General features: G+C 39.5%; 6 protein-coding genes across 13 annotated transcripts; 4 read left to right on the top strand and 2 right to left on the bottom strand.

The window, feature by feature from the left end:
• Nucleotides 1-121,687: 121,687 nt before the first annotated feature.
• neo1a (neogenin 1a) lies at nucleotides 121,688-382,958 on the top strand. 2 transcript variants are annotated; one of them, XM_084739418.1, is made up of 29 exons: nucleotides 121,688-122,331; nucleotides 217,267-217,590; nucleotides 263,865-264,140; nucleotides 266,008-266,158; nucleotides 285,155-285,291; nucleotides 303,743-303,897; nucleotides 305,278-305,398; nucleotides 331,583-331,817; nucleotides 333,688-333,842; nucleotides 338,389-338,537; nucleotides 341,167-341,305; nucleotides 341,946-341,995; nucleotides 346,667-346,811; nucleotides 350,286-350,396; nucleotides 350,938-351,132; nucleotides 352,211-352,306; nucleotides 360,453-360,685; nucleotides 366,297-366,435; nucleotides 368,716-368,823; nucleotides 369,357-369,551; nucleotides 371,768-371,800; nucleotides 372,025-372,093; nucleotides 373,280-373,418; nucleotides 374,232-374,476; nucleotides 375,059-375,151; nucleotides 376,066-376,236; nucleotides 377,687-377,974; nucleotides 379,809-379,945; nucleotides 380,544-382,958. In XM_084739418.1, exons 1-29 carry the CDS (start codon nucleotides 122,241-122,243, stop codon nucleotides 380,694-380,696), a joined length of 4,533 nt encoding a protein of 1,510 aa, XP_084595544.1. In that variant the 5' UTR covers nucleotides 121,688-122,240; the 3' UTR covers nucleotides 380,697-382,958. The 2 variants fall into 2 exon arrangements, with proteins under 2 accessions (XP_084595544.1, XP_084595604.1); XM_084739478.1 differs by having other exon boundaries at nucleotides 121,690-122,331; nucleotides 380,610-382,958.
• Nucleotides 382,959-387,439: 4,481 nt separating this feature from the next.
• On the top strand, nucleotides 387,440-399,230 carry LOC146332629 (sorting nexin-1-like). Its single transcript, XM_084739200.1, has 15 exons — nucleotides 387,440-387,599; nucleotides 389,750-389,897; nucleotides 391,286-391,416; nucleotides 391,565-391,631; nucleotides 391,872-391,915; nucleotides 392,037-392,178; nucleotides 392,273-392,351; nucleotides 393,443-393,518; nucleotides 393,700-393,813; nucleotides 394,342-394,435; nucleotides 394,600-394,805; nucleotides 395,154-395,297; nucleotides 396,006-396,086; nucleotides 397,716-397,787; nucleotides 397,976-399,230. Exons 1-15 carry the CDS (start codon nucleotides 387,480-387,482, stop codon nucleotides 398,024-398,026), a joined length of 1,569 nt encoding a protein of 522 aa, XP_084595326.1. The 5' UTR covers nucleotides 387,440-387,479; the 3' UTR covers nucleotides 398,027-399,230.
• Nucleotides 399,231-402,971: 3,741 nt separating this feature from the next.
• csnk1g1 (casein kinase 1, gamma 1) lies at nucleotides 402,972-447,222 on the top strand. 4 transcript variants are annotated; one of them, XM_084738856.1, is made up of 14 exons: nucleotides 402,972-403,169; nucleotides 412,759-413,189; nucleotides 414,140-414,180; nucleotides 415,635-415,704; nucleotides 426,587-426,738; nucleotides 430,762-430,996; nucleotides 431,106-431,191; nucleotides 431,559-431,643; nucleotides 431,811-431,959; nucleotides 432,065-432,172; nucleotides 434,481-434,591; nucleotides 438,638-438,744; nucleotides 442,956-442,979; nucleotides 444,693-447,222. In XM_084738856.1, exons 2-14 carry the CDS (start codon nucleotides 413,003-413,005, stop codon nucleotides 444,745-444,747), a joined length of 1,410 nt encoding a protein of 469 aa, XP_084594982.1. In that variant the 5' UTR covers nucleotides 402,972-403,169; nucleotides 412,759-413,002; the 3' UTR covers nucleotides 444,748-447,222. The 4 variants fall into 4 exon arrangements, with proteins under 4 accessions (XP_084594982.1, XP_084595138.1, XP_084595061.1 ...); XM_084739012.1 differs by lacking the exon at nucleotides 434,481-434,591; XM_084738935.1 differs by lacking the exon at nucleotides 442,956-442,979 and having other exon boundaries at nucleotides 402,973-403,169.
• Nucleotides 447,223-452,219: 4,997 nt separating this feature from the next.
• Nucleotides 452,220-457,740, top strand: LOC146332627 (small ribosomal subunit protein eS17-like). Its single transcript, XM_084738733.1, has 5 exons — nucleotides 452,220-452,373; nucleotides 453,657-453,808; nucleotides 456,355-456,460; nucleotides 456,660-456,725; nucleotides 457,619-457,740. The coding sequence occupies exons 1-5, from the start codon at nucleotides 452,371-452,373 to the stop codon at nucleotides 457,694-457,696; spliced, it is 405 nt and encodes a 134-aa protein (XP_084594859.1). The 5' UTR covers nucleotides 452,220-452,370; the 3' UTR covers nucleotides 457,697-457,740.
• Nucleotides 457,741-490,363: 32,623 nt separating this feature from the next.
• cpeb1b (cytoplasmic polyadenylation element binding protein 1b) lies at nucleotides 490,364-513,060 on the bottom strand. Its single transcript, XM_084738615.1, has 12 exons — nucleotides 512,927-513,060; nucleotides 512,547-512,718; nucleotides 508,919-509,140; nucleotides 503,613-503,842; nucleotides 499,786-500,041; nucleotides 499,546-499,659; nucleotides 496,821-496,925; nucleotides 496,039-496,175; nucleotides 494,531-494,729; nucleotides 493,845-493,939; nucleotides 493,131-493,211; nucleotides 490,364-491,849 (listed from the first exon to the last, which is right to left on the bottom strand). Exons 1-12 carry the CDS (start codon nucleotides 512,939-512,941, stop codon nucleotides 491,739-491,741), a joined length of 1,737 nt encoding a protein of 578 aa, XP_084594741.1. The 5' UTR covers nucleotides 512,942-513,060; the 3' UTR covers nucleotides 490,364-491,738.
• A 6,009-nt stretch (nucleotides 513,061-519,069) lies between these two features.
• On the bottom strand, nucleotides 519,070-539,927 carry LOC146332625 (RNA-binding protein, mRNA-processing factor 2a). Of its 4 annotated transcripts, none has more exons than XM_084738291.1 (8): nucleotides 539,385-539,927; nucleotides 533,896-533,973; nucleotides 532,506-532,544; nucleotides 530,355-530,417; nucleotides 529,174-529,324; nucleotides 526,892-527,055; nucleotides 522,221-522,293; nucleotides 519,070-520,153 (listed from the first exon to the last, which is right to left on the bottom strand). In XM_084738291.1, exons 1-7 carry the CDS (start codon nucleotides 539,685-539,687, stop codon nucleotides 522,228-522,230), a joined length of 864 nt encoding a protein of 287 aa, XP_084594417.1. In that variant the 5' UTR covers nucleotides 539,688-539,927; the 3' UTR covers nucleotides 519,070-520,153; nucleotides 522,221-522,227. The 4 variants fall into 4 exon arrangements, with proteins under 4 accessions (XP_084594417.1, XP_084594449.1, XP_084594531.1 ...); XM_084738323.1 differs by having other exon boundaries at nucleotides 526,907-527,055; nucleotides 539,385-539,926; XM_084738405.1 differs by lacking the exon at nucleotides 522,221-522,293.
• Nucleotides 539,928-550,101: the final 10,174 nt, after the last annotated feature.

Genomic DNA, 550,101 nt, shown 5'->3' with positions numbered 1-550,101 from the left:
GACGGAGCTGTAACTTCCCAGAGATGTGTAGATAGAGCTGTAAGCGTGAGAGCATTTTCATGTTGTATAACGTGATGGAAATGCTGAGCTGTTGTAAGTGTAAATATTTATTTGACAGCGTGAATGCTGCTGCGGAGCAAGTGTCGGGTCAACAAGGTTACTGCCTGTCAGTCTCTGTTCCTTGTCGCGTGTGTTGTGGTTGTTTGTCATCGTCATGCAGCCCTGGCTGGAGATTGTCGGTGTTAAGAATGACTGTGCTGGAAGCCAGTGCTCTGGTTTTAAGGTGGTACAGTTTGTAAGATTTTTAGTTTAAAACAGTAAAAAAGTAAAGAGCCAGTGTTATTTTACAGGAATCTATTGGCACTAAATCCTACACACTGGTCCTTTAAGTAAAATTAGCAACAGAATGTGAAGAAATAACAGTTTTGACATTATGTTAAAGACATCCATGTGTAAAGCTGCAGAGCTACTGAAGTTAGCATGCTAACCAGCTATCTGCAGCCCATCTTGTCTCGTAATACCACTTTTTTAACAATAGGCTATAGCCCTGGCCTCCTCCCTCTCTGCTGGGAGATTAATAAATAAACTCACAAAATGTTAAGTCAGGAAATAATGTTATGCCTGTTTTCATTTTTAAAGAGAAAAATACAACTGAATTAGCTTAACTGCTTTGTTAACTAATTGCAAAACAAATTAAAAATTAGCTCAAAATGTGGTGTAAACACCAACATTTCCACATTGCTCGGACCTCTCAATCCAGGCTCGAGTCAACTGTTAGCTAGTTAGCTGCACAGCTAGCTAGCTAATGGCAGCTACGGCTAGCAGTTAGCAGTTCCTGGACTCTAGGGATATGCTGCCTCCTATTTGTTTGGAGGAACTGTAAAAATGACAGTCACATTTTAAGTTAGTTAATATTAGCAAAATGCTTGCTAACTAGTTAATGTGCACAGCTATCTAGCTGCACAGCTATCTAACTAATAGCAGCTACAGTTAGCAGCAGTTAGTGGTGATATCTTTGTCTTAATCTGCTCTAATTTAAGATGTAATCTTGTAGTAAATCTTGAAGTAAATTTACAAATTTCAGACCCTTTTACGGGGGTCTTGTTTTAAAACGTGTCAGATTGAAACATTAAAAAGTCACCTGGAGACGAAGTGTTAGCATTAGCTTCTCTGTGGGATTAAAAACCTCATGATGGCTCCCATTTTTTATGTTAAATCTGCCACCGTTATGCTTGTAAACTGCAGTGAAGTGTGAGAATGAAGCGTGACAGGCGTAGCAACAGTAACCAAAGAAGGCCAACTCTGACTTCTTGCACCTTTAAAAAGCCTGGTTAACCTGTATTATTTGATTTCAAATCTTTTTGTCTGATGACGAGTATGATCAGATGTAGAGAGAACGTCTTCCAACTTTCACTCTAAAGAGCTGAAGTCACTTGGGTCATGATCACATACTTCAATGAGGAAAAAAGGTGATTGTATGTTCTGGAGGCGTTCAGTTGACCTCGTGTATTCTGCCTCAGTAACATTCACATCATCAGAAGAGGTGTTCAGTTTAACCTTCAACATAATTTGATTATGTGTCTACTTTTTGTCGGTGTCTTGAGTTTTGCATCAATAATGTTTCAGCATATATTCACTAACAACCTTGGTTAGGCCAGGTAATAAAACGTGAGCGCCGCTTTTTCTCTAAAATGGTTTTATTTGTATGAAAATCACATTTAATCGTTTTACATGCTCTGAACTGACCTTGGATGGTACCTGCTGATAATAACCTGCACTACATTTTTTCCTCACAGCATTCGTTTCTACAAAATATCATATCATGTGTTCCTGGGTCTGGCTAACTTTGCTAAATGAAATCTGTGTCGCAGTCTGTCCTGGTTCCCCAGGTCTTTTCATTGATATTTTCCACCCGTCCACCACATGCCTTCAGACTTTCCCTCCTCTCCACGTCACCTGACAGCCACACCCACTTACACACCTGTTCCCACTTCTCTGATCAGCCCTGCAGTACTTAACCAGCTCATTCTCACTCACCCTCTGTCAGTTTGTTGTTGTGGTGCTGTTTTTAAATGCTGTTTCTTTCACGTCTGTTTCCTGGAACCCTGTCACCTGCTTTGTGTCCTGTAAGCCTTGTACATTTTTTCATCTTAAAGGGAAAATTTAACACTTTTGTCCATCAATTTTTATGCTAAATGTAGTCGACTGAAGCAATAAATTCATCTGTGTGTTATATTGACTGAAAAAAGGGTGGAAGGTTTCAAGAAATGTGTTTGAGCAATTGTGAAAAACTGTGAATGCATAAAATAAGAAAGCTGTATTGCTGTTTAGCAGTTAGGAGCCCAAATTTTATGGCCAGTCAGGTGAACAATTGTGCATTTTTACTTTAACTTTACTGAAATGGCGTCCCCTTCAGTCTGCCTTGATCAGAATAGGTGAGCCTGACAGCTATAGCTACCTTACTGAATCTGACGTTAATGAATTTCAGACATCTGTCAGTGTTTATATATTTAAAACACTTCATCCTGCTGTTTTGGTACTCTTAAACCAAAGTCTGTGCTAAAATGAGGTGTTTTATGGTAGGGTCTTTTTTTTTTCAGAGTAAAAACATCACTAAGGCTCTTTTCTGATCTACTTTGATCTACAGACACAATCAGCACATCTGTCATTTACTCAGTAACATCATTAAAGGGATAGTTCATCTGCAAATGAAAATTCAGTCATTATCTAGTCGCCCTTGTGCTGATTGAAGGTCTGGTTTAGTGTTTTTTTTGTCCACAAAACACTGCTGGAGTTTCACAGGAAAACAGACTTGCACAAACAATTTAACTGAACGATGACCAGTTTTCAAATGGAAAAAACAACTGAAAAAAAAAAAAAAAAAACGAACATAAAATGTCTCCATGCTGCTCGTCTGGTGTAATCTAAGCCTCCTAAAGCCCCAACATGGCAAGTTGACCTGAAAGATGTCATTTACACGCTGCTTTTATCCAAAATCTTCACTGTAGATCGCTTGGGGCCATGTTCACGTGTGTGTGTGCGCCGTCTGAACTGGGTGTGTGTGGCATGAACGGCACGCTCAGGGCTTTACTGGATGACACCAGACAAGCAGTAACAAGGCATTTTATCTCTGTATTTTTTTTCTAGTTTATCAAGATTGTGCATTGCTGGTTTCCCATTGTTTTGTGGACTGAAAAACTAAATCTGAACTTCAGTCGGGTTGAATGACTTTAATTTTTGGGTGGACTGTCCCTTTAACTAACCTGTGATGAGGTGTTTGACACAGATACTGACTGACCACTTTTACAGTGCTCGTTTTGACCAAAAGGGAGTCATGAGACATGTGGCTGCTCTCGTCCATGCACTGCAACATGGACGTGGGAGCTTGCCTGCAGTGCATCCTGGTACATGTAGTCACGGCTGCACACACGTGAGCTGCAAAACTCAGTTCTCTGGGTCACTATAGCAGCACTGAGAAATCCATTACTTCAGCTGACCACCAACACTGACTGGACATCCACACGAAACGTGTCAAATTGTCCTTTAAATAAATCTTTGCTCTGCAGCAGCTCTGCCTCCATTGTCTGCATTAGAGTCCAGTCCCATCCCGTATTACCTGAGCTGGAACACTCTGTCCAGTTCTGTAGCGAAACGGACCTATTCAACCCGTCCTGAACTGAACCTCGCAATTTCAGACTCAGAAATTCTGAGTTTCTCCTCTGTAAAGAGGAGTAATCATTTATGGAGTCAAGTTGAGCTCAGTGGAATATAAACGTAAAAGCTTCATGTTATAAATTTATAAAGAGTGCGGTCTAGACCTGCTCTATATGAAAAGTGCCCTGACATAACTTCTGTGATGATTTAGTGTTATATAAATAAAACTGACTTCACTTGACATGTTCAGGCTCGTGGTTTAGACACGTTTTTAGCTTAATTTGATGCAATGCCCAGATTAAACATACGGCTAGAAGTAAAAATGTCCTAATCTTTTAATCCTTAATGGAGATAACTATCTGGAAACTTCTCGGAGAGAGATGCTGATGAAATCCTCCTGCCCCCGTAGACTGAATCCACGGTTTGATCCTGCAGCAGTGGTCACCGATCAGTCAGCGTTAACATCCTTTGCTTTTTATGCTTTTACGACGGAGAATGGCATCTCCATGTGCTGCTATTATCGCCCAGAGACTGTAGTTTTTTCATTAGGTCCTTGTTAAACTGTGCATGCCTGGGTTGCCTGTGGTCGTAACTTTACAGGCCAGCTGATGGCCTGTAAATTACTGTTCCTGCTGCAGTTATTTTTCAGTGCAGCTGTGGAAGATTGGTTTTCCATTTCTCATCTTTTTACAATTCAAATCGCCTGTGGAAGCGTCTCAGTAGCTCGTGGAAGTTTCATTAAAGTTCTCCAGCTCCGGGGAATGCTAAGCTGCGCTATTTCTTCTTGTGTTTTTTTTTTTTAATTCAGACTTCATATACAGTTGAGGATGTAACTTATATTGACAGGCTTAAATTAATCCAATATAATAATGGTAAGATGTGGTTGTGGAGTAGGAATGTTGATTTTCTATTGTTAAATTCCCTTTGAGAGTTTCTTTTTATAACTTTTGTAATGTTTTGGCTTTTGTTTTCTTTAACAGTTGTTTAGCTGCAGCTGTTGTTGACTGACTTCTTTGCCAACCTCACAGCTGGCAGGGTGTATTTTTGTTTGCTTCAATGCAGCACAGAGCTGACAGAGGCCATACTTGGACCAAACAAAAAAAAGAAATTTTCTTAGTCCACCCAGTCTTACTCATTCAAAGTCCAAGGCTTGAGGTCTGATTCGTGCTGTCTGGATTTTAGAAATGCAGTGCTGTTAACCTTCACCCCCCCCCCCCCCCCCATTTTCCAACTTTGCAGTTTTGTGACCTCGGCTTTTAACTTTTACATTATATAAAACTACTGTTATTCTGTCAGCAGCTCTTCACAGTCTCTGCCTCTTGTCTGGCTCTTTTAAATGGCTCCCCAGATAATAATAAGGTCTCGAGTATCAAGCTCGGTACTTGGTACCTCTGAACGCTTCTCCTCCTCCTGCTGTCTTTCCTTTTTCTCTTCAGTTACCTTAGTTACACATCTTTTGTGTCCAGTTTCTTCTGAACTCAGCCTCAGTCTCTCCTCCAGCTGAATCTTGGTTTAATATTACTGTACATACTGATTGTATTGAGTATATACTGATCTTTGCACTATGTTGGCTTTTACTTAAGTTATTATACAAGATATACACAAAATTAACTGTTTTATGCTACTAGGAAAATATTCAGAAGATGCGCTCGGCAAATAAAATCACATTTCTTGACAATGTCACTGCAAATTAAACTTAACACAGAGACTTATTAATTAAGTTTTTTCCCCAAAAAAATCTAATAGATGTTTTTTGTGTTTCTTGAGGTGTTACCACAACTTTTGCAACAAAACCCATAATTTGATTTCCAGCTGTGAGCAGCTCTTTCATTCCTTTGTGCATTGCATTGTGGGAGAATAGTAACTGTACGAGTGACAGACCCGAGCAATGAAACATCAGTTCATCAGTTAGTCCACAAGTTTAGTCGAGACTGAAATATCTCAACACACTAAATTTGTACAGACATCTGATAGATTTTGTGATCACTTGACTTCCTCTGGCGCCACCATGAAGTTGTTTTTGTTTTTTTTTGTCAAATGTCTAAACAATTGACCCCTCCTTTTGTCAGATGAGGTGCAGTTACTGCCATTTCTAGACTAGTACTCAATTATGATTTTAAAAGTAACAAAGTAGATTGCATAGTGTAGTACGGGTAAAAGCACAGACTTGGAAATCTGTTCATAAGTACCCCAAAAATGACTTAATTACAGTACCTTAAATATTTGGAATTTTATTTATGTTATTTCCAGCCGTGTTTAGAGCCAATGAAGCACTTTAAAACCTTAGTTTGATTAGAATAAGTGCACAGTTTGAGAGCCACACTGTGCAAATTTGGTGAGCAGCTCCTGAAAAACACAAAACCACAACTCTGAAATATTTTTCACATCAAACAGCATCTGAATTAGAGAGATTTCGGATTGATATGGCTGGTTTATCAGAAAAAAAAAAAAACCTTGCCAAATACAAGTACTAATATTGATCCATCATGATTATTTTACCATCCACAGATGATCAGAGTCAGAGTGATGCCGAAAGGAGGTTGCAGACGCTGGAGAAGGTGAAGACTGATCATGCCGGGACACATGACTCTTCTTACTCCATCAACGTAAGCATCTCTGATATCTTTGGGGTCACTCTTAAAGTGATTCTCTCCACCTGTTAGGCTGAACGCAAGATGACTGATCAATTTCCCAACAGGAGAACTCCGCCGTTAATTTTATATACTGAATACATGTTCTGAAAACTGATACGATGTGCAGAAATTACCTGCACCCTCATTAATAAAAAGCTGGACACTCTCTAATGAATATTTAATGGTATCTTAAGATCATTTTTCAGTTTATACATGAGTTTGATTTATGAAATTATCTGAATGAAGCTGAGTCTGCCCATTTAGAAAACATGTTTTGCACCTGTCTGATACCAACCACTTTGGGGATCGCAATAAATCTTCCGTCTCATTCCTTACGGATCAATTTACACATTTCCATGTAGCTCCATTGGCATCTTAATGTGATGTTGTAGAAACTGAGGATTCAATCGCGAGCCCATCACTTTTATTTAAGGATTAAACTTGTTTTGAAGAGCCATTAAAATTGTAGGCCACGTTGTATCAAAATATTTATGCAGCCAGGCTGCCGCTCACCATGGGGGTTCACATGTGGTTCTCAAGCCTGAAGAAACCTCAGCTCAGCGTGAAAGTAATGTGCTCTGTCAGATACACATAAACCTGGTTTAGATTTGATGCATGTCAGCTGATGTTTTACAGAGTGACTCTGACTTTTTTTTCCCTGCACACATGGTAAGATCAAATATGATACTGAGGCCTCATAGACTGAAAGTCATTATTTATTCAGACGACTTGTTCAAGAATGACGGTAGTTTGTACAATGTTGTCTGACCACGAAAACAAATGTGTTTTTAAATTTTTAATGGTACACATTTTCAGACAGGTTGTATTACACACGCTTCCTAACTAGTACGTCCAGTCTTAACAGTTTGGTAACCATGGTAATTAAGGCTAGGACCAGATTTAGGAAAAATGAAAAAAAAAAAAAAAAAAAAAGAAAATTCCCGATGAACAGTTCCTAAGGACTTTTCCACTCGTAGCAGCAGCTAACTTACTAACTAGCTAATGGTAGCAAACTGTAGTGTTTGCTAACATTAGTTTTAGCCAACAGTGGCTAGCAGAAGTGTTAGCTAACAGTAGTGTTAGTCAACAGTAATTAACAGTAGTGTTTGGTAATAGTAGCAAATGATACTGTTAGCTAACAGTAGTTAATTGTGTTTGGTAATAGTAGTTAATGGTACTGTTGGCTAACAGTAGTTAACAGTAGTTTTTGCTAATAGTGGTTAACAGTTGTGTTTGATAATGGTAGTTAGTGGTACTGTTAGTTAACAGTAGCATTAGCCAACAGTAGTTAACAGTGTTTGGTAATAGTAGTTAATGGTACTTAGCTAATAGTAGTGTTAGCTAACAGTAGCTAACAGTAGTGTTAGCTAACAGTAGTGTTATCCAACAGTAACTAACAGTAGTGTTAGCCAACAATAGTTAACAGTAGTGTTAGCCAACAGTAGTTAACAGCTGTGTTTGATAATGGAAGTTAATGGTACTTAGCTAATAGTAGTGTTAGCTAACAGTAGTGTTAGCCAACAGCAGCTAACAGTAGTGTTTGGTAATAGATTTGCCCCTTGCATCATGGGAGCTACCTTCTGTAAAATATGAACTGTAGTTAATGGCGAGACATGTTCATCCTTCTAAGTTAGAAAGTGGTGTTGACTGTCATGAAAAACATTGACATTGTGTTCATGTAGACAGCTTTATAAATTACATTTATGACTATTTAATGAAGTGCAGTGATGCTGGACTACACCTCATATGGCAGGATTTTTCTAAGAAAACTAGAATTGAATGAGAGGAGCTATCGTCTTTATTCTGTCCCTCTTTTTTCCAGCTTCCTGTCCAGTCAAGGTCCAGAAACTTTTGAGTATCTAAGATGCTGTTTGATTAATTCATGACCGCTCACTGTAACCTTCAGTCCAGCTTCACAGTAACGAGGGTTTGAGCCTGGGCGGAGGCTTCAAAGCAGCAGGGGACATAAATCTTCCTTATCAAGCAGACATATAAAGAATTGAAATCAAAACCTATTAGCAGGAGAGCAGATCAAGACTTTATTTGTTACACCTCACTTCAGCTCTGCAAAATCACAATCAATAGATGATTAAACTCATTAAATCAAGCGTGTTTTGGGGAGTTTTGGACTCAATTTTCTTTTTAATTCTTGAAAAGCGTTTCTTCATTGGTGTCCAGATGTGGTGGGCTGTTACTCCTTCCAGTGAGACATCTTTATGGCGCGGGCTGAATTGCTTTGTCTGCTGTGGATGTATGCATCATGTCTGTGATCAGGGACAACAATCGCTGTAAGAGAAAAATTTCCCAGTGGAGTGCTTCTCCTCCTCCCGGTGGTGCTGCTGGTGATTTGGCAGGTTGTAAAGAACAGAGAAGATTCTGAGCCAACGAGTGAAATAAAACCTCAGCGCTCAGACTTGAGACACAATATATTGTTTACAGTCGTCCTGTACAGCAGATGTGGCATAATATTTCTATATCAGTGAAATACTGCGTTGGTGTTGTTGTACTTCAACTTGTGTGAGCGGAGCCTGGAGATCTGACCTCATTTTACTGTTATAACAGCTTCAAAGGAAAGGATCAGCCCAAATGGTAAATAGGTCTAATACTGTATATCACTGTTCGGTTAAAAGCAGCGCAGACGGAGCAAAGCCTCCACATCAACAACATTTGACTGTATGCATGTGTTTACTCTACTTATTTCTCTTTGGGTCCTATTGCAGTTTTCTGAGGGGTGTATTCCTTGTTGCAGGATTTTACTGCTTGTAAAACGTCTACATGCCTGTTTTTGTAAATTAGCTATTTAATATATAATAAAAATGTCCCGCACAGAAGCTGTTTTTCCAGAAAAATTTGAACGCACCTTTAGAGGTGGTGGTTGGAAGATTGTGTTACACAGGTTAATGGTTTCCCCGTTTCCAGTCATTATGCTAAGCTAGGCTAACAAGCTGCTAGCTGTAGGCTTGTCCTTTAACACACTTTCACTCCCAACCACAGATGTATAATAGAAAACTTGCATTGCCACTCAGCCTTGCTTCCATATTTTTTTATTTTGCAGTAAAAAAAAACCTTCCCACTAACTCATAAACCCCCAAGAGTGGAAGCTAAAAAACTCTGAGATATGACCCTGGTTAGCAACTCTCACTGGACTGAATAGGTGCCATCTTTGGGTCTGGTATACAGGTCTCAATAATACATCCAACTTTGCTGAACTAACTTCATCAGCTACACTCGCAACTCAGCAAATACAGCAGGCTGCTCTCTGGCCCTGCTCTTCAAACTACAGTCTGTTGCTGTGGGCAGCCCTCTAGTGCCAGCTGACTCTACTGTCAAATTAGCAATAATAAATATGCAACATCCAGGTAGACTTCCAGAATAAAGGCGCAAAAACTACTTAGTTAGGTTTAGTAAAAGATCATGGTTTGGGTGTAAATTAGTAACTTGGTTACATAACTTCATATATGTGATATAACTAGTAGGGATGCACCGATACCACGCCAATACCGAGTACCAAGTACTTAATAATACCATTAAAGTTATTACAATAACTTTTAAAACACGTTTTATTTTCATTAGATGGTTACTCTCTAAATGTAACAAATCATAGTTGCTGTTTCATACTCCAAGTGTAACCATAGTTACTGTACACATTACACTTTTAGGTTATTTGTTGTAAGTTACTTTACTGACTTTGCCTTCCTTATTAAGCTGTGCAGTTTACTGTGTATGTAATATATATCAGTAAAATAATTTCACAACATTATTATGGTCAGAATTGACGTTACTATTATGTCTAAGAGCTAATTAGTTCCTACCTGTCATTGTTTAAGGGGGGGACAGGTATGAGGGTGGCGCCATGTGTGCAACGGTTTTATTGACCCTGCTGTGAACCTCAAAGAGTGAAGTTGCGTGTCCTGAGCCGTCAGGCCGTTTTGGTGAAGAATAAATACACAAAGAGAAGTTGTAGCAGCTTATTGCGGTGTTTTTTATTTGTCTTTGGATTAATTTGCCGAGACATTCAACTAGTTCACACGCGCCAGGACTTATTGGACAGCGGCTGGCTGCGGTCTGCAGCTGCACTCTGTGCATTTATTTCAGTTTTACATGGACTTACATGGAATTTTACGGACAGTTTCCAGAGTCTCTGCGGTCATTATTGGATGATGTTGAGGACAGCGAGTCTCTGATGATGATGACGACGCGTCCACAAAAAGAGGGTAAGCATCAGCAAACACCTTGAACTCTGCATCATGGCGGTTCTTTAGATGTTTACTTGTATCGAGCGGCTACTTTTCGTGACGTGGTATCAGGTGTTGGGTATCGGAGTAGTTTTATGAGTATGAATACGTGAGGGCAGTATCGGACCGATACCCGATGCTGGTATCGGTATCAGTGTATCCTTAATCACTAGTGTTATGTATGTTACGTTATGTTCTTTATGTCACTTGACTTCAATGGCACATCAGAACATAAGGCTAGAGGAGCGCCGTTACAGTTTTGAAGCGTAGAGGTACAAACCAAGCCACCATATTTAACCCCCTGGTAGCGCTGACGTAACAGTTCCCCTAAAGTGAAACCAGCTAGGTCATAAATCCTGCTTTTCCAGTGTTAACAGATAGCACATGGACCAGACTAAAACCTGAAAGTACACATCAAATGTTTTTTGTTTTGTTGTTTGTTTGTTTGTTTTTTTTTTGTTTTTTTTTTATCATGCTGATGTTTTATCAAGTTGTTGTTTTTGCTGCTATCAGTATGCATGGTTTCCTCGAAAACATCAGGTTTTGAATATTGCCAACAAGATATTAACCCACAATTCATCACGTGGTAATTCAGAAAGGGTGGCCAACAATAGAGATGCCCTATATAAAGCACTTCTGACCATTCTATTATTAGAGATTTGACCATTATTAGGCCCTTATATCATTTGTGTCTGGCCCACGCCAGCCTGATTAATTTCTCATGTGGCCCCCCATGAAAAATAATTGCCTGCCCCTGGCATGGACTGCGGCTTCACATGATGTCAACAGCGCAAGATCGCAGTGCTCGTATCCAGGATATTTTGGGTTTAGTTTTGTCGAGTGGGAGGAAGTGCAGCCGCAGTGTCCATCTTTATTACAGTCAATGGTTGGAAGTGAGAACAGACTGTGTTTACTGTTCAGATATAGGCGTGCCAGTAATCTTCACATCTAGCTCTCGCCACAAAAGGGAATAAGAATGTCAAAATATTCCTTTAATATATGAAAAGTGCAGTGAAGTGTACAGTTTATTTGTTCACCAGTGTTAATTGAAGGTTGGTTGTGTCCCTGACATTGTTAATTAGGGTGTACAGTGTGGGTGCTTTTTAATATTTAGCAATGAATCTCAGAATCATTCAACTTGACATTGTCTCGCTCCTCTCCCTCCGATGTTTGCCCTTTCATAATTCCACTTGGCTTAACACAAAGCAGTGTTTGGGATTTAGGGCGGCAATAGATGGATTAGAACATACAGACGGAAAACTAACAGAGAGGAAGAGAGAGACGAGCCTCAGATCCAGAGCTGTCTGACTGAGGTGCTGTTTCATGTAATTAATCTGCTGAGCTTCACTAGACTCCTGCCATATTTCATGATGACACTAATAATGCCTAATTATATGATGTCGTAAAATCTTAGCTGCTGTTTAAACATGTAATTCAGGTGGAGTAATGGTGCATATAATGTATTTTACTTTTAATCACTCTGGGTTTTTTCGTGAGGAACTGGAGGAGCCGGGCTTTGCATTTCAATAAAGCCACTTGATTAGGGAGTATGGTTGTTGCTGTTGTTGTTTTTCTTCGGCAGATACTGTTTACTCTGAGCTCTGCTTCCCAAAATTCCCTCCTCCCACCCCCCCCCTCCGCCCCTCTCCTGGAGACAACTCAAAGACCCCCTGCCGGCAGCTCAGCAGAGCAGCTTTATCTGGGTTCTCCGCTCTCCCGTCTTTCCGCAAGCCTCGTCTCATTGTGTCACCCCAAATGTGTCAGCCACAAGCTGCAAGTCACAGTCACAAACTGCATCTCAGGGATGAGAGAGCCATTCATTAGAGCATCACCACCAGCTCTCTCAACAAAGGTTCAGTGTTTCATTTCCCATCGCTCCATATGCATGTAAATTAATACGAATAAAGAGGCAGGCAAGTGGATGTTCTGCTGACAACAGTTAAGGGAATTTATGTGCGGAGCAGAGATAATTTTCAAAGTTATCTCTTCAAAGGGATACTTTGAAAAATGTTGTGTACACGCACAGCAAGGAGTAACATTTCCCCCATAGCCATAAAATATGTACAATATGTACACTAACATTAAGAAATGCATGAACTTCAGCCCCGTGAATCACTTCGGATTTATATTCTCAATGTCACCTTAGTTTTACATTTTCAGATTAATGCCTGTTTAGATCTTTGTTTTCCACATGAATACAGAATCCAGCTGCTCTGGAGGGAAGTCTGTCCCCGTTGGTTATTTTGGAGGGAGCACAGAAGTTTGTCTTTGATGAGACTTGAGGGATAACTAAGATTACAATGCTATAACAAAGGCTGCCGAGTCCAGGGAACCTGATCACAAGCATAGCTGGGGGTAAGTTTGAAGCCAAATAAAAGGTAGAGTTTATTTGAACTTTCATGAACTATTAATTAGGCTTCAGGCTTGACTTTGCTGATGTCAAACCTTGTTTTCGAGAAACACTTTGTGCTGTGATAAGTCATGACAGAAAGACAGACAGTGCACTAACTAATCCTCTGACGATCTGCGGGGAAAAAACAACTTTACAAATGCATGCAGGCTGATAAATTTTTTTTTACATTTATTGCAGTTATAAGATTAAAGGGTAAATTCAGAATCTTTCAAACTGGACCTTATGTGCTCATGTTTTGTGTCTAAGTAACTGAAATTGGTCCAGGATTGAGAGAAATTGGTGCAGCCGTCAGAAACTGAATGGGCTTTTTATTAATTTTTAAAAATATTTTTTACATTTTTTTATATTGTGCCATAAAATTAAGGATTTCAAAGAAAACAACATGTTAAATGTGCAGTTCAAACCACACAGCTAAAAACTAAACCATCAACTACACAGCTAGCTAACGCAGCAGAGCCAAATCCTGTCACATCTAGTTATAAATAGCCACAGCTAGCCTTGTTGAAATCCCTGTAACTGTTACATATATCAGTTTAGGAAAACTACACATCTTGGTAAGTTACACATAAATAAAACAGAAGCTAAATCCAGTCATGAAGAATAAAACAGCCATATGCTAATATTTGGCTAGTTACGGTACCTTCTTTAGCAGGACTGAGAGTCCAATCTGATCTGACAGTTACAGCTTCTCTGCTAACTTTAGATTAAAATGTTAACAACTTTAATTTATTTTATTGCATTTCAGGCTTGACTTTGCTGATGTCAAACCCTGATTTTGAGAAACACTTTGTGCAGTTATACATCATGACAGAAAGACAGACGGTGTTTGTGCCAACGAATCCTCTGTTGTTCCTCTGGAAAAACCCACAACTTAAAGGGTTTTACACAGTAATTACGAATGCATGTGTGCTGCTTAATGTTTTACATTTAGCACAAATATGAAATTAAGTAGGGTAACTTTAATAACTGAACTTTAACACAACAGAGCCAAATCCTGTTACAGCTAGCTAGAAATAGTCGCAGCTAACTTTGGCTAAAGCCCCACGACTGTTAAATATATAAATTTAGGTTAGCTGAACAGCTTGGTAATTTACATACAAGTAAAGCAGAAGCTAAATCCCGTCATGTAGAACAAAACAGTTACACTTCCTAAACAAGTCCTGCTAAAAAAGTAGCCTAACTGGCCAACTATTAGAGTCCAATCCAGTCTGGCAGTTACAGCTACTCTGCTAACCTAAAATTAACATGCTATGAACTCTCATGACTTATACACTTTAGGATCGACTTTGCTGATGTCGAACCTTGTTAAGACTTTGTGCTGTTACAAGTCATGACAGAAAGACAGAAAGTGTTTGCACAAACTAATCCGCTGCTGGTCTCCTGGAAAAAGGGTTTTAGCTTCAGGGTTTTACACAGTAATTATGATGCATGCCTATTTCTTAATTGTTTGGTACAAATACAAGGTTAAAGGGAGGTTAGGTGTTTTTCCAACTTGGACCCTATTTTCTCATGTTTTTGTGTCTAATGGGGACAACAGTTCTTGATACTGGTCCAGTAGCTGCAGCTGTGAAAATGGCTGCAGTGTAATCCTTATTGGCAATTGTGCACCGTCAATGTGTGTCCACTAAAAGTGCTTGTGTTCGTCTCTGACTGTTGTTCTAAATGTCGAAAAACATTATGGAAACAGAAGGGAAAGGATCCCTACATAGATGAAGAGGAGGAAGAAGAATCCACTCAGGGCCTGGGCTTCATTGTACAAAAAAACAACTAACATCCAACAAGTGCCTCTAACTGCCTATTTTACACATAAGCAACTCTGCTAGCTGTTTTATGGGATCTCCAAAGACGAAGATCTTTCTTTTTTAACCAGAAACAGCTATTTTAACACTTTTGTCAAAGCCACCAGACTCCATTTACAGAAAAGTAATTTTACCATCATCATCTTCAATCAAAGTAAAACTCAATAAAACTCTCTTGGCTTGTCTTTTCACTGTCCCAACAGTCATCGGCTCTGGTTTGGTTGAAGTAAACATTTTAAATTAGATGTAAAAATACTGGGAGAAGAGTGAGAGGGAGGTTGGAAAGCAGAAGCAGATGGGAAAAATGGCGTCTAGGACCAGAATATTTTAACCTCTAACTCCGTTAATTAAGGGTTTATTTCAACCAAACCAGAGCTGGTGATTGTTCTAGCTATAAAAAACAAACAAACTTTTTATTTTTATTTTTATTTTATTTCTGTCAGTTTTGAGAGAAGTGTGTTTTACGTTAATAAAATTACTGCGTCCATAAATGGAGTCTGGTTGCTTTGAACAGCATGATAAATCATCACAGCTTATGTCAGCCAGCTACACTTGTGAAGTCTGCTTGCTAGTCATTATTTTACCCGGCAAAATCCACTGTCGTCATCTAGAAATGAGAAGCTGTTTTTGTTTATGTCTCTAAGGATTCAAAGTCCTTGTGTGTCAACATTAGGTCTTTGAATTTACCACCCTTGTCACCGTGAACTGTATAAATGCAGCGCAAGAATGAAGAGTGTGGCAGGCTTAGCAACAGTAACTAAGGAAGGCGGCGCTTAGCAAAAGGTTAATGGTTAATTAAGTTTTTAACCAGTTAGAGACACATAGAGGCCAATTAATTTTCTAGCGTGTGGTGCAGCTTATATGACACTGCATCACACTTGTCTTCACTGGAAAGGCACCCAGAGGGAACTTCATCACATTTTCTCCTGGGCATCTGAGAGGGCACCTCATCATGTTCTGTCCACTGACAGGGCACTTTATCACTTTAGCATTCGCCGAATCCCCCAGTGAATCTGAGCCTGTCAGTGGCACATTGCAGCTCAATACTGGACCAGTTTAAAATAAGACAATGTTGTCCCCATTAGTCACTTAGACACAAAACATGGGAAACTGGAGTCCAGGCTGAAAAAATACCAAAGTTATCCTTTAAAACAAAGGCTTACTTTCTGACCAGCAACAACAAACTAAAATTTAAAAAATACCATGCATCTGACTACTAGAGAACATTTGTTGCAGATTTCTAGATCTGAATAATTACCCGTCTTAAAATAAACTGACGCTGCAAAGTGGGATTTCAAAGTATTTCTGATACTTTGGCAGGCAAAAAAAAAAAAAAAAAAATTGCTTCAACAGCCAATTTCCCTTTTTTGCTGAGCGCTGATCCAAAACAAACTAATATGACTATGCAAAATATAGTGAGGAAGCATTTTTTAAAACGGGGAAAGGAATCGCAAGGGGTTTATCACATTTTGGTTTATTTGCTGGGGTGCCAGTTTTTATGGTGTGTGCCTTACGAAATGTGTAAAATGTGAGTAATATTTCTGGTCAGTTTTCTTGAATTCTAATAAGCTCTAATGTGATTTTCCACTCAAATGAGCTAAACCAGACTCCGATCAAGAAGAGAACATTTAAGCTTTGCGTTGTTTACTGCCTAAGAAAGAAACACCGTCCTCTCATAAGCTGGTTTCAGAGTAAAATACTGTCCCCTCGCTGGATGAAGCTGCTTTGCTGAGTCATATAAAAGAAGCTAAACATATATCACATGCTCTCCCCTCCCTCCTCCGCCTAAATCCCATTCCTGTCCGTGTATTTCCACAGATTTTTATGAGTTGTGATATCGCCCTACAAGAGTCCACTCACGCTCTCCTGCTTTATTGTTTTCACATCTCTCTCCCCGGCAGCCTGGGAGAATTAATTTTACTCATGTAAGCAAAATACTGTCACTGCAGTAATCCGGTAAGAAAGACTATTTATTTCACTCCTCTCTGGCAGTATTGATCTGTGGAGCCATCCGAGCCCTGTGGTGAGATTGTCTTCCACGCAGAGTCCACGCAGGCAGGTAGGCAGGACGACTGCAGCGTAAACCAACGTGTCAGCCATCCTGTCATCCTGTGAGCCCCACTCCTCCTCCGTGAGCACATTTAAAATAGATTTGAACACAATACTTCCTGTCATGGATGTTTTACTGCTGTATTTGCTAACTGGGTTAAAGATTTTAAAAACTGAGCTCTTGTTTTCTCGCCATGAACCACATCACAGAGTTGGCTGATTCAGTGTGCTGAACAGGGCCAAGTGACTTCTAAATCAGGAACTAAGTTAAAAGTGGCTGGGACTTGATTAAAAGAAGTGCAATAAATATTAAACAGTATTTCATCACGGCACTGGGACAACACAATATAATTGGATAAGAGTTTGCAGCCATGCTAGCATTTCTGTGAGGCTGTACTTAGTAGGGATGTCGATACCTGATGCCGTGGCGGCCATATACATGTCTATGCAGCCAGCTGCCCGATCCGTTCTGCACGTGCACACACCTAACCCCGAACATTAACTCTACCCTTTTGGGCATGTGCAGAATACAGGCAGTTGTGTCCAGCAGAACTCTTGTGAGATTTGCATGCGTTGTTTCTTCATTGTGCCCGCTCTCTCTCTCTCTGCTCAGGTTTATGGACAAAAAACACTTGTTTAGGGTTGGAGAAAGATCATAGTTTGGATTAAGAAGGCTACTTTTCATGTGTTTGAGGTTCCCATCTTCCAGACACGACCTGCACTGACAGGGGATTCAGACCTGCGTTAAAACAACGTTGCTGGGTGGTTTTGTTAGCTAAATGCTAAAATGCTTAACGTGACAACACAGACAAAAATATAGACAGTGCAGGGAGTGATCATGTGACGGTACGATTAACTGTAGTAGTTTAGATGCAAACTCTGTCAACTTGACTAAATCATTTAACTGTAAAATCGAACGAGCACAGGACCTTCATACAGAAGACAAGGGTTGTAAGGTACCTTGCGTGCATGGAGTGACACGAGTTGACTTTCATGACTTCCGTGTTGTGATTCTCGTTGTCATGGTAACCCCAAACATGGTTTTACCCTAAACCTAACCAAGTAGTTTGAGTGCTGGGACCCTTTCACGGCGCTAAGCACGTGTTAAAAGGCAATTTCATGGTGTTAATCACCCTGTAAAAACTGCTTTCTGACTGCATCAAATACCACAGCCGTAGGGTGTCTTCTGCCTCGGTATCAGACGCTGAGGGGTGGTGATATTTTGGGATGAGGACGCATTGGTGTTGGTGTGTACTAGGATGCCTCATAAATATGCCACTAGCAATGCTAACATGCTGATTTTTAGCATGTAGTTTGGCATCATTTTAGTCAAATGTGCCACGGTGTCAAGAATGTTTGAAACGACTGACTCTGTGTTTTTAAAAACATCAGTAGATGTGATCCTGGCCTTGTTCCATGGATTGACATGGTGTTGCAGCTGTGGATGTGATGGATGACTGTTACTTTTGTCAGTGATGTTGTTTTGCATTTTATGTTGAATATTTTCATATTGTCCTCTCTGTTGTAGCTCAGGCAATTTACTTCCTGACCCACTGTAATTATCTACTTTGACTTCATGCTGATCCCCCCATTACATGGCCTAAAATTGCATATATTGGAGAAAAAAAAAAATTAAAGAATGTTTGTCCATTTATGTCCCCATGAAATCCTGGAAAGCCAGTAAAGTCTGGGAGTTATATAAAGTTAGTTAACTGAAGTTGGAGTGATGGATCAAGGCTGACCGCTTGTCATCTTTACAAAAAAAGAGTCTCTGTGAATCATCGTCAATGGTAAGAGCAGCAGGACTTGAACTTGGAGCGAAAATAAAATCAAAGGCTAAAGTGGCCTCAGTTGAGATTTGAGACTCGTAATTTTCAAAATGAAGACACTGTGAGATCCAAAAGCTCAGCAGTTACGTTCAAATGACCGGCGGTAATAGCTTGCAGTTGCAGCTTAACTCAACAGGAGATAACATCTCAAAGAGCAGAGAGGCGTTCAGTGTGTGGAGGAAGGCAGATAGGGCATCAAAACAGCCGTCTGTGACTTATAGATTGCATAAGTTATGTTCAACCTGAGCACATCAAAGTTTCTGTACACGAGAGCGAGGCCTCCTATGTGGCCAGCAGTCTTGGGAAAGCTGATAAATAGAGCCTGTAATCAGGAGGCTCAGTTGGACGTGTTCGCCGCTCCACAGCCTCGTTTCAGTCGAGAGGGGAAACTCCATGAGAAAACAGGAACGCCGAGTCATAGAGACAGAAACCTTTGAAACGGCAAGATACGAAGCGTCGAGGGGAAACATGTTTTCCTCGGTGATATCATGGGTGCAGCAGAGCGATGCCTGCACACTGAAATGATTACATTACAGTTTGAAAAGCAATTAAACAACTGAATCGTGATGAGTAACAAACTGCTGCAGTTGCTGGTCTGCAGCAGTGATTCTGTTGCATTGATTTCATGCAGCACTAATAATGAACTCAAAGCCAATAGTACACTGTAAAACCAAATATGTGAGCAGTACTCCAAAAACTAAGGCAGCCAATTCAACTCAAAACTTAGTGTTACATGTAGTCTTTGATTATGGTTAAATTAAAGCTACTGATCAAGCCAACTCAAATAATTTCAGTAATTGCAGCAAATTCCAAGGTTGCAATATAAAAAAAACATTATTTCATCATTAATAACGTCAGTATTTATTTGTTTCTTTTTAAATAATCTCTTAACTCAAAACGATTGACTTAATATAACTCAAAAATCATTAACCTCAAAACCTTAAAATATATGTTTAGGGACCTAATTTCCCTCATTGATTCATAGAAAATCACGAGTTAAATTAGTAGAATTTCTAAATAAATTTTAAATTTTCAAATCTCATTACAAATATTTTTTTTTATCTTTTGATTTTACAGTGTATGATGGACATTCAGCCAAATGATGTGTTGTATCCACGGCAACAAGTGTCATCAGGCCCTTTAGTAAGAATTGAAGAAGTAAGGATGTTTATATACTCATTTTTTCATGAGCTATAAGTATTTAAACCCAGGGTAACTGCATGTAAGACACATCATATATGCTATGAAAACTTATTTTTTAAATAATTTGTTTTTCACACAAGTAATACTGTAGTAGTACCGTAGTAATACTGTATACCGTGTACCCCGGCGACATGTCAGGAAGGTATGAAGGTACTGATAAATTGCAGCATGGACTCTGTAACTTTAATTTTGTCCAGACTGCAAACAAGATCAAACACATTAGTCTCCAGAATCAGAGATATTGACATTAATGGTTTGCATATTACAACTCTAGATGGACACAATATTGAGAAGGTATCCGAATACAAAGATCTGTCTGGACCAAAAATTACATTTAAATTTCACATCCACAAACTGTTAGAACAAAAAATTGCATATTTTTACAGAAACAACTTTCCCATCTTCAGCAGGAAACAGATTATTGGAAACGGAAATACAAATTTTTGGAACAACTGCTTTTAGTTTTTGTGCTGGACACACCTGGAACACTGAATGCATTTGTATCCACAGGTCAGTTTAAAACCATAATTATTAACCAGTGGTGGAAACAGTACTGGAAATCTGTACTCAAGTTCAAGTACTGAAAAATATTACTAATTTACAAGTGAAAGTACCAGTGTTAGAAATATACTAGAGTAAAAATACAAAGTATGCATCACAAAAACTACTCAGAGTATTAGTTACTTTTAAGGATTGATCTCACAGTCCTGAACCAGTCGTTGAAAATGCTAACAATCAATTAATCATCAATATTTTGTAAGATAGTAAACAAACCTCATTTTGAATTTTTTTGGGGGGGGTTTTGTACTGTTTTCTTAACAGCAATTAATCGATTGATGTTTAATCATTAACATCCTAACTCCAAATGTTTTCTGCTGCAGTGTTTTGTTTTTCGTCAGTGTCTGTGTTTTCAGAAATTTGGGAATTTGTAATTAGTTACTTCTACTCCTGTTATTAACCTTGAATGTAAATGTTTTTAACTGTATTCTGTTTTGTTTTCTTGTATTTTTCTGTTCAAACTTTGTTCTCAACTTCCTCAATGATTCTTCAAGATTAATTAAGGTTGAATGAGTGAAAAATTAAAAATTACATACCGCCCAAGCCTAGCAGACATCCAGACAGTTTTCCCATTTGTGACTGCTGAACATCTCGTTACAAATAACCTGCTGCTGTAACAGCCTCCACTCCTCTGGTCTGGGGATTTTCGCCTGATTTTTTTGGAACCTGGTTGCAGGATTTTCTCCCATTCAGCTACAGCAGCATTACTGAGGTCAGAACCCGACCCTGAGTGATGAGGTCTCGTTGGCAGTCGAGACTCTCCGGTTCGTCCCAGATGTGCGATGGGGTTGAGGTCAGGGCTGTGTGCAGCAGGCCAGTCAATTTCTTCCACACCAAACTCTGAAAGTCGATATTAAACTTAAACTAAGACCACAGAAAACAGTACCAGACCCAAAGTAGACAAGGGACACATTCACTCTCACAACATTCGGTTTTTGAAATGTTAATGAGAAACTCTACTTTGGACCCAGTTAATAGGAATAAAGCAGATATTTATGTGCAGAGAAGGAATAAACAAACTGTGAAAGTCAATTATTTATTTATTTATTTTAGAAATTGTCATTACATTTTATTTAGCTGTGATGTTCAAAGCAGCCATCATTGGCGCTGTCTGTGTGATAGAATTTAGCCAACAAGTCCTCTGAGGTAAACAACATTAATTAATTAACCGGTTTAGATAAAAACGCAAAGGTGTTTTTCTGATCTGATCGCACGAACACATTTTGCCTGTGCCTTCTGCAAATGACCCTTCCTTTTTCACTTTGTGCTTCAATAACAGTTGAGAAATCTTCGTACCTCAATCAACCTTCTCCCCTCCTGTTTCCTGTACTTACATACGCTATGTGCTCGGCCCGTCTACGTTGAAAAGAGCCAGATTTTGAAGATGTTTAAAAGATGTTGCCGGAGGACCTGTAAAGGCTCATTTATGCTAAACGTTAGGTATGCATATGGATATGGATGGAGCCTTCTGCCTGTACTCTGCTTTTATTTCATCTGTATTTCTGCAGGTTTTCTGAAAGCTCACAGATGCAGATGAAACAGGGCAGTACCACCAGCAGCTGTCGGAAGTGAAGCGGCGCAATCAATAGTTCAAGCGAGACACAACAACAGGACATGATGAAGTTTTGAAAGTCAGGAAGTATCGGAAATGACATTCGCATCAGTTATTTAGTGACATGAATTCTCCGTCTACATGTTGCAATGTGTTTAATTATCACACAGATCATCGCTGTCTCTGCTTTTGCCTCGTTCTTGCTCTACATTATTACCGCTTCTTCCAGCTTCGCCATGCTTGTTGTCGTTGTCAGAAACTTTTGACTCTGAGTGGTGCCCTCTAGTGGATGTGTTGCTAAATACACTGCCAGGCCAAAAAAAAGTCACCACCTGGATTTAACTAAGCAAATAGTTAAGAGGCTTCATTGGATAATTACTGCAGTGTTTAATATGTTTCAGCTGGAAACAAGTTATTTAACCCAAACTGATGCAGTGAGCAGCTTCTCATTTCTTAAACCACCATGTCAGAAGACATATCCTGTGGTCGTGGAAAAGATCTTACTCTGTTTCAGAAGTTTCAAAATATTGTCCTGCATCCAGTAAAGAAAACAACTAAGGAAATTGATGAAACTACTAAAACTGGGTTAAGAACTGTCCAACACATTATTAAAACCTGGAAGGATAGTGGTGAACCATCATCTTCAAGGAAGAAATGTGGTCGGAAAAAAATCTTGAATGACTGTGATCAGAGATCACTTAGACGTTTGTTGAAATCAAATTGTGAAAAATCATCAGTAGAACTCACGGCTGTGTTTGATAGTGAAAGTAAGAACATTTGCACACACACACAATGTGAAGAGAAGTCAAGCGATTGGGACTAAACAGCTGTATAGCCTTAAGAAAACCACTTATCAGTGATGCTAATTGGAAAAAAGGGCTTCAATTTGCTAGAGAGCATAAAGATTGGACTCTTTAGCAATGGAAAAAGGTCATGTGGTCTGATGAGTCCAAGATGAAGGATCCAGCTAACTAGCAAGCTAATCTACATCAATCATTAGCTAGCTTAATTAGCTAACCTAAGATATGACCTGATATGTAACTTTTCCAGATAAAGGAGAAAGTTGACTGAGGAACAAAGTTCACTCAGCTGTTGTAGCGCATGACAAAAAGGGGCTGTCAGGCCACGCCCGGTTTTGGAGGGGAAATCAAACAGGAAATCCCATACACAACAATGCAATTTTGACAAGTTTGTATGAATTCATGTTGAGTTAAACAAACCTTTGTTCAAGAGATCTGTCTAATGATTATTCTGTGTTTCTTCATGTCCATATAAATAAATGTTAATCAGTCAGCCACCCTTGTCTTCCCTCCTCTGAGTGTATCAGTGAGCCAACACAGTGACCAGAGACGGCTAATACTCATTTACCAGGTATCGTTGGGCTTAATCTTGTCCGTAAATAACAAAATCTGTTAATAGACAACTATTGATCTACGCTAGGCTGAGATTTAGTCAGAGATAGTAGTCAGATGCTGCCGTCTGACGGCTCATAAATTCTTGCTGTTCTCTTTTTGGGATCTTTTCCTTTCCAGAATGGATGGGGAACCAGAGATTGTGATTGATTTTATATGTTTATTTGTTTTACAAGCTGCTATGCAGCAGCGCATTTTCCCATCTCTCCCATTATGTGAAACCGTGAGTTTTCCCCCAGAAGGGGGCGTGGCCTTGCTGACTCAGGCTGGATGATGTATGGTTGAGGTTTGATGGTGGGCACAAAAACGATTTGGCTTCGGTTAACATAAGTACTTGGTGAAGGTGAGGGAGACATGATGATCTGGGTTTAAGTTAGGGGAGCTCTGTCGTCATGGTGACAATAATAAACAGGTGGTTAAAGTCAGGAGATGATTCAGTCATGGTTAAAAGATTTTGACACTGACTGTTAGTTTCGAAAATGATGCTATAATTAGAACCTTTCCAATTTTACACATGGTGACTTAAAACCAAACAAACTGATACACAATCATTGTACGCTCTACTCTTTTTTTTCAGGGGAAAACAGACACAAGAAAGATAATCAGATGGTCTGAATAGTACTTACAGCTTATCTTTCTTTTGTGAATCCTTACCATTCTGGTAAATTAGGAGCACAAAAAGTGTTTGCACAAGGTTAGATCAGAAGCAGTAGTTCATAATCTGAACTGATCTACTTTGATCAGGATTCAGAGCCAAAGGCTCCTGACAACTGCACAACAGAGAGAGGCACCGGGAAAGTTTTAGGATCCGTGGAGAGAATCCTGATAAATGTGTAGGTGGATCACATTTTTTTATTCATGAATACAGCAAGTGATGAGGTATATAGAGAGAGCGAGAGCAACAGTAGAAGAGTTGAACAGCCTCGGGCCAAGGGCGAGGGCCGGTGAATAATTGAAAAAGTCCTGCCAGCATGGGTCAGGCTGTTTCCTGTTGCTGGGATCAATCGCCGGCTGACGGGGCGTTCGGGTGACGTGACACAGGGGGTCCCTTTGAATGCATGGCTTGTTAACTTCCTCTATGAAGGTTTGGTTAAAGGACATGTTCATAATTTTCAAATCGTAAAGTCTTAAAACAATATTCACTTGCCTGTCTGTAAATGGAATTGTTTTAGTCACTGTAATAATTTATCTTTTCTGGCTGTAAAGAAACTTGGAAGGAGGGCAAAATCCACAATCTGTTCTTAAATTCAGCTGGAGCTAAAATGAGAGTTCCAACTTTATTTTGTCCCCAGAGGGCAATTGATTTTTTTCCAGCTAGGCGTAGCACAATACATAAAAGATCATAGACATACAGGAGAGAAAGGGGGAGGCGGCTGCTTCCCCGAATACTGTGAGCTGGAAGTCCAACAACAGCAGTCGCTGGTGTCCAACCCTTGATGTGCAGTAGTGCATAAAACGAACAAATAAATCTTTTATACTGACTCTGCATACATACTGCTTCAGGAAATAGCCACAGCCCTACATTCAGTCTGACAAAGGGCATATCACTGACATAAACAGTCTGTGCAGTTGTTTAGGGCCACAATCGTTACGGTGGCCACGAGATCAGTGAGACTTTGTGTTGCTCACTCTGCAGCCACAGTGGCCTTGATGCCCGTTCATACTGCCCCTTTTTTGTTGAGATTCTGCTTGAATAAAATCATGTGAAATGCTGCAAATCAACAGAGGAATTACAGAGAAAAGTGAGAGAAAGTGCTGATGCAGACAAGTGCAAGAAAGGGAGCGTCTGACTATGAACAACATGAGTTTTCTTTTTCTTTTTAACAACATGAAATACAGCCTTTTACATTCAAATTCTGCAATAAAAACAAAACACACAAAAAGAAAGTTGAGCTACAGCCAGTGATTACTTTATTTGTCAATCAGTCCTGTTGATTATCTTCTCAATCAATTCATCAGGATGTCAGAAAATGCCAAAAAATGTCAGTGCCAAAGTCCATGATGACGTCCTCAAATGTTATCGTTACAACCCAAAGTCACCCGGCCCACTGTCAGAGGACCAAAGAAACCATAAACACCCAGGTTCCAGAAGGTGCGATCATTGCAGTTGAATCTCTCTATTTAAAAAAAATATATATATACTGAGACTGATCAGTCAATAATCAAAACAGTTGTTATCAATTCAACAGCTATAAACTTTCTTTGATCATAAAACAACTCTGGAATACCTGCAGTCTGCCTTTGATGTTGTCCAGACACACTCAACTTATGCTGGTGTTAAATCCAGAAAAATCCAAATTCATGCTATTTTCAAATGACAAAGAGTTATCATTTAATCTTCCCAAAATCTCAAGGGGTTGAAATTGAAATCGTTACAACTTACAAGTATTTAAGTATCTTAATTTATCAGAAAAACTGAAAAACCTTGTCTGACGGCTGAAAGTTGAATTGGGTTTCTTGTTTTTTAAGAGCAAATCCAATTTCTCCCTCCAGGCAAGGAAATATTTGATAACAGCAACATTTTTTTTTTTTACCTCTGCTGGATTACAGTGATTTGCTTTTTATGAATGCCCCTGACCAGTGCCTAAAGAAGTTTGACACTGTGTACCAGTGTGCTTTGCGTTTTATTACTGACTGTGGAAATTACAAACACCACTGTACTCTGTATGCCACTGCTAAATGGCCATCTTTGTACGCCTGGAGGCTCTCGCATTGTTTGGATTTTATATATAAATCTATTCTTGGCCTGGTTCCCTCTTATCTGTCTATATACATGTGTAGAAACCAAAATCAATATGGCCTTCGCTCTCATAATATTCCACAAATGCTGGTTGCGAGAGTGAGAACAGAACTGAAGAAAACAGCTTTTAAATATGCTGCTCCTTTGTCCTTAGTACCTGCATCATAATTGTTTTTTGTCCTTGAGCTTGTATTCCATGTTGTCGGATACTGTGGTTTCATTCATTTGTTGTGTGTGACAGTTGTATATCTGTGTTTGTATTGTTGTTGTTGGCTCTTACGTGATTAAATAAAGGGTAGATTTATAAATGGTGATTTTACCATTCTGTGGTTCACACCGCAGACCGGGGTCTCTGTTACCAGCGACAAACAGCTAAATCTGCATTACACACTTTTCTTCTCTGAAACGTTTGACCATGCACAGTCTCTCTCTGTGGATTTTTCATTTCTGCCAAAGTGATGGTGGGAAAAAGAAGATCTGTAAGTGATTATGATGAGAAACTTTTTCAAATTAACGAAAAGTGAGTCAGAGGTGGGAGGTGATAAAATAGGTTTGTTGTACTACCGGTCTTGGTCGGATGGTATTCCTGCAGATTACACACAAATCTGTTCTAATAGTTGTTGATTATCAGCTGGTGGGTCATGTTGGCCGTACACCGAGCATGACGTCTATCTCTCCTCTGCGACGCTTTTCTTCTCCTCCACCTCAGCTGGCGTCTTTCAACATGAGGGAGCAGCGGTTTTACTCGGAGCTCCCTCTCTTTGATTTTAGTCCCACTTCAAAACACAACAAATGATTGCCACACCGGTGAGCTGACCTGTCCTGTTTCATCGGTGCAGATTTTGTGTCTATTTCTGTTTGTCTCCATGCTATTTCTCACATGCTGATGGGGAAACCAAAAACAGAGCGAAGGGGTATTCATTTCATGCTTTCGTGGCAGTTTGCCCTCAGTGCATTTAAGATTTAAAATGATCAAACATTATGTGTAATAATTACTTTCTTACTGCTATTGATGATGTGTCTATCATCAGTTAATATTGCTATAGTTTTGTCTTCCGGGCCTACTTATAATAAGCCATTATTTTGATATAGCATTTAAAATAGATCTTGTCTTCCTGCTCTGGCATTTTGCTTTTGTCCCTTCCCCCAAAACAGACAACACCAAAGTTATATTACTTTCAGTAACTTAGTGTGTAGCTGTGGTCGGGCAGGTTAGCTAGCAAACAAAAAGCAAGAAATCATATAATGACCAATGTTGCAAAAAAAAAAAGCAAGCAAAGTGTGTTTATTCTTTCAGTTATGAAGAGTGTGTGTGATTTGGTGGTTGTATGGGGAGTGTTTCGGGGCCACCAAAATCCTAGGGCCGGCCCTGGTCTGACGCTGACAAAGCCTTTGGCCTTCTCACACCTACACAGCTTTTATATTTTATCAAACTTAAGTGCCAGCTATCAAAACTGAAGCTTAAACTGTCTTAAAAGCTCACTCGAGTACTGTGCTGTGTGACAAAGTTTAGCTTTTAGCAGTTCAGGTGGTGACAGAATGACTCAAGTTTTTGCCCTCTGGGCACAACGTGGCTGTATTCACTCGCTGCTGAAACCGTTCACTACAAATCCATGTACTCAGCTCGGCTGCTGCTGCTGCTGACCTGCTCTCATACATACTCACTACCCTCGACACTTCCTGTACCGTACATGCCGAACTGCTGCCCTTATGCAGAAGAATACCAAAGAGGCAGCTCGGGGGCTGCAGGGCTCACCAGATTCATTCATGTTCCAGAGTCCAGAGTCAGACAGACAGAAGACAGGACAGGCGGTACTCCTGGCTGCCTGTGTGGGATGCATCCAAATATGTTTAGCACAAATAATGCAATAAAAACATATATTTCTATCCATTTTATTATTATTTGGAAAAAGTCAGCTCCATGATTACCTCAGCATATTTAAAAAGGTTGCATTTATCAGTCACTGATTTAATACACCAAGATTATTCCCTTCAACTGAAGAATATTTTTATGTTCTTGTAAGTCTTTACTGTAGAGTTTCTATTCCGTATGCAAAACAGAATCTTTTGATTTTCAAAAACCTTTTTTTTTTTTCAGTTACAGAGTCAGATCATTTTGTTGGTTGAACAGATAAAAATGTCGTACCTCTGTTGGCTGCAGATTGTCTGCAATTTCTAAATCACATCAGGTTCCCTGTTAATATTAATCCCCTGCAGATAGGGCCAAAGGCTAAACAAGTGTTAATAACAGCAGCAGGAACACGCTGTTAGATTATAAGATATTTATAAGCACTTGTAAGAAACTTCCTTACAGTTTCTAAACTGCTTAAGAACATTAATAAAAGCAGAATAGAAAACCATAAAAAATTTAAGCCAATGACGGCAATGGTTAATTTCCTGAATGCTTTTTTTTTTTTTTTTTTTTTAAGACTTAGAAGAGCCGTTAGTTTTAGAGGCAGGTAAAACATAATGACGCCCTGGTGACGACAGCAAGAACATGTTCAGAAGGGGCCAAAATACCTGCTGCTTTTTGAAGAATCTGATGGCGACAAAAAGAATTTAGATCTTTGTTTCACTCCGTCGATCTTTGAACAGGTTTTAACAGTAATGTTCGGACCGTTTCTGTCTTTTGCTGTGAGGCTCTGAAACCAGCAGATAAAAGAAAAAACTCAAGAGGCTCTCAATAAAACATTGATAAAAGACGACTGGACTGCCAGTAATAGAATTTAGTTTACGGAGGAGATGAGTTCTCTGCATGTTCCCCCCTCTTCACAATAGCCTCAGTGTTCACATCAAATTTAAGGTGAATAAAACAGTACCCAAATATTTCTATGATGTAAACTTTTCCACATTTCCATAATATATGATACCCTCCTGTTGCATCTCTGTTACGTCTAAAGTCAACAATCAGTTCTGTCCTAAATACTTGCAGAATACTCAGATTTCCTGGAAAACTCTGGCACAAGGGTCCCACAGTTTACAGGCAAATCAAGTGAGTGTCTCTCAGAGTTATAGTCTTTTTAGTGCCAAAATCTCTCTCTTTTTCTTAGAAAAGCAGCTTAACAGAGAAACACCGTCCAAGGGAACCACCAAGAGAGACTTGAGTACTAAAAAGACTGTAACTGTGGAAGATCCCCACTTGATTAGACTGATTTTTGGCTGCTGAAGCCTCATTTCACCTTATTTTAAGCTATTCAAATTCCTTTAATTCTCGGTCAGTAGCCTGTCTGGTAGTATCAGTATCTGATCAAGCAGGTACTCACCCACTCGGCCCAGTCCTTCCAGTTCTTGCCCGCAAAATATCTACAGCAAATATTTTTTTCTCTCTGCGATCATAATCCTGAACAGATTAAAACAGGCCCTGCACTCTGACCAGTATATCACTCTTCCTGTCAGTTGTAGTTTTAGCAGTTTTAGTCCTGTCTTTTAATCTGTCTGTGAGTGTGCTTTTTCGTTGTGTAAGTGTGCATTATTATATTTATAGATTATATATATAGATTTGGAGAAACATAAACCTCTTTGATTGAATGTTTGCTATTGATAATGCTTTAAACAAACTGCTAAAAAGTAAAATGTTCTTTTCCTTTAAGTATTTTTTAACACTAGTACTTTTACTTGTAATTTAATAATGTAACAGTATTTGTACTTGACTGCAGATTTTCAAGTCTTTCCACTACTAGATATGAATACGGAAAACATAAGTGAAATAATAAATGAAGCAATAAAATAGAAAATAAATTAAAGAGAAGAGAAGAAAGCCAAAGATACTACATGAGTGGCTCCATAAGAAATAAAATATCTACACAGCCATATATCTATCATCTTCTGTAGGGGTTAGAGGCAGCTGAGTTGAGGTTATCACCATATAAACAAGCCTGTCTGTATTGTTGGGGTTATCACTGCATTAAAAGGCTCATTATAGGACTCCATCTCTTATCAGATGTGTTGTTTTGTAACCTCGGAGAGTGGAGAGGTTATCCGCTCCATCACATAAATATCCCACATCCTTTGAGTTGAATTTCTCTTACTTTGTGACGAACAATAACATGATATTTTCCTATCTTTGTGTGGATGGGAGGAACAATTACAGAGAACAAAACCTCTGTCAGTGTTCACATGCAGGCATGTGAGTTTTGAATAAAGACAGAAAATGTGAACCTGCAGGATGCTTTAACAATGGATGCCAGCAGCAGCCAGTGTTTACTTGCAGCTCTCCTATAGGAATAAATGGCCTTGGTAAACACAATGTAGGTGTGAAAATGTCAATGGTAATCTCTCTGTGCTTGTGTGTGCATGTGCATGCAGACATACAAATGTGCACCAACAATTGAGTTTGTCATGTCACTCAAATGGGTCATAAATCAGCCCTGACCTGGGTTTAATTGCCCCCTGAGCTGCCGTTTCATTGTTTTAAATGCCTCTCCACCACAGCATGGCAGCACAATAACTTCTTGCAGGGAGGTTTTTTTTTAAGACAACCCAGTAACAAATGCCGCCGGTGGTGCTGGAATTGCTTTCTGGAGACAAGCTGAACAACCAAGCATAGCATTATGCTTCTTCACGGAATCGATCCCTCGGAAAGGATGTTCCCTGAATTAGGCCTCTTGCTCTGAGACTGTTTCTGAGCACGAAAATGGTCCAATGTTTATTCATCGGTCCGGGCTGTTTATCTGGGGGATAGGAATCAATGGATGGAAGAGAATGGGTCCATTTGAAAGAATACCCTTAATTTTCTTAATTTGCTTATCTAGTCAAGCAAATTCAAAAGGAATCAAAGAATCCTTTAAACTATTATTTCATCCCCACACCTCATTTACTCCTTATTAGACCTCGGTAAATATTGGCTGACAAACCCCCAGCCGGCTCTCTAAACATACATCACCAAAATTAAACTGGACCAGGATGAAATGGGATTTTCTTACTAATTATATCTTACTTAGTTCAGTCTCAGGATCTGATACAGTGCAATACCATTTTCGCATTTTAACATGTCTATTTTTACTTTTCCAGTCTCCAAATACCTATGTATATACTATAAATTCAATTTCAAATGCAGAAAAAATACTTGTATTAAATGACAAATAATGGCGCAAAAACGTGATAGTGATAACATTTTAAAAAGCAAAAATAATACAAATTTTAAAACTAGGAATGATGTTTTACTTGAGCATGCACTTGAGTTTAGGTTGTGCATGCATGAAGTGTGTCACTTCTGAAGAAAATTCACAAAATTCACATAGGTTTAATGCTACAGTTACATTTTTTTAAAATTAAAGTGACACCTCAGATTATTTGAAGTGGAGTCGTGTGGTGTGCTTATCAGTAGTCATATATGAACTACAGAAGATGTTGGTTGACTCGTCTCCAGTTTGGAGAAGCTGAGAGGAGTATGAGCGTGTACTATATTTATGTTATTATTTATATTTTTACCGCTTTACCTTGCTGTCAACTGCTGCAAACTGCTGTTGTATGAGCCAAATATTGCTCTCTTCAAACAGTTAAAATACACAGCAACAAGAAACAAAAAAATACAATGAGGAAAAAATAGGAAAAGGCCAATGAAATAAAGAAATAAAATGAAGCAGCTATTTAGACATGTGAACCAAAAGCTTTATAGCGACTAGCTGGTGCAAAATGTTTATTATGCCAGGCTGTAAACATGTTTATTTCTGCTGCAAAGTTGGTCATTTTAATGTGAGACTCTGTGGGGATTGACCTGCTTTTGGACACAGCCTCTAGTGGCCATTAGAGGAACTGCAGTTATTGGCATTTGTGCGTTGACTTGACTTTTCAGCCTCTGTTTGCTGCCTGGTTTCAACTTAAAGGAGCAATATGTGGCAATTGCACGTCCAAAAATGAGTACAAGGAGTCCAAATAGCAAATTGGAGCCACAGACTATACATTAAATACGTTGAATCTCTATTTAATATGTGATCTCGTCATCCTCAGACTCAAAGAAGCTCAGGCAGGTTGCAGGAACACTGCAGGAGCACAAGAGGAGTTACACAATGTAATCTGACAATAACAGTGTGACGACGAGTCCTCCTCTGTGGGCTGATCAGCTCTTTATAACTCTGTCACTTGACTGTCAGTATAACGTTAACCCTGAAAATAAAAGCCCACTGCTCTTTAAATACAAACTCTGGAGTTCAGTGGCTGCCACTTCCTGCCAGACTCCATTAACAAATCGCTCAATTTAAGCGTTACAAACACCATCTCCCTCTGCAAGATCATTAATGATTTATCACAACTCATAAACAGACACTTACTCATTCTGCAATTATTCTGCATTAATTTCAACTTTAATTAACGTGATGCGGGCAAATAAAACAGTCATTCAGGCACAGAATGGGAAGTTTCAAAGGAGGACCTGCTGCCTGTAGTGTTGTTATCACAGAAGTGAGTTTTTCAGCTGAGCATTTCTGATGACAATTCATTGTGATTTATGACAAATTACACTAAATATGTTACAGATTTCTCCTTTAAAAGCAACCCTGTGTCCTCTAAATTACATGTGAATGCTAATAATTTTTCCTCTAAACTTTTAATAATGCAGAACAAAGTGCATTTTTTATCAACACAATGACACTGCACAACGTGGCACTTTATTAATATTTAAAGAAACAGGAATTACATTTCGCTTCCTAATGTTGCTCAAAACATGATAACATGTCATTGTTCTGTTTCTATCTTCTTCCTGTTGTCACCGGGTGGCCAGAATAATAGTTAATGCAGGTTTAAAATGTTGCTTTCCCTCAGAGGGATGATCTAAATAATGCTTAAACATCATCAAAGTCTAGGATTTAATGGCGAAATGATCACACATTTTCTTAACTTAAGTTCCCGCGGAGAACAAGCGAGTGCGAGGAGCCAGAACTGAACTCAATACTGAGGTCAGATATTTCAGAAGAAGAGCTGCAGCAACTTTCTAAAGCCAGACCCCCCGGTGAGTATTTTCTCTCTGCCAGCCTCCAGCAGCTCGCGGAGATGAGCTGTCTGGGAAGAGAGGCCAATGCAGCGCTTCTCGTCTCATCTCCTTCTAATCCGGCAGCCCCCCCCCCCACAACACACACACACACACCCTCCTCCATCCTCCACCACCACCACCACACCCCGCTCTGTGACACTTAGCACCGGACAGTCCTTCCAATATATTCCACATCCCATTTCACCTCCGACTAATTGGAAACCTGGAGTCTCTGTGTCTTTTTTTTTCCCGTCCTTATTTCTTCTTCTTCTCACTTCCTTTGTTCTCGTTCTTCTTCTCCCGTCAGCTCTCTGCCGTCTTCATCTCAGTGTGAGAGGCAGACAGTAAACTAAGCCCTCAGTTGTCTGTGTAGCAGAGAAATGAGAGCGTAACCTGTGAAACCAAGCGCGCCCTTTATATTGGTTCATCTGCATGCAGGAGGGAGGCTGAGAGACTGGAGGCTTTATTGGAACAGATGACCTCGGGTTTATGTTTCATACATCATTATCACAAAGCCAATCTCACTCTGCCTTTAAATGCACACAAACACACACACACACACACACACACACACACACACACACACACTTTATCTCCATTTCTCTTCTTCCCCTCGTCTTTCTCACGTACACACTCTCATAGAATTAAAAGCCTTTTCTCAAGGTTCCACTTGGAACCCTCCTGAGAACCCAACATACAGGGTTCTACCTAGAACCATCTGTGAAACCAGAAACCCTACAGAGAATCCCTTTACTCTGTGATGGTGCACCCAGAACCCTGTGTGGAGGTTCTGTCCAGAAACTTTCCAACTTCTAAGGCTGCTAATAAGAACACACCTTAGGGGTTCTATTTTTACACTCCAAGGGTTTCGTGTAGAATCCATCCAGAAGGTTCTACAGAGAACCCTTCTATGGTGTAATGGTGCCACCCTCTATCCTGAAATTCCTGAGGGTGCTAACAAGAACCTACCCAGATGGCTTTATCAAGAACCTTTTTGTATTCCAAGCATTTAATCTAGAACCCACCCATGGGGTTCTACCAAGAACCCTTACAAGTTAACTCTAGAACCACAGGGTTGTATCAAGAACCTTCTTAAATTCCAAGGGTTTTATCTAGAACCCATCCAGTTCTATGGAAAACCTCTCTATGGTGTAATGGTGCCACCTTCTGTCCAGAACCTTCCTAACTTCTGAGGGTACTAACAAGAACCCACCAAGGGGGTTCTATCAAGAACCCTTTTGTAGTCCAAGGGTTTTATCTAGAACCTACCCAAGGGGTTCTACTGTGAATCTTTTAACCCATCCAGGGGGTTCTACTGAGAGCCTTTTTATATTCCATGGGTTTAGCTTAGGACACACCCAAGGGCTTCAACTGAGAACTTTTTGCATCCTAAGGGCTTGGTCTAGAACCCACCCAGAAGGTTCTGCTGAGAGCCAACGGATTCTACTGGGTTCTACTGAGAACCTTTATATATTATAAGGGTTTTTCACTAGAAGCCACCCAGGGGGTTCTACTGAGAGTCCTTTTTATATCCCAAGGGTGTCATCAAAACCCATCCACAGGGTTCTACCAAGAACCTTTTCGTATTCCAAGGATTTAATCTATAACCCACCTGGGAGGTTCCACCAAGAACCTTTCTGTATTGCAAGAATTTGATCTAGAACCCACCCAGGGGAATCTACCGAGACCCTTTTATATTATGCTGCAAAGAACCATTGACTGAAGAGTTCTGCAAGGCTTCCAACAATTCCTGAAGAACCCTTTCCTCAAAAAAGCAAATGTTTCTTGGTAGAACCTCAGCCCTTCAGGAAGAACCCTTTTAGAACCATTATTTGTCAGAGTGCACACAGTGGAGGAAGGACAATGTGCCGTGAGGGTTTTAGTCCGGGGACTGCTGCTGGTGCACTTAGACTAACAGCAATTACCTGATGTGCAGTGGAGACGGAGTGCAGAGTCCGGGGGAAATCCATCAAAATGCAGTAAACCCGGTGGGCCTGTAATGAACTGCTGCTTTGCCGGTTCCTGTACTGCACATCACATCAGTGTCTGGAAGCATGTATTAGTCATGACAAATGAAGGCCTCAGCCAGGCTGCTGTGTGTACTTAAGAGCAGGTGGTGCAAAAAGTCCGTTCAGATGGGGTAATGGTTTCTCTTTAGGCATGGCGTTTAGTCTCGATCTGTTGCTTCTTTGAGTTTACGTTAAAGACCTGCCTACGGTTCCTAAAGATCTCGTTCCACTGTCCAGCCGCAGACCTTTGCATGATGGTTTTAGTTCACTAATAATAAGACATAAACGCAGAATAAGTACAAATCCTTAAATGTTTCAAATGAAGACGCTCAATGTTAAAAAGCGTTGTTTTCCCCAAAGCACACCTGTTAATTAGGACAATAACCTTGAAATTATTCAGGTTTCTTACATTGTTTTCACATGGGTCTTTCGTGGAAAATCTGCATTTAAATAATTCCTAAAAAGTTAATGAAAACAGTCGAATAATTGTAGTCTCACCACTGTTTTTATCAAACTGGGGTCTGGGGCCCAAAAGGGGTCCTTGATTGGGTAGTAGTGGGTCTAATTTATAGTGATCCAGTTTAATGATTGACTATGAAGACGTTTTTAAAATCTTCTTCTATTTTTGAGGCCAATACTGATATTAGGGGATAAAAGAATTCCATAGAACAATTATTTATATATTTATATAAAATCCAAAATGACATCAGGGCTATGAAACGGTAAACTTTCACTGCTCTTTTTAAACTAAATTCTGAATAACTATAAATAAAAAACATGCACAAATAAAGCAACTTGAATTGAGAAAAGGGATTCAGTATATGTACAATTGCGCCTATAAAACTAAAAAGTAAAAACAATATGCATTATATTTTGTAAAAATGTCCATGACCCGTCTCTCTCTCTGTGGAAGCCAATTTCTGTCAATGTCATGGAAAAAAAAAAATAAGATTCTGTAAGTCATTATAATGACATACTTTCTCAAAATAATGAGTCTGTATCTCAAAACACTATTGTCCTAAACGCATCAGGAAATCAAATACCAGTATTTTGGGTTGGTGAAATGTCCCAAGTGGAGCGAAGCAAAGAGAAAAAAGTAAAAGTTTCCCAAATGAAAACAATAACAACATCTTACTGTCCTGCTTTTGTTGTTAAATAAAGACATCCAGCTTGAAATCAACAAGGAAACCATCGGCTTTACATCTGTTCCATATCTTTAATTCAAAGTGATTTCTCCAACCCAACATACCTAAACAACAAAATCTGGCATTCGTATCTGCACTCCTGTTGGCTGGAAACCCTGTGATTATGGTTTGGTTAAGGCCCAAAAGTGATAATTTATGCATCAATTCATGCTCCTATGGCTCACAGCAGGCGTCAGATTTTAAATGCCAACACACAGAACCAGCGGTATTTTAGAAAAAAGGTTGTTATTTAGGCAAAACATGCCGTATAGTCCAGACACCCCCATTCATTTTCTATATATTTCTATTTAATAAAGTTATATGGAATGGCAACACCGCAGGATAACTGCTTAACAGGATTATCATTCAAAATAATTTATTTCTTTAATAATATATTGTTCCCTGAGGGAATAAAAAAATCATACCCTCCAAGTAGGTACTGCAGAAAAAAAGACAGCTTTGATTGCTGGGTCTTCATTAAACGCTCCAAAACTGATCTGAGGTCAGAGCAGGGGCGCCAAGGCATTTCAATCAGGAGTAGGGCCTGTATCGTTTAAAAAATTACGACACCAGTACCAGCACCCCTAAAGCAGACACTGAGGACTCCTGCTGTCCACCCTGAAGTTTTCTTCACGCTTTGACAGTGTTTCTTGAAATATTCCCTTCACTTTTTTTTTTTTTTATGTAATACAGCCATACTTATGAACATTTTGTTGGCAAAACCATACAAATAGTCATTGTTTTCTAAGTCTGGGAACAAAAAGTATTGAATGCAGGTGATGTTTGACTGGACAAGTTTTGATCCGAGTTGTTTCAGTTGATACTTTAAAGGTATTGAGTACTGATACGCAGCCATAATCATAAGACACTTAGGTCTGAGTGAACAAATTACGTTTATTTGACATGTGCACAAAAGGCTGAAAAAGGTAAATAGTCTTTGTAGTTAGACCTCACTATGGGTGGTGGTGGGGATGAAGCTATAATAGAATAGAACAGTAGAAACCCCCCTATGGAGTGTAGACACTGGTGGTGAGGAGATGAATCTGATGCTGAAAATCTGGACATGATGAGGAGTGACTTGGCACTGATGAACTGGAGGTGACTCGGGTGGAGGAGGGTGGGGACGATTGTCTAAAATGACAGTTGACAGCAGCAGAGAAAAGAACAGATTCAAAGTTCGACAGCAGCAGTATGATTGGCTGATTGAGATCGTGGCAAAACCTGATTAGTTTAACAGGAAAAAAGTGAACCTCATTATTAGTTAATTAAGCGGGAGGAGAGAAAGAGAAGATTGGGAATGAATGAAGCGTAAAGGTGGTCTTCCTGATTGAACTTATGCTGAGCCTCCGTTTGAAGCACCTCATAATGTTTTCGGTGCACGTTCAGCCATTTAAAACATTAGGCGTGGTGGCCTGGCAGCTCAGATGGTAGAACATTCACCCCAAACGCTCTGAATCGTCTGCAGTGGCTGAGGGTTCGACGCCCGCCTGCAGCCGTTTGCTGCATGTCATTCCACCACTGTCCCTCCCCCTTTCCTGTCATACTTCATACTATAGTGGTGTTAATATCTCTTTTGTTAATTAGATACTGTAGTCTAAATGAGAAACTGTAAATAAACTTTAGAACAGTTTAAAATGCATTTTTCCAGTAAGATGATCTGCATTTCTGTTTCATTTAAAGAGCGTTGTGGGTTTCATTGAATTTAACCGTGTAGGGGAAGTGGGGTGTGGAGGAACGGGGATGCTACGTATGACCTGCTCTCCCAGTGACATGACGTCTCTGTGGGTCGGGAGGGGCTCTGTACTCTGCTGTCTGACACGTTTTGTTTCTCATCTTTCACTGTCTGTTTTGAGGACGTGAAGAGGACAGACAGGAGAGGGAAGGGGGAGCGCTTGTTTTGTGTGAGTGAGGCAGCAGGTGTCCAACAAGAGCGGTGCAGGGGGAAGAAGGGGAGAGAGAAAACAAAGGAAAGTTACTGCGGCAGTTTATTGATGCCAAAAATGAAACTTCTAATGAGATGTATTGATACACTAGTGTTGCGTCTTTTTTACTTTTACTGATACAGGCTGCCTAAATTGATGCACTGGTGTCTTACACATCAAAGGCAGATGCATCAGATGCATGAGTAAATCTGCACACCCCTAGATTCTACCTTTACTTCCTATGAAGAAGAAGAACAGACATCATTCAGGTAATCGCAGTAGGCTGCTAATCAGAAAAATGAAAACACAGGTTGTTTTTGTATAAGCATTTGAACGAACCACAGATTCTGCTTCCTGTTGAGAATACTCTCCACTGACGGAGCCAATTAACTTTCACCTTTTACTTGAGAACAAGAGGATGATGTGCAGCAAAGGTCTGATTCGAACTGGGAATGTTTGATTGCATGATGCACATCTTACACACTCGGGCCCCAGGACCCTGTGCACTTGTTAGTCTTGTTTGTTTTTGTCTTATTTGTCTGATTTTTATGAATGCTGATTTGTATTTGGAAGGATGACATGTGAGTCCTTTTAGCTTCCTTCCTTCCCTGCATAGTTTTACTGGTGTTGTGCATGAATGCACTGAAAGAGCACTGAATATGCTCATGTTCTTGGTGAACAATGAATCCTTTTGAGATTAATGAGAGCGAGCACACTTTGTATTTCAGGGCACATGATTTACTGCACTTCTTCGTCTTCTTTTTACAATGTCTGTTCAATATGACAGATTTAATTCGTGAAACATATTCACATTAGTTTTCCTTGGCTTTTAAAAGTAATTTCTGTCATTCTTTAGTAGTATACAGTAATTAATTTAGTTTGGGAAGCGGAGGCATTGATTGTGGGCTGAAGATGGATGGGTAGGAGGAGGTTCTATTAAAAAAGAATAGCTTGGAGCAGCTCATTTAAAAAAAAAATAAAAAGCCCTGAAGAAATGAACATCAATTTGTTCATTTTTTAAAACTGTGAACTTGGCTCAAAATTCAAAATTGTGACCGTGAACTAGTTCTTTTTAATCTGTGTGACTTGAACTTTAAATTAGCTCTTAAGTGAATTTACACAACTCTGTCTTTTATCATATGATGTTTTAACTGTGTAAACCAGGAGTGTTAAACTCAATTTCACCTCAGGCGTCACCATCATTGTAGTCGCTCTCAGGGCTGGCTGTAAATGTAAGGCTACATAAATGTGTTTGCCTGTTATAGCCTCTACATTTGATGATTATTAGTGTTAGTAATAACTTAATAAAGCTAGCTCTGAAAGCAGAAGTTCAAGAAAAACAATGGCAGGCAGACACTCAAGTGTACAACTGTTGGACAATATTTAAAAAAAACGTAAATATCATAAGTAGTATAAGACAAAGAAGACATTCTGGCTTGTCTACATTGAGTACAAACATGTATTCACTTTGCCATCTCATTAAATTGTCTTCCCTCTGTGTCAGCTTTTCTTTTTTTTTGGAAATTTTATCAGGCTGGTATTATACATTATGAGCTACAACCACTCAGCTGGAGTGCCACTTCTGGAAACTGCTGGCTGTATGGTAAAATTACTAATTACTTTACTTATATTAAAATGATATCACTTGATTACTTTCCGCTACTTTTGGATCACCTCAATACCAAATTTGGTGAAATTGTTTATCTCAGTAGAATGCTCTATGCTCATTGTTTGTTCGTCCAGCTACTTTTAGTAAGCACTTAACACTCAAACGTCTAGTAAACTGACATAAACTTATTCCCACACACCATCCTGGTCACCAGCATCATCACCTACGGTCCCAAAATATTTTTCAGTTGTAATAGATATTGAGAAGTTAGCTAGCTGACTGGATTCCTGTGTAGCTAAAGTTAGTAGCTGGTCTGCAGAGCCAAGGTCAGTGGTCAGTTGGTGTCACTAATGTTAGCGGTTGATCTGTGTAACTAGCATTAGCTATTGGTCTGTGCAGCCAATGTTTGTTGTTGGTGTGTACGTAGCTAATGTTAGCGATTGGTCTGTGTAGCTAAAATTAGAAGTTGGTCTACTGGTTGTTTTGTGTAGCTAGCATTAGTGGTTGGTCGTTATCAGTTGGTCTTTCCTGTAAATGTTTCATTAAATTAGAGCTAGATGTTGAATTCTTGGATGATGACAGTATTTTCACAGCTGAAGGCAGATTTCTCACTGTACTGTGATGTTGTTTCTCTTTTCAGATTTAAAGACAAAATAATGTTGAAATTTCCAAACAGTGAAGCAGTTTTTTTTTTTTTACTAGAGGCCATGATAATGACTTGGAAACTGCAAGATTAGTAACTAGCAGTTGTTAGTAAATGTATTACAGTTACCTGTTTTTTGTATCCTAATTACTAATCCCATTACATTTAAGTAATCCATTACTCTCCAAGCCTGGCTATATGCTATTAGATGGTAACCAGCGTCTACTGACATCGAGCAGACATTAGCAGCTAGATGCCTTCAGTGCGTGGATATCAAAATTGGGATGCATTCTGGGATTTCTGTGTTGTTTATGGACACTGAACTTCTGTAACACAGCATTGGGCTGCGACGTGTAAATTATATTCTTGCAAGCTCTCAAGACCACAGAAAATGATGTGGTGGGCTGAATTCGAACTGCGGGACTTAAGTTTGACACACGTGGTATAAACAAATAAACAAGCAGTAAATCAGCAGACAGTATGTCCTTCGGGATTGGACCTTTCATTTGACTGCTGGCTGTAATTTTTGTGGGTTAAACTGACTAGAAAAGACAAAAACATGATTTGAATACGACCGAGCTCCAGTTCTGTTAGTCCACATGTCGTTCATTGTATTTCAGGTCATCTCTAAATCACACACTCTTTCGACAGTAATGGTTCAGCAGGAAGTTTTGCGGATTCATTTTCTCTTCATGACATTCCATTTTAGGATTACCTGCGGGGGTATTGTGTTGCTGCGGACAAGTAACCTCCTTTACTAATCTGTCAACGCGCTTTAATGGATTTCTATTTGGGATATAATTATCTGGTTAAACTGTCAGTCAAAATCCTGTCAGACACCTGGATGCCCTTAAGGGAAGAAAACACCATATTCTCTTGGCAAAACAGTAAAAGAATAATAAAATTAAGCTCACAGAAAGCTCATTGATGTGATATTTCAGATGCTGCTGAAAGAAAAGCAAGTATGAAGGGAAAAAAAAACTGAGTTGTAGCTCAAATATTTGTATATATTTTCATGTAATTGGTGCCAGATGTTGAAAAACTACATATGCAAAAAGTGTGTTGTCTCTTTTAAAGGCAGAAACTTTGAATTAAAAAGAAAAGATAAGCCTGTCATGAGATGACAACTGAATCAACATCCTGGAAATTTAAAAGAATAGTGTGGGATGTAAGCGAATGATAATAATGTGAGACACTCAGCCATGAAAACATTGCAGTAGTATCGCTGCATATTTCCGTATGTTGCTTTAACATGTTTTTTTTAATGATCCAGGATCATTAAAACATTGTAATGTTTGTTTTGCATATAATCTTTTTTTTTCAACGTTTGATATAGTTTCTTTTATTAGTGATGCCATGATGATAACTGTCTTATTCTTCATTTAATATGACTGAACATGCAGTATTACTCTGACAATAAGCAAGATATTTGACATAAATTTAGGTATTTTTGCTTCACATCTGTCAGTCAGTTTGAAAACCTGTACTTTAACATACAGCCACAGATAAACACGGACTGTATCAAAAAACATTGGCTCATAACCCCATCTTTGCTCTCTCTCTCCTGTGTCACAGATTGGCCTAATTGGCATCTTCTGGGTACATACTGACAGCAGCTGAGTAGGTGCAAAAAGGATATGTATCTTTGCTTTATTAGCATACGGTTTTTGAATTTGCTTTTGTTAGATTTTTTTTTGTTTCTGCCTCTTGCAGGCACCAGAGGTGAAGACAGTCCTCTAGTTTTGCAGCTTGTTATATCCTCTTGCCATATGTTTGGGCTTCTGCAAAACACAAGAATTATGTGTTAGAAAAGATCCTGAATATGTGGCCTGCACACTAACCCAGAAGGAATCTGACTCACAGTGAGGTAGGCTGTGTTTTTTTGTCATTCTACTCCCCTTCTGTTGTCTGCATGTTGCTGTTTGCAAAGTTCCTGTGGCTACGCGGAACAACAACAAACTCTGAGCTAGCAACCTACATGTTGAAAATGGCCCATACCCCTAACCTGGTTGGCTGCGGTACAAACATCAACAAGCTAGCAGTGGTTACTTTTTCTTTTGTGGGGATTTAACCGTTGCATCATGTGCAAATGTTCCACTAAAACAAGTTACTGCCCGACACTGTTGTGCTGAAGCACCATTGCTGCATTCTGGGTGATCATTTTAAAGAAATACAGACGAGCCAGTGTTTTTTCCCTCTATATTAGAAGGATAATGAGTTCAACCTTTGACCTTTCTCAGAATCAGAATTGCTTTGTTTACCAAATAAAATATGCGGCACAATGGGACAAGAAAGATAAAAAGATTAAAGGTTAAAAAGTTAAACTTCAATACAAGAGTTATGTACAAACTGACATGTTTCTTGTTTACAAACATTACAGGGTGCACACGCATTCAGCGGGCAAAACGGCTTTGATAGATGGTCAAAAGACTGTAGACAACAGTTGTAATCAACGTTCAATTTGCATTGTTTGTAGTTCCTTGTTGATGCCAACCATAAAATGTCATTTCAGAGTTGGATGTGTTTGTTTGTCTTTCATATCATATTCATATATTATGTAAAATGTTAGCTAACAATAGCTGATTATCAGTATAGTCACCAGGTCTCCAAATGAATGTTGGCACCAGAGGAAAAGTCGGTCACACTTTAAAATAATAAAACATAACAAGCCGTAATTTGTGTCAAATTAGACAAAAACTATAAATAACCTATTTTTTATTAGACAATACCAAAAAATGTTACTCTAACAAGCTAACAAGCTGAAATTTGTATGAAATTACACACAAAAAAAAGAAAAATAGAAAAAACATATACTTTATTAAACACGTAAAAAAGACGCTACCGTAATAAAGGCTAACAAGCAGTGCTTTATATCAAATCAGACAAAAACTAGAAATAAAATGTTCTTTATTAGACAGTAAAAACACAAATTTACTCTAATAAAAGCAAATAAGACGTATCAAATGAGACAATAACTAGAAATAACATATTCTTAATTAGATGGTAAACACATGCAACTTTATGAGCTAACAAGCTGTAATTTGTATCAAATTAAACAAAAACTGTAAATAATGTTTTTTATTAGACAGTGCAAAACAGACGTTGCCCTAATAAAAGCTGTAATTTGTATGAAATTACACAAAAACTAGAAATAATATATTTTATTAGACAGTAAACAAACACAATGTCACCCTAATAAGACTTAACAAACTGTTTACTTTGTATCAAATCAAACACAAACTAGAAATATTTTTTATTAGTAAACAATCACCCTGCAGGTCGACTCCATCAGGCTACAGAAAGTATTGCATATTTATTAATTACTGTTAAGACCTCATTAGATCATATTAGAGGGTGATTAGGGAAACATTGCTTCCCACTGTTAGACTCTTAATAGACCTTATTAGGGGGTAATTAGTATCTAATAAAATATATTACTGATAGTTTTCGTGTAATTTGATAGAACATATGGCTTGTTAGCACTTACTAGTGTAAAGCTGTGTGTGTTTACTGTGTAATAATATATATTATTTCGAGTTTTTGTCTAATTTGATACGAAGTGCGACTTGTTATGTTTAGTGTGCTATAAAATAAGTGCGATGGAAAAGTCGAGGGGATCACCAAAATCAGTATGATTCATACTCAGTAGAACATAAATGTCTGTATAAAATTTAATGACAATCCAATTGAACAATGGTTGAGATATTTCAGCGCGGACTAAAGGACTGACTGACAGACCAACATTACCTTCCACAGATCCATGATACCAGTATGACTAATAATATACGACCTTCATTCACTGAAAAACCTATTGCCAGTCAAATAATGTTCCAATTACATGAGAATCTGAGATAATAAACTTAATCCCACATTTCTGCGACAGCCAAAGAGAATTAATAAACCATCATGAAAGTCAAGCACATCAAACACATAAAGAGGAGTCAAATGTAACAGCGTGGCTTTAATTTCATCATTTCTCCCTGCGAGTGATTTTAATTCACGCTCTCAAACTAGCGTTCGATTTGAGAAATATGATTTAAATTTCACCCAGACATAATGATCAGCGTGCTGGCCGAAGCGAGGCTCTGAAGCGTGATAATTCATTGTTAAATGGACACATGGCCGAAGCCACATGTGTCCGGGATCCACGGGTACCTGCGGGGTATTAGTGCCGAGCAGGGGGTGGGTGGGGGGGCTGTGGGGTGCTGGATGGAGAGGTGATGACACTTGGCTGCAGTAAGCAGGGATTCAACGGCTGCTGCTGCTGCTGCACACACACGTACATAAATACACACACACACATACACACACACACACACACACACACACTTGAGGCGGGCTTTTAGGGGCGGGGGGTCGGGGGAAGGCAGATGGGTGAGGACGTGACCGGTGTCTGCAGGGACAGCTGCGGACGTCTCCCCTCCTCACCGCCTCACACCTGTTACACATCATGTCCGCTACAACACACACGGCATCTTGGGTGAACCCCAGCATGCTGCCACACGCGCTGAGAATTAACAAACACACGCACACACTTACACAAATAAAACAAACTCGCACCATTAAAGGAGAAACCTGTAATTTATTTACCGTAATAAATCACAAAATGACCACGATCTGTCAGTATGATAAATGGAAATACTCACTTCTCTGACAACAACGCGGCACGCCAATAAATAAAGGTGCTTACTAGAACCATAAAAGGTTCTTCGGCTTGTCCCAATAGGAGAACCTTTTTTAATTCCTGGTAGAACCTTTACAAAGGTTCAACTTGGAATCCTTTTAAGGGGTTCTACCTATAACCCAACACAAAGGGTTATACCATCAGTGAAACATTTCATCCAGAACCCCCTATTAGAGGTTCTGAAGTAGAACCCCTTTATGGTTCCAATCCACCCAAGTGGTTCTACCGAGAACCCTTTAGTATTCCAAGGGTTTTATCTACAACTCACCCTGGCGGTTCTAAAAAAAAAAGAACCCTTCTCTGGTATCATGGGTACACCCAAAACCCTCTCTGGGAGTCCTGTCCAGAATCTGTCCACCTTCTAAGAGCACTAACAAGAACCTACACAGAGGGTTCTATTAGAACCCTTTTATATTCCAAAGGTTTTCCTCAAACTCACCCTGGGGTTTCTAAAGGAGAACACATCTGTGGTGTAATGGTTCCACCCAAAACTCTTTCAAGGGTTCTATCGAGAACCTTTCCACCTTCTACGGGTGCTAACAATAACTCACCCAGAGGGTTCTATCAAGAACTCCTTTATATTCCAAAGGTTTCATCTAGAACCGACCCAAGGGGTTCTAAAGGAGAAACCTTCAGTGGTATAATGGTTACCTCCAAAACCCTCTCTGGGGGTTCTATCCAGAATCTTTCTAATTTCTAAGGGTGCTAATAAGAACTCACCCAGGAGGTTCTACCAAGAACTACTTTATATTCTATGAGTTTTAGCTAGAGCCTATCCAGGGGTGTCCACTGGGAACCCTTTTACATTCCAGTGGGTTTTTATCTAGAACCAACCCAGAGGTTCTAAAGGAGAACAAAAATATTTCTACCTTCTGAGGGTGCTAACAAGAACCCGCCCAGGGGTTCTGCCAAGAGCCCTATTAATTTTCAAGGGCTATATCTAGCACCCAACCGGAGGTTTTACCAAGAACCCTTTTAGATTCCAAGGGTTTTATCTACAACATACACATGCAGTACTCCTGAGAACCCTTTTTTTATAATAGGACACAAAGAACCCTTGATGAAAGAGTTCTTTCAACAATCCTGAAGAACTATTTCATGCTTAATGGAACCTTTAGTCTTATAAAGAACCCTTGACAAACCCTTTCTTCCAAAAATGGTTCCTCAGAAGCAAATAGGTCTGGGTAGAACCTCAACCCTTCAAGAAGAACCCTTTTGGAACTTTTATTTCTGAGATTGGTGTCCTTTAAAATGTCCATTCAGGGCCAGAATAACGGTTACTGTTTTCCTGTTTGTTTTAATTTGGGTTCAAATTCATGTTGAATGTTCACTGAATGAGCGATTGTGTTTTTATGAGTTGTAAGAAATCATTAATAATATTTTAGAAGGCTCAGATGTTTATTTTCAGTTAAACTGAGCGACATCTGGAGTTTATTAAATAGGATTTCAGCCTATTTAATATATCGTCTATGGCTTCAACACTATTGCACCTTTAAATTCACATCCAGAGATTCTTCATTATTCCCATTTGTTGCTGCTAAAAGATGCATTGTTGTAGCTTTAAATACATTTCCTGCATGTAATTTTATTGGCGCTGAGTGTGAATAATGATTACTGGAACATTATCAGGACATTAATTAAAAGCACAGAATGATTATGAATCCTTTGAATTGAGAAATTCGGTTCACTGACGGTGTTACAGTCCTCATCGAGAAAGCCATTATCTCTGTGTGAACTCACCGCTGACTTGTTCCTTTTTCTTTTCTTTTTTTTATGTTCTACTATTTCTCTGTCAGCAGCGTTAAAAAAAAAAAAGAAGCTCCATCCAATATTCCATATCTCCCAGTGCCTTAAAATTAATTCATGAAAGAGAAATGGAAATGACAGTCATGTTTGGTCTTGTTATAGATCCTCCACATTGTTATTGGTAAAGAATGCAACAAAGGAGTTCCAGTGGATTACTCTCTTAAAGTCCGACTGAAATTAAATTGCATATTTATTTTTCTGCCACAGCGGACATATCTGCTCACATATTAAACCATGTGTCCTGTGTTCTCCTCTGAGGAAAAAAAAGGAACAAAAAGGAAGAAATTTATGCATTTTGGTTTGATGATGGAGCCACATAAAAGCTAAATTAATTCACAGGAATATCATTATATAGGATGAGAACGTGTTTCTATACAGCCAATTAAAGTGCTTTGTTTTAAACCTCATCCTGTAAACATATTTATCATACAAGAACCCCAAAAATAAGCCTTAAACAAACAAACATAATTTATTTATCCCCAAAATATCATTAGTTATATAATTAATGTCACCTGAAGGAAGAAAGAATAAAACAGTATTTTAGGAAACTTGCAGCTAAAATCGAGCACAAGACACATCTATAAATATGCTACATGCCCAGATCGTCCACGTTAAAAAGAAAACCAAATTTGGACGATGGTTAAAATATATTCTTGGAGGACCTGTAAAACCAACATATATTATTCCCTATCCAGTCTGAGCCGGGTGTAAGACGGCGCCTTATAAGTGCAGTCGAGAGGAGAGGCAGGTGAAGTTGCATCTCCTCCTTCCCACTGTGGGTGAAGGAAACAGAACCAGACCGTGTTTCTGAAATTTGAAAACCCACGTGTAACTTTGCAGCTATCCAGCAGGTATATCCAACCAGCATCAGGCTGTGACAGAAGCACAGAGGAAGGTTTTATAGATCATAATTATTCAATCCTTGTTTTTCTAGATCCCAAAAAAACACACAGACACAAACACTCCAGCTGCTCCAGCTGTCACGCTGACTGATCTGTTAAAGATGATCTGACAGCTGTGATCCTGACTTGTGCCCACTGTGCAGGTCTGTTGAGATTTATTAGGCTTTATAATTATATGAATAATTCTGCATTTGTTATTGAATTATTTTAGACATGTGCGGCTGTTTAACATAAGTGAAAGGTGTTTTGTGATTGTGGAAATATGTGTGCGTCTCACACACATTAACTTCTTTATTTACACATTATTTCTGATAGAAGATATGTTCAAAGGACATCTTATTAATCCAAACTCTTGTGTGGGGAAAAGACAGACTTACTGCACCACAGACTTTGCACTTCGACCAGGTTTTAGCTGGTCTAAAGTGCAAGTGTTTTTTCTCCAATGCTGCATGCACAAGATAGCAAATGCACCTGGCCACGCCTTTATTTTGCTTTCATTTTCGGACCTCCTGCCCAGGGCGACACAGACCAGGTGCAAGTTCATTTGCAGGGCTGCAGGGGTGACAAATCTCACCACTGCACCAGTGTAAGACAGCAATGCCATCTGTGCCAGGTAAGAAAGGACCCATAGTCAGACTAACTATCAAGCTAAGCTACGTCGGTTGTTAGCTAGCTAGTTACCTACCATATGTTACAAACAGTATGTGAGAATGTTTTTTTATTATGTCCAAAATCTGATTGTGACTTTGTATTGCCTGGGCTTGCCTCTTGACGTACAAATGTTCCACCAGAACAAGTTCCCCGTCGACAATATTTTGCAGCAGCACCATCGCTGCATCCTGGGCTTAGCACCACCCGAGACTGTGATTGGTTTGAAGAAATGCAAACGAGCTAGCAAGCATTTTGCTAAAATTGGCTAACACAGATATGACTTAAGGCTATATTAATGTCATTTGTACAGGTCTTCTTTTAATCATCTTCAAAATTTGGTTTTCTTGTCAACAAAGACGAGCCTAACACTAACATGTAAAATAATCACTGTACAGAACCAGGCTCCATTTGTTTCCACTCTTTATGCTAAGCTAAGCTAACTACCTGCTAACTCCAGCTACATATTTATCCTACTTTGCAGACACGAGTTTCAATATTCTCATCTGAGTCTTGGCAAGAAAGTGAATAAACTTCCTAAAATACCAAACTATTCCTTTAAAATGTCAAATGTCATTTTTGATTATTTTCTTAACATATGCTTCATTTTGCAAATACATTTCAGTTGTTACTCAAGTCAACCAATCCCATTAGTCCGATAAAGGCATTTGTAAACTTGACATTTGACTTGGTATTTTTCCAGGGTGGGGGGTCACGCTGTACCCAGCTCTCAAATGTTCTCACTGTGAATCTCAGTTTGCTCGGTATTGATGGAGGGAAAGCAGTTCTTCCTTGAAAGCTGCCTTTCATTAAGGTCCAGGAGACGGGTGTAAACATTAGTCAGGAAGCTGCACTAAAAGGCAGAGGGCACCGAGAGGTCAGGTCAGAGAGAAGAGAGAGGTCAAGTGAGCGAAGAGCTTCCTCCAGAGGCTTTTGTTCCATCTTAGATATAGTGCACACAATTAATGCAGTCAGGGTTGGGAAGGTTACTTTAAAATGTATTAATGTAGATACAATTATTAATTATCTGTTAAAACATGTAGTCTGTAAGATAATCCAAGTATCAGTATTATTAAAGTATCTTGACTACTTTCCATTTCTTTCAGATTACATCAATACCAAACATGGTGAAATTGTTTAGCCCAATCTAATGTTTTATGTTTGTTGTAGGTTTATTAATTGTTTGCCCAGCTATTCCTGTCCGTGTTAGGTATGAATGCATGTTTAAATTAATAGATATAATTATGCACGTTTAAATGTTTTCTTTAAGTATACTACCTCATACTCAATCTACAATAAACTCCCAGGCTTGTACCAATATAGAATGTACCAATAGTCTGTCTGGCTAAGGTTAGCGAATGGTCTGTTTAGCTGATAGTAGCAGTTGGTCTGTGTAGCTAACATTAGCGGTTGGTCTGTGTAGCTAACATTAGCAGTTGGTCTGTGTAGCTAACATTAGCAGTTGGTCTGTGTAGCTAACATTAGCGGTTGGTCTGTGTAGCTAAGGTTAGCAGCTGGTCTCTTCAGCTGACAGTAGCAGTTGGTCTGTGTAGCTAACATTAGCAGTTGGTCTGTGTACTTAATGTTACACATTAGTGATTGGTCTCTGTAGTTAATGTTAGAGGTTGCTCGGTGTAGCTAACGTTTGTGGATGTGTTTGTTTTGTCACCAAACGTTAGCAGTTGGTCTGTGTAGCTAACATTAGCAGCTGGTCCAACCTGTAAATGTTTCTGTAAGTTAGATGTAAAGTCCATGCAGGATGACACATTTTCACAGCTGAAGACAGAACTGTGATGTTCTTCCTTATTTTTATTTTAAGACAAAAATAATGTAAAATTATCTGCTTTCACTGGTTGAGACCAGATTGTTGTTGTGACTGTGAAGTGTTGTCATCTGTGCGCACTGTGCATGGTATTATATCGTTCTCTATTTTAAAATTACAGGACCTTTATGTATATTAATTACGTAAACCTGTTGCATTTACTTCATTACTCCTCAAGCCTGAATGCATACCTTCATTTGAGGTTGAGAATCCTGCAAAGATAAAAGCAGCTCCGTGTATCATCAAACGGAGCAAAAACAACAAAATCGATAACCTGTCTGACTTTGTAAAGCTCACCTCTCTGTGGCTCTGTTATCGTTTCAGTCTCTAACAAAGGATTTCTCCTCCACAGCCCCCGACTTGGAGCTCCAGGCCCAAACAGATGACCGGTGTGGGCTTGTTTGCTGTAATGATGTCAGTAGTTATAACCGTGTTTCCATTACCTTACATACTGCTTCAGAGGAAGTCCGATGTTTCCACTGCTGTCCGGGGCAAAGCCGGAGCACAGGTAGGTCCAAAGGAGCCCGCAGAGAGCTGTAAATTATAGAGAAGTTTGAGAAGTTATATTCGTAAAACATAACGCCGATGGCGACTAATTTTGAATTTGGTGCTGGGCTCTTGAAATATTTACAGCCTTTGTGAATAGAAGTGGACCTGTGTTTTTTTACATATAAGAAAGAGAGTTTCTCTCTTCAGTTTCATACTCCTGCTCTTGTCAACACATCCTCAGACCTGTACGTGACAGAACAGGTCCATAATGGCTCCTAAAAATACGTATATGACCGTTGGAGAGTAACAGCAGCATGGTTGAACACAAGATTAATGTTGTGAAACTACTGCAGTTTGGTTCAGGAACCAAAAATACTTAGGTTTAGGAAAAGAAGGTGGTTTGGGTTAAAATAAGTTATGTCTTCTGTAATTTGCGTCACATAAGTCACAGTCTTTTCAAATTATGCAGTTTCCATCAATCTACCTCTACTGCGATAATTGAAAATGTGCAGAAAAAATGTTAATTGAAGCTCTGTCCCACTCATCTCTGTTGTTGTACAAGAACTAAACACACATCAGTGTTGCTTTATTACCACCACGCACACTGTTGTTTATTTTGGGTCAATGTAACGGAGAGTCTGACCCTGTAAAGTAAAAAGGCAGTAACTTCTCAGAACGCAGAACTGAGAAAAATGACTTTTCTTGTTTTCTTGTTGTCGAGCCAAAATACTTGCAGGCAGATAATTGGATATGTGACATTTTTAAAGCTTTATATATGAAATTATATAATCCTTTGTACATATCGATCCTGACCTCAGATTTGACCTTTGACCTTATATGTAACTTCCTGTATTTTGCCTTTATTGGGTTATTGGGTCAAAGCAAAGCAAAAGGCACTTTAGCTTTAAAAAGCAATATAATGACAAATATGATCAAATCCTTTAATAATAATAATGTAAAATGAAATTGCACCTTTTTTTCTGCTTGCAGCATTTATTATTATATTAAGGTGCATTTGTGATGCTCCAAGTAACTTATAAAAATCTAATTATTTCAATGGTTTTGGGATGTTTCTGAGCATTTGACGCTGCTAATATTAATATTCAGATAAAATAAAAGTGGAATTTTAATTATAAAAGACTGCAACAGAAAAAAATTAACTACCATTGAACTTTATCTGATAATACATGACACTGATTGCTTAATTTTAATGCAATGCGTTTTCACTCCTGGGATCAGAGTCTGAGGTGAGTCTGAGACTTATGGTGCTGTGGTCTTATTTCTCTATACTGTTATCATATATAGGATATATATAGGATGTCTTTCATGACACAAAAATGATTATAACTAATTTTTCACAGAAAAAAAAGTTGCAGCCTTTTTCCTTTGTAGGGTAGGGAAGCCTATTTGGTGCTATAAATAGTCAACTGTATTATTCCACAACTGAAAATAGTCCCCAACAGAAACACTGTTTACTCCTTTTTTTGAATAATGTTTGCTACAAAACTGCAGTGCTGAGCTGCTGTGTGTTGTGTTTAGCCAGTTTGAATATAAAACTATATATTCATAGAGCTGCAGAGAAGCCCGGGATGTGAGAACATATTGAGAGGCAGATTAACTAATGTTGGCTTTGGGCTTTACATGGATTCGTTGACAGTAAGAAAAGAATATTAGAAATATAGCCAGCCTTATCCCTTTGTAATGAATCCAGAGAGGCAATGGGTACAATTATGTTTTTCATTTAATATCAGGCAGTAATTATGTTGTGATCACAGATGACCTCAACATAACAAGTTCTGTTTTCTTGTGACCGTGAACTAAATATTTTATCTAGTAATCTTGACATTAACCTAAACCTTTTCGTCACTTTTGTTTCTTTATGACATGCAGTACTTGGCTGTTTTCAAGGCTGCAGCCATCAACCTGTAAGAGAAAGCAGATGCAACTTCAATGGCTGAATGTGTGAATTTGTATGAAATCTCACCTTTTCCTGCTCCGTGTGATTAAAAAAAAAAAAAGTATGAGCAAAAACAACTCAAGGTTTATCCTGTTTATATCGTCCAGTATTACCATCAGTTGTATAGGAAATACTCTTAATGTTTCTCTTTTGAAACTGCACTTCTAATCATCACGCGAGAATATTTTGAGACAGTTTTTACTTTTCTACATTTGACATTTATACCTTCGTTACAACTAATGAGGAGCTGCTGCCACCTGTCTGTTTACCTCGATGTGATGATGACGGAGCAAAACCCAGAACAAGACACAGCTTCACATTTGGCCACACTTTTTATACCAAAATCTAAAAAAGACAACAATTATCTAATGAAGTACTGCTGTGCCTCCACGTTTAAAAACTCGTCATCTAACCTCCCTAAGCACACTGACGTAAGTTTCACATGCATAACTAACTGTACTTAGCTAGCTAACATTAGCTATGTTAACTTTTCATGTGTAAAGTTAATCTATGTAGCTAGCTACCTGGTGATCCCTATGTTAAGTTTTCATGTGTAACGATCTTTGTAATTAGCTAGCTTAAGTTAGCTGTGTTATTTTTTTATGTGTAACATTAATCTGTGTAGTTAGCTAACTATCGATAGCGGTTACTTTTTCATGTGTAATTTTAGTCACTGCAGTTAGCTAGCTAACCTTAGCTATGTTAATTTTTAATGTGTGACACTGTGTAGTTAGCTAGCTTGAGTTAGCTATTTCATGTTTCATGTGTAACATCAATCTATGTATTTAGCTAGCTATTGTTAGCTGTTAATTTTTGACGTGTAATGTTAATTTATGTAGTTACCTGGCTATTGCTAGCCATATTATTTAACATATCTTAATATGTTAAATTTTCATGTGTAGTGTTAATCTATATAGTTAACTATCTAAAGTTAGCTATGTCAGTTTTTTTTCATGTGTAACAAAACTGTGATTGGCATTAACTTTTCATGTTGCTAGTTACCTGTTGAGCTTTAAAATTTGTGTGTTTTAGGAAGCAGTTAACCCAAAATAAAGCCAACTTCACAGTTAAAGTTAGTTTCATAAGTGCAGTAAACCCTAAAAAATATTAAAATGTAATTTATTGACCACATTTTTAAACTTTTACTTGAGTAGGTTTCTAGGGTAAGTTTAGGTTGCTTGAATAATTTTAATGAGAGAAATTGTACTTTTACTTTCACTTGAGTGGTGAGTAGATTATTTTCAGTACTCTACCCACCACCACTGGTCAAGATCATTAAATAATTATTACATACTCTCTTGAGAAAACAAAGAGTCGGGGTTCAAAATGAACTTTTCTGTCCACAGGCCAAAAGACTAGTGAATGTTCAGATTTTACCAGCCACTCAACAGACTACCATTGTTCTCTTCTGGATGGTGAATAAAGCAGATCTACCAGCCACTTGCATATTTTATCATCTTTTGGCTGGTGGCTGGTGCTAATTTTGGGACTCTCCAGGCTTGGCTTGTCTGTGAGTGTGAACAACATTATCATGCAATTCAAATTAGCAAAAATGCGTAATAAACAATGCAATTAAGCTAAAATAGATACAGAAATGAAGATATATTTATTTGGCTGAATGCTTACCTGCAAATATAAGAAATTATAGATGAAAAAAACATAATTGTGTCTATTGTCTCTATATCTGAATGTCTGCTGCAGTTTCTTTGCACCTTCATAAAACTGACACCCTTTCCTCCCTTTTCTTTGCCACGGTGTCAAACTGATTCTCCGGCAGACTGCAGCAGGCTGAGGCTCCTCCAGTTAACGTTGCCAGCTGCCCTGAGGCGAGTTTAACCTGAGCAGAGAGATGCACCTGTACAACAGTAAGCTGGGATTGTGGCTCTCAAGCTCACTAAATCTCTGTCCACTCAACAGGTATTAAACCCAAAGCAGTGAAGCGCCACACAGGGGGCTGCACACATCTCCTCCTCCCCGCTGATGAGCTTTTGCTTTCGCCGTCCTGCCTGTCGGTGTTGTCAGGAGCCGTGCAAAGAAAACCGGCGGCGCAGTTAGTCAGCCTGCAAATTATTGCCAGGGCATTCGGCATCAGCATTAAGGGAACAGGTTGTCAACGCTGCAGGTCTCTCAACGCCTCGGTTTCTTCAGCGTACATCAACTGAACATGTTTTTAAATCTCCTTCCTCCTCACTTGTAAACATTACTTTGTTTGTTTGAATGTATTTAGGTGACCCGGGCATGGCGTGATTATGAATGACCGAGCTAAATCTATCCACCAGAGAATATTGTGTGCCCTCGCCTGTGCGGCGAGTGGTTTTGATTATGAAACAATCTGTTACTCACGTTGCATGGTTCATGGCAAAAACCCTGCAAACATCCTGCCATATATCAAACAACGCTCCGAATGTGCTCGGCCCAGTCACAGATGTCCAAATCGCTCTTTCATCCTGTTTATCTGGAAACGTATCTCTGATTTACTCTGGTGGCTAAATTATAGGCACATATGTTTATATCCACAAGCTGTGATTGATTATTGTTAAGCTTTTTTATCCCTGAGGCAGTTTCAGGGAATATGGCAGTGTTTTGCTGCAGCAAACGTCTAAAATACATTTATTTGAGGTCTTTATTCTGAAAAGTTTAAATACACTGATGTCTCAGTCCTTGATTAAATATTCAGCAAAAATATAAAAGCAACACTTCTGTTTTCGCTCCAATTTTTCATGCAGTGAAATAAAAGATCTCAGACTTTTTCTGTGCACACCAAAGGTTTGCTTATCTCAGATTTTTTTTTCCCCACAAGTTTGTTAAATTTGTGTTTGCACTTCTCCTTTGCCAAGGTAATCCATCCACCTGACAGGTGTGGCATTTAGAGATGCTGATTTAACAGCAGCATTATTGCACAAGTGTGCCTCGGACTTGTCACATTAAAAGATAATTTTAAAACGTTTAGTTAGATCTTGAAAAAACACATTTACTGCACTGAACTAAGGCTATTTCACACAGGGCCAAATTTTTCTTCCCAGGAGTTCATGACCTGCCCTACTCCGCCTCGAACAAAATAACAAATAATTTATGATGACAAAAGCCATGACAAAATCCACTGACACATTCATTAACAAATAAAAACAAGACGAAAATGTTAGAGGGACAAAAAGAATCCGATGTGGGTATTTATTCCTCCAGAAGCTCCGGCTCTGCCCCCGGCTGTCGCCTCCTAAATTTACTGTAGATTTACTGGCAGGGATGAACAATATCTTTAAAGTTTTTATGATCACCATTGTTGCACAGTCTAGCATCACCACTTTGTTTTTTTTTTTCCATCTATTTGTATGTTTGTTTGACTTTTTTTTTTGACTGTGAGCACCAACCAGATGATGTGCTGCGTCCGACTGCCTTCAGCTTGTCAGCTCAGGACTGCAGAGATCTGCGTCTGTTCTGCCCACTCGAAGGTGTGTCTTGATACGAACTCGTCTTGAGGAAAGTGGCTGTAAAACCACCATATTCCATTTTCTATGATTTCTTCAAAATAAAGGTCCCACGATATATTTTTTTTTAATCTCAAAACTTTTAATTATGAAGCATCAAAGTTAGGAAATGTTTGGTTTTCATCTGCAGTGACTTGACATGACTCCTATCAGCTGAAAGCGAACATGAGAGTAAAATAAAGCAGATACCTCAGAGTACAAACAGCAACTCAAGAGAGAAACTAAACTTCAAACCACAGAGATTCACTCGCAGGCCGGTGGAAGCTGCTAACATACTGAGAGATGAACACAGTGACTTTTAAAAATGTCTTTCTCTCTGGCTGCTGCTCAGTCTCTGCTCTCTGGTGCACACAGAAAGGTAAACTGTCCTCCATTTTGTTGGTCACCAGGGTGACGATTCCCCGTCTAATGTATGATTGGTTGTGTGGGGAAAAGTGCCAGTGATGACACCAGTGCCTTACTGAAAAGTTTGGAGATTTTCAACTTGAAATGCTCGGAGCAGCCGCACAAAAAAAATGTGGAGTGCTCAGAGAAAAGACTTCTGGGGCAACGCATTTTCTTTCTCGTCGTTAGGAACAATTGAAAAAAGACGCTGGCGGTCAGACAAAAAAAAGCTATGAAGACACAAACCCTTAGTCGATCTTATGATGTATAGTCAACTAAAACTTAAACAATTCAGGTGACTAAAACTAAATCAAAGTTTTCTATCAAAATTAACACTGGTTGGTTGGGTTGGTTGGTTTAGGCATGATGTAAGCCAATCAGAGGCAGAGTAGGACGGGACATGACTTTGCCCTCCTGAGGAAAGAATTTGGTATCTGTAGTTCTATGTGAAACAGAAATAGTTCAGTGCCTAATAAATGTTTCTTTTCAACATCAAATTGAGCTGGAAAAACAAAGGAAAAACTGGAGGCAAACACGGATCACCTCAGAGTAGAGGAACACGACCAAGAGAAAATGTCATTTTGTCGTGTTGTTGGTGCCAGAATCTAAGTAGTAATGGCTCAAAATTTAATTTTAACTGCACACCACTCCACTTCCAGTCAAAAAACAAACAAACAAAAAAAACAAACACAACTGGTTAAACATGGTAAGATGAAAGCTGGGTGATGTCTGCAAGTCATGACAAAACAAACAAAATGAACTCGCAACATGTCAAGAAAGGAAATATTCTCACGCCTATCTTCATTATTAAGCCAAAAAATACAACTGATCGCATTCTGAATTCAAACATTGTCTTGTTTCTTTAAATGAACAAAGACGAGCTTTAATTGTCTTATTTACTCTGTAAAACACTTAATTTAAACTCTTTAGACAAACAGAAACAAAACTAAACTCATCAAAACCACCTTGGTCAAACTTTTCACTGTTCTGACAATCACCAACTCTGATTTGGAAAAGGTGTGGAAATATTCTGGATCTACAACTGTTTTCACCTCGTCCTTCAGCTCAGTAGGTGTGTCCTGTGCAGCTGAGTGCATCATGGAGCAGCAGGCCATTGAATAAGCAAAACAGAATGACAAAAATTCCCCCCCCCCCCCAAAAAAAAAAAAATACAACTGGCATTGGACTCAGCCAGTTTCCAGTAAGCTGATATATTTGTCCAGTCACCCAACCCTGCGCCAATTGTAGAAAGATTGTTAATCCATTGAGTTTGGGTTGGTTAATGTTAACTTTCTCAGGTAATACTTGTGGTGACTGTACGTATTCAGAAAAAAACTTTCTTCAACCATTGTTGATAAATAAACCAACAAAACTTGCTAACTAATGTGCTCATTTTACCTCTGCCCTCAAAAAGTCATAAAGATACGGCACACCTGTCAGAGAGATTATCTTGGCAAAGGAGAGGTGCTCACTAACGTGGATTTTGACAAATTTGTGAACAAAATTTGAGAGAAATAAACTTTTTGTGTGCATAGAAGAAGTCTTAGATCTTCTTTTTGAACAAACATCACAGCAAAAACAAACTATACAGCATAATACCACACATTTCTTCTCAATATTTTTTGTGCCACTGCTGTTTTTCCTCCTCTCTCTTTGCTGTGCACCTTTCATCAGCAGAGGAACAGTGTTTAGTCATCAGGACACTGGTTAGCAGATAGTGATTGATGGTGCGCGGTGATCACGATGAAAGGAGGTCAGAGCAACAAGGGTCACATTTTTCTCCTTCTGTCTGTGGCTCTTTATCTCTAATCACCTCTCCTCCCAAACATACACCCATGTGCACACACACACACACACACACACACACACACACACACACACACACACACACACACACACACACACACACACACACACATATATCCAGTCATTTACTTGTTCTTCTCATCGTCTCTGACAGCTATTCGCGCATTAACAGGCAAGAAATGCAAGTCTGCTCTGATGAAGTCATCTATTGACAGTAAATACAGTTTGTAGACACAACAGTAATAATTTCTTAATGATATGGAGACATTTTTTAGATTAGAAAGCAGCTGCCGTCATTCAAGACGAGGACTTAAAAGATAAAAGGAAGTAAAAAAGGAAAGATAAAACAGAGATTCATTTGAAAACAGAGTGTGCTCAGCGTTGGCGGAGAAAGACATACAAGCCAGAAGCCAGCTTTGTTTTATTTAAGAGTCCAGAAATCTCTACAAACACATCTTTTCCCACATGTTTGAACACACAAAACCTCAGCTAGATGAAATGGGAACAGAGCAAAATGCCCATTCCCATGTGCTTCACATTTTTATTAACTATGGCTGCCCTCACTGCAGCTCATTACAGCCCATATCGTGGAGTGAAAAGCTTTGGAGAGGCAGCCAGCAACACTGCCTCCCATACAGCTTTCCTGAGGGGCATTTCCCTTACTGTGGCAAGGGCTTTGTAATCTGAGCCCAGCAGGTACGTTGATGGAGCTGACATACGTGTGTGTGTGTGTGTGTGTGTGTGTGTGTGTGTGTGTGTGTGTGTGTGTGTGTGTGCGTGTGTCCTGCATAGCAACACAGAGGAAAAAGGATGGAGGGTCAAAACAAAGAAAGGCGGAGAAAAGAGCTGGAAGCTCACGTGGATTTTTTTAAATGCAATAGTGGATATGCAGTCACGCAATAGTCGGTATAAGATTTTCATGATGCTGACACGCTGAGCTGCCGAGAAGATGCTCAAACACAGCAACATATGGCATGTGAAAGATCTCTGAACACACAGCAATTCTCACCTCGGAGTCTAAACTTAGAAAAGATAAAAAAAACAAAAAACACCTGACTTTGACCATCTCAATCTGGCATTTCTAAGCAGGACAAAAACACACTACGGTGTTGCTGTAAGCAGATATAAGAACGTTTTTATGTTCTCGTCATCTTCCCCAGGCATAATGTGATAGGTTGTGTGTGTGTGTGCACGGCCAACAGGGCTGGAGCTGCATAATCTTGCATACTACTGGACCCATCAGCGTAATGTTTTTTCTGCATATTTATGACTGTACGCTCAAGGACCTCTCGTTGTTGCGGCGATGCCCAATTTTTTGAAAAACCTTGAAAAGCCTACTTTATTGACTGCTCTGTTTTATACCAACTCCTGGATCATAACATATCATGCATGGAATTAATCTGCAGATGCTCCAGTTTGATATGAAATGAAACTTCTCTTTGGATGTCAGTTTTTGAGCCATGACAAAGGCCAGTGAAAATGTTTTGGACTCATTGTCTTGTTGATTTGTTTTCTTATTAAGTTTATACAGTTAGGTGAACCCAGGATGCTTAGTTACAGTTAGGGATGTGTGCGATTCGTCGATTACATGATTAAATGTCACCACCTTTGCTAGTCGGCTACAGAAATACAAGTCGGTTAAATTTTCTACCAATGTTTTATTTATGCACAATGTTACGCAGCCGCCCGCCACTAGTTCGGGCTGCAGGCCTGTCAGACGGCAGCTCCTCTCGCCGTACGCTATAAGCGTATTTGCCCCAATGGCTCAGCCAATCCTGGGTGTTTTGATCGGCAAAGTCGGACAGATGACAGCTCGTAAAACCAGCACAATCTGGCAGTGTTTTGATATAGAAAATGAAAATAAGGTATGTTGGCTAATGTCAGCTCTGTGTAAACAATGTTGTTTGCCCACAGTTACTGTGGTCCTTTTCGGTCTGAAAAGGTGAAGCATTTAGTTGTTGTCATGATTTGTAATGTGCAATTTTTGTATTGCACAGTGCAAAGTGGCACACATTTCACCAGTATTTACAAAAAAAGGCATATAACACAGCATAACATAGCTCTATTATATTTAATATGTGATCAGACTTGCATAAAATATGTGGACATATATAAATTACAAATAATTAGTTATCTGTTTATTCGCCAGTTGGCAATGAGTTGTACAGAAGTTGTTGAAAAAACCCTTTAAAATGACTCCTTATATCTGCTTACAACTACATTAGTGTGAACAAGTGTGTTATGACTATGACTTATGTGACTAAAATAAAGTGGTACTGGCAAAACTTTATTGATCCTTAGGAGGGAAATTAGCATTACAGCAGCACAAAAAAAACCTAAGAGGTCAGTAGAAACAAGATAAAGATTAATAGAAAAATATAGGTAACAAATAAATAAAAGTGTATGATATGGTTTTCAATATTTTCTAATAAATCAACTTAAAGATTTAGAATATAGGATAGTAAGATACATAAATGATGTGTGATGTACATGTTCCTATAATGTTATGGTGTCTAATGTTGTGTCAACATTTATTACAAAATAGACTAGTTCCCTAAAGTGGTGCAGAAATGTTCAACATATTTACCTTGGTCTTACATGTGAGGTTCTAACTATTTGCAGAGAGTTTGTGTAATGGACTGGTTGCACAGCAGACGTTTTGACTTGTCACAGCATGAAAAACACAAGCAGACTTAATAGCAGTAACAACAGCTCAGTTCCATTAAGTGTCCCAGAAACAGTGACAGTCAACCAGCAGGCACAACAGCAGGAATAGAAATAGCGGGACGTAGAAATCATTACAGTTTTGGCTCATTTTTTTGAAACGGTCTCAACTTTCTCAAAACTCTAAGTGCGATTGTCACAACTGTTTCATGGAACATCACAATCTTACTGCAGGTTTACAAAAGGTAGTAACTCACCCAAAACATTTCATTCATGTTTCAAAACCTAAATTTTGTGTCATTACATTGATTAACTATCCCCGTTACATATGAACATGTAATATATGTGTAATAAACTAAAGTAGTGTAGCAGAAGAATATTACATAAAATTGAAAATATGGGTTGTTATTATGCAGCCTTATGGATCATACAGACATAAAGACAAACAGACTCTTGGAGATGTAAAGTAATTTCTGACCTGACATCATCAGCAGCAGGTGATGCTTTAATAAATAAAACATGTTGGAGGAAGCAGCAGGAATAAAACCAGTGAGGACGTATAGCTGTTGTAATTATCTGATGAGCGATGACAGAACTAATAGAGTCACAGAGGGGTGTTGATACAGCGCAGCGCTCACTGCTGTTAACATGAGACGGCCAAATGCATCTCACATTAGCGTGTAGTTGTGTAGGAAGACATCCATCCATTAGAAGCAGCCACCTGTTTACCGTCGAGCTCAAAAAGAGAGAGACGCGGCGCTGCTCGAACAGCGGTGGGGAGGGCCTCAGGGCTCCGTTCTCGGACCCCTTTGTTTCTGTCAGCCTCTTGAAATGTTACAAGCCTAAAAAGTGGACATTTTTGGAAAATTTCCTTCACTGCATTTAGACTGCTCATTAATCATGTTCTGCCTATCGCACAGAAACCTCCGCCAGCGCCAGCGAGCAAGTCGTCGGAAGCGTATCTGCAGCTTCCACGGCTCCACAGGTTGCTGTCATTATGGCAGCAGGGAGGCGTAAGGGCAGAAAAAAGCAGAGACAGAGGGAGGGGGAATCCAAAAATAACCTGCCAGAAATTAGGTGATATGAAGCTGTTCACATGAATGATGGATGGAGTTATAATGTGCTGCTAATAGCCACCTTTTATGAGCCTGTTGAAGTTTTCTGCTCTCAAACTCTAATGGTTTGAATAGGATGAACAAAAATCAGAAAAGTGCCATTCAGAACGGAGCGAATCCTCATTTTATCCTTGACTCTTTTACCTGAGAAAGCAAAAGAAAGGTGCTCTTAAATGTGCTTGACTGTGAAACTCTTTTATCAGTTTAAAGCAGCCGCCGCCGCCGCTTATAGGAACTGTATTTCTGATGTGGATGTGTCAATCGTATCATTGATTAAGAGCCAGGTAATCCATCTGACGTGGAGATTATTGGATCAGTGCAGCACCTGCTCCAGGCTGATTCCCCTGAATAAAATGGCTGTGTTAATCCGTATATAGGGGGAGGCAGCCCTTCAGGCTGAAGCAAGGACAGGGAGCGCTGCAGCCAGGAGAAAGGCTGCCTGGCGGTGTTTGAAAGCCTGAGATATTGAGAGACTGTCTGAGCTGGAGCTGCCTCCTCCTTGCTCATATGGGTGTTTTTTTTGAGGAATTGGGGTTTGGATGCAGGCGAAGTAGGGGGTTGTGTGGCTTTCAAACAGTCATAGAAGGTAATTTAAGCCAGATTTAGGAGAGCTGTCTTCAAGGTCATGGCAAATAGTGGTGCATGGAGAAGTACGGGTCAGGGGTGTAGGCTTGGGAAAGGAAGTCAATGGGCCTCCTGCGGCAACATTCTCATAAATTGCTCTTACGTATTTCTCCTTTTAGAGTAAATATGACAATTGCATGTCCAAAAATGAGTACGGCAGTTCAAATATTGAGTTAGACTGTATCTAATATACGGTCTATGGTTGAAGCGAGTTGTTCCCCTCACCCTCTCCTGAAGCTCAGGCGGGCTGTGGGAGCACTGCAGGAGTGCAAGACGAGTGCAACATTGTAATTTGACAATAACGAGCACAACAACAAGAACAATGTAAAGTTAAGCCTGTTATCCTGAAAACAAAAGCCCACTGATCTGAAAGTACAAACTCTGGAGTTGGAGTTCAGTAGAACTGACGATGATTCGAATCATCAGTCAGAAACCCTGTAGTCTTCCAGTCCAGCACTCCTTTTTTTCCCTTTGTCAGTCAGTGTGTGTTACGCTGACAGGATAAAAAAGATAGAAGCTTACAAAAATGCAGAACCTTTCCAAGAGGAATTAAAGGGAATCATAAATATATTTTTACATCAGCTGGTGCACTTATTAAAGATATCCTCGGGACCATATGTGCTGTCGGCTGACTGATGAGAGAGGGTGAAAGGAGTTGGTAAACAAGTTTCAGCCCTTGTTTTTTTATGCACCATTGTCCACAGAGCAATGCAACAGCATGACGGGCTTTAAACTTTACAAACCGAGTCTCTAAATCACCACAAACCACTTTCAGCAGTAGTGAAATCGATGTACCGTTAAATAAATGTAAACAAAGTAAACATGAGATTTTACTGGTATAGCTGCTAAATCAAAAACTCATATTGTGCTCTAAATGCTGTGTCAGCAGACGGATGCACGGTCACTGAAGTGAGTGGAGGAAGGAGTTTAAAAATAAGAATTAAATTAATTCAGTTATTATTGGTTTGATCAAATGGTAGGTGGTAAAGGAAAATAAATTAAATGGTTTTTTGCTATTTTTTTTACCAACTAACTGTAGCTGAAAGTAACAGTTTTCTTTAAATATTAAACATTATTAAATAATGTATTTAGGTAGATTTTTTACTACTCTAACCTTTTATTACATTTTGTTTTGTCCTCCAGCCAACAGTCTTACACCACTGAAATACTGAATTTAAAGAATATAAAATTAGATAAACACCAGAGGCACTGAATATATTTTATATAAATATTAAAATGATAAATGATCCATAAATAATAATACTTAGAAATAATTATTATAAATATTTAAATATTTTTTAACTTATGTTTCCTGGCCTTAGACCAGAGATTTTCACCATGGGGGCCTCCAGGGATACAGTTTATAACATATCAAAATCTAATTTGCTGTCCTCGTCTTTCTAATTGCCTGCCAGTTAAAACATCTTTCATCACATCATCATTGACAGTTAATCAGTCAGTTAATACAGCTGTGGTGCTCCTGAACTTTAGAGCTGCTGTGTCACAAAAACGCACATGTTCTCTAGAAGGAAAAGACCTGACATCATGGATGTGAACAAAAATAAGAGTAAATTTGTTCATATACCAGTTTTTGCGTGAGGCCAGTTGTGACAAATCCACCACAAATCAAGGGTCTGAAACTCAAATTGGCTTGGGGTCACCGATGGTATTGTCCACTTCACCGTTTAAGTACAGCAGGGAAGTGCAATATTTCTGAAAATTTACTTTTTTGTTTCCATTTCTAACATTTTCATCATACTTAACAAAAAAACAAAGAGCAGTTTCTATACTTTCATACATTAGTTAGCCGTGCATTGGACACAAACTTGGCAACTATTTTGTCACTTTGAATCGGTCATTAATATCCCTGATGAAAATGGTGAGCTGAGTATTGTCAGTCTTTTCTGTCTGTCTTTTTGTTTTGTTACTGTGTTTCCCGATGGAGAAATATTGTTGGTTCTTTTCCGGACGTACATCAGTATTAATGAGTTGCAACTTCCAATCCTTCAGAATACATTTTTTGATAGAATTGTGTTTTTATTTCCATTGTATTCAGTTGAAGAGTAGTTTAAATTGGTATTAAACAGCTAGAAAGTATAATTGAGCAGGACAGATTATATTATTTGTGAGACCCCTGCCATGGACGCTGTGCTGACTGTTGAAAAATAACAGCTTTCCCAGCCGTCCGCATGTTGATTTTACCATCCTGTGCAACATAATGAAAATTGCTCAGTGCTCTGACTCGATGTTGAAGATATAAAGTAACCATGAGGGACAGTGGTTAAGTGTTTGTTTTACCACTTTAAACAGCTAAGATAAACACCAGCGTTCATTAGCGCACAGCCATTACTTCCAGCTATGTCATTCACGAGATCCGGAGTCAAATCTCTCAGGTTACTCTGCTACTGTCAAATGTCATGTTTTACAACCGCTGGCTTTTATTACGGGCCCTGTGGCTTCTATACAATGGGCCTCACTGTGGAATGCACCATAACACCCCCCCCCCCCGCTCCGTGTATGCGTGCGCTCGCTCACATACGGCAGAACGTAGTGACACGATGTGTAATGGAGACAGTTATATCAGAAGCAATGCTCTCCGGCAGCGCAGACATGCCACTATGAGTGTATGTTGTTATTGGAAAAAGCAGAGAGCCGAGCGGGGTCACGGCTGCTGCGTAGCACCTCATCAGTCAGCCCAACAGCCCAGCGGAGGGATTGTTTAAATTTGGCTTTGTGCCTCGTCTTGAGTTACGTCCAGATGGTCGATGAGAAGTTGAGAGACGGGTTCATACGTGGTCAAGCGTTCGGCCAGTCGCTGTTTTCGATTTTGAAACCCCAAAATCTTTTCACATGACATCCTACAAGCTTTTTTGCTGAAAGGGATAGTTCAGATTATTTGAAGTGGGGTTGTATGAGACACTTATTGATTAGAGAGCAATTAACTGCTGATGTCACTATCAGCAACAAAATGTATTTTAGCCACTTAAAGCAATATCTTTTTTTTTTTTTTTAATTGGACCTTTTTAAAAGTGTACACTGTATTTAGAATATTTTCATTGCTTTACCTCGCTGTCAGAGAGCCTTTTCTAATGGGAAACCACCATCATGTAAGACTAATATTGCTGTTTCTCAACCAGACACCATTGGCAAAAATGCTAATTTTACATTGCAGAAAACGGGAGTTGCTGGTCTATCGCTGCCTCGATCTGTTAGTGTGTTTGTGTTACTGTGTGAAATTGGTAAATCTGGACTAACTTTTTAAAACACAGAGGTCACACAACGGTACTAATTAACCAAACAATTGAGGCAGCAGCAGATGAGCAACTCGCATGTTCTGAGAGGTAGAATTTCTGATTTTGTAAATGGTGTCTGGTTGGTTTGAGAGCAATTATTTGTTTATACAGCGATGGTTTTTAGTTGGAAAAGGCTTGAAGGGATAGTTTGGATTATTAGAAATGGCACTGTATGACACTCATGGATAGTCAGAGTATTACCTACAGTAGATGGCGACACGTCCCCTGTTTGGTAATGCAGCAGGAGTCCTGATTCAGGAAGCTAAGCACTGAACAGAGTCAGCAGCAAAACTGATTTTAGCCACCAAAAAAATCAATATCACTTTAAGTGTATACTACATTTAGAATATTTTCTCAGCTTTACCTTGGTGTCAGACTGTCTTTTCTGATGGGAAACCACCATTGAACCCAGCAGCGGGTCTACAGCTGCCTTGATCAGTTAGTTTGTTTGGTTTATTGTGTGACTTCAGTGAATCTGAATTAACCTTTTTGATTGCTTGTTTACAAATCTCTCAACGGCAGAGGACTGTCCTACATCGCAGATTCCCTGCTGTAGATCCTCTACTGACAGCTTTCTAGATACCCAAAACTCCACCAAACAGAAAACTGGAGATGCAGCTTTTTTTGAGTTATGCCTCCAAATTATGGATCATCTTACCCAAACATACCAGAGAGGCAGGCTCTGCTGACACGTTTAAACAGCGTTTCAAAACACATCTTTTTCACCTTGCCTTTCTATGACACTGTTCACTACAGTACTACTACCACTACTTTTACGCTGTTTGTGATTGGCTTTTGATGCTTTAAATGACATTTAATACCTTAAATGTCCAATTATGCCTTTAATGTGTTTTTTCCTCTTTTTTTTAAAAAAAACAATGTATCACATTGCCTGATTTTTAATTATGGTATTTCCTGCTTTTTTCTTTAAAAAATGGAAAGAACTTGGAGCTGCATTTTAAAACACAAGTCACATATATGTAACACAACAGGTCACACAACAGATTGAGGCAGCAGTAGACCAGCAACTGCCATGTTATGCAATGTAAAATTACTGATTTTGCCAATGGAGTTTGGTTGGTTTGATTCTAATAGTAAGGTAAAGAGGTGAAAATATTCTAAATATTGCATACGCTTGAACTGATATAGAGTTTTTTAGTTGGGCCTTTTTTAAGTGGCTTAAATATGTTTTTGCTGCTGACACTGTCCACAGTAGTAAATGTGCTGGTACTCCTCTCTGCTTCTGCAAACTGGGGGCGTGTCAGCTAGCATCTGCTGTAGGTAATAAACTGACTATGAATAACCTCACTTCAAATAATCCAAACTATCCCTTTAAGAGCAAGTAAAAGAAAAATAAAATCCCACTCCTGATACTCATAAATTCACTGTATGTTTTTGAGTTCACTGCACAAGGTCAGAGAAATGTGCTCTGGCTTATTTCATCCAAACTGTGGTGTGTTTTGAGCCAGATGGCCTTCTGCGCCACATGGGAAGTGGTTTCACCTGCAAGGCAATCAGACACTGGGTCCATGGGTACACAGACACTGAAAAACAAGCTGACATGTTTCTGGTCATGTGTTATATCACCAAACATCCACTGAATGTTTCCATATGCTTTCTGTTTAGAGTCCCTCTGTTTTTTTCTCTATTTGTTGCTCATGAATGATGCGCTCATCTGTTGAGTTTAACCAAACATGCTGTTTTCATTCAGAGATGAGGGATTTTGTGATATTTGTGTCACATCCTAAAGCATATTGAGCTAAGTGGATGGAATAAAGTCAAGTGTGTAACGTCTGCATTGTATAAATTTAGTGCATATGTATTATTTACCCCTCACAGGGTCGAGAACCTCCTGCTCCTGGGCGTACAGTTTCCTGTTTTATTCACTGTGAGATACCGTTGCCTTATGTTAGGCTGAGAGTTTTTCGAGATATCAGCCGTAGAGATGACTGCCTTTTCTTGAATATAATGAAGCTACATGGCACTGTGGTGCTCAAAGCACCAAAAAACATGGTTTATGTGGTAGAAATAAAGTAGTTGTTATATGAAAACTCAGTAATTTAACAGATGGAACAATGGACTACTAGAACAGCTTGTTTGAATCAGAGAATTTATTGGTGCCAGCCATTCATGGTCTACGACTGCTGAGGATTTAGTCTTCATATTCATTCAGGAATAATTCGATAAGCCCCGCCTCCAAACAGCAACTGTCCAATCATAGCTTAGCAACCGTAACTAGAGCTGTCAAGCATGCAGAAAGCTCTGAGGAAAGCGATACTCAGCGTTTCATGAGTCTTTTTTTGTAGTCTCTCAAAAAATTTGAAACACAAGAGCACACGTGGTGAATGAATAAAACTCTGTCTTCATCTGCTCTGACATAAGCTGCAAGCATTTACAGAAAGTCCCATTATATTCAAGAGAAAGCAGACATCTCTACTGCCAGTACCTCCAAACTCTGCAACTCGCAACAAAGAAATGTATTTAGTGCTGACTTTGGCGTGAACTGTCCCTTTAAGTTAGAATAAAAGAGTGCAAGATCACCTGACCAAGACAAGTGTATCGAGACTGAGACATCATCTTAAGTTCTGTGCAGCATTTACATCAGGGTTAACATGAGCTAACACTGATGCATCATATCTTTAAAAACATTAGCTACATAGCTTCATGTGGGCTGTCTTGTCATAGTTTACTGCAGCAAAAACATAACGTTAGCTAGCTAGCTTTGCTCGCATGACTTACAGTTAGCGTACCTTTCCTTATGCTTCCTTTATAGTGCCAATAAAAATTTGATGTGGTCCCAGCCGTCTCAGTGAGCTTTGCATTGCACAGTGTAGACACTGCTGTGTGTTTTCTTTTAAACGCTGTTTGCACATGGACTCTTTGTGGTTTTGGTACGCAACTTTTATTACAGAAGATTTGGCTGACATCTCCTCCCAGACAGCCACTGCTTCGTCTCCCACGTTCACTTTCTTGGAGTGAGTGGGAGGCGTGACATCTGGTAATAGTAACAAAAATTTCAAATTAGAAAGGAGTCCAGTTTTTGTTTGTATTTGAAGCTGGGAGTTTTACGTCCAGTCACGGTAATAATGCCAACAAATAAATCAGACAGTAATATCCCTGCGGTTGTGGCCTTGAAATAAAATCCTGAGTCCTTTTTAGTTTGAGACCAAGTAAAAATGTGGTTGATTCTAAGACGAGACTGTCTTAAAGTGGTCCTGAGACCAATCGTAAACCAAGACCTCAGGATCTCAGGTTCAACATTAATAAAAAGTATTTTGAATCTTTCAGAATGGCTGTTCTGAATAATTAAGATGCATGTTAACACAAATTATTATAATTATTATTATTATTAGCATTGGAGTAAATTACTTGTAATTTACTTGTACAAAGTAGGCGTATAATCACCAAACTCTGCAGCTCTATGAAGATTTTTAAGCCTTTTTTTTTAAACCTTTTTTTCATTTATGATCCACAAGCAGCAAACAAACTCTGATGAACCACTGTGCACTGCCTGTGCGGCACTAAACAATCAATAATATGTGGAAACGTGGAATGTGTATTTTTCAGGTTGTTGTGGAGCTTTTCTACCTTAGTGGTTTCTACCGGTGTCTTTTCCATGGACTAATTAATTACTTGCATCATTTTAAACTGCTGACATGGTCCAGGAAATGAAAACCTGAATTGTGTATTTATAGTTGTTTTTTTATGATTAGCATGCAAGTCTTTCTATAATTTGATGCAATCACCCATTTATTTTGGTATTTTCTTTTAGTTTTTTGCAGGGGTGTTCTTTTCCTTCTTTTGCTTTTTCATGGTCTGTTGAATTAATAAAGGGTGAGAGGGCGGATTACCTGCAGCTGCTTAATTAGAAGGTTCGTCTCCCCCTGGCAGTGATTGGTCAGTACCTGCATGGGAGGGCAGACTGACCTACACAGAAGGAAAGACTGAGCTGTCGGCCCATGAGACACAGTGCAGAGCTTAGCGCAGAGATATGGGGTCACAGGGAGCCTCCAGGATGCAGCAGGTGGAAGGTGAGTCTGGGGAACCAGAAGGTGATGATGATGATGATGGTGTGTGGTGTTGATATGAGGGAGGTAGGAGTGTGACCTGGAGAAGACAGACAGAATGAGGAGAAAGACAGAGGGGAAAAAAAGGATTCAAAGACCACTTTAAGTAGAACAACAGGGAACTGAGTACAGTAGACAGCGGAGAAAAGAATTTGAGAAGAAAATCACATCAGAACGGCAGTCTTGAGACGAAAAAAACCCCAACTGAATGCAAGGGAAACGGTCTAAAAATTGGAAAGAGACAGATGGAAACATAGCTGATGTCTGAAAAGAAATGGAGCCAGACGAGGAGAGAAGTGCACCAGACCTGGAGACGACTGTGTTCAGAATCAGAATCAGAGTCGGGGTTTGTTGCCAAGCAGGTTTTCACATGCAAGGAATTTGTGGTGAAATATTGATGCATAACAATAAACATAGTAAGAGACAACTACAAATAAAGATAAAGGCAAACACTGCAAGTCAAGAAGAATAGACAATAGAAAATTGACAGTAACACGATAAAAGTATAATGAAAACAGAAGAAAATATGCACCATATGACTGTTATTGACGTGTAATTTGTGCAGGGAGGTGCAAAATGTCAAGGGACTGTGTTCAGGTTGGCTGTGATACTAATACTGATTTATGTCATGTGGGAGTTACTGTCACTTGCAAATACCATGCATCCACGTCATTTATGACCAGGAAACTATGACAAGGATTTTTCTGAAAGCAAATAACTATTAATGCCACACATGATTACGTTAACACAAATTTAACAGGTAATGCTTAATCCTCACATAAAATCATACAATCAGCTGGAGACGTCAGATGATGTGGAAATGTGAAAGACGTAACTTCCGCCATATTGTGGAATAAATGAAACTGAAGTTTGGCCTGTGATGGCCTCCTTCTTCTGCCCTCAAACTAATACACTATACTGTAAAGTAGTAGCATCGTTTACTGGAGCTGTGTCCTCCTCTAATCTCATCATACACCTACCTCAGCACTTTGTTTTAGGGAAAAGGAATGGGGAGTGGCGATGCTTTGGCTTGTTTATATTTCTTTAAACCATTGACATTCATCTTGGGCAACACTCAGCCCAGGAGTGTTGGTATGAACTTTGCACGTGGGGAAACAAGCCGTGGCATTAAAATAGCTAAATCCCTGCAAAAGCAAAGGTAACACTTGCTTGGTTACGTTCCTACATTAGGGTATAGCTCGCCATTTTCAAAGTGTAAGTTGCTAGTGCAGAAGTGTTCTTTGTTGTTTCGCATAGCGACAGGGACGGTAACATGCAGATAGCATAAGGAAAAAGGAGACTGCAGATTTATACCTACAGACTACATCCTGTTAGTCAGACTAAGTAGTTCTCAGCACCGTCATTTAAGTATCGTGTTCACAGTTAAGAAGTGCATAATACAAAAATGAAATGCACAAAATTAAAGGTACAGTGTGTAAGATTTAGGGAGATTTATTGGCAGAAATTGTTCAGAATATTCAGAAGTATGTTTCCATTAGTGTCTAATCACCTGAAATTAAGGATTGTTGTGTTTTTGTTACCTTAGAATGAGCTGTTTATATCTACAGAGGGAGCGGGGTCCTTTTTCATGGAGGCCAGCATGTTTCACTGCCATGTTGCTACAGTGGCCCTGAAGGGTCAAAGCAAACACTAACTATAGATATGGCCTTTCGTGTTTTGGGCGAGTTTTGTATCCACTGTAGGTTCTGCTAAACATTTGTTAGAGGAGGGTCAGGCGAGGTGTTTGCAATCTGCAAGCTCACCACTAGATGCCACTAAATCCTGCACACTCCATCCTTTAATGCCTCACATGATTGCCGTATAATTAAACACTACTTTAATGGATAAACTTCACATGTTGATTTGTTAGATGACATTGCCAGTCATAAACTTTGGAATCTTTGCCATCACTACCTCCCATCCTATTGGAATAAAAGAAAGTGCAGTTTTTAGAAAGTTGAGTGCTGTCAGTCTGTGATGAACTGTGTTGGGTATTTGCATATTAGGCTTTTCTTGCCCTTTAACCATTAGACTTTGTAATAAAATAGTATAGTATACTGTGTCCTGTATTTCCATAAAACATAGCAGGTTTAAGCAGGTTTCTAAGGCATAATCTGCAACATTTTCCTGTAAAAATAATGTATAGACTCATAATCCCTTATGATCCAGTGTGTGTGGTGGTGGTGGTGACTGTATCTGCAGAGACCCTGCCTCCTGTCTGTATTTTTGGCTTTACTCAGGATGTCTCTGGGCTTCAGCCTGCTTGGCAGTGGTGCGTATAGCCCCGAGCTAATACAGCACGCAGGTTTTGAGGTTGGGACTCTGTAAAAATGTAGTGATCGATGGTTGCATCAAATTCTCCGTCTCTGTCCTCTGCTGAGAGCTGCCAAAAGATTTTTACACACCCAGAGACTCGCAGGCAGATCAGACTGAGGATCCTTTTGGCTGTTCAGACAAGACCTGGTGTTGTGCGGAAGTGTGGGCATGTATTTGTGCTGTAGAACGTCACTAACGTTTTATTTCTCTGATTCACTGCTGTGTTCTCGCTGATGGCGCTCGCTCTCCGAATGCACTCTCTAGTCCTTTTTGCACAGAGATCCCACAATATCACTGCAACAAGGGCTCACCTTTAAGCTGGCTTTGTGTATTTTACATCGAACCAAGCTGCCCCAGTGTGTTTGTTTACACAGCATGGCAGCATCACAGACTTCTTGACATTTGAGTGTGCTGTTGATAGATGCTATTTGTCTGACAATCAAGGTATCAAGGTCATTTATTAACACTACACAACACAGGCTTGTACAATGAAATGAGTTATACAAGGGTAGGCTGAAAAGTTCATAGGTTGACCCAGAAGGAGTTATGCCGCAGCAGTGAAACTTGGCATGCATTAAGTTCAACCTTTCCTGATACTAACTGCATCGTTTCCTTCCAGATAAACCCACACTGAAGAAGTAATTCAGGACTTTGAAAAGCAATACTAGAGACATTTCTTGAATATGGATAAAATTGGCACCATGGTGTTATCATATATCTGCAGAAAAAGGGTTTAGCCTCCAAGGACATTCATGCTGACATGGTTGCTACATTAGGGGATGATGCTCCAGCTTTATCAACTGTGCAAAAATGGGCAGCTGAATTCAAGTGAGGTAGGCAGAGCCTTGAAGATGACCCGAGGTCTGGACATCCTGCCACAGCCACTGCCCAAGAAAACATCGACCGCGTTCACCACATGGTGATGGATGACAAATGTTTAACTTTTAACCAGATAGCTAATGCTGTAGGCATCGCCCATGATCGAGTAGTGAACATTCTGCACAACGAACTTGGCATGTCAAAGGTTTCTGCTCGGTGGGAGCCATGGCTTTTGATGCCTGATCAAAAGCACACCAGGCTGGTCATGTAGCAGGCAATCTTGGCACTTTTTGAAGCAGATCCAGCTAGTTTTCTGGAACTTTTCCTCGTCCAAGATGAATATTGGGTCCACCACTTCAAGCCAGAGACCAAATGGCAGTCCATGCAGCGGAAACACCCATCTTCTCCCCCTCCAAAGAAGGCCAAGGTGGTGTTATCGGCTGGGAAGGTGATGGCCTCCGTCTTCTGGGATGCAAAGGGCATTGTGTTCATTGACTACCTTCAGAAAGGCCAAACTGTCAATGGAGAATATTATGCTAACTTGCTGAGACAGCTGCAAAAGGCAGTCAAGTCAAAACGGCCTGGAAAACTGATGAAGGGGGTCTTGTTTCACCAGGACAATGCTCCTGCATATAAGTCTGTGGTTGCAAAGGCTGCTGGGCATGACTGTGGATTTGAACTGGTTGATCACCCTCCATATTCTCCTGATTTGGCACCATCTGACTATTTTCTGTTCCCCAACATGAAAAAACACTTGGCTGGGACCGATGATGAGGTCGCGTCTACTGCTAAGGACTTTTTTGATCATCGGGATGAGAGCTTCTATACCACAGGAATCCAAATGCTGAAACACAGATAGAAGAAATGTGTGGACCGCAGGGGAGACGTTGATGTTGAAAAATAAACAGCATTTACTCAAATTCAACCATTGAATCATGGTCAGCTTATGTCATGCCATGCACAAAGATAAAGGACATTAATGCAGCGTTAATAAAGTTAGTGGGTAAGAGAGGTTTAAGAGGTTAGGTAGTGTAGAAATGCAGGAAATTTGTTTCAAATTACAAACTTTTCTTTCCAATATTCTCCCCCCATTTTCAAACATAACCAGGCGCCCACACTCTGCATGATTGTATGATCACAAAACAGTCCTCCCAGGATTTCACAGGCTGTTGCAGCCTAAAAGGCCCGGTTTCACCGTAGCTTTTCTAAACAATTGTGATGCATTTTGTGATGTTTTTAGGGTTTGGGGGTTTTTTGCAGTGAAATGGGAAGCTGAGAAAGGTTTAGTATTTTTTCTACAATTCATTAAAAATTAAAGGCAACTTGCGGTGAAAATAAAACCATACTTTATTCTAAGTGTTCTAAGTAACCCAAAAGGCTCAAGCTTTTAAAAATTCTACCAAAATGTGCTATATTTATGGATGAAGTGCACCTGGGGGGTATTCCACAAAGAAACAAAATCTTTTTGAAAACTCAGTCAAAACAGCACAATATGATTAAAGTGCAGAGCATCGATAAATGTCAATAACAATAACAAAACAAACCTTGTGGTCTTTTCAGTACCTGTGGCAAGGACAAAAATACTGTAAAAGATAAAACATTGAGTTGGTTTATTGCAACATACGTGTATGACCTTTGCATGGGATTAGTGGCACACAGGGGAAGTTACAATGATTGGTCAAAACTGTGGAAAAGTTGCTGTGATTGGAAAAAAAATGCAAGGTTGTGCAGTATTTACAAGAATTAGTTAAAGGTAGGATTTGTCTAAGCTGTCTATAAATGCATCAGGATGTCAAATACCAATGTTTTGGGTTGGTGAGGCGTCTTGAGCACAGCAAAATAATGAGAACAAAAAGGAAATACAAGCAAAGGCCAGGGTCTCTGCAGCCACAGCCACCACCACACACTTCTAGAGGGTCCTAAGTGATTAATGAGAGTGACTATGTTTCTGTGAGTCTATACATTGTTTTCACAGGAAAATCTTGCAGATTAAACCTTTAAATTTGCGTGAATTGTTACGATTGCAACTTTGCAACTTCCTGGAGGGACTGTATAAAGTTGTCCTTTGTTGTGTGACTTCAGACAACTGGTTCTTCGTGAAGTCAGGGTCGATTTGACGATTTCACAAGCAGGCTCCGACTCTGAGTGGCGTTCAGTTGTACTGTCTCTAGTAGGAGTTTGGGAATTTCTTCTCAAATTTCCAGTTTGTTGGAATGCAGCATAAAACCTTGAAGCATTAAAACAAATTATGGATGGTGGCGAGACGGCTCGAGGATGATCTTAGAAAGCAGACAAACAAAAACCAAAGCGTTAAATCTTTGGAAATCACTTTGCATTCTGCTTGTTAGATTACACTGACAGTTGCACTCCAATTCTGTCTGCACGTATTGCATCATTTCCTGTCAGTGCAAAACATTAAAGAAAATGATTTTCCTGTTTAACAACTGCAAACCCTGTTTGCTATGACAATTTACATTATAGTACATCCTGTGTGCATGGAATTAGGACACAGCGTGCTCCACATGATGTGACTCAGAGGAGATAAAAGTGCCTAAAGTATATAGAAGAGGGTATAGAATCGGATCTTGTTACTAAGAGACATTTTTTTGTACGCAGAAATAAGGTTGACTTCTTCAGATACTGACTGTACAACCTCACTGTAATATTGTAATACCGTATCATTCATAAAGCCTGGCCCATAATCATTAACTCATCTGCAGACTACTATCATATGAAAGTGGCACGCTGGCTGCTGCACAGCCTCTATTCACACAATGACAAGATATTTAACTGGTCTCACAGAGTCCCATTCATCACCGTGGCTGTCTTTAGTGGAGAGGAGCACATTTCCCCTTCCACTTCTGTCTCTAAGATGAACAGCTCCACTGGCTCGGCTCTCATTTTATCTCTCTCTGAACTCTCTGCTGTTAGATGGCTCCACGACTTCAAGCTGTTGGGTTTTAGCTTGAAGTGCATGCATTGTTGCAGTGGGATTAATCCTGATGGCCAGTACGATACATCATACGTAGATTAAAGAAGCATCGCCGCGCTTCTATTTTTAAAAAGTAACCCCTTATAATCCACCAAAGTGAACAACATTCTTTGAAATATGCGCATGCAAATCAGCTTCCCTCCACCCATATCATCGTCATGCCACATATTTCATGCTGGTGGAGACAGCACACAAACATCCAAAAGGCGTTTTTTTTTTTTTGTTGTTGTTGTTGTTGTTCTTGAAGAGCATGCACATAAAAAGCTTTTTGTAGTAATCCATGTGTTAATTGCTTCTCCACAATGTAATCTGGCCACAGTGGAAGAAAACAGTCAGTGTAAACAGAGTAAATGCAGATAAATGTTGTCTTGTTTGACTGGAAACCGCTCCCTTACTTGAGGCTGAGTCGGAGTAAACAGTGTTCAAGGTTAAACTGTTGTCTCTGTGCAGCCTTCAATATAAAATCGGAGAATCTTAATAATTACCCTCCTGCTCTTAGTCCTTGCATTAGTCAGTCATCTGGCCTGCGTGCCTCCAGCTAATAATATCAAGATGCTCATAATCTAGGCATCCTTTCTGACTCTGAGATGTCTGCTGCAGTCTTGTTTCGTTCAGCGGAGACATTTAAGCAAGATTAGGTCTGTCTGTCTCTCATTCATAGATCTAGAGATCCAGACTTTAATCACCATCACATGAATTCTTGGTGCCCTTTGCTGTTTTTGATAAGATTTTACAAATTGTTGGCATTGCATTTGATGAGATATAAGATAGCTTTATTGTCATTTACAAGTACAGTGAAATATTGTTTGGAACAAGCCTATAGATGACTATACAAAATATACAGACATATATATAGACCCTAGACAATATAATATACAAAATATGATGTAAAATATAAAAATAGATAAGAATAAAATGCTACATGCATAGAGTAAGAATGACAAATATTGTACATGTGATAGCAGATATTACACTGATATATTGCATAGAGTATTGCGTGATATTACATTGCACTTTTGAGATGTAATCAGAAAATACAGTATGTTGCACTTGAGTGATCTCTATTCAGTCAAAGTTTTTGAGACACTCCCCTCTGGCAGGAGGCTGCAGTCCATCAGGACCAAAACCTCACACTACGAGAACAGTCCAGAGAAACACACTGACACTGACTTGACATTAACACGTGGTCTACGCCATCTGACAAAATGCATAACCTTAATGCCCATATTTTTATTTGCATTACTATCTAGCACATTTCAAATATTCTTTTACTGTATTAATGACATACTGTATATAAAGGGACGGGATTACAGCTCCCCAAAAGTGAAGCCAAAGCATCTCTGTCGCCCCCTGGTGGCTGGCTGCAGTACAAGTCAAAAATCCTGCCTCCCAGTGTTAACAGAAAGCACATGGAGCAAACTATAACGTCAAGGTACATAGCAACACTATCACGCTGATGTTTGTTTGAGGACGTTGTCACACCTACCTTGTTTGGTCCAGACTTTCAGGCATTTCAGTTTGATCTGGACCAAAACTACAGGTGTGCAAATCTCCCACAGACCACGATCCAGACCAAAAAGCCAGACTTTTGTCCAGCGAAAAGAGGTGGTCTTGGTCTGGATCAAACTGATCCATCGCTGGGTTTGTGTCTAGTGTGAAAACATTTCTGGATGGTTTGGACTTTCCGACCAGTTATAGAAAATGATGACAGGGTATTTTTATGCCTCTTTGTCAGCAACAACAGTGGCTGGAGGCATTATGTTTTTGGGTTGTCCATCCATCCATTCGTCCATCAGTCTGTCCCATTGTTGCAGACACAATATCTTAACAACATCTTAAGGAAATTTATTCAAATTTGGCACAAACGTCTGCTTCCACTCTTAGAAAAATTGATTCGATTTTTGTGCTCAAAGGTCACTCTGACATCACATCCGTCCCACTCTTGCGAATATGTATATGCGAATATATATCTCAGAAAATGCTATGGAGGAATTTCCTCAAATTTGGTCCAAACGTCCTGTTGGACCCCAGTTCAAAGGTCACTGTGACCTCACCAAACATGTTTTTGACCATAACTCAAGAATTCATACACTAATTATGACAAAATTTCACCCAGGATAAAAATGTTGAAATCATTTTACATCCAAAAGGTTCAGTCCTCTGTGCTCTTCTGTAATAACAGTCTCAACGTGAAGACCGCTTGTTACTGGAAATTATACATCAACATAAAGACAGTATCAGAATCAGATTTATTACCAAGTAGGTTTTCACATACAAGGATTTTGCTGTGATATATCGGTGCATAAGAACAAACAAAGTACTAAAAATATAAATAGAGATTAATATTTATAGATGGGCTTCAGTGCAACGGCACAACCAGTGCTGCCAACAGATTTTGTGACTTTTCGGACCCTTTTAATGACTTTACTTCTAAATAGGTCTTTCTCCTCCCCTCCCTCCCTTGGGCCATGCTGGCAGGAGGACAGTTGTCTAGAAGGGAACTCCAGACCCGCTAAGAATCTCATGAGAGTAATCAACTTAGCCTAAACCACGTTCTCCTGAGAGTTTCGTAAATCAAGGGTTCTAGATATGACCCAGGAGGACGCTGTAGGAGATGGAGTTCTTCCTACAGCCTGTAAACTTGTAAATAGTTTGTTTGAGCTTCCTCTCTCACTCTTTTCCTCTGGATCTCTGGTGTAGTGTGTTCCTATACAGACCACAGTAATCTTGTAATTTATCACCATCACTGAGAACTAATTTACTGATGTAATCGTCTTGATCTGATTTACTTCCTAATGTAAGTCTGTGCCACCCATTTCGTCACTGTCCCAGACCTACAAATCTCTCACTCATGTCTCATGTCTTTGTTTACGTTTCTTTCACGTGTGTCAGGCCGCAAAGTCACCTTCTCATGAAGAGTTAATGAGCTTATTGACATGAACAACATTTATTTGAATAGCAAACTTAGTGGGATGACGACGAGAGTCACCTACTGTTAGCTAACATTTCACAAAAGATATTATCATGATACAAACGACAAACAAACAGATCCAACTCTGAAATGGTATTTTATGAGTGTAACAAGGATTTACAAAACTATGATGAATTTACGCTGATAACAACAGTTGACTACAATCTTTTGAAAAGCTACTAAAGCTGTTTTGCCCCCTGAATGTGAACACACCCTATAATGTTTCTAAATAAGAAACCTTTACATAGTATAGTCAGTATTTTGGCAAATAAATTCCTTCAAAGTCTTTCCGTATATTAAATGAGTTTGTACAGACACAGAGGTGAACTTCAGCTTGTGTGCTTGGCAGAGGCACACAACTGCAAGGATTTAATTCTAGCTCTTCTCACTTTGCTTATTGTTACGCACCAAATCACCGAGGCAAATTCCTCAAATGTGAAAAACCCACTTGGCAATAAACCTGATTCTGATCTGTGATCTGATTACTCCCTGCGAGCCTGATCGCTGCTTAAAATCATCCGGCAGGACCAGATGATTACCTCAGACACATGCAGAAAACATCATTGTTGTGGGAAAGAGGTAGTCCATTTAATATTATATAAGACTGGGGTGTCCTGTCAGCTTTTTATTTTATTTTTTGTGTTCCTTGTTTGAAGCATTTTGTAACCCCTTGAAATGTTTTCTAATGTTATTATTATCAGACAAAACGGCATAATTACAGTCTACTAGGAAATTTGTGTCTGTCTCACTTAGCATAATAATTGAAGCACAGTAGAGCAGAGTCAAATATTTCCAATTAAATGAATCACCATGGCAACAAAGCCACTGGTGCAGAGATGTGTCAACAGGGGGCACCATACCACTACCATGCACTGGACTTTTGACAGGCCCCTTAATTAGCATATAATTGCATCAGTGGGTATGAATCCCTCTTAAACAAACCAATTTGCAGTCACACTTAGGAAATGATTGAGGTTGACACGGGGAGACAGATTTGTGATCACTGAGGGTCTCGGGCTCTTGATTGATGGCTGCAGAGATGTCAGAACAGGGCGTGGCCTCTGCGACTTCATTCTGCTCCCAGCTTGACCTTTCTTTTTTCCTCTCAGTACTCATAATGATTCATCGTCCTGGAGCGTGCTGATGACTGCTGAGCCTACAGTAACGCTGACTGATTGATGAATGAGAGTCAGAGCGGGATGCTCGTCTGTGTCATGTATTATTTTGAGCTGCAGAGTGCTCGATGACGCTGCGTCTTTTAAGTTAGGAGATCATTAATTATGATGACTGAGCGCTTATTTAAACCGTGCTGAATCACAAAATGACCGTGATATGACATCAGAGACTAAGGAAACATACTAATACAACCAGCATGTTCTCATTTCAACTTCCCATTCTGTGCTGGGAAGACTGTTTTTGTTTGCCTGTTTTGCGTTTATTAGAGTTAAAATTAATGCCGAATGTTTGTCCAATGAGTAAGTGTCTGTTTATGAGTTGTAAGAAGTCATTAATCATCTTGTAGAAGCAGAAGCTGTTTACAGCAGTTAAATTGAGTAATATGTTAATGGCGTTTGGCAGGCAGTGAGACGGGCACTGAACTCAAACTCCAAAGTGTGTATCTTCAGAACAGTTGGCTTTTGTTTTCAGGACAGGAGGCTTAACTTTACGTTGACAGAACAACTGATCAACTTAAAGGGACAGTTCAACCCAAAATCTAAAATACATATTTTTTTCCTCTGGCCTGTCGAGCTATTTATTTTTCCATCTAAATTGTTTTGGTGTGAGTTGCAGAGTTTTGGAGATACCAGCCGTAGAGATGTCTGCCTTCATCCAAAATACACTGCTTGGCCAAATAAGCAAATAGGTAAGAGATCCTTCCATTGGATAATTACTGCAGGGATTAATATGTTTCAGCTGGTAACAAGTTATTTAACCCAAACTGATGCAGTGAGGAGCTTCTCATTTCTTAAACAACCATGTCAGAAGACATATCCTGTGGTCATGGAAAAGATTTTACTGTTTCCATCAAGCAAAGAAAACAACTAAAGAGATTGAAACTACTAAACTTGGGTTAAGAACTGTCCAAGACATTATTGAACCCTGGTAGGATAGTGATGAACCATCATCTTCAAGGAAGAAATGTGGTCGGAAAAACATCTTGAATGATTGTGATCAGGGATCATGTAAACATTTGATGGAATCAAATTGTAAAAAACCAACAGTAGAACTCACGGCTGTGTTTAATAGTGAAAGTAAGAACATTTCCACACACACTGTGAAGAGAACTCAAGGGACTGGGGCTAAACAGCTGTGAAGCCTTAAGAAAACCACTTATCAGTGAGGCTAATTGGGAAAAAAGGCTTCAGTTTGTAGGGAGCATAAAGACTCTGGAGCGATGGAAAAAGGTCATGTGGTCCAGATTTACCCTGTTCCAGAGCGATGGAGGCATCAGGGTAAGAAGAGAGGCGGATGCAGTGATGCTCCCATCATGCCTAGTGCCTACAGTACAAGCCTGTGGGGGCAGTGTTTTGATCTGGGGTTGCTTCAGTTGCTCAGGTCGAGGTTCAGCAACATTATGTGCCCAAAAAATGAAGTCAGCTCACTACCTAAATACACTGAATGAGCAGGTTTTTAGATCAATGCATTTTTTCTTCAATGATTACGCAGACATATTCCAAGACGATGATGCCAGGATTCATCGGGGCTCAAATAGTGAAAGAGAGGTTCAGGGAGCATGAGACATCGTTTTCACACATGGATTGACCACCACAGAGTCCAGACCTTAACCCCGGAGAAATTATGCAGTGGTCTGACTCTCCCATCATCAATACAAAATTTTGGTGAAAGATTAATGCAACTCTGGACAGAAATAAATGTTGTGACATAGCATAAGCTTATAGAAATGATGCCATGGCAAAAGTGTGCTGTGACTTTTTTTTGGTCAGGCAGTGTATAATGGAAATAGATGGCACTCTGCTTGTGTTGCTCAAAGCACCAAAAAATACATTTGGAAGATTCAACACCAGCGTCTCTTTCCAGAAATCATGACCCAGTTAACCAAGATAATCCAGAGACCTTGTTGTGAGCAGTTTCATGCAGGAACTGCTTTCTTTCTATCACAGAGGTCTACAACCTTTAATCTCACTACTGAACTATTAAATGCTCTATTTTCCTCAGAGATTTTTTCTTCCTTTGTTGGATTTTGCATCCATAACTTGCCTAGGGAGACTCAAGACTAACCACCAACAAAATTCAGAGGAACAGGCGCCGAGCCATAAATAGGCTGTGATGCACATTTTAGTTAATGAAATATTAAAACATTTTCTTTTTAATTTGGTGTATAGGCAGCAAATTTTTACACAAATTACTTTAAGCCTATACAACAATGATAAATGAAAATTAAATGTTAAAAAATATCCATTAATTATTAACAGTTATTCATTTCTGCATAATTTGATGAGACGATGACTCTACAGTCTCTTTCCCTTTAAATAAAACCTTAGATGCCTGTTTTTATAGACCCACCTCTGCGTGTGTATGTGTGTGTGTGTGTGTGTGTGTGTGTGTGTGTGTGTGTATTCATGGGAACCAGCTGTCTGTGCTGTGAGCACCATTTTCACAGAGGCTTCGTTCCAGTGATCACTGCTGGTTTTTGTGCGTTCGAGTTTCCTGTGCGTCTGTTGTGTGATTGTTTCTTATACAATTGTGTCCTGTAATAGAACAGACACACACCGCTGCCTCTCTCTGGGCCCGGGCCCTCTCCCCGGCCCCCTCCTCCCCTCCTCTCCCCTCCCCTCCCCTTCCCACCTGGCAGAGCTGTCAGAGGCATGGCTCTGTGCCTTGGCATGCAGCATACCATCTCCCTGGCACGCCGTCTAGTTGCGGGACTGAGGGATGAGACCGAGCCAACTGGGGCTCCTCCGATCATTGTGGCCGTCCACTCTGCGGACGTCCAGAGGGGGTGCTTTTCCACCTGTTCAATGGGAACCTGAAGTGCACCTCCGGTGGCCTCCATATGTCACCCAGATTCACACCGGCCCCTCGCTGCTCTGTGACGGGTCAGTCTTCATTAGCAGCATCTTAGACAATGTCAAAGCTCCTAAAATCATGGCACTAAAACAAAAAACACAGGTGAAATATCAGGACACATCTTAATACTGAGCCATTTTGTGCAACACACAAGTTAATTTTAGGCATTTTTACACAGTGAGGTGACTACTGCCAGCACTTCTTCACAGCAGACAGTTGTGAAGAAAATATTAATAATAATAACAACACAAATGGTCTTTTTCTATTCAAGTGTCCCAGTAAGCCATGACAGTGTGACATTAAGCCAGCATGCACAATACAAGGAGCCTGAAGCTGAAGCAGCTAAATGGAATTAAGCCATCATTCATGTTAGTGTTTACACCTGTGTTTTTCCTGCTGTGATATTTCAGAATGTCTTCTAGAAAAAAAGAAAAAGGTCTGTAGTGTAATTGTGCCGTTTAAAGCTGCAGTCTTTATCCTCACTATCGTGTGCAATATTGTGTGTAATATAATCTGGTGTAATATAACTTATTATTACCTTTCAATATCACTGCCAATATTACTTCTTAATGTAATTGCCAATACTGTGTTTTCTATTTTAATTTAGTACTTATCTTATCTTACTTCTGTTGTTATTCTATTGGGCTCTGTGTCTTTGCATTTACTCCCATGTTACTGAAATTTTGGAGCAATTTGTGCACAAGAGTTTCCTTTGGGATTAATATAGTTCTATCTTATCTCAGAGCGAAGGCACATGCTGGAGACAGTAGCAATATGTCCCCATTACTTTTTAAAAGCAGAGTTTGTTAAAAATGTTCTGAAAAGAATCTTGCACTGAGAAATGTAAACTGACATGTGAGAATGTGAATGAGAATTGTTTATTTGCAGCGTAAGAAAACATACAGTGAGCCTTCAGATTTTTCTGTTCTGTCATATTTTAAGTCAGTTATACTGGATATTATCGCTGGGCTGGCTGACATGCACTGATGCTTTCTACAGTAGATGTGATATTGGCATTGCTTCATTGATTCACGCGGTGCTGCAGCTGTTAATGATGGATGACTGTTACTTGTGCTGACGATGTTATTTTTGCGTTTTTGCAAGTATTTTCGTGTTGTTGACTCTCTAGTAGCCTAGGCTATTCCCTTACATGCACTATGACATTTTTCCCTGACCCGCCGTAATGATCTACTTTGTCTTCACACCAGTCCCCCCCATTACCTTCCCTAAAATGTTGAGGACTGTTAAAAGTCTCAACACAAAGTGAACCCCTTGCAAAAAGGTTATACATGTAGTCTCACACTTTTAATCTTTGTGTGCAGTAAAATGCCTCAATTTACCACGTACCATGAACTCAGATACTACGACTACTTCTGTACTTATTTTACTAAAATTAAGTGTCATTAACGATGAGTTTTTCTTCATCATACATGTTAGAGGATAGTTGCTGAAAACATGCAAAAACACTGACTATACTATTAAAGTATGTAGTGCTGAATTCTAGAGTTAGACCGGTCGACTGTTGTTCAGGATTTTTATGTTCAGGATTTTTTGAGCGGACTTGAAACATGGCTCAGTGACATGCCAGAGCCGCCATCCCCCGAGCTTTAATTATACAGGTAGATGGATTACTGCTATGGTGAGGCTGCCTGACGCACCTCCACAGGTGTCCTTAGATTGGCTGGCTGCAGGGTCATCAGCCGGGTACCACCGATCTCCAACGTTTCACCCCTTTAAACCCAGAACGTCTCCTGGTGGTGGGGCAGTGTCAGTGACGTCTCCAAGGCTCCCTCGGAGAGGAAGAGGCTGAAGTAACGCTTTATAGCAACACTTTGTAAGCCCCACAAACCGACGCACCAAAGACACCGCCTCCTCCTCCCGTCACCCTCCCTGAAGGTCAGTTATGAACGCACCTCAGTTACTCTCTCAGTCCATATCAGCTCGGCAGTTCACTTTAATCATTCAAATTTGGCTGGGTGGTGAATAACACACATTTCTGTGATGTAACAAACTCAGAACACACATTTATTGTTGCTTTTATGATCTTTAAATCAGTCTTTTTTTTCAGTCTTTCTCTACGATACAGATGTAGAAGGACACAGTTGATTATAAAGCAATTCAAAAGAACACTTCAGCTTTAAATGATCCTGATGACACCTCACCTGTTCTCCTGTTTACATGAAAAATGTTTTAAAACTGGCCTCCATCAAAGAATTTGCAACTAAATGCTATCTTTTTTGTAAAATAACAGATAATTGATGATCATGACCTTTGTTTCTATCCAGTCAGGGAGCGACTGATATTTACTTACAAGCTCTGTCATTAACATATACAACACTAACTACACACAAAACATGAATTATGCACAAAACATGAGTTTAACTTGTAAGTGACTCTTTCACAATTTGCACAGCTTTTGCCTTTTTGTCAGTTTGGTTTGTATTTGGCACAAATGGTAATGATTTTCCTGTTTCCTCTTGGCGTATTAAATATTTAGCATTTTTTACTGTAAGCTGTGCAGCAGGAATTTTGGCACAGACGATTCTGATTCTTTGGAGCTTTGGTGTTGCTTTAAAAGCTCGCGTAGCCAAATCTTGACTGCCGGATCTCCTTTATAGGTGACAAATGCAGAAAACACATGCATATTAACATTTCATTTCGGTTTCTGGGTCACCTTACCACTCTGACTGCAAAATTAAGTTCGAGAAATAATAATCATACATGTAAAATGCCATATAGGTTTTTCAAGTCTTGGTTGCATGCTGTATATTTATAGTAATATCATATTATACACTATATATGAAATGATAAAGGCAGAAATGTAACATCAAATAAAGAACTAAGTTGTCAGTTTCCCTCCGTCCATAAAAGGTTTGAATTATAGCGTATGGTTTTGACTGACGCTGCTTTTACAACATTGACAGATTCAACTCATCATACATTTTGGAGCAGTCGCCCCCGACATTTTAAAAGATCAGACTCGGGTGCTGAAATATTCTCTTTGTGCGTCACATAAATGTCTGAACTGAACTGCCTTCTTCTCTCTCATGGTGACTTGTGTTTATGACTCTCACTGAAAGTCACGTCAATAATTGAACATTTCCAGATCATGAATTAGCAAAGCTGATCTTAAAAATACATATACTTCTGATAACGCCTGTCCTTAAGCTGCTGGAGTGAATTCTGCAGTCAGACGAGAAGGATCTTTTGTTCTCATCACACTAATACGGAACAGAAGGAATAGTAATGTTCCTAAAAGACTTCAATACATCAGAGAAATGCGTTTTTCAACAAGTGACTCCAGCATCCGGCTTTATAAGCCAAGTGCGCTGTCAAAGGGTTATGAATGGCTTAATTGGCAGCAGCGCCGCAAGTGTCACACAAAATGTCAGCAGTGAAAGAGAGGCTACTGGAACAAACTCCCCTGTGCCGTGACGGTGTCGGGAGAGAGTTTCTCTAAGACGCTCTGTGGGTTCACAGAACAGTCCGGGTTGATTTTCTGTCATCGCAGGCACATAATTACCACCAACTCATGTCACTGCGGAGTAAGAACAAAGAGCAGCTCAATGCTGAAAGAAGTACACAGATCTTTTACTTAAGTAAGAGCACAGAAAAACACAATGAAAACTAAACCAATACAAACGATAGGCTTGCAAAAAGTAATTGTCATGCAAACGCTTGAGTTGTTGACAAAATAATATCAACACAAGGTCCATTTATGCTCAGAACAGTTGGTTTGGTGCTCAAATGTAGTCGGAGTTAATAGACAGTGGGCCTCGTGTGACAATTTAAGAACTTTCGTAGCGTTAATCAACACTTTCACACTTCCCATTTGTTCTCCGCTAAGATCAGAATTTAAGATTAATGAATCCTAATATGCCAGAGCCAGGAAATCATTTCATCATGCAGGGCTGGAGCTGCACATTTCATCACCAGTCCTGCTCGACAGGCCTCACGATCGCCTCCGTTCGACTTAAAATGTTCAGGTGTTGCACTGGTTTTAAATCTTAAACAATCAGAACACTTGTCCTTTTTTTTATATAGTCTTTTATAAGTGTCCGTGGTTCATTTAAACCGTCCCTGTAGTGTCCCAGCAGGGCCGAGGCTGCGCGCTCCTTCATTATCACTTCTATAAAGTACTTTAGTCAGTAATTCAAACAAAAACTTTTTGGTTTTATAACTTTCCAGAGTAATCATGCGTTGTGTTACTGCAGATTTCAATCCATCCACTTCATATCTTAGTAAGCACACCTCCGGGCACGGTGATACATCCATACTTAATATGGAACATAAAATATTTTTGATTCCTTCCCAAAGTTATCGTATTTCTGGGCGATGCCACAGCCTCCACAGCCTTGACAGTATATTTATACTATGTCCTGTCTGTTAACTACATCATGGCTTTGTGTTATTTGTGAAGTGTCTGTTTTCCCTTTTGTTTTGTAATTAAAATGTAAATCTAAAAGTTGCCCCAGACCACACAGATAGTAAGTAATTTAGATCTACTTTATGAAAACACAAAAGAAAAATGGCACACAACTATTTATTTATTTATAATTTTAAATATTTACCCTTTATGATGATTAGGTTACGAGACAGTTTCTTCAAAACCTGCATGTCCTCACCGCTGTCAGTTTCCTGGCTTTCCAAAGCCTGCTGACAGGTCTGACATGTCCCAGCCCATTGTTTAACTGGTACTAAAACTGGATTACTCCCAAACAGACGTGAACACGGGCAGCTGCAGGCGCCATCGGCGCATCTCTCCAAAGTTGTACAGTTAACGCCGCAGCTCATTTAGTTTACAGACACCGCAGCTCTGCAGACCAGATAAATCCACTGTATTCATGTGCACATCAAGGCACCGTCTCCGCATCCGTTGACCTTCCTCGAAACGTGAAAATACATTGTATAAATGCCCAAATAATATGCGCACAGAATCTTGAACATAGCGGTCTGCTGATCGGGAGGGCGAGGAGCGCACGACCTGGCTGCATCCTACTCATACATGTACGTAAAAAAAATGTTTGGGTTTTTTTTCTTTGTTGTTGTATGTTTTTTTTTTTTTTTTTTTGCTGTCCTTTGGTGACATTTCCTTTCCCTTTCATTTCTTTTCTTCTTTTTCCTGAGTTTAACATTACCTCTCAAATGTCAGTGGTTTGCACACGGCACCTCAGTCTGCTGCCCTTATACTGCAGATTTCCAGGCACGCACATCCACTTTAAGACCAAACACAATTTATCAACATACTCAGCTGGGTAAGAACAGATCTGGGTGATGTTTCATAAATCCCATGAAGGATTTTGTTATTTTCCTTCTGTTACTTTATTTAGAACAAATATAAGAAAACGTTCCTGCATGAGGCCCATTGTGTGTGCACAACAAAATTATGACTTTCTCTACATTCTTAAAATATATTCTTTTTTCATTCACGTTTCATTGTGCTGTCCTTTGTTGTAAAACGACAAACGGATGACCTTGATTCTTTGAAATGCTGTTTCCAATTTTAAGTTTGAACTTTTAACCCCAAAGTTCGTGGTTTATTATTACTTATGCATTAATCCATCCATTCATTATTTATCCCCATCCAGGGGTTTCTGGGAGGGACTAGAGTCTATTCCAACACATTAGGTGAGGAGCAGTATTTGCCTTTAACAGGTTTTCAGTCTTGACACATTTACACAGACAGCGTTCACACTCACATTTACACCTACATGCAATTTAAGAGCCTTCCGTTACTCATGCAGAAAACACAACTAAAACTTCATAAAGTAGCCGTGTCATGTTTATTTTCAAGCTCATGTTTTATTTTGGGGGTTCTTCTAGAATAGGTTTACATGCTTTCATGTTCAAAAGACATTATTTTTCTCACACTGGGCATTGCTGAAACACCTCTGTCTGCCCTCTGTTTGAGACATTTTAGCTCCTGTCTTCTTACAACACCTCCTGATTATTTCGGTTTTTCCAATGAAGATGTCTTAACCTTCTCTGAGCATCAGCGAACAGTTTGAAAATGCACTCGCTGTCCCCTTTCCCCTCTCCCTCTCTCGAACACAAAGCTTCTCGCCGTCGCTGTTTTGCAGCATAAACTGCAGGCCGGAACCAGACATTGACGCTGGGTACACAAACTAAACAAAACAAGGACACAGCTGGGAGAGTCTCATAATGAACTCCACCTGGATAGCGCCCGTTTTCACGGCTGACTGTGAAGAGAGTCTAATTGCTTGCTCATTTTTTAACTACCACAGTGTGACATTGGGTTGTGTTTCCCCAGAAGTTGACACTATTTCAACTTTGTCCATCATGTGCCAATACGTTTGGGTTTTTTTTGCGGCACCCCCTGCATCCTCCGCCGCTGCAGCCAAAAAGGACAACCCTGCTTGATTGAGAAGACCTGTTACCGATTGTTTTTGCTTACCGCCTGATTAACGAGGTTGAGAAGAAACACATTTTGTATGATCTGCAGGAATGTCCTCAAAAAGGATGAGCTTCATTTGGAAATCTTTTCACCCTTCACTTCGCTCGCTCACTGTCTGTTAAGAAGAGGTGTTGAGGCCCCAAGCCCTTTGCAAAGTCACTTCCTAACTAGCTGTCTGTAATATAAATATCTTACGTAGTGATGTCACCAGGTAACAGCAAAAGCTGGATTACAAATGAGGCATTTCAGGCAGTTCAGAAGGAGTGTTTTCTGTAGGAGTAACTCCCTTTGGCATGGGCTTTGGTGTTTGGGACATAAACAGAAAGTTATATAATACCTTAAAAGACACGAAAAAAATCCAATAAGCGTTATATGGCCACTGTAACATATAATCAACATGTATTTTGTCAGAGCAAAGCTGATTTTAGCTAGTGCAAGGCATGGATGAGTTGGTCTCTAGCTGAGATAAAAGACTTAACCTTGGTTGTATTTCTTAGATGATGAAAGCATGACTGAACAACTTCTTTCTTATGAAGGTTCAAAACACAAAAGGGATTTCTGGCTGATAGCTGAGCATAAGTTGCTCATTCATCAAGGTTTGAAATTGCATTAAATAGAAATACTCAAAGTACTCATAGCTCCATTTGTGACAGTCATGATACCTGTAACACAATCTGGAGAAATCTTCCCACTCGGTTCTGTTCCTTATGACGAAATACAAAATTAGGGATGCAGCAGTCGACCAGCCAGAGACCGGTTAGCATCACATATCCGATTCTGTATCTGCCATATTCACACACATGCTCGGCATGATGGTCACGTCATGCGTGCAGCAACACGGACAGTAATGTCATGGCCACACACATGCACACCCTTGCAGAAAGTTGGCGTTATCAACAGATTCCAAGAACAGGATGAAGAGAATACAGACAGTCTAGAAGGCGACAGAGCAGCTGACGGTGTTGCAGAACAGCGGTAAACTTTCCAGCTCTTTAGGTCAACGTTAGCCAGCTGCAGACTGCTGTTCACAGACTGACAGTTTAAATCTAACCTCCTGTTCTGGGTGAAGAATAAACAGCCCGTGTTCATGCTTCTCCTCAAATATTTTCTCATTAAGACTTAACCACAGCAAACTGTTGCATCGTGTCAGTCTACGAGATTCCACAAGGTCACGTGAAATCATGTTTCCTACAAGATTTCACAAGATCGTGCTCTCCTCTGGTACATAATCTCAATATAATATAAAAAGACCTGGAGCACTTTTGGAGAAAATATTAATCACTATTTAATAGTCAGCATTTTATTATGACCATTCATATTAATTTCACACTAAAGAAAAGTTGCAGAAATGTTTCTTTATCAGTTATAGTTTTTAGATGGCATCAGCCAAAATCTTTAATTGTCAGTCTCTTCAAAATTTGGAAATCAGACTTGGCCAAGAACATTGCAATCGCTGCATCTAGAAAACCAATTGAGACATGTTTTGTCCTCATTTAATCTTCATTTATCCAAGTAAAGTCAAGCAGCCTTGTTTTCCTGTCGCATCCTGTTCTCCTTTGTTCATTCATACCTGCTCACTGCTCACTGCTTAGTTTGTTGTGCACTTATTCACCTTTCTCAAGCACCTCAACAGTATTCGACTGAATCCTGCAGTAATCCTGCGTCTGTGCCTGCGTTTACCAGCCTCGTACACAGTATGTTTTGAGGATTCATTTGTACTTCGAGCCTGATGTGATTCCATTTAGTATTCCTGTGTCGTCCAATTGTGCCAGTGACTTAATATTCTCTTAACACAACTTCAAGTGTGAATATATTTCTGCCATATTTCACCTTCAAAGCCAACCGCTCAATCTCCTGGGAGCGTTTGTCACACCACGCTGCACAAACGCCTCGATTTATACAGCAGCTGGTGCAGTAAATGTGCTGTAATTGCACAGTCACACATGGATTCGGGTGTGTTCATAGTATCACACCAAATCTATTCATCTGCAGTCCATGTGATAATGATGTTCGTCGTTGCGCCACACCACCACCTCCCATTTCCCTCTCGGTCCGTCTGCATGTTATTTAAGGCTATTGTTATTATGCCCGTTCACTGCCCGCGTATAAGTGCCTTTCCCTCTGTGCATTGCCCGTTGATTGGAGGAAATGCTTTTGTGTTGTGATCTGATTGGGCATCAGCAGCGAGCTCGGCAGTAATGACCCGTGCTGCGAGGTGTTACAGGAGCAGATTTGGAGGTGCTATCCTGTTAACAAGAAGCCTGCTGAGACAAGCTGCGAGCAACACCGCGCGGAGATGTGTGATTTCAAGCAAGGCCTGCTCGTGCCAGACAGTTGGTGATCTGCGTATCACTTTCTTTTTTTCATTGTTATTGAATGTGACAGTGAAGGAAAGCTTAGAGCTTTTCAGCTGAGAAAACAGAAAAATGAAGAGAAGATGTTCAGCTTCTTAGTTTCTTAGTCTGCGGCTTGACTCTGTGGATGGATCCGGCCCTTTCTGGCAGATATATATTTTTTTCTTTTGCTTGTCAAACATCAGTTGAAAGTGTGAAAATAAGGGTGAATTTTTAGCTTTTAAAGACAGCTACAGGGAGATTTATTTATCATTTAAAACAAGGTTGCATAACAAGATTTTGACGCAGTTCCCTCTTTGATTGATTGGATTGGCTGAAGAGATAAAATAAAAATATAGAGCAAACTTGGGTGCCGCTGTAGCTCGGTTGGTAGAGCATGCACCCCATGTACTGAAGCTATCAGTCCTCTGTAGCGGCTGCTGGTTTGACTCCCGCCAGCGTCCTTTTGATGCATGCCACCCTCCCTCTCTCTCTCTCTACCCCCTTTCCTGTCACCTGTCAATGTCAATAAAGGCAAAAAGCCCCTCCAAAAATAAAAACATGCAACCTACAGCATATCGACAGTAATGTGCATCTTCTGTCCTTCTTACTTTTGCCCTGGCAGGAGGAAGCGTAACATGCACTGACTCCTTCATTATCCTTATTGATTTCTGTGTTTTCATATGATTTGACCCTTTTATCCTCATCATCCCTAATCATCATCTACAGAAGTACAGTTAGATTAACTGTTCTGTTCCTTATTAAACCCAAATTTAGCCCCTCTGATTTTGTTTACAGACATAATATGACCCCAGGATAACAATGAGGCTCTGTTATTGACTGAATATGAAGACAAAACCTTCTGCAATCCTGGACCGCGAGTGGCTGACAAGAGTAATTTCTGTAATTCAAAAAGGCTGTTGCAGTGTCCAGCGTTCCAGCTCTTAAAAGCTGGAGGAGGCTGTTTATTTTTGGCATCGCTGGGCAAAAGTTCCATAATGATCTTAAAGAATAATGTGATTCAAGTGGTCTGAGAGAAAACTAGACGTCTGTTCTTCCTCTCGGTTCCGTGTTCAGATCCAAGAGGAGGCTGGGGGGCTGGTTGGCTGCTCCGTTAGCGAAAAAGCTGACTCGCTCACGAGCTCAGCACTGTAGTCGCCGTGGCTTCCCGCTGTCGCTCTGACGGCAACGTCCAACTGTCTCACTCAGCTGAGAAAAGTCAGGGTTTAATCATCACATCCCTGCTAGATGAGCATCTGACATACATTCCCGTGGCGGGTTTAAAAGGGTCTTCACCACATGTCCGTTACTCAGTTGTGTTCAAAGTTAGCCAGCTAGCTATACTGAACAAGCTAATCTATTCAAACAACAGCATAAATAAAGCAGCAAAATTGAAAGAAACAAAAAGTTTCACCTTACTGGGCAGGTTTAATAAAAAAATGATAAATGGGACATGAAGATGTAACATTAGTGTGATGAACAGCATCTTTTTATTTTCTCTTCCACGTGTCAAAAACAGAACTTCACCTTACGGAAACTCTCAGTTGCCAGCTACCTCAAATACAGAAGGCTTTCAGAGGGCTCAGATGTCAGTGACTAGCAGGACTGAACCTGTTTGATAAAGGCTAAGCTCCCTTCCCTCCTCGCTTTGTGTTTGGTGATAATTAGCAACTGTTTGTTAGCATGCTAGCACACTAAACTAAGATGGTGAGGATGGTGCTAAATGTCAACATGTTAGCACTTAAACTGTGTGTATCCTGACATGTGAATTTTGCTCAAGACACTTTTGTGGCTAAATACAACCTCACAGATCTTCTAATGTGGCTTTGGAAGTCTTAATAAATGTCTAAAGTCTTATTAAATGAGGAACGATTACAGATCTTCTATAAATCTCTGTGTAGTTCTGACCATTAAAATAACATTTATGCTATGTATTTCTGTTAAGCTACTGGTTTCAAGTACAGTATCAGTTCTACTGCGTACACAAAAACATTTTATCACTTTTGATTTACTTTGTCGCACATTTCAAATATTCTGATACTACATGCTGCAAACGTTCACACATTCACCGGTGAAACATTTGCACATTGCTGCACAACATCTGCACAGCTGTTTCATTTACATATTGTCCATGGTTTTTTTTTTGGATATTTTGCCAATTTTCTGTTTTCTAATTATGCTTTTCGACTTGGCTCTTGACTCTTTATATTTTTCTACTGTCTTTATTGTTTTGCACCAAGGCACCTTCCTCATACGTTTGTATTTATGCAAACCTTTGGTAATAAACCTGATTCTGCTGTGACAGTCATGACATGCTGGTCTCAGCAACAGCCACAAAAGCAAGCTTGTGACTACAGTGAAGAGTACACAGACCACGTCAAAGCACCGGTGTATTTCATGAGAAAGTTGACTTTAATTTGCCTACAGTAAACTACGTCCATTATGTAAACATAACCATTGTCTACTGTCCAGATGCAGGTAATACACTTACAGTGAATGCAAATGGCCGTGCCTTAGTTCCATGACTGATTCCTAAATGTGAAAAAAACGAACATTGTTTCCTTTGGAGAACAAAGGAAGAACTATCCATCATTGCTGAAAACAACCCCGGCTACCCCTGCGCTCCGTAGGCTACATGCAGAGTAATGCTCTGGGGGATGTATTCCAGACATAATGAGAAAGAAACATCGGGGTAAACAAATCAACTTTTTTTTTCGCAGGCAGGCCTAATTACAGGGCAGGAATAAATAACTATTGGAGAGGAGACAGGCGCACTAGTGTAATGCATTGTAATGGGCTATGGGGAGTTAATGCGTCATTTTTCTGGCTGACATGTTGCTGTGGCATGTTTGGTTCACAGTGAGGTTCTCTGATCGTACAGATGTTCAGCTGCTGTAACGTGGGCTGACTGTTTTGCAGCCACTTCTGCAATAATTAAGTTTTTGCATTTTTACAGAGGCTTCTGTATATCTTTAATGGGCCAAAGATACGCTGCCAGAGTCTGACCTCATGTTGCCTCATAGTGAATCAAAGCAGCCAGAAGGAGCGACGGATGTCACAGAGGCAGAAACTTCGTAGCTCATAGCAGGTCCATTAATGATGAGTCATTAATCAATCAATTGCTGTGAAGAATTGAACCAATTAAAAATGTATTAAGCAAGAATTAATCTATAGTATAGAAATGGCAGTAATTGTGCCTCATTTGATCTTTGTTTTGTCTGGCTGAGTGATTTGTTGAATAAGAAAACTTCAACTTAAAATGAGAAAGAAATGAAAAAAATAGAAAAACGGGAAATGAGGAGGGAAAATGTGCGTTTTGTATCTTAGTAATTATTAATGATTAATCCAGTGGATCACCATTCAGAAGCCGAAAAAAGTCCACATCCCCAACCTCACAATAAACAATAATAGCAATAATAATAAATATAATAATAAAAATGGATTCAAAAGTTGAATTTTAGTAAAATAAAGGTCAGGATGACAGCATCAGAGAACTCCTGTCTGTTTATTTCCCCTTACATAAATTAATTCAACTTTATTTCTCTCTGTATTTCATCCTTGGTCACCTGTTCCCACCCGCAGTGGCTCTGTGCCCCTCCAATTAGAAAACCACTGGATTAATCAATTTATTGATTGTTAGCATTTTCAACTTTCAGCGAAGGAAAAAGGCACGCAGTTTGCAACCCTAGTTGATACCAGTACAAGTAAAATTCTGTGATTCTCCACACCCAATTTGATACCAAGGTAAAAACAAAAACAATAAAAAAAACATTGGCCGTTGTTATTTTTCTTTGCCACCTGAAATAAAAACTCTCTGATTGTTTTCACCCGGTCCTGATGAGCCTCCCTGTGCATTTTGTCTTGTGTCTTTACCTCCTTTGTCTTCTGTCAAGCCTCCTTGCCTTTTTGTTTTCCTCGTGTTTTTGGACGCTCTTCGTCCTTCTTCTGATGATATCCGATTGTGGATTTTGGCCACTGATTAACCCTGTGCCTTCATTCTCTTTTTAAGTTTTTGTTTTGGACTTGAGTCTTTTGACCTGCATAGCTCTGCTTTCAGAATCTGCGGTTTGGGTCCGTTCACTTGTTGCTCCTCGTTTCCCTGCTTGACCTTTTTTTTTTTTTTTTATGTGTATCCACAGTATTGTGGAAAATCTTTTAAACTGGGTAACCTACGACTCATGATATCTTTACCTGACAAAATGTAAACATATTCTGGTCTGTATGCTGTAAATTGCTTCATGCGATTTGAAAGGGGAATCCAACCTGGTTGCAGGCAAAACTCTGTAGAAATAGCCAATTTTCTCTCGCTGATGGTCTCGTTTGCTTATGTAGGTCATAAAGAGGCATCAGTATTAAACTAAGACGGTTTCATAACCAGTTAAAAACTCCTTGTAGTACATTTAAGCTCCCTCTTTAAGTGCAGAAAGAAGAGAGGGTAATCAGGTTTAACACTAATCTCGGTGTTTAAATGGAATATATGACTGAATGATGGGAGGGATCATCTTAACTTAAATAAAAATGTGCCCTCGGACCCCCTTAGGTGGGGATCACACAGAGATGCCTCGCTGCAGATGCATCTGCTTTAAAAACACCATGACAGAGCGAAACGCCTGGGTGCGCCCGAGGCTGTCTGGCCCAAGTGTCACATTGATAAGCAGTGGAACCGCTGAAAATATTTTCACTTTTATGCATTTCTGGAAGAAAGCATGTCATAAGAGATGACTGCATGGCGGCACATCATATCAACATTGGTTTTTCAGGTCCAGTGAAGTTTGGGAATTTCTTTTTTTAGTGCATCCACCTAACCTCAAACCACCTCATCTGCTTCTGCTTTATGGTTCCCAGAATGCCTTTCAGCGTGGAGACCTGCACTTGCTGCTGCTCAAAGGTCAACACGTGTACATTTATTCTTGTGGCCACTTGTTAGCTGCCATAAAAGATATTTTTAGAAAAGTCGTGATATTCTTGGTAATGGTTTTGAGGCGCCCCCTAAAAGCACCTTTATTCTCTTGAGGAGAAAAATATTTTAATACTTCATTTTTTACGTAATGTATGAAATTAGAAAGCAAGACAGATGCCAACGTTACAAGGCATCAGTTCAGTAATATTAAATTCTCATTCGTTCTGCATTTCTATTTAATTTCTTCTCATTTGATGAATATTGGAAACAAATTAACACATTTTAAAACAAATTGTATCATTTGTCACTTAAACTAACATATTTTAACAATAAAGTAGTGCTGTAAATAGTTTAAATAAACTCTGCTTAGAGGATAAATCTCTGAAACTGTTGAGATCAGTCAAAACACATGATATGAACATGCTTACATGTCATGAATGCTGCATTAGGAAGCAAACAAACATGTTGCACTTGCAACTTCACAAACATCTTCCTGCTGCATCCTTCTCTCCTGCAAGTGGAAGAATTTGCTGCCTCCACCATTATTCAGTAAATGAAAGGCACCTTACCTTTTCACCTCCTCGTTGGTCTGCACCTCCTCTTCTTTTTGGGAATGTTCTTCATTCCCACAAGTGCTCACCTCCTCCTCACTACTAGACTATTCTTTATCTTGATGATCCGCACCACGCTGTGCCTGGGACAACATTTCCTCAGCCAGCGAGACCTTGAAATCAAAAAACTGCGACCTCTCCTTCGCAGGTCTCCCACAGGCCCGGTGATCTGACCTGTACTGGATCCGGCTGTTTGTGGCAGCCAGATCAAAGAAATGCAGGATAATGCAGACAGTCCACTCCTTCGTGCGGCTTGACATTAGATATAGGCTGATCATGTGGTCACACGGATCAAAATCTGTTCTGCCTCACTCTGTTTCCTGAAATACGAAACATGGCTGAAAATGAGTGCAAGCAAGTCCCACTGTCCCCTGCAAAGGACATGGGTTAAAATGTGTATTTCGAAAGCTTAAAATTAACATAGACTCCTAAAATCCTAATATAATACAGTTAAGACTCTCCTAAATAAAACACAGCATCCTCAAGAAACAAGAAACAATGTATATTTGATTGCTTAACTTCTTTTCTCCATACTACGTGTTTGCTGCTTTTGAAAAGTCAGAAGATGCTTCGTTGGCCACACCGCCATGTTTGTTACATCGTGGGAAGACCAGGATGCTCTTTTCGCAGTACATTAAGAGTCAAATAGACTGCAGACATGATGTTTGAAATAAGTCATCGGCGTCATGTCTCCCACAGAGGACAAATATAAATTGATAGATCTCAGGAGGAATGTCTGTCGAGGATGTCTGTTTATTGTTTGCTTTATAAAGCAGTTCTAAAGTTTGTTTGTTCTTTAATTCATAGCAGATAACAGTAACAGCTCATATGTATGATTACTGCATTAGAAAATTGATGTTCTTCTAAGAAGTTCTGCTGTGGTTCTATTGCATATCGTGTGCCATCTTGAACTTGAAGGTTCCTTCTTCACATGGAAACAGCAGCACAAAGTCCAACTAAGGAGCTTTAAACCACATCTTGTTGCTTTCCTCAGTGGATGGAGCTGCTCCGTTGTCACGGAGATGGTTTATTGTCACGTCTGAAATTCCAGTCTGTATTTTCTTCCATCCTTCACGTGACAGCAGGTGATCTTTGTTAGATGGAAGGGAGGAACAATGGAGGTCACCACACGTGTGCTCGCTTTTCTTAGCTCTGACTCGCAGCTTCTCTACCTGTGCTCAGATTGCATCGTTGTTTTTTTTTATTATCATTATTATCCCTCACTACAAAAAGCAACCAGCTAATTCATGCTGTGTCAGTGATGTCAGCAAAGCCACAGTTCTGATCCGTCCTCTGCACAGCCGCAAAACCCACCAGCAGCGTTTCAGAAGCATTTCAGCAGTGAAGTGTTTAGGTGGTCTGATTGTGTTTACTCGCTCAGATTTCGATGATTAAGGTCCTCTTTCCTCGCTCTTTGTGCGCCTATCAAGGATAAGCAGGTGATGTGGTTAAACAGTGTTTTTCTGCAGACGTGTCTGGTGGAATTTAGCTAAAAGAGGGAACTGCAGTAGCTAATCCTGGTGAGTCTTTGACCCCTTTTACACCAGGTAATAAAATGTGATCTGTGTCTGATACGTTATCCAGATAAGGAAAAACACATGTTAATGCAAGCTGTAAAATGAGTTGTGATTGGAATCCGGTTTGATCTTTCTGACCACATTTGTAGGGATTCTCGCTCGCATTAAGTCAGGTGTAAACGCAATCAGTACAGCGTGCTGCCATTCATACACAACATGACATTGTTTCTAGTTCCATGCATTACATTTATAGAGCAAACGAGCAAGAGGGCTGAAAGAGACACGCCACTACAGTCTCCTGTAAACTCAACAACTCACAAAACTCTGGGTTAATTTGTCGCCATCTTGAATTTCTCTCATGCAGGTTTTGCTCAGGAGGACAGAGATCTGATCTCAATGAAGATAATGCAAAGGTTTAGCAGAAAACCAAATATAAGTGTTTATAAAACCTAACTTTGACGTGGAAATGATCTTATCTCTAAGCAAAGTTTAGACTTGACTAAAGTGATTTTCCTGCTGCTGTGTTGAGGTGCTGCAGCCTGTGGTGAACTTTGCATCGGCGTTATGAACAATGTGATAGGAATGATCAGTTAAAGGTGTGAGAAATTAATTGCAAGTCACTCCCAAGCGACTTGTCTTTGTTTGTCACCCTGTTCACTGAATATTACATGTTGTCTGGCTTCAGTGTTCTCTATCATCGCTGTGATCTTGTCTTTCAAAAAGAGAACTTCACTGACTGTAAGGCAGGTTTGGAGATTTATTGATCACAGGTGCTTAAGTTACAAGTTTTTGTATGAAGGTTGTTTGTGCTCAGTGTCTGAATGAATCAAACTTTACGAATCAAAATCAAGCACAGATCAGAAATGATCTTAAGACTAAGTTCAAGTGTAAATCTAAGAACACTGGGCCTCATGCAAGAACCACTCACATGAACAGATTTGTTCTTTACTGGCGTGTACGAGTCATTCAGGAGAACTTGTCGCATTCACCAGTTTTCTCATACCGTTGTAGAGTCATGTGAACTCAGTCTGCTGTTATCCAAACCAGTTTTTCACTTATGACTGCATCAGTCTAAAGACGTCTGACTAGATTTCAAATTCTAATATAACATGTACATTTACTTAGAAAGCCTGTCATCATAAATGCAATGATGTACAGGTGTATTTTGAGTATATCTTCACGTTCAGGTGTATGAAGTTGCTGTTCAGTGTGTCCTCTGTCCCCATGAAGGAAACTTCCCCTGACCCCCCTCATCCCGCTGCCATCATCGATCGCCTTGCTGTGGCGAGTCATTTTTTTTTCTTCTTTGAAGTCATTTACATACCAAGACGTTTCTTCTTTATTTCAGCGACAGTCCGACCTTCAGTAACACGGCATTAACAGCACTCGCTTTTCCCATTTTTTTAGCTTTAGCATGTGTTTTAATTCCACTGCTGACGCTGTTAAAATGATTTTCCTTCATGGATCTCTGAAAGCAGAACATCAAACTCCAAATGCGATAAAATTCTTTTTACTGCTTGAGGTATTTTCATGAGTGAACACTTCCTGAGATATGGAGCAGGAAGTACAGCCTTATATGGTTTTATTGGGGTGTTACTTATGCTAATTTACAAGTCTCATGCATGTGAACTCAAATATAGGTGAGAGGTGGATCATTTACACAGGTGTCTTAAGTTACATGCTGAATTTGACACGACGTGTTCTCACAGCCCGCCGTATGAACAAAAGAAAAATCTAAGATAAGGAGACAAAAGTGTTCTTGCATGAGGCCCAGTGTTATAAATGAGCTCCCAGGTGTAAGTGCAAAGGTAAGATCAGATAGTTTGTTATGTGGATAACGTATCTGGATACAGATCTCATTTTAAAACCAGGTGTTTGAGCCTGTCAGCATTCAGCGATCTAATGAACTCCACGAGGCCAGAAATCTGTCAGAAGACAGATACAATCAGGAAGATCCTGAGAAACGTAATTGCAACTGTGAGCAGGCAATTCCAGGCTTCTGCCTGTTATCTTTGTTTAATCAGTTTTCTGATGACTTCAGAAAAACTCATTTAAAAAAAACTCATAACAACAATGGGCCTGTTATAAAACTGACACATAAGCAATCTCTAATAAGCTGTTTTCTGTCTCGAGGTGCCTTGAATTATTTTCTAAGTGCAGGGTTTCCACAGGTCCTTAAAAAGTCTAATCTACAATCTGACATCAAATGGTGTTATATTCTTGAAAAGTCCCAGACAGTATTAATCTCAACCCAACAGGGTAAAAATACAGTTTAATATCTTTGTACATTCCACATTGACTGCACAGAATATACTATAATGCCTCACTGTATTGCCAGAGATCTAAAACCTGTAATGGAGATTTACTTCACATACTTCACTTTGCTTTGGAATTGCTCTTATCTGGGGAAAAAAATGGAAATACTATATCATTACAGTGACTTCAAATATTATAAAAACAAAATTCCATCTGATATAGGGTCTGAATCTTGGGAGACACGCAAGAGCTTAATGTGAACTGTGATTAAAATACTTAATATCAGTCGCAGGTGGAGCTGGAAATCTGAACTTCCTCCTTCGCAGAGGCTGTGGTTGGATGAATTAACATCCTGTTGTAACCCTGAAGAGATCTTTTACAGTGTGAGGAGGAAACCAGCAACCTATGAATAAATACGGGTCTCCTTCCTGGCCTCACTACCATCATTACACCCCCATGGCTCGTGAATTAGTGTGCACTCCTGTCCTCTGTTCCTTGTCTTAATATCTAGACAATATTAACATGCATTTGGAATTTTATTTATTTATTAATTTTGAGTCTTCCAATAGAGAACAAGGGAGAAAAATTTTATCATAACCAGGGTTGTAAATGGGAGGAGGGAGGGGGTTCTGTTTTATTTGCCCACGTAAACCTGGCTATTTCACTTCAAAAATCTATGACCCAATAACATGAATATGAGGCATTAAAGGGATAGTTCGCCCCAAAATGAGAATTCAGTCATCATCTACTCACCCTCATGCTGAATAAAGGTTGGGTTTAGTTTTTTAGCCCAAAAAACACTGCTGGAGTTTTGCAGGAAAACGGGCACCATAAAGTCCCTCCATAGTTCTCGTCTGGTGTGATCCAAGTCTCTTAAAGTCCTGACGCACCGTTCACTTGTGCGCACACACCGTCACACCACTCACACTCAGTTCAGACGGCGTGCACGCGCATGTGAATGTGGCTCCAAGCTGAGGATCTACTTTGAAGATTTAAGCTAAAACATGTTGTAAATGATGTCAAGTCAGCTTGGCACGTCCTGACTTTAGGAGACTTAAATTACACCATATGAGCAGTATGGAGGCATTTTATGTTTTTTTCACTTTTGAGAACTGGTCACCATTCATTTAAATTGTTTGGCAGATTCTGCAACACTAACCCTTTTCATGTGAAACTCCCGCAGTGCTTTGTGGACTAAAGAAACTAAACCAGACCTTCAGTCAGTATGAAGGTGAGTAGATAATGACTGAATTTCCATTTTTGGGTGAATTATCCCTTTAAAACATATTAAAATGGCTAAAATCTGATTTTGATAGGTCCTAAATTTGTTTAGATTATGAAGTTAGGTTTAAAGTTGCATTAACTTACAGTAAGTCTAGCTTTTGAGTTCTTTTTTGTTTAAAATTTGTACTGATCACGCTTTAAACCTACAAAATGAAACCAACATGGAACAATAATTACCACTGCTATTACTCTTCTTCTGCACAGCTCTCTGCAGACGTGTTCAGTTAAATGTTGTAATTCTGGGACTCCCAATTTTCCTTCCTATTTTTCTTCTGCCAGTGTGGGTGAAATAGGTCTTAAATTGCATTTAAAACGGTCTTTAAAGGGTCTTAAAAAGTCTCAAATTGAACTCGTTGAAACCTGCAGAAACCCTGCGCGTTATTTCTTCCTGTAGACGTTTAATTCATAAAAACAAGAAAGATCCATGACGCTACAAACATGAAGGCGTGTTTTGGCAGTTGTTGTTGTTGTTGTCCCCACTCTCTCTCTCTGTCTCACTCTGGACAGAGCATTCATGCACTTCATGACAGATGAGGTGGAGTGGAGGAAAAAAAAAAAAATCCCAAAACTGAATATTCCTCTCGCTGTAATCGTTTCAATCTGTTCTGCCAGAACAGATTGCGGTATTTTGCTTCCCTGTTGGAGTGCTGTATATTTCTCCTCCCTCCTTCCCGCTCCCTCTCCCTCCTTTTTCCCATTATTGCAATATGGCACTCTCCATTTCAATGTCAGTCTGGGCAGCGCGGCTGTAGCATAGACTCTCTACATTGTGCCGAACCTGCTGCCCATCTCCCTGGTGAAGGCATATGATCATCCATCATGGATAAAACATTACACTACACCCGTGTGGCCGCAAGTTCCTGCTTAGGCTGGAAATGGGAGGGATAAGCACAGAAAATATGCTGGTAAAATTGGCCACCTACTATCAAAATGAAACACTTAAGGAAACCTCTAGCCTATTTGTCAGGTCAAATTGAATGCATTTTTCTGGACCGAGGGAGCGAGGAGCATGCAAGATTAGGTGCTGCTTCTCGTTTTGTGTTTTCCGGTGATCCCCGAGCCTCATTTAAAGAGTTGCAGTCCCTGTTGATTGAGAGAGCCCCTGTAAGTGGCCGTGGCAATTCCAACAACAACAAGTCGACCTCCTCTGGCAGGAAGAAGGCCCTTAACCACAAGAGCCGGGGGGCTGGAGAAGAGCGGGGGTGTGGGAGGTGAGCCAGGAGGAAGGCAGCTTGCGGTCGTACATCTTGGGAAGGCTGCATGTGTTGCCCAGACAGCCCCTTAAGTGACTTCACCTCATCTCAATGGTGCTCATTACGAGCGATAGAAAGCCATCCATTCAGGGCAGCGGCATAAAACAAACCAACCCCATCTGGAGGGAGGACAAGAGGGTGTCAACACGGGCTTGCAAAATTGATTGGGCTCCGCACAGCGCTGTGAATGGTGGAGGGTCGTACATCTCATCATTTTTACACACTTCACGCCTTCACTCTCACAATTACTGCGGAATATCTTGAATTAAAATGTACCAACGGGGTTCCCGCAAAATCTGTAAATATTTACTCATGAAACAGCTAAAACAGCTCGAGTGCCTCCACAGTTGGCCTCTTTAAACATATTTCAATGGCTATAACTCAAAGTGGGGCACCGCGGCGAAATCCACACAGCATCGAGTATTCGTTTTGAAGCCGATGTTTACGCTGCTCGGTCTGGTAGCCGAGCGTCTCCGAGCTGCAGCCTCCCGCTGGGATGAAGCCTCTGCCTTCACAAGACGGAGACTGACGCACACTCTGAGAAATAAGGGTTCCACAAGAGTTCCTCTTGAAGGGCCACGGTTCTACCCAGAACCCATTTGGTTCTGAAGAACCCCTTTCTTCAAGGGTTCTTTGTAATTGCATTAAGAACCATTTTCAACTAAAGAAGACTTTCTGGAAGAAAGAGTTCCTCAAGGATTGTTGGAATCCTAGAAGAACTCTTTGGTCACGCCACGGGTGGGTTCCTTGGAACCAAAAAGGTTCCTAGTGGAACCGCCTGAGAGTGTTCTTGATAAAACCATTGGACTATAAACATTGGAAGAAGCCCCATTAGTGTGGTCTAGATATAATCCTTAAAATCTAAGAGAGTTTGTGGTAGAACCCCTGCTTAGTGGTTTGGTAAGTTCTAGATTTTAAAAAAAAGCTTGGAGTATAGAAAGGTTCCTGGTAGAACGTGTGTTATAGATAAGTGTGTTATAGATAAACCCCTTGGATTCTAAAAAGGATTCTCAGTAGAACCCTCTTTGTGGGTTCTGGATAAAAAGAACTCTGGTAGAACTCTGGGTGGTTTCTAGATAAACCCATAAACCCATGGGTAGGATCTTGTTAGCCCCCTTAGAAGGTGGAGTAGAACTAGGAGGTTGTAGGTATAACCCTTTAGGTTACGTTCTAGGTAGCACTCTCTGAAAAGATTCCATGTGAAACCTTTTTAAAAAACTCTCCCAGGAACCAAAAGGGGTTCTCCTATGTGGACAAGCCAAAGGTTCTAGTAATGAGCTTTATTCCTCAGAGGGTGAGATGGGCAGTTCAAACTCATTTGAAGTGGCAGTTTTGACAGATTACACCTCCCCTCAGCCTGACGCCCCCCTCTGTAAATACATTTTCTCTTTCATGTATGAACGTACACGTATGTCTGCAGGACGTGTCCACATTCAGCAAATGAAGCAGAGAGGAAGTCGCTCACGCCTGCCTGTGGAAAAAGCTCGACCACAGCCTGCGAACTGTCGCGGGGTGAACAGACTCAGCCAACCGGGCGCTGCGGGGCTTAATGGCTTTGATTTGAATTTCTATTCCTTTCATTAGGAACCATTGACATTTCAAGCACACCTGTACACCGCTGTCACTGACTAACCTTTAAAAAGAAGAGTGATGTGTCTTTCCTGAAGAGACAAAAGCCCAGGAATAAAACCCACACTGTCACACCGGTACTCTTCACTCCGCTTTACAATTAAAACACCAACTAATCAGGAAAACAACTTAGCAAAATAAAACAGGAACAACTTAATGTTTGGCACCATTTCACAGTAATTCTATCAGATATATTAAGTTTGTTTCATGGATTTAATCAAGTGTTTGATGTGCCTGTAAACAAGTATATAAAGTCAGGTGTGTCGGATGCTTCAAAGCAGCATCAGTCGGTCTGTACCTAAACAATCTGTGCGTTCAGTCACACATACTGCATAATAAATGCAGCTCCCAAAAGACCTGCAGGGAGAACAGATAAAAACGTAAGAGAATCATTTATCATGAGAAAGCGCTTATCTTTGATTTATCAAGCAGAGGTGGGTCACATTTGTTTTGATGGCGTTTATTAGTGCAGTTTGTTTGTTTTCAATAATACATTATTGATGCAACAAAGTGTTATTGCTAAGGGAGAAATATCACACAGAAACAAGTGAAAAGGACACATTCCATAATGTTATCAAATACAGAGCATAGAAATTACTGTCAGCTGCCAAAGTACGCATCACTTTTGTCTGAGTTCTTTGTCTTTTCAGTTGAAGACCGCTGAAGGACGTCTGTGCACATAGTCGTGAAAATCTTTATGCAGCTTGGGCAGGATTTCTGGAGAAGCACCAATCATGGCCGCATTATGGCTCATATTAATATTAAAACCAACACCACACACATCTTTAGACCTCTGACATTTTAAAAGTTAACGTGCAGCATTTTAATCTTCATCACAGTTGACAATTTTCACCTTTTACAAACTCAAAAAGTTGGAATGCTCTGTAAACCAGAGTGCAATGATTCGGAAAAACTTTTCAGCCTTGAGTACAGTACAGAGGCAAGACATTTGTCGCAGAACCCCCCGAGGCAACACAGTATTTACTGTTCAAACTGACAAACTTTGTTTTTCATAAATATACACTCAGTCTGAATTTGATACCTGCAGCATGTTTACCACTGTGTTCCATCACCTTTTATCTTAAGTCTCAAGAAGCATTTGGGAACTGAAGACACTAATTGCTGCAGTTTTGAAAGTGAAATTCTTTTCCATTCTTGCTTGATATACGACTTCAGGTCCGCAGTCTCTGTTGTCATATTTTTTGTTTCATGATGCACCACACATTGTCAGTAGGAGACAAGTCTGAACTGCAGGAAGGTCAGTCTACTACCTGAACTCTTTTACTGCAAAGCCACGCTGTTGTAACACCTGCACAATGTGTCTTGACATTGTCTTGCTGAAAAAACCTGCATGTACCTTTCAGCATCGGTGGGGCCTTCACAGACGTGACAGTTACCCATGATGCCATGGGCTCTCACATCCCCCCATACCATCACAGATGCTGCGTTTTGAAGTTGGCGATGGCAACAACCTGGATGGTCCTTTTTCTCTTTAGCCCAGAGGTCACGATTTCTGAAAATAATCTGAAACGTGGACTCGTCAGACCACAGCACAGTTTTCCACTTCGCGTTAGTCCATCTCAGATGAGCTCGGAGCCCAGAGAAGCCTGCAGCGTCTCTGCATGTTGTTGGTATGTGTCTTTGTCTTTGCATGGTAGAGTCTTAACTTGCATTTATAGCTGCAGCCGCAAACTGTGTTTTCTGACAACGACCAAACTATTCCTGTGTGTTTTTAATGCAGTTTTTAATGCAGTGCTGCCTGAAGAGTCAAAGGTCACAAGCATTCAGTGCTGGTTTTCAGCCTCGCCCCTTACATGCAGAGATTTCTCTGGATTCTCTGAATCTTTTGATGATATTATGGATTGTAGGTGGAAAAATCTCTCATGAAATTCCTGAGAGACAAATGTTGCTCTTAAACCGTGTTTACGAATGCCTGAGCCCTCTAAGAGGCAACTTTAATATCCAATAATGATCCTGTCACATGTTCCCAGTGAACCTGTTTATCTTTTGAATATTCCAAACAGGTGTTTCTTGAACTTTATAAAACTTCCTCAGCTGTTTGTTGCTGCTGTCCCAACTTTTTTTGGAACATGTTGCAGGCACCAAATTCAGAATCCATATAGTCCATATTTACAAATCAATAAAGTTTATCACTTTGAATTGAATTGAATAAAAATCAAAGAGGATTTGCAAATAATTGTTTTCTGTTTTTATTGATGTTTATTGATGGGTTCTGTAGTTTTAACAACAGCTTCACTGTTCAGGCCGCTAATCTGACAGCTAATATAAGCCACATGAATATCTTGTTTATTTTCTGACACATTTTTACTTTTTATTAATGTTTAGTCTTTACTGCACACCTGGCAGTCAGATTCATTCACATTTTGCAGAGGAAAACATCACATAGAAGTTATTATAGAAGTTAGTAACTCATCTCGCGACTCCGCTCCTCCGTGTTGATGCAGTTTGACTCTGTTCGGCATATGCTGTCAAGATTTTCCCTTTATCGCCGCAGCATACTTGGAATTTATGGTCTAAGTTTGTGGTACAATAGACCCTCATCAAAGCTGACTGTTCGACTTGACATGTGAAACAATTTAGCGGTTTTACATCGATGCACCTGCTGGTTGGCCACAGAGAATTCGGCCTCTCTGGAGCTCACGTTGCTTTGAAAACTCGTAGATCAAAGTGACGATTGCCAGACGTCTAAAACGTCGCTGCACTTCGCTTAATATGACCCGCCTCTGTTGAACTGTTTCTACTTGTGTTACTTAAGTGTTTATATACTTTTCCTTTATTTAGCTCTCTCCCATATGGTGAACACATTTCAAATTACTATGTTTTAACTGCGTGCCTGTTACATCTGATAAAAAGGTATGCACGCCTGATTCATGATGTTTTATACTTACAGGGTTTTCCTGCCCGTCTAACTGAAAGGTGGGCTTTATTGAAAATTGCAACAAAAATGCAAAGACTTTTTTTTTTTATCCCAATACATTTATGCAGTTTCTTAAATTAGTGAAAGTTCTGCTTTAAAAAATATTCTAAATTACTTTCATGTAGTACACCTATTTTGACTACTATGTATTTTCTATAAATATTTGAATAGAAAGTAATTAGAGTTTTTCAATAGCTTGTTAGGTCTACTACGCTGGACAAATAAGTCACACCCCTTTTTACAGATTTATTATATAACGAGAGACTTTTTTTCAAGGTGTAATTTTTCTTTGTTTTCTAACATAACTTGTTCACAATTCTTTTATTTCATTAATTCTTTTATTTTACATAGACTTGCACATTTCGTTGCTTATATTTTTAATTTACTGACCTTGGAAAGCACTTTCTGTTTATGTCTTGCAAAGTATTCTGTAAATAAAAGCATTGTTATTATTATCTGCCAGCACCTGCAACATATTTGCAGATCTGCATGTGTGTAGACATCCCTGGTTAGAATGATACTAAATCACTTATGATTTAAGCTCTATTTTTCATATTTTATGACTCACAATATCCATATTCACATTTTGGCCCACATTTTCATGTCTCATTTTGATCAATATTTCATGTCCCATGTTCCATATTCCCTTTTTATAACTTACTTAGATCCTGTTACGCACCGCTTTGTACATGTTTCATGTTTCAAGTTTCGAGTTTATTTCAACTATAGCACTTTAAAAAAGCAAACTGGGTTTGCACTGAAGTGCTTCACAAAGACAGACATACATGCAGGAGCCAGACACACACAAGCATAAATACAAATATGCTGTTGAATTAATACGAGTTAAACAGAAACAATTAATTAAAACAATTAAACAATTAAAACAGCTAAGCACTGCAGACATGGTGTATGTGATCAACCTTTAAAGCTTGAAAAGTCACCTTGTACGTTGAAGAAAATAAAGATTTCTGAAGAGGCCTGAGGGGAAATGTGCAGTTTTCACTGGTCCTCAACAAACTCCATGCAACAGAATGGACACTGCTTTAAAAAAACATATATGTTTTTAATAGACCCCACACCAGGAAAAATGATAAGGACACGTTTGATGTTTTGGAGACAAAAAAAAAATTAGACACCTTACCCCCAGGCTAACCCGGGCTTAAGACCAACGTTACCATGGTAACAATCAGTCCCACCGGCTGATCAGTAGCACCCAACGACAAAAATAAATGGCTCATAATTTGTGGTTTGTTATCTTCAGCAGCGTTTCTGTGGAGTCTTTAAGCTTTTCCTGTGGTCGTCCTCCAGTTTTTTGATTTCTTCTACTTAACATTTCCTTCTCGCTCTCTTTTTTTTTTTTGAACATCTCTGCTGCTCCTCTCAATGGTGGGATCAACACTGTCACTGCGATTTTCTTTTTCATACAAGTTTTTTTTTTTTTGTATTGTTAGGCTCTTTGCTAAACTTTCCAAGTAAAATGTCCTTGCAACTGTTGAGTTTCTACAAAAGACACATGTTTTCTGCTGGGGTAATCAGAGCTGAGTGGTTGGATGTGGTCATCGAGTCAGCCATCTATTTTATTTTGAAAAAGGTCTCAATTTACCCAGAATTCATAGTGCCATAATCCTACTTAAGACAGTCAAGAACTAAAGCGGTTTGTGCAACAGATAAAGTGAAATTATCTGTTAAATGAATTCCTTTTAAACACCTCTTCTGTGCATCTATATATATATGATATTTGCAGACTCTCTGATCTTACCTTTTACACATAAATAATAATAATAAAAAGAATCTTGAGAAATCTGTATGAAGGTCAAGAGAGCGAGTTTTCCTGGAAAGCCTCCATGTGACTGCCACACACTTACTGTAGCAGACTTGTTTTGATCACATTAGCTCCGTCTCCTGCCTCACTCAGTTCATAGTCTGTCATTCACAATTATAACTGAACACTTTCCGGGAGGATTCAGCATCAGACTTTGGCTCCTTTAAGAGCAAACCTCCAGACGGTGGTCGGCACTGTGGATTTTTAACTAATCTAACTAAATCCACACCATTACCCGAACCAATAAGAGCTCAGACCGTCATAGAGCCCTGAGTGTGTGGTTAGTGTGAGTGTAAATCTGCCCTCTCCATCCTCGTCCTCTCCTTGACTTCTGACGTCAATCAGGCCGCTGGTTTCAGCGGGCTGCGCGCTGCGCGCTGCGATATTTCAGCCGCACACTGAGAGGTAATTAGAACAATGATTACCTGCACCCAGCAAAAGAGCGAAGACGGGGAAAGAAAATGCTGACATGTGTGAGGCGAGCTGTGCCAGCCTGTGAAAATGTGCCCAGGCAAGCACACGTATGACGGGGGTCCCTGAGTGCACACCGGCTGCTTCCTGCCCAAGCGAGTTATGTGCTGTGCAGTGGCAGGTGAAAATGCTCCATGAGGCCATGTGCTGCTGCCATCCTTAGCCCTGGGTCTGGTCCAGGTACACAGCAGCTGTTTGTCTCCGCGGGCAAATAAACGTCACACACGCAAATACACACCCAGGCATGTCGGTCAAATGCGTCAGATTAGAGGAAAATATCACCGCTGGTTCAGGATTGAAATGTCATCCCTCTACCGCAGGCTAATGTGCTTCAAACTTAGTTTTAAACTTAAAGGGACAGTTCACACCAAAATCAAAAATCCATCCATATAGTTTTGATGTGAGTTGCAGAGTTTTGGAGATATCAGCTGTAGAGATGTTTGCCTTCTCTCCAATATGAAAGAAATACATTTGAACTGAACAGTAATGTCTCCTTCCATCATGACCCGGTTACTTAAAATAATCAACAGACCTTGTTGCGAGCAGTTTCACGTAGGAACTATTTTCTTTGTACTGTATCACTGTGCAGAAGGAAACGTGCATCTAGTTGTTGATGAGAGTCTGACAGGTAAACATTAATGGCATCCTTCTCAATTGAACCAACAAAGACAGCAAAACTACTCGGTTAGGTTTAGGAAAAGATCATAGTTTGGGTCATAAGTCACTTTACATTATGTGCCATTAAACTCTTAATAGTATTGTGATTTCACGTGGTACATGAACCCCAGTCACCTGGGTGAAAGTCCTGTGTTTGTTTGACCCATCCATCTACTGGACCTTCTCACTCTTTATCTCACTCTTTATCCTACATTCAAAGCCTGGTGCATCTCATACACCCACTGGGTACCTGGGTGCATCTGTATGAGTCAGGGGGGGTGTCAGTATTTGATGAGGTGGGAATGAGAGCGAGCTGGCTGTTCGGTAATGTTTGCACCGCTGAGCTAAATGTAATGACTTCAGGTCCACACAGTAGTTAAGAACATTTACTGAATGCTGCTGCAGCAAATACAGACAAAGGCATGACTTGCTCTTTGCAGCTAACACTGTTTATCTCTGTCTACACATTCATCTTAAAGCGGTATTTCACTACACTACAGTAACTAGCACAGTAATCTGCTCGACGGGTGCAGTTCTGTGAAAAGAAAATAGTTCCTGATAGTTCCTGCATGAAACTTCTCACAACAAGGTCCGTGGATTATCTTGAGTAAACGGGTCATGGTTTCAGGAAAAAGACGCCGGTGTTTTTCGGATGTATATTTTTTATCACTTTGAGCACCACAAGCTGAGCACCAGCTGGTTCCATTGTATTAGAGAGAAGGCAGACATCTCTATGGCCAATATCTCCAAAACTCTGCAACTTTCGCCCAAAAAATTCGAAATTAGATATATAAATAACACTACAGGCAGGTGAACTGTCCCTTTAAGTCACCACAGCCACTGCTGCACTGACCATAACTGTGCTATCTGTTCTATAAATGGTCAGTAAACTGAACTTCAAGGTTACAACAATACACTCAATAGTGCAATACTGCAATAAAAATGCCTGCTGTCGAAGGAAGATTCAGCTCAGACAATTAGAGAAATTCCCGCACATTGTCTCGGTTTCTGCTGAAATATTTTGTTGCATATCCTCATTTCGATCTAAACAACCTTCATCAGGTGTCCTGATGCACCTGATGAAGGTCATTTAGAGCAAAACATCAATATTTAATAAATATATCATCAGGAAGCGAGACAGTATGCAGGAATAAATGTCACATGGTTAATCCTTTCATTTAAAGGACTGCTGCATTGTTTTTGCTTTGCCGTTCTGCAAAAACAATTCAAACATAAACTGTACAAGACAATTCATGTCGGTTTTTTTTGCACATGCTTCAGTCATGGCTGCTCCTTATTGTTCATTTCATTAAATAATGAAAGCAGAAGCACCTTAAGTTAAACAGAACAAAAAAAAAAATGCTGCAAACATCTGATTTATTCTTTAATTAAGGACATTTTTTCAAGTCATCGCTTTTCTTTTTAGTATCGCAATAAATATCCTGGACTTTTTATTGTGGCGTTAATGTACGCTGAGTTTTTGGTGTTACATCTCTGCTGGACTTGCACTGTAGTTTCGGGGCTGATCTTAATGTTTACAGTGGATGATGTGATCCGTCATCCAGAGTGTAAATAATCCCCAGGATGAACCAAATGCCACGCTAGAGACAGTTCATCCGTCTCTACTACGAGCTGAGCCTCGTGCCTCTTAATCTGGCTCTAAATAAGATCAGGATCAGGCTGCGATCACATTCAACTCAACGCCAATACTGATAATCCACACCAATCACTGAAACTGAATATCTGATTTGGTGATATGATTGGATATTATTAGAGTGGTAATATTAAAGAGAAGGATGTTTTAATTAAACAATATGGCACGTAATTAGTAATTAAGTAAAAAAAGTGAGCGAGTGTGTGAGTAGATTTCCTTTTAATCTGTTCTGGCTGCTCTTTTTTTTTTTTTTGTCTAAACTAATGGCATCACCAGTCTTTCCTCACAGTCCTCCATCCACGCAACTTAACGACGCCCGAATATGTTATACTGTACATATGGCTGCTGCTTTTAACGGTTCAAAATATTTAGAAACGTTTGAAATATTATGCTCAACAGCTGCTTCAAGTGCGAGTTAATCCACCGTCCTTTCCGTGCAGTAATCTAATGGCCATTTCCTCGACTGCGTGGCTGCCATTACTTGATTCATGATGTGAAATATCTCTTTAATGTTGCAGATTTCAGATTTGGTTTGACCCTGTTCTTTAATCTGGAAGAAATAATGTTCCCAGAACGCAGAGCAACAGGCTGTGGGGTAAAAAAGAAAAAAAAAAAACACTCTGTTGAAAGAATTAGAAGTGGGTTTGACCCCAGCTGTGTGCATGTACATAATATAATTGGCCCGTGGATGTGAGCTGACATTAACAGGCAGGTTCTGCTGTGGGATATATTGCTTCATTATACCGAGCAGAGCGTACTGTAAAAAAAAATCTGTGCTGGGATTTCATGTAGTGGTGGAATAAATGTTTTGGTTTCTTATCAGTGGACTGGGGATATGTCTTGTAGAGGAACAAATGTTGGCAATTACGTTATAATGGCCGGCCATCTAGACCCAGCTACAAGCTAAAACCATGAGACTGTACAGTATGTTCTCTTTACTGTGGGCTTTGAGTGTGCCATATGTAAATAACACACATTCATGCAAGACGTAGAGAGAATCTAGTAGAGTCAGTTGGGAGGAAGTTAATTGCCAGCTATTTTGATAATCATTACTAGTCTTTTTTTCAAGCATCATTTTCTGGTCCAGCTTCTTAAATGTGAGGATTTGCTGCTTTTCTTTGTTATTTCTGATAATAATTGAAGCGTCTTTGGGTTTTGGACTGTTGGTTGGACAAAAGAAGAAATCTGAAGACGTCGCTCTGGGCTCTGGGAAAATGTGACGAGCATTTTTTTTTTTATTTTCCAGACTAAACAACATTTAAGTTTTATGGCGATTAACTACGGGTCCCTGAGGACTTTCTCCACAACGCCATGACCCCATGATCAGGCTGCCCGACCGCAAACGACGTCCCCATGTCACAGCACAGTCGTCCGCAGCTGCACATCCCGGCCTGCCTGTGGTCGGCGGGGTATGTGTTCATCCGCCGTGACGCCCACCGGGGACTTGTTCAAATGCCCTGTGACAGCCTGTTCGGCGTCCTGGAGACCAGGGACAAGGCCGTCATAGCGTATATCGGCATCAAGCCAGAATGCATTTCAGTGGACAGCCTTGAACCTGTCCATCTGGTTTTGGACTGGCCCGGTGGGACCGGCTCAGCCCCCATGATGGGGTCACCCTCCAAATTTGCCCCTGCCCCACTGCAAGGCCCCCTAAGACTCTTCCACCGAAGGCCCAAGCCCCTGCTTTAGTGATACAGAGACATGCTGGTCAGGTGATCCAGACCCTGCCTCATCGATGTGGACTATTACAGATAATTCACCAAATAGTGTTGGGTAGTGGGGGTCTAAGCCTGTTGTTGACAGGGTAATGTAGACTCGCTCCCCTTAAGGCATCTATGGGTAACCATAGCAACAGCTATGTCAGAGAGCATTAAAGCTGATGTTGTGTCATGGTCAGGTTGTTGTTTTACAGGTATGTACATGAATTATTAAGCAGTGCACAGTGGTCGAGCCAAAAGAGAAGCTCCTCATCTTGTTAATCCCAGCTGCTCCTACAAATCAGTTCACTGTGAAAAAATCTGCAGATTAATGAATAATGAAAATAATAGTTAGATGCAGACTCAGTAAATTCTCCTGTGCAATCAATCAATCAATCACATTGTCAAGATTTGTTGGAAAACTGTGTGTGTCTTCATTTTGAGCGTGTAAGAGGTTTGCCAGACCAATACCTATAATTTTCTTTTGATGAATTTTAGGAGGCAAAACTTTTCCAAGAAGGATTAAATCCTTATTTTAGCTTACTGTTACTGGTACCTGATCCTGCATAGTGATCTCACACTAACACACATGGGTTACAGCAGGGGTTCCCAAACTGGGGGGCGTGGATGACCAGGGAAGAAATACTGAGTGAAAAAAAAGTTAAACTAATATAATTTATGTAGGTTAAAATAAACAAACAAGGGTCTGCTGATGCTATCATTCTAACCTAACGTGACACACCAGATGATTTGTTACACAGAACCATCTGGGAAGTCGTTTTTAGAAACTGTTTGGAAAAGGGCAGGCACTTAAAAAAAATACTTGGCAGGTGATTGGATGAGCCATCTGTCTATCCCATCAAGCACGGGCTAACTTCAACCAGTGAGATCAGGAGAGGAAGAAAAGACTGGTGCCGTTCTTTGCTCTTCTGTCAAAGAAGAAACGCTCTCCAGTTCTGATCTAACCGATGCTATCGCAGTATCTACGCTAAACTCTTCAGGAGCTGCCGTTGTTTGTTCGAGACAGGTCGCTTCCATGGACGCTTTTTGCTGTCATCACACCTAAAACCACGCCCATAGTTGCCAGTAGTTACCATGGACCACTACAATAGATGCACATTAGACAACAGATCCCAAGTCTGAGAGGCTTTTGTCTTAATGTATCCCCTCTAAGTAATTTTTTTTAAAGTTTTGATTTGAAGATAATGAAGTTCTGTGACCAAGACCAGGAGGACAGCACACATTACTGACCTGTTTTTAAAATTGCTGCACTGACTACCTGGCTACTCGCTCTTGACTACCTGACTGATTGACTTGATTTTAAGATCCGTGCACACTAGATCCCTCAGGTCCTCTGCTTGTTGTCTCTCGGTTGTCCCCAGGGTTCGGTCTAAGACCCAAAGCAAGATCGCCTTTAGCCGTTATTGCACCGGCATGTGGAACTGCCTGCCAGAGGACCCGAGGGGAGCAGAGAGTGTGGAAGAAAACTCAAAACACACATTTTTAGCCTGGCTTTGGTCTGTTTTAGCTTGCACCTCACTGTTATTTCTATATCCTCTTTTTTATGAGTTTTATTTTATTAATTGAAATAAGATAAAATAAACTTTTTTGATCTCACCGGGGAAATTCACATGTTACAGCAGCTCAAACAGTACAGATAGAAAAGGGAGCTGAATGAGAATAGAGTACTTATAGAATAAAGGCTAAATAGAAAAAATATATGTCAGAATTAAGAAATATGAAATATAAAATATAAAGCACAATACACTCAAGACTATTTACACTTTATACACCTTTCAGTTATGCATATATGGAAGATGTATGTATATATTGACAGCTGTGCGGGATAATTGCACACAGGATGTAATAAAAATAAGTATTTTTCACAGAAAATATATAATATATGTTTTATGCATTAATTTTAAACTCATGCTCTTTTTACGTGAAGCACTTGGAGTTGCATTTGATGTATGACTTTTGTTATATAAATAAGGTTTGACTGGTCTGTTTGATTGTCAGTGATCAAACAAGGATCGCTATAAATTACAACTAATCAAAGCCAACCCTATTTCTTCCCTTGTTGTTCTGACTTCCAAAAAAAAATGTGATAAAAGTCCAAATATATCCTCCTCATTTTTGCAGGGGACCCCCAACAACCCACTCAAGGACCACTGTTGGTCCCCGGACCCTACTGTGAAAACCACTGCAAAAACATACCATATTGATTGATAAATGTTCTTGAAAAGATGCACCCTTCTCTGAACCAGGTGCTTGTTATTTAAAAGTGAATATTCATGTGGATCCAAAATGTTAATCATTTACATTCAGTAAACATTCATTTGTTTATAAGTACTTTGATTTATTTGTGTATTTATTCATTCTTTCACTCATAATCAGCCCGTCTGCCTCCTGCTGCCCACCAGGAAGCACGGCAGCATTTTAAAAAACGACACACTGAATCATCCGTGCGTCCTCCTGCTCAGCTGTGTCGACCTGTGTGTCCTTGTTTACTGGAGCGATGATGTGTTCAAGGCCTGCAATGAAGTACGAACTGAGCAGGAGGAATTTCTCAAACATCGCGTGCTTGACAGGCAGCTTAAAAGATGTAACAATGACAATTCAGTGGAAGAGTTTTGTTTACCCGTGGGGATGCGGCTATATTTGTAACACAGAAGAGCTGAGGAGTAATATGACAAATGTGTAATGAAAAAGCAGCTGGCCCAAGGGATGAGCCTTGAGGTACGCCGCGCTATCAGCGAAGCAGAAAGAAAGTATCATTAATTGAAAGTGAAATTGTTTTGTTTGACAGTTAAAATGAGAACAGGTCGAGGGCGGTCACAGAGATAGCAAACAAAAAGAGGCTCTGTCATGCCCGCAGGGGGGAAAATGGTCATGATTAATATGTCATGGATTACTCAAACCAGTGGGGGGAGCTGTTCCACGGCTCTGAGTGAGAGGTTTTGTTTTCATTGGGTGATGCAGCAGTGTTGGGATATCACTTGCCTCCCTTCTCCCTGAAGCCTTAGTCACAAGCTGACAGAGAATACAGCACTTGTTTTCTCTGCTTTCATAATTCTGCTCCAAATCACATTTTTACACCAATAAGCACAGAGACGTCCTTGAAAAGGGAGAAGTGATGCAAATGTCACTGGATTTTCACCTTGGTTTAACACTCAAAAAAGCAGGGATATTTACTCCATCTCCTCCTCCTCCTCCTCCTCCTCTATCCTCTCTTTTATAACAATACTCACCACCCTCCGGATTATTTTAAGCAACTTGATCTGAAACTTACAGGATTTAATCCTATCTTCTGATTTCCAGCCACCATCTGACATGATCTGCTGGGATCAAGTTACAGATGTTGGCCACTGCGTCTGTTTGGATTTCTGTGAACAGTATTATAAACAGGAAAAGAGTTTTGGACTATGTATAACACTCATTCATGAGAATTGGGACAAAACCGCATTTTGAAGGGGGTTTGATTAGAGCCACAGTGATTAACTGAATAATCCATTATTAATTTATTATTAAATTATTCACCCACTATTTAGATAATCGATTAGTCTGTTTGAGTAATGATTCAAGCTTCTTAAATTTGAATACTTTCTGGTTTCTTTAACCTTTTATGACATTCAACTGAATATTTTTGGGTTGTTGTGTGGGTCATGGCAAACCAAAACACTTTAGGACGTCATCTTGGGCTTTTGGAAACCCTGATTTACATTTTTCACCATTTTCTGACATTTTATAGAACAAATAACTAATTGATTAATCAGAAAAATAAAAACACATTAATTGATGATGATCGTTATGATTTTTACTCTTTAATTAAGCTGGGAAAATATATTCTAAAAGCTTAAACTCTTGGCTATTAAATCTTGTAAAAGGCCAGCCTCCAATTGATTAATTTTTATATACGATTCCATCAGGAAAGTAGCCATCTTAGCCTTAAAAAAAGTTTATTAGCATTTAAGGCTAATCAAAATACACATTTTTAAACCAACACTGAGAAGCAGCACGTACACAGATCGACCACAGGTGGTGCTCAAACATCTGCCCTTCTGCCCTCTGACTTCATAGGTGCCCTTTCTATGGGACATTATTCTCCAACATGATTACAAATACATTAAATTAATCAAAATAATTAAAAGGAATGAGCAGCCAATTTGTGAAGCTTTTAAAACAAATATGATAATAATAGCACATATAATAGCACCATTCACTTACATTGCTTGGGAAATTCTGTTTTCCTGTGAAACTCCAGCAATGTTTCGCGGACTAACAAAATAAACTCGACCCTCAGTCGGCATGATGGCGAGTAGATAATGACTGAATTTTCATTTTAGGGTGAACTATTCCTTTAAAGAATACATTGTGCTGTTAATCATTTTTATTTATTTATTTATTTATTTATTTTTCTAGGATGTTCTGTCCCAGTTCTAAAGAACGGGTGATAAAGTAGTTATGAGGACAGCTGCTTCGGGGCGTGGATGTGTCGCTGCAGCTCACTCTGGGTTTACTGTATGAGAGCTGTTTAATCACAGTATTAGACTATAAAGGCTAAAAATGTCAACTGTGGCTCACTAGATTCACTGCCATTGAATTCACGACAACTGGATATAGGGGACTCTTGTGGCATGAAATAAGATCATGTTTTACTGCGTTTCAGATTAATCCCAGTCTGTGTCCCCTTGAGGGCCATGAAGACTCAAGTGCACTGGAGGGTAAATCCACCTAAATTCAGTTTATCCACATTTTTATTTGCTAAACATAGTCTGACATCAACTTTTATGGCCCGGATTTACGACATAAAATATACAGTACTAAAAAGTTTCAAAGGGATGCCAGTGAGTAAGTGATAACACAACGGTTTATAAAGTTCACTGTTTTTCTGAACACATAAAACTTTTTTTTTTATTGACAGAACATTTTGAGTCAGCCCACCATCTGATTCTTCTTGACATGATTATTATCTTATTATTATAACAGATGAGAGCAAGGTGAGTTGGTTGGTGACATGAAAAACTCATTGTTGCTAGGCAACCATGCAAGAAACTAAAAGCCGCATTAACCAATGTTTGACCAAAGGCAATGAACCTTTAGCGTTGTCAAGTTGTTTTAACTAAACCGTTAGCAAACGTTCTTCTCCAGGAAATAAGAGAAACACTGCAACATTGACAGAGACACCTCGCAGTCCTAATTCTCATCACAACCTGATTTTAGCTAAGACAAATATTTCCTCACAGGTTAACTTTAGCTTTCTTTGCTAGGCAGTTAGTCTATAGTTAGCTCGTAGCCCCATTTGCAACTGTCACTTAAAGCTATAATTTGAAACATTTCCACATTAAAATCTCTAAAAACGCCAGACAGATGTTATATATTTTGTTGAGTTGTGTACTTACATTATCCCAAATGTTTCCAACATTGTTCAAACACAGAGAAATCCATAATTTATTCAAGGCGGTCCTGCTGCTAACTGGTGCTAGCTAGTTGCTAGCTGCCAACTTTTGGGAAAAACAGGCAGTGAGTTAGGGAGTTGAAACCCCAGTTTCTCTCTGTTAAATTATAATTTTTTACATTTGAGAATTGTTTTTGTGTTTGATTAACAACATTTTAGTCAGAAACTCCATCTTCTCTTCAGCATTTTTTCCCCTCAAAGATAAATAAGCTCGCTATGAGACAAACGTTTTGCAGTAGCTTTTTGGCTGATAATGACTCGGCAGTTTGGCGAGTCTGAGACTCTTAAAGTCAAACCAAACAAAGACCTTAACAGTCTACTTTATACTGTTCAAAATGTTTTAAAAAGTCTCATTATCATATATTAATGCTGGCTTATTTATATTAATGTTTTAATGAATCATATACGTCACTTTCGGCTGCCATCTTTGTTTCGTTTAAAGAAGAGGAGCCCTTGGAGTGATTAATCATATTTAATGTGAAAAGACTGAATATTTGTAATTCAAGAATGGTATTTTAGGAATCTGGTAATGTTTTCAGAAGAGGGTTAAGTGTTGCTAAACTACTTTTGAGATTTTTCAGGTCGGGTTGTTTCAGAAAGATACTTGAATGTTAGCTAACGTAAACATTAGCTACACACCGGTGCCAAAATTTCAGATGTCAAAATTCTGATGTGTGGGAGACGTAAACTAATGAGCTGCATACTGTGTAGAAAATATCTTTATCTAGTCTATAATGTATGACCAAATATATTGTGTAATTGAGCTTAAAATGTAAATATAGTCTGTGTGTTTTGGACTTTTATGTTCATAATACCCTGTTATATTGTGTGAAAACTGTGCATACTTGTACCAGTTACACCGGTACACTTCTGTGGTGTAAAGCAGTCAGACTGAGTCACAGGAAATTTTATTTGGTTCCCCAAAATAAATATATAAAAAAACTATGTGCAAGAAATTCAACAAATTTAAGATTTATATCTGAATTACACCTTTTATAAAATGTTTAAAATATATAATATTGTTTTACTAATGAGAGGAAAAAATTAGACTGTTAATGCTGCCTAAATACACTTATTTTGTTTAGTTTATTGAAGTAGGCTTAAATGTCCTGTAGTGTTTTCCTAGTGAGAGGAAATAAAAACAATAAAATGGCCTGTTAACGCAGCCTAAATGCATTTATATCTCATTTATAAACACGTTTTGAATAGGACGTGTCAGGATAATGTAATGTGATGGAGAAACGGCATTAAAAATGGTCAGAAACATTCATTTATGCACAAATCAACTCTTCCCAAGACTTATTGATAAGGCCTATTGTAAACTGGGTCGCAGTGATTTGTCTTTTTTTTTTTTTCTCAAAGAAAACACTTTTAAGCTGCCCGCCAGAAAACACTGGCGTAAAGAGTAGGTGTTGTGTTTGGACTGAAATGCCACACCGTATTTTAGTTTTAGCCTGAGCGCACGCACAGGCAGCAGCCAGGATCCAAACTTCCGTAAGACTCCACACCCTGTTTTCCGGGGAGCCGCAGGAGATCCAGCCCTTCAAACACGCTGCTCTCTTACGTCCCGTCCGTGAGCAGTGAGCTGGCCGCGGCGGAGATTTCTCCTTCTGCTTCGGATCTTTATCTTTTCTCCGACTGAGCTCTTACTAGTCTTTTCCGCGCTTTGACACACATCGGAGTAGTAAAGTCGGCGCGTCGGTGCTCAGTCGCCCGCAAATCTTTGTGTCCTTGCGCTGCGCCTCCGTGGCCATGGATTGATTTCAGTGTTTTTTCTCTGCCGACCTTTCTGCCTCGACCAAGTTGAGAAAACAGTCCGTGTATAACCTGCGGCTCTCTTTTCCAGCTACATGTTTCATCCGGCCAGTTTTAAAAGTACCTGGCTCCGGATGTTTCTGCACATTTTAGGACTTTGAACTTTTTTTTTTTTTTACCCTTGTGCATTTCCAGGAGGTGGCTGGTGGATTGTAAGGATTTCTCTCTTTTTTTTTTTTTTTTTTTTAAACAAATAAAGCTTCTCCGGGGTTCCTGAAGCCTGCAAAGATTTATTTGTGAAAAGTGATGGCCGAGCGGGGAGCTCTGTCGCTCCTCACTCTCCTCTGTCTCACCTTTCTCTACACGGAGACCACCGCCGCAAAGCATGTCGACAAAGGTAAGAAAACCTGCGTTCATACACCGCCGTGTGTCTGCGTCTTTACGCCTCGATTGGGGCAAACTTACCTTCATTGTATCACGAGTTTGGAGAGAAAATAAACGCACGGAATGCAAGCTGCTGCCTCTGGAAATCAGACACGGAGCTGGGAGGCTAATTCTGCGGTGTTTAGGGCAGATACTCTTTGACCGTTTTGGATAACTTTAAAAGTATTCCGCTTTCTCACATTTAGTCCCAGACCAGCCCCGTGTGAAGCAACACGCTTCTCCACTCCGTCCTTTTGTCTGCAGAGAGGCTGGAGAGGCAGAACTGCTCAGAGGTTTTTTTTTTTTCTTTCTGTGTTTGTCTTTCAAATGATTCACATGCGGTTCAGTTGCTGGATTGTGTGTGTTTGGATCTGGAAAAAGCCAAAATATAGCGCGTGTGTTTGCTGGATTGAGATCATCCATCCATCCATCCATCCATGGCTGGCTGGCTCTGTGTGGTCCTGGAAATGCAAAGGACGGCAGGAACTTGAATGTGAAAGAATACACTATGCAAAGAGTCATTAGTGTTGTGTGTCAGGTAAAGCTGGCATCATCAGTCCTGCGGATACCTCATTACCTTGGCGTCAATACATGTTTAGCTGATGGATAAACACAACCCCAATTCATCCTCTCTTCTGTTAATTGTTTTAAAGTGAGGGCTGTGACTGCAGTGCAGTGTGCAGTTCAGTCTGTCTTATTCCAACTGGTGGTGCTGCTCTGTAGGGAGGAATTTCACCGATATTAGAGGCAGGGCGGGCCGATATATTGATATTAATCAATATTGTCTCAGATTTAAGGTCGTTATGTTCAAGTATGGCGCAAGTGTTGTCCTTTCCTGCTTTTAAAGGCTGTCTTTTGTAATTTTATGAAGTTAGACTGGTTGTATCATTTACCTTAACCCACTTGGTCACTATATCCAAATTAATGATGATTATTTATCATAATCTCATTGTGTTGCTGTTTTGTGAAAATATTAATAGTCATTCCTCCAATATTAGAGGTGGACGGAAAATCAATTCTTTCATGGATTGTGATTTTCTCTTGAAAGATTATAGGAAACATCAATAATTTGAATTCAAAACCCGATTCTCAATATAATGATCACCTGTAACGGTTTATAAGACCAGGTGTGTGTTCCTTATGGCTGAACCAGTCAGAGAGAAATCTAAAGCATGTAAACATACGTTGTGTTTACGTTTGAAACTAGGCTACGTCTTGAGTTTTGTTGAGGATGGCTGGTGTGGATGGATTAGGGCCGCAACTAACGATCTATCTGTCAATTAGTCTCTAAAAAATGTCAGAAAATGTTGATTTCGGTTCCCCAAAGCCCAAAGTGACGTCCTCAAATGTCTTGTTTTGTACACAACCCAAATTTATTCAGTTTATTGTCAAACAGGAGTGAAGAAACCAGAAAATATTCACATTTGATGCACTGAAATCACAGACTTTGGACTTTTTTTCCCCTAAAAAAGTCACTCAAAATGTTAAAAATCATTATTAAAAGAGCTGGTGATTAAGTTAACAGTTGACAACTCAGTGATTAATCGGGTAATTATTTCAGCTCTTGTCCATATTGCTCAGCCCTTACTCCTTTACAAATAAAAGTTCTGCAAACTAAACCTTAATAAAAATAAGTATTGTTTTAGCAGGATTTACTTAATGTACTCATTGTGCGGTGAAATGGTTCCTGTCAGTGTTTTACTATTACATATGATGCATTGGAATCACATTACTGCTGCTTTAATGTGTGTTTTGTATTTTTTTGCTGTAGATGTTAAAGTTTGAGCTGATTTTAAAGCTGTAACATTTCCTCATTAAAAAGTCTAAAACCAGTAGACATATGCACATATATTTTGTTGAGTCGTGAACTTGTTTCCAACAATGTTTGCAGAGAAATCTGTAAGTCATTTATAATTATTTATTTATTCTACTGCTAGCAGTTGCTAGTTAGTTGCTGTAACTTTTGGGAAAACACTATCATGTGCTCTTGATTCAGCACAGTAAAACTCAGAGTCACTTTTTTCTTTTTTTTAGTCTTAATGGACTTAATTTTCATTTTTTCGAAAATCAGTTGCAGTTTGGTTTTACCCAAGTCACCAAAATGACTTGGGTAGGTTTAGGTGAGAAAACTCCTTGAGTGGTTTTAGGAAAAGATTGGGGTTTATGATTAAAATAGACGCTTTCTCTCGCTGTTCAGGCAGCAAGTACTAGCCAATCACAGCACAGCAGTAGTAGCCAATCACAGCACTGTAGGAGGAAGTCAGCAAACGTATCTAAATCTAACGTGAATAAAACTTTAATGCTACCGCGTCTTTGAACAGCCACTTTGGATGATTTTCATTAGCGATGACGACTGTTGTTTTAACAGTGAAGAGAAACACCTCCCATGATCCCACGCTACTTCATGACATCATCAGACTAAATCTTTTGCTGCTGGTTTAACGTGAGAGAGACCCCTAGTGGCATAAACTAGTCATTGTGAAGTGATCATTCATTCATCATATTCTACAAGACCATCATATGTCTGCACTTTTTAGAGTTCACAACGTGTAATTTTAGAGAAAATGTGTGATATATGTCGCAGTATAGCCTAAAAGTATGAGATATTATTTATAAGCCATATCGCCGAGCCCTAATTAGAGGTTATGTGTTAATTAAAGTCCGTATGTCTCGGCATAACCACCACAATCTGTTACAAACACTCCAAGCCATGAGTGTCTGAGATAAACTGGAGAGCCATGAGGAAAAAAAAACAAAACACACACAGTGTTTCCAGCAGTCATTGGAGTGCACAGCTCCTTCAGTCCTTATCACATACCCCATCATGACAGAGTCATATCTTTATCATTTAAGCTGTTAGACGCTATCAAACACTGCAGCATGTGGTCCGGAAAATTGTGAATGTAACTGAGTCTTTTGCAACATGGCCCAGTTTTTTTTTTTTTTCCTTCTTTCTCGTGATATGCAAAATAGTTGTGTGTGTGTGTGTGTGTGTCTGTGTGAGAGAGAGAGAGGGAGAGAAAAGGCAGTCTATGCTTCTTTGAAATTGTGTTGTTTATTTACAAAAAAAAAAAAAAAAAAAAAAAAGAATGAATGTGCAAAGAAGACAGGCCTTGGAGTGACAGGCCTGAGCTAGCTGTTTGGCTCTCTTGCGTGTGGAGCCTGATGAAAGACCCTCTCCTGCATGAAAAGCGCTCTGCAGTGGTGGAAGGGGAGATAGAGAGGGAGAGAGAGAGGGAGAGAGAGGGAGAGAAAAAAAGCCCCTCCTTGGCTTCGCTGGAGATCAGTACAAAAGAGAGATGGGGGTAGGGTGAAACAGGCCGACTGTCTGGAAAGTAATAAAACCAGGAGATTAAGGGGACCGGGGAGTTCCTTTGGGAGCTTTGATTGATTCCAGAGAATTGGACTGGGACCCACACGCAGAGAGAGTCTCAAATTACTAATTGTGGGGTCCCCTTCTCTGAAAATATCTGTTTATTCAAAACACATTTCTTTGAGGTCCCGACTGTGGCCAGAACTTATCTTTATCAAAGTTGGCAAGAGTTGCAGCCCGAACTTAAAGAGTTTCAGCCGGATATACGGCTGTAACAGGTCGTCTCACTTTTGTTTTACTTTGGAATGAGGTTGTCAGAAGTATCAAAGTAGCACTACTTTTTTCAAAACATGTTTAAATCAATACAGTAGCTGTTAATTATAGACTCAAAAGTGCAGAAGCTATTAAGAAAATGCTCATTCAAGACTCAGTCCTGCCTGAAATTTATCTTGCAGCGGTGAAATAAAACAATTTTCAGTGACTTTTTCTGTGCCAGCACTGTTTATAGGTTGTCTATTTAAAAAATGGAAGAAAGTTTCCCGTTTTGGACCCTTTTTCCTTTTTGCCGTGCTTTCAAAAGAGGTATAAAGTATCATTTTTTTAATACTAGCACTGTATTAAAGCCCTGCTTTGGACTATCCTGTAAAAGTTCAACCAAACTGCTCCCAGTTTTTACTACTTCCTCCTCCGTGGCTCTTACAAGTTGTTAAGGCTTTGAAAAAAATGGCTCAAAAAGTTCTGCTTTTGTAAACAAGTCCCTGTTTGAGGAGTGTAAAATCCATTTAGGCCCTATCTTATCTCTGTAATCCTGCTGGGAGGGAATTGTGCGCTGATTGTCTCCCAGCGGACAATGCAAATAACTCGCTGAAATGTGTAAACATTTGGCAACCCCTCTCTCCGCTCTGTCAGACCACTCACCGGGATTTTATCCTCGCAGACCACCTCAGCTGACACTCTGCCCAGACTTTATAAACGACTGTCGTTTTCTTTGGCGCATTTAAGGTCTCCTCTGCTGCTAAGAACATAATTTACCACCTTTGTGTTGTTGTGTTTGGAGAGCCCTGGTGGTCCTACATCCCCCGGTTTGTGGGGAAAAGAAGTGGCGAGGCTTAAAGTTGGATCTGAATTTCAAGAATAATTCCATCAACACAGTGGAATCTGTATGCAGGATGTAGTAAAAGGTGTCTGTTTTAGTCATTTACACAAATGAATAAAGTTGCAACAAACTGGGGTCCTTGAGCGGGTTCTCAGAAGTCCACAGCAGAATATTTTACCACATTTTATTTTTTTGTAGTTGGAGCAACAAAGGAAAAAATAGGGTTGGACGTTTTGATCGATTGTGGTTTATAGTGATCCTAGATTGGTCATTGATCGACTGTGAGGACTTTATTATCCTCAAAACTAAAATAAAATAACACTGAGAAGAGATTCCTTAAGATAAAATCCTGTCAAACTGGGGGTCCGTGGTCTAATGTGCATCTATTGAGGGGGTCCTTGACATGAAAAAGTTTGGGAACCCCTGAAATACCGGATTAGATGTCAACTATTAAATTAATTACAAACTATTTGGATAATCAAAAAATCATGTTGAGCATTTTTTTTTTAAAACAGTAAAAGTTCTCTAATTTCTGCTTCTAAACTGTGAATATTTTTTTGATTCTTTTGTCCTTTATCACAGTAAGCTGAATGTCTTTGTGTTGTTGACTGCAACTAACAATCATTGTCATTATAAATGAATCTGTTGATTATTATCTTGATTAATCGATTTGTTGTTTGGTCCATAAAATATCAGAAAATGTTGAAAAATGTTGATCACCATTTCTCAAAGCCCAAGGTGACTTTCTTTTTTTTTTAATTTTCTGACATTTAATAGACCAAACAACTAATTGATTATTGACAAATTAATCAATAGTGAAAATGATGGTTATTTGTAGCACTACGTAACTCAAAGATATTCAGTTTAGTGTCATAGAAGATTAAAAAAAACAGAAAATATTCACATTAATCGATTATCAAAACACTTGGTGATTAAAACAAGTCATTTGAGGATATTATCTTAGGCTTTGGTAAACAGCGATAAACATTTTTCATCATTTTATGATGTTTTATAGATAACTTGGCTAATCAATTAATCAAGAAAATAATCGAGAGCTTCATCTTCAGATCTGAGTGTCTGGATTTTTCCCACACGTCCGCCTCGTCCTGTGTTGAGTTGAGAGGGGGCGTCCTGCAGAGTCACCTGCTGTCTCTGCTGTATAGACTTTGCTGTTTACTGATCATTTATTTATGGGCTCCAATCGCTCATAAAGTCCTAATGACCTCCATCCACCAAGAGACGGATAATTGCACACTTGGCCAAGTGTTTGATTCATCTGCTTCACTAATGAAACCGCCCCCATTAGGAAATGCTACTGATCTGCTCAGGCCACTGATGCTGCTGCTCAGCTCAGCTCGCCGTTGCTCAGTGCCGTTGTCGTGTAAGAGGCGGCGTGGCGAGGTCACCGCTTTGAGATCGCAGTTGAAAATAACACCTTGTTTGTGCCTTGTGTCTATTTGCTTTTTCAGCGGCTCAATCTGTTTGTCCAGCGTTTGTGGGGGTTACAATGGTGGCAATTATTGAAATAATTTGCCCCAACTGTCACAGCAGTTTATCACACGTAATTGGCAGGGGGAGATGTGGATCAATATCCTCTGAATAGATGCCATGACATCTGCTGTTGCATCTTTTTAGTGTTTGAGGGTCAGTGTAATAATCACCCGCTTACAGCTTTTAGCTTTCAGCTGACTATTGTGGAGAATCAGTAGGACTATTGGCTTTTATTTCATCTAACAACAAGGCTTCCCGGTTTTTATGTTGCTGTGGTTCAAAACGGTGCTGAACTGCAGGATTTATGTAGATTAGGGCTGCGACTAGTGATTAATTTCTCAGTCAGTCTATAAAATGAAATGTTGAAAAATGTCAATCGGTGTTCCCAAAAGCACAAGATGACGTCCTTAAATGTCTTGTTTTGTCCACAACCCAAAGATATTCAGTTTACTGTCACAGAGGAATAACGAAACCAGAAATTATTTGTTTACTTAAGAAGCTGGAATCAGAGAATTTTGACTTTTTTTTCTTAAAAATGACTCCAATTTATTAATCGATCGTCAAAATAGTTGGCCATTTAACAGCTGACAAATGCAGTTCTGATGTAGTGCAGTTAAAGTATAGCAAGGTTTCCCCTCATTTGCACGACAGAAATAATAAATGCACGCCTTGAAAACTCTCATGGTGTGTCCTGTTTCGCAGCATATCAAACATTCAAGCATCAGCTGTTAGTCTGGATGTTTAATGATTGTACACCAGATTGTAGCTACACAAATTCTCTCTTCACACTTTAGAAATTCGAATGCGCTTCCCATCTATTGCTGTTCAGCTTGCTGTTTAAAATAATTCTTACTGTTTATCTTGTGCATTTGAGGTATTTTTATGGTGGTGAAGGTGGGGCTGTTTTTCAGTTTGGTGGGTGGGGGAGAAGCCAAAGGGTCATGGTCTAAAATCCAGAGCGGATCAGGGACAAGTCCATGGCTTCTGCTGCCTCCCCCTCCTGCTAAGATGAAATTGCCTCCATCAGAGCTGTTTCTTCTGGTGGTGTGGTGCAGAGAAACATTACTTAAATCTGCTCTTCCTGTCTCGACACTGCAGCCTGTGTATCAGCCTCTCCTGCTGCTCTGACTCTGCCGCACATTCACTGGCCTTGAAATGCTATTTCTGGTTCTGGTCTTCCTGGATGTATTTTTTCAAGTATTTATTACCTTTATTTTGTAAACCGCCTGAAAAACAATCAGCTGTTCACTGAAAATAAAAGCAGTTTATTTTATGTAATTTTTGCCATCACTTTTGATATCTTGATTGTGGTATTCATTTCTTCAACGACGACGCTGTTATGAGATAAAATACGCAGGAAAGATGAAGAACCTGGCCGGGCATCCAGTCTGGTAACTTATCGCTCTCGCCACAGCAGTATTAGCTTCTCTGTTTGATCCATATTGGCCTGAAAAAACGTGAACGCAGGATTAATTCAACTGTGGTTTTCTCTCAGGAGATGCAGTGACTCAAACCAGTGGTGAGTAATGAGGTTGGATACCGAAACCTACGAATACCTACCAGACCGAATCACAAGGCAGATTACGGTGCCACATGCCTGAGCTGTCAATTAAAATAGTTGCCCCACCATTAGCTAGTAGCTACACGCGTAAAATACTGAGCTTAACAGTCTGTAGTGTGGCAGGGCAGGACGTCCAACAAATGTGTGCAAAGAGAGAAGCATCATTTTCCGCATCTTTTGTCCAGAAGTATTATTTCAGGCACCGTTAGGGCACCAGTATTGTTTTAGCGCCACTATTGGAAAAACCCCAAACGATACCCAACCCCGGTGAGTAAGAAAAAAACAGAAGTAATTTCTAAAGTAATTTCTTAAGCTATAAATAGAGGAAAAGTTTGCCCTCAGCTAGGCTAATTTATACAGTGTAAAATGCTATATGCTAAGGCTAATAATGAGTAGCAAAACATAGTTGTTTTGTCTATGAACCTTGAGCCAAAGTTTGTACTTTTGTAAACAATTCTTCTTGTTAAGCCATGCTTTATGAGTGTAAGTGGTGTCAGTTACACTTTTTAATGTATTTTTTTGTTGTTTATGGCTAAAAATGGCAAAGAAAGGAGTGGCAGCTTCTTCTGTAACCGTTCAAGCTTCTACAGGGAACCTTTCTATATAGTTGATTGCTGAGGGTCCTTGTAGACAAAAATCCACCCCAACCACAAAATATAGTGTCAAGTAAAATAAAATGATGGAAATAAAAATCTCCTCCTGCTTCATTTTAAAAGGTTAATGTACTACTCACTGTGACTTTGCCAGGGAAAGTGTAAACACAGGCTCGCTTCATCTGATTTCACAGAGAATCCGACCCTGTGGCACCCATTAAAAAATAACTGTATAGAAACAGTGGATCTTCTCGCAGATGCTCTCGTTTCATTATGTAGGTCACATAGAGGCATCACTATTAAACTGAGACTGTTTGATAAGCAGATAAAAACCGTGTGGTGGGGTTAAATAGGCATGGAGCGATGGCAGGCCCCTAAATAGATTCAAAAATGCAACAGCAAGTATATTGTTGTCCAAAGAATCCATAAAGTGTCTTGAATCTTTTGATGTACGCCTCTAATTTTGCCCAGACTTAGAAGTTTGTTCTCAAAACTTTCCTCCGTGTCTTCATGCTCCCTGGGGTTGTCACTGTGGGTGGCACTGCAGGTGGAGCGTGGTGGATTTGTCTGCACTGCTGCAGTGTTTTTTTTTTTTTTTTCTTTTCACTTAACATTCCCACAATCCGTTTTCACAAATTTTCAGAAACAGCCCATGCGCTCAGTCAGCTCCAGCCCAGAAAACACCCGAGTGATATTCACGTCACATTGCGAGTAGCAGCTGTAAGTAGGCGGGAAAAATTAACTTCTGACTTGTGGAGCAGGCGAGATCTGTTTCCCAAAAGAAATGATGGGGTAAGAATCAGCCTGCCAGCCTGATCTCAGCGGATGATGACAGTAATTTATCAATCAGTTTCACAGATTGTACATTCACTTTGTAATAATTAATTACAGCAGATAATCACGGCAATTAATCAATCGCATTAATGCGTCACAGTGTTGGAATATAAACAGGATATTAAAGGAAGTGTTGGAGGGTTTAAGTTAACCAGCTTGGCTATTTTACTGTTAAAAAGGTCCACCTTTACAGCACCAGTTCAGTCCACCAGTTCCATCAGGACATTTTTGTGTGTGTGTGCTGGCAGAGAATAAAAAGCTTCCACTAATCAATTTCCTGGGGGAGACCCTGCTCCCTGGACGCGGAGAAACCCTTTCATTTACCGTGGTGCAAAAAAGGGGGTATAGGTGTTGTCCTGAACCATCAGTTTTCTCTGTGCTTTGAAAGCCAGGCCTATTCGGTGTGATGATTGGTTGCTTCACAAAAAGCAGCTTACATCAAGGTGTTCCTGCTGCGACTAAAACGATGTCAGACGCAGCACCTTTCCAATCCGGCTGCTGCGAGTCGTCTTTTGTGTCTGCTGGGCCTTTCATGTCAAAACAAAGGGGGAAAAAAATCTAAAAAAAAAACTTGAAATAAAGTTGAATAGTGTCAAGAGGCGATAAAGCTGTCCACACTGCCCTGTGCGATGACTCCTCAGAGAGTTTACCGTCACTCGAGGGACATTACATCAACTATATTCTTATCTTTTCCTGGAGACAAAGCTGGAACTGACTTTTCCTTTTAGCTGTCTTTTTGAAAATAGAACAAAATGCGAAAATGTCTAATTCGCCGTGGTGCTGTTGCGCTCTCCAGGCTTCCCTGTTCTGCCGTGATTGAATGATGCTCAGGCTTAATGACCTCTGGGAGAGCAGAGTCTTTCAGTTTCCATGGAGCTGACGCACATAGCACCGGTTGCAGGCGGAGCATACGGAGGGGAGACCGAAGACACGGGCACATGTCAATAAGTGTCGAGTTTATCATCTCCGTCAGTGTGCTGCTCTGCACATCAGCTGTAAGATGACGTCTGTCGTGCTGCGGAGAACTGAGCTGGTCACGTTCTGCTTCTGAAGCATCGCTAAATGCATGCAGTTGGACAAATTTAAGTTGTGTTGAGGAATGGCTTTGGAGTTAAAGTCGACAGCTTAGTTATAAATTGATCTGAAGGTGTCAACTATAAATTTATCACCAAAGATTTTGATAATAGATTAATCGTTTTGAGCAGCTTTTTTTGGGGGGGGGGAAAACATCCAAATTCTCTGTGTCATCTTCTCAAACTTGAATCCCTTCTGGTTTCTTCAGTCCTCTCTGACAGTAAACTGAATTTCTTTGGGTTGTGGACAAAACAAGACAGTTGAGGGTGTCATCTTGGGCTTTGGGAAATGGGACATTTAATGGACCAAACAACTTACCAGTTAATCAAGGAGATGATTGACAGATTAATCAATAATGACAGGGCTCAACAGTAAGGATTTACCGCGTGTCTGGGGCAAGTAAAACATCATGTCGGGCTAGTAAATCTGGCAACTCACTTGCCTGACCGGTCAAGTGGTAAAAAAGAATTAAACTGTTTTGATGAATGAAAAATCATTTGGGTCATTTTTCACGCAAATGACACTTTTCTTTGTTTGTTATCATATTGGCTGAATATCTGCGGGTTTTAGACCAACATTTAAATACATCCTCTCAGACTCTGAAAAACTGTGATGGACGTTTTACTGTTAATTGAATTCTTGGTTGTATTTCGTAAACCGCTAATAAATGGAACAGTTTGTACAGGGGCAAGTAAAAATTGACTTTGGGCATTTTTATGGACTTAACAACAAAATGATTAATTGAGAAAATGATCAACAGATTACTAGATAATGAAAATAATCGCTAGTTGCAGCCTTAATATAACCTGTCTGCTTATGTTCATCCTTACTTTGGACTTGTAGCAGTAATAACTGTCAAAGGAACCATCAGAAGAACCTTGAAGGCGTCTGGATTAAAGGCATAATACGCTGCACTGCCCTAAAGAAATCATGTATTGGCTCATAAACATAATCCCTGTCAATCACCTGTGACCCATAAAAAGTGTGTGGTGGTGTCTGTGTTTGCAGAGACCCTGATCTCTGCCTGTATCTCCTTATTTTCTCATTATGTTGCTGTGTTCGGGACGCTTTACCAAGAACGTCTGTATTAAATGTCCCGAGAATGAAAAGCTCGGATAAATCCTCCCACCTTCAAGCGAGAAGCTGCACTGATAAAATCTTTTCAATTCGTCGTCTGTAACGAGGCATTATCTTTTGACTAAAACATTTCTGCACGCGTCTTAAACTGTGTCATTTCTTCTTAAACTCTGTCATTTCTTCTTAAACTCTGTCATGCCCACTGCAGTGTTCTACATACCTGCATTCAAAGTTTGACCACAGGTATGTGGCATATTGCAGTACACTGATCACTGTATAGGAGGGTTTTTAATAAACAAATAATCAATCATTCTGACGTGGAAATGCTAGCGTCACTGTTGACTGAAGCTTTTACCAGAGGAGCTAACAAAATGGCAAAAAAGACTTGTAAGTGAAGGTTGTGTCTGTATAGTGAGCAGCAGTGTTGCAGTTTGACACGTTTTCTAATATTTATGTTCTGCTAGACTGCAGTCACAGTTGGTCATGTTCTCCAGGACAGCGGGCCGTTGTCCAGTCTCTCACTGCGTACAGAAAAACTACAGCAACCAGGCTGCCGTGTTCCAGTGCACGTCTTTTATAACTGCAGCATGACAGCAGCAAATGGCAGCGCGTGCACTGACGTTAGTTTTAAGTGGTGTACTGCAAGTGAAGAAGTATTTTCCTCTGGCCTGGCATTCAAGTAAAAACCCTGAAAGAATGGGCTCTGTGGCCATTCCAAAGAATCTTTATACCAGCTCAGCAGGACAGTGAGGACTTTTTTCCCTCAAAATTTTCCTCAAACTTTTGCTATTTTGGTTCTGCCGAGCTCCTGTCGTGGTGTCTCCTGTCGGTAGTGGCAGCTGCATAGGATTATGACACATGCAAGCTGTGCTTGTCAGATGAGCCCGGACTAATGAGAGCAAGGCTCTGTTATACACGGAGCTGTTTTCACAGCCCTGGGGGGCATATTACAGACGTGTCCTATTAAAATAAGATCTCTCAAAGCTTTCTCTAATGGTTGAATTCTCATTTTTTTAATCCTCTCTTTTTTATTTTTTACATTTCAGTGATTACTAAGCAGGTTAAGGATAAGACTGACTTTATTTTGCATTTTTCTTTTCATCAGCAGATCCCATTAAATGTCCAAAACCGACAATGAGAAGATAAAACTGTTGCAATCTTTGAAATCAAATCTTGATATTCTAAGCAGACAGTTTTCTGTTGATGATGTGAAAAATGATGATGGATCTCTTGTGGGATGTTTCAGTATTGACAAAGAGATTTTCTACCATGGTATTATCTTAACAAAGCTTTCTCATAACGGTTACATAAACCTGCAGGATGACAAACCACAGTCGTTTAGAGAAAATTGTTACACTTTAGAGACAGAAGCGAAAAGATGAAAATCATTAAACACATTAAGTGTAATAACTTAAACAGTTAGAAGCACTTTACAATGACAAATCTGCAGCTCCAGACTTATTCAATGAATGCAAACGACACAATAAACAGACTAAAATATTAGTTCATTTAGGTTTAGCCACTCCTCACCTAATCAACCCTAATTTTATACTTAATATAATTGTGAAGCAGCAGCCAGTGTTGTAAATGAAGTGGGTTTGATAATATTCTTCTCTGATATATAAGCTTCATTTGGTTGCTCTGCACCTGCTGGACTTCCAGCATCCTGCAGCTCTCAGACATGAATTTATTCTCTGCCGTCTTTTTGGAGGACGTCCAGGCTGTGATGAATTAACCTGAAAGTCTCCTCAATGGTGTAGATGACGGTGTAGTGCAGTAGCTAAGTAGCTCAGGCTTCAAAGACAATGCAGGCAACAGGAATCAATGCAGCTTCTCCAATATAATGATTTTTCTTCATCGTAATTGTCCAGTATAGATGGTGCAAATTGAATTTTGTATTCCCAACCCAGAATTGTTTTAAAGGATCCTCCGGTGCTTCAGGAATACAAGTTCAGATTAGGGCTGGTGCACACTCGACAAAAATGTATTTGCTCCAGTTTTTCATGAGTTGAAGTAAAAAGTCTAAGACTTCTTCTATGCACACGAGGCATTTAGACACGAGGAGTGATTGGTTAGTGATTGGTTGGCAGGGTTTGTGCAGATGGCTCAGAAATTTAGGGCTGCAATGTCTGTAAAACGTCAGAAAATAGTGAAAAATATCCACCCCAAGGTGATTTTTTTAAAATATCTTGTTTTGCCAGTCCAAAACCAAACATATTCTGTTAAATCAGAATCACTTTAATCGCCAAGCAGAGGAGTACAAGGAACTTGCTTTTGGCAGGTGTCAGAGTTAAGAAGACAGAGAGGATAACATCAAGAACAACAACAACAAAAAGTAAAGGCAAAAGAAACTAGTATAGCAAAAATATACATCACTAAATGCAGCAAAATCTCAGGAAGTCTTGGCAGCATGTGACACAAGTGGAATTACTAAATAAATAAGGCAAATTAATTCTATTGAACCAGATATTACAAGGATATATACAGTAATAATAAACCATGTAAAGCAGGAAATCTGAACTCACATATTTGTGTTGATTGTTTTGTTTATTGAGCTCTTGTTCGGGTCAGAATATCAGGGTAAGTTAATCAGAAGCAGAGTAGGGTGGGTCATGACTTTGCCCTCTTGTATTATCTGTAAACCTGTGTGAGAAAGCCATAATTCAGAGCCTAATAAATGTCTTTTTCATGATAAACTGCACAGTAGGGCTGCAACCACTGATTGTTTTCAATGTCAGTGAATCTGACGATCATTTCCTCAATTAATCAGTTGAAATGTTAGAAAAATAAACCAGAAAATATTCACATTTAAGAAGGTGAAATAAGATAATTTGGGCTTTTTTTTGTTAAAAAATGTACTTAAAGCCATTAATCAATAAGCAGAAGTGCTCACTTCTTGCTGATAAAAAAATTGAGAAATAAAGTCTTGGAAAGAAAAAGTCTTGGATCTTTTACTTCAACTCATGGATAAAAAAGGAAGCATTTATAGTTTTGAGTGTCTTTCGTCCTCTGAATTAACTTTTATCGTTGTTTCGAACCTCAAACATCGTCACCTTCACTGCACTCCTCATGTTACCGGTGCTGGGCTCCCCGGTGTGTGTATGCAGAGGAGATCTTAGATACACACTCATAAAGTATCAATCACCCGTGTACACACAGAGCCTCTCAGCCTTCACTCCGTCAAAGGAACTTTTCATGTGCTGAAAGGGTGTGGGGGCAGTCGGTCACAGAGAGAGGATTGTGAGCGCCGCTCAATCGAGCCGGCTGCCATCATCTTGAGCCTGGCTTGTGTCTCTTGGCAGCTTTCAGACTTGGTGGGATGCGTGTGTGTCTCTGTGTGTGTGTGTGTGTGTGTGTGTATGTTTGGGTGGGTATTTGTATAGGCGTATGCCACCCATCTGGGCTTGAACAGCTGTTTTATCAACAAGGTTCAGAGAGTTTCCCGACTTGAACCCTTCTCTTAAGATGGAAAAAGTGTTTACCTACTTTCACGGAGAGGATGGGGAGAAATTAGACCATTTAGCCTTGAGTTTATTCTGAACAGCAGCTTAGCAACCTCGGTGTTATTGATTCAGGATTATGTGGTGAGCACGTATTTGGAGAAACAAAAAAGGGGGATGGCATGTGTTGATACCATGGGGATAGAAGGACGTGTGTGATCAGTCGACTGCTGCTGCTAGCACTGCTAACGTTAGCCATGCTGTGTGTCAGGCTGTCAGCTAACATCATCTCCTGCTAAACAAAGTCGTTCACCTGCTCACACTGTGATCCTTTTTGGTCTGAAAAGGTGAAGCACTGAGTGAGTTGTTGCCATATTTTGACGGACGTTGCGCGATGTTCAAAGTGGCACACATTTCAGCAGCACTTATGATGCGGTTTGGTCAATGAAGAAGACTGGTTTTGTGCTTCAGCAGTGAAGCAGAATAAAGATGGTAGATTTAGAAAGTTTGCTTCTAACTTAAAACATGCTTTCACTGCGCCGTAAATCCTGTGGTTAAATAAGTTGTTTTTACTTTTGTCAATCATGGTCCATCCTTTATTTCTGAGCTCTCTGGCTGGTCTTTATTCATCAGTTTTAAGGTGCTACATTTTTTGATGAGTTACTTTTATTGGCTTTTTACTTGCAAACCTTTTATTGCTCTTTCACTAACAATGTTTTACTCTGCAAAATGAAAATGTACCTGCATTTAGTTCTCGCTGGGCCTTCATTTTGGACCCTGTCTGTGTGTGATTTTGATCAGGGTCGGAGGCGGCTTTTAAATCAAGATGTTATGATAGTAAAAGGCCGCCAGGCACTGTGATTGATGATTGTGTTTATGTTCTAAACCAGGCTGCATCTTGAGTTTTGGTGAGGACGCAGATGATAGGATCTGATCAGCACGTCACGGCTCAACAACTCAAATTTATCGATAATAGTTTTATAATCACATTGTAGCCCTCTGAATTGGAATAGAATTGAATCGTGAAGTGCCAAGAAGATTCCCTCCCCTTCTACTTATGTTTTTCAAGCCAACTTTTTTTTTTTATTGTGAAGGTCTTTACTCAGTTTAGAACGAAATTACAGCTTTGCACAAGGTTGTGAGTTCCAAAGAGGGTGGTATATGTGTGGTTTGGGTTTGTAAAAGAACTTTGATTTCTAAAAATGTGCTTAGGAAAAGATTTTATAAGGTCTTCATAGATTAAAACCTCATGTTTCCCATTGGAAAATATTGACACGTGCACCGGCACTGGCTGTGATTTTTTTTTTTTTTTTTTTTTTTTTCACAACTCTACTTTTTTAGATAACCCAATTCAATACCAGTGCTCCCACTAAGATTTCTAATTATGGCATCTTTTCAATAGATAATGAGCTGCTGCAACTTTGGCAAGCACTGCCAGAACAATTCTGTTTGAAGTTTCTGTTTTTTTATTTTCTCCATAAATATTCTTGGTTTCTTTTACAAGCCATGAACTGATTTGTCTGGTTTTCTGTAGTGGAAATCCATAGAAACCACTCAACGTTTAAGCACAGTAGGCGTAGTGTGTTTGGGCCTCAGCAAGAATAGAAGAAGGTGTCATTTTTTTTTGTCCCGCACAGTACTTTTCCATGGCACTGTCTCTGCATGCAAAGCACAGCAGCGTTCTGGATTGTTGAGTCTCAGACAAACTATTTAGGGTTTAGAGTTAAGACCAGTGTAGGCTCATGTATACATCAACTGGAGCCTCTCCAGTCAAACCGCCCGGGCTTTATTTTGATTTCACCTGCTGCCATGGTGACCTCTGGAAAAATTCTGCCGGTATTAACTGTTTTTTGCTGCTAAAACCAAGCTGAAACGAATCTTTGAAAAGTTAAGCGTCAGATAGAGGCTCCTTTGTGCCGTCGGGAGCTCCCTTTTGGCATGAGGCTCCTCTGACTGCAGTGACTTCTTACCATGTTATTGGAGCCAGTTCTTCCTCAACTCTGAGCTCATCTGAAGCTGACGGAGGTCAAGAGAGAGGCAGCTGAAATGGTGAAATTACTGCTTTAAGCCTTTTTTTTTAATACACCGCCATGATGTAATGGAATTGGCCGTCTCTTTTGATTCTGCTTTCTTGGCCCTTCACAGTTGAACAAATTCGTCCCTGAGCAGCACTTATTTGAAAGATGATGGCTTTTTCTCCCTTTTTATATAAGTGTTGCACAGCTTTAATTCAAAATAAGTCCAAGATTGGCCATAGAAAATGCTAATTGTGCCTTTAAATATGATTTATAGTTCAGCTGTGGTGAATAAATTTTACTGTTGATGAAAATGTCGAGACCGAAGTGAGAGTACTGGGGCTTCTTTTTTATTTCGACATTAGAAAACAGCAGCTTCTGGTTGGGTTTTCATTGCTTGTGATTTATATACAACACGACCCGCATTAGGGTTGGGCGATGTCCACCAAACTGGCATATGGAGATGTCATGCGCCAATTCAACTGGACGATGTTGCTGTTTGGGATGGGCGGCGGGGGGGAGTTCCATTTTTGACTGCATCAGAAAGTCCCAGCCTTGCTCAAGCAAATCCTCACCATCTCAGCACTGTAGTCACGGTTGCCTCCCACCGTCTCTTTGACGGCAAAATCCAACTCGTCTCGCTCAGCCAAGAAAACTCTGGCTTCCGTCACCAGCGAAGGGAGCAGGCAGATCAGCTCTCGCATCCCTGCTGGGCGAGCGTCCGACATTCCGATATACGGCGCAGTGCCGGGTCTTTGTCTCCGCACCACATGTCCATAACATAGTTGTGTTCAGCCTCTGAAGCTTCAGACGAAGTTAGCCATCTGGCTAAACTGAAGAAGCTACGCTAAGAAAACAAAAGTGCAAATACAACTAGGGATGTACGTGATTAGTCAACTAAACAATTACACATCGCCACCCTCGCTAATCAGCACCAGAAATACTAGCTGGTTAATCTATTGTTTTTTTATTCATGTAGAGTGCAGAGAGGTTATGTAGCACAGTTTGACAGTGTTATGATCCAGAAAATAAAAATAAGTTTGCGTCATAATAAACTGGTGTATAACCACGCGACTGGAGCAATGTGTAACAACATTCAGCACAGACACGTGGACGCTAACCGGCAAGGAGAGCAGGCTGCTAGCGCTGCTAACGTTAGCCAGACTGCGCGGCACCTAACATTAGCAGATGCTGTGATCCTGCTCGGTCCGAAAAGATTTAGCATTTAGTGAGTTGTTGTCGTGTTTTTTAGGATAATGTGCAGTGTTCATAATGCGCAACATGAATTGGCACACATTTCAGCAGAATTTATAATGAGTTGGATACTGAAGAATGTGACTTACTAAATTGTGCTCAACTTGAACTGTTTTCTGGTTGTTTTTTTACTTTTAGACTAGTCGACTAGTTTAAATTAAAGAAGGACAGGCAGGGAAATTAGTCGCTGGGAACATCCTTAGTAAAACTGACGTTTGGTACCCAGCCCTGCTGGTCAGTGACTGTCAATGAATGATTTAAGTTCTTAAAATGACAGAGCTGTTTTAGACTAGACTGTCTTTAAAGTGCTTTTCATTTTTGACATGAGGGCTCCACTTCCAATGTGGCCGTGCACCTGAACAGCTGTGATTACAGTAATAAAAACGAGACCCCACTCCCTCTCCCCAGTTATGAGCGTCTTTTTCCTAATGTGGATTCTGGTCCTTGACCTTTTGGGAAGATGATAATCTCTGGTTGTGTCTGTGTCATGGACTCTGATAAAGACGTGTGATATGAAACTTGAAGATTGTGAGGCAGTCTTACACAAGGCAGAGACACAGGAAGATTGCACAATTATGACTCAGAGCATTTCTGTTAAGGGAACAGTTGTTGACATTCTCGGGATGACTTGCAGCGTTGAGAATAATTTCATTCATCTATTATGGCACCACGCCATGATCACTCCGACCCTGCATACTGTACAGCTGGGCTTCGGTCGCCGTCGGATGAAGCTGTACAGAACCTGAGAGCAGCATCTGGGACGACACAGTCTCCTGAGTCGTGTCTAAATACAGACATGACCTTCCTCTGTCTGGTAATGGAGGAGGAAGAGGAGGATAAGCAGGTGGAGGCAGGGCCGTAAGCTCCTGGAGGTGAGGATTTTCCTCCAGCTTCAAGTGTACACAACGGGCAGTGATGGAGAGCAGCTGCGTCAATTCCCTCTGATTCCTTAACCGTTGTCCCTTGAACCTTGACTCCGTTCGCCCCACGTCTCCGCCTGTGACAGGTCGCTCAGCCGCGGCACCGGCAAGGCTGCGAAATGGATGGCGGCCAGCGGGGAGCACCTGCGGAGGCCTAGCAGGCGAGCGGCATTCCATCACAGGACCTCGAGACACAGATGTCATATGAGACACGAGGGACGTGTTTGAGTGGGGGATGGGGCGGGAGGGCCTGTGGCAGAGGTTTTGGCATGGTGGGGCAGTAATGGGGTGGGATAGTGAGCCAGCTGCTACCAACAGATTCTTAATGAGGTGTCCCATCAAGAACACAGGGAGATGAACATTAATGACTACAGCTCAACTTGTCTGTTCATTTATTCTCCCCTTTTCAATCATACTAGGATGAGGTGCATGACATGTTTGGGCACATGGTAATTGGGTTTTTCTAGCAGGCTAGATTTAGATGTCATTTCTGTAATAGGGCTGCAACTAGGACAACAATTATGTTGATTATTGATTTATTTCTCTATTATTTTTCTTGATTGCTTGATTAATTGTGCGGTCATTTAAGTCAGACCTCCCCAGAGCCCAAGGTGACATCTTTCATTTGCTTGCTTTGTGTGACCAAGAGTGCAAAACCCAAAGACGGGGATAAAAGGTAATATTTTTAAGCACTGGCCCCACAGCAAGCAAGCAAGCAACTTCACAGACACGAGTCACAAAATGCAACAATCAAAGAAAAAAAAAAAAAGTCCCATAAAATCAGATAAATAAAACAAAGATGGCACACCAGACTCAATATACAAGGGGAGCAGATAAAAGCACAAAATTAAAACATAAAAATACCATATGCTACCCAAATAATTGCCTGAACAGGTTTTTAGCTTCTTTTTAAAAGCGTCAGGCTTATTGGGGAGCTATTCCAAAGCTTAGGGTCTGCAAATTGAAAAGAACGATCTGTCCAAGTCTTAAAACGTGTCAGAGAAGCGCTCAGAAAACCCTCGATGGAGGACCTAAGACCTCAGCTTGTAGTGTGAAGGTGCGGGAGGTCAATAATATACTATGGAGCCTGGTCATAAGGCTCTATAAGTAAGCACTTAGAATTTAAAATAAATTGTCCAACATAATACACTTCTGATCACCCAAATGTCAACCTATTTAAAAACAATAGAGAAAAGGTAATTTAATACAACTTTACACGATTTCTTTAACTGTGATACTTGATACTGGTTGAGGAAACTTGTACCGCACACCGCGAGCAGGAGGCTACCAACATGGAATATTTCGTGGCCACAGAGTCATATTTTGGAGCCATCGGCCATGTTGTTCCCTGATATTCAATTTACTGTGTTTACTAGGAGGTCCCCACATTTCAGAAGCTGGAACCAGCGAATGCTTTTTGCGTTTGCTCTTTTTGCTTGATAAATTATTATTGACTGATTATTTAAATGTCTCTGCACTTCTCAGTAAGCAATTCGGCCAAATTGGGGAACGCAAAGACGTTGTTTGGAGAGCCGACAGGTGGGGCAGTGTGGATAGATGGGAGGATGCATGATTGTCATAATCAGGTTGTGTGGATGCATACAATTAATATGTTTGACCTTTATGAATACATAAATACATACATGATGAGAGAGCTAACAGTCGGTGAAATGACCATGTTTATTTGCCAGATTCAGCAGAAGTATGCTTTTTCTCAAATACAATGTAGAGGCATTCCATTTCCTTCCTGATTCTTACACCTGAGCTTTGTATGTTGGCCAATACCGATTATATAAAGCTAAAATCATTGGTAAAGATTCAGTTTTGTTTTCAACACAACCTCAAAACAGTTCAGTCCAATCCAGCTGAGAATCAAGACGATTCAAAGGTTCACTCTGGGACTCGACCGTGCATCCTCACAAAAAGAAACCAAATCAAGAAATTAAGATTAAAATAACAAGAGCTGTATCTGCAGTTTGATAACAGAGATTATGGACAGTATATACATCAGGTACCCGCTGGGCCGTTGGTCAGTCAGTCCGTTAGTCACTTACTCAATTAGACCGGAAACTCCTGGAAAAATTCACTGGATTATTCCTCCCACTGACAACAGACTCCACAGGCCTTCTGCTTAGCGCAAGCTGGCTACAATAACACAGACTTTGCCCAGATAAGGCTGGCGTTTCTCTGGGGCGTCCCTGTAGCTCAGTTGGTAGAGCGTGCGCCCCGTGTACCGAGGCTGGCAGCCCCTCTGCAGCGGACGCTGGTTCGACTCCTGCCTGCAGCCCATTTGCTGCTCGTCGTGTAATCTTTAAAAAAAAAAAAAAAAAAAAAAAGCAGGCGTTTCTCTCCTTAACTGATCATAAAATTTGGCGCACAGGACGCTCTTGGGAAAAGTCCTGTTTTTGGGGCTAATATATTGATCGGTGCAGTCTTGCAGATACTCAATCTCATATTTTAAGCAGTACTGGATACTTCTAACAGTACTGGTATAGCAAGAAAAACCATAAAATGCTGAACTTTGCTTGTCTAATATTACCTTTTCCACAGACATTGTAGGCGTGTAATAACCATTCGGCAGATCTATTATTCTGTGAGAATGTGTGTTTCTCTTGTGAAGGACAGTAAGTTCTTGTGTAACCTTTTCCTCTTCAACCAACAACCCAAGTGCTGGAACTACTCTTTTGGGAGAAAAGCAAAATGCCTTTTCTGCTTTCATACTTCATTTACCTGGAGTGGTCTGAATTAGTCCTGAGTGCATAAGCATGTCATTCAAGCTTTCAGGACACCTGCTGAACAATTTCACTCACAGAGCACACACGCGCGCACGCAAACACACACTCGCACCGAGCAAGATCCTCAAATATGTCCTGCAGTCTGTTTGTGCCATATGCCCGGGTAATATTGTAGTGAAGTGTTGCAAGTCTAAATGAAAATTCACCCAACATTATCTAATTAAGCAGGTGTGAAAGCAGCTTAATTCAAGTCGGTTTTGGCACTAGTCGCCGGTCCGTGTTCAGCGTGAAGCAACAGTTCATTCAGCTGAAAGATGTGAATACTTTCATTAAGTCGGGGTCCAAGTCGAACACTTTCATTTCTCCTCAAAGGAAGATGTCAGAAGTGGTCTTGAGTTATAAAGGGTGGTGGTTTTATTAGCCACTGCTGGTCGGTGGGGTGCTTTTTGTTGCAGAGTGACAGGGGACTTAATAATGAAGCTCTCTAACCCAGCGAGCCCTGAATCAGTGGAGCCCCTCTTCCCCTTCTTTGTCCCTCTCCCGATCCCCCCACAGTGCCACTGCATTCCCAGCCTGGCGGGGCAGTGTCTCTGGGCCAGGGCCATGTCACGCACCCCTTTTGGCCCCAAACGACCGTGGTGGGGGGGTCAGGGGTTCAAGTGCTCCCCGTGGGGGCGATGCATGGGATGCCTAGCGACGCCGCGGCTCGGCCCCCACACTGGCTACGTCGGTAATTAATTTCTAATGAGAAAGAAATTGGCTGACCTTGCTATAGCTAGCCTCTTGGCTCTAGCTGACTATTACTGCCCCTTTCCCATTTTGCCTTTCTCCCACACAGACTTCAAAGGAGAGGCGAGGATAGCCCCTCCTGGCTCGACGCTGATAGTGAAGTGCACAGGGAACATTCCTCGCGTGCTACACAGAGGTTGAGTGTGGATTTTATGGGCTGTGTTTCTGCTAGTCCCACACATACCTGTGGCTCATGTGTATGCTGTAGTAGCTTAACTGTGTTAACCCCTTCTCATGTGTAACAGCAGGAAGACGGCAGCGGTTTTGGAGATTTGTGAAGGCTTTTTGGCCTTTATACTACTAAGATACTCTATCACTTAGGGGTTTTGGACATTTTACCTACAGACAATCACAAATCTTTTACTTCAAGACAATTGTTTATCGCGACAAAATCATGTGCTTGAGGGAAGGTAATAAACATGCAGGCAAAAGAGAGAGCATCCAGGTTCAAATCCACATCCATCATCAAGATGGCCCTTTCTATTATCAGAGGGGATCGTTTACCTTTCTTTTCCTTTGCAGTCTACAAGTCACACTTCAACCAAATGAATCACAAATACAGATGAAAAATGAGTAAATAAATGAATGAAAAATGTTACACTTCTACTTGTTATATTGTTGGGAGGATTAGTGCAGAGGTGATTCTAAAATGCATCATGATTCTCTCTTTAAAGATAATGAATCAATGCAGAAAAGTCAATAATCAGAAATATAAAATGCAGATAACGGACGACAATCACGCGCATCGTGTTCCAATTCCAAACTAGGCAATTTTTTGAGTTTTTGTCAGGATGGCTGAGCCTGAGCAGCTGCAGATGGACACAATCTGACCAGCACCTCCTGATTTAAAACCTTAAAGTTTTGATGCATCAGTAATCATTTTATAATGACTATCGTAGCCCACTGAATCAAGAAAACAAACAAAAGAAAACTGGGAGGAATGGTGGTATGCAAATTGTGCACACACGGGTCTGATAAAGTCAAATACTGGGAGTTTTGTTCCATCATCAACCTGTTCTTGTAGGTCTCCTCTAAACTGGGACTTTCAAATGCTCTTAGAGGAAATTCACTTAAATGATCCTATTAAGAATTTGAGTTTGAAGGTGAATAACTATTTAATCTACGCATTTTAACGTAGCGTAGCATAATCCAAGAGTCTAGAAGCAGGCGGAAACAGCTAGTCTCTCTCAAAAATAAACAGGATTAGCTGCCCAGCAACTCTAAAACTGTCTTGTTTACCAGTGGATTGTGTATTTTTAGCAAGAAAGCTAGTCACCAGTACATCAAAGAAACTGGTGGTTTTGTGCAAAATGTGCCAAAGCTGGCGTCTTCACAGTTCTTCTCAGTTAACACCAAACCTCTCAGACGCTGTGTGCAGCTTGTGGCCTCTGGGCTCAGTTGTTGTTGGTAGAAGCTCATAAACTAACTACTCTTTTAAATAAAACGTCCGAATTCACTTGTTTGCTGTTAGTGTTAAGCTAGGTTTAAAAGAGGGTTCACCCCAAAATAGAATATACATGTTTATCCTCTGAAGTGTAAGTGCTGTTTATCCATCAAGAGAGTTTTGGTGTGAGCTGTTGAAGATTATCGCCTATACAGATGTCTGCCTTCTCTCGAATATAATGGAATCAGATTGCACAGGAACAACTTCATTTTTTTACCACAGAAAGAACTAGCAAGAAAATAGTTCCTACATGAAACTGCTCACAACAAGCTCTGTGGATGATTTTGAGTAACCGGGTCATGTTTGCTGTTGAGTTTTTCAAATGTGTTTTCTGTTGCTTTGAGCACCACAAGCCGAGTGCCATCTAGTTTCATTACGTTCGAGAGAAGACAGACATCTCTGCGGCCCACGTGTCTCCAGAACTTGGCAACTCACGCCAAAACATTTTAAATGGATGAATAGCACTACAGTCCAGAGGATAAATATGTAGTTTTGATCTTGGGGTGAACTCACAGAGCACATTTTGAAATGAAATCACTGTAGATCGTCTAACGTCTTCCAGAATATTTTGGATAAAAGTCATCCTCCCATGCAAAGATTCTTAATTAAAGCATAGTATCCGTGTGTTGTGGGTTTTCTGGTCAACGTGGCGGCAGTCTGTATCGATAAGATTTCCTGAGGGGAAACAATTGTGTGAAATGCAGGAAGCCATTAGGAAGCCAGGGACTCATGTCTCTCCCTGCTGAGTAAATAGTGTCTGGGCCTCCCCCCCGTTTCATCCACTTTTGAATGAGCCCAGCACTTGTAACAATAAAGGCAGGAAATGAACTGTACTCACACAGGAGCGTGCAGGATGCTCATTGTGTTCCTAATTGACCAAACTAGGTTGGGCGATAAAAGCAGACTTTTCTCTTGGTTAGTCGAAAATAGCTCAAAGGTAGCGGCGCACAGTGGGTGTGGTCAAAAAGCAGCTAATGAGGCAGTGTTTCATTGCACAATTTTAGAAGTTTTTTTTGGGATGTTTTGGTCAAGTCATGACTGACCCAGTTTGTGTGAAATTGGAGCTCACAGTTTGAGTCCGCGAGTGTCTGATGCAGGCTTGCATTTCTTACATGCAACACAGAGCACGCTAATGCGAGCACGTGACGGAAGAAATGAGCGCACGAGAGAACAAACATGTCACCAGTTGTTGTGGTACCAAATGTGCTGTGTGACACTAATGGCAGTCCTCAGTGAGGCTGTCAAAAGTATCAGTGCTTTCTCGATACCATGTGTACAACAACAGTAGAGCTCAGTGCGCTGTGTGGTTTTGCTGCAAGTCAAAATTCAGGCAGGACAATTAATAGTGAACTGAACACAGATCTTCAGTGTTTGTTTATTTAAAGAATCCCAGTTAGCTGCTGCTGTGGCGCTCAGATGTTCCCCACCTAACATACAATATATAGCATGAATGGAATAAAGGGAATGAAAATTAATGTTGTTAACTTTCATGTCAACACTGTACACATATTTAGGTAAAAATATGTTTAAAAATCAACATATAAATCAATGCTTCTCAAATAGGGGTCCGGGGGCCCCTGGGGGTCCACGGCACTGTGCCGGGGAGTCTGTGAAAAGTTTTCATATTAATTTATTTAGATTATCATGATAATAAAAGATATTTAATTTTGAATCTAAAATAGTTAATAGTTTACGTTCTAATCTAATGAAGCTTAGACTTTTATTTTAATTTTCCCTCTGTCTGACCAGGCAAGTCATTAAGAATAAATTCTTATTTATAGTTCACAATATATATATATTTTTTTTACTGATATCTCTGTCTGCTGTTTTCTAGTTGTTGTTGCTTTTGTGCTTAATCTGCCTTTATTGTTCCTACGTTTTACTTCTTTATGTCTGCTGTGTTAAGCGTCTTCGAGGACCTTTTTAAAGCGCTATACAAATAAAATGTATTATTAATTGATATTATACACGGCTCTGGTGTCAAAGTGGTCAGTCAAAGATTTTAAGATGGAATGATTTCTAAAACGTCCGGCTGCTACGGCAACAGATGAGGTTGATGAAAAACAAAACTAAGGAAATATAATGAGGAATATCTCCAATATTACTTAATTGAAATGGACAGGAATTCAAAGTGTTGTATGTTTTGAGTAGGCTGAAGTGCCAAAAAATGAGATATGTCAAATTATTCCAAGACACAGGCTACATGTAGGAAACACCTTGAATTGCCTTGTGTATGAATGGTGCTATATAAATAAAATTGCCTTGCCTTGCCTTACATGAGGTTGAGTCCTGGTATATTTTCTATCTTGTAAAGGCTTCTTGGCTGAGGGAAAAAAATGAGAACCTCTGATATAAATAATTAAAATTGTTGAACAGGAATAAAATTATGCAACCCATATGAAACAAAACACAAATATTGGAAATTAGCACAGTTATTCTGCCTCTTAAGTCTGTTATCTCCATGCCAGTAAATACCACTGCATTTTATTTTTAAAGGATTATTAATGTTGTGAATATTAAAGGGTGAAGTGTTTGTTTTGTGTGCAGCTTGTTAATGAGGAAAATAAGTATCCTTGTTTTTGTGCCAATGACTTTTTTCTTTGTGCTGTGGTATTGAGTATCTTTCTGTATACTTCCATCAAAGTTTAAAATTCTGGTATCGTGACAACTCCAGCCTTCAGCGTCAGCCTGTTTACTATTTGCTAAGCTCACCTGGCTGCTATGTGCTCATTTTTCTCTGAGGAATGCAGGCGTGACTCACGACCAGACAGAGTGTTACTTAAGTTTTCACCTGAGAAGCCCTCCAGGGGAAAGTTGTTTTGTCCTTGAGTGTGTCGGCCATAAGCGTATTTGAGCTGACCTGCATTCAGGGAAGATTGGTGATGTAGCTGGGATTTAGGTTACGTGTGCTACCAATCCTTCTGCTCATTAGGCAAAATTCAGCGAGTGTGTGTGCGGTGCAGCAATGCCAACTTTTTCCCCTGAGTCATTAGTTTCTTCCATGAACATCTGCTTTAAGGTGATGTACGCCAATTAAACACTAAGAATCAGATTAATCAGATGAACCGGTTTCCAAATTGCCATCCTGTTTTCATTCATTGTTGAGCGAGGGATCAGTGGTTATCTGGCCCACATTTTTGTGCTTAGTGTAATTGATATTTGGTTTACCCTAGATTAAGTGACAACTAAGCAGGTTAGCATTGAGGATTTTCCCAGATTAATTCCAGGAGTCCAATCGGAGCGTGCTGGCCACTCTCCCTGTATCATCCCAAACGTCTGCCTTACCTGGGATTTACTAGCATATGAAAAGGAAATGAGATCAGAGGCGGGGGAAAATCCTGCCGCAAAGCCTCCCTCAGAGAAAATGAGATGCACACACATGGCGTCGTCGGTCACCAGCCGCTCGTGTCCTCGTTTTCCGATAAATTGATTTTTGGGTGTTCAGGTGATGAGGGAGGTGGGGTGGTCCTTCAGAGGGGAGCTTTGTCGGCTAATGTCACTGTCAGTTTGACCATTTATTTTATATACTGGCCTTCTCGTATCTAATGATATTTGATGCAGCTTTGCGGTGACTCGGACCTTGTTCAGAATGCAAGCCCAGATATTTTTTTGGCTCATCCAGATTGATTTTAGAAAGATCTGGACAGCACAATTTGTAGTGCAGTTTACTCAAGTAGCGTATTCTGAATACTTTGGATTACTTTTGGAAAACTTCAGAATCATCTTGCTGAGCTCATTTGACTGAGTCACTCTGAATGTAGGTAATGCTTGCTTTTGGGAATGACCTCACTGGAGAAAAATCCCTTTACTCAGTGCTGTGGAGTAATAATGGCCACAAACAGTAGAGCAGTTTATGCACAACAGACGTTCAAAGAAAATAATGCGTTGAATAAATGTAGTATTTGTTGCAAATTTGCAATACATATCAGCAATTTGGCTTAGCAAATTAGCCAGCTTGTTAGCCAGTTTTACTTATATACAGCCTTAGGGGGCTTAACACCCTAACAGCGAACAGCACCATCTGTCCTTAATGTTAGATCCTCACAGAGCACACTAGCATTACAAAAAAGAACTTAAAGTTACCTCAAGGTGGTTCTTCAAACTGGACGATGAGTCTTTTTTTTTTTTAGGGGGAAAGCAGCTTGTTTGATGGCAGCAGAGCTTGCACTGCCTGCACAGTAATGCTGTGACCTGCTTGACCATGTGTGCAGGTAAAATGTTCCCTTTATTTCCATGCCCAAAATAAATCCTTGACAGTGTCCTGGCTGCGTTTCTCCTGTGTATGGGAAATGCATGCCTCGTGTGAATTTTTGAGCAAATAAAACAAACAGTAATTGTATTCAGCATACCACCAATTTAAACTGTCACAGAATACAGTTATGCATTTTTTGCATGTTAAATGTGAATTTTAAACATCCTGTTACTCCCCAACCCTGACCAAATTCCTGACCAAACCATCAGATTATAAAGTGTCTTTTGCGTTATTTCTAAAATGACACACAATGGCGATTTAAAGTCCAGAGAGACAGAAGTGCATCAGGGTGCTTGAGCATTGCAGTGTGTACCAGCCTCCTTCATTGCTGATTTTTTTTTCTGGTGCAACAAAGGAGTTCTGGAAAGGAGTGATTGTCTGGTGAGGAGTGATTCTCATGCTTGCACGGTGGACAGTGCGTCACCAGCGTATGTAGTCACTGACGCCAACGTTTTCACCACAGCAACCCATGGAGATAGGACATACAAGTCTGATCTGATTCCTTGTGGATGGTATGTCTTAAGCTGAAATTATACTTTCTGCGTCCACGTGTGTGTCCATATAAATTTCATCCGCGTACCTGCAATCTGTCCTGACGGCACAGTTCATGTGGCCACGACAGCCACCAGTCTACGCTCCATTCAGGACTATAATAAATCCCTTAAAAGATCCGATTTGAGAAAAAAATCGCGTTTTCCTGCAGTCTAAACAAAGCCTTGTTCGCAGGGTTGCATGTGAAGAAATGTGTCATCTTCCTTTTGTTGTAGCCTCGAGTGATAGTAACACCTCACACCACGAGTCTTTGCACCACGCTACCCACTCACATGGTGTCCACAGACTGTTAGGTTCCCCGTGTCCCAGCAGATTTGCAAGCAACTAATTTAGGAGTTGTTAAGTGATTTAGCATCTGTTTTTTATAGGACCCTAGCGAGCCACAACTGCCACCCCCCTTCTGCTCGTCACTGTCTGTGCCTGTGGCGTCAAGGCTGGCTTTTGAATTTCAATCAGCCCAGGATGCATTGTTGTGTTTATTTGAGGGGGATGGGTCGGACGGGGTGTTAGCAGTAGTAACTGGTCGTGTTTTAGCAATCAAAATTCAGCGTGACCAATGGGCAGCTCATGTGAGGCTAGTTGGTGCGTTCTCAGGGGGGCACGAGGCTTTAACTGCTGCCCGCGGGGCGAACCCTGCCCTTCATTCTTCACACATCGCCTTCCCTCCCCTCGTCATCCTCCTCACAACGAGAACACAGGCAGTACAATCAATAACCGCCTCACCCTCCTTCTCTTTCCACCGCCTCCCCCCCGCCGCCGACTCCTCCTCTGGTCAGCCGCTCCCTGCTTTCCATTTATCAACACCGCGTTTGATGTTGGCTTCATCATTCTCTGTCAACCCCCCAACACCTCTGTGCGCGTAATTGTATTAGATTCGTCATGGTGGCGCGGTTATTTGGCCCGCCCCAGCTGGTACCGGGCCAAAGGGCTTCTCTCCACCTACCTGCAACCCCAGACATTAGTTTTAAGCATCTTTAGTCTTTAATTTATTTCCATATGATGTAGCACAGTTGTGGTTCAATGGTTTCCCCAAGTACCCTAAGGTACATTACATCCTTTATTAAAGACTGTTTCCCTTTTCCTGAATCCCATTGTTCCCAGCATCCAGTGAGGCGTAAGTGTTGAGCTTCCATTAAAAACCAAATCCCACAGCAGGTCTGTTGTAGAGGACGAGTGGAAATGATGGAAACAAGACAGACTCGGACTCAGACGGTGAGGATAGTCACACTGTGAAATATTCCTTGAAAAATTTATTGGGCTTTTTTGCCGCTTGTGCTCATTAGCAGCCTATTTCTGGAAGAATGTGCTCAATAACAAGTTTTATTGCCCCCACAAGGAAATCTGGCGTTAGTGACTGAATATCTGTTTTTAGGTGTCTGTTTGTCTGAGAGAGAATCTGAACAACTTTTAATGTTCTAATTCAGTCTGGGGATTTTTGCAAATATCTGATAAGCTGACATTTTTCCACTGAACCCTTTCAGAGAGTTCTACCTGGAATCCAACATAAAGGGTTCTACCTAGAACCATCTGTGAAAGGTTTCAACCAGAACCCCTTGTGAGAGGACCTGCAGAAAACCCTTCTATGGCCTAATAGAAGAACCCTCTCTAGGGGTTCTATCCAGAACCTCTCCTTCTTCTAAGGGCGTCTACAAGAACCCACACAGGTGGTTCTACTGAGAACATTTTTATATTCCAATGGTTTTATTTAGAACTGCCAAAGAGGGTTCCACTGAGAACCCCTCTGTATTCCAAGGCTTTTATCTAGAGCACTCAGGGGGTTCTACAGAGAACATTACAGTACAAAGAACATTTGATGAAGAAGGAAAAAGGTCTTCAAAGACTGCTGAAATCCTTGAACAAATCTTTCTTCCAGAAAGGGCTCTATGGATGAAAAGCGTTCTTAATGGAACCCTTGGTCTCACAAAGAACACTTGACAAACCTTTTCCTTAAAAAAAAAAAAAAAAGAGTTTTTCAGAAGTGTAGAACCTTCAGGAAGAACTCTTTTGGAGTAGAGTATATCTGCATTAATGTTTGATGATGTGCTGATACATAAGATCAATGTAATAAACCGGAGACGTATTCACACACTGGACTCAGAGCTTTATTGGCAACATTACCAGTGAAGCTCCAGTTCCATTTTTTATTGTATTTACCTTCGTCTCATCTAATCCCTTCATCAACTAATGAGCGGTAATTTCCTTTGTGAGGCTCTTGTGTGCAACCTGTTGTGTGAGGATAATCTCCGGCCGATACATTGCTTGTTTGGAGAAACAGTGGGTGGATGTACTGGGAGAGGAGAGAGAGCTGGTGTGTGCAGAGGAGAACGGGGAATGGGAAAGACTTAAGAGGCGCAGTGAGAGAATCTGTCTTTGTCGATTACACACGCACTACAACCTTGACGGCCACATTAGATCTCTTTCTCCATACACCAAACTACCATTAATAATAGATACAGCTCTCTAGCTCTTTTGCTTTCTCTTCCCCTCCCCCCAGCGTTGCCCCCTCAAGGCGTCTACCCTCTCTCCCACTGCCCCCCCCCCACACTTCACAACCGCCATCCTGTCCTACCCTTCCCTTCCCCCTTCTCCTTTTCCCCCCCACCGTTTCAGCTGTGAGACTGCGAGCCAGGAGCCATGGCAGGTGTGCATACATCATCATGGCGCTGGCCACACAGCCCGCAGCGCCCGAGCAGCCATCATCGGACCGACACATCCACCTGCCTGGGAAAAGAACATTGTTGAATAGTTGAGTGTGTTCGGTTTGCCGTTTTGTAGCAGTTGGTGTTGTCTGGGTTGAGATGTGAACACGGGCTTGTTTTGTTTCTCCTGACAGAAAGCTACAGACAATGACAAATGAATGACAAATAAATTCTGAAGAGATATTGAGAATGAAATGGAGTGTGTACAAGCTTTTCATGACACTCCTCTGCATGCACAATGGGAAAAGGCTTGTTTTATTAATATTACTTCCTGTTTGATTGTCACTTCTGCATTGCATCTGTCATTTGATCCGAGATAACGGTCCCTAAACACAAGCTTCTTGAGCTTAGCCCTTTAATGTTCTCTGCTCAGTGTAAAGATGCAATAACATTTGTAGTTTATCAAGAAGATATATCTGCATCTACAAGCCCAGGAATCCGCACAAAAGGGAAAAAAAAAAAAAAATCCAGAGCTGCACACAACAGCAGACACACAATTTAACAGTAGTCACCAGTCTTGACGGACTCGAGATCTGCTGCATAGTCAGTCCATTTAAAATTGTAACGCTGTGTCAGTCAACTGTTTTTGTTGCTGGGCGACAAAGGCCGAGCTGAAAAATGTCCCAGGATAAAATGTTTAATCTCAGCTGATGAAAATAATTATTGATCATTTTGATGACCCATTTTTGATAAAGACTGGATGAAAAAAAGATTTAAGAATTTAACCACTTTGTTTTGAAGTTAACCACTTTCAAGGCACACAGGTAACAGACTTTAAAAACCCAATAAATTATCCTTTTTTATGTACGATGTCCTCTCTGTCCGTACTAGTGATGCACGCATCACAGTTGCGGTTAATCCGCCGGTTCATAAAAATTAATATTCTGATTAACACTGGATGGGTTGCACGTGGGAAATAGGGTGCATTTTACTCAAACTGATTAATCAATCATCAAAATAGTTGGCGATTAATTTAATAATTGGTTAGTCATTGCAGCTCTACAGAAGTGTATCTAAAAATGTAGAAACTCTATCAGTCTTCTCCTCCCAACTATTACATTTTATTTTGAAGTAGACTCTCTAATCGTGTTAATGTTTAACCAGAAATCAGAAGAACAAACAGTATGGAGGACAGGAGATTTACAAACCAAAGAATAACACTGACAGTAATCTGGTTTAACTTTCCATTTTTAGCATGAAATGGAAGACTTGTCATTGTATTTAATGCATTACACAGCCCTATTGTTGCTCTACTGTATAGATGTCTCAAAAGTGTATGTACATGTGACACTGTTAATCACGTGTATGAGCTGATAATGGATAGTATCATGTACATATACATTTGGCATTTGAGAGACACTAATCCTAATCCTCTCACCATGACAAATCAAATGTATACACAAGCAAATGGGACTTAGATGTAGTTCTTTACTATACTGTTAATGTCCCCGGTGTCACTGGCTTCCCAAAATCCTCTTGTCTGGCTGAATATGAGTATTCACGGTAGAAAGATGTAAGCAAACATGTCCGTCATCTAAGACGCATAAATCCTCTTCAGCTTAATGTTACTTTGTCGCGACCCCACAATAGATTGGCGACCTGCTGTGGGTGTTTCCTTATTTTACGCACGCTCCAATGAGCTCCGTCCATCCGATGATTGATGAATTATCTGCCACTTAGGACTGCAGGTTGAGCTGCGGTTCTCCGTATTCGGCGGCCACAGTCAGACGCTGCAGCCGTCTGTGCGTCTTGAGTCACCCGGCCGAGTCGTGTTTTGAGCGTTTGTGTGGCAGGTAGTATATTTCAACCAAACACACCAGGCTCGTAACCTCAGACGCTGGGCCCGGTCATGGATTGTCACAGTCAAACCGGAGCACAATAAAAAAAAAAATCAATGAAAAGGGGTGGGTGGATGGTGGTAAGACTCCCAGTTGACAGATTAAGGACAGGTTTACAACGCTCAGAGAGGAGAATCATATTTCCTGCTCATTTCTGTGGGATTATTCTTATCTGCCATAACTGTAAACGTCCTCCGCTGTATGTGTGATATTGTTAATGTGTGTTTAAAGCACTACATGCCATTACGCTGCCTCTGAAGTGATGACTTGCACAGAGAAAGTGTGGCCTTAATGGTTTTAGGTTCAGTCAGAGGTCTCGCACCATGTTGACTATATCAAACCTCACTGTAGCCGTATGGAAGCGTGCTATTAGCATCGATTGCTGTTGAATAAACGGTGACCTTTTCTTTCCTGACATGCACGGGAATGCAGTGGAAACCAAACATGAGTATCTATCATATTGTGCCTGTTAAAAACGTTTAATTGCATCAACACCGCACACAGGATAACGTAAAGATGGGACGTGGCAGTTTTCAGGCTTTCGTTCGGGAGCGTTTTGCCCATCGGAATTTGTTTTCCTTTCCCCCTCGGGAGCGTCCTCCCCTCTCCACCCGAGGCGATCTGTCTTCCTGTCATCCTATTGATCCCCGACAACGCTCATTGATATGGGGAAAAGGCCATTGAGCCCGCGTTGGGAGGCTGGTGGCTGCAGTTTGACATTGAGAGGGTGTTTAAATGTAATAAGGTGAATGATTCATCCTGCCCAGGATTAGAGTCTACAAAAATATAAACGCTTTTGTTTTTGCTCCCATTTTTCATGAGTTGAAGTTAAAAAATGGAGGACTTTTTCTGTGCACACAAGAAGGTTTATTTCACAAATTTGTAAAAATCCGTGTTTGTGGGCCAAGATAATCCGTTTACCTGTTTGCAATAAAAGGCCAATTTTAAATCAGCAGTTGTTAACTTAACCAACCCCGCTAACAAAAGCAAAGAGTACTTGAGTCCTGCAGCAGGTCAGGAACCTACTGGGTCCCAAAAAACGTTTTGTGACTTGTAAAAAATATATATTTATATAAATTCAGAGGTGTAAAAATTGTCTAATTGCAGACAGGCAGCAGCTGAGAACAATAATACAACACATGCAATAGAATGTGTGTTTTTTTTTTTGTCTGTAGAAATCAGAAATTAAAGTATGTATTTTTAAGTCTTAAACCACACATCTTGACAAACTATTTGATTTGAGAGCAGTGTGCTGGCTAAAAGTGATGATATACGGGCAAAAATAGCCAGTTGAGGATAGAAAATTGTCGATAATACATCGTCGAAGGACAAGTTGGACGTTTTGGAGGACGTCGGTACACCCAGAGACTGTGAGAATAACATTGTCACTGATTTTACTTCTTGTAAAAAGTTTTAAAAAGTATTGGTTTTTGATAGCTGCACACTAGCCTCACCGTCACTATGGAAACACATTGACAGCTGCAGGAGTGCAGATGCTGCGCCAGTTGAAAATGAATGTGTGTGTTTCATCACAGGTGCAGGTTGGGTTGTGGGGCGTTTTTATACACAGTTCCAGCTGGGTGTGGATTTGACTGAGAGATAATCCTTTTTAGCATTTAACGGGTCGTTTCTGGATCTCAGCTTCATGGGTGCGGGCGAACTGGACCTTTGCAGGGCTCAAGAACTAACCAATCAATGCCAGAGTTGGGAAGGATGGATTGTTTTTGCAAAGGAGAGGTTCTCACTAACAGGGGAGATTTGAGAGAAATAAACCTTTTGTATGCCTAGTGTGCCCTTTTTTTAACTTCAGCTCAGGAAAGATGGGTTTTGCTTGTATTTTTGTTGATTATAAAATCGGAGCTTGGATACCTTCCATATCCACTTGAAAACGTCTCTCTGAGGGAAGAGCAGGCTTTTACGAAAAGCCCCACACCCAGGCAAGCATTGCGATATGAGAATGTAAATAAAACTGCAATATCATCCCTGCGCAGCCAGCCACGGAGGTGTGTTGGGAGATGTTTGACCTTGTGCACATGGATGACAAAATCCTTTCAAGAGGAGAGTACATAGAAACAAGGGATTTTAATCTCCCAGCATCAAGTGGCCTTGCTGAGAATGTCAGCTTGCTATCTAGCTGCAGAAACTCTCCTTTTGCAGTTTGCTTACCAAACGGGAGCAGAGAGGGCAGCGGCTTCAGATGCATTTTAAAATTGTTTGTCAGCTGAAAATTAAACATATCCCAAATCCACCCGGAAAACTACACATGCTTTTTCTTTTATCCTTATTTTCCCCCTCCAATGTTGTAGTTTAATTTAAGCTTCATTTACATTCATATTGAATTTGTTATGTGCCATATGCTCCCTGACGTTGTCATGGGATACAGGCCAGGCTCATCATTTCCTGTTTGGAGGCAGCTGAGCACATTCGTTTGTATTTGTTTTAAGTGATGAGATAAGGAGAAGAAAAGTTCCCCATCAGGCAGCGGGTGAATGATATAAAACCAAGACGTTAACATTGTCCACTGTTAGATTAACACATGCAAGCAGCCAACAGGTTCACCGTCGCTGTCAGGTTTCCAATACATATGAGGTTGAATCACATGAATAAGCATGGGTGATTGGCTAGCTAGTCCAGCGCCGGTTGTTTTTTTTTTTGTTTGTTTCTCTGGGATGATTTCTGTCACTTTATTTAGCTAATTTAATAGTCTGCACACCCACTGAGCCTGAGAATGAGTGAGAGGAAAACAGCCTGTCGAGCCAGAATATCTTCACATCTAATGACGCCTACAGACTCTGAGATTTTTAGCAAACTTATAAATTTATTGCAAACCACGTGGATCTAATAAACTCAGGTACGACATTGTGTTTGTATGTAGACTGCACGATGATCACTGCTACTGAATCACAGGCTATGATGCATGTTAATATACAATTGGCGTACATCATCCATCTGTGCAGCTTCAGTTGTAAACAATGAAGCAAGAATCGAGCTCTTGCATTAGTGGTATTTATTTGTGTGTGTGGGAAAATATCCACGAAGTATGGGAATGTGGACCCAGTGGTGGCGAGGGAAATGAGGCCAATTTGAGATGCTAATTTTGCAAAAGGAGCTTAAATGAACATTTAGTGTTTGTACTATGTTAAGTATGCTAAAATAGCATACATAAACATATGTTCATGCATCGCTATTGGTTTGTAGAGGTGTAGGTTGTAGCAGGAGTTGCATTGTGAGACAGTTTTCCAAAATTTCTGACACCATTTGATGTTTGTCGCAATCTATCTTTGGTTGCAGACGTAGGACCACCGTTTTGAAACCATGATCAAAGATGTCGCCACATTTCTCTCACATTAAGTCTGGGACAGCTCAAAATCTCACAATTTATACTCAGCTTAAAGCGGCTTTATTTTGTTTTATTTTGTTTTTCTGTTGAGTCTGATTGAAGTATGTTTTATGATGAGTTAAGGCAGTTAAACTTGTCATAGTTTGGTAAAAGAAACTTGGATTTTTTTTCACATTTAATGAAGAAAATAGGTGTAAGATTTTTTTCAAGTAAATCCCCTGCAGAACGAGCAACTGGAGCGACTGCAGTGTCCTTTCGGCAGGGTCCAATCTTGTCTGCATGTATTCACTGAAAATGAGAGGTGAAAATGACTCGTGATGGACAACAAAATGCTTGTCCGAGGCACTTGCCTGGCAGCGCTGGCACCGTCAAGGGGACTCTTATGCAGTAATTTACAGCAAAGTTTACCCGGCACGCCCCAAAACACTCTGCGGCTTTTCTTTAACCTGGGATGGTCTGGCAGCATCTCTCCATTCAGCCCCTCCTGGACTTGTTAGTAAATCAAGGCCATTGTGAGGTGCCAGAGAAATTGTCCATTAATAAGCACTATGCCTAGTCAAGTGGCACAGGAAGCACAGGGGTCAGGCCCGCCTTCCAATCATTATACCTCATCCACTTCCTAGTAAAAGGCCCCTAGCCACTCAGCCACAGGTCGCCATGGAGACCTAGGACAGGGAGCGGAGTGTGGAGTGGGGGTGGGGGGGTCGGGGGGGTTGGAGAGCGGTGCAGACAACCATTAGCAGCCCATTCCATGGTAATTAATGATCATCCCACTGGCTCAAAATCAGGGCCCAGAGAAAAACAGACACGGAGCTCGCTCACTGAGAGCAAATGTCAGAGTGGCAAGAAATATGTCTGAGGACTGGAGAGGCGAGCGAGAGATGGGTTTTTGTTGTGGTTGGAAAATGGTGACAGGACGCCATGAAAAGCTATAACGCTGCACAAGGGGGGAAAAATGATGGATGTGGGAGTGATTTATGGTCAGGATGGATGGGAGGGATCGTGTGTGAGGAAATAATAGTTTTTCATTTGCATAAGCATCCGTCTACACATGAGTCTGTCTGCTGTTATTCAAGGACAGAATAATTGACAAGCAGAACTTACAAAGCTCGTCTCTGTCACCCGTCCGCCCTTCGGACACCTTTGACTGGTGTCTATCTGGCTGCTCTAAGATAATCACTTGTCTAATCGAGTTATGAGCGCTGTTCACCTTGCAAATATGAAGCTCGCATTATTGGGTTTGTAATCAAATCTGAGGTCTGCTTGCCCTTAGGGGATTTTCAGTCAACCAGCGAGCCAGGCAGCCAATCAGCCAGCCGCAGAGGCTTTGAAGTGCCAGCAGACCAAAACTACCCATCTTCCCCCTCTATCCTCAAGCAGATAGCTCTTTTCCGTGCAGCACAAACGAAATGTGCATACACTCAGACACAAAAGCAATTCTGTGGGCGAATAAAAATGCAAACAAATGCCACACAGATGCCCATTTTTGAGCACGCAGCAAGCATAGACAATAACATGGCACGCGCACACACACACACACACACACATTGGAACAATCAGTGGCACATAGACAAAGATTGTTGCCATACCATTCAGTAAGGGCCAGTGCTGCTCTTCTTGCTCTCTCAGTCTGGGCTCACATACAGAGCTCTGACACGGTGACACAACACCTTTATCACACACACACACACACACACACACACACACACACACACACACACACTGGACAGATTAAGAGGGATCTCGCCAGGTTGACGTGCAGGTGAAGGCAGGGATGTGACTGCAACACTGTTTAATTGCCTGGTGTTTTTGAAGTGCACAGATTTGAATAAACATTTGAATTTCATCTGACAAATTGTATTACTAGAGAGGCCTGAAAGCTCTGTGGTGGATTTATTGAACTTATTTTAGGTATTTCATGCTCTCATTAAAAGCACATTGTGGTTTGGCTGTGGCTATAATTACGACAAGATTGATGACAATTATGTTGACAGGTATGCTGCTTGTTGCCAGATGACACTTTGAACTTTCGGTTCCCTCCTATGCAGGGTGCAAAATTAACTTTTTTGTCCACTGGCCAAATGCGTAGTGAATATTCAAATTTTGCCAGCCACTGAATAGATTACCATTGTTTTTTGGGGGTTTTTTTTGGCTGGTGAGTGCATATTTTACCAGGAGTTGGCTTGTAGCTAATGCTAATTTTGTGCCCTGCCCCTAGATCATTCTTGTTGCCCAGTATTTGCAACTCGGTGGAACTGCATAGTAAGGATACATAGAATTGCTCCATATAACTTCCATTTTATTTTTGGCATTATTACCATAGGAATGTGGAATTTGCAGCATTCATTGTAGCTAAAAACATTCACAACACTAGATGATAACCTGTTCTCACTCTTTAAAATTGATTGACTGGTATTTTTAGGCAGTTGACCCTTCCTAAGTCCCGCCCCTTTCTGCTCCGTGCTCCAATAATGGCTTGTTCAACATTCTCCTTTTTCTGTAAAAGCAACACATAGGGTCACATCTTAACTTAGCCAATGTTAGCAAAATGCTAGCTAACTAGCAGGCTTGGAATTGATGTAGATTAGTTAGGTAGTCAGCTAGCGTTTTATTTAAGATATGAATACTTGTCACTTTTACAGGTCCTCCAGCAACGTCTTTTAACCTTTTTTAATTTGACTGGTATCAACTGTCATTGGAGCACAGAGCAAAAAGGGGTGGGACTTGGGAAGCATCAGTTAACCCTAGACTACAATTGAAATTACATCTAAAGCTTTAAATTCTGCAAAATATTTGTTAACATTAGTAATACTTGATGATATAGGCATGTTTTGCTCTAATTACAACAAGTATGTTAATTAAGATAACGCACAAATGCTTATTTCTAATCGATAATATGCTTGAAAATATTGATCATGTTGTTTAATGTAATATGAATGTGAGGATTACACTGTTCTGTTCAAATCATTATTTCCAGTGTGTCACGATTCACCCTGTCAGAAAGTCCTTTGATTTTGTTTTGTGAAGCTAAAAAACAGCTGATTTAAAGCTGCAGCAAAACAAGACAGACCTTTTGACTTGCAGTTTGGAATGAATAAAATGGGATGAATGAAGATATCAGAGAAGCCGTCTTTTCATTCACACACATCACAACTCTGACATGCATCCCGGGGTCAATTGTTCAGCAAAGCCTCCTAATATTTTAGACTAATAGGCTGCATACAAACATTTTCTCCAAACTAAATGGGATTCACACCTCACTTTTCTGCCATTGAGACCTTTCTTTCAGACTCTTAACCATTCGGTGGGTCCAGTGATACAGGCAGTGGTTGTTGTTATTCTAGACATTCCTGCTGAGGGATGCATTATCCTCTTTGGCATGGCGGCGAATTCTAGCATGTCTGTCACCCACCGACTCATCCCACAGGCACTATCAGTGCTCAGCCTCTCACAGGCATGCATGTACACACTGTGGCCCACTCTCTTAATCCGTCTCTCTCTACTCTACCTTTTCAACCCCCCCCCTCCTTCCTCCTCCTCCTCCTCTCCCTCCCCTCTGCTCTGCCTTCCAAAGGCAGTGGAGAGTATTATCACCTAGGAACCATCCTCTCCTCAGCTAGGCTAATGCAGCCACAACCACACACACACACAAATACACTAAAACACACATACTGTATATATATATATACACACACACACAGACTGAGCAGCCTTATCAGCGCTCGCTGGTGTCAGACCCTCAATTAATTTTGTCATTAACCGAATCCCATTATTCCCACCGACATTGCAATGCCGTGACGTCTCACCCTCGCGGATGGAAGACACCCCCCCCCCAACACACATTTATTATGCTTTCGCAAATACACACACGGCATAACACACACACAGATGCCAATTCTGTCCTTTCTCGCCGACATCCATTTACATCCTAATGATGGAGGTAAATCCCCCGGTGCCATCACATGACCTTTCACCCCTCTGTGCGAGTCACTGAGAGCAGGTCTGTGTGGGGAGGGGGTGAGAGGGGAGGGGGGTGATGGAGAGGGATGCAGACAGGCATGGTGAGGAAGAGCAGGGGCGGAATAAGAAAAGCAAACCAAAGGGGGATATTAAAGGGATAGTTTGGACTATTTGACGTGGGGTTCTGAGTCGATAGTCAGGGTATTACCTACAGTAGATGGTGGTCGACACACCCACAATTTGGAGAAGCAGGGTGGGGCACCGGCATGGAAGCTAAGCACCGTACTGCTAAGGTATATATGGTTTATAAAACAGCAGTTTCCCATACGTTTTTCTAACTGGGAGCATCGACCGCCATCTGTAAATAATACACTGACTACCGATGCGTACCTTAAACAACCCCACCTCACATAATCTACTATCCCTTTAAGTATGAAGGAAATTCCTGCTACGTAGCGATGATGTGAGAGGTTATGAGCCGGAATCCTCACACATCTCTATTAGATTATAATTTTTCATTTCTGACCTCCTCGCCACCTGATGCGTCGCTGAGGCCCCTGGGCTACACGGGAACCGGCGGCGAAGCTGTTTACTCGGCTCACCGGCTCATTTCCTTTGGAGGGAACCGCTTGTGGCCCGTCCCGTCTCATGCCTGATACCGATTTCCCTCCCGCTGCTCACCCCTGTCTGTCTCTGTGGCCGTCTCCCCCCTCTCGCCACAATGATCTCTGCCGCAGCAGGCTGCGGTGCAGGAGTAACCCGACTCCATTTTGAAACCCAAGTGGTCTTGTTATGACTTTCTGACTCGTGGTGAAAGTGATCTTGGCTCGGGGGCAGAAAGGGATGGGCGTCTTTTCTGGGGAATTCAAACTTCCCGAGTTTGAATTCCAAATAGTGCTGATTGTGTTATTGTTTTGGAGTAACTAATTGATGTTCCACCGCTGTTCTGTTTATCTTCTTTTCCTCGGGCCTTGGTGAGTCTGCTCTCCCGTCTTACATAAGACTTCTGTTTTCTTTCCTCCTCTCCGTCCCGTTGCAAATAAAATGTGCTTGCGGTGCATTCTGTGGCTTTGACGGAGCCGTGTGTGTTGGGTTCTGTGTGCTCCTGGCTTATGGGTTTGGTCTGGTTCACAGCTTACAATGCTGTTTAGATTATCCCCGCATCATACTGGAAATAGTACAATGCCGGCGTGTCCTGCTGGTACATTTGGCTCAGGCTTGTACATATTCCCTGAGACCCCTGGTGTTTGAATCCAACCCAGGACGTCTGTCGTCTGTCTCCCCGTCACTTGTCTAAGTGTTGTACTAGATTTTACATTTTAAGACTGTGATTTAGTTGAAATTAGCATCACTACATTGGGATAAAAACAAAATGCAGACCTCAAAACTCCCTCCAAGAAACTGTATAATGTTGTAAAAGAGATGCTGCAGGCAAATACACACTACTGTCAGTGCTGTTTGACTTGTTTAGTCCGGTTCAACCAAAGCCTGTCATCATTTGCATCTGTCATTTCTTTGGTTAAAGTTCATTTTCTCTTCCTGTTTTGTTGACTGGTGAACTAGTAGTGTGTTTGCTGCATTTAACTCACATGTCCACAGGTGCAGGTCAATGTATGGCAGGTGTTTGCGGTTCAAATTGAAACTAGTGAAAGAGAAGTTTGTGCAGGAATCGATAAGCAGAATCAAGATTGCCAACCAAACTGACTGTAACCAATAATATAAAAACATTTCCACCACATGACATGTGTTTCTGGATTTCTGGACCATTTGAGTTTAGTCTTTGTGAACGCAAACTGTCTTAAACTAATTGAAACAGCTATTTTTACATGGACAATATTTCTTCAGTCTGATTAGAAATTCCAACTTAACTGTTTACTTGGATGTTAAATAAAGCGATCTGATTAAACGTGTTTACATTCCCCAAAACATTAATCAGTATAAACCCTTTTTTGGCACCAGCAAAGTGGTTCTGCTTGCTATGAAGCCTCTAATCTGCTGGAAATGCAGCAGAAGAAGAAGAAAAGTGGTTCCAGTTTCCAGTAGGTACCAGTAAACAAAGAAGTAGTGTTTCCACTGGGATGGAACCGCATTGTATACTGGGAACATTATTAAATCTTTAAATCATGTAAGGCGTCTAACAGGAAAGCTGTGACAAATCACCTTAACTCCATGTGTTGGTTTTTCTCAGATTACCAAACGTTTACTCCACTTTTCTCAATAAGATTTCAAATTTTGATCAGGCTGGATCGGATCAGTCTCTTCTGATTGAGGTGTTTGCTAGAGACACTTTTTTTTTCTTAATGTTGTGTTATTCTGATTATTTAGGCTCCATGTAAACGCAGCAAACCAGCAGTTTGGACGCTACAACACATCCCCTAATCCTTGCCACCTAACCCCCCCATCGGTACATCCACCTCCCAGCATGCAATTTGCCCGTGCACTTGACTGCCTTTTTTCCAACTCAGCCACTCTCCTTCACAATCGGCCACCACTCACCTTCTACGCGCTGCATATACAGTGTATATATATGTGTGTACATGTGTGTTTTTGTCCCTTCACCCCTCCTTTCCCCCCCATCCTCACTACCCCTAATTCTGTCTTCTCCCTCTGTCCTCCCCACCCTTGCCCAGGGGGCTCCATAAATATCATTTCATCCCGCGGAGCCACTGACACGCTGCAAAGGGCCTCCGATAAATAATTCACTCCCTCGGTGCAGAGCAGGCAGACTCCCCTGCTTAGGAATTCAGCATGAGTGTGTGTATGTTAGGGTGGAGGGGCTCGTGGTGGTTGTGGGGGGTTGCAAGGTGGTGATAACACACACATACAGAGTCAACATATACTGCATACTAACACATGACTGAATTCATATGAAGAATTGAAATACTCCAGCAGAGGTTGTAGACTCCATCAGTCCTCGGTCAGTCAAACCAGAATGTCGTTTCTCATTCGATCTGATCTCTTCTTCTTCCATACATACAGTACGTCTGTCTTGGCAGGTGATAACACAACATCCCATCACCCTCCTCAGCCTTGAAGACCTGCTCTTTCTCCCTCCATCTTCCTGCTTCGTTCCCAGCATGCCGAATTAGGTTGATCTGAGGGATTGTGCACGGACCATCACCTGCCCCTCTTAAAGCACTGCCTCCCTGATTTATTGATGATGCTCAGGATTATTAATGCCAATCGTCCCCCCCCCCCCCCTCTGCCTACCGGGCTGGCATGAGCGCCCAGCCTCCCTCCCCTCCGGTTATCTGAGGGCCGGGAGAGACGGAAAGAGGCAGACAGTGGAGGAGACAGTAAGTGGGCTTTTGTGGAAGCTTTGACTCAAGAGTGGGAAATCAACACCAGCCGGCGTCAGACAAATTCTGGTGTGAGTTGGCAAACACTGACAGACACTTTTCATTTCGGTAGTTAGATTTTTTTTTTTTTTTTGTACTTCAGGGGGTTGCGAGACACTGTAAGGGGAGATGAGTGGCAGATTGAGGAGGAATGTAGTCACTGAAACTCTGTTTTCTGTCGGGCTGCGAGACATAAAGTATATATACATGTGCGTCCTCATGCCTGCCCGTGTCCTGTGGGGAATTCTTACGTACCTAAAGCAGCATTTGTTCTTGGCATCACTTTAACACCGTCTTGTCAGAAGCTTTTTATCCACATGTTCGCTTGCTTTCTCACCGGGCCTCAGCTTCACAAGAGGAAAGGTTTGATTTTTTTTTTCCAAATGGATTGATGTCCTAACGTTGTCCAAGGACTTTTGTGTCATATCTGTATCCATAAGTATCACTTTGCAAAGGACAAACTGAATTAAGCGCATTTTCTCATGTTGTTACTGTCACTGGCCAGGTAGCTGCTTGGTACTAGTTAGCCAATTTTAGCTAGGTGCTTTCCTGTGTGTGTGGGTGAGCTAAAGCCTACATATTTGATCGATTCTGTGATGTTTTGGTTCATATGTTAAACTCTAAAAGGACATATTGAATTTACTATCGACAGGGAGTGTGCTGTATTTTTTTTTCCAGTTAATGTTATCGTTACATTGTGAGCCAGAAATGTGTTGAAAGCAGGAGTGGAAACAGTTAGCTGTTAGCTGCTGGTGGCCAACAGAATCATGTGATGTGTTTGATGTGCTAAGAGAGCTAAATAAGTGAATAGTGCTAATAGAGCTTACAACTAACAGAGCTAACAGCTAGTGCAGCTAAGAGAGCGTCCAGTTCATAGAGCTTAAACCTAGCAGAGTTACTAGAGCTTATATATTAATATGGCTAATGGAGCTACCAGTGAATGGTGCTAATATAGCTTATAGCCAATTGAGCTAACAGCCAGCACAGCAAATGGAGCTAACAGCTAATAGAGCTAACAGCAAATTGAGCTAATAGAGCTTTCTTCTAATAGAGCTAACAATTAATATGGAGCTAATAGAGAGCCGCCAATAGAGCTAACCGAGCTCACAAATAATAGAGCTAACAGCTAATGGGCCTAAATGAGCTTACAGCTAATAGAGTTAACAGCAAATAGAGATAATAGAGTTTACAACTAACAGAACTAATAGAACTTACAGATAGTAGAGCTAACAGCTAGCACAGCTAACAGAGCGTACAGTTTATTGAGCAAAAATCTAGCAGAGTTAATAGAGCTTAAAGCTAACACAGATAGAACTTACAGCTAAAAGAGCTACCAATGAACAGTGCTAATAGTTTATAGCTAATTGAGCTAACGGCTAGCACAGCTAATAGAGCTAACAGCGAATGGAGCTACTAGAGTTTTCAAGTAATAGAGCTAACAGCTAATCAGGAGCTAATAAAGAGCAGCTAATACAGCTAAAAACAGACAAAGTTAACCGAGCTTACAGCTAATAAAGGTAAATAGTGAACGGAGCAAGAAACACACAGGAAACGGTTTCTGTTCTGAGGAACATGAAGTGTTGAAATGTGAACTGCAGTTTTGTGTGACAACACAATAACTTTACAGTAAATGCAGTAACAAACAGTACAGTTTAGAGGTGAAAGAAATGTTACTTTGAGTTAGGAGTTACACTTTACTTTCCCTTTATTTCCTCAACATTTAAAACTAACAAATATACATAATAAATGTTGACTCTTCTGTCCAAGGTAAATTAAAGCTAGTGACATAAGCTTTGATAAGACCTGACAAGTGATATTTCTTGATGAAACATCATGACAGCTGTACAGCTTCAATTACCTGAGCCATGCAAAGCCTGGTTAGCACTGTGATTTCTGCAGCAGGGCCTTCAACCAGGCTCGCGAGCTTGATTTTTGATTCAGTTACAGCAACTCTTGTTGGCTCAAGCTCCTCACCACTGTATCTGACCCAGCTGTTTGTGCTAACAATAGTGTTTCCTTGTTTGTCTGAAGCTTGAATGAGTACTGCTCCTGTAACACACACACACACACACACACACACAGCAGGCCCACTCACACCACAGAGCTGCTGTAAACAAACGTGGCAATAGGAAGAACTGACTCGCGCTGTGGCTGCACGAAGGCAGAGGCCACTAATGTTTAGCATCTCATCTTCACCCTCCGCCCTCCACCCGTTTCTAATGGATGCCAAGGAAGGAGAGAGAGTCTTGGATTTGATTAGCCTCAAGCTGCAGCGTCTAATTGCCCCTTCCACCAAAGCCATATTGAAATGATTTATTCATCATCAAGCTCCAAACAGTCCCTTGTAATAGGCTGCCAGAAAATAGGATGCTCGATCCTTGCTCCCCTCCCGTGCACCATTGTCTCTGTCATAGGAGAGGATAATGGGCGTGATGTTTCCATTGCTAGCAGGATGTAGGTTGATGTTTACAGCTATAATAATGGTGGACATTACTGTTGTTAAGCATTCATTGTGTGTAAGAGGGAAGGCTATCTTGGCACCGTGGAGGGATACTGCCTTTTGTGCAACTGCTGTGTCTGCCAGATGCTATTGTTGCATCTGCAGAGTGAAAGGCCATATTAGATATCGGGCTGCAAGTAACCATTATTTTCATTAATCTGTCGATTACTCTCATGATTAATTAATTGGCTGTTTGGGCCATAAAATGTCAGAAAATGGTGAAAAATGTTGATGAGATAACATCCTTGAATGTCTTGTTTTGCCCCTAACACAGTGAGATTCAGTTCACTGTGTTAAAGGAGCAAAGAAGCCAGAAAATATTCACATTTAAGAAGCTGAAATCTGAGAATTTTCACCTTTTTTTTCTTAAGATGCGACTACTTATGTTGCTTTTTTGGGGGGCTTCTTTTTCAATGTAGACAAGCCATTTTTTAAGTTGCTTAATGTTAGCAAAACACTAAATAACTAGCTAGCTAATCAGTATCAATTGTTAACAAGCTAGCACATCTGGCAGCGAATGTTAGCAAAACAAAAACTGCTCAAACTGATTAATCAATTGACAAAATATTTGGTGATAATTAGATAACACTAGGAATTAGGGATGGGAATCTTTGGGCACCTGCCGATTCGATTACGATTACGATTCAGGGGCTACGATTCGATTATAAAACGATTATTGATGCATCTTTATGTATATTGATGCACTTTTTCACAAACACATTTCTTTTTGTCTCACTGAATAAGCATTCGGCGCATTTGTAATAAGAATTCATTTCGATTATATTTTATTAAACTATTGGAAATATGTGCAAACTGGAAAGTACCAACAGTAGCCACTAGTAGCCGCAGCAACAGCAGCCTGCCGTCTCCCCGACTCCTCCGTCGGGTGGAATCGAGTTACGGCTTCTCATGTTTATTGTGTTGCCAAAGTATCTTATTTTAGCTCGACACAGCTTACATATAACGTGGCTCTTGTCCAGTTCGCTTCCGCCGTCGACGTTGTAGAAGCCGAAGTGTTTCCACACGGCTGCTTTTAAATTAGAAGGAGCTGTTCGGACCTCATGGCGAGGTGGCTGCCGGTCGGCCATGTTTGTTTTCCGCTGTGCGCGTGTCGCTCCAGGTGCGCGTCCCAAAGTGTCCCGGCGATGACGCGTACCGCGCTTCTTAGTTCCACATTATTTAGAAGCTTCTGTATCACTTTAATTAACAGATTTAAATAATCGAAATTTGGACGTTTGTGAATCGATTCAGATTCGTCCACGTCCGAATCGCGATGCATCTAAGAATCGGAAATTTCCCCCACCCCTACTAGGAATGTAAATATATCAAATATTGTGATAATGCAATAGAAGAAAGTCTCAATAATGTACCAGACTGTGATGATATATACCCTGATATTACATGGTTAATTATTTTATTGTATTATTCTTATTTTATTTTTATAAAGGACCTTTAATGAATGCTGCATTGTTTCTGTTTTCTTGTTCTACACACATAATTCGAACTTTAATTGCCAATTTGATTTTATTAAAGAAGGAAAGCAGAAACACTTTTGAGTTCATGCTGTACACATAAGATTTATTCATCTATTAAAGGACACTTTTTTCAAGTTGGCATTTTTCTTCTTTTCTTTTCTAAAATATCGTGATAAAGATTGTATTGAAGACTTTTTATTGTACCGTGGGTTTTTGGTGTTGTTACATCCCTAGATAATACCGTTCCAGTCCTGATTACTTCATGAACTAATTTCCATGTTAAAGCAGCTAATCCTTGCCAACCCTCAACAGTTGATTTAAGGACAAATTACACACAGACACCATATATCTTAAGCTTTAGAAGACTACTTGAGCCCCTCCGCTTTGATCTCAAAGCTAAGCAAGTTTGTTAAAGGCTTTCGTTTGAAAATATTCTGGAAACTTTTAATCTCTCAGTTCTCGGCATCTCTGCATCGGTCGGCTCTTATCCCTCGTCCAAGAACACATTTCCACACCAGTGGGGCCACAATCGCCGTCTATCCCGAGCAGAAGAGCCTCTTACGTAGTTAAATATGCCTTTTAAAGAAGTCTTTCAGCCTAGCGTTTGATCTTAAAGCATGAGCAGGCAATTGATTTGGGGTTAGAAATGGTGGACAGTGAAAAAGGTTTGACCGGTCAGCACAAGACTGATGCACCTGTTTGGAGCTTCTGATAGAGCAATGCCTGTATCTGAAAACCTTAAAAAAATCTTAGATTAATTTAGTGGAATCAACTCATCTTTTCTTTTTAACTTAAGACGAATACAAGGACTGGTTATGAAATAGTTTCAGTTTAATAGCGATGCCTCTATGACCTACTTAACAAGACCATCAACGAATAGATCAGCTGTTTCTTTTTAGTTATCATTGATGGCTCCCGCCAGGTTAGATAATTTGATTTTCAATGTTTTATTTTGTGGTTTTGATGGTGGAAACACTACCGCCTTTGTCCATAGGGGCCTTTGGAACCAACATAATATGAGAGTTCTTTGAAAAAGCTTTAACATCAAGGTAATTCAAATCAAAATGCTTTAAAACTTGAACTCTTTTGACTTGAAATGAGTTGAATGAAAGAACTGTACTGTACTGAGTTCAGTCGACTCATGAAACACAAATGTATAAATAAACTTTTTATTTTATTGTTAAGGTTTTCATTTAACTGGTGTTATTGTGGCTTTTACTTTTATTGCCACTTTTGTGTATGTTTCATAATGGTGTTTCTTTGTGTCTAGTAGCTTTTTTTTAATGCATCTATATTGTCTCAAGTTTGTTGAAAACATGGACCTATATGATGAAAACTGTTTGTCTCTAATACACAAGAACTGACTTTTCAGTCTGAGAAATAAAAATAGCTTTTTGAATCATTACAAAATTGTCTAAACTAGTCCAGAGCTCAACAATAAAATTTGCCCGAGGCAAGTGAATCTGGTGACCGGGTGAGTGGTAAAAGAGTTAAACCATGAAAGCATTTTGATAAGCGATGAATTGTTAAAGTAAATTTTCATGCAGAATGGCAGAAAATGCTGTTTTCACGCTCTCAAATATGGAGAGTTACAGATTTTCTTCATTTATTATCATATTAAAGTGAATATTTTGGGGTTTTAGACGGATAAAACAAGATATTTTAAGAACTGAAAAACTGGGAAGACTATTTTTCACTGTTTTCTGACATTTTATAGGCATTGCAGCTGTAGACTAAACATGCCAATTAACTTTGGGATTTGTTATTTGATAACCACTAATAAATAAAATCATTTGTACAGGAGCAGTTAAAAGCTGACATTAACGTTGAACCCTGCAGTCTGTTCAAAGTGAGTCAACTTCAACTTGTAAGGCAGCCTCGACGCTAACTTTTTAAAGTTTAAGCAAATGCTTTATTTTTATACAGTGAACTATTTTTTTCTTCTTCACTTATCCTTCGCTAAACTCCCCCTGGATGACAGTAAGTCACCTTGATATTACACAAAAACCAAGCAGCCCCTCAGAGGATCAGTTTAACACCTAAGCAAATCGGCTTTCAACAGAGTTATATTAATATGTTATTGGCCACCGGCTAGCAGCAGGTTAAATATAGGGTGTAGCTGGTAGTGCGGTGCTATCGAGGTGACCCTGTTACTATTCACAGGGAAACAAGAACCCGAGCACGTTGGCTCAGTTGACTTGCTGAGCACCGGCTCGCATGTAGGCCAGTTGTGTGTCCTGTCGTGCACAAAGACTGGCCATATGTAGTGTCACAGGGCTGGCCGGCCCGGCGGCTTTTCTCATCCTGATGGCAACGTAACCTAAGCAGTCTGCCTCGGCCCCGCAGGCCAGCGTGGAATGGAGTTAAGAGAAATGGCACGGGTTAGTCCCGCTCTTATTATCATCTGCTGCTGTTTCTCTCTGACCCCACTCTATCCGGCTGCGGCGTGCGGCTCCGCTCCTGTAGGCCAGATTAATGCTATTCCACAGGCCTTGACTTAATCCTCAAAAAGGATTGTTCTAAGCCTTGACAAGGTAATATGGGCTAAACAGATTGCACTGGTGCACAATCAGAGTTCCTGTAATGTGACGCTACAAATCTGGGTGTTATTGCATTAGCATGTTATCCTGTAACCTTCACAGGTTTACTGATTGTGCTACGATTTAGGTGAAAGTAGTTCTATTTTTCACCCTTGGAAAATCTTTTTATTTGCTTTTTTAACATGTCTAAAGATAATTTTAGCCGTGTCTACTACTATCCCATTCAGTGAGTTCATTGAACGTGCAGAGGAGGAGCTGAGGATAGCAGAGGTGATGAAATTGGAAGTGTCTCCCACCATCACATTACTGCCTGGAGAGGCTCCATCATCACAGTCTCAGCTGCCAAGTTTAAAAATGCATGTGAGGAAGGAGTGAAGGCTAGTGGGTGGTAGTAGGAGATTGTGTCCTTTACCTTGAAATAATGAATTATGTCATTACTGAGCTTCTATCTTAGTAAACCTGTTATGGAGGTTAAGTGAACAAATGTGTGACCGAGCTCCTGGTTAAAGGAGAAATCTGTAATATATTTACTGTACTAATACTGTACTCATAACCATGAGGTTACCGTAATATGTCATGAGAGATTAAGGACAACAGTAGTACAGCCAGAATGTCCTTTGAAATTTCCAGTCTGGTGCTGAACGTCTGCTTTTGTTTCACATTTTTTACAGTTAAAATTAATGCCAAATGTTTGCTGAATGACTAAGTGTCTGTTTATGAGTCATAAGAAATCATTAATAATCTTTAAGAGGGAGCAGATGTTAATAACAGTTAAATTGAACAATATGTTAATGGAGTCTGACAGTCAGTCACTGAACTCCAGGGTGGTGGATTAATAGGCTTAATTTTACATTGAGAGACAATTGACAGTTATAAACAGCTGATTATCTTACAGTGTAGGACTTGTTGACACTTGTTTTTGTCAAAGTATAATGTAATCAATATTTTTTTCTAGATAATGGATGATAATGAGTAGTAAGATTACATGAGGCTAAAACTGAACTTCAGTCTGGAAAGCCTGTGTAGCTTGTGTAGTTTGTGTAATGTAACTTGACGCATGAATACTTCTTACGTGTAGCAGTGAGTGCGTCCTCATGATAAGGGTTACAGAAGTCTTTAAAACATCTAAAATCCAATAATATGAATTTTCAAGGCCTTTAAATGTCTTAAATACGATTTTTTTGCATTAACTTTGGTCTTGCTCTTGATCGCGCTGTAACAACTACAAAACAAAACCAACGCTTCCGCTCTGCACTAACAAAGTTAACCATGTTCCCTGATTCTGACATTGCTAAAACCTTTGTCCGGTCACGGTTCAGTCCAGGCCTGATTTTTAGCCAAAACAATGAAAAACATATAATAAAATTTTCAAACAGCCAGTGCATTTGCTATGTTATGTAGATTGTGTACGTTTGCTGCATCCAGTAAACCAAATAAACTGACAAAGTGTCAAGAAGTTAAACATTTTTACACTTATTTTCCTTATTTAATAGACAGATACAACATACACCTTCTGAATCCAAGTTTCTCCCTTTTACGACTTTAATTGCCGTGTTAAGCCATCGTGATAAACACTTGCATTAACATCAGTCTTGCTTTTATGTGTTTTAGTGAAAAAACTGTATTGATCACGTTGTAACAGCTACAAGACGGAACCAGCACAAACCCATTCTGCATTGTAAGCAATAAAGAAGTAGATGAGCTGTTTCAAACCATGTTCCCCGCTTCTAACACTGCTAAAACCTTTGTGCTTGTTCTTTTTTTTTTTGCCAGAATTGATGTGAAATGGCTCTAAAGTTGCATTCATAATGATCTTAAACTTGTTGAAACCTGCAGAAACCCTGGTAGAACCATTTTTTCACTGCTTTATAGCATCCCTACACGTACTTTTACTTATTCCCTTTGAGTTGGCTCACAGACTGAGCACTAAAATAAAGCAACTGATAGCAGCCCGGCAAATGAGAAAATGAATGGTTTGACATAGACCATGAAACGTCCACCTAATGCATGCCATTTATTTATGTGTGATTAGTGTCAGCCTTTTCTTTTTTTTTTTTTTAACGCGCTGGTTTTATTTGGCTTGAAACAGGCACAGAGAGATGAGGGCCAAATTGATTCTGAACGAGACATATCGGCTGGTTAATGAATCTGGTTAATTGACTGTGTAAGGGGCTGCCATAACAGTCAGACAGTTAAGAGCAGCAGCAGCAGCAGCCGCCTGCAGAATCCAGCACCAGCACATCTGTGCTTACGTCACTCCTGCTCTTACTGATTTTGGTCTTCTCTCGATGCCATCAAAATTATTTTGAGGCAGAAAAGGATTATGACAGCGATCATGGTGGTTGTTATTGCTCTATTAGGGGGCGTTTGGGTGTCTTGACACTCTTGTAAAGTGATTAGTGTCCTCGCTGAGGGTGTAGAAGGGTCCCATTGGGTTTCACAGCCCCCTCCCCCCCCTCAGGGACTTGAACTGACAGCCATGTGTGACAAGTGGAGACAAAGAAACTTCCCCAAAAGTGAGTGCGGACTGCTCTGCCTGCTTAGGAGACTCCTCCGCTCTGCAGTTCCCCTCCTTTCAGGTGAGGATGGAAGAGTATTTGAAGGGATTGTGTTTTCACATCACAGGAAATGAAACGCAGAGCTCCCGACCGCGCGGTGACAAAGAAAATTCATGGTCCCCTGTTCTTAAGCACATATACGCCCACTCGTGCACAGACAGCTTGTAAAAACAGTGTCTGAGGCATCTCCCTGGGTATTGGCAGGCCTCTCCAGGAGCTGCCGCCTCCACGCAGCTCCTCCTCAGATCATCGCCACCTCGCTGTGGAGATTTTATTACCCCCTTGATTCTCTGGATCTCGAACGACCCACTGAGTTACAGAACACCCCTCCTTCCTTTCGCCCTAATCCTCTTTGTTCTTTGCTTGCTTGTTTCTTTTTTCTTTCTTTCTTTTTGTTCTACTAGATTTATTCTTCCCCTTTCTACTCTGTTCTACTGTACTTCCCCATTTCTCTTCCAGCTCCTCTTCTTCAATCCTTTTTCTTCCCTTCCCTCCCACCTCGCTTGCTCCAGCTCAATAAGCAAACAAACCCACTTCCTCTTGACACTCGGCTCCGTCGCGGTGATTTGCTGTGCTTGTCAGGTCGAATATTGAGCGACATTGTGGCCCCTGTCAACAAAAGGAAGGCCCCGGAAGCCGGAGGGGCGGCGTTATTTGTGCATAGGGGTGGATTATCTCCCCCACACGCCATTCTGCCTTTTTCTCATTGTCTGGCGCGGAACTGGCATGCGGCATGCCGATGCCAGGATAGCTCCCTTGTGGCATCCAGAAGGCACAATGCCCGCCATGCTTTACCAACTCAGTTTGGTAAAAACTGAGTATTACACACATGGCGTGCTTACACAGCCAGAATATGTGTGTTTTGCCTGAGGTTTATATGTAAATGGATGAATTCAAAGTTTATATACTGCACACATGGTCTATTACATTGTTGTATTTATTTATTTATTTTCTATTATTGTATTTATTCATTATTTATTATACAATTATATATGTTTTACTTTTTCCTTATTTTATTTGTCTGTATTTCTTTATTTTATATTTTTATTTTATTATTTCTTTAATTTTATTGTTTATTTTTTGTTATTTTTCCTTTTGCCCCCTATATTCTAGTAATAAGTTAATAATAAGTAGTAACAGGTTTGTGAATGCTTTTATTTTGATAGCTCATGATCTTGACTGGGTGAGTTTTTGCACGTGACTATAGCAACACCTTCAATGCAGCTGTGGATGCAATTATGGGCTGTATTCAAGCACTATGTCACTCTGTGATTGCTGTGCCTTGAGAAAGGTCCGAAACGTTGGCACTTTTTCAATAAATCAGAGCAGAAGTGATAAATGTGTGCAGGAATTGACTTTTGAAATGCTCATACTGCCAGCCTTGCTCTACCCGGCTTCCCCTGTATCCTTGTCTCACTGACCCTCTGGACAATGTCCAACACCATTTTCTTGATTGAACATTGGTTGGGGAGGGAGAATGGCAGGAGGGGGTCCCTGCGAATGTTACGTGGAGTGACCTTGTTGGGAGTCAAGGATGTAAAGCCATTGAACATATGTTCATGTGTTCCAGAGCTCTTCCTGCTTTCATTACTGCGTGGTGTGTGCATGCCCATGTCTGTGTCTGCCTGCGTTTCTAAATTCAGCACACGTCGTTTTTATGTCTGATTGCCCACATGTCTGTGTTTGTATGCATAATGCCGCTTCTCAGTCGGACAGACAGTTTTCAAAGAGAGCCTTCAAGCTGCGGAGAGACAAAGAACACACCCAGGTAAAAAAAGATTCTGAAATGGAGATGGGGCTGAAACGAGGAAAGACAACCAGCCCACCCATCCTCCACCACCCTGATTACGCCCCGCTGAGCTGCAGTTGGACATTGTAATCAATGGCGCAGCAGGTGCTTTAACCCTCATTGACACAGATAGTGTCACCCGTGCAAACACCACTATATGCAATTTGCTCTCAGACGCGACGCTTTTGGATTCAGAAATTAGACTTGTACGCCGTACACGCCGCCACCGTGCACTGTGTTTGTTTTACAGCCGGTAATGAGATGCAAATGATCCTGCATGGGTGGATTGGGGACCCCAAGCCACAGGAGAGGATGTAGGGGGAAGGGAAGTGACACATGTGTTTGCACGGTGGGACATTCTTAGCCGGTAAACCCAGCAGACAAACAGATTTCACGGCAGGGAGCACCACGACGTGTCAAAGGTGTTATGCCAAAATGGGATATCACACCAGTCTATTGGAGGAAAAATGGGCAGGCACGGTGGCACTGGGTGCTTTCCACACCTCACTGCATTAAACTGGGAGAGCTGGGTGCCTGCCTCCCTGGTGGTATTGAGGATGTAGCTGGGGGTACAAAGAACCAGGGAGAGCTATGAAAGCCTTGGCAGCCAATGTACTGAGCAAGTGGAAGGCTTGTCACCTTCTTTAGTTGTAACACTGCAGCCGCAGGCTAACAGGTTGTTCTAAGTAGGATATTGGCTTTTTCTGTGCCGGTTTCCCCCTTATGAGGAAGTGGGCGATGGAGGAGAGAGGGAGAAGAGGTGCCAGTAAGGCAGAACACCATGGAATCAGGAAATGTCAAGCATGAACGTATAATGTTGTTTAAGTACTGATTTTCACACAGTTTGAATGCTGGCACCTTGCATTTGCATGGATGGCATGAACATGCAAAACCAGGTAACAGTCCAGTCCAGGCCGGATTTAAACCTCCAGAATGAGGGAAAACCAACCATGTTCATGCAAATTCTTTAAAGTTCAGAATAGAGCTGCGTACGACGGACAAAATCGAGTATCTCAATATTTTTGACATCAGGGATGACTATTGGTGCTTTCACAAAATGTTGAGATTTTTGATTAATAATTATCAGTAATGAGGATATAATGACTATTAGAGATGCTGAGAACTGGTTCCAATCCATGGGAATTGATTATGCCTCCAAACTTATCAATTCCTTTCATCAGTATCAGCATGTTTGTCTGACAGTTGCACGTTGCAAAGCAAGGAAGCCAAACTCATGTGTCTATGCTGCTGGAAACTTGCAACAAGGAGGAGTCTAATGCTTATTTTCATGGTCGATGAATCTGTTGATTATTTTCTTGAATAATTGATTTGTTGTTTGGTCTATAAACTGTCAGCAAACAGTGAAAAATGTCAATCAGTGTCTCCCAAAGCCCAAGATGATGTCATCAAATGTCTTGTTTTGCTTACAACCCAAAGATATTCAGTTTACTGTCGTGAAGATGTGAAGAAACTAGAAAAAAAATCATATTTGAGAAGCTGAAATCAGAGAACTTTGCCATTTTTAATCAAACCGAGTAATCAATTATAAAAAGAGTTGGTGATTAATCTAATAATTGATTCATAATTGATTAATTGTTGCAGGTCTAAATGAGTCATTGTGGAGAAGAATAAACAACAGTCCAAAACAAAAGATTTTCTGTACACATTTAATTTTAAGTAATCATTGAGGAATCTGACTAATAAGCCGAATCAATAATGTTATTGATATCAGTAAAATCTCATCAGTTTCCATTCCTAATGACTTCAGTGGGGTAAAGCAAGAACAGTCCAGTAAGTTCAGAAAATGACACCACATTATCTAGTATTTACTACACTTTGTTACTACGCTTCGTTAAATACTTGATTCTGATTGGTCAGTTACAGCATGCTAAGGTCTGTTATGTTTGTATGTCAAACAGTTGCTATGGACGCCGTTCTGGTCATTCACCGGCACAGAATATTAATTTAAAAATGACTCTATCGCTCCTCCAAATGATTTTTTTAGTAAGTGGCTGTATAATAAGTGGGATAATGCAGAGAGAGCAGGTCATTATAAACTGTGTCAGGATGATGCAGGAGCTCGACGCAGGTCTTCACTGAACGTTATCCCTCACATGTAGATCGATATAATGACGATATAATGCTCAGCCTTAAGTCATATGAGGACTGAGTGGGTTTTGAACCTGTGTAACATACCACAGAGTATCTGAGTAAAGTTTTCTTTTCAGTTTTTCAGTTTATGAAGTCTTCAGCAAAACCTCCTAGTGACAGTTGAAAGAAATATGTATGCACAGACGTATCAGAATTCACACTGAAGAAGCCCCAGTAAAGTGTTGACATGTTGCAAACCCTCTTTGTTTGCCCGAGTTTACACACACGCTGACATTCGAGTGTCGGTTGTGTGGGCTCACGAGTTGACTTCGTCTAATCTCCCAGACAATGGCTGTAATGGTGCGACAGGGCCTTTGGCTTTCAGTGTCACCCGTCATCATGCATGCGTAGAAACAGGCTGGCAGCTTGGTGCTTTGGGACCCACTGTAGTGGCAGACGGTGCGTTCAGGGGATGGACTGTGGCACGCTGTGTCAACCATAATCGTGTGATGGACTCCAAAATGCCCCCTACCAGCTTAGCAGATATGTGCCATAATTTTGCATATAAACCATTTGAACAGTTCGCCTGACATCTTGACAGCAGCCGTCAAAAGTGCTGCTGATTCTGGATTCTGTTTATTCAGTTTATGGTTCCACCTGCAGAAGAAACGGTTCAGATTGCTCTGCAGGATTATTGTATTTTGATAATTAACCAATCATTTTGAGTCATTTTTTAAAGAAGAAAAATACCACCTTCTTTAATTTCAGCTCCTCAAATGTTTCTTCACTCCTCTGTGACAGTAAACTTTGGGTTGTGGACAAAACAAGACTTCTGAGGACGTCATCTTGGGCTTTGAGAAACACTGATTGAGATTTTTCTCCATTTTATGACATTTTATTGATGAACCAACTTACGATTAACCAAGGAAATAATCAACAGATTAATCGTCAATGAAAATAGGAAGTTAGTTGCAGCCTTAAACCTTTTGAATATATATTTTTAAATTTGTTAATTTTATTATATGTCACAGCAGCAGAAGTTTAAAAGTGTTATCATTATGGCAGCACATTTTATGCATTTTACTAACCGATTCTTGAGAAGGCTAATAAACACGATTATAACAGATAAAATACAAAATGCAATTTTTTTTTTTTGCAATTTCTTGCAATTTTTCCAATTTTTTTTCTAATTTTCCTCTTTTTCTCTTTTTTTTTTCTCATCTGAAGTTTCTTATTCAGCAAATGGCTTTTCCAGACAAAACAATGTCAAATGAGGTGCATACTGTCATTTCTAAACAATAAATTCATTACTGATTAATACATTTTGAATCGATTTAATGCTTGATGATTAATCATAAACGCCCCTACAGTAAAATGAATGTATTTCGGTTTTGCATCACCATTTCCTGACATTTTATGGACCAAATAACGAATTGATTAATCAAGAAAATGATCGAGAGATTAATTAGTAATGAAAATAATCATTAGTTCTGAATGTTTTTAATATATGTGTACATTTTAAGTTTAGTATTTCTCAAAACAGCAGCAGTTTGAAAGTCTCATCTTCACCTCACTGGCTTGTTTTTATTCTGTTCTCTGATAAATAATCTGACTATGATTAAATATTACTAACTGATTTGAGGCACAGCTACACCTGAGCCAAATAATACTCCAAATCACGCAGCAGTTCCTCCCCACATTGCTCAGATTTATTCTTTCCAACTCATTGCTTGTCTCAAAAACAGCTTATATTAGATTTATGTCGTCTTTTCCCCATTACAGCTGCCTCCCCATATTGACCCTAATATCAGTCACATTTATGCACAAAAGATGTCGGTGGACACGAGTAATAGAGGAAATTGTTAAACCACACTGGGATGTCTGGGGTAATTGAAAATTGAACAGACACTTCAGTGTCACTCTGTTGTGCAACCATAAATCGTGGACACATAAAATTGCGACATGCGGCTATTTGTTATTCATTTCGCAGCCTTATTTGAGGGAAGAGACGAGCACACGGGGTCCCGTGGGGCAAATGTTGCACAGGAGTCTGGACGTTTGTCTTGATCTGAGCCTTGTCAGACTGAATGTCACGAGTGTTTGTTTGGTTCCACGCAGAGAATCTGAATGAGGTCGATATTGCTATTTTATGCGTATTCACTATAGTGCCTATTATTTATTCATTGTATATAAATGGGTTTGTGTGTGAGTGTGTGTGTGGATACACACACTCACAACTGGTCAGTGTGTTTTGAGCTGCAAAAAGGTATAAAGTGTTTTAATTAATGTTGATAATTAGAACATTTAGTTGTGTGGTTGAATGTTTGAGATGAGCTCAGTCGAAGCTCCAGGGCGGCTTTTGTTATCTGAGATAGCTGCAGAACCAAAATTAAAGGGATAGTTCAAATTATATGATGAAGGGCTGTATGAGGTCTTTATCGATCGCAGAGAGGGACGCGACTATGGAAGCTAAGGAATGTACTGCGGTGGACGGGATCAGCAACAAAATGTATTTTAGTCTCTCCAAAAAAGGTCCACATAGAAAACAAATCAACATCAGTTTGAGTGTATGCTATATTTAGAGCATTTTCACTGCCTTATTTTGCCGTCAGACAGACTTTTCTGACTTTTTCTGCTGCTATATAAGTCAGATATTGCTCTCAACCAAACTCCATTGGCAAAATAAGTAATTTTACCTCACAGAACATGGGAGTTGCTTGTCTACTGCTGCCACGATCTGAAAGTGTGTTGAAGTTATTGTGTTTTAAAAGGATAATTCAGCTTCAATGAAGTCCTACAATAACACAAACAAACTGACATATAAAGGCAGCGGTAGATCAGAAGCTCCTGTGTTCTGCGAGGTAAAATTATTGATTTCACCTATGAGGTTTGGTTAGCTTGGAAAGAGTGATATTTGACTTATGTCACTGTGACTTCCTGTCAGATAAGGCTGTCTGACAGTAAGCTAAAGTGGTGAAATAGTCTAAATATAGTGTGCACTTGAACTGATATTGATTTCCTTTTTTTTTGTTGCTGACCCTGTCCACAGCGGTAGATTGTTTTAGCTCCTGTGCTGGTGTCCCTCTCTCATATAAACCTACAACAAATAATCCGAACTATCCCTTTAACCCTTTGAGTGTGATGCAGTAGCTTCTCAGTTATGTCACTTCTGTTCTCTGCTTGTAAGAAATATTTGAAGTCATTTTTGTTTGTGTAAGGCTTTTCTCTGCGTGTTTTGCCTGTTGCGTGTTTGTGAAGTGAAAAGTGAAAGAGACTTAGCGACTGGGAAAGAGTTGCTCAGTCTTCTCTTCCAACCACCTCCCTCCAATTTATAGCTCTTGGAGAGAGATCTGTCTGACAAGAGGCCTGTAATTAAAGCTGAGAAAAAAACCCTCTCCAAATGCCCTCCAGAGTTCTTTTTTTTTTTTTTTCCCTTCCTCTATTTTTTTGGAAGAGTTGAGGGAAGAAAAAGCTTTTCCATCTCCCCGTCGCGCTCCTACTCCCCCACTTCTCCTCCCACTCCTGCAACTTCAAACTTTACCTCCAGGGACCATTGTCAGCGCTTCATAAACATAATGAACTAAAAAGTTATTTGCTTTTAAGTGGGATGTTGTTTATACAAAGAAAAAGCACAGCTAAATGTCACCGGAGCGACTTTTTTTCTGTCACTGTTTTACTGCGTTACCGACTTCAGCCTGGAGCGTCTTGTTGAACGCTCATGTAGCAGTTTCGTCTCATCACCATGTTGGCCACATCCCGCTGCACATTATAGACTGACATTGAGCCCTGTTGATTGATCTGAAATTATGGTCTGACTGCCTTTTACGTTTAAATTTGACAGCTAATCAATGCCTCCATCAATAACCTCTGCGCACAAAAACCCTGAGGCTCCTGAGCTACAGCTCGCAGGTCTTCGGGTTCACTAATAAATCAGCGGTAAGGTCCTTTGACACCCATTTATATTTCCCTGAATAGTTTGAGCTTATTTGCCAAGATGTGAGTGATGTTTGGAGGCATTTTTACGCTCTCAAACCCCACATTTGCCTTTGTAAACACTATTAAGCTTAATTTATCTAGCAGAAATTATTTAAAAATTGATGCAATTGTCTCTCATTTACAGAATAATATGCAATAGAGAGCTTTTATGCTGGAAATCTTTGCTAACACATTACTTTTATTTCAGAAGTGACTATTAGATGAACATATGCACACTTTCACTCACAGAAACATCACACCAAAAGCTCGGCACACGCATCCTTACAATGATAAGTGAAATGTGCAAGATGTGACAAAACAAGTGTTTAAAATACTTAGCAGGCAGCAGAGCTGTACGTATAGTGGCGAAAATGTCAGTAGGTGCTTTATGTCAAATTCTGAACTGTGATTTATTTAATTAAAGAGTATATTTGTGCTGCAGCAGACAGAAGCCTTTTTATTTAATGGTCTCGTTAGCATAGGAAGCACAGTGACAAGTGTGTGTGTGTGTGTGTGTGTGTGTGTGTGTGTGTGTGTGTGTCTCCTCACTGTGACAGCGACACAGAGCACACGAAGATTTTCACCACTGTTTACCGCACCTCTGACTTTCACTGACTTGTATAGACCTCTTAAGATGTTTGACACCGACACACGATCCTCCCACCTGCGCAGTTTTGACAGTTTTGCTCTTTCAAATAGTTCAGAAATACACTTCTATAGAAAATTAATTATCCAAATATAGTAGACGCCTCTTAACAGTCAAAATGATCACTTTGAGCAGATGATTATTATAATCAAATAGTTTTCTTTCTCTTTATTTCTCATGCAGATTACCATCTAATTGACATTTGTATATTAACTACATGAATATAAAGTAATGAGAGGGACAGCTTCACCATTATATCATCACATTACTGTATAACCTAAATTATAGTGCTGTATGTATTCAAATACAGTATTATACAGTACTTTATATAAAATACAGTCTTACTGCAGTTTCCCTGCTGCATCTCGTTGGCTCGTTTTTGGTGGTTTGTCATGAGCTTCGAGGAGGAAAGCGACTTAATTTTACCATCATAATTTCAGTATAGAGCTGTCACTAATGATTAGTTTCACTGTGGATTATTTTCTGGATTGATCAGTTAGTTGTTGGATCAATAAAATGTCAGAAAATGGTGAAGAATGTCGACCAGGGTTTCCCGAAGCCCACTGAATGTCTTGTTTTGTCCACGACTCAAAAATATTTAGTTTCTTGTAGGTAAGGTAAAATGAATAAAGTACTTGGTGACTATAAGCCAGTGATTTAAACAGAAGTTGCATATGAATGATTCTGACCCATATAACCAGTTTCCACTGTAATTAGATTAGTTAGACTTCAAATTTTGCTGTTTAAACTCGCTTTTTCTTATCGTCTGTGCAGTAACCACCAAGTAGCAAAGCTGAGATCTTCTGACGGTCTAATCAGTGACCTGTTAAGTCTTTCCTCTTCTTGTGTCGCCGTTCGTTCTCCTCGGCCGACTGCTGCTCTCCTTTTCTTTAACTGACCTGACATCACCGCAGGAGAACAAAAGGGCATTGAAGATGCTTTTTTTTCACAGATATATAGTCCTTTCTGCTGTCTGCCGAATCAAAAGATCCTGCAGGACTCCTCGGGGAGCTCCAGGCTCTGCGCAGGTAGCCAGTCTGAGCACCAGTCTGGAAGGAAACGCTTTATAGATCCGCAGTGGTAGAAACTCCACTGTGGGGGCCATTGTCAGGATGTAATTGTGCGTGGAGACGTATGATTATTTTCAGAGCTAACCTGTCTGCTTCTGGCCGTGTTACTGTGTGACTAGATGAGACTAAGCGAATTCCAGGCCAGGGCATTGGGCGTGTCACGTCAGGTGGATTAAAATAGAGTAATTATAATAATGATGATCAGCTGATGATCAGTTGCAGATTCTTAGGATGATATGACGCACAGACTCCTGGCACAGGTGACAGGTGTGGCTTTAAATGTCTTTTCAGCAGCTTAGGTTGTAATTATACTGTTGGAGCTTAGATATCATTCACTAGAGCTGCAGCGATTAACTGATCACTAAATTAATCACCAAGTATTTTGATTATCGATTGATCGGTTTCAGTCATTTTTTGAGAAAATTCCTGCTTCTTAAATGGGAAGACTTTCTGGTTTCTTCACTTCTCTCTGACAGTAAACTGAACATCTTTGGGTTGTGAGTTAAACAAGAGGTTTGAGGACATCATGTAAGGCTTTGGGAAACACTGATTGACATTTTTCACCATTTTCTGCCATTTTAAAACAGTTATCAATTGAAAAGCACGTCATCATGACCTTAGACTCAACTCCCTCTCGTCGTCATTTGGCACCATCAGTTTGAGAGGGAGGTAAAGATATAAAAAAAGGAAAACTAAAATCATCAAGAAAGCTCTGAGGTGGCAAAAAAGGAAGAATAGGTGGCTGAAACAAGGTAAAATTAACAGTATTAATAGGTAAAAGTGCACGAATTAGCAGTGAGACAAAAAATAAGTAATAAAAGCAATATTTTTTTAATATCTGTTACTGTAACAGGTTAGTTTTCATGACAAAAAGGAGGATTCAGGACTCATTATAACTGCTTGTAATTCAGGGCTGTCTGGTCATCATCACGCTTTCTGATTCCGACCTGTGTGCAAATCGTTGAAGTCGATCCTGGAAGTCTTCCCGATCAGGCCGTGATGGATAGGAAACGGTTAAAGTCTGCCGGTGGAGCGAGCGTTTAGTCCACCGCGGTGGACCTGCGCAGCCAGCCGACTGAAGCAGGACTAGCCCGGTGACTGAGCCGAGCTGGCCGGCTGCCAGGAGCGCCCCACGCTGCAGACAATACCCACCTGTGTTAGGCAGAGGAGGGGGTTGGTGTGAGAGTGATTGTGTGTGTATGTGTGTGTGTGTGTGTGTGTGAGTGAATGTGCACACATACACACACACGTAGCTTATTTTGCGCTCAAACAGTCAGAGTGGCTCCTCCCCCCCTTCCTCCTCCTCCCTCCACTCTCCGTCCTCCAGCTCTCCAAATGTCTATCAACAGGCTCCAGCTCTCGTTTTGGCTCATTGTGTTGGACGCTGATGTTTGAAAGCAAACTCGCAGATGAAAATTGAAACTCGTTTTTGAGATGACGAGGGGGCTTTCAAACGGACAGAGGGTCTATTGGTTTGCTTGTGCATGTCTGTTCAAAGGGACCCCCCCCCCCCCCCCCCCCCCCTTCACCAGTGCCAGACACCCCCAGTTGGATCCCCGCGACCCCTCCACAAACGGAGGGGTCGCGGAGGCTAGAGGGATGAGGGGAGGGGAAGTAAGGGGGTCCCTAGGGGTCTTTACTCTCTGGTTACTGCAAAGAGGCTGCCACTGCCAGAGGGTCGCCATGGCAACGCTATTTGATTCCTACAACAATGCCAGAACACCGCTCGCCCGCCCGCCCCCCCCCCCCCTCACCACCATCCTCCTCCATTTCTGAGCTACACACACACACACGCTGACACACACATGCACAAACGAGGCCTGTGTGATTGGAAGATTGCGTCGGGTATCACGACACAGTGGCCGCACTCGTATTTGATTCAAAAGAGACCGACAATGCCCGATGCGAATTACAAGCTAATCTATTTGTAATTAAAATGTTGTCTGTAAATTAATTAAAATCTCATAATTAATAGCATTTATTATAAATCCTGATTATCATAATATATTTAATCTATTTTCATCGAATTAAAAACCAGAGACGCTCCGGTGAGACCCTGCTTGGATTCTTGAGTCTTATCTCAGCCAAACTGGGATTTACTGTGACTGGAAGATGAGACTGTTTTTACAGAGTTTAATGTAAATAAATCTGACATCTGAGAGAAGTTGACAGTATCTGATACACAGCAACCTCTTGTACGACTCGAGATCAACAACTTGAAGAAGATTTATTGTTCAGCAGTGAGGCAGTTACCAACACGCTCTTTGGCTGAATTACAGCCATATTTATAGGGCATCTAACCAGTGGTGGGTAGAGTACTGAAGATCTGCGCTCAAGTAAAAGTACAAGAAGCAAGACGGACCTGGTAAATAAATTACTGAAGGTACCACCAGACAAAATTTAAGCCCAACAGTCCACAAGCTACCAGATAAATACATGTCAGGATCATGCAAGATTAACATTACACATGAAAAATTAACGTAGCTAATGTTAGCTAACTAACTACATAGATTAAGATTACATCTGCAAAATTAATGTAGCTAACATTAGCTAGCTAACTACATAGATAATGTTACATGTGAAAAATTAACATAGCCCATGTTAAGCTAGCTACCTCCATTTTCATCTACGGTGTGTGCATCTTCATTGTGCTTTTTGAGGTTAGAAGAGGAGATTTTGCCTGTTGTCTTTTTTAGATTTTGGTGTAAAAAGTGCAGCCAGATGTGGCCAGGTGTTGTCGCTCACAGCTGCATCCTTTTCTGTGTTTTGCTCCTTGATGTTGCTTATTTTTCTTCCAGGCAGCATCTCATTGCTTAAAAGAAAGAAACTACTTTTTTTTTACTCATGTCCATTACTTGTAACTCATTACTACTCACTCCTTCTTCTAACTCTTTACAGACAGTAAATAATCAGATTCGCCATTAAATTGTTGTAGAGAATTACTCCTCAAAAGTCTCCTTGTGTTTATTTTTAGCCCTTCAGATTGTGCAGAGACGGTACTTTTAGCAGCTCTGTTGTGATGCTGATTGGAGTATGAAGCCAGGTGCTCAATCACACACTAAACCCTTGAACAGTGGAAAAAAAACACACACACTACTAACATGCTAGGCTGCATGGGATCAGAGGCAGAGAAGAGAGTCTGTTACAACAGACTGTAACAGACAGTCATTCCACTGACAGTCTAAATGTTTGTTGGTGGATAGTGCTGCAAGAAGAAAAAGATGTCAAGACATGAAGTCAGTGTTTTATGAAGCCTGTGTGTGTCTGTGTTTGCTTGTGTCTGTTCGCAGAATAAAGAACATAGAGTTGAAGTAGACTTTGCTGCTTGATTGTCCCAGACAGCATTTGTAATGTACTCTGTATGGTTGAGATCATCCATTTCTCACCATTAGAACACAATCTACCACTGCCTGTGTGTGTGTTTGCATAAAGGCTGCACCATGTGGTAAAAAATCACATTGCAATTATTTTGACAAATATTATAAGATTGCAATATGATTTGCATTTAGTTGGAATGATCATTTTTGCATTGCATATTTAATTTTCATTGAAAACCATCATAATTATGTGACTTTTGTTGGGGTCTGTACCAAACGTGTTCTTACATCTGGAGATCAGGGCCAAGGCATCTTCATTATGAGGCTGTTTTGTCACGTTTTTCATTTATCAAAGGATTACACTTGGCCATATTGCAATTTTAATAACATTTTGATGAACTGTGCAGCTCCAGGTTGCATGCTTCACTGTTAAGGGACGTGGCAGGGCTGCTGAGGGATTAACACCACTGTGTCCTGAGCCTTGTGCCATAATATTCCTCGCAGACACGCACACAGATGTGCAGATTTTGGTCATTTAACACTATATATCAAAAGACAAGCTTTTTATAGTTGATATATTGCACTATTTCACTTCTCAAAGAGCTGATGGAGCAGTGTTTGATGTCTAAATCCCTTCCAGGTGTCCAAATTCATTTACATGACATGTCTTCTAACAACTTGTATCAAGCCAGTTAGATGTTTCTCCCCCTTGTGAGCTGATGAAACATAATTGCAAGTGGTAATTTGCTCTCGGAAAATGGGATGAACAACTAATTCGAAGGATTTGCTGCTCTGAAAAGCAATAGGAAAATCCCGAGCATGCTAAACAGAAGATACCATGCTGCCATATGCCCACAACACCGTCCTATGGCGAGCCCGGTGCCGCGCTCCAGGGTGCCGGCAGGAAATGCCATATTGGCCTCCCAGGACAGTGAGATCACTGGCTGGGCCCCCAGGGTGTGGACACATGGTCCCAGACTGCCTCATTCTCCAGTCTCAGCCCTTTGTCCTCCTGCTGACATGACAAGCTGTATGCTTCTAAGATCTCTTTTGAACCTTTTCATTAAGCCTTTCACCTTTAGGGATTGATGTCTGTCCTTTGATTGGCTTTTCTTGCCCGAATACAAAGATAAATGCTGGAAGGTTAACGGCGAGATGATGTATGACATGAGTACAATACACCTGTGGGTGATGTGGACGTTAAAAAGAAACCATGAAGCAAAAATGCAAAAATGAGCGCAGCAGTCCAAATAGTGAGATATAGCAATAGACTGTATAAACTGTCTGTATAGCATGTCTTTCCTTAGTCTTAATGTCTTTATAAAACACTTTATAGCTTGTTTTTGGAAAGTGCAATATAATAATATAATATAATGTATATTTTTACGATGCCAGTGCTAAAGTGTTAATTGCTGAGGCAAATTTGAACTTGAAATTGAACAATATATTACTTAACTTAATGTTATTCCTATTTCTTTATGTATATCCTCATTAGATTTCACAAAGTGGTTGCTAGTCTTCCTGGGGTCCACACAAAAACAACAATTAAAATAAAAAAAATAAAAAAAAATTAACAAAAAGGACCCAGAACTGTAATAACAACACTGACATGCAATATAGATTTTTTTTGTTTTAATGACTTTTTCTTTTTGATTGGTCTAAATAGGCGCATTTGGTGATGCGTCTGTAACGTCTGCACCAGAGAGCAACTATTTCAATCCACAGCTTGGACATGTGGCACCGTAATCTGCGTTGTGATTCGGTACGGCACCTGTGCCATATTGGCACTGTGTTTTGGTACCCAACCTTGGATCTGTGTGGTTGAAGTTGTTTCCCCTCCATGCTCCATCCTCCCCAGACTTTGTGGAAACTCAGACGGGCTGCAGGAGCGCGAGACGCATGCAGCATTGTAACGACAAGCGAGGGCGCGTCCTCCTCTGTGAGCCGATCAGCTGTTTATAACTGTCAGTTGTCTGTCAGTGTAAAGTTCACCCTGTTATCCTGAAAACAAAAGCCCACTGCTCCGAAAATACACACTCTGGACTTCCTGCCAAACTCCATTAACATTTTGCTCAATTTAACAGTCATAAACATCTGCTCCTTCTACGAGATTAGTAATGATTTCTTACAACTCATAAACAGACACTAGCTCATTCGGAAAACATTCAGCATTAATTTGAACTCTAATTAACATCAAACGGGCAAACAAAAACAGTTTTGACCCGAAGTAGATATTTCAACGAGGGACACTGCAGCTGTAGTGCTGTTGTCAGAGAAGCAAACATTTTAACTTAACATGTTTCCTTGATCTCTGATTTAATTACAGTAAATATAACGCGGGTTTCTCCTTTAACAGTGAGATGATGTCAGACAGGAGCACAATACACCTGACGTTAAAAGTATCTCAGAGCCAGAATAGAGGGCAATTTTCTTAATCGTAGCCAATTAGACTGACAGCTTGTTGCTTCTTACTACGTGTTCAGATTGAAGCCAAGCAGTATTACCTATATCTTGGCTATAGCTGGATGGCCTTCGCCGGCCAAGCTGGGTCCCTTTAATATGATTAGGACGGATTATGGCGTTGTCTGCACATCAAAAGAGCCAGGACCAATTATCACCCCTGCCTTTCAACACGACAGCCGCTCCTCCTCCCTCCCCGCAAACGCGGAAAGAAAAGGGAGAAAACAGAGCCCCGGCGTCTTGTAACACTCCAGCAGCCTGATGCTAATGGATGGATTCATCATTCATTCAGGCCTTTCATGTACAGTATTAAGCAGTGATGGTGCACAGTTGCCAGCGCTTTGGCTAGTCCCTAAAATAGATTGAGCGTCAGAGCTAATTATCCCAGTCCCAGAGGCATGTACAGACAGGTTCATATGACAGAAAATGTGGCGTGCTCTAAGGCAGCCGAAAAGAGGAGGAAACCGAAAACAAGCGCTCCGTGCCTGCAGGTGATGTTTGTGAATGTTTGTCTTTTTTATTTTTTTTTTTTGCAGGTTTTCAATTTTTCTGCATGCTGTTAATCGAGTTGTGTGCATGGTAACAGTAGCGACAGTTAGCTTTGCTCCGTTTTGCTTAGGTGCCCATTACCATAATCCCCCGTCAGAGCGGGTCTTCTATTCGCCCTTTGTGCTGTCTGTGCTCATGACAGGAAACCGAATGGATGTGGATAAAAGTAGTCCCCATAACCCCCACCCTCCCCATCTTACAACACTTACACACAACACACACTCACACACACCGCTTTGCCAAATTACTCTCATAGTTTCACTTTTCTCTAAAGTGCCAGAGCCTAAGCGCTTGAACAAAGGTGCCCCCTGGATCCCTACCACCCATCAAAGGCAGAGTTGGAGTCGACCCAGAGTCCTGTCAGGAGTCAAATGAAGCCATTAAAATCCTTTTTTCCACTGCCCTGACATTCACGTTTTTTTTTTTTTTTTCTTTGTGTTTCAGCATGGAGCTCTCGCCTGCAGAGAGAAGGCGACGCATAACTCTTGTCGCAACTCAATGAACTGTTTCCAAATATCGGTGTACACTGTTTTTTTTCCTTTGTAATTGTTGTCTGGCCTTTATCGTAGCCTCGGTACGACACAGATTTCAAGAAACCATTTCTGCTCACTTGAACAAAGAGGAAATGAGACGGTGCTTTGCACAATGAAATAAGTGTTGTCGTCCTTTAATGCTTACATGCACATCAACCATACACACAGATTGACAAACTTACAATTAAACAGGATAAGTGTAAAATAAATGAAAATAAAACAGTATATAGTTATATATATAGGCCCTAGCATTGTCAAAAACACTGAGATATCAATACTAAATATTTAAAATGCTTTTCTGCAGTATCAGTACTCCCAGTACAAGCTGCACTTTCACTTCTGTCCAGTAGGGAGTTGACACACACTGCTGTAGTGTCCACTGACTCTCCTAACTCACTCACAGTGTTGCCTTCTTCTCGTCAGTCATCTCATTTGCAATATCTGTCTTCTCACAGCTTTGTTTTATTAACCTTCTTATCTTATCTTATCCCTGTAGTATCAAACGGTATCGTATGTATTGTATCAAAATGAGAAATTCAGTATCATGACAACTCTGACAGGCCAACACATACACGTGTACACCCAGGAAGTAATTCTGAAGTGCATTTTTTAGTTAATACCAATACGATTTGCAGTATAGGAGGAAATAATAATTTTTACGTCATTATTCTCACAGAAAAACGTGATTATAATGTGAGATCTGTACCAAAGAAAGGTGTTTTCTTGAGTCTGTAGCACAACATTTAATTAAAAATGTATTTTGACACATTTATCCTTTAACAGATATTTCACCTCCTGCATGAGGCCGTATTGTGATTTCAGTAAAACTTTGATTTATTGTTAGCGTCAAGTGGAGCAGGTCTCTATAAGAAGTCAGCCGATTTTCCTGTTGCTTGGTTGCATTTCATCGTTTTCATTTTCCCAGTCAGACATTAGCGAGGAGCGGCCTCAAGTCCAGGTTGGGTTAGCATGGGTCTCTGTTCCTCGGGTGGTCACACAACCCGTGGTGGTGCTTGGTCCAATCTAATCCGGGTGTTGGAAAGATGCCGGGTGCATTGTTGATCATTTCAAAGTCCGCTGCTCTTAAATCCAAACACAACGCTTCCTATGAGTGTATTTGTGCTGTGATTCGTGTTGTGGCAACGCGCCTAAAAAAATAACAGATCAAAACAAAGTTGTAGCGAAGTCTGAAGCCAGCCGCAGCATCTACATGTGCAGTTGTTGCTATGTTGCATGTTTAATAACTGCCCATTTCTGCTCAGATCATCGTTTTGAACCAAGAGGAGATGAGTTGTCAGCAGGAAGAAGAATTCTTCATTTTAATTTTTAAGTAAACGTTCGACCTGGTCTGATCCCGCTGAGACCTAGATGTTAATAAAGGTATGCTGGGATGCATCAGTGCGCAGCTCCTTAGTGTCAGTTATTTCTTTCTCAGCCACCTCCCTCTGCACTAGCTTTCTTCTTTTTGTTTACTTTTGTGCGAGTATCCTAACCCAGCAGCACAGAGTGGAGCTGTTACCTGCCTGTGAAGATAATTATGCTCTGTGTTCTGAGCTAATTCCAATGGGCAGACCGCTCCTCGTATCGCTGCGCCACAGCTGCTCCCAGCATGTGCACTTCCAGCTTTCCTGCAGCGCTCGGTTTAATCACAGAAACCTCTGCAAGCCGCAGCCATGAATTTCCAATCCATTCGGGTGCACGCCACATGTGGATTCCCGCCTGTATTGTGTTTATGTACAGGGACACATATGTATATTGAATGCTTTGGGTGTACGTGTAAATCCATAGCAACCATGTCAGCACAACTGACATCACTGTGGGCGATTAGCAGGTGAACACTCAATCACAATCCCCACAAGCATGTAAACAAGGGCTGGAGTGGCCTCAGCGCACTACATACTACAGTCATGCCTTTTGGCTAACCTGCAGTCTGCGAGGGCAGCATTAATAATTTAACCAAACACTCAGACGTGATGGAGCGGACAAGGGAACCCAGCGAGAGGCACTCTGGTTGAGAGAGGCTATTAAATATGAAAACTATTTGCGATGACTAATAGTATTTTTGTTTTCCTCGAGCTTAAAGTCTCACATACTGTAGCATCGCTTCTCCCAGCCGGAGATGAAGGTAAATTGTTTGATCAGGAAAGATTAGGCTGGAAGTGACTGCAGTCTGGATGTAAATGCACTCTCTGTTTGCTATCGCTGTGTATACTACAAGGGTCAATCAACTGCGGATTAACTTGAACCTAAATTTAACATTGTAATTGCAATTAAAGGGATAGTTCTGATTATTTAATGTGGCCTTGCCAGAGGTTCCTCAATAGTAAGTGCATTTCCAGCACAGAACAGCTAAAAAAAGGTCTACCTTATGAATATTATGCTCCATTTCTGCCATATTCTGCCAGTAAATCCCTTTAAATCTTGCATGTTGAACCTTTAAACTAATACTGGTTCTATAAGTATGTTTTCATTGGTGTATAGTCCTCCACACTTAGAAGGAGAGGGTGAAACAAGATATTTGCAATCTGCAAGCTTCCTACTAGATGCCAATCCTACACACTGGTCCTTGAAGTGTATGATATGTTATGAATGCTTTCACTGACAGACAGGAAACGGCCATTATATAAGCCAGGTATCGCTCTCCTCACACCAACCAAACTCCATAGGCAAAATTGGTGATTTTACTTTGCAGAACACAGAAATTTCTGGACCACTGCTGCCTTGATTTGTAAGTTTGTTTGTGTTATTGTGCGATTTTAGTGTTTTAAACGGATAGTTCAGAGTCACTGAAGTTACACAATGACGCAAACAAATCAGATGATCAAGGCAGCGGTAGACTTGTAACTCCCTGTGCTCTGCAAGGTAAAATTACTGATTTTGTCTGCAGTTTGGTTGGGTTGGAGTGAGTTCACTGCTTAGCTTTCGTGCTTCTTTCCCTCTCTTCTTCTCCAAACTGGGAGCATGTCAGCTAGTATCTACTGTAGCTAAAACACTATCAGTGAGAGCCTCATACAACCCGAGCTATCCCTTTTAACTCTCACGTACTGTACAGCATCACTTTTCCCTGCCGGTGAAGAAGGTCAGGAAAGATAAGACTGGATGTAAATTGATTCTCTTTTTGCTGTCACTGTGCAGCCCGCATGGTTCCATCAGCTGCAGATTAACTTCACTCTAAACTGAATTTAACATTATTATAATAATTGCAATTAATGTCTTTTAGTGTAGTTTACAGTTTATTTTGTGCTGGTTGTTGCTGCTAATGACTCATCTGCATGACTGAACAAATACGTCCCTGCAGATGTGTTCTCTATTTAACCTGTCAGCCCGGCATATATTCATTCATACACACACTCACACACATAGCCGACTGGGGACAGCAGCTACTTGTATATTTATACATTCATGGGGTGCTGCTGCATGCTCTATGAAAAACACACAACCACACACACACAGAGAGCACAGGGGCCTTATTCTTGTGTCGAGGATTAGATGCGTTCAGGGCCAGAGTGCCCCTACGGTTGCAGCTCTCGCCTTAGTGTGGTGTTTGGGTGGGTTTGGTGGGGGTGTGCATGAAACCCTCTTGGGGGCAGGGGGGGGGGCTGCACTGCACACAAATCATTACTGCTCATCAGATGCTGCCACTCAGCCACTTATTTACTCAACAGCTTGGTTTGGCTGAGACCCGCAGACAGACACACACACACTTGGAGAAACACACCTCATTATACGTCAGGATTGTGGGGAAGAAATTATTGAGAAACACTGTTGTTTGGGGAGGGATGTGTTGTTGTTTGTGAGCGCAGAGTGGGTCAATACCTCGAGCCGAATACACACAATTCATCATGACTTCAAAGTGTATTCTCGATAAAGTTTTCACGACTGATATCAGCGTGCAATTTTCATTTAGAAGACTGTCAAGAAGTGAGCCTCAACATGACAGAAAAGTGTTGCTTCAGCGATACACAAGCCCCTATCCAGTACCTCTGTGGTGAATAATTTATGACCACTATACCACGTAAGCTATATGTAGCATATTAAATACATAATCCTCTCATCTTTTATTGATGCTCCTTTGATACAAGCCTCACTGAGATGATTGATAAGAGAGCCCAATAAGGAAGCCAGTAGCAGATTCGACCGCCACAATTGAGCCAATAGTGATGAAACTTCACCCAAGCCTTCGTGGTGATGCTGTTTGGTACGCCAGTGAGGACTGGTGGTGGTTTACCTGGGACCAGATTGCTCTGGAGGAGATTACGTCTACTTATGATCTACTGCAAGCACTCACACACGAGCCGGTCATGGTCAGCGGTTGTCTGTTTACACACCTTGTCTGACACTTAAGAGGGAATTTCAGCTGCGCTTTGATCAAATCTGCCACAGCGCAGGTCTGTGTCAAGTGCTCACGCTCTCTGCTTCCTGTGTTTTTATTGTGAGAGGGACAGATAGATACAGACAGAGAGGTGGGAGGGTGAAGGGGGGGTGTGGGGGGCTTGGCTCCCTTTTGATGGGCTAAATCTCCGGCTTTGTGGTCTGTGCACACGCACGCACACACACGAACGTGATCACATCACACAATAGAGCTAAGATACAATCCGTCAATGTACAGGAAATGGGATTCATCTATCTAACTCGCCGAGACGCACCAGCAATTGCACAGATAGCACTGTCTTGTCAGAAGAGGACTGCCAAATTGATTCCGATAATATGGAATAATCGCTGCAAGCAAATGAGCCACCGCTGCAGAAACAAGTAATGTCTTTCTGTTGCTTTCAGTCAGATGTCTTTGAATGCAAACTCTCACACTCATGACTGCAAGAAGCATCTTAAAGCTATAAATAACAACTAAAGCAATTAGAGCTAGTCGGTGAAACCAGTATGGCTACCCTGTAATAGCTGAATTAACTGTTGCAGAAAAAAAAAGTCTCATTCGGGAGCTGCGTGTACCTGGGGGATTGTTGCAACCCAGACCCTTTCTCTTGTGACTCTGTAATCACCACTCTTGCTGTAGCTGGCATTAGCTAGTTAGCTCGGTTAACGGTGTGGTTGGGCAATATGATAGTTTTCCAACCAGCCACTGTCCATGCAACTGTGCAACTATTGTATTAGCAAAATAAAATGAGAAATATTAATATAACACCCGGCGATGGATACAGCCAGTCACTGAGAGGTGATGTATTCGTCAAATCGCTGAACTCTAGTTAGCGGTCCTATTCGACTGGGACTAAGCCTCAGAGACGGACGGAGGTCAGTTTGACAACCAGAAATACAATAACGAGGTGATTTACAGTGTCTGACTCCAGGGACGATCAAGACGCGGCGGGATCAGAAGGCGACATGAGGCCTGAAGCGGTTGAGTAGCAAGTTTGTAACTCGGTGAATTACGAGTCTTCATCATTCATCTTTGTATTGATAAGTCTGTGAGTATTTGAGTTCAAAACGGTTTTTGTTTTTTTCTGCTGTTAAACTGGGGGTCTACTGGGATCGATTTAACTTTGGAACCAGCCTCAAGTGGCAATTTGAGGAGCTGCAGTTTTTGCCACACTCGCATTGGCTTCATTTTTCTGCCCCAGAGGTTGCTGATTGGGCAAAAACGGCAATTTGCAAATGAATGTTGAGCTCCTGAATAAACATACGAATGAATATTTCCAAAAGTTGCTGCTCCTCTGCCTCAACAACTCCACTAAGACACACTCGGTCTGTGTCTGTTAGCTAAAGAGACTGGATGACATTTTCACCTGAATTCAGTTTCTGGTTTTATCTTTTGATATAAAGCCTTTGCAAACCTTTTGTGTGTACATGTAGGGAGTGCAGGTGTAAGAATGAACACATAGTACATATTGTATACTGTGATATTGTTGTGAAAATGATTTGACAGTAAGAAACGATACTCATTGTGATTGAATCGCTCCGTCCTTTTGTGGTTGCTGGGACACAAGGCTCTTTTTTCATTCAGCCCTTATCTAAGCCAGACTGATTGAGGCCACATCGCCATAATTCTCTTTGTAAACAAATGAGGTGGGGTTTTTTTTTTCTCTCTCTCTCTCTCTCTCTCTCTTGAGATGCACACATAAACACGCAGTGAGTGACGTTCACCTTCCTGTGTCCTGCTGGATTTTTTTCCTGATGTCTTGACTGCACAACAAAAAACCCATTACTCTGTCTTGTTGCCACATCACTGCGCCTCTTCCTCACCTGCAATATGATCCGCATTAGCATCCACAACGGGCCGGGCAGCTCCCGCTGTCCGAGCCGACAGCACTGAGAGCAGAGATAAGCTCTCTCCGTAATGAGTGTTCAGCCTCTGTTGGGCAGGAAAAAGAAAGAGCGGGCCTTTCATGCTGCACTGTAAAATGGGTATCGGCACAGGTCACATGCATGTATTTATGTCAGAATCAGTCTCTGTGACCAAGAATGCAGTGTTTGTGAGGATGTGTGGTGATGCGATGCTTTGTCAACGGGTGATATTTAAGCTGTACTTCACATCCCGTTCACGCTGCCATGCAGCGCCACAACATCCTCCAGGCTCTTTTGTTGGAGTTGCACCCTCAGAGACGGGCACAGGCCGCACACTCGCTGGAGCAAGAAGAAGAGAAAAGACGGTTGCAGTGGAACAAAGGTGCAAACAAAGAGGTGTAATGGTTGAACAGGAGTGGACGAGCTGTATGAAAATGAATGTATGGGAAGCGAGACCTGTTGAGTGAGACAGCAGACGGTCCCTGAGGGACGAGAGCAGAGGCGCAGCAGATAGCATCAGCATAAATAAATCGCTGCATGTCATTCTGCATTTTATTTCCTGGTATTTATCCATCTTGACTTGCTGAAGTTTGGAGATATTGGTTGGTAACCCTCCTGATTTTTATTGGAGAGTCACATTTTTCAGTGCCCTCTCCCAGCTTCCTCCAAGGGTCACAATTCTCCCGTATTTCTTCCAATTTATGACAAATTTTCACACCTTGCTTTCCCTTTTCATTAGCACAATCTGGTCCTGGCACCGTACGGCGTGCGTAAGCCCTACAACTCTAAAAGTCTATTGTTTCCACCTGGACAACGATACAGCTACACCAGTTGTTGTTTCGTTCCACAGAAGAGAACTGGTCGCTGTAGCTGTGTCATGTTCTCTTTAATACTTCCATGCATGCACCTCGTCCTCCTCAGTAAGTGAGAGACGGAGAGAGAAATGGAGAACAATAAAAGAAAGAAATCCTCAAGCAAATTTCAGACAAAGTTCTAAAGGAACAGCAGCTTAACTAACACACCATTAGAAAAACTGTCTACTTTATGTGTTATTGTAATAAAAATTTGGAATCAGACTCGGTAAGGGTAAATGCTGTGGTCCCACTGTGTTTTCCAGCCAGTAAGCTTCAGTTATAGGTCATCTGCAGGCATCTGTTTGCCAAAAAATGTGGACTTTATTGTGCTCATTTATGGGTTTTTATGTTTTCTGGGGGTGAATCTAATAGAATAGGCTTTCCAGGCTTTAATTTTCATGAAACATGTTATTTTTCTTGTACCTGGCCTCTGGAACACTCTATTTTAGCTCCTGTCTCTCCTCCCAAAAAGCCCTTTTCGGTCAGGCTCTGATTGGTCAGCTCTCTATGCAGAGGAGCAGGCACTGCCCATTGTGATTCACTAGGTATTCAGTGGGTGGGAAGGTCACCTATCTAGAGGGAGTTCCTCATATTTCAGTTTTGTTTTTTTTTTAGAGATGCATATTTTTTTATTACCATATTTTAAAACAAACATGAAAAAGTGTATTTTGCATAATACGTGACCTTTAAAAGAATGAATTTCTGTAGAGGAGGACCCACAAACCCCCCCACTTTGGTTTCACAATCCTCCCTGTTTTTAGGTCTCAAGGTTGGCAAGTGTAGCCGTAGAGACGTCTGTAACTAGACGCCGCTCGGCTTGTGTTGTCAAAGCAGCAAAACAAAAGAATTTAGAAATGCGTGCTTCCTTCTGCAAAGTTGTCAGGTGTTGTTTGGTAGAAAGAAAAAGTTCCTGCATAAAACTTTGGATTATCTTGACTGATTTCTAGAAAAAAAAAAGATGGCTGTTGAGTTTTTCAGATTTATTTTCTCGGTGCTCTGAGCACCATAAGTGTTACAGAATGTTATCTAGTTCCATTATCCTGCAGAGAAGGTGGTTCTCTCTTTGGCCGATATTTCCCAAACATGGCATCTCTCTCCAAAACTGTCCCAGATGACGAAGCGTTCCTTTAACACCAGTCACCTCGTCGCTGTCTGCCAAACGGCACAGCATCAGCCCTTCGGTTTTAAGAGGTCGTTTCCGAACAGATTACAGATATTGGTACATCTGTTCAGCTCTGTGTTTGGACAGAGACCAGGTAGGTCTCTCATTCCTGCACTTAATGCACCGAGCAGAGAATATTCTTCCTCCTCCTCTCCCAAATTGACTTTTAATAGCCTGTTCTGCTTTGTTAAGTATCGGAAATTGACAGGAAACATGAACAGAAAAAGAGATTAGGGCAGGATTTAAACTCTAAATTGGAAACAAAGTAAATCCAGGGTATGCCTTTCAGTCTACTTTGCTATTTTGTCAACCCAAGTTTTAGGCTGTAAGTTGTTTGTCGTGGTCTTAAGGTATTTGTGTTGGCAGCTGAAGTATCTGTGGACTGACCGGGGAATTGGCTCATGTCTGCAGGCTGGAATTGGGCACAAATAAAGTGCTTTTTCTCCAGAAAAAAAAAAAGATGCTTTCATGACATCAAAGGGAGCTTGACAGTCTTGTACACTGCAGTAATAATATCTAAGAGACCTCCCTTTATGCTTCACAGAGCCTCTTCATTTTGTAATCTAACTATGCCCCTGGTGCAAACACTTAACCCCTGTAACCACACAACTCCACCCTTATTACTCCACTGTCTTCAGATCGCGTTCCCCTCCGAGCACCCTGTTTCTGCACGTTGCCCTGGATATTTTGTCCAAGAGTTATTTTAAGGTTTGGAGGGGTAACATCCGGTTTCAAGTAAAATAGTAATTGAGTTCCCTCCCAGTGTTGGCTCGGAGGCTTTGATCTCTCCTGTGCTCCAGTGTTAAATGGTTTCTTCAGAATCGCTGTGAACATGCAGCGACTGGCTGCTCTTTTATCAGCAGCCCGCTAACAGCACCTCCTCACCGACCACTTTGAAGCCACAAACAACTCACTCTGAAAAGAACAAAAAAAAAAGAGCAAAGGATGAGGAGCCCTGCATATATACATGCTGCTTATATGAACGTCTGTTTTTAGAGTAGTGTTCAAGGTTAAAGGTAGAAAGAAGTCACCGTGCTGGTGAGTCATTTGTGACTGAGAGGATTCACGTTGGAGAATGAGTCAAGACTTTGGGTTGTTTGGCCGTGACCGGAGATATTATGTTTTTGGGTTGTGCATCCGTCCGTCCATCCCATTCGTGTGAACAAGAAATCTCAAGATCTGGTGCAAATGTCCACTTGGACTTGAGGATAACTGATATAATTTTAATCATCAAAGTTCAAAGGTCACCGTCACTGTGACCTCATGATTGTCTCATTCTCGTGAGCGCAATATCTCAAGAACACCTTGAGCTAACGTCTCCAAACTTGGCGTGTCCAGGGTGAACTGGTTAGATTTTGGTGGTCGAAGGTCACGGTTACACCTTTTCGACCGAGGCTGGTTCGGACTTTGAGTTTTGACTGCCGGTGAACCGGCTCCCGGCCCTGAAAACCGGTTCCTGAGTGGCAACAACTCGGCTGAGCCAAGAGTAAGAACCCCTACGTCTAGTAGGGGCTGGGGACGGGATCACTATGAGCAACCAAAAGGAGCAGGTCACATAATCTAATGGGTTACCAAATAAAGTGTAACACCAGGTGAGATCAGGACGGTCAGTCGTGACACAGTCATGTCTTGCTTGAGTAAACTCTCAGACCTAACAGTTCATTTAGTAAGCAGTAGAACTAGTTGTGCTTCTTTTTTCTCCTCTTTATTGCAAGTGGCGACCAGCGTTACGGCGCATTACCGCCACCTGCTGTGTTGGAGTGTGAAGAGCTTGAAGTTAGTGTTGCTAGGAAACCAGAGGCGTGTGCAGTTCCTACAGTTAATGACTCGGCGGTCTAACCTGTGGAAAAGCAAGCCGGTTCTCAGATGGTTCTCTAGTTAAACCAACAAAGCACCACCAACATCAGCACTTGGTTCCAGTTGGTGGAAAGAGGGTAGGACACGTCACAAAAACATATTTTTGACCATTACTCAAGAATGCATGGGCTCATTCTGACAAAATTTCACAAATATCTAATAGGATAAAACGATGAGGTGATAACATCTTATATTCAAAAGGTCAAAGGTCCTCTGAAGACAGCATGTTTCTCACCGGAAATTTTCCAGACGTGTCAAGTCTTCTGCGAGTCTGGACAAACGTGGATGTAAACTGTAACTTGACTGGTTGGTGGAGGCATAGTACCGTGTGGTGGTCAATTCTCTTTTTCAAAGGAAAATAATTACCATTTGTGTTTATATGACAATAATTGGCCAGTGTAATAGTCTGTAACTGTTCATTGAGACTTTGAAAGGGGTTGACTCAGCTTTCTTGTTGTAATTAGCAGAATTTGCATGCAGATGCTTATCTTAACAAGGGGAGAAATTGAGATGGTTTGAAATGTTTTTTTGTGTGTGTCTGGGGCTGGTAATTGGCAGCGAGCTTATCAGAGGCAGATTGGCCACACTTGACCGCTCAAAGGAGCCCGAGCCAGAGACTGTGATCAACTGAACGGCTTGATGTGACCTCCAGTAGTCTGCGCTTTCATCCCCAGCTCCTCATACCAAATGCTGCTTTAACTGTTACAGCCCCGTGTGGGGAAATTGTACTGTACGCAATCCTATCAACTCTTTTCTCTTGCGATTTGGGAAAAAAAAAAAAAAAAAGAGCCAAAAATGACAAGATGACAGCAGTCAAGGACGAAATAGGCAAAGATCCAGACTTTGAAATCCAATGCTGATAAATTGCCGGGTGTTTGACTTTGCAAGGCATACTGGATTATATTGATTTTCTTTCCTCTGAATGTGTGTGTGTGTTTGTGTGAGTGAGTGTGATAGCGAAAAACCAGGGGCAAGAGAATGCAATATTGTGTTTCATTAAAAAATCTATAGGATATCTCATTACAGCCACATGATTTTCTTTAGTATCAGGGTTAGTGGGGACGGGGTGGAGCTGGTGGGTGGCAAGATGAATGTGCTTTCCTGTCTCAGATGACTATCTCATCTGTTGTTGTTCACGGAGAAAGGAGGAACTCGGCTCAATCTGCCCAGTATGTCGACTACTTCCTGGCCGTGTTTGCCCACTGCTCGCTCGCTGATTTTACGACCAGATCGGATAACGTATCCCCGCATGGCCGAGTCCCTGAAAAACTTCTAAAATCACAAGGTCGAGAGTGGATTTGGGCATTTTCCCCAATATTTTAGTGTTATCGCCTAGGCTCATTTTTATTCAGTGTATACTAGGGATGTAAATCATAAGTTTCATTGTGTTTTTGTGTTTATAAAGTTTCCCAGGCAGGCAAGTGAGTCGATCAATTTTGACTTGCCCCTGTACAAACTGTTTTATTTATTAGCGGTTATCAAATAACAACAAAGACAGAAATTGATTGTTGTATTTAATCAAGAGCTGCATCATCTATAAAATGTCAGAAAATAGTGAAAAATGTCCATCATAGTTTCTCAAAATCCAAAGTGACCTCTTTAAATGTTAAATAATCAGTTTAATATGATAATGAATTAAGAAAAGAAGGAAAACTATTTGAGAGGCTAAAAATTTGGCATAAAAAATACTTAACTTTCAGATTATTAAGATTAATCAGTTATCAAATTAGCTACATGGTTTAATTTTTTTTGCTTTTACCAAAAGAAGAAAAAAAACATAAATAATGTAACCAGTTAAGTGCAGTAAAGTTTATTTTAATCTGATCAAAGTAACATAAAACATATCTTAACAACTGGAACATTTAACAAAAGTATAAAATTCAGCTCAAAAATAAAATTCAGACCCTTTTTCTTATTAGTTTAAAGTTGTGATATGTAATGTTCTGCATTAAAGTATCTAAAAACACTAAATCTGTTTTATATTTTGTTGAGTTGTGAACTTGCATTATTCCAGATGTTTCCAACAATATTCAAACAAATCCAAAAAAATCAAGATAATAGTACATTTTCTTCTAGCCATTAGTTGCTATAACTTTCAGAAAACACAGGATACACCAGATACGTTAGAGTGAGTAAGGAAGTCGGCAAACGTTGACTAAATACAACATGAATAAAACTTAATACATCACCTCGTCCATGAACTTTATTTCTGTCTGGAATCTGGAAGGAAAGCGGCCCATCTCTCAAGCTAAAACAACATACTCGATAACCCATTAGCTACCTTTAGACAGCAGCTAACGTTAGCATTAGCCACCTCCTAGCTAGCGTTACTGTTTGATAGTGTAATAAGACACAATTGGAAAAGTGTAATTGAATTCTTCTGTTGATATGTTAGACTTAATTTAAGCTTTTCCTTTGTTATCATGCACTATCAGATGGTAACATTAGCTAGGAAGTAGATGAATGCTAATGTTAGCTATGGTAGCTAATGGGTTATCAAATATGTTGTTTTAGCTTCAAAAATCGCCCAAGGTCCCTCCAGATTTTCACTTTTTTTCTGCTGTGTTTTCACTCGCTGCTCTATTGAGTCAGTGAAATGATAAATTGGTTTGTATGAACACAGCAGTACGACATTTTAGCTTCCTGTCAGAGAAGAATGGCTGATATGTGATTATGTTTACAAACAAACAAATTACATATATTCTCGATACTTTTTCCTCATAATTTCTAGTTCTTTCTTCATTCAACACACCAAGCAGACCTCTGAGCATGTAAGATGTTGAAAATTATTCTGCTCCCTGTTTTTTTTAGTTTATCTGAATGATGCTGTAATATCTTGTGGGTCAAAAGGAGATGTGTATTTCTCCTCTTCTTTATCAAGTGTCTCATCAAATTTTTTAAAACCCACACGAGTTATAAAACCAAAGGTTTTGAGGGTTGTTTCCTCAAAGTATTTTAAGTGTGTGGTTTGTCTCAGCACCTGAAGGTTCGATTTAAAGAGCACTTTACTCAAAAAGCAGCAGATAATGGCATCTGCGGCCATCGTAGAGATTTTTAGTAGGCTTTCTCAAGCAACCAGTAAAGGTTATCCCAATTCTGAAATACTGACATTAAGTGATGGTTTTAACCTTTAGTCTGACTGCTCGGCGGGTACCCATTTAGCCCGAGAATAATGCTGTTTCTGGCTATTTTATTTTCCAATTATTCACTGTGAGGTGGTGTTTCTGACGTTCCCTCGCACTGTACCCACGCACCGTCTCTAAACCCGCTCTCACAATGTGCTTGCCTGTGTTGCTGTCGTCTCAGCGGGCCAATCCTTCAACGTGGGCCCGTGGGGAGTCTGATAAGAGGGGGAATTTGAGCCTCAATCAGTGCTGGTTAATTATCACAACCAGGGGAGGTGAGAGAGGTTTCCCCGTCCACCCAGTCCCTCCTGGATCTCCGGCTCCCTCTCAGACACGCTCATCTGTTGGAAGAGCCGTCTTCAGTCTGTTCTTTGAGTGCTGTGTTCCCTGTTGTGGTGTGTCCATGTGTTTACACTCAGTCATGCCTAAAATAATGGGACTATCCCAGGCAGTTTCATTTTTACTTCCACAATGAGTCTACAGTGATCATTTCATACGTTTTGGTGCCTTTCTTTTTGTTTAGTTATTAGCCAAATGCATTAATTTACATCAGTGTTTGCAGGGCTCACTTGCCCAGGGCAAATAAGATGCCTTTTTGGGCCTTTTTTTCGATCAGGCAAGCGGTAAAAAATAATTTAACTATTGAACTATTTTGATAATCGATTAATTACTCAAGGAATTTTTCATGCAAAACAGCAGAAAATGCAGTTTATTATTATATTAAACTAAATATTTTTGGGCTTTAGGCACAAAAAGACATTTAAAGACATCACATGTGACTTTGAACAACCGGGAAGGAGATTTTTAGATTATTTTCTGACTTTTTATGACTATAACGTTGTTATTTAATAGCCACTAACAAAACAATTTTTAGAGAGCAGAAGAACCAGAAACACAAAAGGAAAACTATGAACTAAACCATAAAAAAAATGAATAAAGAAGAATATGAAACAACTGAGGACGTAACGTGCTGCGGTGTGTGCCGCCAGTTTCCTCAACTAACCAAGAAGTCCAGCTCATTTTTCATTGGAAAAAATGCGTTTGTGGTTGGTGGCCTGTGGGGGCAGTGCTTAAAAATAGGGATCAAGTTTAATTAAGGGTAATATAACACATGTTGATTGCATGTATATCCTGTTTACATGCACAGCCACAGCAGAGCAGTACAAATATGCATATTTTAGAAACATGGGTTCCAAATGTAATTGTTGTGAACGTTGATGAAAAATTAATGGCGCACTAATGAGTGCAAAGCATGAATCATTCTGCAGTGGAGGCCTGTTTCTCTGCTTTTCAGAGCAGCCATTTGCATCCAAAAAGGAACCCGAGTTTGACTGACTAAGCCGAAGTAAGAAAAGTGGTACAATTTACCAAAAGCCAAACAGTCCTTCTAATTGTAATCTCCTCTCATGGCAAAATTAGTTTTGGCTAGATTTTGTAGGTCACTGGGTTCTTAAGAAGCTCGACTCGGTGACGTGGGAGGCTTGGAGTTTTGGTCTCATTTAGACCATTGATTCAGCTAACATTCATTCGTACAATGCTTTAAGAGATTAGTTTTGTGTTTCATCTTTTAGTCTAGAGGTTCCCAAACTTTTTTTTTAGCTCCCAGACTTACAAATCTTCATCATGAATTACCATAACATCTGTATTTCCAGCACAACGAACCTATGTTCCAAAATGCAAACGTTACTTGTTGTTACTTGTCTGTGCAGAACACAGTGGTTTATGTTGGTAGCCTACTGGGCATTTTTGCACCGATTTGTAGTTTTAACCAACAGTGAGGTGGCTGTTGCATTTTAAAGCTTTTGTCTCTTGGATTTGAACATCATTGAAGGGTTGACATTGCTGTCTCCTTCTCTGCTCTGCCTGTTACCGTCTGAGAAAATCCGCTGTGCGTTTTACACCGGGGGTCATGACCTTAAGTTTGGTTTAGTCCATAAAATCCATTTAACACAGCAAAAATGCCAAGCACAGATTTTAAGAACTGAAAGGCTTTCAGATTTCTTTTTTTTGTCAGAACAACATTCAAAAAAGCAGAGCGTTGAATATTTTTAGCTTATAAAATCACCAGAAAGATAAGATGTACCCTTATTGATCCACGGTAGGGGAAATTTGATTTGACACAGCAGCACAAACAGCTGAAGCACAAGGTGGAAATGTAGTAAAAAAAAATAAGATAAAAATAAAATCCAAGATAAATAAGATAGAAAATAGAATAGAAAAACTGTATATAGAGTTTCACAGTTTTGGTATTGGTTTTGGTTGTAAGTGGAAGTCTGTTAGGGGCTGCAGCAAGAGTCCCGTCTCCGAGGTGGTCTTAGCTTAAACGTCTCACTGCAAACAGGAAACAGGGGTCAGTGTGTGTGGTAATAAGGAAAGAGGGATTAGGTACGCATTAATTACTGCTATACAGTTGCATGTCTCCATTACTGAAGAGTAAGAGTGCAGTGAGGTAACAGAGAATAAAAATCCCTGTAGTTAGCAGTCATGCACATTGGACATGCTTGTTTTTAAGTTTGATATTTCGTCGGACTCCTGCACTGAATGCCTTCGCTAATCCTATTAACCGGCGAGTCATTTGAGTCGGATCTATCTTCATCTGATTTAAAGAGAGACTGACATTTGTATTAGAATGACATTTTCTGGCAGTATTCAGTGAAACCAAAGCTGATGTTGTTGCAGTGACTCAGCCCCGCTTGTGACCCTGTCATGTTTTCTCCGGGCCTCCAGAGTTTTACAATGGCAGCGAGCAGACAGGATGACAGAGAACTGCGAGCTGAAAAAATTGGATCCTCTCCTCTTTTTAATCTGCCAGTTGAGCTGGTGCCAGCGCAGGACAGCCAGTGTGCGCTAGGCGCCCCAATCATTTTGTCCATCCCTTTATGGCTTGGCCTCAACCTCTCATTTCATCAACTGCTGCGGGGAACGCTGAGAATACCAGTATCAGTGGGTTGTGGTATCCCAGATCATAGCCACCTCCCTCAGGCATGTCAGGCATTGTTCCCTGGCAGCAACTCTTGAAAGAATACTTGAGCGGCCACAACAAACTCTGACGAAGTTCTGTCACAGATCAGGAAAAGAGCGACAGATCCAACTTTTTACTTTCAGTTTGTCAAAGAGAAATCTATAATATATTTACTGTAATAAATCATGATCATCAGAGGTGAAGGAAACATGTTAAGTTGAAATACTTCTCTGACATCAGTGCTGCAGCTGCAGTGTCCATCTGACAGCGCAGAGACACCAAATCCAGAACACAAAGCACCACCCCATGCTCCGGCCAGGGGGTGGTGCTTGATTTTGGCTCACATCTTTTCAACATGGCTGCCGGGTCAGAAACTTTATCATTTTTCAGGTAAACAGCAAACTAAAATATGTTTCTGAAAACATTTTAGCTGAGAAATAAGCAAAGCAGTAACAGAATCTTGTTCCATATTTGATCAGAACGGCGCGGTTCGACAGTTTGATCGGACTTTTGTGAGTCTGCTGCGTTTCCTAAAGTAGAGGTGAAGTCGTGATTTCGCAAATTCATATACGGTGAACGGTCCGTCAGCTCGCCAGACTTTACCCATCATGCACTGTGCAGCTAATAGCTGTTTTACTTTGTTTGTTTAGAGTTCAAAATTAATTTTGAATGCTTTGTGTTTAAAATGGGTAACTTGAACAATATGTTAATGGAGTCTGACAGACAGTGACTGAACTCAAAGTCCAGAGTGTGTTTTTTCAGAGCAGCAGGCTTTTGTTTTCAGGATAATAGGCTTAATTTTACATTGACAGACATTTGACAGTTATTAACAGTTCTTCAACTTACAGCGGAGGACTTGTCATTGCTTGTTATTATCACTTTGCGATGTTGTGCGCGTCTGGAGAGGAGTGGGCACGGGGAAATTACTTGTTTCGATCATAGATGTATATTAAATAAGATTCAATATACAGCCTATGGCTCCAAATCATTATCTGGACTGCTGTACTCATTTTTGCTAGCGCAGTTGCTTTTTCCTTTAACCTTGAGCCGACCTTTAACGTTTATCCTTTTTGTGGCGTTTTTAGTCCTTTCTCAGATGTGAGAACACTGGCAACTCTCAAGACTACTTTTAAGAGATGAATGTCTTTTCACTGCATTGAAAACACTGATCTGTCTTAATGAATGAGAGCCCCCTTGTCCTTTGTTTTCTATTACTCAGTAATGAAGTGGGTGTCACCACTCAAATCTGCGCTTCTTTGATTCGTTTCGAGTGAAGTGGCCAAATGTCATTTTTAACAAAATGAAAGGAAGGAAGCTCAACCGCCTCAACTTCTATAATAGAAACCTTGAGGGGACCTCTGTGCTTGTCCTTTGATTGGAAAAGGACACTTTTTCCTTCTTTCCCCAAATAGATACATACCTCAAATAAAGTTAGCTGCCGCTGCAGCTCCTGCTCCATTAAAGACACCTTGTCCCTCTACATTTGGTCTCTGGATCATTGTTATTTCCCTGAGGTGTTTCATGCTGACAGATGGGCTTCAGACGGGGACTTTGGAGGGCTGGGAGGATGAAGGATTCAGCGAGACGGAGTCGAGGTATAAAGATGAAATAGGCGAGCGGGCGGGAGTGTAGGAGAGAAGAACAGACAACTATTTCCATTAGTGTCATTAGAGCGACCCTGACGCTGAGGGTGGAAGGACAAACAGCGGAGGGATGGAAATAACGGAGAGGCGAATGAAGTGCTCAGGTTCATTACAAATTGCTATCCTCCCGCCTCTGTCTTTACCTGCGCAGAAGGCTTCCATTCATCCTTGATGTGCCGTTAATGGGTTTGTACTCTCGGCTTGTTTCCTTATAAAGGTCTTTCAGCTCAGAGATCCAGTGACACATTATACAGCAGCAATACAGAGCAAAGAGGGTGAATATCGTGCTCCTACATGGTAATAAACATTCATACCAGAATGTAGAGCTGCAACAATTAGTCTATTGATTGATTATTTGTCACCTATTATTAATCACCAACTATTTTGATAATCGATTGATTGTTTTGAGTCATATGTTAAAGGAAAAAAAGCTCTTTCAATGTGAATATTTTCTCTAATTGAATATCTTTGGGTTGTGGACAAAACAAGACATTTTAGGACGTCACTCTGGGCTCTGGGAAAAGGTGCTTAATGTTTTTCACCATTTTTTGGTCCAAACAACTAATCAATCATAATGTCAAATGATTGACGAAGTAATTGATAATGAAAAAAGATCATTTGTTGCAGCCCTCAATATAATACTTATGTAAAAAAAGATGCTCAATACCTCTTTCAATACCACAGTGACAACCTTAATATCTATATCACTTTTTAGTCTTTTAAAGTGTTTATTAACTACCATTTTCCAGTGGTTGTAAATGCCTATGAAGTGTATTTAGTTCTGAGTCGAGGATTTCCTTGTCCTTCGAGTTGGAGCCACAGAAAGGCCTCTGTTGTTGACTGGTTTTGAGAGTGGTCTGCTCTGTCTCAAGAGCGGCTCAATAAAGGAGGGCAGTCAATATGGCTGCTCTCAGACGGTGGGTCAATGAGGGAGGAGGCTTCCTGCTGAGCCAAGGGTAGAATAGGAGAGAACAGGGGGTCTTTGTGTGGAGAGCAGACCCTCACCCACTCCTCTTTACTGCCTTTACTGGGGATATTACACCTAACGCTCAGAGCCTGGCTGTGTAAATCTGCAGGAATTGTAAACGGCGTACCGGCTGGTACAGAAAATGCATCGTCGTTATAGAATACATGTTGCGCAAGCAGGTTATCCAGTTTTTACAGGTCAGTGTTACACCTCACCTTGACAGTAAGCCCTGTAACATCTAAAAATATGCTTTCAGCGCCGGCTCAAAATGGGAAATACAGCACTGCAGCTCCATGTCGCCATTGTTTCTGTCTCTCATCTGAGAGCGAAGGAGAAACTGGGATGGAGAGAGCCAGGCAGCGTATCAGGGGCACCACCTTAAGCCGGTCTCCCAAACCTTTTATGACTGCTGAGCAAAGTGGATTTGGGACAGAGGTAACAGCCCATACTTATCAAGCAGACAACCTCATTTTCTAGCCCCCTGCTCTCCTCTGCCTGGTTCTCGCTGGATGCCCGGTGTGTGCTGGTTCCTATTTCTCAAAGACAAACGGGGGCTCCCCACACTGCCGGGCTGGAATAGATTAGACTCCCCACACTGTAATGTGGTTTCTGACACCGCCTTTCCTTCTTTAACTCCGCAGCTGTGTTGTTAAGGGCCTGCAGTGTTTCAGCACTAATAAATTCAGGCTTAAAGAGGCGTGTGTTCGCCGTTGCAACTGTAAGAAACACTTAAGCGAACATTAATTTTATTCTGGTGTACTTTTTGTCATTAAGTAAGAGACATGACAGTCGTGTGGGTGCATAGTATTGATGAAAACATTACAGGACAAGGAAGTTTCTATTTAAAAGACAGAATTCCCCATTGTTGTAAAACTCTTCTCATCTCCCTCTTTTCATTATGTTCTCTTTCAGCGAGGTTTCGGTTAGATTTTTCTCCCTGCACTTTAATGATGTATGGGAACATACGCTCTGAGTTTTTCTGTCAATGAACACTTCAGAATACATCAAGAGAACGCGGCTCGTTCTGGAGGTGTTCATTAGAGATTTTTTTTTTTTTCCAAAGTCTGTAACTCACAACCTTGTTAGCTGCCAAAAGTAAACTTTTTTGTAACTTTGACCTAAAAGTTGAAGGTTACGTTTAATCTATGAAGGCTTTTATTGTGTTTAGTGTGTGTGCATACTACAATGAATGGCAATACAAAGAATGGTCAACAATTTGGAAGATTTTTGGCAGCTTTTTGTCAAAATATTTGTTTAGTCTGCACATAGTGGTTCCAGCATTGATTACACTGTCCTACCTTCCTGTTTGATTGGAGTTTGGACTTTGGTCGCTGCCATTGGCATCATTGTTTTGTTTACTTGTCTGTTGGCACGTTTCTTTGTCCGTCTGCAGGCTGCTGGTATTACTGGTATTACTAGAGTTTTTGAGGAAAATTATTCCTGTTAGAGATTAGACCTGCAATGATTAGACAATTAATCAATTAGTTGTCAACTATTAAATGAACCACCAACTATTTTGATATGTGATTAATCATTTTAAGTTTTTTTTTTTTTTTTTTGCAAAGAAGACGTGTTCTCCTTTTTCTTCACTCCTCTATGTCAGTTAACTGTGGACAAAACTTTAAATCAGTCATTCCCAAACACTGGGTCGGGACCCACAGGTGGGTCACAGGAGATTTTATTTGGGTCACCAAATAAATAAGACTATGGACAGTAGGATAGCCGGGTAACTCAGCCTAAATACATTTATTTCTCTTTTATAAAGTATTTAAAATGTATGCGATTTCAATATCATGTCAAGATGATAGAAGGTGATGCAGAAATGTCAGTGAAAATGGTCGGGAACGTTCATTAATGCAATTGTGAATTGGGTTGTGATGGTTTGTCATTTTTAAAACCTGCATCCCCCGTTAAAAAAAAAAAAAAAGTTTGGGAAACATTGCTTTAAAGGACCTCACCCTCGGCTTTGGGGAACATTAATCAACATTTTTCACAGTTTTCTGACATTCTATAGTCCAAATAACTGATTAATTGAGAAAATAATCAACAGATTAAACAATAATGAAAATTATTGGTAGATGCAGGCAAAGTGAAAAAAACAATTACTGTTTACCCCTGACGATCCTTGCTTAAAAACAAAACTATGTTATGAAAACAAACAACAGTAATGTGCAGTAGGTAGTGTTTGTGGCAAGTTATGTAAGAAATAAACTGAATATGTAGGTGGAAAAGTTGCAACGCAGTCTGTGATCCCAATAGCAACTCTTCATCGCCTGGAAAACAGTTATTGATGACAACTTAAAGTATCTACAACACAAAGCTCAGGACCGTTTGTCTGTTTTCTCACACTGGGAATGATTTTAAAATGACAGATGCTCCTTGGTGCTTCAGTGAAGTATAAAACAGGTCCTCCAGGCCGCTGTGGGGGTCTAGAGAGATAATAATATCATATCATGGTGTTATCTTACCTTGAGTTGTTGGTATCCCAGCACATGTTGTGAAAAAGTTGTTAGAAAGAGGCCTACGTGTAGTTAATCGCAAACCAGCCCCTCAGCCTGCCGTCAACCCCCTTCCACCCCTCCGGCTTATCCCCATCTCCAGTCCCATCTTCCCCTCTTCCCCCTGCCCTGCTCTGCCGACTGTGGATGTTGTCTCTGCAACTGAAAGCAGATGGTTCGCCATTTTGTTCGACAGTGGAGCCGAAGCTAAGCCCTCCCCTACTGCTCCCTACGATAGGGATAAAAAGCTGCTAAAGGCGGCTGTTTTGGCTTGATAGGATGCCGCAGGACCTTCAAGCCCATTCAGTTTTCTCCTCAGATCGAGAGCGGCTGAAGATGGTCTTTTGCCTGGAAAGGAGCCAGACGTGGAAGCTCTGCCCAACCCACACACCCACTGTTCCAGCAGCGTAAAGCAGAGATGATTAAGCATGCCATGGTGCCTCTGGTCTGCAGGACTGACAAATTCCCCCCACTGCTACTCCACTCTGGTCTCACTCCATCTGTCATGTACACCATCAGTAAAATACATTTGCTGGTGTTGTCACATCCTGCCCAATATGTACACTAGGCTGCTCTGAATTTATCGATTTCCCAGAATCAGCGGCTTACTTCAGTCTCATTTAAAGCCGCTCGCTTACAGCTAAGACTTACAGTTTAAAATGTGTTATGCTGACTGTAGACATGGTATATTTTATTACTTATTTCTGTTTATTCACTCGAATCTCACACCCACTCTGCCTGAAGGGATTTTCAAAATAAAATTTGTGGGAGCACTTGTGCTGCCTTTGCATCAGCAGATCTAGTGAAGTTTTGATATCCTGAAATTCTGCTTCACTTGCATCCAGTGCTTGCAACTTGAAACTTGTCAGTTTGACCCGAGTAAAAATAATCATCAGTCCTTAGTCGATATAAGCAGTTTACTCGTTTTTTTTAAAAGGGACTTTCTGTCTAATAGAAAAAGAAAGGAGTTGTGACTTTCTCTCTGGCAGAAAGAAAGTATGAACTATTTTTAGTGCTCATGACGTGGAGCAACATATGCTGCCATTCAGAGATGTCAAACACATGCCTACAAACTGAAGTAGATTCTATTGCAGAAAAAAGTAGTTCTAGTTCTCTAGTAAGATCTGTGGATTATCTCGAGCAACTGTGTCATGATTTCTGGAAAGAGACGCCGGTGTTGAACTCTTCAGATGTAGGTTTTTCGTGCCACAAGCTCAGTGCCACCTAGTTCCATTATACTGGAGAGAAGGCAAACATCTCTGCGTCTGATATCTCCAAAACTCAGGAGCTTACGGCATAACCATCCACATTTATGAATCAAACTAGAGGGAAAATATGTATTGATTGTATTGATTTGAGTTCTTCCTTTAACTGTCTGTCCTCTGTCTCAAATACAAAAAAAAAAACACCCTCAGTTTGCCCTTGTAACAGGTGCAGGCAGCTGTATTTCTTGCAGTGGTTGAAATGTGGTAAAATTGCTTATTTGACAGCGTAACTAAATAACTGAGTAAATGAATTGCAAAAGTATCACATTAAAACAAGAAAGTAATCTGAGTACTCGACACTGGATATAAGTAGGATGGCAGCCGACAACAGAGAGATGCCTCTAATGATCGTGACTTTGGCGAAGCGGCCGCGCTAATCAGTCCGGTCTTGATGCTTCAGGCAGAGCCGTCAAACTCCGACGCCGTCCACTGAGACAGATGAAAGACACTCCCTCCTCCTACTCTCTTATAGTCTGCAGACAATTGCACAGCAGAGTTTGACTGCTGTGTTGTCTTACCTTTATTCCCATAATGTGAAAGTGGAAAATATCTATTCTGTTCTGTCATTTTCTGTAATTGTTTGTGCTTTCAAGAGAACTAAGTGCACCGAGGACAAGCAGCCATATTGCCACCGTAATGGACCGCGCATTACATTGCTTCTCTCTTTGGATCTCACACTAGGGACTTGGCGCCGCAAGGTAGAGAAATTACCTTGGAGTAGTTAAATAGCTGAACCATTGACATAGCATCTCTCTCTCTCCCCCACCTCCCTCTCTCCTTCTCTGTCTCCCTCTCTTTCTGCCTCTTTTCTGCTCGCGCTCTCCCCTGGAGACTTGCCATTTCCTTGGAAGAGAGCAGGCATATTTTAAACTGCATTTAACATTCAGCCACTTATTTCACTCCTTTCGCTGCATTATTAAAATACCTTCATACCCTCTTAATTATTTTTCCAGCTCTCCTCCATCCCTGCAGAACTGATAATTGGTGTTATTTATCTAAACAATACCACTGTGTGACTCTTTCGGTGGGAGCGCGTGAATAATGGATGAGGACAAATGCAAAGCAATTGCACTTACTCCGACTTTGGCACTATCCATGTCAGTGCGACGTTGCCATTTATGCTCAAGGAAAGGAAATGGCAACCGCGTTCCAAAGTGTTTACTCCTCCGCTGCACTCTCTACTTATAATAAAGCAAGACGTGATATTAACTTGCCAGGGAGGCTAGACTGGGTTAAATTTGTCAGTTCCTCTCGTCCAATTCCAGCGGGGCTTGTGGTTTCATAATGAAAAGCCTCTCGGAGTCTCTGGGATGGACTGAGGCGCAGCGGCTGAAAAGATAGAATGAACAAAAAGATGTCTCTGCTTTGGAAACATTTCATTGAGCGTTCGGGGCGCTGGGAGTCCTGTAGCGTCCTTTCATTTTAGCCACCAGCACATTTTGTGTGAGGGACTTTTCAAAACTCGCCATTGACGCCGATGACGTCTGAGGACGTGTGATTTTGCTGTCACTCCTCTTGTGTTCGGACTCGAAAAGCGGCCACAGTAGTTCCATGTTTTGCAGGGTGAATCCTAATAATTACATTACATTATGTACACAGAGTTCTTAGGAAAACCTGGAAAACAGTTGACAAGTTTTCTGGTGGTTTATGGATGAGTGTATTTTGATTGGGCTGCTCTCAAACACTGTGATCACAAGTTAACAGGCTTCAACTCAGGATAATGTGCCATTATCCTTTAAAACGTAAATATTAGTCAGTGTTGGCTGGTATATAGTAGTTTTTATCGTTTTGATGATGGTAGATTAATGTTGCTTTCTTCTCAACTTGTTTTTAAAGGGTGAATAATGTTGAACTGATTAGCATGTTTGGTTTAAGTTGCTGAAGTTGATGTGCTTATCGGCTCGTTTTGGTTTGAGGTTTGTGATTCAGTGGAGAAGTGGTTTCAAATGTGTGTTGGACATCGTTGAGGGATTTGAATAATAAAGAATGGGAAGCCAGGGGCAAAATAATGACTAAATACTGACTAATGGTATTTTTTTTACTTCTCTCTTCAAACAGAGTCCTGCATTGTTACGATAAAATGACCATAACATGACATATAATGTTGTGTTATTAGCTTTGTTAAAGACTCAACCTGATATTACCAGTAAAGCGGCTCAAGTATGTGTGTGTCGGTGGTTAATTCTAGCAAGCTTGACTCTAACTTTAAACATTTAGGTGTGTAAAGCTCAGTATAATTTGTCTGTAGGAAAACTTATAAGCTACTGTTTGTGTTATTGGTGTTCAGGCAAGAATGGTTAAGATAAAAGGGATTCAGATTAGTCCAAAATAATAATAATGATAATAAAAGATATATTTACATAACACTTGCCAAGCCTAGAGCGTAAAGGACTTTCCAAAAGAAACAAAACAAAATATGACTGAATATTATACTGTAAAATAATATAATAACAATATAAAAGCAGAGCATTAAAGCACAAGGGGACATGTTAGCATATGGTGTGGAACCAGCTAGATCATCACTGAAAATGTGTTGGGAAAAGTCCTGGAATATGATCTGAACAGAGCGGGAACCCTGACACACTTTGCTCATGTTTAGTAAAACATCACAGGAGGTCATGATGAAGCTTTGCAGATGACAGCATCTGCAGGAAGCCTCGAATTTAAACCTCTGCTTCTACTGGTGGAAAGTAGACACATGCTGTTATTGCAATAAAATTAATAATATCAAAACTGGCATCAGCTGCAGCGACCATGGGAACAGTTCGGATGTTGGACGGCGGCGAGAGTCAGGAGAGTCGCTGCTCAGGTCTACGTGGTCCTGTTCTAAAACATGGTGTCGTGTCTGTGTAGAGCAGGACGTCTTGCTGTGTCTTTTTTTGGTTTCTCCGTGATGAAATGTGAGCTATAAATGAAGCTGCAGGACCAGGTTCTGCATCCAGACCCAGACCTTACCTTGTGTTGTGAATATCAAACATTATCGAGTGTAACATTTTCGTTTTTGAAGTCAATTTTCAATGGATCAACACATCGTTAGTTATGTTAAATATACAATGTAGCTGTGGCTTATCATGTTTTTCTATGGTGGATGCTGTTGTCATGGTGATGTAATTTCTTGTAATGTGATTAAAGTTGATTTAGATCTTATTTTGATTGTTGGGACCTCTGACCCTGGGTAAAAATCTGATTCAACATCCACGCTCTCCTCTGTTCCCCTCCAGGTTCAGCAGCGCAGCCCTTCAGCCCCTTCTGGTTCACAGTGGAGCCTCAGGACACGCTGGCCACCCGGGGCAACTCCGCACTGCTCAACTGCTCGGCCCACAGCGACGCGGCCACGGCGGCGCGCATAGAGTGGAAGAAAGACGGCACCTTCATGAGCCTGGTCTCAGACGAGAGGCGGCACATACTCCCCGACGGCTCGCTGTTCTTCAACCACGTGGTCCACTCGAAGCACAACAAGCCCGACGAGGGAACCTATCAGTGCGTCGCCACCATCGACAACCTGGGATCCATTTCCAGCCGCACGGCGCGTCTCTCCGTGGCAGGTAAGGGCCGCTGGACTTACTGACCAGGTTAACGGGTAGATTCTTTTAATTTGGCTCCTCTCAGCTTTAATGAACCACAATACCCGCATATACTTGTGTGAATGTGTGTAGAGGATGTCACAATATTGAGTGAGAAATAAAAGCGGTGTGTAAAATGCATATTTCGCAGCATAATTAGCATATAGATCAGACAAATAACATTTAAAGAGCAACTAAACACCTCTCTGACAACCTTTGTTACATCTTCACATCCGTGCATTGTTTTAAGAAACAAAGTACACCAAATAATACAAAAGATTTCTTTCTTTAGCCATTTATTTGACATGTTTGCGACTCCACGGCTGTGCTGCAAATGCACAACCACATAACATCTGTAGGTGTGACGGCGATATGACCTTCGATTTATATCACAGTGTTTTTGTTACAGTGGCGGTATGATCACATTATAAAAAAGAACATGTTTATTTGCTCTAAATAGGCATGAAAATGGGGTATAGCCTGCCCCATAATGTAGGTTAATTAGTAAATGTAATGTGATTCATTCTCAGAGTTAGACAATTGGTAGGATTAAGCATTTCAACAGCTTTTATTTGGCAGAAAACCCAAAGTATATTATGTAAGTAGCAGCGTACCATGGGGGGCATGTCTATCATACATTTACATACAGCAGTGAGACACACACACACACCGGTGCCTGAAGTGCAGGGGGTTTTTGTGTAACAACAAAGCCAGCTGAGCTCGTGTTGCATGATGAAATTCTACAAAAATCAGCTTGAAAACTGTCTCCCACATCCGTCCTAACTATCCTGGTTATTTAACAGGCGTCAAACGAGGCTTCACACCGCGTCTCTCGACCGTCCGTTTATGTTAAACACTCCCAGTATTGCTCCGGCGTGTGGCTAGCCACGTTAGCCACAGAGCTGATAACTCCACGTCTCACAGGCTCACCTTCAAAATAAACCATGAAACGAGATTAGAAAATGGCAAAATTTACAGCTTCCAAGTTTAAAGTCGGTATCGATCCACCCTTGAACTTCAGTTTTGAAGTGAATCCTGCTTTGAACCTGCCCTCGTGGACGAAACCGTCTGTAAAATGGTTTGCACACACGTATAAGTAGGAGTGTCACAGTTTTGCTATTAAATGGAAAATGCTTTCAGCTTGATTAATGAAAATCAAAGGCAGAATCGGTGATTCTCAAAGTATATATTTTTTTCTCTCCGCCCCTGCCTACTTCTGGATGTCAAGCGTGTGTCCGAAGAAAGAAAACAACACGTCAAAGATGAGACACCAGCTGTTACATCACACTCAATTCCATAAAAGACTATTTTTTTTAAAGAAGAATTTAAAATGATCTCTTGTAAAGCTTTTCTCTTGAGCTTCACAAATCAAGGCTGCTTGTTTAAGTCGATCAAATTGAATCAAATCACTTTGATTAAACTTTGAATAAACAATCATTTAGGTTCACTGTAGGACTGTTAACATGCCACATTATTATTATTTATTCATAATTTCTTAGGCGAGACAGTAACCACTTAGATTTCCAATATGTGGTCAGTTTATCCAAATAATGCGCATTTGGAAATTTGCTCTATCGTTTTTGATAAGTTTCTCTACTGCGAAGCAACCCCACTTTCTTGGGACCAAAATAAACAAATAAAGCATTTATCACTGTATTATTACATGGTTTTCTTAAATACTGGATTCTGATTGGTCCATTACATAATTTTAAGGTCTGTTATTTCTTTATAACAGACCGTTGCTATGAAGAACAGATGGTCGCTAAGGACACAATTCTGCTCTCACAGGCTGTGGAGGAAAAATAAAATCATTTTAAATAATAAAAAAAACAGTCTTAGATTAATATTTTGTGTCAAATAATGAATTTTCTCTGGTAAGTAATCATGTAATAAGCCCTTCAGGAGGATTCAAGACCTGCATCAAGTTCTGCATCACCCTGTCAGGGTTTATTGTGCAATAATGACTCGCTCACTGTATATTATCCTTACTTACAAAATACATGTCATGGCAGAACATGACACGGATGGTAAAACCAGCATACCGCCCGCCCCCGGTGTGAGAAGGTTCTTTAGTTGCTTTCCCTTGCAGAATGTTTTTGTCCTTGAGTTTCTGAGTCATTTGTACTTTCTCTTCAATAAATTCCTTCACCTCGCTGGAGCCTGAAAGCATCGCCCTACTGGATAAATGCTTGTAAAAGGGTCTCTCTTTTTTTTTTTTTCATTACTAGCCCTACAATGTGACCTTGTTCAGTTTGGGAACAGCGAGTGACGTGGGATTATTAGGTGTTTTGAGTCAAGCCGTGCCCCGAAATTCAATTTGCAGCTGGAGGAGCCACAGAATGCATTTACTGTGTGTGTGCTCTCTGCTCAGCGGTGCTCTGCCAGGTTTTAAGACGCTCGAGAGAGGCCTCTTGTTGACAATGGGATAGTACAGTGTAAGCCTCTCGGATGCTGAGTGCCTGTGTGAACTTACTGTCTGACTGTTTCTTTTCACAGGCGTTTGAATCACAAGTTAATGAGGCAGGCGGTATATTACCGTTGCAGAGATTGAGGAGATTTTTCCTTCCTCCTGCAAAGAGCTCAGTTGTCTAACTGCCTTTGCAACCTGATCTCTCAGACGCTAGTTGTCTAGACACAACTTAAAGGCACACAGTAGGTACACAGTGCTTCAGTAGTGAATGGCCACATAAAAGGTCTGAGTATTTATCTGTGATATCTTAGACACCAGTGGACCAGCTTTGATGAAATGGTGGTGGATGACACTGTTTAAGACCGCAGTTCTAGTATTTAAAGACCTAATGAGGCACTTTAAACAAAATTTTAACCCCTCATGTCTACCTGCTCAGCTGGGGAGACACTTTGCAGTGCAGTTTGATTTGCAGGATCTGATGTTTTTACATCACAGATGATGAAGAAAGGCATTAAAACGTGAAAAAGAAAGAGATTAGACTCATGTATGCCGAAGCAGCTACGCGCCATCAACATGCCAACTTGTGCGCTCCAGACACTGGACACGTGGCAAACTTTAGACTAGCAAGCTGACAGGATTAAAGGTGGGTTGTGCTGTTCTAATCCAACGCATGTTTTATCAAATTCAGAGAATATCTCCTCACTGTCCTCTGGCTCCCTGTTCTGTGTGTGTGCTGAAAAAAAACCCCATGATGTTTCTACACAACCCTGGCTCTGTAAATGGAAGACAAAAAGTGGCCGATCAGCTGATCAGCAACAGGTCGTGTTTGTGCCTGATCACAGGACGAGGGGAAGGGGAGGGTGAGCGAAAGGAACGGTAAATCTTCTGAAGGAGCACTGAAGGAGGATTTGTTTGGTTGGCGAGTTCAGATATAAACAGTCTGTTTCCAGAGTAGCAGACCCCACCTTTAAGTCCAGGGCAACCGATGCAAACATTTGCATTCACACATGCAGCTCCTCTGGATAGTGGCTGACAGAATGAAGAGATCCAGTATAAAGGGGTTCAAGAAAGCCGAGCTCTCCTGCCCTTTGAGCCGCGCCAGCAGTGCCTACATATACCAGGATGCAATGCACAGAAGCTTCTGATACACATGTTGCTGTGTATCAGCACCGTAGTGTATAGCTATTACTTTCTGCCCAAATGTTGTGTTAGGTGAAAAATGTATTGCTTCAATTCTCTCCATTTACCATCAGCACTGATACTGATGTGATCGTACTGATTGTAGACCCCGTGGTCACCATGGCAATTCTCCTGGCCTGAATCAAAAACAGATGATTAATGTACACAAAAGGAAATAGAGGCGCAGGACAAGAGTGTGCTTTTGTTTGTGTGTGTCCCTCTTCAAGTCTTTTCAACCATGGCTGGTCAGTAGACGATCCATCCCGGCGCTCCATCAATACGAGTCGCTGAAGATGCATCGATGTGAATGCAGAGGGGACGTGTTTAGTTCCTGTGCCAAGAAGAGTTGTGCTCTCACAGCCAGTGGGATCTGCCTGGGTCAACCATGATGGGATGTTAGATTCAATCAATTCCTACTTGAAGAGGGGAGCAGGTGAAACCTGTCAGCTATTATAGGCACAGACACACACACGCAGACTCACACACACACACACTTTTCACATGGAAATTCATAGATGTAAAAGCTTCAACCATTGTGCACATGCACACACGCACAAGTGTTGAACACATTAAGCTACAGCATTTATGGTTCTATTCACACACACACACACACACACACACACACACAGACGACGACTGATGTATCTCCAGCTGGCTGGCAGGTGGCCAATAAAAAGGTTAATTGCGGTATAGAGAGAGCAGGCCATTAGGCCGCCATCAGACCCAGGAACGATGGCGCAGGCGGGGGCGGAGTGGGCGTGACCTCTCAGATGTAATGACGGAATGAGTCACGGGTGACTAGCGTGGTGGGCAGAGAGCATATCTGACAAATACCGGGGGTAATATCTGCGATTGATTGCTGGGAGACGTGCGGCTCATTCCTCTCAAGGTAACGCCTCGACTTCCACACATCAACGCCGTCAACGCCGTGGCGTTTTGATCCTTGGCTTCACCTCTTTGACTCACCGGCCTCCTGCTCTCTTCATGTCGCTTTTCAACGTTTACATGATGCACACGATGTTTCTGTAACTGATAAAAGATTCAGTGAGTAAAAGAAGACACATGGTAAATATTTTGACATTATTGAAGAAAAATGTGATGATTGCTCCTTTTCTTGACTGTACATGATATTAAGTTAAATGTCTTTCAGTTTGGACTGTTGGTCAGACAAAACAAGTCCTTTGAAGACGTCACTTTGGAGTCTGGGAAACTGGGATGGACATTTTTCACTGTTCATTGTAGGACTTCAGCTAATGATTATTTTCATTACTGATAAATCTACTGCTTATTTTCCCAAATAAGTGATTCATCAATTAATCATTTAGTCTATAAAATGTCTAATTGTGAAAAATGCTCATGACAATTTCCCAGAGCCCAAATTCCTTCGTCTTCTTCTTTTGTCCAGCCGACAGTCCAAAACCCAAAGACTCTTCAATTACTTTCATAAATGACAGCGAAAAGCAGCAAATCCTCACATTTAAGAAGCTGGAACCAGCAAAAAATAATCCTTAAATTATCAATGATGGAGCAGTTACTTAAAACAAAATCATTAATGTGGTCTAGGGCTGAATAATTCATCTAAATATGATCAAAAACTCAATATGGCCAACTGTAATTTTCAAATTCCAGGAGGAACAATATTTTTTAAAGGCAAAATTTGTCATAGGAAAAACTTCTTTGCTTGGTACAGATCCCTCCAAAATCACACCGCGAACATTTTTATGTATTTCACTGTAAATGAGAATAATGATGTAAAAGTTCTTATTCCCTTTAATACTGAAAATCAATATCTTAGATATTTTTTCACGAGCCTTTGTGCAGTCCGACTTCAAAACGTCAAATTCCTCAGTATCGAATGATTTTTTTTTTTTAAATAATTGACTTCCCATTACTATGAAGTCTAATGAGATGAATATTTCATTTTCATGCTCTGTGATCGTAATATACGCTCCATAATGTTAACCATTATTAAAATATGGTATTCTGGTCGTTAGGACGTTCATTATATCCCATATTGCCCGGCTTTGAAGTCACGTTGGCGTGCGTGTGGTTTCCGTCTCTCCCTGCCTTGTGCTTCCTCTTTGCTCTTGCTTTGTCATCCATTCTGCCTCTGTGTGTTTTAGCCCGTGTGTGCACAGTCAGATACTGTGGAAACACGAGCAGACTGGGAAGAAAGAGCGGAGGGGGAGGGAGGAGGAGCGTGGCCTAGTGGGGCCCGATCTTATATGTATTCAGTTTGAGTCTGTGTAAGAGAAAAGAAAGGAGGGGGAGAAAAATTATAGGGCAGGGAGCGAGCAAGCGAGCGGTATACAGCGGTGATAGCCGGGACACGGAGCGAGACGCGGGTAATGAGAAATCCCATCTTAACTGTCTGCTGTCCTCCCTCCTCCCACCAGCACGCTTTGAACTCCTAAAGAATTGCTCGAGGTGAGCCCCACCTCTCCACCAACGCCGCCGCCTCCGCCGCCGCTTAACAGGGAAACCCCCAAATGAGAAAACAGAGAATTCATTTTGCGCCTTTCTCCTTTTCTACCACTATCAAGGGCGGAAATTACGAGGGGGGTAGAGGGGTCTGGCCCCCCTTTTTCTGGGAACGACAGACGGTCGTCTCCCTCAAGATATCACTGTAAACATGACTTTATAATTTAAGATAAGATGCCCTGGAAGCACTTGTGCTGATTATAGATGACAACAATGCATTTTAAGTTTGGCGTCATATTTTATAGGCTTCACAGTGGTTTGGTCCACTTCCTGTCATCACCACACACATGAGCCATCGATACGAGACGAGTGTCAGTGGAGCAAACTGTCCAACTGTGTGGCGGCTGACCTCCTGTAAGAAGCTTAAAATCAACTTAAAACAAACAATGTGTCGGACATTTTTCTTTACTTCTACCTTTCAACAGAAAAAGACACATTCACAAATTGCATTTTGTTCACATTGTTACCGTGCAGGTGAATCTTATGCATTGTCGTGCGGCGCCATATTAGTCATTGGCAGCTGCTTCATGATGATGCATGTGTGCCTGTGGAGGCAGGAGGTCTAACTTTAATAGAAATCGTCATAATTCAATGAGTTTTCAACTGATTCTCAAGTGGTTTGCCCTTTGAGCTGCAACATTTAATTGATTATTATTCAATTATTGAATTAATCACCAACTATTTTGATAATCGATTAATCCATTTGAGTCATTTTGAAGGGAAAAAATGTATATATTTCTGATTTCTTTACTACTAACTGAATATCTTTAGGCTGTGGACAAAATGAGATTAGAGGAGGTCATCTCTGACATTTTGTGGACCAAACAACTGATCAATTAATCCAGAAAATAATCAACAGATTAATTGATAATGAAAATAATCCTAGTTTGCTTTGTTACAAATGTCTGACATGTATTTACGAGACAGGATACTTTATTAAACCAAAAAATGCTGTTTTCATACAAAAATATAAGTAAATATTCAATAATTTAAGATTAACACTACATAATTACTTCCTAGTATATTATTTATTCTTACTGCATGTAAAATGTGTAATTTTATGAATAATTTTAGTAATAAACAAAGACTTAATTCATTAAAAATACTTACGCATAGTGTTTATGTGAATTTTCTCGTAGGCTTCATAGCGTTCTGGATTTTTTTCACCTTGACAGCAAAACAGAGATCTGCTTCTTCAGGAAAACTGAATCTAATCAGGCATATATTTGCTGTTTCTCTTCTAATTATTTAAAACATTTGAACATGCCGGTACGACCCTTATGAAGAGTGCTTCGGGCGTGACTCCTGGTGTCCCCTTCAGGGACTGTTCTTGAGAAACTTTTCTGTTTATTGTCCGTCTCAGCAATGAAATGAAATATCCACCCCTGCATCGTCCTCGACTCTCTTCGTCCTGCTTCCTTTCTGACCTCTCATATGTAGACGAGACACTTCTCTATTCAAATAAATCAGCCCTTTGTTTTCTCTCTTTGTTTTTCTGCCTTATCTGCTCCCATCTGTTTTCTCATGTTTTCACCTATAGGCTACTGTGGTATACAAAGATAACCAAAGCCACTTATCACTCCGCTTTGATATCATGTTTCACTGAAATCTAATTTCTCTCTCCTCCTCACAGTTGTAGAAATTATAAAAACTGAACAGCAGCACTCTTCGTGTGTCATGTGTGTCGCCTTATATTTAAGCGTGCTCATCCTTTGATAGAGTCGGACGCCCTTTGAAGGATTTAGGGGTGTCGGCAGATTCTTTAATCCCTTTTTTGATGTATTTTAATCTGTTTTTTTTTTAGGAGGGGGGGACAAGCTGTCATATCCCCCAAGGACATGACAGCTTGAAAATATGAAAAAAGGATGATTGCGTCACTCTTGCACAGATAGCCCATTGTGTTATTGTCTGGAGCACTTTGTTGGACATACAGTTGATTAATTAAGTTGGCTCCTGTGAAGACTGTGAATTGTCAGACGTCAGCTGTGTTGACAAAGTGAAATGGATGTCAGGCAAACATGGATAGAGACGTTCAGTTTGGATAATGGTCCACATGCACCGAGGTTGCCGTCGGTAGCAAGATTTTCTGTACATGTGTCTTTATGCGTGGCTCCTTCAGCATGACTCCACATTCAGAATCACTAATTGGATTCTTGCTTTAGTGACAGATGAAGAAAATGCTGCAAGAGAACCTAAACATGGATGCATATGTAGTTCAATGTACTGTTACCGTTTACAGTTAACATGCACTTAAACAACCCCGTTACTGTCAGCTCTGGGCAATAATCCGATTTCTTACACTCTCATGTAAACAAGAAACCTGTTTGTTCTTATGTGGTTATGCAAATTAGAAGAATATGGCAACACTTGGCGAGAGAATCCCGATTTGTTAGCCTCGTACAGGTTTTTACATGATCCTGAACCTTTAACAAGAGGGAACATTATTTGGAGCTTTGTCTCAAGTGTCTCTAATCCAAGTAAATGAGCAAATAAAAGTCTCCTTCCTCAGATGAATAGTGGGCTTTTGTGTAATTATGTTGTGTTTTTTTTTTTTTTGTTTTTTTTTTACAAATGATTTCACATCCTTTATTAAACTTAATATGAGCCAGTCTGAGTTCCTAAATGTACAGCTGCCAAGAAAACAGGTTACTGTGGTGCATATGAACTTCCTCTCAGATATTCTACCTTCACCTGACCTCACAAGTTTCTTCACCTGGTCCATGAAGCCTGTTCACAGGGGTGGACTGTACAAAAACACAACTTTAAAACTTTATTCACTCATTCTGTTGATAGAGAAAATATTTTCTGGTTTTCTCTCTAATGTGCTTTGGATGTTCTGCCTCAACACTTGGTGATTCACGGCAGTTTCCTGATGGACAGATAGCCGGACGTGTTGCTAAAGTAACCTCTGTCTGCTGCTAACTGTTGCTACCGTAGCTGGTTAGCTCAGTTAGCTGTGCTGCTAGCAGTTCTATTTAATATTAGCTTTAAAGCTTAAATAAATAAAACTGTATTAGCTAACTAAAAAAAATAAACTAGTTGCACAGCTAACTGAGCAAACTAGCTAATGGCAGCTACGGTTAGCAGCAGCCGACACACACACACACACACACACACACACACACACAGACAAAAGAAAAAAAACCCTGTTATCTCAAAGGCTGATCTGTTTCTGACTACATGCAGCGATAAAACCCGATCAGATAATGTCTAACCACTCACTGAGCTGCATTCATTCATCCTGCTTGTATCTTTTCACACAACCAAAAAGAAACTACAGCTCCCACCACCGCTACAGCTTCCTCTCCTTCACTTCTCACTCTTCCTCCTTTGACTTGCTCTCTTTATCCCGTCTCTCACTTAATCAACCTGCTGTCCTTTCTTTTTACCGTCTTTACTACCTCTCTCAGCCCTCCATTTTCTCTTTATTATCCCTCCACCTCTCTGTCTGTACTGCTCCAGCACACCCACTGGCACACACACACACACACACACACACACACACACACACACTCTTACTCTTGCAGCACTTACCCATTTTGCAGTTCCACAGTGGCTGCATCCAAGTCATAAAGCGCCAAAATGGCAAACAAACAGTAATAAATCTCAAAAACAACAAAAAAAACATCTCCCTCATTCTCCAAGGAACACCCAGAAAGAAATACATCAACCATGTCATTGTTTTCCTCTTTGAAATTTAATCTGTTGTTTGTGAGTGTGTGCGTGGGAGTTTTGTCCACAGCAAGCTGCCTAATTTTAAAAGACAAATCTTTTCCAGACTTTTTTTTTCCACTTGTTATCTGGAATAGGTCACCATTTTACACACCCCAAAAAAAAGAAAAAAAAAGCACTCTTCGTTTTTCTGAAAGCTCGTTTGTTGGAGTTTGGACACGATGTAGAGGACATATGTCTGCTTAAACACGGTTAGGTGCTGTGGAGGAATATTTCAAAAAGCCTGTTTACACCAGGCTCATCCAGCAGGTATTAACATGCATCCTGGATGATCCAGTCACAAGTGGGCAGCTCCAAGTACATGAGTTTACATGTGGCCTTAAAATGTCTCCATATGCATCTCAAGTGACCACCTGTGATCAAGTCTTACTTCCCCGCTCTGTATGCAAATAATCGCATAGCTTCATCATTTCCATTTGCAAATAGCAAATATGTTTTTAACCAACAGCCGGCAAACATGCGCAATGTTTTTGTTTGTTTTTTTTCACAAAGAAAGAAACAACTTAATGTACAGCATTTGCCAAATTTACCAGAAGGGCCAAATAATTAAGAATTTGTTGTAGACCAAGTTTCACATAGCTGATAAAGTTTCTCCTAACTCAACAGCTCTCAAAATGTGGAATTTTTAAGGAAGTCTGGGGTCTTTCTCCATAGGCGACAAAGATGTAGCCTGTATTAGTCACTCTTTAAGGTAGTTGAACTTTGACATGTCGACCATCTCGTATTTTGTGTAAATGGGGAAATCAGTTGAAACAGTGTGTTCAAACATGTAGCTGCTCAGTGTTAACTTCACTTACTAACTTTTACAGGGAAAGAAACAACTTAATGTTTTGCGCTTAATGCCGAAATTCACAAGAAGGCACAAATGACTAAGATTTTGCTGTTCCTGTTTTGCAAAGGTCACGAACTTTTCCTCCTCACTCAACAACTCTCAAAATTGCTCAATTTCTTAAGGGAGTCTGGGGATGCTGTGGTTAACAGTTCAGTGGTGAAATCAGTTTAAGCAGACAGTGTGTTCACAAACATCTGCTGTTTATTTTGGCAGGTAAGGGAGCCCAAACACATAATTTGCATTACAGTGAACTAAATGAAAATCGGACAGTGTGTTTCCTGTGTACTTACGGGACATAAGTGGAGTTGGCGGCCGGTCAGTGCGGCCTTTCACACCTCAAACCACCTCCGCATGTGGTCTGAGCGGTCGGATCTCGACCTGTACTAAGATTGTCCACTTCAGATCACCCAAGAAACATGTTAATGACAGGTATAGATGCGACCGAGGAGAGCATTGCTGTCATATACATTTAATGTCTATATATATATAGCCTGTCACACAATACGGGTGTCTCTGATGTTGTCAAGGCATCCTCATGAGCATATAAAAGAGTGATTTGATCAACCTTCTCACTGCAGCAGCGCAGTAATTATTGCTCGACTTGGATAACAGGTCCCACTTATCCGCTGCGAACAAATCGCTGCATTATACAGTTGTCTGCCAACAGAAACAACAAAGAACAAATAAGTTGTGACAAGAATACACAATGTAAGTGGAGCAGGAGATGATTCAGTGGAGGTTAAACTAGCTGAGACCAAAGGAAGTAACTGTGCTGTCTGGCCCATTTTCTACCAAATGATTGCTATAATGCACATTTTTGTTGTTTGCCAGTTAAAACAGGAAAAAGGAAACCATTCAATCATAAGTTTGCCATTTCAGTGTGGATGGAGAACTTCGCGAAAAAGACAGGATAGATTCTCGGGAGCTTTTACAGTATGCACCTATGTGCAGACGTTGCCTGAGCCAAACCCATGTCATCGGTGTGCACATTTCCAGGTGCAGCTGCTTCCCCCTTATGACCAATTATGTGTTGCTTGGCTGCTGAGTGCCGGGGTCGTCGCCATGACGAATGGCTGTGACCTGGAAGCAGGGTCAGGGTCACAGCGGTGTTCCATTACCCTGATTTCCATCCATCTCCTGCACTGTCCTCACATGGTAGAAGGGATGGAAGCGACAAGATGAGAGCGGCTGTCGATGGGAGCCAAGACTCTGGTAAAACCTGAATGTCTACCGAGGTGCATTAATCATACGCACAGCTGAAATATGAAAACATTCAGCTACCCTCGGAGCACAAGTAATGAAAGGAAAAATAAGTAAAATACTGTTTAAAAAAAAAAAAAGGAGAGTCTTGTATCCAGCTGCAGACATGAGGCTGCAAAGGAGAAACAGGACTGAGCTTTGGCGTCTGAGGAAATATGATGTGGGAAATCTCGGTTTGCGGATGGAGCTGTAGAGAAAGATCCATCTTTTTTTTTCCTCTCAGGAGGACGGCGGCAGGAGAAAAGTGTCGGCAGGGAGTCTGTTGGGCTGGAGGTAGATGACAGCCTCCATTTTACGTGTATTCACTGACTGATTAGGTCCTCTGGGTAGGTGTAGAGGCTGATGGAGACAGCCCTATCTCTGCTCTCCAGACACCTCAGCGCCTGGTGTGTGTTTCTGTGTGTGCGTGGGAATGTACACCCATGCAACTAATTGTCTTTGTGTATTTCTGGAAATCCTCTAGTGTGATATGTCATCTTTCAATGTGAGGTTTACTCTGATTGTAAATTAAAAGTTGAGCACCAAAGTAAGGTTGTTTGTAGGGCTGGATTGATTTCATTATTGTTTAATCTGTCGATCATTTTCTTGATTAATTAACTTGTTGTTTTTGTCCATAAAATGTCAGAAAACTGATCACTGACATTCTTAAATGTCTTGTTTTGCCCACAACCCAAAGACGGCCACCACCCTCGCCTATATCTATTTCTTTAATGGTCAAAACATAATGTTAGGTGACAAAAATGCTCATCTAGTGGGCCATCAGCCTAGAAATCCAAGCTGAAATATGCTGTAGTTCTCCCTTAATACCAATGACATCGTTGTGTCATCACTGGACAGATTTTGCAGCAGGAGAATTCAGTTTTCCCGGTCATTATGGAACATACTGAGGACAGACTGCATTTACTGTCAATACTGATTGGACATCCACATGAAGAGTGCGAAACCTTCCCTTTAAGCATACAGCCAGGAAATAGATTAATTCCCCATTAAATGAATTCTCTAACGCTGTTATGTGTAGCACAAACATATCTTCAGAGTGTTTTTGTCACTGTGCCTGCACCAGATTATGTGCTGCTGCTCTGAGAGTGTTTGGAAAACCTCCAAATACCTGGGGACATTTCTTCACTACAATGAAGCTGCATTTACAAATTCAAATTAAAGTGTACTGTCCAATTGAACTCAGACCGTTTTCAGCCTGTTCCTGCACTGTGCTTTGGCTGCTGCAATTACGGTGTTCTAATGAGAGTGATAATTGACTGCTGGAGTCAGCAGATGAAGATAAACTCTTTGTGCATAATGACTTCCCCAACTCGCTTTACTCTTCGGTGTTTTCGGGGCCCCGCTGCTCCCCATCCTGCACCTCCACTCCCCCTTCGCTACACTACAGCTGTACACAGGGCATTTTCCAATATGCGTGAGGCATCTGCGCACATTTTCCCCACCGCTCACGGCGCACACAACCAGAGATTCCCCTTAAATGCTCTCATTTTCACTTTGGACCTGAAGGATAGAATCATGGCGGCGAGAATGAGGCTGCGAGCGTGACATGTTAATCAGCTTGAGTGTTTTGTCTTTTATACATGCCTTCCTACCATCTGCTCCAAAATATCTACTTGTACGTGAGCAGCATAATTTTGGGGTCTGATATAATTTTGATTTGCCCCTTAAACAGCTGCAGTTCTATGTGGGACTTACTTCAAATATATGTCAACGCCTCCTGAGACTAAACTTGACACCAGATTTCATGAAAGCGGTGCAGTAATTAAGCGTTTTTTTCAAACGTGGTGTTTATCATGTGTCAAAAGTTATCCTTTACCACTCATCAAATGGAATAAACAGTCAGGACTTAACATGGAGCCTGCATGGATCTAACAAGTCACAATTAGGACACATGCATCATCCGCAACTTACTTCACAATGAAGTCATTAGCCAGCGACTCACTGCCACACAGCCAAACCTGAATTCTTTCTTCCGCAAGCTTTCCTTTCTCCAGGGCCTGGATTCTTGTTATTCACAGTCCTGAGCACAATTGCATGGTAATGATGCTTGTGTTTTTGTGTTTTGGCAGGGAACTGGAATGTAATGCTCACTACATGAGTAGCTCTGCATTAAACAGAACATAATACTAGAACCAATGATCTGAAGGAGAGCAGTTTCCACTGCAGCCTGCAGATCTCACTAGACAAATTACATCTGCCATTTTGGTTTAATTTGGTTTAAACTTTTAACTTATTAAATTTTCAGTACGGTGAGACCATCAGGTGGTTTTGTCTGTGTGTAAGTAGTGAATCATTCTGGAATGCCTATAATTGCTTAAAAGGAAAGGAAACTACATTACAGTAGCGTTTGCCAATCTAGTTTTGTCACTTCTTCTACTCTTTGCTTATAGTAGCTGAGTCAGATTAAAGTGGATCCAGTTCATATTATGAGACATGCACGCCTCCATCCACAAAGTCAGAGTACAGAGGGGAATTCAACAGATGGAGCACTGAGCGCAGTGCACTAATGTTGCAGCAAACAAGAGGACAAAATACTTGCCAAAATGGTTGTTTTCAGTGAATTCAGCTCCCATACTGCTGCAAGCAGCAAGTACCTCAGGCGAGCAATAAGACAGATGACCCTGCACTTCCTAGAACCACTTGCACAGAAGAGGCTGCGGCCAAATGGCAGAAGATAAATATTCTGCATCGCTGACCTTGTGTCTTGTTTTGTTTTTGCCTTAAAGTTAGTGCAATGAGAAGGAGTACTGTTGAGTGTGATATTGCTTTTATGCAACAGTTACACAACAAACAGATGTGATTTGTTTGTTCATTTAATCGTTTATTTTACTCTGCCAGCAGAAATAGGTCGGCAACAGGGCTGGGAATGGACTGTTGCCAAGCAACACGTAAACATTTACTGTACAGTAACATTAGCTTTAGCATTAGCTACTTGGTTTAGGTTGACACATTACTGCAGTAGAGTGCTCCTTTAGGGCTGCAGCAAATGATTTTTGTCATAGTCGATTAATTGGTCGATTATTTTCATTTTCAGAAAATGGTGAAAAATGTTGATCAGTGTTTCCCAAACCCCAAGGTGACGTCCTTAAATGTCTCGTTTTTCCCACAAGACAAACACATTCAGTTTACTGTTACAGAGAATTAAAGAAACCAGAAAATATTTACATTTAAGAGGCTGGAATCAGAGATTTTTTTACATTTTTCTTTAAAATAATTATTCACATCGATCATTTGCCTATCAAAATAATTAGCATTTATTAAAGTAATAGATTTATAATCAATTAATTGTTGCAGCTCTAGTCTCCATTAGTCGTCTGGATGGATCCATAAAAACTGGGTGATCTTGGACCACCTGCAGGTGGACTCTGATGTGGTTCGTTCGTCATTGGTTCTCAAACGAACCGACACACTGGATTTAATGATAGTAGATATGTGAGTTTAGGATGATTTCCAAAGCTAAACTACTAATAAATCCATCTGATGATCGTGAAATCTGGTGAGGAAGCGATCATGTAATTGATCTGTATAAGCCTTGTAAACCTCATTTCTTAACCTTGGTAACACATATGCACATAAGCGCAGGTATTTTATCTTGATTGAGGTTCAGAGCTGTTAAATCTGCTGTTCTCTGTGTAAAAAGTGTTTGACAACATTTGAATCATTACTGCACAAGATGCATTTCCATGCAGACTTCACTTTTGCAAGTTAATTTAAAAAATTGTACTCTAGATCATCAAGAAATATTAAATGATAACAAAAATGAAAATATACACCATTTTCTGACTTTTGTGTTAAGGTCGGTCAGTTTATTGTGAGAAATCCTGTGGTAGCTGGTGAGATTAAAATATTCCTGGGAAGCATTGCATGGGGGAAAAAGTCTAAAAAAGATGAGTTTTAATTCCACAAGCCGAGGCGTGTTACTCAGTCTTACCCCGAGGAATTGAGGGGTCTGTGCTCCTTATGTAGACCTCTCAGGGTGGATGTGCATGGCAAAGTTCACACTTAAGTCAGAAAATAGGTTGCTTTGTGCGGGGAATTTCACCACCCAGGGTGTGCCTCATTCAAAGCCCTGAAAGGTTTGTGCAGTGGACAATCCATCACTCTTGCAGCTCCTCTCCATCTGCATAAAAAAGAGCTTTCGACTGCACTTGAGAGCATTTTGTTTATCCTCCCCTCCCTCATTGACATTCACTGTCCATGTCTCCTTCCTTGCGGTTCTACAGACAGAGATACCTTCGCAGTTAGGGACCAGTGTGCTCATCCGCGCCGCCCTTTCATCTCCCAATGCCCGTCCGAGTGAGCATGCATGAGGCGGTTTTTTGGGTTTTCATATTAAAACGTCCCCATGTTTCAAAGCTAAATTGGGCTTCATAGAGCTTTTGAACCCTGAAAGAGAGTTGACTCAGTTTTTTCTTTTTTTTTTTTTTTGATGGCTCCCCGTGCCTTGGGGAAATCTTTTTAAAAGCACCTCTGCATTCATCAGACACTCGGGGTGGGCTGGAAAAGTGAGGCTGAAAATTTTTATTCCAGATTGTAGTGGCCCAGAGGGTGCTGATATTCAAGGCCACTTGTGTTGATACCTGTTCACAGAAAAGATTTTACAGAGAAAAGCTTTGGCAAAGATCATTCTGATATCAACGTTCTCATGACCTGCTTTGCCCTTAAAGGTCTAGTGTGCGAGATTTATGGGGATCTATTGGTAGAACATAGCAGGAATGGAATATAATAATCATATGTATATTTTCATTAGTGTATAATCAGCTGTAAATAAGAATCTTGTGTGTTTGTACCTTTAAAATGAGCCATTTATATCTACAGAGGTTGTCGGTCTTCTTTCATGGGGGACGCCACATTGGACTGCCATGTTTTTACCATTGCCCAGAACCAGTGGTGGAAAGTAACTAAGTACATTTACTCAAATACTGTTCTTAAGTATATCCACTTTATGCCATTTTATACTTCTGCTCCACTACACTTCAGAGGGAAGACTGCATCTTTTACATTTATTTGACTGCTATATTTTCTTTGATTTTACTCACAAAACACACTATCAACTTATTAAATATATCTTGTCATAAAAGTATAAGTACCCCAATAAACTACTCAATTAAAGTAATTTTAGTATTTGTAATTAGTTACTTCCACCCCTGACAATTGTAACAGAGTATTTTTTACAATGTGGTATTGTTAAAGATCAGAGTACTCCACTGATGCCCAGAACAGGCAAACACGCTTTAAATACGGACTTTCGCGTTTTCAAGGCTGCTTGGAAGGGGAGGGTGAGGCGAGGTGAATGCAGGCTCCGTCAGCTTCGTCACCTGCCGATGACAAGCGCATCACATTTCTTTATGTGATATCTTTTGAAATACGGTTTCCTTTGTGAGTAAAATGTGTGATTCCAGGGCGACAGAAACAGGATGTGATTTTTGGTACTTTAGTTGTAAATAAAATATGTTTGGAAATGCATATTTTACCGACTTGTGCTGAGGATGCAGAAATATGGTGCAACTGTGAGTGTTTCATTGCATATTCTGCGCTGAAAGAAGGCCGCCTCGCCTTGGGCACAGATGGAGTGTACCGAAGAAACCAAAGTGTGAAGTGCTCAGTTGGTGAGCATCTTGGTTTCTTATGGTTCAGAGACCAACGTTATTTATGGATTGACTTTTTTTTTTTTTTTTTCACACCATCCGAGCAGGTTTCCCTGAGCGTTGATGGTCTTACGATGGCAGCGGAGAGGCGGGGCTTTAACTGAAAGGGGCACGCTCAAGGTGTGAGAGGTGACACCTCGAAAAGCATTTCTCTGTGCTTCCACTCAATTCAAATCCCACGCTGTCTCTTCCAGCTGACTGCATTTCACTTTCTTCTACATGTTTTTTATGCTTGGTGGCAAAATAGGAAGAAGCAGCACGTTTTTTTTTTTTTTTTTTTTGGTCCCATTTCCCCTTAATTATAGTGGATTCATCAACATTCCTTCTTTAAGTGACAAACAAATGGCTTTTTATCCCAGGAACATCCACATTTCGCCTGACAATCCTAAATGGAAAGTTCATTTGCATTTATTTTGTTGCTTTTAACCAAAGACGGACTGCATTCCTCACTCAGTGTCACTCAGAGCTAACGTGAGGGGAAAATAGAGGTCTTGAAGGCGCGGGATGGGTGCCAAGTGTTCCTATGCGTTCTGCAGGGTGACAGGGATGAAAATAAACGCTTGGGAAATGAATGGGGCACCGTACGTGTCCCTCATCTGGAATAAAGACTGTTTGGAGAGCTGTTGGAGCCTGTTGAGGCCTGCCTGCACACAGAGTCTTACTGTGCAGGGGCATGACATGTGTGATGCAGGCGAGACTTGTGTGAGCAAGAGTGAAGTGTGAAGAAGAGTAGAGTGTGATAAACAAGGAGGATGGAAGGCTCAAAAGTGATATGTCATCTCATTTCAATGAGTAATTCAACTGTCCAGAACTGTGCATGTGTGCAATAAGAGCCTGGAGGGGGAGGGAGGGCGTTCAGACTTCTTATGTCCGCACCATACAGCGCCGTCGCACTTTTTGATTGGTGGTTGCAAGCTGTGGAGGTGTCAGATTCAGGGCTGTATGTGTGTGTGTGTGTGTGTGTGTGTGTGTGTGTGTGTGCGTGTGCGCACTCATGGTTTCGGGGCAGCGTGGAGGCGTTTGACTCAGTGAGTTGAGTCTGATGAGGCCTGATTGATGATTAAAAAAAATCAAGGCTCGCAGTGTTCGAGCAGAGGCTCCCTGCTGGTACTGTTGATGTGTGGTATTATGGAATCGCCTTTTGTACAACTGACTGCATCCTGCTGTATCACAGACGAGAGTAAAGCTTTCATGTCCCTGAGGGGCAATTTGGCTCACAGACAGCAGTCAATAATAGCAAATACAAAAACAATACTACAATGAAGACAGACAGATGGACAGATGGACGGATAGATAGATAGATATCACCTTTCTGTGTAAACTCTACATTAGCATGTTGCACAGCTGATGTGGATACTCCCACAGGCTGGGGCAAAGTTGGACTAATGTTGTAATATTAAGGGACAGTCGAGAGAAACTGCCTCATTTGATGCTGTTCATCGTTTTTTTTTCCAAGTTGCATTTTGTGGCTCTTTATACTTGAGCGCTAACATTAGCTCATAGAGGAAATGTCTTTAGTTTTAGTCTGTAGTTAATTTGGATAAATTTGTCAATGCAATAAGCCTAAGGGGGTTTATTGAGACTGACATGTCTACGGGACTGTGAGCCTTTACAAAGTGTTGTGCTTGTGTTGTATTACCTTTTCTGAATTTCTTAAATTCTTAATTCCTAAATTGACAAAGACCCCCTATATTATAATTAAAAAAACTAAAACAACGAAAGCAATTTAAAGAAATAAATTAAACAAAACAGGAAACAAGCAAACCCAGTTTGAAACTAAACTGAACTGATAATAAAAATTAAAATACAAATAAAAACTTCTGTTCAAAAAATAAAAATATCAGAACTCTGTCTAGCATTTGTTTGGTTTATTATACAGAAACCCTCTATGCTTCTATGTGTGTGTTCCTGTTTTGTGTAGCATTAGATTTACTTGACAGACCTGAATGCAACAATGTAACAACTGTACATGTGAAAAAGTCACAATGTTCAAACTGCAACAACGTTGTGTAACTATGACTAGCAGCTAGCTTAATTTATCACCAACGAAGTAATTAGAAAAAACAAACAATAGATCGGTGCTCATGCCACGCTGTTGAGCCATCATCAATAACCACAGGGGAAATTCTGTCACCGCAACGGCCCTGGCATACGACACTTTAAACTAGAGCTGCACAATTAATCGCTATTTTTTGAAAAAGGAAAAATGTGTGAGAAAACAGCATTATAATGAGGTACTGTAGTGCTGCAGAGATGACCTGGCCATAAAATCTTGTTCTCCAGATAAAAGAAAACGTGTTTGTTTGGTACAGGCTTCAATAAATGTCACATGAACATTGTTATGCAGAACTGGTCATTTCCACTGTGTATCACAGTCACAATTTCAATCAAAAAAATCATAATTTGATTTTTTTTTTTTTTTTTTACCAAATTGTGCAGCTCTACTTTCAACATTAAAATTTGAGAATTAAAAAAAAACCTTTTTTTTAATGAATAAAGTAAATGTTCACAAAAGTAGTTAAAATCCAGGATGGTTCACAATTATCTGGACCTTTTAATGACGGTAGGAGCAGCAGAAGGTCTCCTGTGAAAGTTAATGATCGTCTCTTCGGTTTTTGGTCTCTGTTTGCACAAAGCGACAAATTCCTCCACGACCCTGATCATCTGCAAACTGAAGAACACACCGGCCTGCGTAATTAGTCTCACGGTTGTTTGTGTGCGAGACAAATAAAAGCAGGAACAAGCCGCGGCCCTGAAGAGACCCTGTGGAAGTTGAGAGCGAGCCAAACAGAGAACGTACTCATCCTCCACAGGGCCTCCTCACTATCTGTGTGTGTGTGTGTGTGTGTGTGTGTGTGTGTGTGTGTGTGTGTGTGTGTGTGTGCGTGTTCTTCCAAGCTGTAGAATAACTCGTGCTCCAAGGTCAGTGATAAGTATCTCCCGTATTGTTTATTCACACACACACTAAAACAACACTACCACACCATGTCTTCTCTTCCACACGCTGCCAACACCTTTGCTTTCAGCCTCTCCTCCACTGTACCTCAACCTCTCGCCTTCTCTGCGCCTCAGTGCTGCATTTTAACACTCAGGTCTCAATTCCTGTTACGTTTACAGCCGAGGAACATAAAGCCGGCCCGGATACAGATGTTGCATCAAGGCTTTTGTCTTTGATGTTTGGGATAGACGTATTAAATCTGTCTTGAGGCGAGGGAATTGTGCAACCCTGTTCTTTAAGGACAGAAATGTGCCTCCTACCAGTTTGTACCAATGAAACGAGCACAGACACGCATATTATCTTTTTTTAGCGAGAGTATTATGCTTTATTTCAATGTTGGACAACTGGAACGAGAATCTGACAATATGAAGCGTATCATGATACTGAGGTTAGGATTCAGTTTATTACAGTACTGTAAGTATTATCATTATTATTATTTAAACCTAACTGTAAGAAAAATGTCACAATACAAAGAACACAGCACAGCATATTGTATGTATAAACTCTGGACTCTTAAATAAAGGTTCCAAAAGGGTTGTACCTGGAGGGGGGAGGTTCTACCCAGAACCATTTGCTTCTGATGAGGCACATGGGTTTTGTCAAGGGTTCTTTGTAAGACTAACAGTTCCATTAAGAACTCATTTTCATCCAAAGAACCCTTTTTGAAAAGATTGTTGTCAAGGTTTCTTTGTAGCACAATGGACATGAGTTCTTGGTAGAACCCCATTGGTGGGCTCTAGATAAAAGCTGTTGAATATTAAGGGGTTCTCAAGAGAATGTCCTGGGTGGGTTTTAAATGAAACCCTTGGAATATAAAAGGGTTCTTGGTAGAACCCCCTCTATGGGTTGTAGGTGAAACCATTGCAGTATATAGTCTCACTAGAACCACCCCTGAAAGGGTTCTAGGTAAAAGACTTGGAATATAAAAAGGTACTCAGTAGAACCCCCTGGATGGGTTCCTCTTAGCTCGTTTAGAGTGTGGAAAGGTTCTGGAGAGGGTTCTGGGTGTAACCATCATATTTTTGAAGGCTTCTCTGGAGAACCTCTCATAGGAGGTTCTGGGTGAAACATTTCATAGACTGCTCCTAGGTATAACACTTAATGTTGGGTTCTAGGAAGAACTCTCTGAAACCATTCCAAATGGAGCCTGTATAAAAGGTTCTACCAGGAACCAAAAAGGATTCTCCTGTGGGGAAAAGCCAAAGAACCCTTTATGCTTCTAGTTAGGACTTTATTTCTTTGAGTGTAAAATCAGCTCAGAGGAAAGGAAAACCCTTGGAAGATAAAAGGGTTCTCACTAGAACCCTCTGGATGGGTTCTAGATGAAACACTTTGAATATAAAGTTCTTGATGAAATCCCCTTGGAGGGTTCTTGTTGGCACTCCTAGAATGTCGAAAGATCCTGGATAGAACCCCCAAAGAGGGTTTTGGGTGGACCCATTACACCATCTAAGGTTTCTTGATGAAGCCTTTTGCAGATGGTTCAAGGTATAACCCTTTATTTATTTAGTTTTAGGTATAGAAAGCTTTACAAAAGGTTCTACCAGGAACCAAAAGGGGTTCTCCTATGGGTATAAGCCAAAAGACCCTTTGTGATTCTAGTTATTCTTTATTTCTAAGAGTGTGAGTTAAAAAGTTTATTTTGAATTTTTGAAAATCTGGTGGTCAACACAGAGTGGAACACCGCTACGACTCTTTGCAGGTTTCACAACATCACGATAAAGTGTCTTTGAGAATCGATACAGTATCACAGAACGTGATGTTCCTCAAATACTCAAATATTTCCTTACACCCTTATGGACAACACAGTGTACAGACCCACATATAAAATATACAGTTGAGACTCGTCAGAGGTTGATTTTGTTCCGAGACGTTCAACAGAGCATCTGCTCCGTTTGAAGGGACTGCAGATGGACTGGAGTAATTGCTGATGCCACACTGTCACAGCGTCCAGGTGTTCTGAAGATCTGTTGCATCCTTTCCCATTAGGCCTGAGTGATTGATTAGATTGCCTTCGTTGTTGCTTTGTCGTCTTCGCTGCTCCTGATATGATTATTTCAGCACCTCTGTTTGCTGTTTGGAGAAAAGCTGGAGAAAAGCCGCTGTGCGCCAGTAAATACACCCAATTCATATGTGCAAATTTGATTAACCACAATAAATAAGCAGTTTATCTATCAGTATGTGTAAAGAGTCGGCTTCTGAGGTTATAAACGCTGCACACTGACTGTATGATCCTCTCTCAAATACAAATCTCTCCCTCCTACAGCCTCTTCAGTATGTACGGTATGTTTTCGCAGCATTTGATGTCTGAGTTTGCTGTCGTTTGTTTAATCTGCATTATACATGGCATCTGCATCTTACCAGACGCGGCTAATGAACTTTGAAACTGTGTTGTGTTTTATGTCTACATGGAGGGTTCGATCTTCTCATCGTGTCAGATCCCTCGCTGAAATATGAGCGCCTCGGCTCGGCCTGTTATCGGGGCTCAGTGGAGCATCTCAGAGGGATGTTTACATGAATGTGGAAAAGAGAGGGAAAAAATTATTTCTGATATCTGAGCTCTTGACAGGCACAAACCATCAGCATTTTTTTCACTGATTATATCAATTCTAGCCTATAAAGTTGGACTTAAAATCATTTAATTAATGTGAACTGGTTTGCCAGAAAATTTGTTTTTAAATTCTTTCTATTTTTTTCTGCTGTGTTTATGTTTATTTTCAGCTCTTGACTTTGAGCTCCTCAGACTTGATCAGACTCCAGTAATCTGTCAGTCAGGTGTATTTTCAGTTTTCCTCATTTAACTTGAACCTGCATTTTTTTGCTAGCTAGCTAAAAGTTAAAACAGTGCATTGCTTGCTAGCTAGCTAAAAAATTAACACAATATATTGCTGTCAAGCTAGCAAAAACAGAGAGAAAATGTTGCGTCATTTTCTAGCTAGTTAAAAAGTAAAACCCTCAGTACTCTGTTTGTTAGCTAGCTAAAAAGTTAACATAATGTTTCACTGTTTGCTAGCTAGCTAAAATGTTAGTTAGCCTACTTGTGATGACTCAGCAGAAAAGCCCTAATTCCTCCATGTTTGAGAAACTTTTGTTTACCAATTTTATGGAGCAGTATGGCCAAACGGACAACAACATAGCAAGTATGTTGTTTTCTAGCTTGCTAAAAACGTTAACAGTGTTTTATTGCACATAGCTAAAAATTAGCATAGTTAGCCGACTCGTGATTTGTTAAACCAAAACGTTTCATAAATTATATGTGAATCATTAAAGAATAAATTTTCAAGAGAGAGTTAGACTGTTGGTATTAATAATTTTTACTTTTTTTTTCGTGTTTTTGGAAGGACATGGAAGGACATGGATGACTGTAAGTCACCAATTCTTGAGAATTGGTGACTTACAGTCATCCATCCAACATGTGCTGCTTTTCAGTTCTCCACGTTCAACTCCACAGATATGATCAAACTGATCAATCTGTCACTCATGTGTCCAAGTCTGTTTTCCATTTTCCTCATTAAACCTGAACCTGTCACCATTATGTTGATCCTAAATTTACACCTTTATTATTTGCAAACAAACACGATGTAATATTTTGAGCAGGAATTCAAAATTAGTGCTTGAGAAGTCGTGTTTGTATTGGGTGGGTGGTGGTGGTGGTTGGGGAATGGAGGACTGCTAACTGACGTTAATTTGCCACACCATCACACCTCTCGATGAGGTAAACGATGATGAATGCCCCTGCCCGTGTTGAGTGACATCAGCGCCCTGCACTGCATCTGTGTTTTCAGAGACATCTGCTGCTCCCAAGCTGCCAGTCCCACACTCATACACATGTATACATACTCTCACAAATACAGGCGGAGTCCCTGTTTGAGGATAGTGCTTCTTCGAGAACCCCATCCATCTCATCACAGATTGTCAGCAACCGTGCTGCCTGCCTCTGTAACCTACTCTTTGAAAGACAATTCCCTTCAAGCTCAGGAGTCAAGCTGATGCTTTGCATGGCATGGTTGACTGCCTGAGCCGCCTCTTTCTGTCTGTGGTGCATTTCATTATCAACGATTCCCCCTCCACCCCCAAACTCAAACTCATGCTGATATTTCCCAAATAGCAGCTGCAGATACTTTACAATAATATGCATCTACATAATGTTCCCATATGTGCAAATGTGTAGGTTCGCAATCCTCTCCTCTTCTAATCTCACTCATGCAGGAAATGTTTTCTGTTCTACCTTAGCTTCATTGGGGTATAATTTGAAGCACACACCCACGCACAGTTTTAAAGATAAGTGCTAAATTATGCTGAGGAATACGTCTGCTCAGTGCTTACATGTAGTGTTTGACACATTTGCATTTAGCTCCCATAGATCAATACAGAAAAAGAGAGTTCTGTGAAAAACGGTGTGCTCGTTCATCATTGTGCTGTGATGATAAACTGCATGTCAGGCTTCTTCTTTTTTTTTTTTTTAAATATGTAGATATTCATAGTATTTTTGGACTGGGTTACACCAACAAAGATTAATTTAATCAAAGATTAGCTCTAATCAGTTTAGCAAAACAAGGTTAGAAATTACTAAATCCGATTTAAAATTAAGCAGAGCTTTGTTGCACAATTAGAGACTAATCGTCAAGTAAATAAGTTTTTGATGTGAGCCAGAATTAAAGGGTTTAATCAGTACGGAGATGCCTGCTTATCCAAAATACAATAAAAAGTAAAAGTTGAGCGCAGTCTGGGCTGAGTAAATGCAAATACTACTAATGTATTCCTTAACATTACATTGTTTGTTAGCTAGCTAAAATCTTAATAAATGTTTCCTAGCTAGCAAACGATGTAATGTTGTAACAAAATTTTACATTGCCTGTTAGCTAACTGAGATGTTAAGAAAACGTTACTTTATTTGCTACCTAAAAAGTTAACAAAACGTTATATTGCCAGCTAGCTAGCTGAAAAGTTAAGATAACTTTGTATTGTTTGCTGGCTAGCTAAAAATCTAAAAATGTTTCATCGTTTGCTAGCTAGCTATTAATTTAGCTAGCGTAGTTAGCCTACTTGTGATGGCTCAGCAGAGCTTTAATTCTTACACCTTGCAAAAAACTTGTTTTGCAATAATGGGACAATGTTGCCAATAAAGAACAATTAACAAATGGACAAAACAGTTTTTCTTTGGTCTTGGTTTTACTCATCTACAACACCTTCCATAGGCTCTCCTTCCCCCCCGTTCTCCTCTCTCTGCCCCTCTCTCCATCATTTCTGCTGAGGAAGATGCTCCATTTTCCTCCATCCATCTCATTTCCCCGCTAGCAGCTTTTGCAGAGGCCAGAGCATAAACAGAGCAACAGAGCCGCCGATAACATCTACAGATGTGCCGCCAAACATCCTCAGATAAGAACCAGTAGCAGCATGCCCCTCTCTAGCAAACAATAGAGCTCCCACTGAAATGTGTGGTGGGATGACGGAGAGGGGAGAGGGGAGGGGAGACGGGAGCGGGTGGAGACTGAATGAATGCGACTGGGAGAGTAATGCAGAGAATGAGAAAGAGACAGCACAGTGGCAGGGAAGAGGCTGAAAAATTGGAAGGAGAGGTGGATGGTGCTGTAGGGAGGAGGGAGTGGGACAAATGAAGGGGAGAGCGGTAAATATGGAGAGGTTATCCCTTCAGCTCATATCTGTGTGTCCATCAGCTGCAGGACAGGGATCTGTTTGGCTGCTTTATCTGATGTGATTTATTTAGCACATACTAAAAAACAAAAACAATATAAATAATAACAAGAACATGCAAGAAAAAAAAAACCTACAAGGCTTATCATGGGTCTCCTCCAGTTATAAATCAGAGCAGATCAAAATGCAGTTGACCCTTCACTAAACCTCGCCCTCTTTAGTTACTGTTGCTATGCCTGTCAAGCTTTCCATTCTCGCACTGCACATATGCCGTCTGCAGTGATTACAGTAGCAGATTAAACATTGAAATTAATAGTAATTGTGAAACACGAGGTTTTTCACAGAGAAGTAAAGAAAAAGCAACTTCTCATTTGCAACTAACGGCTGAGAATTTTGTCGGCTAATATGACATCATGTGATAATATGAATAAGATTTCATACGTGCAGCTAGCTAATATAAAGTAATGCTAATGCATGAACTCCTTGAGTCTGAGCTGAGCTGAGAAGTCTCAAGCTGGCTTTTTAATGTTTCCTTCTGACACGTTTTAAAGCACAGACCCTATTAAAGTGTGTATGTAAACTTGCCTAAAAGCTGTGAGCATGATATAACATAAATGCTAAAAGACTGAGGCTAAAGATAGCTTACATCCTGGTAAACACTGATTGGAAAAACAACAGGTATATCTACGTGATAGATGACAGAAATACACTAATTAACGTGGGAAAAGTGCAGCGGACACAGGTCACCCAGCCGGTCTGGCATCGCCGCAGGAAGAGAGCCGAGATAAGAGCTAAACTCATCTGGCTTAGACCTCAGAGAGCGAGCCAGAGAGAGATGCATCATCTGCCCTCTTTGATTCTGTACCTGCTCACATCCTCCTCCTCCTCAAACCCCGACATAACAGATGCAGTGGTATCGAACATGTTTGGCTGGAGGTAAAGTTACTACAGCTAGTAAGCTAGCGTTAGTTTGCTGGACATGTGCACATTCTCAGCTTATGTTAGAACAGTTAAAGACAAAGTTAAATCCATTCCCCACATGTCTGCTCTCGTGTTTGATGTTTTTGAGAGACTCCAGACTCATGAAACGCTGACTATCACTCTCCTCAGAGCCCCATGCACACCACTTCATCATGTAGGGAAATACAAAGCTTGACAGGGCTGCGGCTCCCGAGTTATGTTTGCTAACCTGTGATTGGACAGTTGCTGTTTGGAGGCGGGGCTTAGCGAAGGGTCGGTTGATTTCACCAGAATTTCAGCTTTTTAGGAGACACACTGGTATTATCTATGAATACGATAGCAAATACAGCTTTGGAGAAGGCTAAATCATTTATATAAAAAAGAAAAAGAAGTGGGCCGATTATTGATCCTTGTGGGATCCCACACAGATTGTTGGCTTTATGAGAAGAGCTGTGGTCAAAAATATCAGTATACCGATAAATATTTATATTGAATGTTTGAATTTTGATACTCTTTTCTCACAGAATCAGTATTCCTGTACAAGCTGCCCACTTCCATTTTCTCATAGTGCTGTCCTCTTGTCATCACTCATCTCATTTGTTATGTCCATTTTTGTGTTATAGCCTTATTATATTTATCTTTTACTAAAAATCAGAAATTTTACACCCTCAATGACAGTTTTTCCTGGTGGACTAATGAGAAGACCGTTTCTGGATTGAAACGGACCATTTTCTGTTTCTAAGGTACTCGCCTAACCATCGAAATACTGACTTACAGTATCGAAGGCTTTTGAGAAATCCCCTAAAAATCCCACTGTGTGTTCATTGTTCTCTGGATGGCCTGTTGAGGTGGTAGAGGGTGGAGGGGGGCCCTTCATTCCTGTGGAGGGGGGGTGTAGCTCGGCAGCCTTAAGGAAACAAGCACTTGACGAAAGACGTGAGGATGGTGGCCAGTGATAGCTGCTCTTTGCGGCACCTGTGTTGGATTTGATTGACGTCTCCTTCATACGCTCCTCTGACATTGGAGGTCGCTCCGCTGAGCTCCTCTCTGCATCCTCTCACCTCCTCCTCCTCCCCCTCACCCTCTTCTGTCTGATAACGGAGCGAGGGGGAAGAGCGGGGGGGAGGTGAGACGGAAAGAGCAAAGGGATGTACGGTCGTAGTGCCAACACATTTATCTGTGCTCGGGTAATGGGAGCAGCCGTGGTCTCCCGTGGCAACGACCTCTGCAGAAGGTTAGCCTCAAAATGGGCCAAGAATGAGCTAAATTCCCAGTGATAAAATAAGACACCTTAACATGATTAAGGGCCCTAATGCAATCAGTATTGTTTCAGCTACAACTCAATTACCTGTAATGAAAAAGGGCTCTTTTTCTCCCAAGATACCGCGGGGCGTTCGCTTGGCTGGAGGTCTGACTGTGAACAGGTGAAACGCACATGCGAAGCAGACATGTGATACCCGGGAAGGAGAGATTACACGCTAACATGCTGACTCACAAGCTGGGGATCCAACACAGAGACACACAGACACATCCATCAGCTAAGAATCTGTGCACACAACAAACATTCAGCTGGAGCTGATTCCAGTACAGCAACTAGTACGTTAATTTATTAGCTGATAGGCAGAAAATTAATCAGCAATTTGCTATTTTTTTTATAATCAATTAATTATTTAAGTAATTTTGCAAGTTAAAAAAAAGCACAATTTTCTAACATTCCACCAAATGTTTAACTGATGACTTGAAAAAAAGATTTGCTGATTAATTGATAATTAAAATAATCGCTATTTGCAGCCTCACATCCCAGTTACTACTTTGGAAAAAAGCTCCTATTTTATCAGTAAGGCCGTGCACAGTGACATCTCAAAGGCTGATAAATGACCCCTGCTGTGTGGGTGCGGCTGCTGGCTGGATGTCTGTAACGACTATTGACAGTTTTTGTCTGTGTGGAGAAGAAAGGATTGTAAAGAAATCATGTTTTTTTTAATGGTTTTGCTTATTATAGCAGGCGGATTGTGATTGTGATTGTTGTAGTTTTTGGATCAAAGGCTTTTTAGTAAATAATTAGTGTTGGCCGATATGTGTCGTGACATGTCAGCTGTTTTTCTGTCTCATTAATAATGCGGTGATTATCCAAATCGGTGAGCAGGACTGTTCTCATCAAATGTGTTTACACATACAAATGATTTGATTGATTACTTACAATTGGACATTTTAGGCAAATTACGTAGGATTTTTCCCAGAAAAAACAATGTATAGACTCACAAACATAATCCTTCACAATCAACACCCACAATCCAGAGGTGTGTCGTGGCGCCTGCACCCGCAGAGACTCCGCCCTCCGCCTGTACCGTCTTATTTCCTCTTAAGTTTCCTGTGCTCAGGACAGCAACTGATAAATCCTACTCATTGTACCTTTAACTGCCCTGTTTCCATTAAAAAAAGTATCTGGTGTGATATTGACCATTGTTCTTTTATAATTATTAATCAATTACATTAGCATTGATAATCAACAGGACAAACTTTGCCTCTGATTTCCAACTCACTTGATCTCTAAAGATTTGTGGCATGACTTATTTGCCCAATCATAATAATCATTCCTCACACAAATTAAAGGTCCATTGTGTAAGATTTAAGGGGATTTAATGGCAGAATGGGTGTATAATATTCATAAGTGTGTTTTCAATAGAGTATAGTCAACAGTAGGTGCAGGTGCAGGTCTACTTCCACGGAGGCCTCTAGTTTCTACCGTTACCATGGTAATGTTTATCCAGAGCAGTGTTTGAATGCTTTTTGGGGGGACATTGTTGTGATTTTTGTTTTTGAAAAGAAGAATGAGATGTTGCATCGGCTGCAGTGAGAAAGAGGCACACAACTGATAAAGAGCCAGAAATGGAGCGTCTCTATTGCGTTGAATTAGTCTCAAAACCCACTCTCATAAAAAACAGGTACGTGCACATGATACGAGCACAGAGAACGGCATCCACGAGTGAAAAAAGCTTCCTTGTGAGGGAGCATTTCTGCTCCACGTGCAAGGAGCTGTGACGAGCATGAGCTCAACCCTCTCTAAAGGTCGTGTCTGGATGGGAAACCTAAGCTTGCCAAACTTTCACGAGATTTGTTGCTGTGTTGTACAAACAAACTGATGTGTAGCTCTGGTTAAGATCTGCTCAAAAAACACCTGTTTAAAAAGACACCTGGCTTTAGTCAGGGACAGATCATGGTTTGGGTGAAAACCTTGTGAGTAGAGCTGCAACGATTAATCGACTGTAACTGTTATTACACATTATTACACACTATTGGGGGACATCACCTTGGGCTTTATAAACACTGATTGAATTTTTAACCCTTTTCTAACATTTCATACACCAAATAATGATTATTTTAATTATATAATTAGTTGCAGCCCTACTTGCGTGATCTTATATGGGTCTGGGGTTCCTATCTAGAGATAACCCGTCCTACGTGCTTGCAACTGCTCAACCCTCGCTTTCTTTTCAAGTTGACTTTTGATTTCCCCTCTTGTCCTCATCTCTCATTAGACTTATAATTACAACAATAGTAAAGTATATACATCAAACAACATCAAGTTGGTGGAAACAATGATTGAGCTAGTGGAAATATTGATTTCCTTCTCGTTGAGGTTCCCATGGCAAATGACCCGGCCCTGTCATGCATCCGTCTCCATCCATCACCGTCCACAAGCCTCTCCTCGTTGTAGTGTCTCCTCTGTCTGTTACCACAACAGGCAGTCAGGAGCTGTCAGGGTGCCAACTGTGCTTCAGCCTGACGTGTCATTTCCCTTCCAGACACGGTTAATGGTGTGTGATCTGATCTCTCTTTCATTTTTGTAAGTAGAAAACATATTCAGCAATCAAACAAGCGACTTGTCGCCGTAGCAACATGCACGATGGAGAGGCAGATCACTGACATTTGTTCAGAGCAAACCTTTTACAGTGACTGTCCTCTAAAGTACATGTTATATTGGCGATCTTCCCGAGCGTTGTTGTAAAAAACAAAGCGAGAAATCGCTCCTGTAAAGAGAGAGGAACACAGTTATCAGACGGAGGCGACTTCCCCTCGCCTCAGTTTTACTCTAAACAGCAGCTGCGCCCCAGGACCCATCCGCTGATAGTCATAAATGTTTAGAAGGGCGTTCTTTGCACAACATCTGGTCTGAACCCAGAGTGGTTTAGCAGTTAAAAATATCTCTCCCCTGGCTAAGAGCTATCAGAGATGTTAAGCCCTGCAGAGTTAGCTTAACATACTTAAAGATGTCTGCTGGCTGAGGATCAACGCCTTCAACACGCCACTACTGTACGACTGCAAGAGGCTTCTGTGTGCATCTTTGGTTTTAACGATGAAATTATGTATTTTTTCACTAACCTCCTGCCGTCATTTTCTTGAGGTGTTATAACGGGAATTTAAAGGGATAGTTCAGATTATTTGATGGGGCACTACTCGATAGTCCGCCTGCAGTAGATGCTGGAGAAACAGAGAAGGGCACCGGTACAGAAGTTAAACAATGCACTGGTGTGGACAGGGTCAGTAGCAACAGGTATTTTAGCCACTTAAAAAGTCCACCTAAAACAACTCTTTCACTGCTTTGCATTGCCATCAGACAGCCTCTTCTGACAGGATACCAATGTTTCATAAACCAAATATCCCTCTCTCCAAACCCACCAAACTCCATTTTGCGAAATCAGTAATTTTACCACGCAGAGCACAGGAGTCGCTGGTCTACTGCTGCCTCGATCTGTTAGTTTGTTTGTGTTATTATGTGACTTCAGTGAACCTGAACTGTCATTTTAAAACGTAAAAGTCGCACAATAACTGAAACAAACTTAACCGACTGAAGTAGCAACTCCTGTGTTCTGCGAGGTAAAAGGTACTGATTTCGCCTATGAAGTTTGGCTGGTTTGGAGAGAGTGATATTTGGTTTATATAACAGTGGTTTCAGATCAGAAAAGGCTGCCTGTTGATGATTCCTGATTTTTTTTTTTTATTATTATTGCTGAATTGATTTATTTATATATAAATAACTTATTCCGTTAGCTCAATGCTAACACATAATGGGAATTCCCTTTGACACGCTAACAGAAATTGCTATAGCTGTAATATTATCGTAATAAACTGATCTATTTAATTTCTCATGGTTAATGATAAAACAACATGTGTGGTCATACTTTAAGCCACACTGTTAACTTTCCCACACTCCACGACTCAAAGAGACAAAACTAGCTGTGTGCTATTTTTAAAGGGCTCTATTTATTTTGGCCACATCTTGTTTAATCTGTTGTCCTGTTTTGGCACTGTCCTGATGGGCAGGAGCAGCTAAAGTTTACTTCAAAAAGTATTTTATTTACTACATTTATAAGCAGTGTAGTAATGATGCTGCTTAAATAAAACTCAGAGACTGACTGACATGTGATGTGCATTGTTTTCTAGACTCTAGACTCTAGAAGTACATGTTTTGACTTTTTCCTATGGTCATGTGTTTAAAAAGCAAACTGAAATCGCAATAAATCATAATATTGAATGGCAATTGTGCCTCTCTCTGCTTCTCCAACCTGGGCGTGTCAACTGCCAACCTACTGTAGTTAATACGCCGACTGTCTAATACAACCCCACTTCAAATAATCAGATTTATCACTGTAACAACAGGCTGAAGTGTCACCAGTTGTCTTGTAAGGGTGTTACTGTTACCCTCTTGAGTCACTGACTGGTTACAAGGTCAAGATTTGCTCTTTCTGTCATCTCCTGCACCCGAGAGGCATTTTTACAGCCCAGCAGATAAAATAAGAAGCCCTGTCTGGGGTTGACTCCTGTGGAACGCCACCCATCCATCTTCCGTCTGCCCCTCTGATGTGTGGACACAACACAAGCATTTCTCTCTGTGTGTGTGTGTGCGTGCGCTTTGCGGTCGCCGTTCTGCACACACACTGTATCGCTCAGTTGAAAAGTACCGATTGATGTTCGAGCCGCAGTCTGTCCGCTGATTAGCTGATTGTTCATTACATGTTTCGGTCTGCCAGAGCTTTTTGGAGTGAGCCGCTCCGTGTTTAGCTGAGTTGTAAACCGGTGTCGTTGTTATCCGTTTATGTCCGCGGACAGCTGTTTGGATCAGATGAAAACTGAACATATTTGATGAGCGCAGATTTAGACAGCCTTTATGGTCCAACATCATTCGTGTTATGGCAGTCACTCCCAGTCACCTCTCCCCGTTGGTGGAAAAGACAAATATGTTGTGATGACACAGCCAGACTGCGCGTTTCATCATCCGCGCAGTGTGTCGGGCCTGTCAGGCTTCATACATGATGGAGTGCCACTGTGACTTCTTTATTAGATTCACAAGACACGCTCATTAATTAATCCTGTTTTCATTCTTGTCAATCTTTGAAGACCTCCCACCTGTCGCCCCCCCGACAGGATGAAGGTTGCTGTTACATTTTGCAATACGCTGGAGCGAGTAGAAGAAGAACATCAGAAGAACATCTCCTCCAAAACTGACGGAACCTTCAAAGTTTCCGTTTCCTTCATTTCTCTTGACTTTATTTAGCTTTTGAGGTTGTTTCCTTTTCTCCAGGATGACTGTGCGCTCTTAGACACAAAGGAACCAACCAGAACCATAAAGGGTTCTCTGGCTTGTCCCAATAGGAGAGTCTCTGGTTCTTGAACTGGTTCCATTGATTCTATTTAGTGAGGCTTTTCCACCAGTTTAGACTGGAACCATGTCATCAACAGAGGGCGCTGCACCATTACGACCACTAGAAAATGACACGCCCACTTTGGTTCCCAGTGAAAACGTGCTATTCTTTGGTTCCCGACAGGAACCAACTTTTCAGCTTCAGAACTAATTTGTTTTTGATGGAAAAGTTTTTTTGTTCTTGAACTGGAACCAGTTCCATTTTGGTGGAAAAGGCCTAAATAAAATAAATAAATAAATAAAACTGCTATCTAGAACCATAAAGGGTTTATAAAGGTTCTTCTTAGAACTGTTTCAGAGAGTTCTACCTAGAGTCCAGTATAAAAAGATACATCTAGAACCATCTGCGAAAGATTTCACCCATAATCTTCAATGAAAGGTTCTAAAGAGAACCATTCTGTCTTAAAAGTTCTACCCAGAACCATCTCCAGGAGTTCCATCCAGAACCTGTCCACCATCTAAGGAGGCCAACAATAGCCCACCCAGAGGGTTCTATGAGAAGTTTTTCACATTCCAAGGGATTTATCTAGAACCTGCCCCAGCAGGTTCTACTGAGAACCTTTTTTCTAGGATTTTATGTAGAACATACCCAGGAGATTCTACAGAGAATGCTTTTATATTCCAAGGATTTTATCTAGAACTCGCCATGGGGGTTCTCCCGTGAGCCTTTTTTTACTCCAAGAGTCTTATCTAGAACCCACCCAGGGGAATTCACTTCCAGGATTTTAGAACACGCTTAGAGGTTCTGCCGAGACCCATTTTATGTTATGGTACAGAACATTTGATGAACCCTTGATGAAAAAGGTTTTCAAGGATTTCAACTTAAAGAACTCTTTCTTCCGAAAAAGGTTTCTCAGATAGAACGGGGTCTTAATGGAACCATTAGTCTTATAAAGAACACTTGACTTCTTCAAAAAAGGGATCTTCAGAAGCCAACTGTTCTGGGTAGAACTTCAGCCCTTTTGGAACCCTCTTTTCAGAGAGTGTAGATATCTTATATGTATTTTTAGATGAACACCCACAGTCCTCCTCATAAATCTGTGGTTTTATATTTTCATTATATTTCTCCATATCAGGCCGTACAAACTTTGTAATTAAACATTGAGGGTTTCTTTGTAAAATACTTAAATTAGCCCCATTTCTGACCACATCCTATATTCATATTAAACCAAAAGAAGAAAAAGCAAACTCCCTCTTGGCGTACGATATAAAGAATTCATGCTGTGGTTTTCATGTAACATGCACAGCCACTTAAGAACATCACTAAGGCACCACCCCTCAAAGCTAAATTTCACAATGATCTCGGCTGCATTAGAGAGATAGAATAATCTTTTAGTGGCTTTATTAGGACTGATAACGTGGGTGAACAATGTTGTCTTTGTGCTGTTTGGAGTGAGCTTTGCAATGCAATGCAATTAAAGTTTGAAAACCGCAAGAGCAAATGAGAAATATAAGCACTTGTCTCTCAGAGCAGACAGTGTTTTATGCAGCTGTTTTTTTTTTTTTTTTTACCGCCCATCAGCTTCCACGGTGTTGCCTGCGAAAATGCACACAAACTTGCATGCATTAATGTGTTAATAATCACACACAACCAATGGGAGGTTTATTTTCTGGCTCTAAATCCTGTGAACGTTTTGGCCCAACAGTGTTTTCTCAGGAAGCCAGAGGGAATCAGCCCACTGGCTTTTTAATCCAATCCTAAACGTAAAATGTAAACCCTGAAATTGGATGCGTAACACTCAAATAAGTGATACATCTAGTTTTTTAAAAAAGCTTTAATCCGGCATTAGAAACATTCTGAAGAAAAAATATCACAGGAAACACTTACAAGAAGAAATGCTGCTGTTGTGTTTGACTGCATGATAATGCAGAGTGGCTCTGATATTTTAAAGGGATAGTTCAGATTTTTTTTAAATTGGCATTGTACTGTATGAGGTACTTACTGATAGTCGCTGTATTAACTACAGTAGATGGAGGTCGGCACGCCTCCAGTTTGAAGAAGCAGCCAGGAGCACCATTTTAAAACACTGGAATCACACAATAACACAAACAAACTAATTGACTGAGGCATCAGTAGACAGATAACTCTCGTGTTCTTCAATGTAAAATTACTAATTTTTTACCATTGGAGTTTGGTTTGTTTGGAGAGAGTGATAGTTGGCTTTTATAAAGTCAGTTTCTGGTCAGAAAAGACTGTCTGACAACAGAGTAAAGCTGTGAAAATATTGTAAATATAGTGTACACTTAAACTGCTGAAGAACGGGATGATGTTTGCACATAGTTTTACTGATCGAGTAACTTTACACGTCTTTTTGGTGTATTTAACATTTACTTTGCTTTCCTCTGTGATAGTTAATTTGCTCGCTGTCAGATCCTGAGTTGCTGTTAAACTGAACGTCTTTACTTGCAGTCAGGACACAAAATTAGCACCAGCCACCAACACAATGATGGCGAAATGTGCAAATGGCTGGTAGCTGCACTCGCCAGCCAAAACACCAAACATAGCATAACATACTTTATGCATTTCTGACGATGAATGACGGACAGATGACAAATCACCTGGAGCCGGTACGTCAAAACTTTTAATCTAGATCAGAATTATCTGGGTTGGATTAAATCCCGAATTTGGGCATTTCAAAACCAGGAGATGTGATTTTATTTTCCTACAAAATTGGGATACATATTTGGTAAAGGAATCCTACCCAGAATCCAGATGAAAACTCCCAAGGTGGAAATTAGGAAGGTTTTGATGCTAAAGATCAGGATTATCCTGATCCCACTGGGAAGGTGGATTCAGCCTGGATTCAAGATGGTTGTATGGATATTTAGGACTCATGGGACGTATTTAATCAGTCACTCATGCATTTCTTGCATATTAATGTAACACAGATCATGCCAAAACAATATCTATTCTAAATTATCAACCAAAAAATCCAGATAATTCCGATCTAGATTAAAAGTTTTGTATTACTGGATCCAGAGGCCCGTGGTGAATACACATACAGTACTCAGAACCAAAATAATTTAACAACCACAGCGGTACAGCCAGATCATCACAGTGTCCCGGCGGCGGTGTGAGCCAAAAAAAAAAAAAAAGAAAGCCGTCCCATGACCTCGTAAAGTACTCACCGGCGTCACAGAGTCTAGCTAACATTTGTTCATATGATACCATTTCTACCACCTAAAGTCTGGAGGTGATGTACTTTTTCCGAAATCTGAGGATCACTCAAGCAGCTGTGACGACCTCGACTGCAGAATCACTGAAAAAAAATCATATTTTGATGAATGTGGAAATTGTGTCTGGTCCCCCATCAGTCATAGTCTGGGTGATTTAGGTACCGTAGTTCCTAACCACTTCCCTGTGTGTTGTAGAACAGAAAGTTTACACAAATTGCATGTAGAAATATTCCCGTTTCTGCCTGACATTTCCAACATAAATCACAAGCCCGTCCTGTGGAGCTTAGGAGGAGTAAAATAAAACCTATGTATTAACTTATATTGAATAAATTTCCCCCTGGCCAGTATTTGTGCCAAGTGATCCTCAGACGATATATAACTTTCTCCTTTTGTTCGACTGAGTTGAGTTCTGTTTGAATTGCACATTTGAAATCCTCCTTTGAAAAGCACGAAATATCAATAAGGCGTGAATTCTGTCCCGTGAGACTGTAATGTAAGTGTAGGGTTGACTGTGATTTACTGTAATGGAGGAAACCCTTAGAAACATTCTCCCCTGAAGCTCTGAAACCTTCAATTAGGGAATTAATTATCACTTAGGCTACAGCTGGCCTTAAAGGCAACGTGAACAAAAAAGGAGGCGCCGAACTGAATAAAGCAGAGTACATATTGTACAGGGGGATTTTACAGCGGGGAAAATACAGTTAGACCTTACCTAAGCACACACCTCTTAAAGCCAGTACATCTAATAGACTTTATCGTCCTTTTTTTTTTTTTGGACCACTTGATTACCCTGCCACTCCTCCGTTCACCCTGACTCTCAGATTTTCATTGCCATTGATTGGACGACTTCACACACTGTCTAATTTACTCTTCGTCCGGGGGGTTGGATCCATCACATCGCCGACTGAAATTGGTCTCTTTTGGCTCCGGCAACCTCGATTTTGTCTGTCTGGTCTTGTGAAATTCATAAATTCGCCAGCGATGAGACTATGGTTGCTCTGTATTCACATGCACGGGTTGCAAAACTAGTAATAGATGTATCGATAAGAGAAAGGTGGAGCTCGTGAAGGTGTCGTTTCTGTGCTTCAACGGAAAACGCTTCCCCCTTTTGGATGGTCATACACCAGTAAATATCAATTTGTAACAGTCAATGCATTCCAAGAATTATTCTGACATGAAGGGCTTTAATTTACTTTTTTTTTTTTTTTGGTGTACCCACTTTCCTTCAATCAGACTTGTGTACTTCAATTTAAGGTATTGATCTCCTGCATTTCCCAGAATGACTTTCACCAACCCCCGGAGAGTGTGAACTTGTTGAATTCTGAGAGGGAGAAAGAGAGAGAAGTAGTGGAAATAATAGCACGAGAACAATGAGCGTCTCAGTTGTTGCTGTGTTGCATTCTGCTCGGCTGATTCTGGTGCAGATATTGGGATCTTTTGTTGTCCCTTTCTGCGATGTATTTATTCCTCCTGGTTGCTCCTGATAGCAAATTGTTAAATCTGAAAGGACGACCCTGCTCTTTGACTTGAGGGGACTGACACCAAAACCAAACATTTACCTGCGATCTCCCGGTCGTCTGTTGTCAAGCTCCAACGTCTGATGAACTGGAAGGAGCGTGATGTCACATGATCTATATATCTGTCTTTTTTTTTTACATTCAAAGCTTCTATTGATGTTTATAACTGAAGCTGCAAATGTTTCTCTTCATATTTTCTGACATCATTATGCTAACACAAACTGCAAAATTTGTATTAAGGTATTAATCAGATTAATCATCTTTCTTTAATGAATATAACTCGTCAGTTTCGTCAACATAAATGCTATTTTTGGTGCCAGTAGATCGCTTCTAGACGGTGCCATCAGACGGTGCATGCCTCCTTTTGTGTTTGACAAGCAGGAGAGCAAACAGTTTTCACCGCAGGGAAAATGTTGTTTTTGAAAGGCTTAACATCAACAAATATCGACTGAAGTGGAGCATTTCGTTGGATAAAAATATGTTACTGGAAATGCTTGGATCCCACGAGTGGGAAACAATCCTATGCCGACACTACTGGAGTTAAATTCCACAAATACTATAATACTAATAATATTAGTGTAGCCTAACATTTATCTGTGACTGTGGCAGAAACACCAGGATTGCACAGATGCAGCAATGCAAGATAATATGCAATATTTTTATTTATTTATTTATTTATTTTACAGGTCTTCATGCTTTCATTGCTGCATTTAAGTTGAACTTTATTCTGAATCATATACTTGATATTTATCTCCTCCTTCATATGTTGCCGTGACGCCCGCAGATATTAGCCACCGCTGGAAAATAGCCTAACCGACTGTTCAGTCAAAGAAAGCACACTGCTGCAGGGTTGACTAATTCGCAACAAGTGTTGTACTTGCATGGTTTAGCCACGATCCCATAACGCCTGTAGGCACGAGCCGTCCAGTTTTGGCACAATGCGTCGCTTTGTACCCGTTCCTCTGTCCCACAAACGAGTCTTTTGACATTGGCCTGGCATAATGTTTGGAGATTTTTTTTTCTTTCTGCCATTCTTAAGTGTTGACTGCCAAAATTTATAGTTCAAATTAGACTGTTTTTGTTCGGCACAGTTTTCAGTGGTTATGTTGTTAAAGCGTTTGGAGGCGGCGTAAAGATTTGAGCATTTGAAGAATCACCATATTAACCTATCCTTTAGCACCAGGGCTCCAGCATTTAATTTTTTATCCTTTTTTGTGATTACAGATGTTATTTCAGAGTTAAATGTGATACAAGTACAATAAATATTTACATAAATTACATTAATAAGTTAGACTATTGGCACTTATTAGTCAAATAGGGCCATTAGTATGCTAATAGGAGGAAAAGAAAAGCTGAAAATAATAAGCAGCTGTGTCCCAAACAACAGTAAATTTAAGTGCCCTGCTCAGATGATTTACCCAAGTTAGATTTTGTCTGTTAGGTTTCCTTTACAGTTTAAATGACTTGGAAAATATGCTCGATTGCATTCACTTTGCCCTCATTTTTATTCATTTATTTATTTATTTTTTTACGTTCTAAAATATCCGTAGGAAACAGGTTGTTTCATGTTGCCAGTCCAAACATAGCTCTTTGTCAGACCAGAGCCATATAAGGAGGTATAAGCCTTCTGGGCAGCTCCAAAATGTAAGCCCATTTCATTTTTTCCCCTTAATTACTTAAACTGACTCCGCTTGAAAATATGTAACATGGAGCACTGTTGTAAATTTGATCCAAGGTGAAAGGCAGCCATTCTGCAGTCAGTTACTAATTCAGCTGAATCTGGAGGGAGATCCTTAAAGCCCTCTGCATATTTCATTAAGCTGCTCATTGTTATTCTATACCTGATTTTAATTAAGAATAGTAGGAACCCAACTGTGTGATTTAAGTGTATGTCTGTGTATGTGCATGCGAGCATGCTCAGTTTTGCTCCGAGGCGGGGTAGACAGTCGTTACGCCTGTTCGTCGCTCTCTGCAGCACAATTCTTTTCTGCTAATCTCCATCCAATGATGGACACATTCATTCATTAGCATTCATATGATTATAAGCTCTGCTGGCAAAGCCGAACAGATGATGTAAGGTTTGGTGAATCTAACTGCTCCTCGCTGAGGAGGCATTTGGTGCCACCACTTGGTTAACTGCTTTACTCTCAAGGAAAATGTTGTTTGGAGGCACAATAAAATCAGCAATTGAAACCTGGAGACACACACAGAAGAATACAGTCGGTTACTCACTCACTATTTAGATTATATTCTATCTCTGTGCTTTTCTTTTAATATTTTAATGCTCAACATTCTTCAGATTATTTTAAGTCGAGTTGAATTTGGTACTTCTCAGTAGAAGGTGGTCAGCATGCCTCCAGTTTGGGGAAGCAGAGAGGAATACCTGCACAGTTACCTAAAAAAATCAATATCAAACTCCATTCACAAAATCACTACTTTTACCTTGCAAAACACAAGAGTTGCTGATATATTGTTGCCTTGATCAGCTAGTTTGTGTGCATCACCGTGTGTGAATCCAAACTGACCCTTCAAAACACTGAAGTCCCAAGAAATTAACAAAGAAATTAACCAATCAAAGCAGCAGTAGATTAGCAGGTTCCATGTTTCTTGCTCTCTTCTGCCAGTGGAGTTTGGTTAAGTTGGACAGAGTGATAAATTTGCTGATATAACAGCAGTTTCCTGTTCATGGACAGTTGTTACGCCTGTTTGTTGCTCTCTGTAGCACAGTTCCCCTCTGCTAATCTCCAACCAACGATGGATGCCATTCATTCATCGGCATTCACATGATTACAAGCTCTGCTGGCACAGCCGAGCAGATGATGTAAGGTTTGGTGAATCTAACTACTTCACAGAGGAAGCATTTGGTGCCACCACTTGGTTAACCGCTTTATTTTCTAGGAAAATGTTGTTTGCAGGCACAATAAAATCAGCCGAGTCGCATTTCGTCTCATTTATGTTGTATGAAATGAACAAAGGAACTGCTTTCCATTTGCATAAAACTCTTTCCATTCTCGTGTTTTGACCACTGAGACATTATTGCTCTCTTGGAATCATTTGGCCTTATCACGCTCGGGTAATAAGTGTTGAGATTGGCACTGCAGCACTTCAATAGACGGTGCTGAGCAAGGCTGTGGAAAATGAAGCTCCCGTCCAGTCGATTTAAATGGAGAATTGTGATTAATTGGAATCGATAGCGTTAGCATCGACACTCACCACTTTCCATCTACGGCGCCCTGCCTTGACCCACACTTAATGTGCTTGTGTACGCCACCTAACACACATGCATGGACTCTCACATGCATATTCAGGACATCATAACGTGAAGCATCCACTTCATTAACAAAACGGTATGGCTACGATTTAAGAGCGGGTCCCCGCACACACTCAATCACACACACACTAAACAGCTGAACTCAGCCTGCAGAGATGTGATGAGGCTGGAGGAACAAAGGATCAGTCGATTGCAGGCTGAGTCAGAAAGTGCTCACAACAATCTGACCTGACGTTGTGAGGGGATAACGTTTTCTCTTCCCCTCTACGGTTCTTTGTGGAAACGTAATTTCTCGTCGTGTCTGCAGACGACTTTTCAGGACTCTCTCCCGAGTCCTCTCCGGGCCAAATGTCAGGTCTCGAGCTGTTTCACAAACGTGTGGGTATACTGTATCTCAAGCTATTAGACCTGGTGCATTAACTCAGGGCGTCGTCTTCAGCCTCATCTTATGAAATGTCATCGCTCCACGGGCCAGAGGATTCCCCTTCCTGTGTAGAAAGCACTCAGACTGGTAAGAGTCAGGCAGCGAGCCAAGACGGCTATGTTGTTTGATTTTTGGCTTGGAGACACTATAAGTGTTTGTGGATAAATGAAGCTCAGTATCTTAAGTGCTAATGTCATATTCTTCTGTGTCCATGTTTGTAAAATTAGTAAAAATTAGACAAATATATCAGCTTGTGTTTAAGCAGATAATGGGCAGATATACCTCATACTGTCCACTTTGAGTCCCCATTCATTTCTTATGATGGATATCTCAAATGACATAATTTGCTTATATCATGGTCACTTGCCAGAGGGAAAAAAAACATGTAGTCAGCCAGCCACATTAATTTGGAATAGTGAAAAGACAGGAGAGCTGCCAATCATTTTCACACTTGTTTAATCTGTAAAATGTCAAAACACTGTCAAAAATTCTCATCACGATATCTCAGAGACCATCTACAGGTGGCTTTTTTGGTCCAGCCAACGGTCCAAAAACCCAAAGACTCTTCATTTTCTCTCATTAATGACAAAGAAAAGCGGAAACTGGAACAAGCAAAACAAATTTTCTTACAGCCGACCAACAGATTAATCGACTAATAGTTCGAGCTGTAACGGACAGCTGCACTGGAGCTTCTGAGTAGATGTTAATTTTCAGGAATTAATGCCGATCCTGCAGCCAAACAGAATCATGCATGGTATGGTATCGACACATACCATGGTATGAAGGTAATGAATGTATCACGCCTTGGCACAAAAAATAAACATAATGCCAAGAAAAATAAAAAGGATGCAGAGGACCTCTCCATTGAAGCTGAGAGACACAAACACACAAAAATAAAGTTACTAAGTCACTGTAATAACACCCTTAAAACTCTTGAAACTTTGCTTTCTTTTAGTAACAATTTAAAGGTTTTATTCCGCACTGACGGCTGTGGCGTTGTTAGACAAGTCTTGATTTGTAAAGATCAACATTTCATTGGTTTTATGTCCTGAAAACTGTCGTTTACATTATTTTTTAAAAAGGCTGTATGGTGTCAAGTGTGGTATCAAGGTTTTTTTTTTTTTTTGGCACATGCTGGACGCCACAAGTAGGCGAGTGCAGAGAGCAGAAAAAAAAAATAGCAGATTCTGCCTTTGATTTCAATTGTTGAAATGAAATTAAAAGCTCGTTTTGATTGATATCCAATTTGTGACACCTCTAAAAATAACATTTTGTTACTGTCATCAAGATCACCACCATCATTTGAGTTCAGTTTCATTTATGTAGAACCAGTTCACAGCAGAAGTTATTTCTGGGCAGCAGGTCTAGACTGTATTCTTCCTAATATTATTTACAAAGACCAAACAGTTTCCACCATTAGAAAGTATTTGGAGATGGCGGTAAGAAAAAACTCCCTTTCAACAGGCAGAGACCTTGAGCCTCTTGACTACAGCTCCTTAACCTGCAATGGAATTCCTTCTTTTTTCAAACATTTATTCTATTTTCCTTGATAAATTAAACCTTAAGTGATATGTGTATATATATATATATATATATATATATATATATATATCCCAGAATTCCCTCTAACGTTGGTTAGACTGATTACTCATCCTGCACTACAGCTGCTAATCATAAAAAAAGATTTGATTCAGTGAAGAGCTTCAGTGAGTCTAATCTAAATGATTCAGCTGAGGCTTTTTTTTTTTTCCCTGGCGTGATTATGCAGGAGGTGATTGGCAGCTCTGATACAAAAATATCAGTCCTGGAATCAGCTAAGCCCATATTAGCTGAACTATTGTGCTGGGATATACTCAGGGAGGCTGAGCGCGTCGGCCCGGGCCGGAGGAGAGTCTGTAGCTGCCGGGGCCTTATCTTCAAGTGTGATTTACCGCAGAGCAGCACTTGGCAGGGGATTTGAAGAGCTGTCTGTAGGTGAGAGGGGGCAGGGATACCGAATCGTCACTCAGCGAGTCCTCAGCATCATTTCCTGTGCTGGAGCACAGCTACAGCAGGCAGGCTCGCATTCATAAATAGATAAACACCCTGAAACAAGCCTCTTTTTTCATCTTTAGTCACACATATTTTTATCCAGTCATTTCTTCCTCACACAGACATTACCAAGGAGACAAACACAGTCAGCCTAAAAACTCAAGAGGCCCTCCATGGTAATAACACAGCATGATTTTCTTTTTATTGCAGACGAAGTGGCCTTCCTGCTTTTTTAAAAAAACAACTCTGCCTTCTTCCCTAACAACCCCAAGAATACCATTTGCAGTTTAGACATTGTGCGTTCTTTTTAATTGAAGCCATTGTGCGCGATTGTTTCGAACGCGGCCCGCGAGTGTTGGTTTCAGATCAATGGCTTCAAATGCAGGAAATAATTATTTTGCGTGGAGATGAAAGTCGAGGTACAGCAGCACAAACAGCCTGTGGATCCAGCCTTTTTTAATTAGTGCTGTGTGTCTGCAGCTCCGCGTGGCAAATTAACATCCACCATCCAGGATAAGTGATTGTGCTACACAACTGTGTGTGGGTGGTGTGTGTGTGTGTGTGTGTGTGTGTGTGTGTGTGTGTGTGTGTTTGTGCATGAGGGTTTGTGTATGTAAGAGGTCGGGGGTGGGTGGGGGGGTTACGTTTGGCCCTCTTCACTCCTGAAATCTGTTCTGAATATGGATTGCAAGATGTTGCGTCCAATATGCTGTTATGTTTTTCAGCTCTAACGATTTGACTAAAATACATCTTGTCGCAGTTTGAAACAAGTTTTTATGAGTTCTTTCAGTGATGTGCAAAAGGTCCACGATCAGTCTGCTTGTTTATATAATCTGCCTCAGAAAAAATGTTTTGAAAATAAATATAGCTAAAAGTCGAATAAGTTAATTTGTATTTGTAGCTCAGTGAAGCCCTCACTGCAATTAGTGTGAAAAGGATGGGAGTTTTTAAAAAAAAACAATGATTGTTTCGAAATCAGCTACTTTTATAAAAGCTCAAAGCCCTGAAAAGTTTTAGTATTTTACGTTCAACATTTATGACTAATAACAACCAAAGCTAAAAAAAATCATTGTTAAGTATTATATATGAAGAGTTAAACCCTCAAAACTCTAAACTAGAGTTAATCTGTGTTTCTGCGGGTGTGTTTCATCAGATTTTATTGACAGTGGCCAAAGAACTCATTAACATTCATCAGATCGTGATCCAGATGTTGTTTAATCCTGAATGGCGCACGGAAGTCTGTCACCTTTTCCAACAAGCCGCGCCCACTTCAAACCAGTCGGAAAAACTCAGAGGGAGAAAAATACAGAAACCTCCCCCGAGCTCATGTTCATGCGCACGAGCCTTGGAATCCAGTCGAGCCAATAACAAGCATTTATTTAAAGTGGGACGGGTTCTATACTATGACTGACAGATTTGAAAAGTCACGTCACATTTCGCTGGTCTGGTCGGTTTGGGGTCTGTCCAGGTGCGTCCAGTCAGCAGTCCTGTTCAGTCTCCTTAAATCGCGGATCAAACTGTCGAACTGTGCGACACTAACAGTGCTAATACCACTGTGAGAACAGGGTGCATCGATATGCATGGTGAGAAATGTGGAAAAAGTAAAAATTAAGTGTAAAACAGTACAATAGAGTATGCATCAACAAAATGCAAGTGAAATGTGCAAAACCATACAGAAATATATAAAAAGCAGCAATATGTGTATTTTTTTTCTTTTTATCTCCTAGAAATCAGTCTTTACTTTGAAAAGCTACATACCTGAATTAAAAATCATGACAAAATGAATCGGTGTCATATCAAATTTAGCTGCTGAGAAAACATGTTTTCAGGTCCTTTAAACATTTTAATGTGAATGCATTTATGCAACTTTTTCAGTCTGGTTGTTTGTGACCTTTATCTCTTCCCTCTGAAACAGAAATGTTGTTGTGTTGGAGGTCGAGTGCTGGTTTTACATCCCTGTCTTGTCGTTGTCTTTCAGGGATGCCCCGGTTCGCCAGCCAGCCATCGGCAGCCTCCGTGCACCTCGGGAGCAGTCAGGTGATGGCGTGTGAGGTCAATTCAGATCTTGTGCCGTTCACCCGGTGGGAGAAAGACCGGCTGCCGCTGGAGCCGACCGCCAGGCTGGTCCAGCTGCCCGGCGGAGCCCTGGTGATCAGCAACGCCTCGGAGGCCGACGCCGGCCTGTACCGCTGCCTGGTGGAAAACGTGGGGTCGTCCAAGTTCAGCGACGAGGCCCAGCTCCAGGTCGTGCCAGGTAATTTAAGGAAATAAGGATTTTAGAGTTTTAATTTTCATCACAAGCACGTGAAAGGTTTGTTGGGCACTTCACTTCCTTTGTTATGCAACACTGGCAGCTCGTCCTCGATTGTACCTGGTAATCAAACATTTTCACGTCCTTGAGCATGGCGCAATTATGTTTCTATTGTTGCAGCTCTTGTGCAGTAAATTGGAATTAAAATGTAGTTCAGTGCGTCATTTGATTACAGTGGTACATGGTGTCCTCTCTGGGCTGCTCATTACCTTCAGCACGAAGAAATCTGGAGTGTAATGAGAGATGGTTGAATGCCAAAAGGAGTGGTGGAGCTCCCACTGGGGTTATCAGTGATGCTAACAGTAACTCAGCTGTAGCTCGAAAGGGGGCTGAATTCCATTGTGGCAGTGTCTCGCCTCACCCGTCCACAACTTTTATTTACTGAGTTGTTAAGCACCAGGCTCCTGGCAGCGCCGAGAAGATATTAGAGGTCATAAATCAGACTTCAACAAGACCCCAGTGGGGGTCTTTATCTCTGCATGTCTCCTTCATGGATGTGCGGTGCGGTGGCAAAAGCTGGGATGCATGCAGAAGAAAAATTCTCATAAAACCGTGTGAGGAAATTGAAAGAAATTTTGTTTAGATGCTGCCAGATGTTGAAGCGACAGAAATACGTTTACAGTTATTTGGTTTCTTTGAAGTCGCAGCAAATCAGGTTGAGAATATAAAGTAACTTGGGTGTTTCCACAGAGAGTTGAATTTTCATTAAAATCCTGGTTTGAGCTCCATAGAAATATGATCTCAACTAAACTAAACTTATAGAATAATAAAAAAGACCGGGTAGGGTGGCAACTGATGTTTGTTTTCATTATCGATCTGTTGATAATTTTCTTGATAAATCGATTAGTTGTTTGGTTCATAAAATGTCAGAAAATGGTGAAAAATGTTCATCAAATGTTGATAAAGCCCGAGGTAACGTCCTCAAATGTCTTTTTTTTGTCCACAACCCCTACAGTTTGTTCCTTTTGGGAAGATGAGTTTAATATTTTGATACCCTGGAAACAACTTTACAACACAACAATCGATTCCTAGTCCAGATTCTTTCATTTAAAGACATTCTACAAAATGATTGCCACTAAAAAAACATCCTAACTTGTTTAACATCGAACAATCATCACTGTGTAGATTCTGTAATGACGAAGAGGAAAACCAGATGTGTTTGTTTTTCTGTTGTCCGTATGTCCCAACATCAGATTGACTGAGGCTTCCTGACATTCACTTTGAATTTACATCTTTAAACATTATATAAGGAGCTCTGGATAAAAACTCTCCCCAGATAATAAATACAATTATTCTGTTAGGTCAAATATTTCTGTTTAAAGAAAAATACATTGTAAAGCCAGAAAAAAGTAAAATAACATAATATGAAATGTGAAAATATTTGTTCTAGTGAAGATTGGGACTATATAAACCTCTAAATACCCTATACTCTAATTGTCATTATCAAAATAGTTGACAGTTGATTTAATAATTGACAGTTCATTGATTAATCAGTTAATCATTGCAGCTGCAGTCCTGTCTATGTGCCGGGGTCACTCGAGGTTTTTGCAGGATGCCTCTCGGGCAGTAAGTTGCAGCTGGAATCCCGTAGCATCAGTCTGAACTCCTAAAGAGCTGCGACTTCAGCCCTCTCAGACGTCACCGCGAACATCATTCATTTGACGGCTCTCGGTTTGGGTGTCTGGGGACAAATGCCCGTCAGACATGAGCTCTTTTGAAGTTTTTAAGACAGATGACACCTGTTTCGTAGAAGGTCGCTGCTCTGCTTCACCCCGGCCCGAACTCTGACCTTTTTTCTCTCCCGTCTTAGAAACCGGAGAAGACAGGAAGCTGGAGTTCCTGGCGCAGCCTGCGTCTGTCACCAAGGTGGTGGGCGCCAGCGTGCTGCTGCCCTGCGTGGTCACTGGTTACCCTGCGCCGCACGTCCGCTGGATGTTAGGAGACAAGCTGCTAGAAGAAAGGTACGAACATGAGCTCTGGCTGCAAGTTGTGTTTACCTTTTTGATCCCTTTGAAAAATTAAAGGGATCATCAATCAATATCAGTTTAAGAGTTTTCAAGGCTTTTCCTAGCCGTCAGACAGTTTTTCATTTTTTAACTCAAGGTCTTTTTATTGGTATTTAAAGCCATACAAAATGCAATAAATCACAGACATAGCTGGATAAACACAATATACTCCCCACATGTTTCTGCTCCGACAGAACCCCATCCCTATTACAATATAACTGTTACCATACAATAATCAAACAACATCAATTTCATAAACAATTATACATGCATATAAATCAATTCAATTTGACAAAAGTTAAAGATTAAGAGACATAAAAAGATTTGAAAAACAAAACAGTGCAAATACATAATAATAAAGGGGTAATAATACAGAAAAGTATAAATAAATCAGTAAATGAAGTAGCATTTTCTGATGAAACCACCTTTATATGAGTCATATATCGCTCTGTCCAAACAAACCAAACTCCATTAGGAAAATCAGTCATTTTACTTGGCAGGACAAAGGAGCTGCCGGTCTGCCGCTGCCTCAATCTATTAATTTGTTCGTGTTACTGTGTAACTTTGGTGTTCTAAAAGTTAGTTTGGATTCACCACAGTCATAAAATAAAACAAAGAAACTCACCAATCAGGGCAGCAGTAGATCCACACCTCCTCTGATCTGTGTGGTAAAATTATTGATTTTCCTTCAGGAGTTTGGTTGGTTTGGAGAAAGTGATACCTGGCTTGTATAACAACAGTTTCCAGTTGGTAAAGGCTGTCTGATGGCAAGGTGAAAGGGTGAAAATATTCAAAATATAGTGTACAATTAAACAGATATTGATTTCTTTGATAAGTTTCACATAAAGCCCCACATCAAAACTATTCCTTTAAAAGAAGCCTTAAAATGATACACATTTGTTTGTTTGTCTCTAGTCTTACTCTTGCAGAAACTGTCCAAACTCACCTTTACCCATCAAAGTCACCAGTAGTTTCTCTAATGCATCATGCTCCCCTGGCTATCTCACACTCTCAGCTTCTGAAAAGCAACACAGACCATAATGTTCTCCTCCTTTTGTACCTGATGCCGCTGGCCTCCAAAAGCTAACCTGTTAGTCCTGGCGCCTGCTCCCCAAGGTGTTAATGCTATTCCAGAGAAGGGGGGGGGGGGGGGGGGTCGTGCCAGTGGAACCACTTCAGCCGGGAGACGAGGCTGCAGGGTTGCCAGCTGAGGGGGAAGTTCACAAATTAAGAGCCCAGAGAGAGTGTCACAGCGCCTGTGCTCTCACTTCTCTGGCTCTCATTAGCTCAGGCAGAGCAGCTCAAATCCCCTCTGAGAGAATTGCACCGGACATGGGAAGTTTGATTCTCACCAATTAAGAAAGCACTTTGTTTACCTAACCCCTGTGTACCGGGCCTGCAGAAATAATAACTTTGCAACTTGTGGGGTCAACAGAAAATAGCTGAAATAGGACTCATTCATCTAAATCCAGTCCCCGCGATGGGAGTGCTACCTTCAGTGAAATTATATGTAAGGTCATCACACTGGTAACCACAAGAATCCACCGCGGTGTGAGCTAGAATATCATTAGACTTTCCAAACTTCAGTTCCAAGTAGGGGCGTACTCACTGCCGTCTACTGTAGAGACCCTTTTACACTGGAGAAGAAACTCTGGCTTTTGTGTTCAGTGGGAAAAGATTCGATCAGCAGTCGCTCCCGGGTCAAATGACTCTGCAGCAGTCATGGGTATTTATCAGCTCCTGTTTCGGCAGTGATCCAAACATGACACATGATAATTATTCCACCATTTTGGCTGAGACAGTGAAGGCCTGTCGCCTGTCTTTTGCTCCTTTTTCGTAAACGTGCTTCTTAGCTTGACTCGGTTTGACTGAATTTAATGATTCCTTAATAGATATTTTTTATATATAACTATGTAGCGCTTGGTCCTTTAGCTTCATGCTAACACATAATGGAAATTCCTATTGATGGGCTAACAAATATTAGCATCACGGTCATGGTAATATCATTATTATTTTTATTATTATTATTGACAGACCCAGTTTACTTCACGTGGTTAATACAAAACATAAGTGTTCAGACTTTAAGGTATAAGTTGTTCAGTGTTAAGTCTAATCTATTACTCTTTCTTCACACAGTTAAATAAAGCAGATATCTGAAACAGGAGAGAAACTAAACTTCAAACCAGTTTCAGTTAGACACTACAAAAGACCTGAGAACTGAACACACAGACAGTTAAGACAACTTAAAAACTCCTTCCTCTTTGCTCTCCTGCACAGACATGAGCTGAGAAAGACACAGAAAGGCAAACTCGTCTCCCTGCAGTGGGTCCTGCAGAAATGATAACTTTGCAACTTGTGGTATCAACAGAAAATAGCTGAAATTGGTCTCATTCATCTAAATCCAGCCCTGCAATGGGATTCCTGCCTTCAGAGAAATTAAATATAAGGTCATCACATCGGTAACCACGAGGCGCCAGTGTGGTGTGAGCTAGAATATCATTATTTTCCAACCTTTAGTTCCAAGCACGGCACCGCATCTGAAGCTAAACGTCTTAAACACCTCTGGAATTGTCTCCGAGTACCTCTGACCTCCAATGGGAGCTGGCTAAAAAGGTACTTATTAATCTACCTTGTATTAATTACAAAACACTATCCAGTGTGCGCACCCGCCCCCCCCCCAAGGGTGCCTCCGTTGGTAATTAGCAAGCGCACTCTGAACAACCAGGGAAGTCTTTTGCGATATTGAAGTGGACCCCCATGCTCCTGCCTTCGGAGTAGAAGCGGATTGTGTGGCGAATACATTACAGAGACCACTCTTTTGATTTTAATACAACACTGACAATTAAAAAAGAAAAGCAGTGGAACTTTCTTTTTTTTCTCCTTGAGAGTCTCCTGTCCCTCTCAGGCATTACACGAGAGATAGAAGAGCTGCTGTCAATTAAAACTTGGTGTGTAAGGGAGAGTGAAAGGGGAATCTGCACAGAGTGTCTAATTGGTCTTTGGTGCACGGTGCAAACGGGGGTCCTTGAAAGTGGGGATGGCGAAGCTGCAGACACGAGATGAAAGTTTATGAAGATGTGTCAAAGCTACCAATTGAAGGCAGGGTGACTCACTGACAGCGGGGATTATCGCATTAAGCTTCCGCCGCTGATGCTTCGGCTTGGTCATGTGTCTTGTTTTCTTTCTCAGTCGGACAGTTTTATCCTGAGCCACAGATACTAGGTGATTCAAAACCAGCGCACCCTGTATGGTGGTTTGAGACGGCGCTGATTCTTGGATGTCTAATTCTGCTCAGTAATTCTTCGCCAGTCGTTCCTCTCCTCTGAAGTACTTTCGGATACTTTTAAAGACACAGTTGAATCCTTCAAAAGTTTTTTTTTTCAAAAATGTGCCATATAAAGGATTTCCGTCTTAAGTTGGATTTCTTTGAAGGGTCTCATTAGTATGTTATTCATAACCTCTGCGAAGACAGACACGGCTGTTTCTTTGCTATCACCTGTCCATATTACCATGTAGGAGTTAACGGATGCTCTAAAAGTCTTTGATGTCTGTGATGACAGATGGGGACGGAGCAAAGATCTGGAGGTGGAAATTTAGAACAGGTGGTTACCGAACTCTCAGTTGTTGAGAAGGTGATTTCTCTCTGTTCGGTTACTGTATCTGTCTCTTAAAAGTCCAACATGCTGGGACAATGTTTTTCTTAGATGGCGGAGACAGCGTGTTAGATCCCGACCAATCATAGCTAACGGCCTTTTACATACAAGTAGGTGATTTGGAATGGCTTCCATTTTCCACCTGACACCTCAACACGGAGTATTTATGCATCTAAACACAATTTTGTGAGTGAAGGTAAACCTGGAACCATTCACAGGCAGAAATATTAGAGGGGGCAGAGGGGACATGACCCACTCATCCTGGGAAAAATACTATTCATCCCTGCAATATATCACTTTAAACACAAGTGTAATTTCAATACTATTAATAATATATGCACTGAAAGCACTTGTGCTAATTATAAACAATTAATAACACATTTTTAAGTTTCAAAAGATAATGATCCCCCCCATACTTTGACATTCATAGACTTTTCTTCACTTCTGCTACTCAGTACCATAAAACACATTTCTATTCATCACCAGCCTTCATTTTTGCTGCGTCGAACTACAGGTCAGTCTTAATGTTAGCTAGCAGTTAGCTGATATTTGCTCTCAGTTTGAGAGAGTGTTCATTAGCAGAGTTGCAGCTCTACTTTTGGTGTCCCCCTCAGGATTTTTAAGGAAAATCTGATGTGATTGTCCCCTCCAGAGTCGGTATCAGATTTTCACCCCTGTAGAGGTGGACATTGCATCCTCAGGTACAGTTAATCTGGTACAGTGATGCTAAATTGAGGGAAAATAGTCAAGTGGTTACAAGTTTGCTGACGATAAATAAAACAAAATTCATCTTTTGCTTTGCCATAATTACGATTGTGCACAGAAGATTTGTAAAACATAGTTCAGTGTGAGTCAACATCACAGACACCTATTGCAGAAGACAAGACAAAAATCATCTGACATGCTCGTCTTTTTGTCGGGACATTGTGATGCATCTCTGATGGCGTGTCAGTTATCTTCCACTAAGACACTTTATACAGGATAAAACAGACTCATTTATGTTCCACATTGTTCATATTGATGTTTTGTAGTCTCATCCCAGAATTTCATCTGTATATTAATGGACTTTTTGTGGTAGAGAGATACTTTTGTGTAGCCAAGTAGTTTGTTGGACATCTGATACCTGTGTGCAGCAAAGCTAGTTAAGAGTTTTCCGAACGGCTGATGCTTTTTCCAAATGAATTGGTGCAAACTAGCGATGCGCGGACTACAGTTACAACCGTTAATCTGTGGATTGGCTGGACCAGGTCATTAAAATTAACATTGTGATTAGTGAAAATAGGATGCGTCTCCCTGTTAAGTGAGATTCTGTGTGCGCATTTACGCACGAGGCACAGCACTGCAACTTCATTGATTGTCTGTGTTTTCTGGAGAGTTTCCTCTGTCCTGTCAAATTTATAACTACGACAACAGCAGCGACTAGCAAACATAGTTGGTGCTTAAATGTCCCACACAATAATGAAATTACCTGGAAAGCTTAGGTACACTGTATCGTGTACAAACATAAACAAATCAGTGCAGATGGTCTGCCTCCTGTGTACATCATAAATGCCATTTCAGATTAAAAGCCGTTGTTTCAAATTAAAAATCCAGCAATATACGAGGTTTTGACCTAGTTTTGTTCATATGTTAATATAGTTTTTCATAGAAAAGTTGGGGTGTTGCTCAGACTATCTATTATTCTCTCTTGTTTGAAATTATTGAGCTGAAATATCCCCACACCGTATCTTGAATGAAAGATTGATGTTGCGGTATCAATCACATCGTATTATTCTACTGTAACATGCTGTTTATGTATTCACCAGTGTCCCGATCGTAGCCTCAAATTCATTTAGGCTCAGAGAAAGTCTATTGCCAAGGACGCCAAGCTCACCATTTATTCTGATTAAGCTCAGCAGCGCCACGACAGAACATGTGACACTGGAAGCCGCTCAGTCAACATGCTGAAAAACACGTTCTGAGCAAACGCCCTGTGTGTCATCGATAGCGTCCCCGGGCGCCAGAGTGGACAGAGAGACAGGCCTTTGGATTTCTCTCTCACACACACACACACACTGGTCCTGATGATGACACTCAAAAGGACAGTCATCTTTTGTTCTTGGGAGTATCACTCTATCACCTAATAGAATTCCCCAGCAGTCAATAAAACGGATGAATTATGCATGTCGGCCAGCAACGGGGAATTGACAGCGCATGTAAATCAACCCCCTCTTCCAAAGCCTCCAAACCGTCCGTCTCCTCTCCTCCTTGTCTTCTCGCTTTCATTTAAATATGATTGTGTATATATTGCATTTACGTGTGTACGAAGAGAGAAGCGTGGTGCGGGAAAATTTTGTTTGCAATTGGACCGCAGTGTAACCCTCAGACACAACACGCGCACGTCACCTGGTTCACTTGGCTGTTTTTTTCTGGGCGAGAGAAGAAAAGGAACACCTTTAAATTCATAAGCGCACTGTCTGTGGAAAGTCTTTATTTTAGTGAGCTGCCATGGGAGCCAGAACAACATGAAGGTAATTAAAACTGATTTTTAACCCCACTGTCCAATAGTAAGAGCCTAGAAATGTTAGTGTTGGGGGTTTAAATCAAAATCCTGCCATACATCATTAAACCTCATGCTTTACCACTAGTTTTAACAAAAAATTCCAAACAATAAAACATCACAGATTTGAGAATCCTACATTCTGCTGCTCCAAATTGAATGCCGAATTGCTTTTCTCTTCCTAAATGGCCGTTGTTTAGTCAGTCAGTCTTGGCGATGTCCTAATTTCATTTCATTCAAAAGAAAATTCATCAGTAAAAGAAGGGAAATTATCCCAAATTGCTCTAGTATTGTTAACAGGAAGTTATAATGCGTGCAGTTTCAGATACCTGTGGTGTGAGCATCAAGTCTTGTTCGAACGCAAGTCCCATTTAGTTTGTATTGCAGGGCTTCTCCATGTCTGGACCGAATAGGAAGTCAATCTGGACCCAGCCCGCACCTGCTGTTTCATCCTGAACCAATCACAAGTGATGTGACATTAATTGACCCAACCAAACCCCTTTTTCCTCTGTGCCCCAAAAACAGCTGAGCAAAATGATGGTGTCTCTAAGGGAACCCCAGACCCGCAAGTGTGATCATATTTATCCAAACCATGATCTTTTCCAGGTGTTTTTTTGCCCCTAAAGCGACCCAAACCACAGCACATCATCATATCACATGTCACATTATAAAACCTAATTAGTTTGTATAACGTGCACAATGAAGAGACACAAACAAATCTCGCCAGAGTTTCACCAATCTTGGGTTCCCTTTCAGGCGTGACCGAGCAAACCTGGTGGATCGGTCAGCTTTCTCCTTTCCTTCTGAAAGAGAAACATAGAAGGTCACATCTTAAGTTAGTTAATTTTAGCAAAACACCAGCTAACTAGCTAGCTAATGACTGCTGATTGTAGATTGTGCCTAGCTAGTTAACTACTGTTTACATTTGCTAACTTAAAATGTGAATATATGTGGCTTTTACAGGTACCAAAGAAACATCTTTCAACCATCTTCACAATTTGTTTTTCTTTACAACACAGACAAACTGAGCACAAAACTTATTAAAGTACAGGAAAGGTTCCAGGTTTTCTCCCGTGTGATTGGAGCACAGGACAGAAAAGGATGGGTCTTTTCTTCTATTTTGACTCCCTCGAACTTGAATCTATGTCACTTAAAAGTTATAAGTAAGTTGATTAGATGTTATGTTATGACTAATTATTCCAGATTTAGGGAATCAGATGCAGATCTTATGAGTAACAAGTCAGAGAATCCCGGGTGTATCGACTGCTGTCAGCAGCAAACAATTCCAGTCATAAGTCGTCTAAAAAACGGTGTTGGATGTTGTAAAAAGCTTAAAGCTCCATTTATCACTGTGCGAGTGCTAACTCACAACAGAAATCCTGCAGTAGGAGCTTTAGATGAATTGTAATCATGTGGAATTCAAACAACCAGCACTTTTATATAATAGTTTGAAGATTGTGATAGCTCAGGCATTGCTGCATGCACACAAAGAAGAATTGGTTCCACCACTCCTGAAAAGACAGCATGGCTGAACCAGTGCCGCTGCCATTTAAATTTTCATCCAAGCTAACAATCCTTCAGATGCAATCATCCGTAATTGTCTGTATTTTTGAGTGAAGTCACAAAGTGACACTCAGAACTTTGACCCGCTTTGTTCTTGTCATACTTTTAAGTGCAGTTACATTGTTAACACCCACGCCATCAGCCGCTGTCATTGATTTTTTAATTCTCCGTTTCGGTTTTCAGACCAATTTGAAGACATTCTGCTCCATCTGCTCTTTACATGTTGTCTCAAACAGCGCAGAGAATAACCACTGCAATAAAAACATGGGTATTGCAACTGAACCTTTCAGCCTGTCAGACATAAAACCTATCAATGTTAATGGCCTGTGATTTTCACTTGTTCCTTTCTTCAGAGTAACTATTAGTGAGGTTAATGGCAAATGTCCGCCTCGTGCTGAGCTCTCATACGCATCCTGCAGCAGCAGATAATACAGGTCTTATTGGTATCTTTGGAAAGCACAGATTCAGCTGACAAATACAGCAAACACTCAGAACACTGCTGCCTAGATTATTGTTCAGGAGGATAACTTGCAAACAGTAGTTTCTTAACGTCTGAGTGTCAGAATGTGAGGACGCTCTCTGACCACTTTATTAGGTAATGCAATCCAATACAACAGATAAAAATAAAATAAATAAGTAAATGAATAAATAAATATATACGTCTAGACAAAAACAGAAACAAACAATGAGAAACAAATGTTTTCATATTTCATTTCATATTCAGATAATGATGCATATCATGATATAGCACATTTTCCATAAATTAAATGAATCAGTGATTGATATAAAATGACCACATGGAAAGGCCTGTTTCTTATTGCATTTTAAATAATAGACTTACTCATGTTTGTTTATTTTTCTCTTTTTATTTAGGTACATTTTGCATTAGAGCACGTACCAAAATTTAAATACTAAAGTATCAGTGAGACAGGAGGAGGCCATCTTTTAGGTCTGGCTGGTCGGAGGCTTTCTCCTGATGTCCCTTCATGTTGCCTGCAGTAGAACCATTCAGAGGGACGCAAAGCATCGTCCAAATGACTAAAAATATTGACATAAAGAGCGTGATTTGCAACCCAAAGAAATAGAGCATCATCTGAAATTATACATGTGTTTTATTTTCACACTACATGTGAAGGGGATCATGTACAGTGAGTGACTCATTATTACAAAATAAACCTTAACAGGTTGATGCAGGATTTAATTTTACTATAATGACTCACTAAATGTACATCTTCCTGCTTATTATACAGCTACTTACTAAAAAAATCAATAATCTGAAACAAAATATCAGTTTAAAAATGATTTTATTGATTTAGGGTCTGTTTTTCATAGCAGTGGTCTGGTATTCAGAAATAACAGAACTGAGAATCAAACAAAGCGGTGTAATAAATCATCATATTGCAAAGCTCTGTTGTGTATTAATGAGGTCCTAGTTAGTGGTTGTGTTATATTTCACTACGTTATATCAAACTATACTTCTAATATTTTAGAAAAATAAAACAAGGAATAGATTAAGATCCATGTGAGTTTGAATAGAAGCGTCAACTTTTCTGCTCCATGTTTCCCTCGGTGAGAGAGGTGGACGTGTGCTGTAGGTATCCAGCACACCACATTCTTTCAGGAGGCCCGTATGGTGAGAATTCTGCTTATAACTCCAAAAAAAAAAAACCAGCAGTAAAATGATAAATGGCAGCAGCAGAGCGGGTTAAGGTAATGGAGTGGTTTTGCAGGCATGTGGGGCTGAGAAAACAAGACAGGCAACACGGTTTTCTGGCAGTGAAGCATCAGAAATCTCCTTTTAGGATGTCTCTCAGTCTCCAACACATCACAAACACACACCATCTCACCGGCTCTCTTCAAAACATGTCTCCTGTCAGAGCGTCTGTTGTTTTTTCTTTGCATTTTTGTCATAATGCTGCTTTTATTGTCAAGCAGGAATTGAGGCTGAGTGGAAATGCATCGGCTTTCGGCCACTGGCTCAGTCAGTCATCTGATTTTTTTTGTTGTTCTGAAACATGATAACAGGCACCAAGAAACTCTTTTTATGCACATTATTTAATTTACCTTAAAGTGGTCATATTGTGCTTTAGGGTTTTCTTCTCTTTACTTGTGTCATATAGCTTTTCTGTACACGTAAGAGATCTGCAAAGTTATAAAACCCAAAGTGCATGCCCAAGTTGGTCCTTTCTGTCACAGAAAAGACTCCTGAACTGACAGAACCTCCTCGTTTGTAATCCAGCCTTTTGCCTGTTCCTCGGTTACATCATGTTGTTAGACATTTGCATAATGCATAGTGAATGTGGGGCCTCAAGCTGCACACACACTGTACAACTTTAGAAAAGTTGTCTGATTCTAACTTCTACTGTATGAGTTAATGATCTGCGATATAAAGCCAAAGGTCACGATTGTTGTGCTCACAATGTTTGGTCCGATCGTCAAGCCAGGACCTGAGTAATCACTGTACATGTAAAAAGTCTTACGGCCTCCTGAGGACGGTAACAATAAAGATTAGATTAGTTTGAAAAATCGCTGCCTCGATCACCTGCACAAACAAAAGAGGAAGGTTGTGGTCGTGGTGAGCATGGCTTGTCCATTTTGCAGAACAGATGTGAGGTAGTCTCTTTTTAAAGTCGGTATTTTCCATCCACATGACGCATCATTTCGTCGCCATGGCACTTTCAGAAGCCCTGTTTGCCACTTTTTTTTTTGCAGGTGCAGCGAGAAAACAGGCACCGATTTTGTGGAATTGACTCCTGGCTCTGACCAAAATTTCTGTAATTCAGTTAATTGCCCCTTTACTACCCGTTGCGCGCCGCATGAAAAACGACACCCAACAAAGCTAAAATTTGGTCCAACTTTGAAACGAGGCGTGCGGCTCAAATATCGGGTCAGAAAGAGGCTCGACTCGTACGGCGTATGTCCAGCTTTAAAGAGACAGGAGCTAAAATGAAACGTTTCAGTCAGACGGTGAATAGAGGCACTGCAGCTGTGGCCTGAATACGAAAAAATGTTTTTTGAACACAAAGGCTTGTAAACCAGTTCTAGTAAAAACCCAAAATTAAAGTATGAGCTTGAAAATTAGCCAAATGTGGTCACTTTTAAAAGATCCAACTGTGCAGCATCATTAGTTGAAATAAACTTGACAGTATGGATCTTTGTTCAGGGGTTGCTTGTCTTTCAGTGTAAAACAGCTCACCTGCAGCGCTTTACTGTGGCTCTTCACCACACATTATATGACCATATGTCCTATTTAAAGGCTTTATTATCCGATGGAGTCCTGTAGTTTTGTAGACGTGACGCAGCATGGGGCACACAGGGTTCACATGGCTTCAAGCACCCCGGTGGGCCCAGCAGAGCCATCTAAAAGTATATTATGCGAGTTATGGGCTGCAGGCTTCATTGTACCATGCACTAATCAAACGATCAGTTTATTCTTGGGGACCCTGCTAGGGTGAAAAAAAAAAAAGCAAATAAAGTCAGGTATGCGAGGGTTGTTTTTGTCTCGTGGGCCCTGCGGCTTTCCATTACGAGCCAGAGGAAAACAAAAGCGTTTTCATGGCTGAGTCACTTGAGAAGGCCCAGCCTGCGCTATTGGCACCAGGTTGTTTCTCACATTAATCTCTATTTGTTTATTCATTCATTTATTTCCTCCGCTAGTCTGACTTCTCTCCCCTCACATTTGTTTTCCCCATATACCGCGGCTCATATCTGAACAGGGGAAGGTAAATCAAGTCAAGTCAAGACTCGACTTGAATTGCTAAAGAACAAAATGTTGTGTTTTTTGGAAGCGGGAAAAATCATTCCAGTCCGCCGTCTGCCTTCCTCGGCTGTAAAACGAAATCCCCACTGCTTTCTTTCACACGTTCAACATGTTTCACATTCATGGAACTGTTATGATTACGTTCTGGTCAAAGAGGGAGGGGGTCCGATTTGCGTTCACTTTGAACCACAACACCATGAACGGCACAATAGTTGGCATTCGTGGTGCATGACGGAGCGGAGAGAGATGGCTGAGTCGGCGGCGGGCTCGGTGGCCACAGAGACGGGGAGGAAAGCACAGACAGAAATTTAATCTGAAGGGAGAAAAATAAGAGGAAAGAAAAAGTTGAGTGATTCCCTCTCTATCCATTAATAATGAATCCTTTTTTTTTGTTGTGACAGTTGTGATTCCACCTGCCTCCCCCTCGTGCTGCAGGTAGCGTGACCCGTGCCCGACTACTGTCACACCACCACTGATCGCTCTGTGACAGCGCGCTGCACCACCTCCATCAACGCGCACACACACACACACACTCAGCTCCTCAGTGATCTGCAGCTCCCCCTCGCCCAGGTGTACTGACCTTGCCACTAGTCTGTGTTACGGAAGGCTGAGTCACCATTCATACATACCAAATGTGTTCTTTCACCCCCCAAAGCTCCTCTCTGTAGTCTCCGTGGCTGCCAGCGCCTTCAAAGCTGAGTGGCAGAACAGGCGACCGGGCCGTGTTAGAGACCTCGACATGTTGATGGGACATTTTCAACACCTTTTATGGGCCGGTTACACTCTTAAGAGGATGTGAAGGACGACGGCGTTGTTCTTCCCAAGATTCTGAAACTGACAGAACTTCTACACGTTCATGGCACCGACCGAATTGCTCCGATCCTGTCGATTACTGAAAAATGCTTTGTGTTTCAGTACCAAATGTACAATGTCTTGGTCATGTGACAGGCTGTGGGAGGAGTGGCATTAAGAAGGTGAACATGAATGTCTGCATCCTGTAGGATACGTTGCCCAGACAAGAGTCTTAAACAGGGATAATCACTCAGATATATTTACACTGATTACTCTTTATTTTAGACCTAAATGTTATTTTTGATTAATTCATCAGTATAAATATGCTTTCAGGGAATTTGCGTCAGTAGTTTCTGCAGTTCAAGAAAATGAAAGGTGAGGTCTGTAGTTTTTCCCTGATAGGGAAGATGTTGATGGAAAAAAAAGCTTTTTTTTTTTTCTTTTTTTTTTTTTTTCTGCTGAGCAAACCTGAAAAATCACAGTATCTCAATTCAGTGTGCGATTGTTCATGTTGATGATTTTATTTGGGATGTTCCTGCAGCTGACCAGCACCTGATCCTTGAGAGTGGCTGTGCAGAGGACGTTCTGTTCAGCAAATTATTTAATTTTCCCAAACATTTATATGTGCTTGCCCATTTAAGGGTTAACAGTGCAGCATGCTTGTACTAAGATCTAATAAAGCTGCTGACTGGCTCGCTAATATTGCAGGAAAAACACTATGTTAACGATAGCAGAGATGGTCATCATCAGTTCTGCTTATCTGCACAAATAAGTAAACTTTGTGCTGCTTGTTTGCGACCCAGTGCAGCTAACCTGTTAGCTTGTCGGTGAGTCCGTTCACCAGGATTGAAGCCTCAGCACATCTTCACCCCTACAGATATGAATAACCTGGAGACGTGACCTGGAGCCTTTCTGCTGCTCTTTTGTGTAGTCTAAAGTCAGTTTCTTCATTTTTCGTCCAGTTATCCAGGTTGAATCAGTGCGCAGAGTTAAAACAGTTTCTCCAGCTGCTCCCAGGTCCTTGAACAGTTCTTGCTTTGAAATCAGCCATTGTACCGCAATGTGCAATGTAATTTTCTTTTTGGTAAAAATAGATTTTATAAAGCTGATACCAAAAAAGTGTCATTCAGGAACTAGTGTCTGTATCACAAACTTCTGAACAATTCCCAGCCCTGTTTGCAAAACAGAAAGTCACTGTTTCTCAAAATATAATAACATCATACATCATTGCACACCACAACGAAAACAAGTTGTTGCTGCTGAAAGTGAAATAACATCGACACAGAACCTGATGGAGAGAGCAAGGCCAGTTAGCATCACTGCACCTCTTCTGCTGACACACTTATCGTGTAATCTTTACCGTGCTTGTACTGTATGTGTGCATCTGCTGCTTTGTTACAGGATAAAAAGTGACAGTAGAAGTAGTGAGCTAATTGAGCAGCTCTTTGTGGGTGAAAACGCATATTGCAGTTTTAATTAGAGCCTCACTTACCAGCATCTCCCACCGAGGACCTGCAGCTAATGCAGCAGATATCCTCTGTATCCTTGCAGCAGCAGGCGCCTTGTCTTAATTTAAATGAACACAAGAGGAGAGAGCTCCCTCACAATAACACGAGGTGTCTTCAGCCCATTCAGCTCGAGCCAATTTACTGCATCCCCCCCCCCCTCCTCCCCTCAAGGTGTATAAACAGTTACATGTTCCTCGTTCAGAGCGCAGAGCACTTTAGCAGCAGCAGTTAGAGCTAAGATTGACTCGCTCTGAACAGAATGAGAAACTGCCTGGTGGTTTGGTACGTGCTGTATGTTTCGCTTTCATGTACAAGAGGAAGCTGTCAATGCCCTTTATGGTGCATGCGGCACTAAAGGCCAACGCTCTGAATGGTTGTCCTGGTGAGACGGACTGCGGGAACGCCTGCCACAACGAACCCGGGACGTCTTTCAGAGGAATGTTTCATTCAGCGGGGATTTGACATGCTGAGGCTCACAGCAGAATCAGCCTCGCTCTCAAATGTGCACGGCCAAGAAGTCGATGTACAGCAAGACATTTGGTATTTTCGCTGGTCCTGTGTTGTGCTCTGCAGTCTCAGGACCAAAAGAAAAAGCAGCTACCTGCTTTATTTTTCCTCTTTGTTCCCCACCTTGAAGACCTGGGGCATTCTGTCAGGGTTTCTGCTGAGCACAATATTTTCTCTGTGTGATTTTATTTATTATACAATCTGCTGCTGTCAGAACAGGCCCAGTGTTGTTTGATACTTCCTTTACACTGACATGCTGTACTGGGATTACTGTTTCCTGTCTGAACTGGTCAAAACATCTTTTTTTTTTGACCTGACTGCATGAACCTGCTCCTGACCTGAAAGAAACAGCAGCTCAGGTTCATTGCAAATGAGTAAATACTGAAATTACAGAAATTACATGAATGCTGGGATGGTCAAAGAATTTTAGTATTACTATTATTAGCTAATAATTACTCGATTAATCAACCAACTACTTTGATAATTGATTTATTGTTTCAGTCATTTTTCAAGGAAAAATGTCAAACATTTGCTGATTCCAGCATCTTTAAATGTGATGATGTGCTGTTTTTTTTGTGAGTTATGACAGTAAATGAAAAGTCTTTAGGTTTTCGATTGTTTGTTGGACAAAATAAGTGATTTAGGGAAATTGTGATGAGCATTATTCACATGATATTCTGGAGACTAAATGATCAATCAACTAATAAGGAAAATAATTGGCAGCTCCACTGATAAAAATATATTAATAGTTGCAGATGGACTGTCACTTGACTGCAGTAGAGATTTGGTGACAACTTCAAACCACCTCAGCCAAATAATCTGCAGTTCTCAGTCTAGGTCAGGGGTGGCCAAAGTTTTTCCACTGGAGGACCAAAAATAAAACTTAATGGTGGCCCTTTAACCAAAAGAAAACACCTATTGTATGCAGTTGTAAAATGGCACATCAGGAAGCAATCTCAAGTTTCATGAATAGACTGAAATCCTGTGCGAAGTGTCACCCTGCCCGTCATACTCAGATTATGAAAGTAATTAAAAAATAAGAGATCTCACAGCGATGCCACTACTTACACACATCCTGTGCTGTGCTCAGGGCACCAAGTGCCAAAGGGGTCACCGGGGCAGCCTCTCCGAGCTCAGCCTGCTGCATTAATAACTCTGTGGGGACGCCCTTGTCTTTGGCTGACATTAGTGTCTCTCAGAGGCTGTAGCGAGCTCAGTTTTAAGGCTACAGTGATACAGGTATCGGATGAAACTAAGGCATGCATTGATATTGGTAGCTTGTTGGGAAGGAGGCTAAATAACACTCCACAGTATGTAGCCTAACTACATTCTGGGGAGGGATATTTGAATGAAAACTGGTTCCACATATGTGTGCCCAAGAGTCTCCACATATTCTATTTGAGTTTTTCTGCATACAAGGGTCCCTAAACAGTATTTTCTATTATTGTAAATTGGATATGGTTGGAAGGCTTACGCTTATGGCACCACAAATGGCAGCAGCCCCCGAATCTTTAAGAGCATTTTTACCACACAGAAAATCAAATAGTATAAACAGTGGCAACAAACATCTGGTGAGCCAAATCGAGATATTTCAGGATCATTGTAGAACATTAGTTGTGGCATTAATTTAAGGTAGGAGGAAGAATCGAGCAAACGCACAGCCTTACTGCTCCTCAGTCTGGTGGTAGATTAACATGTCATGGCAGCCTGGTATAGACGTGTTAAACAGCACGATCATTTAAAAATAACTTTATTAATCTCCCTGCGGGGAAATGCATCTTTACACTGTGATTAGTGCTTTATTACACACACAGATCTGGACGCACACAGACACATGTACATGATTCGAAGTGGAGAGATGTCTGAGTGAGGTTTCGCCGCAGCGCTCGGAGCGGTCAGGTCTTGGGTGTTTTGCTCAAGGGAACCTCAGCAGTGCACCTCTCCAGCCATGAGTCCACTTCTGTACTGACTGGTCCACGCTGGACTGGAAGTGGCCACCTACTGGTCCCCAAGCCAAATCCTTCACGGCCTGAGGACCAACAGTGCAGAAAGCGTTTAAGAAAAACTGTAGTACCATTTAAATCTTAAACACCGTTTTACAATCCGAGTTTGTCATTTTTCGGCGCTCAAGTTTCAGTCGTATAAAAGAAATTCCTGCCGACCTGAAAGTGTGAGCCGACTGTTATTCTGTATAATACTGTGATTGTGGTTAATTCTGAAGTTGATCTTTTATTCCTACAATAGGAGTGAAACAGTGATGTCATGTTGGTGACAGCAGGTCGAGTGCCACTCGAATGCTCCACTCCAGCACAGACAGACAGGCAGATGGTCTCGAAGGCCACTGCTGCCAAAACCCAGACGTAGTCAGAGAGACAGAAACAGGAGCTCTACTGGCGTGGAAGCCCGAGCTAGTCAGCAGTTTGTTTAAAACTAAATCAGCCTGCAGCGTCGGGTTGTTTTCCTCAGTGCACTCTTTACCTCTGCATGCATCCTCGCTCCTCTGTGCAGAAACCATTATGCGCCGATGCCGCTTTCCTCGGTTGCGTCGTACTTGCTGTGGCCCTCTTTGGATTTTTATCTTCCTCGGCCGACCCGCTGCTCCCTCTCCTCTCCCTGCCTCTTTCTGAATGCAGAGCTCTCTCTGTCAGCTATTGATTTCTGTTTTCTTTCCTCTCAGCCTCCTCCTACTCCCCTGCTCCAGCGGTTGTTGAATCAAGCCAGAGCTTGGCCACAGACGGCTTCCCCCTGGGCCCGTGGGGAAAATCAAAGTTGGGACTGTTTAAGATGGAGGAGGGTCACTGGTTCAAAGAGAGGCTACACAAATAAGATGTGTGGTTATATTTTTGGATCAGGCGTGAAGAGTTTAGAATAATAAATATTTAAGATCGCTCAGGCTGTTATTCAGTCCTCAGTGAGCTTCTATCTCCTGCCGCAGTGTGTAAAACAAACCGTATTTCGAAGGGGTTTTGATTTTTACTCTTCAATTATGCTGGAAATTATATTTTAAAAGATCAAACTTTTGGCTGTTAAACCTCAAAATGAGTGAACCATTTTTTATTAGATGTAGACCTAGAAGTCAGATTTTCCATCTTAGAGTTGACAAACTGTTATATATTTTTTATTTTGCAGCGCAGTCGTAATGAGCAGCCATTTTATTTTTTAAAGTTGCTCAAAGTACGCATATTTTTCTGATTGAGCTTTGATATTAAAGGGCTACAAGGTTGATATCCTGTGGTGGAGACACATCTGATAAGCGGTTACAGATGATGAATGAATGAATGAATGAATGAATGAATGAATGAATGAACAGAAGCTTACCAGTGTTTGAGCAGTAATTCTGCCTTTTTTTTAAACCAGGAAGGGAGACAGGGGTCCTGAGGGTTTAGCTGAAACTCGCCTGATTAAATCATGTTTTTGAAAAAATCTGACAGAGTTGACAGAAATGTGGAACGCAACTTAAAAGGGCCAACATTTGCAGATTTAAAAAATATATATATAACAAAGATGACTGTAATAGCACACACCTGTGTTATCAGTAGTTATTGTTAGTCTTAGATTTTGGAGGCTTTAAAAAAAATTAATTGCTAAAATTGTGAATTCTTGCCTGGGAGAAGATTGTTTCTGGTGTTCTTAAAAATTGAATAAAAAAATAAAGCAAGCCAAAGCATTTAATAAATTATGTATATTTCACATATATATAAATCCTCAAAGAATAAAGTTTCACCAAAAATTAGAGTTAGAGTGTTGGTTTTAATATTTTTTTTGGAAGGACATGATTTATTCCAGAATAGCTTTTATATATGAAAAGACTAATTGGAAGCTCGAATATAAAACAGAGTGAATAATACTTGGAGCCTGTATAAGAAAAGCAAAACACTCCTAACGCTGATAATTATGAAGATTTTGTCTGGATGTTTATGTCCTCTGTCCACGCTGAATGAAACGAAATGGTGGTTCTCAAAGTCAGAGTCACTTCTTCATGATGTCTGACGGCTGCATTGTTGTTGTGAAGATGCACGTCACCCCACTTAACAGCTGATGAAAGAAAACGAAAACACTTGTTAAGATGATGTAACAACCGCAGTAGTGACAGACTACAAGCCCCAGCTGCAGCTTCAGAGTGACTTGGACATGTTTTCTTTAAAAGTACGAGTTAATGCCTCGAGTCGGATCTCCTGTGTCCTAAATCCTGTTTGCTTAAATATACTTACACAGATTTCCAAATTCTCCAACTGTCTATGAATCAATTTATAAAATATAAATTAGGAAGACTTGTAAATTGCATTTTGTTTCAGGGCAGCTGACTCTGCTTTTAGCATATTTTATTTATTCAGAGAGTTGATAAAAGGTGACTGGAGGAGGGAGGCGAGGAGTCAACTTCAGTTCAGCGGGGTAACATGGAGCTCCTGAGGCTGCAGCCTTTAACCACTGTAATGACTTCTTACATATTTTACAGGTCGGGTATAAAAAAAACAACAAAAAAAGCCAAGATGTTGAGGCCTAAGTTCAACTCTGTCTCTGACTCCATGAGGCTCACAGCGTTACGTGTAGCAAGACGCCAGAACTCAGGAGGAAAGACTCGTCCACAGTCGGATCTAACTCACTGTCTTCGTCTCTTTCTGTCTCCAGTGAGGGTCGAGTGGAGGTGCTGGGTGGAGGCAGTCTGCAGATCTACAACCTCACAGAGGAGGACGCCGGCGTCTACACCTGCATGGCGGACAACGGCAACGCAACCATTGAAGCGCAGGCTCAACTCACCTTACAAGGTACCTTCAGGAACCCACAGTGGCCACATTTACATGCACACCAATTTTCCGCTGTTATGGATATAATGGAGAATTCACCGCAGTCTGCGACAGCCTCTTGTCTGTTTACTGTCAGCTTCGTGCTGAAACATACCGACTAGCCAACAGTTTGCGAGGCTGGGGTAGAGATCCATGCATGCAAGAGAAAACCACGTTTCTGGGTGGAAGGATAAACACACCTGCTTTTAAACATTAGGACTTTTATATCAACGGGTTTTTAGATATGTGCAGATTTTGCAACAGCGACCTTTTCAACAAAGTGGTTGAATCAATGGAAGAGAGCGGCTGTGTTTGTGTGGTAGAACAGCTCTGCCACCAGTGGAACATTTTGTAAAATCTAATATTCTGACACAAAGCGAAGTAGCTCAGCTGTTCCACTTTTCCATAATCAGTTTGCACAGCTGCATGTAAACGGTCTGAGAAAAAATAAATTCTCTTAAATTTAAATTCATGTGTGTAAGCAGCCTGAAAAGTTCCAAACTCAAACTTTCTTTATTTGCACATTATTTTCTCATAACACTAGCTTGATAAACAGGTACAGTTAAATGTAGCTGTTTACATCAAAAAGTATTTTATTTACTGCTTTTATAAGCAGGACAGCAATGATGCTGCTGAAATAAAGCTGGTATGTTTTCAGAAATACGACTGTTGATATACGGGGTGTGATTCAACTTTTTCTTATGGTCTAGTGTTAAAAAAAGGAAACAAATACTGCAAGAAATCATAATATCAAATGGCAATACTTAGAAATCGCAGTACATATCAAATCAGCACCCAAGTATTGTTCTGGTACTGAATTGGGTCCAGTGCAGTGCAGTGCAATAGTGGAATATTAATTTTCATTATCCATAAAAACTGTCTGTTTCAGAATAAGGTCAAAAACAGAGTATTTTGTGCACGTAAACACCGTCTGCTTTCTTTTATAGGACGATACAGACTTGAATATACATTATAAGCATTTTATGGAGGCTCATGTCATAACAGCGCCACATGGATTTAAATCAGGCTTTCGGAGTTATAAGTCAGCCGGTCTGAGAACATAGTCGTGGCTTTATGTTTTTGGAGCAAATTACGAAGAAAGCAACTGTACAGGCTGAAATTGAGGTGCTGCTGAACTTTCAGACCTTCTGCGACTGAAAACCATCTCATTTCACTTCATATTGTTTGGGACTGAGTTCATAAAAATACCTTAAGAACCCATAAACCAAACCTGAAACAAAGTCACTGACAGTTTAACTGGAAATGAAATGCGCAAGGTGTGTTTCCAGCATGCTAACTATAGAAGCAGAGTTAACTCTGCCCTGTTGAAGAATCTAATATATTTTTTTAACATAGCGTTGACGGTGACTAATGTATTCAGCATGAGTAGGAAGCATATGGAGTGTTTGTACTTGTTTGTATCTGCTGTTGCACAGAACTTCACCCCCACGCAGGAAATAACAGAAGAACTGCAAGAGATCGAGTCGTTTTTATTAGAGCACCACACACATTGTGTTTTCCTAATTGTGTGTCCAAATACATTTATTCTCACTAATTATAAGTAGTAGGATAAACATCCCTGTTTAGCCTATTATTTTTAATATGTACTGCCCCAGTCTAAGAGTGCACATTTTAGCTAAAATGAAAGTCTAATCCCTCGTTTGCAGTGTCAATAGTTCATTTATACCAGTTTCTAATGTTTTATTATTTAATTTGTCAATTTTTGTGAGGTGGTTGAACAATAAAACTCACCGTTTGTTTTCAAAAGAAACAATAATTAAATTGATATTTCAACAAATGTCTTATTAAAAGCAGTAGTCAGACAAATGAGCACTTAATGAAAACAGCTTTAGACACGTGCAAAAAATGTTTATGCAGGTTTTTAAAAATGTGATTCAGAAGCTGCCGGTGGGTTTATAGGGTACGTGGACTTAATAGGGATGTTTACCCTGTTCAATATTAAGTAAACAGTTGATGACATAATCAACATCGCTGTTTGAGCTCTATATGTGTAGCTTTGCCACATCACAGCGCTGTAACTTAAAAACAACAGATGCTGTCAGTTTATGTGCTTCAGGTATAAATGATCCTCGCTCTTCATTGAATGTTCTGTCAGTTCTGTGCAGGAACTCGACTGCTGACGCTTCGTATTCATCACTCAAAATTCAGTGTCGATGAGCACATTTGAATTCTAGACATACTGGATTTGAGACGTATTTTTTAATGAGTATTAATTATCACTCTTTGGCGAGCAACAGCTGCTGTTTCCCAAGTGAACGCTGACTAATCTTCGCTTTCCGAGTCCTAGTTTGAAAGTAAGAGCCTAATTTGTGGAAGACTAAAAAATACATTATTATAGAGAAGTTCACTGCTTCAGTTATGACGCAAAATACAAAATGAAAAATTCATGCATAAAAGATCTTAAGAAATCCAACTGGATTGTAGGGTGTGATGAGTGGTTAAAGTCCTACAGAAATCATTCCAAGGTTATTCATGTTCGGCGTTTCAAGGCTCATTACAGACGACCGGCACTTGAAATCATCATAAGTTGTCAATAATCAGAACGTGGAGCCCTTATGTGAACTTCCCCACCACATTATCTTTGTCTGCTTCCTTCTTCTCAAACATTAGTCACTGGTCTTTGAAAATGTCCTCATTTCCTCACACACTGATGTTATGCACTTCAGACACTATATCCACCCCCGTCTGATGTGAGGACAATAAGTGAGCCGTGTGAAACTTCGGGTGAAACAACAAATCAAGCGCACTTTGCTCAGAAGTGACACTCACAACAGCCATAAATGTTGCATCACATGTTCTGTTATGCTGAAAAGGAAACTTGCATCACTAATTATCTTGGTTTGACACATGCTTTCCTCTTCCAAAACCGTAAGAAAAAAACAAATACGCGTGTAGCAAGAGTCGGTCACTTTACAGCTTCTGCCATGGTTTTTACTCAAACAGGGTCTGAAATGAAGTTTTTTCCTCCCCTGCCACTGTGACGGGACACTTCGCATGTCTACCCGCCTCTCAATATTTATAGAAGTCAACTTTATTGTCACATATACAGTTCTAAGCGTTCTAAGCCAGCATCTTGGTCACTTGACCCAGCATGCATGTATGGAGGAAACCCACGCATGCATGTGAAGAACATAGAAACTCCACACAGAAAGGCGCTGCCAGAAATCTACATGAAGCACCTTAGAAATCTGAACACTGAGTCCGTCAGTAGAAATATGGAGTATATAGCATGTAACCTTAATCCCTGACTATTTTTAACTTATTATAATATTTCTTGTCTGCCAGGTTGGCAGGTAACTTGAAATTCTGACCTGTCACAGCCAAAATTCACCCTGTATTTGGCAGGAGGCAGCGGGTGCAAGTTTTGCTACTTGAACTCAAAGAAAATGACGATCAAGTGCTTTCGAGATACTCATAGTAAGCACGTGGTTTCAGACATCCACAACTATCAGCTTTTTTCAGTAATTCAGAACCCCCTTTGAAATATTTTTTTTTTCAGCCAAATAACCCTGACCAAGACATTTTAATAAGACAAAAAGCTGATATAAAGAAGTACATTATGATGCTGTGTCAGCTTGTTGAGGTAAATCCCACGGAAACGTAATCTTCCTGATACTGACAGCATTTTGTTGGCTCTTCTTTTTGTTTTTTTCACTTCTTCCTCTGTGTTTGCAGCTTCATTACTGCTGTGTTTCAACCTTGAATCTATTTACTTGATTTTCATCCATCATTCAGTACAGAAACTGGCCTCCTACTCACATAGAACATTATTATGTTTGCTGTTTTCTTATGTGAGGATTTACAGCAGTTGACTGTTTTAAGAAGTTAACGATTGCACTGAAAATAGGAACATTGAATTTAAAATGTACTTTAATTGAACCTACAGTTACATATAACTTTTTGTAGTATAATTATTTTAGGAATTAGGCACGACTGATGTTTTTTAAATGAACATGTTTTGTACTCCAAAGTACCTTAAAGTTCCTTTTACATCGAACAAAAACCTTCTAACACCCAACATCTGGCGCTGCCTGGAGGTGTGTATCCAACTGACGACCCACTCATCTTTAGTCGAGTCAAAACCGTGGAAAAACATTTTATTTCCTATGGATTCTTCATAATAAAAGTTATTTTGTTATCTGATCGCTTTTATTATGAAGCAGTGAATTCTGTAACTGTTTTCATCAGCAGTGACTCTCCTGTCGAGCTGAAAGCGAACATGAAACTGTAAAATTAAGCGGATATTAAACTTCTAAACTTTGAACCGCAGAGATTCAGTTAGTAGCTACAAAAATACTGAGAGAGAGACTTTTAATAACATCTTTGTTTCTGCTCTCTTGCACAAACATGAGTTGAGTTTTAGCTTTGTAGTGCACATAAAAAAAAAAAACCTGAAATACAAACTCATCTACTGGCAATGGGAAATCGGTCAGTTCCCTATTTTTTGCAGGTTTAGCTGCATATATGCACTAATTTTGGTTTAGAAACAGTATAATAGGAACTAGTACCCCCATTTGTGAAACTCTTGTTCGCATCTGTTCATTAGAAAATTATGAGAAAACAACCCTACAGAGTCTGTCTTGGCCTTAAACTTTTTTTTTAACCTCAGTGGGATCATCCTGGTCAAATAGATGTTAGAAAAACAAACAGTACAACCATTGTTACTCATATCAGACACACCCTCAGTAATTGTGTTGTAATTACTGTTGTCAGACTTTGTGTTTATGGAAAAAACACACTTGAACACAGTGCTGGGAGTGTACTTTTCCCAGGTGAAGCATGTCAACAGGATTTGCTGTGAAATAACTTGAGAATGGGGGAAACACCCCGAGGCTCATTCCCGGGTTCGCCGCATTGCACACGCAGCCACATCATGCTATGACTCCATCCCTTTCTTCCCAAATCCCTTCATCTCTCCATCACCCCTCCGCCGCCCTTTTCATCATTTCCCGTCGCTCGCTGTGATTAAAGGAGACAGTAATGGAAAAATCGGATCAGGTCGCAGGAGGACATCTGACTTCACTCGTTTTCAGTCCTCAAGTCGCTCTCGCTGAAATCCCTCATGTCTCTGACCCCGACCCCCGCCAAGCCTCCGCCGCCAATGTGACAAGGCTGTGGAGGATTGATCAGGAATATTGTTGAAAGACATCAGTCATTGTAACACGATAAAACAGTTTGATTAGATCCCACGCTGTAGACTTGCAGGCCTAATCGCATTTGCTTCATTCAGATTCATGAAGAAAGCAGATTGTGGCATTGATTTGCTCCCATGATAACAGGAGTGACACTTGAAAGGTCAATTGATTCCCTCAAGAAGCCCGTCAAAGACCCTCATACAAATCAGTGTGGTATGAATCCATACTAACAACAAAACAATTTTTCCTGTGAGTGACTCCTTCTAAAACACCTCAGGGCCCTCGCTGCTGCAGTAACAAGGAGAAATTGTGTGTTTACGGCGAGTGGCTTTTTCATAAACACTGGACAGTTTGTGTTTAGGAGCGGATGCAGGGAGTCAGCCGGGGATTTGAGATGGGGAAACATTGTTAGGTTTCGCCTGGAGATAGCTGCAGGGTTTGAGATGCAGCTGGTGCTCATCTGTGGAGGGAGAGAGGCACTGAGGCTGCAGCAGGTGTGTGCACACACACACTCTAACACACAACGGTGCATACATAATGATGCCACACAAGGTCAATTATGCACTCGGTCTATACACCTGTATGCATTCACTTGCAAATGTGTGAATTCACACGTGTGCAGATCCGACCATTATTCAGACATTGAACCTGCACTGCTGGTTCTTTAGTTAACTCAGGCCTCCTTCGTTGCTGCTAAACACCTAGAGTTTGTTTCCACCTTTTGTTTTTCACTCAGTAAGCTTTGGTGACTTGTGCAATGTCCACTGTTTGTTAGAAGAATAAACCTACAAGTTTTAATTTATTGAACTGATTCAGGGTTCAGCACTAACTTTTAAAAGTAGTTGCCAAGTTAGAAACGAGGCATCAGCTTTTTGTTGCTGAAACTGAAAATATGTTTGCCATCTGCAGTCACCTTATATTTTGATTAATAATATGTCAGCTTAATAGTGAAAATGTGACTTAAAATAATGTTTAACGTTTAATCTGATACTTTACAGAATGTGAACTAGGGATGTTCCTGGTGACTAATTTCCCTGTCTATTAAATGCAAAATATAATTTAGACTAGTCGACTAGTCAAACACCAAGAAAACACTCAGAAAGCAGTTCAAATTAAGCAGAATTTATTAATTTCTAATGTTAAACACTGTCTGAAAAAAAATGTGCATGTTAAGAGCCATTTGAAGCCTTTAATCACGGTCTGCAATCTGCAAATTGTATTTTAAATGCCGCTGAAATGGGCTCTACTTTGCACTGTGCAGTACAAACATTACACATTAACCTACAAGCATGACAGCAACTCACTAAATGCTTTAACTTTTCAGACCGAAGAGGGTCACAGTGTCTGCGGCTAAACGACCCAAAGCTGACCTTAACTGCCAGCAAGACACACAGTGTGGCTAACGTTAGCAGTGCTAGCAGCAGCAGCTGCTCTGCTGGCAGGTTGACATGTTGCTCAAGTCAAGTGGTTATATACTAGATTATTCTGTTACAGTCTACATTCAAAGTTATTTCCATTCTCTAGATTAAAACACTGCCAAACTGCGCTGGTTTTACGAGCTGTCATCTGTCCGACTTTGCTGATAAAAACATCCAGTGTTGTCTGGACTATCAGGGCGCACACACTTATGGCATACGTTGAGATGGGGCTGCTGTCTGATGGGGTGGGCGGCTGCATAACATCTTAGAGGCAACGGTTAGCTGGCATTGTGCATGAATGAAATATTGATAAATAGTTTAAACGACTAGTATTTCTGGTGCTGACTAGCGAGGGTGGTGACGTTTAATCGTATAGTCAACTAATCGTGCACATCCTTAAGGTGAAGGAGTTATCAGTTGACACCCTCAATTCCTGGTGTACAAAACACGTATTGATAAAATCCTAACAACACCCATCCCCAGCCACAAAACTCCTTAACTGCGTGGTATAGGGGAGACACAGTTTCCTAGAAGTTACCGAGGCCTTTACACTTCAGGACATCTCAGTTTGAAGATACCTGAAGAACCCCGCTGATCAGAACATGATACCATTTATTATAGCAGAGATCTTTTAAGCCCTGAGAATTCACAGCGAGCTCCAATAAAACTCTGGACACAACAGTCACGCCGCTCCGTACTATCAAAACAGTTGCAAATCTGATATCTATAGACAAAATAACTGAATAAACAAGCAAGCCTCTTTACAACGTGAAACGATGTACACACAGCTTCAGACGAGATAATGTCAGCCGCTGTCAAGAATAAGCAATAGGTATCCGAGTGAGCAGCCTGTGCCATATCTTTTTTTATTAAATGTAATCAAAGCGCCGGAGAGATAAAGAGGATTTGAACCTTTTATTTGTGTAAACACGAGCACAATCTGGCACTGCAGTGAAGCCCGTCGCAAACTCGTTCCACTGCAGCAGAACTCCAGACAGGTACTTCTGAACAATGGTGTCGACAGTAACGTTTTGGAGCACAGGCGCAGTGTGTGTGTGTGTGTGTGTGTGTGTGTGTGTATTTGACTTTCCTGTGACATCTCACCCTCCATTAAAGCTGGCAACAGGATAAATGAGGCCAGAGGAGGCAGCAGCTTTTGATTATGGTCTTGTGTGACAGGGGCACCACCCAGACCTGGACTCTGTATGTCTGTCTGTGTGTGTGTGTGTGTGTGTGTGTCTGCAGAGTACAGGAATAGTTTCTCTCCACAAACATGTATGTTTCCAGTTTTACAAGGCTCCGAGTCAGTGGCCCTCATTTATCATGGCCTCATGCTATCATGTCATCAACGTAATTGTTCTTTCCATGCAGGAAATCCCTGCCCGCTGTAAAAGTTTCATGTCTCTCTTATATGGGCCGTGGAGATTTATACCCAGAGTCAGCGGGAGTGCTTTTACTTTGTTTTAGAAATGGGCAAAAATAGACAGAAACATAAAAAAAACTTAGATTTTAGTTCCAAATTTGTCTTTGCTTTTCTGTAGCAAGAAACAAGCAAGACGTGGATTATATTTCACATCTACATACCTGCAGCTCCTCCAGAAAAAAAAAAAGACAAAAGTTAAAGGGCATGTGGAGTCTGTTAACATATCAGTTGAAGATGCAATAAAGGATTATTTTCTGAACTGTGCTCAAAGTATTTTTTCCAGTAAGGGACTGGAATAGTTGTTGTAAATGACGCATGGAAGAATTACATATTTGATAAAATCTGCTGGGTATTTTTGTCTGTTTTTACTCTGGCACACCGTCTTCCTGTCCTCCCTCCCTCCTGTGTCACAGTCAGAGCAGTTATTTTCTGTCCGGAATAAAAAGAAAGTTTCCATTTAGCTATTAAAAGAACACTAATCTGATAAGGAGTAACACCCACAGGCACACACCTTTTCCCTTTTTCATGAGGGTGGGGGGGGGTGTTATCTCCGCCAGTGGGAGGACAGAGGTGTGTGGAGGCGTCTCCATCTGATTCCGCTCTGCCTGAATTCATCTGCGGGGAATCAAGAGTCTGCTGTTTATTTGAGATAGAGACACATTTGCATCAGGAACATGAAGTACTGCGCGTCTCCGGTTTGTTACACTGAGTCAAAGTGCTTTGTTTTGCCCGAGCCGTTGTGTTCGTCTGTCCCCACGTTTCCTCGTCTGCTGCTGGGAAGCCAGTCCAGCTCGGCCCACCTTATCAGGTGTTTGAGTGGGCAGCAGCGGCTTCTGGCCGGCGTTAATCATCCCGTCCAACTGATCCTTGCAGTGTGGACACTTCGAAACACAGTCAGTCATCGCCGCATTACAATTTCATTTCATGTCCTGAAGAGAACTGAATCCATCAAAAGAAAATTAGTTGCCAACTGTTTTGATAAATGATTAATCATTTTTCAAGCAAAAATCTGGCTGGTTCCAGCTGCTTAAATGTGAGGTTTTGCTACGTTTCTTTGTCACTCATGTGAGCATCTTTGGGTTTTGAACTGTTGGTCGGACGAAAGAAGCTGTTTGAAGACTGCACTGGGAGATTAGCACCTTTCACATTTTTTTTACATTTTATAGACTAAATGATTAATTGGTTAATCGTGAAAACAATCAGCAGACTAATCTATAGTGAGAATAATTATTCGGACCTCCAGTCAAACTATACCTGCATTCAATCTAGATAACAAGGACTAATTTTAATAGCAAATGACTGTAGATTTCGTTCAGTTTAATGTGCGGTTGGCCCGTTATCACGGCAGCTACAGTACAACCCATGCAGTCTGTGATTTGGTGAAGTCGAGCAAGGTCCGTTTGATGGAGTTGGCGGTTCAGCGTGCCGAGATGCCACCGAAACAGTCCAAAGTAAGGCTGAGGGCCTGCTCTGTCTAATGAAATTAATGCAGGACTGCCTCATTCACATGATGCATATCGAATGTGAAAGTGCTGTATTGAAATCAGTATCACTTTAAGGGTCATAATCATAATTTTTGAAACGATATCCAGCTTTAACACCCAGTGACTGATGCACCAGGGACTTTCTTATAATAGCTGAGATTAACAGCACATTTTAAAGTAAAATATGCATTATGCCATGCAAATGAATGGTCAAATTAATGCCGTTTTTATTTGCCATGTTTTCTATACATTTCCAGTTGGATGTGGAGGAGTAAGCATCTGTTTTAAAGCCTCTACTCTGAGAAACTGGCCTTGCTCTGTAATAAAGGCGCTGCTCAGAAGGAACACCTTGAACTCCTCTGTATGCCGTAATGAAACCATCAACCGAGCTTTGTTCAGCATTTCATGGACGATCTCAGGACTCTGCTTTTACTCAGTTCTAGCAATTTTAGATCTGTCAAAGTGAGTCCACAAAAACATCCAAAGATTGAACTCTCCCCCTCTTCGGTGAGGCCTCTGACTCTCCTCAATGACTGGTGAAGCAGGCGTCTCTCTTGCCTTACAGCTGAAGCTGTTTGTTTTGACCAGCAGAATTAAGAGTAAAGCTGTTATCACTGGACGAGCAGGATGGGTAATTAGCGCAGTTCAAGCTCCACTTGCCCTCAGAGTAAACCCTGACTGCCCAACAGCTATTGTTTAACATTATGAAGCAAACTGGACTCCAGCCAAGCTAACAAAGCGGAAAAATGTCTTTCATATTTGGATCCTTCAGCTTCAACATTCTTACATTAGCTCTTAATGGATGTCTAAAAAAGTCATTTATTTCAGTTTTCGACTCATCCCAGCAAGCCAGAAAATACACCAACCGCAGCAGCTGCTTTTCTCATCTTTTCGACTTTGATATTTCACCATTTTTCGGCACCAATAGATGGAGACTTGACTTTTTCCCCCCTCGCTGTGTCTTTATTCAGTTTATTCCCGGCTAAAAGTGATGCTTTAAGTAACGTAATCTGCCCAGAATCCCGCTAGGAATCCCTTGAGGTTTTGTTTTAACAAGCTCACAGTAAGACACACACATGACCTTTTTGTGGCCCTCTTTTAGTAGTTCACTGGAGTCGGTGTAAGTCTGCATTAAAGCCTCTTTTACTAAGCTACAGGCTAGAGATGATACCAGCCTCACAGAGCTGGCATCAGAGTTCCCTCTTTTATATTTGTCTTGGTGTGTTTTTTCCTCTCTCGTTTGTGTGTCTGCATTTCTTTTGTTGTTTTGCTGTCCCTGCTGGATTTCTCTTTCATTAGAGAGTGGTATTTATGTTCCCAAAACAAGTCGGCCTGTTTGGAGTCCGTCCAGCTGGTAGAGTCGAGCATCTGTGCCTCTGTGAACCGTAAACTATATGAAAATATGGACTTGGCGCCTGTGACGTCATCCATATTTTTACGAAGGGACATATTTAGTCCTTGATTTGGAGTGATCACTCATCGCCATTTTCAGCAGCCATTAGGTCCAGAAAATCCAAATTTGGGTGCAGGCTGCAGCAGCAGTTGAGTCGCTGAGAGACTGTGAGCTCTAAAAGCACTGCAGAGTGTGATAGGCTAATAGACCTTTTCCATACGCATGCGCTGACTTGGCTTGACTCGGGTAGACTTTGCACGTCAGCCAAGCATGTCAGGGATTTGCATCTCTTTTACAACATGAAGGTGTGTCTTTAACTGATGACCCGTTTGTCTTGAGTCGAGTCGCTGGAAAAAACATGGACACGTAAAGAAGAAGGTAAAAGTGGTGGATCAATCAATCAATCAATCAATCAATCAAGTCATTGTTTCACAATTCACCTGTAAGTCTTAAGTGTTTGCACTCACGTCCCAAATCAAAATCTAAATGTCGATTTTTGAGCCCTAAACAAGTTATGATGCACTTTTCACCGTAGGTAGTGCCATTTTAACAAGAGAGTATCAACTTACTGTTTTTGTGTGAGCTCAAATATTGAAAAAACTTTGAAGTTGTTGCATCTCTGTTTGTAATTTTCAATCCACAAGTTTTGCATCCTGCAGTTAATTTTCTTCTTTTTTTTTTTTCTTACCACCTTGTATTTTTTTCCCAGTTGGTCCCCACTAACATAATGGTAGTTCTTCATGGTTCTCTCCTGCAACTTGATTGCTTGATTGATTGCTCTTAGATTGGTTCAATCATGCACCCCATTTACACCTGGCATTAAAATGTGATCTGCATCCAGATTGATGTATGGATTGCATTTAGATCTACATAAGATCCAGAAACAACACAAGCAGACCACCTCCAGATGTGGTCTGACAGATCTGATCACATTCCAATCACGTAGTGTTTACACCTTGCATTAGCATTTGTTTTTCCTTACCTGTATATTGTATTTGGATACAGATTGCATTTTAATACCAGTTGTAAATGGGCTGTAAGTGGATCTGGGTAATTAAGTGTCAGCGTGCTGAGAATGAATAGCGTAGCAAATCCTTGTTTTGTCAAGTCGAGTCTTAAGTCATCAAATTTGTGGTTTTAGCCATGAGACTCAAGTATTACACCTCTGTGTGTATCTATAAAGTCCTGGTCGTTAACCACTTATTTTTGAGAAAGAACTTTGATATTCAACTTCAGCGCTGACTAACAGCTGGTGTCTAGTAGCACTCATCTGCATCCTTTTGCAAATGTGTCTAAGTCCACCTTTGCATATGCATGTTTCATGCTCCAAACAGCCAATTAAGGAAGGTCATCAGACTTGTTGCAACGAGAGTCACCCCTCCACACACATGTACACACACACACACTCACACATACACACAACCCTCCACGCGTCACGCTCCGTTGAGTTCTGAAAGCTTCCTCCACCCCCATCGCCCGAGCCTTATTGGTATATTTAGGCGTTTCTTCTCATTGCTCAGTCCAATAGGTTCCAAATGTCTGAACTCCATTTAGAGAAAATGGTGCATGTCTGCACAGAATGAGGGAGGGGGGGGGCAGGCTGAAGATGGAGAGATAGACAGGGGAGTTATAGGAAGATTAAGAGTTGGGGAGGAGAAAAAAAAATGGGAGACTGAGTGGCGAAATGCAGCGAAAGAGTGAGAGATAACGAGAGCCGCAGGGTACCAGTCACCATCAAATCCTGTCACCAGCAAACCTCACCAGGGGGCCCTGCACACACACACACACACAAACGCACACAGACGCCGATGCACATATAAAATACATTATATATTGACAGACAGAAGAGATGCACAAAGCCATATGAATTCAATGAACGTGTACAGATTGAGACAGCATGGACGCACAGAAACATATGTTTGCATACATAAGAAGCCACTTACACACACACACACACACAAACACACACACACACACACACTCATACTTGTATTATGCAAACAAAATGCAGCCGTACACATATTGCCAGCAGGGAAGGAAGCACACACAATTATGTAGCAGCATATAGCACCAGTAATAATGCAACAACACATGTATCCAGACACATTTAAAATTATTCATACTCACACATGGCTCAACAACCATCCACACACACACACACACACACACACACACACACACACACACACACACACACTGACTCACTGGTGTCTTAACACTGTGTCCCTGACACACCAAAGTAAACCAAGATTCCACCTGCCTATGCTGCACAGCTACTAAAGGCAAATATCCAGGGGACAGCACACTGTGAAACACATTATTCACAGCTCACACATCCTCCTGCAGGGAACACCGATACACACACACACTCTCACACACACAGATACACGTACAGATACACGTACACACAGACATAAACACGCACATTGCAGAGCAGGGTGACGCCGCCTTGACAATCACACAGCGATCCAGTCTACAAGCATCACCGTCCTCATTTCCATCCTTGTCTTGGTCGTCAATATTCGCCACAGTAGCTCACAGAAAAGTCTAGACACTCATTAAGCGAGGCGAGGGAAGGTTTCAATACTCTGTGGCACTATTCGCCTGTTTCCTGTTTGACTTGTTCTGCTACACGGTATGGCTGGAAAACTGGTATTTGGAAGTTACAGAAAAAAACTCAGATACTGTTCAGTCGGCTTTTTGTTGAAAAACTGCATTTTTTTTTTACTGCATAGCATCAAATCTGAAAAAAGCCCTCACAGAACAGTTCTTAAATGATTGTTCTTATTCTAACTTAAGATAAGAAACTACCTGAAATCTTAAATAAACTTAGCTAACTTTAGGTTTACTGTTAAGCTGTTCTGACTTTCACTTCTCCCCCTGTAGTAGTAGCTAACTTACTAAATACCTAACAGAAGTGTTTTCTAACAGTAGCTAAAAGAAGCGTTCACTAACAGTAAATAACTGTACCGTTAGCTAACAGTATCAAACTGTAGTGTTCGCTCACAGTAGCTAATGGTAGTTTTTGCGAACAGCAACTAACAGCAGTTTTCACTAACAGTAACAGTACTGTTAGCTAACAGTAGCTAACTGTAATGTTAAATATCAATAACAAACATTACTGACAGCTAACAGTAACTAACTGTAGTGTTCACTAATTGTAGCTAACTGTAGTATTTTCTAATAGTAGTAAAGGAAGCGTTCACTAACAGTAAGTAATGATATTGTTAGCTAACAGTATCAAAATGTAGTGTTGGCTAACAGTAGCTGATGGGACTACAAGCTAACAGTGGCTAACTGTAGTGTTTACCAAGAGTTACGGTTCGCTAACAGTACCATTTGTTTCTAACTGGCGAGTTCACTAACAGTATCTAATGTAAATGTTTATTAACAGTACCTAACTGTAGTGTTCACTAACAGTAGCTAACAGTATCAAACTGTAGTGTTCTCTAACAGTAGCTAATGGTAGCTTTTGCAAACAGTGACAGCAGTTTTCACTAACAGTAACTAACGGTACTGTAAGGTAACAGTAGCTCACTGTAGTGTTGATTAATAGTAGCTAATGTAAGTGTTCACTAACAGTAGCTAATGGAAATGTTTGCTAACAGTGCCTAACAGTAGTGTTCACTAACAGTAGCTAACAGTATTGTTAGTTAACAGTATCAAACTGTAATGTTAGCTAACAGTTACTGTTCGCTAACAGTACCGTTTGTTACTGACTGGAGTGTTCACTAACAGTAGCTAATGGAAATGTTTGCTAACAGTACCTAACAGAAGTATTTGCTAACAGTAGTGTTAGCTGTCTTAGCCTGCTATCTTTCTTTTATCTCCAAATTAGCGTTGTTGTAAATTTCCAAAAAATAAACATCTTTGGATTTCTCAACAGATGTTGTCAAAACCTCTAACTCATCAGTCTTGAAGTTAAGTAAGAAGTGCTTGTTGTTGTTTTTGCTCAATTTTTGTGTGTGTTTTACTGTTTCTTACAGTGTGTTTCGATGATAAAAATAATGTTTGTTTTTAGTTTATTTCTTTTAAAGCGAGCATGTACTGTTAAAAACATAAATGTCACCATTTGATGCACCGTACCAGATTATATCTTAAAGCTAATTTGCGTCTGTAATCCCTCAGCAGGTCAGAGCAAAGAAACAGCACAAAAACATAATATAATGTTATACAAGACACACAATACAATATAAAGCAGCACAAAATAGCGCATCACACAAGACACACAATATAAAGCTACACACAACAATCCCAAGTGTGTGCTTGTCAAATTAAACCCGAGGTCAGTGAGTAAAGAGCTGAGCGTCTTTCAAAAGTCTTATTAAGTTGGTCTTGAAAGTACTGACAGACCTGCAGCTCTATGACAAAGTTGTTTAGCTCTGTGAGAAAAGTAGTGCCGGTTGCTAGGTAACAAATATAAAAGTTGATAAACGATGTTGGATTGAGCACTTTGTCACGATTTCCTGATCTGAGATAAGACCGGATGAAGTAAGATAAAATGGGATTCTGGAAGATTCTGTAGTACCAAAGTGGGTAAAATCCTGTCTTTGACTCTTCCGGTCTTAACATAAGACTTAAGATGGGGATCGTCTGTAATAAGGCCTCAGGGCTGTATTTTGACTGCACAATAGCATTCACAAAGAAATGCACTTTCAAAAATGTGGGGCACAGAATGTCAAAATGGGTTAGTTTATTTTAGCTGTTTATAAAGTCGCATTCAGTTTTTTGTTTTGGTACTTCACATACTTCACACTTCACTTTAATTAGAAAACACACGACAATCATAACACAGGTGCTGCCCCTGGGGTTTTTTAATCATCAAATCATTTTGTTTGAATGACATTTTGTTATCTCTTTGTGTCCAACTTCTGTCACGTTGCTTCTCTCCTCCCACCTTTGCCCCGTGTGATCTGTGTAGGGCATGAAAATACCAAACAGATGGGCAAAGTGCATGTTAAGGTCAGGAAAATACAGACGTGACATAGTGCCCAGTGTGCGCTGGAGCTGCGCTGCTTCTGCACAGAGTCTGTTATTGATGGAGCAGATAGTTCCTTTAGCAGTTTTAATTACAAATAACTATAATTTGGGAGTCTTAATTTTGTTGCAGCAGCGCATCCCTGCAGAATGAGGCCTAATCTGTTAACTAGCGATTTTATGTTTGAGTAAATTAGGCACAGCTACATCAAGCAGATGAGCGGGACTTGACCTCGCAACCTGCTCTTCTGCTGAATAAAGCCAGAAAAGGGACCTAATCCACCCACTGCTGCTAATATCCCATCAGCCCCTGTGAACAGCCACAAAATAGATGCTAATAACAAGCTATCACAGAGCCCAGAAGGCTGATGTGAGGCCTGACACACTGCAACGCTCTAACAATACAGTCATTTAAACTGTGGTCAGCGGGGTCGCCGTTTATCAGAGAATGCACAGAGGCAGCAAAGGCACAGAAACACACACACACATGCATGGTCTGTCTTACTCCGTCTCTCCTCACATGCACATAGAGTCCAATTATAGAGAGAGGACGAGGCCTGGGCCCGCCGCTCCCAGTGACCTTGTTCCAGGACAGATTGATGAGGCGCTGTATCGCCCCAGCAGATCAAATAACTCCTTTCTGGCCCTCATTACCAGCACTAGGGGAGATCTGCGAGTGCTCAGCTTAGCTTGTGCAGCATGCTTACACGCTGCGCTGCTACCGAAGTGGCTGCTATTTCTGACTCAGTCCTGAATAAATAAAAACAGAGGGTACTGAACCCTTTTTTTATCGAATATTCCAAGTGTTGCCATCGGATGCAAAGGTCACAGTTGTGTGAATGGTGCAGAAGATAATAGGATAAGCTGTTATATGATACTGTTTGTTGTTCTTTCCACCCTCCCTTAACTGGCAATTTGGCTGTTAAATCAGAGGCATGGCATCATTCGGTCTTGTTCATTTCCTGGCAGAGACCAGAGTGCTGCAGTTAAAGGAGAAATCTGTAAGATATTTAATGTAATAACTCGTAAAATGACCATGATATGTCATCAGAGATCAAAGCAACATGCTAAGTTGAAATACTCGCTGCTCTGACATCAACATTGCAGCTGCGGTGTCACAAATTTCTATTCCAGGCTTGAATAACTGTTTTTGTTTGCCTGTTTCATGTTAATTAGAGTTCAAGTTTCGTAGAATATTCGCTGAATGAGTCAGTCTCTGGTTATGAGTCATAAGAAATTATTAATAATCCTGTAGAAGGCGTGGATGTTTATATCGGTTGAAATGGAACAATATGTTAATGTAGACTGGTGGGCAGTAAGTGAGCTCAAAGGTCAGAGTGTGTATTTTCCAGTCACCAAAGTGCAAGTCTCAAATTTTAACCTTTAAGTCACAAGCAAGTCCCAAGTTACTGTGGTGAGAATTAAGCAAGTCAAGTCCAGTCCCTGCTACAAGTCAAGCAAGTCGAGTCATTGTTCAGGTCAAGCAAATCACAAGTCATGTGAAATTCTGATGATCCCCTCAGTTTCCTTATTTAAATCAATTAAAACACAGTGGTCATGAAAAGTTTTTTTTTTTTTTTTTTTTACTTTCAATGAAAACTGTTGGGACTCTGATCTTATAATAGAGCTCCATAACTCTACAGAGCTCTGAGGTGAAAATGCCAAATCAGTGTCTCCTCTGTCAAGTCTCAAGTCCTCAAATATGTGACTTAAGTCTGACTCAAGTCAAGTCATTTCAGTCAAGTCACTTGAGTCCCCGAGACATGATTTTACAGACAATTGACAGTTATAGATGAATATAAAAATTTAGGTTTTGTCCTCGCTTGTTATTGTCGATTTACAATGTTGCACTCGTCTGACGCTCCTGCAGCATTCTTGCTTGAGCCTCATTTTTGGACATGTGATTGTTACATATGGCCCCTTTAACGTCATTATTAGCACGACAGTGACTGCTGAACATTATGAACTTTATGGAAGAAGTACTTGTTGCAGGATGCTTGTGATGCACTGCGTTGTGCTGTCACGTATTATTGTCAGTTTACCATGTTCTGTGCAACCTTCACTCCTGCAGTGTTCCTGCAACCTGCAGTGGAGGGGGGAAAAACAACCCGTTTCAACCATAGACTGTGTATTAAATGGGATTTCAGCCTATTTAATATACTGTCTATGGCTCCAGACTCACTGTTTGGACTGCAGTGCTCATTTTTTGATTGCAGACTTGCTAAATATTGCTCTTTTAAAGGTAGAATAAACAATATGTATCTGTTACTGTTTTTAAATACATCAGAAAGTTGAATCTCATTCCCCAAAAATCAAATACAGGTATTCTGGGTTGGTAAAGTGTCCCTAGCACTGCAAAATAATGAGAAATAAGAAGGTACAGGCGGAGGGCAGGGTGTCTGCAGGTGCATGTGCCGCCGCACACTTCTGTCAGGTCGTGGGCGATGATTGAGAATTTATTTTTGTGCGAGTCTATGCATTGTTTTTTTGTGAAAATCCTGCATAGTTTGCCTTTAACAAAAGATGTTCTGTTTTCCTTTTTGAACCTTCCTTGACTCGTCTTTCTTATCTGTTTTCCGCAGCTCCTCCCCAGTTTGTGAAACGGCCGGCCAACATCTACGCCCACGAATCCATGGACATCGTCTTCGAGTGTGAGGTCTCCGGGTCGCCAGCGCCCACCGTCAAATGGGTCAAGAATGGAGATGCCGTCATCCCCAGCGACTACTTCAAAATAATTGTAAGTTCATTTGGCACCAAAGTGGAGCCTCTCTAGCTTTTCTGCACTGAACACATTGTACTCTCAGCAAGACTTGCATGACTTTGCATCATCACAGTGTCTTTATAATAAAGAGTTTGAGATCAGAATCAGAAGTGCTTTGTATACGAAATGTACAGTATACACAGGAAAGAAAGGAAAGAATTCTGTATTGTTTTATCATGTTTTTATTGCATTTTGAACAAAGTTTCTATCTGAATTTTGAGTTTTTCTTAATTAAACTTTGACGATTCACTGTAGAGGCACATGATGATAGAAATTTCCCCGCTAATGATAACATTCAGAGGGTATACAGCTTAATCTATGCAAATAAGATGGGGAAACTAATTAATAAAAATACAATTTGCTTCAAAATAATCATAGTTTAAAAAAAAAAAGTGGAAAAATGTGAACCCATGGAAATTTCAGAGATATTTCCAATGCTTTGTTTCAGATGCACTTTATTTCATACATGTGTACCAAAGTAATATACAGCATATCACTCATCTACTGCGCTTTTATTGGCTTTTTAAATGCAAAAACATACACTAGATATAACAGACAAGACCATAAACAACATCCATAAGATATGAGACAATAAACACTATGATTTAAAAAGTTAAAAAGAGAGATAAAAAATAAATAAAGTGAGAGTAACACTTGCTACTTAGATAATCAGTCAATTAAATCGTAGGTCTGTGTGTCAGTATCTCTAATGAGGAAACTCAAGTCAATCCAAGAGTAGACCTAAATAAAACAATTATATACAAATTAAGAATACTTGATAGATTTGAATAATATCATAAGAAGAATACAATAAAGTAAAGATTGAGAAATGATAAGTATGTTGCATTAAGCAACATGTTATGTTTGGTAAATGAGAAATAATAAATATGTTGCATTATGCAACAATTACATATTTAGTGTATAAGCATATATTACACCAGAGTGGTTAAAGCTACTACAAGGAATTTTCATCTTGTGTATTGATTTTGGAGGCTCCAGCGAACAAAAGCAGCAGTGTTTTCTCTGCCATAACCACTAAATACAACATCAAAAATAAAAGTATCTTGAGAAAAGTTTCCCCCTACTTCTTTTTAATGGGCCAGTGTACTATTTACTGTAACTTTGACTGGGAAAATGTAAACATGCGCTAGTTTAATCTGATTTCAAGGGGAATAACCATAAAGAAACAGCCAGTCTTCTCACTGATGGTCATATAGAGGCATCAGTATTCAAATAAAACTGTTTCATAACCAGTTAAAAACTTCTTGTAGTAGCTTTAAAACTTCTACTGTAACATTACTAACTTCTTGTCTTTATTTTTCCTTGTTTTTTTTCCCCTTCCCTCTTGTTTTGTAGAAGGAGCACAACCTGCAGGTTCTGGGTCTGGTCAAGTCAGACGAGGGTTTCTATCAGTGCCTCGCAGAAAACGACGCGGGCAACATCCAGTCCAGCGCCCAGCTCATCATCTTAGATCACGGTACGCCACACTCACCAGGACACGACACACGAGTGTGCAAATCAGGTGTGGGTGTGTTAGCTAACGAGAGAAAAATGATTTCCTGCATGAAAGGATGGCAAGAACAGAAAATCGATAAAATGCACCAGTGATTAAATCATTAATGTCAGGAATGACTCAGAAATTAACCGTGTCTGACCAGTTTTGCTCAGACAGCCAAAGAGCCAAACCAAAAAAACACTAATACTACTACTGAAACATACCTAAATAACATTTTAAGGAGCTCTAAATGAGGAGAGTTGAGCTTTTTTTTCTGCAACTGATTTTATTTTGCAGAAATATCTTTATTTCAGTGGTTAGGGCTTTTTAGAAAAAGTGACAAAAGAAACAATCTCTGCAAAAATATTCTTTCCACCTCAGTGGATACTGTTTATAAAGAAGGGAAGGACACGACACACAAGTGTGCAAATCAGGTGTGGGTGTGTTAGCTAACGAGAGAAAACTGATTTCCTGCATGAAAGGATGGCAAAAACACAAAATTGATAAAATGCGTCAGTGATTAAATCATTAATGTCAGGAATGACTCAGAAATTAACCGTGTCTGATCAGTTTTGCTCAGGCAGCCAAAGACTACAGTTGGAAATCCAAGCATCTGTTCACAGACAGTTGAGCATCAACAACAGTCTTCACACAATGCTCCTTCTGATTATTTCTTAGCTTTTAACGGCCTCGTAGGAATCACAGTTATCAGAGCTTGAGTTGTTGAGCCCTAACAAAATAATCTTTTTATTTAATCTTTGTTAAAGTACCGTATAATGTCAAGCAGACTAATACAATACACCCTAAGTTTTCTCCCTTAATGTGACACTTGGCTTTATTTCTCCATAGCCGAGTGTGTTGCACAGAATCCCTTAAAAGTTTTCCATAGTTAAGGAAAAAACCTTAAGGTAACGGCACTGAAAGAGACTTTACACCTGTGAAATTCTACAGCTTGTTAGCTTGTGATATCTGATACCATCCAAGAGAAGACAACTTGTCTGTTTTGCCTAAAAAAATAGAGATTAGTGATTTCAAGAAGAAATCCAACAAAACTGGTAAGAATAATTAAAAGTTAAGTTCTCTAAGCAGAAGGCATTCATAATACAGACGACAGCATCCTCTAAAAAGTTATTTATTGTTGATTTCTTTATATATTGTGAAATTTCTTTATATATATGAAATATTTAAGCACTAGATATAAACTTGATGTGCCTCAAAAGAAATCATTTTTAACAGAATTTATTCTATACAGTATTCATTTATCCCCTTTAACTCGACCTGTTGCACTTTAGACACAGTCAGAGGTACTTAAAGTTTTTTTTTCCTGACTTCGGATATGAAGATCTTTTGTGCAACAGTTTAAGTAACTTTAAAAGATTCTTTAAGGAAGGTTTCTGCACATCTTTAACAAGTTAAGTGAGTCCAATAATCAGAATTTTAAGCTTTATCCAAAATATGTTTGACAGATCTTTAAAATTGATTATATTATGATGTTAATGTTCCTTTGATAAAATTGCATTAACTTCAGTCTCGCATTTTTGGAAAAAAAAAACTGTATTAATCACACTGCTTACAACCACAAAACAAAACCAGCACTGAACCAAGACTTGCTGATGCAAAGTATGCAGCCTGGTCAGAAGTTACCAGAGCAGCTGGTTTCATGCTCCACATTCAAACATGGAAAAGAGAAGAAGTCTTATCAAAGATTAATTAATACTAATCGGTTAGTTGGAGATTAATTCTACTTTTATGCCAGCGTGGATGTGGATGTGAAATAATATCATCATAATGGTTTAAATGTCTTAAAAAGTCTTAAATTTAACTTATTTTAACCTGCAGAGACACTGTTAAGTATAAGACCAAGATAAGAAAAAAAAACTACAGCTGCTACTAAAAATCTTAATGAGAAGATTTTATTTTGTAGAAATATCTTAATTTAAGTTGCTTTGTCTCTCTGTAACTGTAACTTACATGTTGTTTGGGCTTCTTAGAAAAAGTGATAAAAGAAACAATCTCTCCAAAAAATATTCTTTCCACAAAGGCTTGTAACACAGCAGCTTTGCTTGGTAACAGGGTGGGTCTCCCGCTCTCTACACAGTTTCCCTTATTTCTAAACACCTCGATGGGTTCTGGAGGCTGTGCACATCTGTGAAGGTGTGAGGAGTGTGTGAGGGTGTAGTGAACAGTGAAATGAAACCGCTGGGATCTTGTTAAACCAGAGGTGACTCTGAGGGAACAGAGTTATATCTGGGCCAAATGAGGCTCGGTTTGCACACAGTCCATTCCACATCCAGTCTTACAGAAATGTTGTGAGGACTTAAAAAAAAACGCTTCTCACAAAGCCTGCACTTTGATGCAGCACCCTTAGACATAAAGGCTGTCTTTTAGCAGGGAGCTTTACCTAAACGTGAAACACACATGCTGGTAGAGTGAGAGTGCCTGGATGGCTGCAGCACTGCCTTTCTTGTTGTACAATTCCCTTTAAAGCCAAAGGAGAGGTTTGAACGCTAATTCCCAGAGTGGAGCCGCTGAGTGCAGAGTACAACAAAAGCACACGCCAAGGACAGTGGCTAGGAGCGAGGGGGAAAAAAAACACACAAAATCCCCGAAAATAGAAAGAAATGTGGAAAACAATGTTAACATCCCAGTTCTTGAGGTGATTTTGTTTCATTACCTCTGATCATTAAGAGAAAATTGTAATACGACTTAGATTTGAGATCATTTGCACAGTCATAATAATCATAGTTTAACCCACAGGGCAAATAAAAAAAAACCTCTCTGCAAAACAAGAAACGACAAGGAATTCAAGATGATGAGCGACGCACAATTTCACTGAAAAACATCATTTAAATAAAACAACAAGGTGGGAGATGGAGGAACAATAAAACAGTGAGGGGAGCGAAGCTAAAGCAGTCTTAATGCGATGCAAACTGCCAAAAATGAGCCAAAGAAACTCAGTAGTAAAACTACAGCGAGCTATGAGACACAGTACAGTAATATAACTTGTACAGTCATTTGAAAAGCAAATTACAGCGGTACTGTATTTTGAAACAGTCAATAAAATGCAGTAAATAGTCCACTCCATTACTTTTTGTAAGGGATAATGTACAGTGAGCGGGTCATTATTGTGAAATAAACCCTGAAAGGGCGATGCCGAACTTCAATCACCCTGAATGACCTGCTTGCAGTACATTGTCCCGCTTATTACTTAGCCAGAAAAATCAATGATTTGACACAAAATATTAATTTTGTCTATGATCAGAACTTTATTCATAGCAACGGTCTGCTTTACAGAAATAACAGACTTTAAAATGCTGTAATTGGCCAATCAGAATCAGTTATTTAACAATAGATTCATGCAATAAATAGAAATGTCAATCAGATGGTAATCTGCATGAGAAGTACAGAAAAGGGAACAATTTAGTTTTAATAATCATCCGCAGTGATTAATTTAACCCGGACAGACATGATCATTACAAAGAGGTTTCCACTGTAGTAGGAGAGACTACTTTACTGTTGACTCTCCCGTGTTATCGAGGAAGATGGCAAAATGTAATCAAGCGTGAACTCCCCCTTTCTGTTGAAGCAGGTGGCTAATGGATTAGCATAGAGGAGTCCAACCGGTGGCCCCCCAGCTGTGTCACCCCCCCTCTGATTGGAGGACATGAAGTCAGAAATAATGATGACCTGCAGCTCATTGTGCGTTTGTGTTTGACACCATTGACGAGGGCTTTGCCACTTTTTACGTGGCCCCGAGTCTTTTTTTTTTTCTTTTTTGGTTTGAGTTGATGATGAATGGGATGAATTACTGAGGCAGCTGGCCTTGTGCACGGGGTCTGCCCTGAGCAGAGCTTTGAAGAAATTAATCTCTGTTTAATCCATAAATATCACTGAGAATCTTCGCCTTTCTTTCTTTTCTGAGTGTCTCGGTCACAGCAACGCTAATCCAGACACACTTAGTACTGCAAAGTTTTCCTGTTTATTCATCAGTTTATTATCCGCTCATCATCTGAGTCTCAGTTGCAAATAACTGAAGTTTCCGTGATTCTGTTTATCCCTGCTTGCTCCACTGTGTCAAAGTAATTTACTCTCTCAAAGGTGCAGTGGTGAATCTATGAGAACATATTAGAGATCAGCTCATTTTCTACAGCTGTTTGTGTTTTTCGGGCACAGCTCTGTGATGTGAGGTTGATGTGAATCTCATTAAAGGGATAGTCTGGATTATTTGATGTGAGGGTGTATGAGGCACTGGACAGATTCACCAACGAAAGGTATTTTAGCCACTAAAAAAGGTCCACCTTAAAAAAAACATATCTGTTTAAGTGTAAACTGTATTTGGAATATTGTTATTGGAGATAGGGCTGATCTGATCCAATATCATGACCCAGATTTGCTGTAAATAATTTATCTGGTATTGGACGTCAGGATCCACATCCTGAAATAAGTACCAGAACCCCAGGGTGAACTGAAAGTTGAGCAGCACTTTTCACATTAACTTTGCATAAGTGTATTACACAAGGGTAACACATGCAGTGTTAAGGAGCTGGATTGAAGAAATGTACTAGACACCACAGTCATGGTGTAATGATGAAGCAGCACAAAAATGACAATAATATCCAACATAAACCTTCCTGTTCTGAACAAACACATCACAAAAACATGACAAACACATGACAAATGAAAAAGTAACATTTGCATCTTGGAACATAAAACAGCAAACTTAAAAGTCAAAGGAAAGCATCATGGGAAATTATGCAAATGTGGGCCACATCTCAGCCTATCAGCTGTCACAAGCCATAATCGTCGGCGACTCACAATGGTTGAATGACACCCTTAGACAAGTAACACTATACAAACTAAACACGCTTTCCAGACTGAAGTTCAATTTCAGACTCATGTAATCTTACTGATAGCAGCAATAATAATAATAATAATAATAATAATAATAATAATATTATTTATTATCTTAAAAGCACTGGTATTGATATAGAATCAGCAGATATCCAAATTCAGATGTTGGCATTGGACAGACTGAAAAACATTTGACAGGAAACCACCGTTATATACGCCAAATATCACTTTCTCCAAACTAACCAAACTCCATGGGCGAAATCAGTCATTTTACCTCGCAGAACATTGCCTCGATCTCTCTGTTAGTTTGTTTGTTTGACTTTGATGAGTCCAAACTAACTTTTTTAAACTTTTTAACTTTTTTTTGAGGCAACAGTAGATGAGCGAGTCCCATGTTCTGCCAGCTAATATCAATGATTTTGCCTATAGAGTTTGGTTGGTTTGGAGAGAGCGATATTTGGCTTATATAACGGCAGTTTCCCATCAGGAAAGTGTATCTGACAGCCTCTCTGCTTCTTCAAACCAGGGGCCGGCATCCTCTGTAGCTAAAACACTGACTATCAATGAGAAGCTCATACAGCTCCACATCAAATAATCCAAATTATCCTATTAAGTTCTATCAGAGTTGTATCTCCTGCCTCAGACTTTCTCCTCGGTTATATTCTTCTCTCTTTTTCTTCCTGTGCTGCTGCTCAGCATGGACACGTTCAATTCTACAGCCATCTGCCACCTTTCTTGCCACTTCCTCACACTTTTTCTCTCCTCGTCTTTCACAGCCACCTGCTCTCTGTGATAATCCAACACGCTGGGCTTTGTGTTAATTGTGCCGCCTCGAATATTCCCCCTATATGGCCGTCCCCTCACAGCTGGGCGTCTTTGTCCACTTCTTAGCCCGCTCTTTACACAAACAGCCCCTCCTGCTCTTTGCTGCCCCTGCGTGTTTTCGCCTCGGTCAGGTATCCCGCTCACACCTGCCAGGCTTGAATCATCCTGAACCGGGGCCAGGAAAACACCCTGTCTGTCTGCCAGTCGAGGGAGCTAAGCCTGGGACTTGCCACAGGGATAAAGTTGTCTTCACCCAACAGGGAAATCAATGGGGGTGAACTGCATCTAAACAGCCAGCCAGCTGCAAGTTGGCTAATATTCATTAGTGCTCATAATCTTTGCATCTTGACACTGCCAGCTGCAGTTAAATGTGGCTCCAGTGATGATTCCCACTTGTGGCTGTGTGGAATGGAAAAAGGTCAGCTGGTAGCATATGTACAGTATCAACAGTTATTTATAGTGATATGTGCTTTGTATCAATACTTACGGCTTTGAACTCCAGCAGATAACACTGGGTAGTATGTGGACCAAAAAAAATAACATTATTTCACTCATTTTCAGCAATCTTAAAGCAATGGTTTGGATTTTTTGAAGGGGGGTTGTACACTTATTGATTGCCAGTGTATTACCTACATTAGGTGCTCATCACTTTTCTAACTAATCTAGGTCACTCTGCGTGGACAGCAGCTAACAGTTACAACCTAATACTATATAATAAATTACACGTCAGCAAAAATGAACATGAACTTTACCTAGCGGTCAGACAGCCTTTTCAGATGGAAATCCGCCGTTGTATAAGCCAAATATCACTCTTTTTTTAATAAACCAGACTTCATTAACAAAATAAGTAATTTTACCTCGCAGAAGACGGGAGTTGCTGGCTTCCTGCTGCCTCGATCAGTTAGTTTGTTGGCTTTATCGTGTGACTTTGATGTTTTAAAAGGTTAGGTTGGATTCACTGTAGTCACACAATAGAACAAACAAACTAACTGATCGATGCAGCAGGGACCCAGAAACTGCCGTGTGCTGCGAGGTAAAATCACTGATTTTGTGTATGGGGTTTGGTTGGTTTTTGAGAGAGCGATATTTGGCTGATATAATGGCAGTTTCCCATCATAAAAGGCTGTCTGACAGCAGGGTAAAGCAGTGAAAATATTTTGAATATGAGTCTTTTTTAAGTGACTTAAATATGCTTTCCTGTTGACCCTGTCCCAACTGTACATTGCTTAGCTTCTGTTCTGATTCCCCTTCTGTTTCTCCAAACTGGGGCAAGCTGACTACCATCTACTTTGACTATTGATAAGTACCTCATATAGCCCTACTTCAAATTATCCAAACTATCCCTTTAAAATCCCTTGAAAAACAGTTTCTTTTGGCTGGGAGTGGAGGTCAAAAATAGGCCCACAGATTGCCGTCTCAAACAATTTTCCTTGACATTCCACAGCCATGTGCAATATGGGTCAACTAGTTGCAAACAGATGTGGGTAAATAGGAGCACAAATGCCAAAAGTGGACCTCAAGGGGACCTAATTATGCAGTGTAATGCAGCGCCTCTTAATGTCCCTTGTAAAACTGCCACATTCAGACTTGTCGTATTTGTGGAAGTGCTGGAAATATGTGTAGTTGTGCTGGTTTCTGTTGTAAGTCATTACGTTTTGCCACAGAGAAGGGAAGCGATAATTTAATTTGGTATGACTTTTCCCACTGACAAATGCAAAATAACTTCTCATGTATAATTATATGGAAACTGGCGACCTGTCCGGGGTGTTCTGCTCGCCCAGTGTCAGCTGGGATCGGCTCCAGCCCTCCCGTGACCCCCTAAAGGATAAGCAGTTATACATGATGGATGGATAAGTGGGTAATTATATGGTGTTTTTTTCCAGAAACAATAGAGATTTAAACTTGTATTAAATCAAAACAAGTTTGACTCAACATACGCACACGTTAAATGAGATTTCATCAAATTCCCAGCAGATAGGCTCATTCTTTCCCCACTAAACTACAAAATTGACCACTAATGGCCATCGGGAATGATTCCCTGCTGGCAGTTTGGATATTTGTTGCTCACGTGTAGAACCCCTTGTCAAAATGATCGTGAGGGAGGTTAGTCAGCTGCAGAGAATATGCTATTTATGGGATTATCGTCACATGTCATCTATAGACAATGTGCTGAAACAATTTGCGGTCTTTTCCAGGCGCATGATTACGTGACGCGTTTATGCATGATACTGTAGTAGGCGGCAATTACAGCTTGGAGAGGAAATGGGTCACGTTTTTCAACTTTGAAGATGACATCTGTGACCCACGCCTCGACAAAGCACTTGTTTATATGATTGTCATCTTTCCATATATGGTACAAAGACTGAGACTGTGTTTGAAGTTTGATAAGGTGGCACGCTGAGATGTACACCCGGGTTTTTGCTGTGTGGTTGCTTTTTGTGCAGCTCTTTAAGATGTAGAGCAGAGCCGAAAAAAAAAAAATTGTGTTGAGTATTGCTGGTGTTGCCTTCTGGAGGTGGAGAACCGCATATAGCATTTTACATTTTAGAAACAGACATTCATAAGAGAAAATAAAAGCATGTTATTCCGCATTACGTATTCTTATTTTAACAATCACAAACCCAAGGCCACATACCATCCTACGTGTGAACTCTTACTAGGTTCCCACTTGTCGAAAAACGGCAAGTTTAAAATTCAAGCACCTAAAAGCTTAATATGAAAAATGCAGACAGATCTGCATTTATCGTTGGCAAACAAAAGAGAAGTGGATGCACTCTCTTTGCTGTTTGCCCTTAAATGTGTTTTTTTTGCTTTTTTATCTTTGCATAAATTCAAGAGATGCACTTCCATTTGCATGTGAATGCTTATTTTTTTTTTGCTCCTTCCATATGCTGTGCACTGCCTTCAATATGGAAATGCTCCGCCGTCTGTCTGCGTTTGTCTGTCTCTCCATCTCTCCTCTCTGCTCCTCTCCATTCCCACAGCTCACATGAATAATGTTTTGACATTTTGCCTCCTAGTGCCCAAGCCAAGTACTTCACTAGAGAGCCTGAAAGCTTGTTTGGATGTAGAAGCTCTGAGCTCTCATGCTGGTTCAGACACGACTTTTGCAAGTGAATTTCATGATGAATGAAAAGGGAGGCGTTTCAGTGAATACTTAACAACTTCAGGTCAGAGATAACACAATTTAAAAACAGCGCTTGGTGCTGCTGTGCCAAACAGCTGCATAAACTGATCACACTTCATTTTAGAGTACACTGATAAGACGCAACAAGCCGTGCTTGTTATCAAATTAAATGAAAACTGGAAATAGGTTAATATGTGCTTGATTAGACAGGATTAGACCCTTCTTTAGACCCTTATCAGAAATTATTAGCGTAATTAGACTTTCTTAGGTGGTCATTAGGGACACATTACAACAGACTTGTACTGCAAACTTATGTGAAATTACATAGCTGCTACTTCCTCATTCAAAAACAATATGTGTACCACATCTGCCAAGTAAAGCCAACCTTTTAATAACATCCAACACGGGTCTATAAATGGGAAATAATACATTTTAGTTTACAGTACAGTTCTTTTGTAATGTGTCCTTAATGACAAAGTCTAATAAGGGTATAATAGTGGGAAATAATGCACCTTAATTTATAGTGCAGTTCTGTTGTAATGTCTGTTTAATTATCATTAAATAAGTTCTAATAAAGGTTTAACAGTGGGGAATAATACACTTACAGTGCAGTACTGCTTGTTAGTGTAATATAAAAGTGCAACTCATAGATTTTAGCTCCTTTATCCTGTAGGCTGGTGTTTCCAGCTATTATTCATGGCGTTTTATGACGAAAGAAAGATGACACACTATTTCTGATGTAAATGCATTTATTCAACCTTTTGTTGAATCCAAAGCTTAAACAGGCAAGCAGAATTTCCTGATTCCTCCTTCCCTTTCATCTCTTTCTTCTTCCCTTTCTCCCTGCTTCTTTCTCTCTGCCTCCATACCCCCCTCCTCTCCCTTCATCTTCCTCCTTTATCCGTCCATGCTGCCATTAGTTTTCCCTCCCCCCCTGTTAGACCTGTGGCAGCTAACAGAAGAGTCCTGTCCTCCCCTCCCATCAGAGGTACCAGTCCCCCACTGAGAGATGGAGAAGCCTCATCACTGCCTGAGTGCTCGCTGTGCCTCCTGCTTTCCTCTCTCCCTCCATCACTCCGTGTATTTATGAGTGCGGGCGTCAGGAGTGCTGGCATGATAAACTGACATGTGTGCTGTCCCCAAAGCTGTCGCCTGACAAACTGACAGGCACAGGGAGATACTGGAGCAGATATGTAGAGAGTTGCACATACCGTAACTTCATTAGTAAATCAATTAATTATGGGAGACTTGAGCACCAGACCTCCCTGTGAAATGACACAGAAACCAACAGTCCCCCACTGTATTTGCAGATGACTTGGCGGCGCTGCCATTAACAACCGCTGAATGCCTTTGATCTGGGCCAAGACACTTAACACCTAATAAAGATTACGCCTCAGAAAGGATGCAGAAGTCAAGAAAACCCACGCAAGTTTTATTTAGATGTCGCTAATTTGCAACACATGAAGCCAAGTGAAGTGGAAGTTTAACCTTGGTGATGCAGCATCTGATGATAAACCAATTAGAGGCACCGTGAAGACTTCAAGTGCTGTATAACAACAAGATTTATAACAATGGTTATCAAGTGAAACAAAATTAATCTCCAAATATTTCTCTAAAGGAATTAAAGCGATAGTTTGGATCATTTTAAGTGGGGTCGTATGAGGTACTTAACCATAACGAATGTTCCCAGTTTGGAGGAGCAGAGAAGAGTTCTGACACGTATTTTAGCCACATCTAAAAAATCAACATCAGATAAAGTGTATGCTATATTTAGAATAATTTTCAGTACATTACCTTGACATCAGACAGTCTTTTGTGAATGAAAGCTGTGATTATTTAAGCAAAACATCACTTTGTCTCGCTCAACCAGACCCCATTGTCGAAATCAGTAATTCTGCCTCACAGAACGGAGAGTTGCTGGTCTACTACTGTTAATTTGTTTGCGTCATTGTGTGCCTTTGACGCTATAAAAGGTTAGTTCAGATTCACCAAAGTCACACAATGACACCGGCAAACAAACCAATGGAGGCAGCAGTAGTCCAGCAACTCTCTTGTTCTGTGAGATAAAATTACTGATTTTGCCAATGGTTGAGTGAGAGTGATCAGTAATTGGCTTCTTGGAAAAGGCTGCCTGATGGCAAGATAAAGCTGTAAGAATATTCTAAATATAACACTTAAATTGATATAGAGGATTTTTTTTTAGATGTCCTTATGTAAAGTCAGTTGTCATTTACATAGTTCAACATCACAAATCACATTTGCCTCAAGGAGTTTTACAATCTGTGTAGTGTGTGACACCTCGTGTCCTGTAGACACTCGAAAAAGAGTAAGGAAAAACTCCCCCAAAATGCACATTTAAAAGGGAAAAAAATGTAAGAAACCTCAGGGAGAACCGCAGAGGAGGGGGCCCATCTAAGAACAGACAGACGTACAATAGATGTAGTGCTTACAGGACAGAACAAAATGGGTTTTGCTGCTGACCATGTCCACAAAAGTACATTGCTTTTCTTCTGTACTGGTACTCCTCTGCTTCTTCAAACTGTGGCTGTGTTGACCAACATCTATGGAAGGTAATACCCTGAACCCTGCTTCAAGTAATCCAAACTATCCCTTTAAGCTTGAACAAAAATACTAAACAATGCATGCAGAACAAGAGCAGCGGTTACTTTTTAGCTGCCTGGAGCCACAAAATCAGACTTAATAAAAATATTAACCCATGAGAACGTCTGTCAAGAAACACCCAGAACATAAAAAATACAGAGTAACAGACCGAAGGTACTGAAGGCGGCTGACTACAAACTGAACACAACTGGCTAAGGAAAGCTGTTATGGACAGACCTGGTTGCCAGAAGCAAATGTGTTCACACTGTGAACGACAAAAAGCAGAGAAAGCTCCAAACTCTTCCACCTTATGTTCAAAATGTTGTACCAGCCCGTAAGAGAGACTAATTTTCCAAACAGAACCGGTATCTGCAGCAAATTTGTAACACAAACAGACACTCAAACACTGAAACTGAATTGTTTCAACATGAGCCGTAATTATTTCCACACGGACCGTTGATACGCACGAGAGACACAGCAGACCAGATCTATTGTTTTGGCTCCGAGACGACATGAACAAATATATTTTGATGCCGAAGCATCGCTGTTGTCGTCTTCTAATACAAATCAAGAACGTACTCGAATTGATATTGAATTGAAAGTAAAGAGGAAGATAAAGAGAGATACTTAAAAGGAGGTCCCAGTACTGCTGTCAGTGTGATGATGTACTGCAGCGGCGGCTCGCGCTGATGTCGTGGAGAGAAACTCACTTTATTATGAATCCATGTAATATAAAATGTAACTGGATCATGATTAAACAACAAAGACACAGACCGAGTTTGAGTAGGCGGAGCAGTAAAATATCGTTAAAAAAAAAAATCCCCCCTAACACATTTGTAGCAGACAAGCCAGAGACGGGGGGGATCCTTCCACTACATCAGAGCACCACCCTTATTCCCTGTTCAAATCAAGAAGTGAGAATAGGCTGCTAAAAGACCCTTCCCTCCAGCCAGACTCCACCAGTACTGAATAAAAGCCCGGGTCCACTTCAGGGAATACGGTGTGCTCCATCATCTGCTAGCAGGGTCATGGCCGGGCCAGCGGGAGTGAATGTGTAACGTTGTGAGCATGTGAATGTGTGAGCGCAGTGCAGCGCTGCGCAACACGTCTTCTGTTGGCACCGTCTGCATCGAAAGTTTACCTTCAGCGGCAGGCAGGCAGGCAGTGTGAAAATGTGACTGTTAAACAACGTGTCACGTACTGCTGGGATGCACATGCGTGCACACATATGGTCACACATGTTTTTTATTGTATGGTGACGGCCTTCGCGAGGTGACAGGGACACAAACTAATTGTGTGTATTGACTGATTCGACTGAATAGTTTCTCGTTGTTCGTTCAAGCTCGCAATCATCACGTCAAGGCCGCTCCCGCCTACCTTGGCCCTTTTTGTTTCCTGCTGCATCTCTGTCATATACAAGATGTACATCAGTGACTGCACATGTATACACAATAGGCGGTGGATACAATGCTTTACAATAATACGTGACAGCATAGTGCAGCACATCACAGGCGCCCTGCAACAATTACTTCTTTCATGAACTTTAAAATGTTCAGCAGTCCTGACCGCATCACTGTTGTGCTAATAAAGACATTAATGCACACCCTCTTGTGTAATATTGCTTAACTGAAGTGCTAATAATGGCGTTAAAGGAACCATATGGAACAATCGCGCCTCTTAAACATGAGGCTCAAGCAGGCTGCAAGAGGAGCATAAGACGAGTGCAACATTGTAAATTGACAAAAACCTACACTTTATCAGCTGTTTGTAGCTGTCAGTTGTCTGCGTAAAATTAGGTCTGTTATCCTGAAAACAAAGACCCACTGCTCTGAAAATCCACACTCTAACTAATTTGGTAAAAATTCAACATTAATTTGAACTCTAATTAAAGTGAAATGGGCAAACAGTAACACAAGTTATGGGGTGGAGTAGAAATCTCATGGCAGCTGTAGTGCTGCTGTCAAGAGAAGCAAGTATTTAAACTTATTTTATGATTTATTACAGTAAATATATTACAGATTTCTCCTTTAAAGCCCCCCACAAAACTGCTTTTTTTTTTTTAGCTCAGTCTTGTTGCAACTGATACCTGCTGATTTTTGGACAGTTTTAGTTTAGTTTATGTTCACAAACTTCACATGTATTTCTAAGCTACCGTGATCCAAAAGTTCCCATTAACTCCAGAGCGCTGTAAAATCCAAAAGTCGAAATGTATTGAAAAAAGATAGACGCAGTCATTCCTAAATTCACAACATGTTTTTATCTAGTGAAATATTCAGCCTCGATCCATATTTGTTGGTATTTTGCCTTCTAAAAATAAAATTTTCACAAAACTGTTTGCTCTCCAGCTTGCTGCACACAAGGGAAGCATGTATTGAAGAGGCAGTGTAGCAGCAATCTAACAGAACCATAGTTCTTCTCATTAAAGAAAGGTTATTTAATTATCCTATAAATGTTACTGCAACAGCTACAAGAAATAGTTTAACAGCAGATCATTGTCTATATAGGCCCACTGTGGTTTCTGATTTATTTTCATTAATAAAAATGTTTCAAAAACATCCCCCCTCTGGGTGGAGCCACATGTCTAATCGATCAATCAGATTGCTGCCCGTTGTAGATGGTGTTGATATAACTAGGTGGTAATTTTTTGAGGCTGCAGTTTGTGGCGCTGTTTATTTTCAAAATGGCAATTTCCAAAAGTCAACATTGTATTATAATGAACCTCCCATTAGAGTGATGCAGTAGGAACAGAGATAAGAGGCCTAAACGGGGAGAGGAGTGTGTTGTTGGCACTAAGCGCACGCTAATTAAGTGCAACTGGGGGATAAAATTGCCTCCAAAAAAGTAGTTGAATCCTTTTCCATTAAAAAACATCAATAAGCGCCAAATTTACCTGTTTCCCAACAGCTAAATCTCACATTCACCACATGTAGCTGCGGGTGCCATTATAATAAGTGCCTAATCTTAAGTTACAGTGTGTAGTATCATTTTCTGTTGGTGGGTTTATGGTTGATTAAACAAATATGATAATATTGTTGTTTTATTTAGGGCATTATATTTATAAATGTCTGTGATCATAAAAAGGCAATATAAAAACAAATCAGGGGCGTGTGATGGAGAATATTAATCATATGTAAATGTGAATATATTCCACTAGGTTTTGCCTCATAGCAAAATATATTGAAATTCAAATTTGGGGATCAAGCCCGAAAATGTGCTCACAGCGTCTTAACTGAAACACACACACAAGTATCTCTGGCATGCACACACACCATGTTAGTGATAGTGATTAGTGAGTGTGTTCTCCCACTGGGGGCTGTAGGAAGCTGATCAGAGGGATTGTAGCCCAAATTGATTGTGAAGAGCTGAAATCAGCCTCCACCAAATTGCTGTTTGCACGGCCGCTGATGGCAAAGTGTTTGTGTTGCGGCTCCGTCTCTCAGGGACGGTGCTGAATGCGTATGTGTGTGTTTACGAGCCGAGGCTCTCACAGCACGGGCTGAACTTTTCTATGGGTTGTATTTACTCGAGCGTGGTGAAAGGCTTTGCCTCATTTATAAATGGTCTGTCGCCTAAGTGCTAACTGCAAAATGTTGGGTGCCTGTTTTGTTCCTGTTTTGCACAGAAAAGCGCAAAAAGGATTAAAATAGCCTTCAGTACCTGCGTCAGTGCTGTGTTTTGAAGGTCAGTCTTGTTATCAGCATCGGTTTTAGGCCTGCTTGGGTAAGTAAATGTGAGAGATCTGCCTTTTCCTGACAGTTTCACCGACACGTGCCCTTATTTAGGATATAACACCGTCCTCCTCCAACACACACTCATCCAGGATGCCGATGTGATGTTTTTGGACGTGGACAGTCCTCTGGGTGCAGTAATTGGAAGTACCACATGGCACAAGAACATCACTTCCCCCTCACACCCTTCCCTTAGCTGCAGGCAGCTGACCCCTGCGAGCGGCGCCACCAAAGCTAGAGCTTTTATTTTTCCTGTTAGCACCCACCCCCCCACCACCTTCCCACCGCTGAGCCTCCCAGTTTCCATAAGCTAAAAGTAGAATAGTAACATCACAGTGTGATGTGGTGGGCACCCCGCTGTCCGCTAGCGTCGTGCGGTAGCTGCTTCCCAGTGGGTCTAACCGAGGGAGGCCGCTTTATTGGCGGGAGTCTGATTAGCTGGACTGTTTGTTAGCGAGTCTCCCGAGGGGGGTGCAGCTGCACCCACTTCTGCAAACATACTATTTGACCTTTTCAGCCTTTTCATGGTTGTTGAGCTCCACTCACTTTATACAGGAAATGCTGCAAGTGCATGTATATACACACACACACGCACGCATACTGAAATCAATTATTTTATTCAAGGCCTGCTCTGTTTCCCTGGAAAGGTTGAATTGTATTCTTGTACCTCCGATGTAATACGATACAAAGGCAGGCAGGCAGCTCAGAAAGAAAAGCTTGTTTCCAGTCCTGGGCACTGGTGGTGAAATGCTCTGGAGATGTGCAGCATCACTGGCTGTTTTGATCTGCTTGAAAGGCGAGCCCAAGAGGCTTCGCTTCCTTCTCCCAGCCAGCATGTGGAGCACGTGATGCATATGATGCAGATTTGTCAAAGCAGGAATGAGGTGGCGGTGAGGGGGGGTTTACATTGTATACCATAGTCGCACGTCTTCATTTGCATACTGAGTCTGGGCAAGCAGCTGTTGGCCTTGTGATGGTGCATGTTTCTGCAAGGGTGTGTGTGTCTTGAAGCAGGGGAACAAAGCAATCACACCCAAATTAACTCACCAGTGGCTCCCGGATCAAGGGGGTACATGTGTTTGATGGTGGAGGGACGCTGTATGTATACACAGTGGATGATTAATTATTGATGTACCCGACCCCATTCAATTACTGTCGTCATTTCCAAATCGGGGCGTTTGTTTTCCCCCTACGTGTTGGGATCTGTGGATCCTCTGGGGGGTTTTTTACGCCTCGGTAGGATGTATATGACATTTCATAAATTCCCACACATTAAACCCCCCTCTTCAGTGTTTATTTTGTGAACCCAGAGCAGGGATTGTCACTTTTTTACGAAAACCAAATTACCAGAAAGTAAATTGCCGGAGGGCTAAGAGTGGATGCAAACACAGACATACCATCATCCCTTCCAAAACATACCCCATACAAATGCCGTCTAGTTGTTTATATGGGCCCACAGGGAATTTGAGAATGTTGATTTTGGATGTGAAAGGCGAGATAAAAGTAAAATTGAACAAACTGTGCCATTTAAGAGGAAAACGCTGCAGGGTTTCAAAGGGATAGCTTTTCTGGTTGATAAACAAGAACATGCCCAGGCTTTTGGAGGTTTTAGCCGCCTGATAAAGAGACCATCCTTGGAAGTACAAACACCCCCAACCCCCAACCCCCTCACCTCCTGAAGTATTTGCTGCATCACCACATGGCATCCAGGAGCCCCATGGATCTATCAGATGGGTCCTCTCGCATCCCACTTTGTCTCCGCTGCCAGAGGAGTGTTTAGGGAGTGTGGAGACATAAATACATCTGTGACCCACTCCAAACCCTTTATAAGCACATTTATGGTCTGTGCTTATTGAAGCAGAGAAGATGCTTTTTGCTGTTTGAAAAGTGTTTGTCAGAATATCGACCTACAATACACACCTTCTGTGTTGTGATGCAGCAGCAGTAGTATACAGTAGGGGAGGGTAATACAGCCACAATCTTCTGTCGTCGTATATGTAATGTTCTATCAATGTAACAATATATACACATATGGATACAGTAATTGTTCTGTAAATTGAACTAAGAAATTATTTAAAATGACCATATTGTACCGTACTTCATCACATTTGATTATTTTCTTCTTTTATTGGAATGTCCATACAAACTAAAGCTACTGCCTTGCATGAGACTCTCATTTTAAGTTGGCAGGGATGCCTCATGCTCTGTATTTACAGTTTCGTTCTCCTCCGTCATGTTTTCTTGTCACTCTCTTCATCCACGTTTCCACCACAAGAACTTTTCCTAGGAACTAGGAGCTTTTGGAGGAAATCAGTGAGTCTCAACCACAGGGGTCAAAGTCTAAATTAAGTGCTAGACATTATTAATGCTTAGGAGGTTGTACTTTCCACAAGTGCAGAAAGTTACAACATTTTATTTCAGCCACCATTTTAAACAAATATGTAGCCACAAAACAGTTCCTTGAAAAATACTTTCCGGGACTTTAAGTTCCAGAAACTTTGGGTGGAAACATGGCTTTTTTCTGCTGTGTTTGGCAAACCAGCATAGAAGTGTATTACCACCACCAGCTGTCATTGTTGTTGTATAATCGTACACAAAAAATGGTCTGTAAAAACAGCTGTTGCTTTGCGTGTCTTTACATCATGGTGGACACACACAACAGCTCCTTGAAAAGCAGTCACTGGGACTAAAAGTTATAAGTAGTATAGGTGGAAATGCAGCTTTCTTGTGCAGCATGTGGCAAACAAGCTTAGAGGTGCATTACCAGCACCATCTGTCATCATTGTTGTATAGTCACACACAAAAATAATGTGTAAAAACAGCTGTTGCTTTGCAGGTCTTAGCAGTGGAAACATAGACAACATCTCTTTGAAAAGTAATTCCAAAGACCAGAATTTCCAGGTAGTTTGGGTGGAAATGTGGCTTTCTTCTGTGGCGTTTGGCAAACCAGCTTAGGGATGCATTACCGCCAACAACTGTCACTGCTGTTGTGCAGTTGTGCAAAAATGTGCGGGTCTTTAGACCCCAGTAGAAACACTGACAACAGTTCCTTGAAAAGTAGCTCCTGGGACTAAAAGTTACAGATATGATGGGTGGAAACGCAGCTTTCCTGCACAGCATGTGGCAATCAAACTTAGACGTGCATTACGTAGTAGTATTTATTGTCATGTCGCTGAAGCCTAGTATATAATAAGTCCCATTTTTTAATATTCTGTACATGTTCCTTACAAGTGCTAAGCTCTCAAAGTTATTTCTCATAATTTGCCTGACTTTGATGTGTCCCCTCTGGCCCCTCCATCAGCATCTTCAATGCCTAGAGATTGTTCCAGGACATATTTCAATCACTCAAAGACTTAATGAGGAGAAATTTCATTCATTTTTGGTATTATTTTTTTTTGATTAATAAAAGCTTATTTGTCTCCTGGGGAATGTGCCACATATCACACTTTTTTTTTTGATCCTGGTGAACATGCCCCAGAAAAAGAATGGCAGGAATGTTGCAGAGCTGCTGTTTGACATTTTTTGGGTAGAATCGGTGCGAGACACAAAGACTTTTTTTTCTTTTTTGGATTATGTCAGTGAGTTGGAACACCTCGTCAGTTTAAGCCTTTGCGAGGTTTGAGCTGCACTTTAATCTTGACTGTCTCTGATTATCACAGTGAGAGAGAATGTGTGCAGTTACTGATATGCTCCACCAACCCGATACTGTATCTCTGTCAGCTTCCCCTCGGCCAGCGATAAGATGATACCCAATACAAGGTGCATTTTTATCCTTTTGTTGATTAACCTCTCGCATTTTATTGTTTATATAATTACTTTTCATTTAATGTTCTGCTGCATAGGAAAGCAGTTTGTAAGTATTGAAAATTGTGTTAAAAATTGAGTTTATTATTGCTGTGGACAAGGTGCTCAAGAGGAAACAAAAAGAACAAAAAACACATGCTTGGTCAGACTTTTTCTTACGCTCCCATCACCTCTCACTTTGTCTTCACTTGAAACATTTGTCTTCTCTTTCTGACTCATTTTCCTTTGTCGGCGCAATAAGGAGCCGCTCAAATGTCACGAGCTGTCAGGCTCGCTCATCTTTCCGGTCTTATCTTGAAAGGGAGGGAAGGGAACAAGATTGTAAGGGGAAAAGCAGCCATAGTTGTCGGCAGTTGCTGGAAGGAACCAATAAAAGGATCTCTCTATGAATTTTTGTCTTTGTTCAAAGGGAATCTATCATTTCTCTGTAATTACCTTCATGCACTTCAACCATAAACCCACATATGTGCTGTTTCATACCACTGTTGCATGTTAACATGAATCATGACAAAGCCTGCCAGTTTTAATTGACAGCCTGCTTTGTGTTGGTCTTTTGAAGGCTCTGGACCGCTGTTTTTCGAGTACATTGTTCATTCTTGCTCTGTTCATTCTGTGGCAGATAAAAGCAGCTACTCAGCAATGGACCATTAGCATTGTGCCGGATCTGTCTCTTACGCCGTCGTCATTACCGAACCACATTAGACACGGAAACTAGCCCTGAGAAAATCCGTTTTGCAGGAGCCTGGCATGGCCTGCTGAATTCCCTCTGAAGAGGCTATCTGTAGTTACAGTGCTGTGGGTGCTTCTGGCAGATATCTGCATTCAGTAGATTTATGCTCTCCCGGTGGAGGTGCGTAGTGTGAGCCAGTGAGGTAGGCTCTCTTATCTCTGGACCAGATGATGAAAAAACTACTTGGCGTAACTTTACAGCCATGGACACTGGGGAGTATTATGGAGTTAGCAACAGAAGATAAAAGTTTAAGTTACGAGGCTTTAATCAGAACTTTTAATGCTACTCCAGTTATTTTAATTTCGGAAACGGCTTTTACCTCCATTGAATATTAAGATGAATGCTTTCCTATGCATGTCTTTGTCTTCTTGACTGTTTTGCGTATTGGTTACCCAGATTTATTATGCAGATCTAGAGTAACCTTCCTCGTTAAGCCTTAATGCCAGCCATTCATTACCTCTGGCACAGAGACTAATGACACTATTAATCAGCTATGAATAGAGCTTGGCAGCGGAAGTGGGAGGCTGACACCTCCGTACTGTAACAACTCTGGGCATGCATGTACAAGACAGATTGTCAGAAGGACACCGAAAACTGCCCAGCATGTCAATTACCTGCAGCTGACAAGGTGTCCAGAGATGGAAACTACATCTAATGGTTTTATTTCCCCCCCTCCATGGCCTACCCCACAATGCATTTCTCACCAGGCTTTTCTGTATCTCTTTGTGTGATCTGACACTGATTTTCTAGTGTCCTGTTTGGTTCAAAAAGGAGAGACATCCAACCTCTTATCTCAGCTCCTTTGCTCAGAGAGCCACACTGATGGACAACTTTACTCTGAGAATTAAGGCAGTGATCAAAGTGTGTGTGAGGCAGTGTCACCTGTTTCCAGTAACCCCCCTCGGACCTCTGACGAACCTTACACTGCGTAACAGCACTCAGTCTTCATCTGTTTTCTTTTCTCTCTCTTCACGGTGCACTAAAATGATTCCTCTACTCCAACACAATATCCCTGTAGAACCCGAAGATAAGGTTGGGTTTTCTGTCTAAAATCTTGGCTCAACTTCTGTCGTGACTTATTCTTGTGTCTCAAACAACAAGCGGTGGCTGAACTCCAGACGATGCAAAACCAACTAACATGAAACATATTTTGGACTCGTGGGATCCTGTCCTACTTTTCTGGTTGAGTATTTGCTCTTTCAAAGGGAAGAAAACAGGCTTTAGAGGGAAATCTGGGTATTTGTTTCTTGCTGTCAAGCTTTCTACAGTTTGTGTCAGACTAATGGTGGTACTACTGATAGATTGCACTGACACCTATCTGCCTAATGAATATTAAAACAAATCATTTAGAAAACGTGTTAAAAATGATTAATTCTGTCAGTTCTATCAGTTTGCTTAGTTCTGTTACAGCAGCTGTCGGGTAATCATCTCTACAAACAGATATCTGCATATGAATAAAGAATCTGTAGGCATCTGTAGGAATCTGTAGGCAAGAGGCAAGATCTTGGTACCGGACGTCTTCTGGTCTCTGTTTGTAGTCTGAGCAGTACTGACCAATCACGTCTGAGCGGGCCTCGGTTGCCTGCAGGTAAATGATCCGTGTGGAGAGCAAAAGATGCAGAACGTATCGGCCAAAATGCAATCTTTTTAACCTTTGTTTGCAATCCCACAAGCACAGCAGTTTGCACAGTGATCTTTAGCTTTTCACAGTGACAGTCTTTTAGTTTTTGCATATTGATCCAACTTTACAGTATTTTACAGTATAATTATGGAACATGGGGTGGTTTTCCATTTGAGATAACAAAAAAACATGTATGCATTTACATATATGAATCATATAAACAAAAGAAATGCATTTTGGGCAATGATTTAGCTTTTAATTACCTTTTTTAAAATAAAATAGACCAAACAACTAATTCATTAATTGAGAAAATAATGCACATATTAATCGAGAGTTAAAATAATCGTTTGTTGCAGCAAACATGCCTCCAGAGATTTAATCATTATCAAACAATGGCCAAGACAGTTGATCCAGTCGTAAACAAGCAGAAGTCATTTTTGTCCATATTCAACTTGGTTTCTCTCTCTTTTCTCATATGTACACACACAGTATGAGCCTCCATGCAAGCCTTTCTAGATAAGAGACTTTCTACATGAAGGTCTGGTTACGGTCTCCTGGGCAGAGCTCCCTGCCAGGCTCTGTGCAGCCGCCACCACAAACTCCACCAGTCAAATTCTTTTGGTTATAGATGTAACAGTTAGTTAGTTGTGGTTTCGATCTGCTAATCCAAGCTAAAAAAGCTGGATCTCTTGACTGCAGTCCTCCACGTCTTTTCTTGGTCTCCCTCTTGTTTGTCCTGTCTGTAAACTGTTCCCAAAATTAGATCTTATTTCTGTCTTTGCGCCGTTGCATCTAATTTTAAATTTGAGTTTTTATAATGAGTGGACCTGTGTCTCAACTGCCAAAGTGAATACCAAATTGTATAATGAGTATTTTCACTACAAATAATCCACTATGATCCTTGGATTGCGTCCTCTTGTGTGTTCACGTTTTGGTAATGTTGGAAGTGCATCCTCATCAACAAAGCTTTTGGTTATGTCGTGATAACCCCGTCACCAGTGTGATGTGAGACACCAGACGTTTGCTGTGCGTGTGCGTGCGTGTGTGAGTGCGCGTGTCGCTTTATAAATGAGGATAATTGTTCAGCATCTGGTAATTTACACTGCAGTCAGAAAGTATTAGGAGGATGATATGTTTTCCTTTGTTTCTGGCCCAGTTCCAGCTAACTGGATTTGAAATGGAACACTGGCTTTGAGGTTGAAGTGCTGACTTCCATTTTTAAAGTTGTTTGAGGTTGTCGACGTCTATAATGAAGTGAAGTGCAGCAGTCCCGGCTCTTTTTATACGTTTGTTTTCTTTTACTAAACATACAGACGAGGCAGGGTTTTTGTTTTAGGACCAGGCAGCGGAGTGATCTTGACTGGTCACATCAGTCCACCTGACTTCAGTCCATCTGAGTCTGTGTCTTGCTTGCTTCAGGCAAGACTGAAGGCAGAAATCCCCTGGAAGAGGCAAGAACATACAGAGTGTCTGCAAATGTCTGTGAGCTGGAGCCTGAGCCAGACACCGACTTCTGCAACCAGATCTTATATATGATGAACAAGTTTTGTTTTAGTTTTAGGTTTGTGTCAAATAATATGAAAATTAAAGCTTATAGTCAGCACTTATTGTGACTCACTGGATGTAGACTGTTGGTATAAACCTGCCTGTTCTCCCACCTGTCTGTATTTTACCATTTTCAAAATCACTTTCTCTTTGGATCGAGTTTGGAAAACCTGATCCGCTGTCAGGAGCTGATACTGATGTAATCACTGATGCGTGTAGCAATCCAGGCTCCACAGTCTGATGTATTTATGAATTATAAATATGCATTAAGGCAATTTTAAGCTAAGCTAAAATATTGTAGCATATATCCATAGCACATATTATTAATTAATCAGTACTTAAAGAGTTGTAGAAACAGGTGGACGTTGAGTTGGACCAATGATGAAAAAAAAATGAAAAAAAATTCAAATGCTTTTGTTGAGGTGTGTGTTTGTTCAGAACATGACAGTTAATTGTCATTGTGTCATTCAGGTGCAGACAGCTGCTTCCTGGCTCTCATTCTGTGCTGTTTGTGCAATATTGTGTTTTATTCTCCACAACCACGACCTCTAAACTGGTCGCTAACAAACACTATGACTGTAAACAAGGTGGAAGCTGTTAGCTTTTCTTTTGCAAGAATTTAGCCATTTTAAAGCCAGGGTTAGCTTCACCACATGCAAATCTTTCACCAAAACAAGTTCTCCCAGACTCTACATTGCAGGGGCGCCATCTCTGCATCCTGGGTTTTTTGCTGCCTGAGATGGTTGTGATTGGTTTAAAGATCTACAAACAGGCCAGAGTGTTTTTTTCCCTCTGTAGCTGATTGATAATGTGTGGAGCCAGACCTTTGTCCAGCGCTGACACAGCGCTGTGGCAATCGGTCTGGCGATGCGAGACTGGTCAGCACTTTAACATCAGAGTCATTGTTTTCAAATAGTAATTTCAAATCCAAGGTGCTGAAGCACAGAGGCGACACAGAAGGTGTCACTGGCCAAAGACTGCTGAGTGTATTCTGTGTGTGCAGAAATACAGATGTAAACATGGAAGCACCGTGACATTCAGGTAAAGCTAGAGCACCTTCGGAGGTTTGTGCAGCTGCAGAAAGTCCGCTGATGAACATGTCGATCGCAGTGTGAATGAAAGAGTGTTTACGTACAGAAACGTGTGTGTGTGCACCATGTAATTCTGCGCAAATCCTTCATATCACTCCGATCTGAAGAAGTCAGTGAACTCTGTGAATCTGAAATGTAAACAAATATTGAAAGCCAAGTTAGCGGTTAGTCCACATGCCATGACAGACAAACATGCCAGCAGCCGCTCTGAATCTCAGAACAATTTCTGCAGTAATAATACACCGTTTGCACACTACACTTCAACGTGCTGCCTCTTCTGTATTTCAGCTCTGCCCCGCAGTCAGTTTCCCTGACCTGCAAACGAATGGAAATGTCATACAAGCTGACATTCTTTCCGTATGGTTTCGTTTCGCCCACTTGCCAGGCAAAATGGAAAGCAGATCTCACTGAGTCTGACCGCAGATTGTTCCTCCAAAAAAGAAAGAAAAAAAAAAACAACCCACCAAATGAAATCACCAGCATTTCTGTGGCTGGGCTGTGGAATGTGACGGCAAAAAGTGTTCAAAAAAAACATCATCTGGTGTTTTAGTTGAGACAATGGAGACTTCAGAATCAGCTTTTTTTTGTTGTTTGGGGTGGCGGGTGTTAGTCTTCAGTTGTTATTACTGTTTCTTAAATAAAAAAGTTTATTTCCCTGAACACAGAGACGGTTTTCTTGTGTGCATTTGAGAGGCTAGAAGGTGGCTTTGTCCCAGTCAAAGTCAAAGTCTACCTTCATTGCCAGTTTTTAGTTTTTCTTGAGAATTGGGAGAAATCATGTCAAACCAAAATAAATAAATGAATAAAAATACTAACACTCTAATTCCTTTTTTTTGGTGAAAATTTATTCTTTAAGGATCTATATATTTACATATTTAAGCCTTCAAAATCTAAAACTAACAACACCTACTGATAACGCAAGTATTAAAATCTGCTATTATAATTATCTTTGTTTTAAAAATTGATTTTTTTAATTTTAATGAAAATGTTGGGCCTTTTAAGTTCTGTCCCATATTTCCTGTCAACTGTCAACTGTCAGATTTTTACAAACACGTAATTTAATCAGGTATAAAAAGGTTTAATTATACCTTAAGGACCCCCTGTATGGAAGTCCATTTCTGCCAGTGAGAGACAGAAATATCCTCATGATGAATCATGATTATGAGATTTTTACAAAGTCTAATAATTTTGACCTTTTTATGTCATAATTTTGACTTTTTATCTAATAATGTTGACTTTCTGTCTCATATTTATGACTTTTTATCGTAATTTTGATGTTTATAATTCCATATTACGAATTACCATGAAGATATTTTTTTCTTTCACTGGCGGAAATGGGCTTTCCTGCTCCTGTCTTACTTCCTGGTTTAAAAAAAAAGGCGGGACTTCTGCTCTGTTTTTTGAGAGTCATTAAATAATATGGCCGTTGGATCTCAACCATGATATGTCATGTCTGTCACCCTTCTAAGTCAAAGTTTAATAAGAATTTTGGTTTAAAAAATTGGATTTTGATTAGCATCTTAGCCACTTTAAAAAATAAAATGAGTGGTCACTACAACTATACTGTGAAATGACAAAATTTAACATTTTGTCAGCTCTGTCAGATTTTCCATCTGACAGACGGAGTTTGGCCCGTTACAAGTTTTAATAGCCAAGAGTTTGATCTTTTAAAAAATATGTTTTCCCAGCGTAATTGAAGAGTAAAATATGGTTTTATCCCAATTCTCAAGGATGAGTGTAATAAAAATGTCACAAAAAATGCAGTCAATCATTGTTAATGACAAATGATTGGCAGGAAGACCGTCTGAGAATGAAATGTGTGACACTATGTTCTGCTCCCACTACCCCGACATTAGAGAGCTGTGTGTAGATCTGCATGTGTAGTCCCCTCTGTATTGTGCTGTTATTCGTCAGCTTTGTGGATGTAGTAGAAGTGTTTTATTTCTGTGGTTCCTTGTCACACCAAGAGTCTTTTTTTGTTACGTTGTTGTTATTTTGTTTTTTCTTCTTTTTTTTGTTTCCTTCCTTTCTTTCGTTCCACTGTCATTTCCATTTCAACTCCTCTTCCTCTCCTCGACCTGTTCCTTTCGGACGCCTCTGCGTGATGCCTCTCTCATCACCTCCTCCCTACGCTGCCACTGTCTCCTGCCCTTTCCCCGTGTCCCTGCATCCATCCCACCACCCCTCCCTCCCTTCCTCCCTCCCTCCCTCCCTCCCTTCTTCCTCCTCCTCCCGACCCAAAGATGTAGCCCTGCCCTCCTCCCCTCCCCCCTCACTGACTCCTAACACTACTGACCATGTAACGCCAGGCTCCGGAGGCGTAGCCGGTCCATCAGGGCCCACCCCCTCCGCCCCACGAGACGTCGTGGCATCGCTGGTTTCCACCCGCTTCATCAAGCTGACCTGGCGCCCGCCGGCCGAGCCCCACGGAGACGAGTTAACCTACTCCGTTTTCTACAGCCAGGAGGGCACTAGCAGGTAGTACACACACCAAACTGTGCTGTAGTACTGCCAGGAGGGTGCTCACACACACACACACACACACACACACTACTGCTGGAGTCAGCAAGGTACTAATATACATAAATCCCTGTGCAGGAGTCTCAGACCACTCCGAAAATATCTCATTAAAGCAGTTAAAGCACTTACCAGAGCAGTAAGTGTTCATTAATTAAAAACAAACTTCCTTCCTCAAAGGATTACCTTTTAACATTCAAGTATAAACAAAAAAAAATCAGTTCAAATACTGTAATTTCATTTTTTTTCAAGTAGCCATGTGATAAATTTCCTTCACTTACTTTATGTAGAGGATTTACTGTATATGACAGAGAAGGACGTTTAAGGAGCTGAGAGGATTTTCCACATTTCCTCTTTAGCGTTTTGGCTACTCTTCATGTCTTCCCTTCAAGTTATTCCCAGACGTCTCCTCATGCAGAAGTGTTTCACTCTGTGCCAGAGCTTAAAATGCAAATGCATACATTACTATATGTGCAAATGCATAGAGTGTGCTAATCCTATTTACACAAACCAGTGGTTGTACATCTTTTATTCTGTCTGAAACTAGCTGTACTTCTTCTGCTCTAGACACATGAGTGCTAATACGCTCATTTGTCAACTACTTGATTAATTGATTAGTTGATAGACTGAAAAATTATTAATTTGAGTCATTTATCAAGACAAAATGGCAAATATTAACTGGTTCCAGCTTCTCAAATGTGAAGCTTTGCTGCTTTTCTCAGTTTTATATCATTTTTGATTGAATATGTAGGAGTTTAGGTCCAATGATTAGACAAATCAAATGAGATGTCATACAGTGCTCTGGGAAAATTTGAAGGGCGTTTAAAAAATAAATTAAAGGGATAGTCTAGATCATTTGAAGTGGAGTTTTATGAGGGACTTATCCATAGTAATGTACTGAAAAAATCTTTATCAGATTAATTGTATTTAGAGTATTTTTGTCACTTTACTCTGCCATCAGCCAACCTTTTGCAGTGGAAAACTTGTATTAAATAAGCCAAGTATCATTCTCTCCCAGCCAACCAAACTCCATTGGTGAAATCAGTAAATTTATCTTGCAGATCATGGAGTTGCACGGCTGCTGCTGCCTTGATCTGCCAGTTTGTTTGTGTTATTGTGTGGCTTCTGTGTTTTAAAGGGTTACCTCAGATTCGCCAAAGTCACACAATAACACAAACAAGCTAACAGATCAAGGCAGCAGTAGACCAGCACAGAACTGTGTTCTCTGAGGTAAAATTATTGTTTTTGCCAATGGAGTTTGGTTGCTTTGGATAGGGCGATATTTGGCTTATATAACTGTGGTTTCCCATCGTAAAAGGCGGTCTGACTGCAAGGAAAAATGAAAATATTCTAAATGCAGCACGCACTTAAACTGATATCGATTTTTTTTTTTAGGTGGGCCATTTTTAAAGTGGCTCTAATACATTTTGCTGCTGACTTTGTCCACAGCAGTACGTTACTTACCTTCCTACGCTACTCCAAACTGGGCATGTGCCAACGTCATACCTCATATAACTTCAAAAACTCTGAACAATCCCTGTTAAAGATGAATCAGTATTGACAATAATGCATTTAGCATAAGGCAGCAAATATGCACACCTATGTCCATTCTGTTACAGTACTCAGTAAATAAACTGAATACCAGGCAAGATGAATACAGTCAATGAATCAATCAATTGATTAAGTTCCCAACACTTTTTATAGCCATGCTTCAATAATGTTCTGACACTTTGCAACATGTTTTTATAAACATAAGTCCTTACAATTACAGTATTGTACAGTATTGTTGGATTAAAATATTGCTGTGTGTCTGTGTGTGTGTCCACATCAGGGAGCGAGTAGTAAATACCAGCCGTCCAGGGGAGATGCAGGTCACCATCCAGAACCTCATGCCAGACACCAAATATCGCTTCAGGGTTGTGGCCCACAACAGCAACGGCCAGGGAGAGAGCTCTGCAGCGCTCAAAGTGGCCACCCAGGCTGAAGGTGAACACACGCACACGTACACACACACACACAAACACACACACACACACACACACACACACACACAAACATTCATTTATATGTGCTCAGTAAACAGGACACGTAAACATAAAGGCGAACTCCAGCCAGTTTGTTGGAAACATGCTCGCACTGGCACACTGAGGCAAACAGGATGCACTCAAAAGCAGCACACAAATGTGCAAATAAACATTCACACAAACAAATATTCACTCGCGTACAGCATACGCTCACTTCAAACAGAGCCACACACACAAACACACACATGGATGAGGCTGTTTGGTGCTGTCTGTTAAGGCAGACCACCCAACAGCAGACCAGAGAAATGCAGCGTTTTCCTCTTATAAGCCACTTCTTGTTTACTTCCCAACATTTACTCTAAGCCCTCTGTGTGTGTGTGTGTGTGTGTGTGTGTGTGTGTGTGTGTGTGTTGCTTTAAACCATGCCTACCTGAGTGAGGAATGTCTGAAATTAGTATTCTTGATTTCTTCTGAAACATTTCCCTCATCCAGTCTGTAAAGAGATGCTGTACACAAGCTCATTAGCAAACTTTGACGGGAAGACGCGTAAGAATTTACGTTGCCTAAGCCCCGCCCCTTTTTTAACATTTGAGCAAGCTAACGTGCTCGTCCATGTTGAAAAGAAAACAAATTTTGGCTAAAAGATGTTGCTGTCTACCTGTAAAAGCAACACAGGTTAAGTTGGCTAATCTTAGCAAAATGCTAGCTAACTTGCTAGCTAATCTACATCAATCTTAGCTGCTTAGCTAACATCTAATGTTAGCAAAATGGGTACCACTTTACAATATGACTACCCTTTTTAATGATTTATACATTGTTTACAAATAAATACATCATGTGGGCTCACTATTTGACAAGATCCAGTTACTGCTTACTACTAATTAATCTTAATATCTTGAGTCATTGTAAATAATTTGCAAAAGGGACCTTCGGTGTAAAGTGTAAAGCAGTGCATGCTGACACTGTCGAGGTAAACAATATTGCCAAAGCCTTAGTGTATGAATCTGGAAATTTAATGTTAATTTGACTCTAAATGAAACTTTTTGACTATTAAGTTGTACTGTTGGTGGTTAAACGGCAGTAACTTATTAACAAGCAACAAGTGTTGCCATTTTTATATAATGTGTTGTAATAGTTTAATAATTAAGAAAGTCTTTACAAGATAATTAATAACATAATGATAAACCATTTGTGAAGGTAGTCTTATTGTGAAGTGGCTCTGCAAAATGTTTGCTAACTAGCTAGCTAATCTACCTAGTTACATCTGATAGCTAATGTTAGCAAAACACTAGTTTACTAGCTAGGTAATCAACATCAGTTGTTACCCTTCTGCTTTTAGCATTTTGCTAACATTAGCTAAATCTCTAACAGGTTCGTCAGCAGTATCTTTAAACTGTCTTCAGAATTAGTTTCAGTTTTGAACACAGACAAGCCTTGAACAGAGCGTATCTAACAAGGTGAACAGACTTCCCTGTTTTCTGGGGACAGTCCCCTTTTTTTGTCCCAGCCGGCACTGTCCCTGGAAATGTCCTCATTTTTAACTGTGTGTTAAACAAGACTGGATAGGAAGAATTGTGATGGAGATCGAGGAGGAAAGGTAAAGATATGATTACAGAGCTCAACAATTTATTATTCAAAACAATGAGGCAAGAAATGGGACCAGAATATTTTATGTAATAGTGTGCTATTATTATTAAAGACTGGAGAGGTAGGAGAAGACTGCGCTTCTGTAAATTATGATTTTCTGACAATTACTCTGCCTGCTCCGTAGTTTATTATAATACAAGCGTTACCGTGGTCAAAATACATTAAATTGAAATGATCCCCCTTTTTTATTGCATAGATAATAACATTTTATATTTTAATGATATATTGACTGCTGAACTGGAAATGTCCCCAGTTTTCATTTCAGAAATCTGGTCACCTTAATATTTAAGTACAGGAAAGAAAAGGGAAAGAATAAAAGTTGACGGAGTTCCTGCCGGGTACCCAGCTCGCTGAACTGTTATTGGAGCACAAAGCAAAAAGGGGCTGGCTCTAGAGTAGGTCAGTTATTGAGGCAACAAAGTCTTCTGTTTTCTTTGTTGTTTGGGTGTGTAAGCCTCCTCATGGCTGCTGCCCCAAATCTCTCAGTTTCACCCACATTTGAAAGTGCTGTGAAGGGGATTTCCCAGCACGCTGTCTGGGTGGACGTCCCTCACCTCCAGACTCGTCCACAGCTCAGTCACTGTCACTTTGTAGGTCAGCCGCGGTTCCTCTGCCTGTGTCCTTGGTTGGAGGGCGGACGGATCGACATAGACACACACACACACACACCCATAAATACACACGCCGCACCTTAATGCCTGCCAGCAGGCGCCGAGCCTCCCATGGGGACAGCAGCGAGGGCGGGCTGTACCTGTGCAGTATATCTCTGTCGTGTGTGTGCACTTTTAGTGTAAGAACACGCTATGAATTGGAGCTTAAACTGTTGACCTGCGTCTGAGTGCCAGGCATGTGCACACAGTGCTGCCCCTGTATCACCTCTCCTCAGAGACTGGCTTAATACACCTGCGCACACACACACACACACACACACACACACTCAAAGCCATACCTCCAGCATCCGTGCGCACTGACAAATGGGAGCTTCTCTCTTCTGTCAGGAACTCCTGCAGCTAAAGCTTACAAGATATATACAGCACAAACATATATCTGTGTCTGACAGGCAGCACTTTAACCTCATAGTGTTTCATTTTAAATCCAGTGTGCCACAGTACAGGCGCAACAAGAGATGTCACCGTCCATATACTTACTGACACGGAGCGCTGCTGCTGCTGTGTACAGCACAGTCACAAATTATTAGGGCGGTGATACATATTTTATTATGCTATCTCGGTCTCAGCGCACACAGCAGATATGAAATATATACTTAGAAGTAAAGTGCTGACTGTCAGCTTTAATTTAAGCTTGTTTACATTTGCATCAGATAAAGTAGTGTTTATCAAGAGTGCCCCATTCTCAGTGGAAATAAAATAATCAGACAGGATCACATAAACTTATATATATCTTATATATATTAGTTTTATGTTCTCATTTGTTAAGTTTTTATGAGCTGTCAGATTACATAGCAGCAGCCCGTGATGGCACATACATTGCATACCAGCAATAAAGCCGTAGGGTTTCCCGTTCCGGACAGAAGTTTTAGGGCTGCACATTTAATTGCAGATGCAATAAAATCGCAGTATGGCCAAGTGTAATGTCCAAATCACAGAACCAGAACCAAATCACTATTTTTTGAAAAAAGGAAAAATGTATGAGAAAACTGCGTCATAGTGAAGCACTCTAGTGCTGCAGAGATGACCCCGGCCTAAAAATCTCGTTCTACAGATGAAAGAAAACTGGTTTGTTTGGTGCAGACCTCAACAAATATCACATCATCACAATTTTAATATTTTTTTTGTTATTGAACATGAAAATTGTAATGCAAAATTGATCATTTCCACTAATCATATCTCATAACGCAATCACAATTTCAGTATGAATTATTGCAATATGACTTTTTTACTAAATCCTGCAGCCCTAAGAAGTTTCCACAAGGAATGTTACAACCTGAAAATAACGTCGTAGTGGTAGCACTATGCATTTTATATTAACATTTCTACTTCAGTGTTGTTCTGTCCATAGAAACGTCTTCCCTGCTCTGTTATCAGATGAACAAGGAAGTTTCAAGCTTCATATACATGGATGCGGAAATAACTGAAACGTGACACATTATTGTTTACACAAAGTTTAGCTGACATTGTGAATATCGATTTCCTGAAATTCTTGCTTTAACGATCAAATTACATATTTCTTTGCATCTATATTAAATGAGGCAAAATAAGTGCATTTAAGTGGAATCAACAGGAATCAATCTTCACTACAAAATTAACAGCGCTAAGTTTAAAGGTGGACTTCTTATATTCCTGTAAGCATTTAATTGAAATTATTATACCACACCGCTAAAGATTCAGGATGGATATTCCTGTCTTTTTCTCTTTATTTTACAAGATAATAGAGCTGCCTGACAACCAGAGTATCAAACTGATTCACAGACACGTTGTAATACATCCTGTTCCATGACTCAACATAATAAAATAAACTGTCTACCACACTGAATAGAAGCTGCAGGCAAATGTTGGTGGACTGCGAGATGGAGATTGATGTTTTTGTTCAGGCTTTCCTTCAGTTTGTTTGTCACGGGAATAGCAAGAAAATCAACATGGCTGCCAGCCCAGTCCAGTCCAGTCCGGTCCAGAGGGGACAGATTGGTCTCCACTGAGCTGGTGGTCTCAGCTCTTGCTCACGCGCCAAGAACGTGTGTTTGGCAGCAGTCAGTGGACATCGCCAAATTGGGTTCTTGTCCTCCAGATGTAACAAAATGCATCAAAAGGGAAGAGGGTTCAAGATAAAAGAGCAAAATACTCAGGTTTGATGGTTTTCTAATCTCTGCTCTCCTGCTTCTTTGTTTTTGTTTTTTTCACCAGTCCAAGTGCCGGGCCCCGCTCCCAACCTGCAGGTGGTGTCCAACACGCCGACCTCTGTCTCTCTGAGCTGGGACAAACCGCTCACCGGCAACGGGGAGATCCTCACCTACAAATTGTACTACACAGACAAGAGCGTTGGCAATGAAGAGGTAGGATGTTTTCTTCACTCATTCAGCTCACCAAACGCAGTAAAACCTCTCTGAATATATCTGTTTTTTAGTTTAAACTGAGGGCTTATTGATGACAGTCTGCTGTAGGTAATAATACACTGACTACAGACAAGTACCTCATACAACCCCGCTTCAAAAAAATCTGAATTATTCCTTTATTTTTTTATTAACAGAGAAATCATTTAGTCTGTAATGCTCAGATATCCAATCAACAATGATATAAAACTCAGAAAAGCAGAAAAACTTCACATTTCAGAAGCTGAAACCAGTTAATTTGTGCTATTTCTGCTTGGTAAATGACTCAAATTAAACATTTTCTCTCTATCAACTAATCGGTTAATCACGTAACTGACTAATGATGAGCATATTAACACTCATATGTCTAAAATAGAGAAAGTGCAGTTAGTTCCAGACAAAATAACACATATACATATACTCTTTACACCAGTTTGTGTAAATACTAGTTGCATGCTCCATGCATTTGCACATATAGTAATGTATGCATTTAAAACACTATGGAAAAGCACCTCATACAGCCCCACTTCAGAGAATCTGAAGTATCCCATTAAGCTGGATGCAGACATGAACAGATAAATCAAGTAAAATGTGGATATGCTCTCAGATTAATGCATATTTTTTTAAAATAAGAACAGAAGAATATAACATTTCCTGCGTTTCAGTGTTTGCCTTCATTTTACTGTTATATATATTATTTAATTCACATGAAATGAATTATTCTGCTGCTACTACTATTCACGCTCTGCCTTGTAAGAGCAGTCGTGTGTGTAGCTGACGCTTGATTTTGCAGGGTTCATTAGACAGATTAAAAGGAATATGACTGCGTGGTCTAATGTAAATTGTGATGAGGTAAGGAGTTCCTAATCATTCGCCAAAAGGCTCTTTGTATTGCTTTTTGGCCGTGCTCTTGATTACACATCTAACACAGAAACACCTATTGTGCAGAAAGACGGCCGATATGATTCACCCAGTTCTTCTCTGCAGGTCCAACTCTGTCACACGAGTGGAATCTAGCTGGTTAGATATTGAGTCAGCCGCAGCAGTAGCAGGGCGCGAGCCAGCGAGGCATTAAAAAGCCTTTAATATGATAATGGATGAAACGTCAGCCAGCGCACTGAGTAATGATGCCTCAGCTCCCTGGAGGAGAGACCCAGGGATGAGGTGAAAAAGGCAAGAGATGACGAGAAGGAGGGAAAGAAAAAGAAGAAGAAGAAGAAGAGGTGAAGGAAAGGGACAGAGCAGTGCTGAAGTTAGAAAGACATGAAATATTTAAGGACAGGGGGAAGTCGGGGAGAACTCGTGACGCGTCTTCAAGTGTGGCGTGGTGACAGGCGGCCATCTGACCCGAGCTCAGAGGTTGCGATCGGACAGCGCTGGAAGCGAGATTAGATTTCCACAGAGTCCCGGCTTTTTACTCAAAATGTCACAAGCAAAAGAGCCGCATGCAAATTGGCTTGAAGTAATTGGGCCTGAGCCAGCGTGTCCAATTTGTAAAGCAAAAAGTCGTAATCACAGAAAGCATAATTTGTGTCTCAGTGGAAGATGACAGTTTTACACGGAATTACAAATAGAAATGTTAGTGTGATGAAATGATGAAAGCAGGCATCACATTTGGTCGCTTTGCCATATGTGAGAGATTGCTATTGGAACTGTCTTATTTACAGCATGTTGGAGCCAGTATCACACTTGAATGTTGAAATTACACACTGAAAGAGGAGGAATTCTGTATTCATCAGCATGCTGTCAGTTGGGAAATACTGTACGCTTTAAAAAGATTTTAAAAAGGGAAGAACGCAGGTAATCTTTTCAAGAATAAAACATTTCCTCTTATTTGTTCTTTTTTTTCATTTCATTGTCAGTGAGCAAATGCAAGTTATATTTATTGGTTATGTTTTGTTATATCTGAACATTTATAAATGTATGAGACAGCACTCGAAGTTTAAGATGCCTGGGACACAAAGATACTGTCTGAGACAATTCTGGGACAGAATCATTGCAAAGGAAATTATTACGTTTATGCACCAAGGAAAATAGATGATTTCATTCTTAGAGGTTCAAATTCGAAAATTGTGGAGTGGAACAAGCTCTGCGCTACTTCACATGCACGCTTACACGCTGTCAAGGTTAAGTGTTTACTTTAAGATACGCTCAAAGTGGTTGTAAAGTTTTATCCTTCAGGAACAGGTTTGCATTTGCGCTGCAGTTTGTAGTGATGCGTTCATCATTTAACACTTAGACGAGCGAGAAAAAGTAACTCAACCGGTGACTAAAAGGAAAATCAAAACTGATTGTAGCCAAACACTCAGGTGTAGAAACAACTCACAGAACTACCAAGGAAAAACGAGGGTGAGTCAGTGATGTGAGCTACTAAAACAGCGTTATTAAACTACATTTATTATGTAGAATGCAACAAAAGGAACTTCATTTTGGGACAGTGTTTGTGAACTCAGGGCACAGATGAAAGTAGAATTCAGGACAGTTGTGGGACACTGAGTTGAAGGTCTTAACAGGTATTTATAGTTACAGAAATCTGTTTTAGATTTTAAAGAAAGTGACATCCCGTTTCTTGTTTTTCCTCCGTTTCTTTCAGGACATTGACGTGGACAGTCAGTCCTACACCATGACCGGGCTGAAGAAGAACACGGAGTACAGTTTCCGCGTGGTGGCCAACAACAAGCACGGCTCAGGTGTCTCCACTGAGGACGTAGTAGTTCGCACCCTGTCTGACGGTCAGTTGGATGATGAAAGAAAATCTTCTAAGACTTTTAGCTTTTTAGTTTATGGTATTTCCTAACTTATCTATAGTAAGCTGCATATGTAGATCCAGAAAACCTAACTGTTATTTTCAGGGTTTGTCTCTGGAAATTAACATAAAATAATCACGATTAAAACATAAAATCAGAGTTGAACAGCTGGTAAAAAACAAAGTGACAATATACACGGATTGATGTGGGTATAAATGAAGTTGCAGTTGTATTTATTGTAATAAATTTAGAAGTGATGATAAAGGTTTCAGTAGGTTTAGATACCTTGAAAAGTGCTTGAATTTCACTTTTAAGAAGCAGTTAATCTGCCAGTTATTTTCTCTTTAACCAAATAATTGTTTAGTCTATAAAAAGTTCGAATCGGCCGAGGTGATGATGTCAAATACTTTTTTTAACTTGTTTTCTCAGACTCTTTCGCCCAAACCTAAAATATTCTGTTTACTATCCCATGAGGCAAAGAAAATCAGCAAATAAAATGGATTCGTGTCAGTCAACTAATTTCTTAACCAGCTGGTCGTTTCAGCTCTAGAATGAATTCTGTCTCTGTGTTTTTGTTTTTTCACTAAATAAAAAAATAAAATGATCTGTTTTGTTTTCTTCACAGTGCCGAGTGCTCCTCCTCAGAATCTCACTCTGGAGGTCCAGAACTCAAAGGTAAGACTTTGTCAACTGAACCGGACCTCTAACTGGGTCAAGATTGTTCTGTAGTGTTTTCATCAACATATTTTTATTTGCGTTTTGAAGCATCGCATTAGAAAAGTCTCCTCATGGCTCCCATGTCTCTAAAAAAAAAAACATCCATGATTGCTCCACACAGATGTAACCTTCTATTAGAACATGAAACAACCAGAAATATCATATTTCCATTGTGTTTTCTTCTTTGTTTTTCATCGTTTGAGGTTGGAGCTTTTTCAATTGCATCATCTTGCTGCAGCTTCTTCTTTTTTTGTTAATGTCTTTTTTTAGATATCACATTGAAACTAAGAAACTCAAGTTTACACTGGGTTTCCTATATAGATTAAAGTCTTCTGTATTATTTTAAATGTCTTGTATTTTAATCATATGTATGTAGTCGACGTGTAACTTTTTTTACCTGGTTAAATAAAGGTTAACTCATTTTTCCCAGAAAGGTTTAATGGTTTTCCTGCTGAAGAATTAGCGCAACTTACTGCTTACCTCAGTGAACTCCTATTAATTTGCATAACAGTAGTGGATGGAAACAAGTATTGGATTTGCATTTTGCTGATTTACTCAAAATTTGGTTAAAAATTGCAAGACATTTGGATGGAAACACGGCTAATGAGGACTTACAAGCTTTTATTTTTGTTGCACTTTCTCAGATGCAACATACAGAAATGACAAATACACCGAAACTGCCTGCAGCCTGAATGTTTACTATAAAGTGAATGTAGCCTCTTCACCAAATCCACAAACACTCACTTCCTTGCGCACAGAAGCAGTTGAACAAACACATAGCCTGCAGCCCAGAACACCGTTGTCTCTCTGTGTGATTAGCTGCGTCAGAGGCCCGTAGCCCCAGCTGGTTAAGAGGGTGTGTGAACTCTCATTGATCCTCTCATCGGCAGGAGACTCGGCTGTCAGAAGGTTTTATCCTCTGTGCTGCTCTCCATCTGTATAGGATCTGGCAACGAAGCCTGCAGCTCAGATATAAATGGATATGAAAAAAATATTAGCCTGGGAGATTTAGACAGACCAAAAATGTGACTTGGGAAGGAAAGATAATGGTCAAAGTATCCAAGGAAGGATTGATTTGGTGATTTTTAGGCCAAAAGAAGTGTAGACTGCAGTTAAATTGTCAACATAGACTTAGGTCTGTGCTTCACATTAAAACACAAATTTGAGAAAATGTTCACTTTTCAACCAATTTAGCCCCATTAACATGCAAACCCAAGTCCAAAAAAAGTTAGGATGGTGTGTAAAAGTTAAATAAGTATGGGACGGGCATGTTTACCACTGTGATGCATCACCTTTTCTTTGGAGCATTTGGGAAATGAGGATGCTAATTGTTGAGCAGTGGGAGGTGTGGACTGCAGGCAGGTCAGTCCAGTACCTGAACTCTTTTACTACGAAGACACACTGTTGTAACACAGGCAGAATGTGTCTTGGCGTTGTCTTGCTGAAATAAGCAGGGATCACTGAAAGAGACATGGTCTGGATGGCAGCATATGTCGCTCCAAAACCTGTTTATACCTTTAAGCATAAATGGGGCCTTCACAGATGTGACAGTTACCCATGATGCCATGGTGTCTGACACACCGCCATACCATCGCAGGTGCTGGCTTTTGAAGTTAGAGCCGGAAACAATCCGGATGGTCCTTTTCCTCTTTACCTGGAGGACGTGACATCCATGATTTCTGAAAATAATCTGAAATGTGGACTCGTCAGACCACAGCACACTTTTACGTTTTGAATCCATCCATTTCAGATGAGCTCAAGCCTCAGAGAAATCAGCAGTATTTCTGGATGTTGTTGGTGACTGTTGTATGTTGATTTTCAGCTTTGGCCCTTCAGTGCAGAGATTTCAGGATTGTAGATGGTTAAATTCCCTTAATTCTTGCAATTGTGCATTGAGAAACGTGCTGAACCATCCTTGCTTGTGAACGACTGAGTCTTTAGAAGATGCTCCTTTAATATTCAATCATGATACTATCACCTTTTACCAATTAACCTGTTTAACTGTTGAATCTTCCAAACAGGTATTTTTTGATTATTGCACAACTTTCTCAGTCTTTTGTTGCCACTGTCAAAACTTTTTTAGAAAGTATTGCAGGCATGAAATTTAGAATGTATAGAGTGTATATTTACAAACAAATAATAAACTTTATTAGTTGGAATATTAAATATCTTGCCTTTGTACTGTATTCAAGTGAATATAGGTTGGAAAGGACTGCAAATCATTGCATTCAGTTTTCATTAACATTTTAAATAACATCCCAACTTTTTTGGATTGGGGTTGTAAATGCCTTGATGTCTTTTTAACATTAAGTTGCTTATTGGGATATGATGTGCAAAGCTACCCCTGTAACAGTCATTGCACCTTGTTGGTAAACATGTTTTTTTAGGTGAGGATAAGGGTTTGAAAGTGAGATTTCTTTTATCTAGATTGGATTTTTCTATAGATCCCAGATAAGTGGATCAAATTTCTCCCAGCCCTGGCGACAACTCCTGGTGTCTCACCCTCTTTTTAAGTTTTATTGTTAAATCTGATTTATTACAGTTAAACGTACTGTAGTTGTTGCATGACATTGTTGATTAGATAAGGCTGCTGAGGTGGCTGCAGGCTGCACAACAGGCTCCTGATTAAAACAGGGGAACAGGCCCCGGCTGCCTATCTGTTTAGCCATTTGATCTTCAAACACAGAGCTGTAGGCCTATTTATTGTATATTTCCACCCGAGTGATGGATTAAATTTGATAAAAGATGTTTCGCACTCGTGACACGTGAGACAGCGAGTGCAAACACGGAGCAGCACAGGGAAGGAGATACGGAAAAAACCTAAGGGTACGTGCATCGACTACAAAAGCAGCAGCTTTTAGCCCCTTTGCTGGTCGATGCAGAGCCCGAGTGAGAGAGAACTGTCAAAGCAAACTAGGAAAGGGGGAAAAAAAAAAACTGGTAGACAATCCTATCACACACTCGCAGCTTGAGTGAGAACTGGCCACCCATGCTGAGGGATACTCAGCAGAGATTTGTGGAGAGAAAACACTCTCATGCTAATGTTAAGAGGAGACACTGTGGAAAAGGACAGAAATTGTGGCAGAATTGTTTTTTGAATGGATAGTGTACATCCAGCTGTCCCTCCCCAATTAGACCCAGACAAGCCAATTTAAACTGTGAAACAAACATCTGGCATCCTTTATTCCTAAACATTATTGAAATTAGTCATCTAATTTTTTTTCCTTTGTTGTCATTGTGTTTAATTCTGAATGTAAACAGTCATTAAGTCAATAATTCTGCTACAAGTATATAGATACAAAGCATTTATGCAATTAGCTGTTTGATACGCCCGGCCAAATGGAACTAGGGGCAGAAAAAACTAATTAACATGCATTTCATATTCCGTCTCCTCTTTGGGCCTTGTCAGGCAGAACCTCGCATCTATTACCTGCAAGGCAACTTGAAAATCGTGTTTTCGTGATCTTATTTTGCTTTTTTTTCCCTCCTTTTGGCATCTGCCATCTCACCTTCCCCTGTGATTTTTCACGAAAGTCAATTAAACAGGTTTTCCTGATTAGGGAGAAGAAGACAGGGAGAAAAGCAACACACAGTCGGGACAGATAGTGTAATAAGAAAAATGGAATAATTGAACGCACTTAACACAAATTTAATTTGTGCAATTCCCCTGACTCGGCTGGGGAGGAACGTGCATGCCCTCTACATGTATTCAGGCTTTTGTGCATCAGTGTGACAGTGGGGAAGCGTTAATTAACTCCTCTCCCACGCTGGGCTACCCCCCACCTATCTCTTTAAACACACATACACACACTCACACACACAAACTCAGATGCGTAAATCCCACAACAGTGCAGCACGGGCCGCAAGCGAAAGTCCTGCATTTGTCTCTGTGCCTCAGTGCCTCTGCAGGATTCACCTGTACACACACCCACGCGTGCACACCCACCTCATCAGGACACCTCCGTCCATGATTCATGTGTCAGTCTGCACTGCGTCAACCCCCCTGCTCACAGGGGTGTTTGTTTTTTGCGGGGGTACCTCCCATTTGCACCACTGTCAGGTTGAAGGGAGGGGCAGGTGACACGGTGTAGCAGTAAACCTGCAGAGTTACGTTAACACAAACACCCGTGCCAAGGTGTGTGGGAAGGTGTGATGCTACCTGCTAAATCATGAGGTCACCTTTACAGCTGCAGGTCCACAAACACATGGTCCCACATGTGCTGAAACTGTGGCTCAGCTTCACCTAGTGCACAACGCTGCTGATCGTGTTTAACTAAAACCAATCATGGGTCCCACGACTCCAAATCTCCCTTCAGTGTTTGCCAGTTAAATTCAGGATTGATTTTAGGATTATTTTCTGGCTTTAAAGGTCAAGAGCCTTTCTGTGCTCTATATCATCAGCTGAGATCCTTTAAGACAGCGGCTCTCAAACGTTATGTGGTCAAGAGCCCCTGCACTGTCACAAATTAAACCTTGGAACTTCATCTGAAAAGATTTTTGCATTTCAGTTGCTGTTTAGGTCTTAGTTTTGCTTAAAGTTGAGGTTCTAATGTTAATAATCGTATTTTTATCATTATTATTAATATTATTAATGTAGTGTTTCAACTACCCTCATTTCTCCTCCCTCAGAGCATCATGCTCCGGTGGCAGCCCCCACCCCTCAGTGGCCAGAACGGGGAGATCACGGGCTACAAGATCCGATACCGGAAAGGATCCCGGAGGAGTGAAGCGGCCGAGACCACAGGAGGCACCCAGCTGTTCAAGCTGATTGACGGTAATGGACACCGACTCAGCAGTCAGAATAAAACTCAACCTGCTGTATCATCAGTCTCACATGTTCTCCGTGACTAATTTGGTGACAGAGATTTTGTGTATTTAGCTCTATTGTAGACTCAATCCCCTCCTACCAGCTTTGTTGTCTTTCATTGTGTTTTCTCAGAAAGACTTCTCAATGATCCCGCGAGTGGGTGTAAATGTGATGGATTTATTGCATGTATGTGTAGGTGGAGAGAAGCTGTAAACTGAGTTTAGACCCAGTGATTAACATCCAGCTTGGGTCTAGATCCAACTCACATGGACACCTACCACTGAAATACATGTTAAATTCATTTTGGGTCAACACCTGTGGTGAAACTTCACTTTGTTACTCGTATTTAATAGTAATAATAATGATAACTTTTATTTATACAGCACATTTCATGCATAACATGCAGCTCAGTGTAGAATAAAAGATTAAAGTGTGACATTAAAAACAACACGTAAAAAATACAAAAGCTAAATAAATTCATAGAAATAGAATTAAAGAGACAATAAAAGGCAGAGAAATAAAAGTAGCACAAATGACAGCAGAAAGAGCTAAAAATGTAGTACATTAACTAACTGCCTGCCTGAATAAGTCGGTCTTACATTGATTTTTAAAGATGCCAACAGAGCTTGCATGTCTAACTTAACCGGACAGGGTGTCCTGCAGTCCACAGTATCATTTTGTCTGCTGCGTTAGGACAAGTTAAAATACCAGCATCAGACGACCTGAGAGCTTGTGTTGGTTGCTAAGAGGTTCAAAAGTCTGAAATGGATAAATGCAAAGAAAACCTGAGTGACAGAGCAGAGAAACACAAAGAAATCAAGTGTACTGAAGGTTTAAGAGGCAATCCCCTTTGAAGTAGTGTTGGAGACATTTGCACTACACTGCAAATATGGACAAATGCATCCCTGACCTCGCCCAAATGTGGCCTGAGTGACAGTCGTCCCACTGTGTCCTCAATCTGTCCCGGGGTGCGTTCACACTCATGTTTCCGAGCTGTCCACTTGGATCACCGAGGGTGTGTTTTGATGCAAAGTGTGAACAGGGCCATCACGACAGTGAAAGGACTGTGAGTGATTTGTGTCTCTGACTCCAAACACAGCTTGTCTACTGCAAAATTAAAGGCACAGTTCACCCTAAAGTCAAAAATACTTTTCCTTTTCTCTGTCATGTTATCTATTTTGGTTTGAGTTGCTGAGTTTTTGGAGATACCTGCCTTCTCTTTATTGTCCTTTCAAGGAAATTTGTTGTTCAGTAAGGGTTTACATGAAAGCACAATAGAAAAGGACATCATCAACAACAGCAACAACAATAAATGAAAAACAATAGATAAAAACTACAAACTAGTTCAAGGGAATGAAAGATTTATATCAAGTAAAAATATGCAAGAAAGTCAAAGTGTCGGTGTGCAAAACATGCCAGCATAGTGTAAGGAGGTACAGGAGCCCTGAAATGGTGGTATAAGCTTCTAGTAATGGTCAAATCTTTAATAATGGCGTGGTCAGAAGTGTTCTGTGTAGGGCCCCTCTACTATTGGTCAACCTTTCTGAATTGCCATGTTGAATTGTGAGACAATATTTTGTTGGCAATGTCCAAAACTTGATGTTTTTTTACAGTCTACCATGCATGCTGCATGCAGGTTGCGACAATAGTAGCAGCAAAAGTAGAAGAACAACAACATAAACAACATGGATGTGCAGCATTAAGTGAATAAAGTCACAGTTTAATATAAAAGATACAGTTCATTCATTGCCAATGAACACAGCACTGACCCACTGTATTAACTGTCTTTGCTAAATTTTGAATGTTTGGTATTTCCATGATGGCCTCGTGGGCCACATGAATCCTTTCAGTCAGCCGCATCTCGCCCAGATCTGCTCCTAACATACAGGGAATATTTCCTTTAGCAGTATCTGACTAAACGGTTCTCAACAAGGTCTCTGGATTATCTTTGGTAACCAGGTCATGATTTCTGAAAAGAGACGCTGCTGGTGAGTTTTTTGAACAAGCAGAGAACGATTTAGTGACATTATGGAAAAATATGTTTTTTCTTTTAAATTCAAGTCCACAGATTTGTAGAATTTTCAGTGATACGTTTTGATATATTGTTGAACATAATTTTGAAATGTCGGATCCAGAAAGAAAACTTTTTTTTTGTTCTTAGAGACTACTATTCCTGTCTGACGCTTTAGAAAGGATCTACATTAAAACTTTTATGTTATCAGACTTCATTTTATCTCTGCTGGATTTATCTCCGATACTGTCAGCTCCGCCTGACACGCTGCAATATTTAAAATCTTGATATCGAGACTGAAGACGTGTCTCGGGTTGTTGTTTGGAGTCTGGCTGTTTGTCTGTTTATTTAGTCAACATCAGAATTTCGTCTAAATAGCGTGAAATGTCTCAGTGTTACATGTCTTACCGTACAGTAACGCTGCTCTCACCAAGATATGCACAATATCACCAGAGACACACAGCAATGCTGATTAATATTAGATGTTGTCTCAGCAACTTTCAAGTGGCCCGGCTTCACGCTGTGTGCTGCATCAAAGAGAATATACACTTAAAAGTTGATTTTTGAGAACATTCTGGGGGGTGAAACAGAGGGGTGTTTGTTGGTTCAAAAGCGTTTAGAAGGAGATGTTGTAGCCTTGGAGGCACGGATAGTTAGGCAGTCTTCAGAAGCTACCCCCAAGGGTGGCCCAGAATAGTGGGTACAGAGAGAAAAGACTACAGGATTAGCATGTAGTGTGCAAATGGGACAATATGACGATGATGAAAAATTTTACAGCAAATTAATACAGCAACACATCATTTGTCAGCGGGCGTTCCCGTCTTCTCTGAATACCAAAGCCGGCACCCAGCGGTGAAACGGCTCTTTCTGAAGGAGACGTGGCTTTAAAATATGAACGAATCCTGACTCCAAAAGTTTTTTTTCTCCCTCCTTCTTCTTTTACTCTTTATATTTAGTTATAGTTGTTTTTCTGATTGCTGCTCTCACTCACTCTTCTTTTTAACATTTCTTAAAGCCAAACAAATCTTTACCCGCCAAAAACATTTTAATCAAAGCTGAAGAATAAATCTCAATCACTTCTATGATACTGAGTGAAGTAGAAAGGTAATTGCACCACAGAAACCTTCACTTGATCCTTCCCCGGGCAGGCTTATGGATTTTCTCCTTAAATTGTGCAGGGAAGTATCGGGCATCTGTTTAAAATATTTGTGCTTTCAAAATATTTATTGTGCACCTGCAACTCTAAACCCCATTTGACCGGCCAAGTGGAGAGCAGCAGCCGTGCATTATAAAATAAAACCAGGTGTTATAAAGAGAGAGAAGTTTTAATGAAAGAGTTTTTTTTTATTATTATTATTGCTGCTTGAGATTCGGTTCAGCCACAGCTCAGTTTAAATACCTGGCGCTTTCATTCTGTGTTGCCCGTTCAGGTCTGGAGCGAGGGACGGAGTACGCCTTCCGGGTGTCGGCCATGACGGTGAACGGCACGGGACCGGCCACCGAGTGGACGACAGCAGAGACGTTTGAGAGCGACCTGGACGGTAAAAAAAAAAAACACCTCAGTTCATACAGGCTGAAGCAGAAGCAGTTGGTCGGTTTTGAGCTTCTGTTTTCTATCTTTTATAGCATTTAAACACACTTCAAGGACGGTTTGACTGGTTATGAAACAGTCTCAGTTTAATACTGATGCCTCTATATGACCTACATCAGCAAACAGGAGCATCAGCAAGAAGATTGGTTATTTCTGTATACTTGATGCCAGCCACCGGGTCGCGTTCTCCTTGAAATCAGATGAAATGATTAATGGCATGCATGGATGGTGGAGGTTAAAGCATTCTCATTCTCAACACCACACCAACATCTCTACTCAAATTTTCTGTTCTCAGGTTTCTTTCTTAACATGCTGAAGCCGGTTTGCCTTTTACTTGTATTATTTTCTTCTTCAAAATCAGTGGTGAACAACACAAGGCCAACTCAACAGGAGGAATCAACTGAAGTCCCTGTAGCTTCTTTAATTGACTGATTGTTTCACTGGAATCAAAGATCTCTGCTCACGTTTTGTCCCTGCGTCCTTCTCCCCAGAATCACGCGTGCCGGACCATCCCAGCTCTCTGCACGTCCGCCCGCTGGTCAACAGCATCGTGGTGAGCTGGACGCCGCCGGAGAACCAGGACATCGTGGTGCGCGGTTACATCATCGGCTACGGCATCGGCAGCCCCCACGCTCAGACCATCAAAGTGGACTACAAGCAGCGCTACTACACCATCGAGAACCTCGGTGAGAACAAACCGCCCGCGCTTCGGTCTGCGTCGGTGCATGTTCATCATTTAGTTTCTTCAGATATTGATTTGTCACCCTCGTGACGGCGCTGAAGAATCTCAGCTCAAGTCAGATATTGATTAGCCTGCGAGAACGAATGGATCTTTACCCAAAATGTCAGCGGTTAAAACATTACAGTGTTTTCCTATTTAAGAATATAAATGTGGTATGTCTGACACTGAGGCTATTCTTTGAAAAGAAAATCACAACATTTTAATGAGCAAACACACACACACACAAACAATATAAAGCAATTCATCTGCACCTCATAGTGAGTATTTACAGAATTAATGAGCTCTTCTCCACCACACGCCTGAGCTGCTAATTACACAGATTAGCCTAATGGGGACACAATAATTAAAGGTCAAAAATGTTTAAATAAAACAAATTTGTTTTGGTGATTTTTAATTCTTGCTGTCATTAAAGCAAATGAAACATCAACACAAAGTTCTACCTCGCTAAAATGTTTTGCAGGAGTGCCAATTTTCTGCAAAGGATCAGTCCGACCTTTGAGAAAATTACACAAATTATTGTCAACATTAACTTCATAACGGTGGAGGAGCTGAAATTAAATCATTGCTTAATGAAACTCAAGAAAGCTTTGCTGTGATTGTGTCCTTTTTTTAAGAAAAAAAAAAAAAAGAAAGCACGCACACAATTGCAGATTTTGTTCCACGGGAAAATACATTTTTGTCCTCCTGTGTCCGCTCCTTACTGCGGGTCATTCTCTGTTGGTGGTTTTCATTAATAACATAATTAATCGGCATCGATAACACTGCGTTAATCAAAGCCTCAGGAAGGGGTCTAGAAGTGGATTATGAGTTAAAAAATAATGGAGAGGGTTTTGGGGGAGGAATTGTCGCAAAATATCTATACATGCATAATTGAAGCCTTCATTACAATCACAGTGAGAGGAATGATTGTATTCAAATACTCGTTCTGGCTAATATCACAATTATGAGTCGAGAGTCTCGAGAGTTTTGGCTTGATTAGATGGCTGCATCGGTTTATCTCTCTGTCTCTCTCTCTCTGTCAGACCCCAGCTCTCATTATGTGATCACACTGAAGGCTTACAACAACGTGGGCGAGGGGATTCCTGTGTATGAGAGCGCCATCACCAGACCGCAGTCAGGTATGAACTACACGCAAATCTGCTCCTCGACGGTTTGTCTGTCATTTTGAATCTGTAATATATTTACTGTAGTAAATCCTAAAATGACCGGGATATGTCATCAGAGATTAAGCAAACATGTTCAATTGACAACAACAGCCCTTCACTTGTGTTGTTATTTGCCTGTTTTGGGTTAACTAGAGCTCAAATTAATGCAGAATATTTGCTGAATGAGTGTCTGTTTATGAGTCATGAGTGTGTATTTTCAGAACAGTGGGCTTTTGTTTTCAGGATAACAGGCTTAACTTTACATTGACAGAAGACTGACAGTGGTGAACCGCTGATTAACCTACAGTGGAGGACTCCTCGTCACTTTTATTGTGAAATTACAATGTTTGACTTGTCTTGCATTCCTGAAGTGGTCCTGCAGCCTGCCTGAGCTTCCTCGAGTCTAAGGAGGATGAGGCAGGGGGAAACAACTCACTTAAACCATCAATCGTATATTAAATAGGATTTCAACCTGTTTAATATACCATCTATGGTTCCAGCTTGTTATTTGGACTGCAGAACTCGATTTTGGATGCACTGTTTTTACGCATTGTCCTGGCCAAGACAGGCAGCAGCACATTAAATGAAGTTTCAGACTTAAAATAACATAAAACTGTTACTGGACAAAAAGATTCCAGATTAAAGCATGAATATACACAGTAAGTGTTATCGTATCCTGGATCACACAGGGGAAACTGGCTCAGTGAGAGCATCTATAACCTGATCTACCGTCCCTCAGTGTCCCCCAGAGCCAAACTGTTTTGCAAAAATGTCCAAGTAACAGGAGCAGCATAGCTCATACGGACAATTCACTCCAAAATCAAAAATACATTTTTTCCTTTTACCCGTAGTGCTATTTATCCATCTAGATTGTTTGGGTGTGAGTTGCAGAGTTTCAGAGATGCCTGCCTTCACTCCAATATAATGGGACTAAATGGCACTCTGCTCGTGGTGCTCAAAGCTCAAAACACCAAAAAATACATTTGAAAAACTGCCGCTTTGTGCACCACAAGTCGAGTGCCATTTAGTCTCTTTATAGTCAGGGGAAAGCAGGCATCTCTTCTGCCGTTTTCTCCAAAACTGCAACTCACACCCCGAAACAGACAGACAGTCAAAATATGTGTTTTTGATTTGGGGTTAACTGTCCCCTTTTTCCCCCATTTCATGAAAGACTCTGGGGGCAGATAATAAGAATAAGCCCTTCAAGTATGTCTGACAGTGGAGACAGTAACCTCCAGCATTTATACGTGAATAAATTACATCAGTACGAAGCAGCAGTGCAAATTGTAAGCACCTTTTCTATGGATGGACAATGCACACCAATCAATCCTAGCATACAGACATTGATGGTGAGTGCAGGCCTTGAAATTTATAACGAACCTCAGTGATCCATGGTCGACAGAATCTAATGCGTGAAGGCACTGAGCAGGTGAATGCATGTTTATAACATCGCCATTGTCAGTTATTGACTTTAAAGTAGCAGCAACAAAACTCCTTTTTGCAGCAAAAGATAAAGAGGACTTATTTCTAAAACAAAAACCCAGCCACAGTCTTTACTCTGCTCCGTTTAGCTCATACACAACAGAAACTGCACACACAGTACAATAGGAAATACTCCCACTGCATGTCTGTAGTCACTCAGCCCAAAAAAAGAAGAAAAAAAAAGAAGCCTGCGACTGACATTTATCTTGGCTCCCTCTAACCTGAGATCATTATCAGGCAGACTGTGTCTGGACTCCAAATTACCAAGGAGATAACGGGTCATCGGGGTGTCTCACTGCTCTAATTAACTGTCTTCGTAATGGCCCCCAGTATACTTGAGTCTCTTTTTAATCAAACAGTCAGAACCCTCAGATTCTGCCCTCAGATCACCGGTTGTCCTGATATCAAGATTCCCACAGAATCCTAAGTAGAGGAGGGTATTTTTGTGCACAAGCAATCCTAGATTTATGCTTGGTGCAAGATAGTAAAGAAAAATAAAACCAGTGTCTACACAGTGATTTATAGCCTTAGCCTGAACGAGCGTTATGCTTTTTCCTGTGTTTTTTTGTAAGTAATCAACGAAATCAACGAAACCGAAATGAAAATCGTGGTGCTAACACAAACTCCAACACAAGACACTGTTAAAATATCTTTAAGCATATGTTAAATTAAGATACACCTTTTAATCATTATTTTAAAATAAAAAGTGCAAAGAGTTGCCGTCAACGTAAATGAAGAAATGAATAACATAAATAAATTTAAAAAATGGCTCCCAGAAGTTTTAGAAAGTAATTATAATTACAGTAAAAATATAACTGCACTTAAATTTATACTGACAAATTAGAACTAGGGGTTGCATCAGAGCCAAAGTAATGCATTTTTAAATAAATTTATCTTTAATCAGATTTTAAAAAAAAACACACAGATTCTGATAATTGTAAAAATCCTGAATGGATCCCAGGCGTGAACAGGCAACAATTTAACCACAGTCCAAACATTACTTTACATACTTTCTAGTAGAACCGTACATGCACTGTGGTGTGTTTTGGCAGTTTTGACTTAATAGAGATCTATCAGTATTGATGTATGTATCAGTCAATAAGTAACAATGAAGATCAATACGATCAGCTGCCAGACATGCCAAAGATACTGTGTCACCTGTACAGTTTGTCCACCAGAGAGAATTAACAAGTTTATTTTTCAGTTGTATTTCTTTCAAAGTGATAGTTAGAATCAGTGTGGTTGTGTGCAGGTCAGTGTATTACCTGCAGTAGATGGTGGTACATCTTCAGTTTGGAGAAGCAGCAGAAGTCCCACTGTAGAAAACTCAGCAATGTACTTAGTTATATTTAGAACATTTTCACCGCTTTACCCATAAGATGACAGGAAACCAACGCTATATGAGCCAAATGTCAAATGACCAGACTCCAGTAATTTTACTTACAGGGCACCAGAGTTGGCTGCCTCGATCTTTGATGCATCTGAACTAACCTTGTAAAACACTGAAGTCACACAATAACACAAACAAACTAACTGATCGAGGCAGCGGTAGACCAACATCGTCTGCGCGCTGCGACGTAAAATTAAAAGTCTGGTCAATTTGAAGATGTTCAGCTTATACAACAGCAGTTTCCTGTCAGAAAAGGCAGTGAAAATATTCTAAATATAGCGTATATATGTAATATGGATAAGTACTTCATACAACCCCACTTCAAATAATCTGAGCTGTCCCTTGAAAAAACTACTATCAACTGAAATAAGGCTGTTGGATTTATTCGATATCAACATTGACCTTAAAAATCCAGCACCAGTCGGACTGTACTGTACACTGTCGGCTGTGATACAGTCATCTTTACATATCTGCGTGCATTCAATGAAACAACTTTGTTGCATCAGACGAAGAAAATGATCCAGTTTCACTGTCAGCCAGACGATCATCCACAATTCTTTAAGCCTCAGATCACAACCCTGTGAACAATTAGAAGTTTAACTTTACTCTGAATGTTTGACAAATGATCTTAAAGTGCGAAACACTGCCAGTTAGACTGCATGTTAGCTGAGCTCACGCAGTTTATGTGACAGTGTCAGAAGACAACCAGCCCATGCTCCCCGGGGTGTCCCAGAATGTGGGCTGCACCCGCCTCCTCTCCCATCCAGCCACCCACCTCCCCGCTCAGCCTTGATCACTCCGGTTTGTCTCTGCCGCAGCGCTATTGCACCGCCAAGCTCGAGAGGGGTGGGATGCTGGATGACATGAGTCACGTCAACATGCTTCGAGGGGGGGTGGCAGTCTAAGTGTGCGCACACCCGCACACTGTCATACTGTACGCTTCTCTCTATGAAGCTCCCGCTTCCTCACATCCTCACACACACACACACACACACACACACACACGCAGGCACACAGAGCGCTGCACACACTCAGACCCCCCGTGGTGGCTTTGGCAACCCTTCGTCAGATCCAAACGTTTCCTCTCAAAGCAGAACCAAAGCCCACCACCATCGTCTGCTGCTGCTGAATCCTCTGGGGCGCGTTCCGTTCCTGCCAGTTTGTTCAAGTCGGGATTAAAAAGACGAGCTGACCTACATAGTACTTTTACTTTTGAAAAAAAAAAACTGAGGAGAAACTTGGTGAACTTAGGCTGAGAGAGTGTGAGGTTGAATCAGCTATGATGTCGTGACGTCTTAACTGAAAAGCAGGAAGTTGGGGATTGCAACCCCGTAAAGGAATGTTACAAGGGCAAGTTGGCCTCTTTTCTGCAGTGTATTCTACTGACACTGGAGACTGTTCCTCTAAGCTGGGTAAAGAAATCAGAGGTGGGAAGTTACGAAGTACAGATACCTTGTTACTGTACTTAAGAAGAGTTTTCAGGTATCAGTGCCTGGTTGCATAAACCACCTGAAGTTTCAAACTTAAGTTTGTCCCTTAAGCAAAGGGGTTTACATAGGAGCATATATAAAGCTTCTTAGGCTTGCCCGGCAGCACGTCCAATTTAGTTACCATGGTTACACTAAACGCGCATCATTCTTTAATGTTCCTAGAGAGCATTATTGTCAATTGTTGGCTAGCATCTCTAACACAGGGAATACAAAAAGAAAACAAAAACAAAACTGGACAAAAGATGAGAATGTTGTTGAAGAATATAGAAAACACAAACACTCAATTCAAAGTAAATTTAACCGAGCCGTAACAAATACAAACAAGCAGAGGACGCGGTAACAAATGACTGACAAAATCAGTGTGAGAAATCTGCTGTGAAACAAACCGCAGATGAAGTAATTAAGAAATATAAATATATTACTGTGACAGCAAGAAAGGAGATCAAAACATCAACTGTTGAGCTTCAATAAAAACAATATCTCATGTTAATGTAAGACCTGAAAAATGTTTTCTTCCTCTTCTTCATTCACCATAAATTCAGCAATTGTCTTATGTATGTCACAAATTATTTTACTTTTAAGGGACTGGTGTGGGTGGCTTAAAATTTCAGAGGCGAATGGTCACTAAGAACCTTCTGGCAACACATAAGGGAATACTTAAGCAGCTAAGGACAAACTCTTAGTGAGGAAAGGGTTTATGCAACAGGGCTCTGTACTTTACACAAATATCTTTCAACTCCCCACATTTTCAAAACAGGTTTGATTCTTTAGTTTTAATGCATTTGAGGGGAATTGTTGATTATTTTTATTTTGCATCACTGCGTGCCGCCTTCCCAAGTGGATGGGAAAATCACTTGCAGACAGGATGATTCCTTGGTGTATCCATCAGTGCACATTACGCACGACAGACCTAAAACAATCTAAAAGACATAAAATGACGGATGAGAGAGGAGAGGGAGGCTCGAGCATGGAGACAAGATGAGGCTGCAAATTTTGTGCAAATAATTAATGATGCAAACTGTACATTTTTTTTTTTTTATCAAATTAAGTTTAAGTGTTCTTATTCAACAAATGCCTCCGCCAGACAAAATGATGTCAAACGAGACCCAGTTAATGCCATTTCTAGACTATTGATTAATTGTCCATTAATAAGTTTTTATTGATGGATTAGGTTTGCACAGACACAGCTGGTAGAAATGTCCTTCAGAGGACGGCTTTTTACTTTTATATACTCTGAGTACATTTCAGAGCCTGTACTTTTTCACTTTTTCTTGAGTAAAGAAGTTGAACCAGTATCTCTACTTTTACACTTTTCTAGAATATATATTGCCACCTCTGAAAGAAATGCAGCTTGCATGCCACTCCAAAAACCTCAGTGCCTCCCCACAACCGCACGAATGCTTGGATCTTCGTCTCACACACACGCACACACACTCTGACTCAGTCTTGGGAATGTAATGAGTGCAGCTCTGCACAAAGAGGTGTCAAATGGAGCGAGGCGGAGAGGAGAGGACCAACAAGTGGTCGAGGAGGGGTGTCATCGCGGGTGACTGACCAAAGCTTTTTTCTCCCATCTCAACCAAACCAAGGACGGAGAAACTAGCGGCCAGAAGGCCATCTTGAAATATTTAGCCTTCAGTGTGCTGGCCAGAAGCTGACTGTTGTTTGAGCCCCTTTTTTCCCCTGTCATACACACACAAACACACACATACTGACTGGGCTTTATGAGCTGTAATGGGCAGACATCTCACACACAAACACACTCAAATGTCCTTCATTGAGGCACATACACACTCTCACTCTTATATAAACAGATAATTAACCAACAGGTTGTTGTTGAAGCTACAACAAGGAGATTTCAGCTGGTTATAAAACAGTCAATTTATTACTGATGCCTCTATATGACCTACATGAGTTAACGAGGCAGAAAGATCAGCTATTTCTGTATGAGTTGTTCTTAATGTCTGACACCGGGTCGGATTCTCCTTGAAAGCAGATGAAACGAATGTTTGTTCGCAGTTTCCCAGGCAAAGTTAGAGTCAGCGGTATGTTAGTTTGTGGTTATGGTGGTGGAAACACTACCGCTTTTGTCCACAGGGGCCGCCAAAACCAACAAGCAACATACAATCATATAATTTCTCTTTGTTGTATGGGGCCCTTAAAGGTAATTAGCACTAAATTTCTTAACTTAAGTCAGTATTTACTTACTGAGTAGACTATTATTTTGATGTATATACACTAGGATGATTTAGATGGATTTTCTGCTTTTACTGAAGAAATTTTACTACAGTTCTTTCTGCTTATTGTAGCATTCCAGGTAATGATAATCAGCAAAAAGGATGGTATTAATTTCAGTACTTTGGTATGTCAGGTATCATTAGCCAAAAACAGACATTTTCATCTGATAGAGGAGATATTCTCACACTTAGGTCTATGCAGCGTATCACTTTATTGTGAGCTTTCGGTCCATCACATCCTCTCAACAGAGCAATCATGGATCAATGCTGGATAATTCTGTATGCATCTCAATCCAGAAAAGACAAGCCTGGTTTATTTATTTTGATAGTGTACATCAGTGCCAGAGTTAGCCAAAAAGCTGATCTCATTTGCGTCAGATGTGACATAAAATGTAGAATATAAGATTAAGATTTTAAAAGCTATTTAGTTATTTAGTAGCTACAAGGAACTTTCATATTGTGTTGATTTTGGAGGCTCCTGTGGATAAAAGCGGCAGTGTTTTCATCACCATGAATACAAAGTGGAACGTTAAAAATAAAGTAATCTAAAGAAAAAATCTCCTCAGTCTTCCCTCTAACTGGCTAACATAGCACTTGCTGAAACTTTGCCTGTAAAAAATGCAAACACAGGCTCGTTTCATCTGATTTGTTTTGATTCATCTGGTTTGCACATCATCTGGTTTTGATTGAAGGACAGTTGAAAGTGGGAGAGATCAAGCTCCAGCTTCCACGCGGACACGTCTGAGCCTGAGAACAGAAGTAGCACTCGGCACACACACACACACACACACACACACACGCCCATCCACAGCCACCACTTGTCCGTGACCCTCCTCTCTGCCTGCAGGCTGCGCTACTTAAAGCTGTAATATTCTTTTGTTGAGTTTTCAAGGACATAATGCACCTTGTTGATGTTATTCTGCAAAGGGGGAAATGTTCCAGTGCATTCAGCGTCCCTGTGTTTATCCTCTTTGCATTAAAGTGTTGTGAAAAGCTCCATGATGTAAACATTTCTGAACATATTTCTCTCTGTGGAAAGAGTGGGTCAATACGTTGAAAAGTTGCCTGTAGGATTGTGGGTATCTATCTGCTTGCACTCTAGTTTTCATTCACTGTAATCTCTTTTATGAATAGAGTATCTCTTCCTCTCTCTGTGTAGTGCCACAGTAGCTATTGATAGAACACCACATACTGTGCTGTAGCTTCTATATAGCATCCAAGTGTGTACATCCATCTGTTCTAGAGGTCAGTGTCTGTTTTTCTAATAGAATCTTCTCTCTCTTTCTCTTCACCCTCTTCCCAATCCCATCTTTGTCGCACTTACGTTATCTTTTTCTTCCTCCCCTGTCGTCGTCCTTCATTTTAACTCATTAACCTTTAATTTCTCCTGTCCGTTACCTCCTTGCATCCTGTTTTTGACTCCACCGCCCCAATCCACCAATGCCACGCCTCTCTTTGTGTTTTAATTTTGGTCATTTTAATTTGTGTGCGTGCATGTGGCTTTTCTGCCTGACGTGCAGACGCCATTGACCCCGATGTTGACTTCTTCGAACTCTTCCATCCTCCATACACCCCAGTACCAGACCCCTCCCCCATGATGCCACCCGTGGGCGTTCAGGCCTCCGTGCTGAGTCACGACACCATCAAGGTGACCTGGGCCGACAACTCGCTTCCAAAGAACCAAAAGATCACAGATAACCGCTTCTACACGGTGCGCTGGAAGACCAACATCCCCGCCAACACCAAAGTGAAGGTAAGAGGGTCTTGTTCCATTTTCACATCCTGATTATATATGTGTTTGTTCAGTGGCAGCTCCCCTGATAGCCACCTTGATACGTGCACACGCCATTGTCTGTATCTGTATTGGAATAGAAGATCAGAAGTGTATTTTTCAATCTAATATTTATTGGTAATACATTTGTTGTGCCTTCAAAGCATCTAATTGATTTAATTTTAGCATATAATTAGTTAATATCTGCATATAGTTATGCTAATATGCTCTTATGCAAGAGTTTCATCGAGTGATACCTGGGAAGTCTAGGCCCTACGTTGCAAACAGAACGAGATTTTTTATCTTTTGGCCATCCACAGTGATATGAATGGATCTGAAGAATCATGAGGTTGATTTTTTTTTCCAGAATCAGCAGCTGGTACAAAAAATATTTGTTTCCTTCACATTATTTGTGCTTTCTTGAATAACCTGTATATATACACACATATACTGTATATTGGCCAACTATTTCAATCGGCTTCCTCGTCTCCATCCGCTGTCTGCGTGTTATGGTTCTCAGAGTACTTGTTGCTACATGAACAACAACCACCGAATTAGCAACCTGCATGCCAAAAACAAAACTCTAACCCTCACCAGGTCGCTAACAATGCAAACGTAGCTAGCAGCTTTGCAGGGATTTAGCCATTTCTTTCTTTATTTTAAAAAAAAACAAAACTTTATTTGGAATCACATGATCACAGCAGTTTACACTGTTATCTTTGGGGAAAACATACATTTTCCACTTTTCCTAAATTTTTTTTGATTTATATTCCTGAAGCCTCACAGAGAAGAGTTTCCATTTACGTGATGCATCTTTATACAGTTAATGGTTCAACTCAGGAAGTAGATGTGTTGAAATTATTGGATTCAAAAGGTCTCGTTCTGAAATCCTTTAGGATGATTCATTCCTCCTAGACAGGAAGAAGCCAAAAAAAAACCCTCACTCTCCTTTTTCTGGCTTAGATCAGCACTTTAAAGCTCAAGTAACTTGTTTACAACTTGGTGTAATTCAGTAAAGTACAACTCAAATCATTTCAGTCTGATCAAACTTTAGTGATACGCCTTCATTTAATACAGTACGCTTTCTGTGTACTTCAGCGCAGTGGGACTCGGTGCATCCCTTCACTTACCAGAGAGAAGTATTGATGTGCTGAAAATAAAAGCAATGTCATACAATGATATATAACAAAGTATTCCCACGGCAGCTCTCAAGCACAGTGGCAGCTTAATGCTGATATGTGCAATAATCTATTTTCATCCACGTTCAAAACTCTATGAGGAGAAGCTGTCACTCCTATTGAGAACTTTAACTGGGCGATTCTTCCTCAAAATGTATCGTGACATAGTTAGAAATGTTTCACGGGGTCAAGAGAACAGAACTGAACCAAATCAGATACTTCAGTCTCGTCTCGATCAGTTAACAGCTGTATTTTAGTTGATCGTGAGGATGTGGGTTGAATAAAATTCTGGTTGGTCTGCATCCCTGTTAAAGGTTGTCTGAATGTATAACTCAGAGGCTGGCTCAGCTCATAGTCGTCTGTATGTGCAGATATAGGGGTTTAATTAAATTGTAAAGGCCTCACTATGGTGTATTATGTTAAAGCTTCTTTTTAATGGCTGTATAGTGGTGGAGCTGCAACAAAGGATTATTTTCATTATCTATTAAAGATATACTCCTATACTAAAGGTCCAGTATGTATGATTTACAGGGATCTATTGGTAGAATATGGCTGAAACTGCATATAATATTCACGAGTATGTTTTTGTATAATCACCTTAAAATTAAGAGTATTTTTCATTATTATAGACTGAGCTGTTTATATCTATATATCTCAGCTGCTCAGAACGGACACTGGCTGCAGAGAAGGCCTTTTGTGTTTTACGGCCACAGTAGGTTCTCCTATGACTTTGGAAAGGGAGAGTGACGTAAGGTGTAAAGCTCCCTGCTAAGTGCCACTAAATCCTATGCACTGGTCCTTTCAGATTTCCGTCCTGGTGATTTGACAACATCTGTTGTTAAGACTGGTAACGGCAAATGAGGTTTAATACCAGAGCAAACCGTCGCTGAGCAGCTACTTCGTCAGAAATGCAACAGAAGAGGAGAATCTTGGACAGCAAATGGTTACAGCCACCTATCAGTTTACTGTGCAGCCAAACAAATATGTGCTGTGTTCATTATAAAGTCAGTGATTGGCCATTATTTTATTGCGCCATGAGCAACTGTGATCTGACTTCAAGCTGCAGCTATGCAGGTGGTTTCCGTCACACCACCAGGACACTTTAAAGTTATTTCACTGAAAAGATGGAGGCGCATCAGTTCCATTACGATGACATGTCAACTTTTCCTGTGGCTGCTTCCCAGTAAAAGCCACCCTGTGTTTTACCAGTTTAACACCAGCAGCAGCAGGAAATGTTGAACAGCAGTGACTTAATATGTAAGTTCTGCTGCTGCGAGTCTATTGTACTAAAACAAGAACAAAAGGCGTAGTTTGATGACGTTGTGCAGGATCACTGGAGCTGTTTCCTTTTCTGTTAAACAACCACTACTGCCAAAGTTTTATTCACGTTAGTTTTAGTCACGTTTGCCCCGGAAGTAGCAGCTAGTAGCAAACATACTGTTACCTTGAATCAGTTGTCGATTACTTTGGGCTTTATCATTGTTGAAAGTATTTTGGATAATGTAAGTAAACAACTCGACAAATTATATAACATAGGTCTTGTGTTCTTAGACACTGTAATGCAGAAATATTTCATATTATAGCTTTAACGGAACAAACATGGCTGTGGGAGAGTGAACATGTGCATCATTTCCTGTTATCCTTTGTGTGTAGGCAGGCCATTTGATCCAGCAGTAAGCATGGCAGACCCTGTATGCAAATACATTTAATGTTTGCTGAGTAAATGTGGACCTTAAATAGTGTCAGAAATGGAGTTTGATTTAATGAAAACTGTAAGGAATGTAACTTTAATGCCACTGTTATACTTTTCATCAGTCTATAAAATGACAGAAAATGGTAAAAATCCTAATTATAATTTCCAGCAGCCCAAATCGAGCAGTTCAAATTAGTTCATTTTTGGTTGATAAATGAAATGATGATAAACTTGACTCAACTGAATTTGAATCGATTAATTTCTGTTGATCAGTTATTAAGTAATAATCCTAAACAAGCTCATTTCAGTGAAATGATCTGGTGCAGCAGTGGGATATTACATTCATTTTCTGGGGGGATCAGAGTCATACAAATGCAAAGTGCATACAGAGAGCAGCCATGCGCATGAGCGTAGTGTATTAGATGGAGTTAAAATATTTGCAGTGAGTCACAGTGAGCAGAGCCCGAAACAAGGTGTTTGAGATTCAGATTCTTGACCTGCAGCACAATTATAATGATTACTTATCTCTGAAATCTAGATCACAGTGTGTGTGTGTGTGTGTGTGTGTGTGTGTGTGTGTGTGTGTGTGTGTGTGTGTGTGTGTGTGTGTGCATGTGTGTGTGTTCATGGTTGTGCGCTAATCTGTGACCGAGCAGAGCTGAGATAAAGGCCTGCGTTTACTGTTAAATTATTCAACAAGGACAAGACAAACTGAGAACTAGAAGAAGAGGGTGTAGATCTGACGGTGTATTCTCCATACTCAGAACACACACACACACACACACACACACACACACACACACACACACACACACACACACAAAGTTAAGTTGTGCTGCCATGAGTGGATGCTCAAATTGGTTTGATTCTCGCTCTGTGGTGGTAATTAAAGAGTTCCACAGGCTCATTATGTTTCTGTCCTATTAACCAAATTCAATATATTAACGAGTCTATTAGAGAGGTCTTTTTCAGTGGGGTGTGGACTCTGAAAACTACATCTTGTGTGCATCATGTATACAAGTATGACCAGCAGTGATGCCTTCACCTTAATGCTCCTCTTCCTCATGTCCTCACTGCTCTTAGAGCGAGTCTAGCCGGACGAGCTTTGTACATTATTAAAGAGACGGCTGCTCTCAAACGAGCGGCGTGTTTCTAAAGGACAGAGTGTTTTCTTTTCCGTATCCCACTGCCCTCTGTTTGACAGCCCCCGCCGGACAGCTGCACTTTTGTCATAGCACGCAACGTTATAGATAGGGCTGTTAGAGACCAGGCGAGCCTGACTCACTGCTGCCGCGACCCCGAGCAAGCTAAAAGCTGTGCCTCCTTTCTCTCCTGCCAGCTCAGGCCAGCAAAGATCAAGATAAATGGTTACGTAACTTGAGCTCTTTCAATGTGCTGACTAATGCCAGGTTTGTAAGGCCTTAGAAATGTGAGATCCACCTGTGCTTTGTGGGATCTTGTATAACTATTACAGTTTCTCTTGTGTTTAGGTTTACATCTCATTCATGATGGCTGCACTTGTACACTTGTACACTAAATTAACACGAAACATGACGGAGCATCACATAATGTAAAAGGTTCTGGTTCCACTCAGTGGTCAGTTTATGTAATGTATGCTAAACTCTGCTCAAAAATCAGACTGGTTGTGTTTAGAGCTGAAACAATTAATCGATCGAGATGAAAATAAATGATAATAATAATGGAATAATCGTTTAAAAGTGTTCATTATTTACTTGTTCCAGTTTCTCACCAATAAGGATTTGCTGCTTTTTGTCTTATCTGAAGGTGAATTGAATTGGCAAGAGAAAATAAGACATTTGTAGATGCCATCTTCAGCTTAAATTACTACTGTAGACAGAGTCAGCAGCAAAACATATTTTAGCCACTTAAAAAAATCAATATCACTTTTTTTCTGATGGGAAACCACTGTTATAAAAGGCAAATATCTCTCTCTCCAAACCAGCCAAGCTCCATTGGCAAAATCAATAATTTTACCTTGCAGAGCACAGGAGTTGCCAGTCTACTGCTGCCTCGATCAGTTAGTTTGTCTGAGTTATTGTGTGACTTTGGCATTTTAAACGGTTAGTTCAGATTCACCAAAGTCACACAGTAATGCAATCAAACTAACCAAGCGAGGCAGCAGTAGACCAACATCTCCTCTGTTCTGCAAGGTAAAATTGCTGTTTTTGCCAATGGAGTCTGGTTGAATGAGAGAGAGAATGATATTTGGCTTATGGAACAGCAGTTACCCACTGGAAAAGGATGTTTGACAGCAAGTTAAATTAGTGAAAATATTTTTTTAAGTGGCTACAACACCTTTTGTTGCTGACTCTGTCCATAACAGTGCATTGCTCAACTTGCATGCTGGTTCTCCTCCTATTTCTCCAAACTGGGGACATGTTGACCGCCATCTGGACTGTCCCTTTATGGAAATTGCAATGGTTATTTTTCACAAATTTCTGCCATTTTATAGACTAAAATATGAATCAGTTAATCAAGAAACAAATCAGCAGACTAATGAATAGAAAAAAAATAATCGTTAATGTGTTCAGAATGATAAAAATGAGTTTGTTCTTATAGCTGACAAAATGCTTACGACTTACTGAAGACTCCATCGGTGTTCAGTGAATGCAGTCTGCTGTCAATCAAACTGAATTCTTGTTGTGTGTGTTTTTGTGTGTCTGTCTGTGTCTGTGTGTGTGTTTGACTGTCCTCTCCCCAGATGGCCAACACCACCAGCCTGAACCACGTGGTGTCGGGTCTGAAGCCCAACACGCTGTACGAGTTCTCCGTCATGGTGACCAAAGGCCGACGCTTGAGCACGTGGAGCATGACCGCGCAGGGCACCACCTTTGAGACCAGTAAGAGCACACGCAAACACACGCACGCAAATAACTACGCAGAAACACACAGAATGTACATGATCACGAAGACATAAACCGACCACGTGTCCAGTGTAACGAGCCCCTGGCTGGCTGGGAGTAACATTTCACTTTTTGCAGCTCAGAGGGAAGGAGCGGACACACCTGAGGGAAATCACGCTGTCACTGCATTGTTAATATAGCCGAAATAATAATAAAGGTATTTATTAATAGATCTAAAATTAACTACCAGTGAAATTGAGGAAACCTGCAGAAAATTTGGTGATTGCAGAAGATAATTTCAGCACTGCTCCGCTGTTCACTGAGAGTAAGTTGGACTAACCCTGCTTCTGTGCAAAATATGCAACTGGACTAATCATTAAATGATAAGAAGAAGAATCATGATAACAATAATGATAGTAGTACAGTTTTCTGTTCAAACAAAAAAAATGTTTGTTTATATTTTTCTCTTGATTTGCAGAACCTTGGCCTGGTGTCTCCACCTGAGGAGCAATAGAGCCACAAACCAACACCTGACAGTTTTATGGCTTCACGCTTATAGAACAAAATCCATTTTGTTTTGGTTCATTATTATTCCGCTACTTTTAGTTTTTTCTGGGCACAACTTCATGTTGTCTTTTGTTTGGCATTGTATCTGTGGGATGACAGTAAATTATCAGTCTCCCCTGAGTCAGCTGGATCAAAATTGCATAAATTGACTGTATCTGTGTTAAAATCACTCGGCAGTGCTGTCACCATGGCAACATGTATAGTCCTTTTAATTCCATCTGCCGTCCTGTATTGAAAACATACAATCTCCTGAGTGTCTGTGTGGGATTCCTGCGATGCTGAGTGCTTAAAGCTCCGCTCAGATCAAAGATTCGTTCAGTGCAACAAAACCGTTTTAACGTTAAAGAAAGTTGCAGCGGTGTGAACTGGCCCGTCTCCAACTCAGGCTGGCTGATTGGTTACAAACTGTGAGTAACAGCAGAGGGTTTGTTTGTTTGTTTTGACGGAGGAAAGAGAGGATCACTTCATCGGTTTGTTGATGGAACAGCCGTGTCTGTTGGACACAAGCCTTAAAATTTAAATTTACTGCTAAATTGACAACTTCACCGCCTCTGCTTCGCATGCATTCACTCCCTACACGCACACCGTTTTTGCCATTTCATCAATACAGGAAAGGCAACCGTAGCAAGTAACTCACCACCATTATCCTCATTCATATTTTAAGACTCTACAAATTCTATCCAGCTAAAAAATAAAAGCCGGCAGGTAGAACGGAGGTACAGAGAGTCGTTGCTATGGAGATGATACACCATCTCGTCTGGTCACATTGGTGTAAACTGATGTCTTTTCAGAACGTTGCGAGTTTTAACTCATCTCCTCAACTTGACTCTTTGGTCTGAACTGGGCTTTATACGGGAGATCATAAAATTTGCAGCTGGAAAGTGTCAGAGGCCATTTTTTGTTGTGAGCCGTGGCTAAAACCGGACCATAAAGCATTAAGCACGAAAAACAAAAACTAATTTCCTATGATACAGCATCTTTATATGCATTATTAGATTGAGATTTACTAGACTATCAACAAGGAGTGGAAGTTTTTTGTTGTTTTTATTATAGAGAAGGAGCACAGCTAGTTTTCATTTCTGCCCAGCCAGGGGTTTGTGTGTGTGGGTGCACGAGTGAATGGTATCTACAAGGTCATAAAAACACACACACACACTCATTTACAATCGAGTAATAACCTTTAGATCATCAGTTTTGAGGGCAGCAGGAGCACTTACAAAATATACACAACACAAAAGCCGTTCAGACACATAAAGTGCACATAACAAATATGTGCTAAGCTCCACACTATAACAGGGAGATATTTGTTGTCTCTGAAGGACCCAAACCTACAAAAATACATCATTATTTGCCATGACATGTATAATTATTAACTACTGATAAATAATACAACAAACCACATGACTGACTTGCTTCTCAACTATCAAACACTGTCTTTCTTTTTAGTTTTGACTTGCCCTGATGCTTTGTTTGAAGATGTCTGTCCACTTTGTTCTTTTTTAACCTCTCATTGCTGCAAAATCTGAGCTGAACACGCCAGCGCATCAAAAAAGAAATTGCAATCACATATCATAGAATTGTTATGCCCTTTACTCAGCTAATTGGTGGTCACATATGCAAAACACACACACAGCTTACTCTTATCTTGTAGTGAAAGTTAAGTGCAACACTGTTCAACATGCCACATGTCGTGTCTCCGCCGCCCCACAGTTCCCAGCTCCTCCCCGAAAGACGTGACCGTGGTGAGCAAAGAGAACAAACCTCGCACCATAATTGTTAACTGGCAGCCGCCCTCGGAGGCCAACGGAAAGATCACTGGTGAGTCTCAGAGTCTCCCTTGTGTGTCTCAGTTTTATGGTCTCAAATAAATCGAGATTTATGTTTAATTGATATATGCGTCCTTAACCATAAAAAGAATGTAGTGTTTCTGGACTTAAAAAAAAGTGAGATTTATGTGTTGTTGTCTTTAATTTGAAGCTTTTAGATGTCTTTGTAACAACTCGGCATTAAACCTTCACTAATTAAATCACATTTAGGGGGAAAATTGATCAACTTAAAATGATTACACTTATAAAATGCCGAAGGAAATATGGTTTATTTGCACTTTTTAGAGTTTTTTATGCAGTGATGGTCAGAGAGGACCCTCCATCTCCTTCTGATCACTGCACAGAAGGCTTTTTACTAAAAGCAGATGTAATGCAGTAAATTATATGAATCCAATAAAGGGTGTGATGGATGACTCTGATCGTGGAGGTTGACTTGGAAGAATAAAGCACAAAACATTGCAGTTTATCTTATTTTGCACAGCATTAAAGCCACTGAATCTCTCTCTCTGATCTTCTCCGTTTCAGGCTATATCATCTACTACAGTACAGATGTAAACGCTGAGGTCCACGACTGGGTCATTGAACCAGTGGTTGGAAACCGTCTGACCCACCAGATCCAGGAGCTGACGCTGGACACCACCTACTACTTCAAGATCCAGGCCCGAAACTCAAAGGGCATGGGCCCGATGTCTGAGGCCGTGCACTTCCGCACGCCAAAGAGTAAGTCTGAAAAACGAGACGGGATGAGGCGCGGTGGCACAGTGGAAGCTGCGTCCGCCCTTTTGCCAGTTTATAACACCACCTAGTACTTTAAGAGCCATATATTTTTTTCCCCTGGAGTTGGTGGAACTCCCGAAGAGCTAAATGGAGAGAGAATGAATATTGGATTTGCATTAGTCAGGTCGCCAACAGCACGACGACAAGTGAATGCTAATTTTGCTCCGTCTCTGCAGGATGTGTTAATAGGCAAGTGTTTGCTAAAACATCAGTCATGCCATCACAGATTCATTAGCAAGCTTTAAGAGCAGAGTTACATTAGTTTTGTAGTTTTCATTAGTTTTTGTTTTTATTTCATCTTTAATTCAATTCAGTTTATTTGAATTAGTTTCCAGAGTGGGTTTCCTTGTTTCATTACATTTTTATTACAGTTATCTAAAATGTTATTTCATTCGGACGGAAAACAGCTCTACTTTAAAATAATATAGGGGGCTGCACCGGTGGGTGTGTTTTTTAATGTACTGGTGAGAAACCAGGAAGTCCAGTTTTAGTAACAGATTAATGTGTCACAGATTTATCAGATGGCGCACACTGCAAAACATGTCGGGGCTGCGTTTTTTCATGCAAAGCTTAAGCTAATCTGAAAGCGTCTTTAAATGGAATAAAGTATTTTTTAATGAACATTAGACTGTAATGTTATTTTGCCCTCAAGCGTCCTAAAGAATCAATCAGAGCAGATTTAAGATTTATTTTGATTACATCAGCTTTCATCTTCAGCACGTAACAACACAGCTCAGACATGAAACGACAATTAAAATGAGTCGGTAAGAGTGAGAAATTAAAATAAAGGGCGATATTTCCATCCTCAACCCCTCCCTATCCTATACAGCAGAGAAAGTCAACATGAAATATAGTATATCAATACAAATAGCAAGGTTACAGGAAAATTGGTTTTGCAGTAGGCAAGGTACAGAGACAGACTAGAGGAAGTCCTTGTAGTATGAAGGATGACAGCAAAGGTCCAATATATTATAAATAAGGGTCCTTTTTAGAAAGTGTACACATACTCGAGATGAGTTCATTGGATATACTCTCTATTATAAGACTTTTTTGTTGGAGCAGCATCCTTGAACCAAAACAGCAAAATATTCTTCCACAAGTCAGACTGAATAACCTCATGTTTGAAATGTATAATATGACCAAGAGTCTCTCTCTATCGGGACGCCAAAAATAAAACACAATCCATTTATGATACCTGACCGATAGCTTCGTAGCTTCAGACGTGACCAGAGACAATCTCAGAGTTACAGCAGAGAGGAGAAACATTAGCATCCATTTTGTTCAGCTTTAAGATTTGACTTTCACCGCCACAACAAAGGTCTTCACATTGCAGAAATTATGATCTGGTGAAGAGTTTGCGTGATTTAAATATCTCTGCACGCGTAAAACCTCCTGTGATTAAAGGCGAGAAATGCAATTCTGAAGAAAGATTATTTATGTTTGAACTCAAGAGCCAAACAAATCCTCCTTCGGGAGATTTACTGTCTCTTTCGCTCCCCTTCACCTTCGTCTTGTCTTGTGCAGCAGATACAAACGCGGCCTGTCGCTGATTGGCTGAAAAAGTGTCTTGTTGCTCGGTCCGAGCCACTTTTTGACTCCCGTTTACAGAGCCAGAGCTGATTTGTTTTCAGCACACACAGAACAGAGAGATATTCACTGAATTTGATTTTTAAAAAAGTGTATTTGAGAAGAATAACACTTTAGACAAATTGTCCTGATGAAGTTGTCCTTTTTGAGAAAGCGGAGATAGAGATGTTTCCTAAGCCTTGTTGATTGGCTGGGAATGACCGAATTACAGCAAAATTTCTATTTCTATTTCTATTTTGTTTTTATCTGAATATTTTAACGGGGTTGCATCCTTTTAAATGAATGTTTAGTGTTGTATTTCACTCAAAATCGGTGTGTTTCATTGTACTAATTGTAGGAAATGTTTATAATATTTTGTATTTGAATGCTTTGCTTTTAATATCAGCTGCTTGGCTGTCTGTAGTTCACTGTTGCTGTTTGGTTTTCTCACTATTTCTCATTCGTCTAGTTTTGCCCCTTTCTCCCTCACATCCTCCATCTCTCGGTTTCTTTCTGTCTCCCTCGCTGCTCTTTTCAGCTAACCTGTTTTTTGCTTTTTATTGTCTCTCCCTGCTCTCCTTTGGCCTGTTAAGCTGAGTCCTCTGACAAAATGGCTAATGACCAAGGTAAACTCCCCCTCCACACTTTTATCTTTCTCTGCTGACTCTGCACCTCGTCTGCCTCTCTCTTTAAAGATTTCCATCTTCTGGGCTGATGAAAACTTGGGCTGCTTGACCGGCAAAATCTATTTGTGTTGAAGAGATTTTCAGATTATAATGTAGCACCAAGAGGTCATAAAAACACTTTAGGAGAGTTTAAGTAAAACATTTTTTTTGTTGTTTTGATTCAGCTTCAAATATTCCACCGAAGCCCGGGCCTCCTGGAAACCAACATCCACAGGACCCTGGAACTGCAGTTGGTAAGGTTTTCCTCCCACTTTCTTTAAAGGGATAGTTTGTAGTATTTGAAGTGGAGTTTGAAGTGAGGTACTTACTGATCAGTAAGCGTATTACCTACAGTAGATGGCAGTCAACATGCCCCCAGTTTGGAGACGCAGCTAAGCAATGTACTGCTGTGGACAGGGTCAGCAGAAAAACATATTTTAGCCAATTAAAAGGAGGTCCTCATAAAAATAAAATAATAATATAACAAAAAAACATTCAGTTTCAGTGTATACTTAATGTAGAATATTTTACTTTGACCTCAGACAGCTTTTTCCAACGGGAAACCTTTGTTATAGAAGCCTAATAAGCCTCTCTCCAAACCAACCAAACTCCATTGGCAAAATCAATAATTTTACTTCACACCATACAGGAGTTGATAGTTTATCGCTACGTAAATCTCTAAACTTGTTTGTGTTATTGTGTGTCTTTTGTGAATCCAAAATAACCTTTTGAAATGCCAAAGTCACACAATAACACAAACAAACTAAGCAAGTGAGGCAACAGTAGACCAGCATCTCCGATGTTCTGCAATGTAAAATTACTGATTTTGCCAATGGAGTTTGGTAGTTGCGGAGAGAGCGATACTTGGCTTTTATAACAGCGGTTTCCCATCAGAAAAGGCCATCTGACAGCAAAATAAAGCAGTCAGAATATTCCAAGTACAGCATACACTATATTTGTTTAGGGGGACCCAACTGTTTTGCAAAATGAGTTTGGTTATTTGATGTTTGGCTCATATAATGGCAGTTTACTGTCAGGAAAGGCTGTCTGGCAGCAAGATAAAGCAGTGAAGATGTTCTAAATATAACTAAAATATGGCTGAAATACATTTTGCTGCTGTCCTCGTCCACAGCAGTACATTGCTTGGCTTCCCTGCTTCTGAAAACTGGGACAGTGCTGACTGCCATCTACTTTAACTAATACTCTGACTGTCAATAAATACCTCACACAACACTATTTCAAATTCCTCTTCAGTTTGGATTAAAAAAAAAAAGAAAATGACGTCCCTTTGCTCTGACAGTACGTTCTGAAATCAGAAATTTTGGCTCCATATTTTGATTTTAATTACGTGTGACATGTTCCTCTCTTCATGACTCACCTGTGTCTTTGAAGAGGTATTTATAAATGCATCTCGTCTAATCCGGTCTTTCTCCTCTCGAGGTAAATCAGGGGTGGGAGGCAACAGTGAAAATCACATCCTGGTCATTGTCATCATCATCTCAGTGGGAGCCTTCACCATCATCGTGGTTGTGGTGGGCGCCTTCCTGTGCACGCGGCGCACCACGTCCCACCAGAAGAAGTAAGACGCTCAGACCTTTTCTTTCTCCAGCCTTTCTTAAATACATCCGCTGTGCTCTGCCTTGCATACTTTGCCTCTTTACTTTCAGTACATACTGCAGCTACCCTTAAAAATATGCCTTTTTTCAATATGCTGGGGAAAAAAGTAATTTTGCAGTTCTTTCAAATGATATTGTTATTGTGATATAATTCAAGATTAATGGCAATGATCATTTTTGGATCACAGTTTTCATTTTTACTCCAAAAAATCTGTTAAAATCCTGATGATGTGACATTTGTTGGTGTCTGTGCTAAACAAGCATCTGGGGAACAAGATTTGTGGGCCGGGACTTGTCTGCAGCACTGCAGTATTTCATTAAAATGCTGCTTTGTCACAAAGTTTTCCATTGTCAAAATAATTGCAGCTTCTGCAATTTGGATATTGCACTTCTCCGTATTCCTATCTTGATATTTTCAATTAATCGTGCAGCTCCGATCCAAATTACTCATTTTACAGAAACTTCCTGCAGGTATTGTGTTCACTATTTGGGTTAGTTGTACAGTTTATCAGTTGTTCTTTGCCATTACTGTTATGCATTGAATATGATTTGAAATATCCATTGAATATTTCACTTAGTCAGGGGTTGTCAGTTTGCTCAGTGACAGAAAAAGGGTCTCTTGCAGAAAAAGGTTGGGAACCACTGTTTGAACTCTCACTCCTCTGCAGCTCGGCTCCCTCCTGTGTCTCTTCTTCCTTGTCCTTCGGTCACTTCGCCGCCTTCTCTCTGTAAATGAGATCAGTCTTTCATCATTACCTCCGTCTTCTCTCCCGCAGAAAACGAGCTGCCTCAAAGTCTTCAAACGGCTCCCACAAATACAAGGGAAACTCCAAAGACCTGAAGCCTCCTGATCTTTGGATTCACCACGAGAGGCTGGAGCTCAAGCCCATGGACAAGTCGCCGGACCCCAACCCAGTCATGACCGAGACGCCCATCCCCCGCACCTCGCAGGACATCACGCCGGCTGACAGCGGCCTGGACAGCAACCCCCACCTGCAGCAGCGGCGCAACTCCTACCGTGGTCAGTCCGTGCCCCTGGGGGTAGACTTAAAATTTGATGTTATGGGAAGGAGATCAAAGTGAAATGTCACCCTGACTGCCTGAGCTCACATGCATAATAACACTGAGCAAACTTCAGGAGTTTGGCTGGCAGTCAGGAAAGTACATTTTGGAAGCTTGACTAAGAAAACAGTTGGTTTTTTAGGCAGGAAATGTGTTAATATGTTCAGGTTTGCATCCAGGAGCATAAGTGGAGGAGTCTTTGAGAATTTCACAGTGTTTTTGTTTTCACAAGTCAACACTTGTGTTTGCTGTTTGTTTTTCTGTGATTATCATGCAAAACATTTCATGCTTTTCATACATTATGCCCATTACTTGTCATGATGGCAGTGCTGCCAAGGCACACTGCCGGCACTACAGCCGTCTGCAGGTACAGTTCAGTTCATAACAAAAGAATGAAGGGGTTTAATGTTTAGAAATGCAACCAAAGCTCAAAAATTGAAGATTTACTGAAGATCCTGAGATCTACTTGAAGGATCAGTCACAAAAACAACAGTAGAGTAGCAGCTCTTTCTGATTGGCTGGTTTCCACCATACCTTTTAGGCCACGAATCAGAGGACAGCATGTCTACACTAGCAGGCCGACGAGGGATGAGGCCTAAAATGATGATGCCTTTTGACGCACAGCCGCCTCAGCGTAAGTGTGTGTGTGTTAGTGTGTGTGTGTGTGTGTGAAGTAGAACTGCTCGTAATTTACAGACAGTGAGCGGCCGATTTGAAAAATTGTCACTTCAGGTTTGTAAATTACAGCACAAATATTTTGTTAACTAACTACCGATTTCCAGAATTATCTCATGCTGAAGTCCATTTCATTCCTCTCACAAAATGTTTTTATTATTTGTTTTTCTGACTTTGGCAGTCCCTCCAGGATTTCATGTTTTTTTGTGATTGTTGCAGCTTAAAATACCTGATTTTGCAACAGCTTCTCTAAAATATTGAGATGCACGTTGCAATGTTGTTATGAAATTGCAGGAGCAAGTGAAAATTGCAGAATAAACCAGCTTTCTTGGTGTAATTCATTAAAAATCAAGGCAGATTGTTCGGTTTAGAATAAAACAGCTGAGTTTTAAAGGCTCAGTATTACCAAAAAAAACCAAAATATGCTTAAATTTTAGAAGCAAACCTTGTACTTTTGTTCAGGACCCGTGACAAAATAAAAAATTTAAAATTAAAGAAAATTAAAAAGCACTGTGCTGGTTGATTGAGGCGTACGTTTACGACTTTTGTGCCGAGGACTCCTGTGATTGGTGGAACTCATGGATGGATTTGCAGTAAAGTTGCGGTGATTGGACAAAATTGCCAGGTCATGCAGAATCCACAGGGATTGGTTGAGTTTGCAACTTCCTGGGGGGACTGCTTTGATGACTGAGTGACAGACTGAGAATATAAAGAATATTTAAGTGAGTTTATTATAGAAACTGCATGTGTGTGTGTGTGTGTGTGTGTCTCACCAGCAGTACTTCCACATCCTTCATCATTACAGCTGGTTTAACATCTCGTCCTCTGTGTGTGTTTATTTGTGTGTGTTTGTGTATCCATTTCCATCCACAGCTGTGATTAGTGCTCACCCCATCCATTCCCTTGATAACCATCACCACCATTATCACATGGGCAGCCTGGCGTCGCCGACACGCAGCTACCTCTACCACCAGGGCAGCGGGCACCCGCGCCCGCACGCCTGCGCCACCCCCATCTCCCATCTAGACAGGGTGGACTCTACAGGTGAGACACTGCCACCTGCTGGACAGCAGGAGGAAGACAGAGTAGCAGGACAGGCTCATATTCACTCATTGATCTGTCATTTACTCATTCATTTACATGCAGCCGCCATCTTGCTACGTTCATGTTTTACTTTTACAAAGTGTTACTAACCATCTTCTCTGACCTCGCCTGAAATCGTGTTTTTATGCTCCTCTTCTCACTTCAACTTCTAACAAAAGAAATTAACTTGTTATTCTTATCAATCTTATTTAGTATTGATTCCTGCCTTGATTCCAGCTGTAGCCTGAAAGCTCGCTGTTCATCTGTAATGCAAAATAGATGGAATAAGAAAATATCTGTCTAGCATTTGTTTAAGGTTTTCTTTGTCAAAGCAAAATATCTGCTAAGCCTGCCTCTGTGGTACTAATATTAGTATAACATATGATATTAACCCTTGTGCTGCTTGTTTGGGAAGCAGTAGCACAGTTGTGATCTGTAAAATAGATGTCATTCCTGGAAGTAAAGCCCATGTTGTGTAGAAAGATGTTTCGACGTATTGCTGCTGATGTTTCCACCCCGAAATGATCATTTTCCAGGCATAACAACAGAGTTCTTTGTTCTTTGTGAAATGAAGCCACGCATTGGACCGTTTCTTCCTCTCCGCAGCGACTCCTTTTTGTTGCAAGTTTCCAGCAACGTAGCCACACGAGTTTGATGTCATTGTTTTGCAGCTCACAACATGCAGGCATCGATGAAAGGAACTGATATGCATTGAGGCAAACAATTCTGATGGACAGGTTCTCGGTTCTTTCTTGCAGAAATTAAATACACTAACAGTTTGCAGCTTAAGCAATGCATTATTTTCCCGAAAAGAAAAAAGACTCAGATGTGTGTAGACTCAGATATATAATCCCTTTCGATCATTGCTTATGACCCACCAAAAATGTGTAGTGGTGTCTCTATCTGCTGAGGTATTTCTTATTATTTTTTGCTGTATTATTTTTCGTCTGTATTTGACGTCCTGGAAATGAGACACAGCGATCAACTGTCTTTCTGGTGCGTTTATGAACAGCTCAGACAAATCCAAGAAAAAAAGCAAACATTCACATTTGAGAAAATGAAACCAATGAATTTTTGGCATTTTTGCTTAAAGATTTACTCAGACAAATGTCAAACTTGTGGACAGTTTTGTATTGATCAGCTGTTAACTAAGCATCTTAGTACTCTCATTGGATGTGGTGCATAGATACTGTATGAAGACAGAATGAAGCTCATTGGAAATCAGCTAAAGCCTCTAAATCCATCTGCTTTATTCAATTGAAAAGAGGTTTACTGGTACTGAAAGCAATAAAACATACATTGTCAAAGTAATTGTGAAATAAAAACCACAAAAATGTACATAAACAGAAGAAATGTGGTTTTGTTCTCATCATCTTTGTCCCTCTTCAACTTCCCTTCTTCCCCTCTCCAGAGTCGGTGAGGAACACCCCCAGCTCGGAGCCCCTCCCTCCGCCCACCGCCTCCTCCCAGGCCTCCTGCCCCTCGGAGATCATGGCCGACCCCGAGGGCAGCTACCACGGCTCCACCACCACGGAGGAGGAGCCCAGCTACTCCAGCAACCTGCCCCCGCACCGCTCGGCCCACCCGCACGCCCACGCCCACCCGCTCAAGAGCTTCGCCGTACCCGCGATCCCCGCCACCAGCCATCCATCATACGAGTCGCCCGCGCTGCCCAGCACTCCTCTGCTGGCTCAGACTGGTGAGCGCAAACACACACACCTCAAACACACACACACACACACACACACACACACACACACACACACACACACACACACACAGGTCTGCTCAGGTCAGGTCAGACTACAAGACCGCCGACTGTCAGCCAAGCTGTTCAGACTGTGACCGGACAACGGCCAGGGATCTCAGAAAAAATTGATTTATGATGCATTATGTGATAATATTGATTAGGTAAAGTTTGATAGAAGTATTTTCATATTTTTATAGGCATTACATTGATTAAGAATTTTAGATTTGCTTCAGTTTTTATGTAATTGTCTATTGATTCTGATATTTTGATGCCAAGTTTTCTCTGCCAAAAGAAAAGTTATTAATTTAATTCAATTTAACTTAAGAGCATATAAACCTTAAATCAATAATAACAAGGTTTTAAAATGGTTTAAAAAAAAACTACAGAGCATTTAGTAGTTGATTTTAGGAGGGAATGAAGGATTTATAATAGCATTTATTTTTACAAGCACATAAAACAGGAAAATTCACTTGCGAAAAACAGAGAAAAACAGGTTTTAACAATGCTTATTTGTAAAAGTAAAAGGGCAAGACTGGTGATATTCTTTATTTTTGTCCAGAAATTTCATAAAAAGACCAAAACCAACAGCTCTTTCGTCTGTGTTTTAATACGTTCAGACTTCTCCGGCCTGGCTGCGGCACTGATCTCCATTGGTTCATACTGAAGATGTAAATCAACACACTCACACATAATATGAGTATTTTATATACTTTCAGAACTAGAAAATTTTCTAACTAATGCACATTTGGTGGTAGTGCTAGTGTTTAAAGCAGAAGGATGGTGCATGTGGGATCGTCATAAAACAGACTACATTGTGTGTGAAACATGTCAGCATGAACAGTGCAGCTCATGATGTATTTTTGATGTCTGTAGTTTTTTTTTTTGACATCAATGGATCTTTGTAGCACAGAAGAGGACTACACTCGGGCTTTGAATACAGAGGCCATACTTGTTAGTAGTGATCAATGCATTGTTTGTTTTGGTTGGTTCTGGTGCTTTAATGGGATTTGTTGACTATGATTATTTCATTATTAACCTAATTTGATTTTTTTTTTTTTTTTTTGAGTCAATCTTCTTGAGCCAGTTGCACAAACCCTCTAATGTTCGGCTTTTCCTCAAAGGCTGAATTAATGTTTCCTTAAAATAAATGTCACAAAACACTTTAAAGTCTTCTCCTCAAAGTTTCTTTAAAGTCTTCACTAAAGTTTTCTTTTTTTTCTAGCTCTTAGGCTTTATACTGTTGCCTAAAGTGGAGATGAAATCAACAATAAACAAACAGACAAATAACTTGTTAGATGAAGATCTCATCTTTGCTATAATTGATTTTTTTACAGAGATAATTGTTTCAGAACAGTTTATCTTATTGGAACAGTTACTTCAAGTGAACAGATTCCTTTCTGTGATTATTTACCTCTTTTTTTGCCAGAACAGACAAATTTTTCACAATTTTTTGCACCTCTTGGATGGAGATAATAACAGGTATCACGATTGCCAGTGCAGGCAAACAAACAGTCTCCATGGTAACTGTAGACTGTTAAATCTCAATGCAATCTCAATTTCAGTGCAGTAAATACCTTAAGGTTTTTTCCTCAGAGGAAACCTTTTAAGTGTTTCTCTGCAACAACCTTAAGTAAAAAGCCAACTTTCAAGCCCATTCACACAGTCGAGTTAAGAAAAGTTTTATTAAAACAGATTGACTTGAAGTTTTTATATAACAGAGAGAGCAGTTATCCATGTTGCCTTCACTGACTGCTGTATGTTTGTGTGTTTGTGTCACGTTCAGGGCCTCCAACTCACCCCCACGTCGTTAAAACAGCCTCTATCGGAACACTAGGAAGGACACGAACACCGATGATCGTCACTGTGCCCAACGCCCCTGATGTGCCAGAGACCAGCAAGATGCTGGAGGATGTAGACAGCGTGAGTATAGCGCCCCACACTGGCTGCTCGTAGCACTGCAGCCCGTCTCTTTTTACCAGACGTTTACGGTGCTGAATACTGTCTTGTTAAAAATATACCAATCACACATTCCTTCCAAATCCATGTCAGGTTTTCTTTGGGCACTGGATTATATATTTACAGGTTTTAACCACATTTTCTGTTTGTTCTTTCTCTCTTTTTATTCTTTCCAACTTCAATCTCATCATTTATTTGTGGCGTTGTCGGCTGCCTTTTCAATCAATCAATTCATTTAACGACTGATCTTAACAAACCCCATAACTGGAATGATTTTTTTTTTTTTTTTTTTTTTACCATTTAAATATTTTCTCCGTGTCCTAATCCTTTGATTGGCTGTTGACCATCTGTTGCCACCGGCTTCTTCTTTGGTTTTTTGGATGTTTTTGCTTTTCGTTTGCTGCAGTCCCATTGACCCATCATCCCCTCCCAGCTCGCCTCACCCCACCCATACTACTCCCCCCTCTGTCCTCTGTGGAAGATCCCTGACTGACCCTCTCCTCCTCTTCCTCTCTTCTCCTCCCTTCCTTACTTCCTTCCTCCTTCCCTCCCCCCCCTCCAGGTGCTTGCCTCCCTCCCCCCCTGCCCCTCCCCCGCCCCTCGCAGTAACCCTGTTCCTCTCCCTCAGAGCTACGAGCCGGACGAGCTGACCGAGGAGATGGCCCACCTCGAGGGCCTGATGAAGGACCTGAACGCCATCACCACAGCGCCATGAGCATGCACGCGCACACACACACCTCTTCACACGCACACTCTCTCATCCATACACACACACACACTCTAAAAGTCAAACACCCAAACAGAAACCTTGGGGAGCCAGACGCTGGTGGACACAAAAATGGCTTCCCAAGAAAACTCCCCTGCAGAGAAAACAAACAAACAACAACAACAAAAAAAAAAAACTCCAGACTGAAACTTTAGGAACTTTTTTTCGGCTTACCTTGCTCAGTCTCAGGAAGGAGATCGCCATGAGAGGGAAGACAAAGTGACACGCTTCATCTTTTTATGAAGAATTCTCAGAGACAATGAACTTTTAAAACATTGGTCGCTTTCAACCGGAAGATTGTGAATTTTTTCCTCCTCAGCAAAAATACGTGCGGTAGTTTTTGGGGTTTTTTCGTTTTTTTTGTTTTGTTTTGTTTTTTTTGTTGCGAATGCTCACTCAAGTTGAGACAACGGTTGATTCAATGTCAAGTCAAAAGGAGAAAGTCCAAAAATATGCTGGTTTTTGATGTTGGTGCTCATGCGGCGCAGTCTACACACAGTGTTTGTTTGATTAGTGTTTTCTTTCTGTGCATTTTGTATATCTATTGGGCCGTTTCAGTGAAGTGAACATTGGATTTCAGCCCCCCCTTTACAAGCCGACATTATTCATAAACGTGTTTTTTTGTTTTGTTTTGTTTCTACCCCCTTGTGTCATATATTGTGCCATGACTTTTTATTATTTTCTATGTTATTGTATTATTTTTTTACACACATATCCTTATAAACATGTACATATGTTGTGTTTTTTTTAAACTGCCTCATTCTTTTTGATGTTTCCCATGTTTCATTGTTATTATTTGGGATGAAAGTGGGATTACAAGTGAGTCCTGAAGCTCTGTTTTCATATCAAAAGGGGAGAGAAGCCTGATTTCTACAGTACATTCTTCTCTGGCATTGTGTTGCCCGCTTTGTACATTAAAACGTCTTCTTTTTTCAGTCTTTTTGTTTGTTGTGGGAGCTCCGTTTTAAAAGCCTTACCAACGTGTTTGTACGTCGAGACGACTCGGCTCTCCACGGAGTTGTGCTGTCACTCGCTGCCACGGCGGTTTCTGTTCTTCTGTGGGACTTGACAGTATCTCCTCACAGGTCAGGGGTACCTAGGACTCAGGGCGCTGACCCCCACCCCTCTTTAAAAAAAAAACAAACAAACAAAAAAAAACCCCACCTCACGTGGCACCCAGTCAATCAGTCAATCACCTGCAACAGACGAGTTATCTTTTATATGAGAAGTTCGGTCGAATGTGTGTGTCCTTCTTTTTTCCAAAAAAAAACCAATATTTGGTTTCAGACGTCTGTACTGCTGAACCACGTGTGCATTGTTCCCGCAGCGGAGTGTGTTTGCTGTATTTTTCCTGCTGTTCTTCATCAGATGCCCGGGTTCTTTTACAAATCTTCTACGATGCAAAGATGTTGGCCTTTTGAATGGGACTCCCAGATTTTTTTTTACATGGTAGTTTTTGTATGAAGAAAAAAAATAAGACAAACAAGCTTGTTCTATACACAAATCCGATGTAAAAAGAAAAAAAAGGAAAAAAAAGTTCATCTAAGAAACTAGTTTTTCATTACCCTCTTACCCAAAGAAATTTGTCATTTGCAATCATAGTAATTTGCTCTACTTTTGTGAATACCATGTTTCTCATAAATGTACATCGTCATGAATGTCAATATAACTGTAAGAGATTTTAACTATGGATACAAACAAGGAACAAGTTTTTTTGGGGAAAAAATGATTGAAAACAAAAGGGGGGGAGAAAACGGACCGAACTCCATTTGGGAAATAATCTATTGAGTTGTAAACAGTTGAACCTGTATTGCACTTTTTCACAATTTTTGAAAAGTACATTTCTTACATATCTTGTGTTTTAAATATCAAAAAGCTGTTTGTGTAACGTAGTGTCCTAGGTAAGCAGCAGGCAGCTGGTCTTGTTTTTTATGTTTTTGTTTTGTTTTTTTTGTTTTTGTTTTTGTTTTGTTTTTTTTGCTTCAGAGATGATATGAATTTGAGCAGCCGAGTTGTTCGCTCCGCAGCTCACGATGAGGAATTCTGTTGTTGCTTGTTCATGTACAGAGCTTTCTTTGCTTTCTGTAGGAAGAAAAAAAAATCTGTGGCTTTTTAAAAAATGTTGAAAAAAGGTTTGGAAAAAAAGATGTTTTTTTATTGGTGCTCCTATACATTGTGTATACAAACTATTATGAATACTAACAAAGTAAATGTTTCTGCTGGTCTTCTTTTCATCAGACATGATCAGGATGGTCGTCGCTCGTTAACATGACGTTTATTGATCACTGAAGTGTTCAGATATAGGTTGTTATCAGTAATACACAATCCAAAATCTGCAGTATGCACAGATGTGCAGCAGAGGCTCTCAAATGCATTACTTAAAGGTTTGCATCTGATTTTTATTCGAGGTCAGAGGTCTGGAAAGATGGGCAATCAACTGCATATGAATACATTTTATTAATAATTGTAATCATATATTCAAGTATAAGACAGTCAAGGAAGTCTGGTGATTTAGGAGCTGATAGAAAATTCTCCAGTGTAAAGTTAAAAAGTAACGGTAAAGTTATTGTGACATATACAACCATACAAAGTACAGTTACACAGTCAGATTCAGCACCTGCAGGAAACCCATGCAGATATGTGGAGAACATGCAAACTCTGCACAGGAACCGGGATTCAAACCTGTGAGCTTCTTCTCCTGTGAGGCAAAAGTGCAGAAACAGTGTGCAACTAAAAAAAAAAAACAGTGATGGCATGAGGTCGGCAGCAACGACACACAACGCTCTCACTCAGTAGTTACCATGAAATAAGCCTCTCTGAAACCACATTCATCTGGGGAATCTTCTCCAGCTACACTGTGTGTTCAATATGACTAACTGCTGATCAGTAGAAAATTTAGTTCACAATAGAAAACATTCAGCTCTTCATAATGCATTGAGGTATGAACTGGGTCAGGAAGTAGGGCTGTATGATGTTATTTTATCTGTACTAAACAAAAGGTGTTCTCTGAAGTCTAGAGAACGAAGTGTGCAGATCCTGCGATTAGAAAATTGCAGTAGACCATATTACGATTTCGATAAAATTTCGATAAGTTGTTCAGCCCTACTGAGAAGCCCTGCACACGATATAGTAACTCCCACCTTAAAGGGATAGTTCGCTAATTCAGTCATTATCTACTCACCCTCATGCTGATTGAGGGCCCAGTTTCACAGGAAAACAGCGTTGCAGAATCTCCCGAACAATGGTGACCAGTTTTCAAAGGTAAAAAAAAAAAAAATGGAAAAAAACATTAAATGCCTCTGTACTGCTCGTCGCGTGTAATCTAAGTCTCCTACAGTCCTGACATGCTGTTTGCACACTGTCACAACACACACACACACACACACACACACACACACACAGAGTTCAGACAGTGTACATGTGCACATGAACATGGCTTCAACCTAAGGATCTACAATGAAGATTCAGGCTAAAAACATGGTGTAAATACATTTTTGTGGCATTTTATGTTTTTCCTCTGTTGTTTTTTTTACATTTTAAAACTGACCACCATTGACTTCAACTGTTTGAGAGATTGTGTAATGCTAGTTTCCTGTGAAACTGCAGCAGTGTTTTGGGGACTAAAAAACTAAACCTGACCTTCAGTTGGCATGAGGGTGACTAGATAATGACTGAATTTTCATTTCTGGGTCAACTATCCCTTTAAACCTTCGGGGAAAGTCAGTAGTCAAATAGTCAATCAATAGAGAACTAATCAGCACTAAGTTTGATAATAGTGAAAATGCCAAAAGAAATTACATCAAAACATGACGTTAAACTGAATATTTGGGTAAATAAAGATATTTGTATGATGGTTGATATTGTCAGAGTCCAGTAGCATATAGAGATACTTTTTAATTTCTCTCCCCATTACTCTGCAAGTAATTTGGTCAAATGTCGCCATTTTTGTCAGCAGCTCAATCTTTTCCTTGAAACAACATGGGACTGACAATTTCCAGTGTCTCAGTATAACAGTACAGGCATTAGACGACATGTCCCCACACAAATTATAACTCTTCTAGTCTCATAAATATGTAACTTACAACATATTAAAAATCTGAATGCATGAGGATGAAAGTGTTGAAAAATACTGACATCAGTGACGCCACAACCTTCCATGTTTTGTGCATGTACACTTGTCCACACAAAGACTTCAGCGTCGTCCACAATCGACCGCTAACTGTGTCTTACGTGAGACATGGAGTTGGATGCAGTACAGTGAACGTGCAAAAAGAAATTTTTAACACTTAGGTGTTGAAGTGTGTGAAATGACCCAGTGGGTTTGTCTTCTTGCAATTTCTTTGTGATGTTTACAAGTTTATGTTCATCGTTGCCAACATTTATGCTGATTAGTGTTAATTTGGCAGTGATGTTTAAATAATTTTTAAAATCATTTACATGGATTAGTGACAAGTTTATGTTGATGTGTATACAAATACAGTGATGCTGATTTCTATTATTATTTTAAGAAGCAGAAAAGTGGTACCAGGTTTTAGTTAAGAAACACCTTCGAATCACCACTTTCTTAATCTTTTTATATGTGAAAGAGGAGACTTTAACATTAGATTTTCTGTTGTAATTTGTGTGGGGTTCGCCCCTTTTTTTCCCTCACAAAATGCCTGCACTTAAAAGGCAATTTTAGTAGGATCATTTTATTTATGTTATTTAAAATTTATTCAACCAGGCAAGTCATTAAGAACAAATCCGTATTTACAATGCCGGCCTGGCAAAAGGCAAGAGCTTCTCAAAAAATAAAAGACAGCAACACACACAACAAGCAGTACATGAAAGACACACAGTATAAAACACACAACAGACAGCAGCATCAGGTAGCAGAGCAACAATACAAGCTAACAACAGTAGACGACAGACACAGCAGCAAATTTGAATAAAATGCACAGCAAATTCATTTAGCATCACATTTAGACAATTTTCTAAAGCTTCCCTTGTGTACGATTCCTTTAAGACCTTTTTTTTACTCATTCAGAACATTCTGAGGACACAAAACCTGTTCAGTTTGTTTATGTTGGAATTTGCGTGAAGCTGACCCTCAGTTTTGGGTAAAATCCCTCGACTGTTATTCTTCATCCTGCAGTTGTAGCCAGACGGACCCGTTACCTCTGTCACGATGATGCTGTCCGGTAACAGACCCAGAAAACATAAAGCTGCAGATTTAATCGACTGAACTGAGAGACGCCTCATCCTCTTGTAGGTGCTCATAAGGATTTCTTCTTTTGGTTCTAAACACTCAGTTTCCTGTGAAGCCTCACAAAAAGACATCTGTCATTTTCAGCCTCACATAGTCAAACACTTAAAGCCTCCTTTGTTTGCAGGTGTTTCAGATAAAGACTGTATTCAATAATGAACTGTGATTTTTGTGCAGTCTTACTTTCTTAAAGGCCGTTTCACACCGTAGTTTATAAAATCACTTCACTTCTGCTGTTCTTCTTCTGCACGACTCTCACACTGGTTCACCTGCCTCCTCATTAACCAGCCCTCCGTAGCTTGAAGGTGAGATTTTGTCGACCTTTAATTGTTCGATCAGATTTTGTAGCTGATATTTTTGTGCCACAGTCATCATAATATCAGACTAAGTAAAAACTGGATTTCTGCCCAAGTGGCTGATGGTCCTGACTCACGCAGCATTTGGCTGCTGGTTGGCGTTCATTTCCAGTTCTGTTGATGCAGCTGAAAAGTGTGACGTGATGTCACAACAACAAATCTGAATAAACAAAAAACAACAACATGTTTCGAAGTTGAACCAGTGAGTTTAAGAATGTGTGAATTTCAAGGTGTCAGTATGCACATTAAGACCAGGTTTGAGGAGTAATGGATTACATGTAACAGGATTACATAATCTGGATACAAAAAAGATAACAATTTCATTACAGTAAAAAATTTTAAAAAAGTAATCACATTACAGATGCATGCAATGTTAAAATGAAGAACAATATAGAACCATGCACAGTGCATACAGTTGTCTTTTTTTTGTCTTTAAATTACAACACAAGTAAGAAGCAAAGTTCAAGTCTGATGGGACGCAGGTACATGGAGTGTTTCATTTATTTATTTATTTTTGGCAATTTTTTCCTCATTTAAAGTTTCCTGAATCAACAAATGGCTCCACCAGACAATATAACGTCGAATGAGGTGGATTTACCGCCATTTAAATATCCATGAATGCATTTTTAACTGGTTAAATTCTCAATGGCGATTAGTCGATCAATGATTAATCATTAATATCCTAACTCCAAACCTGTGCTGCTACAGTGTTTACTTTTTCATCCATATGTCCTGGTTTTAATCACAAAGCCTTCAGCAGATGAATAGTTTACATATTAATTCAAATTATATTGAGTGCACAATAATGATTTTTAAAGGTAACAATGTAGATTACACAGTGTATGTAAATATGTAAATATGAGTACAGGTATAGTCTTGAAAATCTACTCATACATGTAAAAGTACAAGTACCAAAAAATACTTAATAACAGTAACCTGAGTATTTGTAATTTATAACTTTCACCCCTGAGTAAAAGTACTTGTTCTGTAGAAATATTGCTCCATAATAAATACCGTCGCCTCGCCCTGTAATACTGGGCGGTGACCAGCAGGCGTCGCTGCAGCCATTGGCTCCCACCTCCTTCACTCCTTCCACTTCCGCCTACGTCAGTCCCCCTCACAACACGGAATATGGCGGCCAGCTCGGATCGGAATCCCCCTCCTTTCCCTGCATCAGAGGAGCCAGGAGCGGGACTGTCTGACATGGCAGACGGAGACAGCGACGAGGGAGAGGACATCTTCGTCAGTAACGTATGTTTGCAGCTCTTCATCGTGAACTATAACCCGTTTATTAACGGTTATAGCTGCATTAAGTCAGCGAGACAGTAAGTCTGCCTCTTTATCTCATCTGACCTGCATTCATGGCATCCAAAATAACTGACAGAGAGGCGACAAATGTTGGCAGACTTTATATAAAAGCGACGAAATTGATTCATAAACTCAGTCGAAGTTAGTTTGCAGCTCAGAAATGAAGCTTATTTGACTTGTATCTGTTAGAACTTATCATTGCTTTTCGGCTTTTTCGGCCTTCCCTGATGTTTAATTGTTCATTTAAAGATGCTCCTGTCTAAGTGTCCACTTGAACGCCTCATATTTGGGGTTTTTTTTGTCATAAATTGAAAGTTTTTCTTTGCTAATGTCCAGCTCACATGACCCCACCCAGTTTATCTGTGTCTGTAAAAACGTTATAACGGTCATGAGGCAAGACAGCTCACTGCTCCTCTAATGTCATCCAGGGTTGCCAGGTCTGTTAGATAAAACCAGTCCAACGGCTAATAAAACCGCCCCAAACACCAGCCCAGTAACACAACTCAACAAAAGCATATACACTGCTTTTAAAGTGCAATAAAACTGCTGTCATTATCAAATGTACTGTAATAATCTGCTAACACCATAAATATTTAGTGTGCCAGGATTAAAAGCAGTTTTCCCCAACAATTCTTTAACTGAGGTCAGAGTGTCAAACACAGTTTCAGCACAAGCTACATCAGTATTATGATTGCCCTCATATTTTTCATTTAAAATATAGATATATAGTTGTTTTCCATCTACGTTGCATCCAGAATAGGTGTATGATGATCAATAAGTCTATGGTGATTAGAGCCTGACCAATGTATGAGTCTGACAGATATGTCAGTCTTGGCATATATGTTCACCAACATGAAAACCTCTTTACAGAACATATAATGCAGAAAACAACGCTGTGGGTCATTTATATTTACGGGAAACATTTGAGGGAAACATTTATGAGGACGAGAGGAGCTGGCAGGTTTCAGTGCTGTGAAGTTATGCTTCATATTTTATCCATACTGACCCTGACAATATTAACATATTCAGCAACTGACTGATGTGAAACAGTAATGATGTTTATTTAGCCATTTATTTTATTTGTATTTATTCTTTATTTTCTCAGTGTTTCTTTCTATAAACTGGTTGACACTATATATGTTACATTATTTGAAATCTCAAATAAGTTATAAAATATTCTTTTATTTATTTATTTTTTTAAAGAAAACAGCCTTCTGAGTACCTTTGCAGGGTCCCATCAGTGCAAAATTGCTGCAGTCCACATAGAAAAGGTCTGTTTTTATTTCCGCTCAAAAATTTACCATATTCATAATTTGTGATTTTTTTCCACTTTAAAATCAATATAGTATCTGTGTCGAAAAAATCCCATTTTGGTTCATCTGTAATTGTGATATTTGATTGTGAACTTAAATTTTGAGAAGTGTTATTCAATCATGTTTTTACCAGTTAAATCTCGTCCATACTTTTATTTTGTCTATGTTGGATTATTGTAACTCACTGTATTCAGGTTTCAGCCAGAAATCCATCTCACGTCTTCAGCTGATGCAAAACACAGCTGCCTGACTTTTAACCTGTACAAGAAGACAAGGTCATATCCGCCCTGTTTGAGCCTCTCTTCACTGGTTAAGATTTTACTGATCACTTTTAAAGCACTTCATGGTTTTGCTCCATGTTACATTCCTGATGAGCCGGGGCGCCGCCTCAGACTTCCCTGCATGAGGATCTGAGGCTCGCTGAATCAGTAACTTCTTTTAAATCACTTGTCAAAACTTACTTTTATTAACTTTAACAAACTATTTATTGTAATGTTTTTTTCAGTTATTATTTGTTTTATTAATACTATTTATTTTTATTGGGGGGGGGGGGTTATTCCATTTCTGCTCCACTTTTGTTTGGTTTGAAATGTTTTAATCCTGGTTCTGCCATTTAAAGTACTTTATTAACTTTGTTTTAAAAGCTTTGAATGAATAGCATTTATTATTATTATTATTATTATTATTATTGGCTGTGGGCCTGGCAACCCTGGTGTCATCCCCTCTGTTTCGTCAGCGTTTCCGTGTCTCATTACAAGCGTGTGTCCTTGCTGTCTGCAGAGTAACCCTGTGGCTGTGAGTCGAGGAGTTTCTCAGCCAGACCGTGTCAGTGAGGAGCCTCCAGATCTGTTCAGTGAGGAGGAGGCCAGCAGCACTCCTGCCAAATCCAACGGAGTTCACTCTGACGATGACAACGACCTGTTTGCTGGTTAGGCAACGTTTTCTACTTACAATTTTACTGCATTTGATCCCACTAAGTTTTAAGTTTGCAGTGCTTACTGGTTCTGAAAAGTCTTCACAGTCTTGTGAGATGGTTTATGTTCAGCCTTGGTCATGCTAGACACTTTTAATGTGGATCTTAAAGGGGCATTCCACAGATTTTGCACATCACATTGAGTTAACTAGTCATGAGACTCTAAGCTGATGTCATTAAACCTTGAGCTTGAAGTTGGGCTGCAGCCATGGGCTACGCTGATCATTGATTAAACCAGTAATAATTATTTTATTTAAAAAAGTCACAGTTTTCCAGATCATAATGTTTGCCAACTGTCTCAAAGATACTCAGTTTATAATCAGTTTACAAATCTTAACATTTAGAATCTGCAACTTGAGAATGTTTTACTTTTTTGCTTAATAACTGCTCAGTGCACCTTTAAGAAAACTTAACAAAGATGCAATGAGATGTTTTGGTTTGTCCCCTTAAATGAAGGTAAGGGATCCAAAACAAGGATTGTTGTGGTATTGGCACTGGTATCAAAAAAATCTGATAACCTGCACCAACTCTAGAATTCCCCTCACTGCCTCGTGTCCATCATATAACTTATTTGGGGTTAATACAGGAGATGTATAAAAGATGTTTAAAATACAGTAACTCTATTTTATTTATAACTTGAATGTTTACAACTAACATGTACAATACAAAAGGAATACAAGAAAATGCAACACTAAGAAAAGAAAAAAGTACAAGAGAAATCCACCAACCCCCTGAAAGACATTACCGAACACCAACAATACACTCACACAGTCACTAATGATGAGTGAAAGCAAAAGTTTTTGTTTTACTTTTAAACCTTGTCGAAAAACCAACATTCAGCGTCAGTTTCCAGAACTTAACTTGTTTTAATTTCTCAGTGCCACACATATGTTGCAGGTCTGTACCCAGAAAGTAGGGCGAGTTGATATCCAGCCCAGTTACTACCAAGCCTGAAATCTTGTGATTATCTGGTCAACAGCCAACACAAGATTAAAGAGATAAAACAGCGAATTACCAGACTGTGTCACAGTTAATGAAGTACTCAGTTTTACAGAGGATTAAAAAAGGTTGTAACACACTTTTGTGAAAAGGCATTGTGCATAGACTGATCTGTTTTAGTTAGCGAACTGAAAAAGTTTCATACATCATTCATCAGTAATAATCTGTAGAAACAATAAAGTTGTAATGTTGTCAGAATGCATACTGAACATATATACTTCAGGTGTGGTGTCGTTTTATAACAAAGTGTGTTATTCTGTGTGACGTACACATGACTCATACGTTATTCTTTTCTTTTTGGATACAGAGGGGCAAACATTAATCAAAAGTCTTTCCTATCCCAGAGGCACACGTGGAGCTGAGCACAGACAAGCCCAGTTCTGATCGGAAGGAGCTCTCCGCCTCCTCTGGCCCTCGTCCTGCTTCCTCCTTCACTCAGAGCCCTGCAGCCATGCAGCCCACCTCCTTGGAGCAGGTACAGGACACGCCTGAGCACAGCTTCCTAGCAACTTTTTGGAACAATCAATTGCAAACATGCTCTTCTAGTGCCTACTCTGTAATCACCAAGTAATCTCTCTGATCAAGTCAAATATTCAAAGGTCTGTTCTTCTTGTTAATTACAGTTGGAGGAAGAAGAAGCCAAGGATAGTTTTGATGTGGATGTTGCTGTAACCAACCCTGAGAAAGTTGGTCAGTCTCTACTTTCTGTTTGTTAAAGCTATCATAAAGTTTTGTAATCTCCTGTTTGTTCAGATGTTTTTATTTGGAAAGTAGATGGATAATTATATTGTTGAATAGTTCATTTTTATGTTTATAGCTAATTTTAGCAGCCTGAATTCTTTCAGTGCGCTGCCCTTGACATGTTCATTTCAAACTAAAACTGTACTAATTCTCATTTTCAATGTATCGCCAATATTTCTGTCCTCCCAGGTGATGGCATGAATGCATATGTGGCCTACAAAGTTTCCACCAGGGTCTGTAATAAATCTGTTATTTTATACATATATTTTGTGTTTCCTAAAACTGCTAATATGTCCAAAATCTTCACTATTGTTTCGGTATTTTTTCAAGTTCTGTCCCTGTCTCTACACTCAGACGTCCATGCCCATGTTCAAGAGTAAAGCCTTCACTGTGAGGAGGCGTTATAGTGACTTCCTGGGTCTTTATGAGAAGCTGTCCGTCAAGCAGTCGCTCCAAGGCTGCATCATCCCACCACCACCAGAGAAAAGTGTCGTCGGTGGGTGCTCGTGTCTTTCTTTTTATTTTAGTCTGTGTGTTTTTACGTGTTTCTGTTTCCCTTTTGTGACATTTGGTGTCATTTGGACCAAAAGGAATGACAAAAGTGAAGGTGGGAATGGACGACCCGTCATCAGTAGAGTTTGTGGAGAGAAGAAGAGCAGCTCTGGAGAGGCAAGGATCCATAACGCATGTTTCATACACACATTCAGCATTAATAAACAGTGGCCACAAGAGCTAAATATCTGACTTAGATCCATCATACATGATGTAGCACATGACAGAGACAGAGATGATCCCACACACATAAATTTGTGTGGAAGTGTAAATGAGAAAACATCATACAGTATAATTACACACACACTGTCCAATACAGTCAGTGATGCAACAAATAAACATCTGGAGAGAACAAAAGGAACAGGATGAACATAAATTAATAATAGATTTGAAAATAAGTAAATAAATAGAAATCCCACTTATAACCCAAAAATGCCAGTTTGCCTTTTTTGTTGTTGCAGTCTATCATTCCTTTTAAAGGGCTAGTTCAGTTTTTTTTTTATAATGTGGTTGTGTGAGGTACTTATCCATAAGCAGTGTATTACCTACCATAAATGGCGCTCGGCAGGCCCCCAGTTTAGAGAAGCAGAGAGGTGTACCAGCACAGAAGGTAAGCAATGAGTTGTTGTGGACAGGGTCAGCAGCAAAATGTGTTTTATCCACTTAAAAAAGTGGATTTCAAGTGTGCCCTTTATTTAGAATATTTTCACTGTTTTACCGTGCTGTCAGACAACCTTTTCTGACTGGAAACTGCCGTCATATAGACTAAATATCTGTTAGCAAAAACATTCATTTTACCTCACAAGACACGGGAGTTGCTGGTCTACCGTTGCCTTGATTGGTTTTATATATATATATATGTACATATATATAGCATACACTTAAATTGCTATGAATTTTTTAGGTGGCTAAAGTGTGTTTTGCTGCTGACTCTGTCCTCAGCAGTTCAATGCTTATCTTCTGTGGTGGTATTCCTCTCTGCATCTCAATCAAACTGGGGTGTTCAGACCGTCATCTGCTGTAGGTAATACACTGACTATCATTAAATACAACCCCACTTGAAGAAATCTGAACTGTCCCTTTAATAAGAAGAGCGGATATGTTTGTAGTCCCTCTAAGGCCTTTTAAACTATATTTCTACTCAGCCATATACATGTTTTATGGATTTGTTTGTCCTCACTTCATCTTGCTGTCACTGTTTTTTGTAGGTATCTTCAGAGAGTCGTGTCTCACCCTTATTTACTACAAGACCCTGACGTTCGTGAGTTCTTGGAGAGAGAAGAAGTGAGTATAAAAAGATTTCCTAATAGAAATAAGCTTGATAATGGCTTCCTTAAAATGTTAGATTTAGTCTCGTGCCTTGAGAAAGAATGCTTGGTGTTTTTTTTTTCTTTTTATATAAAAAAAAATATAAATAGGTACTATACTATGAGACGTTTGTTTGTGTGTCTCTGTGTGTTTTCAGCTACCCAGAGCAGTGAACACCCAGGCACTGAGCGGAGCCGGCTTCCTCAAAATGATCAATAAGGCATCAGATGCTGTCAACAAGATGACCATCAAGATGAATGAGTCCGATACTGTAAGGGGTCTCTGTTTTATAATGTGCAGGAGGCAGCTGCACATGTGGCCTGTGTATAGAGACACCTTCTAAGATTCTGTCATAGAATTGGAAAAATAAATCATGATAGATCAGTGAAGGCACCATTTAAACAATGATGCAGTGAATGTCCAGAGGTGGGACTAGAGAGTAGGACTGGATATGGACAAAAATTGAATCCTCAGGAATTTATTCTGATATATGCTGTTTAACATTTCTGAGGGTTTTTTCAATGTCTAGGTTTTTGTATGAATGACCTCTTATCTGTCTTAAATCTTATCTGATAATTAGTGCAGACAATTGCAGAGGATGATAATTTGATATCATTCCTTAATAATGTAATCATTTCGAATGACTGGAAAATGAAATATTAAGCAAGCAGAGACAAAGAACATTTTATGAAGTTAAAAATCATATCAAGACAAACAGGTCTTCAATTCTAGACATGATGAGGTTGTTTGGTGGAGTTTCTTTTTCTTGATATTGTCTTGTCTCTGCTGTATGTCTCAGTGGTTTGAGGACAAGTTCCAGGAGGTGGAGAACGAGGAGCAGCAGCTGAGGAAGCTTCACGCTCTGGTCGACTCCCTGGTCAATCACAGGAAGGGTGAGCTACATCAGAATGTCATCACTTGTCTGTCTGTCCAATTATTTTTTTTTTGTCAGATTGTTTCAACCGTGGAAACAGAAGAGTTCAGTTCAGCTGCCTCTAGACTTTTAGGGTGAAACAAGTAGACTGAATAGGTTTTTTGTTTCCTCCTTCAACACCAGAGCTGTGTGGGAACACGGCAGTATTTGCCAAAAGTATGGCCATGTTGGGAAACTCTGAGGACAACACAGCCCTGTCCCGGGCCCTGTCCCAGCTGGCAGAGGTGGAGGACAAGATGGAGCAGCTGCATCAGGAGCAGGCAGCCAGTGACTTCTTCATCTTTGAGGAGCTGCTGGCCGACTACATCCGCCTGCTGGGGGCAATGAGGGTAAGCTCAGGGCTGCAAGGTGGGACATACAGTATACAAAATTAAGGATTCTTGAAATGAAAGGCAAGTGCTTAAAACTTTTTATGTGGCCATGTTAAACAAAATATTACTCATGCTTTAGATGAAACTCATCTATGCAATTATTTTCAACAATGTTGTATCTGCACATTTTGTCTGGGCAACATAAAACACCACAGTAAAGTCACTCTTAAATAATCTTTAACAATACTTTAACATTGTGCAAGGTCACAGTTTTACTGGAGCTGAGTTACCTGTTCTCTGTTTGGCACGTGGAATGATCAGGTGTTGTGTTACTGTTGCCATCTAATCCAAAATGGACATCCACAGGGGTGTTTTGACCAGCGTATACGGGCGTGGCAGCGATGGCAGGAGGCTCAGAGCACACTCCAGAAGAAGAGAGAGGCAGAGGCCAAGCTGCTGTGGGCCAACAAGCCCGACAAACTGCAGCAGGCCAAAGAGGAGATCACTGAGGTGACGGACCGCAACACAGACGCCCTGATTTATGTTCAAATCCTGTCCTTTCACATAGTTTTACATTTCAAATAATACGACCTGTAATTCACAGTGAACCAGGCAGTAAGACTGTTGGTCATGTGGTTCTGAAGCAACTATGAGACCTTTCATTAACACCCAGCTGACTTTAGCTGATTGTTACTCTCTCTTCAAAAAGAGGAGAATGTCTGTTCTGTAAATGTCTGGGTGTTATTCATTATGACAAAAAGATCGACCTCTAGTCAAGGGAGATTTCTATTTTTTTTATATACTTTCTTTTTATTGTTTTTTTAATATTTGTTTGTATTTTGCTGGTTCCAGCTTCTCAAATATGAAGAGCTGCTGCTTTTCTGTGCTTTATTTAATCATGTAAAATGCAGAAACAGCTGAATTAAATATGTTTTGATTTGACAAACAAGCTAGATGTTAGCTAGTATTTAGGCTAGTGCCATCAGCGTATTATTTTAAATAAAACGATTTCCTGTTTCTTTATAGAAGATCCTGTGTTTTTAGATAAGCACATCCTGTGTAACAGGTGTCTGCAGTCTTCCATAAGAAGCAGCTGATGTGTATTTTTTTATTATTTACAAGAATATTAAATGTCATTATATATGTTATAAACGTTGGACAATATCAATATGAATACTCTGTTCATTTTTTTGTTTGTCTCCTTGTATCTGTCCTCAGTGGGAGGCGAAGGTTACTCAGTATGAGAGAGAATTCGACAGGGTTGGAATGACTGTACGCAAGGAGGTTCTCAGGTTTGAGGTATGTTTATTTATGTATAATAACTATCTGTAAAACTCAAAATTGTTCATGTTTTATCATCTCACTTCAAATTTGAATCACAGTAGATTTAGTGTGGCTGTTTTTCAACGCTAAACGGAGTAAGACTAATATTTCCATTAGCACTGGTAGGATTGAGACAAACTGTGGGGAAAAAAAACATGTCTCAGCAAAGTACATGACATTTTAAAGAACATTTGAAATAGTGGCCAAAGAGTCTTCATGAATCAGCCAACTTAAAATTCAAACCAGTACCTCGTCAGACGGGACAACAGAGGCAGAGTCTAGTGCACAAGGTTATAGTAAGAGCTTTTAATATGTTTTAATGCAGCAGCTAACATTTATACCTGTTATTAAAATGTGATATGTATGTGGATATGGTTTCCAGACAATAATAATTATTTTTATTGAAATTATTACTATTACACCTACCTAAGATCCAGTACAGTGAAAGCCAAAACGATGCATGATGTGGTCTGACAGATCTGATCACATTTCAGTCACGCAGCTTTTACACCTTTTTCTTTTACATGAATAAAATATCTGAAAACAGATCACATTTTCATATCAGGTGTAAATGGGGTGAATGCTACAAAAATACTGTAATTCTTTTGAGTTAAAGCCAGGAGCTCAGGATTAATGACTGTCAGTGATCCGATGTCTGTATGGCGTGTAGAGTTGTATGGGGTTACGTTGTAGAAGCCTGGTGTCATTTGATTTAATGAAGGTAAACACGGTGGATGACCGGTGCGGCAGCGGCTGCGGTTTTATACCTGTCCTGCTGCCTTCAGATGGTTGCAGATATTTAATGAACTAAAGCAGCTGCATGTGTACAACAGATACAGTAACAATCAGTCATAATAATTTAGAGATAAATGCAGACTGATTTACTGGCATTCCTGCTTTGATCACATTAAATGTAATTTTGTTATCTGAACACATGTACTTGCTGAGGAGTGTTCAATTTAATTAGCATTATTCTTTTATTTCTGCGCATTTTCTTCCAGGATTCTACTCTGCTCTTTTCGACTAAATCATCAGATTGGCAGCAGACATTGTGCCAGAAACAACGTGGTTCTGAGATGTCTATTCTGAGCGCAAAGTCGAGAGCCATTTTTCACCAAAATACCAACAACTCACTTCGCTCTGTGTCACCAAAATACCACACAGACTAACAAAGTGTATTTCAAGCTCAGGAAAATACTAAACACAGGTCGCCGCACCAGCTTGAAAATAGTGCAATTCATCTAATGAAAATATATTTCCTCTTCTGTTTATGAACCAAATGTTGTCACCTATGTCCATCAGACACTTCCCTTGCCTCTCTATCCGTTAAAATATTCTTTTAACTTTCGGTTATGTTCATCCTATTGAAATGTTCTTTTTAATCGGTTTTACGGTGACCCTGATGAAGGCCATGAGCCAAAATAGATTGATCTTACAATAAAGTTGTTCTTTATACTTCAGGTTTTGCAGGAGTTTTGACCTCCTCAGATTATTTCCTCTCTCTGTTCACTTCAGAAGTGGGTGACATTCTGCCAGAAATCTCTTACAGCTGCTTTTCTACTGGCAAAGAGCTTGAGACATGACAACACTTTTCTTTCTTTGCAGAAAGAAAAAGCCAAGGACTTCAAGAGCCAGATAATCAAATATTTGGAGGCAATGCTGCAGTCTCAACAACGGGTAATCACTTAACTATTTCAAGCATTGCATTCAACATGAACACTTACCTCAGTATGTTTGACTTTATTCTTGGGTCCCAAAGTGTTCCTTTAACCATATAATACATGCATTTATTTTCAACGTCTTAAGATATTGAGCATTTTACACATTTTAACTCTTTTATTCCTCTCGTTCTGATTCCATTCTAGCTCATAAAGTTCTGGGAGGCGTTCCTTCCCGAGGCAAAGGCGATAGCTTAATGAAGAGGGAGACTTTTTAAAGACCCCAACTGCCTTTTTTGAACACTTTACCTCTTGACCAGGAACTGAGAGGACAATTTTGAAACACACACAAGAAACTTCCATCCATTTTTTTTTCTTTTTGTCTTTTTAATCATAGTGTATTCTCTTATATTGTACAGTTCTTTGATATAATAAGAAGCTGCCGCATTTCCACAACATTTCTTTGGCATAATTTCTCGTTTATGTTCTTGATTTAAAGATGGTATGAAGCAGGAATCCAGCAGAGATTAACCTGGCCGTAGTATTTGTAAAACCCACTGTCTGTCAGAGGGGATATACAGTATATTTATGTTTCTTCTTGCTTAAATGAGTATATTAAAGTGTTAACACTGAGGTACTGCCCTCCTAGAGTAACATTGTCTATAGTTTACATTAGAAGATAGACGTATGTAAGTCATTCCAGTCTCTAACAGCCTATGTTGATGGATGCATGTCAGATAATGTTTTGATGCACTAAAATGCATTGTACAGTTGGAAAAGCTGTTTTTTTTAATGAAGAACCACTATTGATGACTGAGGTCATTTATCAGGAGTATTAGCACATTGTTAGAGTGAATCACACAATAAGTATTATGTCATAGAAATCATATTAAAACTCAGATTTGACAAGTTACATGCTTGTCAGGGTTGTTACAAAACGATAACAGATATGTGAGGTTACAGTGAGTGCAAGTTGAGAAAATGCAATCACTGCTTTGTTGGTATTTTCTACGATGATGTATTTGCTAGAATCATTTTTATTATATTAATCCATTTCTTCCACCATGACAGTTTTAAGTCCTTATATTTCTTGTGTCAGAGTTTGAGTCCCAGAGGAGGTCATTTGGAGATGCTGCAGAGATTGTTTACTGCCTGTGTAAATGACATGTATGTACACATGTACAGTACTTGAATCGAATCATACAGCTACTGTCTGATATTATTAGTAACCTTAACATTTCTTTTTGATAAATTGGTTTAACGATGACAGAAAGACACAGACATTCAACTGATATGGTCCTTATTTTCTTATTCAGCATTTGTAAGTGTAGTTTTACTGTCATGTCATATTTACGTAAGAATGTGCTTTATTTTTGTAACCACTTTGCATTAGCACACACATTTTCCTGGAAATGCTATACAGGTAGATGTACAAAATAAATATGATTGGTTAAGCTTTGGACTCTCGTTTCAGGCTTGTTTTTTTTTTTTTTTAGTTTGCTTTGTTTTGTGTTTGGTGGGATTTCCCATTTCAGTTAATTTCATGGATGAATTATGAAACAAGGCCTCTAGGCTTATAAATTAGGATAATGTCTTTTTCAGAAACAGTTTGAAGATTGAAGTGCTGCTGATGCTTGAAAACTACTTAAACTTAAATATTTTGTTCATGCTGTAGATAAGCTGTTTAAACTCTTTCCTGAACTTTATGACAAGCGATCAACATATTATTCTCAAACTGGATGTACAAGAATAAAGGGCTCATGACAGAGTCTATTTCCTTAAAGCAGAGCTATTCTGGTATCAGACTCTGGATGCTGGTTGACCTCAACTCAACAGAAAAGACTCAATTAGAAAATAAACAAACAAACAACTTAAAATTAATTATTAGGATTTATTTGGAAATTTCTTCATATTAAATTAACCCCGGAGCTCAAATTTTACGACAGCTTGAGTCCAAAAAATGCTCAGAAAGAGAATATGAATGTGGACATTTATAATTCTGTGACTAAGTTTGCTGGTGAGGTTCATGTGACGTGATCAAAAACCCCAGAACAGCCACTAAACAGACTTTGAAGTTAGATTGTGTGTTGTTTCCCAGGTCAAGAATGAACTTTGAAGCTCAGTGTTTAATTTGCTGTAGCTGTTGGTAGAATATTAAAGGACTGATCATGATTTCCTGTCTTTTTACCAAGTTCACAGACTTTCCAACATGACGTGTAAATAACTGTTTAGTGCTGCAACTAATGATCATTTTCATTATCAATTAATCTGACAATTGTTTGCTCAAACAATCACTGGTCTTTAAAATGTAAGAAAATAAAAGACGATGCCCATTACCATTTTCTAAAGCTCACTGTCCTACAAATAAGTCACTGTTTTTGGTTGAAAAAAGAAAAAAAGATTTTTTGTCAATCAACTAATCTATTTAGACTAATAGTTTCAGCAATCTGATGCTCTGGTTTTTCCTTTGCAAAAATCCATTAATGGTTGGTTAAATAGTTAAACTGCTACATTTACAATCTGCAGCTCTATAATTTAATTGACTTTAGACCCACTGGATCATCATCAGTCTTACCTGATTTTCAAACTGGATGTCCTTAACTGTCAGTGGTAAATTTAGCCCTCAGCTGTGAGTTTGCACACATTGTTAACCCAGGGTTAACCTAAACCCAGGGCTATACAATCCACACCACACCTCTACTAGGCCCGGGTTAAATGTCGGTTTGAACCCACGACTAATGTTTACACTCTAGAATGACATGTAACTACATTTTACCAGTCTTTCGCCCCGTTTTAAATTAGCACCTTTAAACTTGTTTAGTCGATTATTAGGGAAAAACCCTACAAACCTGGGGCGAATCCTGCTCTTGAGCGGGGGCTTAAGTCAAGACCAGCCCAGCCCAATGTGTAAGGACTGTGCCACTGTTAAGGTACCAATGTGGTTTTCTTGATGAGGTTTGGCTCCTGGTACAATTTAGGCAGCTACCACCACAGCCAGCTGAAAATGGTCTCATAACGGCCAGTGTCAAAACTAACTACATTTAACAGCTTAATGTCATGTTAAAACATAAAGCTTAACAGTTTCAATAAATCTCATAATGTCAAGTTGTCATTACAAATACATCTCAAACAATGTCAGCTTTGCATTAGAAAGGACATAACTGAGTTAATGACACTTAATGACAACAGTCATTCCTAAAGACAGTGTAATGACAGTCTTATGCACACCCCTTTTCTGAAAATTATCCATAAATAAGCTCTTAGTCTGTTCGTGATAATGTTTGTGTACACTTGCATGTATTATGAATGAGTGTTCTGAATCATTTTGTAGAAGAGGGTGTTTGTGGGATGCATTGTTGTCAAGTACTATGCTAAAACTATGTCTCAGTGTTTTTAATATCTGATAGATACAACTGTATATATTAAATCCACTGATTCTCAAAGTGCAGTGAGGGGAAACCAGGTATCTATCCAGTTTTTTAACCCCATCTACTTTTTTCCCCATTTTTTATTTTAAGTTATTGAACCAGTCTTTTTATATAGGCTTATATTTTGTCAGCAAAATCACAATTTTCTTGTTAATCTACATTTTTTTGTTTCCTTGTTCAAGCCCACTTGACTTTGACAGAATGTGAAACTGTTTTGGTCATGGGTTTCATACACTCTCTGTGATAAAACATCTAAGTCTAGGTTCACACGTTCCCGCTTTAGGGCTTAATTTTTGTTTACTGCTTAGATCTGATTTAATTTGTTTGGCTGTTCACATTATCTTTAAAATGTGGCCAATATCAGATTAATGGTCCTGAACTGACCTGCATGTGCATAAGTACAATAACAAGACTTCACATGCAGCATGCTGTTGTATGGAAGTAAACATGGAGGAAAGTGAAGTCAGCATTTATGATTTTGTTATAAGTTAATGTGGAGTGGAAGCCAGTGAATCTGTGAGCAGACGTTAACGAGGATGAGGATAAATTATTAATTATGTTTTTTTAAGGAGAAATTGATGCTACTTCTGCACATAGCTTTGTGTGGATGTGAAATTGGAGACTGGAGTGTGGGACTGTGACATGAACAGCTTCACAGAAACAGATTTCATACAAAGTTTCAGGATGTCAAGGGCTACTTTTATCTATTTCCATCTCTAGTCTTGCGGCAAGATATTTCAGGCGAGCGAGTGGTATAAAATCCTCCTGAATTCTGATATGGCTGTTCAAACTGTGGTTGCACTGCGAAACATCCAACCTGTGTCTGATTGAGGGCCACATATGAACGTGGCTCAGATTCCATGTGATTTGTGCTGTTCACACTACCATGAAAAAATAAAATCAGATCTGATCTGAGAAAAACAAATCTGATTTGGGCCACTTTTGCCTGCAGTGTGAACGTGGCCTAAAAGCAAAAATCTTAACAGATGGGGAACCATGGGACAAAATCTTATCAAATGGGATCTATTGTCTAATCTGAGTCAGTTTATGGGTCCTTGATGTGAAAAAGTTTGAGAACCTCTGCACTATATTTAAGTATTAAATTATAAGTATATATATCAGTATCATATCTATATCGTTAAATCACTATAAGTGTTTCTGGTTTAAAGGCTGCATTACAGTAAAGACTGTTCTAGCTCTTCTATTATTTTCCTTTACCCATTTAGTCATTATATCCACATTACTAATGATTACTGATCAAAAATCCCATTGTGTTGATATGTTGTAAAAGCACCAATAGTCATCCCTACAACATTGTTGAATTAAAGGTATGTTATTATAAAGAAAATGTGTATATCAAGATATTATAAAAATATTGAGATATTATTTATAAGCCATACAGCTTCCCTAACTATATTACAGTCATTTATTTAATGTAATAGCCTATGCTGCCAGTAGAATGCCACTTTGCAAGCCTCTGTTGTAAGTTTCTTGGGCAATTCTCTTTCATATTCCCTTGCAGGTATATTATATTGCATCTTTCCAAACTTTTCTGAGTGTAAACAAACAAACAAACATAACAAAACTGAAGTTTGAGGTTTCTCAGAGTCAGACTGATATCCAGGTGTGGTTTGAGGGTTTTTTTCAATAGTGACACATACTAATATATCATATGTCTAATGGTGTAATAGTCAATTATCCTGTGTCTGACCTGGAAGTGTGTGTTGTGAAGCGGGCGGTGCCGTGTTTCTACATCCGGTGTGTTCGAACCTCTCACGAGCACCGAAGACAGACGAACAGCGAAGAATGGAGAGAGCTGCTAACGATGCTCCGCTGCTGCTGCTGCTAGCGTGAAACATCACTAACAACAAGTCACACCGAAAACCTCACGCTCACCTCCAGCCATTCGTCTACATTTGGAGAGACAACCCACACAAGCTGAGTCCTGATCGTGTGGATTTATCACAGCGAAGGTGAGTGTGTTGTGTTTGTGTGCGTTGAGCTTTTGCATGTAAGCTAATATTTTCGCTGCTAACGGAGCTAATTTCCTTGTTGCGCTCGGTCCAGCTGTCACCTAGCCATCAGTAGGTGTTAGCTAGCTGAGGCGTTAGTACCAACCAACCAGTCTGGTTGCTTTATTTGTTGTCAATTAACTAACACAATGTTATTATTGGCAAGAAAATATTTGTATCGACATTTTTCGCTGAATGTATTTTAAACCAGAGCAGCCACTGTGGCTAAATAATGTTTGCTAACGTTAGCTTTGTGGCTGGTAAGTCAGGTTTTATGTTGTAAGCTAACTCGGCTAACGGTTAGTTCGCTTACAAATCGATGTGACCATCACTAATGTTAGACTGCCAAGCAAGGCTTTGTCCATGAAACGTTGGCGTACAACTGCCAGCTCGCTTCCTTGTTTTGATTCAACCGGAGGCCTGCTTACAAAGGATCGATCATCCTCATATTAGCAGCTGCCTCCACCAAACACTTCCTCACATATAAAGTATCATCACAGCTGCTTAGAGCAATATAAAGCAGGCAAAGACAAAATGTCCCAGAATATGAAATTTGCGATTGTAACTTAGGCCCATCCTCAGCCTGGTCACTGTGGGCAGAGTTTTATTGAAGCATTTATAGCTAACTAACTGTTGCAAGTTTGATTCTGCCAGGTGCAGATGTTAGGAGTAAATATCAAGTTAGGAGCAAATTTCCTCTGCCAGTGATCAAATATACACACAGTATGGCTCAATGTATATTTCCGTTGCTCACTGCACTTGTTACTGAATCAATAGAGTATGTGCTTGTATTCAGTTAGTTACCCTCTGTCTCTAGTAAAGTAATTGATTACCCTGTTTTCCACTAAGTCACACAGTTGCATGCTTTTATAGAGCAGTGCAAACCAGATCTCAAGTTGACATTTTATTGAAGTTTATGTTATTGGCTGGACATTTGCCCAAACTAGGGCTGTGTGGCTCCTTGATGGATTACTGCTGGCATCCTTTCAAAGAGTTCCACTGAAGGAAAGGCCAGTATGAAATAGTTTCTGTGCTGCATTGATTCAAAAGGTCATGTAATGATGGACACTTTATTTAATGCAAACCTGGACCAGGGGTGGGCTGCATGGACAAAATCAAATATCACAATGTTTTTGACCAGATACCTCTACTGATGTTGGGGCAGTAATTTAGGAAAAACTTTTGGTGCTTCAGCAAAATATCAACACAATGATATTTTTGCTAAATGATCATAAATAATGTACTTATTACTAAGAGGGCAAAGAAAAATAAGATACATTAAATTACTCAGGTAAGTTAACAAAAATGTCACCACTTTACTGTAGTGCAGCCTTTACAACAAAAGACAACACTTATGCCATATCACAATATAACGATAATTGAAACGTAAGACACTTCTCATCACATATCGTAGTATTGATGTTTATCTAGACTATTTATCACCCAGTCGTAGCTTGAACAAACTCCATGTTTCTGGGCCTCAAAATCCCACCTTGAAGTAAAAAGTTATTTAAATGTATTTGCATTTCATTAATATTTTCATATTTAGCACATTTTAATCATTGACGATTTTCATGTAATTATTTACTTGACAAAGCTGTGGTCAATGACTTTTCCACTCACCTGTGTAGTTAATTACAGCATAATGTAGATTACCAATGTTGAATACCCAAAGGTAAAAAGGTAGCGCTAACACACATATTCAGGACAAAGCTGACTAATCTCAATTTCATCAGTTTACTCTGGCCATGTCAACAAACATACTAACGTCTCGGCCTAGTGGCCTGGCAAGAATTAACTGGTAACATTTACATTAGTCTGAAGATCTGCGGTGTGTGCTGCCTTTTGTCTATGGGTATTAAATAGGGGCGTCACAATTTCAATATTAAATTGAAAAGCGATTAAGAAGAGCTTTCAGTTTCAATAATCAAAATCAAAGACAGAATTGGCGATTCTCACAGGATTTTTCCCCCCACCTCTGCCTCCTTGCGCTGTCTGGCGTGTGTTGGAAGAAAAAACAAAACTTTAAAAGATGACACAGCCTATATCACACTTCATACCATATAGACTCCTTTTTTTTTTTTAATAACAAAGTTTAAAAATGGAAAAATCCAATCCAATCGTGACCTTCAAATCAAAGTCAAATTGAATTGTGGATTTGGAGGATCATGACACCCCCTCTATTCAGTATTGGAAATACATAATTTTGGTTTGGGCATCACAGTAAAATTCTGATCCTTTCAAAGATCTAACTAATAATATAGACTACCTCAGTAAAGGTCAAGCATGTTATAAGTTGGCTTTATAAAATGGAAAATATATTTCTGCTGCTCAGGTGATATTTGAAAGAATTTTTATCAGACCCTCAGGTGGAGAAATGAGATCATTGTCATGGACGTGGGTGCATGTCTGTATGCAGTGTGTTGTTCTCTATGAATTGATGGAGAAGGCAAACTATAGATAATCTAAATTCCCTCCAGTTATATGTGGTTCATAAGAGCTCGCTTTAAGGAGAGAGGCAGCTGTTGGCTGGCACTGCCACAGTAGGAGTCTGCACTATTGGCAGGCCCCCCTCTCAGGCTGATCTTTTCCACTGAAGGTTAATCACTCCACTCAGAGCCTTTATGTTTCTGTTAAAATGAAAAGATGTCAACCGATTAGTCATTTTAAATACATGCTAATCATCTAGAAGCATCTCAGTTTCTTTAGATATTTTTTTAACAGGGAAATTTGTGGACTGTAATCAAGGTTTTTGGAGCCTTAAATAACATTTTCATTGCCACCTTAGAGTGTTACTAAAGGAAATAAACCAGTGAATAGGGCTTGATTTTAAAACCAGCTATTAACCAATTACATCAACTTAATGAAATATTTAGTTTTGACTGCCAGCATCATCAAACAAACTTTTTGCCACTTTTTTGTGAGTCAGTCAGTCTTACTGCTGTGGTTTTGTACCTGTGATTAGACTGTAAACAGTTGTGTTTGTATGTTATGATATTTTCTCCATTTCGGCAGGATATTATAACAGTATTGTGAAAATAATACTGTCACAATACCTTGTTTATATTTTTGTACAAACACCACATCCCTACTTCATCATTTCCAGTGAGACTAGGACAATGAAATGAAATAGTCCAATACATTTTTTTTCAGCTGAAAGAATATCGGTGATGACACAGATGTGAGATCAGCAGAAGTTACTGTCTGTTGTCTCAGTTTTGAGAGCATCTTCTGTACTATGACACATTTCTCCTTCTCATGGAATGAGTTTCAAAAGTGTAAAGCAATGGACTATCATCATGGTAAAGAAAGGCAGCTTTGCTTGAAAAGAACGACATGTGTGAGTGTTCAAATTATGCAATGGTGTTATTCTATGGAGTTTTTGTTATGCCCACTTGTACGCAGTGAGGTTAGCTCATCAATTAAATTGTGACTGCAAATTTTTTAAGAAGCAAAATGAGTGTAAATCTACTTCATAAATTATAAGGATGTAAAACATTTATGCATTTCTTGCATTTAATGTGTAATAGCTTAATTAATCAATGCACTTAAGGATGTTAATATTACTGAAGCACTCATACATGCTAAAGTCAGAGTCAAATTAAATGCCATTATGCAAATCAACCCTATATGAAGCATCAGACTGTTCCGTCATAAATCTACACCACCATCAAACACATTTACAACTTTATCTACTCTTGTCCAGCACAAAACCAGCTTAAGTATCTACTTTGTCCAAGCTCTGTGTTTTGAATATCATAGTAGAGCGTCACTGTAATATCAACTGAACACTACAGTATTTCTCCAGCATGCTCGTCGTCAGCCCAGATGTTACACTTTCTCGCACCTGGAGAAGTAAGGATAGGAATAAGAATGAAACCAGAATAAAATTTCTGACAATCAGTATCATTATTTCAAATTTTAATAATAAAAAAAAAGAGTTTGATTGCTGTGCTTTGAAAAGCTCTTGGTAAACACTGTCCAGGATCAACCAAAGTTAGAAAAAGTCTCTCAGATGCAGCATGCAATGAAGGTTTGCTTCTAGTGGTGACATGATAATCGGTCTCACGAAAACCATGATAGTGTTCCCAACGATTAGTATTACTGTTTTAAATTTTAATTATCCTGATAGCCATGTTTGATTTCCATGCTCTGAAAAGCTCACAGTAAATACCGTCCAATGTCTCTGAAAAAGTCTCGCAGATGCAGCCACAGCAGCAATAATGTTTTGTTTTTCATCAGGGAAAACACTGATAAGGCAAAGGACATGATGCCATTTCAGATCAGTGCCACATTTCAACCATAATAATGATAATACTGATAAACTGATAGTATAGTCGTGACATGAAATTTTCATACTGTTTGATCTCTAGATGGGAATCAAGAATCACTTCTCATTTAAGATCTGATTCCTGGTTGTCATGCCGCTCTGTGTCTGACAGTATAACTTCCTTTTATTAAAGCCTCCACATTGCTTATATCACAGCACTTACTTGAATTTATGTACACATTTAACCTAACTGGAGAGAGAAAAATGCTGTATTTGCAGAGCAAGATTTAAGTAAGCCTGGCAAAAAGAACAACGCACAACATTTTCAATTACTATCAAAAAAGAATTGTTGGAACAGATCAGGAAACAAAAAGGCCAACAAGCTAAGTTCTTAATGGGATTCGACTTTATAAAATCCTTTCATGTCTTTTCCTTCTGAAAAGGCCGCATTACTTTTACAGGATGCCAAAAGGTGTGTACCCTGAAAGTCATTTATCAGGAGACGTGGCAACCTCCACTGGGATAAAGACCGGGGATTCCCCATGTTGTATCAAAACTAAAGGAGCCATTTAATAGACCACAAAATGTTTTCCATTCTATAGCCCATTGTAACAGTCTCAGTATAGTGCTTGAATTTATTCTTCACTTTATTAATTAGGTCTGAACATCTGTACCATATAATAATTTGCAAGTTTATGTGATTGTTCCATAATATTTATTTTGTTAATCCCTTAAATGTACATGAGGGGAACAAAACTCCAGCTTCTGAAATAATGTAGTCATTCAGAATACAGCCGCTTAGTATGTCCTGAAACAGTAATGTAGAGTTTGTCAACACCTCTAACACAGTTTCAGATGAAATGTTTACAAAGGCAGTGGTTTTTATGAGGCTATTATATTGAATTGCATTCTATTTTGCAGCTGTATATATTACTTTGTCCTTGGTTCAGTTTTGGCTTTTTTCAATAGTTTAACATACTGTATATTTAAATTAATGAGCACATAACACAAGAGGAAACAATCCAAAAGTGAATGATACGTAGCAGCTCATTACAGCATAAAGTGTGTGATGCACCCTTTGTAATTAAAGGCTGCAGATGTTTTGCAACCCTTCATGAAGTGTAGTTTTGCTTCCGTATATAGTATGAATTAAGTTCTTGTCCCACTTTATTTTTCCATCCTAATCCTCAGGTCGGGCATGTCTGAACATGTTTGAAATACACTGTGGCTGTGTGGTAATGTGGTAGTCTTACTAGTATAACAAATGACAAATGCATACAACAGGCAAAGAAAGTGCACATTCAGTTTATGTCTAGAAAAGAAAAACTTTTTGTCCTTTTAGATTACACTGTGTACCATCAGTCAGCATTCTCTGTCACACTCAGCAGCACCTGTAATAGAAGCGTTATTGTGCAGTTCAGCATCAGTAAATAGCTCAGGGAATGTAATTTGAAAACATCAGAACAAGTAAAGCTTGCAAACAAGCTAGACTAAAGAACTTAAAACTGACCTGGTTTCAACCTTGTGTTTTGCATTATCATCTTTAACAATACACTCCTGTGTCAAAACGAAACAAAAGTGGATTTCAGTATAAAGTAGATTTTAATGTTATTATTGTAGAAATTATTTTAAAAAAGCACATTTGATCAGCTTTATTTGACACCTAGAAAATTTTGCAGATAATTACAGTAAAAAAAAAAAACACATGAGAAGAAATTACAAATCAGAGTAATTTAGTGTTATACAAAACAGGGTTGCACAATGAAATGGAAATTGTCTCTCTTCATGTTGCAAACAGAGAGCATATACAGATAATTCAATTTAAAATAGAAAAGGATACAGTCAAAGATTAATTAGATTAAAACAATATATAGATTGATGTATTTACATATATACATATACACATATACACCCAGGAAATAAATCTGTTGTATGTCTTTTAAAATTTTGCGACTGGGGGAATGTATACAGGAGGAACAAGATATGGATGCTAGGATTTTTCAACATGATTTTGTGTAAATAAACTGTAGTGTCTATGTTTTCCGACGCATTGCTCAGCGCGTATCACGTCACTTCCTGAGAGCCTCCCTGCTTAGATGTGTAACCGGGGTAACCTGTGCCAACAAGGAAATAATTTAAAAAATACGTAACACCTACCAAAGTGAAACCTTACTTACATATATTAGTGTTGTCAAAAAATATTGATATATCGATGCTGAATATTTATTTTCTTATTTATTTCTCAGTATTGATACTCTGGTATCAGCTGCACTTTCTTGCTTGGTCTTCTCTCCAACAGCGATTTGCACGCACGAGGACAGCGCCTACATAGTCCCGCCTCCACTCACTTACTCACAGTGCTGCCTTCTTCTCATCATTTGTCTCAATTGCTCTTTTTGAATATCTGTTGTTATTTCATAACCTGGTATATTTATTATAATCTAAAAATCTAAACTTTTATGCCCAAAATCTTGCGTCAGTTTTTCTCCCTTGGTGTCAAAAATGGTTTCAGATATCGATATTTTTCAAGGTATTGTGTCGAAATGAGAAATTCAAGTGTTGTGACGACACTAATTTAAATGGAAGACTTTTTGATGTTATACCAGAGCTGCTGTGGTCACTGTCTGCCTTTGTCTGTTAGATTGTTGTAGTAGCCGTCACTACTGCATTGTACTGTGGGATATTTATTACAATGAGGTGCTTGCCTACTGTAATATATCGCCAGAAATAGTTTACACTTCACATACTATTAGTTTCATACTAAGGTTTTGGACATACTAAAAAATCTCACATATTGTTTTAGCTTACTAAATGTCTTGTTAGTATTGAATTTCAGATGTAGCCATGGTTGACATCTTCACTTAATGTAAAAAGTGATTGTCAAACAGCATAATTATAAATAGGCAGCAGCCATCTTGATATGATGTAGTAGCATAAACACAGGTGTTACCAATTATACTATTAAGGTCTTGTCCATTTAGTGTAGCTGAACCTTTCCGAGCAAGCCAACGGGCACAATAGCAGCACCCTGCCTCTGTTTGACATGAGTGGAACGTAACCTTAACCCTAGCATCATTGGTAACACCTGTGTTTATCTCTACAATTTCATGTCATAATAGCTGCCATGAAAATGTGTATGTGCCACTCATATCCTTGAACAAATGCCCATACTTAAATATAGTCCCAATCTTATTGAATTTTCAGTGTAACCATAATTTTGTAGTAACAGTTTGAATAAACTGACAGTTCAGAGCAGTATTACAGGGTCGGGTATAATTCTGTAGCTTAGCAGTGGTGTGTGCACAACTGCACATGCAGTCTGGGCTCTGAAATGAACAGCAGCTACCAGGAAATCAGTGATTGTCTGGTGAGAATGGACTGATCACAGGTTGAGTGTGTGTTTATTATCTTGCGTCCACTGTCCTTAATCAGGAGAAACACCTAGCTGAGCTAATCTAAACACCGGCGCACACTGGATCAGAGTGGCCTACAGATGATCTTTTGCACAATGGAAACTGTTACAGCTCACCATTGGTCTTTGCCGCAAACTGTTTTATAGCCATGTTGTTCTGTTCCTGGTTTTATGTAATAGCAACAGTGCACAGTTGCCCTTGAGAGCAAACTAGCTGTCTTTGATGCTGAGATCTGTGCAGGCAATACTGAGCATGAGTCATCCGGAAGCCCACACACAAATACTTTACAGCAGCAGCCTTTCTATGCTCAGGAATTACAGCATTGTCATGAAAACATTAGTCGCTGTTGTTTTTTATTGAAAGCATAAAAAAGTTGTTTTTCAATGGAAAATAGTATTTTTCAAAATATGTATTTTTGGGGTGACTATTGTGTCATTTGCAGTCACATTTTGTTTTCTAGCTTCAGTAGACTTAGCTGCTGAAGATAGTAATGGTATAGGAAGTCCCCAGAGAGGCCTGCACTTGATAAACATGTCTTACGTCTGAATCATGCAACAACTTGCCTTTATGGTTTAAAATCACATAATTTCGTATTTGCATAATTCTTGCAAATATCTCAGCTGGTGTAGGCTCCAACCATCCCACAACCCCGCTAATGATAAGCAGTTAAACTGTAGATGATGGAAGGGGCAGAAGAGGGTTGTTGTAACCAAATATTATTTTGCTGAGCACCTGACGAAATCAGACCAGTGTCCATTCAGTTAAGCTACAGTGTCCTTGCGAGCAGACGTAGTGTTTTATATAATTGTTTACATAATATTCCCCACTGACATTGTCTGCCAGGCTATAGCTGTGGGTGGTGGAGAGTCTTAGATGCCTTTATGATCACAAACTGTGACTTAAGGTTTGTGTTGATGCTCAGGCTGGTAACTGTGTTTTCTGTGACCACTGTGACTTGATGACTATCTCTTGAGCCCTGCAGCGATGTTACAGTAAACCTGTCCTGTCCTCATGTAGCATCATCTGCTTGTAAACAGTAATTTAAAGCATTTATGACTCATGAGCTTCAAAAATGAGCTAAACTTGATATCATATGGTGAAGGTCCTGAATATTTATTTTGACATCGGAAACCTTTTATAAGAGTTCAGTCCTTAAATTTAAATGTCTAGCCAAAGGGCAGTGTAGTTACCTCACCCTGCCTCACTGTCTGTGCAGCGCATGATGTGCCCCCCGACTGAACTCTGCTGTGATATGCAGCTCTGTTTTATCAGACTTTGCTGCACCTTTTTAGTGAATCCTAAATGAGAAAATCTCTGCCTTACTCCTGTTATTTCTCTCAGCGGAAGCACTTGGTCATTATTGAATATTTTCAGCTCAATACAATTCCAATTTCTGGGCTATTTTACTTTATTGTATTGCTTTTATTCACTTCTTGAGGCAGGGAGGCCTGTTTTTTTTTATTTAAAGTGGCTGAAATGTCCTCAATGTGAAATCTATTTAAATTGACATTTGTAGTGCCTGCAGTGCCAGTGTTTTCATGTTTTATGTTTTCATTATCAACCCAACTATGGCAATATCAGATCCTTTCAAGTGTAATTTAAATGTTATTTTGTATTTCATAATGTAGTGGCTATTGTTTTTATCCTTCTAAGAGCTATGAAGATATTTGTACTCTTTCAGCTTTTTGTTAAAGAAGCAGCTCACTGAAAGAGATCAGCTAATGTCTTAAAGTGTTCATAAAACCAACAGTTTTTGTGGGATTTTATCAGATTAACACAGGAACAACACCGTATGATCTACGTGCTGCTGTTGGTGGAAAGTTCATGTCTTTTCTCTTTGTCATATGTTTTATTGTGTTTGTTACAGGTCATCCACCTTCTCCTTCCTGTGACAAATGTTAAGCGCAGAGATCAGGCTGTTCAACAACTGTTAGAGGTGACCGGGTGAGGACGGGGAGGAGTGCCGGTTAGCTGTACAAGGTTTTGTCCCATGAGAGTGACTGTGCCATCCAGGCGCTGCCAGTGACCAGGGCTGTGGCTGTGGTGGGCCCGGCCCAGGAGGCCTTTCTGTACATCACTTGTGGCTCCTGCTGACCTGTGCTGCTCACACCATGGATCAACAGAGAGATAAATATGGCGAGCGGCCCACGAGGGCCGCTAAAGTTTCCCAGGGAAGCCGTAGTGGACACTCGTCCCGACCATCTGGTTCCTCCAGCTCCTCTGGGGTTCTCATGGTGGGGCCTAATTTTCGTGTGGGGAAGAAGATCGGCTGTGGAAACTTTGGTGAATTGAAACTTGGTAAGTTGGGTTTGAATCTTGTGTTTAATGAAGGTGAAGTGAATTAAGAAGTAAGAAGTATTTATAGCAACTCTTATTTAGAGCTTAGTAAGTTCTGTGTGTAACTACACATCAGTCTGTTATAATAGTCCTGCAGTAAATTGTACCTTCATGGAGGTTATAGTAGTCAGTTTGAGTTTAAATTATATTAGAGAAATGCTGATATAACTTTATGGTCATTTTGAAGGCTATAGATTTGGTCCTGTTTAATTTTGTTGCATTATACAGAGAAATGTTTTTAACATTTTGTCCATTCCATTTATATGAATCAGGGTAGACTCAATATTGGAAACATCTCTGTAACACAATGCAGAACTGTAAGTTACCACCTTCAAAATTGCTATAAATTAAACCAAAACCCCTCAAAACAATTAAATAAAAAATTAACATTCTAACTTTCATGAATTAAAATTAAAGTTTATAATTAATTTGCAGGGCTATTTTGCAGGATATTTTCTGGATATGTTGCAGGGCAAAATATCCAGAACTTTTAGTCCTAGCAACTATTGACTAAGAGGCTCGTTCAGCCTGTTGTTCAGCCTAGACTTTGCCATCAGTCCATCTGTTGTATGCTTTGTCCTCAGACTTTAATTTAGACCCTAGTCCCTGAGGTTGAAACATGCAGAGTTCCACCAAAGGTCCCTAGTCCCCAGGGAAAGTTGCTGCAGTGGAAACGCATCTTAAATCTAAATTATCTTTGTTTAAGTTTATCTGGCAACTGAGTGTTTATTGACAGTAGGAGAGCTGAGGAAAATGATTAGATCATTTTCTGTCATATATATATTCTGTCATATACCCTTTGTGTATGACCCCTGCAAAACCTGAACCTGAAGAACCTGTTGTAAAGCTTTTAAGGGGTATACTTTACTTTAAAGCCATCTAATGAATGCTTTTTTTCTGTCTTATTTCAGGTAAAAATCTGTACACCAACGAGTATGTAGCTATTAAACTGGTAAGTGCACGGTTTCTTTCTGTGCTTGATTCCTAACCTCTACAGATAGAAGAATAATTTGCAAAATAATGCATAAATTATGTCCAATGTATAAAGTGGAGCAGACATTTTAAATAAGGATCAATTAAACTGACATAGAACCTAAGTATTCATAAATCACTATGGGCTATACAAAAGGGTGGGTTGTTTGAATGAAGTAGTCAGTAATGAGAAAGTGAAATAGTTCATTAGTATGCAATAAAGAGGAAAGCGTCATAATAAAGCACTTGGTACTTGATAGTAGAGAAGAGTCCAAAATGTTACTAAAATTATTTAAAGCCAGTTTTGTTCAGACAGAAGAAGCTGTTTTATCTGGCAAATCCATAATGATTGAATGTAAGATGTCTGAATGTTTAATCATCATTTAGACACAAATTGCATGTTTTTTGTAGCCATTTGCTGCTGGCTTCCAGAAATATGATTCTTGGGTTGTGCTGAGGTGGTACAGTGCCGTGTTTGTTATAGTCGACTGATCTAGTCTTTGAGAGAAATGCGAATGAGGTGTAGATACTGGGCTAGGTGTGTCTTTCCAGTGGCTGCTGGACTGGAAATCATGACTCCTGACTCATGCTTTTATTATTGCTCACCAGAGAGTAGTAAATGTGGTTGCTACAGTATCAAAGTATTAAGGTTACCAAGCCAAATAGTTTTCAGCAGCTAACACTACTGTATCTGTGCAGAGACAAATGTAGTACATGTGAGAAATGTTTCACTAAAATGCGTGCAGTTTCGAAACATGAGTGAACTGGGAAGACATTTTAGATTAGGGGGCACTATTGGGTGCTCTTCAGTTCATACTCAGGTCAGTTTCCAAAACATTTCAACAGATAATGATCTATTCTCCAGGTGATGAAAGATTATTCCTTTCCCTAAATTACTATTTAGCATTTTTTATGGGATTTGACATTTTTTTCCACCCTAAATGGAATGTTTTGGTGGAGTGTACCTTTCCGGAAGACTTACATAATGGAAGACCTGTCTGTCTCCTCAGTTTTTGGAGGACAAAGACGAGGAACATGTGTTTAATCCCAGGTGACAGGACATCATTTGTATGTTTGAGCCGTTAATAAAAGAAAGAGCTGTTGGTGGTGTTTATGAAAACTGAAACCCAAATACACACGCTGACATTTAGTTTGGTAGACCTACTAGTGTTACATGATGGAAGGTTTTCCTGGTTCATCAAAAATTTTGTTGGATGTCGTGTTTGTATATGCCCTTAAGTGCAAGATGAGTCATCAAAATATAACTGTCACACAGAAAAGAGGGTTAATTTCTTAAAGAAAATCCAATCATTGTTTTCTTTACTGATTTAACAAAAATCTGTAAAAAGAGTTTTCTTTCTTTTCACTGTTATTTACAGTTTGTGAGGTTATTGTCATTAATCGAGTACTGGTTTGAATATGTCCACTGTGTAGGAACCAGTGAAGTCAAGGGCACCACAGTTGCATTTAGAGTACCGGTTCTACAAAACACTTGGGACTACAGGTAAGGTCACAGATTTGTTTATCACCCCTTGTGGTGTTTTTGGTGTGACTGCATGACAATGATTTGACTGTTTTGGAAGATCAGCCCAGAAGATTGCATCATTTCCACAACAAGTGATTACTGCACTCAGGTTACGTATTGATTTTAAGCTGGGTCAGCACCTTATTTTAATCTCCAGAACTGTGTGTACATGAGTGAGTGAGTGGCCACGTGCAGAGAGAGAGTTGAATGGTGACCTTGCTTGACAGTACACTTACCAGCAGTGCAATTCAATATGGAAGTGTTGACACAAAGCTCCTCATACACCCACAGAACAGATGCAGCAGCTGATCTATATTTCTCATCCACTGAAAAGATTTCTTTGTTGTTATTTAAGCAGAATATGCGGAATGTGTTGCAGACCTGAGGATGTGTCTTCTGTTTGTCTCCAGTGTTCGTAGTGTTTTGTCTGCAGAAGCCTTTACACACATGTCCAGGTGTGATTGAGCCAATAATAACTTGAGTATCTTCTGTGTTATTCAGTGTCACACTGGCTCAGTGTGAGTCTCCCCTGGTCTAGTCTGGATGTGTTGGAACATGTTTCTGTGAACATAATGAATAACTAAGTGGCTCTTCAAATGTAGTCAGTTAAAGGTATAGTGTCTAAGATCTGAGGGTATTTGCTGGCAGAATATGGAAGAAATGGAATATGATATGCATAAGTTTGTTTTCACTGGTGTATAATCATCTGAAAATAAGAATTGTTGTTTGTTCGTTACCTTAGAATGAGCAGTTTATATCTACAGAGAGCATGGGTACTCTTACACAGAGGCTGCCATGCCGCAACGCCATGTTTCTACAGTAGCCCAGAACAAACAAACGAGACACTGACTTTAGATACAGTCTTTCACGTTTTGAGTGGGTTTCGCAGATACACGCTTAGAAGGGATGAGTGAGATGAAGTGTTCTGTTCCTATAATTTCTTTCTATATTTAAACTTGCATAACTTTTTTGGTCACTTGGTAGCAGTGGAAATTAGCTATGAACACAACACTGACATATTATCACCTCATTAAATTGATATAATTAACTTGGTAGGAAACAGTTGCTCATTAACACATACAGAAGTTACAGAGCTTTATTCTGTTTCTGAGCAAACACTTTAGGGCTGGAAAACCAAAACACTTGAGTTGAAAGATGCTAAAAAGCTCCATATGGCTGGAGGGAAACTACAGAGTTGGGTGATAATTCTCTGTAGGCTCATCACTAATCATTATAAGCGATCCTTTTCACATAACGCAGAGTCATTTGACCAATCTTATTTTAAAAATATCAATCATAGTCACAGTAGGTCATGCATGTGTGAGGTGTGTCTTCATTTAGTACTCATTTATTACTTCTGGTGTTCAGTTCCAAGTATCTGCAGTCAGTAAAGCCCAAATGACTTCAAACCAAATGTTGAAAATGTAGTTTTTCCTGCTACCTGATCTGTGTCAATATATTTTGTAGTCCATTTAAAGGTTGTTTTTTTTTCGTTGTTATTTTTATTTTCCCTTTGTTGACGCGTAATATCTAGTGGCATCTGTTTCTCCCCTACACTGTCTGGTTCCTGGTGTTGAATAGTGATGTCAACACTAATGGCTCAAACACTGACATAACTGTGTTTGTCTTTTTCCAGATCCTCATATTTTTTTTTCCGAGAGTGATGCCCTTTAAACTTTATTATTCTCTGTTCAGAAGGAAGGACAATGCAATAATAGTTGCTTCTCGTCTTCTCTTCCCTTAACTCCACTCCCTCGAGAATTTCTCAGTTTGTCATAAAAGATTAGTCAAGGTCTGCTGACACATCCCTGCTACAACAACCACTGACAGGAATCTTGAGAGGATTAAATGACTACAACAGAGAAATAAATTAAGGGAAAACTTTTTTAGTCTTGGTACTAGAGGAAATGGGTGGGAACACCAGAAACAATGGAACAATAGAAAAATCTTTTTTAGTAGTTGTTCGTTGCTCTTCTGGTAAAATGGTTAAAATAATAATGTATATATTGACCTGGTAGTCACATGAATACACCTAAACTGGAGCTTGTGATTGATTAGAGATAAGGTTGATCATGCTGCCTGGGAAATTATTAATTAAGATTTTTTTTTTCTTACAAATAAGTCACAGTGTTAACGTGAGGCATGGAAAATAAAAGCCATGTTTTTGTGATGTCTGGTCCTTGATGTGCTTTTTGGAGCTCTACATGCGTATATGATAACCAGACTGGGAATATAATGGCTATTGTTTTGCAAAGGCAAGGGCTGGAAAAGGCCAACTGTGCGGAAACTCATTAAATATTTAGAGAGTGGGTCTGCCTCTCTTAGTACTAACCTGCCTCTGTCCTCTCCTCCAGATGGGATAACGTGACCTCATTTCTTCTTGGCTGTGTGCTGTGCCACATTCCTCCCAGCCAATGTGGTTGTCACGGTGTCTGTGCGACAGGGTCTTTATGAATTAATGTGGTCTGACTCAGATGCTCAATCAGGTGTTGTATCTGGTGCATAACCAACTGTCGCTGGGTATTAATGAGGATGATTCAATCAGGAATCATGCATCTCCTCCCATATTTTATGCGAGAGTATTCGTCAGTGCATTTAATAACATTTTGACTGCCGCGTTGGTTTTACAAGACAGCAGACTGTGAGGTATTACTGTGCTGAGGACAAGACGGTTTTGTAGATCAAGAGGGTTTGTTCAAGGGTGGGTGGACACTATTGAGCTGTTGAAGGTATTGGCAGCCAGAGCTCATCATGAAACACTACACCAGCTCTGTGACCATTGCAGTCCCTACGAGTAAACATTTCCCACAGTGACACAGCTTACTAGATTTTACAAACATGTAAAGGAAAAGCCGGAGGTCTCATCCGGGATATCTGTTCCCACTAATGCGAAAACATGCATCATTAAGAATAGAGCTTCTGTCAGTGCACTGTTTTGCTTCGGGTGAAAAAATTTAGCATGTTGAGACACTAGAGAGCAGGGTTTTGAAATTTTACACTATTGGTCTCATTATTTGTATCATGTCATTAAGGGAGAGATTTCAAAGATATTGCACATATAAAAGCTGCACAAACTTGATAATAATCTCCCATTTTAGTCACAGGCTTGACAAAACATTTCAGTGCTACATAACAACGTCTTTGTCAGTTTGGCCTCAGACTGTGTAGTCACGATGACTAATGACTATCATATACATTTCCTTGCGAAACATGATCAAGTATAACAGTCAGACATTTTACAACATGAAATGTTTATGCATTACATAAAGCTGAGGTTATGCTGTTAATTGACTGAAGTCTGAAGCTTGCAACTTTACTTTGGCTATGTGGCACAGATAAATCATTATCTTTCAGTATTTCATGGGCACTGAAGAAATTAATGTTTTTAGTGTTTAAAAATACCATTGAACATGCTTGAACACTTAAACACAGAGTGCAGAGACAAAGACCCAGCAATGATATAATTGTTAATTGCAGTGTTTCACTGTGGACATCGTCAAATGCCAATTTGGTAGGCAATGCCCACCCCTCTTTTGCAGTGTTGTTTTTTTCTTTAACTTTGACAATCATGTTGTTCGTGGTTGCAGATTTTCTGTTCTGTGAAGGTACTCTTCATCCCCAAATAAAATACATTCTTCCTCTTACCTGTAGTGCTATTTATCCATGTAGACTGTTTTGGTGTGAGTTGCCAAGTTTAAGAGAGATTGATTGTAGGGATGTTTGCCTTCTCTCCAATATAATGGAGCAAAATGGCACTTAGCTTATGGTGCTCAAAGTGCCAAAAAAAATCCATTGAAAAACTCATCAGCAAAGTCTCTCCAGAAACCATGACCTAGTTACTCAAGATAATCCACAGACCTTGTTGTGTGCAGTTTCATGTACGAACTGTTTTTTTTCCTACCAAACTATACCTACCGAGTGAATCACTGTGCAGAAGGAGGTGTACATCTACTCATAGAAGAGAGGCTCATGCATGTGGTAGTGCAGGATATATTAACATTAATGACATGTGTAGTGTGGTAGAGAGAAAGTAGTTCCTACATGAAACTGCTAACAACAAGGTCTGTGGAATATCTTGAGTCCCTGTGCCATGATTTCTGGAAAAAGACATTGCTCTTGATTGATTTAAATTTATTTTTTGGCACTTGAGCACAAGAAGTGCAATCTACTTACATTATATCTGAGTGAAGGCAGACATCTCGCCGCATGATATCTCCAAAACACAACAACTCACACCAAAACAGTCTTGGTGGATAAACAGCACTTCAGGTAACAAGAAAAACATGTATTTTTGATTTTGGAGTGAATTGTCCTTTCAGCAAAGTTTTAAAGAATTCACAGTTAATTCCAAATGAATTTTGCAACAGTAATAATGAATTGCTGGTTCTGCAGCTCTGTAACTCATAGAATGTAAATGAATAGTGCACTAGTCAAATGATCCAGCCAACAAATTGACAGATTGACAATTGGCAGAGCAGGTTTAAGGAAAGCGGCCGCTGAACTGATGCAAGCCAGCATATACGGCTGTCAGAAATTAATTTCCAGCAACCAATCACCGGCTGGAGTGTAATCGAAAGTGGATCAGCATAGTGCACAAAACTTGATCTGAGGGCGGAGCTGGCTGTATTCCACAAGAAGCATAAAATATTCTGTAGAGCCAACGCAGACCCAACATGAATAGCCTGTCTCTCCACTTCCATCCCACAAATTTTGCAGTAAAACACACCTGTCATAAATTTGCAGTGTCATACCGTCGGATACACCTTGCACAGGTGGCCAGTCTATCACAGGCCTAACACACTATATATAGTAAGAAAAACACTTTCACTCTCACACCTACAGTCAATGTAGAGTCACGAATTCACCTAACCTGCATGTCTTTTGACTGTGGGAGGAAGCCCACACAGGCACGAGGAGAACATGCGAACTCCACACAGAAGTGCAGCACGCAGTAATCCCAACTTAATTATTATTTCTGTAATAGACAATGTTTTTTTTCCTGTTAGTTAAAAAAACACACTCGGTGTTGTCAACATGGATGAAGAAATCGCTCTCCTTAATCTTTCTGTAGCATTTTTTTGTTGAGCCACAGTGTTGTTCTCACGTTGAACATGTAATACAGAATTACAAAACAATTAAACATGGCAGGTAAAAAATAGACTTAGAGTGAATTTCTATAACCCTTTTTGTCACAGTGATGAATCAGTTATTAATGACAGAAAAAACTGCTACCAGATGGTCCAAATAAAACATCCAAGCTCAGGACGTCTCTCATCAGAGTCCAGAGAAAGATCTGGTCTTTGACAGCAGGTTGAAAAATTGCACACACAGAAAGTTGTGTGCAGGGAGATTTGGGCGAGTGCCTTTCAGTCATATTCATTCATCACACATTCATCTTGTTCTGCTTTTTGTTGTAAAGGACCACAGCCAGCACCTCTATTAGATTACAGTAATCCATAGGAAAATGTATTCTTTGGTCCTTTTACACAGGACGGCTATTTTATGTGATGGCTGACAGAACTGATATTTTTGTGAAAGTCTATAAAACCATTGTCAATATATTTTCTACACTGATGGTTTATTCTTTTCTTATCACAGACTTGCTGATGTAAGTATATGTCCAATATATTGATCCAATATAGTATATTCTTAGTGGGTGTATCACAATTTTAATATTAAGTTGAAAATGGATGCCAATAAGCTTAAAGTTGTAATAATCAAAATCACAGGCAGAATCCCATGATTTTTTTTCTCCCCATCCCCACCTACTTTCAGGGTCCAGTGTGTATCCAAATGAAAAAACAACACTTCAAAGCGTAGCTTATCAGCCGTTACATCACGCTTGATAATAGAGCTGTGTATTGGCAAGAATTTTCATGATACAGGGGTAATGATTCAGTATATTGCGATATAAAACGGTATTGTAAGCAAGGTGAGATATTGCTTTTTTCCAAATCTACTTTTATGAAAACTGTCACAGTATAAAGAACACACCACCATATGCATAAAATCTGAGTTAAAAAAAATAGCTTTTTTATATAATTAGAACAGGAAGATAGTAACAACAGGCTACAGTTTTTTTTTAAAAGATGTACTTTATTATCCACGTCCTTATTCACAGCATTGTTAATTTTTACACATGCACACGCAGTTATTGGGAGAGGTGGTAGAGTGATGGAGTTGCCCAGAATCAGGCACCCCAAGCAGTTTGGGGCTCCTTGGCAGCGCCCAGGAGGTGAACTGGCACGTCTCTGTGCTACCAGTCCACACTCCGTACTTTTGATCCAAGCTGAACATGACTTGAACTGGCCACCCTAAGCCAAGTCCATATGGACTGAGCTAATGCCGTCCCAATTTCTATTCCAAAATCTTTTTCCTACACCCCTACCTGATAACATATTGACTGTCTTTTTTAAAAAAAAATTTGAAAATATAAATGACAGTTGTCAGAATAAAGTCTATTATTTGTTGAGCTTAAGAAATCAAGACTTAACAGTCTCAATAGCAATGCCCGTCAGTGTATAATTAATAGATTAATTTCATTAAAATGACTAAAGCTAACTTTAGATCAGGGCTGGGTAATATAGCTGAACATTTTCGTGATAAAATGGTTAATATCAGACCATATGTAATTTTTGATAATTTAATTTAATGGCCTATTTTTAATTAAAACCAGGAGAAAAAAGTGACATTTAACCGCTTTATTGTGAATTTAACCATCTTACTTTGAAATTAACCACTTTATTTATCAAGGCACAGAGGCAATAATCTTAATAGACTTTAAAAACAACAGCAACAAAACAACTGCCTTACTGCCTGGTGAGCTGACTTTTTTCTTTTTTCTTTTTTTTATTAACTATTTCCTCACTGTCTGCACTCGTTTTCTCACTCCACACTGTTTCTGTTGTGTCACGTGTCGATGGTGCAGTTGAACAACACAGCTGCTAAATGATAACCTGTTTGTGTGTCACTCCATTATCGAGCGATAGGATTATATGCTTTCAGGGCAGTTTGCATTTTGCCTAATGCATTTGAGTGAAACTATTGAACATTTTATTGAACAATTTTCATATTGCTATTGATGAAATGTCTATTGTAGATACATATGACTGTTGTTTTATTGCCCGGGCCTGCTCTGCACTCAGATATTGTTGTGTTTGTGGGGACTGGGGTGTCAGTCTGTAACTTTTGAGCTACATTTGAGCAGACATCATCCCCAGCATGAACTAAATACTGAACTTCAAAGGTTTATTTCACAATTTCGAGCCTTTTGGAAGCATGGTACCTGCAAAATGTTGCTCAAATAGAGGCCAGTAGACTTTGCTGATTTTTACCCAGTGCTGTTCTGCTCTTTCACTTACTGATGCATACAGTCAGTGTGGTTGAAACTGCTGTATTTGTTTGTCTATGTTGCATGCCGATTGCTCGCTTGCAACGCTGTAAAAATGTCTTCAAGACCAAGTCAGTGCTACACTCAGGCATGGCTCTCATTATTTTTAAGAAAACTGGATGAAAGAAGTCAAAAGTGGTGCCTACAAAATTGGTAGCTTCCATCAAAGGTTGAGTCTTTCTGTGCAATTAGAGTCTACTGTGTATTCAATCTCTTATTATGAGGACTGTTTTGTTATAGGTAATGATGGTTCTGCGATCCCTGCTTTGCCTTTGCTTGTAAAAAGCTTGACCAGCCTTGTTTTGAATTGAATAACCGTTTATCCACTTATTTACAGCACATCTCCAATCTGACACATTTTTAGGCCTCCCACAGGCACCCGGGGTTTCAAGGCACTCATTCCTATGGTACAATTAGCAACCCACAGAACTGCATAATGGTGTCCAGAAACACAGGATGGAGCACAGCATGACTCCTACATGCCCATATGCTAGCTGACAGCATTTATGCCACCTTTCATGCTGCAGTGTATTTCCCATCACCCAGCTGGCAAGTCAAATGTCTTCAGCAGCATATTCATATTAATATGTTAAGGCACGACATCAGGATTAGTATTAATATTTAGCTTTCTGATTATCAGTCTCTGCCTGACTTGAGCTACTACTTGAGCAGAATAATAACTTTATGATAGCAATTTGATCCCTTCACTAAACTTTATTGTGCCAACTGATTTCTTGGAGTGCTCTCTTTTCGTCATGGCACACAAAACATGAATGGACGGAGCACACAACCAAGATATTGTCGGCTGACAGTGTGTGTGTGTACAGAAGGAAATATGTTCTTCAAACCTGTACATAAACAGATATAAATATTTTAAGGTCTGAGAACTGAAATGTACCAGATCTAGTCTTGGGAGATAAATAAAAAGAATTACAAATTTCATCTTAAAGCTGCTCTGATTGATGTTTTTATGTTAACTACGGATCAAATGACTATGTGTAATGTGAATGGTGTTGCTAATAGTGATGGAATGTTGGGAGTCCCTGTGTGTGTCTGATCTGTTGACTTCATTAGCAGGATGTTTAATGAAGTTGCCCAAAAAAATACAACTTGTGTTGTAGACTTTTTCACCTACAATTCCTTTTTCACACAACCGCTCCGCAGCGTGTTGGAGGAGGCTTGTTGTTAATGAAGTCACCAGTTCAAATGATCGAAACCAAATTGGTACTGACTGACATCGACACCAACCAGCTGCACTAAAAAAAAAACAACAATAAGTGGACATATACATTAAACAGGAGACTCTCTGTCTTCCATGTTTCTCTTCAGTCTGTGCAATGTAACTGTCAGACTCTTCCCACAAAGCAGAGTGAACAGGTGAGGGAGGGGGAGAGGAGAGATTGTTTACTGATCACCGGATTTTTGGACAAATAGAAAATATGTAAAATGCCAAAATAGGTCATTAAATTTACTTGAGCTGCAGCTCAAACAAAATCTGTGTATGTGAAACACTGCACTACTGAGTGTGTCATCATTCTAATCGCAGTCAGGTTTGCTGCCATGAGTTTGTGAGAGAGTATGAGAGACAGAGAGCAGGTCACATCTAGAAGGGAACCCCAGACCCACCAAAAATTTTGCAAGAGTGATAATTTTAATTGAAACAAGTACAAATCTTGTTAAAGTTTTGCAAATATTGGTTTCCTTCCAGAAACAAACTGAGAGAGGGGAGCAGCTCTAAAAACAGAAAATCAGTTTGTGGCGGTTGATGTTCTTGATTGTTGTGGATTGATTTGTGCCCACACAAATAAATGAATGTGTGCTCTGTGTCTGCTGGATGTCTTAAGCAGTGTGCAGGCAACTGTTTGCTAACATGTTCTCCATATCAACTTTATAAGGTGATGGATATGTCAGAGTTTTCATATTGTTTATAATGAAAACAGTGTCCGCATTTGTAGAAATTTGCCATTGTCAGATTCATTAAGTATATTACTCATACACATAAACACATCTCCAAGTTGACACATGAAAAACAAAGCTACTGTATATACAGTAATACTAGCCTACCTCACAGAGAGTTTTTTGATGTTGCAGTCAGCAGATACTCGATATGAAAGGACTGGCTTCAGGATCAGGGACATGAAAAGCAATCAGGACATTCCTTTTTTTTTTTTTTTTTTTTACTTCTGTGCAATTATAATAATTTCCAAGGACTGGGCACAGCTTAAGCAGTCTGGAAATGCAAGGTCTGTATGATTGAAGCGGCAGCATTTCTTTGAAGTTTCTTGAGGGGACCTTTTTTAATAGGACTCTGACTAGCAGAAAGCAGGGGCAAACTTTGAATCGTGCTCCCCCGAAGGCAATTAACAGTTTGACCTGATTTCCTGTTCTTTGAAACTAAAGTTCAGGATCTGGTCAGGAAGACAGCAAAGGATACAGATCTTACCAATTACAAGTAATTATAAATTGATGGGATTTGAATGTGCAAAAAACTTGAAATCCTGCAAAATGTTAGGAATTTCATACTATGTGTGCAGGATGGTGAAGCTTTGGTTACAAATTTAGAACCCCCTTCTGCATCCTTTTTAGATAATATCATTATAAACTGCAGGAATACAGGAAAAGTTAAAACACTTTACATTCTGCCAGCCTTGTACATTACAATTTTAGGCATTAAGCTCACACACTTTTCTAGAAATCTTGACAGCACACAGAGCTTCAGATCCCAGATTGCCGGTGTTACAAACAACCCATACGAAGGAGTACAAAGATCAGAGCACCGGCCCCACCATTATTACTGTTGCATTATACTGACTGGACAATACTAAACCGCACAGTGACAAGAAGTAAAATAAGAGCCAAGGTGACAGATGGAAGGGATTTTGGAGCAATTAGAGTGAGTAGAGCAGAGAGGATATGATTCAGTTGGGAGGATGTGATATGAGGCAGTGAAAAGATTAGTTTTCAGCCTGCAGTAGAGGAATGACACAGTTCTATTAGTAGGCAGGCGCTGTGTTGTATTTTACTTTAGGGTTAATGTTTACCTAGCAGCTTTCTCTGCTCTCTGTCCCCAGTAACCTTGCGTTGCCCCTCCTCCTGTCTGACCAGTTTGAGGCCTCTTACGGTTCACCTTGGACCCAACTTAGAAATATCATTAGTCAAAGAAGACAAGAATAATAAACACTTTGGCCCCAACTCTCAGAATTCCCACTAGTGTTTACAACAAATTGAAGGCACAATCTGTTTTTTTTTTTTTTTTTCCTACTAACTAGTATTTGTTTTTCTTCCAACAGTTTGCTATTTGTGATCTAAGAGGTTAACGGTGATCTTTCATGTCTTTGATGCACTTGCAAACACATAGTTAAACAGTGAAGACTTTAGATTGCTTTGACAAATGTGAGGATGTGCAGCTGTGTCCAGTGAGCTTGGACCTTTGTTTCTTATAAGTCTAATTTCTTTCGTCTTGTGTTTCAGCTGAAGGCGTGCCCCAGGTGTTTTACTTCGGCCCCTGTGGGAAATACAACGCCATGGTTCTGGAACTGCTGGGCCCAAGTCTAGAGGACCTCTTTGACCTTTGTGACAGGACCTTTTCACTGAAGACTGTCTTAATGATAGCAATTCAGCTGGTGAGTATAGAGCATTATTTGTTGCTGCCCTGTAAAAAACAAAACAAAACAAACAAAAAAAAACAAAAAACACTTTTCTCCCAGTTTGATCATTTTGAATTTTTCACTAAAAATTAAGGAGGGACTGCTCCTTTATGAGTTGAGACACTTCTCCTGTTTCTTATGCCAAACAATTTACAAAGCCACTGAATCATTGTAGAAATTCATTGCCACAAAGCTGAAAACACTTTCTTAGCTAACTGTGGGAGAGAAGAGTTTCTCATTGGGCACAAAAGACATTAATATGACACAGTTAAAAAAGCTACAACTCACTTATTATGACTGATGAAATGTTACTACTTAAAATTTGTGTGGGAAAAAAACAGGCAATGGATCAAAGAACCAGAACCACATTAATATTCACTCTGACGTAATGGCTAATTAAAATAACTGTGGGTGCTGTTTGTTGAACAAATGAAGTCCATGTAAAAAAAACAAACATGGTAGCTGTACTTTAATAGTTTGCATGGTGAATTTAGTGTAGTTTACCACAGCATTTATTACGTCAGTGCTCAACACTTGGTTGGTGTGAACCTGGCTTTAATACAAATGGGATTCCCAGTCACTGTTTCATTCATTGTTACATTGCCATGTCATCATGACGCCAAGGTGTGTTAACCTCAACACTTCCTGCAGATGTTTCAAATGAAAGTCTTGCAGGGATTTTGCCCCTTGAATTACTGGACTGGTTTTGATGTGAAACAGATTGAGGAATTTTGACAACAAATCTCAACATGTCCACTGCCTACTTTTTTTGCTGCAGCTGTCAAACACATCTCAGTCTTTCTCTACAGATGGGGTTCGTTCAGTTGACAACTTAATTTCACTCAGTTGACTACTGAGAAACTGTGAAAGACAGTTGAAAGCTCTGGAAAAGGCTAGACAGTGGAATGTTTTATCAAACTGTTTTCAGCGGCAAGATTGAACTTTTACATTTCGAATCGCAATCTCAAATTGTTGTAAATTGTTGCTGATTACTATAGGTATCTTGGCCATTCAGTTAATAGAAAGAAGTCATTATTATCATCATTATATAGACTCCAGCATCCCTGGAAGGAAGAGGTTCATTTTTGGGACTTTGAACTTAAGTTCAAAATTCTAAATTATGAACTATGAACATGAACTAGTTCATTTTGATGTATGTGAACCAAACTTAAAGTTAGCTCATGTGAAGTGTGAACTTGCATAACACTGCCCACAGAGCAGGAGGGAAGGCAAGGTACCAGTGCAGAGGCTCCCATTACCCAGTGTGCAAATTAGCAATCTGTCTAGTATGTGCTACTGGGCAGAGTCAGGTAGACTGGAAGCTGTCAAGAAGTGCAAAGCCATCATTGAATCTCATTAAGTTTGAGCAGCTCAGAGGGTGGTTTGACTGAGTCTTTTAGGCGCCTCAGACATTTCAAAATTTCTAGCATTTCATTTTGTCAGCACAAAATCTGCAGTGCTCTTGTAATACAGATAGCCTCTGCAAATTTGTAAGGAAACCTACAAAACAGCACAACATAAGCAGCATGGTTTTGTGCAAGTCAAAGTTGCTAAAGCCTGCATCTCAGCCAATCTCTCCTCTGGATTGATCATGTAGATCCTCCTCTTTAGTTTTTGGCACAAATAAGTGATGCCACAATAAGTGCTGTGAGCTTATACTCCCACTCAGAAAGAGTGTTTCAGGGTGTCAGGAAGCCCTCAAGATCAAATCGAGTAAAGGATCTTATTACTCACACCATTAGTAATTTTTCCATTATGTAACTCTTATTCCTGTCAATTACAAATATCTTCTTGGAAGGTAACAGCTAGCTATGAGCACTTGGTTAAAATTACTCATCTATTAACATGTTGTTGTTCTGACTCTAATTGCTGGCACTTTCATAGTCGTCAGTCCCTGCAGGATGATTGTGCATCTCTGTTGGTGTTGAGCCAGAATTTCAAACCACTAACTGAGGCTTTTGTTGTGTGATAGTAATGGGCCACTGTGGTAGCTGTGCAGCATGGTGAATTAATCATTGGCCAATCAGCATAAATTAATTGATGACTGTTTTATAAATGATTCATCATTTACCAGGTAATAATAATACTTAATATGCTGTAGTTGTAGTTATGAGTAATTGTAAAATTACTCAAATAGATTATATTAATCAATAATGAAAAAAATCATTAGTTGCAGCCTGAAGCCCTATTCTGATAGGACTATTACTTGGGAACCTATAGTAATTTGTTATAATTGTGGAGGTCGTTTATGATCTTAATTCTGTGAGTCTGCCAAGTGCAAAATTTGTAAAGTAAAAAGTTCACCACAAAGTACCGACCATATTTCACTGAGCACAGAGGTGATGAGTCCCATTAGAATCAGCATCTTTGTAATTTGGGATCTTTTTTGTTTGTTTTTGTTTTACTTTTTTTTTTTTTTTTCCTCTGTGCCTTTTTTCTGCCTCTTTCCTGGTCAAGAATTATCAAGACAGCATTAGCAATTGTAAATGCAACTTCAGGAGGCACTGAAATTAATGTTATGATTGTCTTAAGTAAAGTGATTCTTACCTTCACGATTCCTAATTTGATTTTTTTGCCTGCTGAATTGATTTCTTTAAATAACTAGTGCTTAGTCTGTTAGCTAGATACTAACATATAATGGGAATGCTCATCGACATGCTAACAAAAATTTGCATGGAAATCACAGTAACATTATCTTAACAAACTGATCCATATTACTTCACATGCTTAACATACAACAACATGTCTGCTCATATTTTCATGCATATATTTCCTCTGATCTGTTGAAACAAACTAATAGCTGCTGATGTCACATTGTTAACTCAGTCTGCTACTCTGGCTTCAATGCTCCTTACTGACCAGCTACAGAAACCTCAAAGGGACAAAACTCAAAATTCGCAGTTTCAAAGTTCAGTTTCATTTTTGAATGATGTTCATGCAAAGGCTCTTAATGCTGTGTGCAGTTTACATGGGCTCTGTTTATTTTGGCCTAACATCTTCATGTATTTATTATTTTTCTTATGGCACTAGCTTTATGAGCAGGAACAGCTGAGGTTCATAAAGTATTTTATTTACTACTTTTATAAGCAGGATAGCAATGATGCTGCTGAAATAAAACTTAGAAAGACTGACAAACGTGATGTGCATTGCTTTGGGGAATAGGACTCATTATACAGTCTCTAGAAGTGTATGATTCAACTTTTTCTCATGGTCTTGTCTTAAAAAAGCAAAGTATTTTGGGAGATAAGTGTATTGTCCCAGCCCTATAAAATACAGGCTTTGCATATCCTGTGTAAATGCCCAGCATGAAACACAGGCATGTGTTAATGTCAGAATTAAATGAGGTCCCCTGATAATACAAGTCCTGTGCGAACAGAGCTCTAGTGTAATATAATAACAAGGATTTTACAGTGATAATTGGTTCACTTTTGGTAGATGTCTTTAAAAGGTTACTCCAGCATTTAACTAGTTAATTCTCATAAAGTTATGGGACTTGCAGTAGACAGAATGTTCAGAATTGACACTGGAGAAGCAAAGATACCCTGACTTTCAGTCAAGAGTATGGATGAAACGCTGGATCCTACATTTCCCATAATGCAGCTCAATTGCATCTTTCATTAGACCTTCCATGACGAGTATATACCTATGTCTTTCAAACTTGACCTCCCCAGTTTCCTGTCCAAGGCTTCTGTCATACATCTGTAGTCTCCAAGCTGAAATGTTTCAGGTGATGTCACTCGAGCCATTTTCTCAGACTTGACAACTGTAAAATTGATGGAGTGCCCCTTTAATGTGTAACAATGCTCAATCAATTACTCAGGAAGTACTGTATTGCAGTGCTGTTGAAAAGACTGACATGTTGCAGTTGTCAACTGTCACTCAAAGTGTCAGTTTTGAGTCATTTTGAGATCTTGGTTCATATTTTGTTGACTTTGTGGACAGGTTTGTGGTTGGATCAGATTTCTTTTTTGCTGACTCTGCTGTATTCTTTCTCATCAGATTTCTCGAATGGAGTATGTGCACTCGAAAAACCTCATCTATAGAGATGTAAAACCCGAAAACTTTCTCATCGGACGGCAAGGGAATAAAAAGGAACACATTATCCACATCATTGACTTTGGCCTGGCCAAAGAGTACATCGACCCCGAGACCAAAAAACACATTCCATACCGGGAGCATAAGAGCTTGACTGGCACTGCTCGATATATGTCCATCAATACGCATTTAGGAAAAGGTGAGATTCATTTCATAGTTGTTGTTTATGTTTTGCTACTGTACTGTTCAGAAGTGTTTATTGTGTGAGGTGGCTTGGCGCTCAGATGTTATCAAATGTATTCATATAGAGCAAAGCCGGCGAGATGACCTGGAGGCCTTAGGCCACATGTTCATGTATTTCCTTCGTGGGAGTCTACCATGGCAAGGACTAAAGGTATGCCAAGTAGCTGACATGCTTTGGTAACAGTATGTCTCCTTGAAATCATGATCAGTTAGATCAGTATGATTGTTTTATTGACAGCTGTTTCTGAACAATTTCAGAATTTCAGTTTTGTGTTAAATTCCAAATTCAGAATTATTACAAGTGAGAAAATGTAAATATAAAGACTTCGGTTATCAGTGTTTTCAATAAGATTTTAACCAGTTTTCAGTTTTTGTAACCCGGTGGAGTGTACACTCTGGTCCTAAAAGTTTCTTTTAATCAGTCTGTATTAGAAATCAGGAACTTATTAAGAATAACTGATCAATGCTCATTGGACATCAGACTCGGTTCATGTGTCTTTCTGTTGATTCTCCTGCAGGCCGACACATTGAAAGAACGATACCAGAAGATCGGAGACACAAAACGAAACACTCCCATCGAGGTCCTCTGTGAGAACTTCCCAGGTACATTGATGATTGAAAATGATCACTTAGATATCAGCTGTGATTTGACCTGTTCTTTTGCAAGTTTTCCAAATAAAATGTTCTGAAATGTAATCCCACTACATAATTAGAGTTCTAATAGCCATAAAGCCTAAACCATTATTTTTTTCTCTTTTTGTGTAATTCAGAGGAGATGGCCACCTACCTACGATATGTGCGACGGTTGGACTTCTTTGAAAAGCCAGACTATGAATACCTGAGGACTCTGTTCACTGAACTGTTTGAGCGAAAAGGATATACCTTCGACTACACTTATGACTGGGTTGGCAGACAGATAGTAAGTAATGCATATAAACTGTTAAAAGATACATTTTAAGTCGAGAAGCAGTTTTTAGCAAGCTGCTTGACTGCACAGTGTTTAACTGATTTTTGTTCCACTCAGCCCACACCAGTAGGGTCTGTCCATATAGACTCTGGAGCATCTGCTGTCACGAGAGAGAGCCATCCTCACAGAGACCGGCCCTCACAGCACGCACCAATTAGAAATCAGGTACGCCGGGTTTTGTTATTAGTAGTGGGCGTTTACGTGTGTGTGTTTTGCAAGGCTTCAAGTGAAAGCAAGAGAAACAGTGCATCACAACTTGAAATGTGTGTTTCGGTGTTTCTGAGTACCACCCCACATGTCAACAGAGAACAAAGCTGCATTTCCACTGCATGGTTCGCCTCGACTCGACTGGTTTTGCTTTGGTTTTAGATAGTACCTGGTACTTTTCTTTTGGTATCAGCTTGGTTGAGGTTCCAAGTGAGCTGAACTTAGACTAAAAGGTGACTGTGGACCACTGATTGGTCACACAGGAAGGGACATCCTGCACAAACCCAGTTTTTTTAAATAGCCAAGCTACCATCAAGCAACAAATCCATGCTGTGGTCTAATAATGAAGTGCAGATGAACAAAGGAACATCATCCCTTCATATCTGTTGTTATAAAGCTATGTTCCAGACAGATTTTACTTGAAAATTCATCTATCTATCCTGCTGTCATGAAGAAGTAGTCTGACATCACACAACAATGGCAGCACCCATGAAAGCTTAAAATAAAACATGCTATCATATAGTAAAACCTGTTCTACATGTAAAGTGTTGTGAAAATAATGTAATCAGTTTTTAGAGTCAATTTTCTAAGACAAAATATCAAAATTCTCTTTAAAGTTTTCACATATGAATATTTTGTGATTTCTTTACTCCTCTGTCATTGGACATTACCTTGACTTTTTGGGAAGGGATAGTAAAGATGAATTGATAATGAAAATTAGCGTGAGTTACAGTACTACCAGTGTTATTAGGTGCCGTAAAATAAAATGTATAATGATATCTGTTACCTCATGCAGCGTTTTCCCTCCTCTGGCTTGTTTATGCAAGGAGGCTCCACTGCTGAGAGTTCAATTGTGTGCACACTTGCCAGAGAAACATCAGTTTGTCACAGTCAGCCACGTTTTTTGTTTACTTTTGGCTTTGTGCACCTGGAACGCTTTGAAGTCAGAAGTTGGAAATCCTGACCACTGACTTTGACTGGATCTCAGCATAAGAGTAGCAGAGCCTCCAGTATGTGTGGTGAATGTGTTGTTGAGGGAGAGAAAGCGAACGGCAAAGAGTGGCGCTAAGTGTAGTCGAGCAGAGGAAAAGGTGAGCAGTGAATTTGTGAATTTGGCAGTAAATGTGCAGTATAGTTTACAGGTTCTGAATGAATGAAGGCCACAGCTTCTCAAAACCAAAGCGTGTGTGTGTGTGTGTCAGCTCCACCTACATTAAGGGAGTACTACCTGCGGTGGAAAAACAAAGTGAAAATACAAAAAGCGAGTACCATGTAGTGGAAATACAGCTTTGGTCTCAGTGTGACCTTAAACGTTTCCTGCGAATGAGGGAAACTGTAAGACGGCATGTTTAACAACTCAGGATTCTTCAGTTGTCAGGATCATTGTCACCAGACAAAGCTAATATGCATGTAGAGTTACAATGGTGTTTAATGCCAGTTATCTCTATATTCTTGTTTGGGACAAATTAGTGAACAGTATAGTTATTATGGGTGGACTGTTGTTGAAGTATGTCAGAACACTGCATTCTACTGATTGACAGCAGCCCACAAATATGAAGATAACTGAGATGATGCTTTATTATCATTTGCTTACTGTACTAGATTGAAATGAGATGGACTAATGGATGGTGAAGGTGGAATTATTTGATTTTGTATCAGATGGAACAGGAGAGACCATAAGAGTAGTTGTCAGTGCAGGTGTATAACACTGATGACATTTCTTGCCAGGTTTTCCAAGCGACTGCAGTTCACCCTTGCATATGTTTTTGTGGTTTCAGAGCTGTGATTCAAATTCTTACAATGTTTTTTTCTCTTTATAAGATTATATAAGGTGAATAAGAAGAGAAAAGTTCACTGTGGAATGTACTCTACACTTTGGTGCTTTGATTACTGTTGTTAATTGCTGTTAAGAAGAGAACTTGTACTATACTTCAGGGTTTTTTGGTTTTTAGATTTGTGTGTTATTTAAGAGTAATGAGATTGAGGCCAAAGTCTGAGATTTAAGAGCTTACCTCCGTTTGGCCTCAGACTCATTAGTTTCTGGTTCAGTTTTCTGGCTGAAGCCTTGCTTTGATTTTGATTCACTCTTTTATTTTGTTACATTTTTTTTTCTTCTCCATTTCTCATGCTGCTTTGCATGGTACCTGGCCTCGCACACCCATCTTTCCTAATACAATTATTCCATCACTCCCCCACCCCCACCCCCCCTTCCCATTGCACCCCCCCCCCCAATCCCTCATCACCGATGCCCCCAACTCCTGAGCAGACAGCGGTCTCAGATCGACGAGGAGCATGGGAGGTGCAGCCCACACGCCAAGCAAACTCCTCCTATCTGACCTCCCACCTGGCAGCGGACAGGCACGGGGGCTCAGTGCAGGTATACACCCCTCACCTGATCAACCAACAGCCCCCACCCAACTCTATGGAGTCAGATCTGTCTCATAGGATAGAATACAGAATAATAAGAAATGTTTAAGGATTAAAATTTAACAATACTCAGGTGTATCATAAAACTTTTTCATATCTTAAGCCAATCTTTGTTTAATTTTTGTTGCTGGTATTAAATTAAGGCTATTTTTACACTATACACTTTCAGATGTACTTCCCAGGTTATACAGAAGAGATAAAATTGTACTATCAATTTTAAAATATTTTATTCATCTCAAGAAAATATAATTGATCAGAAATTAATGGTATTTCCTGAATGTTATTGGTATTTCTAATTACTGTCATTTCTGGTTCATATGTACAACAGTATATACCAGATATTTTACCAGGATATGACATTTGTCTTGTATTTTAGCTTTGTGTGTGAGACAGATCTACAACCATATACCTCCCCCACCCCTTTACCCCTGGCTGGGAAATGTTATTTTTTCTGCACCACCATATGCATGTCATCTGGTGCCACCCACCCCAGATGGTGAAGATGTGGTTTTAGCTTTATAAACAGCAGCCCTGGTTGTGGCATTTTGATCTTAGGTCCTACAACTCTTCATGGCACTTGGACATCCCTTGCAAGATCAAGAAGCCTCTTGCATGGCAGGGTGATCTGGCTTAGTCGGCTAAGTGCATGCTCTTAAGTCGTAAAGGGTCATTATGCTGAAAGGAACATCCTGGTGTAATTTTGACAACTTGCCATTGCCCAAGACTGTCCCGGTGTCTAACAAGCTCTGTTTGCATAGGTGTGTACAGTGTACACTTAAGAAGATCTCTGGTTATTCTACTAAATGCCATTCACTGCCACTCATGTTGACATTATTAGGAGATTTGGAAGCTGCCAGGCATAGAACAGGCATTTCACCCACGTTATTTATACATGGGTCTCCTGGCACATGACAATGTCCACAGTGAAAGATTGCAATGGATGATGATATTGTTGCTGGGTCTAGAGCTTAGGTGTGTTAAAAAGAAAATAATGCAGACATCATGAGGAAATAGTGTCACAAACAGCAGCGACAGTTTCTTTTTATTTTCTCCTCCACATGTCAAAAACGAACTTTAGGTAACAACTCTGTGACAGCTCTGAGGGGACACTACCTCAAACACAGAAAGATTTTAAATCACGATGTTAGGAAGGCAGAGGGCTCGTTTGTCACTGGCAAAAACGCGTCTCTCAAGCTCTGACTGGAGTCTAGCAATGCTAGCAAGCTTAGCTGTTATTCTGTTATCTTACAATATACCAACTGCTGTGGATTTAATTCCATTTATGAGTTTATATAAAAAGATGGTTAAAACAGTTAACTTTCTGTATAGACTGTCTTTGATTTATATTAATGCAAACATATCATGGCTGGGCATTATAGCTGAAAAATTAAAGCAATAAACAATAAAATGTGTAATTCCAGTCGATATGTACAATGAGTGGGACATTGTTGGGAAACGACCCCAGACAGAGTTCACAGAGGGGTCTTGAATCCCCCCAGAGGGGTTTATTTCGTAATTATGGCTTCACCTGCTCACCTTACATTATCCTGCTTAATACATGACTACTTACTTTATTAAAAATCAACAAAAAATCAATAATTTGACACATTAATTTAAAAATTATGTTATTGATTTTAAAATTACTTTATAGCCCCTGCAGAGTCTTATGATCAGAACTGTGCCCATAGCAGTGGTCTGTTATTCAAAGCAATAGTCTGCTTTTTGAAATAACAGTCCTTAGAATGCTGTAATTGACCAATCAGAATTGAGTACTTAACAAAGCCACGTAATAAAGATAATTATCGATCATTTTTAATGACCAGTTTCTAATAAAGACAAGGAGAAAACAGGTTAAATTTAACAGCTTTATTTTGAATACAACAATACACCTGTTTATTGTCTATTGCAGATACATATTGCTGTTGTCTTATCACCCAGGCCTCCAACATATTGTATTTGTCTATCTTTTGAAAGCTACACAGTTATGTTCCAATATCACACAGTTTTACCTGATATTCTTCAATCTGTAAAGACTTCAACACCAACACTGAGAAGGTCTTGCTGGAGAAATAGCTGACAATGAAGAAGGCAATCCCAAGCACAAAACTATAGAAATCCAATCAAAGAAATTTTCTTCACATCACTTGATACCAAAAATGTATTTATATCTATCTATATTAACTCAGTGTGACACGAAGTTGAACCCACACAGATGGTGGTGATCTGTAAGACTTTTTATTCATGCTGGTAAGCAGACAGAATAGCTCACTTGTAGTAGCTCCGTTACCTCCAGCAATCACATGATTCTGGTCTCTTCTAAAACAGAGTTCTGATTTATGTGTGCAAAGTTGAATGGGTTGTGGTGGTTGCAGTAATCTTACTGAAAGTAAACAAGTAGTCACAACATACAAAAATATTGCGTTTCCTGCATCCAGCAACTTCATCTCCTGGAGATTTTTATGCACTGTTTCAACATAAATGGAAGTGAATGGCGTTAAGTTGGCTAAGGTGTGCACTGTACACACTTATGGACACAGAACACACATTTTTACAATAATTATAATGTGATTTCTTCTACAGGTGAATGTGACAATCAACAATTTGTCTTTTAGCAGGTCGTGTCTTTTTGTTTGTTTTGTGTCTTATTGTTCATCTTGTGTCTTTCTGATTTGAGAAAGGTTCGTGTTGTTACAAAGTTTTCCTCTGTACTGGTATATGGGCAGGGAGGTGAATTTCAAAAGTCAAAATTATTTTAATTCATATAGATCTGTGGTTAGATGTCAACATTTTAAACATACTGTGAATGAAAGCCTCACTTATGATACCAAACAGACATGAGCGTGCTATGTGAATTTCCTTTTAAGTGGGGTAGGATGAGGTAATTATCCATTGTCAGTATATTACCTACAGTAAATAGCAGTCGCCATGCCCCAAGTTTGGGGATCAGGTCGCTGTACGCTAGACATTTCAATGGTTTACCTTACAATCAGACAGCCTTTTTTGACAAGAAAATAATCTGCCATTATACAGGGCGAGTATCATCCTCTTCAACACAGCCTGGCTCCTTAAGCAAAATCATTTTCAATTTTCCTCACAGAACAAAGGAGATCCTGGCCTGCAGCTGCCTCAATCAATTAGGTTGCTTATGTTATTTTGTGACTAAGGTGTTTTAAAAGCTTAGTTTGGATTCACCAAAGTCACAAAATACACAAACTAACAAATCAAGGCAGCGCTGGTCCAGCAACTCCTATGCTCTGTGTGATTTTTCTTAGAGAGTCTGGTTGCTTTAGTGAGAGTGATTATTTGGCTTCTATAGTGGCAGTTTCCTATCAGAAAATGCTGTCTGCCCAACGAGGTAAAGTTGAGAACATATTCGAAATAAAGCGTAGGCATAAAATGATTTATTTTAAAGAGGACCTGTATTGAAGTGCCTAAAATACACTTTGCTGCTGAACCTGTCCACAGCAGTACATTGTTTAGCTTCCATGCTGGTACCCCTGCTGCATCTCCACACTGGGGGCGTATCGACTGCCATCTACTGTAGATAATACACTATTGATAAGTACCTCATACAACCCCAACCATCCCTTTAAAGGCTGAAGCTTTTGCAGTTTGCTGATATTGCAGTGCAGAGTTTTGAAGAACCTTAAACTTGACAGTTAGTCCTCAATGGAAACAAAAAGATGGATGGAGTTTAACAAATTTGCTTTAAACTGCTGTGATAGTATCAAAGAGAGGCACCCAGACATGCATCAATACACACTGATAACACCCAGAGTGGCTACGGATACAAAATGCAAGCAGGAAAAAAACACATCCACTTATGTGCTTTTTGTGTTATTGATGTGTTGTTGTTGTTTCCATAGAGGAGACGATAAAAGTGAAGTGAATTGGTTTTTAACCAGAAGAGCTCTCCATCACAGCAGGACCTGTTTTTCACATTGATTCTGGCCAACGTCTCAACCGTTTTTGAAGTAACACCCGTCTGTACTACAGGTGGTCAGCTCGACCAACGGGGAGCTGAACGCAGACGATCCGCTGGCAGCTCATTCCAACGCTCCGATTACAGCTCAGGCAGAGGTGGAAGTGGTCGACGAGGCCAAGTATGTGTCACACACCCGCCACACCACTCCTCCATGTCCATCTGTCGCTTCCTCTCTTTCCCGCTCTTCCTCTCTACCTCTCTCTGTCCCTCTCTCTCACTTTTTGCTATGCTGTGGAATTGTGACAGCCCCCCCGCTCCACCCCCCAGCTGTCATCCTGCTCCTGCTCCTCTTATCTTCTGTCTGACTGTGTGGGTTTTTGATCTTTACTGCTGCCTGTCTCCATGCTGTTCTCTCAATAAGATTTTTTTTTTTCCAAAAGAATGAAAAGCCGATGCAGATTAACTTCTCAGTCGGAGATAATGCAGTTTCTCACACCTGCAGACTGAACAGTCAGACACTAACACAGCCTACACTGGCAGCCTCTGAGGATGTCACTTAACCTTCTAGCAGCCTTAAAAAAATCCTCTAGTATTGATCAACCTCATCATGTCTTTAATAGTAAAAGGAATAATCATCACAATGCAAATTCTGTTAGTGTCTTGTGGTTGCAGCCAGTTTAGATCACGCCAGATTGTCCACATGGTAACTTAGTCACATATATAAAAATGCACATGCTGTCATCGTACGTGACGTGCCACTTCTTTATCTCCCCTTTGAGAGGCAAACGCGGGGAGGGGACATAGAAACTACTGTCGTTGGCATTCAGTTCAGTTCATCTTGGAGCTGGTAGCAGTAGCTAAACAGCTACTTGTGCTGGTCTTCAGCACCAGTGGCTGGAATGATGCCATGCTGCATGGCTGGCCGCCCACTGTGCAAAAACTGCGCTGCTGGCTGAATGTCACATGATTCAGCTGACTGAGAAGAACTGAGTGCAGCTCTTCTGAGACAAAAAAAATATGTTAATGGAGAAAATACGTGCTTTGCAGTTGGAATTTGAGGTTGTTTGATATTACACATATTAATTATTAATATAAATAAATGTTATTTACATTATTTTATTTGATAAAAGTTCAAACAGAAACATGGGAGAGAAACTTCATGATACAGTGATTTTTTTTTCCCACAAGCTATAGTAGAAGTACTGAGTGCTACACATGCTGAGACATTTAAAAATGGCGCTTTCTCCCTAGTCATCAGCACAGCCGCCTTTGTGTTGAGCCAGTCATTTTATTCCAAGTCTCAGCTTTGCTTGAGGGAGTAGAGTGTCCTGATTTGGCCCCCAGTCAGCTTTGTTGCCAAGTAGGACCACAGTAGTGCAGGTCAGCCCAGTTATTCCCTGCAGACAGGCAGCAGTGGAAACATTAATGATTATCTTACAGCAAAGACTGGATTTACTGGGCCAGCTGAAAAACGCTGTTTGATGAAAATGTTTGTACAATATCAACTTAGCAGGTGTAGTTGGTTTTGTGGGCGTGTAGCTGGTAGGCATGACTGGTGTGTAAAGGTGCTCAGATTGATCGACCACTGATCATTGTTGAGGAATATTTGTTCTAAATCGTTTTATTGTGATCTCTATAAAGGCTGATTATAACAGTTGATCAGGGGATGAAGTGGCAGGGTCTGAAATTAACACCCGCCAGCCTCAAAATGTGGGTCCGTTTGGGGAGTAAATCTGGGAAATCTATCCGCCACACTGGTGGGTATATTTTTGTGCCAAAATAGTTGAAAAAATGAGTCTACCACATTTTTATGGCCGTGCTGCTTCTGTTTTCTGCTATCTGCGTCGCAGTTTAAGACAGATGTGGGTGCTGACAGGGACTTAATGGTGCATTCAAGTGCACCTCATAAAGTCAGACATCTATGGTCGAATGGCCACAAAGGTTGTTTAAAACGGAAAATTTTCTCATTTTTATCTGTTTTTGTTGTTGAAATAGATCTTTCATCATTTTTTTTGTCACTATATTTTCAATAATTAGATGCTAAAATCCTTGCAATATCCTATTCATTTCTACATGGGCAGATTTAGAAACTTCTATTAAAAAATATTATCAAAATGTGAGGAAGCTCAGTTATTGTTGTATAACATTTCTCCATGTCCAAAAAAAAAGCTACAATAAATGAATACACTCCATGATCAGTGATCAGTATATGCCAATATTGCTTTCAACTTTTACCCCCAAAAATCCTGACTGGACCACGCTTATATCTGAATGAATACCATTAAGTACGGTATGAATACTGCCCAAATTTGTAACTCTTTACCGGGTTTAGAAAAATGCCAAAATTGGTACATAAACGATTCAAACAGTGGAACATTTCTTTAATTATAAAAGGTGTGTGGGGTTTTTTTTTCATGGTTTCACAAAATATTTTTTTCTGATTTTAAAAGTGTAAGTCAGGGCTGAATTAATGATCCATTGAGCAGATAAAATTATTCAGAAGCGTATGAACCCCATTGTCCTGTATCATAAAGTACATTTCATCCTGTAGCATTTTAATAAATTATTTTTATTGCACTGTATATCTTGGTCTAAAGTGAATTTAGATTCAGTCCAGGTCTCTTAGTTATTGTAGTATGTTGCAGGGATTTACCATCTTTCCCACCACACTCCATCAAAGCCACCGTGTAAAAACATAATTCTCCTCTGCTCGTCTCCTCATGAATCTCCCAGAGGTTCGTTCACTTTAATCTGCGCTCGTTTCTATTTCTGCCCACATGACAGGCCTTCCTCCCGTTGTCTCCATTCACACAATTGTTTGATATGATGATTGGTTTGTTTACTGCCAGCCTCTTTGATACCGCGTCAGACAAGTTGATGTTTGATATAAGTACATGAAGTAATGAATGCAAATCATACGTCTGATGCACTTTGATTAATATTTTGCCTTTTGAGGGAATATCAAGTTTCCACGGTGAATTAATAGCACATGTATGGTCGGCTCTTTCATCTTTTATCTACATTCATGGGTTGAAATTTGCTTCTGACTGTTGAACAATAACAAATAATTGTCAGTCTGTGCAAACTTATTCTGGATTTTGGTCCACCAGTAATGTGCAGTAATATGCAGATCATAACACAAGTTTATGCATCTTCCTGCTGTAGTAACAGCAGTTACACTGGATTTGGTTCATTGATAAATTGAGAATTTTAAATAACATTTCACGAAAATAGAGCAATATACCTGAAATTACAAAATGTGACACCAATAAGTAAATGACTTAATAGCTGTGGTTTGGTTACAATATTTGAATATTTTCCAACAATTTTAAACTGCAAAATGTACTGCTGACTGTAAAACACACATCTTTCACAGTATATTTACATGTTAGCATTGTCAAAAATATTTAGCGATATCAATTCTGAATATTTGACATGCTTTCAATGCTCATTCTCTGTAGCATTGATACTCCAGCCTCGCTTTCTTGTTCTCTTCTCTCCGACAATGAGTTGACACACACACCACTGCACGTGTATATATAAATAAAACAAAGTCAGACTGCAAATGTCTCCTAACAACTGATTTACACATTAAAAATATCTTTACTAGCTGAGACATTTAAAGGTCCAGTGTGTCTTAAATTTTGGTGGATCTATTTGCAGAATATGGCAGGTTATGCTTCTACTGTAGCCCAGAAAGAACAAACCAAACACTACCTCAAGATTTGGCCTTTTATGTTTTTCGCTTGCTTGGCAGCCACAGTAGATTCTAATGGCTTGGAAAGGGAGGGTGAGGCGAGTTGGTTTCAATCTATTACCTCACTGCTAGATGCCACTAAATCTTACATTATGGGTCCTCCCCTGTTCAGTGGTGCAAAAAGATTCTGTAAATCAGTACTTGAAAACTAGTTAAAAAGAAAGTATTACAAATAGTTGGGCCAACCAAAGCTTCTCTGCATTGTTGTCCGTTGTCTTCAGTCCACCGACCTTTATCAAAATGGAGGCAGGCATTCAATGTCTGACAATAAGTAACATTAAAAAAGCAGCTAAAAAACAAGACAAATGAATCATTTATTATTTTTTATGCAAGCAGGTGTAATTTTTAAAAAGGATGTCAAGTTCACCCACGACACAACATATTTTAAAGCTGTATTTCTTGGGAGAAATAATTAAGTATCTGCAGAGTGGGTGTTTTGTGACCTTTTTCTGCAGTATTTTCTCCTATATCTTCTCAAATGTTCCCTCTCTGTGTCCACCTTGTGTCCTGTTGGTGTGTTTGTGTGCATGTTTGTGTGGCATGTGCCCAGTCCCATCATCATCATCTTGGTCTTGCTGTATTAATCTATCTTACTTTTCTCTTTACACTCTTTCCTCTCTCTTCTTCTGTAGCTGCGTGAAAATGCTCAACCTGTGGTGAGTCCCTCTCTGCTAGTCCACATCAGACTCATGGGACAGGGAGTGGACCAGCCTAGGCTGGGCCCAGTGGAGTTGTTATTTACAAAATTTAACTAGACTCTTCACTGGTGCAATAGTTCCATATATCCCCTGAGAACACTGTCTACTATGTTTACGATCAGGTCTCTGCCCTTATCTGCCCTCTTTTCATCACCGCCCGATGTCGATAAGTGACAGATGAGTAAAGAATACAGCCAAGCTGCTGTGTGAGCAGGCATATCAACTTTACCATCAAGGCAGAAAGAAAAAACTTTGTAAACTGGGGTAGAAGTTAAAGTGCTAGTTCAGATTATTTGATGTGTGCTTGTGTGAGATTCTTATCTATATATTGCATTAACTGCATTAGATGGCGGCCGAGAGAAGCAGAGCAGTGCAACGGCATGGAAGCTAAGCAATGAACAAAATTTACTATAGTCACTTAAGAAAGGTCTACCTTAAAAAAAAATCAGCATCAATCTAAGTGTACGCTATGTTTAGAATATTTACACCACTTTACTTTGCTAACAGAAAGCCTTTTCTGACGGGAAACTGTTGTTATATAAAACCAACACCACACTACAAGATTTTAGCCCTGATTTCCCACTCGCCGACAGATTTTTGGATATCGCTGCCCGCAGATCAGAGATAAGTTGGTGTGTTTATGTGACAAAATGTAGCTTCAGTGTTTCCTCTATATGCAACTAGAAGTGACAGATGCCACTGATAAAAAATAAGGCTTTTTCTTCAAGAGGATATGAAAGGAGAGAGCTGGTGCTTATCACTTTGGAAACTAACGTGATATTAGTTTGGCTCCGGAGGCCTCGTTCCCCAGTTAATTAGCACACTTGTGAGCAAAGCATTTAAATGAAGAGGAAAGGGGCTCCGTCTTCACTTCAGAAACTTGATTTTGTGCTCTGGGCGCTCGATATTGATTGGACCTTTTTTAAGTGGCTAAAATACCTTTTGTTGCCGACTCTGTCCACAGCAGGACATTGCTTATCTTCCGTGCTGGTGCCCCTCTCTGCCTTTGACAACGGATAAGTACCTTATACAATCTACATCAAATAATCTGAACTATACCTTTAACTTAGTCATCTTTTTCTGGGCCCCAGTAATATTTGTAAGCCATGAGATATCATTCCTTTTTAGCGTCATATTTGGCTTCAAATTAAAGGTCTTTAAACTCTTGTTGCATGGTGCACCATTATTCGTTATTAATGAATTAATCTAAGAGTACCCAGTCACTGTCCTATGTCTTGATCCACAGCTTTTTTCTTGTCTTTGTATGTTTTTATTGACCATTCAGGCTCACCGTGTCTTGTGCTCTTTGTGTGCACTGCTCCATTTTTTTTGCATAGAAAAAAAAAACTGAAATAACTTCCTTCAGTCACTGCAGCAGTTTGTAGTTGAGTCCCCTCTGCCATTTTTCTGTTCTTTAAAAATGGTGGGAGGTGAATAAGCATGCAAACACTTGGTGGATGCTAATGTATTACTAATCAAACCTTTTGCCAGCTGCAGTTCTCACTATTATGAATCTAAAAAACATGTCCAGATTTGGATGACTCAAATTCAGCTCTTGTGATATTTAACACACTAATTTAAGCAGTCCGCTCATGTTTGTTCTTTCTTTTTGCTTCATCTGAAACCTCTCTCATCTACATATCGGTTTTTAATGTCCGTCTCTGTCCGCAGGTGCTGCTGCTTCTTCAAGCGAAAACGGAAGAAGAACACGCCGAGGCACAAATGATCGTCCACCACCGGCCTGAAACGCTCCAAGTGTCCGGCTCAGTTGATTGTGATTTCAGAAATCAATAAGGTCCCATTCAGAATGAAAGAGGGAGACGAAAGATCTTGATTTGAATTGCTCTCTGGAGGGGACCAGTTAAAAATGGTTTGTTGAGATGTACAAGATGCTTGTGTCTTTTTGATGGGAGTCCTTTTTATTGTTTTTCTTTTTTTTTTTTTTTTCCTCCTCCAAGATGTGTGGGAATGTTTTGCAGGCCAGTCGTCCAAACGGGGAACCTTTTTGTTGGAATTGTGCAGAGGATAATCTTGTTTTTGTTTTTCCTCCCCAAGACACCCAGCATTTGTATTTCTCTCCTTGTTTTTGGCATATTTTTTGCTCCTGTTTCTCTTCTGTGGTGTTGCAAAGGAAGAGACAGATCTTCCTGTGGAATCGACCTGTTGCATTACTATGATTTCTTTGTTTGACTCACAGAATCATATTTTCACTCCCCCCTCTGTCAAGTCCCAGCTCAAAGAGGTTTGCCCCCACCCCCCCCGGTTAGTTTGCTAACTCATTTTGACACAAAGCCTCCTTTGGTGTTTCCTGACGTAGGACTGAATGTAAACCTGAACACACGAGGAGGAGCCGAGAGTGTAACTGCCTCTCTTCACGTACAGGCACAAAGAGCATCAGTCTGCCATTTGGCCCCTGCACTTTTTTTTTTTCCTCCAAAGAGGTCAACCCTGGCACTGGGACCCGGGCCTGAGAGAACAGAAGACCAGAGACGCCTCCTGCACTGTGTTCGTTCTCTGAGGATGATTTCTGCTCACGCTGCTTGGTTAAAGCACTCCCCTCTTAACCACGCCGCTGTCAAAACACACTACAGTCTACTTTGACTCTCATGCTCCTTTTGGCTTTGTGATGATGAGCAAGCGGCAACCTGACACTTCTATAGATGGGGCTGGGGGAAAAAAATGCTATTTATGATATTTATCTCTTGGTTGCCACCAGTTTTCTTACTAATTCTAAAACATACACACTGAATGTATGGACAGAAGAGTAAATGACTGTGGAGCATTTATATAATCTGTCATGCGCATGGGAAGGAAATTGCAGTTAAGGAGTTATGACCAATGTTTTAAAAAAAGGAAAAAGACCAAAACTAAGTGGATTAAAGGGTGGGAGGGTCTTAAATGTTCTTGATCTTAATAATGTGATGGTTAATAATGGACTCACTGGGGGATGTTGCTTTGGAGTGACAAGAGAAACCGGCGTGATGTGCTTTGGAGATTGAATCACAGCCTCTCGACGCTACTGTCCAATGCCTTAACCCCCCAAACCAACCAACCAACCAACCAACCAACCAACCAACCCGACCACCACATCACATCACCAGTTGGATAAACAAGTTGATGGTTGTGAGATTTTGCAGCGCAATTATTTTGGGGTCACGTGTATAATAAAGCCCAAAAGTTGCGGACTGTTCCCGGTTAGTATCAGAGCAGAGCAGTTAATGACTTCCCTTGTAACGCTGATGATGTATTCCCGAGAGAGCGATGCCAAATGTAAGGTTTGGTGTAATAATCTGTAACGGTGTTAAAGACGTCCCTGTCCCTGCCCCTGCCCCTGCGTGTCCAGTCTGAAGACCCCTGTGCTGCAAAGCGATGTTTTACGTTTGGACGTCCCTCTCCTCCACGACGCAGAGAGAGAAAACCTTGAGCGAGGGCGGATAAGTGAACATGTCCATAACATTTTAATTTTAATTCAGTGTCATGGAGGACTGCCTTGAAACAAATATCCTCGATATGTCACCTTGCCTATCCTCCTAACAGAGAGTTGAATTACCGTACATAGGTGTTTTATTTTTTTATTTTATATCTTGCTAATGTGAATTTTTTTAAATGCAATTTTTGTTTTTTTTTTCCATTCCAAATAGCCATGGTTTTATGGGGAAAGAGAGGGTAACAAAAAAGCTTGAGACCATGACTGCACTACATTTGTTGACCCCGGCTTTCCCTGACGAGACCCTGCCTTCTTAATACTGTACTTTAAAAAACGTGCTTATTACTTTAATTGTAGCTGCCTCGTATGCTAGGCCTCTTCCCTATAGGGTGCAGGGAATACACCTTAAATTGATTTCAATCCCCACCCACTCCTTTTTTTGTGCCATGACATGACAACCCCCCTTCACCCTTCCCTTCCTCTCTGCACACACAAACACACACGCATGCACACACACACACACGCAAGTCCTAGATAAATCGACTCTCAGCTGAGTGTTAGATTTGGCGTTTTTTGTGGACCTGCTCCATCATCTTTAGAAATGTTGTAGATGTTGCAAACTATCTCGATGAATCAGTATGTAAACCTGCTTGTTGCGTGTATTTACACTGTATAGCTTTTTGGTTCCTTCTTACCCCCCCTGACATGTCAGTTACTCCGGGGTCTAAGTTATTGTGTTATTGAAAGTACTTGAATATGAAAAATCTTACGGGACCTTTTCTGTTTTGTTTTTGTTTTCTTGGTCATCATTATCATAGCAATTCCACACATAGGATTTGAGGGGAATGGTGGGAAAACAGGCTATTTGAATGACAGGTATTCATTTGTTTGAGATGTCTTAGTGCCTCTTTGAGTGTGTTGGACAGGTGACGTTTGTCAGAGTCATCTGTGAAGTCTCATGCTCGCTGGTGTAAACGACCGGGTGAGGGTTTCTTTGTTTTAACCCAGAACAGGTGCAGTTAGATGTTGGTTTGGAGGTTAAAGGGATAGTTCTGATTATTTGAGGTGGGGTTGTATGAGGTACTTAGCGATAGTCAATGTATGTGCTGGTCTGCAGGCGTTCAGTGTGGAGAAGCAGGAAGAAGACCCAACACGGAAGCTCAGTGATGCACTGAATCTTTTATTAAATTAATCATGAACCATGTTGATAATTGATTAACCTTTTTTTTTTTTTAATAAAAATTATTAATAATAAATTCTCTTATTCCAGCTCCTTAAATGGGAATATTGTCTGGTTTCTTAACTCCTCTATGACACTTGAGGATGTCATCTTGGGTTTTGGGAAACACTAACCAACATTTTTCACCATTTTCTAACATTTTATAGACTAACTAACTAATGGAGAAAATAATCATCAGATTAATTGACAATGAAAATCAAAGTTAGTTTCAGCCCTTTTAAAGAGAACACTTTATTTAGAATAATGTCACTGCTTTATTTTGCCTTTTCCAACAGGAAATCACTGTTTTATAAGCCAAATATCGCTCTTTCTCAGGCCACCAGACTCCATTGGCAAAAATTAGCAATTTTACCCTGCAGAACACAGGAGCTGCTGGTCTACCACTGCCTCGATCAGTTAGTTTGTGTTTGTTTATGACTTTGGTTAATCCCAACAAACCCTTTAAAACACCAAAGTCACACAATAACAAGGCTGCCCTTTGAGGCTGCGGTTGACCAGCAGCTCCCGTGTTCTGTGAAGTAAAATGGCTGTTTTTGCCAACAGACTTTGGTTGGTTTGATGAGAACAATATTTGGCATATTTAACATTAAACATTAACGTTTTACAATCAAAAAAGGCTGTGTGACGGTAAAGCGGTGAAAATATTTTAAATATAGCGTACAGTTAAACGATATTGATTCTTTTATGTGGGACATTGTTTAGCTTCCTCCACCGGGACACTGACTGTAGACCACCATCTACTGTAGGTAACACACTGACTATTAAAAAGTACCCCTTAAAGCCCCACTTAAAAAAATCTGAACTCCGTTAAAATCACTTTCTTGTCTCTGTGAAACATTCACCGTTGTGTTTTTTGATGTGGTGTCGGTAAAACCCTCCAAACCTGTGACATCTGCTGCCTCTGACTCTCTGCACAAATCATCAGCGGCGCCCGGACTGTTCCGTTCCAGCTAGCTGAGTAAAGTTGAAAGTATTTCTGTGTAGTGAGATGGATATCCAGACTATATAGCCTTCAATGTTCCCCCTGAATTCCCCGAGTGCCATTCCTGAGACTACTACTTACTAGCCCATGCCTTTTACCTGTGCCAGGAAAATATGAAGTTGAATGTTTTTTTTTTTTGTTTTTGACCATCGCATTCCACCTTGTGTCCTTGACGTGTCCACCGTCATTTTGAAAAATCACAGACTCAGTACCAGGAAGTGTTGTTGGAGATGTTTATGAGAGAGAAATAAGTGTTTTATGAGTCGCTTCTGTCGGTTTCTTTCTTTTATGTTGTAAACCAGAAGAAACCGACACCGTTTCATCGACTGAGTTTATCGTTCCGGAGTTGAATTCGTGACTGGTCATCTTTGCAACATCGGCTTCTTCCTCAATCTGTGGGTCGTCTTGCTCCTTTAGCTCACGGCTGAAACGGTAGATATAGATATATTACTCTGATGTATTTACTTTTTTACTCTCCCGGCCTCGTACAGAGCGATATAGGAGTACTCTGTATGCTTTGCATCTGCATGGCTTCTCTGGAGACAACGATGACGGCGGCGGCGAGCGGTCTCTCAACCTGTAGGGCTCATATACTGTTGGGTCACTGAGATGTTAATGGCTTCCAGTCCTCATGTAAGATAAATAACGTCTTCATCTCTTCTCACAGCACATTCCATTTCAGTTCCCATCATTTCTGATATTCCTTCACTTCAGTCAGTCAGACTTGTGTTTCTGGCTTTGGTTGTGTGTAACTCACATTCCTGTGTGTCAAAGCTGTGTAAATCGAAGCAAAGGACAGTTAAAGTGTGAATGAATGGCTTTAGGTCTTTTTGGGTTCTCTGGCACTTTTTCCTTGTTGCTGTACTGTAGAATTGTCTTGGATTTACTGTATATTTTTCTTTGAGGGAGAGGTTTAGGGTGACATTTACTGCAATATTGTGATGATTATTTGAAAATTGTAAATTGTACAGAGTTCACAGTTATACTCTTTGTTCTTTCTGTTGGGATTCCATATAAAATATGTATTCTTTGATTTTTTTTTTTTTCCCCCTCTCAGACTGTGGAAAATCTAATTGTACAGCTCCAAGAGTTTATCCTCCCCTCAGCATTGTTCTTTTTTTCAGAGCTATGATTAAGAGAAATCTTAAAACTGTAAATAAATATTATTGTGTTGAAATATGAATGTCACTTCAAAAATGTATTTGAATGAGTTAGTCAAGGGCTTCAAGAATGAAGGACCCACATTTCTTCTTTTTATGGTTTCATATTTTTAATTTACAGAAAGGTAAAGGTCCTTTTTATCTGAGATGCCTATGTTTTTTTTTCCTCCTCCTTGGATTCATATAATACAATGTTTCACACATGAACCTTATAAAATCACTTTTTATTCCCTCCACACCTAAAGGGAAACTCCAGTTTGCACCCTTTTTTATGTAAAATAAAAGATCTCTCCACCTTGTGGGAATGTCTTTTGTGAGATGATTTTGTACCAGTTGATTCAGATTCTGTATTCTGACTTTCATGAAATGGCAAATATACAAACAGTACATGAAGATGGTGGATTCGGCTAGTTTATGTTTCTGTCAGAGTAGATTTATACCATCAAATTCAAGAACAGCCACAGTACCTCCAGTGTTCCTAATATCAATTCCAGTACCTGAACTTTATCAGCTAAGTATCGATACTGGTGAGTTAAGAAATATAAACCATTATTACTAAACTCTTTGTTTGGAAGTTTGTGTTTAGTCGATCATATCTCTGTCGTCACTGTATTGTTAGGACTGTATCTTCTATCACTGTGAAGCTTATTCTTTTCCCTTTACAAAGATGTCCAGTCTGCAAGGATCCTGCATTTGTGGAATGAGCAGCGCAGCTGATCCTGTGGGTGGGTCCAAAGTGAAATGTGCCAAATTTCCCTGTAAATGTCAAACAGAATATTCTCCTGTTGGTACTGAGTCTCTTGTTTAGAGTTGTTTTCGGGGGATTGGCTGATTGAATTTTCTATCAGTAACAAGGAACAAACAAGACATGTTGGTAATTTTAAGCTTTATTCATTGAACAAACAGATCAATCGATCAAACACAAATTTCCAAACTGTTTTTGATGAGTTTATTTTAACAGCTGTATAGTACTGATGTATGTACTAGTAGATGCGACATGACCTATCATTGATTTGTGACCCGCTGACACAGGTTAAAAAATTTACCATAGGGGAAGCTCCTGGGTAGCAGCAGCGTCCTGTTTCGGGGCTAATAAATTATGTGATATCTGGTTGGTGCATAAACTCTTGCAATACCTGCTCAAGCAATTTATGCTGCATCAAGACATTTCCTACAGTGGTATCTGTATCGGAACAACTCTAATAGAGATAAGAGGGGACCTCAGATGGGTTAATTATACTTTTTTCTTCCCTGTTATGAGGAATTAAAACATACTATCCATGACAGTTAACATATACAGCAAGTTCTTTAAATAAATTTTCAAAAAGTTAGATTGTAAAGGAGTCCATCTTCTGAAGAACTTGGTGTTTTAGATGATCCTGACAAGAATGGAGCAGTTTGATCTCCAAAATATGTTGTCAAACCTACATAAACCTTTAAGCAAAGTTGTCTTGTCACAGGTTACATTCAGAATATCAATATGTTTTTGTTTTTTGTTTTTTTACATTTTGAGAAGTTTTTAAAGACCTTCACAGTTACACTAATCTGGCCTTTCACAGTTTAAAAAAATGGCAAAGATCAGAGAAATGTTTGTGAAACTAAACATTTTTCTAGCAAGGGTATGTTCTTTTTTTTTTTTTTTTTTTTTAACCGCTAAAATTTATATTGTGATTCTCCTTGGGGGCTCTGACTCCCAGTTTAACCACTGCTGACTTGGAAATCTCTACGACAGACATCTCCAAAACGCTGCAACTCACACCAAAAAGATCTAGGTGGTTAAACAGCACTACAGGGCAGGGGAAAAATGTGTATTTTTAATTTGGGGATAAACTATCCCTTCACAGTTCAAATGATCTTAGTCCCATAGAATTTAATCTTGCATTTGCATTTCAAAGTTTAAAAATGTATTACTCAGAAATAAACCTTTTGTCATTTAAAATTTGTAGTGAAACAGACTTTGTGAAACGCCCACAAAGAATGATTTGCTACCTTATACAATATATAGTTAATTTGCGTATTAAATATTGTATTACAAAATAATCTCATCTTAAAAGACTTTTCTGCTTTTTAAAAATACTTTAATATTTGAAGTACTTGTTTTACAGCCAGATGTTTAGTTTTAGTTTGGTTTTAATCAGTTTCAGTATTAGTTTTACTTATTTTTATATTGTAATTAAAACTATGAAGGGTATTGACATCCCAGTCTCAATTAACATGCCCCAAAACCGATCGTGTTTTTAAATTTGATTACAATTTCCTGACATTTCCTGTATAATTTGAGCTAATTTTTTGTAGTTAGTTTGTCCATAAATTCGTCCATTTAGTTTTTCCACACGTAACTGCAGTTTTAGTTTAGTTTTAATTAACTTAAATAACCTCGCAGTGAACTGTGTTGCCTGTTTGTTGCGTTTCTTCCCTGCACTTCTCACCTCCCGCCGCTGGTGGTCGCTGTTGGCGGCGGCGCTGCGACACCGGCGGCTGTGAACTATAAACTTCCTGTATGAACCTCCGGTGCTTCTCTTCCACCGGTCCGAGTCAACATGGTGGGTACACAACAGATCACTTCACGGCTTCAGCCCTCACAATCCTTCTCAATCCTCACTGTCTGTCCGCTCACCGAGCGGTTATAAGCATCAGTGTGAACACAAACGGCACAAAGATTTATAAACGGTGGATTTTGAGGTACTTTAGTGGAGTTAAAGACATGAAAACACAGGCTAAATGTTCCGGGATTACTAGCTAAGTGGCCACCCAACGGTTAAAAACGCGTCTAAAACGTCACTGTTAGACATAAATTAACGCTTAAATTTAAGCTCCGCTTTCTCCGGTTAATGTTATTTACTTATTTCCGAGTGTCAGTTGAATTTGTAGCCGTTAGTAACAGTCAGTTTTATTGTCATTAGACGATTCGTGTTTCATACGATAATAGGGGTCTAACGTCACAAGTCCAGGACAAAACCTTACAAGTAATTCACGATATTTAATAGTTTGAATCATCATCAGTTCTCATTATACTGTGACGCTACGTTTTGGCAGAAATTTATTTGTAAAGGTCTTGAAATCGGTGTCCTTTTGGTGCTGAGACTTCCCGGTCAGAAAGCTGTCAAACAGGCTTAGTTTGTTAAGGTCAGGGTCCAGTAAGTGTGATTTCAATTTAATTAGCATTTTAGTTGGCCTCAAAACTAATTCAGGGTTTCTGCAGGTGTCAGAGTTATCAAGTCGGTCTTACTTTTATAAAGTTGGATTTAATTTCAGTCTTGCTTTTCAATGTATTTTTGTGGAAAAAAAATATTGATCATGCTGTTAAAACTAAAAAACGCAATGCAAACTGTACTTTTTTTTTTTTGTTTGCCAGTGTGGGTGTGAAATAGGTCTTAAATTACCTTCATAATAGTCTGAAAAAGCCCTAAATTTAACTTGTTGAAACCTGCAGAAACCCTGTGATTTATGTGAGTCGAGTAAACTTGCAGACAACCTGAGTATCAAGACCACAGAAAAATACCTCCTGCGGTGTAATTAAAGTAAATTTATGTTTATCAGAGTCTGAAGAAATTCATAGATTTGGGAAGAACAAGTAGAAATGTGCTGCTTTCATTTCTGGCTGTTGATAGTTTTGCTCTTTTTAAACAACAAAACAGTTAATTAATAAAACGCATCACTGAAAATCTTTTGAAATACTGTCTCAGCTTAAAGTATTTCCAGTTTGACGACCTACTTCTTGATTTAGTGTGATTTTCCTCTGCACTTGAACACCCCTCAGGTCATCTGTAGCTGGTTATTTTATAACTTTATTTCTCATTTGGTGCTCTGTTTGGTTGTTCTTCAGGGACGCGTCAGGACCAAGACAGTCAAGAAGGCCGCCAGGGTCATCATTGAGAAGTACTACACCCGTCTGGGTAGTGACTTCCACACCAACAAGAGGGTGTGCGAGGAGATCGCCATCATCCCCAGCAAGCCTCTGCGCAACAAAATTGCAGGGTGAGTTGAATTTGTTGCTGCTGTGTTTGTGTAAACTGCTGTTCACTCCTGCTTGCTGTTCTTCAGACAGTTTTATCTGGTTTTTATTATTTGTCCAGAACAAGTGATTTTGTGTCCGTTGCAGTATGGTTCACCTTTTTCAAGTCAACCTCAGATTTGATGTTGACATGAACGTGTTGTTCTGCAGCTGCATAAAACAGGCCATTTCATGATGGACTGTCTGACATGTTGAAGTAGCTTTAGCAAGAGAATGTATCATAGACTTCTCATTAACTTCTTTTAAATTACATTTGTCAATAGGGTCGGGCCGATGGATGAAGCCATCATCCATCGCGATGCTCATCTGACTTTTTTATCATTGTAACATTGTGATTTAAAAATGAAGGATGGGTTTATTATAATAGCAACTGGCATCAGATTTACTAAAGGAAAACAGCATAAAGTACTGCCCACTTTGCATTTTTATGTATTTCAGATATTAATTACAAAGTATAAAAGAAAGTATAGAAAAATTCTATCATCCATTGTGATGTTTCACTATGAACATGACCATCGCCCAACCTTATTTGTCAATACTCTCAGTATTTGTTAGAAAAGACCTCACTTATCTCAGAATCATTTTTAAGAAAAAAAAAAAGTCCACATTCTCTGATTCTAGCTTCTTAAATTTTTATTCCTCTATGACACTAAACTGAGTATTTTTGGGTTGTGAGTAAAACAAGACATTTGAGGACGTCATCTTGGGCTTTGGGGAAACACTGATTGACATCTTTCACCTTTTTTTGACATTTTGAAACAGCTGTTCATTAATCAATTCAATAATTGACTATAGAAACAATCATTAGTTGCAGCCCCGGTGTCAGAGTTAAGCAGAAACACAAGACATCAACAAAAACATCAGCAGCAAGTAAAGTTAAAAGCTAAATATATGCAGACACAAAATTCAGCAGACACAATTGGTCAACTGTATGAGCAGCTTAATATAAGTAGGATAATTTGAGACTGTCTGACTGCAATGTTCAAACACTGCATGTTTTAAAAATACAGTCATGCAATATTATGTGAATATACAGAGTGGAGGGAATATGTTAAGTGTCTTTGTTTAGGATGGTTATGGCCTGGGAGAAGAAGGAATGGACCCGACGTGTGGTCCTCGTTTTCAGACTTCTGAGTCTGTGATGTTTCAGGGAGGGAAGACTTTGGAGGAGGAGGAGGTGGAAAGGGTCAGCCATGATTTGCTTTGCCCTCTTTTCCACCTGGAAGTGTTGGGGCTGGTTAGTTTCCCCCACACTGGCCAGAAATAGCAGAGAAAATCTTTTCCTGGCTTCTCAGTTTTTAGGTGGGAAAGAGAATAAAAGCTGTAGTGTGTCTCCTGGTCCTGTTTGGCCCAGTCTGCATCAGATGTGGAGTCTGAGAGATAACTACAAACAGTAATGGTTTATACAGACATGTCTTTCATCTGTATGCATTGCTGTCATGCATTCTTGGCAAGACTGTTAATTTGTAATCTTGGTGAGTCGAGCCTTAAAACAACAGGACTGAAAATATCTTTGCATCTGTGCTGCAACATTTAATTTGTTTTGTAAGTACATATTATTGTTACTGGTGCTTGTGCTTCTAGTTTAAAAGCTGCAAGGTGTGTGGCGTTGATGTTAATGTTATAGAATTAAAAGGTGAGCTGTAAAATCGCTGTGTAACTGTGTTCTGCTCATTTTGAGTTTAAGACAAAAGTATATTCAGCAAAAGTTTAGCTGTCAGATCAGATAGTGTTCTCTCTGCTGTCGTCTTGAGCCTTCGGGGTTGATGTGAAAATAAAACTACAGCCTACTCTCAGTGTGTTTGAAGCTGGTGGTAGTGAGCGCGGAGATGTTTGAGAGTGAGTCAGCAGGCAGTATATTCCCTCAGAAACTGGACTGCTGGAGTGTCCTGCAGCTGTTCATCTAAATTAAACATTTTACCCAGTTTAATGCAGTTATTCTTGGACTTGAGGCTTTTTGTTGAGACATTTAATCGGCACTTGTGCTGAAAAAACAGAGGTGCAGGCTTCTTGTTTTGCTCCAGTTATTTGTGTGTTTTTGATTAAAGTGTTGTGACATCTCCCACCTCAGTGTGGACCAGACTTTATTAGCACATTGTAGTTTTTCCAGACAGCTGGAGGTCAGTTGTGTGAATCCTCAGCAGACACTGAATGCTGAGTACTTTAGTTGAATTAAGCTGTTTTTTGTTTTTTTTTGTACACTCAGACTGTGGCACACCACAAAGTGATTGTTGCTGAGTTGATAATGATATTCCAGATGTAGAATAAACCAGGAAGGTCATCAACCATAAAAATGGTTTGTGGGTACTAATTGAAAGTTCTCGCATTATATTCAGTCACAGGGATTTTTTTTTGTCTTTCTTTTTTGAGTGATCTTTGTATTTGAACATGAGAGCAGTTACACAATGATCACTCACAATTAGGTTTGGTAACACAATAAATCAAATTCTAGGTGCAACTAGTGAAATAGTCTTCTGGTAATAACTCTGTGTTCCCGTTTGTCTCTCAGGTATGTGACGCACCTGATGAAGCGCATCCAGCGCGGTCCAGTCAGAGGAATCTCCATCAAGCTGCAGGAGGAGGAGAGAGAGAGGAGAGACAACTACGTCCCAGAGGTCTGTTCCCGCTCGTCTCTTTGTCTTATCCGTTATGCTGTTTCATGAGATGGCAAATTTGTCGCTTTGGTTTGGAAACTCAAGTACATGTTGCAGTTTTCTTTGGTTTGATAATGGATTTCCCTACGACAGGCTTGATTAATCATTTTGCAAAGCAGCTTTGGTGTAACTGAAATTTTTTTTTTCTTTCATCCTGTAGATCTCTGCTCTGGATCAGGAGCTCATCGAAGTGGATCCAGACACAAAGGAAATGCTCAAGATGCTGGTAAGTGTAAAACATATCTGCTGCTTTTAATGAGCTTTTGTTTTAAACTTGAAGATTTTCAGTTTGGCTACACAGTTAGATATTTTATTGAGCACATCTAAAAACCAAATGTTGACCAAAGTGCTTAACATAGTGTGATTACATTCAGATAAAACAGCAACATGATTATAAATTTATTGATTTTTGTAAGTGTAAGACTCAATCATTTTAGATAACATCATGTATTGTACAGGGAATGTCAGGTGCAGCTTATCACATTAATTTAGACATCACTGCATGCATGTGTTATCAAGGCTAACAATCTGACCATGCAGGTTATAGACATTAAATATGTAGATGTTGCATTCACTGCTTCAGCCTGCTGCTGTGATACTGGACAGGGCCCCGTTTCCCAGAGCCTTCGTAGCGCTACGTGTGTCGTAAGTTGTATTTTAAGGTCTCCCTTAAAGTTGTCCCAACTCTGGGAAACAGCCCGTAACCTTAAAGGAGACCTTAAAATACAATTTACGACGCATGTAGCGCTACGAAAGCTCCGGGAAACGGGGGCCCAGAGCAAGACTGACCTGTGAACAAATACGTGTAAACAGGGGAGCTGTGTTTTTTCTGGAAAAAAAGTACATTTATTTCTCGAGATTCATTGAAATCTCTTGAGAAATAAATGTACTTTTTATCCAGAAAAAACACAGCTCCCCTGTTTACACGTATTTGTTCACAGGTCAGTGTTGCTCTGTCCAGTATGGCAGCAACATTGATGTACAATCCAAAGATGTTTATGGGGGTCTTATGTTGCAGACAGCATGCACAAATAAGTGATGTGACAGCATGCACAAATAAGTGATGTGATGTGGTTTATCCGCCTAAATCATGAATCTTTCTTTTTCTTCCTCTTGCAGGATTTCGGTGGCCTTTCCAACCTTCAAGTCACTCAGCCAACTATTGGAATGAACTTCAAGACACCACGAGGACTGTAGAATCATGTTAGATAATCCTCTTAATAAAGAGACATAATAATCAACAGATTTTTCCTCTTGTCTTTAATCCAGGAAGTGATGAATATTACCTAAACAATACATGAACAGCAACATGGGACGTGTACTTCACAGTTTTCAGCAGCCGGAGTCAACACACACAGCAAGCAGCACCACTTTTATAATAAGGGTACAAATCATATACTTGTAATGCTGAACTTAAGTAATGATCTATTAGATTTGTTTTAATCAGTGACTTGATCGTTTGTTATTGGCGAACAGCTGGTTATTCATGATACAGCCTGGATTTTTATCAAAGGGACAGTTCACCCAAAAATCAAAAATGCAGATTTTTCCCCTCTGTCCTGTCATGCTGTTTATCCATTTCTACTGTTTTGTGTGAGTTTCAGAGTTATCAGCTGTAGAGATGTCTGTCTTCTCTACAGCAGTGTTCCCCAACTCTGGTCCTCAGGGCCCACTGTCCTGCACGTTTTAGATGTTTCCCTGCTCCAACACACCTGATTCACATGATCAGGTCGTCATCAAGCCTCTGCAGAAGCCTAACAACATCCTGATCATTTGAATCAGGTGTGTTGGAGCAGGGAAACATCTAAAACGTGCAGGACAGTGGGCCCTGAGGACCAGGGTTGGGGAACACTGCTCTACAGTATAATGGGACTAAATTGCAGTAGTCATGTGATGCTCAAAGCGCAAAAACACAGTTGAAAAACTCAACAGCATCGTCTCTTTCCAGAAATCAAGACCTTGTGAGCAGTTTAATGTAGGAACTACTTTCTCTCTGCAGTAGAATCTTCCAGAAGTACTTCCTAATAGAAAAAGACGTGATTTTTGGAGAGAGACCCAGTGTTTTTTTGGTGCTTTGAGCACCACAAGCCGAGTGCAAGCTAGTCCCATTATACTGACGTGAAGGCAGATGTTTCTTAAGGCTGATAACTCCAAAAACCCTGCAACTCACACCAAAACAATCTAGATGGATAAACAGCACTGCAGCTGGGGGGGGGGGGAAATATGCATTTTTGATTTTTGGGTGAACTGTCCCTTCGATAAAATCCAGGCTGTATCATGAATAACCAGCTGTTCGCCAATAACAAACGATCACATCACTGATTAGTGCAAATTTAATAGATCATTAGTTAGTGTTACTTCATACATTAATTAACATGCAACAACAGTAGCTGGATTCAAGTTAAATAAAACTTCCAGACATTTGCTCAGTGTCTCTGAAAGAACAGGACAGGTTCTCATGTTTCTATGTTTTTAGTAAGACTGGTTGTCAGATACAAATATTTATATGACAGAATCCAGCTAACATGATCACATGTCAATTCACGTATGAAATAAAATTAACTGATGATCTGTTAAGTGTGAACTTAACTCAGTCATAATGACGTGATCATCTGTTAATGGTCATTAACAGGACTTCATGATACATCCTGTATTAATACAGACACTGAATCATCACGAGTCACGTATTAGTTAAAGGCATTACATAAGTATATGATTTGTAATGTTACTGTAAAGTCTTATCAGTTCTACTTTCCCTCACTGGTGATTACTGGTTGTGATTTACTGTCAGACTGACTTATGGTTTGAACTTATGTTGGTATAATGGCTTTCAAATATCAGTGGGTTAGCTGAGTCAGAGATTGAGATAAAGTTTTAAGAACTACAGCACGTATGTTAAAATTCAGCTTTTCATTGTAGACACACTGACTGTTTGATTTGACAGAAAAACTAACCGGTGTTAAACTGATCAGTTTTACAATTAAATCTGGTTAATTGGAAAGCTTTTATAAATCACATTTAAACAATGCATTAAAGAGTAAATTTTGCCAATTAATATAGTTTCTTCTGTCTTTAGTTTCACATTATTTGTCTGTTTACTTTGTCTGTGTGTTAGACTTGATGTAAATTAATCACAAAACAAATGACTATTAAGAAATCGGGACACATGAGTAAATGGAATTACTAACGATAAGATATAAGCCTTTTTAGAATTAGTGGTTAGTCATTTTAAAATTTGAGGACATGAAAAATAAGCAGAAGGAAATACCTAATTCTCAAATGTAATAATTTTCTTTTGAAGTTAATAGATGCATGATTTAAATTCAAATGTAATCAACTGATTAAAAAATATTTTCTTTTTGTTAGTTAAATTAACTAATAACTCGTTAATGCTCCACAGGACATGGGTGGGGGAAAAAATTAAGTTAGAGAAAGGAACATAATTGGTGGTTCTGCAGACACGATAGAAGAGGGAATTAACGTACAACAGTTTTAAATTAGTTTTTAGAAATCTGCATTTTAGAATGGCTCTGCCTTTCTAGACAATTTTCAGAGTTTAAATGGTCAGCTCCTTGTTTTGTCACTAAACCGTTGACGCACAGAACAAACATACATAGAAACATCCATACATATCAAACACACATGCATACATACAAACATACACACATAAATTCATACATACATACAAACATACATTCATACATGCAAACATACATAAATAAATACATAGAAACAAACGTAAATACATAGATACATACATTCATACATACAAACATACATAAATACATACCAGACGTACATTGATACATACAAATATTCATACATGTATACATGACAAACATACTTACATAACAAACATACATAGGAACTCATGAATACATACATACAAACATACATACATAAATTACATACATACAAAAGTAATGTACGTACATACATAACATGCATAAAAAACAAACATACATACATACCAAACATACATACATACATGCATACATACATACAAACATACAGACCAAACACACATGCATACATACAAACATTCATACATACATACATACATACATACATACATACATACATACATACAAACATACATACATACCAAACATACAGACCAAACACACATGCATACATACAAACATTCATACATAAATTCATACATACATTCAAACATACATTCATACATGCAAACATACATACATACATACCAAACATACAGACCAAACACACATGCATACATACAAACATTCATACATACATACATACATACATACATACATACATACATACATACATAAATACAGAGAAACATAGATACATACATTCGTACCTACAAACATTCATTCATACATACATACTAAACATACATAAAAACATACATAGATTATACATACATACATAAAAACATACATCCAAACATTCATTCATACATCCAAACATTCATACATACATATAACCATTCATTCATACAAACATACATGCCAAGTATACATACAAACATGCATACATACAAACATTCATACATACATACATACATACATAGAAACATTCATACATAAATTCATACATACATACAAACATTCATACATACATACAAATTCAATGTATGTATGTATGAATGTATGTATGAATTTATGTATGAATGTTTGTATGTATGCATGTGTGTTTGGTCTGTATGTATGTATGTATGTACGTATGTATGAATGAATGTTTGTATGTATGCATGCATGTGTGTTTGGTCTGTATGTATGTATGTATGAATGTTTGTATGTATGTATGTATGTATGTATGTATGAATGAATGTTTGTATGTATGCATGCATGCGTGTTTGGCCTGTATGTTTGGTATGTATGAATGTTTGTATGTATGTATGAATTTATGTATGAATGTATGTATGTATGTATGTATGAATGTTTGTATGTATGCATGTGTGTTTGGTCTGTATGTTTGTATGTATGTATGTTGTATGCATGTGTGTTGGTATGTATGTATGTATGTATGTATGTATGTATGCATGTATGTATGTATGTATGAATTTATGTATGAATGTTTGTATGTATGCATGTGTGTTTGGTCTGTATGTATGTATGTATGTATGTATGTATGTATGAATGAATGTTTGTATGTATGCATGTGTGTTTGGTCTGTATGTTTGGTATGTATGTATGTTTGTATGTATGTATGTATGAATGTATGTTGTATGCATGTGTATTTGGTCTGTATGTTTGTATGTATGTATGTTGTATGCATGTGTGTTGGTGTGTTGGTATGTATGTATGTATGTATGTATGTATGTATGTATGAATTTATGTATGTATGTATGAATTTATGTATGAATGTTTGTATGTATGCATGTGTGTTTGGTCTGTATGTATGTATATATGTATGTATGTATGAATGAATGTTTGTATGTATGCATGTGGGTTTGGTCTGTATGTTTGGTATGTATGTATGTTTGTATGTATATATGAATTTATGTATGAATGTTTGTATGTATGTATGTATGTATGTATGAATGTTTGTATGAATGTTTGTATGTATGAATGTTTGTATGTATGTATGTATGTATGTTTGTATGAATGTTTGTATGTATGCATGTGTCTTTGGTCTGTATGTTTGTATGTATGTATGTTGTATGCATGTGTGTTGGTATGTATGTATGTATGTATGTATGTATGTATGAATTTATGTATGTATGTATGTATGATGTACATGCATACATACAAACATTCATACATAAATTCATTCATACATACATACATACATACATACATACATACATACATGCATGCATACATACATACATACATACATACCAACACACATGCATACAACATACATACATACAAACATACAGACCAAACACACATGCATACATACAAACATTCATACATACATTCATACAAACATACAGACCAAACACACATGCATACATACAAACATTCATACATACATACATACATACAAACATTCATACATAAATTCATACATACATACAAACATACAGACCAAACACACATGCATACATACAAACATTCATACATACATTCATACAAACATACAGACCAAACACACATGCATACATACAAACGTTCATTCATACATACATACATACATACATACATACATGCATGCATACATACATACATACATACATACCAACACACATGCATACAACATACATACATACAAACATACAGACCAAACACACATGCATACATACAAACATTCATACATACATACATACATACATACATACATACAAACATCCATACATAAATTCATACATACATACAAAGCTACATACATACAAACATTCATACATACAAACATTCATACATAAATTCATACAGACATACAAACATAAATACATACCAAACACACATACATACATACAAACATACAGACAAACATACATACATACCAAACATACAGACCAAACACACATGCATACATACAAACATTCATACATAAATTCATACATACATACAAACATACAGACCAAACACACATGCATACATACAAACATTCATACATAAATTCATACATACATTCAAACATACATTCATACATGCAAACATACATACATACATACCAAACATACAGACCAAACACACATGCATACATACAAACATTCATACATACATACATACATACATACATACATACATAAATACAGAGAAACATAGATACATACATTCGTACCTACAAACATTCATTCATACATACATACTAAACATACATAAAAACATACATAGATTATACATACATACATAAAAACATACATCCAAACATTCATTCATACATCCAAACATTCATACATACATATAACCATTCATTCATACAAACATACATGCCAAGTATACATACAAACATGCATACATACAAACATTCATACATACATACATACATACATACATACAAACATTCATACATAAATTCATACATACATACAAACATTCATACATACATACAAATTCAATGTATGTATGTATGAATGTATGTATGAATTTATGTATGAATGTTTGTATGTATGCATGTGTGTTTGGTCTGTATGTATGTATGTATGTACGTATGTATGAATGAATGTTTGTATGTATGCATGCATGTGTGTTTGGTCTGTATGTATGTATGTATGAATGTTTGTATGTATGTATGTATGTATGTATGTATGAATGAATGTTTGTATGTATGCATGCATGCGTGTTTGGCCTGTATGTTTGGTATGTATGAATGTTTGTATGTATGTATGAATTTATGTATGAATGTATGTATGTATGTATGTATGAATGTTTGTATGTATGCATGTGTGTTTGGTCTGTATGTTTGTATGTATGTATGTTGTATGCATGTGTGTTGGTATGTATGTATGTATGTATGTATGTATGTATGTATGTATGTATGTATGCATGTATGTATGTATGTATGAATTTATGTATGAATGTTTGTATGTATGCATGTGTATTTGGTCTGTATGTATGTATGTATGTATGTATGTATGTATGTATGAATGAATGTTTGTATGTATGCATGTGTGTTTGGTCTGTATGTTTGGTATGTATGTATGTTTGTATGTATGTATGTATGAATGTATGTTGTATGCATGTGTATTTGGTCTGTATGTTTGTATGTATGTATGTTGTATGCATGTGTGTTGGTGTGTTGGTATGTATGTATGTATGTATGTATGTATGTATGTATGAATTTATGTATGTATGTATGAATTTATGTATGAATGTTTGTATGTATGCATGTGTGTTTGGTCTGTATGTATGTATATATGTATGTATGTATGAATGAATGTTTGTATGTATGCATGTGGGTTTGGTCTGTATGTTTGGTATGTATGTATGTTTGTATGTATATATGAATTTATGTATGAATGTTTGTATGTATGTATGTATGTATGTATGAATGTTTGTATGAATGTTTGTATGTATGAATGTTTGTATGTATGTATGTATGTATGTTTGTATGAATGTTTGTATGTATGCATGTGTCTTTGGTCTGTATGTTTGTATGTATGTATGTTGTATGCATGTGTGTTGGTATGTATGTATGTATGTATGTATGTATGTATGTATGTATGAATTTATGTATGTATGTATGTATGATGTACATGCATACATACAAACATTCATACATAAATTCATTCATACATACATACATACATACATACATACATACATACATACATACATGCATGCATACATACATACATACATACATACCAACACACATGCATACAACATACATACATACAAACATACAGACCAAACACACATGCATACATACAAACATTCATACATACATTCATACAAACATACAGACCAAACACACATGCATACATACAAACATTCATACATACATACATACATACAAACATTCATACATAAATTCATACATACATACAAAAATACAGACCAAACACACATGCATACATACAAACATTCATACATACATTCATACAAACATACAGACCAAACACACATGCATACATACAAACGTTCATTCATACATACATACATACATACATACATGCATGCATACATACATACATACATACATACCAACACACATGCATACAACATACATACATACAAACATACAGACCAAACACACATGCATACATACAAACATTCATACATACATACATACATACATACATACAAACATCCATACATAAATTCATACATACATACAAAGCTACATACATACAAACATTCATACATACAAACATTCATACATAAATTCATACAGACATACAAACATAAATACATACCAAACACACATACATACATACAAACATACAGACAAACATACAGACCAAACACACATGCATACATACAAACATTCATTCATACATACATACATACACACATACAAACATTCATACATAAATTCATACATACATACCAAACATACAGACCAAACACACATGCATGCATACATACATTCATACATACAGACCAAAGACACATGCATACATACAAACATTCATACAAACATACATACATACCAAACACACATGCATACAACATACATACATACAAACATACAGACAAACATACAGACCAAATACACATGCATACAACATAGATTCATACAAACATACAGACAAAACACACATGCATTCATACATACATACATACATACGTACATACATACAAACATTCATACATACAAACATTCATACATAAATTCATATATACATACAAACATAAATACATACCAAACACACATACATACAAACATACAGACAAACATACAGACAAAATACGCATGCATACAACATACATTCATACAAACATACAGACAAAACACACATGCATACATACAAACATTCATACATACATTCATACAAACATACAGACCGAACAAACATTCGTACATACAAACATTCGTACATACATACATAAAAAACATTCATACATAAATTCATACATACATACAAACATACATACATACCAAACATACAGACCAAACACACATGCATACATACAAACATTCATTCATACATACATACATACAGACCAAACACACATGCATACATACAAACATTCATACATAAATTCATACATACATACATACATGCATACATACAAACAGACATACATACATACATACATACATACATACATACATACATACATACATACCAACACACATGCATACAACATACATACATACAAACATACAGACCAAACACACATGCATACATACAAACATTCATACATACATACATACATTCATACATAAATTCATACATACACACATACATACATACAAACATTCATACATAAATTCATACATACATACAAACAATCATACATACCAAACATACAGGCCAAACACGCATGCATGCATACATACAAACATTCATTCATACATACATACATACATACATAAATTCATACATACATACATATATACATACATACATACATACAAACATTCATACATACATACATACAAACATTCATACATACATACATACCAAACATACAGACCAAACACACATGCATGCATACATACAAACATTCATTCATACATACATACATACATACATACATACATACATACATACATACATACATACAGACCAAACACACATGCATACATACAAACATTCATACGTAAATTCATACATACATACATACATACATACATACCAACACACATGCATACAACATACATACATACAAACATACAGACCAAACACACATGCATTCATACATACATACTACATACATACATACATACATACATACATACATACAAACATTCATACATACAACCATTCATACATACAACCATTCATACATAAATTCATACATACATACATACATACATACATACATACCAACACACATGCATACAACATACATTCATACAAACAAACAGACCAAACACATGTATACATACAAACATTCATACATACATACATACATACATACATACATGCATACATACATACATACATACAAACATTCATACATAAATTCATATATACATACAAACATAAATACATACCAAACACACATACATACAAACATACAGACAAACATACAGACCAAATACGCATGCATACAACATACATTCATACAAACATACAGACAAAACACACATGCATAAATACAAACATTCATACATACATTCATACAAACATACAGACCAAACACACATGCATACATACAAACATTCATACATACATACATACATACATACATACATACATAAATACAGAGAAACATAGATACATACATTCGTACCTACAAACATTCATTCATACATACATACTAAACATACATAAAAACATACATAGATTATACATACATACATAAAAACATACATCCAAACATTCATTCATACATCCAAACATTCATACATACATATAACCATTCATTCATACAAACATACATGCCAAGTATACATACAAACATGCATACATACAAACATTCATACATACATACATACATACATACATACAAACATTCATACATAAATTCATACATACATACAAACATTCATACATACATACAAATTCAATGTATGTATGTATGAATGTATGTATGAATTTATGTATGAATGTTTGTATGTATGCATGTGTGTTTGGTCTGTATGTATGTATGTATGTACGTATGTATGAATGAATGTTTGTATGTATGCATGCATGTGTGTTTGGTCTGTATGTATGTATGTATGAATGTTTGTATGTATGTATGTATGTATGTATGAATGAATGAATGTTTGTATGTATGCATGCATGCGTGTTTGGCCTGTATGTTTGGTATGTATGAATGTTTGTATGTATGTATGAATTTATGTATGAATGTATGTATGTATGTATGAATGTTTGTATGTATGCATGTGTGTTTGGTCTGTATGTTTGTATGTATGTATGTTGTATGCATGTGTGTTGGTATGTATGTATGTATGTATGTATGTATGTATGTATGTATGCATGTATGTATGTATGTATGAATTTATGTATGAATGTTTGTATGTATGCATGTGTGTTTGGTCTGTATGTATGTATGTATGTATGTATGTATGTATGAATGAATGTTTGTATGTATGCATGTGTGTTTGGTCTGTATGTTTGGTATGTATGTATGTTTGTATGTATGTATGTATGAATGTATGTTGTATGCATGTGTATTTGGTCTGTATGTTTGTATGTATGTATGTTGTATGCATGTGTGTTGGTGTGTTGGTATGTATGTATGTATGTATGTATGTATGTATGAATTTATGTATGTATGTATGAATTTATGTATGAATGTTTGTATGTATGCATGTGTGTTTGGTCTGTATGTATGTATATATGTATGTATGTATGAATGAATGTTTGTATGTATGCATGTGGGTTTGGTCTGTATGTTTGGTATGTATGTATGTTTGTATGTATATATGAATTTATGTATGAATGTTTGTATGTATGTATGTATGTATGTATGAATGTTTGTATGAATGTTTGTATGTATGAATGTTTGTATGTATGTATGTATGTATGTTTGTATGAATGTTTGTATGTATGCATGTGTCTTTGGTCTGTATGTTTGTATGTATGTATGTTGTATGCATGTGTGTTGGTATGTATGTATGTATGTATGTATGTATGTATGTATGTATGTATGAATTTATGTATGTATGTATGTATGATGTACATGCATACATACAAACATTCATACATAAATTCATTCATACATACATACATACATACATACATACATACATACATACATGCATGCATACATACATACATACATACATACCAACACACATGCATACAACATACATACATACAAACATACAGACCAAACACACATGCATACATACAAACATTCATACATACATTCATACAAACATACAGACCAAACACACATGCATACATACAAACATTCATACATACATACATACATACAAACATTCATACATAAATTCATACATACATACAAACATACAGACCAAACACACATGCATACATACAAACATTCATACATACATTCATACAAACATACAGACCAAACACACATGCATACATACAAACGTTCATTCATACATACATACATACATACATACATACATGCATGCATACATACATACATACATACATACCAACACACATGCATACAACATACATACATAAAAACATACAGACCAAACACACATGCATACATACAAACATTCATACATACATACATACAAACATCCATACATAAATTCATACATACATACAAAGCTACATACATACAAACATTCATACATACAAACATTCATACATAAATTCATACAGACATACAAACATAAATACATACCAAACACACATACATACATACAAACATACAGACAAACATACAGACCAAACACACATGCATACATACAAACATTCATTCATACATACATACATACACACATACAAACATTCATACATAAATTCATACATACATACCAAACATACAGACCAAACACACATGCATGCATACATACATTCATACATACAGACCAAAGACACATGCATACATACAAACATTCATACAAACATACATACATACCAAACACACATGCATACAACATACATACATACAAACATACAGACAAACATACAGACCAAATACACATGCATACAACATAGATTCATACAAACATACAGACAAAACACACATGCATTCATACATACATACATACATACGTACATACATACAAACATTCATACATACAAACATTCATACATAAATTCATATATACATACAAACATAAATACATACCAAACACACATACATACAAACATACAGACAAACATACAGACAAAATACGCATGCATACAACATACATTCATACAAACATACAGACAAAACACACATGCATACATACAAACATTCATACATACATTCATACAAACATACAGACCGAACAAACATTCGTACATACAAACATTCATACATACATACATAAAAAACATTCATACATAAATTCATACATACATACAAACATACATACATACCAAACATACAGACCAAACACACATGCATACATACAAACATTCATTCATACATACATACATACATACAGACCAAACACACATGCATACATACAAACATTCATACATAAATTCATACATACATACATACATGCATACATACAAACAGACATACATACATACATACATACATACATACATACATACATACATACCAACACACATGCATACAACATACATACATACAAACATACAGACCAAACACACATGCATACATACAAACATTCATACATACATACATACATTCATACATAAATTCATACATACACACATACATACATACAAACATTCATACATAAATTCATACATACATACAAACAATCATACATACCAAACATACAGGCCAAACACGCATGCATGCATACATACAAACATTAATTCATACATACATACATACATACATAAATTCATACATACATACATATATACATACATACATACATACAAACATTCATACATACATACATACAAACATTCATACATACATACATACCAAACATACAGACCAAACACACATGCATGCATACATACAAACATTCATTCATACATACATACATACATACATACATACATACATACATACATACATACAGACCAAACACACATGCATACATACAAACATTCATACGTAAATTCATACATACATACATACATACATACATACCAACACACATGCATACAACATACATACATACAAACATACAGACCAAACACACATGCATACAACATACATTCATACAAACATACAGACCAAACACACATGCATTCATACATACATACTACATACATACATACATACATACATACATACATACAAACATTCATACATACAACCATTCATACATACAACCATTCATACATAAATTCATACATACATACATACATACAGACCAACACACATGCATACAACATACATTCATACAAACAAACAGACCAAACACATGTATACATACAAACATTCATACATACATACATACATACATACATACATGCATACATACATACATACATACAAACATTCATACATAAATTCATATATACATACAAACATAAATACATACCAAACACACATACATACAAACATACAGACAAACATACAGACCAAATACGCATGCATACAACATACATTCATACAAACATACAGACAAAACACACATGCATAAATACAAACATTCATACATACATTCATACAAACATACAGACCAAACACACATGCATACATACAAACATTCATACATACATACAAACATTCATACATAAATTCATACATACATACAAACATACATACATACCAAACATACAGACCAAACACACATGCATACATACAAACATTCATTCATACATGCATACATACAAACATTCATACATACATTCATACAAACATACAGACCAAACACACATGCATACATACATACATACATACATACATACATACATACAAACATTCATACATAAATTCATACATACATACAAACATACATACATACCAAACATACAGACCAAACACACATGCATACATACAAACATTCATTCATACATACATACATACATACATACATACATACAGACCAAACACACATGTATACATACAAACATTCATACATAAATTCATACATACATACATACATACATACATACATGCATACATACATACATACATACATACATACATACATACATACATACCAACACACATGCATACAACATACATACATACAAACATACAGACCAAACACACATGCATACATACAAACATTCATTCATACATACATACATACATACATACATACCAACATTCATACATAAATTCATACATACATACAAACATACATACATACCAAACATACAGAACAAACACACATGCATACATACAAACATTCATTCATACATGCATACATACAAACATTCATTCATACATGCATACATACAAACATTCATACATACATTCATACAAACATACAGACCAAACACACATGCACACATACAAACATTCATACATACATACATACATACATACATACATACAGACCAAACACACATGCATACATACAAACATTCATACATACATTCATACAAACATACAGACCAAACACACATGCATACATACAAACATTCATACATACATACATACATACATACATACATACAAACATTCATACATAAATTCATACATACATACAAACATACATACATACCAAACATAAAGACCAAACACACATGCATACATACAAACGTTCATTCATACATACATACATACATACATACATACAGACCAAACACACATGCATACATACAAACATTCATACATACATTCATACATACATACATACATACATGCATGCATGCATACATACATACATACATACATACATACATACATACCAACACACATGCATACAACATACATACATACAAACATACAGACCAAACACACATGCATACATACAAACATTCATACATACATACATACATACATAGAAACATTCATACATAAATTCATACATAGCTACATACATACAAACATTCATACATACAAACATTCATACATAAATTCATACAGACATACAAACATAAATACATACCAAACACACATACATACATACATACAAACATACAGACCAAACACACATGCATACATACAAACATTCATTCATACATACATACATACATTCATACCTACAAACATTCATTCATACATACATACTAAACATACATAAAAACATATATAGATTATACATACATACATAAAAACATACATCCAAACATGCATTCATACCTCCAAACATTCATACATACATATAACCATTCATTCATACAAACATACATGCCAAGTATACATACAAACATGCATACATACAAACATTCATACATACATACATACATACATAAATTCATACATACATACAAACATTCATACATAAATTCATACATACATACAAACATAAATACATACCAAATATACAGACCAAACACACATGCATCCATACATACAAACGTTCGTTCATACATACATACATATATACATACATACAGACCAAAGACACATGCATACATACAAACATTCATACATACATACATACATACATACCAACACACATGCATACAACATACATACATACAAACATACAGACCAAATACACATGCATACAACATACATTCATACAAACATACAGACCAAACACACATGCATTCATACATACATACATGCATACATACATACATACAAACATTCATACATACAAACATTCATACATAATTTCATACATACATACATACATACATACCTACATACATACTTACATACATACATACCAACACACATGCATACAACATACATACATACAAACATACAGACCAAAGACACATGCATACATACAAACATTCATTCATACATACATACCAAACACACATGCATACAACATACATACATACAAACATACAGACCAAATACACATGCATACAACATAGATTCATACAAACATACAGACAAAACACACATGCATTCATACATACATACATACATACATACAAACATTCATACATAAATTCATATATACATACAAACATAAATACATACCAAACACACATACATACAAACATACAGACCAAATACGCATGCATACAACATACATTCATACAAACATACAGACAAAACACACATGCATACATACAAACATTCATACATACATTCATACAAACATACAGACCAAACACACATGCACACATACAAACATTCATACATACATACAAACATTCATACATAAATTCATACATACATACAAACATACATACATACCAAACATACAGACCAAACACACATGCATACATACAAACATTCATTCATACATACATACATACATACATACATACATACAGACCAAACACACATGCATACATACAAACATTCATACATAAATTCATACATACATACATACATACATACATGCATACATACATACATACATACATACATACATACATACATACATTCATACATAAATTCATACATACATACATACATACATTCATACATAAATTCATACATACATACAAACATTCATACATAAATTCATACATACATACATACATACAAACATACATACATACAAACATTCATACATAAATTCATACATACATACAAACATTCATACATACCAAACATACAGGCCAAACACGCATGCATGCATACATACAAACATTCATTCATACATACATACATACATACATACATAAATTCATACATACATACATATATACATACATACATAAAAACATTCATACATACATACAAACATTCATACATACATACATACCAAACATACAGACCAAACACACATGCATGTATACATACAAACATTCGTTCATACATACATACATACATACAGACCAAACACACATACATACATACATACATACATTCATACATAAATTCATACATACATACATACATACATACATACAAACATTCATACATAAATTCATACATACATACAAACATTCATACATAAATTCATACATACATACATACATACATACACAAACATTCATACATAAATTCATACATACATACAAATATTCATACATACCAAACATACAGGCCAAACACGCATGCATGCATACATACAAACATTCATTCATACATACATACATACATACATAAATTCATACATACATACATATATACATACATACATACAAACATTCATACATACATACATACAAACATTCATACATACATACATACCAAACATACAGACCAAACACACATGCATGCATACATACAAACATTCGTTCATACATACATACATACATACATACAGACCAAACACACATGCATACATACAAACATTCATACATACATACATACATACATACATACATACCAACACACATGCATACAACATACATGCATACAACATACATACATACAAACATACATACATACCAAACACACATACATACATACAAACATACAGACAAACATACAGACCAAATACACATGCATACAACATACACTCATACAAACATACAGACCAAACACACATGCATACATACAAACATTCATACATACATACATACATACATACATACAAACATTCATACATAAATTCATACATACATACAAACATACATACATACCAAACATACAGACCAAACACACATGCATACATACAAACATTCATACATACATGCATACATACATACATACAAACATTCATACATAAATTCATATATACATACAAACATACATACATACCAAACACACATACATACAAACATTCATACATAAATTCATACATACATACAAACATACAGACAAACATACAGACCAAATACACATGCATACAACATACATTCATACAAACATACAGACCAAACACACATGCATACATACAAACATTCATACATACATACATACATACATACATACAAACATTCATACATAAATTCATACATACATACAAACATACATACCAAACATACAGACCAAACACACATGCATACATACAAACATTCATACATACATACATACATACATACATACATACATAAATTCATACATACATACAAACATACATACATACCAAACACACATACATACATACAAACATACAGACAAACATACAGACCAAATACACATGCATACAACATACATTCAGACAAACATACAGACCAAACACACATGCATACATACAAACATTCATACATACATACATACATACAAACATTCATACATAAATTCATACATACATACATACAAACATACATACATACCAAACATACAGACCAAACACACATGCATACATACAAACATTCATACATAAATACATACATACATACATACAGACCAAACACACATGCATACATACAAACATTCATACATAAATTCATACATACATTCAAACATACAGACCAAACACACATACATACAAACATACATAAATAAATACATAGAAACAAACGTAAATACATAGAAACATACATACATTCATACATACAAACATACATACATACCAAACATACAGACCAAACACACATGCATACATACAAACATTCATACATAAATTCATACATACATTCAAACATACAGACCAAACACACATGCATACATACAAACATTCATACATAAATTCATACATACATACAAACATGCATTCATACATGCAAACATACATACATACATACATACATACATACCAAACATACAGACCAAACACACATGCATACATACAAACATTCATTCATTCATTCATACATATATACATACATACATAGATAAATAAATACATAGAAACATAGATACATACATTCATACCTACAAACATTCATTCATACATACATACTAAACATACATAAAAACATACATAGATTATACATACAAACATAAAAACATTCATCCAAACATTCATTCTTACATCTAAACATTCATACATACATATAACCATTCATTCATACAAACATGCATACATGCAAACATACATACAAACATTTGTACCTATTAACATTCATACACACATAGTCATACATACCAGACATACATTCATACATACATACCAAACATACATACAAACATTTGTACCTACAAACATTCATACATACATGCCAAACATACAAACATACATACATACATACATACATACAAACATACAGAAATATTCATACATATGTACATGACAAATATACACACAAACATACATACATACCAAACATACATACACAACAAACATACATCGAAACACATAAATACATACATAGAAACATACATACATAAATATTTATACATACATACAAAACCAACATACATTCATACTTACAAACATTCATACATACATATTAAACATATATACAAACATACATAGATTATACATACATATAAACATTCATACATACAAACATGCATACATACAAACATGGATACATACATACAAACATACACACATAACAAACATACGTAGAAACATACAGAAATACATATAAAAATACATACATAAACATACATACCAGAATACATTCCTACATACAAACATTCATGCATACCAAACATACATACAAACATGCATTCTTACATACAAACATACATACCAAACATACATTCATACATACAAACATACATAAATATACATACATACATACATAGAAACATACGTAAATACATAGAAACATACATATATATCAAACACACATTCACACATACAAACATACATACATAATATACATACATATGTAACAAACATACAAACATTCATACATACCAAACATACATTCATACATACCATAACAAACATACATACTTGCATAACAGACATACACACATACAAACATACAAAGCATACATACATACATACATACCAAACATACATTCATACATACAAACATACATAAATATACATACATACCATACATACATAGAAACATACGTAAATACATAGAAACATACATATATATCAAACACACATTCACACATACAAACATACATACATAATATACATACATATATAACAAACATACAAACATTCATACATACCAAACATACATTCATACATACCATAACAAACATACATACTTGCATAACAGACATACACACATGCAAACATACAAAGCATACATCCATACATACTGTGATGGCCAAGGCCACACAAAGGGACAGTTGAAGGGCAAAACTGTGCACACACTCACCTCACTTCTTTGTTCAGTACAGAGGTTAATTTAATTTGCAGTCAATCACACCCCAAACAATTCAGGTCCACACTACAGTTTATTTTATTTATAATTTCTTTTCTTTTAGCTTTACACAGTTTAAATGGAGTGCACACATTTCCACCTTTAAGGTTAAAATTAGTAATTTTCTGCTGTATTAATTAATTTTCTCTGTCTTCTTTTGAGTTACCATGCTGGTGGGGCGGTATCATCCTGGACAGGCAAAAGATGTGGCCAAAAGGTGGAACCTGCTAAATCCTGTGGCCAGCTCATCAGACCATACCATCTCCAGCCACATCAGAGGGGGATTTGGGCTTAGTTAGTTTTTCCTTTGTATTAGTTTTAGTGAATGTCCATTTTGTTTCCCCCTTTTGTGTTAACTGGTTTGGCCACACCAGTATATATGTTCCCTCATGTTTCATTTTGTTATGTCAGTTTGTTCAGTTAAAACCCTGTTCTGTTGCTGTTATTTTGAGTATATAGGCCTTTTATAGGCCTAGATATTAAGGTCTTGGTTTATGTTGTTTTGCATTTTTTGGGTAAATAAAACCCTCTTTTTTCCAACAAACTCCTGTTCTCCTCATTGCCTCATTGCTTGGTCCCTGACACGTACATACGTAGAAACATACATACATACATACATACATACCATACATGCCAAACATACATTCAAACATACATATATAACAAACATACATACATATATACATAGAAACAGAAACATACCTACAAACATGCATACATACATACAAACATACATACAAACATTAATACATACAAACATACATACAAACATTAATACATACAAACATACATACCGAACATAAATACAAACCAAATATGCATAGATACATACATAGAAACATACATACATAACAAACGTACATTCATGCATACAAACATTCATACATATGAACATACATACCAAACATACATACATAGAAACACAGAAATACATACATACATACATACATACATACATACATGGAAATGTACATACATAACAAACATACATTCATGCATACAAACATTCATACATATGAACATACATACATACCAAACATACAAACATTCATACATACCAACATACATACAAACATACATTCATACATACAAACATAGAAACATACATAAATACCAGAATACATTCATACATACATTCAATACATACAAACATACATACATAGAAACATACATAGATATATACATACATATAAATGTACATACATAACAAACATACATACATACCAAACATACATCCAAACATTCATACATACAACATACATACATCCAAACATGCATACATACAAACATACATAAACATACATACCAGAATACATTCCTACATACAAACATTCATGCATACCAAACATACATACAAGCATGCATTCCTACATACAAACATACATACAAACATTCACACATACCAACATACATACATACAAACATACACATATAACAAACATATGTAGAAACATACATAAATACATAGAAACATACATACATACAATACATACATATCTGTGTACATACAAACAAACATACATACAAACATGCATACATACAAACAAACATACATAAATAGATATAACATACATACAAACATTCATACATGCCCAGCATACATACATAGAAACACAGAAATACATACATACAAAAATACATACAAACATACATACATATATAGAAACATACCTACATAACAAACATACATTCATGCATACAAACATTCATACATATGAACATACATACCAAACATACATACATACATACATACATATTTAACAAACATACAAATATTCATACATACCAAACATACATACATACATACATACATACAAACATACATACATGGAAATGTACATACATAACAAACATGCATTCATGCATACAAACATTCATACATATGAACATACATACATACCAAACATACAAATATTCATACATACCAACATACATACAAACATACATTCATACATACAAACATTTATACATACATATATAACATACATACAAATATTCATACATGCCAAACATACATTCATACATACCAGACATACATAAATACATACATACATATAAATGTACATGCATAACAAACATACATACATACCAAACATTCATACATACAACATACATACAAACATGCATACATACAAACATACATAAACATACATACCAGAATACATTCCTACATACAAACATTCATGCATACCAATCATACATACAAACATGCATTCCTACATACAAACATACAAACATTCACACATACCAACATACATACATACAAACATACACATATAACAAACATATGTATTAACATACATAAATACATAGAAACATACATAAATACAAAACATACATACATACATATATGTGTACATACAAACATACATACATACAAACATGCATACATACAAACAAACATACATAAATAGATATAACATACATACAAACATACATGCCCAGCATACATACATAGAAACACAGAAATACATACATACAAAAATACATACAAACATACATACATATATAGAAACATACCTACATAACATACAAATATTCATACATACCAAACATACATACATACATACAAACATACATACATACATTCATACATACATACATACATACATCCAAACATGCATACATACAGACATGGAAATGTACATACATAACAAACATGCATTCATGCATACAAACATTCATACATATGAACATACATACATACCAAACATACAAATATTCATACATACCAACATACATACAAACATACATTCATACATACAAACATTTATACATACAAACATACATACATACATATATAACATACATACAAATATTCATACATACCAAACATACATACAAACACAGAAATACATACATAAAAACACACATAAATACATGCAAACATACATAGATATAAACATAACAAACATACATTCATGCACACAAACATTCATACATATGAACATACATACATACCAAACATACATACATACATACATACATACATAAAAAACATACATACATACATACATACATACATACATGCCAAACATACATTCATAAATACCAAACATACATAAACACAGAAATACATACATAAAAACACACATAAATACATGCAAACATACATAGATATATACATAACAAACATACATTCATACACACAAACATTCATACATATGAACATACATACATACCAAACATACATACATACATACATATAAACATACATACATAACAAACATACATACATAACATACATGCCAAACATACATTCATACATACCAAACATACATACATAAATACATACATACATATAAACGTACATACATAACAAACATACATACATACAAACATGCATACATACAAACATACATACACATGTAACAGACATTCATACATACATACAAACATACACATATAACAAACATATGTAGAAACATACATAAATACATAGAAACATACATACATAAACATACATACCAGAATACATTCCTACATACAAACATTCATACATACATACAAACATTCATACATACCAACATACATACATACAAACATACACATAACAAACATATGTAGAAACATACATAAATACATAGAAACATACATACATAAACATACATACCAGAATACATTCATACATACAAACATGCATTCCTACATACAAAAATTCATACATACCAACATACATACATACAAGCATACATAAACAAAGAAAAACATTCATACATGCCAATCATACATTCATACATACAAATATTTATACCAAACATACAAACATTCATACATACCAAACACATACATACATTACAAACATTCATAGATACCAAATATACATACTTACAAACACAGAAATACATACATACAAACATACATAAATACATACATACATATAAATGTACATACATAACAAACATACATACATACCAAACATACATCCAAACATTCATACGTACAACATACATACATCCAAACATGCATACATACAAACATGCATACATACAAACATACATAAACATACATACCAGAATACATTCCTACATACAAACATTCATGCATACCAATCATACATACAAACATGCATTCCTACATACAAACATACAAACATTCACACATACCAACATACATACATACAAACATACACATATAACAAACATATGTAGAAACATACATAAATACATAGAAACATACATACAAAACATACATACATACATATATGTGTACATACAAACATACATACATACAAACATGCATACATACAAACAAACATACATAAATAGATATAACATACATACAAACATTCATACATGCCCAGCATACATACATAGAAACACAGAAATACATACATACAAAAATATATACAAACATACATAAATATATAGAAACATACCTACATATATACAAACATACCTACATAACAAACATACATTCATGCACACAAACATTCATACGTATGAACATACATACCAAACATACATACATACATACATATTTAACAAACATACAAATATTCATACATACCAAACATACATACATACATACATACATCCAAACATACATACATACATACATACATACATACAGACATGGAAATGTACATACATAACAAACATGCATTCATGCATACAAACATTCATACATATGTACATACATACATACCAAACATACAAATATTCATACATACCAACATACATACAAACATACATTCATACATACAAACATTTATACATACAAACATACATACATACATATATAACATACATACAAATATTCATACATGCCAAACATACATTCATACATACCAGACATACATAAATACATACATACACATAAATGTACATACATAACAAACATACATACATACCAAACATACATCCAAACATTCATACATACAAACATGCATACATACAAACATGCATACATACAAACATGCATACATACAAACATACATAAACATACATACCAGAATACATTCCTACATACAAACATTCATGCATACCAAACATACATACAAACATGCATTCCTACATACAAACATACATACAAACATTCACACATACCAACATACATACATACAAACATACACATATAACAAACATATGTATTAACATACATAAATACATAGAAACATAGATACAAAACATACATACATACATATATGTGTACATACAAACATACATACATACAAACATGCATACATACAAACAAACATACATAAATAGATATACATACAAACATTCATACATGCCCAGCATACATACATAGAAACACAGAAATACATACATACAAAAATACATACAAACATACATACATATATAGAAACATACCTACATAACAAACATACAAATATTCATACATACGTACATACATACGTACATACATACATACATACATACATACAAACATACATACATACAGACATGGAAATGTACATACATAACAAAATTGCATTCATGCATACAAACATTCATACATATGAACATACATACATACCAAACATACAAATATTCATACATACCAACATACATACAAACATACATTCATACATACAAACATTTATACATACAAACATACATACATACATACATATATAACATACATACAAATATTCATACATACCAAACATACATACAAACACAGAAATACATACATAAAAACACACATAAATACATGCAAACATACATAGATATATACATACATACATACATTCATGCACACAAACATTCATACATATGAACATACATACATACCAAACATACATACATACATACATACATACATATAAACATACATATATAAAAAACATACATACATACATAACATACATGCCAAACATACATTCATACATGCAAACATACATACAAACACAGAAATACATACATAAAAACACACATAAATACATGCAAACATACATAGATATATACATAACAAACATACATTCATACACACAAACATTAATACATATGAACATACATACATACCAAACATACATACATACATACATATAAACATACATACATAACAAACATACAAACATACATACATACATACATAACATACATGCCAAACATACATTCATACATACCAAACATACATACATAAATACATACATACATATAAACATACATACATACAAACATACATACACATGTAACAGACATTCATACATACATACATACATACAAACATACACATATGACAAACATACGTAGAAACATACATACATAGAAACATACATACATAAACATACATACCAGAATACATTCCTACATACATACATTCATGCATACCAAACATACATACAAACATTCATACATACCAACATACATACATACAAGCATACATAAACAAAGAAAAACATTCATACATGCCAAACATACATTCATACATACAAATATTCAAAGATACCAAATATACATACTTACAAACACAGAAATACATACATACAAACATACATAAATACATACATACATACATACATATAAATGTACATACATAACAAACATACATACATACCAAACATACATCCAAACATTCATACGTACAACATGCATACATACAAACATGCATACATACAAACATGCATACATACCAACATACATACATACAAACATACACATGTAACAAACATACGTAGAAACATACATAAATACATAGAAACATACATATATAAACATACATACCAGAATACATTCCTACATACAAACATTCATGCATACCAAACATACATACAAACATGCATTCCTACATACAAACATACATACAAATATTCATACATACCAACATACATACATACAAACATACACATATAACAAACATATGTAGAATCATACATAAATACATAGAAACATACATACATAAACATACATACCAAACATACATACGTACCAAACCTACGTACAAACCAAACATGCTTAGATACATACATACATAAATACACATACCAAACATACATACCAAAAATACAAACATAATTACAAACATAAATACAAACATACATACATACAAATATGTGTACATACAAACATATATACATACAAACATGCATACATACAAACATACATAAATAGATATAACATACATACAAACATTCATACATGCCCAGCATACATACATAGAAACACAGAAATACATACATACAAACATACATACATATATAGAAACATACATACATAAACATACATTCATGCATACAAACATTCATACATATGAACATACATACCAAACATACATACATACGTACATACATACATATTTAACAAACATACAAATATTCATACATACCAAACATACATACATACATACATACATGGAAATGTACATACATAACAAACATGCATTCATGCATACAAACATTCATAAATACCAACATACATACAAACATACATTCATACATACAAACATACATACATACATACATACATATATAACATACATACAAATATTCATACATACTAAACATACATACAAACACAGAAATACATACATAAAAACACACAAATACATGCAATCATACATAGATATATACATAACATACATTCATGCACACAAACATTCATACATATGAACATACATACATACCAAACATACATACATACATACATACATAACATACATACATACATACATACATAACATACATACATACATAACATAACATACATGCCAAACATACATTCATACATACCAAACATACATACAAACACAGAAATACATACATAAAAACACACATAAATACATGCAAACATACATAGATATATACATAACAAACATACATTCATGCACACAAACATTCATACATATGAACATACATACATACCAAACATACATACATACATACATGCCAAACATACATTCATACATACCAAACATACATAAATACATAAATACAGACATACATACATACATACATATAAACGTACATACATAACAAACATACATACATACAAACATACATACATACAAACATACATACACATGTAACAGACATTCATACATACATACAAACATACACATATAACAAACATACGTAGAAACATACATAAATACATAGAAACATACATACATAAACATACATACCAGAATACATTCCTACATACAAACATTCATACATACATACAAACATGCATTCCTACATACAAACATTCATACATACATACAAACATTCATACATACCAACATACATACATACAAACATACACATAACAAACATACGTAGAAACATACATACCAGAATACATTCATACATACAAACATTCATACATACCAAACATACATACAAACATGCATTCCTACATACAAACATTCATACATACCAACATACATACATACAAGCATACATAAACAAAGAAAAACATTCATACATGCCAAACATACATTCATACATACAAATATTCATACCAAACATACAAACATTCATACATACCAAACACATACATACATTACAAACATACAAACATTCATAGATACCAAATATACATACTTAGAAACACAGAAATACATACATACAAACATACATAAATACATACAAACATTCATACATGAAAGTATACACACATGCTTACAAACATGCATACATACATACATACATACATACATACATATATAACATACATAGAAACATACATAATAAACATACATACATACCAGAATACATTCATACATAAACATTCATACATAGACATTCATACATAGAAACATACATACTAAACACACATTCATACATACAAACATGCATACACAGAATCACATAAATACATACATGCAAACCTACACAAATACATACTTAAATACATATATAGAAACATAAATACATAGAAGCATACAAACATACATAATAAACATACATTCATACATACCAAACAGACATCCATACATACAAACATACATACATATCAAACATAGAAACATACATAAATAAATAGAAACATACATACATAACAAACATACATTCATACAGACCAAGCATACATTCAAACATACATAAATACATAGAAACATACATACATACATTCATACAGACCAAGCATACATTCAAACATTCATACATAGAAACATACATACCTACATAACATACATGCCAAACATACATTCATACATACATACAAACATGCATACATACATACCAGAATACATTCATACATATTAACATATATATCAAACATACATACAAAAGAAACAAACTGATACAAACAAGCATACATACATACATAAATACAAACACATACATACCAAACATATATATGTACTTACATAACATACATACCAAACATACAAACATACATACCAAACATACATACCAAACATACATACAAACATTTATACATACTAATATACAAACATGCATAACATACATACATAAACATACATACCAGAATACATTCATACATACAGACATGCATACTACATAACATTCATACATATATTCATACAAACTTTCAGACATACATACCAAACATGCATACAAACATACATACATAGAAATATATGTAGAACCGAAAGGGGAGAGGTAGAAATGACGCCTCTCAAAATTCTCAGTCTGAAAGACCAAAGAAAGACCTCATGTGAACACCGCAATGACTAATGGTGCAACTGTGCGTCGGAAACTGGGAGAAGGAAGACTTATTGGCAGAATAGCAGCAAAGAAACCATTACTGAAAGACAAAAATAGACTGAAATGCCTGAAATTTGCACAAGTACACAAGAAATGGACAAAGGAAGATTGGTATAAAGTGTTGTGGACTGATGAGTCCAATTTTGAACAGTCTGGCAAGCAAAGAGTGTATGTTTGACGGAGAGAGGGGGAGAGATATAAAAACGAATGTCTCTTGCCAACAGTTAAACACAGAGGGGGTAGTATTATGGTGTGGGGTGTCATTTCAACCTCAGGAACAGGTGACTTAGTGAAAATTGATGGGAGTCGTCTTATTGGGCCTGGATTTATTTTCCAAGAGGACAATGACCCTGAACATTCATCTAACTATTGCCAGAACTACCTGCGAAAGAAGGAATCTGCTGGAACACCGAAAATGATGGACTGGCCCCCTCAAAGTCCGGACCTCAACCCCATTGAGCAAATTTGGGGTGAGTTGGAAAATAAACTGGACAGATCTATTGTACATTCAAAGGAAAGCCTTTGGCTTGAGTTGCAGAAGGCATGGGATAACGTTAGTGTTGAAGTTCTCAGGAAATATACTGACACTATGCCAGAGAGATGTGCTGCTGTAATTGCTGCAAAAGGTGGACATACCAAATATTAAAGTCAAGTGGATAAAAAAAACAGTAGGACTCACTTAATCTGTTTGTTGTGCTCAGAGCAGCCATCTGCATGTTTCATGAAAATTACGAAATGAAAACATGTTTTGGAGGCAAAAAAAGGTAAATATTTTCAGATCTGTCAGGTGTTCTAATTACTTTGGCCACCACTGTAAATACATACATAGAAACATACATAGAAACATAAATACATATCAACATCAAAGCAAGCTCAGTCAGTTGCATGAAGGTCAAGATAAAATATTTTAGGATCCCATTTCACAAAAATCTGAAGGTCAAGATAATACAACTGATTTTATACTATTGATTTTAACAGACAACATCACATCACCCCAATCATGGCTTCCCTCCATTGGCTCGTTGTGTTTTAGAATGGATTTTAAGATTTTACTGATCACTTTTAAAGACCGTCTTGGTCTGTCCCCAGGTTAGATAGTTGAAATGCTGACCCTGTATGAGCCAGTACGCAGCATTAGATCCTCAGGCGGGACCCTCCTGGCTGTTCCAAAGTCGAGGCTTAAATCTAAAGGAGACCGAACTTTCTCCTCGACTGTGGAAAACCTGCCTGAGGAGATTAGGCTGCAGAATCTATATCATCTTTCAAATCACTTCTTAACTCATTTTTATAGACTTGCTTTTATGCGAGGTTGTCTGCTTTTAATATATTTCAATCTTATTCTTTTTATTTGTACTTGTATTGTCATTACACAATTATTGCTTTCCTTTTATTTATCTAAATTAACTAGACAGCATCACGAAACGTCTGCATTCTTCCCTATATTATCCACCATTTTTATTTTTTCTTATTGTCATGTTTTTTGTTTTCCTGTTCTCATCTCTTACTGTTTTGTCTTATTTTTACTATGTTTTAGTGTCTTTTGCTTGTGTCTACTTAAATTTTTGCTCATTTTTTTCTGACTACTGTGTGTATATAGGACCTTTTAAAACAGATTATACAAAGTTATAATTTCTGACCCATCTGTGGGTTAATAGCTTAACACTACTGAAGCTCAACCTACAGGTTCTACAGGCTGTTTACATATTAGGTTGTTTATAAATGGTCAAAATAACTAAAAACATCACCAAATCTGATTCAGAGACATTCCAGGGTTTATTCATTATTTTGTAGTCTCCAAATTCAGACTCCGGGCTGTTATTCATTTGCACCCTCAGATGAGGATGCTCTGCCACAGATCTGATGTGAATTCTAAGATCCAGTGTTTTTGGAGCCGACTGAAAATCAAGATGAGATGTCTTTAGTTTTAATCCCTTTAAACACAACCTCTGCAGTTTTGGGACTACGCATCTTTTAATTACTGAAGTGATATCAGTTATTTCCTCAGGCTTGTTAAAGTCTTATAGACAACCCAGTAACAAGTGAGCTGGAATTTGACGACACACTGTATCACTCTTAGTGTTTAACAGACTAATGTAATGATCTATAATCTCATATTTACCTACTTAAAGGAAAATGCTAATTTTTACATGTCAGACACAGAACTGCAAACACTTCAAGCTAACAAATTCAACCCAATTCCTTAAATAAAATACTGGTTTAGTTAAAACCTGTTGATGTTAAGGGATAGCTTGGATTTTTTTTTTTTTTTTTTTTTACAGTGGGGTTGCATGTGTGTGTTATTCATTGAAGGTGTATTACCTATAATAGATGGCATTCAGCACACCTCCAGTTTGGAGAAGCAGCAGGAGTACCGGAGCACAAAGTTAAGCAACGCACAGCTGTGGACAGGGCCAGCAACAAAACGTACATTAGCCACCTAAAAAACAAAACAAAACAAAAAAAAGAATATAAGTTTAAGTAGACGCCATGTTTAGAATATTTTCACCACTTTACTTGGCCACCAGACAGCTCTCTGCAACAAGAAACCACTGTTTCAAGCCAAATCTCACTCCCTCCAAACCAACCAGACTCCTTTTATCTTGCAGAACACTTCTGTGAAGCAAGTTAAAAGGAATTTGGTTGATTTGGAGAAAGCAATATTTTGCTCATAAATGGCAATTTCCTGTCAGGAAGGACTGTCCGACTGCAAGGTAAAGCAGTGAAAAAACTAAATATAGTGTACACTTAAACTAATATTGTCCCCCCCCCCCCCCCCAAACAGCAGTTCATTGCTTTGCTTCATTCACTGGTACTCCTGCTGCTTCTGCAAACTGGGAACGTGCCGATAATCTATTGTAGGCAATACACTGACTATAAGTACCTCAGAGCACCACTTAAACAAAAAATCTAAACTATCCCTTTAATGAGACCAGGATGTTTGCAAGAACACTCCACAATACAACATTCATATCAATCAAGAGTCCAGACATGACCGTTAATGCTTAAACACCTTTATTGTGCCCAATCTGAACATACTCCACAACTGTAAGTAGCAGCAAACTTGGCAGACCACAATGAGGTAGACTTTCAAAACTCTAAAAAGCAGCTGGGCTAAAGGGACAACAAGCTCAGCATGACAAACCTAATGGATAAAGAAAAGACACTTTGTCTTTGGCACACAGCTTATTATGCATTTATGTCCAACTGGAACAGGAAAGGCAAAATGGGATTAAGAAAGCGTGGAATCATTTACTGGGGTCTACTCAAGCTCTGGATAGATTAAATTTATCATCAGCTAAGTGGAAGTTCTGACATTCAACAGGAAACAAGCAGCTGTTCTAACATAGGCGTGTCCCCCTGCTGATGTACAAAAGTGATTAAAAACCACTGCCACCTCTCCAAACGTGCAAATTAAAAAGTGCAAAAATCAAACTATGTACAATCAAATGTTCATTCACTCTACTCTAGGCTTAACGGGGTCCATCAGTTGCTTGAGAAAAGACGGATCGCCAGTTGAAGCGTATCCAGTACTATTGTTACATACATTTAATATAACTGGACCAACAAAGCAAGTTTAAAGTAGTACTTCCAACATTTTGTGCCCATTCAGTTGAAATTTGGGAGGGCAAATTAAAAAAGGAAAAAAACTAGCCACAGAAAAATGTATGAGGAAAAAAAAAAGGAAAAAATAAAAAGGGGGGGTTTCTCCCATAAACAGCCGCCTGGTAGAATTCTGTTCAAAATTTTCATGTCATGACTTAAAACCGTTTGTGTACAAATTAGTAAAAAACTGCGTAAAAATGTCTGAAATGCGACTGGTTAAATGAAGCCCAACATTCAACTCCCAAAAGTAAGAAACAGCAGTTGGCCTGCACAGGAAAAAACGGATGCCAACTGGGGGTAAGGGGGGGCGGGGGGGTGGGGCGGGAGGAGGGGGAAAAAAATAAAAATTTAAAGGCACTGTATGGCATTTGCCAATGAACGGCAATGAGACTTGCGTGATTGCTCTTCACTATGCAACACATGTAAACAAAAAGAAAAAAGAAATGGCATTTTCATCCACTTCTTAACCTTAGGCTGACTCCCATCTCTCTGTCTGGCCACAAGTCTGGGAAAATGCATAAGTGTGAAGGGCCCCTTGTCTCTCCCAACAAGGTCACTGTGCATAGTGCCACTGTGAACAACAGCAAAAATGTAGCAAGTGCAAAAAGTGAACATTTTCTACAGTGATATCCCAAGTGCCTGGTGGAGTGCCATGGTGCCCTCGCTCTGAGGGACGTCTGGCACACGTGCTCTCCTTGGCGGGCAGCCGTGCCCCGTTTCACAGGGGCTCTTCCTCTGGCCCTTCAGATTGTTTGGATCCATCCGCTCTAGCTGGAGTCCCTGTTCTTCTGGTTGCGCATGAGGGGCCGGTGGTTGCTCAAGATGTCCATGGAGTGCTGCCAGTGCCAGCAAGAGCGGCAGTAGTACTTGAAGCAGGCCTGAGGGTCAACAGACAGTCAATGAGCTCGTTACAGGCTACCTTCACCCATAACATGTCTGCTGTAAAATACTTTCAAGCAATCATTTCAAACTGAATTTCTGCACAACAGCTCAACATAACAATTTAAAGTATACTTCTGTCTTACTACAACTTATTTTTTTTATCCCTGGACAATGGTTTCCATCAGTTTTAACTTTGTATTTACCAAGTTAGTTGCTGAAATATGGGAACAGCGATGTCACTACACAGAAGTCCAACAGTCTTAACGGTCAATCAAGGTTGTAAACAAGACTAAATAAAAGCTGAACTTCTTTATTCTGAGATTGAACTGTTGATATATTGCCCTTCCCTATATTACGTTGCGATCATTTCATCAATACCATGACATGAGACTAAAGTCTTAGAATCATACGTGATACCACAGACCAAAAAAATCCTTTGCACACAACGGGATAAAGACTGAACTGTCTGAAATGATTACTACATTGTCTAAACCTTTGATACTGTCAATACTATAATTGTTTAATTTTAATATAGAAAAAGTATAAATACTTTTGACAACCTTAAGCCATGTCATCCAGCCCTTCCCTCAGTGTTTAGTAATCCCTCAGTTCAACTTTGAGCCATTGTACTTTCCATAGTTGTGCAGTTTTCTTTTGAAGGAGGAAGTTTGTCAACTGGGATTTTCAAAAATGATGATTTTGCTGGCAAAGTGAAAAAAGTTGCTAACACGGACATATAACCGTTTAACATTTTAGTCGTCATCTTGCTGTGTTCCCAGATCTCAGCAATTAAAAAGTAATGAGTAATAATGTTGTACTTGCTGTACAGACACTATGGACACAATTGGCCAAATAAGATCATGATTAATAATAAACCTGAATTATCCTTTTATGAACCACAATGTTATCAAATAATTTTCATCATTACATTTGACGATCATGGTTTTATTGCATCTGGCATGTGCTAAAACACCTTTGTGGTTCATTTAATTGAATTTCATTTTACTGCATTTATTTTACTTAATAAAATTGTTTTTCATAAAGCATAGAAATGGATTGTCATGCACTTCATCCTGATTTTGTGGCAGGATATAGCCAATTTTGCTTTTCTGGTGTTTATTCAGTCAAACATCACAGTCTGGGACCATAAATACCACATTTTGAGGGTAAACTGTCAGAGCAAAACATGACAAAAACTACTGGCCAAACACCGACTGACCCAAAACACCATGAAGTGGATGATTTAATAAAACGATTGAGTGCAAGTTTCCACTGACCTGGTCTCTGCAGAAGAAAGGCCCGGGTTGGCGAACGCAAACTTGACACATGGAGTCTTCCAGGTACGGGTCAATCTGGACCTGAGGGAACAGGCAAACGCATGGTTACAGACGTCACAGTAAGTGGTGGAAGCTTTTTAACCGTTTTTGCATCTCATTAAGTGAAAACCCTCTGATTAAACACAAACCAACTTGCTAAGTCATTGAAAAGATTCACTTCAGCATGGCTTAGGAGCATTTGTGCTTTACAAGCAGATTTGTAATAGAGCTGCACAATTAACCAAAATATTACTTAAATTGGAATATGGCCAAGTGCAATATACAAGTCACAAGAGCTGCTTTTTTCTGATTAAGAAAAAAGTGACAGCACAGCATTATGAGGTACTGTGGTGCTGCAGAGACGTCCCGGCCTGCAAATAGTTTTTCCAAACGAATGTCACCATGATTTTAAGAGATTTTCAGTAAATGTGAAAACTGATGCAAAAATGATCATTTCCACTTATCATGAATCATATCTTGTGATTATTTTGACAAATATTGGGATGATTTTTATTATATTGTGTATCCCTAATGTTTAAATAAACATGAATAAAAATTAGATTCGAGGCCTTAACTTTGCTATTGTATAAGTCACTCCTTGATTAAATGTCTTAAACTGAAGAAATATTAATGATTACAGAAAGTACAAGGGCCAATTACAGTGCATCTTCTTACCTTCTTTGTAAACTTGGGGGTTTTGATCTCCACAAATGCGGCGCACACAGCCTTCAGGTAACTGCGCTGATTGTTAAAAGTGACACGTCCAGAGCCTGCACACGAGAGTTCAATAATTCAGTTTGGATCCGATCGTTTAGGCAGAAAAACACTCTGCACAGCAAGTTTATATAAAACATATTTGATAGCTGTAATGAGCATCCAAAACTGTTTGGACCATTTACTCAACATCAGCATATCAAATGATAATTGGGCTGTAGCTCAAAGTTAAATCCACATATTTTGCCTCTGAAACTACAGTGAAAACACTGATCACAGTAATCCACTGAAACTGACTTTGGTCTGTTATTGTTATGCATGTGACTCTGCTTTCAGAAAAGGTTATGAATGCAGGTTTCATGCACCATTTCTTTTTTTTTTTTAAAGGGGACCACTTCTGATAAAAGAAATCCTGAATATAAAAGAAATGACTCAAGACACGTGACCAATTTCACGCAGCGCTACACAAACTACAGCAGATTCCTGCATCACCACATGTTCAGATACACTGAAGGTAAATTAATGACAACTCAGTCTAAGAGGTCTACAAACTGTGAAGGCAAAATGGAACTTGGTGTTTCTGTATTCGCACAATGTGTTTCACTTAAATGCGCAGCAGAAATCTGACTAAACACCCACGCTCTCACCTATGGGGTACTTGTGCTTGTCCGTGTCGATGCCAGCGTACATGACGCCTCCGAACAGGTCGTTCATGATGCTGGCCAGCGCCTCAGCGTTCAGCATGCCATGCAGCGCACCAACAAACACCGTCTTACTGGGGTCCAAACGCTGGGCGGGGCAGCGCACATAGTTGCTATCAGAGATGACCCAGGGGATCACCTGCACCTGTGACAGAAGAGGGACAAGAGTCACAGGAGTCGGTGACAGATGACTAAACCTTGTTTTGTTCTCCTGAAGAACTGAACTGAAGAACCAGGCTGCAGAGGAGGGCTCGTGTTGTTTGCATTAGCAATCATTTTAATCAGGGATGTCTCGACTGAACTTAATTTGAGTCTTTAACATTGAAGATCTGCCAATAGAGAGTATTAATACTCTTATTTACCTAAGTGTTGATTATATATGTATCTGACATTTGTTAGTTTGAGGGCAGAAGCTTCACTCTCTGGCTGAGCACAGACACCAGCCTGTAGAGAGCACACAAACTTGACAAATACAATTTTGTCCCGTCAGCTTTCTAATTAATATCAAGTCCCTGAGTGACTTGCTGATATGATCCACCGCCGACATTTGCCATTTACTCTGACTCTTTACTCTGCTCAAAAGGAAGAGGTTGCAACCTGAATAGTCTGGACACTGATATTTGCTAATAAGCAGCGTCAGAATTTTTGCCAATTTGTGCCGTTTGCCAATGTCGGTGTCAGAACTCTGAGTCACACCCACTACTGCAGCCAAATTATTTTTATTTGGGAATGAAGTGAAATGCTGCACTGTCGGGCCCATCTGAGGTAAAAAGGGAGCAGCACTGCGGCACTAGCAGGCTGAGGTGAACAAGACAATAGAAACCAGTAAAGAAAGGATCAGATTTATTTTAACTGGTGGCAATCTATTAAAAAAAAATGCCTGGATCACTCCTGATGCTGATTCTTAGGATCAGTTTCGGACATCTCTAATTTCGATACCAGTTCTAAGACGATACTCAAGTTTTGATGCAGACGCTTGATAACTCACTTTAAGAAATAAAGCGATTTTCTACAAACGTCTGTTTTAACAAAAGCTGAAATTCTCAAATGATGACACAGCTACACAAAGTCTTTGCTTCATTTGATTCAATTGACTGATTATTTGAATTATAAAAATTGTGAAATAGTTGCTGCAAAAATTACAGAGCTAAAAGTGGCATCTTCAGTGTTTCACTTTGTCCAACTGATGGCATAAAATGAAACATGATTAAAATTGAATTGAAGAGGACTAAATGAAATGTGGAAAATCCTGAAATTTGAGAAGCTAGAATCATGAAAAATCATTTAATAAACTCTTCATGTGCTTTAACAACTTTTTCAACTTAATATTTTTGTGCACAAGTGATTGTGGCATAGTGGAATATTTCTCTCTGAAATGTGAATAAAAATTAGAAACTGGCATGAAAAGAAAGTACTGTGCATTATTGTGTCTTGCATGTTTAGTTTCTACTCACATCTTTGCATCTCATTCTGCGGCTGGACATCTTGAAGTAGTACTCTCTGCTGTCCTCGGGGTGAAACGGGTCCTGGGAGCAGGCGTGGAGCAACGCCCGCACAGACTTGTCGCTCTCAAACACCAGATAAACATAGCCTAAAAACAGAAAATACTTCAGAATACGGGAATACTGCAGCCCTCAGCAGTACTATGGTGTGAATTTAGACTTTGGCACAATCACTTTCAAGATATTCAGGCAGCAAATACTGCCAAGTTCAGTTAGAGATCGCCTCACAAGTGAGTCATTAAGTTAGACAGCAGTTTGCAATTTGTCAGCTTAAAAGAAACTAGATAATCAAAATTGTTGAAACTTGTGATTATCAGTTAATTGTATTGTTATGCAGCAAAGAGTGGTGGAAGAATTTTAAGTAGAAATGTCATAAAATCTGAGGACATGAGCAGTAAAACCTGCATTAAGATGAACAGCAGTCACGAGTAGATGCTCAAACACTGACAGAATATTTACTCAGCCTTATATCAGCCTAAAAAAAGACCAGCGAGTTGAATCAATACCTCTGAAAAATCACAGAAACCCTTCAAACTGACATTCACCACAGCTCTAATGCACCAACTCCCTGCATCTACCACCGTGTTTTCTGCTACATTTAAGCCCCACTTATCACCGCCTAAAGTAGCTCTGGAGACCAGCAGTCAAACTCACCAGCATGCCCTGTGTTCACCACTGTGTCACCCCGAAACCATGAAGGAAAAAGATAAAATAGCCTACCAGCTCGTTGTTACCTTTAGCCACATTACCTTTGGGAGGACAGCGAGGGTGCTTTCCATCCTTACCCGGCCACTCCACAGTCAGAGGGCCGTAACCGCTGAAGGTGTTGATCAGGCCGGCTGGAAAAAGAACAGACTAAATTTACAACTTTTATCTGTTCCCCAGGGATGGCTTATAACTAAAGGTGACAGCATTTACAGCCAGAGCCCCAATGTTATGAAACGAGCCACCTAAGAGATTTAAAAGCAGCCCCTCATTCTGCTCACCTGATTTCTTTAAACATACTTACCTTTCCTACTTTTCATTAACTGCCTTTTATTGCCTTTTTGTTTTATTTGCTTTGATTTTTTTTTTTACAGCTCTCCTTTGCTGGTTTTATTGAAATTTCCTTGTTATTTTTTAATGACAGTATATTTTGCTGTTTTATTCGCTTGGATTTTGTTTACTTGGAATTTTTTACGATCAAATTGTTTTTATGATTTGCTTATAATTTGCCTAGGGTGAAACACTTTGTACCGTGTTTAGAAAAGTGCTATACAAATAATAAAAAAAAACATTTCTTCAGTAAAATAGAATCCGTTTCATTGAGTCTGGCTTCTATAAAGTGACATTTCTAGTTTTAACAGATGTGGTTGTGGGAAGTTAACATTCAGACAGCTTAAAAATACCCAAGACATAAAATAAGTGTAATGACATCTCCTGTTTTCAATGGTGAGCATCCAAAAAATACAAGTTCATATCATGCTTCCATTTATATGAGGCTCCATTTTTAATGGGAACGTTTCAATGGTGGGAAATTATGACCTGAAATTTGCCGAATCCATCACCAAGACAAGAATTCACTTCACAGGATGCAGATCTCTGCCAGGCAACAGATGGTGAAGCACCTACTGCAAAGCCACCACAACTGCCAGAGGCAATCAGTGAGATTTGCAAAGTTTGGAATAAATTTTATGTCCTATAGTGCAAGTTCTTTTACAGATGTAGGCAATAGTTTAATTATCACTACATAGTGTTTCATACAGTCTCAGCTTTCTTTAAGGTGCACAGAATAGTGTGGTGGTACTTAGTGTCCTGAGTTCACCGAACTGTATAAACTTCAGGAAACAAACTAGACAGTAAGTTCAAATTTCTAAACAGACAAAATATTTATAGCAGTTTAAGTCGCAAACATTTTGTTGTAACATCACACCAAACAGCCCTCCCCATCTCCCTCTCACTTCCAGGACAAAGACTTTAATTCAGTCAGTTGTTCCTTGCAGCGCTTTTACAGTCAATACAGCAGCTAAAATAAAGAGATTTATGAATCTTGTATTGTGCTGAATTGGACTTAATTGTGACTTAAAAGCCTTCTGTATCAAGGTAATGTTTCCATTCAGATTTGCCAGAGTTCTGTTTTTAAAACAATCGATTGCAACATTTCACTCAAGACACTGTCTTATACCAACTTGGTAGATGTCACCAAACCTAAGTGCCCAATTTTAGTGCATCGTAATACATCGAATATAGCATTAACTTGCAGAATACAAGTGTAAGAAAATATCAAAAATATTGAGTATCATATGTTTCGTGATACTGTATCAATTCATAAAACACTCTCTGGATATCTTGATGCATGCAAAGATTCATGGCCACGGTTCATTTTGTGTTGTTTAAACCCATGACTGTTAAATAGCATTGTTCTTATCTAGGTTCCCTGTTCTGTTTGCATAAAAAAAGCTAACTTTTTTAAACTCAAGTATTATGTGTATGGTGGTGTGTTCTTCACACTGACAGTATTCTTAAAATTTGATTAAAAAAAGAGGCAGTATATCACCTTGCTTAGATTATTATAATATAAGAAAACATATTGAATCGTATTGTGATATGCATCATATCACCAGATCCTTGCCAATACAGTCCTTTAGCAAATGTTCCAGTTCGAAATGAGACCAAACTTTTCAATGGATGTCAGTTTTTGAGCTATGACAAAAGGCAAAATGTGGCCTGCTACACACTAGGTAAACTCCTTTTCCTTTTTTGAAAAATCAGTTTCAGTCTTATTGCAGGTACAGTTTTCTTTGTTCAGTTTGACCCAGCACACTGCAGCAAACTGTCTGCGAAAGCATCTTCTCTCCAACACCACCTCTAACAGCTCCTGGTATTTCCCCTTTGACCTTTCTGATCGTTACGTATTACGGAAAACACCTTGTATCCCCTTAACAACCTCATGGTCAAACAGTGGAGCACTTTAAGTTTCAGACTGATGCTACTTGCATTTAATTTGCAATACTTGCACCATGTCCACTTCACTTTCACTTTCTACAATAATACCATATTCTGAAGTACACTGTAATACATTACTGCTGCTAATCACACCACTCATTTTGCTTGGGACAGAATTGCAATAGTAGTTCAAGTGCAACACCAGTTCTTTGTACCGTATGTTTTAACTGCTCTGTGTATTTTCTTATTCTGATATTTTATACACTTTGATTCTCCATTTACCTGTACTGACGCTTCTTTAACACCTGAAGTTTCTGTCTGGCAGATTGATAAAGCATCATCTTAGCTCATCTAAACCAGAGTTATGGCAGCTGCTGTAAAGCTGCACACACTTAATCTGTGTTTTAATCAACGTATGGATTTAAGCACAGTCCCTTAAAGGCTGCTCACTCATTGCACATGATGATTAACAGTAATAAGCATGTAAAAATCATCAAAAGAGGTCTGCCAGTGTAAAATTAAAGCAGTAGGTACCTTCTGTGATGTCCCAGGGCACGCCACCCAGAAAGACCTTGCAGGAGTACAGAGGGTCTTTGTTGTTTCTGGGAGGCAGCTGACCGCTCCAGGTGAACGTGGCCTCATTCACAGCTGACGAGTCCAGAAAAAGGAGTAAGCAAAAATGCCGACAACATAACCACGTACGCCGTTAAAGCTAGGCTATAAGACAATGAAAAAGGGTAGAACAGTGCTCAGTCAGATTTGTTTTAGATTTACCTGCAGCCTGTCTGTGGAGGCGGGCCTCCCTCTCAATACTGAACGCGTCATCCGACTGATCAAGCATGTCTGAACCAGGCCATGGAGAGCCGGTGCGCCAGCGGCGGGAGATGGCTGAGGAGGCGGGGCTGGCACTGGATGGTGGGGTCAGAGGAGAGCTGGAGTCCTGGGGGTCCAGACGGGAGCCAAGTCGCAGCAGATCCTTCTGCATGTTTGATGCAAGATAAGGCAGGGGAGGGGAAATCCGCAGAGTCGACTGCAGAGAAACAAACATGTTCAGGCACTTGTACCTTACTGGAAACCGGAGACTAATATCATCTAGCAAATAAAATATGAGCAGTGTATTGAATCAATCATATTTATGTAAACAAAAAGCAGCTGCTGATGAAAGCAGTTACATGGACAAGATTTCTTCAACCAGATGGTGAAAGTTAAGATTAAATGCTGTGGGACATGCAATGTGGTTTGATTCATTAGACTGATATGTCAATTTAATACTCCAATATGATTCATGTTTAAGATGCATCTTTATTTTAAAATTTCCACAGTATGCCGGTCACAAATATCTGGAAGAGTTCAGCCATAAAATTGTCAAATTAATTTAGCTGCTTTTTGTGAGTTGACAAATAGACCTTTAATGAAGCAAACGGGTAAGATCCTCCCTTTGGATAATCACTGCAGTGATTAAAGTGTTTCAGCTGGTAACAAGTTATTTAACCCAAACTGATGCAGTGAGCAGCTTCTCATTTCTTAAACCACCATGTCAGAAGACATATCCTGTGGTCATGGAAAAGATGTTACTGTTTCAGAAATTACTGGCCTGCATCAAGGAAAGAAAACAACTAACGAGATTGATGAAACTGCTGAAACTGTCAAACGCATTATTAAAACCTAGAAGGATAGTGGTGAACCATCATCTTCAAGGAAGAAATGTGGTCGGAAAAAAAACTCAAATGATTGTGATCAAAGATCAGTTTAACATTTGGTGAAATCAAATCGTAAAACAGTAGAACTCAAAGCTGTGTTACAGTAAGAGCATTTCTACACACACAATGTGAAGAGAACTGAAGGGACTGGGACTAAACAGCTGTGCAGTCTTAAGAAAACCACTTATCAGTGAGGCTTATCAGGAAAAAAAGGCTTCAATTTGCTAGGGAGCATAAAGATTGGACTCTGAAGCGATGGAAAAAGGTTCAGCAACATTATGTGCCCAAAAAATGAGGTCAGCTCACTACCTGAATACACTGAATGAACAGGTTTTTCCAGCAATGGATTTTTTTCTTCTCTGACGACAAGATGACAACGCCACGATTCATCGGACCCAAATTGTGAAAGAGTGGTTCAGGGAGCATGAGACAATTTTCACACATGGATTGGCCACCACAGAGTCCAGACCTGAACCCCACTGAGAATCTTTAGGATGTGCTGGAGACTTTAGACTTTACACAGCAGTCTGACTCTCGCATCATCAATACAAGATCTTGGTGAAAAATTAATGCAACCCGGGACAGAAATAAATGTGACATTGCATAAACCTATAGAAATGATGCCATGGCGAACACATGCTGTAATCAAAGCGAAAGGCAGTCCAGCAAATGAAATATTAGTGTGCGACTTTTTTTGCCCAGGCAGTGTATAATGTGAATGTTATCTGAACTGAACATATATTGTGGCAGACTTTATGATATAGATTCAACAATTATTTGCTGATATCACATTGTGATGAAACTTGTGATTTAAATCTCTAACCACCTGCTGTGAAGCGTCTAATCAGCTAGAAATATAAGAGAAGTGGTGATTCTGTCTGTTAATACAATTTAAGACTGAGACACATCGTTCCCTGAGAATAATATTTGCATTTCTGCTGTTCTAATTAAGCCGCAATTTCAGCAGCATAAACAGGGGAGAGTGCAAGAAGACTTTCACAGCTCATCAAGAAACTCATTCACATCAGCTAATGTTACCCCCATGCAGGGCAAACATGCACAGGAAGAATATATTTATTCCAGCCAGAGAGAAACAATCATATTAAGCGTTTACATTAGATGCTAATATTTTCATAATTAACGGATGAGCAAAAGGTTTATACCACTACTGAAAATTCCTTCCAATCCAGCAAGTCTCTTCTGATTGAGAAGGTTACATGGGTCATTTTAATTCTGATTTGTTGAAGAAAAGGGTCCATGTAAATGCATCTAAAAGAGGGAGTAGTGGAACCTGTTCTTCGTTGGCTTACAAGGCAAGCTGACATGTACATTTTCACATCACTGATTCCATCAGAACAACAAAGTCTTGTCACTTTCCAGTCTGCTGCTCTGAGCTTCTCTTCAGAAACGGGTTGTATTTCCAGCGAAGCCTGCCAGCGAGTTCATGCAGCAGTTTGAATCTGCTTTTCCCCCCTCATATGACCTCACTGCAACATATTTTAATTGCATCTTTATGATCAGATAGGTGTACTGAAGCAGCCCGCTTGTGCTGCAGGCCTGCTGCCACACAGCGCAATCAAAAGCTATGCAGACACTTGCTTCTACTGACGCGGTCACCGCTGCTTCTGTTTGTACAGCGTTTTATGACCCCCACCTCTACCTCAGCCTCAACCCGTAGTCTTGCTTCCCCTGAGAGACTGAGCTCGGCGTTTTGAGGGGAACTAAAAGGTCAGAGCTTTGGACACCAAATAAACACAATCGACTCATCTATAATAAAAGCATTAAATAAAGGCCCAAGCAACCATTTTATTATTTCAGTCAGACATCATGTTTAAAATCCTTATTACAGCAGAGGGACACACATTGGTGTCTAGGCTCCAACTTCATCACTTCCTGCAGATCTTGTTAACACCGATTTAAGAGTGACTATCTTAAACCCTGCTGGAGGTCTGGGACCAAACTCTGTACTTTTAAGGGTACTGACTGCATTACCTCTATTACAAAGTACCAATTAAAATAATCTGTGCCAAATTTCGCAAGTAAAGTTAAGCTTTACAAAACTCGACAGCTTCTTCAGATGATTAGTTTGTGGGATAAGTTGTTGGATAAAACTGGGCGATTTTACAGTGACAACCGTCTTTGTTGGCTTAGCATTTTGCTGCCGTTAGCAACACTCACCTGAAATCTTTCACCAGCATGCTATTTAGCACGTTACAGCAGTATCTGAGATTTATTAGTACATCCGAAACCTTAACATGAAACAAATATTTGTGAATTGCACGGCATCAATGGGGAATCTTACAGTATACAAGCACAGCGGTATGACGACATAACAGGAAGGATATCACATGTAGTTCCTCTGCAACATAAACAGTGTTGCCCTGGTGACACAGACTGGAGGGTGGAGAGACGAACTGACATGAGGGATTTTATTTCTGTGTAGTGTGTAAAATGCTCTAAATAGAATCTTAGAAATAAATCATCTTGAAATTGAAAAGTCTGCATGTTTCTTCCAATTTAAATTACATTTTGTTATTACAGACAGTAGCGTACCAGTACTGAATTCTAGGTAATGCTTCTGTTCAAATGTGAATGGTACCCAGCCTTAGCGATGCTGATGCAGGGCAGCAGTGGCACCAGCTGGCAGAGGGCAAGATGGGAAATTTTTGCAGTTTAAATAGACCACCAAACTGGTAGAGTGTGTTTGGTACATTATGGAGGGTGAGGCATGTCGTGTGTAGCAGTGCAGTTCAAGCTGAATGTCTCAACAAGCTCTGAGGTGTCGCTATATTTATGTTCTCTACAGGTGATCATATGACCTGGCTGTCCAACCGGCCACCTCACTGGCCCACAACAGGCCAACACATAAAACATCAATAACAGAATAAGTATGCTTCTTACCAGCATGTCACAGAGGTGGTCCGAGCCAGAGCTGAAGCCGCTGGTCTCAGAGTCTTCCGGACTGCTGGAGCGAGAGTCCAGGAAGGAGCTGGAGTCCAGACGGTTTGCCATGCGAGCCATGCTGGGGAACTTCTCCAAGAAGTCAGCAGTCATGCTCATGGACTCAGGGGGCAGGTAGCCCGGGGGCTTCCCGAGGATGCTACTGAAGGGACTGTTCAGTATACCTAGCACTGGAGAAACAGAACAATCGCACCATTTACAGTGAGGTGACTCAGCCATTTCAGAGTGATCTGTGCAAGCAGTCATGGCGATATTACCCCTTAGCTTGTTTGACGTTTTGCGAGAGGACGAGCAAACCGAAGGAAATGGGATGTGTGTGCTGAATCCACAGAGCCGTATCGATTTGTCAGGAGGCTAAATTGCTTTTCAAAATTTGAATCTTTCTTTGCTCTTTTAGGGAATCTCTTGTGCAACTGGATGAGCAAATTAAGAAAGCTGGGTCTGTGTGCTGAATCTGCAGACCTGACTGAAAGGCTGCCATGCACACTCAAGTTTCCAAAATTATGACATACATGATGACACCTGGAAAATGCAATGGACAGGTAATTTAAGCCGACTTTGAATGACAATGCGTTTTTTAAAAAAAAGCAGGTAAGGGCTGACTTTATACAATCATAGTTACAGATAAAGGAAGATACTTTTGAGAATTTATCAGAATTATAATCTACCAAAAAACCTCACTTTTATAAACACTTACAGATGAGAAATTACCTTCTAAAAGAAATCCAATTTCATTATAATCACCCCGTCATAACTTGTATTAGAAACTAATAGAGCAGATAAAAAACATTAGGTCAGATCTATCAAATCGTAGAAGAATCTACAAGTTATGAAATCAGAGCAATCACTAATTTAGTTCTATCACCAGAAACACGGAAAGACATAATACATGGAAAACTACAAGCTCAGCAGTTTGGAAAGAACACTTAGAAAATCCAATCACACTTTTTTTATGACACCTGTTACCGAAGCTGAATACCCTGAGGAGACAACAGTTTCTGGTGAAAATGTGAGGAGGTAGAATACTTGGCCGAAATAAGCAAAAGCTAGAGAAAATATTTTACTGCACACTGCAGTTGGAGCCTGAGCAGCTGTTACTTGGTAAAAGACTAGAGCCACTTTTCACAAGTTCATGAGCATCTTAAGCATTTTAAGAGTATTGGCACTTAAGGGACAGTTCACCCAAAAATTAAATTATGGTCGATCTAGATTTTTTGTCTGAGTTTTGGAGACCGACTGTAGATTTGTCTGCCTTCTCTCAAGAATAATGAGACTATTATGCTTGTGTCACTGTAACCACCAAAAAAAAGAAACACCAATGTCTCTACAAAAATCACGACCAAGTTACTCAAGATAATCCACAGACCTCATTGTGAGCGGAACTATTTTGTTTCCAAGAAAGAAAGTCGGTCTAGTAGATCCTAAAGTAGTTCTGGTAGATTCTACTGCAGAAAGCAGTTCTTACATGAAACTGCTAATGCAATTTCATTTTTTGGCACCTTGAGCACCAGCCGGTATCTCTAAGGCTCTACAACTCACAGAAAAAAAAAATATTTAAAAAGGTCTACAGGCTAGTGTTGTCAAAAGTATTTAATATCAATACTGAATATTTAAAATGTAGCAGCTGCACTTTTTCGTTCTCTTATCTCTGACAGTGAGTTGACACACGCTGCAGCTCCCACATAGTCCCACTGTCTCCCGTCTTCTCATCACTCACGTCATTTGCTTTATCCATATGTCATGGTATAGATTTTTATTAAAAGAAACAAAGACTAAAATTTTCTGCCCTCACTGGTGAGAAAAAAAATTTCCCCATGCATTGAAAATAGCAGAATATCACTATTTTTAAGGTACTGTATTGAAATTAAAAATTGCAGTATTGTGACACTACTAAAGGCCAGGGAGAAAAAGTGTGTTTTTGATTTTGGGGTGAATTGTCCTTTACAGCAAAGAACAAAACTGGTTAAAACCCAGAGGTGTCACAGCTGAGCAAGTGGAAGGACACAACTATCCAAATCTATAAAATGGAGAAAATAAATCACTGGATTAGGAAACAAACAAACTTTTTAATATGAGATGGAAGAGGATACAGAAAATAAATGTTTTATTTGAATATTAAGGTATTCCCTCAGTCAAACCACTCTTTTTTTTAAGTTCTATTTTTTCCCCTTTCTATTATCCAAATTTCTTAACCAAATGTATCACTATACCATTGTTTTAATTTTGATTATTATTTGTTGGGAGTGCACATTATGGGGTATTAAGTAGCTATAAAGATGCATGACACCTCTGTTTCTATACTTTTGTGAAAAGTACAAACTGTTAGAGAGAACAGAAAGAAGATACTTGGTGTGAAAGCTGGCAGCCAAAATGCCCGAGGCATCGACGCTCAAAGCATTTTCAATTTTACATTTGATGTTTAACTTGGCTGCTACTAATCTGAAACAGAATCTTGTCACAGAAGCTACACGTCTTTCCCTTTAGTCATAAGTTAAATTTAATTTACAAAGCTCAAAATAAAGACTTGCCTCAGGGAGCTTTACAAGCTGCACGGCACATGACACACTAAACCTTGACTCTAGGAAGGAAAAACTACCCTAAAAACCCCTTTAAACAGTAGAAACTGGAAGAAATCTCAGAAGAGGCACAAAGGAGAGGGCGTCTCTCCCGGGACAAAAAAAGACAAGGCAATAGATGTTGCACATACAGAACAAAATCTCAGTACAAATATTGATGACAAAATTGCTAATCTGTGTGGCACAATGTGATTTAGCACAATTATTGGAGGTCAGTTCACGTGACACCTTTCCCCAAAAAAAGTCTGGTGACTTCCGAGCAGCCACTCCTTGCATATGAACCAGCGTCTTCCTTCCTCTTGATAACAGAGTGAGTCAGCTGGCAACTGTGACAGATATGTACCGTGTGGCCTGTAACAGTGAACATGAGGCTCTGAGGGGATTATTCAGCTGCAGCCTGCATTCAGAGCTCTGTCCCACTTTGTTGCGGGCCTAGTTTAGAAATCGCTAAATGAAGTTCTACCGGTCGGTTTAGACATGCAACAATAAAACTACAAATGGGGTCACGACAAGTGGGGCAGCGTCGCATTCGGTGGTACCTCTTCCCGAGACGGACGCTCATCTGAGATCTGTCTGACAGCCAAAATGTTACATCTTCCACATTCACACATGTTAAAGGGATAGTTCAGATCATTTAATGTGTCCGAGGTAATGATTCCTGGTATTAGCTACAGTGGATGTTTGTCAGTAAGCCACCAGTTTTGAGACGCCGAGGGGCAACAGCACAGAAGGTCAGCAATATACTGCTGTGGACAGGGTCAGCAACATTTTACGCACTTAAAAATACAATTAGAATATTTTCACCGTCAGAAAGCCTTTAAACATTATACAAGCCAAACACTCTAAATATTCCCATATTTCACCTGGTTGTAATATTAACCTGTGCCATTTCAAAATTCCTATGTGCAGTGGAACAAATAGTCGAGTTTTTTGTTTATATTGTTCTGATTTTATTTCTCCTTGTCAACATCTTTACTCATTCACTGTTGCAGCTCTCCATTTTTTCTTTTCCCTTTGCTGCTGTCACAATGCAAACTTCCTGATTGCAGGACTAATAAAAGATAATCATATCTTAACCAAACACTGCAGATGAAATCAGTAATTTTATGACTCAGAACACAGGTCTATTGTTGCCTTGACTGGTTGGTTAATTTGTGCTATTATGTGATTTTGGTGCTTTAAAAGATAAGTTCGGATTCGCCAAAGTCAGACTGAATTTTCTGGATCTGAATTTTCTTTTGTCTGGTTGGTTCAGAGACTGCAATCAGAAAAGACTGTCTGATAAAGAAAAGCAGTGAAAATATTCTGAACATGGCGTACATTTAAAGTGATATTTATTTTTTGAATGCTGCTTCTCTAAACTGGGGGTATGCAGACCAGTATCTACTGTAGGTTAGGGGCTGTCACAATACCAGAATAAAAAATATATACCTAATACCTCTTTTGATACCACAGCAAAAAGACAAAAGGGCCAAGGTACACAAAATAATAAAAATTAATTTAATTAAGAACCTTCACAGTGGCAGTATAGAATTGGTCACTGGTCATCTGGTTTTGCTATGCTGCAAGTAGGCCAACCATTATTTTCCTCATCAGTTAATCTGCCAATCACTTTCTTGATTAATCGATTAGTTGTAAGGTCCATAAAAATGTTGATAACCATTCGCCAAACCCAAGGTGACATCCTCAAATGTCTTGTTTTGTCCACAATCCAAAGATATTCAGTTTACTGTCAGAGGACAAAAGAAACCAGAAAATATTCACATTTGACAACCTGGAATGGGAGAATTTGGATTATTTTTCTTAAAACAAAACATTTAATTTCTTATCAAAATAGCTGATTGATCTAATAGCTGACAACTGATCGATTGACCACCTCATTGCTGCAGCTCAAGCTGTGAGCCAAGCTTCAGGCAGGACGATAAAGACCGAACTGAAGTCTTAATGAGCACTAACGAATGAATGAGCACTTTTTTATAGTTCGATATTTTTGATAATGTCAAATGTTTGTATTGTATTGTTTTAAACGTCGTTTTGAAAGAGTACTGGAGTATCAATACACTTGACGACCTTACTGTAGGTAAAACACTGATTGTTGATGATAATGACATATGACCCCCCTTCAAATAACCTCAACTATCCCTTTAAGCAGCTAAATGACTTATCTGGTTTGTATCCTGACCAAAACTACCTACTGTGCCTGGGAAACCTCAACATCCTGGCACCCATTTGAGCAACAGGTTATATAATTAAATATATAGAATATGACTGAACTTCTTACTTAAAATCAAAACTCGCCTCCTTATAGGTCTGAGGAAAAGAAAAGTAGCTTCAGTGGACCTTTTTTTCCTGCCTGCTGGATAGCATGAGATGCAGCAAAGCAAAACTGCTACATCATCCTCCCTGGTGACGCTACAGCCTGTTCCCACACACAGACCAGCCACCACATATTTCAACAGAAACGAGGGCACAAATCAAAACCTCAGATGTTATAACATCTACTGTAATACAAAAAAAAGGAGTAATGAGAGCTGATAAACTCTTGGGAAAACTGCTACCACCATCAACCACACTCTGGATCATTATGTGGTATAAAACACTGAAGATCCAAACAAAAACTTTTGTTGTTGTTCTTAAATTAATTTAAGTAATAAAACATCAGGCACTTACTGGAGGGTGAGCTGGTCTGAGCCTGGGAGGGGGAGGTCTGTGTGTCCGTTTCCTGGCTGCTCCAGGGTCTGTCCCACCCGGACAGCCGGAGCGACTGGAGGCCCAGGCCCAGGTCTGTGACACCCGGCGGGCCCCTGGATGACGGCACCTCCTGGGAGCCGGGCATGCCACCACAGTTGGGGAAGAGCATCCTCCTGCTGCCCACCGCAGCCAGCTCCGACTCTTTTTGGTCCAAGATCCAGTTCAGAGATGTAGAAACAGAGAGAGGAGAGGAAGTGTTAGACAGCTGTAAAGAAAACTGTTTCAGTCTGCGTTACATAGAAAAAGATCACCGAGAGATTCGTCACACAAAGGAAATGTCATTTAAAAAAAAAAAACTTCCCTCATCATCACATCTCCCCCTACCCTGGCTGACGGGGGAGCTAACCTGCTGCCTCTGTGCTCGGTGAAACTGCCATGCATCTCCGTCCGCATCACTGACCCACCTAGCAGCATGTGACATGGCTGCTGATGCACTCGCACACCCCTGCTAATGACATCAGCTTTCCCCCACCTCCCTGCCTCCTTGCCTAACAACTGTGTAATGAAAAATTCCTGTCGGAGCTATTGGCTTGTTGATAGAAGTACTCCCCTCTCTGGTAAGCACTGCACGTCTCCAAGTCGGTGAGAAGACAGCCGCCAGCGCTGCCACCGTTGCTGCTGCTGCTGCTGCTTACTCTGTGTCTAGCCTTGTTCCCTGAGCGAGCTGACAGAGGCAGGAGGGGAGGGAGGGGAGGGTGAGGCGAGGGGCAGAGCTACAGCGGCATGGTGGGAGGCAACATGGGAGATGGGAGTGAAATGACTCAGCAGACTTGATTTAAAAAGAACTTGAGACTTGAGGATGCTCAACTAAACAGAAAACTGGATTTAAATAACCACTGTACACATGAGTTAGTGTAGTTTTGCAAACACAGACACACAGAGGGGAGAAACAGGCATGCAGAGGCTCGCTGTGGCAGAAGCAGCTGACTGATCAGATGTTGAGGACGGAGCGATTTGCACCGCCAGCTCCTCCCTTCCCTCTCCAGGCCTGGAAAGCATCCAGCTGCCAGCTACAGCCCTGATTCAGCAACACCAAGCTGGGGTGCCGGGCCAGAGAGGCCACACCAGAAGTTTAACTCAGTTTACCTCAAGATACAAGTCACTGAAGTATCACTTAAAACTTATGGGACATCAGTGCTGTACTGCTTCTTATGTCAGGCTGAATAAAAGCTTCATAATCATGTAGATTAAGAGTGCAAGTTACAAGTGTGGACAAGCCTTTAGTAAATTAATTCAGTAAAGGACACAGGCATCGTGCTGAGCTTAAATCTTGGCAAATCTCACTCTTGGGAAAAAAAAAAAAAAAAAAAAAAAAAAAAAAAAAAAAAAAAAAACACTTAGAAGTGCTGCAATGCTGCAGAGCAGCGATGCAGCATGAATCAGCTGCTGGCACCCGAATGATAATGACAAGGTGAAGGAGGTAACAGATGGAAACTCTGGCTGAGAAAGTAAAATGGGGCTCCTCCATTGATGGGGATTCAACTTTTCACCTTAAAACAAAATTAGAGCCGCAACGATTAATCGATTAGTTGTCAACTAGTACATTTATTGCCAACTACTAATAAACAATTAAACTACTAAAGTATTTTTTGGGGAAAAGGTCTGATTTTCAGATTAAAATTTAATATTTTCTGGTTTCTATTCTCCTACAACAGTAAACTGAATCTCTCTGGGTTGTGTAAAAAAAAAAAAAAAGACATTTGAGGATGGACCTTTGGTAGTTTGGTCTTTAAAGTGACAGCAAATGCTGATCAGTGTTCCTCAATCAATTATCAAAAAAAAATTGACAGATTAATCAACAATTAAAATAATCATTAAATGCAGTCCTACAAAAAAATCCACTGTGTAAACAAAGAACAAATGGCCAAACATCAAAGACAATAAAACACTGAATTTATCAAAAAAGAAGCTTATTAAATGTTTATGATCAAGAATAAAAAGAATTGCATAAAAAATTCCCCAAAAGAGGAAAACTAATCTGATGAAATATTTATAGGAACTCTGCTCAAATCATAAACTTCCTGCTGTTATTGTGTTCTCCATTTGGGTTAATCGTACAGTTTATGTTATTTTGCATTAAATAGAACACAAAATATCTATCAGTCCCTCCAGGGTTTTGAGGGCTTTTTTGGGGATTGTTGCCGCCTGAAATGCCCAATTTCACGGCAGCCTGTCTAAAAAACTGCAATGCACGTTGAAATGTTTTAGGGCATTTTTTGCAAGTTGCAACAGCATGTAAAAATTGCAAAAAAAGTTGCAAATTTTGTTCCAGTGATCATTGATAATTAAAATACACTGCTGTTTCCATAATTTTAAGTTTCATTACTCAACAAATGGCTCCAGCAGAAACAAAGAAATGTCAAACAAGTTGAAATTACTGCCATTTCTAGACTACTGATTAATGTATTTTCAGTTAGCAATTCATCAATTAATGATTAATCATTAACAACCCTAGTTATTAATTTGCTTCCATGTAAAAAGTTTAGAGGGAAATGTCTTTGGTGAAACTTTAAACTCGACATCTTAAAACATGAAAATGAACACAGAAATTTACTTGCCCAGAGTCAATTTTCACTTGCCCCTGTACAAATTGTCTTATTTATTAGCAGCCATCAAATCACAAAGACTAAAATTAATGGTCATGTTTAATCTAGATCCATAAAATGTCTAGAAATAATGAAAAATGCCCCAGTTTATCAAAGTCCAGGGCAGGAGTCGGCAACCTTTACTCTCAAAAGAACCATTCTAGCCAAAAAAAAAGGTGAAACTATTTAATCTTTTCTGGATTTGGCATCCATAGTTAGCAGAGAGATTCAAGACTAGCTAGCGGCAAAAATCAGAGAAAAAGGTGTTGAGCCGTAGACCGTGTAGGCTGCAAGGCAAATTTTAGTTTATGAAATATTAGAACTTTTTATTTGGTCTACAGGCAGCACATTTTTATTAGTGGAGAAGGTAAGAATTACGATTATATATAAAAATGACAAAAAAAGTTATTCATTTCCATAAGATGTTTTGCCATAGCCACAGACAGCCACTGGAGAGGGGCAGAAGGGCCGCATGCAGCTCCGGAGCTGCAGGGTGCTCACTCCTGGTCCAAGATCATGTTTTATTCTGTCAGTCTAAACCCCAAAGACATTCAGTTTAATATCTTCATAAGCAAAGTGCTATTTTCATTAAGCATTACTTCAATGATTAATCAATCATAAAAATAGTTAAATTTTTTTTTACCATTTGCTTGGTTGCTAGAATTGACGTGGCATTCTTATTTGTCCTGTGCAAGCAAGCAATCCACTTGCACAGGGATTTAGTCTTTAATAATGTATTTTATCAGCTTACTAGAGGTTTGCAATGCAAACTCTAAAGCGTAATTAGTGACTATTGCTATTAAATAAATGTAGTTAAGTAAAAAGTATTTTTGCCTAATGTCAAACCAAGTGAGTTTAAACTTTGCAGCCCTGCAGTTTCCGGTTTGAGCTGGACCTATTTGACAGTCTGCTGCAGCAGGTGGACTCAAAAAAGACAGACTGAAGCATGAATGAGTCTTTACCACACAGTATGTCTGCCTTGCCCTTGGTGTTGTTGGGTGTGGTGCAAACACCGGTGAAGTCCAGAGCGTTGCCCAGCATGGTGTTCATCCTGCGGAAGATATCCGCGTTGCTGCAGGTGGACAGGGCCGGAGACTCGGAGTCCGGGCTGTTCGGCCTGCGGGGGTCGTTTCTCTGCAGGAGTAGACGAAAAATTAACCCTGCATTCATGCTACAGAGTTATGACACTTGAAAACCGACTTTTAACACACTTCTGGTGAGTTTTTAGAGTTTGACTTGAAAGTTTTAGTGTAGAGGAGAGGTCGGTGGTAGTTTCATGATACACAAAAGTCCAAATTTAATTAAATTAACCGTTTTAATGTGTTTTTTTTTTTTCACTCACCAGGGAAAACGCCATGATGTGGACTGACAGCCTATGAGAAATCACACAGTAACAACGGCTGGCTGCAGTTAGAGGTCATATTTATGAAGTCTGCTGCTGCTAATTTGTCTTAATTTAGTGAACGTGTGCTCGAGCGTGACGCTGACGAATGACTGCGGCTCGAGGGCCTCAAACTGTTCACGTGCTCCACATCAAAGGGCTGACCGCAAAAATACAAATCACGTGCCACCATAGATTCAACATTTAAATATATTTTTTTTAAAATGCTCAGAAACTGGTCCGTTAAAGTATTTCAACTGTGAATGTGTTTTAATTATGTTCTTAATATTTTTATTTATATATTTAGAATATTTAATTTCTTTTTTTTTTTTTTAACGCTTTATGGTAAGGGTGCATGAATGATCTCTAATTCGCACATGATTTCATAATTCATTCATATGCTTTAACATTATCCTTCATGCAAGAACAATATGGTAATTAATGTAACAGTTAAGGCATTTCAATCATAATGATTTCTGAGTTATTAATGATGTTTATGTCTTCTTCATAGATGAGTCTGCAATTAAAGGGACAGAGCAAAAATTAGCCACTCACAGCAGTGCACTTTTAGTTTATAATGTTTGTGGTTTGTGGTCAAAAAAGGTGGTGACCTCTCTGTCCTTAATGGGATAGTGGACCCAAAAATGAGAATTCAGTCATTATCTACTCAACCTCCTGCCAGCTGAAGGTCAGGTTTAGTTTTGTAGTCCACAAAACACCGCTGGAGTTGCACAGGAAAACAGCGTTGCAGGATCTCCCAAACAATGGAGGTGAATGGTGACCAGTTTTCAAAAAGTCAACTTGGCATGCTGGGACTTTATGAGACCAGCAGTATGGAGGCATTTTATGATCTTTATTGGGTTGTTGTTGGAGATTCTGTTTTCCTGTGAAACTCCAGCTGTGTTTTGTGGACTAAAAAAAACTAAACCTGACCTTCGATCAGTATGAGGGTCAGTAGATACTGGCTGGTCATATGCCCAAAACAAGGATACAGGAAGTTGAACTGTTAAACTGACCTGTTAGCCACTGAGCAGTTCGGGGGTTTACCTAAGCAATGAGAGAGCAACAAGTGCTACTCTTTCACTTTCAGGTGAGTAAAGTGACATAGTGACTTCAGCAGTCTTATGACCTGTCCTTGAGCCTGGTGGTGGTCGGTGGTTTGGGGTCTCCGATGATCCTGCTGACCTTCTTCCTGCGCTGCTGGATGTAGAGGTCCTCCATGGGTGGCAGCTCCGTCCAGGTGACGTGCTGTGCAGTTTTCACCATCACTGCGGTTTCTGTGTAGTTTTGCCGTGCAGCTCTCAGGCCCAGAACTGGACGCAGCAAGGTCATTCCTATGTTTCGAGGGCCTGGTGTGTGAATCTCTGTTTCTGACTCTGCTTTGGAAGTTCCATGTTAAAACGGGTGCAATAATAGCCAGAAACTCCATTGTCTTAAACTAAGCTAAGCTAAAATAAGATAAGATATTCCTTTATTAATCCCACAACGGGGAAATTTGCAATGTAACAGCAGCAAGTGGATGGCAAAATTAAATAGAAAAACATCAATAAAAATAGGTAACCAAGCAATATAAAGAGAAAGAGACATAATGGACAGGAGATATAAAAATATATTAGAACAATTTATAGCCTGCAATATAAGCAATAAGCAGACTCAACAAATTCACACCATTGCATGTGGGGAAATTTTGGTGTTGCACAGAATGAGATGAATGAAATTAAACCTGAGTGAATGTTTATATTGCAGAGTCAATTTACATTAATAGTCATTGTCAGTTTTGGTCTTTAGCTCACCAAGACATAAAAGCAGCTAAAAAAAAAGTCATACTAGGGCTGCAACTAACAATTATTTATGTATGATTGATTAATCGCTTAGTCTATAATCTATGGTCTAAAATGTAAAAAGTGCTCATCACAGTCTCTTAGAGCCCAAAGTTACATCTTCAATGACTGAAACAATGAATCAATTAGCAAAATAGTTGGCAGTTAATTCTCTTTCGATTGGCTAATCGATTAATGGACTAATTATTGCATCTCCAGTAGACCAAATGTGGAAACATACAATATAGTACAGTAGTACAGTATGGTGGAAAAGCTCTTATTACACGTTAAGGTTCAAGGAAGGTCCGAGGTTAAGATGTGAGGAGTTTTCCACTAAGAAAAAACATTATACACAGCAGCAGTAACAGTAACAGCAGTGCAGGTAAAATGTGAGTCCAGTTAAGTGACTGCATTATGAGCTTCGCGCTTCAAGTCGAAGTGACGCTTAATAAGAAAGACTTTGTGAAAATGTAATCAGAGATGAGAGCTGTCACCTAACTGAATTTGAGACTGAGGATTAGATGAAAAGTTATTGATCTGTGTGTGAAATAAAGTCTGTACAGCAGCAGCAGACTGAGTTCAGTCAGGACAAAGAATTTTAGCAGACAAGTGCACAAATAAAACATCAAATTAGAAACCTTGCTTGTTCCACTTTAAACTGATAATGCACTCCAACGTGTTGGCTGGAAAAAATGCAGATTACATGTTAGGTAAATCAGCGGTCTAATGTTTGTGACTGCACATTTTGATTTAGTCTTTTATTACCATGTGAGGACTTTCAGTGTGATTCAGTTTTATGTGTATGTTAAAATGCTGATTTAATCTTAAGGTGAGAGCAGAGCTGATAAAAGAGAAATTTATCTATAGAGTAGATTCCCTTAACTTACTACAGAGACCAAGCTCACCTGTCCTGGAAATTAACTATAAGTTGCCTGTGGTTATAATATGTCTTTCTTTACAACAAACTGACCTTGATGGTCAAGATAAAGCTTTGAATGTAGACCTCAAAATTAAGAAAACATCAGATCATAACAGCCAGCTTTACTTTGAGCGCTTCAGGAAGTGCATTTAATAGTAGCCAATCATGTTGATAGATGTACAAATAAAATGCATGCAAGGGTTAAAACTGCATACGCTAGTTTTAACTTTACTGTCCATCCACTGTGAGGCAGGGCCTCTAAACGAATCTCGCTTGGAGCCCCCAGACACAGAGGGCCAGCCCGGCCCAGACAACTGGTCATGTTGATGTTGGGCCACTAGAGGGCAACAAAGTCCTATTTAAAAAAAAAAAAATCTCCTCTTTGCTCGAGCTTCCTGTTGTTTTTGTTGCTGAACCAAAAAAAAAGCTGTTTTTTCCTCCTTATATTCTACATATTTATAATTTAAACACTTTGTTGTGGCATAGATACAGTGCTGTTTTTTGAATTGTGATGAATTTACAGTGTATTGTTTCCACGAGAAGTAGTTATCAACATGTTTATTTCAGTTCATATACCATACAAAGATGTGTATGATAGAATTATTTAAGATGCAAAAAAGAAAAAAAAATCTCCAAAATTTCTGTGAATGGTGAAAAATGATGATGACTGTATTTTCATTCGAACAGATTTTATTGCATATCACACTGGGACCTCTCTCTCGAAAGATGTTGGTCTCGATCCCTCCTGTTTCTAACAGACGAAGGGCTTCATCCATTTAGATAATTTCTCACACAAATGATGGAAACAGAAATGCCAGCATATTTATTACGTAAAAGAGCTACTATTATGTTGTCTGATTTTACTCTAACCCTTAAATTAACCGTTGATTTACTTGATGTGAATGTCTTAATTTTGCAGTAGAAGCTTTTTTTAGCTCCTGAAGGAAAATGTTGATCCCTGAACCCACCGACCCTCTCCAACACAAAAAGAATACATAAACTGAACATGGCATGCTGAGCATCTTTCCTGAAGGAAATTAACAAGATAACAAAATATTTAATACTTTTAAATACTAATATAAGGATGTTATATGTCTGTATCTGATGCTGGCATGCAGTTTGTGTCTGCAGATGAAAACAGCAGAGAAAAGCAAATGCTGTGCCTTCCAATCCGAAGCGTCCCCGTCTTCGCACTCTATTGATTTCATGTCAATCCAAATATTCTGTGAGAAAGTGATGTCAAATGACCCGTTTTTGAAGGGCAAGTGGATGATTCTTGAGAAATACTTGCTTCTTCTGAACCATGTTGTTCAACTCTCAACATTTAATTGATCAGTTCTCTGGTAGACCTCGTCAACACGCACCGATGCATCACAGAATCCCCTTCAGAGCTGCAAAGTATTGATTATCTTCATTATCGATTCATCTGTGGATGATTTTTCTAATTGTTTAGTTTAGAAAATGTCCAAAAAAAATAGTGAGGATATCCGTCAGTTTCTCAGAGCTCAGGGTGATGTCTTTAAATTTCTTTTGGGAAAAAAAAACAATGTGAACAGCTGTTTCAGTTTTGCTTGATAATTAACTTAATGATCAAAATCAGTCAATCGATGTTTTTGCACAAGTGTCCTTTGTTCTCCCATCCAAATTTTTGGATGAAATGGACAAAAAAAACTAGAAATCCAGACATCAAATACATTTCAACCAATAACACCATGATATTAAAGGTTAAACTTCAAGCTATCACTCTTTGGATGCAGATGTAAAAGATTTAAGAAACAGAAATGTACCACACAGATGAAGGTGCCATTCAGTTATTGTCAGTCTTGGACTCAAGTACTGTACTTATACTTGTATTTATACTTACCAAGTATTTGCGATTTACCTGAATCTTTTCTTTTAATGGCACTTTATACTTGTACTTTGAGGTAAATGATGTCTTTTTTACTTTACAGATTAAGAGTTTTGTACACAAAACATAAAAGTTCATGATGCTTTGTTATGGATTAACTACCCAACAGTTCAAGCAGCACAGCTATTAGATGATTAATCCTTTAGCATATTGACAGAAAGGCAACGATTTTGATAATTAAGTAACAAACTAATATTTCATGGTTTCAACTTCTCAAATGTGAAGATTTACAGTTTTTACTTTCAGTGATTTGAATGCGTTAATAATTTTGAGGTTTTCACTCTTGGTTGGACAAAACAAGCTTTGTGAAGGCGTCAGATTGGCCTCATTTACAAACCAAATAATCAATAGATTAATGGGGAAAATAATCAGATCATTCCAAAATAAAAATAATCAGTGTTAGTCCTATAGAGATAATTAAAAATGAGCTCCACCTCAATCAATACTAAAATCTTGCTTTTACATTAATGCATAGATCATACAAAGCTGATGATATAACATGTCCTAACAGTCAGGGGACATTTTTTGCATGAGTACTTTTAATACTATAAGTGCATTGTCCTGATTTTACCTGCTTTTCTTAACATTTTCAATACAGGCACCAGAGTATTTTTTACAGTGAAGTATTAGTATTTAAGTAACAGATTAGAATACTTCATCCACCAGTAGGTATAAGTACAAAATGTTGTAAAAGGCATTATTTTGGACACAAGAGTTGCAAAAGGACTCCTGCACACTTGCAATATAAAATTTATTGCCAACTTTTTGGTACTAAACCTTCATCCAGCAAACAACTGTTTAGATGTGGGGGTTTTTTTTGTCTTTTTTTTTGCACAGAGGAAATGTGGTTGGTTGCAGACCAACAACCGCTACCTTTTTAAGATGTCTTCTCTTTGACACAAAGCCTGATGAAAGGTCTATTACCAAATTGTTGCAAATAAATGTTATATTGCAAGTTAGGCAGTGTGTGAGAGTCCTTTTCCAAATTTTTGATCCATTGGTCTCATTAAATGGATGTGCAAAGCGTTCCCTTTGTTCTCAACATTTGGGACAATACCAGTCCTTCATAAACCATAAATTAATTGGCACACAATATGGACAAATGTTTCACAGTAAACCAGCGGCACCGTCATCACTACAATTAAGCAGCTGGTGGTATTGGGAACAGTCACTTAAGGGTCCCTGGAGGAGCCGTCACGGTCGGCTGAGCAGCAGAGCATCTTACCAGCTTATGAGGGCAGAGTGTGGAGGTCAGCTCAACGCATGATGCAGAGAGACACTAATGCAACGGTGCATTACAAATGAAAAGTTGGCATGAATCATTGATGTCAACATCTGATGACCGCACACTTCAATTTCTCTGAGTTAGCATACAATGTCGGAGCGTTTCTTAGCTGCGATTGGCCGCCGACTCGCCTCCTGCAGTGATAAAATGACAGATGCCCAAACACAGAAATGCATTCACTTCTTTTATTCATAAGATGGGAATATTTTTTACATCTTATGCACAGCAGATACAAAGACAAACATGTTCTAAACCACAAACTAAATTCCTCCATCGCTCTAATCCTGCGTCCCATTTCAAAATGGCCCCACCCCCAAATAAATCAACCCTTTTACGTTTGTAGTCCAGTTTCACATTCTGACAGATCGTTTTACAGCAATCTCATTTTAGCAGAATGGCACAAGCCACGTTCAGAATACCATTTTTTGACAAGATACCCACTTCCCCTTTAAACAAATTGCACTTTTTTCCTCTTTAAAACTACTTCAACAGGATTATAGGATCAAAAAGTAACACCAAAAACACAAGAAGACGACTAAACATCCAACTTATACAGGTTCATTATTTAGTTGCACAAAAATGCATAAATATACATTACGCAAAAAGTACAAAAATACTTGTACTTTCCTTTGCTCAAATAATGACAGACATTGATATGATCATAGGGACTGGGGGTTGTCATAGAACGTAAGGATGCATTCACAAGGTCCATGCGAGATAAGCCATTTACACAACAGCCTAGCTTTCACAGAGGTAAGACCAAGGTTCTACAGGAAAACAAAACATTTCGCTGTCTAGGCCAAGGTAAAGAGGCAACACAAACACTAAGAAAAATTAGGATACACAGAACTCTGCGTTCTAAATTCATGCCAAAAAGACTAACATGCAATGACTCTTAACGCTTCTAAACCTCCCAGGAGCAGCGGTTAACCCCATGGAAGGACTAGCTTAACAACGGTAACTTCAATTCGTCAATTTTCCTCAGCAATTATGATCCATGGAGTTTGACTAGGCTTTGCATGAGGTTTGTTTTTGAAGTGCTAAGATGGTACCGCAATAGTTGCCAAGGATGAGCTCAGATTGTCGACAGCAAGATGGTTTCAACTCGCACTCCCCCCCAACAGACGATCGGGAGGAGATATAAATACTGTTTGTTTATAGTAATGCACATTTGTCCATTAAATAAACCTGATTAAATTAATGAAGAGCTTGGCAAACCTCACTTCAGCTGGACAAAGGTGTGGTTTCCAGAGGCCTGGAGAAAACAGGGAGAACAGGAGTTAGTCCAGACACGCCAATAAAACCTTCATTTCAAAATAGACTTCTTACTGTCAAACAAATAATGAAAAGCCCAAAAACAACAATATGTTAGTCTGTCTCACAATACTTCAACTTCATCTGGCTCCCAGCCCCGAGCCAGTTTGTTCCTACTGAAGATGAAAATAAAAAAAGACAGGCCACAAGGGACGACTTTCAGCTGATGATTAATACACATTTGCTGCGCTAGTTAAGTATTTCATGGTAGCAGGACGGTGAATGTGGACACTCAAAAATGAAAGTGTCCAGCTTCATCGTAAAGAGGGAATGTGTCACCCGGGGCAACCGTGAGACAGTGTTTTAATAATTTTTAAAACTATTAAACAACAAAAGTCTGTCACAGAGGAATAATATTACACCAAGCAGTATAAGAAAAATTCTGAATATCTGCAATGTTAAAAGGTCTGCGTTTCTCTTCTCGTCAATAAATCCAACCCATTCTCATCCCAGGTCGTCAAACATCAGCATCTTTATCACACTTGGCATTTCATACCGATACACAAGGTAGGATTTTACGACATGTGATGCATGCAGCATTATGTAACATTAAATACTGCCTACTTTTAGTTTCACACCTCCTGGGTTTGTTTTTTCTCGTCCATCCACCCCAATGTCTGCAGACATTTCATGTTCTTTATACTACGTCACCAGATGCAGATGGATTTACAGTGAAGTTAGCCTGGTGCATCTCATTACAGACCCTTGAGCATCTGTATGAGACGCTGAGGGGCATTTGACGACCTGAGAATGAGAACGAGCTGATAAAAATCCCATGGAAATATCAAAAATCAACAACGAATTGATTCTACTAACTGTGTGCCCAAACCCTGACAGCTTATTTGTCTGCGTCATACAGCTTTGCTACCATGAACATGGAGCCTGTAATTTACAGCAGCAAATGAATATTCATCCATTCCTCCAAAAAATACACAATTTGCTTTGCTGTTTCAGGATGCCCTTAACATTTAAAAAGTATATATTCATGGCATGTTTTCAAAGATTTATATCTTTAGTCGTGCTGCCCCAGAAAGTTGAGGATTTGAATCAGTCGGGGACCCTGAAGGTGACTGAGATTTTTCTAAGCGAGCAGTCTGTCAGTGGGCTGCAAAGCTTCAGAAGTAGCTGCAAAGTGAGTAAAATCATTTCACTGAGTCAAGTTGTCCTGTCTGCTCGGTGAAGATGGCTGCGATGAGCGCAGGCAGCTACGGACCTGGACGTAGGGTGACAAATGGCCGTGTACACCAATAGCTGCAAACATCTCGGCTGCGTAGTAGTGAGAGAAAAAGAGGCAGCAGCCCGGAGGAAGAGAGATCTTAACCGGCAAGGCTCTGAGATAAAGCTATCTTCTGTCTTCTGCTTAGAAGTAGTGGATTTACAGCTCACAGAAACTGAATGAGATACAGTCTCTGGCTTTTGTTTGATATCTAATATGGGCAAAAAATGTTGGACATTTCTGATCCATCTTTAGCACACAGTATTGTTAACTTGGATGGCCTCCATTTTAAGTATAATCCAGGCTTTAACTTAGCTTGTTTAATATATTATGTGAACGCTGATGTCACCCTGAACATCCTGCCAAACCCCGTCCAACCCCTGGCGATTCAAAAAAGCATTGCTTCACAGTCTTATAAAAAAAACTTATAAAACAGCCAAATATGACAAATTTCAGAGTTTATAAATAGGAGGAAATGGGCTTGGGGCTGAGTACACAGACAGGTCAGAGATGTTTGGAAGTATTGAGAGATGGTTGGTTTTGATTTTTTCATGGGATTTGGTGACAATAAAAACATTGTATAGAACTTCACCCGCTGCATCCCCTTAACATCAACTCAGTTTTTGGGCATTTTCATGTATGTTGACACATTCTGCAGTTTTCAGTCAAACATTGTACAATGTTAGCGTCATTATGCAGGTTTCAGTTTGCATGATAATCAGGTTAACAGTGAGGAGAAGGTGGGTGGGGGTTGGCAAATCTAAAAACACTGGTGGACCAAAGGTTACTCACTAAATATCTAACAAAACTGCCGGGACTTCCATCCAGGCTGGGAAGTCTCAGAGGGAGTAGGGTACCAGCGCATCTAAAGAAACACAAACATAGTCATGTACACCAGAGCAAAACCAGGTTTCAGTCCTTCAATCCAAGTCAATTAACACACTTTGAAATTTAACGTTTGTCAAACAGGTTTAGGAGGACTGTCCCTTTAAGCCCTGGTCACTGACGCCATGGGAATGTGGGTCACGTAGCTGCTCATTGAGGACAATGGTCCTCGAGTAATTAACAGGCATGGAAATGTGGAGAGTTGAACCTCTCCATGTGTTAAACATTTCCACAGGGTTAGAGCTGGTGGGCCTCCACCTTTTCCACACCTGTGACCAAAACCTTTGGCAGAATGAGGCCTCGCATTTCTACACACCGAATTAAACAGGACAGAGGCCACGACTGCAGGGCCAAATGGATTAAGATACAGTTTAGAGACATTTGGAGACTCTTGACGTTACATTTTTGTGTCAAACTAACAAGGCTGAGAGTCAGTGGGAAGGGAACTCGGGGCATTTTAGGGATCTTTCATCAGGTTGCAATTAAAAAGGCTTTTCCCCCCTTTGTGTGGCTACACAGTCAGCTTATGTTCCAACAGGAACGTGGACAGTAAGTTGGCACCTTCAGAGAAGGCCATCAGCTCTGACAATGTCTCCAAGCAAATACCTCACATTCCTGTGCCTCTTGTGCCCGACAAAATGGTCTATGTAATAGCTGCCTACTTTGCAGTGTAGCACTCCCCTGTGCTGCTACATTGCAGGAGGAAGTTGGGTCACAATGAACTTTAAATGACCCAACAAGAGAAATATTTTCCATTGCTATTGTTACCAAAGGCCCTGCCCACTGCACCAGTGCTGTAGCATTTAGACTGCTATTAGCTTACAATGTAAACACACTGTACACTCCCATCTTCAGGGGATGATGGAACTCGTATTACAGCGTTGCGTTACAGTGACTTGAAAACAACATCTAGAAACAAAATTAATTGATTTCAAGTTGATTTTAGAGCAAAGCGCTGGCAGCGTGTTAAAATATTAAAATGATCATCACCACTTTAAGTGCAGCTGCAGTCTAAATGCAAACCTAGCTCCAGAGCTGCGTTCAGAATCTCATACTAATGTATTGTTCACACAATGTGTGACATCAAATTTTGCATGTAGTACATTACAAATGCATTGTAGTATGTGGATTTTATGTACGTGAGAAATGCACAAATATATACTGGATTATATGTATGCAAAGTAAGCTTTTTGGAAATATGCAACTGCCCCAGAATGCATCGCATTTGTTCTGACTGCCCAATGGTGGAGCGTGAGGCAGAGTCAGGCACTGTGGCTGGTGTAAGGGATGGTTGGATAAAATGAAAAAAAAAAAAAATGGTGGTGCGTGAGCATGTCGCAAGAGCTACTCAGGACCCTAAGGGCTTTCACGACAGTTACCATCATAATACAGCATGTGTGTACTTCAGTTACCATGGTTATGCTTCACTCACAGCAACATTGTTTACTTGACGCCGTTACTGTCACTGTAATCTAGCTCTTCCAAAATGGAAAACAAAGACGATGCAAGAATAAAAAGAAAGACAAATGTGAACAGAAGATGAGAATGTTCTGCTTTGAGAATATGGAAAGAACAAGCAGATAATGCGATCCAGCCACAAACATGCACAGACAGAAGATGTGACAAGAAGTAAGTGACAAAATAAATGTGAAAAATCTGCTGTGAAATGAACCATAGATGAATTAATTAAATCTGGAGATATTGATGTGACAACAAGGAAATAGAAAGTCAAACAACAAGCAGTGAGTTTCAATAAAAATTTAAAGCTGACATAAAGATGAGACAGTTATGTTAATGTCTGACTAGATAGCTACAAAATTGCTAGTGCTAACCTCAGATCTACGCATACTCTAACAAGTTGCTCCTCGTACCCAGTGGGTTTTCTCTGTACCTAAAAATGCGTCTCGATATCTCTGCGTCCTCTTTAATCACCACGAATTCAGTTACTGTCTGATGCTCCACAAATTATTTCACTTTTAACACACTTAACATTTCCTGAGCAAAATTTACACGAAGGACCTTCTAGAACTTAAGCAAACATTTAGAGATTAAAGGGTTTTCCCTTACAACATCCTAAGTAAATCCTTAGGATGATTTTACGCAACTCATCATCGGCTGTAAAGTAAAGGGAAACCTTAACATAAGTGGTTTTATAAAAGTGAGCACAGGACATCAACGTTGAGTTAAGAGGAAGAAAATAAAAAAAAAAAGATATCTAGCACTCTAATATACAGTATAATGTCATTGCTACAGCCATGGGTTGCAGAGGAGAAGTACTGCTCAAGTATAGTTCACTCTGCTGATAATGCCATACTTATTCATTTAGTAGGCAGTATGCAGTGCATACTAATTTGAAAATGTAGCAAACAGTATATTAATATGTGATTTCAAGTCTTAGTTGGAATCAAACTCCATCTTAATTTGTATTTTTCTGAAACGATTAGTTCTTTAGTTAATGCTGCAGAACAAAACGGTAACAGAGAAGCTTTTGTCCTCCAGCACAGTGACGCGTGGAGCTCCATTAAAGGAAAGATTTACACCTGCACGTCTCAAGACTCATCCACAAAAACGACGCCGCGAGCCAAAAGCAGCCAGACGACAACCACAAAGAGGGATTTAAGCTAAGTGTGCTGTATAGGATTACACCACATCAAAGAATGTACACATCATTTCTCTGATGGCAGAGCAGGAGTCGAGATATTTTCCATTTCAAAATGACAACTCTTTTTATTACAGTATAACTCACGGTCTTAACTCCTATTCACTCTCCAGTTTCATAATATTAAGACGAGGCACAAGTTGTGCAGCCAACTGCACTTTGAAGACTTGATATCCGTGTTGTCTTAAGAAGCTCGCTGTGCTGTTGTTGTAATACCACTGAGGGCCACTGGGATCCTTTCCAGAACCCGAACCACTGCTTTTAACAATGCAGCACGTTTGAGACTGCAGCAGTGAGATTATTGCTCATCTCCTTCAGTTAAAGGAGAAATCTGTAATACATTTAGTTTACTAAATCATGAAATGATCATGATGTGTCAGATTAAAAGTGCTCATTACAACATACAGCCTCATTAGATGCCAGCAAACAACTATTTGCATTGTAGAGGTACAGTGGAGTGCTGGCTTCTTGAGCAGAGAATGACTTAACACTTCCTGTGGCTTTGTTGTTATTCAGTCTCTGTTTACGGCAGGATGGCGCATATGCATGTTCGTGCATGCGAGTCCCTCTCGGTATTCCCCGCTGCCATTTTCAACATGGTGGCCTGGTGACTAACTTTCTCATATAGCTCCTAAACAGTGCACTGAAATATGTTTCTGAAAAGATTTTAGGCAAGTAATAGGTGATGCAGTAACAGAATTTTGATCCATACTGATCAACACTGCTTAGTTTGGCAGTTTGATCTGAGTTTCGGGAGTCTCCACTGGAAACTGTTGTGTCTACAAGGGAATCCTAGATTTGCACAAACGTATTATGTTTTGTAATGTGACAACACTTTCAGTAAGATCTGGGCAGGATCAAAGACAGAAAACAGCTGGTTATGATTAGGGAAAGATCACAGATTGGGTTAAAATGATCTTTCACAGGTTTGGGGTTCCCTTCTGTAAATGAGAGGTAGAGTGGCGGCCACTTGGTTACAATCTCTGTTGTTTTACAACCAAGTGGTCTCTAAAATCTGTTCCTGAAACATTTGCACTGCCTAGTTTGACAATTTGATCTGAATTTTCACTTCACTGACTAAACAAAGCGTGCATTTATTTTGGTCTGAGATGCTGCTGCTCACTGTGAACTTCATGGTAAAGGGTCGTATAGCACCTTTATACAGTATAGTACAAAGGAAATATGCCAAGTTAAAATACTGGCTCCTCTGACAGCAACACCACAGTTTCTTCCTTTGAAATTTCCATTTTGGGCTTGAATAAGTGTTCTCATTTCATTTTTATTAATGTTAAAATTAATGCAGAATGTTCGCTACATGAGTAAGTGTCTGTTTATGAGTCATAAAAGAAATCATTAATCTTTTAGGAGTAGATTTTTATAACCGTTAAATTGACCAATATGTTAATACAGTCTGACAGGCAGTCACTTAACTCCAGAGCGTGTCTTTTCAGAGCAGTGGGCTTTTGTTTCCAGGATAACGGGCTGACAGACAACTAATAGTTACAAACAGCTGATCAACTTACAGTGCAGGACTCACTGTCGCTCGTCACTGTCACACTCTTCTTACACTCCTGTTCCCTGCCAATTCAGCCGATTTAATATGCCTATTTAATTGTTTATGGCTCTGATTCATTATTTGGACTGCAGTACGCATTTCTGAACACTAGGGTCTCACATACTTCTCCTTTAAGTTTTAGGATTACTCTTTTACCCCTCAATAATCAACTTCTTTGTAGCTGTAATGCACAAAATGAGCAAGATAAAAAAAAACACCTGCAACTTTTACAAGTCATGCATTTAATTGCAGCCATGCATGATAAGCAGAGGACCTATTTTGTCTACCTGTACTGTCAGAGCATGAACATGTACTAGAGAATTAGTGTCACTAGAAAAAAATAGAATATAAGAGAAACACACACCGGTTGGTCCCTCACCTGGGCGTGGAGGGCTGCAGCAGCGGCAGCGGCCGCCGGGTAAGTGAAGGCTGCGTGAGGGAGGCCGGGAGTCAGCTCCGTGGTGTACAGGGGGTAAGGAGTCCAGGCATCCGGAGATGCTGGGATCAGTGCTGCCCCTGTCAGATCATCTGGGGGAGAACAGGGTGGGAGGAGACAAAAGGCTGACTGACCAACCCTTTAACATACAGGCTTGCATCATGTAAGCAATTACAATCAAATTTGAAATAAAGAAAATGTGTAATCAAAACATGCTGCAAAAAGAGGTTTGTTACCAATTTGGTCATAATAATGTGGCTTTAAAGGTTCACTAGTGACCACTGAAGGATCTTACTGTTGTAATATATCAGCTTGTACGCTAAAAGAGGAAAAATAACTTAAAACCTTAAGGTGCACTCAGACCAGAGTTTGCTTCACTTTAATTTCTATGTGGAACGGGCAGAGATACATTCACACTGATCCGCCTGTTCCCCCTCACACAGAGTTCAATCTGCCTGATTTTAGGGCTGTCCACTGCAAAAATGACAACTTTATCAAGAACTATGACAAGAACGATGTGAGCATCCACACCGATGCTCCAGCTGTGTCTGCAGCTTTGGAAAATTGATATGGATGACCCATTTCTGCTGTACGTTGCAAAGAGAAACAAAAAGGAAACTAGAAGACACGGGTTCATGAAATTTTTCACAGATGAAGAGTTAGGATAGTCGAACACTCTTATGAGAGTTGTCATTTTTTAAGACAAATTTCACTCTTACTTTTTTGCCATCAATTTCATGTTATCATGCCATTTGTCAAAGACGACTCAAATGAACTTTAAAGCCTCCATCAGCACCAGAGACAGTTTTCTAGTATGTCTCAGCTAAAACTGTTTGTTTTTTTTAATGTGCAATTTGCTACCTATTATAGGTTATATATGCATGATATGCATTTCTGTTGTTTGTCAAATCACAGCGCCATCCACTTGAGTTGCAAACATTTTTAAAATGATAGGGTTATAGTTGGTGTAGACAGCCCTTTCTGATGTCCAGTCAGTTTGAGAGTGGGGTGAACTGACCTCTCAATTAAAAGACATTATTTTCTTATTCTATAACTGCATGGTGAAATGCAGGAAGCAGAGAAGGAGGGATGCCGTTTGTCAGTCGCTGTCTTTGAACTAGTTGTTGCCAATGACAGTAAAATGTTTCAAACTTATTTACAATTTTCTGGACAAGCTGCCGTTTTGGCCTCGCTCCCACAGTTTATATTTACAACTGTATCTACACTGTTTCCTGTCCCCTCTGGGTTTTCGTTAGCCTGCCCTCGCCAGACAATTTCTCAAACGTAAATTAGTCTGGAACCACATAGTTCATTCTGAGTTTCCAAGGAGAGGCATCAATGCGCACAGATCAAAATGCCTCTGGACACAATTGGATAGATCTACAACCAATCAATACAGATAAATGTGTGACAAACAGCATTATAATGAATTACTGTAGTGTTGCAGAGATATTCTGGGCTACAAATCTTGTTCTCCAGATGTAAGAAAACATGTTTGTTTGACACATACCAATAAATGTCATATTATGATTTTAATAGATTTTTGTCAGTAAAAATTAAAATTGTGACGCAAAAACGATCATGAATAATATCACAATCATAATCTCTACATCAATGTCAAAATAATCACAACCTAATTTTTTTTACGATATTGTGCAGCGCTAACATCCCTCATATAAACGGTTGTGACTGATTGGCTCGATCCGATCCAAGGCTGGTGGAATTATGTCTGAATGGAAAGGGGGCCAGACGAATCTGCCAGAGCAAATGAAAACATGACCTCGACAGATTTATCTGGTTCCCTTGCAAGCTTTTTGCCAAGCCACATGAGTAAACTTCTCCAGGCGAAATCTGGTCTGAATGCACCTCATCGCTGTCGTCAACCGTCACCTGTCTAACACTAATGAATCCAGCAGGTGTTTAGGCAAAGAGAGCAGAGACGCAACTGCTGACTAAACCCTGTGAGAGTGGAAATTTCCCAGCTGCACAGAAGCAAAGCGGCTGCCTGAATAGACGAGATGACACATGCATGTGGAGGTGAGTTAGTCCTTAATGTTAGATACTGTTTTAAACCCCTGTGCATTTGTCTTTTATGCCACAAAACTTTAAGACAGATTTAATAAAAAGGGTAACAAGGGCAATCGAGTACTGGCATTGCCAAGGTGAGAGTGGATGAGAGAGCCTAAGAGTGGTGCAGCCGTACAACTTACATGGGTCCCGTGCAATGAAGTGTGCTCCTAGAGCAGGGTGGATATTTGTGGGGTTCGGTGTGGCCATCAGCTTACTCTTTGCCATCTTCGTGTTGGCTTTAGCAAACTCTAAGCGCAGGGTCTGGGGGCTTTCGGGGTCAAAACGGATACCCTGGGGGAAGAGACGGAGGAGGGGAGGAGGGGGACATAGTATCGTAAGGGAGGTGGGCTGAGTTTGAGGGGGCTGTAGCTCAGTAGTCTCACATGGCCTCCTTTCCTGAAGCAGTGTTTAAATACTCCGGGTGTATCCTTCAAGCTTCCCCTTGAGCTAAACTGTTGTCCTCCCTTCTCCTGTTTTCACTCGACTAAAACTGCTCATAAAAATCTTCGCAGGAAAGGGCAGACTGAAGGATACACTCTTGAAATATTTCAACACGCTTGCATCTCTTTCTCCTCGTGACGACATCAAGAGCACAGGCGACTGGAGGAGGAGGAGGAGGAGGAGGAGTTCACCCCCGTCGCCGCGCTGCACGAGCCACGAGGAGGAGGAGACGAGGAAAAGGGGCCGATGACAAGACTTTTGAGTGTAATTTCCTTTCAGGTGGTTTAACCCTGCTTGTGTTCTTGTGCCCTAAGCGTTGTGCCCACATGCAGGTGAGTAGTATTTTGGTGTATGTGTGTGTCTGTGTGTGTGACTGCTGGTGTGTCTAAGAGGTGATGCTCATAAGGAAGGCTATAGGCTATGAGAGAGAAGTGTTAGATACTGCCAATGTGGGCTACTGGGTGACAAAATAAGAAGGTTACACTACTGAAGATGTGTCCAAATAACACTACGACATGTGGCTAGAGAACAAGTAATACAGTAAAAGCAGTGATATGCAAAATAAGGAAAGCTATACCAGACTAAGAAGGGATGTGTATCAAGGTCAAAGTAAACTACCGTAAGGCTACGGGATTCTGGCCTCTTTCCAAAAATGGCCCTGCCATTGAATTGTAAAAGACAAAATGGGTTGGCTTTGAGAAATTTAATGGGAAAGAAGAATTTTTTTTAAACTCCCAATCACTTTTTTTTCCAGGTTTAAACATAAAAGGTTAGAACAAATACAAAGCAACATATTTTAAAAAGGAGATAAAAGGGGAAATGAAACAGTAACAGACTCAAAGAGAGGAAATAAATCGATAAAAAACAAGGCAATGCTTACATTTAGTGCGTTTTTCGCAGCTTCAGCTCCAGACCGACTGTCAAAGGTTACAAACCCGACAGGCTGGAAGGTAAAAAAGGGAAGAAACACACTGTGACGACTGATGCCAACCACCTCAACACGCATTTTGTCAAATATTACATTGATGATTTAGGTATTTTAAAGCTACTACAAGGAATTTTAACTGGTTATGAAACCGTCTTAATTTAATGCTGAGTTAATAGACCATCTGCGAGAAGATCAACCATTTCTGTGTAGTTATTTTTTAATGTCTGCCATCATGTCAGATTCTCCTTAAATCAGATTAAACAAACCTGTGTTTACATTTTCATAAGCAAAGATTACAGTGAGTTGTACATTAGACAGTTAAAAAGAAGCAGGAGGAGATTTTTATTTAAATAAATATATTTTTGATGTTTTACTTTGTGGTTACGGCAGAGGAAACACTACCACTTTTGTCCACAGGGGCCTCCAAAATCAGCAAAATAGAGAAGTTCCTTGTAGTAGCTTTAATATCATAATATTCATGCTGTGATAGAAAATCCTTTGATCAAGCAAATCAGCAAGAAAAAGAGGACAGTTGAGCATTTCTTTTAAAGGACCAGTGTGTAGGATTTGGTGGAATCTAGTGGTGAGGCTGCAGATTGCATCTCCCCTCACCCTCCCCTTCCAAGCATGTAGGACAGGTGTATTCATTTACTTTTTTAGAAGGGACAGATTGAAAAAGTGGGCTGGACGTTTACATTTTCTCTGTCTGACCTGTAAAATTTAAAATTAAACTGTATAAAACAATGCACCTTTTAATTTTTTGAATAGCAAATGAACATTATGTACAAAAGTACATAAGACAGTGCATCTCTGTAATCCTACATTAGAAGTAGCTTGTTGTTTTAAACACACAATATGTTAAGTTCTGCTGATAGGGACCTCTCTCACATTAAAATAATAACAAAAAAGTTTGATGACGTTTAGGAAGTAGTGTGGGATCATGGGAGTTGTTGTCTTCAGTGTTAATAGCTGACGAAAATCTGATATGACTCAAGCAGAAATCATGTTCATGAATGAGGTAATGTTATCACTATTAATATCTTTTTTTTTTTTTTTTAAACAAGTTATGTTTAGTCACATTCGCTGACTTCCTTCCTCACTCTGGCATATTCGACGCATCACGTATTTTCCTGGAAGTTAAACAAGCTAGTGGCTAAAACAGGAGTGAGCAATGCGACCCTTCTGCTCCTCTCCGGTGGCCGTCTGTGGCTTTTACAAAGAAATGAGTAATGGTTCTTTTATCAAAATTTTATTTTTCTCTTATTGTTGTAGGCCTAAAGTGATTCATGCATTCTTCAATGTGGTCAAAGCCTACATCTACAGCTCAGGGGCTTCTCCTCTAAATTTTGTGCACGGCTAGTCTTGAGCCTCCTTAGGATAGCTATTTCTTTTGATGGTAAAGGTCGCCGATCCCTGCGCTAGAAGGAAACACGCAGTTACTTTGAATAAATTATGAATAACTCTGGGTTTCAAAATTGTTGGAAACATTTGGGATAATTTAAGAACGCAACTCAAAATATAAACACAGGTCTGACATTTTTTAGACATTTTAATGCAGAAATATTACAAATTATAGCTTTAATAAACACAATCATGCATTTAACATATTCTTTCTTTCAGTTTGACTCTGAAATAAATCTGTGCTTAACATAACAAATGAAGGGGCTTCTTGCCCCACTAATAAAATGATGATCTTCTATTAAACTATATAAACATCCATAAACTTAGAGTGCTGGCAAGTTAATTGAGGTTGTTAAAGGGCTGGATTTGGCTCATGCGTCTGGTGTGGGAACCTATGGTGGCCGTCAGTGTTGCACAAAACGTATCTACAGTCCGTTTGGTTTGTCCGTTCTGGGCTGCCGTAAAAACATGGCAGCCTCCATGGACGAAGGCTCATTCTGAGGTAACAACAACATTTCTTATTTGTTTTCATTAGTGTAGATTCCATTTCTGTCATATTCTGCAGGTAAATCCCTGTAAATCTTACACACTGGACCTTTAATTCTTTATCCAATGGTGACGTTGCAAAGACAGCCTGGCCATGTGTTTAGTATTTTAGTATAACATTAAAGCAGCTGCTCCCACTGATGGAAGGAATCTCACCTGTTTTGATGTTAACTTAATCAGTGACCCTTCATAACCCTGCGGGGAAGAAAGATAGCCAATTATCCACCCAGGAGTCACATGCAGGAAGTCAGGCATGAACACTTCTCGCTATATCAAGAGCAACCTGCTTGTGTGCACCTTCACTTTGAGCTCAGGAGCGGGCCATCTCGCATCCTGCTGTGACAGTGTTGTACTTCGATATGGTTTGGTAAAATAAGGCAAAACATGCACATTTCCAGCAAATACACTTTTAAAAACAGAGTTAACTTGATCCTTAAAACTAAAAATAGCAAAATGAAGACTGTTTAGTTTAAAAAAGGGGAGAGAACATGTTATCAGATATCTTTTGCACTAGTTTAAGCAGAGATTAAGCATGACTTCCAAATAAAGCCACTAGTTTTAAGCAAAACACAGCACAGGGGTTGGTTAAAGCAGGAGCAAATTCCTGAGAAACGAAGGGGAATTTTGCCAGACAAGAGTATTGATAGATGGGATCTCTCCTGATCCTGATTTACAACCATGGAAAATTAAACAACTTTCACTGGTTGTGATAAATCCTTAGCAACAATCCAAACCAGATTTAGCTTCAGGAGAAAACAAAGAGGTAGAGTATTAAGAGGCTTCTCTCAAAAACATTTTGTTAATGTGTTAATTTGGATCTAACATTGACATAAACCCTCAGTGAATCATTATTTAACCTCATTTCCACACACTCTGCTGTGTTTGCCTTGTGCAGAAGCAAAAAGGGCCAAGAAGCAAAAGTGTACAATGACTTACGCAAACAAAACATTTCAGTGGTTTTACAATCTCTCGAATGTTATGAGAGGAAATAAAGATTTCCCTACACGGTGGGCGAGCTGGGTCACGGAGAGGGTTGGTTGGCCAATCGCAAGGGCTACTCATTTACACATTCCACAAGCTCATCCATGTGCGAGGGATACCACTTCCAATTTGGTTAGTTAGTTAGGACGCGAGTGGGAGGGGTGTTTATGGAACTGGGGTCCAGTCAAAAAAAAAAAAAAAAACAAGAGAGCAGTGGACAAACAATGATGTGGCCTCATTTCCATATATGCAAATATCTGCTGGACTTCCATTAACAGGGGGGATTGTTTGACTCAAACTTGCTACTGTGTGAGCTGAAGCGTCAAATGCTACAGGCGGGAATGTTACTGCAGCATGAAAGAAAAGGGTTCAAAAAGATCACCTGCACGCTATTCAATAAAGTGTTTAAACTCTAAAAAAAAAAAAAAAAAAAAAAGAGTTTACAAGACTCTTCTCCCTGCAGCTACCTTTGTTTTATTTCTAAGAAAGGTGACAAGTCAGGTATGTTCCATCTGTATAACCCCCAAAACACAAAATGTGCAGCTTTCCTCTGGCTGTAACTTACCTTAAAAGGTCTGAAGAGAAGGTAAAGTTCCCGTGGTTTGATATCGACTGGTAGGCCACTGACAAACAGCGTTCGTACCTGCATGCAAAAAGCAAAAACTGCAACTGGTCAGCTGGAAGTGATCGATATGTTTTGTTATGATCAGGCTGTGGTCTTACTGTGTTTCTTACTGCAGATTCTGATGCGTCAGTCTGTCAAATTAATTTCCCCATGTGGGATAATAAAGTTGATTTGAATCTGACTAATATTTCAGGGTCTTATCTCCATTTCCTTGAAAGAGCAGCCGCATGTGGGATAAGAGCTGAGAGCTGCACCAAAAATATATGTATGTATAAAGGCTTGGCCATGTTCCCAACTTCTTTCATTCCTCCTTTAATAGCCAACACACACATGAATCTGGGGGAACTTTCCTCACAACTGTTCATGCAGTGTACGATCATGGTCATCAGGTCCTGGAATATGAGAATATAAATAAACAGAAAACTGGTTTATTCCTAAAAGTTTAAGATAAAAAGGACCGCACCAATGACAGTTGAGACACATGAATTCACATGTAAAAAGGTCCTAAGTTAAATCGGCTCACTAGTCAGCTTTAACTGTGGTTAACGCCAAAATTTGAAAAGCGCTGGTCGCAGGAGTGTTACTGGAGTCCTGACCAGCTGGGGTTTGCAGTTTATTTTTGGTGTTATCGGCCAAAAATTCCATAATAATCTTTAAGTATAAAGTAATGCTGGTGCAAACTGGACTGCTGCTTCTCGCCTTGGCTCTATTTTTAGGCTTCAGAAAATCGAGCATGTGATGGGAGAGTCATCGGCCAATCACAGGCCTGTAAGACTGTTGAGTCTCATTTCCTAAAAAGTCAGTATTTAACTGGGAATGGCACTGAAAATTTAAGCCACTGATTCCCAACATTTTCAGCCTGTGCCCCTTAAAACCAAACCTTTTAGTGCAGCATGTGATTGGCCTTCTACCGCAGCAGCTATAACTCATACAGTCAGTCTGTCAGTGTGCTGCGGTGCCACCAAAACGCAATATATACGACTATACTACACACCTGTGGCATCTGATGAAATAAATGCATAAAACACAGGAGGATTACTTCAGGACTGCTTCAGTTCACATGATGATATCGAATGAAGTAGAAAAAAAAGTATAAAATGAAATAGAGCTGCAGGATATGGTACAAAAAAGCAATATTGAGGTTATTTTTGACAGATTCCTGATTAGTGTGAATGATCAATTTTGCATTACAATTTTCATTTTCACTGGAAAAAAAAAGAAAGAAGAGATTTGTTACGGACTGTACCACACAAACATGTTTCTTAAATCTGGAGAACAAGATTTATAGGCCTGATCATCTCTGCAGCTCTACATGCTGTTTTGTCACATTTTACCTTCATAATAAAAATGCAGCCTCTGTGATTTGGATATTGGCCATATATTGATAAAATTTCACAACCATAAAATGAAGTACTTCACTTTAATACTTTAATGATGCTGGTATGTCATCGTTTCCATTCTTTACTCTTCTTTTAACCAACTCATGACCCCTCATATTTATCAACTGACCTCTTAGCTGGTTCCTGACCCTCAGGTTGGGAACTTCTGTTTTAAGCTCTCATGACCCAAACAGACCACACAATGGAACTATTTTAAAAGAAATCCCTTAGGATTTAATATTTAACATCCTAACATCTGAACGGTACTCCATGAATGAATAAAAACAGTAAATTTGCTGCATCCTGTTATTCCTTCAACATGTTACAAGCTAAACAAGATGTAGAGCTGCAAGGATTTGTTGATTAACTCATGAAAATAAAATTTATTGCCATCTATTTTGATGACCGATTAACCATTTCAGACATTTTTCACTCAAAAATGTCAAACATCTGCTGGTTTCAGCTTCTTAAATATGAGGATTTGCTGCTTTTCTTGTCATTTATGACAGTAAATGAAAGGTTTTGGGGTTTTGGACAAAAGAAGTGATTTAAAAGACGTCATTTTGCGCTCTGGGAAATTGGGACAAGCATTTTTCACAATTTCTGGCCATCATATATATCATTTAAGTATTAATCATGAAAATAATCTTCAGATCAATCCATAATAAAAATAACTGTTAGTTGCAGCCCTAATAAGACGCTCTTAATCCTAATGGCGACCCCCTAGATCTCCTTCAAGGACCCCTGGACGTGAGTTGACCAGACACTGAGCACCGATGCTGTGTGTGTACAGATCAGTGTGGCCGGGGAAATTTAAAAAAAAAAGAAAAAAAAAAAGTGTGCGGTGCGAGGCCCATTAGTTCCCAGCCGGTGGGGAGGCCCCGAGTACAATGGGGCTGCCAGACGAACAGCACTGGACAACAGTGCACAGCGTGACACCATTTCCTTCCTCTGACCTGCGGCCCCAACCCTGCCGGCCCTCCGGCATTTTTCAGGTGCCGCACAGCAGCGATTCTCAGCCCTTTACAAGTCCGCACATACAGATATTCAAGGCCGACGCAGCTGGACACAAACTCAATGGAGATGTTTTCATTTGTCCACCGGCTTCTCTTTGACTGAGCGAGTGTGTCCGTATAATTTTTAAATAAAATCTTCATATTTAGGTGAATTTATAAAAGGAGGAAAAACTGATTGACAAACAAGACTCTGAATCTTTGATTTAATAGGCCTAAACACAGGCTGTTTGGCTTTTAAATAAATTTATGGCCTGTTTGTTTAATCTTTGCCCTCGATTACAAGGAGGAGAAAAATACATGAGCAAATGAGGCTAAAAGAAAAGTCAAGTAGCCTCCTGTGGCTTTGTTGTAAGATAATAGGAACAAAGGAGGACCAACAAAAGGCCCAGCGCTCCCCTCAGTGTCGCTCCATAAGGAGTCATTAAAGAGGAAATATAGCTGGCCACACACAACTGAGGAGAGGCAGCTTTAACAGGTCAACACGGGTCATTTTGGAGGCAATTCACTTCATATGATTTAAATATTGTTGGTTTTAATAGATGCACAGGTACGGAGCAGTTATATTAAAAATGCATCTCAATCTTCTTCACTCTAAAATTTTAAATACAGGTTGTAGACCTGTCTGATGATCCAAACTGCCAAAAATGAAAATATCTGACAATAATTGACCTCTCTCTTCTAAGAAGGTAACTAAACACGGTGCTTCTGCACTAGAGCTGCAAGCACTGATTATTTTCATTGTCGATTTATCTGTTGATTATTTTCTTGATTAATCAATTCAAAGTTTGATCTAAAAAAAAGATGAATGAAAAGGTGAAAAATCATAATCAGTGCTTCCAAAAACCAAAGATGATGCCCTCAAATGTCTCGTTTTGTCCACAGCTCAAATATATTCAGTTTAGTGTCAGGGAGGAGTAGAGAAACCAGGAAATATTCACATTTAAGAAGCTACTAAAAAAATTTACTCAAATTGATTAATCGATTATCAAAATAGTTGAAGATATTTTAAAAGTTGTCAACTAAGACTCATTGTTGCAGCTCTGTTCTGTACGACCACACACTCACATGCATGTGTGTACACACTCATATACACACTCACGCTAACACACACACACTGCATCAGGTTTATGTTGCTTATTTTATGTTTGTTTGCTCACTTTTGTTGATTACATCATTTTTGTACTTGTTTACATACAATATTATTAAAGTGAGATTCCTTCTTGAAGCCTCTACGGTTTGTTTTTGTTTTCACCTGCACAGTTTGCTTCTTCTTCCTTTACTGTGGTGTTTCTGCTGCTCTGATTTATTGCGTAAATAAATCAAATTAATTAGGATTTTTTTCAGTTGGGTTTAGAATTTGGTCTTTATTTAAGAAGGGACAATGCACATTCGTTAACATGAGTATTTAAGTCCATGATGCCAGATTTTGCCACAAAGGTTAACTGTCGTCTGCAGTATCTGGCAGGTTGGTGGCAAATTTTTCAAAAAAGCATTAAAGAAAACATACTAAAGCACATAAGCACAGATAAACAAAACAATGACATAGTTTTACATTAAAAAACATTAAGTGGGCACAATATAGTAAAAAAAATATCATACCATGATTATGCTGACAGATAATGTCACTGTCATAAAATTCATAATTAGTTGGAATGTTGCATCACAATTTTCATTCTGACTGAAAAAAAACAAAACAATTATTAAAATCATGATGACATGACATTTGTTTGTCTGTACCAAACAAACATGTTTTCTTGCATCTAGAGGACAAAGATTTATAGGCCAGGACGTCACTGTAATGCTGCTTTGACACACATTTCACCTTCATCGAAAAAAACCCTGCAGCTTCTGTGATTTGGACACTGCATGATAATATCGATAATATCAATTATAAATTGTGCAGCCCTAACATTAAAGAAAACATCCTGCACAGTTCTGTTGTAACATTTATTTTAGGTTTCAGTTTCGTAATGACTTGGAGCCTCTTAACAAATCAGAAGTAGAGGTGCAGAGATTACACAGCTGCAGTGACACAAATCTTATTTTGTTTGCCACCTGAATGCAAACAATTGCAGCTAAAGTCACTGCAATAAACTGTGGATTCTGAGGAAAAAGAGCTTTTAAAGAACAGCAAAACAATGGATATTGTGAAAACCATATGGCTGCACGATTGATTGAATATTATCAAAATATGGTGCAAGTGCAATATCAAAATCACAGAAGCTGCATTTATAGAGATGTCCTGGCCTAGATCATCAGATGTAAGAAAACATGTTTGTTTGGTACAGACACCAACAAATGTCACATCATCATGATTTTATTTTTTATTTTTTCAGTGAAAATTAAATATGTGACATTTGCAATATCTGTAAAAATCACTGCAATATTATTATTTTTCACTATATCGTATGTTTAATTTATGGAATAATTTTCCTTTGCTAATCCAGACAGGTCACTCATTTAAAGTGTTTTTTTACCTTTAATTTCAGATTTGACACTTGAAGCCAACATAAAACCTCATGACCCTTTTTTGCAGCACAGCTCACAAACAAACCATATTAAGTAAAGACAATTAGGTCTTCAAACATATTTAAAAACCCGCGAGAAATCACAGTTATCAGCTAATTGGTTAATTTTAGTGGATATTCGCTGTATTTGTTCCACACCTGCTTATAATCCGTAAAAACCGAGACGTCGGTGCAAGTTTTAGGAATAAGAAAGAACGCATGTTGAAATAACATTTTAGAAGATCTTTCTGTCTCATGTGGTAACTTCGGTTTCGCCCCTTGAAATTGGCTTTTAACTTTTTAGAAACTGCCTCAAGACTTCGGTGGAGAGCGGAAAAAAACCCACTTTGAGCTAATGATATTTCACCAAACTCACAACATTGCGAGCTTAACTTAGAGGAGTTTGAGTTTGCGGCCGGAAACTTAAGTTTTCTCGCGCTGCCAGTGAACGTGAACATGAACATGAACATGAACCCAGCGGGTCAAAGTCCGGAGCAGCGCAGAAATCAAACTTGGAGTAAACTCACCTCCTCCTCGATGGAGACGTTGTTATTGGGCTCTGCGTCAGTTTTTAGGCTCATGTTGTCCTCCTCAGCGGCTGCTGCTGCGGCTGCTGCTGCGCACAGTATCAAGTCTTTCTTCGTCGAGTGATATTTCCCCCAAGTGCGTCTGAAGCTGCAGTGAAAGTCCTGGTGGCGTCTGAACTTGAGGAGAGAAGATGTGCCGAGGTGAGGACGTGCGGCGGCGGCGGCGGACGACGACGAGGAGGAGGAAGAGGAGGAGGAGGAGGTATCCGAGGATATCTTAGAAGTACTGCGAGAGAGAATCATTCATAAAAGGGAGGAAAAGGAAAGAAAAGAAACAGCGCTAAACTAAAGGTGAGAAGGTGGATTGGTGCTCCGTGTGTGAGGGTGAAAGATGGGGGGAAAGAAGTGCGCGTAAAAAACTGTGGAAGCCTCTGCGCTCACATCAATGCCCTCAGCTGTGGGACTGTGTGCGCGGGGGAAGAACAAGTAAACTTTTCTCATTGGAGCGTCTCTTTCTCTCCTCCTGTCCGCGAGTGAGTCCCCCCCCACCCTCCTCCTCCCCTTTCTCTCTCTCCCTCTCTCTCTCTCTCTCTCTCTCTCATCCACCTCCTCTCCTCCTCCTCCTCCTCCTGCTTTTCAATTAGGTCATCAATTATGTTGGAGTCCGCTGTGAGCCGTAATCAAGCTGCAGATCCGCCTCAGCTGTTGCAGGAAGACCCGGCCCCTCCGCCGCTACATCATCACCGTTTCTATGGGAGCCGCACAGCCAATGATCATTTAGCCCAAAACTCTACCATTTAGATTAACTTAGAATAAAAATTACACTATTGTTATTTATCTATGGTACTATATTAATTATATTTTTTATTTTGTTTTTAACTGTACTGTAGCCTGACTCTCTTCACCTCACAAAAATAATAAAAAAGTAAAAATAGCAATAATTTTCCAGTAATATTGGCTTTTTTGTAGTTGCTCTGACAGTTAATTACTTAAGGCGTGACTTTGCACTGATAACACATTTAATTCATTTCTGTTTATTTTTAATTTAATTTTATTTCATCTTTAATAACAAAAGAAATATGGGCTATTTAAAGGTTAATTCAATTCAAAGCTATTTTATTTTTTATTTTATTTTAATAGCACATTGAGTTACAGCTAAATGTTTTATTTCATCCTTAATAACCAAAATTTCAGGTTAAGAGGACAATTTAAAGCAAGATTATTTCATTTAACACAAAATGTTCTCTACATAAAAAACACAACAAAGACTTAAAGGTTATAATTTAATGTTTTATCCAATTTAAACATCGTGGCTGAGATAGATAGATAGATAGATAGATAGATAGATAGATAGATAGATAGATAGATAGATAGATATATAGATCGAAGTCAGAACTCAAAATAACTCGAACAGCTGGTGACACATTTAATAGTCAATTTATGATCGATTAATTGATTGTCACAGTTCTAAGATAGATAGACAGATAACATACCCTAGATAATAAGATAAATATCTATAGAATAGACACAAATACAGAATGCACTAAACTACTCTACAGACATACTAAATATGAATTATTTTACATTATATACATTAAACACGTGTGCAAAGTTGAGGGTTTTTTATTTTAATTATGACATTTTGTAGTTTTTTGTGAGAATTTTGTTACAATTTCCCTATTTTGCTGATATGTTTAGTACTTCAATATATTGTAGAGTTATTTGATTTCATCCTGATAATCCACAGCCAACTGTGATGTAACCTTTTTACAAGCAAACTTACACACACACACAGAACAAAATAATTTATTTTAAATATAACTGTGATTTGATTTGATGTGCACTTAGTTACTAAATTAATGAGTTGATAAACCTTGTTAACAGTAATATAAAATATTTATTTCAATCTATTAATAAAGTATCTGTCTGTTAGGGCTGGGTAATATCAATATTATATCCATATCTATCTATCTATCTATCTATCTATCTATCTATCTATCTATCTATCTATCTATCTATCTTAAATATAAATCAATACAGCACTACTACTACTGATAATAATAATAATAATAATAATAATAATAAATCATGCATGTGTGCGGGTGTTAATCACTTGGACGGCGGCTGATGTAATAGTGGCGTGGTGGGTGGAGACACGGGGGCCTGTGCTGTGTGTTGGAGCTGCTCGGCCCTGGACGTGAGCCCAGCATGCAGTGCGTTTCCTCACAACAAGGCAGCTCTCAAAGGCCAGACAGTTTCCTGACTTTGTATAGGAACACAATCAGGCCTGCAGGGTGAGGAGGGGGCGGCCGGGGATGGGTGGTGGAGGTGGGCGGTGAGACGGACGTATTCTCGCTGTACTTCTTCACTGATTTGATCTAAAAATAGTGACGCTCGACTGTGTTTTCACTGTGCGTCTGTACTCACTGAACCCAACTGGTAAAAATATATATATACACACATACCTTTAGAGAGGAAGACGGATCCACAGATGCAAAAACAAATATTAGGGCAAAGTTTCAGTGACAAACGAGACATTAAACAGTGAAAAATCTGTATTTTTATCTCAGTGTTGGTCAGTGATCTGTCATTGTATTTCAACCACAGCAGGAATTTTATATAGACTAAAGCATCGACTGCAGCTATAAGCAGCTGTCAAAAATCTTGAAAGTCATGAAGAGAAATCAGTGTTGAAACTGTAGTTTAGTTGATTGATTGTGATTGATAATCAGGTCATTTTTCCAGACTAAAATATCAGACATTCACTGGTTCCAGCTTCTCACATGAACACAACATTTTCTTTGTTTTTTTTATAATGATAAGCTGAGTATCTTTGGGATTTGGACTGTTGGACGTATAAAACAAGTCATTTTTACAGCAAGACAAATAAAATATGAGCCATTTAGGTCATTTTTCAAAAAATAAAATGTCAAAATTTGCTGGTTCCAGCTTCTCAAATGATCATTATTGTAGCTTTTCTCGGTTTTATATCATTGCAAACTTTGGGATTTGAACTGTTTTTCAGACAAAACATGATGCTTTTACAACAAGACAAATAATCAATTAATCATTTAGGGCATTTTAAAGAATAAAATGTCAAACATTTAGTGGTTTCAGCTTCTCAAATTAACATATTTGATGCTTTTCTCTGTTTTATATCATTGTAAATTGAATTTCATTGGGATTTGGACTGCTGGTTTCACAAAACAAGACAAGACAAATAGTCAATTAATCAGTTATGTAATTTTTCAAAAGAAAATGTCAAAAATGGTTTCAGCTTTTAAAATGAACATATTTACTGGTTTTCTCTGTTTATATCATTGCAAACTTTGGGATTTGGAGTGTTTCAGCAACAAGACAGTTTTACAGAACAATTACTTAATCAGTTCTTGTAGGTAATAATCAGCAGATTAATCGATAATAAAAGAGCCCTCAGTGAAATCATGAGAAATAGCAACTTGTCCAGTTGCCAGTTTTAAAATTATGATAACTCAAAATGATTTAATGAGGCCAAATCTGCCTGAATATGAGAAATTCTCAATAAAGTTGAATTTTAAAATGACATAAATTTGTAAGTTTAAGGGAAGATGGAGACGTCTTTCAGGAGCCAGAGTGCTGGTGTTTAATCTGCCTGCTCCTTGTGGTTTTGACAGAGTTTAATAAATATAATAAATAATAATAAAGGTCAGGTGGGTGATGAGGATCATGTTGTTTGAACCATTAATAACTGTGTTGGATCAGGATGTACTTAAAGTTTTATGTTATCATGTCTTGTAGCAGATTTTACATATTTTTCTTATCTGATTTTTGTGTCATGTTTTATGTTCTGTGCAGTACATTTCTCCTTGGGGGCAATAAACTTTAAATTGAAATGGTAAATATCTATATTTCATAGCGAGGAACACGGTACATATGCAGAGATTTTTCCCTGTATGCTTCCCTCAGTCAGCAGCTGTATTATACTTTTGAGAACGTTAAGGAACAACATATATTATACGCTCTGTTTGTCGTTTTAGTAACACTCGCTGCCTATGAAATATTGACTCTGTGCTCCTGAGTTTTCATTAATTTATTCAGCACATATGGTTTGTACAGTCTGCACCATTAATGCACAGGAGGCTGCCATCTTTGTCCACGGATTCAGGACTAAAACCTCATCCACTCTCCTCACAGTTTACTCAACAAAGACACAGTTATGCACATGATATGATCCTAAAGCCGCGTCTTTCTCAGCTTTGGTAGGAAAGGGCGATTCCATATATTACCTTTATTGATTTCATAATTATATAATCATGTTATCAAAATTTGTGCTGTCTGAATTGGAGCAGTTGAAACCTGACAAGGAGTTTTTTGTGCTTTTACATATAAAGAGTTTGATGTCTTGTAATGAATAACAGTTTAAATACAGTTTACTTTAAATGTTAGTTTGGTTATTTAATAATTGCATAAATATGTTGATATCAGTAAATATTATTATTAATACCAGGATTATGATTTCAACATTTAATCCAGCTCTGTTTGCCAAATGTATGTCTTAATTAGGGTTGCAATGATATGAGGTATTACAGTTTCACTGTATATACAGAAAGCTATTACACAGTTAGCCTGTTATTATTAATATTATAAGTTACAGTGACTCTTAAAGGAATGAAAACAGAAGGGTTTTTATTTGTTAAATGAATTCCTTATTATAATTGCACAAAATATTAGTCTTACATCTATTTTAATAACACTAACATGGTGGAATTCAATACTACAGAAAAGCAAATTTACCTAATATGATAACCGTCAGTTCTTACATCACGGTATAACATGAAACTCTAAAATAATGAGACTTTTCTAAGCTGTAAATCAGGCTCTTGCTTGAGACAAAGGCAAATTATTCCCATTACATGCTAAAACAATGTCAGAAAAGTGTTTTTTTTGTATCAGCTCTCATAAAAATCACTAAAACAGTCACATTTGCTAAAATTGGCAGCCTGAAAAATGTTTTTATATATATACGTTCATTACATGTCGTGCCATCTCTTTATATTTCTTCCCACAAGTCTTTAATGCAACTGTCCAGAAAAGCAGAAATGTGGACTTTAAGGTGCTCTCTTCATGAAAATGTACAAGATATTCCTTATATGCTCTGAGGTATTTATCACCACCAAGAAAACTCCTTACACATCGTGCAGACTGGATTCACCCGACCTTAATGTTGGGTAGGAAGATCACTGTGAAAGAGGGGAAATCTGGTGATTTACCTCCAGCACATGTATACAGTTCTCTCAGATTGGAGAGCTTGCAGCTTATGAGAAATTTGAAATTTAAGATAGATAAAGTCTCAAATTAAACATATATGTTAGCCACATTAAAAATCCTTGAAACTTCTCACAATCAGTTAACAGACCTTTTCATTTGCAACTGAGTTTTATACCTCAACATGTTAAATATACTCCATATTTATTCATTTTGTTCTTTATTATTTTGATGCACTTTTTTAAATACACAGTACATATTTCATGAAGCATTGAAGTTATTTTCTTTGTTTCTTGAATTTCCCATTGTTTAAAGTTTTTTTGTCTGTTCAGTTTGAATAAAGTGTTCCTTAAAAATGGTTGAGAGAAATATGGAGCACCGGCATGGAAAGGGTTAAAAAGCAAAAATGAGTCACTGAAGCTCTGCACCTTTTATGCCCAAAGATGTCACTGCCATCTTTCACTGCCAAAGATAGCTTTGTGCGGATGCACTGCGTGAACCACAGTATGTCTTATTTATACGTCTCTTCGGCTGGATTTGAAGGAACTCTCGACGTTGTTTGGAGCTAAATTCACATTCCTCTTCTCTCTGAGTGTCGACATGCAGGCTTTACATAATTGAGGGCCGAAAGTTTTACAGTTGAAATTATCAAGAGATGTTTACTTTTTTTTTTTTAGACTAAAAGGATTGCTTCAGAGCGTCGGTGTCTTTTAGGAGTCAAATCGCTGCTGCTTCTCATTAATTGAAGAAACGGGAGAACAGTTTCTTTTTTTTATGGACCTGCTGGGTGGCTGACTGTCTTCTGCTGTTACATCACAACTGGTCCCACGTCTCAAAGTCATGCCAGTTTGGAAATACTGTAGATGCATAGTGGATTGTTAAGACTAAGTAGGGAAGTGAAGTCCCTCCCATTCAGGCGGACCGCCATGGGACATTATTTTGAAAAGGAAAAAAAAAGTTTGGTAGCTAACACATTTTTGATCCAGTTTGAATTATGCCATGAACTACACATATGATGTTTTAAAGTTGGGGTAGGCGGTTTATTTTGCTCAGCCTTTACAAACTCTAGCCTGTGATGAGAGACTTTGGACAATCACAGGTCAGCAAGATTGTGAGTCTCATTCCCAAAACGTCAGCACTTGACAACCGCAAAGAGACTCAACACTTAACTATCATTCTCCAGAACCGATTCCTGCACCTTTAAAAGATAATTTTGCATATGAAAAAAGTTACAGCTTGTTGTAAAAACTGTTAAATACAAAAATGTGTGATTAGAGAGACTGCACATCTAAAAGTCACGTCATAATTTCCACACCACATAAGTTACCCAGCGCCAGCGCGAGCTACAGTGACCGTGAGTTTCTTTCACTTCCTGGCTGATAAAAGCACCATTGGATAAAACTCGCCAAGGCGACGGCCATGATGGTGTTGGCGAAATATAAAACGAGCGATGTAGTTCACTAAGTAGTTTCACACAAAACTAAGTGGTACTTAACTACCTATTTTTATTTATTCGTTCCTCACACTCACTCGTCACCCCTTAATACACAAAATATCACTTGCAACCACTTGTCACAGGTTGCTTCTGTCGGAATAAAATAATGATTTTCTCTTCTAAGATTGCTTGATTTTAATCATTTTTAAAGGCATGAAGGGGTGAAACTATTTCATATTTCAAAATAAGATAAAACAAAAGCCAAAGATGAGGGGAAATATTGTTAATTAGCTCATAACCAATTAGATTCATCTCGGAGTCTTGATCTTGATCTGCTCCTTTTAATCCTCCTGCATTCGAGTCTGTTTTACTTTGAGGACATTAACAAAGATACAGATGTTCTTGTGACATTTTACCAGACTTCTTATTTTCTCATCACTGTAAGCAGAAACATAACCACGCTAGCTGGCTCAGTGATGCTAACGTCACAGCTCAGCCAAGGAGGACGCCATTAACGTTTACATCCGGCGCTGTCGCAAACACGAGCCTCTCGTCCATGAGTAGATGCACACTTCCTTCTGCACCGTGAAGGTCGGGGTAGTTTGGCAGATAGAAAATAGTTCCTACATGAGTACCATCAAAGGCAGGCACCTCCAAAATTCGGACACTCATATCAAAACTATCTACAGGCCAAATATGTATTTTTGGTAGGTCTGTCAAACACTGTTCAAACCACAGAACCTCATATCATATTCTAGTGCAAATCCCTAAGTTTCCAAAGATAAAAATATAAATATGCAGTATCAGATGGTTTTAACAACATTTAAGCTACAGAAGAGGAAATAAAAGTGGAAAACTGGATGTTAAGGGGTTAATAGGATTACGAAAACAACAATATATTGCACTGAATTACCCTTCATTGTGTCCAGCAGATAATCCAAACAGTTCAGGAGCATTAAATCAGATTTTTGCCCCCTCTCTTCCTCCCCACAAACACCTGACAGAAACCGAGACTGTATAGCTCAGAGGCTCTGGATAAGCCTCATGTTTTATTTGCGAAAAGCGGCCCCATTGTCCCATAAGTCACCTCGCACAGCACTCTTCTGCTTCACGCCACACTGAGCCTGTCCTACCGCGTTAGCGTCACCCGCTGCTAAAGCACTTAGCTTGTGTTCTCCGTGTCCTCTGTGGTACAGCCAAACATCCATTTGGAGGACCCAGGAAACTTTGAAGCTTTTTCACCCACACACTGAGCGAGGGAGGCGCGGGACACATTTGTGACGTTTCGTGAATACTTTGTCCAATAAATAGCCCTCTCCACGAATACATTAAAGCTAATCGAGTGCATGTATGTGGCCGTGCCTTTCAGCCCCAACAGCATGATGATATGAAAGTGGATTTCTCTTAAACGGAGGGATTTTATTGAAGTTTAAACCAATAATATCTGTAATGCTCTATTAGCGAGTGGTAGCAGCGGTTATCCATTTGGTTGCCACATTTTATCTGTTGCCCTTTTTTTCCCTAACACTTGTCAGACATTGTCACACCTGCTGTGAGAGCCAACAAGGACAGAAGGAGGGCGGAGGAGCTCCAACGTCTGCTGGAAATCAATCAATCCTTATATACTGCGACGCTGATACATGCATCAAACATACCCCTGTTTATGGATTGTTTTATTAGCATTAAGTTAATTTAAATGTTAAGTCGCTTGTGTCAGTTCAGAGGACTTTAAGTGAATTTCCACTTAAGTGACCGAGTTTATCGGAGCTGCAGAGTGGAGGCAGTTGTTCCAGCAGACGACATGAATAACAATTTAATGCTTTGCTTCCATTTGATGTCACAGCTGCACTCCAAAGCAGTTTCACAGCTGCCATTTTCCATCAGCTCTGTTGTATCTGTGTAGTTATCAAGAGGGAATTTTAAAAGGAGGCATATATTTAATAGATGGTTGTTAAGAAAATGGAGGAAGTAAACAAGTTGTCTCATTAGCGGCTGAGTTATTACTTTACAGCTACCGGAGATGTGTCAGAACACGATCTGTTCCATCTGCACGACCTGTTACTGTACATGTGAGAACGGGACGCCATCTTGGATAGCTATCTACGGCAACACCACTTGGACAAACAATGTAATTTGCTGTTATTAGCTTATTAGCCAGCTATGTGATCCATTCTGTGTGAGCAGCAGGCTACGACAAGACCTGCTAGTTTTTAAAGAAAAACTTTATTAATGACACAGTAGCCACAATTGCTTATTTTAATAGGCTGGCTCAGTTTAATTATTTTTAGGCTCTACATTCAAAAATAAGACCATGCTTTCTATAATAGGGATTCCCAGATTATGAGTTTCCCAGATTATGAAAGTCCAACAATAATTTGAAAGGCTATAGACATAAAATAAATGAGTAAAGTACTCAAAGTCCTTTTTACAGAAGGATCATAAAGGGGAAATATCAGGTTTAATAAAAGTCCATTCAATAAATGTTTTGGTCTCTATTATAGAAAGTGCGATCTTGTTTTTGGATAACCAGCTCTCAATGAAATTGACGTGTCTCTTCAACAAATATTTCTAATTTCCACAATTAAACTACATGTACAGTTTGTATTAAGTGTTAGATTTAAACCAAATTATAGAAATGTCTATAATGGTGTCTGTGAAATCTCCAAAACACAAGAAGACACCCATTCTTTAAGAGACATTGTGGACAAGCATATTAGATAATTTGTATTTATACTGTAGAATTTTGTAAATTGATTCTCTCAGTTTTAAAAACATTTATTAGGCTATAGTGTTGTTTCTAAAGTTATTTTTAAAAAACTCACTGGTGTTGCCGCATCTTGCTGCTTGTGTACAATGGATTGTGCTGCTGGCAAATAGGCTAATAACAGCAAACTATGTAAGATGGCGGCCCACTCGCACATGCAGATCATCTACTGAAAACATTTTGTCATTATTGTGCATCACCACTAGCTAAATTAAGTTTAAAGGTACAATATGTAAGAATTTCCATTCAAAACATTTTAAAAAATCTACTGAAGCTGGCATGCTAACCTGCTAGCCTGTTTTGTCTTGTAATTGTCATGATTTTGGGTTTTATTCCCTGTTTTATTTTGTAGGAGCCTTCCTTGTGTGTCTTTGTTGAATACAACTTCCTGCCTTTGTTTATTTACCCCCCCCCCTTTTTTTTAAATTCCTAATTAGTTTCACCTGTGAAACATTAGTTAATAAGTCCTTTGTGTATTTAGTGTGTGTGTGTGTGTGTGTGTGTGTGTGTGTGTGTGTGTGTGTTCCCTGCTTCAGTCGTCATCTGTGCCTGTTTCTCACTGTGTACCTGCCTTGTGTCTGGTTACCTTCTAGTTTGTTCTTTGTAGTTTGTTTTTTTTAATTCTCTCGTTTGGATTTATTCTTTGTTAGACTAACTTGTTTTACTCAGACTCCGCAGCCATCTTTTGTTATTTTGTGTTTCCCTGCTTTGTTGCTAGTAAGTTTCACTCCTGTGTGTTTTGTCTGTATTTTGAGCCCATCTTAGAAATGTATTCTGACTGTAATAACACTTAACTGTAGCATCCAGTCTGCCCTCAGTCCAGCATCATGGGGGTGGTTTCCTTGCCGTGTTTGGCTCCTGGTACCTGGGGGCTGACCGACCATAGCCCCACCTCAGGCCTCCGAAGGTGAGTCCTTGTGGGAGCCACTGTAAAGCGCCTCTGTAATAATATTAAAGTTAATAATCATTTTTTTATAGATCACTTTTCAAAATCCACTTTACAAAGTGCTTCACAAAGACTGCAAACTAAAACAGACACGATGTAAAATCATCAGGTTTTAAAAGAAGCAAATATAACTAAACTATTCAGAGAATAACAAACAATAACAAACAACTAAAACTCAGGTAAAATCAGGAAAGGATCTCCAATAAAAGTATGTTTTAAGAAGAGAAGGAGATTATTGACGCCTTTTCCCGCTGATCTCAAAATACGTACCTCGTTGCCGTATTGACTCTGTTGTCAAACTTGCTGCTTCCGGTTCTGTTGCCCTTTG

This window comes from Lutjanus erythropterus, chromosome 1, assembly GCF_056507025.1.
Source record: "Lutjanus erythropterus isolate fLutEry1 chromosome 1, fLutEry1.hap2, whole genome shotgun sequence".
Lineage (NCBI taxonomy): Eukaryota > Metazoa > Chordata > Actinopteri > Lutjaniformes > Lutjanidae > Lutjanus > Lutjanus erythropterus.
The sequence above is the reverse complement of the archived record's forward strand: the minus strand, read 5'-3'. Positions and strand labels throughout refer to the sequence as shown.

Bases quoted from the DNA above. Each gene is read 5' to 3' on its own strand.
- neo1a (XM_084739418.1), top strand. From the start codon at position 122,241: ATGGCCGAGCGGGGAGCTCTGTCGCTCCTCACTCTCCTCTGTCTCACC. The intron at 341,996-346,666 runs GTAAGACTTTGT...CTCCTCCCTCAG, and splicing joins TGGAGGTCCAGAACTCAAAG to AGCATCATGCTCCGGTGGCA. The intron at 346,812-350,285 runs GTAATGGACACC...TTGCCCGTTCAG, and splicing joins GCTGTTCAAGCTGATTGACG to GTCTGGAGCGAGGGACGGAG.
- LOC146332629 (XM_084739200.1), top strand. From the start codon at position 387,480: ATGGCGGCCAGCTCGGATCGGAATCCCCCTCCTTTCCCTGCATCAGAG. The intron at 393,519-393,699 runs GTGAGTATAAAA...GTGTGTTTTCAG, and splicing joins AGTTCTTGGAGAGAGAAGAA to CTACCCAGAGCAGTGAACAC. The intron at 396,087-397,715 runs GTATGTTTATTT...CTTTCTTTGCAG, and splicing joins AGGAGGTTCTCAGGTTTGAG to AAAGAAAAAGCCAAGGACTT.
- csnk1g1 (XM_084738856.1), top strand. From the start codon at position 413,003: ATGGATCAACAGAGAGATAAATATGGCGAGCGGCCCACGAGGGCCGCT. The intron at 413,190-414,139 runs GTAAGTTGGGTT...GTCTTATTTCAG, and splicing joins CTTTGGTGAATTGAAACTTG to GTAAAAATCTGTACACCAAC. The intron at 431,960-432,064 runs GTAAGTAATGCA...TGTTCCACTCAG, and splicing joins ACTGGGTTGGCAGACAGATA to CCCACACCAGTAGGGTCTGT.
- LOC146332627 (XM_084738733.1), top strand. The intron at 456,461-456,659 runs GTCTGTTCCCGC...TTCATCCTGTAG, and splicing joins GAGACAACTACGTCCCAGAG to ATCTCTGCTCTGGATCAGGA. The intron at 456,726-457,618 runs GTAAGTGTAAAA...TTCCTCTTGCAG, and splicing joins AGGAAATGCTCAAGATGCTG to GATTTCGGTGGCCTTTCCAA.
- cpeb1b (XM_084738615.1), bottom strand. The intron at 496,926-499,545 runs GTACCTACTGCT...TTCTTTTTCCAG, and splicing joins GCCCTGGGACATCACAGAAG to CCGGCCTGATCAACACCTTC. The intron at 493,940-494,530 runs GTGAGAGCGTGG...TCTCGTGTGCAG, and splicing joins CAAGCACAAGTACCCCATAG to GCTCTGGACGTGTCACTTTT.
- LOC146332625 (XM_084738291.1), bottom strand. From the start codon at position 539,687: ATGATTCTCTCTCGCAGTACTTCTAAGATATCCTCGGATACCTCCTCC. The intron at 530,418-532,505 runs GTGAGATTCCTT...TTTACCTTCCAG, and splicing joins TTAAGTTAACATCAAAACAG to CCTGTCGGGTTTGTAACCTT. The intron at 529,325-530,354 runs GTAAGCATTGCC...CTCTTCCCCCAG, and splicing joins CTGCGAAAAACGCACTAAAT to GGTATCCGTTTTGACCCCGA.